Source organism: Anolis carolinensis, chromosome 2 (assembly GCF_035594765.1).
Source record: "Anolis carolinensis isolate JA03-04 chromosome 2, rAnoCar3.1.pri, whole genome shotgun sequence".
NCBI classification, from domain to species: Eukaryota; Metazoa; Chordata; class Lepidosauria; order Squamata; family Dactyloidae; genus Anolis; species Anolis carolinensis.
Genome location: NC_085842.1, coordinates 175,605,322 through 176,120,982, shown reverse-complemented (window position 1 = coordinate 176,120,982; position 515,661 = coordinate 175,605,322). Strand labels below are relative to the sequence as shown.

The 515,661-nt window shown below is 40.8% G+C and overlaps 3 protein-coding genes and 1 long non-coding RNA gene across 6 annotated transcripts; 2 read left to right on the top strand and 2 right to left on the bottom strand.

The window, feature by feature from the left end:
* Nucleotides 1–126,931: 126,931 nt before the first annotated feature.
* Nucleotides 126,932–246,537, top strand: cacng4 (calcium voltage-gated channel auxiliary subunit gamma 4). Its single transcript, XM_003224436.4, has 4 exons — nt 126,932–127,620; nt 220,257–220,340; nt 233,605–233,745; nt 242,297–246,537. Exons 1-4 carry the CDS (start codon nt 127,389–127,391, stop codon nt 242,833–242,835), a joined length of 996 nt encoding a protein of 331 aa, XP_003224484.1. The 5' UTR covers nt 126,932–127,388; the 3' UTR covers nt 242,836–246,537.
* A 24,992-nt stretch (nt 246,538–271,529) lies between these two features.
* Nucleotides 271,530–326,555, bottom strand: LOC134296374 (uncharacterized). Its single transcript, XR_010003099.1, has 3 exons — nt 325,327–326,555; nt 323,605–323,766; nt 271,530–271,654 (listed from the first exon to the last, which is right to left on the bottom strand). It is a non-coding gene; the product is annotated as an uncharacterized LOC134296374 (long non-coding RNA).
* cacng1 (calcium voltage-gated channel auxiliary subunit gamma 1) lies at nt 288,695–334,264 on the top strand. Its single transcript, XM_062971145.1, has 4 exons — nt 288,695–289,118; nt 321,491–321,565; nt 323,259–323,396; nt 326,553–334,264. Exons 1-4 carry the CDS (start codon nt 288,875–288,877, stop codon nt 326,777–326,779), a joined length of 684 nt encoding a protein of 227 aa, XP_062827215.1. The 5' UTR covers nt 288,695–288,874; the 3' UTR covers nt 326,780–334,264.
* Nucleotides 334,265–336,335: 2,071 nt separating this feature from the next.
* helz (helicase with zinc finger) lies at nt 336,336–515,043 on the bottom strand. 3 transcript variants are annotated; one of them, XM_008116368.3, is made up of 31 exons: nt 514,956–515,043; nt 478,284–478,511; nt 475,929–475,965; nt 472,229–472,353; nt 469,600–469,656; nt 466,710–466,761; nt 464,152–464,227; nt 457,366–457,564; nt 454,952–455,059; nt 453,774–454,071; nt 443,108–443,375; nt 433,728–434,061; nt 426,191–426,321; nt 421,972–422,151; nt 421,437–421,541; nt 414,448–414,626; nt 413,608–413,726; nt 409,777–409,922; nt 398,162–398,309; nt 393,563–393,746; nt 390,942–391,170; nt 388,257–388,461; nt 382,706–382,757; nt 380,745–380,974; nt 377,392–377,599; nt 372,639–372,715; nt 369,650–370,220; nt 365,432–365,666; nt 363,955–364,465; nt 344,270–344,522; nt 336,336–343,846 (listed from the first exon to the last, which is right to left on the bottom strand). In XM_008116368.3, exons 2-31 carry the CDS (start codon nt 478,491–478,493, stop codon nt 343,515–343,517), a joined length of 5,859 nt encoding a protein of 1,952 aa, XP_008114575.1. In that variant the 5' UTR covers nt 478,494–478,511; nt 514,956–515,043; the 3' UTR covers nt 336,336–343,514. The 3 variants fall into 3 exon arrangements, with proteins under 3 accessions (XP_008114575.1, XP_003224485.1, XP_016851233.1); XM_003224437.4 differs by having other exon boundaries at nt 421,437–421,538; XM_016995744.2 differs by lacking the exon at nt 478,284–478,511 and having other exon boundaries at nt 514,956–515,008.
* Nucleotides 515,044–515,661: the final 618 nt, after the last annotated feature.

The following is a 515,661-nucleotide window of genomic DNA, read 5'->3' as shown; positions in this document are numbered from 1 at the left end:
GAAGGAGCTTTGCAACTACTTCCCCACTAAATTCTGCCTCTTGTCCTCAACCAGCCAGTCAGCCCTTTCTGCAGCTGCGCAGCATTGCCAAAATACTGCATTGCCAGCCACGCCCCCTTTGTTGGAAACAAGTGGTTGAGCGCGCAAGCGGCAGAATTTAGTGGGGAAGAAGTTTAAGCTCCTTCATCGTTATGGTAAGTGCCTAGATTTGAATGGCGACTACGTGAGATGTGGTATTTGGGTATGGCTTTCAACTGCATATGGTAAATGTTTTCTTCTATAGTTTGTTCATTTTTAATTCCAAAACGTAATGTACTTTCTGGATAACCCTTGTATATGTCAAAGTATGTATGTTGGTCCATCTGTCGGTCTATCCATCTGTCTCTCTATACCACAAAGGCCATCATTTTTCACACTAAAAGGAGAATGATTTTATCAATATTATTGACTTGATGTCACTGGATTGGCTGTTGCCCTCTTAGATGTCAGAAAGAAAGGAGGAAGGAGCCAAAAGGAATGGGGAAAATGTATGAGAAAGGAAAGGGAAAAAGTTTTGAGGGGTGGAAAGGAAAGAAAGAGACAGGAGGAATGAAAGAAGGGGGTGGCAGACTCTTCAACACCCAGCGATCCCAATGGCATCTGTAACATTGTGACATAGCAGAGCTAGTAAAATGCCCAATGTACATTGAGCATGATTTATATTATGTACTATGCACATACTCAATGTGCATTGGTGTGCAATGCAGCCAGTGTACCAATGCTTCACTGTGTACTGACATCTATTGCAATTCTCTTGCCAATGTCTTGTTACAAGTCTTCACAGTTCAGTAAAGGAGTTTGTTTACTGCCTCTGCTATGTAGTTAACTATGCCCAAAGTTACATAACAGGTAGGTCATGTGGGATTTCAGCAACCCTTATTTTTTATGGCACTGTGTTGTGCCGTATAACCATGGTATCTTCCCCCTTCTCAAAACTGCAATGATACTGATAAAATCATTCCCCTTTTAGTGTGAAAAATGACTTATTTCTTCTAAAATAGAGATTCAACAGACGACTTTGTAAAAATGACCATTATAATCTTTGTGACTACTTTGTAAAAGTGAGAGTTATAAAGTCTTGTAACATTTCATGCTTCACTTTTTTAAAAAGCTAAGATCCCAAACATTTGACCTAATTTGTAGAAAAAATACAGCCCCATAAATACACTTCAGCTTGAATATTGTGAATCTTAAAGTTTTCATGACTTGTGGGTTGGATTACTAACCAGGTTAAGGAAATAAAGTCATCTCTCCATTTTGCCTTTTAGACTTTTGTGGTCTTCATTATTGACAAATTCAGTCAAAACATTTTCTCTCTAGAAATCTTAGATCCTCCAGTGTGACTCTACGGTCAGACTGGAACTCCTCCAGTCATGCTGGGGGATCTAGATATTTCTAGAGAGAACACTTTTCAAGAAATCTCTAAATCCTCTAATGCAATTTTATACTCACCTTCTACAGTCATGTTGGAAGTTCTAGCAAGAAAACATAGCAATTTCCTTTTTTGTGGCTTTTCACTTTCACAGGGGATCCTGTGCCCTTAGCACCAGCAAATGTGGAGGATGGACTGTAATAGTGTAGGATATTTTTAAAGCAATCTGTGCCCTTTTGAGCTATTCCACCTCCCATCAGGCTCAATGCTTCTTACCAGCCTCCCATGGAGAGGTGCACGTGTACTCATACCTAAATCAATACTACCCATTTGGATGACATCTGGGGATTGATGGTGCTGGGAGGCTATTCTGCAGCTCAGGAGTGAATGAGGGCACAGCAGGTACGAGACAGATAAGGTTGCAATGTGAGAAGAAGCTGTGAAGTCTGGCGGTGACATGGAGCTTCATCACAGATGCAGTTCGGGGGTTAAACATAGACTATGAACATCTAGCCAACTGTCTCTTTTCTTCCCTGTATTCATCAATCTAAAGTAGCAAGCCGGGTAGGGATAAACTCTCAATGGGCATTCAGGTTATTTTTAAAATCCCAGATTTTGTTCCTGTTTTCCCTCAATGTTATACTGAGTTTAAATTACCAGTAGAACTGATATTAAAAGTCTCTAATCACACTGGGAGTTGGCAGAAAATACAGTAGAGTCTCACTTATCCAAGCCACGCATATCCAAGCCTCTGGATAATCCAAACCATTTTGTAGTCAATGTTTTCACTATATTGTGATATTTTGGTGCTAAATTCGTAAATACAGTAATTACAACATAATATTACTGCGTATTGAACTACTTTTTCTGTCAAATTTGTTGTATTACATGATGTTTTGGTGCTTAATTTGTATAATCATAACCTAATTTGATGTTTAATAGGCTTTTCCTTAATCCCTCCTTATTATCCAAGATATTTGCTTATCCAAGCTTCTGCCGGTCCATTTAGCTTGGATAAGTGAGACTCTATTGTATTCTGAAATAAACAAAATGTATACAGCATGACCCACATATCTATGAGGGATAAATTCCTGGATTTTGCATGGTGTGAGGGCATGTCCAAGCCTTTGGGGAAAACTATAGTGTCTGGCTTTACTTGGGGGCTATCTGTATACCTTTTGTTAAGATCAAGACCCTTAACATACAAAGGCACTTTTAGGCAAGGTGAAAAGGTAACCAAATGAGTTTACTAAAAACAAGATGAATAAAGGGTTAACTCCACCCAGGGACTATTATAAAATAGCTTAAAACAATACATTACAAAAGGAGATTTTGCTGGTTGCAGTCATCTCTCTAGAGTCCTTAAAGATCTTCTGCCTCTGATGCATACAGGCTACTGCTTATAAGCTGTCTGAATCCTTTACTTTGTGAAGCTTAGGCTGACCAAAAGCTTCTGTTGTCTCTAGGACTGGTGGTATAAGAATACTGCTGAATGCAGTGTTTAGTGCTAAGGGTGTTTGTTTGTTTGGGTCTAGGATTACCAGACAATGTCCAAACCTCTAAACACTGTAGCTCTGTTGCAGAAATAAGAAGAGTCTAGCAAGAGAGTTCTGAACAGGCAAATGGAATAGCTTCTTAGTGGGCGGGGTGGGGGTAATGTTCCACCCAAAACTAATACAAATGGAGGTTTCTATACTATTGGGAAAACCTAAGCAAAGGGAACTAAAGCAAAGGAGAGGAAATGGCAAAGCCAAGATTTCACACATGGATACGTGAAACCATGGATATCTGGCTACAGTGGCTAGTTTCTAATGTTGGTTGGGAGACTCCTGTTCTATTTTTTTTTAATCAATCACCCTCTTTCTATAATGATAGATGCTGTTGCTCAATTCTTCCTAAAGTGCTGCTGCCAAGTACCCTGCAGTGTATTTTTTTGCTTCCCTCTACCATTATCCCATTTAAAAACAATTTAGATGTAGTTTATTTGTATTAGTAATGGTAAGTGCCTATCTGGCACCCAGCAGAGGGATCAATTAAAGATCATATTACTATTAAAATCAGTCACTGGCACTCATGGGGGGAAAAGGAACTGAATATCAATAAGAAAAGGTAGCCTCAAAATATAAACATATTTCTTGATGAGAAATCCTGGATTTCTTCTCATTTTAATGCTATTGCAATACATCTGTATATACAATGTATGTTGAAGGACTTCTGTGTTTTACAGATCTTTTAAGTTTTTTTTTTCTCCCACAGCCCTACAGACTTCGATGGATTTCCCTATAACATTACATCATGTTTTGTGAATACTGCCAGTGCCTATGCAATGTCTGACTGACCCATGGATAATAATGTCATCCACATTAGTATCATTGATATTTACAGGATGCATCTCCACTGTGGAATTAATGCAGCTTGACACCATATTGACACCACAGTTCTAGGACACTTTAACCCATTGGAACACTGGCTAACCCACATGTATTTTATGTCTGCTACGATACATCTTAAATGAAAACCGGTGTTAGACATTTAAAGCCATTTTAATGTAATTGTATTTTAATTGCTTTTAGGGTGTGCGTTGTAATATTTTACTCGTGTTTTAGTTTGCTATGTCTTATTGGATTGGTTTTGATTACTTTCATCTTGATACTTAATTTTTTGTTATAAGTTTACTGTTGCTACTGTGCATTATCTTGTACGGTGTTATTTTGATGTGTTTGTACTCATTTGAGGCACTGAATGTTTGCCTTTTTATTTTGTGTCTGTAAACTGCCCTGAGTCCCTTCGGAGAGAGAGGAAGGTCGAGAATAATAATAATAATAATAATAATAATAATAATAATAATAATAATAATAATATCATCCATGTCACAATGCTATAGATTCATGGGAGCTGTAGTTTTACAAGGTCGGCCATAAGCTGTTGGTCCCTGTTCAACCTCAACTCCTATGATTCTATAGCATTGAGCCATGGCAGTTAAAGTGGTGTTAAACTGCATTAATTCTACAGTGCAAATGCATCTACGAAGAGCAGCATAGGTCAGAATATGAGAAACTGTGAGATGCTCTAAAGTGGAGTGAGGAGGAGAGAAATCTTGTGGCATCTTTTGAGTCAAAGCAATTTATTTCAGCATAACCCATCCATGGAATACAATCCAATAAATAACTAACTCAGAAGCACTGAAGGAGTGTACTATTCAGGTCTTGGGTATAAATGTATACTTACACTAGCTGTGCCTGGCCACGCATTGCTGTGGCGAAGTATGGTGGTATGGGAAATAAAGTATAGAGGAATTGGTGGTAGTTAAGGTAAAGGGTAAAGGTTTTACCTTACATTAAGTCCATTATAAATGGGTCATATAGCTGTTTGGAAGGGCCTTGAATCTACACTGCTATATAATCCAGTTAAAATAAGATAATCTGTATTTTATAGGCAGTGTGGAAGAGGCCTAAGTGAGGCCTAACTCTGCCTGTCCCCTGGGCTGAGTGGGTTGCTAGGAGACCAAATGGACAGAGCTTAACCTTCTAACTGGCAGCAACTGGATAAAAACAATTATTCCTATCCCTCTAATTAGGACTTTATTTTTCTTTTCTTTTTGTTGTATGAACGTAGAGGCATGGATGAGGGGTTGTGCTGTCAAGTTTAGTGTTTCTGGGATGTGTAGTTTTGTTGTTTTGTCCTAGGCCGAAATGTCATTACCCTTTTATATATATAGATGGTTCTGGGGGAAGGATCAGAGGAAAACAGGACATAGAAAAGAGCTATTGTCACACTGATCACAAAGCATTACATAGCTTAATAGAAACATTATGCATAAAAAGAGGAAAGAGAAATAGAGAAAATGTTTAAGACTAACCTATTTTTATTTTAGCATTAGCTTTCATAGCTATAAGCTCACTCCTTCGAATGAGGAAGGTTTATATCAATGAAAGCTTGTGCTTGAATAAAAAATAATTTCTTCCTAAAGATGCTACCATAGCCTTTTATTTTACTCTCTACATCCCTCCATTTTCAATTGCAATAGTCTAGCACAGCTATTTCTTTGCAAACTATTGCAGTATAAATAGTCTTGCATCTGTAGGCTAATACACAGAGTTGCTAGCTGCTAGGCCATTTATTTGCTCCAAAGCAGGAAAGCAACATTCTCAGAAAACAGCTTGGTCAGCTGTATTGGCCCCTTTTTCTCCCTCTTCCCTTCCTTTTATATCAAACTAGCTGTGCCCGGCCACGCGTTGCTGTGGCGTTGTCTGGTGGTGTTGGTGAGAAATTTGAGTTAGTGGTGGTATTGAATGTCTGTTGTATGGTTGTCTTTATGTTTAGTATGTACAGTAGAGTCAGGCCTCTCTGACTATACAGCTATCTTCTTTCTATGTGAAAAAGATAAGCAAACACTCTAAAGGTTCCAAACATAAAAAGAGATGTGAAATGTAAGGGCCACAGAAATAGTCAGGCCTCTCTTAGTATACAGCCATCTTCTTTCTACGTGAAAAAGATAAACAAACACTCTAAAGGTTCCAAACATAAAAAGAGATGTGACATGTAAAGGCCACAGAAATAGTCAGGCCTCTCTTAGTATACAGCCATCTTCTTTCTATGTGAAAAAGATAAGCAAACACTCTAAAGCAGGGATCCCCAAACTAAGGCCCGGGGGCCGGGTGCGGCCCTCCAAGGTCATTTACCTGCCCCCCGCCCTCAGTTTTATAATATAATATTTTATATAATTTTAATAATATAATATATTGTATGTACATACAGCTGCTCTGAGTCCCCTTCAGGGTGAGAAGGGCGGGATATAAATGTAATAAATAAATGTAGTAAATGAAAAAATAAATAATTAGACTTAGGCTCGCCCAAAGTCTGAAATGACTTGAAGGCACACAACAACAACAATCCTAATTAACTTGACTATCTCATTGGCCAGAAGCAGGCCCACACTTCCCATTGAAATCCTGATAGGTTTATACTGGTTACAATTGTTTTCATTTTTAAATATTGTATTGTTCTTTCATTGTTGTTGTTGTTGTTTTGCACTACAAATAAGACATGTGCAGTGTGCATAGGAATTTGTTCGGTTTTTTTTTCCAAATGATAATTCGGCCCCTCCACAGTCTGAAGGATTGTGGATCGGCCCTCTGCTTTAAAAGTTTGAGGACCCCTGCTGTAAAGGTTCCAAACATAAAAAGAGATGTGACATGTCAGGGCCACAGAAATAGTCAGGCCTCTCTGAGTATAGAGCTATCTTCTTTCTATGTGAAAAAGATAAGGAAACACTCTAAAGGTTCCAAACATAAAAAGAGATGTGACATGTCAGGGCCACAGAAATAGTCAGGCCTCTCTGAGTATAGAGCTATCTTCTTTCTCTGTGAAAAAGATAAGCAAACACTCTAAAGGTTCCAAACATAAAAAGAGATGTGACATGTAAGGGCCACAGAAATAGTCAGCCTCTGCAAACATTAGGATTGTATGATGTTGTTGTTATTATTATTATTGAGAGGCTGGGTGGCCATCTGTTGGGAGTGCTTGGATTGTGTCCTACATGGCAGATCGTGGGAGGTGTTCGCTGGCCCTGATTGTTTAGTGTCTGGCATTCCCGTGTTTTAAGAGTGTTGTTTTTTATTTGGTGTTGTGATTTTAAGCTTGTTAAAATATTAGGAGAGAGATTGTGTTGATTGTCATGGTTCATAGCATATATTTAAAATATAGAGTATTAAAATGGGTTGGATATTGTAGAAGGTTGGAGTGGAGATAAATGATTCGGATGATGGGCGGGCGCTAGGACCCAGGGGATAGCTTTTTCCCATTGCCTGCCTTCCCTGTTGCCGGAGGCCATGAGGGCTTCTCTTTTCCCTCCCTGGCATGGCTCCCGATGGGGCGTTGTGGGTTCTCTCCATGTGGAGGTGCGTGAAGTGATTTTGTGTTGTTTCAACCTTAAGGCATGGATGATGGGTTGTGTTGTCCAATGTCGAGGTTGGGGGGCTCGTAGTTTAGTTGCTTTGCTCGGTGCCACGATTCCATCACTCTTTTATATATATAGATAGATAAATATGGCTGCTTCTTTGAAGGATTTTTTGAAGCTTGACTCTCTGTTGGATTTGGACCTCTATTGTTCACATCTATCTATGGAAACTCATTTTTGGAAATGATGTATAGATCTTTTCTCCTACCCCATCCATGAGCCGCCCTTCATATATCTACCTCTTGCTTTCAGCCAAAATGGGTAGATATCCAAGTGGCTGCATACTGCAAACTGATCTGTATAAAACGGTATACAATAAAGTGATTTTTAAATTTCTTTATTGTATACCATTTTATACAGATCAGTTTGCAGTACTCAGATGACACCCAACTCTACTGCCCATTTCCACCTGATGCCAAGGATGCCATCCTGACCCTGAACCGGTGCCCGTCAGCTGTGATGGATTGGATGAGGTTAAACAAATTGAAATTGTATCCAGACAAGACGGAGGTACTCCCAGTCAGCCGTAGGGCTGATCAAGGTATTGGGCTGTAACCAGGGCCGGTGCAACGTAGAGGCCACTGAAGCGGCCACGTCGGGCACACGTCAAGGGGGGGCACTGTTGAGGCCTCGACAATGCCCCCGTGTAAATTTACTGAGGAGGGAGGTGGCAGCGGCAGCGGGGACCATCGCCTCCCTCCTCGACGAAGAGCTAGGCCTCAGATGAGGATTTTGCCCTCGGCAAACAGGGAAGGCCTACGGAGGCGTAGGTATTCTCGCGAAACTTTGCGAGAATACCTAGGCCTCCGTAGGCCTTCCCCGTTCTCCGAGGGCAGAGGCGGGGGTGGGGGCCATCGCCTCCCTCCCTGACGTTAAGTCCAGTCGTGACCGACTCTGGGGGTTGGTGCTAATCTCCATTTCTAAGCCGAAGAGCCGAGCGTTGTCCGTAGACACCTCCAAGGTCATGTGGCCGGCATGACTGCATGGAGCGCCGTTACCTTCCCGCCGGAGCTGTACCTATTGATCTACTCACATTTGCATGTTTTCGAACTGCTAGGTTGGCAGGAGCTAGGGCTAACAGCGGGTGCTCATTCCGCTCCCGGGATTTGAACCTGGGACCTTTCAGTCTGCAAGTTCAGCAGCTCAGTGCTTTAACACACTGCACTACCACCAGGTGCCCACAATCTGATCTTTAGGGATCAACTATATTTCCTTCTGACTGTTGATTATGTTTGGCTATATAGAAGTGTACTAGAATGGGAGAGAATTTTTCTTATTCTATCTCTACCATATCAAAGCATTCAAATGGTTTTTAGAAGGCAAACTGTCTCAGAAGAAAGAAAAGCCAACTCCCTCTGAACAAATCTTGCCAAGAAAAGTCTGTGATAGGTTCAGTTTAGGGGTGTCATTAATTGGCAATGTCTTAAAGTCATCTAACAACAAGGAGATCTCTGAACGGATGATGACAAGAAACATTTCCTCCATCCTTTATCCTCACAATAATGTTTGAGGTAGAGCCCACTAAGAGAGGCTAACAGTCTGAAGGTTGCTTGGTGAATATAATGGTTCAGTGGGGATGAGAACCTGAAAATCCCAGATTCCAGCCCAGCAGTGTGCTAACCACTACACAATAAAACCTCTTGTGTCGGTTTTCAGTCTGCATATACTTCGTAGTAGATTTTAAAGTTTATTTGGGTTTATGCAGGATAAGAACATGATATATCCACCATAATATTATTTACAATCTAGGTAGAAAGGAACAAGCTTAAGTAGAGCACAACTAATACGGGAATGCTTGAATGAAATTATGTAAACCCAACATGATGCTTGAAAGCCAACGCCTTTGTTTATAAAAGCTCCTTGGATATGCAACACTCAGAATTCAGTGTGGTTAGAATATGACAGCTCTCCCTGGGCTTCTGCAACCTGCCATGACTCCTAAATACAGTCACAGACAACTAGAGTGGTGAAATGTAAGGAAGTGCATTGTGTTCTTAACCATCCTCGACATTTCTAATCTTGCTACTGCTGTTGTTGCCTATGATCAATACCATAGGAGAGTCCACCTGAACATTAGAAAAAACTTCATCCCTAAAACAGGTTAGAAATGTCATAGGATGCTGAATTTGGTGAGTGTGATGAGGTTGCATGAAAATACTTTATTTCATGTTAGGGTGGACAGATCCAAATGACTGGATCCCTCTACCTTGAGGAATTATTTAACGAGAGGATCTGAATAGGTGTAAATTGTGTGACAAGTTCCATTATCTATCTTTCTCTTTTATTAACAACTCCTTTGTAATGTACTGGTAAACTCCAGAAACTAGACTTCAACAGGTTCAGGAAACAAGAACTGATCTCAGCACCAAATGTTATCAAACTGGAAAACGTAGTATACTTTAAGCACAAAGCAGTTCAAACATTTTTGCGGGCATTCCTCCCATTTGTCAACAACTCAAACATTATGTTTTCTCAGACCTTACTCCTCCTTCTCTCTTGTACCAAGATTCTCACAGGAAAGACCTTGGCAGCTCATAGCTTGGTTTTCCTCCCCCACACATCTGCTCATTGCCCCAGGCTGGAAATTTAAAAAATCCCTTTTTTCCAGCACCACCAGCCATGCAGTGCATCCCATCATCCTACGTAGCAAAGCATACAGAAAAAAAACCAAACCAGGCAGCATGACAAGACCTGTGATCCTGAGATTTTGGGAGGTGCTGCTATTATTAAAAGCCCATAATCAAGAATGCCAGCTGGTAACACTATTATTTGCTCTCTCACACACAGACTTTCTGAGAAAAAAAGTAGGTCATTGTCTCCCTTGACAAACTGTGTTTGTTTCATGTAAACACATTTATTGCAATTAAAAATGCAACAGATATCTCATTTGCATCATCACTGATAGAAGGCCAATGAAACTGGGTCAAATCAGGCTGGGAAATTTGGTAAATTAGGCTTGCCGTTTTGAAGAAGCTGGGGCTTGCAGCCATTTTCCAGGATGATAAGTCTCGCTCATATTTTGGGCTGCGGCTTCAGCATCTTCTCAACTTAGAATTAACAAGCACTGACAGAGCCCAAATGTCCCCTACCTCACCTTTTGTTCAAACAAAACAAGATGAAGATAAGCACACCCTAAATCTCTGTAAAATATGGTATCCATATGGTGTTATTCTGTGCTACAGGTTCAAGTAGGATTGTGCTGTATACTACTAAAACAAAGGACAAAATCTGGTAGATATAAGTCTTGTCAGAGAGAAGTGATTATGGTAGTGATTCTCAACCTGGGGTCCCTAGATGTTTTTGGCCTACAACTCCCAGAAATCCCAGTCAGTTTGCCAGCTGTTAGACTTTCTGGGAGATGAAGGCCAAAAACATCTGGAGACCCCAGGTTGAGAACCACTGGAGTATGGTATTTTGAATTTCAGCGATTGAAATCTTGCTTGGTACTATACTGGATTTCAGTCTGTTGAGAATAACAAGCCTCCTGTTGACAAATCTTCAGTGAGTTTCATGAGCTGTGCATCTCATGGGATATATCTTTACAAAAAATAAAACAGTAAAAAGCATAACAACTGACCTGATCACTGTGGCATATTTATTTATTTTTTATTTATTTACAGTATTTATATTCCGCCCTTCTCACCCCGAAGGGGACTCAGTGCAGATCACATTACACATATAGGCAAACATTCAATGCCTTTTAACATAGAACAAAGACAAAACAAACATAGGCTCCGAGCGGGCCTCGAACTTATTATCTCCTGGTCAGAGTGAGTCATTGCAGCTGGTTGCAGCTGGCTTGCTCTCCTGCCTGCGCCACAGCCCGGGCATAGTCAAAAGGAGGGGTCTTCAAAAATTAGCAATATTAGGACGAGAATCATAGAATTGTTGAGCACAATCTGTCTCGCTATTGAACAATTCTTACCATTCAGTGCTGCGCTCTGGCACCACGAGATGCAGGGCCAACCTTAAGAAATGAGGCCACAAAGTGGAGTCTGCAATATGTGAGTGTGGAGAAGAGCAAACCACAGACCACCTACTACAATGCATAATGGAGGATCTTCCTATAGCAACACCAGAGGCACTCCAAGTGGGCAGCTACTGGTCAAAAGATATTTAGTATCATGCCAAGTTGATTTAACTTTGTGTTTTCAAATACATTATAACTTGTATCCTCACTTCTGACATGATAAATAAATAAACCATCTAGAGGCTTTGCCTAATACTATTTGATATCTATTTTCTTGTTCTTTGAATCCATTGGTCTGGAGCAGCCCAAAAAAGAGCCCTCTCCATCTTTCATGTTTGAAGAAAGCTCTTCCCACCGGAGCAGTACCTATTGCTTGCCAAACTCCAGAAACACCTTGGAGGAAGAGGGCAGTGGAGCTTACTTAAGGGACCATCCAGCCTCTGGCTACAGCTCTGCAGCCTCCCTCCCCCACTCCACGCCAGTGTGTGGATAAGAGCGGAGGGGAAAGAACTTGCCAAACTCCAGAAACACCTTGGAGGAAGAGGGCAGTGGAGCTTACTTAAGGGACCATCCAGCCTTTGGCTACAGCTCTGCAGCCTCCCTCCCCCACGCCACAACGGTGAGTGGATAAGAGCGGAGGGGAAAGAACTTGCCAAACTCCAGAAACACCTTGGAGGAAGAGGGCAGTGGAGCTTACTTAAGGGACCATCCAGCCTCTGGCTACAGCTCTGCAGCCTCCCTCCCCCACTCCACGCCAGTGTGTGGATAAGAGCGGAGGGGAAAGAACTTGCCAAACTCCAGAAACACCTTGGAGGAAGAGGGCAGTGGAGCTTACTTAAGGGACCATCCAACCTTTGGCTACAGGGGAAAGAACTTTGTATAGCTTCTGTCCTATTGAGCTGCTGCCTGCTGAGCACTTTAAAAGCCAGATGTTCGTCAAACACTTTGTGAGGACAGTGTTGTCGTCATTAATGCACTTTTAAGTGTAGAAGGGGCACCAATAAGCACTTTCCAGTAGAACTGAACTGCTGCACTGCACTTTATGAACTAAACCGCTTACCACCTATATTACACCAATATTTATTATGATAACATCAAATACCTATTGCTGGACCCTTCTTTGGACTTGAATTAAGCACTATAGCACTTTGGCACTGAGGTCGTTACAACCACAGTCAACATCTGTAGTGATCAAGGTGTGTTAGTAGCTAGAGTATTAATTAAGGGTCAGGGACACAAATAGGAGGGTGGGAAGGGAGAGCAGTGGTTAGAGGCCATTGGGCCAGTGCAATTACCATCCATAGATAACAATATAAACAACACTGAAGCACTGGAGCACTCTTATAGGGTTGGGGTAAAGAAATTTACATCTTAACTCCTACGCTGAGTATACTACTGCTTCCAATCAGAACATCAGTATAACCCTCAAAGGAGGTAGGAGTAGGAAGCAGAGGTAATATGATCCTCACATGTGAAAGTGAGTCTACAACTATGGTAGACCATGTAGGGAGAGGGTGTGCATTTAGCAGCTGGGGGGCCCCCATCGAAGTTATCCAGGGGAGGGGGAGATATGGGAAAGGGAGGCATAACTTAATTCGGCCTAGGGTGAGAAATAGAGTGCTTGTAGATCTAAAACGGCCTCCTGACATAGTAAAGTTGGGTGCCCAGGTTGGCGGACCCTCCGATCTGAAGGTGGTGCTGCTGAACGCCAGGTCTGTCAACGGTAAAGCTGCAATCATCCAGGACCTCATCCTGGATGAGCGGGCAGACCTGGCGTGCATAACAGAGACCTGGTTGGACGAGGCTGGGGGAGTTAACCTCACCCAGCTTTGTCCACCAGGATATACCGTGCAGCACCAACCAAGATCTGGAGGGAGGGGAGGAGGGGTTGCAGTGGTCTATAAGGAGTCCATCCCCCTGACCAGGTGCCCCATCCCGCAGTCTACCTTGTTTGAGTGTGCTCATCTGAGGGTAGGGAGCCGGGACAGTTTAGGGATTCTGTTAGTGTACCGACCACCCCGCTGCACTACAGTCTCCCTGCCTGAGCTAGCTGGGGTGGTCTCGGGCCTGGCTTTGGAGTCCCAACGGCTCATTGTGCTGGGGGACTTCAATGTCCATGCCGAGGCCACTCCCTCCGGTGCGGCTCAGGACTTCATGGCCGCCATGGCAACCATGGGGCTGTCCCAATTAGTATCTGGCCCTACCCACAGAGGAGGGCACACACTTGACTTGGTTTTCTGCCAGGGATGGGAGGAAGGTGGCGGTGTGGAGGAGCTCACCATCGCTCCTTTGCCATGGACCGACCATCACCTGATCAGGTTTAGAATCACTGCGCCCCACAACCTCCGCAGGGGTGGAGGACCCAAAATGGTCCACCCCAGGAGGCTTATGGATCCGGATGGATTCCTGACGGCTCTTGGGGAATTTCCCGCCACCTCGGCTGGTGACCCTGTCGATGCTCTGGTCGCCCTCTGGAACAAGGAGGCGGCTAGGGCAATAGACACGGTCGCTCCGGAACGTCCCCTCTCAAGTACCCGAGCTAAACCATCTCCTTGGTTCACCGAGGAGTTGGCAGCGATGAAGCGAAAGAAGAGGGGACTAGAGGGTGTGTGGCGTTCAGAGCCAAGCGAGCCAAACCGAACACGGCTGTGTTCCTATCTTAGGGCATATGCCGCGGCAATAGATGCTGCAAAGAACATTTTCTTTGCAGCTAATATTGCGTCTGCAAAGAACCGTCCGGCGGAGCTGTCCCGAGTTGTCAGAGGTTTGTTATATCCCGTCCCTCAAGACGGGATCCCTGACAACTCGGCAGCCCGCTGTGAAGCATTTGCTCGGTTCTTTGCGGACAAAGTCGCTTTGATCCGTTCTGGCTTTGACACCATATTAACGGCAGTCTCCGAGGATGTAGCAAGAGCACCTGCTTGTCCTATTTTGATGGATTCGTTTCAATTGATTCAGCCTGAGGACGTGGACAAGGTGCTTGGAGAGGTGAGGGCTACCACATGCATCCTAGACCCCTGCCCATCCTGGCTAGTGAGAGAAGCCAGAGGGGGATTGGCCGAGTGGGTGAAGGTGGTGGTGAATGCCTCCCTTCGGGAAGGCATATTTCCAGCGAGCCTTAAATTGGCTGTGATCAAACCGCTGTTGAAGAAGCCATCACTGGACCCCACTCAATTGGATAGCTATCGGCCTATTTCCAATCTCCCCTTTTTGGGCAAGGTCGTGGAACGTGTGGTGGCCGCACAACTCCAGGCATTCTTGGTTGACACTGATTTTCTAGATCCGGCGCAGTCTGGTTTCAGGCCGGGGCATGGTACCGAGACAGCCTTGGTCGCCTTAGTCGATGATCTACGCCGGGAACTGGACAGGGGGAGTGTGTCCCTGCTGGTTCTGCTGGACCTCTCAGCGGCCTTCGATTCCGTCGATCACGGTATCCTTCTGGGGCGCCTTGCCGGGATGGGTCTCGGAGGTACTGTTTTGCAGTGGCTCCGGTCCTTCCTGGAGGGGCGTTCCCAGATGGTGTCATTGGGGGACACCTGCTCGGCCCCACAACCATTGACTTGTGGGGTCCCGCAGGGTTCAGTACTGTCCCCCATGTTGTTCAACATATACATGAAGCCGCTGGGAGAGATCATCAGGAGTTTCGGGGTTCGGTGTCATCTGTACGCAGATGATGTCCAGCTCTGTCACTCCTTCCCACCTGTCACTAAGGAGGCTGTTCAGGTCCTGAACCGGTGTCTGGCCTCTGTGTCGGACTGGATGAGGGCGAACAAATTGAAACTGAATCCAGACAAGACAGAGGTCCTCCTGGTCAGTCGCAAGGCTGAACAGGGAATAGGGTTACAGCCTGTGTTGGACGGGGTCGCACTCCCCCTGAAGACACAGGTTCGCAGTCTGGGGGTTCTCCTGGACTCATCGCTGAGCCTGGAGCCCCAGGTCTCTGCGGTGGCCAGGGGAGCCTTTGCACAACTAAGACTTGTGCGCCAGCTGCGCCCGTTCCTTGGGAGGTCTGACTTGGCCACGGTGGTCCACGCTCTGGTTACATCCCGTTTGGACTACTGCAACGCTCTCTACGTGGGGTTGCCTTTGAAGACGGCCCGGAAGCTCCAATTAGTACAACGGGCGGCAGCCAGATTAATAACTGGGGCGGCTTATAGGGAGCGTACCACCTCCCTACTTAGCCAGCTCCACTGGCTGCCGATATGCTACCGAGCCCAATTCAAAGTGCTGGTTTTGACCTATAAAGCCCTAAACGGTTCTGGCCCAATCTACTTGTCCGAACGTATCTCCTCCTATGAGCCAGGAAGATCCCTAAGGTCATCTGGAGAGGCCCTGCTCTCAGTCCCGCCTGCCTCACAGGCACGGCTGGTGGGGACAAGGGACAGGGCCTTCTCGGTGGTGGCTCCCCGGCTGTGGAACACCCTCCCCAGAGAAATACGGCAAGCCCCAACCCTTTTGAGTTTTAGAAAAGCCCTGAAAACATGGCTATGTGCCCAGGCTTTTGAAGATTAAACGATAATGACGACCCGGACTGATTTACGGCTACAGCACGAGGATTTTGGAGGAATGGATTTTAATCATATGTTTTTATATTTTTTATATTGTTTTTATTGTTTTATTGGATTTTTATAGCTGTTTTAATTATGTATAGGCATCGAATTGTTGCCAATTTTGTACGCCGCCCTGAGTCCCTTCGGGTGAGAAGGGCGGGATATAAATGTTGGAAATAAATAAATAAATAAATATTGATCTACTCACATTTGCATGTTTTCGAACTGCTAGGTTGGCAGGAGCTGGAGCTAACAGCGGGCACTCAAGAATCTGTCAGGCAGTGAGGCAAATCCATGGGGTAGCAAGAGGAAACATCAGGCAAGGCAATGCATTACCCCCTTACTATCACATGTGGTTTCCCATCTGCCCCTGGCTTGGTTCCGCGCTGTCCCTGGCTTAGACACCCATATTCTCAGGGCTGCTTCTTAGGATGCTGCCGAGATGCAGCATGCATGGAGCTAGTATGGAGCTCCATCAGAAGTAGGTCATGTAAGGGCTCCATTCTGGCTGCGTCTCGGCAGTTTCCTAGGACGGGCAAAAAGCCCCATGTGATGAAATCCTAAGTTACCATGACTCCTTGCAATTTGATTCTGACTTGATCCTGGATGATTTGGCACCAGAGGGAGCCCCAGTGGCGAAGTGTGTTAAAGCACCGAGCTGCTGAACTTGCAGACCGAAAGGTCACAGGTTCAAATCCCGGGAGCGGAATGAGTGCCCGCTGTTAGCTCCAGCTCCTGCCAACCTAGCAGTTCGAAAACATGCAGATGTGACTAGATCAATAGATACCGCTCTGACAGGAAGGTAACGGCGCTCCATGCAGTCATGCCGGCAACATGACCTTGGAGGTGTCTACGGACAATGCCAGCTCTTCGGCTTAGAAATGGAGATGAGCACCAACCCCCAGAGTCAGACATGACTGGACTTAACGTCAGGGGAAACCTTTACCTTTATCTCTTGCTCCTGATGATGGTTACTGGTTTTTCCTGATAATGGCTTATAGACTCTGGACCTCTGAACATCGTTTGTGGTTAACTAGCAACACACAGGTCTTTTGATGAGCTACTATTTGTCTTGGCCAGAGCTGGATGACTGTACAGCGATTCCTGTCCTACTCCACACTCACTAGACAACAGTCCTCTCAGATGAGCAATCTCCAGTGCAACAGCCAGAAACATATCTCCCTCCTGCATTGAAGATCATTTGCTAGAGGGATGGTGGTAATGTCAGCTAGCTGCAAAATACAGTGCTTTGGGTGATCTACTCTTTGCCTCAGCATATTGTTCTTTAAGGACGCCATTGATAAAAAAAAAAAAGATACGCAGAGAGGGGAGGGAAAATGTTATATACAATACAATTGGGAGAGCAAGAGATGTAGTTGTATATCAAGGAAAGATAATGACAGGGTAGAAGAAAGGGATCTATATATCATTACAAGAAATGAGTTGCTATAGATTGGTATTAACAGGTCAAAATCCATCAGAGAGTCAAGCTTCAAATAGTCCTCAAAGAGACAGATATATTAATTTGTTCACTATAAAAGTAGGGAAGGAAATAAAAGAACCAATAAAAACAACCAAAGCTTCTATTTCTTTTCTTTTCTTGAGAAAAAGAGAGTTACGCTCTCAATTTGGAGACAATTAATGACCTCACAGTTAGCAAATCTGTGTATGGTCATTCAAACACACACACACACACTAGGTGTTTTCCTCTTTGGAAATCAATATAGTAACCAGCTGCTATAAATCACTACTGACCAAGAGGTCATGAGTTCGAAGCCCGGGTCGGGTTAAGCCTCCGACCATTAACAGCCCCGGCTTGCTGTTGACCTATGCAGCCCCGAAAGACAGTTGCACCTGTCAATTAGGGAAATTTAGGGACGCTTTATGCGGGAGGCTAATTTACAATACCATAAAACTGCCAGCAAAACACGAGGAAAGGAATGAGGAAATACAGCCACTTCTGGACGGTGAAGCAACAGCTTCCCCCTGTGGCCGGAATCGTGAAGCTGGAAAAATGTTAAAAATGCCTCTGAGTCTGTCTAATGTATGTTGTTTGTCTGTTGGCATTGAATGTTTGCCATATATGTGTTCATTGTAATCCGCCCTGAGTCCCCTTCGGTGTGATGACCCATGGGCCTTGTAGTCCTGCTCAGGACATTGTAATTCCTGATGAAGATGAAAACTTGGGTTTTTTACCTTCCCAGTCTGAACTGGATTCTTCTCAGCCAGATCTTTCCCAGGCAGATCTGGGAACCTTGCACCTGCAAGAAAGTTGTCTCCCAGAAGTATGTCAAACAAGCCCAGAGCCTACTTCTCCCGTGTTCTTGCGCCGGGAGTTTTGTAAACAACAGAGAAGTTTGGAATCAGCTTCGCGCAGGAGTGCGAGGATTGCAGCTAAGAATGTGGCCAATTAAGACTGCTTCTCGTGAGAATCTTTGGGGAGTCTCACATCTGGTCTCAGAGTTTAGCTTTCGGTTCTGATTCCCAGAGAACTGCTTCGGCGGGAAAGTTAGACTCTATTTAGGTGTTTTACCCGCGTAGTAACTTCGCGGAGTCAATTCGTCAGCCTACGGAGCGAGTTGTGTCTGGACAGCACGCTCCGATTCAAGCCTCGCTCCTGCTCAAGCCTTGCCTTGCTATCCAGCCTTCGCCTTGCTTCCCAGCCTTTGTTTATCTACGGACTTTGCCTTGTTTCCCAGGATCAATCCTTGCCTTGTTCCACGGATTTTATCAAGTTATTCCACGGACCTTGTTCTTGTTCTTAGTTACCTTGTTCCACGTTCAAGCCTTGTTTCAAGTATCAAGTTATTTCCTAGCCTCGCTCAAGTTTCATGGACTAAAGGACCTTGTCATCTCCCCTCACTTTGCTTGGCAAAGTGAGTGTTTCGGTTATTGGATTACAACTTTGGACCTTAATATTTCTTATTGGACATTGCTTTTTTGGACTAATTCTGACCTTTCCTGAAAGGTCTAATTCTGGACTATTTTCTACACTTGTTTTTATTAACTTTATATATTCCTTCAATAAAGATATTAGATAGATTCTGGCCTCTGTGTATGGTTATTGGTGCTCTGCAGCCTGGGTCTTGACAGTTTGACTCCGCCACCCTAAGCACCAATTAACCTCGGCCAGAATGTCTACCGGAGTCGTACCTGGGCCGAGCGGCCAGCCGATTACCTACACCATCGACAAGGATGAGGTGGACCGAATCCGTGATAAGCTCAATGCACAGGATGGAGAAATAAGGGGTTTGAAGGAACGCGGAATTCGTCTTCCGGCCATGGCGTTGCCAACCAAGTTTACTGGAGAAGCTTCTAAGGTTCATGTCTTCCGTCGCCAATGTCAAGCTTATCTAGAGGCCCGTGCTGCCGAGTTTCCCCAAGAAGACATCAAGGTGGCATGGGTTTACAGTCTTCTAGACGGGCCAGCGGCCAGCTGGGCGACGGCACTGTACGACCAAGCCTCTCCACACCTAAGATCAGCGCAACGCTTCTTGGACCACCTCAAGGAGACTTGGGGAATCGAGGACAATTTGGAGGCAGCCGGTCACAAACTCCGTCGCCTTTTCCAAGGAGACAGACCTATGTCTCAGTATATAGCCGAGTTCCGAGTGCTGGCCCACAACACCGGCTGGAACGATGTAGCCCTCAGGGGACAATTCCGGGAGGGTCTCAACATTGAAATGCTGGAAGAAATCTCCAAGGTGGATCCTCCCCAGACCCTCGAGGCACTCATTGATCAATGTTTACGGGCTGAAGTCATGATTGCCAACAGGAAACAGTGGGTTCGAGGCCAGGGCGGTAGAGCCGGGGCAAAACCCCCCGCTCCCGCCAGCGTTCAGCCACGTCCGGTCTGGAGACCCCCACCGCCAACCCCATACCCCAGAGGAGGCGAGGAGGTGCCGATGCAGTTGGGCAATGTGCGTCCCAGACTAGATGCCGCCGAGAAGGCCCGTCGTCAACGCTTAAACCTCTGCTGGTACTGCGGGAACGGGGGCCACTTCGCCAGAGAGTGCCCAGCCAAAGGGAAGCCTGCCGCCCGTCTTGCGGCGGCGTCCTCCACGGAGACGAAGACGTCTGAGCCGACTGACACACAGCCGGCGGGGGAAGCCAACGACCGGGTGTAGAGAGGCTCGCCAACCCGGTCAAAAAATCCATCCAAGAGCCGCCAACCGGGGTCCTGTTCCTTCTCGTGGTCACATTATGGTCAGCAAAAAGGGGACCCGTCATGATCCACGCCATGATAGACTCTGGAGCTACCAACAATTTCATCGATAGAGAGTATGCCGACTCTCTGGGATTACAATATCATGATTTCAAGAATGCCCGTGTGGTGCAAGCCATAGACGGCCGCCCCCTCAAGACGGGCCCCGTAAGTCAGTGGTCGGAACCCACCAGGATGTGGATAAGGGAACATATGGAAGAGATTTCCTTCTTTGTTACCGAGGTCCCCCATTTCCCTGTGATTTTGGGAATTCCATGGCTGACTCTCCACGACCCTAACATCTCCTGGTCCAACAGAGAACTGCAGTTTGCTTCACCGTACTGCCAAAACCATTGCCTCGTAGCCAAGGTATGCCACGCCACAGACACCGAGCCCATCATCACCTTGCCAAAGAAGTACTCCGAGTATTGGGATGTATTCAATGAGAAAGAAGCCGAAAAATTACCCCCACATAGACCTTATGACTGTGCCATTGACTTGGTGGAGGGGGCCCCGATCCCGCGAGGGCATCTCTACTCCCTGACTGAACCAGAGCAAGAAGCTCTCAGGGAATTCTTAGAGACAAACCTTCGCAAGGGATTCATCAGACCCTCTCAATCCCCAGCCGCCTCCCCAGTGATGTTTGTGAAGAAGAAGTCAGGGGAACTACGCTTGGTGGTGGACTACAGAGCATTGAACAATATCACCAAGCGGAACAGCTATCCCCTGCCCTTAATCTCGGATCTACTGGATCGGCTTCGAGGAGCCAAGGTTTACACCAAGCTGGATCTTCGGGGGGCTTACAACTTAGTTCGCATCAGGGAAGGGGACGAGTGGAAGACCGCCTTCCAGACCAAATTCGGATTATTCGAGTCCCGAGTTATGAATTTCGGTTTATGCGGAGCCCCCGCAACGTTCCAGCATTTTGTCAATGACATTTTTCAGGACTATCTAGACAGGTTCTTGATAATCTACCTGGACGATTTTTTGGTGTTTTCTAGATCACAATCAGAACATGAGAACCACGTCAAAATGGTGTTACAACGATTGCGGGATCATGGACTTTATGCCAAGCTGGAAAAATGCGCCTTTGATCTACAAGAGGTAGATTTCCTTGGTTACCGCATCTCGCCTCTAGGGCTTTCCATGGATCCAGCCAAGGTTTCAGCAGTATTGGAATGGCGGGCGCCAACTAACAAGAAAGAGGTGCAGCGTTTCTTGGGGTTCGCGAACTATTACCGCAAGTTCATTCCAGATTTTGCCCGCTGGTCCGACCCCATCACTAGCTGCATCCGTGGAAAGCAGCCTTTCCGCTGGACTGATCAAGCAGAGAAAGGGTTCCAGCAACTAAAGAAACTATTCACCTCCCAGCCAATTCTACAGCACCCAAATCCTGGAACCCCTTTTGTGGTGCAAGCGGACGCCTCTGATGTGGCAATTGGGGCTGTACTCTTACAACCGGTGGGAGATCACCTCCATCCCTGTGCCTTTTATTCTCGTCAACTAACCACACCAGAGAGGAATTACACCATTTGGGAAAAAGAACTACTGGCCATAAAGGCAGCCTTTGAAACTTGGAGACATTGGCTAGAAGGGGCCAAATTTCCCATTGAAGTCCACACAGATCATCGTAATCTAGAACATCTAAGAACTGCCCGCAAACTAAATCAGAGGCAGCAACGTTGGGCTTTATTCTTTGAACGTTTCAACCTCCAGATCCATTATGTGACCCCAGCCCAAACCAAGCAAGCAGACGCCCTGTCACGTAAACCGGAATACGCTGCAGGACGCAAGGAGACCTTTGAATCCCAACTGCTACAACCCGAGAACTTTGCCACGCTCACGGTGGGGAACACCAAATCCATTCCCATTGGTTCAACTTCCCCTACTCCAGGACTCATCTGTGCTCAAGAAATCAGGGCTAGTCAGCAAGCAGATGCCTGGGCGCAGGACCAACTTCGCCAAGGTCTGCACTTTCCCTTTTCGCTTAAAGATGGGCTGCTCTGCTATAGAAATCATGTTTATATCCCACCCGGACCGGGCAGGGAAAAAGCGCTTCGTCTGTGTCATGACTGCAAACCAGCAGGACACTTCGGACTATTTAAAACTATGCATTTGATCCTAAGGGATTTTTGGTGGCCCAAGATCCGCAAGGATGTGGAAAAATATGTCAACACCTGCCCAGTATGCCAGCGCTCCAAGATACGAAGGGAGAAGCCCTCAGGGCTTTTACACCCCCTTCCTACCCCATCTCGCCCATGGGAAATAATTTCCGCGGATTTCATCACTGACCTACCACCTTCCTGTGGATTCACCACGATCTTGGTGGTGGTGGACCTTTTCACCAAGTTAGCCCATTTCATTCCCTGTGAAGGCCTCCCCACGGCCAAAGAAACTGCGGATCTATTTCTTCAACATGTTTTCAGACTACATGGATTGCCCAAGAGTTTAGTCACAGACCGTGGATCTCAATTCACCTCTCGTTTTTGGAAGGCACTACAAAAACTATTGGGCATAGACTCTCGCTTATCTTCAGCTCATCATCCCCAAACAGATGGGCAAACGGAGCGCACCAATGCCACTTTGGAGCAGTATCTTCGCTGTTATGTAAACTACCAACAGGACAATTGGGCTTCTCTGTTACCACTGTCTGAGTTTGCCTACAACAATGGAGTTCAAGCTTCTACAAAAGAAACGCCGTTCTTTGCAAACTACGGCTTCCATCCACGTTTCTTTCCCCCTGTCATTGAAACTTCAGAAGTTCCCGCAGCAGAGGATTGGCTGCAGGAACTCACAGCGGTGCAACAACTTTTGCTCCAGCAACTGGACCAAGCCAAGGAGGACTATAAACGCCACGCTGACAAACATCGCCAGCCGGGCCCCGAAATCAAGGTAGGAGATCGGGTTTTTCTGTCCACTCGCTTCCTGCCCTCCCACCGCCCTTGCCGGAAGTTAGATGCCCGTTTCATTGGCCCCTATCCAGTGGTGGCGCAATTAAACCCCGTGACTTTCAAACTCCAACTTCCGCGTTCAATGCGCATTCACCCAGTGTTTCACCGTTCCCTGCTCCTTCCGGCGGATGGAGTGCGACCTGATACAGACCAACCAGCCCCCCCTCCTGTTTTGATGAATGGGGAGGAGGAGTTCGAGGTTGAGGACATTTTGGATTCTCGCTTTCACCGCCGCCGCCTACAATATCTCATTGACTGGGTGGGTTTTGGCCCTGAGGAACGCTCTTGGGAAGACGCCTCCACAGTCCATGCTCCTGATCTAACCCGTCGCTTTCATCAGACCTATCCCACCAAACCGCGACCTCGCGCCTCGGGGAGAGGGCCCCAGTTTGGGAGGGGCCTTGAGGAGGGGGATAGTGTGATGACCCATGGGCCTTGTAGTCCTGCTCAGGACATTGTAATTCCTGATGAAGATGAAAACTTGGGTTTTTTACCTTCCCAGTCTGAACTGGATTCTTCTCAGCCAGATCTTTCCCAGGCAGATCTGGGAACCTTGCACCTGCAAGAAAGTTGTCTCCCAGAAGTATGTCAAACAAGCCCAGAGCCTACTTCTCCCGTGTTCTTGCGCCGGGAGTTTTGTAAACAACAGAGAAGTTTGGAATCAGCTTCGCGCAGGAGTGCGAGGATTGCAGCTAAGAATGTGGCCAATTAAGACTGCTTCTCGTGAGAATCTTTGGGGAGTCTCACATCTGGTCTCAGAGTTTAGCTTTCGGTTCTGATTCCCAGAGAACTGCTTCGGCGGGAAAGTTAGACTCTATTTAGGTGTTTTACCCGCGTAGTAACTTCGCGGAGTCAATTCGTCAGCCTACGGAGCGAGTTGTGTCTGGACAGCGCGCTCCGATTCAAGCCTCGCTCCTGCTCAAGCCTTGCCTTGCTATCCAGCCTTCGCCTTGCTTCCCAGCCTTTGTTTATCTACGGACTTTGCCTTGTTTCCCAGGATCAATCCTTGCCTTGTTCCACGGATTTTATCAAGTTATTCCACGGACCTTGTTCTTGTTCTTAGTTACCTTGTTCCACGTTCAAGCCTTGTTTCAAGTATCAAGTTATTTCCTAGCCTCGCTCAAGTTTCATGGACTAAAGGACCTTGTCATCTCCCCTCACTTTGCTTGGCAAAGTGAGTGTTTCGGTTATTGGATTACAACTTTGGACCTTAATATTTCTTATTGGACATTGCTTTTTTGGACTAATTCTGACCTTTCCTGAAAGGTCTAATTCTGGACTATTTTCTACACTTGTTTTTATTAACTTTATATATTCCTTCAATAAAGATATTAGATAGATTCTGGCCTCTGTGTATGGTTATTGGTGCTCTGCAGCCTGGGTCTTGACATTCGGGGTGAGAAGGGCGGAATATAAATACTGTAAATAAATAAAATAAATAAATCTTATATAAGGCATTCTTCCCAGATCAATTAGGAGATTATTCCTTCTTGTTTGGAAAATGATAATTTAATCTGTTTTACTGTGGACCCTTGGTATCTGCTGGGATTTGCTTCAAGGACTCCTGTAAATACCAAATCCACGGATGCCCAAGTCCCATTATATAAAAGGTCATAAGTAAAATGGTGTCACATATATAAGAGGGAAAAAACAAAGTTTGCTATTGGATTTTAAAAATATATGTTTTCAATCCATTGATGCAAGTTCCATGGATATGGAGAACTGGCAACACTTGCTTGTAGCCAGAATATGGATACAGAGCAGAGGGTAAGCCTTCTGGAAGTGGAGGAGGAAGCTAACTAAATACATACATCGATCAGCAAGATAGTTTTTGCAAGTTGCAGCAGGAAATCAATGATGTCTAACAAATTGCAGCCAATTGCCTGTCTGCTTGCTGAGCTAGAGATCTGCATAGAACCTTTTTCTCTCATGCCTGCAGTTAAGCCCACCAACACTAGAAAATTCGAGCCCCCTTCTCTCATCTAGACTCATGAAAACTGGAAACTCGGGGACATGTATTAAAATGTGCAAACTCTAGTTACACAACAGATGTGATTGAACTCCAGTTCCCACAATCCCTCAAAATAACCCATGCTGATAAAGGTTGCTGGGACTTACAGGTTAATGACACCGGGAAGCCACAAACTGCACTAAACACAATCTACACCCACATTTTTTTCACCCTAAATGTGTTCTTCCTTTTTTAGGGATCTACAAGAATGGGGGTTGGGAGAAAGTCGAGATTGGAAAGAAATAATATTTGTTTATAGGGGCCCCTGGTGGCACAGTGTGTTAAAGCGCTGAGCTGCTGAACTTGAGGACCAAAAGGTCCCAGGTTCAAATCCTGGGAGCAGAGTGAGTGCCCGCTGTTAGCACCAGCTCCTGCCAACCTAGCAGTTCGAAAACATGCAAATGTGAGTAGATCAATAGGTACCACTCTGGCGGGAAGGTAACGGTGCTCCATGCAGTCATGCCAGCCACGTGACCTTGGAGGTGTCTATGGACAACGCCAGCTCTTCAGCTTAGAAATGGAGATGAGCACCAACCCCCAGAGTCGCTCACGACAGGACTTAATGTCAGGGGAAACCTTTACCTAAAGCAGCAATTACAAAGCCTATATATAAACTTTATTATGGTCCATGGACCCGCAACTGTTAAGTGGATAACATACAGGAGTTTACAAAACATTACAAAGCCTAACTTTCCAGAGATGCTCAAAATTAGGATGCAGTGGGGACCCCTGAAACCTTGGCACTTCTAGGCATGGAGATTACCTGCCTTTTCAGTGTGCCCGCTGTGCTGCTTGTTGGCAGGAAAGGTTTTGGATAAAATATTCATGACCCAATAAGGGCCTGCACATTCTTAAAAAGATTGCTTTGTTATCTTACCTAGAGATGACATTTATGAGCCAAGAGTCCTTTGCAATCTTTGGCACATCTAAGCAGGGTGGCGGTGGGTGATGGGGAAGATGGGTATTGTAAAAATGGATGACTGAAGCGTTAAAAATAGATCATGCAAAGTATAAATTAGACATCACGTGGGCAGTGGAGGTAATCCTTGTTTCTCAAGAAGACGGCTGTAACAATATAGGCTGTAACTTCCAGCCTTTGGGCTCTCTGAAGCACTAATACGGAAATGCCGAAAGACAAGAAACTGCTTTAACACATCTTACGGCACTGGGACCATCCTGTTTAATAATTTTGGCATTGCCTGGCTGCATCTCTCTTGCATTTTAGAAAATAATCCTTCCTACCCCTCCCCCCTTTCCTGGAATTGAAGCCAGGACCTTTTGTTTGCTGAGCATAAGCCTTACCTCTGAGCCCCGACCCTTTCCTGATGTCATTGTGATCTCTGATGTCACACACACTTGCATTCAGTTTTCTGTGGAAAGCTGACACACTCAGAACATGATTTGTATGGGTATGGGAGCAAATGCATTATGATTTCTTTCTGTGTTACATTCAAATTTTAGAATCAGATATTCATGACTAATGGATGAGGAAAATCTAGGCAATTGTTTCATATTCATGATTCCTACTTAATCACAATTGTGACACAATATTGCCACTATCGTAAATCCACCCCCAAACTTTATCAGGTGAAGGAGGCCCATTATTTCAGCAAACCGCCATGTGGGTGAAAAATATTTCCATTCATCACACAGGCTATCACTCGTGACCAAGTATAATTGTCTTCCAAGTGTAGAGTCTTGGTGGTAGATCCACAAATGATTGTAGAGAGAGACCTATTCTGATCCACATGGTCTTTCACACCGAAGATATACATTTCCAGATAGAAGAAGGTCTGAGCAAGGGTTTGCTTGATCCGCCTTCCTCTTGGCACACTTCTCCCTTTCACCTTTCATGCCTCTTCAAAATTTATTTATTTATTTTATTTACAGTATTTATATTCCGCCCTTCTCACCCCGAAGGGGACTCAGGGCGGATCACATTATACACATACAGGGCAAACATTCAATGCCCATAAACACATCGAACCGAGACAGAGACAGACAGACAGACAGACAGACAGACGCAGAGGCAAGTTAACCTTGTCCTGGGGGGATGTTCGATTCTGGCCACAGGGGGGAGAAGCTGCTTCATCATCCACTGAGACGGCACTTCCTCACTTCCTCATTCCAGTTGTAAATTAGTTAAACTTGCCTCCCCGCTTTTTATAAGTGGTACCTTATTTCCTACTTGATAGATGCAACTATCTTTCAGGTTGCTAGGCCAGCAATGAGCAGGGGCTATATTTTATTTTTAATTGACGGGTGCTCACCCCGCCACGGGCTGGCCTCGAACTCATGACCTCATGGTCAGAGTGATTTATTGCAGCAGCTGCTCAACAGCCTGCGCCACAGCCCGCCCCCAAATCCACAGCACTGTTGGTAACAGCTGATCTCCAGTTACAATGCTTAAGGGTCTGAGCTTCCCAATTCCCAGTTCTCGATGTTTATGCCACATCTCAGAAGGGGAAGGTATCTGGCCAGGAGAAATTATTTGAATATACATAACTGAATGGATGATACAGGATTCTAGCAGAAATTTATGAATTAAAAACTAACAAGTAACAACAAGTTCAGAAATTGGAAGTACATTTTACTATACATTTGAATCCAACATGATCTGTGTAATTACTGAAACCGCTTGATAAAGTTGATCCTCTATCAGGTGAGTGCATAGAAGTCATGGTGGCACAATGGGTTAAACGCTTGTGTCGGCTGAACTGCTGACCTGAAGGTTTATTTATTTATTTATTTACAGTATTTATATTCCGCCCTTCTCACCCCGAAGGGGACTCAGGGCGGATCACATTATACACACATAGGGCAAACATTCAATGCCCATAAACACATCAAACAGAGACCGAGACAGACAGATGCAGAGGCAATTTAACCTTCTCCTGAGGGGATGTTCGATTCTGGCCACGGGGGGAGCAGCTGCTTCATCATCCACTCTGACGGCACTTCCTCATTCCAGGTCGTAATTTAGTTAAACTTGTCTCCCCACTTTTTTTATAAGTGGTACCTTATTTCCTACTTGATAGATGCAACTATCTTTCGAGTTGCTAGGTCAGCAACAAGCAGGGGCTATTTTTTATTTTTAATTGACGGGTGCTCACCCCGCCAAGGTTGTGAAGGTTGGCAGTTGGAATCCGTAAGATGGGGTGAGCTCCCATCTTGTTAGCCCTGGCTTCATGCGGGGACGTGAAAGAAGCCCCCCCCTCCCCCCCCCCCCCCCCCCCCCGCAGAAGAGTAACACACCTGGGCATCTCCTGGGCAACGTTTTTGAAGACAGCCAAGTCTCTTACACCATATGTGACTTGCCTCAATTAGCTTCTGACACAATAAAAAAGGTGAGTGCATTGGCCATAACATATAAGCACATGGTTTTACATCCTGCACATGCTATGCACATTGTCCAGAAAAGAAATCCATTGTCAAACTATAGAAAACTTATTTCAACAAGACATTTGTTTTCCTGTTAGTGAAAATTGGAGGCAAACCTTTGAATATCCCTCAACTTTTATTCACAGAGACATGAAAAGATAGGATTGATTTCAGAGGCTACATCTGGTTTAACCACCGATTTTTGCAATTTTAAGGCCTTCAATTGATTCTTCTGCAAAAATCCCCAGGCAAGCTTTCTGCCTCCACCATTGTTTATCGGAGGGGTGGATGAGTCTTTCGTCCAGATTGCACACACAGGGAGGGAGAAGGTTAGTCCTTTCCACACTGAAGTCAAGAGAGAACCTCCCTCCCCAATAGCCAATATAAAAATACTATAAATTTCTTGATGGGTGGTTTCTGCAAGCCACATCGTTCATATATTTTATGTGATTGGTCCTTTATGGTCCCCTTTGGTTTGTATGGATAGTAGAACTAGCCATTAAAGGCATCTTCTGAATCAAACTTTGAAGGATGTTATTCTCTTAAAGGACACAATAGTGCTGGAAATCTGCTTCTATTCTGAGTGCTATTTCGGTTTTATTTTGCCTCCTGAGCAATCTCTTGTAAGTGTATTTTCTCCCTTGTGCTTGTTTTACAGCACCACCACCTGTACCAGAACAGCAACAGCACATTTCAAATTGTAACGTTCTTTCTAGAATTGCCTTCAACACATATCCATGTGTTTTTATATCTGTGCTATTATAGAACAAAAGAAGTTAACCTAAGATTTCAGACTTAACTGTTACTGTTTCACATATGGTTAATTTCAAAATGTTTTCTAAGAACAGCACATTTGGGGAAATTAGAACAGGAAGAGTTGAATTATTATTATTATGTTGTTGTTGTTGTTGTTGTTGTTGTTGTTGTTGTTATTTCAATTAAAAATAAAAAACCCTTTCCTCCTCTTTTCTCATAGCTTCAACTGGCTGAGTATAAGATGACTCCAATCAACCTTATTATTTATTTCAGGTGGAGAAAAGCAATGAAGTTGCTCAAACTGGAAACCAGTAGCAAAGGCCCCACTACACAGCCATATAGCACAGTTTCAGAATGCAGATTAACTACCGTATATACTCGAGTATAAGCTGACCCGAATATAAGCCGAGGCACCTAATTTTACCACAAAAAAACCTGGGAAAACATTGACTCCAGTATAAGCCGAGGGTGGTAAATTTCAGAAATAAAAATAGATACCAATAAAATTACATTAATTAAGGCATCAGTAGGTTAAATGTTTTTGAATATTTATATAAAGATCAAATTTAAGATAAGACTGTCCAACTCTGATTAAATCATTATTCTCATTTTCAATGTAAATGTGCTTATGTATCCTTTTAATAATAATAGAGTAAAATAATACATGTAATAATAATAATAAATAGAGTAAAATAATAAATGTCATAATAATAAGATCAGAGTGAAATAATAAATTTATTATTAATAATAAAAATAGAGTAAAATAAATTTAATAGTAGCAACAATAATAGAGTAAAATAATAAATTTAATAATACCAATAATAATAGAGAAAAATAATAAATGTACCATATATTCTCGATTATATGCTGACCCAAATATAAGCCATCCAGGACCCTCACCTGAGTATAAGCTGAGGGGGGCTTTTTCAGTCTTAAAAAAAGGGCTGAAAAACTAGGCTTATACTCGAGTACATTGAACTGGATCATATGGCAGTGTAGACTCATATAATGCAGTTCAATGCACTTCAGTCTGCATTATAGGATTCTAACTGACAATTATAATGCAGTTAAAACTGTATTATATTGTAGTGTTTTCAGCGAAGACCATGGTTAAGAGGTTCATGCCCGGTGAGCACTTGCTAAACCAGATCAGCCAGGACAGAGAAACAAGTCCCCCAGGTTGAAGGCAAAGCCACAGAGCTTTATTACAATTCTGCCAAAAGGATGCAAGTACAAGCAATTTGCTTCAAAAGGTACAAGCATAAACTCATAGAGAAATACGTGATATTTTATAGTTAGAATCATAGAATCATAGAATAGTAGAGTTGGAAGAAACCTCATGGGCCATCCAGTCCAACCCCCTGACTGTTCTGATAGCTATTCAAATACAAATACATTTTATTGATTAGCCTATTGGCTGTATCAAAACTTTTTACAAACCCATTTGACATATACAACCCACATTACAACCAAAATAAAAATAAGCAAGCTGTTAACAACAAGGGGTTAAGATCCTAAACCAGATCAAATATCTGCATCACCCCTACAGTTTACAACAGGGGTCCCAAAACTTTTTAAACAGGGGGCCAGTTCACGATCCTTTGGACCATTGGAGGGCCGGACTATAGTTGGCCACCGAGCAATAATAATAACAAGAAGAAGAACAAAAAAGAGGGTTGGAAGAGACCCTTTGGGCCATTGAGTCCAACCCCCTCAATGTTAATAATAATATAATAATAATAATAATAATAATAATAATAATAATAATAATAATAAAGAGGGTTGGAAGAGACCCCTTGGGTCATTGAGTCCAACCCCCTTCTGCCTTTGTGCACCAAAAGCACAAGCAAAGCACCCCTGACAGATGGCCACCCAGCCTCAATGTTAATAATAATAATAATAATAATAATAATAATAATAAAAGATGGTTGGAAGAGACCCCTTGGGCCATTTAGTCCAACCCCCTTCTGCCTTTGTGCACCGAAAGCACAAGCAAAGCACCCCTAAGAGATGGCCACCCAGCCTCAATGTTAATAATAATAATAATGATAATAATAATGAAGAGGGTTGGAAGAGACCCCTTGGGTCATTGAGTCCAACCCCCTTCTGCCTTTGTGCACCAAAAGCACAAGCAAAGCACCCCTGACAGATGGCCACCCAGCCTCAATGTTAATAATAATAATAATAATAATAATAATAATAATAATAATAATAATAATGGTTGTAAGAAAAGAAGAGACCCCTTGGGTCATTTAGCCCAACCCCCTTCTGCCCTTGTGCCGTGGGGGCCGGATAAATGGCTTCGATGGGCCGCATCTGGCCCCCGGGCCTTAGTTTGGGGACCCCTGGTTTACAACAATCAGCTCCAAATATACAGTTCTCAACTGAGTTGCTTTAAATTTTAAAAGGGTAATTTTTATGTTATTTTAGCATTCTGGCTGGCCAATAAAATAGCTATTTAGACTTTCTGATTGACGTCACAGCTTGCAGGAGGAGATTCCCATGGCAGGAAGGACAGCAGCTGGTGGTTGGTCAGTTCAAAAAACCAATCCGTTGCTGAGATAGTCCCTTGGAGGCAGGGCCATAGCCAGAAAAAATTTTTGGGAGGGGTTTTGAAAATTTTGTGGGGGAGTTGAACCCCTAGCACACACACCCCCCCCCCCCACTACAAACCTGTCAATATCTGCTTGAGATAGTGCCTGGAGGCACTCTTAATGTTTTGAGTCTCATAGACTTAGCATGGGGATTTGGTTAACCAGTTAAAATTCATGAGTAAACTGGGTCTTTTTATAACCTGAAAAATTTCGGGGGGGGGGTTGAACCCCTAAACCCCCTGCTCGCTACAGGCCTGCTTGGAGGACATAGTCCATGAAGAAATAATGGTGTAGATATGCTGATGAGTCTCTGATTAAGACTCCGTGTGAGGCAAAGGTGCAAGACTCAGAAGACAAAGGTGGTGATTGTAGGCAATCAAGGGCTTGACTGTCAGCATAGAAAATTAATGAATTCATATTTACTAAGCCCCCACTTCCAAAGAAGCAGCAGACTCCCAGCCTCAAATTAGATGAACAAACACCTTGAGCATATTTTGTCAACAAAGAGGATCATATATCTACATACACATGCAAAGACTCTGATAACTATCTGGCATTTGGGAAATAGCTGGAGGGATCCTGGCCATCATCTCCAAAGGATAATGTAAATTGGGGGGCATGGGGAGGTGGCTGCTGTCAAAGGGTATTTTGAAACATGTGTTTGATACAGTTTATACTTTTAGGAATTGACACAGTACATAAAAATACAAGTTATACAGAAATCATAAAAATTGATACATTTTATTAAAGGATTAGGCACGATAGAATCTGCAGGGCACAGCTGCTGCTAGGTCCATTCTGAAATGGAATTTTGCAACTCCAGGTCCATGAAAAATGTTTTAATAAAAAAGAAAAAATCATATTATTTGCTGGTAGTCTCTTGATGAACTATAAATCTTTTTTGTGGGGGTGCCGTGGCTCGACAATATAGTATAGAGGGAGATAAAGAAGGAGCCAAAGTAAAAATCCACTAACAGAAGAAAATAAAAGTTCTGGTGGTTGAGGACTCATTGCTCAGAGGTACAGAGGTACCCGTGTGCTAGCCAGACAAGATCAATCAGTAAGTGTATGGTCATTCTGGTACATGACTATGCAAGTGACAACTTGTCAAAACTCATCAAGAACACAAATCACTGCCCCTTTCTCTTTTTTCATGCAGTCACCAATGAAATAGCCAAAAACACCTTGTGCAGATCACCTTTGGGGAGGAGGCAAAAAAGGACTGAGGCACAATTGTTATTCTTATCATTCTCAGCTAGAGAGGTCCTGGCTCTCCAATCTATATTGCTAAAGCGGTCTTGTCCATAGTCAAACAGGAAGACTGGTGGCAAAGTGTGTTAAAGCATTGAGCTGCTGAACTTGCGGACCAAAAGGTCCCAGGTTCAAATCCCGGGAATGGAATGAGTGCCCGCTGTTAGCCCCAGCTCCTGCCAACCTAGCAGTTCAAAAACATGCAAATGTGAGTAGATCAATAGGTACCGCTCCGGTGGGAAGGTAACGGTGCTCCATGCAGTCATGCCGGCCACATGACCTTGGAGATGTCTACGGACAATGCCAGCTCTTCAGCTTAGAAATGGAGATGAGCACCAACCCCCAGAGTTTTCCCCACGTCAGGGGAAAACCTTTACCTAATTTTAACGAATTTAGAAAATTCTTGGTGGAATTCCATGGCTAAATGTGCTAAAGTAGTTCTTGAAGAAAGGGCTGTAAAAAGCACAATCACAAATAATTGCAACAAAGAAGAAAAATGGGAAACATCTGAAAAAGCCAATGTGGCAGCATAGCAAACTCAAAGAAGTGGCGGAGGCAATAGGCTAGGTGAGGAGTAAGGACTATTTATATAGAATGGAAGAAAGGACAAATCACCAAAGAAGAGTACAGATGTTTAGCTCAAGCTTGCACAAATAATATAAAGAAAGCTAAAGCTCAGAATAAACTGAAACTGGTTAGGCAAGTGAGGAGCAATAAAAAGGGGTTTTTGCTGATACCTTCAAGGCAGAGAATCACAAGGAGACCATGGAGCCCTTGTTAGTAAGAATAGCAAACTGCTAAGAGATGAAATTTAAAAGGCAGAACTTCAAAAAGCCTATTTTACTTCAGTTTTCTCTCAAAAAGAGAACAATGTGCTTCTATGGAGAAGCAGAGGCCTTGGCAAGAGATCTGTTTTGCAAATCAACAATGTTAGGAATCAGGAATCACCTAACATTTCTAAATAAGTTCAAATAAAATCATAGAATCATAGAGTTGGAAGAGACCACAACAGCCATCCAGTCCAACCCCCTGCTATGATGGAATGCACAATCAAAGCACCCCCAACAGATGGCCATCCAGACTCTACATACAAATCTCCAGAAAAGGAAACTCTACCATGATCCAAGGAGGCAGCATATTCCACTGCCAAACAGTTCTTACTATCAGGACATTCTTCATAAAGTTTAGGTGGAATCTCTTCTCCTGCAACTTGAATCCATGTCCTAGTCTCCAAAGCAGCAGAAAACAAGCTTGTCCTCTCCTCGATGTGACATACTTTCTCAAATATTTAATCATGTCCTCTATTAGCCTTCTTTTCTCCAAGTAAAACACATCCAGATCTCTCAGCCCCTCCTCATAGGGGCTGGCTTCCAAATCTTCGATAATTTTAATTGCCTTCCTCTGGACATGTTTCAACTTGCCAGTATCAGCAGAGTAAAACAAACTTCATGGGTTACTGTAAGTTTTCCAGGCTGTATGGCCATGTTGTAGAAGCATTCTCTCCTGACGTTTCCCCCACACCTATGGCAGGCATCCTCAGAGGTTGTGAGGTCAGGCCTCGCAACCTTTGAGGATGCCTGCCATAGGTGTGGGCGAAATGTCAGGAGAGAATGCTTCTAGAATATGGCCATACAGCCTGGAAAACTCACAGCAACTCACCAATAGATTTTTTGATTATGAAGAAGACTGCAGAGTCGGGGTTGGAAGAGTTAGTTATGGCTTTCTTTTTTTCCTTTTCTCAACTTTTCTATCTCCTTTGTTTCAAAACATTGTACAACTGCTTTTCATCCTTCTGTTTTAGATGAGGAAAGAAACGTTCTTTTTCTCCCTTCTTTTTAACATCATAGAAACCTTTTTTGTATCAGATAAAAATGGAAGAAGACCAAGATGTAAGAGGTTAAAAATCTCCCTATTCTATATATTCTATATACTCTTGTTCCCTTCCTCATTCCTCATTTCTTTGCAATAAAAATTATATGAAAAGGGAAAGGGAAAAAATACTTGGGAGGAGGAGAGAAATCTAAAAATAAGTAATAAATTCATTAAAATGCTGCAGCGCATAGTGACCATTGTTTCACAACTTGCATAAGAAACAAACAGAACTCAAATACAGTAAAAGGAGGAGGAGAATAATCTGATCAATGCAGACGAAATGGTCAAAACTAAAGATTAAGACACTTTTGACTAAGAATGTCAACATTTAGAAGCATCAATCTTTGTAAATATGTTTATCCAAAATGCAAATTACATTCATACCCTACTGGGAGAGAATCCTATCTCCCCTTGCATCTTGCTAGGAGGCTATTTAAAGGTGAACAATTTAGCATGCACCCTACATCCACTCTTCGCTAACCATACATACACAGTGCAGTGGGAAATTCTTGGTGACATTTAGATTCCAGGTGTTAGAATCTAGCTGTCAGATGCTATTACTTAGGGCTCTATTGGACTCAGATGCCCATGCTACGGGGATCTTATTTTTACACTGTTGCAGAAGTGGAATTGCATTAAGGTCTGAGCTGAGGAAACCTTACTTTTTTGGACTACAACTTGACATTAATATCAAGTTGTTGTTGTTTTAAACTTTGTTCGTGTTTGTGTTTTCAAATACATTACAACTTGTATTCTCAGTTTCTGACACGATAAATACATAACTTCACATGTTGGCTAGGAGACTCTGGGAATTGTAGTCCAAAAATGTAACTCTTTTCAGTTCCATGTTGAGTCACCAGACATGTTTAAGGCTTCAAAGCAAACAGCTGATGTTTGCCATCCTCTTGTTTGGGGATGGAAAGTTTCTCATTAGAATCATAGAATAGTAGAGTTGGAAGAGACCTCATCGGCCATCTAGTTCAACCCCCTGCCAAGAAGCAGGGAAATCACACTCAAAGCACCCCCAATAGGTGGCCATCCAGCCTCTGCTTAAAAGCCTCCAAAGAAGGAGCCTCCACCACAGTCGCAGAGAGTTCCACTGCCGAACAGCCTCACAGTGAGGAAGTTCTTCCTGATGTTCAGGTGGAATCTCCTTTCCTATAGTTTGAAGCCATTGTTCCGCGTCCTAGTCTGCAGGGCAGCAGAAAACAAGCTTGCTCCCTCCTCCCTATGACTTCCCCTCACATATTTGTACATGGCTATCATGTCTCCTCTTAGCCTTCTCTTCTGCAAGCGAATCATGCCCAGTTCTTTAAGCCGCTCCTCATAGGGCTTGTTCTCCAGACCTTTGATTTGTTGATCACAAATCTCATGTTTTGAATGAGACTATAAAGGGAATCCTTGTAATTAAAATAATTCTTGATGTGATGAAGCTGTTGAGTTTTCTGCACAATTTTGGCATAGCAGAATGATCTCCAGAGTCCTCCATTGTATAGGGAGATCTCAGTTCATTACATCATAGAAGAAGAACATTGTAACATTGTAATGTGCGTTGATGCAGCATGTGGGGAGTTTCACCTTGGTTTCCTTGCCTCCCACTCCTACTAAGTAAAGACAAAGTCACCATGGGGGAAAAGGTAACTGTTCCCAGATTCCCCAAAACATTGATCTCCCTTGCTAAAAGTATGATATCCTTCAAAGGAACACCATCCTGTCCTTTCCAAAAAGGACTGGACCATAAATTGTGGCATTAAAGCAATTCCAAGTAGTTTTTCAATTAAGTGGTTGCTTTTTTATATATGGTAACTCTTCTTTTCCCCAAGACATGAAATCAAGGTGCCTTCCATATTCTAGATGAGCTACATAGTTAAAATATGCAATAGGACCTTATCAGACAGAGGTCCATAAACCGGGGGACAGTGGGGGAATCAGTGGGGCAGTGGGACGAATCTATAGGCAGTAGGGGAAACCATTGGCTAGTGCCTTGCATTGACCCCTTACCATCCCATAGCCTTTCCCATCCGGTCGCAGCTTCATCCCGCTCTGTCTCTGGCTTAGTCAATGAGAACATGGGTAGTCTCCGAACACGCTGCCGTGACAGTGCTGAGACGAAGCTGAGACAGAGCCTTGCCGGAAGTAACCCTATGTCATGTGATAAGCTCTGGTGGGCTCTGTTCTGGCTACGTCTCGGCAGTGTCCAAGGATAGGGAAAAAGGCCCATGTGATGAGGTTGTAGGTAATGACTCCTGGCCTGCTACACCCACCCTCCACCCCTCTGCTCAACCTAACAGCCAGGAATTGAATTGGGTGAAGGAGATCTAAGAATTGGGATGCAAGGAGGATGACATTTCTGGAGCCCGCTCACCAGTAAGTGAGGCTGCAACAAGGAACAATGACAGAGGTCCTGCTTTTGAATATGAGTCTCACTCATTTGTAAGAAGGTTCCAGGAACATCCTCCTCCTTGAACCTCAATTGGCAGCTGGAAGGATCTCCTTTACCTGATGGATTTTTTTTTCCACTGGATTTTAAGGTGGAGGGCATTTACATAGGCTTTATTACACCAGTCTGTTGTGCTGTAACAGTGGACACATATGGAATTGAGCACCTTTGATATCACAACCTTTGATATTGCATTAGTATAACTGGTTCAATAATCCATGGTCCCATGATCAGTCTTTTGCACACTATTAACCTGCCTTCCTGCAATATCCCCTTCCCAGCCTGTCTTACAGTTCGTTTATTTATTATTTGCATTTTAGTGCAACTGTGCAGTTTTAGCATTTAAAACATGATTGCCAAAGATATATATAATAAAAGCAAAGCACCATGTTAAAACAGTGGATGTGGCTCTTAATGAGACATGCTGCATCATCACAAGATGCCTACACCCCACACCACTTGAGAAATTATATTGTTTAGCCAGCATTAAACCACCTGACATCCTCGGGAAGTAGCAGCCAACAATGAATGGACCAAGACATTGACATCTCCGGCCCAAGTGTCAGCCAGCACACCAACGACTTTAATCAATAGTTTTCTAAGATCTACAGAGATACTCCCAGAAACACTTCAGCAAGTGAGAGTCCAAAAGTGGCAGGCTAAAACCTGAAATCAATCAGTGGCTGATGCTGGCTGAGAGACTCCCTCCTGGGCACACAGACTTGGAAGGCATTGAACAGACTGTACTCTGGCACCACGAGATACAGAGCCAACCTTAAGAAATAGGGCTACAAAGTGGAGTCCATGACATGTGAGTGTGTAGAAGAGCAAACCATAGACCACCTATTATAATGCAGCCTGAGCCCTGCCACATGCACCATGGAGGATCTTCTTACAGCAACACCAGAGGCACTACAAGTGGCCAGTTACTGGTCAAAGGATATTTAGCATAATGCCAAATTTTTAAAATTTTGTGTTTGCAAATACATTAGAACTTGTACCCGGGGTTCACTTCTGACATGATAAATAAATAAATAAATGTCAGACCTAAGCTAGCCAACCCTAAAACCTGACTTTTCAAAAGAAAGAATTGAATACACAAAGACACAATTTTGATGATCTTGGAGACAAGCACAGGCTTGTAATGTATAAAAAGGAAAGCCAATTTAACAAGTCACAGTTACAGAAACCCATTTATGTTTTTCATGTTCAGTCCCAGCCAGAGTAGGCCCAATGAACCAATGGATTGTACACAAGTCCTCCTTTATAGGTAAATATAAGATATAGGCCAGAGGGAGATCTTCCATCATTTGAAATAAATGGGTTCATAACCAGTTTCCTAATTGGTTCTAGCATAAAAACATGGAAAACATTTATTAAACTGCAAAAACTTTGTTTTTGTGGTCTGCACAAAGGTTAAAAATTGCATATTTTCATTAAGGAAAATTACAAAAAAAGTGCCTAGACTGAAGGAAATAATAATACTACAATCAGGCACAAAAATGAAGATTCTGGAGTATAGCAACTACTTTCAAAGTAAGTAGGTAAGTAAAGGTTTCCCCTGACGTTAAGTCCAATCATGTCTGACTCTGGGGGTTGGTGCTCATCTCCATTTCTAAGCCGAAGAGCCGGCATTGTCCGTAGACACCTCCAAGGTCATGTGGCCGGCATGACTGTATGGAGAGCTGTTACCTTCCCGCTGGAGCAGTACCTATTGATCTACTCACTTTGGCATCTTTTCAAACTGCTAGGTTGGCAGAAGCTGGAGCTAACGGCGGGCGCTCACTCCGCTCCCGGGATTTGAACCTGGGACCTTTCGGTCTGCAAAGTAAGTACCATACAATTAAACAGGAAATAACACTTTCAAATCAGGAACAGACTTTTTTTTCAAATTTTGTTAGTGTTATTGAATGTTCTGTTGCCTGCAATAAATATTATTTTCTTTATTTAATATCGCATGATTTGTCTTTTGATGGTGTGACTGTGTTTGGATGAACAACCCTGATCAATGTGAAACAAACATTGTGATTCATCAATTTAGCTAAGAGCAAGAGTCTCCATGTCATTTTCTATCGCTGCAATGAGCATGTTGCACACTCCTGTCTCCATTCTTCCCTTGGAGGAAATTCCTTCCTTTGTCAATGGACCAAGAGTATAATGATTGTTAGCACATACACGACTTGTTTTTCAGTAGAAACCACATGCCATACTCAGCAGATCCTTTCTCTGTCCAGCTGGGTTTGCAAATTATAACTGAAAGGTGAAGATTTTCCACTTCACTGCAAAGGCATTGATCTGGACTGTGGGCTTCACTGGTTTCTTAGCAGCTGTGATACTGGGAGGCACAGCTAATTCTCCACTATATTTAAAAGAGTTTATACTATGCAAGCTAGGGGCCCCTGGTGGCACAGTGTGTTAAACGCTGAGCTGCTGAACTTGCGGACCAAAAGGTGCCAGGTTCAAACCCCGGGAGCAGAATGAGTGCCTGCTGTTAGCCCCAGCTCCTGCCAACCTAGCAGTTCGAAATCATGCAAATGTGAGTAGATCAATAGGTACCGCTCCAGCGGGAAGGTAACGGTGCTCCATGCAGTCATGCCAGCCACATGACCTTGGAGGTGTCTACGGACAATGCCAGCTCTTCGGTTTAGAAACGGAGATGAGCACCAACCCCCAGAGTCGTTCACGACTGGACTTAACGTCAGGGGAAAACCTTTACCTTTTTTTCCTATGCAAGCTCTACTACTAAGTAGAATAAGGCAGTGGCCTCATGCAGCAGACATGGGGTAGTATGGAAGGAGACACAGTTAGAGGACAGAACTGTATGTCCCATAAGCCTGCCTTGCATGCAGGAGCAGTTGGTAGCTTCCATCACTGGGATGATGAATTTGTTCCAGATTTTAATATTAACCCCAAAAGAGCTGTCCAGGGTGCTGATCTCTATTCGTCTTGGATAGCTCCTATAAACCTTGGGAATTCAAATGCACCAAAGAGGATTCCCTGCCTCTCTGACTTGTGGTATCTTAGGTTATATCTCCTAAGTTTGTTTATTACCCTCAAGTGTGTTGAAGGATATTTTTTCACTGCCGATAAAATACAAAGGCAAGAAAAAAGACAGTGGCTGAGTGGGGAAATCATGTTCTCCGACAAACAATTTCACTTTATGGACGTAAGGTGGCAGAAGACATCAAACTGAAAAAGCTGAAACTGCAGGCAAAAATGCTATCTGGAGTTTGAAATATATTCCCCTCCTCGCCAAATAAAATGAGCACAGTCTCTTTGTACTGACAGTTCAGTGCTCTCTCTTCAAAAAGCATTAATCTCATGGGTTTATGAGTTTTTATTCTTGGGTCTCCAGCAGCAACAGTGAAAAGATTATCTATGCAGTTGATGCACTCGGTAAAATATTCCAAAACTCTTCTCACTGCCTGTGAAGCAGTTTGGTTAAGCTGGTTTCCTCGTACTCATGTGAAAATGTTCAGGCTGCAAAAAATAATCAGTAGTGGGATGCCTTTTCCATGCAGACAGTTTCAATTAAAGGTAGTGCCATTTAGAGAGAGCATCAGAGAAGAAAAGAGCGCCACCATTTTCATATTTCTTGTGATGGCTCACCTACTTGGCCAACTCAACAGATTTATACCCCAAATGACAACTATTATTGTTCATGCCTCTGCCAATGCCCTAAAAAGTGGATTTGTTCTATTTTAATTTTGTTATTAAAATTTATTGTAAGATGAGATCTACCGATAGATGAGATTTAAACACTCCTAAAATATACTGATTATTTACAATTATTAATTGTATTGTTATGCTATTACATTGTTAACTGCGTTTTAGTTGGCGAATTTTTATGTATGTCCTGGACTTGGTCCTCCTTGTAAGCTGCCCAAGTCCCTTTAGGGAAATGATGGTGGGGTATAAAAATAAAGTTGTTGTTGTTGTTGTTTTATTATGACACAGCAAACAAGATAGATATGCTGGATTTCATATCACAAAATCACAAGTCGAACACTTCCCAAGTGTCTAGGACTGTGTGATGTATTTTTGGATGATGCAAGCAGATCCCAGTAGGGTGGCCTTTTGCAGTCGGCAGATCGTAATTTTGTCAATGTCTATTGTTTCCAAATGCCGGCTGAGATCTTTTGGCACAGTACCCAATTTACCAATCACCACCGGGACCACCTGCACTGGTTTCTGCCAGAGTCTTTGAAGTTCGATCTTGAGGTCCTGAGAGCGGCTGAGTTTTTCCTGTTGTTTTTCGTCAATGCAACTGTCACCTGGGATGGCAACATCAATGATCCAAACCTTTTTCTTTTCCACAACTGTGATGTCTGGTGTGTTGTGTTCCAGAACTTTGTCAGTCTGGATTCGAAAGTCCCACAGTATCTTTGTGTGCTCAATTTCCAATACTTTTGCAGGTTTGTGATCCCACCAGTTCTTTACTGCAGGGAGGTGGTACTTGAGGCATAAGTTCCAATGAATCATTTGGGCCACATAGTTGTGCCTCTGTTTGTAGTCTGTCTGTGCGATTTTCTTACAGCAGCTGAGGATATGATCAATGGTTTCGTCAGTTTCCTTGCACAGTCTGCATTTTGGGTCATCAGCTGATTTTTCGATCTTGGCCTTAATTGCATTTGTTCTGATGGCTTGCTCCTGGGCTGAAAGGATCAGGCCTTCTGTCTCCTTCTTCAGGGTCCCATTTGTGAGCCATAGCCAGGTTGTTATTATTATTGTTATTGTTATTATTGTTATTATTGTTATTATTGTTATTATTGTTATTATTATTCTGCAATGTATTAAATCCTTGAATTTTGCAAAATCTCAGATGTATCCACATTGCAGTTATACCAGCTTGACACTACTTTAGATGCCATGCCTTGTCCCAAGCAATTCTGAGATTTGTAATTTGGTGGGGTTCTTAGAATTCTTCAATGGTCTGGTAAAGGGAGGGGGTCCATGGGAGTGGCACCATGAGTTACCGCACTGAGTGACACCAACCCTACCAATGGCCCACCACATTTAGTGGGAGATTAGCTCTTCCCTTATCACCCAGCTCTCTCTTTTCTATAATTTCTTGCAAGCTTTTGGCTGCAATGCTATACCGATATAATTGGTAATACCTTCCACAACTCAGTGCAATTTATTTCTGAATGGACACACGGGGTACTGTGAGATTTGGTCTACATTTCTGTGGCAGCACAGGTATACTATATTTGATATTTGCTAATCATAGCATCATAGGATAATAGAGTTGGAAGAGACCATGTGGGCCATCTATTCCAACCCCATGCCATGCAGAAAAAGCACAATTAAAGTATCCCTGACAGATTCCAAGGAAGAAACTTCCACCACACTCCTTCCACTATTGAACAGTTCATACGGTCAGGAAGTTCTTCCTAATGTTCAGGTGGAAACTCCTTTCCTGTAATTTGAACCTATTGCTCTGAGTCCTAGCTTCAAGGGCAGCAAAAAACAAGCCTGCTCCCTTTCACTTATTTATACATGGCTCAACCTTCTCCTCTGCAGGCTAAACATACCCAGTTCTTTAAGACACTCCTCATAGGGATTCATTGTCTCTAGACCTTTGGTCATTTTGGTCACCCTCCTCTGGACACCTTCCAGTTTGTCAATATCTCTTTCGAACTGTGGTGCCCAAACTGGACACAGTATTCCAGGTGAAGTCTAATCAAAGCAGAATACAAAGGTGTTGGGAATCTATTGAGCGGTTAGACTCAAAAATAACTCTCTCTTGGGGTGATTCCACTTAAAATAAAGCCGAGTGCTAGGAGCACACTTCACCACCAGCAGAAATGTACGTGTGGTGAGCTGGGATAAGCCTTTGTTCCTTAGGATGGCAAAGGATTGCAGAGTCACAATTACAGGTTCAAAATATTTATTGTGGTAAAAAGAAATCCATTCTAGATAGAAAAGGTTCTTGGAGCTGACGTAGCTCTCTAAGCTATCTTCTAAGGAAGGTAAAAGGGTAAAAATCTCAAAATATCCATATAGCTACACTTTGCCTGGAGAATGCCAAAATGAATCCTCTTTGGAGGAGAACAAAAGGCAGAAGAAGGAAGTAATGGAGACTGGCCACATGGTCAAAGCCTAGGTGCAATCAAAATGACAATAGAAGGGAAGTTACCTCATACCTGAAAGAGACCACATTAATAATAATAAATAATAATAAACTTTACTTATACCCCGCCACCATCTCCCAACCGGGGACTTGGGGCGGCTATATTGCTACATCTTCAAATGGGGGAGGTGATAGTGGTCAAGCAGGAAGAACAGAGACAGGAAAAGCCCCTTCTAGGAAGGCATGCATGGGAATAGAGAAAGTGTTCCCTCATTCTAATCCTGTTTTCTAGTCTAGCTACTCATTGGGGACTGGAGACTTGTGGAGTCCGGGATGACACCCAACGTATTTATACATGGCTATCATGTCTCCTCTCAACCTTCTCTTCTGGCTAAATATACCCAGTTCCTTAAGACATTCCTCATAGGGATTCATGGTCTCTTGACCTTTGATTGTTTTAGTCACCCTCCTTTGGACACCTTCCAGTTTGTTAATACAGTAGAGTCTCACTTATCCAACATAAACGGGCTGGAAGAAAGATGGATAAGCGAATATGTTGGATAATAAGGAGAGATTAAGGAGAAGCCTATTGAACATCAAATTAGGTTATGATTTTACCAATTAAGCACCAAAACATCATGTTATACAACAAATCTGAAAGAAAAAGTAGTTCAATATGCAGTAATGCTATATAGTAATTACTGTATTTACGAATTTAGCATCAAAATATCACGATGTATTGAAAACACTGACTACAAAAATGCGTTGGATAATCCAGAACGTTGGATAAGCGAATATTGGATAAGTGAGACTCTACTGTATCTTTTGAAATGTGGTGCCCAGAACTGGACACAGTGTTCCAGGTGAGGTCTAACCAAAGCCGAATACAAAGGCATCATGACTTCCCTTGATCTGGACACGATACTCCTTTTGATGCAGCCCATTGGCTTTTTAGCTGCTGTATCACACTGTTGGCTCAGGTTCAACTTGTTGTCCAGAAAGACTCCAATATCTTTCTCACATGGACTGTTGTCAAGCCAGGCATCACCCATCTTGTATCTTTGCATTTCATTTTTTTCTAATATGAAAAAGATTGCTGGAATCATGTTCCTGACAGATGTCAGCATACTTTGGGGTTAAGTGTGTATGTGCTTGTTTTGGCACATTGCACAGGAGCAATTCACTAGTTCCTTATGCAATATCCAAGCCTCCTTTCAAGGCATCTGTCAAGCCTTGGGGGCACTGCTATGGCCAGTAAGAGTAAGGAGAGAGGTAACCAAGCAGTCCCTGGCCTGGCTTCAGTTATTTAGCTCGGGTAGGAGAAATGAGGGTTTGTTTGTTTTTTCTTCTTTTGTGTCAGGAGCAACTTGAGTTGCTTCTGGAGTGAGAGAATTGGTCGTCTGCAAGGACGTTGCCTAGGGGACGCCCGGATGTTTTGATGTTTTCACTATCCTTGTGGGAGGCTTCTCTCATGTCCCCGCACGGAGCTGGAGCTGAAAGAGGGAGCTCATCCGCACTCTCCCAGGGTGGGATTCGAACCTGGCAGCTTTCAGGTCAGCAACCCAACCTTCAAGTCATGAGGCTTTAGTCCACTACGCCATCGGGGGCTCCTGGAGAAATGAGGTGACTTGCCTGAATCCTGGGATTCACAGTTGAGGACTGCCTGGTCACCTTCCTATTCCCTGTTCCCACAAGTTAATGGCCACAGCTGCACCTTCAAAGCTTCAAAGCTGCTTTGTGGTGGCGAGGGAGAGAGCACGGAGTTGCAAATCTGCAGTGTTATGTTGTCCATACTTCATTTGAAGATGCCAGCCAAAATAGGTATAGATTGACGATACAGTATCACCTCCATATCCGTAGGGGATGCATTGTCAGACTTCACATGAATATGCAATACCCCAGATAGTAGCAAAATCTATTGAAATGAAGGAGCTTTTTGAAATGAAGCAGCTATTGAAATGAAGGAGCTAGATGACCTAGAAAATGTCTAAATAGGAAGATTTTGTCAGATGTGGATAAATGAAACTGCAGGTACCAGCACCACAGATATAGGGGGTCCTAGAGGACAAACAAAGAAAACGCCCTCACATGATGCATTATTATTTGGTGGATCAACTTCTTTCAGTTCTCTGTCAATCCATCCCAGTTTTGTTAGAAAAAGGAAAAGCTTCATGAGCAAACCAAATAAAAAGCCACTCTGATGGCAACTCCAAATTTTCACTGTTTACTAGCTATTAGACTGACAGGTGAATGACACCCAAGCAAATTTCTGGTTTTCTGTAACTGAAAAGGTTTTCTCCTCCCACTCCTTGACTACTAGCTGATAACCAATTGATGTGTATTTCTATCAGAAGATTGCAGCCTCTGGGCTGTAAGCACAGTGGGAACTAACGTTCTGCCAGGCTTCATTATAAGGCTTTCAAACACTAAAAAGATGTTAGACAACAAAGATGCAGAACTGGGAGTTGTGCCACTATTTCAATAAACCTTTCTGCTCCCTAATTATATATGTATTTCAAGACTGGGCTTGCAAAGCTCATGCATGTGTGCATGAACTCTCTGGGTACACAATCAAAAAAGGCAGCAGACCCCCCCCCCTCCCTTGCATACATTTCTCTGATGCATCTGAGCGTGGCTGTGTTCTTTAAAATACAAACACATGATTTCCCCCCTTTACTATAGTCTCCATTTTGACACTATCAGGTCAACTCTCAGGAAGATACAATGTGCTGTATATTCATTAGTGACTCAAACTTCCTGCTCCTTTGCTCTGCAGAATTCATCTCCTAATAATTTTTCTCTTCCTATATTATCTGCAACTTTCTTCAACTAGGTAGGACATATATAATAGGGGAGCCTCTGGTGGTTCAGTGTGTTAAAGCGCTGAGCTGCTGAACTTGCAGACCGAAAGGTCCCAGGTTCAAATCCGGGGAGTGGAGTGAGCGCCCGCTGTTAGCTCCAGCTTCTGCCAACCTAGCAGTTCAAAAACATGCAAATGTGAGTAGATCTGCCCGTGTTAAATCACTTCAGTGACATGGTAGAATGGATGTTCCTGTGGGCAGTCTCCTATGCTGCACGTCTTTTACAAAATCCTGCTACATGAGCCCAGAACGTAATTTTTTAATTAATGTAATCCAAAGAATAGCACAATTCTAAGATATTGCCACTTTGCTTACGCTGCATTTTCTCCTTCATACTAGGCTTTCAAAATGGCGCTATTGCCAGCTTTTAAACTTTTTTGTTCCTTTTTTTAAATCAACTATAGGAAGCAATGGGTTCAAATTACAAGAAAGGTGATTCCACCTGAACATTAGGAAGAACTTTCTGACTGTGCGAGCTGTTCAACAGTGGAACTCTCTGCCTCAAAGTGTGGTGGAAGCTCCTCCCTTGGAAACTTTTAAACAGAGACTGGATGTCCATCTGTCAGGGATACTTTGTGCTTTTTTTTTTTGCAGGACAGGCGGTTGGACTCGATAACCCATGTGGTCTCTTCCAACTCTATGATTCTATGTTAGAACTGTGCCTTGGGTCTCCTCTAGAGTAACAGGATCAAGAGGGAAAGTTTAAAAAAAGCCCATAGAAGTATTGGATGTCTTAAGAACAGTGCCTTGGGTCTCCTTTAAGTGGATAGTTGAACTAAAGACGGGAGGAGGTGATCCTGTGTGATGGGGGTAAGTAAATTTTCCATCTTCTTTTAAGATGGAATCCCAGGCAGAGAAAATGATTCTACACACAAAGAAAATGATTTCCCCCACTTTCCTCTGTTTTTCCCAGCTCTGTCTGAAGAAGTCCTAAGATGTATTACTTATGTTCTTCAGAAAGCTGGAGCCAGAGGAGTTGAGCTCACAGCCTCTCTTAGGTCATTTACAAGATGCTGGTAAAATTATTGTGCTCTATTTTGATGTTATTACTCATTTAATCTTCAGACTTCAGGCACCAAGGAGGATATACTTTGGATCCAAACACTGACTGAAACAAAGAGGCAGAATCTAAATGGAAGCATGAATAACTTGTTCTGTCAGCAGGCTCAGCACACCTACCAGGGAAGGCTGTTTATTGAAGAGGCTAGCTGGAAAATGAGTGCAAAAGCCCTGGTTGTTTGTGGGGATGATTATCTCAGAACAGACAGATGACTAATGCTGCTAATTCTGCAAGGCTATGTTGCTGTAGCCCTTTTCACTAAAGTAATTGCCTTACTGGTTTCAGAAGCCACTTACACACAAACACACAAAGATTTCTAAATTATAGCCATGTTTTTCATCCTGCCTTCATGTCTATAATACTGTAAATATTAAAATCTGAGATTCACATTAAATTGGGTTGTATATTTGTGTACATCTCTCAATCGCTTGCTTGCTCATACTTTATAAGACAGCTAAAGGGAAATTTTCAAGGGGGAGAAAAAAAACATTGTGGCTATGGAAGATATTAGATCAATGGTTCTCAACCTTCCTAATGCCACATCCTTAATACAGTTCCTCATGTTGTGGTGACCCACAACCATAACATTATTTTTGTTGATACTTCATAACTGTAATTTTGCTACTGTTATAAACTGTAATGTAAATATCTGATATGCAGGATGTGTTTCCATTCACTGGACCAAATTTGGCACAAATACCCAATACAGTAGAGTCTCACTTATCCAAGCCTCGCTTATCCAAGCCTCTGGATAATCCAAGTTTAATTTGTAAAATCATAATGTAATTTGATGTTTAATAAGCTTTTTCTTAATCCCTCCTTATTATCCAAGATATTCACTTATCCAAGCTTCTGTCAGCCCGTTTAGCTTGGATAAGTGAGACTCTACTGTATACCCAAATTTGAATACCGGTGGAGCTGGGGGGGATTGATTTTGTCATTTGGGAGTTGTAGTTGCTGGGATTTATAGTTAACCTACAATAAAAAAGCATTCTGAACTCCACCAATGATGAAATTGAACCGAACTTGGCACACAGAACTCCCATGACCAACAGAAAATGCTGGAGGGGTTTGGTGGGCATTGACCTTGAGTTTTGGAGTTGTAGTTCACCTACATCCAGAGAGCACTGTGGACTTCATACAACAATGGATCTGGAGCAGACTTGGCAACAATACTCGATATGTCCACATTTGAACATTGGTGGAGTTTGGGGAAAATAGACCTTGACATTTGGGAGTTGTAGTTGCTAGGATTTATAATTCACCTACAATCAAAGAGCCCCTTGAACCCCACCAATGATAGAATTGGGCCAAACCCCCATGGCCAACAGAAAACATTGGAGAGACTTGGGTTCCTAAGACCATCAAAAATATGTTTCTGAAGGTCTTTGGTGACCCCTCCAGGGGTCCCAACCCCCATGTTGAGAAACACTACCTTAGATGCTACTGGGGTATTGTATGTAATATTGCCAGAGTTGATGATGGTTGTTCTGGAAGTATTTAACAATACTCACTGCATGATCCACTATTTTTATCTCATAATGATAGAGATAGTGGTGATAATTATTGTGGAGGTGGTAATGTGGTAGTAATGGCAGTGGTGGTAGTGGTTGTAGTAGTGATTACAATGATGTTAGTGATGGTGGTGATGTTATACACGTAGTAGTAAAGCAAGAAAGCAAAAATAGACCTCAATTGAACGATGTTTAACTGAGACTAATTCTGTGAGAAGTAAAAAAAAAATCCTAATCACATTGGCCCATGTCCCAATCTACTTTCTTTGTTTCCTTGAACTAACGAACAACAGGCATGACTCTCCTGAATTCAAAGTTATCATGATATTAAAAAATATTTGTGAACAGAGGCAACAACTATGTCCATAACACTTTCACAACAAAGGAAGTCTACCTACCCAATCACTGGGGGTTCTTTAAAGGTATTCCAATGGAACAGTGGCCAGAGATCACATCTTTGGTTTTCTGAAAAGCTTTTAATCAAGGCCCTCATGCAGAACTCCCAAATGAGCAGCCAAGTCATCAAAGGACAGGACTTCTTATGGTTAAACAGAAAGTAAAAAAAAAAGACCAGCAGGAAATAGATCCCTCTCATAAAACAGGGAAGAAAGAAGAACATAACCAAAGACCTAGATAATGGGATTTGTGAACAAACTGTCATTTGGACTGGGCAGTGAAGGGGTCTCGTTTTTAGAAATGGGGTGATGGATCTCCAAACAATATTTATTAAAACTCTACTGCAAATAAGATAACAAAATCAAACAACAAAAACATCACTTCAAAGACCTCATCACATGGATGTTGTGAAGTATGGAGGTTCATATGTCTAGTGAAGGCAATCATCCCTTTCAATCACCAGTTGTCCCGTTTCAAGTTCTGTCTTCCCATCACATGTGTTTGCCTCTTCAATTTTTTCTGTTGTTGCCTGAGTTCTGAATTATCACATGGGAAGCCTTTTTCCCCACCTTCTCAGTCTTACTTTTTTTTAAAAAAGGGAAAATCTTATTTTTTAAAAAAGACTGAGAATGTACATCACACAGATTATTCTGCCTCTAACTTAACCATCCATTTAGAGGAGACAAAATGCATCATTCTTAAGACACCACTTCTATGGGATGTTTTCCTTCCCAAGCCCCATTCTTAATATACTTCAATGGGCTGCTTTCCTTCTCAAGTCCTATTCTTAAGATACTTCTATGCACTGTTTTCCTTCCTAAGCCCTGTTATTAAGACACTTTCTATGAGTTGTTTTCCTTCCCAAGCCCATCTCTTAAGACACTTCTCTGGGCTGTTTTCCTTCCCAGGCCCCATTCTTTAACTGTACATGAAGTGTTCTACAATGGGGAGAAGCTTCAGTGTGATGAGGTCCTAAATAAAAGGTGATAGAGCTGAAGCAGGGCTGTAGCCAAAGGGGGGGGGGGAGAGAGATAGGGTTTTTTTTTTAATCTGGTTTACTCATGAATTTTAACTGATTAACTAAATCCCCATGAGTGTCCACTGAATTTTATCTGTCTTGAATATCCACTGAAGTTTATCGATGGAGCCAGATTTCTAAATTATTTTGCGTTATGGAACTACTCTTTACTTTACTTACTTAGGCGATCTCTCGTAGTTCGAGGACAATTGTCTTCCATCTTCAGGGTGTGTCCGTAGATGGCTGAAGAGACCTATTCTTGATCTGCATGTTCTCCTGCAGTGAGGACATCGGTTTCCAGACGGAAGGCGGTCCTGGTCAGGGTTAGCTTGACGCTCCTTCCTCTTGGCATGCTTCTCTCTTAAGCCCTTCATTCGTGCCTCTTCAAACTCCGCAGCACTGCTGGTCACAGCTGACCTCCAATTAGAGTGCTCAAGGGCCAGGGCTTCCCAGTTCTCAGTGTCTATGCCACAGTTTTTAAGGTTGGCTTTAAGCCCATCTTTAAATCTCTTTTCCTGCCCACCAACATTACGTTTCCCGTTCTTGAGTTCTGTGATGTCTCATGGGCCATGTAGTCCCATTCCTAGTACTATGGTGACAGACGAAGAGGAAAACTTGGGTTTCCCACCGATTCAGCCAGAAACGGAGCCCTTGCACCTGGAGGATGTTTGCCCTCAAGAAGTCAGCCAAACAAGCCTTGGGCAGAATTCTTCCCCGTTTTCTCGAAGAGACAATTATAATAGAGATAGAGGAAATAGGGAGGCGAATCGCCGGAGCGCCAGAATCGCAGCCAAACAATTAGCTGATTAAGTCTGCTTCCCTTGGGAAATTCTAAGGAGTCTTGCATCTGGACTGAGTTGACTTTCACTTCTAGTTCTCCAGGGAAAGTGTTCTTCTGGCGGGAAACGAGACCCTATTTAGGTGTTTGCCGCAAGGGAAACTTTGCGGAGTCAATTCGTCAGCTGGAGGAGTGAGATCGTGTGTAGACTTCGTACTCCAGTTCCCTGTTTCCCGGATCAAGTTTCCAGCCTTGCCTTGTCCCGCGTTTGCCACGGATCTTGTTTGCTCTTGTTGCCTTGTTTCAAGTCTTGTTCTAGCCAAGTATCAAGTTTGCTTTCCAGCCTAATTGCCAAGTTTCTATGGACTTAAGGACCTTGTCTTCTCCCCACACTTTGCTTGGCAAAGTGTGTGTTTCGGTTATTGGATTATAACTTTGGACTCTAATATCACATATTGGACATTATTTTCCTGGACTATATTTGACCTTTCCTGAAAGGTCTACTTCTGAACTATATTCTACACTTGTTTTTATTGACTTTATATATTTCCTTAATAAAGATATTAGATAGATTCTGGTCTCTGCGCATGGTTATTGGTGTTCTGCAGCCTGGGTCCTGACAAGTTCAGAATAGAGCAACTGCTTTGGGAGATGGTGATCGGGCATTCGGACAACATGGCCAGTCCAGCAGAGTTGATGGCGTAGGAGCATCGCTTCAATGCTGGTGGTCTTTGCTTCTTCCAGCATGCTGACATTTGTCCACCTGTCTTCCCAAGAGATTTGCAGGATTTTTCTGAGGCAACATTGATGGAAACACTCCAGGAGTTTGGTGTGATGTCTATAGACCATCCATGTTTCGCAGGCATAGAGCAGGGTTGGGAGGACAATGGCTTTATAAACAAGCACCTTGGTATCTCTACGGATGTCCCGATCATCAAACACTCTCTGCTTCATTCTGAAAAATGCTATGCTCGCAGAGCTCAGGCAGTGTTGTATTTCTGTGTCAATGTTGACTTTTGTGGAGAGGTGGCTGCCAAGGTAGCGGAAATGGTCAACGTTTTCTAATGTTACACCATTAAGCTGTATTCCTGGCATTGCAGGAAGTGCCATCCCCCCCCCCACTCCCCTGAATTTTTTTTCTGGCTATGGTCCTGAGCTGAAGTGACCATGATTAAACAGGGAACTGATCTTTGGGTCATGACAGATCCAATGAAGACATTGGCACAGTATGCAGCATATGAGAAAAAGGCAAATCCCATGCTAAGCATTAATTATTTGGAGGGCGATATAAAATTTTTAAACCCAGCCATGTCTAGCCTTTATACAAATCTAGGGGAGGGGAACACAGTTCAGTAGCAAGGCCCTAGTGGGTTTACCTGAATCCACAGAGAACTGCAAACGGACAAAGTAAGCAGTGTTTTCCAGCTGTGGGCAAAGAACTACCAGGTGGCCCCAGTCTAATTTCAGCTGCAACAATTTCAGCTCCTTTTCAGAAACATATGTGAAAAGTTACTTTCCGAAACAGAAATTGTAACGGTCATAAACTACTTTGTAATTGCTATACACTACTTGGGGAGCTTTGACACTTTATCAATAGGGCACAGATATCTATATCAAAATGCTATAAGAATGGTATAGATAGAAAAAACTTAAATGTATCTATTCTCATCCAGGTTTAAACATGTGTATTATAGTATGCCAATATTGTTGAGTATTTTCTTCACAGTCCCAACTGGGTACTATCTTATTATGTAACATATAAAGCAAAACACACATCAATCTCCATCCAAAACAGTCCACAAATATGGTGTATATACAAGCACAATTATACAACCTTATTATGTAACATATAAAGTAAAGCATACAACAATCTCAACGGAAAACAGTCCACAACAAAACTATACAACAACAAGTAATCCCGGGTACAATGCCTCGTTTCGGGAAGTCCTTCTTCAGGTTGTGGATATTTATGCTAGATCTTAAACAGTCTTTTGATGTATGGTAATTCCCTTCTTATTATGATTCTCAGAATCTTCTCGTAATTATCTACGGTATGCTGTGAATATGTTGCTGTCTCTCTTAATCTTAATTGCTTGCTTGGTCCTGCTTCAATTCACGGCCTTTCAATGTTGTCAATTTTCTAAACATAAACATAGGCACATACTAATAGTAAATATGATTGTTATACCAAAATAGATATGTATAAACACCCCATATGTTGTCCAATTCTTAATCTAGTATATAAAAGAGTTTACAGAAATACAATTGACTTACATGTAGTTGCTCTTGCAGGACTCTGTGTTTTTTCTAAGTTGCAAGTGCTGTTTGGCTTGCATGGTGACCTGAAATACTCTACTCACTACAGATAGTCAAGTCTATCATTCAGCCCTTTGGGGAATACAGAGTTTAATTTAAAGGTCCAAAAAGACTCCCTTTGCAGAAAAAGTCTTTTACTATCTCCAATAGGTTTTACTTTCTCTATCACAAAGAACTTAAAACTCTCATCAGAATGAGCTTTTTCTTGAAAGTGTGTATATAAAGTAGAGTCTGTGTATCCATTCCTGATTCTGGATTGGTGTTCTTGTATCCATGTTCTCAATGCCCTAGAAGTCATCCCCACATATAACAATTTACATGGACATATAAGCAAATATATTACATTTTCAGATGCACATGTAGTAAAGTGTCTTAATGTGATGTGAAGATGTAGTACGGGGTATGTATCTTGTTGAATTCTTAGGGATTGTTTACAACAATTACAATGGCCACACGGATAATGTCCTTTTTTGTTTTGGCTTACTGTAGTAGTGGGTGTAGTGAGATCCGCATGTACCAGAAAGTTTCTGAAATTTCTAGATCTTTTATGGGCTACCATAGGTGGTTTTTCACAGCTGCGGATCTCTTGTATTAAATGCCAATGTCTGTTGACGATATTCTTAATTTTGGATGATAGTGGTGTGAGTGTAAGTGGCCAGATAATACGATCCTTACTAGGCTTGGTTTGTTCTTGTAGTAGTAGGACACTTCTATTGACCCTTTGAGCTCTTTTGACCACTGAGTCTACAATTCTTTACAATTCTTACCACTTTGTAATTGCTATACACTACTTGGGGAGCTTCGACACTTAGCTAACTCATAATTTTTAAAGTATTTTTTCCAGTTCTGTTCCAAGCAAACATGTTTGGGTCACGCAAGCCTTTTTAGTGGCCAAACAGTGTGAAAAAATAATTCTTCACCCCAATATGAACAACAGAAGAGGTGTTAGGGCAGATGGGAGAAAGACAGATGGGAGGGAATCGAGAGGAAGCCAGACGAGTGTAAGGCATATGGCACAGTTTTCTGGTACTACATGCCAATTGTAAGCTCTTTGGCATACCTCCTTTATATGCCATCTGTACATTCTTCAGATGTATTTCATCCTATATCTAGACATTTTGAGTTCACAGAACAGTTGTCTGTGTGTCTTACAATTGGTACTTTCTGATGGAGCCTTCCTTAGGTCCTGCCATTTTCATGGCATAACTGGTGGGGATAAAATAAAGGACCTTCTTGGTGGCTGCTCCCAGGTTCTGCCACCTGTTTCTACACTGCCCATTTAATGCCACTTCAAAACTGCATTGAAGAACATGATTACACTATGAAGATTATTATATAGGAAATCCTGAAACCAGTCTGAGGCCCGGATAGTGATGACACAAACCACAGAGCACTGAAAGGGCTTTCTTTCACAGACTTTTGTGAAAGTTTATTATTTAGCTGCTACAGCTTCAAACTGCATTAAATTATCAGTGTAGATTGGGCCAAAGACTTTTGTTTCATCAGGTACATTTATGGTTGAAGGGTTTCTAATAAAGTGCTATTTCTCAGAAATCTGGAAAACTAGAATATGTTAAACCTACTAGATACTATCAGTAATACTATCAGTAATACATATACCGTATTTCCCCGAAAATAAGACAGTGCCTTATATTAATTTTTGCTCCCAAAGATGCATATGTCTTATTTTCAGGGGATGTCTTATTTTTCCATGAAGAAGAATTCACATTTATTGCTGAACAAAAAAATGAACATTTATTGTATACTGTACAGTAGTTGTCATCACAAACCAGCATAACCAGACAAACTGTGAATCCTATCAAGAATTTCTTGTTACTACCAATATTTCCATGCACAACACTCTATGGTACGTACATTTACCAATCCTGCATGCTCTGGTGTTCTGTTCGGCGGGCATGTTTCCAAACAAAAACTTTGCTAGGTCTTACTTTCGGGGGAGGCCTTATATTTAGCAATTCAGCAAAACCTCTACTAGGTCTTATTTTCTGGGGATGTCTTATTTTAGGGGAAACAGGGTAGCACTAGTTCAATAAAAGTTTTCACTCACTGAACCAGGGATGGGAGAGATATAATAAACCTAAATGATAAGAAAATAACAAAGCAAATATTTTTCAAAAAATCAGACTTTTTCAAATGCAGTATAACTAATACTGAAACATAGTTGAATGGTAGATTTCCCCACCCTATTTTCTGAGCACATGTAGAGTGGCAGTTCTTAACAATATTACTGATTATGAGAAATAGGGAACCATGTGTGAGTAGTAACTGCAGACAGATTTATGTTGCAGAAAAATGCAGTAGTTGTGTTGCAAATGCTTGCTGCTTGGTCCAGTTTAGAATAACTGTTGGTGCCCTACCCTATTACCTCTTGGTTTATTATACCTTTTCAGTGGCCTGATTCGTCCCATGAAATTCAAAGAATCCAAGAGGCTTCTGGCTCCAAATGACAACTTGCCCACTTCTGTATCTGAGCAGCTGATGGCTAATGCAGCTGATGAAGAACTTCAATGTGATGACCTCCTTTTTCAGACAGAGCTGAGGAACAGTAAGGAAGGACACTTATATTTTCTGGAATAAGACTATAACAATAGTCAGCAATGGAGGAGCCAATGCCTCTGATATAAGAAACGCTGAGCTGTCAAGCACTTGCATCTCACATTTTCCAGTTAGCTATAAACCCAGAGTTGCTACTGGGACGTTTTGATGTTCACAACTCTTTGTTGTCCTTTCTACTTGTGGATCTCTGGATTCTTGATCTCTGCAGTTGCTTATTGCATTTTCTCCTTGTGCATTACTTATCACAACGGCCTCAGAGTGAAATAAGCTTCCTCGGAGTGTGGTGGTCTCCATTTCTGTAGGAGGCTGGATGGCCATTTTTTAGGAGTGCTTTGATTGTGTTCCTGTATGGCACAATGGGGTTGAACTAGACCCAGTTACTGCTCTTCTTCCGGACAATTCAGTAGAGGTTTATACGATATTGTACACAGACAACATTTGCCTTGTTCCCAGTGGAATATGTTCAGTGCGCCTGACTAGTAGCTATTGCTAGAGTATATTTTAATGTATTGTATGTTTTATGATTTTATGTTTATATGTTTTAAATGTATATGTGATTATAGTTTATTGTGTATTGCTGAGCTTGGTCCCCATGTGAGCATCCCGAGTCCCTTCGGGGAGATGGGGCAGGATATAAGAATAAAGTTATTATTATATTGTATGACACAGCAAACAAGATAGATATACTGGATTTCGTATCACAAAATCACAAGTCGAACACTTCCCAAGTGTCTAAGACTGTGTGATGTATTTTCAGATGATGCGCGCAGATCCCAGTAGGGTGGCCTTTTGCAGTTGGCAGATCGTAATTAGGGTTATTATTATTATTTTATTGTATGACACAGCAAAGAAGATAGATATGCTGGATTTCGTTTCACAAAATCACAAGTCAAACACTTCCCAAGTGTCTAGGACTGTGTGATGTATTTTCAGATTATTCGTGCAGATCCCAGTCGGGTGGCCTTTTGCAGTTGACAGATCATAATTTTGTCAATGTCTATTGTTTCCAAATGCCATTATTATTATTATTATTATTATTATTATTATTATTATTATTATTATTATTATTTTATTATGACACAGCAAACAAGATAGATATGCTGGATTTCATATCACAAAATCACAAGTCGGACACTTCCCAAGTGTCTAGGACTGTGTGATGTATTTTCGGATGATGCGTGCAGATCCCAGTAGGGTGGCCCTTTGCAGTTGGCAGATCGTAATTTTGTCAATGTCTATGGTTTCCAAATGCCGGCTGAGATCTTTTGGCATGGCACCCAGTGTGCCCATCACCACTGGGACCACCTGCACTGGTTTCTTCCAGAGTCTCTGAAGTTCAATCTTGAGGTCCTGATAGCGGCTGAGTTTTTCCTGGTGTTTTTCGTCAATGCGACTGTCACCTGGGATGGCAACATCAATGATCCAAATCTTTTTTTTCCCACAACTGTGATGTCTGGTGTGTTGTGTTCCAGAACTTTGTCAGTCTGGATTTGGAAGTCCCACAGTATCTTTGTGTGTTCATTTTCCAATACTTTTGCAGGTTTGTGATCCCACCAGTTCTTTGCTGCTGGGAGGTGGTACTTGAGGCATAAGTTCCAATTAATCATTTGGGCCACATAGTTGTGCCTCTGTTTGTAGTCTGTCTGTGCAATTTTCTTACAGCAGCTGAGGATATGATCAATGGTTTCGTTGGTTTTCTTGCACAGTCTGCATTTTGGGTCATCAGCTGATTATTATTATTATTATTATTATTATTATTATTATTATTATTATTATTATGCTCTTCTCCAACTCAAGAAAGCTATGATGTTATGATTCTATGGCTGCTGGACTCTGGAAATGGCTGAGACCTTGGTACTGCACTTCCTTTCATCCTTGATAAACTCCCTTGGCTACTTTGTGGCCAGGATTGGAAAAGGGAAATTATAACTGCTCTCCCCTGCTGAAGCCTGTCTTTCTTGTTCTTGCTGCCTGTCTGTTAAGGGACTCTTAAGGGAAATTTCCTAAGGACAGATTGAAATACCAAGAGCAGCTATGGCTCGCAATGCATTCATTCATATGGGACCTGGCAATGAATTACTAGAATTATTATAGTCGGCTTCTGCTAACTGATCATTTCTGCCCAGAATCCTCAGATTCTCTGTGATCTGCTTAGTTAAAAAACAGACATGGCAGGCTTGGGGATGAATTGAGCTTCCAATACTTTTAGGCATTTGACATCCCATAGCCAGCTCATTTGTTGCTCTCCCTTTTAGTCTATGAGTGTATGATTAAACTAGTCATATTTAATGCACTCCGACGGGCTTATCTGTTGATGGAGCTAGAAGGTAAATGCGTATGATTGATGTATTGCTGCTGAAAACCTCCCAGCAGCCTGTTCTCTTTGGATTTGTGATAAATTATAAATCAAGACAGAGACTTCCTCTATCTTGTAAAGTTGCTTTGTACAGACAGAGGCAAGTCGGAGATCAAGGTGTGGTTGTACAGGAACTAAAAATGCAAGGTTGAATCAAGCACACCTAGTTTTCAGTGTGTTATTTCTAAGTTCTTGTCTGAATGCGAATGACAGGACGTTGCAGCAGAGCAATGAGGGGTATCTGCCTTCCTATGATGGAACTGGGAAAGCTGTTAGCAAAGGATCATTATTTATGCTAGCTCAATGGATGGCATCCATTCATCAGGCTCAAATTCTTCAGGTGCCATTCATCAGGGTCACTAATGCTAAATTTCACTTTGGATCATGTCAAATCAAGAAAGGACTTGTATGAAATTACCAAGGATAAAGTCTTTAAATGGGGGCTGAGAGAACATTTACTGCTTGAGCCCATGGAGGTGGGATCACTGTGGAGACTGCACTTGAGTTTGTGAGTGTTGATCTCAGGCGCTATCTCCATGCACCCCATACCTGCAAGGATTCTTATTGAAAGGTCCATATCTTTGCATATGTTTATTTTAAAACCAGAACAAATGTGAAAATCCAGGTTAACTCCAGGTTAAGCCAGATTGTTGTTTATTCGTTTAATTGCTTCTGACTCTTTGTGACCTCATGGACCAGCCCACGCTAGAGCTCCCTGTCCATCATCACCACCCCCAGTTCCCTCAAGGCCAAGCCAGCCACTTCAAGGACACCATCCATCCATCTTGCCCTTGGGCGACCGCTCTTTCTCTTTCCTTCCATTTTCCCCAGCATCATTATTTTCTCCAAGCTTTCCTGTCTTCTCATTATGTGGCCAAAGTACTAAACTGGATTAACTTGAACCATTGTTTGGATGCTTCAAACCAATCTAGAAAAAGTGAACAAGCTTTAGGCCTATATAGATGGAGCCAAAGTTGTCCTTCCAGTGAACTTGTTATTTTACAATAATGCCTTTAAAAAGAGGGCTGTCCCCAGTCACTTTTCCAAGCAATGCCTCTTTGGAGAGCTAGGAGGATCTTTTGTGCTCTTCCTGTCCCTATCAGTGTTCCAGAAGGGCCTCTCACTTGTCTAAAGCAGCTTTTCAGAGGACATAGAGGGTTCAAACTAAATGCTGGACCATTCCAACAACTATCATGTCAGACTACACAGAGAAGCCATTGAAATCCACAAGCATGTGGACAACTTCAACAGAAAGGAAGAAACCATGAAAATGAACAAAATCTGGCTACCAGTATTACAAAATTCTAAAATCAAAACAGTAGATGGGAACCAACACTCTGAGGGCAGAGGGCAGAGGATGCCCCCAGGCAAGAGACAAAAACCTTTCCAATGCTAATTAGGGTGATTAACTGAAACATTAATGCTGGCTTTCTAGTGACAAAGGACTCTTGCCACTCCCTGGACACTACACAGATATATATTCTTTCCTTTCCTTACTTAGTTTATCCATACCTCACAACCTCTGAGGATGCCTGCCATAGATGTGGACGAAACGTCAGGAGAGAATACTTCTGGAACATGGCCACACAGCCCGAAAGACATACAACAACCCCGGTTCAGACTAACTTTAATTCTGTTGTGATTGCCACTAACCCTGACATTAAGGCAGATTTTCCATATCCATTTTCAGCATTGAACCAGGCAGCCTTGACATTTGCAGATATTGTGGATTTTTAATAGGGTCTTTCGCTTGTGTGAGCAAATTACACTTCCTTTTTAAATAATGCATTTTGGCCCCTGTCTGGATGCTGCTAATTACTCACGTACTGGCTCATTCTAAACCTCATTGAGACAAGCTCATGAAGTTTCATTAAAAATTCTTAATGTTGATGTTATTCCATTCTTTCATTTTGTTGTTTTTTCACAAGCCCAAAACTGCTTCCAAGTAAAAAAAAAAGTCTAACCTGGTCACAAAAATAATTTTTCACTAAACTAATTATTGGAGTGGAAGATGCTATGCTTTTTGCCAACTGTGCCTCCTCTGCTGGCATGCAGAAGGGTCATGGTTGTTTGGAGAGGCTTTGCTTTTCTGTCATCAGAAAGAATGCAGATCTCTACTCTGCTGACCCCTATTTATTCTTGGTCTGGAAAACAACTAATGACCTCCTGCTAAGTTGGTTTCTTTTATATTGGGATGATGAAACCCCTGGTTTTGTTCTGCATTGAAGAAAACCCTACGCAGTGCATGAAATTGTTTGCCTACCTCCAGTTCACCCACCTAAAAAAAACAGCAACAACATTGCATCACACATAGCACAAATCCTATTCTACAGGTGAAAAAGGAGGGCATTCAGGGGTACCCTATTCTCCTTGGAGGATGAGTCTCTTAAATCATTGCCTCTTTGGGCCCTTCCACACAGCTCTACATCCCAGAATATCAAGACAGAAAATCCCACAATATCTGCTTTGAACTGGGTTTTTCTGCCTTTATATTATTTATTTATTTATTTATTTATTTACAGTATTTATATTCTGCCCTTCTCACCCCGAAGGGGACTCAGGACAGATTACATTATATACATATAGGGCAAACGTTCAATGCCCATAAACACATCGAACTGAGACAGAGACAGACAGACGCAGAGGCAATTTAACCTTCTCCTGAGGGGATGTTCGATTCTGGCCACAGGGGGGAGCAGCTGCTTCATCATCCACTCTGACGGCACTTCCTCATTCTAATGTCGTAAATTAGTTAAACTTGCCTCCCCACTTTTATAAGTGGTACCTTATTTCCTACTTGATATTTTCTGAAATAGGGCTGTGTGGAAGGGCCCTTTGACATAAAAATCTGCAGCCCTGTTATATGCTTTCTATACTGAGGCCCCTTCCACACAGCTGAATAAAACCCCGCATTAACTGCTTTGAAGTGGAATATATGGCAGTGTGGACTCAGATAACCCAGTTCAAAGCAGATATTGTAGGATTTTCTGCCTTGATATTTGGGATATAGGGCTGTGTGGAAGGGCCCTTTGTGGAAGGGCCCTGAGAAACAGAGATGAGGAAGTGAGGAACTTGTGAGGAAGGGGCAAAAAAAGGAGACAATAGTGTGTTTATTCCATGTTGAAGCAGGCAGACGAGCCAAGTGAGGCAGCTATTCCACTAGAGGCAATGTGCACTTTTTGCCCTTGACACACACACACCCCAAAACACCAGCAGGAGGCCTTGGGGGAGGCCACGCAGCATCCACAACTGGGCTCTAATCCTATCACTTTGGACAATACTCTGATCTAGACTACAATAGACATGAGCACTGCGAGTGCCCAACCCGTCTTGACGAGTCAATCACAACACAAAGGAACATTTCCATAAAAATCAGGGAGCTTTGTTCATCCTGAAAGAGGGACAAGGTGATTCATTCACAAAACTATATATTCTTTTGTCTCCTGGACCATCCTGCTCCCCGTCAGCCAGTGGAGAGCAGAAATCTACATCGGAAGTGAGGAACACTCTCTGATGGGCTGGTGAGCGCTGCAGTCCCGCCACTCCAAGGGAATCCTCCCAGCTGGCCGTGATGTAAAGACTGGCGCCACCAATCAGTGTGAAAACAACTCCAGTTGGTGCATGAGCGGGAAAAACAAAAGATTTCTCTGTATAAAAATGTATGCTTTTGCCTATGTCAAACATGTCGGCTTCCTTATGCAAGCTGTCATCCTTTCTAGTTGGATTGAATAAAACACCTCAGTGGCATTCTTCTTCAACTTGTGAGATCTTTTGATTGGGAAATATTGGAATTATAGCTTCTTGGTCTCGCCGGACACGGATCCACAGGCAGCCCGCAGCCAGGGCCAGTCACCCACTTAATGGGTCTCGGTGTCTGCAATGTAGGTTTCGCTATCTGCAGTCCAGATCTCATCTTCCACAACTGCCCTAAATTGTTCAATTTCAATATGGATCAACCCAATTTTATTTCCATTTTTACTCTCCCTGGACTGCTATGACTCACAGTTGTGCTTCAGTATTTTCTATCAGTGCCATAGTGAGCTAACCATGAACTTAAAGAGCATAATAAAATAATCTCTTCATTCTATGATGCCATAATGATACAGACCTAGCAATTGCACCAATGGTAAGGAGTAGCGTGTAGTCTTTAGCTGATTGTCTACTGTTACTGATATTTCTCCTACTCAGATTAGTAGTCTAAATATTTATTTAACACCCCATGTTGTATTGCCACTATAAATATTTGCCATCTGTATGCACGCCTACTCCATTAAGCATGAGATCTAGAATCAGGCACCATATTTAATTTTGGGTTACTGCAGAAGTGGGTTTTTAAAATATGTTTAATTAAAACAAAGCAGATGTCAGCAGCTGACATTTCAGAAATGTCCGGGGAAGGGGGGCTTCAGATAGTTGAGTAGTACAGAGAAGAATCCATTTGTTCATACCTTTCCATTGCTATATTGTAGTTATGTGCCTTCAAGTTATTTCCAACCCTAGAGGGAGCCTACCACAAATTTGTTCAGAGAGGGTTTGCCTTTATCCGCTTCAGAGGCTGTGAGAGTATAACTTGTCCAAGGTCATGTAGTAGGTTTCTATGGCTTTAAACACTGGCCTTCAGAGTCATCATCATCATCAACATCAGCAATTTTTCGTGTCCGAGTATGATTGCTTTTGAAGTCTAGACTGTAGAGATCTATTTTGGATCTACATGTTCTTTCGCAGCGATGACATTGGTTTCCAGATGGAAGTCGGTGCCAACAACATTTTGGCTTGATGCACCTTCCTTTTGATAGGTTTCTCCTTTGCACCCTCCATTTGTGCCTCTTCAAATTCCACAACACTGTTGGTCACAGCTGACCTCCAGTTAGAGCGCTTGAGGGCCATGGCTTCCAGTTCTCAGTGTCTATGCCACAGTTTTTAGGTTTAGCTTAAATGTCTTCTCCTGTCCACCAACACTTCCATTCTTGTGTTAAGAGTAGAGTAACTGCTTTGGGAAATGGTTGCTGTCATTTTTTTTCATCCCATTTTTCTAAACAACATTTGTGACTGTGGGGCAATAGCAAATGTGATCAATTCTGTGATGGTCTTCCAAGTGTTTGGGATGTCAACTCCCACAACCGAACCCAACCTGCTCAAGGGCCAGGGATTCTGAGAGCTGAAGTCCAAATCATGTAGAACAATGGTTCTTAAAATGTGCTCTGTGGCGCCCTTGGCACTCTGTGAGGCATACTGAGGGGTTTCGTGCTTTCCTCCTCCTCTTTCCTCCTCCTCCTTCAAGGGTGCAGGATGGCGCTTCCATGCTGCTTCCCTCCTCCTTCCTCTTTTCTCCTCCTGCTCCTTCCTTGAGGTCCAGTTGTTCCCCAAAGGGCCTGGGGGGAAGGGACTGGAGGGAGGGCAGCACTGCTCCCACTACTGCCAGGCAGGAGAGCCCTAAGCCATGATGCTACGGGTGCCAAGGGACATATACCGGGGCCCTGGGGCCTATCCACCTTCTTTTCTTCCTTCCTTTGCCTTCCTTCTTCTCTCCGCTCTCACCTGACCAGGTGCTGCTAAAACCAAGGAGGAGGAGGAGGAGCTGCTGGGAGTGCCGTGCAAAGCCATGCCTGGATCACAAAGCCCTGCTCTTCACTCTCCTCATTCTCCTCCTAGGAGTGGAAGTGGCTTCCTTGCTTCCTAAACCCTATTTCCCTCCCACCACTCAGTGGGTGCTTTGATTGTGCTTTTACTGCATGGCAGAAGGGGGTTGGACTGGATGGTCTCTAGGGTTCTCCACTGAAATCCTGTTAAGTTTATGCTGGTTAAAATTGTTCCTCATTTTACATATTGTAATGTTTGTTCTTTCTTTCTTCTTTATTTTGCACTACAAATGAGATATGTGCATTGTGCATAGGAATTTGTTCATTTTTTTTTCCAATTAGTTCACACAAACACTCTCCATCCATTTACCTCTGGCCCAGCTTGCCTGTCGAATTTTAAAACGCAATGTGGCTCCTGTGACTGATATATATAATATAATATATAAACAATTCTTGGGGGCACCATGAGAAACTTTTGCTTCAATAAGGGCTCTGCAGTTGAAAAAGTTTGAGAACCCTTGATATAGGGCACCAAAGTTTGGGAATCATTATTTTAAAGAAACCACATTATATTTTTTGGGAGCAAAACAAAATCTCCAGTATATTAATACAATTTCCCGCATTCTTTATAAAATTAGGAGATCAAATGGATACTTTAAATAGTAGATATTATGATTATGGACAACTTATTCTATCTCCTCAAGAACTACCAAGGCATCCTGAAGAAATGACAAATTGGACATTTTTTAAAGATGACCTGAAACAAGAAAAAATGAGAATTATAATTTAAATTAGAAAAGTAGGGAAATTTTACAAAGAGAGTGGACTGTAAATAAAAATTGGAAGAGAATAAAAACATGATCCCATGATAAAAGCGAGAAATAATATAATATAATATAATATAATATAATATAATATAATATAATATAATATAATATAATATAGGAGCCCCGGTGGCGAAGTGGTTAAAGCACTGAGCTGGAGACAGAAAGGTCCCAGGTTCAAACCCCGGGAGCGGCGTGAGCGGCCGCTGTTAGCTCCAGCTCCTGCCAACCTAGCAGTTCGAAAACATGCCAATGTGAGTAGATCAATAGGTACCGCTCCGGCGGGAAGGTAACGGTGCTCCATGCAGTCATGTCGGCCACATGACCTTGGAGGTGTCTACGGACAACGCCGGCTCTTCGGCTTAGAAATGGAAATGAGCACCAACCCCCCAGAGTCAGACATGACTGGACTTAACGTCAGGGGAAACCTTTACCTTTACCTATAATATAGTTGGGAGATCAGACCATTTGTCTCTAGTATTATCACAAAATTGCAGACAGAATTCTTTTCTGATCCTGTTTCTTTGATGATCTCCCACCTAAGTACTAACCAGGCCTAGTACTACCTAGCATCTAAAATCAGATGAGTTTGGGAGATTCAGGTGAAGTATCAATTAGGTGTTATAGTGGCACAATTAAGTATTAACTGAGAAGCATCAGAAAACCCATTTCTTTTGGAATGTGCAACTTTTCAAAATATACGAAAGTAGAACACACACATCCCCAAATGCATCATTTTATATGAACTTGGCAAAGCAACTGGATAGTATGGGAAATAATAACTTTTAACTTTGTCTTGCAGCCCTGAAGTCTCTTTGAAGTACAGCCTTAATTGACTTTCGAACAGATGTGGATGGGTATGAGAGAACTGCAATATGAGGCTCATGAAAAGTACCCCCAAATGTGTATCTTACATTTTAACTATAAATCAACAGACAAAGTTGCGCACAAAACAAGAAAATGTATACTCATGAGCACATCTCTATTTCGAGGTGACGTGGACACAAAACAGCTTATGAAACTCTCTAAATTCAAATGGCAGTTAGATACAGCAGAAAGCCATATATTTCCCCATGCATCCCATTACGTAACAGGCTGATTAGGCCAAGAGAAAAGCCACACGCATAATTTTAAGAGAGCCAAAGACAGAGAGAATATGCAAAACAGCTTAAATTATAGCTTGAGGTTTGATGTGGAAGAGACCACATATCTTGCTGAAAAAAACATGGGTTCCCTACTTATATGTCATAAACCCCTTTTTGAAGATGATAGAATATAAATCCGGATGAGTGTTCATCACATAGCTTATCTCCATAAGAACCACCATATCAATATATACTAACTGGAACACAGTACAGCAAAACTTCTTTTTCTCAGAACTAGTCACACAGCGCAGAAAATGCTGAAGCCCTTTGCATAAAATCCTTCTGAATATTAATATCAGAGTGGAATTTCTCACATACATCACACATTCACAGCAGCTTAGCAGTTACATTGTCTACTACCGTTGAATCATCAGATCTGGATGTGGCTGTGGGAGATCTTTCGGATGCCCAATTCTTATTAATATTAATGGGAACATAAAATCATAAAAGCGCCCATCCAAAATCCAGGGTGAGACTGACACTCAAAAATAACTTGTCACTTGAATGCTCACTTTGCTGCTCTAAAATTTCATATAGTTTTCTTGTCACGCACTCTGTCCCATTATTACTTGCCACATGGGCATGAGCACATGTATTGCCAATCAAAGAGAACCCTTCATGCTTTTCATGGGGTATGCTACTCACTAAATTCTTCTGCTACCAAAAAGAAACCCAGAACTTTTTTGTCATTAAAATGCTACAAGACTCTTTGTTATGACTAACATTCATTTAATTCATTTGTTTAAATTCAGTTATCCTGAGATAGTAGCCTTGTAGCATTACTCATGGGGCCCCTGGTGGTGGCGCAGTGTGTTAAAGCGCTGAGCTGCTGAACTTGTAGACCGAAAGGTCCCAGGTTCAAATCCCAGGAGCCGAATGAGCGCCCGCTGTTAGCCCCAGCTCCTGCCAACCTAGCAGTTCGAAAACATGCAAATGTGAGTAGATCAATAGGTACCGCTCCGGTGGGAAGGTAATGGCGTTCCATGTAGTCATGACCTTGGAGGTGTCTACGGACAACGCCGGCTCTTCGGCTTAGAAATGGAGATGAGCACCAACCCCCAGAGTCGGTCATGACTGGACTTAACGTTAGCATTACTCATATCATTTTGGACTCAGTATCTGATTCAGGGGTGTCACATGTGGTTGGGTGGGGTGTGCAAGCCACACTAGTCAAGAGAATGATCCAAGATGGATTATATGTAAAATCTTTGTGCAGCATTTCAGCAAAAATGTATTATTCTTTATAACAACATCCCTGAAGGTAGGTAGAACCAATTTTGGCAAACCTAGCTAGTTGTGTTCCTTCAAGCCATTTTCAAACTATGGAAACCCTGAGATAAACCTATCCCAGGATTTTCTTGTGCCGTATCAATAAATATACCTCCCAAGGACAAAACTCTATGCTGCTTTACTTTTTGAACCTTCCACGGTGCATGTGTTCCAATTGGAGCTGTCATTATTATGCTATTACAAAATGCTTCAAATTATGTGGTTTCATCAGCATGCATTATGGGAAAAAATTGTGCAGTTTGAAAGCTAATATACTTGCAACTGAAAAATGCCAGGAAAATTTGAGATACGATGTATATTGAAGATGTGGCAAGAGACGGAAATGTGTGACAGAAAAGTCATAAATGAGTAATGGTTGTATAGTGAATAATAACTGGTGACCAGTAGCAACTGCTACTGGCACAAATGTAAGCAAAAGGGGAAACAGTGAACCTAGTACCTTTGGACTTTTTAAAAAATTGTGATGTATATGATAGGGTATATATGCAGTTGAAAATTCCGCTTTAAAAAAAATCCAAAAATGGACTATTATTGATCTAAAGGTTTGTTGTGATTGACCTTCTATGCACATTCAAGTGACAGTTGTCTCAGGACAGCTGCTGCCATTGCTTTTTGTATGTAGGTAATTATATCCAATTACAAAAAAACTTAAGAGTACAGAAGTTGTAAAGTGCACATTCATGTAGAGACCATGTTTAGACAGTCAAATCCTTTGAAATTTCAAATGCATTCTATTTCAAGTAAAAAGATCACACAACTGGAAAGCAGCTACAGCCAGTCTCCATATCAATGGATTCATATCTACGGATTCAACCATTCATGGCTTGAAAATATGCCACACACAAAAAAATCAAAAACGCAAACCTTGCCCTCACTATTTATATAAAGAATGCCATTTTAGTACACAATTGTTTATAATTGACTTGCGGGTATGGCGTTCGGAGGTACTGTTTTGGAGTGGCTCTGGTCTTTCCTGGAGGATCATTCCCAGAAAGACACCTGCTCACCCCTGCAGCCATTTTTTTGTGGGCTCCTGCAGGGCTGAATACTGTCCCCTATGTTGTTTAACATCCACATGAAGATGGGAGAGATCATCTGGAGTTTCGGAATACAATGTCATCTGAATGCAGATGATGTCCAACTCTGTCACTCCTTCCCACCTGTCTGTTCGGATCCTGAACCGGTGCTTAGCAGCTGTGTCGGACTGGATGAGGGTAAACAAATTGAAACTGAATCCAGACAAGACAGTGGTCCTCTTGGTCAGTCGCAAGGCTGAACAGGATGAAAGGTTACAGCTTGTGTTGGATGGTGGTTACACTCCCCCTGAAGATGGAGGTTCACAGCTTCTCTTGGCCTCATCGCTGAGCCTGCAACCCCAGGTTTTGGTGATGGCCAGGGGAGTTTTTGCACAATGAAAACTTGTGCACCAATTGCATCCATACCTTTGGAAGTCAGACTTGTCCACAGTGGTCTTGTTACATCCCGTATAGATTACTGCAATGCGCTCTACATGGGGTTGCCTTGGAAGACTGTTCAGAGGCTTCCGTTGGTCCAACGGGCAGTAGCCAGGTTGCTCACCGGAGCAGCGTACAGGGAGCATACAACTCCGCTGTTGCGTCAGCTCCACTGGCTGCCAGTCTGCTACCAAGCACAATTCAAAGTGCTGGCTTTAGCTTGTAAAGTCCTAAATGATTTTGGCCCAGCTTACCTGTCCAAACTTATCTCCACCTATGTACCACCGTAGAGATTAAGATTGTCTGAGGAGGCCTTGCTCTCAGTGCTGCCTGTTTCGCAAGCACTGCTGGCGGGAACGAGTGATAGGGCCTTCTCAATGGTGGCCCCTCAGCTGTGGAACTCCCTCTTTAGAGACATTAGATCAGTCCCCTCCCGCCTAGCCTTCTGAAGGAAAGTAAAAACCTGGCTCTGGGATCAGGCTTTCAGAGAATAGTGCAGGGCAATGATAGATTTGGAATACAGTAGAGTCTCACTTATCCAACATAAACGGGCCGGCAGAACGTTGAATAAGCGAATATGTTGGATAATTAAGGAAAAGCCTATTAAACATCCAATTAGGTTACGATTTTACAAATTAAGCACCAAAACATCATGTTTAACAACAAATTTGACAGAAAAAGTCATTCAATACGCAGTAATGCTATGTAGTAATTACTGTATTTACGAATTTAGCACCAAAATATCACGATGTATTGAAAACATTGACTACAAAAATGTGTTGGATAATTCAGAATGTTGGATAAGTGTTTGTTGGATAAGTGAGACTCTATTGTATGTGTAATGGCTATGGAATGGCCTTAGACTTTGATTTCTGGATGGTGCGATTTTAATATTGAATGTAATATTTTAAAATGTTTAATATGTATCAATTTTAATATTTTAAGCTTAATGTTTTGTATGTGTTTAAGACATTGAATAATTGCCATATGTCAGCTGCCTTGAGTCCCTTTTGGGGTAGAGAAAGGCAGAATATAAATAGGGTAAATAATAAATAAATAAATAAATAAATAAATAATAGTACTTGAGCATTCATGGATTTTGGTATTCATGAAGGGGATCTGTAACCAAACCCCAGTGCGTCCACTTTACCTGAATGCAAAATGCAATGTAAGGAATGTTTAAGCCGTATGTTTAAGCCATAAATTTAACATTTGTCTTTGGCATTTCACACTACGTAGGACATTCATATTGCCCAAGGAGGATAAGTATTAGCCATATTTTAGATTAAGGTTATCAGTTCTAATTCAGGCAAGAACATCCACATCTCTGTCCAGGTATAGCCATTCTACCTAACATTTAGATATTTCTCACCTCATCACATAGACTTTTCTGTGCTTCTCTGCGCTGGTGGCATGCTATTGCCACAGAGTCCTCCAGAGCCCATCAAACAATGCAGGGCTACTTCTGGCCGGGCTCTGTGCTGGCAGCATGCTGACAGCACTGTATACACCCAATTCCACATAAAAGAAGCCAGGGAGTATACAGGAGAAAGCCAGGGAAAGCGGGGAAATGTCATGGGCAGGTATCTCACAATCAACGACAGTAAGAGCAGAAAGTGATACACTTCCCCACTGTTTCCCCAACTGCCCCCGGCTTCTGGACCTCAATGTGATGAGGCCCTTAGAGTGGAATCAGATCCATCATGTATATTATGGTGTGGGATGTTACTATGCTGCAGGATTTTCTGAGTTCAGATTTTAAAAAAGAAAAAGAAAAAAGACCACTCTATTCATAAGAGTCATTTGCAAGTTTTCATTCATAACACACCACGTCATCAAATGATAGGTAAGAAGCACTGTAAGATTACAAAGAGGCAGAGCAGCAACAACACAATAGAAGCACAGCACGGCTTTATGATGTTCCTCTCTGTCAGAGAGCAGCTATTAAGCACAGAGAAAGAGCAGCTAACTTCCAAACCTGCTCTCCCACAGTATTGAATTCATTTTTTTGGATTGGGGTATATTCTGCCACATTATGTTAGATCAAGTGGTATGCTATGATAGAGGCTAATGCACCATGCTAGAAATGTGAATGTAAAACAATAAACCATTTGTCATTTGGTTCATTAATCACAGCGGCTGTTTCCAAGAATAGAAATGACATTTGGGGAGATGAGAAGCTGCATTAGGTAGTTTGCCACAGAATCAGTTTTAAAATGAGCACTCATTCATTTCATTGCCCTATAGCTGGCGCCATCATTCAAGACCAGACAGGAGTCCTTGGGCTTTAGCATATTTACTTCTTCTAAAACCCAGTCTTGGTTGCAAATGACTTAGCTTCCTTCTTAGAATGATAGAGTTGGAAGAGACCTCTTGGACCATCCAGTCCATCCCCTTGCCGAAAAGCAGGAAATCACATTCAAAGAACCCCCGACAGATGGCCATCCAGCTTCTGCTTAAAAGCCTCCAAAGAAGGAGCCTCCACCACATCCCGGGGCAGAGAGTTCCAGTGCCAAATAGGTCTCACAGTGAGAAAGTTCTTCCTAATGTTCAGGTGGAATCTACTTTCCTGTAGTTTGAAGCCATTGTTCTGTGTCCTAGTCTCCAGAGCAGCAGAAAACAAGCTTGCTCCCTCCTCCCTATAACTTCCCCTCACATATTTGTACATGGCTATCATGTCTCCTCTCAGCCTTCTCATCTGCAGACTAAACATGCCCAGCTCTTTCAGCCACTTCTCATAGAGCTTGTTCTCCAGACCCTTGATCATTTTAGTTGCCCTCCTCTGGACACCTTCCAGCTTGTCAACATCTCCTTTCAATTGCGGTGCCCAGAATTGGGCACAATATTCCAGGTGTGGTCTGACCAAGGCAGAATAGAGGGGTAGCATGACTTCCCTGATCTAAACACTATACTCCTATTGATGCAGGCCAAAATCCCATTGGCTTTTTTAGCCACCGCATCACATTGTTGACTCATGTTTAACTTGTCCACAAGGACTCCAAGATCCTTTTCACATAGACTGCTGTTGAGCCAGGCGTCCCCCATTCTGTATCTTTGCATTTCATTTTTTCTGCCTAAGTGGAATATTTTGCATTGGTCCCTGTTGAACTTCATTTTGTTAGTTTTGGCCCATCTCTCTAATCTGTTAAGATCGTTTTGAATTTTGTTCCTGTCTTTGGGAGAATTAGCTATCCCTCCCAATTTGGTGTTGTCTGCAAACTTGATGATCGTGCCTTCTAACCCTTCATCTAAGTCATGAATAAAGATGTTGAACAGAACCGGGCCCAAGGCCGGAACCCTGCTTATGCCACTCTACTCGCCATTTCTTTCCAGGATGAAGAGGAAGCATTGGTGAGCACCCTCTGGGTTCGTTCACTTAGCCAATTACAGATCCACCTAACCGTAGTTTTGCCTAGCCCACATTTGTTTGTTCAGGCCTGCTGACAACCAATAAGGTTCTCACCAATTCTCAACACGTACTTAACAACCACTTATTATTTCTCACAGGCTTAACTAGTCTCTTAAGGTTCTTATAAATTTAGCTAATCCATGAATTTTATGTTCTGACTACTCTCTTCCAGTTGACAGAAAAAATGGAGGAAGTATTCTCACCCTGAAGTTTATGCCATATATTGCAAAAAGCCATGCTTCTTTATTCCAGGCTCTGCATTAAACAGAAAAGAATGAAACTTTCCCCACCTTTGCAAGTCACAGACCATATGTCACTCCAAAGTTGCCTGTAATAATAAGGGCCAGCTTCACACAGTAAATATTTAAGAGATTTACCCTGTGAGGCTGGCCATTACTGTTTCAGGCAGCTTTGGACTGACTATTGTATTTTTTCTGTTCAAAGCTAATCATGGATAACATTTCTGGTTGGACCACAACTCTCAACTAGCCTTAAAGTAATGCTTGCAAAGTTGGGGAATGTTTGGTTCACCATCAGCCCTGGTGGGAAGGGGTGTTGCTTTCCACCGGCCTTTTCACAGCCACCGTTGGCTTCGCATTAGACTTGATGGAGGACACAGCTTCCCACCAGCCTTCTTGCAATCACTGCCACATCACATTTGACAGCAAATCATTTTTTTGTAATACACAACTTCAAAATTGAGATGCGCATTACATTCGATGGTGCATTATGCTTGAGCAAATACATTTTCTGGATCTGCCCAGGTCACTTCAAAAGATTTGTTTAAAACTGGCATGCTTTAATGTGGTTGTCCAATGGTTTGAAAGATACGTTCTCTTCTTTCTGAATTTTTCATTGTAGTGCAAAAGTGCCATATTACCAATGTAATATACTGTAGCACAATTTGGTTTTGTTTTTTTTAAACCAAATAGAGAGGACATATTCTGATAAATTCGAAGGATTCTTTCTAAAAACATTTGACAGTAAAATATTGTAGCTGGTAATAGGAGTGTCTGGAAAATAGTACAGGGCAAGAAATAAATATTTGTACTACTATATCTCCCCTTTTTTGCTTAAAAAATATTGGGAGGCATCAGTTGACCACAGAGAACCAAAGGTAGGGGAAATACCATATTTCATTGCATAATAGTCACCATGTATAATAGTCACACTCTCATTTTTGGAGTTCCAAAAATTGTATTTTTGTTACATAATAGTTGCACCCCCATCTGAGGCTAAATTTCCCTCCCTCCCTCCCTTCCTTTTCTGAAGGTAAGGCAGTTTAAAAACTACAAAATGGAAGTCTCTGAAGCTCCACTCTTCTCTCCTTTCTCCTTCCACCAATTCAAGGCAGTTTAAAAAAAACAAACTAAAATGGACGTATCTAGAACTTGAATCTTCCCTCTTTCCTCCAAAGAACTCGATTCCAGGTCTTGTAAGCTGCCTTGCCTTGGAAGAAAGAGAGAGGAGGGAAGGGTGTAGTTCCAGAGACCTCCACTGTGATGGCGTGAGTGGCGCTATCTATATGTGGATCTGTAAGGTGCAAGATTTGAATTGTTGTGTCATTCCTGATTTTGCCTTTACCCTGTAAATGTAGTTGGATTGGTTATTTATAGCTGTCAATCAATGTTGTTTGCACCAGTTATTTGCTCCCTCGGCTCAATTGTTTGGCTCCACCTCTTCCTGGAGTAGGACAGTGTTTCCTCATTCATTCCATCATCAAGCTCTCTACCAGATGGACATGAGAGAGAGACTTGGCTCTAAAAGCCCTTGATTAAGTTACCTCTCAGCACAAATTCCGAGGTTCTTACCCTTGAGACTTACGCTTCATGTTCAGGGCCAACCTGAACGACGTTGAGGAGTCTCAAGCGCCTTCAAATCAGCCCTTTGGCAACAGAGGAAGACTGTGTCTTCAAATATAGGCCATTTGGACTGAGGCTAAGTTTGCTCTGGCATTCACAGTCATTGAGAAAGAGGGACCTGGAAAAGCTTCTCAGCTTCAGAGCTCCTTGGACTTAAAACAACCAAAGACTGTAATGTATATTTTCTTTCACCCCTTCCAGCTTATTGAGATAACCCTTTGTGAACAATAAAACCAGTTTTGAGTTATCTACAACGTTTTGGTCCTTGGAAGTTCCAGTTTCCCTAAAGGAGGGCAAGAAGCAATCCCCTGGGGAAAGATGTCACGTCCATGACTCTTTCACTAAGAGTTATAGCCCCAGGCGCAACGGCACATCCACTTTATAGTTTTTAAACAGCCTTGCCTTGGAAAAAAGAAGGGAGAGGGAAAATCAGCCCCAAATGGCTCTGCAGTTTTTGTTTTTTTTAAAAAAAACAAACAAACAGAATGGAGCAGTTTGATTGAGATTGGATCAGCCCTCTTCCTCTCTTTTGAAGGTAAGTTTTTTTAAAAAAAAATCAACAGAATTCTTTCCTTGCATAATGGTCACACACCTTCTCTATCCATCCCACCATATCCACAAATAGTTCCCTTTGAGCAGCATTTCCCCCTTTACAGACAATTTGAAATTTTTTTGTCTAGTTGTTGAGAGAGCAGCAGAAGTATGCAAATAACAGACACAGAGAGAAGAATACACATCTCATGACTCTATACTTCTCAGCTCATAATTGCTTCATTCATAAGTGGCTTTCCAATGACAAACCAATATGCTGCTTACATGCAATTGTAGGAAATGTACCTTTCAGTCCTTATGTGTATCTTAAATGCACATCAGACATTATTAGACTTGATATCAAGACACTCCTGGGGATTTTGGATGGAATACATTTAAACTGCATTCACAGGCCTACACACTCACACATATGTTCAAATATTGCCAACCGTCTGAACTCTCCATATAAACAGCTGTACATCTGGGGCTTAATTAACATAAACTAGGGAACTTCAGTTTCTATTAACCAATAATTTGCCTCAAAATCATGATGGGAAATAATAATATGAATTCAATTTTCAATGCACAAACTAATGGGTTCACTTGCTCAGCAGTAGCCATACAGCTGTGATGAGAAACGATGGGTTAGCCAGAGATTTGAAAAGGTTACGTACTTTGGCAATGCAACTTCCAAGATCCTCCCGCTACTGGGTAGTCTAGAAAATGTAGTCCGAAAAAACATTTCCACCATTTTTATTTCATCAAACAATGGAAGGGAGATAAATATTTATGGCCCCTTCCACACAGCTGAATAAAATCCCACATTTTCTGCTTTGAACTGAGGTTTATGACAGTGTGGACTCAAATAACTCGGTTCAAAGCAGATATTGTGGGATTTTCTGTTTTGATATTCTGGGATATATGGCTGTGTGGAAGGGCCCTAAGAAGCTGAAAACCAAAGCATCTTTTTGTCCATAATTGATCATCTTTCTGGATCCTTATCTTGGACATTTAATAAATTTAATAAATTAATTCATTTGCCTTTCTTGGAGATGCCAACTGGAGAGCACATAGCTGACTGAGGCCCCTTCCATACAGCTGAATACAATTTCACATTGTCTGCTTTGAACTTGGATATATGGCAGTGTGTACTCAGAAAACCCATTCAAAGCAGATATTGTGGGTTATTCTGCCTTGATATTCTGGGTTATATGTCTGTATGAAAGGGCCCTCAGAAGCACTTCCATTCACAATTTGATGTGACTGCAGCAACCAGAGTCAGCTCCTATTATTTGTGTCTTTGCCCTCTCAATCTTGCCTGTGATTATTTAAAATAGGGGGCTTGATCATTAATTAATATTGACCAACTTACATAGCAACTGGCTTAGCAACAGCATGCCAGCTAATGGCAATTAGCAGGTTTTAACAGATATTCTACATTAAACTGAATTGGCCAACTGTGTGAGAAAGATCAGTAGGAATGTTTTTTTTCCAGTATCCTTTCCACAGTTTTGATATTACAGGAATAAACATAAGATGGACAAGTGTCCACAGTAATGCTCATTTTTACAGCCTCATCTATATTTACTAAAGTAGCACGTATGTGTATATATGTAAATAATTTTATATATCACTGAAGAAATGAATCTGCACACACAAAGTTACATGCAAAAAGTCCCAGAACTCAAATACAGTCGAGTCTCACTTATCCAACATAAACGGACCGGCAGAACATTGGATAAGCAAATATGTTGGATAATAAAAAGAGATTAAGAAAAAGCCTTTTAAAATCAAAATAGGTTATGATTTTACAAATTAACCACCAAAACATCATGTTATACAACAAATTTGACAGAAAAAGTAGTTCATTAACCATTAATGCTACGTAGTAATTACTGTATTTACGAATTTAGCATCAAAATATCACAATGCATTGAAAACATTGACTACAAAAATGCGTTGGATAATCCAGAACGTTGGATAAGTGATACTCTACTGTACATTGAGTATTTCACTGCATAGTTAGTCTGATACTACTTTAACTCTTTTCATTTCATTCTGTGGCATTCTTGAATATGTAGTTTAGATACTCAGGCCTCTTCCACACAGCTGAATGAAACCCCACATTTTCTGCTTTGAACTGGAATATATGGCAGTGTGGACTCAGATAACCCAGTTCAAGGCAAACATTGTGGAACTTTCTGCCTTGATATTCTAGGTTATATGGCTGTATATCTGCTTTGAACTAGAATATCTGAGTCCACACTGCCATATATCCCAGTTCAAAGCAGAAAATGTGGGATTTTATTCAGTTGTGTAGAAGGGGCCTAGAACTTACTAGAAGACAGGAATTATTATTGTTATTACACATATATATAGGCTCACAACATTTACAACAAACATAACTAAAATATTACAGCATACAAACACTTAAAATGTAATAATGCTATCACAAAATTAAAGCTATTAGAAGCATACACCATGAAAAAGGAAATTAGTAAATAAACTGAGCAAGGCCTTTCCCCCTTCAATCAGTTATTCAAAGTATACTAAAACAGAAACCTTTCCACTAGCCTGTAGAAAGATAGCAGAGAGGATGTTAATTTGACTGCTCCAGGGCCCCATCTACACTGCCATATAAAATCCAGATTATCTGTTTTGAACCAGATATGGTGATGCATATAATCCACTTCAAAGCAGATAATGTGGATTACTTGCTTTGATAACCAGGATAACATGGCAGTGTAGAAGGAACTTAAAAAAGAGAATTCCAGAGCTTTGGAGCTGCCACTATGGCCTCTTCCACACAGCTGTATAAAATCCACATTGAACTGAATTATATGGCAGTGTGGACCCTTCAACATAGCCACATAACCGCGGACTTCCGGTGGCGCGAGCATGGCGACAGGTCGGGTTCGCTAAGGGCTCTTGGCGATCCAACCGCGAGGGGAGGATCTGGTAGAGTGTCAGCTCCCTCTCACCCCCACTGATCGAGTTGGGGGGAGACGCCAACACCGCTTGACTTTCGAAGGCCCCAAAGAGCTTCGCCCCTCAAGGGCGAGGATCGAGTGGGTCCGAAAGCGGCGGCCGGCGGATCGCCCCGCGGGAAGCGAGCTAGACTCGCATCTACTGCCAGCCACTCGCACCAGCCAAGACGGACAGAATCAAGAAGAGGGAGGTAGGTGACCACCCCCCGCTGGAATAGTAATCCGGGATCGAGATTGCTTCTCTCCCATGCCAGTAGAGGACCAAGTAGTCTAAGTACTTGTAGTTTAAGATAAACCTCCGCTAGCGACACCTAGAAGGTGCGGCAAAGACGCAGGTCACACGGAAGAAGCGGAGTAAGGATTAAGCTGAATAACGATACCCAACATACAAATAAGAAGAGAGTATAATAAGGATTGTGATTTGCTGACCTTGGCCGCCATGCTGGTGGGGATTGTTATGTCTACGAGCCGCTTCTTGTAAACAATCTGTGAAGGAGGAGCCCCGGCAGGCGGAGCTAACAGAGACCGGAAGAGGGAGAAAGGTTCGCGCTGGGAACGCCAGGGAAGGGCGCTGCTTGTGGAGGGAAGTAATTCAGTAACACACAGCCCGGCAGCAACTGCCGGAGGACAGTTTAAGGAGGAGCCAGCGAAAGGAAAGGAAAGAGTGCTGTTTTCCTAATAGAACATCGTATCAGCCTAAGAGAACACCGCGGGCGGCAACACCAAGCAAGGGGTAAGGAAACAAACAAACTAGACGGTTGCGGAGAAGGTAAAGCGTAACCCCTAGAGTATTGTTAATTTGAATTGAACACGAAGAGCCCCACCTCGGCGGTATTAGGCCAAGGCAGGCTAGGGTATTAACTGAATTAAATTAAATGAACTCAAAGGCGGTGATTCGACGGGATGTGTGCAATGTACTAAATGAACTTAATTGGAGCTAATCTCATGGGAATCACTGGAAAGCCCGGGTATCAATTGCTAAGGATTTGTATGAATGACCTTCTGCTGCAACCCATAGGAGCCGGGGACAGAGAAGGTTACGCAGTGTCCGGACTCAAGACTCTTTTTACATTGTGTCCAAAGGACCACAGGAAATATTAATTTCATATCAAACCCAGAAAGAAAATAAAACGCCAGTCGACACCTCTCTAACCCCCAGCATCTCCCAAAGGGAACCGAGGGGCTGGTGGGGGGATTGAAGGAGATATAAGGTTGAGGCTCACTCAAACCCACCCGCCACAATTACTATACTTAGGCAGATCAGTAGCTAAGACTAAAATTAACAACCACAGCCAACACACCAACTCAGACAGGAGATCTTGACTGCTCACTGGACTTCGCTGACTTCGTTGACAAACTGATAAGATGGCGATGTCAAAATGGAAATCGGAGAAAGAAGTCAAGGATATGAAAATCATCCCGAACACTCGTAGAGGATCTTTACCGGACGAAGGATATATGAAGGATATTCTACGGGAGGTACAGAAAATTTCTGAAAAGCAGGACTTACTTCAAAGAGAAGTACAAGCTATGGCCAGGAAACAAGAACAGCAAAACAGGACACTTCAGGAGGAAATGTCTGAAATGAAAAGAGAACTGAGAGAGGAGATTGGATCAATGAAAAAAGTATCCTTGAAAAATTCAAATGATATAAATGATTTGAGATTGGAAAATAGGAAAATTGACAAAATCCAAACAAAATTACAAAACAAAATTGACAATCTAGAGGAGAAAAATAAGAAGTTAGAGAAAATTCAAGAAAAAATGGAGTTTCGGGAGCTTGAATACCAACTGAAATACAGGAACGTCCAGGAGGAGGTGAATGAAAATACTGGGTGGGTGATAACCCAGCTAACGGCAAAGCTGCTGAACTGCACTGAACAGGAAGCATGTGGACAAATAGACCGGGTCTACAGAATCCAAACTAATCATACAAAAAAAAATAGAGCAATTAAAGATGTGGTAGTACACTTCTTAAAGAAAAGTACAAGGGACGAAGTCCTGAGGAGAAGCGTCACTAACCCAGTGACATATAAGGACAGGAGATTAGTGGTTTTGAAAGAAATCCCAAAATCTATTATGAATAGAAGGAAAAAATATTACTTCCTGACGGATGTGTTAAAGTCGATGCAAATAAGATACAGATGGGATAAATTTGAGGGTTTGATGGCAACATACAAAGAGGAAAAGATATGGATATCTACAGAAGAAGAGGCGAAGGAATTTTATAAAACTCTGAAGGGAGACATGATCCCTGGTAAACAAACCCCACAAATAGAGTCGGGGAAATACCCCACCTCATCAAAGAAAAGAAGATTCTTTTCTCCGAGAAGCGAGGAATCAGTAATAGCCCAGCTGGAAATGGCTACGGATCAAGACAATGAAGACTTGGAGGTTGGAAGGGCCCTGGAAGACGTCGCAGACAACCCCAATGATGAATAAAGTTAGTCTTTCTTGTTATTCCAGTAATGTGAACGGGCTGAACTCACCTAGTAAACGGAAAAGTTTATTTAATAAATTAAGGAAAGGGAAATATAGTGTCATAGCCCTGCAGGAGACGCATATTGACCAAAATCATACAAAATATTTGGAAAATACCCAGTTGGGGAAGGTATTTGTATCAGCGGATGTACAGAAAAAAAGAGGGGTAGCGTTATATATAGACTGTAATATTAAAGCAGAAGAACAGTTCAAAGATAAAGAGGGCAGGGTAATTGCAGCCAGGTTAGATACAGAGGGGGAAAAAACCCTAGTCGTTAATATTTATGCCCCCAATGGGCCGAAATTCAAATTCATCAAAGGTCTAAAAGACAACATTAACAAAACGGAGTTTGATCACCTAATATTATTTGGTGACTTTAATGGGGTGGTGGACAAGATGATGGATAAAACTTTTAAGACAAAGAACACCAAAGCAGCTAGTTCCCTACCAAAAAACTTTCTGGCGCTGATGGAGGAGTATGATCTGGTAGACGCGTGGAGAGAATACAATCGTGATGTAAAAGATTACACGTTTTATTCTAATAGACACCAGGCGTGGTCTAGAATAGACATGATCTGGTGTTCTAGATCAATCTTAGTAAAGATAAATAAGATCCAAATTCTCGCCAGAGACTTATCTGACCACTGCCCTCTAATCTTAGAAATTAATAGGAGATATACGACTAGGAAGTGGAGACTAGATGGAAACCTCATAAAGCAAGAAGAGGATATTATCAAAATTAAGGCCATGACCAAGGAATACTTTAAACTTAACAATACCGCTGGGATGAAACCACAAATAGTTTGGGATGCTTATAAAGCGGTGGCAAGAGGTTTTTTGATAAAACTAAAAGCAGAAAAGAGGAAACAGAAGGAAGCACTCTGGAATAAGCTAATTAAAGATATAGAGACAAAAGAAAAAGAACTAAAAGCCAACCCTAAAAATCTAAAAACTAAAAGAGGCTTAGAGTTGCTAGTGAGACAGAAAAAAAGCTGGGAGTTGGATAAGCTGGCTAGGCAGATGAGATGGATTAAACAAAACAATTTTGAGAACGCAAACAAACCGGGGAAGTGGTTAGCAAGATTAGTGAGGAAAAAGAAATATAGCCAGCAGATCACTAAAATTAAAGCACATGATAGGGTTATCCTGTCAGATGAACAAATTAGAGAAGAGTTCAAAATTTTCTATGGGAAATTATATACCAAAGACTCAATAGAAGTAGGGAACATAACGGAATATCTAGGGAACCAAAAATTAGACAAAATCACAGACGAACAAAGATTATATTTGAACAGAGACATCTCGGAGACGGAAATAATTGAGGTTATTAAGAAATTGGTTAACAACAAAGCTCCAGGGCCAGACGGCTTTATATCAGAATTTTACAAGTTACAACAAGAGGAAGTGATCCATGCGTTGAAAATAATAATGAACCAAGCCCTCCATAACAAGATTATCCCTGACTCTTGGAAGGAAGCAACAATTATAATGATCCCAAAAGAAGGATCAGATCAATCGGAGGTGAAAAATTTCAGACCCATCTCTCTATTGAACAATGATTACAAAATTTTTGCGAAAATCATGGCCAATAGATTAAAAGACTTCTTAGAAGGATGGATAGGAGAAGAACAAACTGGCTTTCTTCCCTGTAGGAATATAAAGGACAATGTTAGGGTCATTATCGATTCAATTGAATATTACGAACAAAACAGCCAGAAAGAGGTGGGCCTTCTCTCATTGGACGCGGAGAAGGCCTTCGACAATCTTAATTGGGATTTTTTTAAATTGGTAATGCGGGAATTAGATATGGGATATTATTTTCAAAATGGAATTGAAAGCATTTATAATGATCAATGGGCTAAAATCCAAATTAATGGGCAAGAGACGGGGAGAATTACAATTAGCAAGGGCACTAGACAGGGTTGCCCCCTGTCACCCTTAATTTTCATCATGGCTCTGGAAATTTTGCTAAAAGCAATTAAAAAAGATGACAATCTCCAAGGGATTAGGATCGACAGGCAGAATTACAAATATCGAGCTTTCGCGGATGACCTAATATGTATTGTAGATAGTCCGAGACAAAATATTAAAAATTGGCTCAGGAAAATTGAGGAGTTTGGGGCAGTGGCGGGTTTCAGAATAAACAAAAATAAAACGGTGATTCTTACGAAAAACATTTCAAAAGAAAATCAAGATGTGCTAAGAGCCATTTCAGGTCTTGAAACGCCGTCAAAGATCAAATATCTGGGAATTTGGCTCTCCGCAAAGAATAATCAATTATTGCATTTAAATTATATAACAAAATGGAAGGAAATCATGCAAGACTTAGGGAAATGGGGAAATCTAAAAAAACTCTCGTTGATGGGCAGAATAGCGATTATAAAAATGAGTATCCTCCCCAAATTAATATATCTGTTCCAAAATATCCCGATTATTAGGAAGGCAACAATTTTTAAGGGCTGGCAAAAGGAGATAACAAAATTCATATGGGGGAAAAAGAGGCCGAGGATAAAATATTCGACTATGATATTACCTAATTCGCAAGGGGGTTTTGGCCTTCCAGATTTAAAATTATACCATGAAGCCTGTGCGCTTCATTGGGTAAAAGATTGGATCAAATTAGAGAAAATTAAAATTCTGACTCTGGAAGGACATGACCTGAGAAGGGGATGGCATAGTTATCTATGGTACGATAAAATAAAAGTTGAAAAAAATTTTGGGAATCATTTTATAAGATCTACACTATTTAGAACCTGGGATAAATACAAAAACCGCTTCCACACAAAAACACCTCTCTGGCTCTCTCCAGTAGAAGCACATCATAGAAGACTTTTGGGATGGACCAACTGGCCCACCTATAAAGAAATCTTAAGTATTATACCAAATGCCAAAGACAACCCCCAATTGAGGGATTTAACAGAGATCCAATCTACATATAAAAATGTCTCGTGGTACCAATTTTTGCAAATCAAAGAGGCATTTAAAGTAGATAGAACGACAGGTTTTGATACAGACCCGAACTTTTGGGACAAGTTTCTTCAAATAGACAAGAAGAATATCTCAATACTATATAAGAAATTATTAACGTGGGCCACTGAAACAGAAGAAATAACCAGCTCTATGATCCAGTGGGCTCAAAACATAGGCAGACCAATATACCAGCACGAATGGGAATCGATTTGGAGAAGGAAAATGAAATTTACTTATTCAACAGACATGAAAGAAAATTGGTTAAAAGTTATTCACAAGTGGTATTTGACCCCAAAAAAATTAGGCTTTATGTATAGGAACGTCAGTAATAAGTGTTGGAGATGTAAAGATCAAACAGGCTCCTACCACCATATGTGGTGGAGCTGCAGAAAAATACAAAAATTCTGGGCGAACATTTTAGGGGAATGTAATATAATTTTAAAAACTAATTTTGAATTTAAGGCAGAGCTTCTCCTGTTAGGGCTTTATGACCCTCAGACCAAAATCAATAATAACACAGAAAAATTGTTTACCTTTTTTATTACGGCAGCCAGAATGGTGCTAGCAAAAGAATGGAAATCCGATAAAGCCCCTTCTAAAGATTCTTGGATAGACAAAGTGTTGGACATAAAGGATATGGACTACTTAACTTTGGTGATCAGAAGAAGCAATGGGAAGTTAACAAAGGCAACAGACTGGTCGTGCTTCGAGGATTACTTGAAGTCAAGAAAATGAATACGATGTGGTATAAGAAGAATAATGTTTGAAGTCAGCTGGAAGTCAACCCCCCCCCTTGCACCCTAATGTACCTTTCCCTTTACGTCCCCGTCTACCCTTCCCCTAACCTTCTACCACCCCCCTCCCTACCCCCTATTCTTTTCCCCCCCCACACTTTCCTAATCCATTTTATTGTTGTTTTCAAAATCTAATAAAAACTATTATTAAAAAAAAAAAAAAACATAGCCACATAACCCAGAATATCAAGGCAGATAATCCACAATATCTACTTTGAACTGGGTTTTCTAAGTCCACACTGCCATATAACCCAGCAAAGCAGATAATGTGGGATTTTATACAGCTGTATGGATGAGCAGATATCCAGTCCAGTTCTAAGCAGATATTGTGGATTATCGACTTTGATATTCTAGGTTATATGGCTGTCTGGAAGGGCCCTGAGACACTGGAGATTATCACCACACTACCTTTTAATGCAGGTTACAGTTTCCTCACCCAGAGTGAAAGTTGAAATTCATCGCATAATGCTGGAAAAGCTGGCAAAGCCTAGGTGGACAGTTGTTTTTAGAAAATGATTGTGGCTGTTGTATCTCAGCAAGCATCAGAGGAATTTTTCTGATGGTGGTTCAGAGGATGAGGGGGATGATGGGTTTCAAAGTGGGTTTCAAAGTGAGGAGTCTGTGTGAATGGAGAGAACTGCAGGCAGATGAGACCGATGTTTTGGATTTCTGTGCTTATTCCCAGGCAACAGAGGAAAGTAAAAATTCCCTTGAGAAAAGACCTTGGGCAGATAGTTTTCCCAGGAAACTAGATTAGGACAGAGAATGCAAGGAGTGAAAAATAGACAAACTAGATATTCTCAAAGAGTCTGATATAAGACCTTGAAATCCAGGTGTCTTCAGCATGATCTCATGGCTTAAAATTAGTGATTTGGCTTCAAGCCTCTCAGAGGAGATAATGTTGCCATAGGATATGGCTCTTCTGTCTCTGCTCTCAAGTTCATGATTCAAGTATTCTCAAGTTTCCTGTTCTGATTCATGCCTTTGTTTACTTGGAAGGTTTACCTTAGAAAAGTGCCTGTTTTCATGTTTATGGAATTAAATGCTGCTGTGGATTTTGGTTCTTGTAATTTTATGCTCTTTGACATTTTTGGATTACTGCTATTTTATAATTTCTATTCTTCTGACCCTTTTGGAATTGTCCTTTTCCCCTTTTTATTTGCTTTCTTTAATAAACATTTTGAGATAAAAAATTCTGGACTCTGGTGTGGTGCTGGGTGAAAGGTGTTTCAGTGCTAGAGTGCAATAGGGGCTCATCTTTTAGCTTCTTGTCCTGGTTTCATGATCTAAAATAACCCAATGCAATGAAGCTGTGAGCATAGTAGAAATGCCCTTTTGTACTTCAGAATGGTGAATTTAGAACAGTGGGAATCTTTTCAAGATTTAAACAGGTGAGAGTGATGTTAATGGGGTCAAATTGAGGCAGGATACTACACACTGGAGTTAGGATACAGACTCTTTCTGGTGTTCGCACTAGATGTAAAGAGAGAATTCAAAGTTTCCATCACCATCAGAAAGCAAAGCTATCACAATTGCAACCACCCATGTGGACACTTTTGGGTTTTGGAGTATTTTGGATTTTGAAATTCCTGATTAAGGATGCTCACCCAGCTTGCAATTATTCAATTTGCCAGACTGCAAACTGGAGAGGGCTTGTGTAGAAGAGGGAATTGCAGCAGATGTTGCTTTTTATCTGGTTGCATGACAAGCAACACCTGCTGAAATTCCCTCTTCTACACCATCATTAAAGCATATAAATCCTCTCTAATTTTCCAACTGGCAACTCTATCTGATGTGAGAGAATCACATGCTTGGACCTTCTTTTGGCTGGTGCCATTGGCATGCACTGGGTGTTTTAACAGCAGCTTCACATCTGCACAGGCTTGACCCAATGGGCCCTTGCCTCCACTGCCAATTTGTTGTGATCCTTGCTAGAAAAGGCATAGAGACTTTTCCCTACTGAGTGATGCTTTTACTGCTCACCTCACTCCACTAGCCTTTGCTGCAAACAAGAACTCTCAGAATTATATTCCAGCAGGTTATGAAATATTTAGAACATGCATTTTTCTTCTACTGTGAGAATGTGTAAAAAATCTACCTTTAAAAAGTATTATTAATTAATCAGGGGCATGATCCAGCTACTTAAAAATCCTTGCATCCTGTGGAGAGTTGTGTGGACTTAAATCTTCATGAGTGAAATCATTGGGACTCAAAAGATCTTTGGTTGGATCATGCCATAAATAAATAGGCACAAGCATGACATGAATGGATAATTTATAGCAACCTTACCCCCTACACAAACATGCACACACGTTTTGTCCCTGCTCTCATTAGAGGGAGAGAGAGAGAAAAATCGCATAAAGTACTTGCAGAATCAGAATAATAGGAAATGATATTAGGGATTTGCTGCTCAGTCGTTTAGTCGTCTCCGACTCTTTGTGACCTCATGGACCAGTCCACGTCAGAGCTCCCTGTCGGATGTCACCACCTGCAGTTCCTTCAAGTTCATGCCACTCACTTCAAGGATACCATCCATCCATCTTGCCCTTGGTCGGCCTCTCTTCCTTCTTCCTTCCATTTCCCCCAGCATCATGATCTTTTCCAAGGTTTCCTGTCTCCTCATGATGTGGCCAAAATACTTCATCTTTGCCTCTAATATCCTTCCCTCCAGTGAGCAGTCAGGCATTATTTCCTGGAGGATGGACTGGTTGGATCTTCTTGCGGTCCAAGGCAGTCTCAGGATTTTCCTCCAGCACCAGAGTTCAAAAGCGTCTAGCTTCCTTCGCTCAGCCTTCCTTATGGTCCAGCTCTTGCATCCATAGGTTACTATGGGGAATACCATTGCTTTGACTATACGGACCTTCATTGCCTGTGTGATGTCTCTGCTCTTCACTATTTTGTCAAGGTTGGCCATTGCTCTCCTCCCAAGAAGTAAACATCTTCTGATTTCCTGGCTGCAGTCTGCATTTGCAGTGATCTTCGCACCTAGAAATATAGTCTGTCACTGCCTCCACATTTTCTCCCTTTATTTGCCAGTTATCAATAGGTGTAGTTGCCATGATCTTGGTTTTCTTGACGTTTAACTGCAACCCAGCTTTTGCACTTTCTTCTTTCACCTTGGTGATAAGGCTCCTCAGCTCCTCCTCGCTTTCGGCCATCAGAGTGGTATCATCTGCATACCTAAAGTTGTTAATGTTTCTTCCAGCAATTTTAACTCCGGCCTTGGATTCCTAAAGCCCCGCACGTCGCATGATGTATTCTGCGTACAAGTTGAATAGGGAGGGTGAAAGTCTGCAGCCCTACCGTAGTCCTTTCCCAATCTTGAACCAGTCTGTTGTTCCGTGATCTGTTCTTACTGTGGCTACTTGGTCTTTATACAGATTTCTCAGGAGACAGACAAGGTGACTTGGTATCCCCATACCACCAAGAACATGCCATAGTTTATTATGATCCGCACAGTCGAAGGTTTTAGAATAGTCAATAAAGCAGAAGTAAATATTTTTCTGAAACTCCCTGGCTTCCTCCATTATCCAGCGGATATTAGCAATTTGGTCTCTGGTTCCTTTGCCTTTTTTGAACCAAGCTTGGACATCTGGCAACTCTCGCTCCATGTATTGCTGGAGTCTGCCTTGCAGGATCTTGAGCATTATCTTACTGGCATGGGAAATAAGTGGCACTGTACGGAAGTTTGAGCATTCTTTAGCGTTTCCCTTTTTTTGGTATGGGGATATAAATTGATTTTTGATATTGGGGATATTGATACATTATTGCCTACAATGTCAAAATGAAAAATCTGATCAAGACATATGAAAAACAATACATCATATTGTCAGGTTATTTACTCAGCGTGGCTCTTTGAGACAATACATACTGCATCAAAAAGCATATTAAATTAACAGTGATACCGATTTGTATCTCAGTCACAGAGATAAAAGGGGGATGCACATCATCATCATCATCATCATCATCATCATCATCATCATTATCATAGATACCATTTCATCAGGAACTGCTTGGACAATTTACTGGCATTCTTTCCCCTCATTACATGTTTCTCAGAGAAGAACCAGGGAATATATTTTAATGTCTTTCATGTCAGTGCTGTCAAATATTCTTGTCCTAATCCTCCAACTAAGAGTATTCCTGGTTAATGCCATGACCTGTAGGGGAAAATGTTTACTTTCTATCTCACTATCCCATTTACAGGAAAAGGTCAAGGGTGTCAGGATGGTTGAGGCTTTAAAGAAGATGAGACAGTGTGTGCTCCAGGAGAATACAAGGAAGAGATACTGTTTTTTGCACACAACCAGAAGGCTGCCGATATGTCTTCAGAGCCTTCAGGGTTGACTTAGCTTCTTTTTCAATTGCCAGAACTTGGAATTGAAAGACAGATGGTTTCTTTGTTATTTTTATCTTTTTTAGAAGGGGGAATACTTGAAGAATTGTAATGGGAAACAGAGCTTCTGCTCCTCCATACTATATATCCCACTCTTACAGAAATAGGAGTCTAGTTCTGGCAATTTCCCATTACTTCATTTCATGTGTAAATGCTTACCGGTAGAATAACTCTTCTGACATAACCATTTTTGGATTATAAATACAAATAGCGCTTACAAATGGGATGATATTCAGATTTGTGTCAAAAAATATTTAATAATACAATACTGCAAACCCTTAGTATTATTGGGTGTTGGTAACACTGGCACTTAGAGCATCAAAGTATCTGTAAAACAAGCAGTAAGGGTTGTGTTTCTCTGTAAGATACATGATGTACATTTTGCGGCACCGTATACAATGTTCCCTCACTACTTCGCGGTTCGCTTTTCGCAGACTTGCTGTTTAGCAGTTTTTTAATAAACACTAAAATATAATAGTATAAATCATAAAATAATATGATAAATCCCTCTTTCCTAAGGAGAAGCCTAAGGAAGGAAGGAAGGAGAAGCCAAAGGGAGAGAAAAGGACGCTGAAGCAGCTTTGTTTTCGCCTGACAAGGCATTCGCGTGCTTAAGAGGTGAGGAAGGGACAGAGACACTACTTGCCAGTGAGATTGTAAACAACACAAATATAGCATCCCTTCTTCATGGATTTTCACTTTTCACGGGTGGTCCTGGAACGTAACCCCTGCGATGAGGTAACACTGTAAATAGATTAATAATCACAATGACAGTTCTGAGCAATGAAAGTACTATCTTAGAACTATACACAGAGCTGACCTTACTAATAGGTGGAGGTAAGGTAATTAGTTCAGGGAACAGAAGGATAGTTTAGGGGAAATGGCTCTGTTTCCCCTAAACCACTCTGTAGCACTCACATAGAAGCATGCTACCTATTACCAAGGTTCAATTACTAATCCAGCTAGCTACTATACATCAAATGGAGAGGCATCATCTTGACTTTTGCATCTGGAGCTGGCTCTGACTATTTATTTCCAAATGTAGTATTTAACATAGCCTAGGTGATCATAGTTTCTCTGGCATTTGCTGTCTTTTATCTAGATCAGGGTCCCCAAACTAAGGCCCGGGGGCCGGATGCGGCCCATCGAAGCCATTAATCCGGCCCCCATGGCACAAGGGCAGAAGGGGGTTGGGCTAAATTACCCAAGGGGCCTCTTCTTCTCTTACAACCCCTATTATTAATATTCATATTAATATTGAGGCTGGGAGGCCATCTGTCAGGCGTGCTTTGCTTGTGCTTTTGGTGCACAGAAGCAGAAGGGGGTTGGACTCAATGGCCCAAGGGGTTTCTTCCAACACTCTTCATTATTATTATTATTATTATTATTATTATTATTATTATTATTATTAACATTGAGGCTGGGAGGCCATCTGTCAGGGGTGCTTTGCTTGTTCTTTCAGTGCACAAAGGCAGAAGGGGGTTGGACTCAATGGCCCAAGGGTCTATTATTATTATTATTATTATTATTATTATTATTATTATTATTATTATTATTGTATGACACAGCAAACAAGATAGATATGCTGGATTTCGTTTCACAATATCACAAGTCGAACACTTCCCAAGTGTCTAGGACTGTGTGATATATTTTTGGATGATGCGTGCAGACCCCAGTAGGGTGGCCTTTTGCAGTTATTATTATTATTATTATTATTATTATTATTATTATTATTATTATTATTATTGACATTGAGGCTGGGAGGCCATCTGTCAGGGGTGCTTTGCTTGTTCTTTCAGTGCGCAAAGGCAGAAGGGGATTGGACTCAATGGCCCAAGGGTCTATTATTATTATTATTATTATTATTATTATTATTATTTGTTGCTCGGTGGCCAACTATAGTCCGGCCCTCCAACGCTCCAAAGGATCATGAACTGGCCCCCTGTTTAAAAAGTTTGGGGACCCCTGATCTAGATACTCCCAGTTCTCCTTTATGTCAAGTACCAGATGGCCATTACAGTTGACGTCCTCTCCATATCTGCAGAGTTTAGGGAGTGCAAAACCTGTGGAGATCATGGCCTCTCTCCCCCCCCCCCCCCCGTCCCACACACACATATGCATACTATAGGCCAGTGGTTCTCAACCTGTGGGTCTCCAGATGTTTTGGCCTTCAACTCCCAGAAATCCAAACAGCTGCTAAATTGACTTGGATTTCTGGGATTTGCAGGCCAAAACACCTGAGGACCCAAAGGTTGAGAACCACTGCTATAGGTACTTTGTCAGCTGCCTTGACCTGTTACTCCCTCTCCCACCTTCCTAGTACAAAGGCTAAAAGGACGATCAACTCATGCTTTCCCCTCTCAATGTAATGAGGTCCTAGTCTAACATATAGGGTGCAGTAAATTTCTAATACAGTAGAGTCTCACTTATCCAACATTCGCTTATCCAAGGTTCTGGATTATCCAATGCATTTTTGTAGTCAATGTTTTCAATATATCAGGCTGTGGCGCAGGCTGGTGAGCAACCAGCTGCAGCCAGCTGCAATGAATCACTCTGACCAGGAGGTCATGAGTTCGAGGCCAGCTTGGAGCCCCATGTTTGTCTTGTCTTTGTTCTATGTTAAGGCATTGAATGTTTGCCTTATATGTGTAATGTGATCCGCCCTGAGTCCCCTTTGGGGTGAGAAGGGCGGAATATAAATACTGTAAATAAATAAATAAATCGTGATTTTTGGGTGCTAAATTCATAAATACAGTAATTACTACGTAGCATTACTGCATATTGAACTACTTTTTCTGTCAAATCTGTTGTATAACATGATGTTTTGGTGCTTCATTTGTAAAATCATAAGCTAATTTGATATTTAATAGGCTTCTCCTTCATCTCTCCTTATTATCCAACATATTCGCTTATCCAACGTTCTGCTGGCCCATTTATGTTGGATAAGTGAGACTCTACTGTAGTAAGCAATTAGGCACCAGTAACTTTTATATTTCCAATGACCCGAAGATTGTTGCTGAAGAAACCTGCATTCTGAAGTATGCAAAGCTGCCATAAATCTCCAAAGTTGACATGTTTGGGAATAGGCTTTTGTTTTCCCTTCCTCTTTTCACTTCAAAATAGAATGCCCCATCTTGGAAACATTTTCTCATTTTTTTCTCATTCTTTAAAAAAAAATCCTAAAGGGTTCTCATGCAAGCTAAATTCACCTTTTCCCAAATGTGCTACTATGCATAAATGCCTAGTTTTTAGAAGTCTAGCTATATTCACTTTGAATCTTTCACCCATTACCATAAATGCTTTCCATTTGTAGACCTGTGGTAACAGGGATGCTGTACAGCAGCCAGACGCCCCTGCAAATTAAATGCTGCTTTGAACGTCAAAGTTTTGCAGTGTGTTCTGATGAGGTGCCCAGTTTTGCCTCGAGACAGTCTCACACATGCAAAATATAGTAAATAAAACAGTGCTGTCTGTCTAAACACAAAAAAAAAACCCACACGCAATTAGTGTCTCTCAGAATAAAAACAGTTCCTGGCAATCTCCTTTGCAAACCCACAGCTCCGTGTAATTGTTGAGCCAAAGCATCAGCCAATACTCATTAAAAGAAACCTTCCTACCTATCCAGCCCTATTTGGCTTGTCTAACCAACTAAACTGTGCCCCATGATTCTGAAGACTGAAAAGCTTGAGTGTGTTCTCATTAGTTTTGGAGTTTGCCCTCCAGGAAAAGATTGTAATCCATTTTGTACAGTTGTCAGAGCATGTCAATAACCATTTCACACGTGTCCATTAAGCCCAGTGTTTTAAAAAGTCTAATGAGAATTTGCATAGTGGGAAATGACCAACATAGAAAATGAGTGTTATCAGTTGTCACCCACAAGCCTCCACAGGCTATATTTGTGCCAGGAATGTTGTGGTAGATACTGGCACACTTTGGAGTGGGATAAAAAAGATTGAGCTTCGCAATCTCAATAATGCATCACTTTAATTAAAGCTTTGAGAAATCAGAAGAAGGCTGAGACTTAGGCGGCTATGAAGGTGACATTGAGAAATCAAGCACCAAATTATGAATTATATGAAATGTATAAATAATAATATATGGATCCATTGGGACATACAGCAAGCATATGCACCTTTGTCATACAGTAACCCCTCTAATGAACTGTCTGAGAAAATAATCCCTCCAATTTCCATAATACCCTCACAATATGGGTTCGAATTACAGGAAAGGAGATTCCATCTGAACATTAGGAAGAACTTCCTGACCGTAAGAGCTGTTCAGCAGTGGAAATCTCTGCCTTGGAGTGTGGTGGAAGCGCTTTCCTTGGAAGCTTTTAAACAGAGGCTGGATGGCCACCTGTCGAGGTACATTGATTGTGCTTTTCCTGCATAGCAGGGGTTTGACTAGATGGTCCATGAGGTTTCTTCCAACTCTATGATTCTATAATTTTATGATTCTGTGATTCTAATAAACTAGAGATTTGAATGGAGCAAACAATGAATTTGCGTTAGAGCTCCTGTTCCTTCCTGATTATGATCAGGGCTATCTGTGGGAACAATCCATCTTCCATGCCCTGAGCCAGCCTCACCCATATAGCACCCATTGAAATGGTCATGACCTTCAAGCACCCATTATGTACTTTGGACTATCCCCATTGTGTCCACTGGAGCCCCACCATTAAGCCCATCTTATACCCTTTGGTGATTGCCACACTACATTCATTTCTAATCATGCCCTTCTTGGAGGCAGTTAAACAAATGGACTAACAGTTCAAATGCTCCAATGACATTACATTTCCTGCCACCATGGAGAGCCAACCAGTGATAACATCAGATGGAGTCCTGGGCCACTCAGGATATGGATCCTAGCTGGACAGTTTCTGAACCAATCAAGAGCTGACGGGTTTCTTGAATAACTGTCAAATGAAGTTAAATGCTCCGTATTTGCAGTTGGGGTATGTCAGTACTTTGGATTGCATTGTCCTCTGACTTTGGTCTTTGAGAATAAATTCCTCTGTTTTTGCCTTCTACCTGTCTGTGTCTGATTTGGCCTTCTGGAAAGGTAGATATGCTGGGCCTCTGAACCAGCAGTTTTAGTAGAGTTGAAATCAGTAAACAAATTGGCAAGAGAAGGTCCTCAAGTCCAAAGGAGTATCAATAAATATCAGTGTCAGAATTATCCATACTATATTATTCTCAATCTCTGTGTATGGCTGGGAAAGATGACAGGAATAAAATCAACACATTTGAAATATGCTAGGTGAGAGTTCAATTCATACCATGGACTGCCAAAATGAAAAACTACTGGGACCAAGCGAAAAATAATCCTGAATTCTCCCAAGAAGCCAAGGTGACTCAGCTGAAGCTATCCTACTTAGACCATTTTGCCAGTTCGTATGATTCATTAGAAAAGACAATAATGCTGGGTAAAGGAAAGGCAGTAGGAAAAAAGGACAACCACATTACAGTTGGATTGATTCAATCAAGGAACTCACAGTCTTGAATCTTGAGTTTCCAAAATCTATTCAGACCTGCTTTTAGAGGTATCGTTCATGGCAGTCACCATGACTCCAAATAGCCATAATGACAAATAACAACAATAATTGCACAATTCATATTGGAACATGACCTACAATGATATAATCCTTGTTTCATCCATACTGTGTGTGGTCCATCTATTGTAAAATACTGCCACACTCTGTTTCACAGATGTACATAACATATGTATGTAGAACTGATGTGATTATATCAGGTCTAGGAAGATTCAGTCAGGCCTAACTTGTAAAACAAATGAATAAACCAACAACCAATACAACTATGACAATGTATTTAAAAATGGCAGCAATGATAATGAAACATTATCATTATCAAACATTTGGGCTGGGCTGTGGCGCAGCTGGCTAGTAACCAGCTGCAATAAATCACTACTGACCGAGAGGTCATGAGTTCAAAGCCCAGGTCGGGTTAAGCCCCCGACCATTAAATAGCCCGGCTTGCTGTTGACCTGTGCAGCTCCGAAAGACAGTTGCATCTGTCAAGTAGGGAAATTTAGGTACGCTTTATGCGGGAGGCTAATTTAACTAATTTACAACACCATAAAACTGCCAGCAAAACACAAGGAAATGAATGAGGAAGTACAGCCACTAGTGGACGGTGAAACAACAGCTCCCCCGTGGCCAGAATCGTGAAGCTGGAAAAATGTTAAATACCTCTGTGTCTGTCTGTACTGTATGTTGTTTGTCTGTGGCATTGAATTTTTGCCATATATGTGTTCATTGTAATCCGCCCTGAGTCACCTTCGGGGTGAGAAGGGCGGAATATAAATACTGTAAATAAATAAATAAATAAACATCAAATGCAATTAACACTTAAAATAAGTAGTAGTTCAAACCTTCACTTAGAAACGAATGAAACAAATGTATCTTGAATTTTTTCTGTAAATCATTGAAAGAGGGGGGACTTCCAGTGAAGAACTGGAGCTGTGAACAGTATCTCAGCAAGCTCGCTGAACACTGAGATGTCCCTGAGGGCTAATCAATCACATACAGTTGAGAAATACTTTTTCAGAAAGAAAAAGGATAGATGCAAATCCTTCAAGACTCAAAAGATCTTACATTCCCCACTGAAACAGAAAAAGGGAAGAGAGAAGGGAAAGACACTGTACTCCCCAGCAATGTTGTCATGCAAGCAGATGCAGACAAAAGCAATTCCAATTCACTTCTTAAAATACTATATTTATACAAGACTGAAAAAACAAAAAGATGCCCTTGAATCTGCTGTACGTTTACCAACTTCATCAACAAAAAACATATCAGAGATGCATTTTCCCCTCCACTGGAAATAAAAGAGACTTTAAAATCTAATCAGAAGTATTATTCAAAAATTTTCTAAGTCCGCCTAACTATCTGTTGAGACGAATTAGAAAGGGTGAAAGTGAATTATTGGTTGTTGTTGAGTTTATGCTTTTTTGATTTTATATGATTTTATGTATTAATTCATTGTAATTTAATGTATCTTATGTTGTTGTATTTTATTGTTGCGTTACTGGGCTTGGTCCCCATGTAAACTGCCCCAAGTTCCTTTGGGGAGATGGGGCAGGATATAAGAATAAAGTTGTTGTTGTTGTTGTTGTTGTTGTTGTTGTTGTTGTTGTTGTTGTTAATTATTATTATTATTTATTAAAGATTATACTATAAGAACCATTGGAATTAAAATTGCCATAACATCCTGAAACCACATGGAGCCTCTGGACTGAGTCCAAATAGCAAATAAGACAGGAAGTGACCATAGAGATTAATCATAAAGATGAACCATACAGATAAAACCACAGAGAAAACCATCAAACTTGTGATACAGCTTGAAATACAGAAAGCAGAAAACAAATAAAACGGATGTAAGCGACATCATACTAAAAGTTAAAGTGGCCAAAGGAGGCACAACAATAAATCTTCAAAAATTAGACATCTGCATTATTTTTTTAAAGACAGCTTGTTTACAGAAGTGACTGCAAGGTTAACAAGACCAAGATTCAAAAGTCAGAAAGTTCAGAAAGACCAGAAAGAAGCTTCATGGAAAGGATCTCTTCCACAAGAAGAACATCCAATGGGAGAAATCTTGACCCAATTAAGAACCAATACAGATGGAATGAAAAATTTGGAGGCTAGTATTGACAAGAGAATTACACAGGTTGAAGATTATTTATAGAAAGGGCAACAAGAGATGGGAAAAGATATGCAACACGTGGCAGACACAATGAGTGCTATTTTGAAACAGCACAAAGAGAAAATATAGATAATTAAGGAGTCACAAAATAAGAGGCAAGTGGTTCCAAAGAGATTCAATCCAACTCCAAAGATTAGATTACATGCAAAGAGAAAACTCTTTGAGGTTGAGAGGAATACCGGAATCTGTATAGGAACTTGATGTGACGATAACAAATGTTGTGGCTGGAATCCTTGGTAGACCAGAGGTCAAGACGCAAATTGACAAAACACTTAGGGTCCAATCCCAACATTCAATAAGGAATAAACCTCCAAGAGATATGATTGTGTTCTTTACAAGAAAGAAAATACAAAACCAAATTTTGCAAGCTCATGCGTCAAAGATCCAATTGAAAGAGGAAATACCAGGATTGCAGTACTAAGATAACTTCCATCTCAGACAATAAAAAAAAGAAGATATTCTTTCTGACAGGTAATCTTAAGAAGAAAGGCTACCGATTCAGATGGGAAAACCCAGAAGGACTGAAGGACAAAGGTACGGGTTTATGGATTACAAAAATGATGGATTTGGCAGAAATGGACAAACTGATCGGGTTTACACAATTGCCAGACCCACCCAAACATGAAGAAGAAATCTAACAATGTAATAATTAGAGGTGGACAAATTGACTAGGCTTTTAAAATCGCAAGACCCTTCTAAATTTGAAGAAGAATAAGTTTTTATTGACTATTTAAAAGAAGAAAAGAAAATGAAAAGGTTGGGTTTTCTATAGCAGCAAAGGAAAATTAGTAGTACAGGGATGTAGGAGTAACAAGAAAGGGAAAAAATCGAGAAGTCAGTGACAAGAACAACAGGTTCCTCAATGGTATCCAAGGGATCCTGGAAAGTTAATTGATCAGACATAAAAAAATTATGACAAAAAGAATAGAGTTGTTGATTATGAAGAGGACAGCAGGGTCAGGGTAGGAAGCGTTAGTTAGTGCTTTCTATTGTCCATTTTTCAACTTTTCTATCTCCTTTGCGTCACGACACTTTATACCAGTGTTTCTCAACCTTGGGTCGGGACTCTGGCGAGGGGTAGCAATGTGGGCATCACAGGGGTCACCAAAGAACATCAGAAAAGACATATTTCTGATAGTCTTCAGAGCCCCTTCAGCAGAGAAGGCTGGAGGTAGGTGAACTACAACTCCAAAACTCAAGGCCAATGCTCACCAAACCCTTTCAGTATTTTCTGTTGGTCATGGGAGTTGTGTGTACCAAGTTTCGTTCAATTCCTTCATTGATGGAGTTCAGAATGCTTTTTGATTGTAGGTGAACTATAAATCCCAGCTACTACAACTCCCAAATGACAAAATTAACCCGTCCTCAACCCCAACAGTATTCAAATTTGGATGTACAGTGTTCCCTCACTACTTCGCGGTTCGCTTTTCGCCGCCTCGCTGTTTGGCGGTTTTTAAATAAACACTAAAATAATAGTATAAATCATAAAATAATATTATAAATCCCTCTTTCTACTTCCTTCCTAAGGAGAAGCCTAAGGAAGGAAGGAGAAGCTGAAGGGAGAGAAAAGGAGGCTGAAGCAGCTTTGTTTTCACCTCACAAGGCAGCGGCAGGAGCTACTTTCTAGTGAAACTGTAAACACAAATATAGCATCCCTACTTCACGGATTTTCACTTTTTGTGGGTAGTCCTGGAACTTAACCCCCGCAATAAGTGAGGGAACACTGTATCAAGTATTTGTGCCAAATTTGGTCCAGTGAATAAAAATACATCCTACATATCATATATTTACATTAGAATTCATAACAGTAGCAAAATTATGGTTATGACGTAGCAACAAAAATAATTTTATGGTTGGGGATCACCACGACATGAGGAATTGTATTAAGGAGTTGCGGCATTAGGAAGGTTGAGAACCACTCCTTTTCTATCCTTCTGTTTTAGATCAAAAAGAAATGTTCCTTATTTATTTCTCTTTTCTCTTTTAACATCATAGAAGCCTTTTTAGTATTAGACAGCAATGGAAGAAGACAAAAATGTAAGATGTTAAAAATATCCCCATCCTATATTCACATTTGTACCCCTCCCCATTCCACATATTAAAAAGGTAAAGGTTTTCCCCTGACGTTAAGTCCAGTCGTGACCAACTCTGGGGGTTGGTGCTCATCTCCATTTCTAAGCCGAAGAGCCGGCATTGTCCGTAGACACTTCCAAGGTCATATGACCGGCATGACTGCATGGAGCGCTGTTACCTTCCCGCTGGAGCAGTACCTATTTATCTACTCACATTTGCATGTTTTCGAACTGCTAGGTTGGCAGGAGCTGGGGCTAGCAGCAGGCGCTCATTCCGCTCCCAGGATTTGAACCTGGAACCTTTTGGTCTGCAAGTTCAGCAGCTCAGCACTTTAACACACTGCGCCACCACCAGGGGCCCTATTTGAAATAAAAATTATATTTGAAATAAAAATTATATGGGAAAAATCTTTGAAAGAGGGGGTGAATTTAATTTTACATATTATCAGAATCATTGTATCATAGACACAGAATGTATATATCCTTTATGAAAAAAGTCTAATAATTCCTTTTGTAATAGATATTTTGCACATGCTTAGAGGCACTATGTTCCTAAAAAAATACAGAAACTGGTTCACTTGTTCATGCTTCTTAATGTAACTCTTCAACGTGCATTTCTTTTGCTCTGCTGAGCACTTCCTTTGCTTTTTGCAAAGCATAGCCACTCCCTCCATGACCTGGATAGTAGTTACAGTTTGTGGATTTCGAATAATACAGATAATATGGAACAGGCTTCAATGAAATTATCTGCTCCTTTTATGAAAATATCATTGCCTATAAACAATGTATAGTGCATCTGAATACTGTTTCTGAATGCAAAGATCAATCATTCTTTTCTTTTGCATGACTATTCACACAGAGAAAGAACAAATCAATTGTAAGGCTTTACCTTTTGAGCTCCCTTCCCTGGGGAATTTGCAACACAATTTAAAGTGTACAATTTGCCATTGTCTGTTACAGCCTTTGTTTCAGTTCATTCTTTTATGGACACCACTGTCTGATTTCCTATTCTGTGTATAGTCTTCATGGGTCACAGAGCTATCATTATCATTATTAGCAGACTGTTTCATTGACAACTCACATGAAATGCTGGGCAATAAAGTCTATAGAATCTGTTCAATTTTATGGTGCCAGACTAGAAACAACAGTTCCATCTTTATGCTTTTGCAAGATTCCTACACAACATGGACTAAGTCACAACAGTTTGCTTGATCCATTCTTGAAACACAGCATGTTCGTTTGCTCATTTCATTAGAATAATATATCAATTGGAGGCCCCAATGGTGCAGTGAGTTAAACCGCTGAGCTGCTGAACTTGCAGACCAAAAGATCGGCGGTTCAAATCCGGGGAATGGGGATGAGCTTCCTCTGTTAGCCCCAGCTTCTGCCAACCTAGCAGTTAAAAAACATGCAAATGTGAGTAGATCAATAGGTATCACTCCAGCGAGAAGGTAACAGCGCTCCATGCAGTCATGCCGGCCACATGATCTTGGAGGAGTCTACAGACAACGCCGGCTCTTCGGCTTAGAAATGGAGATGAGCACCAACCCCCAGAGTCGGACACAACTAGACTCGATGTCAGGGAAAACCTTTACCTTTACTATATATCAATAGTCAAACACTTTGAGAGAGAGAGAAGCTAACTCTATTTTGTATACAAATCATTGCTCTAGAACAGTTGTTCCCAAACTTTGGTCCTCCAGGTGTTTTGGACTTCAGCTCCCACAGTTCCTAACATCTGGTGAACTGGCTGGGTTTTCTGGAAGCTGAAGCTCAAAACACCTGAAGGACCAATGGAAACCACTGCTTTAGACTAAGGCAATTAGCTTTCCATATCCATGGATTCTATATCCATGGATTCAACCATCCACAACTTGAAAATATTCCAAAAGAAATCCAAAAAGTACTCCTTGATTTTGCCATTTTATATAAGGGACATAATTTTGCTATACCATTGTATATATATATATATAATATGGGCAGTACTGGAATAAAATACCAGTGAGGGGCTGGGCTGTGGCGCAGCTGGCTAGTAACCAGCTGCTATAAATCACTACTGACCGAGAGGTCATGAGTTCGAAGCCCGGGTCGGGTTAAGCCTCCGACCATTAATAGCCCCGGCTTGCTGTTGACCTATGCAGCCCCGAAAGACAGTTGCACCCGTCAATTAGGGAAATTTAGGGACGCTTTATGCGGGAGGCTAATTTACAACACCATAAAACTGCCAGCAAAACACGAGGAAAGGAATGCGGAAGTACAGCCACTACTGGACGGTGAAGCAACAGCTGCCCCTGTGGCCAGAATCGTGAAGCTGGAAAAATGTTTTAAAAAATGCCTCTGAGTTTGTCTAATGTATGTTGTTTGTCTGTTGGCATTGAATGTTTGCCATATATGTGTTCATTGTAATCCGCCCTGAGTCCCCTTCGGGGTGAGAACGGCGGAATATAAATACTGTAAATAAATAAAATTAAATAAATAGATAGCAAGAATCTGATAGAGCCTTTGGAAACCACAGAAATGACCTGGAAGACTGAATCGATGTAGCCTGCAAGCAAACCCTTACCCTAGAGTTTTAAAAGATAGAGCCCAAATCCCTCCAGTAAGTTTCCAGGGGAAACGGGGGTCTGGGATGGAAGGGTGGGGGTGCCATTCTACACCTTTGGGCTCTTAGAGCCAAAAGAACCGGGATGGCAATCATCATTGACCCTTGGCATTGTGGCAGGCAGTCCCGAGAGTCACGGACCCAACCTCTCTGCAGTAGCAATTTGGATCTGTTGAAGTGTTTGTTTGTTTTTTAATGCAGAGTAAACTGAGAAACCCTGGGAAATCCCAGTTTACTCCAGATTAATCTAGATTAAGCTGAGGCATCATTTGAACACCTTGGGTTAATCCGCAACCCATCACAGGTTTTGGACCTGCGTGGAAGGGCCCTGTATCAGTTTGTAAAATTTATTCACTCTTTTAATGTTGCAGGAATAGCAAAAGCACATGATGAAGCAGAATTTCCTTGTAAGGACCTCATCACACTAGAGCAGTGGTTCTCAACCTGGGGTCCCCAGATGTTTTTGACCTTCAACTCCCAGAAACCCTAACAACTGATAAACTGGCTGGGATTTCTAGGAGTTGTAGGCCAAAAACATCTGGGGACCACAGGTTGTGAACCCTGCATTAGAACATGGATCTACTTTGAATGCAGTTCCTGCCTCCTGCAGAATTCTGTGGCTTGTAGTTTAAGGAGGGGCCTTTAAACTGCTAAACTACAAATCCCAGAATTCTGTAGGAGGCAGAAACCAGATTTAAAGTAGATCCATGCTCTTGTGTGATGTCTCAAAATGCTTATTGGCCAAATTGGCAGTAAACATTGCAATGATCTTTGATTTGCTTCAGTCCTCTAAGTACCGTAGTGATGACAGTCTTCAGATGAGAGAACACAGTCACGTGTCCCACACTAGCATCCCATTTACTTTCTGGTTTTAAAAAACTCAACTTCAAATGAAAACACCCCCTAACTGGAGAGAAAACTGGTAAAATTAGAATTCTAGGATATGCTGTTCAAGGAGAGACATGTTAGTGTATGTTTATGTTTTAAGGTTGAAATGTTATATCAAGTTAAACTGTTTGGTGTTTTGCAACTGTGTTTCCAGCAGAACATTTCAGCAGTGCAGGAGTTAATCACTAGACTGCTTGAGTAATTGCCCACAGGACCTATGGGGCACAGTTTCCGTTTGAACTGTCTGGCTAGAACTCATGAACTGTGGAATGTGCTTCTTATCAGTTGAGCTGCGTGTGCCGAGCCGAGAGGCAAAGGAAGAATGCCAGCTTCCAGCGATGGCTTTTGCTGTTTGTAAATATCTTTGTAAATATTAAATAAGTGTTTGAACTTCAGACTACCGATGTCTGTGAGTCTGTACTGCTACTCAGAACGAGAGCAGCAGTCTGATATTGGAGAGGAATTGATGAGGGCAGAAGGTCACCAATTCATCAGGGTGCTGATCCGGAGCTGTTGATCGATGATGTTTGAAGAAACCCACTCACACAAGCACCCTGACTTACTTCGTCAGGACATTCATCCAAAGAATTCCTATGCCTCTGGTTCTGCACAATTCAGCTATGGATGCGGAAACAAACTCATTGCATGCTTTTTGTGTAGTGTGAAAGGGCTCCAGCACAGAAGTGGCCCTCCACTGCACTTGCTGCTGTGCCATCAGTGCTGCAACCATTCTCTGATCGTTCCAGAAGCAAAGGAAAATACAGTGGAAAATATGGCTGCTTCCTATTTGTCTGGCATGAGCCCACCCCCTTTCTGACCAGTGCAGAGGTGTTGGGATGTAACATAATTTCTGGATGCTGCCATGATGTCCACGTACTCCCAATGAACATCATAAACAAATTAAAGGGATACTTGGAAGAGTTTACGAAACTTCAGGGCATCCTATGGCTTCAAGGAAGCCTGGAAAATGAGATTGGGTCTGATTTGGACTGATCCACTCTCCATCAGCTCAGGAAAATGGGGGGTGAATCATGCCTGTGTTGCCTCTATTGAAGCTCCCAGCCTTACATATATGTCCATCTGAGCTCCTGGCCATCAACATCAACAGAAGCATCTGCCCGACCAGGAGGAAGGTGGGGAGATCACACACATACACACTTATGCTCTGGACTGGCTTCAGGTTTAGTAGTCAGTGTAGACTTGCCCTTTCAGTTCATCTCCACACTAATCAAATTATTTGAAGTTTTTCCTGTATATTTATTTTGCTATGTTCCATCCACACAGGCAAGCATGGTTTAAGAATAGAAGAGCAGTAGGCAGGGAAGGTTGGATTTCCCTGAGCAGCAATCTCAAGGGTGAAAACATTCAAGCTGTCTTTCTTTTTTAGGCACCAAGTCAATATTCACCCGTTTTTTTCATTGTGTGCCTCTCTGTGTTCCCATATTTTGAACCTGTTCAAATTTCTTTTTCAGTAAACACATGCATAATTAATGGTTCTTGGGTAGTTTACTTTCCTAATGCAACGGGCAAAGAGCTTATACAGCTCTTCAGATAAAGTAGACCTGTTTGTTCCTTCTAGAGTACATTTCATTGCTAGGAAAGAAAACTGGTGAAACCCCCAACCTAAGCCTTCCCATCTCCCAAATTTTAGTAGCCTATCCATCCAAAATTCCCACTCAAACAAGATTTCTTTCTCCCATTAAGTGTTCCTTCAGTCCCCGAATTTCTAGCATTGTAGACTGAGACACTGAAAATAATTTACACCTCCAGCTCCTCTACTTTCTATGTGAAATTTTCCTTGGTAACTTCCTTCTCTTTTCTTCAGATGCCTAACTATTTTTTTAAATCAGTCAACTGAAATTTTAATGCTAGAAATTTGGGGACAGAAGGAAAATTTCATTGGAAAGGGGAATTTTTATTGGGACATGTCTTCATTTTGCCTCACTCCATAGCTACTCATTCAACTGCCTGCATGTCATATTGGACTTTTCTGGCCAGTCACCACAGCCAATTGAGGTAAGGACTTGGTGGGGTTTGAGCATTTCCCACACCTCCACAGAGAAAGCAAATGGGTGATAAACACAGTACTGATCTGCTTCAGTATATATATCTGGCAATATCGGGAGGTGATATTCTGTACTGAATCCACTGGAGTAACAAAGAAGCTAGGTTTGGCAATATTTTAAAAAGCAATTTTTATTTAATATTTTAAATTACTTTTTTATTTTAAATTTTAAATATAAAATTTTATTTACTTACAGTTTATCATGTAAACAAAACACAAAACAATGAACATTTTAGAAACACATAACCCCACCACTGTTGTTGCCCCTCAAACCAGTTCAGGACCTTGTTGTTCTGAAAAATGCCATCTAATAATAGTATTTATTATTAAATGGGACCACCAAATGTAGCGCCCAAACACGAGTCAAAGAACATGAAAGGCACTGCAGACTCACTCAACCAGAGAAATTAGCCATAGCAGAGCACTTGATGAACCAGCCTGGACACAGTATATTATCTGAGAACACAGAAATGCTTGACCACTCCAACAACTATCATGTCAGACTACACAGAGAAGCCATTGAAATCCACAAGCATGTGGACAACTTCAACAGAAAGGAAGAAACCATGAAAATGAACAAAATCTGGCTATCAGTATTACAAAACTCTAAAATCAAAACAGTAGATGGGAACCAACACTCTGAGGGCAGAGGAGCCCCAGGGACGGCTAATGACTCTGAACAAAGGATGCCCCCCAGGCAAGAGACAAACCTTTCCAATGCTAATTAGGGTGATTAATTGCAACATTAACGCTGACTTCCAACTGACAAAGGATTCTTGTCACACCCTGGACTCTCCACAGATATATATTTACCTTCCTTGCCTAGTCTCTCCATGCCACACAACCTCTGAGGATGCCTGCCATAGATGTGGGTGAAACGTCAGGAGAGAATACTTCTGGAACATGGCCACACAGCCCGAAAGACATACAACAACCCTATGATGCCGGCCATGAAAGCCTTCTACAACACAGTATTTTATTATTATTATTATTATTATTATTATTATTATTATTATTATTATTATTATTATTATTATTATTACCCCACTTTATCCTCCCCAAAGTGGTTTAACATACCCGCATCATCATAAACATTTAAAATATACGAATATGCAAACATATAGACGGTATTAAAAATTCCCAGTTAAAAACCATTAAAACAAAATTAAAAACCCCAGCACCCATTAAATTGATCTTTTTAAAATGTATTCTGAAGATGTTGTTGAGTCAAATGTGGTATTTCATTCCGGTTTTTCCTTCTCTCTTTGACGTTTGGTCATGTTTAAAATCACGATGTAGGGGTGGGATGTGTGCGAATGCTCCCATCTCCACATCCCTTCATTCTAGTTCTTATGTTAATGTATTTGCTTCAATTTCCCTTGCAAATGCACTGGACCTTTGGAGAATGTGGTAGCATCCATTTCTGCAATGCAAGTGGCTGATTACTTTGGATTTTAAAAGTCTGTTTTTCTGTATTGCTCAGAGGATGCCATTGTGAAGATGATTACTATCATTCCAGCCACACGCCCCCACATTTTGCTTTGCGAGCATGATCTTTAAGTTCACATGCCTTGATTTTTTTTCTTTCCATGCAATGTATTACCAGATGCTTACTCATCTGTGTTGTTTTGAGGCTGTCATCACCATTATTCACAAGCTCCAGTTGTAATCATGATTTGCCTAGACTGACTGCTTGATTGTCTTCAGTGCCCCTTGGCCTCTGCCTCTCTAGTCCAAGCAGATACTAGCTGCCACTGGCATTACCCCAAAGCAAAGTGATTCTTTTAGAGAAGTATAGTGGGATTTAAAAGCTGTAGTTTTGAATGACAGACAATCCTCCACATTTGCGCACTTAACTTTTGCAGATTTGATTACTCACAGATTTGATTAAAATGGCCAGCTTGTACTTATCCTGCTTTGAAGCCAGTCTGAAATGGGCCAAGGAAGTGTGTCATCCAAGACTACCTAGAACTGGAGGACAACTGCCTTCTAATTTATTTGAAATATATTATAAACTAGCTTAGGTACCCAGCAATGCCGAGATTAGGTCTTTTGTAACATGATTTATCAGAAATAGCAATTATTTGTTTTTTAGTTTTATGAATGGACCCATTAGAAAAGGCATAGGGATGCGGGTAAATTAAAACTCCTATCATGATCTGCCAGCAATTAAAGTTGGTCATGATGGGTATGTGTGCCAAGTTTGGTCCAGATCCATCATTGGTGGAGTTCTCCCTGGATGAACTGCAATTCCCATCATCCAGGGTCAATGCCTTCCAAAACCCTCCAGTATTTTCTTTTGAACCTGCATGGGCTCTAAGATCCTCTGGGGAGGCCCTCTTCTTGCTCTGTGGTTGGTGGGGACGGGAGAGAGTGCCTTCTCGGTGGTGGCCCCCTGACTCTGGAATTCACTCCCAAGGGAAATTAGACTTCACTGTCCATCTTCCGTTGGAATTTAAAAACATGGATGTTTGGGTGCGCTTTTGAGTGAAGCGGCTACCAGTTCTGTATCAAGACATGTACTTGTTTAAAAACTGCTCTGCACTTTATCACTGTTCCCCATTTTACAGGTTTTAGAATTTTAACGTGGCTGGTTCCGTATCCTCCTCGTTCAACCTTAACCATTTTTTCATGGACCTTATTGAGTTTGTTTTTTTTTTGCACAAATCACCTTCTATATGTAGCAATTGTTGTCTTCGTTTTTACATTTCATCATGTGTTGTTTTATAATGATGCCATTATATTATGTTTTAAATTGTATGTTAATTTTCATTGTGGTATGTTGTTTTCTCATGTAAGCCGCCCCGAGTCCCTTCGGGGAGATGGAGGCGGAGTACAAGAATAAAGTTATTATTATATTATAATTTTGGGCATGGTGAGTCTGTGTGCCAAGTTTGATCCAGATCCGTTGTTTGCGGGAGTCACAGGACTCTCTGGAAGTGAGAGCCATCTTGGTAAATACCTACATAGATCACAGATACATAGTAAAGGTAAAGGTTTCCCCTGACGTTAAGTCCAGTCGTGTCCGACTCTGGGGGTTGGTGCTCATTCCATTTCTAAGCCAAGGAGCCGGCGTTGTCCGTAGACACCTCCAAGGTCATGTGGCCGGCATGACTGCATGGAACGCCATTACCTTCCCGCCAGAGTGGTACTTATTGATCTACTCACATTTGCATGTTTTTGAACTGCTAGGTTGGCAGAAGCTGGAGCTAACAGCGGGCGCTCACTCCACTCCCTGGATTTGAACCTGGGACCTTTCGGTCTGCAAGTTCAGCGGCTCAGTGCTTTAACACACTGAGCCACCGGAGGCTCCCACAGATACATAGATGCATACAAACATATTTTCACCTGGATGGATGGATAGAGACAGATATATAATGTCACTCTTTCAGCCCTTTTACAGTAGATAGATTTCACATGTATTTTAATAAAAATATTTTAATGTATGCCTTGACATTGTTTTCAACTTATGGTGACCCCCAAGGTAGACCCATCATGGGGTTTTCCTGGTAAGATTTGTTCAGAGGGATTGTCATTTACCTTCCTCTGAGGCTGAGAAGATGTGATTTGCCCAAGATCACCCAATGAGTTTCCATGATTGAGTTCCTGATGTTGGGCGAATCCATGGGCCTTTTTGATGAGGTCCCTAGGGTTATGGTCCAATATCCAAACCACTATCTTTATAAAGATTAGAAGCAGTTCAGCCAGGTGGTTCATTTTGTACTTTATATGCATCTAATAAACAATTATTTTTAAAACTGCCTTCACAGAAGAAATTTGCTGATTCCAAGTAGATTTTTTAAAGGGAAGAATAACAAAAGGGCATGGAAAGCTCTTATGCTGTTTTGTTTGTACTCATAATGGAAGATTCTTTTCACTTAAGATGATGATGATGATCAGTAGGATTATGATCAGTAGGATGCTTAAGAGTTAGGAGCTGATTTTTGTCTTGTTATTTCTGAAAAGGGGCTCAGCAGAAAGAGGATTTGTTGTTGTATGCCTTCAAATTGTGTCATTGTTAATTCAGGATAAAGTTACTCTTGGGATTTGCATTTAATTGGAGGTAGGAAGACAGGAAACATCATGAAATATACAGATAGCTAGCTGGTGTTTCATTAGTTAGTCCTAGTTAGTATTCAGATGGAAGACAGCCAACAAATCCAGTTACTCTAGGCTATATTTCAAAGGAAGGAACTGGCAAAATCACTTCTGAGTATTTCTGGCTGTGAAGAAATCCTATGAAATTCTTGGGGCTGCCATAAGTCAACAGGTGACTTGAAGGCACATATTCACTCAACTCATATGGGTTTCTGTGCAGCATTCAAAGCCACGTGCATCAGCTGTCTTATTTTCCTATTTTGTTATATGAGTGTGTGAATTTGCATTTCCCTACTACTGCTTTTGTAGTTACTTCAGTCTCTGATCTTTCCCCAGAAGCTATGGATGCAATGTAATAAATGTCCAGCTGGTACACATGGCTTTCAAAGCTACACAGAAACACATGTTTGTGTACAGGTGTGCCTTCAAGTAATCTGTTGACTCATAGCAACTGCACGACTTTCATGGAGTTTTCTTAAGCAAGGAATACTTTTAGGTGATTTTGCCAGTTCCTTCCTCTGAAATATAGCCTGCAGCAACAGTTGGCTGCCTCACATCCAAACAACAACCAGGGTTGACTATAAAACACTATCAGTCTGCATCCTTCATGATGTTTCCTATTTTGATCCTTACTTTTTCTTTTAACCCCTGTTTATTGCAAATCATATGAGCATTAACTCCCAAAGGTAACTAATGTTGCATTAACAGCACTGTAACCCTTTTCTGCTCTATTTACCCTTGCTGCTAAAATAACAAATAAAGCAACTTGTTCGAATAATATTTTATATTTAAGCTCCTGTTTTCCGTTCTAATTCTGGAAAATCTGAAAAAAAAGTTTGAATATTCCTGAAATCCCCCATCCTTGCCCACATCTTTCAAAATGCTTCTTATTATCTAATTTGAACAGACTATTAATTATTATAGTATTGCAGACCGAAAGGTGCCAGGTTAAATCCCGGGAGTGGCTTGAGCACCCGCTGTTAGCTCCAGCTCTTGCCAATCTAGCAGTTCGAAAACATGCAAATGTGAGTAGATCAATAGGTACCGCTCCGGCAGGAAGGTAATGGCACTCCATGCAGTCATGCTGGCCACATGACCTTGGAGGTGTCTATGGACAACGCCGGCTCATCTTAGAAATGGAGATGAGCACCAACCCCCAGAGTCAGACATGACTGGACTTAACGTCAGAGGAAACTTTTACCTTTACCTTTTTGTTAATTATTATAATTTAGACTCCTCCTCTTGGTCATTGACGGTCTCTACACCTTATCCCAAAAACAGGTTTGTGCAAAAAAAAAGGGGGGGAAGGTGATACTTATGTGTAAAAATGGCTACCATTTGGATGATGTGGCATCCAGGGCCTTAGCAATCTTCTACTGATAACCAAGGGAATTTTGATAGTCATGATGTGTAGTCACACTTTATTCTTGTCAAAGAAAAATATTCACTCTATTGCATAGCATACACATGGGGCTGCAGGAACAGGTTGCAAAGAAAGACAAGACATAGGGCTCAGGGACACTTGGGACAATGGAAATATAAAATATCTAGGTGAAATCAGTGGCCCTGGGGAGGACCTTGCGCTAATACACTGCAAGGAAGCATGCTTCTAGCTCACAGATATTTGTTGACTATGGCGGAGAGGGGGAGGAACTGGAATTCCAAATCGACACTATTTGGGAAACCTGCCTATAGGGGAGGAGAATAATGGTCCTGATTCTTTATATTTTCTCTGCTCTACACATTTTCAACTATGCTGCTGAAGAATGAAGGAGCGTCTCCCTGGGTCCTGCAGTGCCCCAGACAATCAGCTTGAAAAACTTATTCCTCCCCAATAAGGATGATGAAATGAGCATGAGGAGATGTCATACTCCGTGGTGAAATCCAACTATGGACAGAAAAGACATATATAACATTTCTGCATGTTTAGAAAAGCTTCATGGGCTTGAAATCTATTGCTAGTGTCTGGGTTGAACGTGGGAAGATATGACAACACACCCTGCAATAGAAGTTGGGTTGGGATCAGTCCCTTCCTCCTTCCTGGTCATGTGGATGTCACTGCTAATCTCCAAACAGGGTTCCTTCAATGGTCAGGAGCTCGGACAGAGCTCACTGACTAGCTGAGAACAGTTATAGTAACATGCAAGGTGAGATGACATTTCAAGAGGAGTGATGTCATCTCATTCCAGCTGGAACATGTGGACACCAACCCACTATTTCAGCAGCTTTGGCAAGGTGCATATGACTGCTTTTGGGGCCATCCAGATGATTTTTGATCTGTACTGGCTGCAAATTTACTAGAAAGTATCAACTCATCCTCAGTGTGCCTCCCCTTGCCACTGCTATACCTGTAAAAAGCACCACAAATAGTGTAGAGGACCAACAGGTTCTTGCCAGTGTAGAATCCCTCTGGCAGCATGGCCAGGTGAAACAACTGGGATGTTTTATCTCGAACACAGATGGTGTGGAGAGTTTGAGAGGTGTATGCCTTCAAGTCATTCAGGCCTATGGCAATGTTAAGATGAACCTATCCCAGTGTTTTTTTGGCAAGAGTTGTTCAGAAGAGGTTTGCCATTACCCTCCTCTGAGGCTGAAAGAGTGTGACTTGCTCAGGGTCACAAGAGGGTAATACAAATATTTATGTTATTTACTTCAAACATTTTGCCATTTTGGGCTCGAGCTGTGGCGCAGGCTGGAGAGCAGCTGCAATGAATCACTGCAATGAATCACTCTGACCAGGAGGTCATGAGTTCGAGGCCCGATCGGAGCCTATGTTTGTCTTGTCTTTGTTCTATGTTAAAAGGCATTGAATGTTTGCCTATATGTGTAATGTGATCCGCCCTGAGTCCCCTTCAGGGTGAGAAGGGCGGAATATAAATGCTGTAAATATATAAATAAATCTCTTCTCAATATGCCTCTTTTATTCCTTCAATTCAAAGGTGAGATTTCCAGAATATTTCCTTATGTTGTTTCTTCGTTCAGTCGCTTGAGACTCTTCGTGACCTCATGGACCAGCCCATGCCAGAGCTCCCTGCCAGTCGTTGCCACTCCTAGTTCCTTCAAGGTCAAGCCAGTCACTTCAAGGATACCATCCATCCGTCTTGCCCTTGGTCGGCCCCTCCTCCTCTTTCCTTCCATTTTCCCCAGCATCATTCTCTTCTCCAAGCTTTCCTGTCTTCTCAAGATGTGGCCAGAGTACTTCATCTTTGCCTTTAATATCCTTCCCTCCAGTGAGCAGCCGGGCATTATTTCCTGGAGTATGCACTGGTTGGATCTTCTTGTGGTCCAAGGCACTCTCAAAATTTTTCTCCAACACCACAGATCAAAAGTTCATATTTCCTTATGTGTGGCATCAAAATAAAAGTGTTGTTTGAATCTACTACTCTGTTGAATAAAAACAATTGTTTCCTCCAGCAAAGCTTTAAATATAGATATATTCTGGCTACCACCATAACTAAGATAATATTTTCCAGCTCTAAGCCCTTTCCAAGCTTTTAGCTGTATGTGTCCACTCTGTCTTGCTCTATGCCTATGTGTAAATTAGTCATCTAAAGAAGACCCTAAAGCTATCAGCACATGAGTGTAACTGATTGTTGTCATTTCCTTCAGGCTTTGATATCTTTCCGATCTAATTTTATGCCAGTTATTAGGAAATAAATCATCCTTAAACACTTCTTTCTAATTATAGTTAGAATAAAGAGATGAAAATGTATTTTATGTCTCACGGACAGTACATTCTGCAGTGCTAGACTGGACTCCTTTCATTTCTGTCAATACAAATGGTAAAAGGAGGTTACAAATAAGTACATGAAGGTTTTAAAAAATAATAATAATAATCCTAAGCCAGCAATTAAAATCAAGAGAAAAATCCTTTAGGATTTTTAAAAAAATACTGTAATATAAAAACCCTAGACTGAAGATATTGCAGTCTGTCAAAGAAAAGTGGTTACTCAGAACAAAACAAACTTAGGTGTTAAACAGAACATGGTGGAAAACCTAGGTTTTGACAACATTTTTACAAATGACTTGGATGATGGAAAAGAGGGCACGGCATCAGGTGTGGCAACAGTACACATGAAAGGCATCTAGCAGTCTCTGGACCATCTCTAAAAATGAATCTAGCACTGCAAACCAATCTCAGGTTTCAGATGGGACATGCTAGGATAGCCTCTATTTTATTGCACCTGTAAAGAACTCAGGTGTAAAGAAATCCCACCTCTGCCACCAAATGTAATGATCTAACAACGACTGAGGTTCTTTCAGACAGAGGGGAGAACTTTTGAATCCCATCTCTTATACCAATTTCAGAGATGTGGGGATGGAGGTTGTTTTTATTAATTAATTATTATATATTTTATATCCGCTACCACCAGTTATTAAAGATGTTTATTTACGCTGCCACCAGAGGTAAAGATGTTTATAATGCTACCACCAATATAAAGAGGATTATCAACTCTTGCCACCACTATTGGAAGATTTAGCCACTGGCTACTTAAAGAGGAGACTTTTAAAAGTTTATGTTTCTTCTTTCTTCTTCTTGTTTATTCTTGATGTGTGTATATATGACAGAGACTGAGATGCTTGAACAATAACATGTTTATTCAGGCACAAGCTTAATAGTTACAATTCTCACTTAGAGGCACTTTCCTTAACAGTTGCAAAGCTATATTGAGGTGATTCAAACTTCTTAAAAATGTCACTTCTTTCTTTACTATTCTAAACTGCAGTCACCCTATGAATTTCTATCACAGCCTATCTATTCCTTATCTGGAAACAGACTACCTTAAAATACGTCACCAAACTTATTTTAAACTTGACTCAAAATCCAACCTTTGAGCCATCCTGATTCTCCAACTGAGAATCAGTCTTAACTGCAATTTCTCCAATTACAGACTACCTTAAAATAAGTCACCAAACTTATTTTATCCCTGATCCCCTAACGTAGTATCAGCCTTCCTTGAGCTTCAACAGAGCCCAAACTGAGTTTCCCTCCAAATTCTGCTCTCTCTTCAGCTAACCCAGTTGGTTCCGCCCCCTTCTCCATGGCAACCAGCCTCTGAGTGCTGAGGTGGCTATTCCCTTCATGCAATAACAATAATACTTACCCTTTTAAAACATAACCACACAATTAAACATGGCATCTGTAAACTAAAATTCATACTTCTTTACAGCACCTATCACTTTCCCAAGCTCTTGAAGAAACTAGCAAGCAAGTTTAGCTTACCTCAGCTGCTGGGACTTGTCTCCTCCTAATCAAACCCTTTGTCCATTCCCCAAAAGCAGAACATGAGTGAAGAATGTGATGTAGCAGTTTAAAAAGTCAATGTGATTCTGGGCTGCATACAAGGGTATATTATCTAGGCTGAGGAAAGCAACAATCCCATTCTATTTTTGCTCAAACCTCATTTGAAATACTGTATCTTGTTATGGGCACCACAATTCAAGAAAGATATTGACAAGCTAGATTGTATCCAGAGATGGGCAACCCAATGAAAGCCTTAGGAAGCTGGATGTATTTAGCTTGGAGAAGAGAAGGTTAAGAGGAGACATGATAGCCATGCTTAAATATCTTAAAGAATTCCTCATTGAGGTTGCAAGCTTGTTTTGTGCCCTGGAGACTAGGGAGCTCATTACATGGAGCATTTTCCCCATCATAGGACACTTCATCTCCATTTCAAGGATGAAGAGGCACGGAGGCCATCACATGATGTTTATTTACTTCCAGCTGTCATCTGTTGCCCTTTGTCCTTGAAACTGAGATGAAGCATGCTGAAAGGAGGGAGCTCAGAACAAGGGCGAGTAATGGTGCTCTTAGCTCCTGGCACATGCCAGAACCGTCGCTAACCTCCAAAAAACATGTGATGGGATCTGACAGATTTGCCCGTGTTGAATCGTTTCAGTGACATGGAGGAATGGGTGTCTCTCATCACTTTGCTTCCACTGCATTTTCTCCTTAATAGCAATCTAAGCTCAAAAATGTGTTTTTTCTAGCTTTTTTAACATAACATTGGTCTAATGGAGGGAAGAAAAGCCTAGAAGGAGGGGACCATGGCAAATTACACTGATATAATGAAGGGAAGCACAGCCTTGCAAGATGGTTACACTGGTCTAAACAAAGGGAAGGAAGGAGTGGGAAAGACTTATTAAGCCAAAGGGTTTTTAAATTTCTCCGCTTCCTCTCGACCCCCCCACCCTCAATGGGATGCGGTCCATAGTAATCTTGGCTTTTGATGTTGAAGTTTTCCCTGAGGATTCTTCATATGACAGTTCAAACACGGGCAACAACAGGGGAAAAATTGGGAAATGGATGAGGGAAACACATGTGATGGGAAGACAGAACTTGAAACAGGATGATTGGTATGTGATCGATACGGATTGAAATATATGGTTCCCTTCTCTAGACAGATGGTCTCCCACATTCCTCAAGGTCCATGGATTCAGACTAAAGGAAAAGAAATTCCACCCAAACATCTGGAAAAAATATTGATGTAACAGCTGTTTGATAGTGGAATCTGCTGCCTTGGAGAGTGGTGAAATCTCCTTCTTTGAAGATTTTTAAACACAGGCTGGATGGTCATCTATCAGAGGCACTTTAACGTGTATTCCTGTACGGCAGAATGAGGTTGGACTGGATGGCACTTCTAGTATCTTCCAGTTCCACGATTCTATGAGACTTCCACAGGTAGGGAGTTGCTACCATGAAACCTCATGCAATGAGTGTTAACCTCAGTGTTAAAGCACATGTGTACACTGGCAATGCAGAGTGGAGGTCAAATAGCCTGAAGTGCTGGGAAACTGCATGCTGTACTTAGAGTATGAATATTCTCCTAGGGCCCTTCCACACAGTCATATAACCCAGAATATCAAGGCAAAAAATCCCATAATATTGGCTTTGAACTGGGTTATCTGAGTCCACACTGCCATACATCCCAGTTCAAAGCAGAAAATTTGGGATTTTATTCAGCAGCTAGTTTCTCCAGAATTCAAGTGGAATGCAATGTGGAAGGAGCAACCAAACAACAAGAACATTAGTTGAACAGAAGAAGGCATTTATCTTAATCTTCAACTCACCGATTTGACTCACATGGAAAATCCTGCCTTCCAGGCAGCAAACTGCCTTCTGGTGCATGCAGACTATTCAGTCCCTCTTGCTCCCTTGTACTGTCATGAGCAGTTCTACATTTCATATTGGTTTGCTTTGTTATAATCCAATCCTGAAATCCTGTTTTGATGCTTCCAAACAAGTAAGCACTCATAAGTGAAGAACAAGCTTAGTTCATCCAAAGTGATCCTGGGTTGTAAAGACTGTAATAAGCAAGGAGACTACTTTGAATGTCAGATGCAAACCATTTCTGTCATGGCTTTGTTTTTCCTGTTTGTACTACCAAGTGGAAGCAGGCAGTATGTACAATAGCATAAAGCCACAACATGTTCACATCTTCCAGATGAACATGGGCAGGAGATCTGGCACTTATAAACCTTGATAACTGAGAGATAGTGCTGGATACAAAGAATAAGGTAAAACAATATACCTATGTGTATTATTTCCCATTAAATTGGCATACAGTGACTCTATGAATGAGAGACCTCCAAGAGTTCTGGCCATCAACTACTCTGCTCAGGTCATAGAATCATAGAATCATAGTATTGGAAGAGACCTCACAGGCCATCCAGTCCAACCCCCTGCCAAGAAGCAGGAAAATCACATTCAAAGCATCCCTGACAGAAGGCCATCCAGCCTCTGCTTAAAGGCCTCCAAAGAAGGAGCTTCCACCACACTCCAGGGCAGAGAGTTCCACTGTTGAACACCTCTCACAGTGAGGAAATTCTTCCTAATGTTCAGGTGGAATCTCCTTTCCTGTAGTTTGAAGCCGTTGTTCCACGTCCTAGTCTCCAGGGCAGCAAAAAAACAAGCTCCCTTCCTCCTCCCTATGACTTTCCCTCACATATTTATACATGGCTATCATGTCTCCTCTCAGCCTTCTCTTCTGCCTGGCTCTCTAAGCCTCTCCTCATAGAGCTTGTTCTCCAGCCCCTTAATCATTTTAATCGCCCTCCTTTGGACCTTTTCAGCTTGTCAGCATCTCCCTTCAATTGTGGTGCCCAGAATTGGACACAGTGTGATTCCAGGTGTGGTCTGACCAAGGCAGAATTGAATGGTTGCATGACTTCCCTGGATCTAGATGCTATACTCCTATTTATGCAGGCCAAAATCCCATTGGCTTTTTGCCACTGCATCACATTGTAAACCCATGTTTAACTTGTTGTCTATGAGGACTCCAAGATCTTTTTCACACGTACTGCTGTCTAGCCAGGCGTCCCCCATTCTATATCTTTGCTTTTCATTTTTAATGCCTAAGTGGATTATCTTGCATTTGTCCCTGTTGTACTTCATTTTGTTAGTTTCGGCCCATCTCTCTAATCTCTTAAGATCATTTTGAATTCTGCTCCTATCTTCTGGAGTATTGGCTACCCCTCCCAATTTGGTGTCGACTGCAAACTTGATGATCACACCTTTTAACCCTTCATCAAAGTCATTAATAAAGATGGTGAACAGAACTGGGCCCAGGAACAGAACCGGGCACAGGTCTTTTAAGCTCAGGGTTGTTGGGTATTCTTCCTCTTTTCCTAAGGCCTACCATTTTATCAAACATATTTTTCATCTTATATTTCAAAAGTACAACAGACTCAATTTAATTTAGTTACCAAATCTGTATAAGGAAAGCATTTTCTGTGATCATTGTGAGAAATAAGATTGCTCACTGCCATTTCTTTGTATTTGGACACAAGATTCCATGCAGCTCTAGATGCCTATTCAAAGCACTCTGTGTTAAATTGGAAAAATGTTTTTCAAAGGTCAACTGTTTTAGCAAAAGAAAAGACATCATTAAGCTGAAACCCTGAATACCTTTCTGTTGTTTGGCTTTTTAAAAAGAATCTGTTGCAGTTTGCTATACAGACAGGAAAATCGTTCCCGAAAGAGCTACAGTAGCAGCCTTCCTACTCTCTGATTCAGATTCTGAACTGGCAAGTTGCCATAGTCACTTCATCCAAATATTGGCCAATCTGCAATACATTCCATTCATATTATTTGTAATTCAGTGGAAAGTCATAGCAGATTTATTAATTTATTATGCTAAGACCTTAGAAAGGAAAGCAGGGAAAAGACAGAACCATGTTTGGAAGTTCGATCGAAGGAGATGCTGGAAGTGGGAGAGGTTCTGTCTTTTCCTGACAAATGATGCTGTCCTCAAAGATATTCTCAGGCCCCATTTACACTGCCATATAATCAAGATTATCAAATCAGACAATCCACATTATCTGCTTTGAACTGGATTATATGAGTCTACACTGCCATATAATCCAGTTCAAATCAGATAATCTGGATTGTATATGGCAGTGTAGAAGTTTCTTTGATCATCAGCCCTTGGCTGTTAAAAATCAACCCTTTTCTGTTCGGTAGTCAACTGTTAGAATTTTAAGATGTCTCATAAATATGTCAAGCAATCAGTCTGAAACATTATCTGCCAGGGCACTTAGACTGAAATCTATTTTTAAGGGAAAAAATCCTTGCTGCTGCTTCTAACACTTTTACTATTCAAGATAGTTTTAAGTAGAAGCAGACCCACTGTGTTCTTCTTTCCTGTCAAGTCCCTGCTTTCATGTCTTCTAACATACAAACAAAAGCTTGGAGAACATGGGGAGAGGAATAGTTGTTTTGTGCAGGTGTTCGATGACCTTGTGATACTACCTCTGTAGGGTAACTGAACAGGGATGGTTAGAAATTTGCTGCAGTGATTGGCAACATCTATGTTATTTTTCTATACTTGCCTGCAGATTTGAAGAGCTCTATCTGCAGCAAATGCAAGCTGGCTGGACTGTTGGAAGTGAAGATGGGACAACATGAGGTCTCCGTGTCCACACTTAGATTCATTGGGGAGGATGAGGCCTTTTTGGACAGAGTGCAGCAGATTTTCCTGGAAGAATACCAGATGGGATGCCTGTAGTGAAGACAATGCTTCCCAAACACAGGAGGCAGACACTTTAAATAATTGGATACAAAGAAGCATAAATATCTGCAACAATGTGGTGAGTTTAGAGCTACACAAGTAATTCCACATATTTCCTAATTGAGCACACAAACAAGGACATCAACATCAGTCTTCAGAGGGAGCATGGAAGTAACCTTGTTGTTTTTTCCTGGACGGAAGGGCTTTTGTCAGTTTCCAGAGGAGGATGAGACATGTGAGCTGCGGTGTGCAGGCCTGACACTATGCTCTTGAAAGATGTACTTTCTTCCAAGAAAAAAAGGATCTAACAGAGAAGATGATAAGATTCCAGATGTCCACCACCACCACCACACCTCAGTGCGATTCATGTGGGGGTCAATGAAATCATGAAATAAGTCTTTGACATCAATGCAAACAATTATAGGCTCTAGGTAGGAAGTTGAAGGCATTAGTTATTATTTCTTTACTCCTTACTGTTGAAAGACAAGAAAGAAGAATCCTGGAGGTGAACAGTGGTTTCTGCAAGATTTGGTTTCATGAACCACCGTCTATGCTTTCATGAAGGACTGGCAATATATATGTGGCACCCCACAACAGTTAGCAAGAACATAATAATAGTAATAATAATAATGGTGATAATAATAAGAGCTTTTCAACCCTGAAGGTTTTTAACAGACGTATGTAGGGAGAATGTATGACAAGGACAGGGACCCAAATGAATGGCAACAAGAAACTTATTGATACAGGGGAAATGGGCCATTAGAACTCACCAATGGGCAGGAATACACAAGATCAGGCCTGTAGCGAGGGGGGGGGGGTTAGGGGTTCAACCCCCCCCCCCCCAAATTTTTCAAGTTATAAAAAAAATCTCATTTACTCATGAATTTTAACTGGTTAACCAAATCCCCATGCTAAGCCTATGAGATGCAAAACATTAAGAGTCCCTCCAGGCACTATCTCAAGCAGATATTGACAGGTTTGTAGCGAGGAGGGTATGTGCTAGGGGTTCAACCCCCCCCCCCCCCCGAAATTTTCAAAACCCCTCCCGAAATTTTTTTTTGGCTATGGCCCTGCACAAGATGAACATGAACTCTTAACACAGGAAAGCAAATATGATTTAGCAGGCATAATTGAAACCTAATGTGATGAGTCTCATGATTGAAATGCAGTAATACAGAAATACTATAAAGGGGTTACTGGACAAAACTAATTATTTGGACCCATTTCAATCAGGTTAAGAGACAGAGCCCACTTTGGTCACCTTGGTAGATGTCTGGACAGGAGGATTTGTCCCTTTTAGTTCTGCTGGACCTTTCAGCGGCTTTCGATATTATCGATCATGATATTATCTTCTAAGACACCTCTCGAGAATGGGACTTGGGGACAATATTCTGCAGTGCTTTTGAAGGGGTAAACTGAGGTCCCTTCTACACAGCTGTATAAAATCCACATTATCTGCTTTGAACTGGATTATATGGAAGTGTAAACTAAGATAATCCAATTCAAATCAGATAATGTGGATTTTCTGCTTTGATAACCTGGATTATCTGCCGGTGTAGAAAGGACCTGAAAAGGTGATGCTATCAGTTAAAACTGCACTCTTTGCATCTGATGAAACGAGCCACAAAAGCTTATTCCTGCTAAACCTTGTTAAAATTTATGGTGCCACAAAATATTTGTATATCTTTAAGCACTCCTTGGCACTTCTAAATTTTCCATTCAGAATACATTAAGTAACTGTAACATCGCACCGTTCATTTTCCAAAGACCGAGTTGTCTCTCAAATTATTATTTCACGGTGGTACATTGTCTTCTGACTGAGGAGCCTACCCTTCCAACTTCTTATTTGCTTCCAGCTGAATGATGAGCATTCACTTCTAGTCTGTGCAGTTTTCTCCCTCTCTCTTTTTCTCTCCCTCTCCAAACAATCACACAAGTTCCCGAATGACAAACAAGTCACTACTGACAAGTGAGCATGAGCAAACCTGACAAGTCTAGGAATACAAAGGAAGTAAAAAAAAATGTTTGCCACTCATTTATTATTCTCTGAACAGAGAATTAGTCCCTGTTTCTCTGAATAATAATGCAAACAATAAGAACCCCCAACTGTTCACCATGTTTTCTGAACCTGTCTCTCCCTCCCTCCCATTCCTGCTCTCACATGCATTGCTACTGCTGCCAGTCTTTATTCCACAAGGATATCCTCTGGGTGTAGGCTGCCATCCTAAATGCATTTCCTTGGGAGTCAGCACCACTGAAATGGAACCTACTTCTAAGCAAACTTGATTGAGATCTTGTGTTTGATCTTTCCTTCTATACATAGGAAATGTTCTTGACCTGTCCCTGATTTTCCATTTATATTTTCTCTAAAATTCTTAAGTCTTTTTTGAAAGGATCTAAATACCCTAAATACACTTTATCTGGGATGCTAAGTAAGGTCAGCCCAATTTAGTATTTGAATGGGAGAATGCCAATGAAAACCATATTTCAGAACAAATAAACCCACCTTTTGAGTATTGCTTGCCTAAGGAAACCCTATGAAAGTTGCTGTACGTTGACAGGTGATTCAAAGGTACATATACCCACCCACACAGAAAGATTCCCTCTGGAGAAATAAAGAAAAGCATATAACCAGGTTTCTGCTCAACCATTTGTTAAAACACTTGGATCTTTTGCTGCACTCAGTGACATCTGTATAATAGTAGGTATGCGAATATGTAAAAACACTTGCCAGTTCAAATGCTGTATTGTGTCCAAATTTCATAGCAAAGTAGTATGATGTTATGAACAAACTGACATTTACATTTTTATTCATATAGATCGGGATTAATGATATGAGACTGGTCCTTATTTAATGATAGAAAGTACTATTTTATTTTATTTGCATTAAAATGGTCAAGCAATACTTGCTTATGTTCTTCTTCGCCCCTTCTACGCTGCCATTATCAAAGCCGATAATCCACATTATCTGCTTTGAACTGGATTATATGAGTCTACACTGTCATATAATGCAGAGCAAAGCAGATAATCTGGATTTTATATGGCAGTGTAGAAGGGGCTCTGGTTCTGCAAGTTATTTCCTGCCTCATCAGAAAACACCAACAAGACTTACCTGCACATTTTGTCTCTCCTTTCACTTGCTGAAGTCATCATAGGTGTTTAGACTCTCTGTCCATAAATGTACTTTTGAAACAACACAAAAGAGATTGAAATAACAGATGATTTTCTTAAAATGTAACTCTTCAATCCAATCCCAATAATGGAATGTATCTTTACTTCTCTAGTGAGATGCATTTTAAGACCACTAATGGACAACTCAATATATTGCTCACAGGGATACTGCTGTATTTTAAAACATACCAAGCTATTTAAAATAACATTTTCCATCTCCTAGAAATATTATTGCTCTTCAGCAAATGGGGATTTTTAAAGAATCCGCAATCATCCCATGGGGGAAATGTACATTTGTGTGCACCTTTACAGGCTTACGGGGTAGATTAAGAAAACCAAATTGGGTATCTGGGTGAAGGCCTGGCAGCTGAAAGAAGCAGAACATGCAGAGAAAATAACCAGGCCACTGAGACAGAAGGGAAGGGGGTTGATCAAATGCGAGGTCAAGTGAAAAGACAGGAAGTCAAGAGAGGGCAATGATATATAAAGAGGATGTACTCACTACTGTGCCCAAGAAGAAAAACACACAAGTGTGAGTGACATCATACTTCAATCAACGCCCTCTCTTTCTGTGGTTGCAGAGGGTTGCTTTTTTTTTTTTTTTACAATTTTGCTTCCGCCTACTTCATGACATACTTTATGAACTATTTTATTGGTCTGGCTTCCCCTTCTCCTTGGCTTTCTGCTCTTTCTCTAGGAAAATTATAGCTTCCCATGTTATACTCCCTCCTCCAACAAAAAACCTTTTCTTTCCAGGATTGTGATGATGGAGGAACGTCTGCTCCTGATCACATTTTTCACACTCTCATCAAGTTTTCTTATATGAGGAAAAGCAAGCATTTCCTGTCATGTTTTTCTAGCTACTGTATACTATTTCACAAGTCACTTTGAAGAGTCATTACCTTCACCATTTCCCCTTTTACAAAGAGCAACACTTTCCCAAATATCCACCTTCATCCCATAAGAGATAACTTATTTTTTTTAAAAGGGACATGCTTTGGGGTGTACTACTGATGAAAGCAGGACAAAATGGAACAGAGATTTTTTTTCTTCATTCCCCCAAATTCTAGCATTGTAGTTAAACATTTAGTAAGGAAACAACACATGCAGTTTTGCTTAACCTGTGCCCAGGGAGAAATGGTATCTTTAGTTATTTTGTAAATCCTCCAGGTGATTTGATGTATACATGTTTGCATTGGAGCATCTAGCAAATTCCTAGATAGGGTGCCTCTCGAAGAATCTCAAGTTCTACAATGCAATGCCATGATTTTCTAGGATCAGTAATGAGGCAATTTGATGTCTTCAGTTATATTTATGGTGTCATGAAACTGTGGTCTGGATGGGAGTGAGGTCTTAGTGTAGTGCTGGAAATGTATTTCTCTGGGAATAAGAACTGGCATGTTCCATAACATTCACATCCAGTAAAGGCTACTGTTAAATCACTACGTAGAGGGTCAAGGAATTGATCAATGCACTTTGAGACTGACGCACAATAGGACTGAGGCACATTGGGTTTTCTCTGTACCAAGTTTGGAAAGGCCAATTAGTTCAAAACACAGTCGCCATTTTGGTTACGGAAACATCTGGGAGTGAGCATATCACACCGATATTAAAGTCACTGCAGTGGTTGCCAATTAGTACAGAGTGTTGGTTTTGGCATTTAAAGACTACAAGGATGGGAACAAGTTACCTACAGGATCGCCTTCTTCTGTACAATCCATGGTTCCTTAAGACTTCCTCAGCAAGGGAGACAAATGTAGACTTTAACTCAGGCATGGGCAAACTTCAGCCCTTCAGGTGTTTTGGACTCCAACTCTCACAATTTCTTAGCACCTGCAATGTGTCTTTAAGTTTCTGTAAAGTTATGTAATATAGACTGTGACAGAGCATCCCAGCCTTTAGGCATTCAAAGAAAAGGAGCAGGCAAAAGGCCAAAGGAAATGTGAGCAGAGTTCTAGGTGTGAACCGTGCTCGGTTTCTCACTCTGGAAGGCTAGAAATTTGGAGACTGGATCCAAATTTCCAGGGAGGGGATAGAATACTTATCACCTTCATTTTGCCCCCTCTACAGCTTGTCAGAAGCTTTCAGCAGAACCTGATGAAAGGACGCATCTAGAATGAATGCAATTTGACACCACTCAATGATATAGAATCATGGAAGTTGTAGTTTGATGAGGCACCAGCCCTCTCTGGCAGAGAAGAGACTTTTAAAATCCACAGTTCCCATGATTCCATATAGCACCCAGCCATGGCAGTTCAAGTGGTGTCAAACTCCATGCATTCGACACAGTGTTAACGTGCCCTGATGACTACCGAAGTAGAATCAGCAGAAGCTGATGCCTGAAAGTCTCTTCGATACTTTGATTTTCCCAGCAGGATGTTCACATGCGGAGAACAAGGCTGTCTTTAGCCTTGGCCCAAAAAAGCTGAGGGGCCAAGATGAAAGAAAGGCATCATCCCCATCCTTCCAGAGACCACTGTCCCCACATTTCCCCTCAAGGCATGTCCTCACGTTTCTCTTATGTCTTTCTGTTGTACCCTGCAGTGAGGCAAAGCAGGGAACAAACATCTAATGATGTTATTGTTACACGTATTTACTCAAGTCTAATGCACCACTGAATCTAATGCACGCCTTAATTTTTAAAACCTGAAACAAAAAAGGGTATTTGCTGGTGAATGTAATGCAGTAGCAAAAAGTGTGCTCTTTGTAATTTGGCCCCAAAAGGTGCACATTACAATGGCTGCATGCTTATAATCCCTGATTTAAAAACAAAAGCATTTGGACACCAAAGCTTTCAGCAATGGAAAAGAAAAGCTTGGGGTGTATCTGTACTATAGAATGACTCCACTTTAACTGCCTTTGTTCAATGTTATAGGGTCACAGAAGCTATCATTTGGGATCATTCTGCCAAAGGATTTATTTATTTATTTACAACATTTATACCCTGCCCTTCTCACCCGAGGGGACTCAGGGCGGCCTACAAAAACTGGCAAAATGTAATGCCCAAAATGCAATCATAAAGACAAAACAATATAAACAGATCCATTAATAACATTGTTAAAACACATTATAAAAACCTTTAAAACGTATATATAATTAATTCCATTCGTCCAAGATCCTCATGCTTCATCCTTAAATCAGGCCATGTCAACTTTGTCATTTACTCATCAAAAGCTTGGGCACATAACCATGTTTTCATGGCCCTTCTGAATCCCAGCAGGGTAGGAGCCTGTCGGTTATCTCCAGGGAGGGCGTTCCACAGCCGGGGAGCCACCACCGAGATGGCCCTGTCCCTCGTTCCCACCAGTCGCGCCTGTGAGGCAGGTGGGACCGAGAGCAGGGCCTCTCCAGATGATCTTAGTGATCTTACTGGTTCATAGGAGGAGATACGTTCGGACAAGTAGATTGGACCAGAACCATTTAGGGCTTTATAGGTCAAGACCAGCACTTTGAATTGGGCTTGGTAGCATATCGGCAGCCAGTAGAGCTGGCTTAGCAGGGGGGTGGTGCGCTCCCTGTAAGCTGCCCTGGTTATTAATCTGGCTGCCGCCCGTTGTACTAGTTGGAGCTTCCGGGCCGTCTTCAAAGGCAACCCCACGTAGAGCGTGTTGCAGTAGTCCAAACGAGATGTAACCAGAGCATGGACCACCGTGGCCAAGTCAGACCTCCCAAGGAACGGGCACAGTTGGCGCACAAGGCGGAGTTGTGCGAATGCTCGCCTGGCCACTGCCAAGACCTGGGGCTCCAGGCTCAGCGATGAGTCCAGGAGAACACCCAGACTGCGAACCTGTATCTTCAGGGGGAGTGCGACCCCGTCCAACACAGGCTGTAACCCTATTCCCTGTTCAGCCTTACAACTGACCAGGAGGACCTCTGTCTTGTCTGGATTCAATTTCAATTTGTTGGCCCTCATCCAGTCCGACACAGCGGCCAGACACCAGTTCAGGACCTGAACAGCCTCCTTAGTGACAGGTGGGAAGGAGTGACAGAGCTGGACATCATCTGCGTACAGATGACACCTCACCCCGAATGATCTCTCCCAACAGCTTCATGTAGATGTTAAACAACATGGGAGACAATACAGAGCCCTGCGGGACCCCACAAGACAACGGTTGTGGGGCCGAGCAGGCGTCCCCCAATGACACCATCTAGGAACGACCCTCCAGAAAGGACCGGAGCCACTGCAGAACAGTATCCCCGAGCCCCATCCCGGCAAGACGCCCCAGAAGGATACTGTGGTCAACAGTATCGAAGGCCGCTGAGAGGTCCAGCAGAACCAGCAGGGACACACTCCCCCTGTCCAGTTCCCGGCGTAGATCATCAACTAAGACGACCAAGGCTGTCTCGGTACCATGCCACGGCCTGAAGCCAGACTGCACCGGATCCAGAAAATCGGTATCTACCAAGAATGCCTGGAGTTGTACAGCCAATGCCTCACCAGACTACCAGCTTGATTAGCACTGAGTAGCCTTGCAGCTGCAAAGCCTGGCTGTTGCTACCTGGGGGCATCCTTTCTTTGGGAGGTATTAACTAGCACTTGATTATTTGTTGTCTGAAATTCCCGTTTCTGAGTGGTGTTCTTTATTTACTGTCTTGATTCTGGTGTGTTTTTTAATACTGGTAACCAGATTTTGTTCATTTTCCTGGTTTCCTCCTTTCTGTTGAATTTATCCTCATGCTTGTGGATTTCAATGGCTTTTCATTGTGGTCTGATATGATGGTTGTTAGAGTGGTCCAGCATTTCTGTGATCTCAAATAATATTTTGTGTCCCAGTTGGTTCATCAAGTGATCTGCTATAGCTGACTTCTCTGGCTGAATTAGTCTGCAGTGTATTTGATTAATGGTTTGGGCAACGCTGCGTTTGGTGGTCCCTATGTAGATTTGTCCATAGCTGCATAATACATGGTAGACTCCTGCAGAGGTGAGAGGATCCCTCTTGTCCTTTGCTGAATGTAGCATTTGCTGAATTTTCTTGGTGGTTCTGTCGTTTGTTTGGAGGTTGTGTTTCTTCATCATCCTCTGCAGTCAGTGGTTCTCTTGATGTATAGTAAGAACACTTTTCCTCTGGGTGGATCTTTGTCTTTACTTCCGTGGCTTGTTCTTGGCCTTGTAGCTGTTCTGATGTCTGTGGTGTAGAATCCATTGGCCTGTAGAGCCCAGTTTACTGAACAAGTTTGCTGAACAAGCTCATTCCGCTCTGGGATTTGAACCTGGGTCCTTTTTGGTCTGCAAGCTCAGCAGCTCGGCGCTTTAACACACTGTGCCACCAGGGGCTCCTGTTCTTTATTTACTGTCCTGATTTTAGAGTTTGTTTTTTTAAAATAAGGAACCCCGGTGGTGAAGTGCGTTAAAGCGCTGAGCTGCTGAACTTGCAGACCAAAAGGTCCCTGGTTCAAATCCTGGGAGCAGCTTGAGCGCCCGCTGTTAGCTCCAGCCAACCTAGCAGTTCGAAAACATGCAAATGTGAGTAGATGATTAGGTACCGCTCCGGCGGGAAGATAAGGGCACTCCATGCAGTCATGTCGGCCACATGACCTTGGAGGTGTCTACGGACAACGCCGGTTCTTGGGCTTAGAAATGGAGATGAGCACCAACCCCCAGAGTCAGACATGACTGGACTTAACCTCAGGGGAAACCTTTACCTTTACCTTTTAAAAAAAAATATTGGTAGCCAGATTTTGGTTCATATTCATGGTTTCCTCCTTTCTGTTGAAATTGTCCACATGCTTGGGATTTTCTGCCTTGATATTCTGGGCTGTGTGGAAGGGCCATAAGACCTACGGTAACGCACCTTTGTGAGCAAAAATTACTACAGTAGAGTCTCACTTATCCAACATAAATGGGCGGCAGAATGTTGGATAAGCGAATATGTTGGATAATAAGGAGGCATTAAGGAAAAGCCTATTAAACATCAAATTAGGTTATGATTTTACAAATTAAGCACCAAAACATCATGTTAGACAACAAATTTGGTAGAAAAAGTAGTTCAATACGCAGTAATGCTATGTAGTAATTACTGTATTTATGAATTTAGCACCAAAATATCACGATATATTGAAAACATTGACTACAAAAATGCGTTGGATAATCCAGAACGTCGGATAAGCGAGGCTTGGATAAGTGAGACTCTACTGTACCTGTCTTGTTTTCGGGAGAAACAGGTAAGGGCTTGGGTGGCTGGAAAGAGAAGGGGGAGTGTCTCGGAGCGCGCGCTTCCCTCGCGCGGACTGAGGCGAGGCGGGAGAAGCTCCAAACGCCCTTTCCCCCCTCCTCCCTTTTTTTGGATTCATCCTCCTCCTCTTGGGCGAGGGGCGGGGCAGGGAGGGGCGCGAGGGGCTGCTCCTCGAAGCCCCTCTCAGAGAGAGAGAGAGCGCGCGAGAGAGAAAGAGGTGCCCCGCCCACCGCCTCGCCTTGTTGCCTCAGTGCCTTTCCTTCCTCCGCTCAGTCCTCCGCCTGAGTCGAGGCGGCGGGGAAGAGGCGCCCCTTTTGGGAGAGGGGCTGTGAGGAGGGGAAGAGAAGGAGGAAGAGGAGGAGGAGAAAAAGAGGAAGGCGACTGGCTTCTCTGCTTGGCCCCTTCGCCTCCCCTCCCTCCCTCACGCGCAGCCCCTTTTTCCCGCCTCTTTGGCTTTCTTCTGCCTGATGGAAGGGGAGCGCGCTCCTCTTGCTCCTCGCCTCTCTTGCTCTCCTCTTCTTCCTCCTCGTTCCTCCTGGAGCCCGCCGGGTGGAGCATGAAGCACCATGGTGTGGTGCGACCGTGGGGTCCAGATGCTGCTGACCACGGCGGGCGCCTTCGCCGCCTTCAGCCTCATGACCATCGCCATCGGCACCGACTACTGGCTCTACTCCAGCGCCAACATCTGCAACGGGACCAACGTCACCGCCCCGGACGACAGCGGCGCCCAGGCCCAGCCCAAGAAGCCCAAGGGGGACCTCACCCACTCGGGGCTCTGGAGGGTCTGCTGCATCGAAGGTAAGCGTTTCCGTCCCTTCTGCCTGAGAGGAACAACAAAGAGAAGGTGGGGGAAAAAAGGCGCGGAACAAGTGTGTCTCAACTTCCTCCACCGCTGGGGAAACAATGAAAGTCTCGGCTCGGAGTAGGTAGACGGGAGCGTTGCTGGAAGGGGTGTGTGTATGTCTGGTTGTTTGTGTGTTTATACGCGTGTTTGTTTGTGTGGCGGAGGGTGCCTCTCTCTTTCTCTCCCTCTTTCTCTCCCTCTCCCCCTTTTCTGTCTCCACATCCTCGCGCACACGCCCTCCTCGCCAGATGCAGCCGAGTTGTTGGTCCCTCTGATCTGATGCTGTCTTAGGCGGGAGGATGGGGTTGCCATAGCAACCGGTGTCTCTGATTGCTATGGGAACCGGAGGGAGGGAGGGGATGCTTCGCCCAAGGTGGCTGCTGCTGCTGCTGCTCTTCTTCTCCAGCCCTTGCCCTTTTCCCTAGGCGCCATGCTCATGCTCTTTCTTCCTCTCTCTCTCTATCTCTCCTGGGGAAATGAAAGGAGATCTGGCTCTAGTTTTTGTTTCAAGGCCCTTCCACACAGCCATATATCCCAGAATATCAAGGCAGAAAATCTCACAATGGTCCCTTCCACACAGCTTAATAAAATCCCACATTTTCTGCTTTGAACTGGAATATATGTCAGTGTGGATTCAGATATCCCAGTTCAAAGCAGATAGTGTGGGATTTTCAGCCTTGATATTCTGGGTTATATGGCTGTGAGGAAGGACCCAATATCTGCTTTGAACTGGGTTATCCGAGGGTCCTTCCACACAGCCTGATATCCCAGAATATCAAGGCAGAAAATCCCACAATATCTGCTTTGAAATAGGTTATCTGAGTCCACGCTGCCGTGTATCCCAGTTCAAAGCAGACAGTGTGGAATTTTATTCAGCTGTGTGGAAGGGACCCCAGAGGAGTGGAAAAAGAGAAGGCGGGACTTGTTCCTGCGCTCCCAAAAGTGGAGCTGTCACTTTTATAAAGGAATTGTGCGTGCCCGCGCGAGAGAAAGTGCCGTTTTGCTTTTCTTGTAGGGTGACATATCTGGGGTTTGAAAAAAAGGCTGTGCGTTTTTGAATCAAGGACTCTGTCTGATAATGGGGTTGGGGTTCCTACCCCTGGTGTTTCAAAAATGATAAATAATAATAATAATAATAATACTTTATTTCTATCCTACCCTCTCTCCCCGGGGAGATTCAGAGTAGTTTACAGCATAAAGTGACAAACTTGCAATGCCATAAAGTGCAGGAAAACTTAAATTGTAAACAGGTGAGAACATATTAAACAGCAATATCAAATAATAGAACCAGACAGTAAATTAAACAAACATTAATATGTAAGAGGAGGTTATAGGGAGGAGGGAGCAAGCTTGTTTTCTACTGCCCTGGAGATTAGGACATGGAACAACGGCTTCAAACTATAGGAAAGGAGATTCCATCTGAACCTTAGGAAGAACTTCCTCACTGTGAGAGCTGTTCAGCAGTGGAACTCTCTGCCCCGGAGTGTGGTGGAGGCTCCTCCTTTAGAGGCTTTAAGCAGATTTTGTGATTTTCCTGCTTCTTGGCAAGGAGTTGGACTGGATGGCCCATGAGATCTCTTCAAACTCTAGGATTCTATAACTAGAATACACAATTAGCCAATATGCAGTTAAAACAGGATTCAATAATTAAAACTATTAATAAAAATCAAAATTTTAGTCAGTATAAAGTTAGTATAACAAACCATTTATATATTCCAATTCCATTTTGCTTCACCAGATGTGTTTATAGCATTTCAGTAGGGGCATATATAGCAATAATTTGATTATTATTATTATTATATTTATTTATTTATCTCCCCAAAGGGGACTCAAAAGCGGCTTGACATAAAAGCATTAGAATACAATTTAAAATAAACAAATCTACAAACATGAAAATACAGCTAAAGACATACCACACTAAAAAAAATTCATAGTTAAAATCCATCAAATCCAGTTGTGGATTTAAGAGGGAAGGGCAGGGCAACTGGGAACATGACTTTCAGAGGGTCTCCCATCTTTCTCATCTGTCCAAGCAAAATAAATCTGCCTCCCCAACACAACATACCCCCAAATTCAGCTGCTTCAGGTTGGCAAGGTGGCAAAATGTGTGCTTTTCCCTCTCAGTGACACGATGGGGAGAATTGCCCAAAAAGGGATAGGGAAGGAAGGATGGATGGATGGATGTTTTCTCTCTGGGTAGCATTCATCAGAGTGAGAGCAAAGGGCCCTAAATGGGTTCATGCAAGGACATAGAGCTTCCTTCTACTCATTTAGCTGCTTTCCTGTGTGTGTGTGTGTCTGAGTCTGTATCTGTATCTGTGAGGGGGCATTGTTGGGTTTTATGGTTGCTGACCAGAAGAAACAGAGAAGGACATGCAAGTTGAGGTTGTAACCACTCCTCCAAGGAATGTCCTCTTGATTGCATTGAGCAACAGCATGGGTGATGTAGACAATTGCCTGAGGGTGCATCTGCATTGAAGAATTAATGCAGTTTGACACCACTTTAACTGCCATGGCTCAGTGCTATGGAATCCAGGAATTTGGGGTGTGGCAAGACTCTTTGGCAGAGGACTAAAGATCTTGTAAAGCTACAATTCCCATGATCCCATAGCCTTGAGCATGGCAATTAAAGTGGTGTCAAGCTGCATTAATTCTGCAGTGTAGATCAGGCCAGAAGCAGAGTCTAAGCAGCTGAAAGAGCACACGTTTTTGTATGAAACAATGGAAACAGAGCATCATCTGATGAGGAACAGCCATCTTCTGCTTGTTTGCTTCTCCTTGTGGCAACAGTCCAGGAGGGTAGGGCCCACTTTGTGTTGCAACAAGTGAAGATTAGATTCTTGCAATTACCATTCACTTGTTGTCTTTCATGGATAGATTTGCAGCAACACTTCCTACTACCTAAATTGTGAATGGGAAGAGAAGGAAGTGGGGAAGAGCAAGTGCACATAAGATACTCAAGAGGACATAAGATTGTCCCGCCTAACCCTTCAGTCCAGAATACAAGAATGGGATCCTGCATCTCAGGAGCACCTGGTCAGCAACCTGTAACAGAAGCTTAAAGCTTTGAAATAATTACTTGTTGGACTGCAACTCCCAGAATCCACTAGCCAGCCATTGTGCTTGGTGGTAGATTCTGGGATCAACAGTCCATAAAATAACAGCTTTACCAGGGCCTCAGTATCTGCCCAGCATCGCCCCACAAGGATCTTCAATCCTCTTTGGGTTTTAGTCAGAACTTAAGGGAGCTTCCAGCTGTACTGAAGCTCTGTTATCGACAGGGTTTGGTATTTTGATTCCTTTTTTTAAAATGCAACTCACTGGTAGACACCACTGCCAAGTTTGCTGGTATTGAGACCAACTAGAAGGCACAGGACAAGGAAGTACATGGGGTGCTGAGAAAATACAGCAAGACAAACTCTGTGAGTCCTGTAGAAGGGAAGCAGTGTCTTCTGGCCAAATTCATGACCCAGACACCTGGCTCCCTGGCAAATAAATCCATCACAGGAAATGCTCCTCACACATCCCTATCAAAGAGTCACTCGGGTCCTCAGCAGCACTTGTTCCAGCTTCAATGGTTAGTATTCCTCCCATGTTAAGAGAGTCAATAGGGACTCTGTGATGATGGCAGATAAGAGAGAAGCTTGGAGGAGAGAAAGTGTTGACTTTCTGCTTCACTTTGGCTGCTTGGGTGGAGGCAAGCCTGGTTGATGGGTGTGTGTGTGTGTGCGTGCACATTTTTCTTTTTATACTAACTAATGCACTTGGCATATCAGCTTCAGTGCACCTAATTCAATTATCGCAACTTAGCACACACAAACTTTACTAACCAGGTTTTCGAGCTTATTCTAAATGACAGTTGGTGCAGAAGTAGCACAAACAAAACCAGGAATAGTTCAGAAGACCTTCCTTTCTTTTAGAAAATTTCAAATTTGGTTATTAAAAGACAATGATTGAAAAAAGCAGACCAGGGTTAAACATAGTTATTTAGCATTAAATGTCCCTTCTTTCAATTGGATTGTTATCGGCATAAGAATGCACAGGAATGTAATCTTAATGTAAAGGAGAAATCATTATTTTTCAGGTCATTTAGACCAGAATGCCTTCAGTTTATTGGAAGGGAAATTTACTCCTGAAAGAGTTATCATGGGGAAAAGGTGAAGTTTTCTCACCAATCCTTGTTTCCACAGCAAGCCATTTTTTAAAAAAATCCAATTATCACAGGGACAGAAAGTGAGGTGAAATCTTATGAACAGGGCACAGACAGCAAAACAAACACTAGAAAGGTGCTCACCCTTCTCTATGCTATCAAAAGTAAGTGTGTGTGTGCGCGCACACACACACACACACATATGGATGGAGTAACATTTTAAAATGTACCTGTTCCAACTTGCAAACAAATTAAGAATAAACCTAAAGAACCTATCTTATTTGTAACTTGGGGACTGCTTGTACATGTCTTTTAATTTAAAGTAGGAGTGGGTGAATTTCCCCTGATTCACTTCATAATTAGTCTAGTTTTTCCTAGCTTTCTTCATTCCAAGAGACATCAGAGGAGAATCAAAGCCAGGTGAACTTACCGCCCCTGTCATGGACAACTTGAAAAGTGAGGATGAGGAGATGCTGGTGGAAGGCTCAGCTACAGAGATGGAGCCCGGCAGCTCCCTCAGCCAAGCTTTAAAGCTGCAGCCATGGAATGAGCTACAAGTGGAAGCAAATTCCTCTGAGCAGGTTGAGGAAGAGTTCATTTATCCAGCTTTTGTGGACCTGTGGAAAGAGGCCTCAGCTGTGCAGGTTCTTGAGGTTAGTTGAGAAGAGATCCAGCAACAAGTAACACCTGTGGATTTAGATTTTAGGAGCTCAGGGGTGGCTGGTTGCAATGCCAGTCCAAGAAGCTACATCCTTGGACTCTTGCTATCTTGTGTTCCTGAACTCTGGACTTACCTCTGGACCTTGACTTATGAATTCTGATTCAACCTTGCACTCTGGACACTTTGGTATTTGGTTTATGTTCCTAGAATCGGCATTCAGCTTCTTTATTGTGTTATCGTGCTAATGTTTGCATCTCTGTTGGTTTATCTGTTTGACTTCAGACTGCTGATTAATGCTCTGCTAGTACTGGGGGTAGCAGCTTCTAACATCCCCAGTCAAACTTCATTTGCCACACTTCCCTTGGAAAAAGGAAATAGCAGCAGGAAGGAAGGCTCATCTGGAGGGATGCAGCAGGAGAGAAATTGTCTCAAAGATGTTCTTGCCCTGCACCAATTGATATTGGAAGTAAAAAATATATTCGTGAGCCAATTGAGCATCCATAGGCTCTAGAAGGCACTGGAAACTGCATCTCAATGTGGCCTTGAAAGAAGTCACTTGTCACTGCAGAACATTGACCTGGATACATCCTTTGCTAGGATAGGTTTGGAGGTGTTTTAACCTCCAATGGCAATTCTGGGAGGGAGAACTACCTAACATCAAGAACATTTAGGGTCAAGGATTTAAAGTGGACACACACCTACATCTATTTGAAACCATTTGTACATTGTGAGCCAAACTATCCAGTTTTCAAGGGTTTTGGACTCAGCTCAAAATAGTTCATTGGTCACAGATTGGGGTGGGCAGTCACTTCCAAATATTTGATAGCCTAGAGTTTAAAATACTGAGTGAATAAGGTTAAATCTTGAAGAACCAGATGTTATTCATTGTTTGTTTCAGATGTTTGGTTATTCATTAAGTTATGTCTAGAAGGTGTGGAGATGAGATGCAAAACATTTTTTAAAAATTGGTGTGTTCTCAATGAATTCTAAGTAGCAATGGAAAGAAGTTCCATCCTTCTTTGTGGAATCAAAATCTCAGGAGTTTTCCTTCATCTTATTATAATGATTATTTAAAAATAACTAGAATTGTTCAATATCTTTTGCAGAATTAGTTTCTGCATCTCTTGCATTCAGGAATTTTAATAGTAAAATTACAGGTCATTCCATAGAGACCAGGTTTTTCTTTATCTTGCAAGAATTTAAACCAAGCACTAAGTGAAAAGTAATTTTACTTCATTTTAGCAGTTATGATTCCATTATAGGTAAGATGTTCTCAGAAACAAATGTAGTATTTTATGTTCTACAGTAGCAGCTCTAGAGAACCTAGAAGAGCTTCCAAAGATATTTAATACTGATATGACAGAGAGTAATAACACATCCCTTATCTTATACAAATGAATAAAATGTTTACAGCTCATATTTCTGAAAGAAGTTGATGGGAATATTTTAAAAGTATGATCTGTATTGATTGGCTGCTTTCTCCACTTATTCTAAAATGAATGAATTATTCTAAAATGAATTATTGTCAGGTGGCAGTCTGATGTATGAATTGCTCCTTCCATAAGAGCCTACCAGAAATTTGAGATCTTCAGACGAGACCCTACTGCATATCCCAATACCTCATGAAGTTGGGTTGGTGGGTGCACATAACAGAGCTTTCTCTATAGCAGCATGTTGATTGTCACTATTCAGGTAGGTTAGGCTGGCCCCATCTCCTCTAAGACCCCTTCTACACTGCCATATAATACAGATTATCAGAGCAGATAATCCACATTATCTGCTTTGAACTGCAATATATCAGTCTCCTGCCATATAATCCAGTTCAAAGCAGATAATCTGGATTTTATATGACAGTGTAGAAGGGGCCTAAGTTAGCAGTCAGCCAGAACAATACTATTCTGCATGGCCTTCACCTTTTCCTTTTGCTCTTTGCCTGTCCTTAACTGCTTGAAGAGCTTTACCAGTGATCCACAGAGGTGTCTCTTTCTTTTAGCTTACAGAGAGTTCTTAATGAAATGTTACTTATTTGTTTTGAGTGTTTGTGTGTGATAGCTAAATGCATTAAAGTTAATACAGCAGTTCAAATCTTAGTGAAAAATCTTTCCATAGTTGAGTTTTTTTCTGAAATTTATATTTGGAACTCAAATTTCTCAAACAATGGGAAGATTTTAAATTATGGATTTGAGAGGTGCTTTCAACATATCTTTCTGGTTGGAAAGGGATGTGCTGTTGAATATGTATGTTTAGGATTGTAAAATGGATCTAAAGAAAATAAAGAAAATACTATTTAAAGGCTGAGAATTTCTCAGAATGCATGTTAAATTGATATTGACTTGAACAACAGCAGGAAATGTAAGTTCATTTCAGGACAACTGACATGTTGTGTTTAAGTGCTTCGCATCCTCATTTATAAAATATTGGTCTGAAAACTGTTGTAGGAAATTTAAAAAGGATTTCCTGTCTGGAATTCCCCTGTCTTCTGAGCATTGTTTTTTATTTACTGTCCTGATTTTAGAGTCTTTTTAATACTAATAATAGCCAGATTTTGTTTATTTTCATGGTTTCCTCCTTTCTGTTGAAATTGTCCACGTGCTTATGGATTTCAATGGCTTCAGGTTGGTTCATCAGGTGTTCTGCTATGGCTGACTTCTCTGGTTGAGTTAGTCTGCAATGCCTATCATGTTCCTTGATTCATGTCTTGGCATCGCTGCATTTGGTAAACCTCCTTTGCCTAGTTTCCAACAGACCTCACAACCTCTGAGGATGCTTGCCAAAGATGTGGGCAAAATGTCAAGAGAGAATGCTTCTGAAACATGGCCATACAGCCCAGAAAACTCACAGCAACCCAGAAGAGGCATTTTTTCATGATAAATTTTTATTTGTTATTCAGTTGCTTCCGATTCTTTGTGACCTCGTGGACCAGCCCACACCAGAGCTCCCTGTGGGCCGTCGCCACCCCAGCTCCTTCAAGGTCAAGCCAGTCACTTCAAGGATACCATCCATCCATCTTACCCTTGGTTGACCCATCTTCCTTTTTCCTTCTATTTCCCCCTGCATCATGATCTTCTCCAAGCTTTCCTACCTTCTCATTATGTGGCCAAAGTACTTCTTCTTTTTGTTTATAATTGTTGCTTTTTCAAAATAATGAAGGCTTTCACTATTTGCTGTTTATTGTACTAAACTTAATTATTTCATAAGCACATAGCCATAGACAACATTTAACAAATTATCCTTTCACTTAGTGAAATAGCAATGAATAATATGAAGTAATTACACCAGTAAGACGTGTATTCCAAACGTAAAGGATCTGATGTGACATCTCATCGGTGCTAGCAAAATGTGACCACCAGAGCAGAGAATGCAGGAGTTGTATGCTTAATCTCAGTAGTTTTATCCAAATCAACACTACTGCCATTAAGGCAGTGAATGTTATTAGTTCATGTAGTAGTTCCCAGATATGCTCCTTAGCTAATGCTACCTTTTACTGGTTAACAAATCCAGCTCCCCTTTGAAGAATGCTTTAAGAAAAACATAAATGTAAATGTCTACAGTGTCCCCAGACGCATTATGATCTTATGTACTTTTTCAGCAACTTTTAACTGTTCTTTGTATCCCCAAAGTGAATGCCATGCTAATTTGATGTGTTCATTGCAACTTATTCAGGAGGAGGCAAGTGCAATCTCTTGGTTTGGTCTTTTCCAGCATCTTTCACATACTTACATGGCAATTCACTTATTAATCTAACAGAAACAATACACAGGCTTGGTTTAAGAACAATTTTGATTTAACTCTAAAATTAGCTATGCATTTATGTTAATCAGATGAGAAATTAAAATCCAGTAAGACACTCTAAAGGAACCAAATCCTGTCTAATCTTGAAAGCTAAGCAGGGACAATCCTGGTTAGTACTTGAATGGGAGGCTGTTAAAAATTACCAGGCGCTCTTGGCTATATTACAGAGGAAGGAACTGGCAAAACTGAGTATTTTTGCCTAAGAAAACCCTATGAAATTGCCATAAATCAGCAAGCAACTTGGAGCATATATAAAAAGAGAGATAATGCTGTTTCTGAATTGATTATATTCCAGTTAAACAGCTTCCTCAAATTTCTTTTACATTTACAGTTGGAATAAACATAATAATTTACAGCTGGTAAGCAGCTCATACATCCACTGATTTTTTAAATCCAAGCTAAATAAAAAATGTTCCATGCCAATTCTTACTATCATCTACTAAACACATTGAAAATATATGCAGCAGTAACTCACAAACCAAGTAACAGGATGAAGCTATAGGACAAAATAATGGAACCCTGTTATATGATCCTAAGACTTAATTTACTGCCAAGTCATCCAAGTATAACAATCACTTGGTTTTAACTGGTTTTCAAGAGTAGAATATGTTGGTACCTTTGCAGGACTGAAGAACATATGACCCTCTACATCAGTGGTTCTCAACCTGTGGGCCACAGCCCAGCAGCGGACCATGAGAACAAAAATCCGGTCTGCCAACCTTCCTCTTTATTTATTTTATTCCTACTCCTTTCCGCAGAGCTGACCATTGCATTGGATAGACCACATCAGCTCTAGATTATTAAATATGGTTTTCTGTGGGTGAGCAGATGGTGACTACTGGATGGCATATGTTCTGTATCAGAGCTGATGTGGTCTAGCCAAGGCAGTTATCTGAATCAGCACTCCAAATAACCAAACGGAACCTAAAGTTGACCAAAAACTGATTCATAACCATTTTGATACTAATGTTAGAGAGTGGTCCCTGGGCAGAGTGGTCCCTGGTCAAAAAAAGGTTGGGAACCACTGCTCTAGATGTTGCTAAATTTCAGTCTTCATTAGTTCCAGCCATCTTATCCATTGGTGAGTTGTGAAAAGTTCATAAATATACCAAAGGCTGGAGGTTCCTTTCTTCTGTTTTACAGCAAACGCAACTATGCACACTACAGGTATGTTATTGTATAATGTGTGAATCTGTTGTTTATTTCAGTAATATCCTGCCTCTTCTCCAAGGAGCTCAAGATAATTTACGTTTCTTTCTGCACTGTAATTTTATTCTCATAATGCAACCCTGTAATGTAGGTTATCCTGAGAATGGGCGGCTGACACGAGGATACAAAGTTAGCTTTATGGCTGAGCAGAATATGAATGTTCAATCTTTCCAGTCCCAATCTAAGCATGGTGCTTTGGTGCATTTTTGTTCACACGATACAGAAAGGGATTGAAATGAAATATGGTCTGGACTGGACAATGAAGAAGAAAAAGATCCATGTGTTTGTATGATTATATGTATTTCTATAGTGATCACATAATGTCCTACCTTGGCAAAAATGTACATATCTTGAGACCAAAGAATGTAAACATAGTTGTAGTCCTAAGTGCAAGGTAATTGTTCTTGAAAGCCCTTGTGGTTTGGGAGAGGTAATATAGAGAGAAAGGGAAGGAGGAATGGATAAAGGTCGGTTTTTATATATTGCAAGCGGTCAGCCTCTAAACTGGATTGGCAGTTTTGCAGGGAAGTTAAGGAAACCTTTACCCCATCACCAGCCACTCCCAGTTCTCACAATCCTGCAATTTGTATAGCAGAAAAGGTAACAAAATTTGTTCTTGAACTCTAGTACAAGGTACTGAAATTATGTTTGCATGCCAATGCTGCAGCACAGATAGGATTTAATTTTTTCACCTAGTATGTTATGTATATCTATCAGACTAGTAAATACTATTTGGTGTTTACCTTTAAGAAGAGGGTGTCACCAACAAAATTTGCAGATTTGATATTATTAATGAGATACAATGAAACATGTTTCAATAAACTTGCCATTAATAATCCTCTTAACTTTTTCTTTACAATGCACTTCTTTTAAATCAGTGGTTCCCAACCTTTTTTTTTGACCAGGGACCACTTTGACTAGCGACCACTTTCCAACATAGTATCAAAAGCTCTACAATTCAGTTTTTGGTCAACTTTAGATTTGGTTTGTTTATTTGGGGTGCTGATTCAGAAAATTGCATTGGATAGACTATATCAGTTCTAGTTTCTGATACAGAACATATGTCATCCAGTAGTCGCCATATGATTGCCTGCAGAAAACCATATTTAATAATCTAGGGCTGACAAGTTCTATCCAATGCAATTTTCTGGATAAGCAGCCCAAATAACCCTAGGAACAGGCCTAAAAATGAAAGCACCAAGGCACCCCCACTTCCAGGCACCAGATGGAACTGCTCTGCTTAGGGGGGAGGGGGGAGAAGCAGCAGTCAGGAGGCTTGTTGTGCCTTTTGTGGGTAGTCAGCCTCTCCCCTCCTGACATCGCCTTGGCACTGTAAGAGGGTTTCACAAGACCAATCGCTCTCGTTGCAACAGTGTAGTAGTGGTGAGGCCGCAGACCATATTTTAGTTCTTGGGGACACTGGTGGTCCATGGACCACAGGTTGCAAACAACTGTTTTAAATAGCTTTTGTTTCTGTGGACCATTAAGACTTCACTCAAGATTTAAAACCCTAAAGTGGATCAAACATCTTTTTAGAGTAATTCATCATGGGCTTTCAAATTCAGAGAGAAGGGGGAAAAGTAAATGTGCACATTTCTATTATAATATTCTTATTGAAACATCCCATACAAAACAACAATTGAATCCCAAACTATGGCCTAATATTATTTGTTAATAGGAAGGCTGCTACTACATTTCTTTCACAAACCTTTCAATATCAAGCCTAATAGCTGAAACTTTTGTTCTGACTCTACATAGTTCAAATGGTTTTTATATTTAAGATAATTTCAATTTCCAGGAAGCCTTTATTGGCATATATGAATATCAAGACAATGTAAAATGCAGAGTATATTATACAATAGAAAAACTTCACGTTTGTCAAACATTCAATTTGCAGACTTCGTTATTTAAGATAAATGAGAAGAGAGAATGATTTTTCACACAAATATGTTACAAAAGTCACAAATTTTTTCATAGCATTCTGCAGTGGGCTCTGGAAAATCTGATTTTAAGTGTGCCCAGAAATTTCAAAAGAACTCTTCTCTGAATTGCAATTTTAGAGTACCATTTGTGGTTATTTCTATGAACTTGTCTTTCTCTTCTCAGTGGGCCCCTCTAGTTGATACACATTAACTGAAAATGGAATTATAATCCACTTTTTGCTTACATTGGGAACAAGGAAATATCAATGGAAACTATGTTGCAATTCTTCCAAATGTCATGCAAAAAGTGATGTATCCAGCTCAGATAATTTGTGATGTTTAGAAATATCTCATAGTTTCAACTTGACAGCAATGATACAGCAATACCAGCTTTTTCATCATTGGTTATATCAATGGTTCTCAACCTTCCTAATGCCATGATCCCTTAATACAACAGTTCTTCATGTTATGGTGACCTCAACCATAAAATTATTTTTGTTGCTACTTCATAACAAATTTTGCTACTGTTACGAATCATAATGTAAATATCTGATATGCAGAATGTATTTTCATTCACTGGACCAAGTTTGGCACAAATACCCAATATGCCCAAATTTGAATAATGGTGGGGTTTGGGGGGTTGATTTTTTCAATTTGGGAGTTGTAGTTGCTGGGATTTATAGTTAATCTACAATCAAAGAGCTTTCTAAACTCCACCAATGATGGAATTGAACCAAACTTAGCACACAGAACTCCCATGACAAACAGAAAATACTGAAAGGGGTTGGTGGGCATTGACCTTGAGTTTTGGAGTTGTAGTTCACCTACCTCCGGAGAGCACTGTGAACCCAAAAGACTATGGATCTGGACCAAATTTGACACAAATACCTGATACGTCTAAATTTGTTTTAGGGGTTGTTTGAGGGGGGGGTTGATTTTGTCATTTGTCAGAAGGGGATTCCTCTAACACCCCCTTGTGACCCCCCCCCCGAGGGGTCCCAACCCCCAGGTTGAGAAACGTTGGGTTGGATCATTGCTTCAGTCTTGAAGATTTAATGTAATTATTCTGATGTTTATTTATACCCGGCCTTTTCTCTCCTGGTGGAGAGAAAAAGCTGGGTATAAATAAACATTATTATTATTATTATTATTATTATTATTATTATTATTATTATTATTATTATTTAAACAGGTGAAGGTATCTGACATGCATACTAATTTTACTAACCAGTAAAATTCCGTCAAATGATTATTGATGCAATATTGTTGCTCCATGAGGAGCAATCCTCTCTCATCCCTTAGTCCCCAAAATAAGACAAAAATTTACCTCATGATGGCCAACAAACTGCAAAGTGGAACACAGGTTGATAGTGTTCACTTGTCTATATCTTTGCAAAGCTGCTCAATTTTTATAAAATTGACAATTTGACTAATTCATTTAAGTAATGTTTAGTCAACAAGTCACCAACTGCATGATTTTCTTAATCCATGCAACATATCCAATAATCATTCCAGATGTTGCTCATTCCTTGTCTGTGCTAACTCCAACACATTTCAACCAATCCATGGTCTCGTCTACACTGCTGATTAATCTGCAATAGCCCTGTTAATGCACTGGATTGCCCCTGAGGGCAGCTACGCACATTGTCTTGAACCCACAGCTGTAGTATATCAGAGTCGAGTCTGTTCATAACTACATCAATCCCACTGGACCTTACCACCCATGTTGCCATTGCCATTCCCAGATGTCTGGAGAGTCCTGTGTGAATACCTAGCTGTTACAAGTGCCCCATGCTGAGGGAGGTGCCCACACAACCAGGAAGAAGGTTGTGCAAATGCCTCTGCTAATGTCAACATAGGGCATCTGTGATGGCCAGGAGCTCACATAGAGCTCTGTGGCCATCTGATAAGCTCAGGAAAAGAGGAATGGCCGCAGTGCCCATGTAGACAAGGAACCTATCAGAATTGGAGCTGATTCTGCTGTCCTCACTGCTGAAGTATAGGGTTGCTCCAGAGTTTCAGGAAAACACATGGCTAAAATGGATTATCCTGGTTTACCCTACCATATGTACCAGAAGTGAAAATATGTTGAGACAGCCAGGATCAAACTAGTGGTGAGTATAGGTTATTATGTTTATGTAGATGAACTACATCTAATGAGAAGTTATAAACTAATTTAACATGTTAAATACTTCTTCAGTTGTAACGTGTTCCAACAAGAACATGATTAGTAAGGCTTCAAAATATATCTCCCATGCACAGTATGTTTACGTCATTTATTATGTCTGTGCTTTTGACAATACAGCAATATAGGAGGCAACGTAAATTATTTCAAATAGCTGATCCTACATGTTGGCTGACAAAATGTCAATTTGCTTTTTAATTGTGACATTTGACAAAGGTTTTAGAGAAAGATCGTTACTAGCTTTCTTGTTGATCAAGGCAGAACCCATGATTTTTGCTGCAGGTAATACAAGTTCAAATACTATGTGTGGTTTTTTGGACTTTGCTATTAGGAGAGAAGCTTCAAATCAAGTCTTCACTGTGTTTTCATTGTTACAGCTGCCTGTAGTCTTTTTAAGCATTTCTTTAGTCTGAAGATTGAAGTACCAACTATACCGCTCCAGGGCATTGAACATGTTTTATCATTTTTAAATTGTTGTTGTTGTTGTAGGCTTTTTCTTGATGTATTTATTGCTGTGTTTGTATTTGTTTTTACTGTTGTATTTTTATATTGTTTGGGCATGGTCCCTTTGTAAGCTGCCCCGAGTCCCCTTGGGGAGATGGGGCGGGATATAAGAATAAAGTATTATTATTATTATTATTTACTTTCCCAGAGCTCTGCTCCTTACTTTTGAAAGAGAAAGATGTTCTTTCTGGCATGTTTTTTATCAGGATGTCTTAGCAATTTTGATAGTTCCAAGGCTTTGTTGGGCAATATATTGTAACACACCACACATTGTAGTAGCTGTTTGCCTTCTAAGCCTGTATGGCTGAAGACTATCGACAGATACTTCTTGCTGTAATAATGGTAACAGACTGGGGGGAAAATTATTTATTTTGAAGAGGTTGCATCCTCATTAATATCAATGCTTTCGCCTTTCAAGTTCAGCCAGCAATCCATGCTGAGGCTCAGCTAAATGTGTTGTAACAAAATTCACCACAATAACATCAAAAAGTTAATTTTTCCCAAAAATAACAAACACTCTTATTGGTAGAAATAACACAATAAATTTCAACAATCCACAGTTATCATTCCAGAAGCACACTGAGTGACTCTGGTTTTCTCTTCCTGTGAACTTCTGAGCAGTTTGAGATATTGTAATAAAACAAATAATGCCTGGGGAGAGGGGAGGCTTTGGATAGCATAGGGAAGGGTGAACACCCCTGTGATATTTGTTTTGCTACCTGTGCCCTGTTCAGCAATTTCTGTCCCTGTGATAATTGATCTCGAAAAATTTGGCTTGTGTGAAAACAAGGATTGGTGAGAACGCTTCAGTGGAGACACTTTTTCCCCAGGATAACTCTTTCAGCAGTGAATTTCCCTTCTGAGGAGTAGATTTCTCTCATTTCCTGTTGTCCAACCTCTGTTCTTAACTATGAGTCATTTGTAAGTTGGATGTTTGTAACTTGGGGACTGGTTGTACATTCTAGGATTCTTTAGGAGAGAGTCACAACAACTATTGTGACATGATATTGCTATAATTGGGTAGTTGTAGGTGCACTGTAAACTGTAATCAGCAGCTGATCTTCTTTTCTCACAACAGAAAGCCTGGTTGTAATTCAGATCTTCCTATGCCTCGTGAGTTTGCCATTAGTTTACATTGAAAAGAAGCAGCATAAATAAACTATTTTGCAGAATATTAGCCAAGGTATTATGTGTTTTGTTTCTAAGAAGGTAATACTAGAATGATAGTGAAATGTAGATGTTAACACAAATTAAATAGTTAATACATATAGAGAGTTGGTAACCCTCACAGTTTAGTAATAACACTGGCACACAGGTGCATGTTTGGCTTGAAATGGCATGGCAATTCTTGGATGCATATGAATAATTGCTGCTATGAGAGAGCAAGGTAGGTATTGGCAAAACATTCGTCTTTCACAGATGTTCTAGTTAACTGAAAGTAATTGCTTGAACAAATGTTTGTGACAAGGTAATGAAATGGAATGAGCAATTAAGGTGATGCCATCAAGGCAAGCTTATGAGTTTGTTTAGCCAAATAAGTTCCAAAAACCTAGCCCTCATAGATATAAACTTATGGGTGCTTATAAGACTAGCTACAAAACAGCAATTGGAGTAAAAGATATGAATGGCATAAGCAGCTTGGTCTTAATTTTAACTACTATTTATTTCTATATTCTGCTTTTCTACCAATGAGTAGAAAATTGTGTTCTCCTTCATCCACCTGTTTACTTACTTACTTACTTACTTAGGCGATCCCTTGTAGCTCGAGGACGATTGTCTTCCATCCTTGGTGTCTTGGGGGTGTGTTCTTAGGTGGCTGAAGAGACCTATTCTTGACCCGCATATTCTCCCACAGTGAGGACATCGATTTCCAGGTGGAAGGCTGTCCCGGTCGGGGTTAGCTTGATGCTCCTTCCTCTTGGCACGTTTCACCCTTAGGCCCTCCATTCGTGCCTCTTCGAACTCCGCAGCACTGCTGGACACAGCTGACCTCCAGTTAGAGCGCTCAAGGGCCAGGGCTTCCCAGTTCTCAGTGTCTATGCCAGAGTTTTTAAGGTTGGCTTTAAGCCCATCTTTAAATCTCTTTACCTGCCCACCAACATTACGTTTCCCGTTCTTGAGTTCGGAGTAGAGTAACTGCTTTGGGAGACGGTGATCGGGCATTCGGACAACGTGGCCATTCCAGCGGAGTTGATGGCGTAGGAGCATCGCTTCAATGCTGGTGGTCTTTGCTTCTTCCAGCACGCTGACATTTGTCCGCCTGTCTTCCCAAGAGATTTGCAGGACTTTCCTGAGGCAACGCTGATGGAAACACTCCAGGAGTTTGGTGTGACGTGTGTAGACAGTCCACGTTTCACAGGCGTAGAGCAGGGTTGGGAGGACAATGGCTTTGTAAACAAGTACCTTAGTATCTCTACGGATGTCCTGGTCATCAAACACTCTCTGTTTCATACGGGAAAATGCTGCACTCGCAGAGCTCAGGCGGTGTTGTATTTCAGTGTCGATGTTGACTTTTTTGGAGAGGTGGCTGCCAAGGTAGTGGAAATGGTCAACATTTTCTAATGTTACACCATTAAGCTGTATTCCTGGCTTTGCAGAGGGATTAGCTGGTGCCTGTTGGAAGAGCACTTTGGTTTTTTCGATGTTTAGTGAGAGGCCGAGCTTCTCGTATACTTCTGCGAAGGTGTTTAGAGTGGCTTGTAGGTCTTCTTCTGAATGTGCACAGACTACGTTGTCATCAGCATATTGGAGTTCTATAACAGATGTTGTGGTGACCTTGGTTGTGGCTCGCAGTCTGCTGAGGTTAAATAGCTTGCCATCTGTCCGGTAGATGATTTCCACTCCGGTGGGAAGCTTCCCATCAACAAGGTGAAGTATCATAGCGATGAAGATGGAAAATAAGGTAGGGGCAATAACACATCCCTGCTTGACACCTGATTCCACCTTAAATGGGTCACTTTAGGAGCCGTTGCTGTCCAAGACTGTTGCCATCATGTCATCATGGAGGAGCCGCAGGATGTTCACAAATTTGTCAGGGCACCCGATTTTTTGGAGGATGGTCCAGAGAGCGCTGCGATTCACTGTGTCGAATGCCTTTGCAAGGTCAGTGAATGCCATGTACAGAGGTTGGTTTTGTTCCCTGCATTTTTCTTGGAGCTGTCGTGCAGTGAAGATCATGTCCACTGTTCCTATGAAGGGACAGAAGCCATTCTGGGATTCTGGGAGGGTGTCTTCTGAGACAGGGAGAAGGCGGTTTGCAAGGATTCTTGCAAGGATTTTCCCAGTTATATTTTCCCATCCACCTGTTATATTCTCATAGAAACCCTATGAGGTAAATTAGTCTGAGGCCCCTTCCACACAGCTGTATAAAATCCACATTGAACTGGATTATATGGCAGTGTGGACTCAGATAACCTAGTTCAAAGCAGATATTGTGGATTATCTCCCTTTAAATTCTGGATTATATGGCTGTGTGGAAGGGCCCTGACGTACAACAGTCTTATTTCTGTTCTTAGTCCCAACTAGTGCAAACCCATTGAATTATTTGTCAGTGGTGAGTCAACACATAAGCAAATCCCATTGATTCAATGCCTCTGTTTTGGTCAGAACCAGCAATACGATCCACACCATTAATTAGTAGTAGTAGTAGTAATAATAATAAAAATAACAACAACAATTTTATTTTTATATCCCGCCTCCATCTCCCCGAAGGGATTTGGGGCAGCTTACATGGGGCCAAGCCTAGGTGGTTACAATTATTGTAAAAAACACATCCAAATAAAAACAAATCCATATAACACATAATAAAAACACATCAAAAGTAACACAGATAGTTAAAAACCTGAGCAAGCTCATAAAAGCGAACTGGGCCAATGAAAGTGCATAAAGTGAGGATTGTAAGCTAGAAAAGAAGTAGGTAACCTAAACTGCTATAGTTAGTAAGGGGCTTGGGATGAGGTAAACATAGTACATTTAATGGGCATTTTAAACCTAGAACACCCTAATCCTAATCACAGTGAAATTCTGGGAGCAAAGGGTACATTGTGACATCATAAGATTGCAGTCTGACAGAGAATATATGATTTAACAGTGAAAGGATTTTACAAGGCCCTCACCATCTCTACTTACATCACAATTTGGTTTTCTGTCCAAACTTCAAAAAAGAGAGCATCATTTAAACACTTGAAAACTATGTTTGTGTGTTGTCGAAGGCTTTCATGGCCGGGATCACAGGGTTGTTGTATGTTTTCTGGGCTGTATGGCCATGTTCCAGAAGTATTTTGTCCCGCTGTTGCGCCCACATCTATGGCAGGCATCCTCAGAGATTGTGAGGTAGTGTGATGACCCATGGGCCTTGTAGTCCTGCTCAGGACATTGTAATTCCTGATGAAGATGAAAACTTGGGTTTTTTACCTTCCCAGTCTGAACTGGATTCCTCTCAGCCAGATCTTTCCCAGGCAGATCTGGGAACCTTGCACCTGCAAGAAAGTTGTCTCCCAGAAGTATGTCAAACAAGCCCAGAGCCTACTTCTCCCGTATTCTTGCGCCGGGAGTTTTGTAAACAACAGAGAAGTTTGGATTCAGCTTCGCGCAGGAGTGCGAGGATTGCAGCTAAGAATGTGGCCAATTAAGACTGCTTTTCGTGAGAATCTTTGGGGAGTCTCACATCTGGTCTCAGAGTTAGCTTTCGGTTCTGATTCCCAGAGAACTGCTTCGGCGGGAAGCTAGACTCTATTTAGGTGTTTTACCCGCGTAGTAACTTCGCGGAGTCAATTCGTCAGCCTACGGAGCGAGTTGTGTCTGGACAGCGCGCTCCGGTTCAAGCCTCGCTCCTGCTCAAGCCTTGCCTTGCTATCCAGCCTTCGCCTTGCTTCCCAGCCTTTGTTTATCTACGGACTTTGCCTTGTTTCCCAGGATCAATCCTTGCCTTGTTCCACGGATTTATCAAGTTATTCCACGGACCTTGTTCTTGTTCTTAGTTACCTTGTTCCACGTTCAAGCCTTGTTTCAAGTATCAAGTTATTTCCTAGCCTCGCTCAAGTTTCATGGACTAAAGGACCTTGTCATCTCCCCTCACTTTGCTTGGCAAAGTGAGTGTTTCGGTTATTGGATTACAACTTTGGACCTTAATATTTCTTATTGGACATTGCTTTTTTGGACTAATTCTGACCTTTCCTGAAAGGTCTAATTCTGGACTATTTTCTACACTTGTTTTTATTAACCTTATATATTCCTACAATAAAGAAATTAGATAGATTCTGGCCTCTGTGTATGGTTATTGGTGCTCTGCAGCCTGGGTCTTGACAGTTTGACTCCGCCACCCTAAGCACCAATTAACCTCGGCCAGAATGTCTACCGGAACCGTACCTGGGCCGAGCGGCCAGCCGATTACCTACACCATCGACAAGGAAGAGGTGGACCGAATCCGTGATAAGCTCAATGCACAGGATGGAGAAATAAGGGGTTTGAAGGAACGCGGAGTTCGTCTTCCGGCCATGGCGTTGCCAACCAAGTTTACTGGAGAAGCTTCTAAGGTTCATGTCTTCCGTCGCCAATGTCAAGCTTATCTGGAGGCCCGTGCTGCCGAGTTTCCCCAAGAAGACATCAAAGTGGCATGGGTTTACAGTCTTCTAGACGGGCCAGCGGCCAGCTGGGCGACGGCACTGTTCGACCAAGCCTCTCCACACCTAAGATCAGCGCAACACTTCTTGGACCACCTCAAGGAGACTTGGGGAATCGAGGACAATTTGGAGGCAGCCGGTCACAAACTCCGTCGCCTTTTCCAAGGAGACAGACCTATGTCTCAGTATATAGCCGAGTTCCGAGTGCTGGCCCACAACACCGGCTGGAACGATGTAGCCCTCAGGGGACAATTCCGGGAGGGTCTCAACATTGAAATGCTGGAAGAAATCTCCAAGGTGGATCCTCCCCAGACCCTCGAGGCACTCATTGATCAATGTTTACGGGCTGAAGTCATGATTGCCAACAGGAAACAGTGGGTTCGAGGCCAGGGCAGTAGAGCCGGGGCAAAACCCCCCGCTCCCGCCAGCGTTCAGCCACGTCCGGTGTGGAGACCCCCACCGCCAACCCCATACCCCAGAGGAGGCGAGGAGGTGCCGATGCAGTTGGGCAATGTGCGTCCCAGACTAGATGCCGCCGAGAAGGCCCGTCGTCAACGCTTAAACCTCTGCTGGTACTGCGGGAACGGGGGCCACTTCGCCAGAGAGTGCCCAGCCAAAGGGAAGCCTGCCGCCCGTCTTGCGGCGGCGTCCTCCACGGAGACGAAGGCGTCTGAGCCGACTGGCACACAGCCGGCGGGGGAAGCCAACGACCGGGTGTAGAGGGGCTCGCCAACCCGGTCAAAAAATCCATCCAAGAGCCGCCAACCGGGGTCCTGTTCCTTCTCGTGGTCACATTATGGTCAGCAAAAAGGGGACCCGTCATGATCCACGCCATGATAGACTCTGGAGCTACCAACAATTTCATCGATAGAGAGTATGCCGACTCTCTGGGATTACAATATCATGATTTCAAGAATGCCCGTGTGGTGCAAGCCATAGACGGCCGTCCCCTCAAGACGGGCCCCGTAAGTCAGTGGTCGGAACCCACCAGGATGTGGATAAGGGAACATATGGAAGAGATTTCCTTCTTTGTTACCGAGGTTCCCCATTTCCCTGTGATTTTGGGAATTCCATGGCTGACTCTCCACGACCCTAACATCTCCTGGTCCAACAGAGAACTGCAGTTTGCTTCACCGTACTGCCAAAACCATTGCCTCGTAGCCAAGGTATGCCATGCCACAGACACCGAGCCCATCATCACCTTGCCAAAGAAGTACTCCGAGTATTGGGATGTATTCAATGAGAAAGAAGCCGAAAAATTACCCCCACATAGACCTTATGACTGTGCCATTGACTTGGTGGAGGGGGCCCCGATCCCGCGAGGGCATCTCTACTCCCTGACTGAACCAGAGCAAGAAGCTCTCAGGGAATTCCTAGAGACAAACCTTCGCAAGGGATTCATCAGACCCTCTCAATCCCCAGCCGCCTCCCCAGTGATGTTTGTGAAGAAGAAGTCAGGGGAACTACGCTTGGTGGTGGACTACAGAGCATTGAACAATATCACCAAGCGGAACAGCTATCCCCTGCCTTTAATCTCGGATCTACTGGATCGGCTTCGAGGAGCCAAGGTTTACACCAAGCTGGATCTTCGGGGGGCTTACAACTTAGTTCGCATCAGGGAAGGGGACGAGTGGAAGACCGCCTTCCAGACCAAATTCGGATTATTTGAGTCCCGAGTTATGAATTTCGGTTTATGCGGAGCCCCCGCAACGTTCCAGCATTTTGTCAATGACATTTTTCAGGACTATCTAGACAGGTTCTTGATAATCTACCTGGACGATTTTTTGGTGTTTTCCAGATCACAATCAGAACATGAGAACCACGTCAAAATGGTGTTACAACGATTGCGGGATCATGGACTTTATGCCAAGCTGGAAAAATGCGCTTTTGATCTACAAGAGGTAGATTTCCTTGGTTACCGCATCTCGCCTCTAGGGCTTTCCATGGATCCAGCCAAAGTTTCAGCAGTATTGGAATGGCGGGCGCCAACTAACAAGAAAGAGGTGCAGCGTTTCTTGGGGTTCGCGAACTACTACCGCAAGTTCATTCCAGATTTCGCCCGCTGGTCCGACCCCATCACTAGCTGCATCCGTGGAAAGCAGCCTTTCCGCTGGACTGATCAAGCAGAGAAAGGGTTCCAGCAACTAAAGAAACTATTCACCTCCCAGCCAATTCTACAGCACCCAAATCCTGGAACCCCTTTTGTGGTGCAAGCGGACGCCTCTGATGTGGCAATTGGGGCTGTACTCTTACAACCGGTGGGAGATCACCTCCACCCCTGTGCCTTTTATTCTCGTCAACTAACCACACCAGAGAGGAATTACACCATTTGGGAAAAAGAACTACTGGCCATAAAGGCAGCCTTTGAAACTTGGAGACATTGGCTAGAAGGGGCCAAATTTCCCATTGAAGTCCACACTGATCATCGTAATCTAGAACATCTAAGAACTGCCCGCAAACTAAATCAGAGGCAGCAACGTTGGGCTTTATTCTTTGAACGTTTCAACTTCCAGATCCATTATGTGACCCCAGCCCAAACCAAGCAAGCAGACGCCCTGTCACGTAAACCGGAATACGCTGCAGGACGCAAGGAGACCTTTGAATCCCAACTGCTACAACCTGAGAACTTTGCCACGCTCACGGTGGGGAACACCAAATCCATTCCCATTGGTTCAACTTCCCCTACTCCAGGACCCATCTGTGCTCAAGAAATCAGGGCTAGTCAGCAAGCAGATGCCTGGGCGCAGGACCAACTTCGCCAAGGTCTGCATTTCCCCTTTTCGCTTAAAGATGGGCTGCTCTGCTATAGAAATCATGTCTATATCCCACCCGGACCGGGCAGGGAAAAAGCGCTTCGTCTGTGTCATGACTGCAAACCAGCAGGACACTTCGGACTATTTAAAACTATGCATCTGATCCTAAGGGATTTTTGGTGGCCCAAGATCCGCAAGGATGTGGAAAAATATGTCAACACCTGCCCAGTATGCCAGCGCTCCAAGATACGAAGGGAGAAGCCCTCAGGGCTTTTACACCCCCTTCCTACCCCATCTCGCCCATGGGAAATAATTTCCGCGGATTTCATCACTGACCTACCACCTTCCTGTGGATTCACCACGATCTTAGTGGTGGTGGACCTATTCACCAAGTTAGCCCATTTCATTCCCTGCGAAGGCCTCCCCACGGCCAAGGAAACTGCGGATTTATTTCTTCAACATGTCTTCAGACTACATGGATTGCCCAAGAGTTTAGTCACAGACCGTGGATCTCAATTCACCTCTCGTTTTTGGAAGGCACTACAAAAACTATTGGGCATAGACTCTCGCTTATCTTCAGCTCATCATCCCCAAACAGATGGGCAAACGGAGCGCACCAATGCCACTTTGGAGCAGTATCTTCGCTGTTATGTAAACTATCAACAGGACAATTGGGCTTCTCTGTTACCACTGTCTGAGTTTGCCTACAACAATGGAGTTCAAGCTTCTACAAAAGAAACGCCGTTCTTTGCAAACTACGGCTTCCATCCACGTTTCTTTCCCCCTGTCATTGAAACTTCAGAGGTTCCCGCAGCAGAGGATTGGCTGCAGGAACTCACAGCGGTGCAACAACTTTTGCTCCAGCAACTGGACCAAGCCAAGGAGGACTATAAACGCCACGCTGACAAACATCGCCAGCCGGGCCCCGAAATCAAGGTAGGAGATCGGGTTTTCCTGTCCACTCGCTTTCTGCCCTCCCACCGCCCTTGCCGGAAGTTAGATGCCCGTTTCATTGGCCCCTATCCAGTGGTGGCGCAATTAAACCCCGTGACTTTCAAACTCCAACTTCCGCGTTCAATGCGCATTCACCCAGTGTTTCACCGTTCCCTGCTCCTTCCGGCGGATGGTGTGCGTCCTGATACAGACCAACCGGCCCCCCCTCCTGTTTTGATGAATGGGGAGGAGGAGTTCGAGGTTGAGGACATTTTGGATTCTCGCTTTCACCGCCGCCGCCTACAATATCTCATTGACTGGGTGGGTTTTGGCCCTGAAGAACGCTCTTGGGAAGACGCCTCCACAGTCCATGCTCCTGATCTAACCCGTCGCTTTCATCAGACCTATCCCGCCAAGCCACGACCTCGCGCCTCGGGGAGAGGGCCCCAGTTTGGGAGGGGCCTTGAGGAGGGGGATAGTGTGATGACCCATGGGCCTTGTAGTCCTGCTCAGGACATTGTAATTCCTGATGAAGATGAAAACTTGGGTTTTTTACCTTCCCAGTCTGAACTGGATTCCTCTCAGCCAGATCTTTCCCAGGCAGATCTGGGAACCTTGCACCTGCAAGAAAGTTGTCTCCCAGAAGTATGTCAAACAAGCCCAGAGCCTACTTCTCCCGTATTCTTGCGCCGGGAGTTTTGTAAACAACAGAGAAGTTTGGATTCAGCTTCGCGCAGGAGTGCGAGGATTGCAGCTAAGAATGTGGCCAATTAAGACTGCTTTTCGTGAGAATCTTTGGGGAGTCTCACATCTGGTCTCAGAGTTAGCTTTCGGTTCTGATTCCCAGAGAACTGCTTCGGCGGGAAGCTAGACTCTATTTAGGTGTTTTACCCGCGTAGTAACTTCGCGGAGTCAATTCGTCAGCCTACGGAGCGAGTTGTGTCTGGACAGCGCGCTCCGGTTCAAGCCTCGCTCCTGCTCAAGCCTTGCCTTGCTATCCAGCCTTCGCCTTGCTTCCCAGCCTTTGTTTATCTACGGACTTTGCCTTGTTTCCCAGGATCAATCCTTGCCTTGTTCCACGGATTTATCAAGTTATTCCACGGACCTTGTTCTTGTTCTTAGTTACCTTGTTCCACGTTCAAGCCTTGTTTCAAGTATCAAGTTATTTCCTAGCCTCGCTCAAGTTTCATGGACTAAAGGACCTTGTCATCTCCCCTCACTTTGCTTGGCAAAGTGAGTGTTTCGGTTATTGGATTACAACTTTGGACCTTAATATTTCTTATTGGACATTGCTTTTTTGGACTAATTCTGACCTTTCCTGAAAGGTCTAATTCTGGACTATTTTCTACACTTGTTTTTATTAACCTTATATATTCCTACAATAAAGAAATTAGATAGATTCTGGCCTCTGTGTATGGTTATTGGTGCTCTGCAGCCTGGGTCTTGACAGGTATACCTCACAATCTCTGAGGATGCCTGCCATAGATGTGGGCGAAACGTCAGGAGAGAATACTTCTGGAACATGGCCATACAGCCCGGAAAACATGCAACAACCCTATGTTTGTGTGCTTTTTCCCTGAGCTTCCAGGCAGCAGCGTATACATGTGCAGTCACGGATAAATAGAATACACACCTGGTTTGTCAAATAAATATTTTCTTCATTAGTATATTTAGTATAGTTAAAAATAAGAAGCATCCAATTTTGGAATGTGGTGGTTCATAAGAAACCCTCTTTGAGCAATAATAGTGGAACCAGGGTGGAGTAATGGACTACTGATGTTCTGGTCTATGGCATCATTTGCCACCACCATCCTCAGAACACCCTTGTTTCCTCTGGGTTTATCTGCAATCCCATGGTAACTTGAGGGGGGAGATAATTTCCCCAGAAATAATATATTGTTACAAGCTATCCCTATTAGAGTTGTGCACGGATTTGTTTTCTTCTGGTACCTCCCAGAGTCAGTAAGGGTCCTCCCGGTATGAAAACCCACCCGCAACTAAAGCAAGTGAGAGCCGATCTCGGCTCCTCTTCCCCTATTCGGCATCACAGTTGAATCTTTTTTATTTTACTTTATTTTCCTGATTATTTTTATTTAGTGGGCCTGACTAGAGCTGGGTATCAGAGGGATGGTGGGTAGGGTATGCATGTGCGTTTGGGGGCTTCACCCTTTTACTAGCTTATTTTTCTCCTTCCTCTCCTTCAGAAAATATTTCTAAAAGATAATAATAATTATTAATAGTAACCCCAGCAAACAAAAAAGAGCAGAAAGTAGAAACAGCTTTAAAGAAGCAAAACCCCAAGCAGAAAGAAGATTTCAGGCAACAGGGGGATTTTTAAGGTAGTCCAGGGAGGATAGCTCCACTGATCTCCAGGTCTTTCCCTGGACCTCCTTAAAATGCCTTGGAAAGCTGTATGGCGTGCTGCTGGTGCTGGTAGAGAATGCTCACAAGCCTGCCTTCCCTCTAGAGTAAAATAGCTTTAAGAAGCATTAAACCTCAGTCTCCCCATCTACAAAGGGAAAGGATCAATAAAGATTGGTAATTCTGATGCTTTTTAAAAAAAATCCAGGTCTTAATGAAAGATATGGAAGGGGAGCCTGTGGGAAGTGCCCCATGATAATGGGCTGGATAGGGTGCTTTCTTAACCCCATTGTTGGCATCCAGGCTCCTAGAGGAAAGGAGAGCCTCGTAAGTTCCCCATTGTTGCCAGTGGGCCAAAAAAGAAATGTTTTTTTTCTGGATGTGGAATGAAAATGCCCATTTGGCAGCGCGTCCAATTTCGGGAGGTGCTTGAACATGGATATGAGGGGCTTCTGATATCTAGCAAGCAGAAATGGATAGCAATTCACCTGAAATTCACAAGCCTAGTCCCTATCGTGATCCTGAATGAGAAAAACTTATTCGTTTTACAAAATACTCCTGTTTGAGATGACAATGGCTAGAAATGAATTTTTAATTGAATTGCCTGAATGTTTGAATATGGAGAAGTGGTGTAGAGACTTTCATGATAGGGAGGCTGCAATTCAAAATGTATCACCACACAATTATTTGCTGAGGAAAAGATCATAATAGGTTGCCAACAGCTATCCTTGTGGCTCCTCCTCTTTCCAAAGTAAATTTACTCCTGTGAAAATGAAGCCTGTGGCAGGTAGTACTGATTTGTGGTGGTGGAATACTTTTCCTTAAAATGCACATATATTGACATAAAGTTGTGTTGGAATGTTGTTTCCAGAATCTTTTGAGCGACAAATTCAGCCTGGAAGTGTTGCCGGGGGGGGGGGGGGGGGGGGGCATTGCCATTTATTAGAGAATCCATTCCTCTAAGTATAAGGGAGAGACAATTCATTCCCCTGTGGTTTTTCCAGACATTTACACAATTTACAGATATATTGCTGGGTTTTCCTGCATTTGTAGGAGGTTTCACATTCTAAAAGATAGTAATTAAGCCTTAGGGAAGGTAATTCTGTCAGTAAGAGCAATAAGTAAAAATATGGTGGTTATTTTAGGTCCCACCCTTTCGTCGTTGGCTCTGTCCACCACGCTTCTTTCTATATATATTGTTGATCAATCCATCTGTGCTGGTATAAGTTATAAGAGTATTGCCAGTAGGATAAAATATTCAATCTGAAAATCTTAGGAAGGTACTTTGCATGTAACAGTTTGACCTTGTTTAAGAAAACTGTTACCTTAGGCCAGCCACCCCCAGTTTAGGTCTCTCCAGTTATTATCACACCTATTAGCACAGATAACATAGTTAATATAATGGCTACCAGCCATAGGATACACAGTAGAGCATTCCAGGTGTTTCCCCTCATCTTTTCTTGAGAAGAGATTGTTTTTCTGCATCTGCACTGCAGAATGCATGAAGTTTGATATCTTTGTATTACCATCTCTCAGCGCTATAGAATTATGAGAGTTGTAGTTTTCAAAGGTTTCTAGCTTATTCTACCAAAGACTGTTGGTGCCTCACCAAACCCCAACTCCCAGGATCCCATAGCAACTGGAGAAGGGCAGAGTCATAAAAAAAGGGAAAGAGAGCGGGAACAGAAAAGGTGTCCGAACCTAGTTGTACAAAAAAGGTATGCTTGGTGCCAAATTGGATTTTCTTCAGTGTAGGCGCACCCAAGGTAATGCTGTCTTACACACAGGCATACACACACACACACACAGAATGTATCCATAGTAGGCCTTGTTCTCACCTCTTTTTGGTTAGGCTCACTTCCACGGCCTGCAGCTTGTGAAGTCTAGCTGTTGTCTTGCTTGCCCATAAATTATAAATCTTCAGTAAGCCATGCAGCATTACAGACACCACAGCATCAGATCATCCCCTTTGATCTTGAAAGTTAAACTAAGCCCTGGTTAGTACTTGGATGCCAACTAATCCTAGGTGCTATGGACTATATTTCAGAGGAAGGAATTAGTTAACCACTTTTCAGTATCCTTTGGTTAAGAAAGCCCTGAGAAAAAATCCTAAATCGACAGGTGGCTTAAAGGCAGATACACACACGCACGCACACACACATTTTTCCTACATCGCCTTTTTTCTAGATCAAGGCTTCAACAGCATCACTAGCTCTATTCCCGCACTGTTCAAACATTCGTCCAATTTCACAATTCCTTGGGAGCAGATAATCTTAAATGGCTTCAACTATGTTGGGAAGGGACTCCTATCACAAATCCAAACTTAGTAAGGAAATTATTTGATCCAGGCATGAATTTTCCTCGGTGAAAAAGGATGTCAACAGACGTAGATATCTTGTCAAAGAAATGATGAAACATTGTGAGATTTTTCACATTTTGGGATTTTCAGCAAAACAGGGGCATGAGTAGCAACAAGTGTTAGTTTGCATAGAAATCAGTGTTTCAACTGGGAACAATGTATTTGCACAGATACACACACTTTTCCATTGCATGCATAAAAAAATAATGGCACTTATGCACCTTCAGATTTCCCAGAAATGAAAAGATTCATTAAAATGAGCAAAACCTCTTGTAATGTTGCCCAGTAGGAATGAGGAAAATCAAAGAATTCATTCTTAGTTGTAACAATGGAAAAAGCAAAGATTTATATCCATATCTTGAGGAAGAGAAAATCCATTGTCAAGTTCAGTGTTCAAAGTCCTAGGAGATGTTTGCTACTAGGAGGTTGCTGCTTCTACCCATTTTTGTATCCACTGACAATCTTTTTATTATTATTTTACTTATTGTTCTTGTTATTTTAAACAGCACTTTGTCTTTATTTAAATTTTCTTGAGAATATTTTACCTATACTTTTAAATAATATTATTTAATAATTACGTATTCATCATTGCCTGAGAAACAAGAGCCAAATAAGGTTTTGAAGAAATTGTGTAGATGAAGGAAGTGAAATGTTCCTTTTGTATCTGAAAACTGATGTGTTATAGAGTAGAGCCTCGCTTAACCGAGCTCCGCTAATCCGAGCATCTGTATTATCCGAGGCGCCGTCGGGGGCACCCCTCCCTCTCCTTCTCTCGAGTTCAAAAGGAGAGGGAGAGAGAGGAGGAAGTGCCCCGCAATCGCTGCTCGTGAGGCGCTTGCCAAGGGGCAAGAGCTCGCCGAAGGAAGTCCCTCGGCGAGCTCTCGGTGAGCCCGCATTTCCCCAGGTAAGCGCCTTAACCGGAGGGAAGAGGAAACTCTTCCCTTCAGTAAAGGCGCTTACCTGGGAAAACACGGAGGCATTGCTCTGCGTTTCCCCAGTCTCAGCCCTTTACCGAAGGGAAGAGAAAACTCATCCTTCCGGTTAAGACACTTGCCTGGGAAAACGTGGAGGCATTGCTCCGTATTTCCCCAGTCTCCTCCCTTTGGTAAAGGCCTGACTGAGACTTTGGGGAAACGAGGAGCATGTTGCTAAACAGCAACACGCCCCGGGTTACACTAGGCTGGGCCTCCCTTTTATCCAAGAGATCTGGTTATCTGAGACGCGGCCAGCCCATTTAACTCGAATAACCAGAACTCTACTGTACCTGAAATATAGGTCTACTCTACATCTAGAAATGAAAGATTACCCATATAGAACATTGTTCTCTTTAAGCAAATCTGAAATAAATAGATGAATGCATCAGCATGAGGCACTTCCAGCTTCTCGGGAATTCATAGTATTCATGTCCTTTGGAAATACTGTATCAGCAGAAATTGACACATGTGCAAGGAGTTTTGCTTTCAATGCATCTGGATAGTCCTAGAGGTTACATGGCAATGAAATATTTCCTATCCCCTTTTTGCTACAAGCCATTCACCCCGCCTCCAATTATATCAAGAGTGGCAAGCAGTTCTGAGGAGTGCTAGGGAGCATCTTAAAAAAAATAAAGCTCCCAGAATCCAACATGTTGGCTGGGGATTCTGGGAGTTGTCCAAAATGTAGCATTCCAATCTATAAATTATACATTGTGTTTTGTAGCTGTTAGGGAGATGAAATCAGCAAAATGCAGAAGTGTTGTGGTGAAAGATACAATAATCAGATGACCATTGTGTCCATCCCAGAGTCATAAATGCCTGGAGCAGGTCATTTTAGCATCAGTTTTAAGTCAGATGTTGATCCCGAAATCCCATGTGCAGGAGAAGGGGGCTTTAGACTCTTCAGATTCCTCAGACAGGAACCCCCCAAAGCCTTCTTATTTTTGTTCTGATGGTCTTTCCTTCCAGGGAAAGCAGATTGTAGTGATTGGAATGAAGATTTCCTTGTAGGGAATGTTGCCATACCAGGTGACAGTCGAATTGACGAAAAACAACAAGAAAAATTCAACCATTATCAGGATCTCCAAATCGAACTGCAAATGCTCTGGCATAAACCAGTACAGCTGGTCCCAGTGGTAATTGGTGCACTGGGTGCCGTGCCAAAAGATCTCAGCCGGCATTTGAAAACAATAAACATTGACAAAATTACAATCTATCAGCAGAAAAGGCCATCTTACTGAGATCTGCGTGCATCATCTGAAAATATATCACACAGTCCTCAACACTTGGAAAGTATTCGACTTGTGATTCTGTGATACGAAATCCAGTATATATATCTTGTTTGCTGTGTCATACTCTATCTTCGTGTCAATAATAATAATAATAATAATAATTACAATAATCATAATAACTTTATTTATAACCCACCCTATCTCCCCCGGAGGGACTCAGGGCAGTTTCCAGGCAGAAAGGGGCAAACATTCAATGCCATAATAAACAAACAAACCAAATCAAAACAATAAATGATGATGATATATAGCCTATGACGATAAGGACATGGCGATCCATTATTCCAGTACTCACTGTCCACTCTCAACTTGGCATACAATGGCCATTGTGCGAAGGGGCAGGGTCTTAAGCAGCTAAAATATGGGTCGAGGCAGGGCGTTGGCCATTCATTGCAGAAGGTAGAAGAAACTACCAGCTCCATCCCACACAAAACCATGTTCCTGCATAAAGTGGACATATCTGTATATGGTCCTAACATGGTGCTAGCCATAATGTATGCTCCTATATGAACACCAGCTTGTATGTCAGAGATTTTGCCTTGACTTTGACAGTGAGTGTAGCTTAGCTTACATTGGCAATACAAGCTACCAGCAAGACTTAAACTTAGTAGCTTCTCCATCACGCAGAGATACATAGAACAGTTTAGCATGATGTTATGCACTTAGAATCATAGAAGAATAATAGAATATAGAGTTGGAAGAGACCTTGTGGGCCATCGAGTCCAACCCTCTGCAAAGAAGCAGGAAAATCGCATTCAAAGCACCCCTGACAGATGGCCATCCAGCCCCTGTCTAAAAGCCTCCAAAGGAGGAGCCTCCACCACACTCCAGGACAGAAATTCCACTGCTGAACAGCTGCTGAACTTGTTAGAGATGAGTGACTCTGGTGTTTCTCTGTGGGTTTGGTCACAAATTAATAATAATTTGAGTAACCGCACATCTGCCATCCATCAGATCACAAATGTTCTTATTTATGTCAAATCTGTATTTTCCTTTGTCCTCCTGTAGTGTATATGGATTGGCATCTTCATTTCCCAGGTTTCGTTGGCTGCTACATATGTTGGCCTGCATTTTGTCCTGTTTTCCCAAAATACACCTGTTTATTTCTGCTTGACAAAAGAATAAAAAGCAAGCAGATGGCTATGATCTGTGTTTTTAATTCAGAATGGCACTCTGAATCATATCAAGTGACTACTGCTGGTCTACTCAGGACCCAAGGAATATATGAATGGATATTTATTCCTTTCCTATATGGTTTTCTATACGATGGTTCCCTGCCAGCCATAAAAGCCTTTAGATTAAACGAATCCAAGTCAATGAAGTTATATATAATTTCTATAACATAATTTTGACCTAATTGCTATGCAGCCAGTTCTCAGCACTTTCTCTTGTCATTCCACTTTGACATCATTTGTGACATTCTGTTCCATTCAGTAACAGACATTTGGGATGAAAACTATGGACCTAGGATTTTATTAACATAGATTCTGCCCTCTGTGGCCACCCATTTTACCCCACGTATTACATGCCATGCCAACCCTGCCTATTATTGTGTTATATACAGGCTTTGAGCACTGTCAGGAACTGAACTGCTTCCGCTAGTATGACTGTGTCGATGACTGACATTGTCAGGGAAACATCTTGGTCAGTCAATGTTGCCTAGACAGGAATGTTTCCATGAGTGCCACATTGCCTTTTGTTTGATCCTAAATTGTTATTGGAAAGGATAGTGCCAGTTACGGATCTGAAAGTATGGTTGTGAAATGCTTGTGGATAAAAGATGGCTAAAAAAGAGAATGAAGTTATCTACCATTCAGAAATTGGTTGGTATTCCAGATTTCTTCTTCAGACTGCAAAAGATTTTATTTCATGTCAGGAGAAACTTGAGAAACTGCAAGTCGCTTCTAGTGTAGCAGAATTGGCCGTAGGCAAGGACGTTGCCCAGGGGACGCCCAGATGTTTGATGTTTTACCATCCTGTGGGAGGCTTCTTCATGTCTCCGCATGGGAAGCTGGAGCTGACAGACAGGAGCTCCCCGCGCTCCCCAGATTCAAACCACCAACCTTTCGATCTGCAGTCCTGTCGGTAAACGGGTTTAATCCATTGTGCCGCTAGGGGCTCTAGACTTCAAAGGATGAGTATATTGAAGTACAATACTCTTATCCATGGTTTTGATGTCCACAATTTCACTAACCCACATTCCAAAATATATACCCCCCCCCCAGCTCTTCCTAACTGTTTGTGGACTTCTCCAGGTTCTCCAGAGTATTCTGCAGTATACCCCCAGGCAAGTATAGTAAAAATAAGGTTCAATGTTATCTGCAGTTTCAGATATCCATGGAGGGTTTTGGAACATATCTCCCACAAATACAAATCCTGCTGTATTGTAGTTGGTTCCATAAACCAATGATGTTTATGACTGTGTAAAAAATTGATGTCTTCCTACTCTTGGTGGCATAAATATGCCTTCTGACTCAAATGGCCCACAACTGAAGTGTTGGAATGAACAGCATATACTGCAGTGTGTCCAGTTCTTTCATTTTAGTTCCATGTTGTCCCTCTACATTTGCATTTTTTACATTCTAAGATTGGATTATGCATGATTTTTAAAAAATCTCTAGGAATCTCTAGGTCCTCCAATGTGACTCTATGGTCAACTTTCTCCAATCATGCTGGATTACCTAGAGATTTCTAGAGAAAACACCTCTCTAAGGACCTTATCAGACACAGAATTCTCCCACTCCTGTTTCTACACACAATTTAAAGACTGAATCCCATGGAGCTCATCTTATGACACAAAACTACTCTCCAGTTGCCCATGGGACTCTACTTTCAAAATGTGTTTGAAGTGTGTAGAAACAGAGTTTTTTGGGGTTGGGAAGCAGTTGCCTTCAGAGCGCATGATTTGTGCAGAACCACCAAAGGCACATATTTTAACATGGCATGGGATGGGACACAGCTGGTTAAGTAGCCAGCTGCAATAAATCACTCTGACCAAGAGGTCGTGAGTTCGAGGCCAGCCCATGCTGGGGTGAGCACCCGACAATTAAAATTAAAAAATTAGCCCTTGCTCGTTGTTGACCTAAGCAACCAAAAGATAGTTGCATCTATCAAGTAGGAATTTAGGTACCGCTCTGTGGGGAGGCAAATTTAACTAATTTACGACACCATAAAACTCGTCCAGCTCCCATTTGGAATGAGGAAGTATCCATCAAGATGCCACAGTGGATGATGAAGCAGCTGCTCTCCCTGTAACTGGAATCGAGCATACTCTCAGAAAGCTGGAATCAGGAGAATGTTAAATCGCCTCTGTGTCTCTGTATGTTTATATGGCATTGAATGTTTGCCATTATATGTGCACATTGTGATCCGCCCTGAGTCCCCTTCGGGGTGAGAAGGGCAAAATATAAATACTGTAAATAAATAAATATCAGAGTTCCCTATGTTAAAATGTTATAGTGATGCAAAAGACTGGGCATTCCTGTGGATGGTCTCGAAATATGCCTCAATGCTAACTTTTTTTCACCAGTAATCTTCTTGCAGTAAACTTTTACAGTATTTTTTAATTAAAAAAATATTTCGGAGTTGCGTAATGTTGATATATCACCAGTTTGTTGTATCTATATTTTTCACTTTCTTAAAATCTTGGAACTCCAAATTTCGACATAGCATGTTAATTATGCTTTTCCCCTTTCATATTACAAATAAGTGGAAAGACCAGGAACATATGTAAGTATTTGTAAATATGTAATTGGGTTTTAATTTGTCTGCATTTGTATGTATAGGTGTGGATATAAATCCCATCATTTTCACATACAATTGAAAAGTTTCTCATATTATATATATATATATATATATGAGAGAGAGAGAGAATGTGGAATGGGCAGGAACCACACTCACCTGTGTGATAGCTCAGAATGCAGAGGAAATAGACAAAAGTACATCACGTGTGATGGGGGTGAATATATTATCAATTTTCCTTATAAACAAAATGGACCGCTACAGCAAGAAGATGATTGACCCTACTTTCCATCCCTCTGTGGGTGAGGTCCTAGGAATCTCTGGGTCTTCTATTGCGATTCTGTAATTAGCTTCCTGTAGAAGTTGACCACAGAGTCATGCTGGAAAACCTAGAAATTCCTAGAGGGATGATCTCTCAAGTAAAAAAAATAGCAATTTCTTTATTTGCGTTTTTTCGCTTTCACAATGAATATAGAGGGCTGTATGTATCAACACGTTATATATGGCACACACAGAGAACCATAGTTTTCACTAAGTGTAGATCAATCAAGGTGGTATCGATTAAAACAAGCTTTGGGAAGCTTGAAGAATATACAGAAAGGATATATTTGTTTTTCATCTAGTAGGAGGATTTTCCTTTGCAACTGTTCTATGTATCAAATTCTAGAATTTATAGTTCATAAAGATGCAAACAATTATATTAATATTTTAGCCTCTGTTTTCTAATGGCCATTTTCTGACCCTTTCGTGTTCAATCAAACAAAGAACACTTAATGTTTAAGCGTTTTTCACTTTAATCAGAAAAATTATGGCATTCCAGAATTTTAAAAAACCCAAAAGTGTCAGATTTCTCATTGTCAAGCTAACCTTTTTTATAAGACAACTGGGCCACATTGTTTTTCATCTTCAGTTGAAAAATATTCCTTTCTATACCTGTAGGTATTCTAGTTTGCTTTGTTCCTGTTCCAGTTTAAATACCTCCACCTTGAACATAGACCCAGTAAAACGCATTCCCTGGGGTTTTGTGAAGATTGAAATACGGTCAAAAAGTAGTTTTCCTTTCATTTCTCTGAAGGATAGTGTGAATTTTCTTTGACAGTTTGCCTCATCAATTCAGGATAATCTCAAGTCTTAAAGAGAAGGGATATGATTCTAATCTTGTTAATATGCATGATACCCCCTTGCCCCAGATTAAATAATTGGAGCTAAATCGTATACAAATTTAGCTCAGAATAAGCACTACACACTCACTTATGAGGAAATTTTTTAGGATTGGATTTATGGAAACCAATTTTGTTCATGCATTTTCACAGCCAAATGAATTTCAGCCTCTGTGTCTTTTAATGAAGAAGAAATAAAGAAGAGTAAATGGGGAAGACATGTGAAGGAAGAAAGGAAATGTTCACTCTCTGACAAGACCTCTGGTACACTTTTCAATTTTCACTGCTGTTCTACTTAATTTACATATTTAAACATTTCACTCAGCTATGCCCTTAGAATTTCTCCCATTTATTTGCTCTCATTACGTTGATAGTAAGGGGCATTTCAGGAAGCTAGTGCCTGTATTTTAAATTACTATCCTTCAATTTTTCATAGTTGACCAATAATAATGACAATTTCTAATCTTCTCTTTTGTGTTCATGGGGCTTAAATTAAACATTTTACTAAAGATGCAGATGGTTGAACATTTGCTCTTGTCCCAAATTGTAACATTCAGTAAAGTTAAGATAGCATTGATGTCATCTTGGATTCCCAAAGGCATAACAATGTATTACTGACTTCTCTAACAGAAACTGTGCCTTATAACATTTAAGATGCTAGGCAAGATATTGAACACAAGGGTAATCCTGAAATTAGATCTAACATGAACTATACCACATACATGTCTCATGGTACAATGAAAAAATCTTAGGGAACCCATTTCCCCAAAGGTGGGGGCTTATCAGCTGAATGGTAGCTGCACAATGCGTGGAATTGATTCAGATTAACACACCCTTCAACAATGTTAACAAAAGTCACTGGTTGCTCTGAATTCTCCCTGAGAATACAGAGCAAACTATGACTTTGGGCTCAGGTGAGCAGTTTGAACAATTCAGTCATGGAACCTACCAGAACTGTTTACTTGGCCATCCTGTATTCCCTGGGTTTTGGAAGTCTTGGGACACTTACCACCCTCCTCCCATTATGATCATCATGGCAGGCCTGGCGTAACATGGCTAGTATCAGCTGCTCATCACTTGGTGTGATGTTGACTGAGCTACCAGGGTGATCAGAGAAGGAGAGGAGAGAAGGAGAGTGCATCCCAGTCAATGTAACTGGTATCCAAGCCAAAGCAATTCCTGGTAACAAGTGACCCAGGTCTAGCCATGCCATGCCTGATGACCTCCACTTGAAGATGGATGGGAGGGAGGCAGTAAGAGTGGCCATCTGGCAGCGCTGAACCAGATTTACTTCTAGTATATAGAGCTCCCTCCTGTCAGGAAGCTGGGGGTCAAAACCATACTGGGGCAGATCTGACCACTCCAGATAAGCCCTGGGATAAAGAATCCATGTCAGAGCAATACCAGTTCTTTGGGACCCACAATAATGTTATTATCTGTAAATAGGGCTGCCAGTAATTCTGATGTGTTCACCTGTGTGCGTTTACAGGAGATGCGTACATTTGTAGCGTGTGCCCTCCCTTTTATATATATTCCCCATGTGGGATATGTTCCTGAACTTACCATGGAAACAGGAAAGCCCTAATGAAATGAACAACTTTTGCCAATATTTGCATGCAGTAACTCTGGCGGTCCTAGAATATTCCTAGAGAGCAAGTCTATGGTAACTTCCACTGAAAGCATTGCCCGGAGAACCTAGGATTCCAGATAGGCCATATTTTCTTCAGTGTGAGTAGATGAAACCTCAGATATCAGTCTTGCAGGTATGGGGGTAATAATGTATAGGCGAAAGAGCTGGTATTGCGATATTCTAAGCAAAGCAACCACCATATTGTATTTTAGTTTTCTGAGGCTAAGAAAACACCATACCTTCCAGTTTTAATACCCAATAGTAATCCTTTATCCTGTGGAGTTTGACTTACCTATAATTACATCTTCACCATGCACAAATCAAGTCACATATTGGATTTTTCATTTTCTTCCTTCTTTACACATTGATATTGCTTGTTTTTGTTTATTTTAAACATTTCATTTTTATCATCTGACAAAAAGAATCCCACATTTTAATAGTAAAAGAAAATTTATTCATGTCTGTCTGTGATAGCCATGACTCAATGAAACAGTGATGGATGTCTCAATATTTGGATCAGAGATTTTTTTCATATTATTCAAAAAGCAGTGACCAGTTTCAAGTAAGAATTCCACAGAAGAATCTTGATAGAACAAACAAACAAAGACCAACCATAACTCATCAGGAGCCCCTGATGGTGCAGTGGGTTAAACCCTTGTCCTGGCAGGACTGCTGACTGACAGATCGGTGGTTTGAATCTGGGGAGAGTGAGTGAGCTCCCTCTGTCAGTTCCAGCTCCCCATGCTGGGACATGAGAGAAGCCTCTTACAGAAACATCCTGGCATCTGCTGGGCAACGTCTTTGCAGATGGCCAGTTCTCTCACACCAGAAGCAACTTGCAGTTTCTCAAGTCAGTCCTAACCCGAGAAAAAGAATCAGGGGATAGTGATATATTTGTTGCTGTTTACCATTGAGTCAGAACTGTTGGTTGGCAACTCTATAAATGAGATGCCTTCAATATACTTTTTCATGTTTTAAGAGAAAAGGGGGAGGGGGGAAATCAAGTGCTTTCTTTTGAATAGAGAAGAATTCTCCTGTTATGTGAAAACAGTACAAATTTGACTCCTTGCCCTTAAAATCACTAAATATCCCTTATTCCTTTCATGGGACATGAGAAAACCTGTAAAAGTGAAAGTGGAATATTCAGCTCAGGCTTAATTTAACCACACTGAACTATCATTCTGGCAGCACACAGATGCTACAGTGAATACTACATCTATGTCTTCCCATTCCTAATCCTTTGTGTGCTGCTGCTGCTTCTCATTTATGATGAACCATAGATTGCCATTTATCTTATGGTTTGCACAAATTATATGGCAGATTATGGATCCCTACAGGAAAAGCTTCATTACATCTGACTTGAGCTGTTCTTCTGGAGGCAATGAAGGACTAGGGCTTTCAGGATGACTTCTTTGGGTGTTTGCAGAACTACAGTTCTTAGGATTTGCTTTGATAAGCCAGGACCATTAACTAGCATAACATTGATACTTGTTTAACCAGTGTCAACATTGAGTAGAATCTCAAAATTGTATGTACTCCAACTTAGGCAACTGCCAGAGATTTTCACTGCAGGAGTCAGGATCTTATTACATTATATGCAACTTGTTTATATGGACTTTATAATTTGTGGCAATTTCAGATATGGCTTTCCTTTTTTTATAGTGGGTGGGTGACCTAAAATGCTACATTCTCATGATTTCACCATTCATTTACTCACAATTCAAAACTCCACATGATGCTTTCTACAAATTTCTATTAGGGAAAGCATCTGTTGGGAGTTTGATAATGTTTGAAGCAGTTCTAAGCCTGAGTTCCCATATTTGATTAAAAGACTGAATTGCCATTTTCCCCTACAACCCTTGGCCATTGGCCAGAACTGCTGAGACTAATGGGAATTGTAGGTCATCAAAACATACAGGTCTCCTACCTTGATGCATGGAAGTCGCTTATGGTTTTCTTTCTCTTTTGTCTGTTGTTAGTTATATGACTGAGATGTTGGGAGAATTGTGAATGAGTTGTCATATTCCTGAGAAGAGCATGATCAGATTGTCATCTAAAGTAACTACGATGTTCCAGAAACTAAACCATTCTCTTTGAAATAATTGATTTGGTCAAAATCCAAACCAGAAACTGTTTATTCACATGAAACCCCATTGCAGTACTTTCTGGTCCACATATGCTTTTCTGAAATCAAGCTTTGTATTTTAATATTGTTATTTAATAATATTAATATAATTTATATAATTAATATAATAATATTAATATTGTTAATATTAATATTTTAATATCAGTGCCACCTTGAGCAAATTCAGAGCCAAAGTGAACACAAGCCCACCTGGCTTTTAAACTCCCTCTACACTTGCTTCCCATTCTCTCTGTGGCTTAGCATTTTTGGCAAGGTCTTAAGTGTGTGCTTAACTCTGGTGCATGCAAATAACTCCCATTAAAGGTTTGCATGTGCTTGGTTTTGGCACTGGATAATATCAGCAGAGAAAACAACACCACAATCATAACTGCCAAGTTCTCTCCCAGTCTCCCTAAAGACTTGAGGATTTATGTAGGGGTACATACTCTCTTGGGGCTATTTTGCAGCTGGAGGCAGAGAGGAAATGTGCAAATGATGATCAAATGATGTTTCCAGCACAAAACCATTTCTGATGTTGCTGTGAATGAGAAATATGCATCAAGCTACAGCAGGCCAGGATATGGACTGATGTGTGTTGGCAATGGTGTACCTGTGTTGGCGGCCAGCTGCTAGTGAATTCCAATCCAAAGTTGGCTTTAAAGCCCTCTGTTAAAAAAGCATTATATTCATCTTGCATCAAATACACCATTAAGCACCTGCAGGATAATGAACATAATGACTCTCCAAATAGTAAGTTAATAACCCCCTTTTTAAAGAAACATATGTGTGTGTGAAATGGACTAAGAACCTAGCAAGGATACTATGCCACTGGTTTATAATTAAAATGTAGTGTTTGAAACTGAATGTATTGTAAGCTTCAATTAGCCAGCATGACCCTTCTTCCGGCTTTACTCCCCACTGAAAAGCAAGATAACAAGCTCACATTTATGATCAGAGTGGGTTCTCCATTCACCACCCCCTCTTCCCACTGGAGCAGTGCATTGAAACATGCTCACATCTGAGCCCTTTCACTTGAGACAGTTTTTCGCTTCAGCAGCTTGGCATGCTGTACAAAGGCTTCTCTGATTTTGAGCAATGTTCACCTCCTCTGACATAAAAATCATTTCTGTTTCACTATACAGGCATATTTTTGTGGTGGTGCCCAGGTGCATGGGATATCCAGACACTAAATGGGTCATTAGCTGCTTTTATTACAGTCTAATAAGCAGGGTTTTCTTACCAAATTGTGCATTATATAATCAACAGAAATACCTGTAATATGAAGAAAATTGTTGCCAAAATACAGGGAAATAAATGCCTTGCATAAAGTCCATTCATTCCATAATTTGCAGAGAAAATTATGATCCACAGTTACAAGAAATGCTAATAGTTATTTTCCCTCTTCAGCTTTTGAGCCCATATTCAGTGTAAATTATCTATAGATCTTGGCTCTTTTCATTTCTCTGCCCAAATATTTTAATTTATTCTTCCTATCTTCCATTATCTAATTAATATTATGTGTCACCATAAATCAGTAGGTGACCTGAAAGCATATATACGCAGACAAAGGGCCAGAGAACGGTATGTTAGTCTATGTTTGTGCAAAAAAAAAGTCTTCTGGCACCTTAAAGACCAGTGCCTTTTATTTGCTCTAATCTTTTTTGATTGTTTAGATGCATAGTTTATTCATGCGCCTATTCGCAGATTTACACTTGCCAACACACATTTTGGTGCCTGAAATGTTAGCCCTGTTTCTGAGTATATTTGGCCTGCTGATTCTGAAATAGTGCCAGTTTCCCCCTATCTGTTCTAGTTTTTGAGATACAGAACATATGCTCACCCATAGAAAACCATGATACCCATATCTAAGAAACTAGACCTGATGTGGTCTATCCAATACCATTTTCTAAATCAGTGCCAGGAACAGGGTTAAAAACCAAGGCACCAAAGATTTTTTTTGTTGTTGTTGTTGGAGTGTGCATACATTCTTAAGTTGATGTGGATCAGTGTGAGATTATTATCAGAGATATGAGAGGGAAGTCAACTCCAAAATGTACAAGTAATGATCTTTAACTGTATCAAGAAAAAAGTGCAGGGATCCTTGAGGCAATAGAGTTAGAGTGTATGAGAAAAGGACACTTGATGATTTTTTGTTTAGCTGTTTTACACTGAAATCTATCTTTCAGATTTTAGGAGCAGAGTCTTTCCAGTTGTGGCATCAACATTATAAAATTCTGCTTCCTGAAGAAATCTTGTAATCCTTTCACACAACTAAATTATAGTACTACTAGCTGTGCCTGGCCACGCGTTGCTGTGGCTTTTATTTAGGTGGTTCCGTGTCTTAGAGGGGGAGAATGCTTTGTTGGGAGATGTTAGGTGATCCTGATTGTTTCCTGGATGGAATTCCTGTGTTTTCAGAGTGTTGCTCTTTATTTACTGTCCTGAGATGAGAGAGTGATGAGCAAGGAATGGCCTTGCACCTTGAAAGCCTGAGTGGTTCCCTCTGTGAAGGGGGGGAATCCTTTGGTGGTAGGTGTTAGCTGGCCCTGATTGTTTCCTGGACGGAATTTGTGTCTTTTCAGAGAGTTGTTGTTTATTTACTGTCCTGAGATGAGAGAGTGATGAGCACGGAATGGCCTTGCTGCTTCAAAGCCTGGCTGGTTCCCTGTCTGATGGGGGAGATCCTTTGTTGGGAGGTGTTAGGTGGCCCTGATTGTTTCCTGGATGGAATTCCTTTGTTTTCAGAGTGTTGCTCTTTATTTTCTGTCCTGAGATGAGAGAGTGATGAGTACCGAATGGCCTTGGACCTTCAAAGGGTGGGTGTTTCCCTGTCTGAGGGGGGGGAATCCTTTGTTGAGCAGCCAGGCCTTGCAGTTGTGAAGGGAGGAAACGAAATTGGCTGCAACCTCTTTGGTGAGTCCGGTGGCAGGGAGGGGGAGGGACTTTAAAGGGGATCTACTGTGGGGTTTGAGTAGATTTTTCATTGCATAGGTCCCTGAGGGACGGCATTTTGAACCCACCTTGGTCCTCCTGAGAAGTATTAGGCTGTAGGATGGTGGGGAAGATGGTGAAGGTGTCTGAGGGGGCAAAAGGAGTGCGTGCGGGAGCGGCCGTAGGAGGGGGGGCTGCACCATCTTTGGTGAATCCAGTGGCAGGGAGGGGGGAAGTTTAAAGGGGATTTTCTGTGGGGTTTGAGTAGCTTTTTCATTGGGTAGGCCCTTGAGGGGCGGCATTTTGTACCCACCTTGCTCCTCCTGAGAAGTATTAGTCTGTGGGATGGTGGGGAAGATGGCGACAGTGTCTGCGGGGGGCAAAGGAGTGCACGCGGGAGCGGTCATTGGAGGGAGGGGTGTGGATTGTTCTGTGTGCTCATCTCTTGGGGCATGCGTAGATAGTGCGTTCCAGTTTTGGGGTTTTTTTGGCCCCATGGAGGTTGGGGATGTGTAGTTTGTTTGTAAGAACATAGAGACGTGGATGAGGGATTGTGTTGTCAATTTTCTAGGTTGGGGGGGCCTTTAGTTTTGTTGTTTTGCCTGGTGGAGCGACGCCATTATCCTTTTATATATATAGAAGATCACTCTTTTATTGGCTATGAAATCCTGAGGGCTTTGCAGTTTGGGCAGGGGTACCAGGGAGCACTTTGGGTGAGAATTTTACTACCAACACCAACACGCACAGCTCCAAACCCAGTTACATAGGCATAATAGCTCTATAACTATATAGTCTGAAAGGGCCACTGGACATTGTATAATCTCAATGACCAGTGCTTACTCCCAGTGTTTTGGAAGGATTTTAGTCTGAACAGACACCTCTGTTGATGCTGTTGGCTCTGCCATTTGTTAGTGGATTGGATTGTTAATTATTGTCCTGATATTTCGCTTGTTTTCCTGCTCCTGCCTTTTTCCCCTACAGCATATAGGGTTTTATTAACCCTTTTTAGTTGCTTTCAAGGCCATAGGCAGGGTGTGTGTGTTAAAGGTTCAGCCCCCCCCCCCAAAAAACCTGGTTTACTCATGAATTTTAACTAGTTAACCAATTTATGAGTAAACCAGGTTTTTTCTTTAACCTGACACATTAGGGGGGGGTTTGAACTTTTAACCCCCGCCCACCCCCCTAGCTATGGCCCTGGTTGCTTTTGAAGATTGTATAACTAGCTACTTCCGATAGTTTCTTCACAAAGCAATATGGGATAGAAGTATATTTTCATGACTAATTAACACTACTTTTCATGGTAAATATTGAAGCTATACCAGTGTCAGATCTGTATCAGAATTGCATAGATTTTCTGCCAAAACTTTCAGAGCTCTAAGGAGAGAAATGATGACAATGACAGGTGTATGAACATGGCAGCATTAACACAGTTTGGTACCACTTTAATTGCCATGGCTCAATGCTGTGGAATCTGGGAGTCGTAGTTTGGTGAGGCACCAATACTCTTTGGCAGAGTAGGCTAAATTCTTGGCATAATTACAACTCTTGTAATTCCATAGCATTGAACCATGGCTGTTAGTGGTGCCAGACTGTGTTGATTCTACAGTATAGGTGCATCCTTAGTTTCCCAAAGAGCACGTGCCAAAGACCAAGAAGTTCTTCTCTTGTTTGTCTGCCAAACATGCCTGGGAATGTGGTGGGACTGAGAGGAAGGTTTCCCCTTTGGAACAGGGAGATTGGTAAACTCAAATAGGGACATATGGTCCTTTAGATATGTTGGACCCTGTGTAAGAGCCAACTTTACTCAACAGCCAACTAAATGTGACACTTATGGAAAGAGCTAGGAATCATCCCAAGTAACTTTGCGTGCCCCGTATTTTAAGCAGCAGGCTGCTCTTTAATGCAGAGGGACGTTGCTGTAACCTTTAAGGTTTAAACTTTTAGAAGTGACTTGTCTTCCTATTCTTAGTTCAAGAAGTGACAAACGGCATGAGTTAAAGCTGGGGATATGCTGTGTTTCATTTGTGTTCTATTTCCAAAGGAGAGGAGGATGACCTCTATGGCACATGCCAAGCAGCAGCCGTTTCTTTTGACTGCATTTATTAACTAACCATGGGGAAAATTACACTTAACAGAAAAGGCCAAATTCATCCTTGGCTTAACCTCAGTGACGCTGGTAAAATTAAACTCAGCCGGCAGCTCTTCCTCCCAGAATACCCAGCGGGTGGTCTTTTTAAAAATCTTCCTGAAACACACACACACACACACACACACACACACACTTAATAGCTAAGTATTTATTTTGTATTTTTGTACATGGACTACAGATAAAGTGCCATGAGGTGATCATTAAATATTTATACAGTAACAGTGTTGGCATCATGTTGGCATATTCCCTCTAATCATAACTTTCTTTCTATTATTCCAAAAGAATAATCTTTATTTTCCTCCCTGCATTGTCTTATATTATCTGCTCTGTATTTATCCTAGCTAGAGAACTTTTATATGCACATACAGATACATACTATGGAACAATGAAGATGTCAAAATTATGCTCAGAGGCATTGTGGAAATCTAATTCTTGAAACACCGCTGCTGTTGCTATGGAGGGAATTCACTCAATAGAACATTTGTGCTTCTTTGTAAAGCAACAGGATTAAAGGACCCTGATCCCCCGCCCTTAGTAGGCCACATCAATACATCAGGGCATCAGTAAATTGATACTGTTTAATTTAATTAACCATGGTTCATATCTTCAGGGCAAGGTGCCTGTGTGCATCTATGCAGAGATCTGGGATACACTACTGACTGGAAATTTCAGTTCTACATAGTAAAGGTTGAAAGAACTAATTTTGGTTTAATCCAGAATAACAGTGCTAATTTACAATATAGATTAACATCAATACAATTCTTGTCATATCCCTCCATTAAGACTTATGTGTTTGATGCCTTCATTAATAGAAATGGAAATCTATCAATGTTGTTTCTTTAAAAAAAACCTCTGCATCACATTTTGCAAAACCCTTGTGAGGCTATTTGATAGTTCTTACGTTTTGAGTGAGATGCCAGGGTAGAGGAGAAGGAAAGAATGGAAGTTAGGAGTAGAAAAGAAAGAAATACAATATGTCACCTCTCTGACCTTTTAAGAAGTGTTTTTAAAATGCTTTTGTTGCATTATTTATGTATAAAGTGCCCAAAGCACCATTTCTTGTGGAAAAGGGATGGGGAAGAGGGTTGTTTCTATGGAAAATAGATTTCGTAAACACGTCCTGATGGGTTTTTTTTTTAAAAAAAATGCAGAACACAGAAGTAAGAGAGTTCAAAGATTTCAAATGGTTTTGAGACTGATCCTTAATATCTAAAATCTGGTTGCCCAAAGGATAGCATTGGATCTATTTTCCCATGAAATCAAATAGGGAAAGAGGTTCTATATTCCTTCCAGTCTGATGCAACAAACTGTAAGTTATGAAGCTGCAGGGAGCCTTGTGGCTGGAGGTTACTACTGGCAAGACTTGAGCTCCAGAGAGCAATCAGGGAGAGTTTCCACATGTCAAGAACTGAAAATGATATCAAGAGAAGAGGAAATTACATCATATCAATAGATAACTTATTTTTGCCATTATATGAGGCAGCCTGTCCACTTAGACTAAAACTGGTCATTCTTAAACTGCCCCTCTGGTTTCTTCCCTGCTTTGTAGAGGCATCCCAAATTTTGTCCGATTACAGGGGGTGCTAAGTATCTGCACTGTTTTTCAGCTGTCCAACATGAACTGACATATGCATTATCTACAGATTTTTTGCCACTATGGAAGCAATTCTGTTATTTCATACCCTGTTTCCCCTAAAATAAGACATCCCTAGAAAATAAGACCTAGCAGAAGTTTTTCTGAATTGCTAAATATAAGGCCTCCCCTGAAAGTAAGACCTAGCAAAGTTTTTGTTTGGAAGCATGCCCGCCAAACAGAACACCAGAGCATGAAGGATTGGTAAACAATCTAGGTTCCATAGATTGTTGTACATGGAAATAATGGTTGTAACGAGAAATTCTTGAAGCATTCACAGTTTGTCTAGTTATGCTGGTTTGTGATGACAAGTACTGTACAGTATATAAAAATGTTCATTTTTTGTTCAACAATAAATATAAATTCTTCTTCATGGAAAAATAAGACATCCCCTGAAAATAAGACCTAGTGAATCTCTGGGAGCAAAAATTAATATAAGACACTGTCTTATTTTCGGGGAAACACGGTAGCTGTGTGGGTATTTGATAAACAAATGGAAGACTATGGTATTTGGCATTCTTTAGGCATAAATTTCACCACTTATGAATAACTTGCTCAAGTACCGTTAGAGCTATCACCAAGGACAGTCTGGGGTATGTTATGATCCTTACTTTTGCTACTTCCCAGATACTATTCATTTGTGACAGATTAACCCTGTTGTAATCCCAGCGACCTTATAGCACTGAATCCATAGCCCCAGTGCATCACCCCATGGTGGCTGTAAGATTTGACAAATACTTCTTTGATATCTTGAACAAGAGTCTTGTGGCTGCTTAAAGACTGCTGAGTTTTATTTAGGGTAAGATTTTTAACAGTTCCTAAAAACTGTTGTTAAGACCTGTTAGTCTTTACATTGCCATCCCCCTTTAGAAACTTTGGCCATGCGGCAAAATACAACATAATCCAAAATCCACAAAGAGGTGTAACTGGCTGGAAACTGGTATCCTTGGGATTTTCAGCCACTACTACATGACACATAGGATTGTGCCACTTTTACTGTTTCAAATTAAGCATACCCAATTGAGAATGTGTAAAGAAATTATATCCTAACTGAGCTTGCAGATGCTAAGAGGGTCTTCCTACAATCCTCAACTGTGGCAGCATGCAGCTGTTGACAGATTAATTTGCATTTGAAGGACTAGCTTTTGTAAGATATGCAGTGACTTCTTTTATAGTTCTAGACATGTTGAGAAACTATTCAAGTCTGTGAACTTCAGCTAGGATTAATATGGCCCAGTGGGAGTTGTGTGCCTACTCAAAGCTCCCTGCCTACAAGTGGAGAGAAGACTCCCAAATGTACGGTGTTGGTGCCAGAAGATTTTCTCTCTTGTGCAGCACTTGTCCAAGATCAGGTTTCTTTCTTAGGCAGCCATTTTAAAACCAATAACACTCCTTTACAGAAACTAGAGCCAACAAAGAGGATGGAACAGAATAAAAGGCATGTGAATGATAACATCTATTTTGTACTGCAATAGATTATTCAACTTGAACTGAAGAAGTACGGCTTCAGGTTCCCATTCAGCCACATAAATTGTGTGGCCTTCGGCAAGTCACTACCTCTTAGGTTGGCTTAAGAGTTCATGAGAGTCAAAGCTGGTTGACAAGATTGTATAACTAGTTGCTTATGATATATGTAAATTAATGTACACAAAATGTGCAGAATATTACTAATCCATCATCTCAGGGCCACGTCTGACAGACATTCAGATCATACACACTCAAGGCTGTGCTTAAATAGTTCATGGCTATTTGTCATGAATATACTTGAACATATAAAGAAAATTAGAGTATTCATAGTCTATATTGTTTATTATAGTTCTAGGGTGTCTACTGTTAATTACTATATATACTCATGCATAAGTTTAAACGTTTTAGTCAAAAATCCGCATAAAAACCTGGGTCAATATAAGTATTGTAAGGAGCCCCTGGTGGCGCAGCGGATTAAACCACTGAGCTGCTGAACTTGCTGACCAAAAGTTCAGAGGTTCGAATCTAGGGAGCGGGGTGGGCTCTTGCTGTTAGCCCCAGCTTCTGCCAACCTAGCAGTTCGAAAACATGAAAATTTGAGTAGATCCATAGGTACTACTCTGGTGGGAAGGTAACAATGCTCCATGCAGACATGCTGGCCACATGACCTTGGAGCTGTCTATGGACAACGCCGGCTCTTTGGCTTAGAAATGGAGATGAGCACCAACCCCTAGAGTCGGACACGACTAGACTTTATGTCAGGGGAAAACCTTTGCCTCTACTAAGTATTGTAACTCTTATCAAAATAAGGAACCCTCCCCTTCTCTGAGTTATATGGTGGAGGATATGGTTAATCCATCCTGGGAGAACCTAAAAGAACGTGCTCTATTTTCTCTGCTGCACTTCTACTTCAGGCTTTCTTTTTAATGCCAGGGTAGAGAAATGGCAGCCAGGGCAAGGGGAAGCGGGGGCCCTGAAGTGGCATTGGTCTTTACCCCTCTCTGCAGAATGTCCCTCAACTTACACAAAATTATATATGGTAGTCATTTGTACGTAGGTAAATCCAATGCACTGATAAAGATTCTTACCAATAAAGCCAGTTGTTAGAGTGGGGCTACTTCCCAGATTGGCACTGACATTTCAAAGGTCATGCTTTTCAAGTTTTGCCCCTACCTTCAAGGATAGGGTGTTTTCTTTTTAAATATGCATTAAAATTAGCTGTATACATAGTCGATAAAAATAGCCACCTATTTTTAAAATAAAAGTTTTAAAAAATAAATTGCATATTAGGGTAAATAGTAAAATAGATATTTTCAAAAATACTGAAATTAAAATTCATAGTTAGATATTATGAAATTCATAAAGCATGTTCTCACTTATTGCAAACAAATAAAATCTCCAGCTACTTTCATTCAATTTATATTTATATAGAATCGAACCGTTAAAGTACTTAATGTTACTTAAATCAATTATATTGACTACGATATTGACTGTTTTATTTGGCTATAGTAAATTTAACTCTTTTTCCTGTTGACAATGGCATTTGTAGCAGGGTTAGGTGGTTTGTGGGGACTTCTTTCAAGTGTAAGCCATACTTTTAATTAAAAAAAAAAATCTGGGACTCACTAACAGGATGTAGAAAGAGCTTGGAGGACTGCATTTTGGCCACCCTGGGTTAGTGGCTAGGATTAGACTGAAACCTGAGCATTTAATGCTGGCTAATGTGCTGATAACTCAAAATTTGGGGGGGGGGTGTTTGTTTTTTTAAATGCTAAATTTGGCTTGTGAACATATTGCCTCCGCCTTACTCCATGTAGCCCTTGGCTTCATCTCAAAAACTGTCTGCTAACAATTCAGTTCAACCCTTTGACAAGAGCAATCTGTCCTTCTGCCAAGCAATCTACTGGGCCAGAGGGGAAGGCGGGAGAAATAAAGTAAAAACTGAGTCAAGAGAGAGATGAAATGGATTTCCACCTCCCAGTTTGCTTCCGTGCCCACCCACATGGGCTTCAGCCTCACCTACCAGATAGCCCGCCAAGGGAACCCAGCCTTCCCCTTCTGAAGGAGAAAAAAGGCTGTCCACTCTCTGTCCTCTCAGAAGAGCCATTGGGATAATTTTGGCAGGTCTTTTGATGAAAAATTTCCTGGGTCTTTCCCTGGGTGCTGAATGCTTTCAAATCACCTGTCACAGCAACCTCATGAATTCCACAGGGCTAAAAATACTCATGAATGGCTTGCCAATGTCTTTCTCTGACATACAGCCTGCAACATCTGGCTTCCCATAGCAGTCTCCCTTCCAAGTCTAGTAAGACCTGACCCTCCTTTGCTTCTGATATCAGGTGGAATCCAGTGCCTTCAAGGTATTTAAACTTTCTATGGTATCAAAGACTAATGCTTAAATCATATCGGACATTGCTTGGGTGGGGTGGCGGCTGCTGCGAAGCTGTTTTGATCTTTATTACAGTCTTCTTGATCTATGAAGCAGTCTGACGTTCTTTGTGTCCAAATCCATTTGAAGTGAGTCAGAACTACTCACAGATTTAGCTGAATATTCTCCGTGGTGTTGAAACATCACCACTGTGACCACTCAGTGGTATTTCACACTTCTAACAGAATTTTTCACTTGCATTGCCCTCTCTTGCTCTCACTTTCCATGGCCTTGCATAACTTTTATAGCAAAATCTGGTTGCAATGAAATATGCCAACATAACAGGAGACGACGCACTTGCTTTGGCTCAGAAGAGTGACATGTGAGATACAAAAGACCTAGTCCTGACAAAATCTACCACCCTTTTCTAGGCAGTCAGAGATGAGATTTTACCATTTAACTGAAAATGCTAGCTGTGTTAAATCTCAAGGGAGTGGTTCTGTGCTCTGCATGGGCAGCATATAGAAGTGGCCAAGTTGGGGGTACCAAGAAAAATGTATGTATGTATTTATTTATTTACAGTATTTATATTCCGCCATTCTCGCCCCGAAGGGGACTCAGGGCGGATCACATTATACACATATAAGGCAAACATTCAATGCCATATAAACATAGAACAGAGACACACACAGAGGCAATTTAAACCTTCTCCAGCTTCCTGAGGGTATGCTTGATTCCAGCCACAGGGGGAGCAGCTGCTTCATCATCCGACTGCAACTTCCTCATTCCAACGGCGGCTGGATTATTTTTATGGTGTCGTAAATTAGCCTCCCCACATATAAGTGGTACCTAAATTTCCTACTTGATAGATGCAACTATCTTTCGGGTTGCTTAGGTCAACAACGAGCATGGGCTATTTTTTATTTTAATTGTCGGGTGCTCACCCCGACACAGGCTGGCTTCGAACTCATGACCTCTTGGTCAGAGTGATTTATTGCAGCTGGCTGCTAACCAGCCTGTGCCACAGCCCGGCCCCAAGTAGTTTCCTATGATGAACAGATGTCACATTCAACAGACTTGTTAAAAAAACATTTTCACATTTTTATTAGCGGGATTCTAAGATAAAACAAATGGAAAAAGAAACCAAGGGTCTTGCTCCAAGTGTTCTCCCTCTGGAGAACAGCATGAGAATCAGTCACTTAGGCCCCATTTACACTGCCATATAAAATCCAGATTATCTGCTTTGAACTGGGTTATATGGCAATGTAGACTCATGGGGAGATGGGCAGGATACAAATAAATTATTATTATTATTATTATTATTATTATTACTCCTATAATCCAGTTCAAAACATAATCTGGATTATTTGATTTGATAATATGGATTAAATGGCAGTGTAGATCCAACCTTATTCATGCTCCAGAAAATACTCTCTCTGCAGGTCCTCCAGTGTGGTTTCAATGGTATATTTCTAGTCCAAGTATAGTGAAAATATAGGATTCAAAATGATCCATGGGAGCCTTGGAATGTATCTCCCATGAGTACGGAGGCCATATTGGACCTGCCTTGGAGATCTGTACTCTCTTGGGTGATAATACATGATAGGTTGAGCTGGTTTAATTGCCCCTCTCCTTTCCCAGAAGCAAACCAGTTTCCTTTCTTGCTTTAAAAAACCCCTCTAACCAATGAAATCAACTAGTGCTGCAAATCAAATTCTGCAGCACATGGGGGAAATTACACTTAAAGAACCTTCAGCCTGGCATAATCACATGTTTTATACTTTTTTATTTTCTCCTATTCTCTCAACATTTGCAAACCTATCAACAAATCACAGTGTCCAACTGAGCTTTGAAGTGAGCCCATAAAAGCCTGAAAATGCATAATTAAGGATGCAATTTCAACCTTTCTTTCATTGTACTTCTAAATATTAACACTATATTATTCCATTAATAGGTTCTGGGCACCATGCCAACCACATCATAGCAATAATGTCAAACCATTTGCATGCTGGCACTGCTGAGATCAGCATCGGGTGCTGTAACGTGCAAATTCTTGAATGTGTCCTGATCTTTTTTATTGGACTGTATTAAAAATAAAGTTTATGGCTATGTTTCAAACATATCAGGAGATGGAATATGTAAGAACGTATGTTTGGTATGATGCCTGTGCTTGTCCATTAGCTTTTCGAAGAGCCCAGATGTAGATAAAGCACCTCTAGCCTATTTTACCATGGTACTAAACCATAATTTAATGGGACATGGATAGGACAAAACTTAAATGAATTGCAAACTGAAAACTCACACAAACCAAACAAAAAAACATTAGGCTATAAGCATTTTCTTTTCCTTGTCAAAACTGGTAGGCAGTGACTGATTCCAGGCAGCATCTTTTTCTTGCTCTTAGACAATGATGCAGCGAGCCTTGCTTGAGACAAGCTTGATTTTGCATTTCAGTATAAATCCCTCCAGACAGCAGAATTTTGCCTTGGGACTCGAGACTTAAGCCAAAGATTGTCATCCTTAATTGTGGCCGTGAGGATAAAGGAGAGGTGGCCAAATCAGTGAATGCCATTTTCTGACCAGTGATCCTCCCAGTGCCTAACAGCTATATTTCTAATGTGTAGAGAACGTGGAATAGGCAGCCTTTCATCACCTAGATGAACATAGAATATGTATTTTCCTAATTTCATTTATGTGTTGTTGCTACGTGCCTTGCTGTCGACTTCAGCTTATCGCAACCTTAGGGCTCTATTGGCAAGATGTATTTGAGGAGACTTTCTGCTGCCTTCCTCTTAGGCTGTACAAGTATGAGCCGCCCAAGATTATTCAGTGGGTTTCTATGGCTGAGCAACGATTCAAACCCTAGTTTCCTGAAGTTCTAGTCAGGCATTCAAACCATGATAAATCTGTGTTATATGTTGTCTATTTTCTAGCAGCCAGTAAACCATCTGATAAAACTTCACTTCATTAAAGTGTGAGCTGTAGAACTGGGCTTGTGAGATCAATTGAGGGGAATGCTGCATAGTTAATATAAACCCCTGTTATGGTAACAATATAATTGTTAGTGATATGGAATAAGAAGGCTTATGCTGTTCAAGTTATAAGCAAAACATTTTTCTAGAATGTCATTGTTAAAAAATCATATAGTATTTGTTCTAATAATCATAGTGTGGAATAGACCAGCATTGAAAACAGCAGGGATTCGGCTTCTAGCACCTTTGCTTCTTTTCTCAAGGGCTTCCCCCCCCCCCTTTCCTTCCTTCCTTCTTTCCTTCCTTTCTCCCTCCCCCCCCCCTTTTTTTTTTTCTTCTTCCCTTCTTTCTGTCTTTCTTTCTTTCTTTCTTCTTTCCATGCCTGGGTGGACTTGCCCTCATGCACCAGGGGGCGAGAAAATCCTGATAGGGAAAGTAAGCACACTTGTGTGCCTTCCTAATAGAACACAACCTCTTCTCTCTTCTTACAGATGCAACTGCACACAGAAAGAGACACGGGCTCATCAAAAACCAGGAGGGTTTTTGGAATGCTAAATCTGAATAGCAACATAAAATATCGTTACCCATTTTTCATTTGAGCCAGCCATATATCATCCCAGAAGTTTGATTCTTCTGTGTCTGTACAGTAAAGATTAAACTTTAGATTCCTTCTTTTTAAATTGTGCTTTCTTTTTCAAAAATAAAACTCAATTTGTGTAAGGAAGAGGAGGACAATACTTCTGAAAAATGTATTTTATTTAAAGCTTCTGGGGAAAACGTTTTCATATCCAAAATTAATCTCTTTTTATTGCCAATAAAGCTTTTAAGAGGTTAGAATTCATTCTGGAAAACCTCACAAGGAACCTCAGTTTTAACTACTGTGTGTATCTCAGTCTTTTGGACTTGTAAACGGAAATGTTAAATCCTGATGGGGGTCAAGCAATTTTTAAAGGGCATGGAAACATACTCTCTGGAGCAATGCCTGGTGTTCAACAGGAGAGTGAAGCCAACTGAATATTAAGTAAAGCAAACACTTGATATTGGGAGACTGCAAAAAGACAGACTGGAACTTTATAGAATGGGTTTGACACACATATTATTTCCTGCGATTATTGACTGCTTCATAAATAGCAGTGTCAGTTTGATTCATTACAGGGAACTCATAGGGAAACTCAGCTATGTATGTAATACATGGATTTATTGGAAGGAATCAATTTTCATTAAAACAGGTTAGCACACCTTGTTATAACCTGCCCAAGCTTGGTATATCAGCAAAGCTGTCTGCTGTGTTGATTCTGTGACTTATGCCTTTTCTGCACAGCAGAATTATAGTTGTTTGATACCTCATTAGCTACCATGCTTCAGTGCTGAAATTCTGTGATTTCTAATTTTGTGAGAGATTTCCCTTTCTTTGTTAAAGACCTCTGGTTTCCACCACATACTCTAAATCCCACAATTCCATAGAGTGGAGCTATGACACTTAAAGTGGTATCAAGCTGCTGTAATTCTGCAGGCCCTTTCTACACTGGCATATAAAATCCATATTATCTGCTTTGAACTAGATTATATGGCAGTGTAGAAGAGGCCCTAGTTAACCATTTGAAAACATTACTGAAACCAATGCAAATCCATACAGAATGCCAGATAAGAGGCCATCGAGTTCTCTGGTGAATAACAACATATACATATGCATCTTCCTTTAAGAAAGAGATCTTGTGTTTATTATTCTACCTCAGAGAACAAGAATGGAAATCATGTAGACCACAAGATATGATAGTTTGGACAGTAGCTACTGTCATTTTTCACCATTGGTTAAATCCAACATTAATTGTATCTTTTGTATGAGGAGCTACTTAAAGAACTGGGAATGTTTAGCCTGCAGAAGAGAAGGCTGAGTGGAGACATGATAGCCATGTACAAATATGTGAGAGGAAGTCATAGGGAGGAGGGAGCAAGCTTGTTTTCTGCTGCCCTGGAGACTAGGACACGGAACAATGGCTTCAAACTACAGGAAAGGAGATACTACATGAACATCAGGAAGAACTTCCTCACTGAGAGAGCTGTTCAGCAGAGGAACTCTCTCTCTCCCCCGGACTGTGGTGGAGGCTCCTTCTTTGGATGGCCATCTGTCGGGGGTGCTTTGAATACGATTTCCTGCTTCTTGACAGGGGGTTGGACTGGATGGCCCATGAGGTCTCTTCCAACTCTACTATTCTGTGATTCTATGATTTTGTAAAGCCATCAAAATTAATGGAATTTAAGCTAATTTTGAGTTACTGCTGCTATTTGTTTCACTGGGTTGGGATAGAACTAATGTTCGCTTTAGCCTACAGTCTTTCTGAGAATTTTCTTTTCTGAGAAACTGCTTTAGGACACAGAACACAGAAGCTGTTTAGCGCTCAGGCTTCTTAGCAAAACCTGTTCCTGACAGTCACGACTCTATTAGTAATTTGTCTCTATTTGTCTCCTGGTTCTTACTTGTTACTGGAACAATAACAAATAAAATGTTCTTTAAAAACCAGGATTACTTGAGGAAGATAACTGAATTCTCTAGGATTATTTTGTCATTTCCCATTAATAGTCAGGCAGTACTTGAATGTGTATGGTATATTTGTGGACTTAATTATAAAATTCATGGTATTCCTTTCCAGTAGCAAGTAAATGCTAGAGGACACCTTCTTGCTTAGGCCCCTTGCCCTCCTTTGCATCTGTCTCATGGCATCTGGCCGCATGGTCTGTTTTTGAGATCTCTAGACTCACTCAACAGACCTTCAATCAGTTTTTTTGTTCAATACAATACAACCCCCATATCTACACCTACTACAATGCAGTCTGAGCCCTGCCACATGCACCATGGAGGAACTTCTTATAGCAACACTAAAGGCACTCCTAGTGGCCAGCTCCTGGTCAAAGGACATTTAGTATCATGCCAAGTTTTTAACCTTGTTTGTGTCTTTAAATACATTACAATGGTACCCTTGGCCCACTTCTGGCACGATAAATAAATCTAATCCAGTTCAAAGCAGATAATCTGGATTCAGAAACTGGATTATATTGCAGTGTTGATCCAGCCTTTATCAATCCTTCCTTTTGCACAGTACAGCTGCTGTTACTGGAGACCCCATCTACACTGCCATTATAATACAGATTGAACTGGATTTTATGACAGTGTAGACTATAATCCAGTTCAATGCAGTTCAGTCTGCATTCTATGAGTTTACACAGACCATTTAATGCAGTTCAAACCACATTATAAAACAGTGTAGATGGGGCTTGAGAGATTCTCCATCAGTGTTACCTCCAACTATTGCTGCCTAGTAGCTTTTTGGCACATGTTGTGTGGATCCTATGCTCATAGCCTCTTGCCTCATAGGAACATGCAAACCCAGTACCAAAAAAATCCTTTTTAATGGTGGTGGTATGTCTGACCCACAAAGGTCTTCTTGAAGCAAAGGCATCTCCCCAACTCCTGATCATTGTCCACACGGATCTACCTTATTGGCACGCAACGCAGAAGCTTCATTTACTTTGTGCATGTATTTAAATATTAAAAATGGATTAGCCTCATTTTTTCTCAAGTTGTATTCAGGTGCTGATACAGAAGTGCGTGTAAACACACACACATATTGCACTTCTGAGAAAAGGGAACAGAATATGTTAGAAAAACAGAGCCTTTATAAAATTCAATATGAAGGCACACTTTTAAATTGCTTTGTCTCAGTGGAATAGTGAGGCCTTTTGAATAAATTGCTGCAATATGTTAAAATAGATTCTGCAGAAAACATTTATACAGGGGAAAAATAGACAAAATTTCAGTACAGCAATTTCTTCAGCATCATCTTTTCTGATCAAGAATAGTTACTTATTCATATACATGTGTACCATCAGTGCAGGGGTTTGAGGGTTACAAATTCCAGTAGAAATTCTGTTTTCTTTTTGACCTACATCAGTGCATCCCAACTTTGAATTCTCCATATGTTTTGGACCTCAGCTTCCAGAGCAACTCCTGAAGCTGGCTGGGACTTCTGAGAAAAGTTAAAAAAAATACACGGAGGAGCAAAGGTTGAGATCCACTGACCTAGATAATAGCCAATTTCATATACTTTGAATGCCTGAAGACAAGAGTCTGCTCTTCCCAACACAACTGACTTTAAACAGATTTTTAAAGTCATGCTAAAAATCCTCTGGCAAAGATGACAAGGCATTCATTTTTGTAAATAAGCGAAAGACAATGGACTCATACTAGAAGCCACCATGATCAGGCATCAAGTTCCTCCACAAATACTTCTCTCCATATAGAGGGAATAAGAGCCCAAGCGCTTTTCTACACTGGCACAAATGTGAAGAAAAATGGCATTTAAAACAGCATTTAAAATTAAATTTAAATGGGAGGCATGTAAAAGCTAACACCCCCCCCCCATTTTAACCTTTAAAAACAAAAGAAATGCCTCCATAGGAACCAGGAGACTTGCCTCATCTTCCTGGACATGAAAAATTAAGCCAGAGCTCTTTTAATTTCATTTTCCTGCCCCAGGTAGGCAAGGCAATCCTAGTGGCTCCCAAAGAGGTTCTTGTTTTGTTTTAAGGGTGCTGTTCCATTATCCGGGCGGAGGCCACAAGGGGGCACTAGAGAGAGAAGGATAGTCCATTTTATGGTGGTGGAGATAGGTTGAAGGAGTTAAACCATTTCACCCTGTTTTCCTGTTATTCCGCCCACCCACGTCCCTGTTGTGGAAGCAACCCTCGTTCATGATATGGGAAGGGGGGACGGGGAATAACCAGCAAAAATTGGGAAATTATTTTTCTCCTTCAACTCCCCCCCCCCCTCCGTAAAATGGACTATCTTTCTCTCTCTAGCATCCCCTACTGGCCACTGCTCGGATAATGGAACAGTACTATTTTAAGGACTGAATGGGGGGCAATGAGGGGAAACTGGCATTGCCATCCCTTTTTTACAGGCCACCTGAGCCTGGGGAGGAGGGATGGCTGTGGGGACTACCAGCTTTAATCCTGAATGGAGATCCCAGGAGGCAGTCCCCACAGCCTTCTTTCCTGCAAATGTCCAGATTTTTCAATAAAATCCAGATTTTTCGGGTATCTTTTAAACCTGGAATAAACCTGAATTAAATCAGGTGTATTCCAGATTGAAACAGATTAGCCTGACATGTCATTTGGATGCCTCAGGCTAATCCGTTTCCTATCCTACATTATGTGGCTGTGTAGGTGAGGCCCAAGTGAGTTTCCAGATAGATCATTGCATATAATGATTGCTTTTCCACAAATTTAGGAAAGACAGAGACATCACGAAAGATGGATATTTCAGTTTATTAAGAATCATACAAGGTGCTTGAAAAACAGTACCAAACTAGAGTGGGATTCAGTATATTTATAGGAATATTTAAAATGCAAACAGTATCCATCAAAGGGTTGATAGTTTTTGGAACTGCAGCAAGCATGTGTGTGTGTGTGTGTGGGGGGGGGGGGGGGGTTATGTATGCTTTAACATTTGCCTTCCCAACAGATATAAAGGGGAAAAAATCTTTTTTTTCAAACGGCTGTCGTAAAAGCACTCACCGGGGCTCATGGTGTTGATCCTCTGCATTTGGTTGAACACCAAGGTCGGGAAGACCCTATGCTCTCATAAGTTGTGTAAAAGCTAGTTCAGTGATGAACTAGTTTTTTTCAGCCAAAACATATGACTCCCTGGTCATCACACACCTGATTATGAAAAGAAATATAATGGGGGGGGGGGGGGGGGAACCAGGTTATATTAGACTGCAGATTGAACAAGGGCTATTTCTTGTGAAACTTCCCCGGCTATTATTCCATACCTATGCACAAATTAAATACATGGATAACTTGTTATATTTTGAAGGACCAATCTGTAGAAATGTCTTTATAATATACATAAATTGAGATGTAATCCTTTCCTTCTTGTTGCCTAATTTGTTGCATATTTTCAAGGGGGGGATGCAGTTCTACCATGTAAGACTTTCTATACCATTCCATTGAGTCAGGGGGCTTACTGAGCTAAATGTTACAGCAGAACAAGGATCAATCCCATCAAGAAGCACTTTTCTAACTTGATTATCAGTTACATGGCCTTTAGAGACAATAGTGGATAGATATAGTCTGGTCACACTGGGTCATACTATGGCAGAGATGTCAAACTTATGGCCCTCCAAAATGTTTGAGGCTGCAATTGCCAGAAGCCTAGCCAGCTTGTCCAATGGCCAGGAATTCTGGGAGCTGAAGTCCAAAACAACTGGAGGGCCAAAAGTTTGACACTACTGTACCTATGGTAGCCTTACAATTGGGTTTCTGGAAAACATTATATTTGGAGTTGTGCCAGAACACAACTGTGAAACTATATGTTGAGGCATGCAGCTTGGAATCATTTTGAAAGAAACTGGTTTCACTATGCGGGTGATTAGACTGCCATTCCTGGAACTGATTTGCAGTGCAGAAAGTGATTACATTGAATAGAGAAGATGACCCCAATGGCCCCATCTACATTGCCATATAACCCAGTTTCAGAATGTAGATTAATTGCATTTGACAGAATTATATGGCAGCATAGACTCATAATCCAGTTCAAAGCGATTCAATCTGCATTTCTGAGTCTACACTGACCATTATAATGCAGTTCAAACTGGATTATATGGCAGTGTAGATAGGACCAAAGTGCTGTGCATGGTTTTTTTTTCTCTTCATTTCCTGCAGAGATGCACATCAGCATCCCAGAGGCATACAGGGTAGAAAAAAGGGGGAAGTGATAGTTAATGAACTATGAGCATGAGCAAGGATCTACATTTTTCAGAACCAATTTCACCCTGGATCTGGGATATATAGGGATCTGTTGCAGCACATTATATAGCCTGTTTCAGATTTTTATGTGATTTTTAATGCATACAGCATGCATTAGAGCAGTGGTTCTCAACCTGGGGTCCCCAGATCTTTTTGGCCTTCAACTCTCAGAAATCTTATCAGCTGGTAAATTGGCTGGGATTCCTGGGAGTTGCAGGCCAAAAACATCGGGGGACCCCAGGCTGAGAACCACTGCATTAGAGCTATGCATTTTGTGGATGCCACAGTTTTGAGAAGGAGTTGCACTAGCTCACTATTCACTCCTGAAACCAATGCAAAGAGCTTGTGTCATTGCTAACCTTTAAAGTCCAAAAGAGAACGGGGCCCAACTTTTATTTCAGTTGGTGTCAACAGTGCTAGCTTTTTGGCATTAATTCCAAACTTTTTTGTTGATACTTGCAAATGAATTTTAATAATTGATTTGCACCGATTTTCTATTTGATTGTGGTGGTGGTGGTGGTGTGTGTGTGTATTGGTACACCACTCTAGTTTTTGTGAAAGGCAGTTTTGAAATGTTTTCATAAAATATATGAAATATATTTAACATTATTCTGGTTTTCCAATTCTGCTTTGATGTCTATTTTTAATTATGTCTAACTCACAAATGTGTGTCTTTAAAAATAAAACAAAGCAGCACCCTGAATTATTTCAGAAATTCCTACCCACAGTGCCATTTGGGAATGCAGCTACATTCAGTTGCTTGCTCTATCTTCTGGGAAATTCTGACCTGAAAAACATTAGAGATCCTAGGATGAATAGGAAAGGTTTTTCACAAGCTTGTTCTTTAGAGACCAGAGGCAGAGGCCTTTATAGCTCAGCAGGTGAGGAGGCAAAGAGGACTTTGTGGCTTAAATAAAGTTTATATTTCTTTAGAGCTCAGCATTCTGAAAGCCACCCTATGGTGTAGGATGAGTTTTTAAAACTTGCGTTTTCACTGACCTTTGGACCTGGATTTTTAAAAATTCTGATTGAAATCCAAATATTATATTCTGTCAGGGGAGAAAAGGTTTTGAAGCTGGTGAGAAGACTTTCATATGCATTCTGTCTTTACCAAATATGCTAAGATTCACCAGGAAGTTCAGATGGGAAGAGGCAGATGAGAATTTCTGCTGAGCTAAAGTGGGAATCCAGCTCCCTCCAGATGTTATTAGACCCCTTCCACACAGCTGTATAAAATCCACATTATCTGCTTTGACCTGGATTATATGGCAGTGTGGACTCAGATAATCCAGTTCAAATCAGATAATGTGGATTACCTGCCTTGGTATTCTGGATTATATGACAGTGTAGAAGGGGCCTTTGACTGCAAGTCCCTAGCAGCCCAAGAAAGTATAGCTAACAGTAGGATGCCTGCCATAAATGTGGGCGAAATGTCAGGAGAGAATACTTCTGTAACATGGCCATACAGCACAGAAAACACACAACAACCCTGTGATTCCAGCCATGAAAGCCTTCAACAACGAATTTCATAATTTATAAAGCAGAGGAGACAGAAAAGGGACATTGGAGTGTATCTGCTCTTTAGCTGCAACATTGTGCAAACAACAATATTTTTCTGCAAAATCCTTTTTCCTGTCCAAAAAAATGCATTCTATACAAACAAAGTCATTTCCTGCACAAATGAATTTTCTCAACAATTCCTAAAATGTGACCAAGCACACATTTACCAGTTTCCTCATAGGATGTCCCATATTATTAAGAGAACCTGTCTTCTAGTTTTCCTAAAAGATTATGTGGGATCATCATCATCACACAAAGAGGTTTCATGTGCATTGCCTTGTACAATGTAGAAGTGTTATATCTCTAACACAGCCTGAAATGGTTATTTAACAAAAAAATAACAATTAAAAAATCCTTCGGGGAACAAGCCCATTCCCTTTCTTTTATTTTGCCATCATTTTTGTACAGACTTGTGCTTTGGTGCCACAAGAGTCTCACTGAATACAGAATTAGTGTATTATTTAGGTGCAAATTACAGTACTAGCATATTAAATATTAAACTTCTTTGCCTGCTGAAACAGCATGAGATAATGTATCTTCCTCTGGCCATGAAAATAATTATTCTGGTTCGGTTCAGTTTGGCTTTTTGCTTTTACAAAAATGGAAACACATTGAAGACCAGTTTAATTTTGAACTCGGTTATAGCAAATATTTGAAAGCTCAAGAGCTTCTGGGGAAAGCCTGCATCCTCTTGCCATAACTCTTAAAAATAGCCCTCCTAGATTAAAGCATAGATCAGTCTAGTCCGGTGGTTCTCGACCTGGGGGTCCCTAGTTGTTTTTGGCCTACAACTCCCAGCCAGTTTAACAGCTGTTAGGGTTTCTGGGAGTTGAAGGCCAAATACATCTGGGGACCCCAGGTTGAGAAATGTTGTTCTAGTCCAACAGCTCGGATTAAACTTCCCAGATATTTCTGATTTGTCTATTGCTGGAAATAAAAGGGTTAACCAGATTAATTTCAGTTAGATTTATTTTTATTCTTGTGTTTGATGTTCTGTGCTTTGTTGTATTGCATTGTGCTCAATTTGTTCCATATAGCCACACCTAAATCATACAAGGGATTATTACTTTATTTTGGAACAGACAAATGAAGACCTTTTGCCTGAAACCTGTGTCCATAAAATACTAACAAAACCTAATTGAGTACCAATAGCCCAACTGCATGAAAATTGTGTCTCCTTTGAGTGGGCTGGAGATTTGGAAGTCTGCCCTTCTGTTGACTGTTCCCAGTAAGATTGTCTGTCAAGGCAATTACTCAACGACAAAGTGAGGGAGATGTGCCTAGGAATAGTATTCATGCTGCTCTTAGTCTCAGCATGTTGAAACCTGAAGGACCTGGGTGCTCACAGCCTTTTTCTCAGAGCAAGACAAATGAGATGTGCATGAAAATAGCAGGGCTGCAAATTTCAAGGAAAGCTTGGAGGAGGAATGATCCATACTTCTACTTACTGCGCACAGCTTTCTTCCTGTCCCCTTGCCCTGTCTTCTGCTGATTAGAACAAGAAGCTTTACCTGGGGAGATTGCAGTGGAGCATGTGGCCTGAACACACTTTAGGAAAAGATGCCATTATTGATTCAGAAATGATGTTCTGCATAAATTATGGTGGACTACAAGTGGTTTTAATAGGGAAATGTCTGCAAAACCCCTTGAGGAATTTGATTGGGTTTTTCTTCTGAAAAGGAATTAGTTGTCTTGTCCTTTCCCAGAGATCCAAGGACAACCCGGTTCTTTTTAAATTGAGGAGCAATAACACAGAACTGTGGTGGAGGCTGGATCTATGCAATGGTTATGCTGGGATTCAGTACTTATCTGGTAGCCATTGTTTTGTATATTTTCAGCAGCAAAGGTTTTCCCCTGACATTAAGTCTAGTTGTGTCTGGGGGTTGGTGCTCATTTCCATTTCTAAGCCATTGTCCGCAGACACCTCCAAGGTCATGTGGCCAGCATGATTGCATGGAGTGCCATTACCTTCCTGTGGATGCGGTACCTATTGATCTACTCCCATTTGCATGTTTTCGAACTGCTAGGTTGTCAGAAGCTGGGGCTAACAGCAGGAGCTCACTCTGCTCCCTGGATTCAAACCACCAACCTTTTGGTTAGCAAGTTCAGCAGCTCAACGGTTTAATCCGCTGCACCACCAGAGGCTCCTTATTTGCAGCAATAGGTCAATAAAATAACTCTGTCGTAAGGTTGCATTTACCATTTCATGTGCAAGGGTTAGCTTCCAGTAAGACAGAATGCCATCATTCTGGATGAAGTAGTCAGAAATATACCGTATAACATTTTTTTACTCTGCCCATATAGTTACTTGATTATGCTCACCATATAATCACCACATCTGTTATTATCTCTCTCCCAGGACTCTGATCACATACATATCTAGGAAATCTTAGGCAATCAATCAGTCTAAAGTCTAAAATCAGTCTTAATTCTAAAAGAAGAGAAAAATGGGTTGATTGTTACATTTTAAAGCTATAAATTATTAGAAATACAACAACACTTTCCACTGATGTGTGCATAATGCCACAGAGAATTAGTTTGAGTGACCTAAATGTCCTCCCTCTACCTATCCTAACCCATCTGTGATGTAAACTGATAGCCTTAGGGAATCTTTCTTCACCTCAGCTTCTTCCTATGAGTCCTCTCTCAACCTTCCAAAGGCCCTTCTACATAGAGTAAAAAGTGCAGAGATTAAACCTTCACTTCTCTGTGTATTTGCTGCCAACACAGGGGACCAAAACCTCACCTTTTTGGAGAGGGAGTGGCCAGATACCCACCCATGCCGAACCAGCATCAGCACAGGTGGGCAAGGCCAAGACCCCTGCCCTCCCTTGCCCCCTTTTTAATCTTTAAAACATTTTTAAAAGGCTTCTTATCAAGCCTGGGAACTTCTAAGGGCTCTGTTTTGCACCTAGGGAAGATCTGGACCTTAGTGAAAGATCTCTTTGTTCCACCACCCTCCATTTTTTAAAATAAATAAATAAATGGTAACAGTTTGGGAGCAATTTAGGCAAAAAAACCCTCCAGTTGCATGAAAACACACAAATACCTCAGAATATCATGTACCCAATATCACTGCTTTCCTTGTTGGCGTTTTGATATGTTTTACCAAAAAAAACCCACCCCACCCCCCAAAAAAACCTAAGGAGTTGATGTGTTTGTTGGGAGGATGCAACTGTAGGAGATTCTAGGGAGAAATTAACCTCTCTTTCTCAAACCCAAGTGGACTAGCAATGTGATTCAACAGTGCTTTTGTTAAAATCCTGATAAACATTCTAGTGACTGATAATGTTGAAAAAGAGACGTCCACTACAGTTGCCCTTATGTTTGCTTCCTTGAGATATGGGAATGCTGGAATATGGGAGAGATTTGTTTTGTTTTCAATCTGAAGTGTCGAAGTGATACTAAGGAAGCTCAGAATGCCTCTGAGTTGCCATTTTAATTCAAAGGATGTCAATAAACTATCATCTTAGTTACTTTGCCTCTTTTTGGTTTGGATACATTTGATAGTTGAAACAATGTCTAGTAATGTTGGGAGGGAGAAACATCCATCCATCTCTGATTTCAGACCTGCGATATAATTGCACTTTTCTTTTCATGTGCTACTTACTTGCAACTAAATCAGATGGATTATATTGTTTCAGGCGGATTAACTGTAACTGGAAGGGCTTCTGCAAATACAATTAAATTACTGTGTACTGTTTCATTTCTTCGATGGTTAGCACAAACCAACATGCTGACCCAGAAGCAGTATGGTTAAAAGCGTTGCTCTGAATCTCTGCAGGAAAAGAAAAATGAACTCATCCAATGAATAATTAAAGCTAAAAGGGCACATACTGCTTTTTTGCTGTCTTTTGTTCATATATGGAGCATCAGAGCTTGTATGAAAGGCAGCATTTCATACTAAGAATTCCAGTGTATGCTATTTCACAAAAAAGGACCTGTTGGCAGCGTGTGGTCAACTGTTGTTTCACTTGTTAGCTTTAATGGTTTAATTTAACTGTCAGGCATGGGGAATTAAATGCTTCAGTTTCAGACTGTTAATTAGCACTGAAACAGTAATATAGCCAGTTATATCTAGTGATTCATGGCGCTGTAAGAACAGAGACAGGAATGATTGCTGAACAGCAGTGGGAAATATTCACACAAATTGCCATACACACATGCATGCCACTGGGGGAGGATGGATAAAAAGAAATGCAGAGACCAGAGGTTACCATCTGATGCTCTTTCCACAGGCACTGCCAATCTGCCATGTTGTCTCTCTCCACGCCCCATCATGAGCTTTTCCCTTAGATTTTATCCAGAGGATCCTGGCACATATATGAACATTGATTACACAACCTGTTAAATACACAGTGAGCAACACAAAGACTAACAACCCTGGATAAACACTGTGCTTCATTCCTATCATGAAGGTGCTTTAAAACAATCCAATTACTGAACTTTTTTTGGCATTCTTTTCAGATTGAAAGCTTTCATAGTGGGTGACACATAGATAATTTTAAAATAGACATATGTTAGAAACACACTCGTTGGTGCTTTAGTTACCTTTGTAGTCTCCCTAAACAAGTCAGACTACATACGGGTGGCTAAGACAATGGTTCAACACCACGTTTTACAGAAATCTTTCGAAAGATCCCATTGATGAATATTAGTAGGAATTGCACAAATTGCTTCCAGAATTCTCCACAGATGTACAGAGCTAAATTCAAATAAACACTCCCAAGGAGCCCAAATGGGGCATTATATCTCTACTACCCCAAATATATAGGCAAATCCAGGAAGACCTGAAGACCTGTTTTCTCAAGTGTTGCAACCATCACGGTTTGTGTATCGGAACATATGGATTCCATTCTTAGACTCTATGCCACCAATAATCCAAGGAAAACACAGTCCACCCAAAATCTCCCAAAAGACGTCATCCTAGCCACTGGATGTGGCATCCCTATACACCAATATCCCATTATAAGCCATCAAGAATATAATCCTAAACTTGAATACAGCAGACCTAGCTAACAAATTCTACCACTTTGTCTTCATTCATAACTACTTTTAAGAACAACATGTACCTCTAAGTCAATAGTACCCATGTGGTTTCATATATGTCTGCTAACATCCTCATGGATAACTTGGAACAAGACTTTGCAAGCAAGTGGCATTAGAAAACCAGTTGCAAAACATTCCAACTACCCTGGATACATGGTATGGCATTACAGGCTGCAGTCTTTGAACAAGAAGATTGCACAGAAAGATTAAGCAAAAATATCTGAATTGAATTACCTTCACAAACTCAGAGGTATGAGCAAAGGTAATAGCACATATTTAAACAAGAGTTCTCACTACTTTACATATAACAAAAGAATTTTTCTCTGAGTTTTGAACCTTGATAAGCAGATTTATTGCTTTCACACTAACTGAATACTGTAAAGATCTGAAGAACTTGTATCACCTCTCCCAGTCCTTTGAACATTTAGGGCAAGGGACATGACTTGCATCTTTCTGGATCCTATTACATTTTATCCTACTCCCACAATTGTGAAAATAATGTTTTATACCTCAGGCTTTAATATCAATCTGGACTGCATTTGAAGAACTGGATTTATATCCACAAAAGCTCACAATAAAATAAAAACCAGTTAGTTCTAAAGGTGCTGTTACATTTCATCTTTTTCCTTCCCCTTCCCTTCTTCCTTTTTAAAATGAAAGAGACTAAGGACCTCATCACATTGAGGCCCAAATGCAGCAACAGTGGGAGGATTTGCCGGGCAGTGTCGCATTACCAGCATGACCAGTTTCCCCATCACACATGGAAAAGGGTCGCTGTCTGGGTTTCCTCCACATTGGCCCTGTTCTAACTCATGAGAACATGGGAAGCCTCCTGTGTTCTCTGGGCTCTGTCCTAGGATGCTTTGAGGATGGACCCCTGCTGTATGTAAGTAGCCCCGCGTCATGTGAATGGCCCCAACGGTCTCCATCCAGGCTCCGTCCTGGAAGTGTCATAGGACGGAGCAAGAAGTCAATGTGATGAAGTCATAACAGCTACTTCTTTGAAATCTCAGAGATGGTGAATGGAGAATCAGAATCAGATTGTTGGGGAAATATTGGTTTTTAGATATTTAATGGCAGTATTTTGATAGCCTATATATTAGGACTACATCTCTTACCATACTGCTTGGACCTGGTAGGGGTTGTAGGCCAAACCATCCAGAGGAACAAAGTTGAGAAGGTTATTCTGTAGTGTAGATACTATGGGATAACCCTGTGCACTGATGAAACCAGTAGTTAGACAGTAACACAAATATTCAAGCAACCATTTATTTGAGGCATTCCATTAGCCTGGTTGACACTCTTGGGTGCTTCTAATTTTTAGAATACTTTATGTATAGACACCTTATTTTCTTGCATATTATCTTTTATGCAAACCATACTAATACTAATAATAATAATAATAATAATAATAATAATAATAATAATAATAATAATAAAACTTTATTTATATACCGCCCTATCTCCCGGATGGGACTCAGGGCGGTTTACAGTCATAAAAGCAACACAACATTACATAACGACATAACACACATTATTAAACAAGGTAAAATAATACAGTTATAACAATAAATCACACTTACATGACCAGATCAAGGGGGCGGGAACAATAAACCCAATATATTAAAATGTATCATTTTAGGCTAGGGAAATTTTGTGCAATATATTCAGGCCCAGAAATCGGTGGTATTCCAATGTAATTACTCAAAAACCTAAAATCTTTTAGGCAATATTTAACTTAATTTATCTCATGTGCAGAGGAAGAATTGTTTGAGGCTACAGACAAAGCGATCACTGTTGCCCGTTTTTGGTCAAAAGATATTTAGCCACTTGTGCTCCTATTTTCTATCAGTTTTATACTAATTTATGCAATGCTTTTGATATGAAATAAAATAAAAAGCTCAATTTATTAGAACAGAGAAATATGAGGGAGATGCAACTGCTCAGGCCAGAATTTAATAAAGGTCAAGGATCAGATCTGTGTTTTCCTATCAGCCTTTGCATTTTTGAGTTCCTTACGTCTAGTTTAACAGAAAGCATGGAAACACAAGAAATGCCCCATCAATCCAATTAGTCTTTAATTCACCATTTTCTACATATATCATCCATGTTCATTCTTTGACACTAGTCGGGGCATATCAGAGACCAGCCTTAGGCCATGCCTTCTTTTTAAATCTGCAATAAATTTACACAAATCTTTCAAGAATTAAATCAATTAATTACCCTCAAATCCACAGCTTGCAGAATATGGAAGAAGGGTATTTCTCAAAAGTTTCCTCTTGAGCTGCAGGGAAGGCCACAATGATGTGAGATTTAAGTTCCACTGACCTTCATAGGTTAGTGTTGCATCCTTTATTTTTTTTTTGCTGCAGAACATCTCATGTCAGCAATCCTTAAAGTATGTACCAACCGGAAGCTATAGAAACAGGGGGAATGGGCTAAAATCAAGGTCATTCCTTTATGAATCTAGACAGCATATTGAAGGCATTTCTTTCAATTAAAATGATTTATGGTTTGACAACTTCCTGTAACTTCTCAAGTGAAATAACCCTTTCAAATAGAACTGATATCTGGTGATGGATTGCCCAAAAGGAGAGAAGTTTCAGAGGAACACATTCCTAATCTGGTGATAAATGTGCTTATGTATAACAGTGTCTTATATTGACCGTGTTTCCCTGAAAATAAGACAGTGTCTTATATTATTTTTTACTCCCAAAAATGCGCTAGGTCTTATTTTCAGAGGATCTTATTTTTCCATGAAGAAGAATTCACATTTATTGTTGAACAAAAAAAATGAACATTTATTCTATACTGTACAGTAGTTGTCATCACAAACCAACATAACTAAACCAGACAAACTGTGACTCCTGTCAAGAATTTCTTGTTACTACCATTATTTCCATATACAACTGGTATGTACATTTACCAATCCTGCATGCTATGGTATTTTGTTTGGCGGGCACCGGGCATGCTTCCAAACAAAAGCTTTGCTAGGTCTTACTTTCGGGGGAGGCCTTATATTTAGCAATTCAGCAAAACCTCTCCTAGGTCTTATTTTTTGGGGATGTCTTATTTTCAGGGAAACAGGGTAGTATACTACTATATACCTAACATCTAGCATATATGTTTGAATTTTATGCCAAAAATTCTTATCTTTTAAACTAAAAATTATAACCATCTTATTTAAATGATCACACACATAATACTATGGATATACTTAATAACTTTTCTTTCTTTTTTGAAACTATCTTTTTTATCTTAGGCCCATCTACACTGCCATATAGAATCCAGATTTTCTGCTTTGAAGTGGATTATATCGGTCTACTCTGCCACATAATCCAATTCAAAACAAATACTGTAATCCATATTTTATATGGTAGTGTAGATGGAGCCTTAGAGTAGATGTCATGATACTGGTAACTGAAGAGAGCTACAAATACCCATCCCCATGACCATTCCATTACCTGCCAGAAGGAAATTCAACAATGACAGCAAAATCTATCAAGGATTTATTATGAAGACAGATCATAGAAGCATAGTGTTGGAAGAAACTGCAAGGACCAGTAAGCCCAATCCCATTCTGTCATGCAGAAATACATAATCAAAGTACTCCTGACAGCTGGCCATCCAACTTCTGCTTTAAAACCTCCAGAGAAGGAGATTCCATGACACTCCATATTCCACTGTCGAAAATGTAGAAACTTTTATCCTGCAATTTGAATCCAGTGCTCCGTGCCCTGGTCGCTGGAACAGCACAAAGCAAGCCTATTCCATCTTCAGTATGATTTTTAAAAAGGTAATCATGTTCCCTCTTAACCATCCTTTCTCCATATTAAACATACCCAGGACAGAACAGAAGTTCTACTATTGTGGAGAATGGCACTGGGAAACATTACGAGCTACTCAAAAGGTGAAAAAAATTGCAGTCCTCCAGAATAGACTGATAAGGAATCCTGTCACTACTTGCTTACTATAACTGATATTACCGTAATTGAGGTAAATGGGCTATTGTAAAACCCACTTCCTTTGGAAGTTAAGTAAAGTCAGCCCTGACTTGGATGGGAGGCCACCAACATATATCAGGTGCTGTAGGCTATATTTCAGAAGAAGGAGCTGACAAAATCACATCTGATGTTGTCTAAGAAACCCATGTGAGATCCAAATGGTTGCCATAAGTTGACAGATGGCTTGAAGGCACATACATCAATAGCTTGGCCATTTGAAACTTTGGGGACATTGGCAGTCAGCAGTACCATGGTCCTGTTCAGAACATGCTGCTGGATAAAAAGTCAGCATGAGCTGAATATTTTCCAGAGGCCACCATCAAGTGCAAGGGGTCATGTGTGTTGAAGAGGAGGAGTAAAAGCAGTTGGCTTCATGCATGAAAATAAAAGCAGCAAGGAAACTTGAAAATAACTACATGCTCCAGGTCTTTCAGAAGTGGCAAACCAAGAACCTATTGCTTAACTGGTGTCCGAGTATACTAAAAAAAAAAGACTTTTTGGAATGGCATGTCTGTCAATTCATTCAACTTTTCTCTTGATGGCTTTTTATGGCAGCTGTGGAGATGGCCCCATCAAATCTTGGGTGATCACCATGTTAATGAGAGAATTGATGGTAGACGGCAGGATATGAAACCAAAAGGATGACAGTCCATCCCAAAGGGAGAGACAATTCTGGCATTGCTGTCTCAGTGGACACTTTGACAACATGAAAATAAACATGGATTGTCACTTGGAGCACAGCAATGCTTCATCAAGCAGTGTAACTACCCACTTGTACAAGTTTCATCAAAGTTGAATGTTTCTGGATTTTCTTATTTCAAATAGACTGACAGAAACTGTTTTTTTCTACAGTGAACACATGTCCTGATAGCCATAGTGACAAACAATGAGATATTAAGAAACAGAAAAAGCATTTGATTAGAAAGGCCTATGGTGTGCTGGGTCCACACTGTGAACTTGGACAATTTTCACTCTCTTAGCCTTAGAGCAGTGGTTCTCAACCTGTGGGTCCTCAGATGTTTTTGGCCTACAACTCCCAGAAATCCCAGCCAGTTTACCAACTGTTAGGATTTTGGGAAGTTGATGGCCAAAAACATCTGGGGATCCCAGGTTGAGAACCGCTGTCTCAGAGGAAAGCAATGGCAAACCCCCTTTGAACAAATCCTGCTAGGGAAACCCCATTCTAGGATCACTATAAGTTTTAAATAACTTGAAAGCATGCAACAGCAACATTTTCAGGTAAACATTTATACAAATTTGGTAGCATATATTTAGTAAATGTTACTTTTTACTGTAAATATTTGATCCACGTGCTAAACAATACATGAGTACCAACAGAGGCTATGTCCAGAACCCGATGTGAAAACATTTCAGTCTCATGAGGCTTAAAAATTAGAGCTAATAAAATAATGCTAATGAAAATGAAATACAAATTAGCCAAATGCAAATGTGAAGTTCAGTCCAATGCATATTTACTCAGAAGCGTAATTTATTCCAGTAAGATTTTCCTAAATGAAAATAATAAAGACTACTTCAGAGTAATCTTTAAAGTATGTGGCATCTCTGGCCATCATTGTTGTGCCCACAGAAACTAATGCATTGATTTCCATGGTAGTTTTTCCCAGTGCACAGAAATGATATTGTCCAGGCAGTGTTATCTGGCAGCTTTTACATCAGTGAGGCTGACGAAATCTCTTTGGGTTTTAACATAAACTTTCAATGAGTCCTCAAAGGTATTGTTGGAAAGATGACTCCTATAAAATGCAGATTCAAGCAAATTCCCCAATCCACTGGCAAAGAAGCCATCAACTGCCACTGTTTGGGGAAAATTATACCCAGACACCTTTACTAGCTGGTGAATTCTGAGAGATATGGTCCAAAAAAAGAATGTTTTGAGCACTGATTGTTCCCAGGTGAGCATTTGTAAGATTTTGATCATAGCCACTATTCACAACTACGAAAGGGTATATTCAAGATATTGAACACAGCACTTGGAAAATACAGGGTTTTTTTGTTTGTTTGTTGTTGTTGTTGTTTTGCATTCTATAGCCTAAATCCAATCACCTGTTCCAACTAGAGTAGACCCACTGAATCTGGTTCATGCAGTAATTCATGACTTATGTGAGTTGAATCCACTCTAGATGTGACTGGTAATCAAATTTCAGTCTCAAATCCGTGACAATAGCATTAAGAGCTAAAACAAGTGCTATGAAATATAAGTAAAGGTGTTGGGTTAATTTATTTTAAAACCAATCTGCCCTGTAAAATGGAAGCTGTTTTAACCAGGATAGCTTTGCCAGTTGCCTTACAGTTCCCCCTATAAAGAAACTACAGGAATTATGGAAGTGCTTTTTATGTACTTAGAAGTTATATTGGTTTTACTACACTTTGTAGTTTATCACAGGATGAACAACATGACCTCTTGACCAAGGCTGGATCTCAACTGGCATTTATCTCAGAATCTGATCCCAGATTATCTGCTTTGAACTGGATTATGAATCTACACTGAGATAAACAGATAATCTGGGATCAGATCCTAGGATATAGGGCAGTGTAGATCCAGCCCAAATGGTAATTTAGCTGGTTAAGAAAGGTAGATATTTCTATACAGCATCGATTTCAATCCATGATAGAGTAGTACCAGCTGATTCTCATCAACCATTTCTCCTTTAAACCTCCCTAGCTAATGATGGGGAAGAAAGGAAATTCTCTCACCATTCAACCAATTTCTCCCTCTCTTTCATTCTCTTACTGTTTCTCTTGAGGATTATAATGTGGGTATTGCATTTCTGAGCTATGAAGAAATTTTTAAACTCTCTCTCTTTTCCCTTTTTTTTGAATAATTCTGATACAAGCAAGGCATGCAGTTTGACCACCTCTGGTATAGCTGTCGACATCACTATTAGTTCATTATGACATGTTGCTATGTTGTGAACCATCCTAGTTCACTCAGAGGCTCCTTCTACACTGCCACATAATCCAGATTATCAAAGCAGATACAGTGTTCCCTCACTTATTGCGGGGGTTATGTTCCAGGACCACCCGCAAAAAGTGAAAATCCGTGAAGTAGGGACGCTATATTTGGACGCTATATAGGAACGCTCCCGCCGCTACCGCTGCCTTGTGAGGCGAAAACAAAGCTGCTTCAGCCTCCTTTTCTCTCCCTTTGGCTTCTCCTTCCTTCCTTCTTTAGGCTTCTCCTTAGGAAGGAAGTTTTTTTTTTCGTGTCAGGAGCAACCAGAGTTGCTTCTGGAGTGAGAGAATTGGCCGTCTGCAAGGACGTTGCCCAGGGGATGCCCAAATGTTTTGATGTTTTTACCATCCTTGTGGGAGGCTTCTCTCATGTCCCCGCATGGAGCTGGAGCTGATAGAGGGAGCTCATCCACACTCTCCCCAGGTGGGATTCGAACCTGGCAGCTTTCAGGTCAGCAACCCAACCTTCAAGTCACTTAGTCCACTACGCCATCTGGGGGCTAGGAAGGAGGTAGAAAGAGGGATTATAATATTATTTTATGATTTAAACCAGGGGTCCCCAAACTTTTTAAACAGGGGGCCAGTTCACGAACTAATAATAATAAAGAGGATTGGAAGAGACCCTTTGGGCCATTGAGTCCAATCCCCTTCTGCCTTTGTACACTGAAAGCACAAGCAAAGCATCCCTGACAGATGGCCACCCAGCCTCAATGTTAATAATAATAATAATAATAATAATAATAATAATAATAATAATAATAATAAATGTGCCGTGCCAAAAGATCTCAGCCGGCATTTGGAAACAATAGACATTGACAAAATTACGATCTGCCAACTGCAAAAGGCCACCCGACTGGGCTCTGCACGCATCATCCAAAAATACATCACACAGTCCTAGACACTTGGGAAGTGTTCGACTTGTGATTTTGTGAAACGAAATCCAGCAGATCTATCTTGCTTGCTGTGTCATACTTATAATAAAAAAGAGGGTTGGAAGAGAACCTTAGTCCAACCCCCTTCTGCCTCTGCGCACCAAAAGCACAAGCAAAGCATCCCTGACAGATGGCCACCCAGCCTCAATGTTAATAATAATAATAATAATAATAATAATAATAATAATAATAATAATAACAATAACAATAATAATAATAATAATGGTTGTAAGAGAAGAAGAAACCCCTTGGATTATTTAGCCCAACCCCCTTCTGCCCTTGTGCCGTGGGGGCCGGATAAATGGCTTCGATGGGCCGCATCCGGCCCCCGGGCCTCTGTTTGGGGACCCCTGATTTAAACTATTATATTTTAGTATTTATTTTAAAAAACCACAAAACAGCGAAAAGTCCGCGAAAAGTGAACCGCGAAGTAGTGAGGGAACACTGTAATCCACATTATCTGCTTTGGATTATATGAGTCTACACTGCCATGTAATCCAGTTCAAAGCAGATAATCTGGATTTTATATGGCAGGGTAGAAGGGGCCTGAGTTACATGGGTCATAAAGGATCCTGTCTAGTGTTCCTTGTTTCAGTGTTTGTAGTAGGAACGCCTTCTTCAGGTAACGGATTCTTCTCTATTCCTTTAGATGTAACTTAGTATTCCAGTAGGAGATAAGTCTCTGGCACTACATTTACATTTCAGTAAGTCATATGAACATTACTTTGATTATTTTGTATTAGTTACGTATTGGTTTAATGTTAATATAGTGCAATAATAGGGGTGCTATGGCATATCTATTTTATGTATGTTATTGTTCTTTTTATACATATAAATGTAGCGCCAGAGATTTATCTCCTATTAGAATAATAACTTACATCTAAAGAAACAGAGAAGAATCAGTTACCTGAAGAAGATGTTCCTACTACAAACACCGAAACAAGGAACACTACCCTTGATACCTTGTAGTAACCCAGATGGCGTAGTGGACTAAGTGACTTGAAGATTGGGTTGCTGACCTGAAGGCTGCCAGGTTCGAATCCCACCCTGGGAGAGTGCGGATGAACTCCCTCCATCAGCTCCAGCTCCATGCAGGGACATGAGAGAAGCCTCCCACAAGGATGGTAAAAAACATTTTAAAAAAACAACAACATCCGGCCGTCCCCTGGGCAACGTCCTTGCAGACAGCCAATTCTCTCACTCCAGAAGCGACTCAAGTTGCTCCTGACACGAAAAAAAACCAAAAAAACCTTGTTCACCGTGTAGAACTCTTCTCTGACACAACCACAACCTCATATGCAACAAATGGTCCTTCAAGAAACCTATAAGTTACTTTTTAAATCATCAGACATATTCTGTCTATATATTGGACTATTGTGTTTATTTAGAGGAGATTGATGTCTCCCATTTGAAATTTATATGAATACTGATGTTTATTCATGATAGAAATAAGTTGTACCTTTATATTGTGTATATAAGTAATAAACCTATCTTATGATAACACATTTGATGTTTCAAAAATAACAATAACATAATATTTCGTGTATCTCAGTTATAGATATCTGTGTTCCAAATATATCATAAAAGACCCTGCTCACGGAAGTAAAATGGTGTTTACAGGACAATAGATTTAGACAGAGCAGTTAGGCTGAAGGAAGGAGCTCCTAGCAAAGAACACAAGCTAAGAGATGTACAGAAAAATGCAATAGTGTTTACCCCCTGCTAGCATCAGCTAATTTGCAGTTTGGAAAGCTGAGGTGGGGGATGACAGGCAGGTGTAAGCCTATATGCAGAGAAAAAGACATCTTGAAGTTCTGTTTCATCATCCTGTAATGCAAACAGTATAGACAAAGTCAAAGCAAGGTGTTAAAAAGTGTTTGAAGTGTATGGGTATTATAAAAAGGGAAGGAAGCTAGAGGGAACAGGAATGAAGATAAAACAGATTCTGTCTATGAGGTTAGGCTGCAGGAAACGTTCTGAGGAAGATTTCATTCTAGGAAACGAGAGGACACTTCCTTCCCACCCCTTTTGCAAAGATCTGATAGATGCGGTGAATAAAGTATCTCAGAAGGGAGCATTTCAGAATTAGTAATGGGCATACAAGGCAGGTCAGTCAGTTTGGGGCCAGAATTCCAACATTAGAAGAAAAATTTTTGAGAAAGGGAAGAAGGGAGAGAGAAAAGTTCCAGCAGGATTGTCAGATTCTCGATGTAAAGGACATACAGCCAATTCCATATTATTGGCAAAAGTTTATTCTGAGGGTGTGGATTTACTATGACAATTACATTGGAGCATCACAGTAGCATCTGCAACCATACTATCCTAATCATTTGGGAGCTGTTCATAATATAACTTAAAACAAGGCATAGAATGGAAAGTACTCACAATGGCTACAGTATCTTTATACAAGCACACACAAAAATTACTGCAACAACCCAGGGCTTGTGAGTCATTACAAATTACTAATGTCTTTTCAGCTATACCTTTAATTGCTATATTACATTTTCTAAAGGCTAAATGTCTAAATACACCAGATCCCATCTCATCTTGGAAGTAAAGTAGGGTCAGCCCTGGTTAATATTGGCTGGGAGAATGCCAATGAATACCAGACGTTGTAGGCTGTACTTCAGAGGAAGGAACTGGCAAACCCACCTCTGAGTATTCCTTGTTTAAGAAAACCTTAACTCCATGAAGTCACCATAAGTCAACAAACAACTTGTAGTTTACAGCCTATATTCAAAGAAACTCTAGGTTTTGAAATCACTTTTGTGGTTAAAGGGTTTTGAACTTATTGAATTGTTAGAAGCAGAAAGTCACATGGTTTAGGACCTTATCACATGGAGATCCTTGATGTGGGGGACAGTGGGAGGATCCATAGGGCAGTGTGAGGAATCCGTCACCTAGCACCCCGCATCGCTCACATCACCTGCTTGCCCATCACATGCCGGAAAGTGTACCTTTCCAGCATACTCCTGCGCTGTCCCCATGATTTCCAATCTGAATACAGGTAGTTTCCTGTGTTCAGAATTCCCCGTTTTTGAAAACTTCGCCAATGCAGCCATCACGAAGCCCTGTCGGAAGTAGCTGTACATCATGTGATGAGATCCAGCAGGCTCCATGCCAGCTGCATTGACAAAATGTTCTAGAATGAGGAATTTGCTAAAATGCGATGAGATCCTTAAATTGTGGTTTGTGCTAATGCTTCCTTGTGTTGTAGTTATTCAAATAACCATCAGATGGATACAAAGACATACAAAAATAAGGTATGCACACTAAGTATGTCAACACGAAAGTGATTGATACCATTCTACTTGTAATTCTGGAGCATAATTTATAGTCCTCATGCCCACCAGCCACTGAGATATCTTGTCAACAATAACAATATCTTGTGATGATGCTGAATCCCATCTTTTAACTGGATGCTGTGCAAAGTACTTATCTGAGTCTGTACTTCATCTCCTAACATTTAGCTTTACTGGATGAACACTTCCCTATCAACATCCTCCACACCATGCATACTTGTATGCACCTTTTCATGTCCTCATTTCCCCATGCAAGATCTTTCTTCATAGCAAAATTCGGAGTAATATTTATGCCCCTTTCCTTCTCTCTTTCGAAATATGCTATATATCCTTCTACAGCTTCATTGTCCAGAACTATACCCCACAAGTTCAAGTGTGATTGAACCACAACTATTATATGTTCAAGTGTGGCTGAGCTACCATTACTATCAAGGTACCATGACTGTGGTCATTTTAGCTTCAGTTTCCCTAGTAATGATTCCTAACATGGAATTTGGCCTTTTTACAACTTCTGCACACCCATAGATCTCTTTTTGGTCCATCAGTACCATCTCAAATCCATCAGTGTTTCTGTGAACCTAGGATATTATGCTTGTGGGTTGTTTTTTGCCATCATAAGGCCTGCTATGAGTCCACGGGATGCACAGCTTTTAATTCACGACAGCATAATGTAGGATTTATTCTGGAACTTCCTGGAAGCTCCAGACTGATCCTGCAGTTTCAGAGTTGTGAATAGGAATATCATGCTATATCTGGCTCAATCTGTCATCCACACTGCCAACGGATCCACCACTATGTTGTCGCCAACAAGCAGCTCTCTTTCAGAGACTTACTAGTGATGCCACATTTCTGTTGATGTCATGTTGGGTGCTAGGCCGTGTAACCAGAAATGCACCATTGACAGTACACCTCTGGGATGTACCCATCAATGTACCCTTGGACCAGCCAGCCATGTGGATGGCCAAAAGGCTCTAAGGGTGCACCCTAGGGTGTATTGGGGTAGCTCCAAAAGCCCTTTACGCTGGAGTTTTCCAGTTATGTATAGACGCACTCTTGGTCAGTAAATTGTCATAGGCTACTTTTTGCAAACTCCAGATTTGTAAAGAAAAGTTCAGAAAGACATTAAGAGGACTGGCAAGTGTAGTACTGTCAGAAAAAAATACAGAATAACCACAGGTGACTTGCTCAGTTTTAAGACTAGGGAAGCAGACAGTAATCTGTTGCCATGCAATGGACCTTGAATGACTATTTCACAAAATCCACAGTTTCATGATCTGTGTTCTCCAAAGGGCAAACCAGGTACTGTACTGGCCAGTTAATAAAACTGTATATTCACAATATATTGCCACAAATAGATTCCATAGAATTGAAAGATTCCTTGAAAAATGTGAGGGATCTTTCAGAAAGACCCAAATTTGCTCATTGCTTGGGAGCAGTCAAAGATGATGATGAGGGTGAATACAAAATGAAGTAGATTGCATGTGAAAGGGGCCAGTTCATTCAGTAGAGCACACATTCTTAATTCAAGATTTCAAGGATGAGTAAGTGCTAGATGGATATAATGATCCTTTCTCTTTTTCACATTCAAAGACACAGTGACGTTTTCTTTTCAGGAGAACATTATAAGCTGTAATTGGTTTGACTAGTGAAATAATAAGGAAGCTTTACATCTTCAGTATCCAATAGCCAACAAAGTACTTCTCCCAGGTTCTGTTAAAGCTTCCACACAGATGGCAGTTACCCAATAATTAAGGTAAATCTGCCTCTAATTCGAAGCTATAAAGTAAGTGCTTTAGCATAGTTATTATTGAAAATTCTGAATCATACGGATTGATGTGAACTTGTCAGTTGCTTCATGATAGGGGGATTGATAAGATCAGCTAAAAGATGGTGACTTCAGTTCTCCAAGTGACAGCATGTATGTAGCTGGAATGGCACACCCAATAGGAAAGTAGTGGCTGACGGTGGAGCATTGAGGTTTGTAGGAGTTTAAATCTTTTTCAAAGAATTATGCTGGGAAAAAGCCCATCACAAGCAGCCCAGTGAGGATGAAGTATGCCCAGTTCCTACAAAATACTGATGGTTGATGAAGGGAGTACACAATGGGAAATGAAGGGCTGAGGGGGAAGAGCAATATTTCAGCTGCAAGAACTTTCTCCTCATTCTGAAAAACAAGTTTCTGCAACTGATGTTTGGAGCAGATTATTAGTGCTTAGGTACCCAAAATGGCATCATCCATGAAAGGGGGGGGGGGGGGGTTAACAAGCACACAGTATTTGCAGAAATCCACAAAATATTGGGGGGGGGGGGGCTCTGAATGGCAGCTCCCAAAAAGTCTAATTGTCAGAGGAGTTAGAAAATCAGGTGGGATAATTGAACAAAGTGTCCTTGGAAAGGGGGTGGGCTAGCTGAAAAAACACTCTACATCACTCCATGCAGTCATGCCCACCACATGACCTAGGAGATGTCTATGGACAATGCTAGCTTTTCAGCTTAGAAATGAAGATGAGCACCAACTCCCAGAACTAGACTTAATGTCAAGGGGAAACTTTTACCTTTACTTTACATCACTACATTTTCTTACAGCCCCAGTTTGGAGGGCTTGGACACTGTTTTTGCTTTCACCAGGAGGAGCTCTATTTTATTTTGCTATGGGTCATATTTTGTTTCTGTTGTAATAGGTCTTAGCAGTTTTCAGGTTTCATAAATCAGTTTATGAAAATATACGCACAAGCCTGTAAGCTCAGGGCATTGCATAGATATTTGTTTATCATTTCTCTGCTGCCTGATGGCAGGAACCTCAGCAAGAGAAGGTATAACAGGTTAACATGTGCCGACACTATGTATAATTGTGTTTTCACTTGCACACTAACCACATAATTTATGGTAATTTGGTTGGAAAATGCCACGCTTTTATTGAGAAAAGGATAAGAGAGAAAAACAGGGATGTGTATTAGGAAATCCATGTGTTAAAACTGTTAATAGAAGATGCAGTATGACAACTGTGTACTTGGAACAATGAAATCTAATTGTTTGTGACATGCCAGTGTTATGTTGTCAGTGTTTTGAAAGGGCATTACTTTGCACTGGAGTACTTGCTTTAAATTTTGTTATTGTTGTAGCTTGTGAAATTGCCACAAGGACCTGGAACAATAACAAAGCTAAGCTATAAAGCAGGGGTCCTCAAACTTTTTAAGTGGAGGGCCGATTCACAGTCCCTCAGCCTGTTGGGGGGCCGGACTAGGATGAAATAGTCCAAAATTAGGATTGTTGTTGTTGTGTGCCTTCAAGTTGTTTCAGACTTAGGTCAACCCTAAGTCTAAAGTTTAGGACAGGTCACTGACCTTGGGGGGGGTCTTAGTTTGGGGACCCCTGATCTAGACAATCTCATAAGACCATAGGTAGGTAAGCAAAGAGACCCCCCAAAGACCATCTAAATGGTCTCATAAGACCATAGGTAAGGAAAGGGACCCTCAAAGGACATCTAGACGGTCTCATAGGACCATAGGTAAGGAAAATGACCTCCAAAAGCCATCTATATGTTCTTATAAGGCCATGGCTAAGCAAAGAGACCTGCAAAGACTATCTAGACGATCTCATAAGACCATAGGTAAGCAAAGAGACCTCCAAAAACAAGGTAGACTTAGGTCAACCCTGAGTCTAAAGTTTAGGACAGGGGCCAGGTCAATGACCTTGGAGGGCCGCATCCGGCCCGCGGGCCTTAGTTTGGGGACCCCTGCTATAAAGGCTCAGATCTGAGTGATGGGACAAAGGAAGGTGTCACTGAGCCACTTGCATTTGTAAAAAGGTTAACAGACATCCTCATTGTATAAACTCAAGTTATACAGGCTGGGAGGGAGGAATGCATTGTGTATTTTTAAAAGATTTCTTACACCAGAGTGATGGGTCCACTACCAATTTCACTTCAGGCAAGGAAGTCTCATACTGTTGAGTTAGGAAACTGGCTCTATATCATGTAGTGCTCCTAGAAGAGACCAGTAGAAATTGCCTTAACCTAACATAAGCAATCAAATGTACAAAATGAGACCTGGTTTACAATATTGTTTCATGGTACAAAACCCCATATCCTAGGAAAGTATAAGGCAGTAATGGCAAATCGTTTAGAGAATGAGTGTCCAAATTGGGCAGGGGGGGCACGCTCGAGGGGTGGCAAGCAGGAGAGGCGAGCAGGGGGCAGGATGGCAAGCGGGTGGACAATGGTGCATGTGCCAGGAGAGAGCGTACTGTATGCCCCATAGGTTCATCACCACTGGTATAGGGTATATCCTGACCACCCAACCTAATATATATATCTGTGTCTATTATTTATTTATTTATTTATTTACAGTATTTATATTCTGCCCTTCTCACCCCGAAGGGGACACAGGGCGGATCACATTATGCACATATAGGGCAAACATTCAATGCCCATAAACACATCGAACAGAGATAGAAACAACAGACAGACAGATGCAGAGGCAATTTAACCTTCTCCTGAGTGGATGTTCGATTCTGGCCACAGGGGGGAGCAGCTGCTTCATCATCCACTCTGATGGCACTTCCTCACTTCCTCATTCCAACGTTGTAAATTAGTTAAACTTGCCTCCCCACTTTTATAAGTGGTACCTTATTTCCTACTTGATAGATGCAACTATCTTTCGGGTTCCTAGGTCAGCAATGAGCAGGGGCTATATTTTATTTTTAATTGACGGGTGCTCCCCCCCCCCCCCACGGGCTGGCCTCAAACTCATGACGTCATGGTCAGACTGATTTATTGCAGCAGCTGTTTACCAGTCTGCGCCACAGCCCACATGTGCGATCCATGAAAAAAATGGTTCAATGCTCGCTTCAAAAGTAGGGGGCGCTGGCGCTTCATTTCTAAAATCATTTCTGAATTTTGAAGCAAAAAAAATAATCAAAACTTCCGTTGGTATATACTTTGTTAATGGCAGATGCGTATGCACATGAAGGAAAATATTATCATCAATAGGGAAAATTGAGGGGCCTCTCTCTCCCTCATTTTTTGAGCTATCCTAATGAAATTTGCTACAGTGGTAGAACACCAAAACCACTGTTAGCTCACCAAATCTAAGAATGTTTGACTTATCCTCAGATTTTTGGTGAATTTTCAACGTTTTTATATAAAAAAATTAATAATAACACAAATCTGTTCCTGGTTTTAAAGTGTTATTTCCTGTTTCATTGGGTTGCCTTTACTTTGAAAGTCATTGTTCTACTTTAGAAACTTTGTTTTTGTGGCTGAAACTTTGTTAAATTTGTGGACAGTGTCCCAGGAATGTGCTATCATATGCCCTTGCGCAAAGACAAAGTTTTGTCAGTGTAATAAAATTTTCCATGTTTCTATGACAGAACCAATTAGGAGATGACATTTATCACCCAGGAACAGAAATCATAGTACACCATCAGATCACCCCTGACAGATGGCCATTAGCCTCTGAATAAGGAAATCTATTCCTGGTTTGAAACTGTTTCATTGGGTTTTCTGGGGCTGAGAGTGTGTGACTTGCCCAAGATCACCCAATGGGCTTCCATGGCTGAGTCACTGAGCCACTATAATCACCCAACTCTCAAACCACTACACTACACCATGCTGTCCCAAAAAGGGGCCGCTGTTTCTTCCTATGAGGCTTAAAACCTCAGTCTTTTGTTTTTTATGAATGCTCCCATGAGAAAATGTATTAAGGATGTGGGTGAACTACAATTCCCAAATGTCATGGGTCAACCCTCCCAAAACTCCCCCAGGATTCACAGCTGGCCATATTGGGTCTGTGTGCCAAGCTTGGTTCAGATCAATCACTTTTCTTCTTATCCCAGATTTTACGGCAGTGGGGACTCATATAATCCAGTTTAAATCAGATAATCCAGGATCAGATCCTGGGAATTAGGGCAGATTCACTTTAGTCCCCTTCCACACTGCTGTTATATGCCAGCATCTGATCCCAGAATATCTGCTCTGAACTGGATTATATGAGTCCACACTGCCAGATAATCTGGGATAAGAAAATAATGTGGGGTCAGATCCTGGGAATTAGGGCAGTGTAGACTCTCCTGAGTCCCCTTATCCCTAATCTGGGATAAGACGATAATCTAGGAGTGGGTTTCTTCCCATGCTCAGGAGTGGATGGGGCTTATACATGTCATATACACACAAATATAGAGCGAATTTTAAAAGGAATACTACTAAAACATAGATTTAAAATGCAACCTTTTGCCTTCCCAGAGTGATACTATTATATAAAGTGCCAATAATAATAACAATAACAATAACAATAACAATAACAATAACAATAACAATAACAATAATAATAATAATAATAATAATAATAGGGTAATTTAAAATAATAGGGGGGAATTGTGGAAAATCCTTAGCAGGGTCATGTAATAGTTTGCTTTCCCCGCCCATTAGGTGGAGAGTTCTAGTTTGGGGTTTTGCCAGCACACTGGGATTGATCCCCCCCTCCTTTTCCCCCTTTACTCACTTAAAGTTTCTGGCAAAGGCAGGAGGGGTTTTGCAAGGAAGATCCTGCAGAGGCAAAGCCCTGCAATTATCCAAGCCCAGGTATAAGCAGGGGAAGACGAAGTGGTTTGCAATGGAGATCCTCCCTCTACTTTTGCAAGCCAAGCCCCAGTTTAAGCGAGATCCTCCCTCCTTCTGCAAGCCCCAGTTTAAGCGTGGGAAGACGAAGATCCAGGCTCCCTCCACTTCTGAAGCCGGTTTAAGAGCCCCATAGAAAGCAACCACTCCAAAACGGGAAGGGGGATTTCTCTCCTGAATGTCAAAGGTTGGTTGAATTAAAACACTTCCTCATATATCTGAAGGTTATCCGAAGGTATTTTGAGGCATGGGCACCAACACTTCGAATTGGAAGGTTAATTCCGAAGCGCCAAACCACCTCTGAACTCAGTTCAATATTAATACGATTAATGACTTTATTACGATTAACGACTTTTGTAAAAAAAAATTTGCTCACCCCTAGTGTTTATGTCAACTTCTTGTATAAGTTGAGGGCAGGCTTGGGGACCAAAATTATTTTCATCTGATTTGTGACTAAGGACTTCATAAGATGGTCTTTGGGCACTGTTTCCATGAGCTATGGAAACGGAGTCCCACAGAGGCTATTAGACAACGTAAGGGTACTTCTGGTGGGACTCTGTGGGGCTTCATTTCCACAGCCCATGGAAACAAAACCTGGAGACAGTGTTACCTGACTCCTGAATGCGGAAGAAAGCTATTGAAAGATGGGGTAAGACACAAAAAGGATATGGAATGGCTTATACATTAGAGAGTGATGCTTCTTTGTATAGACATTCTGGCCACTACATCTGAATACTCAAAGGTATTCAGAGCTGTGACACCACAAAGCGTGTGAGAACCATATATGAAGTCCTGGATTGCCCTATTCACTCATCTCACCAATGAAATGGGGACCAGGGAATAGATTACTATTTCAAAAGCAGGAAACAGTTTTCTCAGTGGGAGTTCACTGAAGTAACTTGTTGTATTCACACCCTTTTCACACACCTGTCTGATTACTTTTTCCTGTTACAGTTGGCAGTGAGGGAAGGATCAGCTGATAAGGGATTTACTAGATGTGTGGAAAAGCTTTCCAGGCACACTCCCACCTTCCACAGTAAACTTACAAATCACTGTTTCCTTACTGCTAAAAACAATCAGATATTCATGCCATCCCCATCACACACCCATCCCATTGAAGAGATGTTTTTTTAAAAAAAACCCTTTATTAATTTATTTCTATAATTACTTAGCTTTCAGTCCAATAAAGGCTAAACATTTTTACAAGCAGCACCAAATTCTAACTTGAATGTAGACCAAGAACTTTGCAAGCACACACACTCACAACTGAAACACATCAATGGAAATAGTTTTTAAGTTCCCTGGAGATTTTTTTTCTCCCAGGCTGCTGGCAGGAGCAGGAAGGAAAGACTCAATTGGCCAAATAGCTCTTTAATTCCAGACCTTTTATCTTTTGGATCAGACCTTTTTAAATTTCTATTTGGGGGCAGGTTGTGATGTAGCTATGGCTCAGATCTGTCATTTTGAGAAATCCTTTACATTTGGCTGACATTTTGTTCCTGTGGTGAAAGGATCAGCAGTTGCGCTTTCCCAATTATAATATGAACAAGTTTCATATATATTTCCTTAACAGCTGGTATGTCAAAGTCAAAATGAAAATAGGCACAGCTCTGCAAAATCAAGCATTTCTCCAGAACAATGTAAAATAAAATGTCCATAAAATATTTACATAATAATTATGTACCATATATACTCATGTATATGTCAACCTTATGTATCAGTCAAGAGCAGGTTTGGAGGTCAAAGTTATGGATTTTTGTTTGACCCATGGGTACATCAAGGATAATTTCTCAGGGGGGGAAAAGCACCAATGCTAATTCATGGGCCAGCTACCTGTGGCTATCGCCATTTTCCTTCCCAGGCAGAGAAAGTAAAGAGAATCAGTTATTATTTTGGGGCTTCCCAGGACAGACCAAACTTGCCTTTCACCACTCTTCTCAGATAAGGGGATGGTTCCTTTTAAAATAAAGTTAACATACTGTACACATGGATGAGTTAGCCCAGGTTTCTAGACTTATATATGAGTATATAGGGGATTAATTACGCAGACCCCTTTAATAAGAATAAAGCAACTGAATTTCTTTGTTTTTTGTAGGCTTTAGATGCCTATGAAACACTACCAAGAAAACACCAGAATTAGTAGTTCAGGCCTACTCTTAACATGCCTAAATTTCCCAGGTTGGGAAGATGCATTTTTTTTCTGGAGGCATCCTGAACAAATTCTTCTTCCAAAGAGGATCGTGCAGAATGTAGAAATTACTGCATTTAGTAGTGTATAAATCTATATTTTAAAAAACAGCACTCTAAAAATCTGAACATAGCCACATATGTGAATACTGTATCTTAACTTTTATCAAAAAACAAAAACAAAAAACAACCACCTATGAGAAGAGTAATGAAAGAGGAGAGCTTAAACAGACCAGGAAACTCGTAAAGCAGGACTGACCCCTCTATTCTCCCCACTGTGGTGCCATTTTTGACCTTTTTGAATGCCTAAAAGGGGAAATGGCTGTGGAGGCCAGGAGCATTCCTCTCTCCACAGAATGATCCTTGACCCCTATCCACAGGCCATATCAAATCCGTACGCTTGGTCCCAAAACACACCCTCAAGTCAGCTTATTTATGCGTGTATACAGTAGCTTTCTCAGATCCACTATATTCATGGCAGAAAGTCTAGTAATTATTCTCTTTCCCAATAATGACCAGTTCAGATTATTGGCATATTTAAATGCCTCCTCACATGCACAACCCTTGACTGAAGGTAGAGATCTTGTAGAACAGAGAGTACTACAGCGTTATAATGCATCAGCTTCCTCTGATGGAATAAAAACATCAAGGCTAAATCCAGTTGCTTTTCCCAATTAGAGTAAACCAGGGGTCCCCAAACTAAGGCCCGGGGGCCGGATGGGGCCCATCGAAGCCATTTATCCGGCCCCCCACGGCACAAGGGCAAAAGAAGGTTGGGCTAAATGATCCAAGGGGTCTCTTCAAACCCTCTTTATTGTTATTATTATTATTATTATTATTATTATTATTATTATTATTATTATGACACAGCAAACAAGATAGATATGCTGGATTTCATTATTATTATTATTATTATTATTATTATTATTATTATTATTAACATTGAGGCTGGGTGGCCATCTGTCAGGGATGCTTTGCTTGTGCTTTTGGTGCACAGAGGCAGAAGGGGGTTAGACTAAATGGCCCAAGGGGTCTCTTCCAACCCTCTTTATTATTATTATTATTATTATTATTATTATTATTATTATTATTAACATTGAGGCTGGGTGGCCATGTCAGGGGTGCTTTGCTTGTGCTTTCGGTGCACAAAGGCAGAAGGGGATTGGACTCAATGGTCCCAAAGGGTCTCTTCCAACCCTCTTTTTTATTATTATTATTATTAATAATAATAATAATAATAATAATAATAATAATAATAATAATAATAATAATTGCTCAGTGGCCAACTATAGTCCGGCCCTCCAACAGTCCGAAGGATCGTGAACTGGCCCCCTGTTTAAAAAGTTTGGGGACCCCTGGAGTAAACCATAGTTAAGATCAATCACAGGCTGGATCTGGAATGCAAGTTACACCATGGTAAACTAAAAATAAACACTACTGCTATTCTTTGTAGCCATGCTGGAGGAGGAAAAACACACAGGATCAAGACACATTCAAATTTATAACAAATCATAATGTATCATCAATATTGGTGTTATTTTCTGGTAAAATACTAACTTCTGTAAATCTACCTCAAGAGAAAATGTGTGGAGAGGCACATTTGTAAGTGTCTCAAGTTCCAGGGTGCCAAACATCAAGTGGCTGATGCAACCACTTACAATTTGTGTATTTTTCCTCTAGGAAACTTTATTACTTGCCTTAGTCAGAAACCACCTGCTCTCAAAAATGTTGAGACAAGGTCGATGTGTGCTTTACCTCCTGATGTTTCCTTTTTTCTCTCTCTCCTCTTCCCTATTTCTGGACAGTTGTCTCTCTAATTTCCACCCTTTTGTAATGGCAGCATTACATATCTGTGAACAGTCTCTCAAGACTAACACTGTCTAGACACTTAAATTAAAGCCGTGTTAAATAATATCAGGAAAGGAACAGCCTACCTCCACATGGGTGGAAAGGGAAACAAGCAGCCTGAAGGAGATCTGCTGCTGTTGTGAATTGAGATTGTGGATTCCACGCAATACAGAGGAAAAACCATGAAGCAAAGGTTAGAGGAACCAGCTCGTCATTCTGCGATGGACATTCAGTAATTAACACTACCCTGGGACCATAGTCATGAAGAACTGTTTGTCACTCTCTAGCTCCTCATCATTATTACAACCCCACCAACATTGGTACAAAATGCACAATACATTACATGACAAGACACAGTGCATTACATTACAATATGTGAATACAAAATGTAACTTTATTATCACAGATTCAAGAAGCTAGTTGAAGAAAATCACCCAAGCATGTCAGCATCATTTCCCCAGAGCACATCCTGGAATGCAGTTTTTAAAAATTCAGAATTCTATCAGGGACACCTTATACACATACATTTCTCTTATGCATACACATTCCCTTTTCAGGTGTTAGGAGGTTAGTTTTCTTTCCTCCCACTACACCATCCAGGCCCTTCCCTGCCCTCTGTTACTGAAAAATCTCTGAAGCCATGCAGCCTTGTCCATTCCATTCTTTGCAAGAAGCTTGGAGAAGCATATGATTACCTCCTCACTGCTAGATGCAAATTGATGATGTCAATGCTGAGGTCGGCCAGGTTCCTCCAGGGGTTTTAACAGTTATTTGATCACTTCATATCTGGCTATGTCCTCATAGATGTTTCTCTTAGTCTGCTTGTTGACAACAAATTATGGAATAGCCATGCAAGGTAGCTTTAGTGGCTTATCAGTTAGTTTGGGGCAGTACATTCAGTCTCTGTGTCCATTCAACCAACCATGGATCATACATATTACAAGGAAAACCCCAAAAAACAAACATTGATTTTGTTCTGTACTTATGTGTAGGCATGCCTTGCGGTAGCTTCCCACCATTTCACAATCCTTAGGCTCTTTCTGACATTAATTTGAGCTGTTTGCCATTTTATATAAAGGATGCCATTTGTATGTAACGGGACTTAAGCATCCACAAATGTTGGTATTCACATGGGCTTCTGGAACCGAAACTCAGTGGATAACAGGGGCCCATTGCCTACATGTATATGGTTCGGTGCTGCCTAGCTCCATATGCAGATATTTAGGACATACTGTGTGATGTAAACACAATCCTGCCAAGTCAATATACTGCGATATGTTCCACATAGTTGGAGCACTGAGTGTGAGAATGCCATCTCAATTGCAGCATTGTGCCTCTTATAATATGAAGACCATAGTAGGGATTATTTGGCACCCCAAAGGTTTTGGGTTACACTCACTGTCATAATCTTGTACTGCTGACCATACTGACTTTGTCACTACCCTGTTTCTCCCAAAACAATACAGGGTCTTATATTAATTTTTTCTCCAAAAGATGCTCTAGAGCTTGTTTTCAGTGTCAGTCTTATTTTTCCAAATTGACTTTTAAATGAACTATATCTAGGGCTTATTTTTGAAATAACGCTTATATTTTGAGCATCTTCAGAATTGCTGAAAAATTCTGATAGGTCTTATTTTCGGGGTAGATTTTATTTTGGGGGAAACAGGGTAGAGCCTCTGGGAACTGGAAATGAAAATATTTGAAGGTCAAGTGCATCATGCATAGAAGTTACATGATTAAGTTGTTAAAATTGAAAATGCTTGTGTAATTAACAAAAATGCAATTCCCTTGTTTCAGTTCCACTGGCTACCAGTCTATTTCCAACTCAATTCAAAGTGTTGTTTATGACCTGTAAAGCTCTATGTAGTTCAAGTTAATGCTGTCAAGGACTGTATTCTTCCTTATGGGTTTTGATATCTTTAGGGAGGACCTATCCCTTCATTTTTCCACCTTCACAGAAACAATTCGATTTACAAGGAAAACTACAAAAAGCTGTGTGGCCTCTCACCTATGGAAATAGCAAACTTCATGCTAAGGGATGACTGGGACCACTAATGAAGCAGTATTTTTGTCTGAATAAGGAACGACCATATAAACTTGAACATCGAAGAAAGCCTAATAAATTTTTTGGAATGTTTGGCATAGGTTTTCATGCACACAATTGGCTTCAATAGTGGGAAGCTCTTTATTTGTACCTTGAACTTATACTTCAGACTATTCAACTGCAGAACCCATCAGCATGGACTGTACATCCCTTAAATATTAGTCCACTCCAGGACTGGGGGGGGGGGGGGGTATCACAAAATTGCTCCGCTCATGCCTCCTGGAAAGCATTTGGGGCAAATCAGGATTTTGCAGATTATGGAAAACAGTGTAGATGGACAAAAATCCTTTCACTCAATCCTAACTCTGTTCATTTGTGCTCCATTTACTGCATTTTGTGACAATCCCTGGAGCCTCATTTTACACACCCTACTGGTGTCACTTGGCTACCAGCATTTGCTATACAGTGTATATAGTGTAGCAGTAAAACATGGTCATGAATAAAGCCTGGCAGCACCAGAGCTAAAACAGCCCTATGCCAATCTCAGCAGTGTGTTTAGTAAGCCCACAAAGGATTCTGGAAATCCTTTGGATTAGCATCTTCTCACAGCTATTATTGCAAGCAGTAAAGTAAATCCACAAGCTATAGCCTGACCATGTGCACCTAAAGCCCACATAAGGCAGCCACTGCATTGATTGAGTTCACGTCTTCTTAAGCTAGAACTGAAAGTGCTAAGCACATGAAAGCTACCAGAGAAGCAGTTGACACAGGGAAATAAAATGAATTCCAATACTGGATTTGCATCTTTTAGAACTGTTTTCAATAGTTGTAAAAAAGAAAGAAAGAAAAACAGAGGGGGCGGGGCGGATAAATGTTAGGTCTCAATTGTGGATTGATGTGTAATATTCTATGACGGGAGCCTCATGATTCTAAGAACCTCATTACATTGAGGTCTCCGATCTGGGCAATAGTGGGGAGATTCACCACGGATGGTGGTAAATCCGACAGGGGGTCGAAGGGAAGTAGATCAATATCATGTGATGTGATCCGGTGAGCTCTCTCCCTGATTAGAGGTCAAAATGTCATAAGATGGGCACTTTTTCCCATCTGATGAAGTCCTTAATCCAGGCCTGGCCCTACCATTAGGCAGAGCAGGGCAACTCTTTATAGCAGCAGATGCTGAATGGGGTAGGAGTGTCTCCCTTCTAAATCGGTTTTAGATACAGTGGGGCTGTTATGCCATTTTCAGTACAGAAGTGAAATTGTACTTTTGATCCATGTTCAGAGATTACTATCCAGGAAAAAAATGACAAATTTCATCCATCTCTTTTTTAGACTAAGGACCTCATCACACTTATCCATTTAACACATGTTAAGGTCCTAACATCAAAAAAATCTATCTACAGAGAGATAGAACAATTTGCTAGCACTTTAGCTGCCATAGCTACTGCCTACAGAGTCCTGGGATTTGTAATGTGGTAAAGTGATCCCAAGTGTGACAGACAAATGTGAGCGAAAAGGAGCTTTTTAGATTTCCAAGAACCTCACCAAACTGCCTAACAGAATTCTGCTGCCTTAGCTAAGAATACCAGTCATGCAGCCCTCTATATATCATCTATTAACATAAGGAGCTGGAAATGGGCTTCAGCTTTCCCTCACTGAGTTTTTTCCCAACAGGCAGGGCTACCTTCAGCAAAGCAAATGTACATTTTAAGTACTGGTCTCTTGAAAGTGATGAGTCGAAGCATCAGGTGTGGTATGAAGAAAACTCCTTGGGAAAACAAGTGTGAGAATACTAAAGGAAGATGTGGGGCTACTTTCATTCAAAGGGTATCAGTGATGTTCATTTTGTGACTTTGCACATTGTTTTCTCTCTTATTTGTGGCAATAGAAAGTGAGGTGCTGTTTCAAGGGCCTGGCTCAAGATGCAACATGTATACATTTGTGACTTTGATCATACAAAGGGAGCTACTTCAGCATGCCATCATTACCAGTAGAAATGTATTTAAAAAAAACAGACCAAAAAAATGCTGGAAAAAGTAGCCATACAACACTCTGTAGGAAACCACCTACAGAGTGTTCTTGATTCTCTGAATGTTGTTGGATTGCAGTGTATACAGCCTAAACCAGCATATTCAGTGGTGAAGTATCAGAGGAGATGCAATCCAACAGTGTCCGGAAGGTCACACGTTCTCTATTGCTGCTTTAATAAGAGAAGCCAAGGATCTCTGCCACAAGAAAGCATTTTGTGCAACCTTTGACTCCTGTTTGCTTCCCCCCTGCTAAAGATGAAAGAACTAACAAACAAATCTTCATTGTTTCATATCAGAAAGGCTTTTCTTCCAAGCATTCTAACCTAGTGTTTGTATTCCTTTCCAGGGATATATAGAGGACATTGTTTTCGGATCAACCACTTCCCTGAAGACAATGACTACGACCATGATAGCTCAGAATATCTTCTCCGTAAGTTAATCAGATATATCCTTAAGCAAGCATTGGAGGCAGAGGCAGGGGTTGCTTGGGATTTATCTCTTTTTGGAATAAATCAGCTGGATTTAACAATCCCGTTGGTTCTCTTTATCTAATACTAGAAATCTGGATCCAACAGACTTTGAAATCCTAATTTAGACTTCAAAATTCCAACAATCTGAAAATATATAAAAAGGATAGATTGAAAGTTTTTGGAATGTTCATCCTGTCATAGGAGTTCATTCATACATTTATACCAGCAGAGAATAAAAAACAAAACTGGAAGATGTTCAGGAAAACTCTAATTTGAATATAAAATTTGGGACAATTGCTGATGTGTTTTGTGACTTATAAAGGCAAATAACGCATCCCATCTTCTTTAAGTGCTTGGAATTATGTGAATGGTTGCCTTATTTCTCATCATTTACGTGTAACTCATGAGAGGAAAATGTTAATTAACAGTATTGTGTTTTATTGAAAATACACATTTCCATGTTAGAAACTGCATTCTGTCTTGATATAGGTCTTATGAATATTTCAGTACTTTATACAGGCAATGACATGCACATAATAACATGCTGTGTCACAATATTGAGGATATTGTGCTGATGAAACATAGTACAGAGATTAGCAATCAGTTCCGCCTTAGGCCACTTTATGAATGCTTAAGAACAGAATCACGTGCCTTTCTCGTGCTCAGTCTCAACCCTTCAGGATTTAAGATTAAGGGGTAGGGGGAAATGTAATTTAAAGTGGGATGAAGAAGAGAATAGATTCTCTTGCCTCTGGACACAGTGATAAGCCTTACACATCCCACTCAACAATGGCAGCAAGAACTATGGAATCTGACTCCCATTTACTCACAATGATAACTATTTCTGTGAAGCAGAAAACAACATTTATAAAATTAGACTTTCCATGACTCCAATATCCCATTCTCAAGCAATGAGTTCCAATTGCCAATTGATAATACTGCTCACTTTTCAAAATGAGAGAACAGTTACCTTTCATACTTTGAGACTGCAGTCAGATTGATATTAGATTACCATAGAGTAGTTGGGGGAGGAACTGAAAAATCAAATTATGAAATTCTGATAATAACGTATGATAATATATCTCTCTAACAAAGAGGTAAACATCCCTCTACAGTCAATGAGCAGCACTGAAGGTTACATTCAGCACAAGGCTGCTGCTCAAAATGGACATCTTGTATACTGTTGTCCACATGTTGTTTTAGCATTTCCATATTGGCTTCCTAATCCTGCCTACACCAGTCAGTCATTTAGTATGGAGAGCACAGCAATGTATATAGCAGGCATGAGCAAACTTTAGCCCTCCATGTGTTTTGGACTTCAACTCCGACAATTTCTAACAACCTGGAGGGCCGAAGTTTCTCCATGCCTGCTATGTACAGTCATCCCTCCACATTCACTTGGAATTAGAAGCACAGAACCCCGGCAAAAGTGGGGGGGAAACAATTTTTTTAACCTGAAAGAACATCTCTCTAGGAATCTATAGTCCTCCAGTGCAACTTTTTTGTTAACTTCTGCCAGAAGTTGTCCATAGAAGTAATTAATAATAATAATAATAATAATAATAATAATAATAATACAGTAGAGTCTCGCTTATCCAACGTAAACGGGCCGGCAGAATGTTGGATAAGCGAATATGTTGGATAATAAGGAGAGATTAAGGGAAAGCCTATTAAACATTAAATGAGGTTATGATTTTATAAATTAAGCACCAAAACATCATGTTATACAACAAATTTGACAGAAAAAGTAGTTCAATACACAGTAATGCTATGTAGTAATTACTGTATTTACGAATTTAGCACCAAAATATCATGATGTATTGAAAACATTGACTACAAAAATGTGTTGGATAATCCAGAACGTTGGATAAGCGAGTGTTGGATAAGTGAGACTCTACTGTAATAATAAAACTTTATTTCTATCCCGCCCTGTCTCCCCAATCCCCACTCAGGGCACTTCACAACATACAGCAGCAAACATTCAATGCCATAAAGTGTGACCAAATAAACAAACCATAAATCAAATAATAAAATGTTAGACATCAACATCAGACAATAGTGGTACACTACAACAAATTAGGCATCACACAACTAAAAATTCATATTCGCATAGTTAAAGCAATGGTATTCTCCATAATAACCTATGGATGCGAGTGCTGGACCATAAGGAAGGCTGAGTGAAGGAAGATGAACGCTTTTGAACTGTGGTGTTGGAGGAAAATTCTGAGATCCAACCAGTACATAATCCAGGAAATAATACCTGACTGCTTACTGGAGGGAAAGATATTAGAGGCTAAGATGAGGTACTTTGGCCACATAATGAGACAACAGGATATCTTGGAGAAGATACTGATGCTGGAGAAAATAGAAGGAAAAAGGAAGAGGGGCCGACCAAGAGCAGGATGGATGGATGGATAGTATCCTTGAAGTGACTGGCTTGACCTTGAAGAAGCCAGTGGTGGCCATGGGGCCATGGCTTGGTAGCTCTGACTTGGACTGATCCATGAGGTCATGAAGAGTCGGAAACAAATAAACAACAACATATTCCATATTCCAGGAGGACCTGCGAATGCCTAGAGAAAGAATTTCTAGGTTCTCTGATCCAGCCCTATGGTTAACCTCTTCCAGAAGGTGACCATAGAATTGCAATGGAGGACCTAAAGATTCCAAGAGAGAGAGATCATAATTAATCAAATCTGCAAAAGTGAAACCTGCAAATGTGGAGGACCAACTGCAACATGATAACATTGTGACACTTATGAGTTATCTGCAAAGGATAACTCATTATAAGAAGAAATTTATGCAGAGCTAGGCATTTCATTATGCAGCTCCATATTAACATCGTGTCATCTCCCATTTTACAAGTTTTCCAGTATTTTGTAACACACCAAAAAAAACTATGAAATTCTCATAATAAAAGAGAAACTAGGAGATAAAAGAAAGGCATGTGAATACTATGGGGAACAATGAATCTTTCTATCTGTTTTTGTTTTTTGAACTTGTAAGTATTGTTGTCTCTCCCTTGCTGTACTTAAAGTAATGAGAATCAGTAAGAGCATCTAGAGAGGTAAGAAGATCTTCAGGTGCATACTTGAGGCAGAGTTAAGGGAGTGAAGAGGCCATATTTACAGGTGAACTTTTCAGAATGGAAGAAACACAAGGGGACTGGGAGTGTTCCTCAAGGAGTTCTTCAAACATGTTGCTCTAAAATGTGTTTGACAGCTATGTTTTTCTCCGACATCATGCAAAATTAAATGTGCAGAACCCAGTCTACCTTGGCTCTATAGTAGAAAGAGATGGGGAGTTAAAAAACTTGACCTCCATATGTGGTCCTGATCTAAATCAAGTCCATTGCACCTGCATTTTGCATTGCCAAAACCGGTCTTCTTCCTTTGCACAGCCCCCCTTCTACCCAGCCATATAGTCCAGATTATCTGCTTTGCACTGGATTATATGAGTATACACTGCCATATATTCCAGTTCAAACCAGATAACTTGGATTTTACATGGCAATGTAGAAAGGGGCCAGGGACATGTTTTTCAGAGTGGGCTACCTTGGTAATGAAAATTGAATGCCCTGATCCAGATTCAACCCACAGCACAAGGCAGAATGTTAAATCCCTCCTCTCCTCCCTACCATTAATATTCATTTATGGTGCCCATGTTAACTTTCGATGAGAGAAGGCAATATATAATTTTAAAGACTGCCTTCTGGCCCTGGGCAATTAAATGGGAAATCAAGCTGAGTGTAGTAAGAGTAAAGCAATGCACTTAGAATAATTGAATCCTAGAGTTGGAAGAGACCTCATGGGCCATCCAGTCCAACCCCCTGGCAAGAAGCAGGGAAATCATATTCAAAGCACCCCCAACAGATGGCCATCCAGCCTCTGCTTAAAAGCCTCCAAAGAAGGTGCCTCCACCACACTCTGGGGCAGAGAGTTCCACTGCTGAACAGCTCTCACAATGAGGAAGTTCTTCCTGATGTTCAGGTGGAATCTCCTTTCCTGCAGTTTGAAGCTGTTGTTCCACATCCTAGTCTCCAGGGCAGCAAAAAACAAGCTTGCTCCCTCCTCCCTATGACTTCCCCTCACATATTTATACATAGCTATCATGTCTCCTCTCAGCCTTCTCTACTGCAGGTTAAACATGCCCAGTTCTTTAAGCCTCCCCTCATAGGGCTTGTTCTTCGGACCCTTGATCATTTTAGTCGCCCTCCACTGGACACATTGTCAACATCTCCCTTCAACTGCAGTGCCCAGAATTAGACACAGTGTAATTCCAGGTGTGGTCTGACCAAGGCAGATTAGAGGGGGAGCATGAATTCCCTGGGTCTAGACACTAGAATCCTATTTATACAAGCCAAAATCCCATTAACTTTTTTTGCTGCCACATCACATTGTTGGCTCATATTTAACTTGTTCTCCATGAGGACTCCAAGATCTTATTCACATGTACTGCTGTCGAGCCAGGCCTCCCCCGTTCTGCATCTTTGCATTTTGTTTTTTCTGCCTAAGTGAAGTATTTGTCCCTGTTGAACTTCATTTTGTTAGTTTCAGCCCATCTCTCTAATCTGTTACAATCGTTTTGGATTCAGTTCCTGTCTTCTGGAGTATTGGCTATTCCTCCCAATTTGATGTCACTTGCCTTCTAACCCTTCAACTACTCTGTTTCCCTGAAAATAAGACATCCCCAGAAAATAAGACCTAGTAGAGGTTTTCCTAAATTGCTAAATATAAGGCCTCCCCCGAAAGTAAGACCTAGTAAAGTTTGTGTTTGGAAGCATATCCGCCAAACAGAACACCAGCTCATGCAGGATTGGTAAATGTATGTACCATAGATTGTTGTACATGTAAATAATGGTAGTAACAAGAAATTCTTGATAGGATTCACAGTTTGTCTGATTATGCTGGTTTGTGATAACAACTACTGGCCAGTATATAATGTTATTTTTTTTGTTCAACAATAAATGTGAATTCTTCTGCATGGAAAAATAAGACATCCCCTGAAAATAAGACCTAGCACATCTTTGGGAGCAAAAATTAATATAAGACACTGTCTTATTTTTGGGGAAACAAGGTAAGTCTTGAATAAAGATGTTGAACAGAACCGGGCCCAGGATGGAACCCTGCTTATGGCACTCTGCTCGTCACTTCTTTTCAGGATGAAGAGGAAGCATTGATGAGCACCCTTTGGGTTCTTTCGCTTAACCAATTACAGATCCGCCTAACCATAGTTTTCCCTAGCCCACATTTGACTACTTTGTTTGCCAGAAGGTTATGGGAGACCTTGTTGAAGGCCTTACTGAAATCCAGATACTCTACATCCACAGCATTCCCAGATGCATGCCAGATTAGCCTGGCATGACTTGTTTTTGATAAATCCGTGTCGACTATTAGCGATTACCGCATTCGTTTCTACCCTGTTTCCCCGAAAATAAGACATGCCCAAAAAATAAGACCTAGTAGAGGTTTTACTGAATTGCTAAATATAAGGCCTCCCCCGAAAGTAAGACCTAGCAAACTATTTGTTTGGAAGCATGCCTGGCGCCCGCCAAACAAAACACCATAGCATGCAGGATTAGTAAATGTACATACCAGTTGTATATGGAAATAATGGTAGTAACAAGAAATTCTTGACAGGAGTCACAGTTTGTCTGGTTTGGTTATGTTGGTTTGTGATGACAACTATTGTACAGTATAGAATAAATGTTCACTTTTTTGTTCAACAATAAATGTGAATTCTTCTTCATGGAAAAATAAGACATCCCCTGAAAATAAGACCTAGCACATCTTTGGGAGTAAAAAATAATATAAGACACTGTCTTATTTTCGGGGAAACACGGTAAGTGTTTGCAGAACCACTTCCTTAATGATCTTTTCCAGAATCTTGTCTGGTATTGATGTGAGGCTAACCGGGTGGTAATTGTTTGAGCTATCCTTTTTTCCTTTCTTGAAGATAGGGACCACCTTTGCCCTCCTCCAATCTGCTGGGACTTCTACCCTTCTCCAAAAACTCTCAAACATTATTGCCAGTGGTTCCAAAATAACTTCCGCTAGTTCCTTCAATACTCTTGGATGTAGCTGATCTGGCCCTAGGGATTTAAGTTAGTTTAGAGCAGTGAAGTATTTCTGGATGACTTATTTCCCTATTTTGTGTTGGATTTCCCCTAATCCTTCATCCACTCCATGTTGCTTAGGTTGGGGACAGTTTTCTTTTTGTGAGAAGACTGAGGCAAAGAAGGCATTAAGTAGTTCTGCCTTTTCCCTTTTGAACACAAAAGACAGGATGATGTTGATGTGTTATACCAGTGTATACTAGTTTGGATATAGCTAAATAACCGAAGAACAAATGGTTTTCAGATTTTTTTGGATAGCAAAGACTTTCTTTCTCATGTGTCCAGTCACCAGTTAGTAGCCAGGAGAGGCTGCCTTTGCACATTGAAGTAGCTTTACACACTCTGCCAATGTTCAAATAGCGCCTTAAGTTCAACATGATACAGTCACATCTTTACTGATGGTGACTGTTCAGGAAAGAGATTTTGGAGCTAAGGTGGAGAATTAAGAGAAAGGGCCTAGAGTGCTCAAGAAAGGCACAGAAGAAAAGGAAGTATTTCATCCTCCTTGTACCAACTGATGATGTAGCTTACACATCCATTGACCTCATTTGAAAAAAACAAACAAATATGTAGACTTTTAGATATTGAGAATGGGAGACAACCAAATGAATTTAAAGAATAGGTAGCTTAATTAAAAAGCAAAATTGTATGGCCGCCTTGGGTAAGAGTTTGTAAGAGCATCAGAACATCTAAAAGCATCTACTCTTCTGATTCATTCACACCATGAAAGAAAATGCCTTCCATGGTTTCTTCAATGGGTAGCTGGTAATTGGCTACCAACTTTATACGATTTATACCAACTGATACATCTAAGCAGATAATATATTGGTTCTAACCCCGAAGCATTCTCCACTAGCCTTTCATTCAGTTCTTTCCAACAAATTGTTCTGTGGGTTCTCAACTCTACATAATATTTGCTTTTGCTTGACACAGTGACACCAAATCAAGGCGTACATATCGAGGTGTATAATAATAATAATAATAACTTTATTTTTATACCCCGCCCCATCTCCCCGAAGGGACTCGGGGCGGCTTACATGGGGCCAGGCCCGATAAAACAAACAAAACAGTAACAAAGCAATAAAACAATTATCCCAGTAAAAAACATCAACAATAATAAAAACAATCATTAAAATCAACAAGCAGGATACAGTGTTAAAAACAGGAGACTAATTCGTAGATCCCAGGCGAAATGCAAAGTGTTACGAAATGGGAAAAGGAAATCTCAAGTTGAATGGACAATAAAGTGCGGTATAAAATGGTATGACTGTCTAGATTCACTGAAGTGAATCATGAATGTGTGGAATACATGCACTATAAATGGAAAATCAAACTGCCCCATAGTGTTGTCAAAATCTACTTAAGCAATAGATACGGATCTGCAAGGCTGGCCAATGATGTTTTGTTGACGAGGCAGCTTACATTCAGAAAATTCAAGATACACAGCACCCAAAGCCAGCCAGGTTACTTCACTGTATTAAGGCAGAAAATAACAGATGCAAACTTATCCCCATTCTAGGCAGTAAAAAATAACAAATAGAATGGTCTAAAATTGTGTGCCAAGGAGAATGGGATGGCTGAGGTGGATACCTCATTATGCCTGGTGGTAAATAGACCCACTATCCATATGATTTCTGTTCTGTCTTTTTCTAGTCCTATATGTACTGCCCAATATTTGTATTGTGGAAACAAAATGTTCTGGTTAAGGCTATGGGGAGTATTTCCTTTTTACCATCTATGCTTCTAGCTACATAAGCCACAAATGACAAGTGTAGCCATTCTTCCTCTGTGTGCTGAATTTAAATATGGCCTATGGATGGTAAAAGTAAGCTCTGTGATCTTTACCACACATACAAAAACTATCATCACCTTCCCATGCCTGCACAAAGCCTCAACTGGCATTAGATCACTTATTACCATCCCGAAATGTATTCATTAGTCTGCAAAATGATTTCAGAGCAGGCAGAGTGAAAGAGCTGATGCTAGACATTGTGAAAAGGGAATGCAATTTCTCATTTTGATTGTAGCAGGTGCAACTATACTAGAAGCAATCTTCGTTTGCTTGCGATGTTGGCTGAAAATATTGGGGTATCAGTGTCTGTCGTTAGATTATGTCACTTGCATGTCCTGGTGGATTGAGTAGATGGCAAACTTTAGCCACACATCTGCTGTAGCCCAGAAGGAAACAGAGAAGAACGTCCAGCTGCCACATTCTGCCACAGATGTGTAGTATGTCCCCTCAATAGGACCTTTACTGGGGTATGATTTGCCCACACTCGTTTGCCAGCCAATGTTGCATAGAAGTTTTCAGCAGAAGCTGGTAGAGGCTAGAATACATCACAGTGGGTACAGAATGGGGAATACATATCGCTTCTGGAATTGCTCCTATTTGTCTCATGGTAATGGGTCACATGGCTGTAGTCCTCCTCATAAAAATTTTGATCCTGCAACCTAGAGATCATTTTCAGAGAAAAAAATCTAGCTCCATCCCGCTACACCCTCATCACTAGAGCTTCCCACTATGATTATTTATAAAGTACCTACACATGTTAGGTGCTATACAAAGACTGAAAAAAGAAAAGAGCTTGCCTCCAGGCTCACGATCCATTTCTTATGCAAATGTTTTGACAGCAGTTTTAATTCTTTGGAGGCACTCAGTTGTATTCTTTATAATTTGGTCATGACAGGAATATTGCACACAGCAGAGCCCTTGTTTTATAGATTTCTAACAAATACAAACAGTAAAGCAAGCAATATTGGTAGTAGAAGGAAAGAAGGTGCAATCTTTCATACCAGGCAGGGAACATTTGCTCCACTGCCCCACCCTCTCCATTTTGTTAACACTATTATAATATTGAGGATGAACACAGAGCCTTTAGCTCTGGAATATGTATTCCCAGTACCATGAAACTTGATTTACATGTGATAAGAAAAAATATCACAGAAGGGTTTACTCTTTTCCTCTTATGAATAAAATGGCCAAGTAAACTCAGCTTGATAGAAAGAAAATCCAGTGTATTGCATTTAAAATCTAAACACATCAGATCATACCTTAGAATTATTTACAATATTTTCATCAGCCTTCAACAACCTGGTTCCTTAGTGCCTTGAAATACATTTCCCATCATGTCCAAATAGCATGATTGCAAGGAATTCTACAAGCTATATTACAATAAGTACCTTCTCACATTATCTTCAAGATTCGCCATGCATTGTGGTGGCATAGGGAGGGCATAGGGAACCCATCGCCCAACTTGCCTAGGACCCCATCCCACGGAACCATCCAGCTTCACTCCTCCCAATTGTTTTAAAGGCAATACGGAAAGCCTCCCATGGTGCTGCCACAGTGGCGTGCGCCACTTACTCTCCCTTTTTCATTTCAGAGCCTAGCTGGAAGTACACATGTGTCATGTAATGGGTTCCATGGTGAAAGGGGAGAACAAGCAGCATATAACAGGCAAAGTAGCCTGTCTGATGAGTTTGTATATCCAGAAGCCAACATATTGGGGAAAGTAGAACTTCAATACAGGCCTGCATCTAAAGATTTACCTCCCCAAAAAAGTATATCACAAGTAGAATAGGCATATCTCCATTGGTGGCATTTTGTAGACTAAGAATTTGAATATGTATTTTAAATATTCAAGTTTTTAGCATAATTAGTCCATTCCGCTGCTACTAGGAGGTGTGAGAATATTATCCCTGGCTAAGACAGAAGATCTCATCTGATCATGGAAACTAAGCGGGGTCAGGATCAGAGACAGGCCCGCGAATTTCAGATGGTCAAAATTGCCCGTCATACAATGCTCCCTTTTTGCTTGTGGCACAGAGTCCGCCAGCTCCCACCCCATGACGTAGATCTACTTCAGCCGGGGCTCCAGGGCATAAGTGAAGAGGAAGCATCGTAAGCCACTGCCACAGCAACACGGGAGGCTTCCAGTGTTACATAGGCAACAATGGGGGGAACTGGGTGGCGGACTTAAGCCTGAGTTCTTGTACGCACTTTCCTTAGAGTTTGTACAGTTGATCACAGTAGGCTTTATGTGTGAGCAAATGTGTATAGTATTGTACTGTGGAGCCAGGAAGGCTTTCAAACAATTTGTAATGTGATTGCAAACATGTCATCTCAGTCATGCCTACAGGGTACGGAATTCTTGCAATACAGGATTTTGGTCTCTTTCCCTTATTGAAACACGTTAATTCATCCTTGAGATAAATTCTTCCTCAGATCTGAGATCTACTTCAGAGTATTCATCTTTCCAGCCACTATATTTACTTTCATTGAAGTCTTTCACACAGCCAGTATTGACCCAAATTTAGGTCAGCTGTGGGTCCACTCTATCTTTGGTAGACCTCAGGCACTGCCTATTGGAAGAAAATACTTTTATATATAGCTTAAATGGAAACATTATGGGTAAAGGGAACTGTGCTCTGTTTGGATGAAACAATATGGCCTGGATATCTCTCAGCAGTAAAGCATGGAGGCATTCTCTTTGTGTGTCAAAAGGTCCAAGCTTTTTGACAGAAAGAGGAAAGACTCCTACTTGAGACCTCAGAGAGCCACTCTCAGTACTAGGCCAAATGGGCCAGTTCCCAGATGGCTGGTAGTTTTGCTGCTCTAGCAGTGACAAATCCACTATTGGGTTTATGCTGTTTCTTTTGCAGTTGCCCCAAGTCGTTTAGCATCCTGGTGGTGGTGATAGACCCAGGGTTTTCAAAGGTTTGGCAACGACAAAGCTCTCATGCAAAAACAGGACAGCTATGGGAGGAACAGCAGTAAAATCCAACTTTGATTCGCTGCCCATGCAGATTCACTAGATTTCCTGGACCAGTGGTCTTACTGTGTATGATCATATTCCGACGGAAACAGTTTTGAAGTGAAGGAGAGAAGGGATCTAATAGAGCCTTTTAAATTTACTGAGATTATTAAAATAGAGAGAAAGAAGAGTTTGAAATGTAAATAGAAATGCCAAACGTGCTATATGTTGATGGAGTGACAAGTGTAATCTCGGTTATGGTAATGAATACTAGTTAAAAGGACAAATGTGGGTGATTGGTTTTGCTTACAAGCATAGATAGGCAGGTTAACCCATGTCCAGTAAAGAGAAGTCTTGATAATTTGTTGAGACAAGGCAGTGGACCCTTGGTTTGGTTCCAGGATCCCGCATGGATACCAAAATCTATAGATACTCACCCCATTGTATACAATGGTGCAGTTAAATCGTGTCCATGATATAACATGGCAAAATCAAAATGCTTTTTGGAAGATTATGTGAAGGCACTCCCTATTCAAGCTGTGACTAGATGAATCTATGGATGAAGAATCTGTGGATATAGAGGACCAGATCCATCACCACATCAGGATATCTTGTGTTCCATTACACTCCATATTCACCTCCCTTTCTGCCCCATTTATATATCTCTCTGTCCACAGAAGCATCACTCCATGTATTTGATGAATTGGACTGTGCCCGTGAAAGCTTATGCTGAAATAAATCAATTCATTTCAAAGGCGCTGCTAGATCCCTTCACTCTCTTGCTTTCCCTCTATATTGGAAAATCCCTATTTCTTTTACCTACCAAGCTGGTCATATCAACTAAACATAAGATGATGGTATTGAGAATGTGTATAAAGTTCACTATGGATATTGTTCCTCAAGAAAGATGCAGCAAATGCCATAAGAGAATAGAGAAGGCATAAAATAGCCCCTTTGTCAAGATAGCCTATGGTGATATTGGCCATTTGAAAACTCCTCTTGACCTTGTTACACCGTATATTTAACCTGGAAAACTTTTTTAGCTTGTAGAAGCCTTCTCATGAGCCCTGGACTGGGGCAATTCCCTTGAGAAACACTAAGCCTTTATTGGAGCAATTGCAGTATATCCTTTGGAGTAACAAAGAGAAAGATGCCAATTAAAATCCACCAAAAAGAAATCAAGAACAAGCAAGCAAAGAACAGACCATTGATCTCTTGTGCTATTGTCGATTTTCTAGGCTTGAAATTTTGTTTGATCTCTTTCTTCAAAGGCTGGTGTGTTGCCCTCTTCTGGGCTTTCCAGCATCAATGGTCCTTTCTTGCTCTTATCTTTGACTGTACCCCATGGGCTTGGTCTCCTTCAATCACCTCCATTTTTCCTGGCTTCCCCATGCCCTTTCTGTTGCTTCCTTTCTTGTGCCTCCACAACTCCATTGTTGAATTCAGCAAGGAGGAAGGGGGAGCTGGTCTACAGAAAGAAAGACATGAAGGCTGGGTTGAATTCTGTGGGCGAGAACAACAGGATTCGGTATCAGTCATCCAATTCTGCAAGCGAACGAGGCACAAAAGATTCTTAAGTGCTGCTCACAAAGGGGGTGGGGGTGGAATCAAATGCTCCTTATAACCATCTTGTAAACATCTTTCTTCTTAAAAGCCAGGGTGAATGTCCCACATGTCTAACTCCAGCCGAAGAGATGAGTAAGTGGGGTGGGGCAGATTCCAAGATCCCTGTCATAGAGGTATAGGGCTTAATTATCCGTATTTGCATATATCAAGGGGCTGCTTGTAATGCTGCTTGTGTGGCATTACACAGCCAGTAGCCATCTCATACATTTTTCATTGCTTTCCCCTGCATTAATTTGTGGGTTATTCTTTATAACCTCTTCAGCTGGTAGCTTGTCAGAATATGTTTCCACACACAGTGGCTTTGGAAAGCTGATTATGCTAATAACCCCACATTTCCAGGCAGAAATTGTAAAACACATAAGCAAATGGACGCCATATTGCTTTTGTGCCTCATTTTATTTTTTGTTACACTCATTACTTGAGGCTCTCTGCTCCAAGCGTTTCTCCAAATACAAGTATTATTTCTCATGCTGATTTCATAACTTTGCTGTTATTGCCCATTTCAATGCATTTGTTGTTATGGTATTTTTAATATCTTATTCTAAGCTGCCCCAATAATGAGCATGAGGAGCTTAGTATAAATCAAAATAAGTAAATTCTCATCTTGTATGGGGTGGTGACAATAGGCTTTGTAGTGGCCAGAGAATTACATTTGATGAAAGGGTTAGAGAACTAATTGTAAGGTTGCACAGGCCCTTTTCTAGCTTTTTCTCTCTTTGTCTCTCCCAGGTATTGTCCGTGCCTCCAGTGTATTTCCTATCCTAAGCACAATATTACTCTTACTTGGAGGGCTCTGCATCGGAGCTGGCAGGATTTACAGCAGCAAGAACAACATCATCCTCAGCGCTGGGATCCTTTTTGTTGCAGCAGGTAAGTGATCTCCTACAATCCCTCTTTTCATCTTTAATTTTCAAACTGCTGTTCATGGGTGGAGAGGGGGGAGCTGATGATCCAGAAATAGTACATGCAAATAATGGATTATTATAGGTTAAATCTGGGGCCCCTGATGGCGTAGCAGATTAAATCGCTGAGCTGCTGAACTTGCTGACTGAAAGATCGGCGGTTCAAATACGGGGAGTGGGGTGAGCTCCTGGTGTTAGCCCCAGCTTCTGCCAACCTAGCAGTTCGAAAACATGCAAATGTGAGTAGATCAATAGGTACCGCTCCAGCAGGAAGGTAACGGTGTTCCATGCAGTCATGCCAGCCACATGACCTTGGAGTTGCCTATGGAAAACAGCGGCTCTTTGGCTTAGAAATGAAGATGAGCACCAACCGTCATAGTTAGACACGACTAGACTTAATGTCAGGGGAAAACCTTTACCTTTACTATAGGTTAAATCAGGAGCCAATGAAATTCTGACAGCAGTAAAGGAAGTAGATGCAGTGGTACTTCTCTCCAATATTTACTAACATTTATACTCCCCAGTGTCCCTTCCCACTCTGATTTGGTGGCACTGGGGTCTGTAGAAGAAAGGGTAGAGGAAAGCAAATAATTGATCCATACCTTTTGCTGGATCTCAGCTTTTTCGTCAGACAGCATTCTGATGATGAAGGGAAAGAGCTTTGTACAATCATGTATTTTATTAAGAAGCTCAAGGTAGTATACCCCATGCTCTGTCACATAGGGCTAGTATCTTCTGTCATAACAGCTAATGTAACATTTTACACATGTAGTACATTATAACCCACATATACACAGGGATATATCCCAAGACCCACATACATGTGGATACCTGAAACTGTTGACCAATATTTTTACTATACTTGAGTCAAAAGCATACCATAGAATCGCACTGGTAAACCTAGAGAGACCCATAAACACTTCTGGGGTGCAGATATTTTTGTAATGTGGGTAAGTGGATATTAAATCCATGGATAAGGAAGAACATGTAAGACTCCATAATAGCAACTGTGGTCTGGTTAGAGAACATTGATAGAGCCCATCCAGTTTAAACATTGCAATAGAGCAGTGATTCTCAACCTGTGGGTCCCTAGATGTTTGGCCTTCAACTCCCAGAAATCATATCAGCTGGTAAACTGACTGGGATTTCTGGGAGTTATAGGACAAAACACTCGGGGACCCACAAGTTGAGAACCACTGCAATAGAGTCACCTCACGGGCCTTCCAAAGATTTCCCAAGGTTCACTGAAGATGCTGGTCACAGTGCAACCAGAAACAGGGAAATAGCCGGACACTTTCCTGCTACTTTCCCTGGTATCCAGTCTATAAATGGACACCTTAGGAAGCTTTCACATTAAAAAAGTGGTAGACAGAGAAAGAATATTGGAAAATATTTGTGAAATTATCAAAAACAAGTTATTGTTGTTTTGAACCCTGACTAGACGAATCCTGGGCTGCCAATGATCTCTGCAGTTTGGGACTAATTTTGCAAAAAGTACATGCATGGCTGTTTTGTGCAAAAACAGCCTTTTCACAGAAAGTAATCAATAGATCATAGCTAAGATAATGGCAGTTCCAGATCAGAGCTTGGAAAAATTACTTCTTGGATTCTAATTCCAAGTGATCATGCACACTGGAAGAATCTGATTTGTTGATCCAAAAAAGAACTTTTCAAGTTCTGCTGCAGACATTTATTTATAATTGTCTGCATATGGAGCTGTGGTTATTTATAAATGTCATTAAATGCAAATGGAAGGAAAGCTTCTGGTTTCCTCCTTCCAGCTGTGCCAGAAAGAAGAGTGCATACGCCTAAAGTTCACTGTGGGTTATTCCAGTCATGATAAACCTTGGTTTGTCATGATGTCCAAGTATAAACAATAGCCAGAATTCTACATGCACTTCTCGGTTACACAACTACTTTAATTGTGTAATTGTGTCTCCTAACTTGATTCTCCCCTTCCCCCAAACTACTTTATTTGGCATCAGTCACAAGTAGAAAAGGTAGTTCATTCTTCTGAAGATTGGGATGAGGATGGATGATACTTCCACCCCCCTGCTGCCAGCCAGTGAGGCAGCAACAAGGAATCCTGCTTCTGATCATCACAATCTCAGGGCCCTTCCAGACAGGGCTAAATCCCAGGAGAAATTGGGATATTTAATCCCAGTTCCTCCCAGAATTTAGTCCCCACACCTCCCCCAAACCCTGCACTTTCCAGGGGAGGTGACTACATGCCTTCCCAGGTAGCCAGCTCCCTATTCCACCCTCACCCCCCCCCCACCTCCCGATGTGTCATTTGGACATATCAGAAGCTGTCTTCAAGGGATCTGGGTATGCAGCCAGACACCCCCAGTAAGATTTGGGGGCAAAATGGGCTGGGAGATGAGGGTGGGAGTGCCATTCTGCTCCTTCAATCATGAATATTTAGGAACTGCATGATTACAGATCTGCTGTGGATTTGTAACTCCAAAATATGTATCCATAGGTTCACTCCTGAATGCCAGCCAGTATCTTTATTTCATCTTTCCCCTGGGTACCCTTGTCAGTGTGGCAGTAAACTCACTACAGATTTTACTGGTTTAAAGGTGCTTTCTGGGCTGCTAAACTCTATCCACAATATCCCAACTGGGATATCTCCTTTTAAGTTCAGCTAAAACCCAAAATAGACTCACTAGAGTGACAGGGAAGCCACCAGCCACTACTCCTTCTTTTTGAATGACAGACTGAATGCAAAATTGATTTTGAATCTAAGTTCTAGTAACCCCTGGGTGAAGTTTCTGAATTCTGCAAGCAAATGGCACATGCTTTTTAACGATTGATACCTCGCAGATAGGGCAAAGCCCTTGGCCATTCACTAACTCATGCACTCTTTGTTGGTAGCTTTATGAGCATAATTTTAGCCTCAGGAACGTTCTGGCCCCAAATTATTTTTGTACGAGCTTTCCTGTCAGAGTGCTAACACGTCACCCACTGAAAATCCCCAAAAGCATGAATGGAGTTTTGTCAGATGAAAACACACAAGAAGCCTGAATTAATTGCATCAGCTCATAAGTGTTGACTTGCCATTTAGCAATTGACTGAGTGGGAATATGCTCACTCAGATTAGCAACTGGATAAAGCCAAAGACATACAGTTTCCTAATTCTAGTAGGCCATGTTTTTGTTTGTGTGTCCTTGCTCTGCAGAATGTACTGAGCACATCGGAAGCCCTAGTCACGCTTACTCTTGCCTCTTTTGGAGCCATTTACTTCTGGCTCTGTTGGATGCACCCATGAAGCTTCTATATTCACACAGTTGTGGGAGATGCTGGGAAGAAGTCAGACCTGCACTGCTACAGGTTGATGTATACAGAGCACCTCAGAGAAAAAAATCTTCATCTTCATCAGTTTTGCAACTGAGTTGCATGTCTTTTGGTGATTAAGTGTTCCCGCAGGGCTACCTTATTAAGAGACATCCACGTTCATTTCTGATTCATTGTGAATATCAGTTCAGAGCCGTTCCTGGTGTTGAAGTGATAGAGAAAACCCTTATTAGTCGAGTAACTTCATAAGCACTTACATCCACTGTTCACAAACAAGGTATAGCTGGATAGGGGACAGATATCTTGATTGGTATTACATAATATTTGATACCAGTCTTTTCCAACCTCATACCATCCTGTTGTCATAGGTTATAGCTCCCATAATTCCCAGCCAGCATGAACTTGTTGTAAGCCAATATACAGAGAGCACAAGGTTGGGGAAATTGCTTGGGGGTCAACCTCACACTCACATACTCTCTCACACACACTTCTACTACTTCCGACTCTCAAAAGCAAGGAGCTTAAAATATATTTGAGGGCATCTAAACAGTGGAATGAATGCAGTTATCACTACTTTAATTGCCATGGCTCAATGCTATGGAATCTGGGATTTGTAATTTGGTGAGCCCCAGCACTCTTTGACGGAGAAGGTTCAAGACTTTGTAATACTACAGCTCCTGTGATTCTATAAAATTCAACCATAGCAGGTAAAGTAGTGTCATAATTGTGTCCATTCTACAGTGTAGATGCATGCCCAGTTGGGAGAAAAGAACTCAGTGAAGAGCAAAAGTATAATTAATGCATATAATATATGAATGATTTGTCTGCCACCTTCCCTCTTCTGAAAGCCATGGTGCGGATGAGGAGGAATATTCAACAGACGCCAAAAGATCTGGGATTTGAATGCAAGCCTCGAAGCACTAAGTTTTTTGTTATAACAAGGAGATCACAACAATTCCATTTTGTGAGATAGCCTGACAATGAAACATACACCACACATGCTAGAAGTGGCCCTAAATACCAAGGTGCTTATTATTCTAGGAATATATTAATGGATTATTTTTCTTTCCAGAGCACAGGGCTGCTTACAAACATCGCGTGGGTGTACGAGCTTCGCCTTCAGTGCCAGGGGCTTCAGAAATCTCCCTGGATAATTACGTAATTCTTAGCTCTGCAGCAGCATTTACTGATACTCACACAAAGGGGAGGAGGTGTTATTCCTTGTCATTCCAACAAGGTGCCTGTGCATCTGGGCTTGGCTTTCCCCTCTGTGATTGACTGCAGCACACTTTCCAAATGGAGCAGATGGCTCACTGTTTATAAGACAACCTTATATTGTCATGGATTTGACTCACGTAATCCACCAGTACAACCTCCCAATTTTTTCTTTGCCTTGCATTTTCTGCTTTCTAATTTGGAAAGTTGGTGTTCTGCAACTTTCTCTAAGGGTCAGAATTTCTTGCTGGTCTTCTCATAGGCCGTTCTCTCCATCCTCTTTCAGAAGGCATGAGTGAATAGGATGCAGCCGGTGCTCCATACATAAACAAAGAAAGCCACTGAGAATTTCTGCCGGGAAGCTTCTTTTGTATTGGCACCACTGTGCACCTCAGAACCAGCAACACTTTGTTCTCAGGAAAAGTCTTAGAAGACATAAAAAAATTGGGACTGCAGGTGGAAGATTTAGGCAGAGGGAATTGTTTACCAGTTTGCCTGCATTGATACACTCTACAGTAACATTCTTTAAACATTTTTCCTTACAGAATTTTTTATCAAGGATCAGAGTATTACGTATCAGTATCTGTAATACTTTCCCCAGAGAAGCTTACAAGCTGCCCACATTAACATAATTTGAGTGTTTGGCAGTAGTGGGTACTGACTTCTGTTGTTGACGTGGTAAATTCACTCTGGGTTTTATTTTGAACTTCAGAGTGGCTATACAATATGAGAAAATGTATTGGAGATCTCACTCAAAGATTGGACTAATATGTGGAACAGAACCACTATTAATCAACATGGAAGCCACCAGCTGACAGTGCTATTATACAAAGACCTTTTCCTGGTATTTTTCTATTAAATTTTAATTTGATTCGTATTTGGTCATATGATTGTACCCTAAGTGAGTGTGTTGATAACTACATAGTTGTCAATAATGTGTTTTTATTTTATGTATTTGGAAGCTGCCCAGTAATTTCTTAAACTGTTCTTTATAGATATCTTAGACTTAAAGAAAATATTTAAATGAATACACACAGGTCACATAGGGCTCTATCCAGAACCCAAATCTAGCTATCAGTCCCAGCTAAACTAAATGGAATTAATGTGAACATAGTCAACCAATACTTGTGTAAGTCCCACTGACATGGGACTTACACAACTCTAGTTGGCAGAAGTGGTTAGATTTAAGTCATAGTGGGCACATTTACATGGACCATTTAGGTCAGTGTGGAGTTGGATCAGTCCATGACCTGTTACAAAATGCACACAGGTTGATCTGGATTAACCCAGGGAAAGTTGCTAAATGAAGCTGAACTCCTGGTTAAAATAAGTCATGGAAAAGCCCTAATCCTACACTGTTTTGGGATTTGAGTTTTTTTCCTGCAGATGCTATATGAAACCAGTTGCAGGAGTCCCAACAGCAACCCCATGCTTCCTGGGCTCAGGCACGCTGGGGACATGAGATGACTGCAGCCCCCAGCCCTCTCCCCTCCTCAATTTCTACCAGCTACAATGGTGACAATTCTATGTACCTGTTGCTTGGCAAGTTCCCTCTCTGCTTCTGTGCCATGTGGCTGGCAAAGAAGAAGGGGCTTCCCCTCTCACTCCTTCTAGACTCTTCTAGCCAAAGTCTTGTGGACAAGCGTTGGCCCATAGGCCACTACTTTGAGTGGCACAACCCTATAACATATTTCACAGTTCCAGAGGTTAGATATAATATGTATTTTATAGAAATATTTTTCATATATTTTATATAATGTTTTTAGATGATTATGTGTTTTTAGCGATGTAACCCGCCTCAAGCCACGTGGAGAGGCGGGTAAGATGATGATGATGATGATGATAATAATAATAATAATAATAATAATAATAAGAAGAAGAAGAAGAAGAAGAAGAAGAAGAAGAAGTTTGTTGTATGTTTTCCGGGCTGTATGGCCATGTTCCAGAAGTATTCTCTCCTGACATTTCGCCCACATCTATGGCAGGCATCCTCAGAGGTTGTGAGGTATTACCTCACAAACATCTGAGGATGCCTGCCATTGATGTGGGCGAAACGTCAGGAGAGAATACTTCTGGAACATGGCCATACAGCCTGGAAAACATACAACAACCCTGTGAACCATGAAAGCCTTCGACAACTAATAATAATAATAATAATAATAATAATAATAATAATAATACTCATTACTTGCAATTTATTTCCCTTCCTTTTTTTGTTTTTGGTAATAAAGCTGTAATGATATAACATGGTTTAACTTTTAGTGGTAGGCTTCACTTAACAACAGTGTTTGTTTGTTTTTTCATTACTTTTATAAGAAGCATTTGAAGTGGCATTTTTCACATGTTATGCCATAGCAATACCTTACAGGAGTTCTCCCACCTACTAAGGTTAGAACGGGTGTTGCCACCTCTCATCAGAATAGCCACCACCTCTCATCTCCCCTCCACTTCCTCTTCTCCCTAGTTTGCTTCTCTTCCTCTGCTTCCTCTCCCTTTGCCTGCTTTGCACTGTCTTCTCCTTTTGCACTATGGCTCATCATGTTGGCTTGAGATCTGAGCAGTGGAATAAGGACTGAGAATTAGGCACTTGGAACAAAGGTAAGAAGCTTGTGGGGAAAGGGAGATGAGCCAGGGAACTGAAAAGAGAAGTGATGAGTGTGAAGAGGAAGAAGTAAATAACCAGGAGTGTTTTCACTGGCCTTAGGACTTTAACACATATTCTTCATGTTTTGAGACCAGGATATCTGATAATTTGCCTGCAATGATCAACATAGTCCTAATGTCGGAACCCCCTATTTGAGTGAGGTATTACATCAGGGAGGTGTGGCTTATGAGGAAAAGGACTTCTCATTGGTATCACCCACCTGTGCAATGCCTTCCTGAGAGAAACTCACCTGGCATGTGCCTCAGAGTAGTTTTGTTACTAGCTTTATAGCAGGCGTCAGGAACCCTTGACCTTTTTGAACATTATCTAAGCCTTTATCACTGTCTGATAAAAGAGCTACAATCTAAAACACCTGGACTGAACCCAGGGTACATCCAGACAATGTCAGAGAAGTGGGGCAAAAAATGCAGAACCTAACAACAAGTCCAAACACAATCCTGTCAGTCCTGGTAAATGGTCCCCCGCCCTCCTCAAATCTTTGTAACAGATTTTAGAAATCTGTAAGATGGCTGGGGGGACATCGGCTGCAAGTTTACTTGAATTTTTAAATTGAGATGTGCTGACCTTATATGTGCTGATGCTAATACCTAAATGTGCGCACAAGCAGATTTCTTATTATCTCTCCTCACCCTTCTGTAAATTTAAGCTATGTTTAATTTCATAAACATCAAAATAAGCAATGGTTTCAGAAAGTTCTCATGGGAATTACTTTCCAATTGTGCTTCCATTTAGCCACCTGTGTGTCCATGATTCTATTTGTTTACAGCCTTGATCAGTTGTTCCAGAATTTTAAAATGAAGACATGACTGCAGCAATCCACACCAGCATACAGGAATGAAGTCCGGTGTTTTCCTTAAGTGTAGGGACATAACAATCATGTGAATATGCTCTTTTTCCCCCCAGCAAAATCAGGTTTTACGCACACATTTTTAACACATGTTTTTCAGCTGTTAATCCGAATCAGCGCACATTTTCCTTAACCATCATTTGGCTACATGCACCCCCTTTTATCCCAGTTTCTTCCACATTTTAGGGCCTGTGTAGAAGGGTCTCCAGTTCTTTGTTCCAGCTAGAAAAGAAGCGTTGATTTAGTGAAAATTATACATATTGTTTGTGAAACAATTGATTTGCTTTAGTTGGTATTGGCCATTGGGTTTATTGTTGGAGTAGAGGACCAAGTTTGCTCTTCCCCTGATTTCTCAGGTATAATACCTGATTTACCACAATTGACCATTCCTAATTTACTTGAGAGTAAAGTACATTGATTCAAACTTGAGAGTGATGATTATTGCTCATAGGAATTATTCCACTAACTAGACTATTTTTGTCCCCTACTTTCCAGGTTTAAGTAACATAATTGGGATAATCGTCTACATATCCAGCAATGCAGGTGATCCTAGCGACAAACGGGATGAGGACAAAAAGAACCAATACAATTATGGCTGGTCTTTTTATTTTGGAGCATTGTCGTTCATTGTGGCAGAAACAGTTGGAGTTCTAGCTGTGAACATTTATATTGAAAAAAACAAGGAACTGCGGTTTAAAACCAAGAGGGAATTCCTCAAGACTTCTTCATCTTCTCCATATGCCAGAATGCCAAGCTATAGGTATAGGAGAAGGAGGTCCAGATCAAGTTCCCGGTCTACGGAGCCTTCTCCATCCAGGGATGTTTCTCCAATTGGCCTGAAAATGGCTGGCTCCATCCCCATGAATGAATTCTCCATGTACACGCTCTCCAGGGAACCCTTAAAAGTTACCACTGCTCCAAGTTACAATATGGAACAAGATGCTGGTTTTCTTCAAGTCCACAATTTCCTTCAAAAGGAATTCAAGGAAGGACTTCATATCAACATGGTCAACAGGAGAACCACACCTGTTTGAAGAGATTGGGTGCCTCTTCTTTAATAAAAGTGATACAAAATTCAGATCTTTTATATATGATAAGGGGGAGGGGGAGGGCTTGAAAATGATCTTGCATACCTCAAGATAAAATCACAGCAAGAGGTTGCAAACAGAGATACTGAAATATTGAGATAACCTAAAACTGCTGAACTATACATTTCTAGCTGGTTTTTATAAGCTCTTTTGAAAATTTGTTTAATTCAGATTCTCAATGTCTCACACATGCATATACAAGAAATGAAAATCAGCAGCTCATATCCCAGCACTTTTGTAGTATGTGTAGTATAACATGTGACAATGGAAACATTTTAGCTAAGGTAGGTTTTTAAATTTTCAATGTGGACTCTTTCTTTCTATAATGCTGTCCCTTGATGCAAACCCAAACCAGTCACATGCGTTTCCTGTTTCCTTTGAGCTGACAAAGAGGGATTAGATCTTTGTGTCGAAACAGCCACCTCGTCTTAGAGAAAAAGGCAAACTACCTGGGAATGGCAGTGGATCATTTCATTCTGGAAGACTCACATTCTGCAAAACTCTTGTCTGGAAAATGGAATAGGACCAGAAAACCAATTATTTGTGTGAATCATGGTTCTACTACTGGGACTTGTGTACACTGTAAAGAGGAGTATAGTCTGGGTTCTTATATGAAACTGTTTATCTCTATATGAAATCCTTGTTTATTGAGAGACCGAAATGATGTTTGACTCAGTTGTTCCGTTAAGGTGAACATTTTGCTCTCCTGCCCCATAAGCCTGTTCAGTATCGTTACATTTTGAATAATTCTTTGGCCTGTATACTACTTGAGTAAATAACATTTTAAGATAAAAGAACGTGATGCAAATAGACCCCCTTCTTCAAAACTTGGGAAGAGAGGATTTGACTTATGACCTCATCACATGGGGGTGAAATCAGCGGTATGCGCCGTGCCTTCTCCTTTAAAATGGAGCCCACCGGCTCCCATTATATGATGTACTGAACTTCTGGTGGAGCTCCGTCTTAAAGGAGAAGGCAAACCAGCACATGCTGCAAAATGGGAGAGTTCCCATGTTACCTTGGATCAACGGGGGAAGCCGGGCAGCGGATGCTTCCCCCCGTGGGATGTGAACATGGGTGAGTCGGGCAATGCAGGGTATGGAGCAGCAGGTTCACAACAAACCTGGATGTGCACTACTGGAATCGCCATGATCTGTAGCGATTCCGGAACTACGTGCAAAGAGGTAGTTAATCTGAAGAAAAGAAGAGCCAGGAAAAGATACTACATGTCTTAAAACACAGCTCCACAAACATCTTTCAACAACAAATCGATCAGTGCCTCATTATACATTTCAAGTATTTGCAGGAGAAGGCAATGTGAATCCCATAAAGTTCATGGAATTATAGTATAACCATTCTGATTCTTCCTAAACCAAATCATATCACCAGCCTATTGACTTTCCTGGTGCCTTGGACAGAGATCTTTCCCAGCCCAGTTTCCTGAGATTCTTTATGCAGAGTTGTTTCCTCCAATTCCCAGAAATTGTCCATGCTGTTTGAGGCTTATGGGAATTAAAATCCAACATTTAGAAAAACCATGTTTGGAAACGGTTCCATTTGTAATGGAAAGCTATAGGACCACCCCAAAACGTGATGTAATGAACACAGTATAACTCAATGGATTATGTAATAACTGAAGATTTAGAGAACCTTTTCCCCCATTGATATGTGGGGGAAATGTCAACCAGTAACAACTATTTGTAACAATCAAATTATACACATAGGCTCTTAATTATACTATAAATACCATCAAAAATAAAGATGTAATGCCTGAAATGATAATACTTGGACATTGCCGTTTCCTGAAACTCTGGCTCCTTGGGTTGGGTTTTCCAGACTGAAAGGAACACAACTGTCCCAGGTGAAACAACATATTGCCTACTCCTTCCATCAGGAAGTGTTTTCTCCCATGTAAAGGATGGTTGACCACTCCTGGAAAAATGCCTTCCAGCTAACTGCTCTCATTGCCAGCCATTCCTTCTTTTGAGAGTAGCTATTTCTAGAAATATTCTGGGAAGGTGAGACTGGAGTAGGCCCCCTCTACACTGCCGTATAATCTAGATCATCAAAGCAGATAATCCTTTTTATCTGCTTTGAACTGGATTGTATGAGTCTACACTGCTACATAATCCAGTTCAAATCAAATAATCTGGATTTTATATGGCAGTATAGAAGGAGCCTAACACAGCTACTTCTTCAAAATCTCAAAGATGGTGATTGGAGAATCAGAATCAGATTGATGGGGAAATCTTGGTTCCTACACTGTCGTATGAAATCCAGATTATCTGCTTTGAACTGGATTATATGGTAGTGTAGACTCTTTAATGGATTTCAAAGCAGATAACTTGGGTTATCTGCTTTGATAATCTGGATGATATGTCAGTGTAGAGGGGGCCTACACTGCCATATAATCCAGTTCAATGCAGATAATCTGGATTTTATATGGCAGTGTAGAAGGCCTAGGACTCCTTGAATTCCCTTGCACTGAGTTCAATTTCTAGTTCACAATGCGAGCTGACCTTAAAAGAGGCAATTTTAGAAACTTTCACGGTGCTGTGCTTCTTTTTGTAGACTGAGCTCTTTTGACAGCTCAGAGATGCTTTCCCGAAAGGAAAGAAAGAAGGAAGGAAAAGAAACAAATTCTGACATTATTGGATGTCGGAGTCGTCGTAATGCATCTTAAGAACATTAAAAACAAATGGAGGGGTGGGAGTGGAATTGACTACAGCTCCTAAAATTCCCTGATGATTCTGGGAGTTGTAGTCTAAAAGGGTAAATATTTTGTGCTGAGAGAAAAATGCCTTACCAAAGTTCATTGGCTCCATCCTTCTTGTCCTCCGTACAAACCGGAAATGCCAGACCCAACGACTCCAGCAGTCTCCTGTTGTTTTCCACAAAATGATCCATCTAGTAATAACCATTGATTCAGAGTCCTATCTTCTGGGATGACATACAAACATATCATTCTCCATGACCTTGGTCTATTTTATAAGCCATCTCAGCTGGTGGTCAGTATCACATTTAATTATAATTATATTTTAAATCCCCCTGCTCTTATCCTTTATGCCAAGAGTACTTTTCTGGTCTGCCCTTTTCTGTTTTCCTGGTTTAAATTAAGTCTCTTTTTTCTTCTTTTTTTGCAAGAAACGAAAAGTGTATTTCAAGATTTGCTAAAAATGCTAAGGCTTTTGTGTGTGCACACGCACACACATACCTGTGTATGTGTTTATGTTTTCACAAATAAATGTCTTTCTTTCTTTGGGAGGCTTCCTTAAGAGTTAAAGTAATACTGTGATGCGGAGTAGGAGCGTACATTAAAGTGTCAACTTTGTGTGTCATACTTAAAGTGCTTACTATTTTATACCTCTTGTCACTGTATTTTCAAGTGCGATTTTCATGAATTATTCTTATTTTCATTCTCCTTTTGCATTGATTATAGCTAACAGGTAGAATTGAATCCTCATTTGTAGTTGTTGTAATTAAAATATCCATAGCTATAGATATTGTTCCCTTTTCCGAGCAAAATCTTGATGTAGAGTTACCTTTCTAAGAATTTTCTGCATTGAAATGAAAGCTATCTTGTGAAATTTGAATTTGTTGGAATTTTTTTTTGAAACAAAAGGAAATATACAGAACGTATTCCTCCGGTGGCAGTGTTTCTGTTACTATTTGAGTAGTATTTGCAAATTCTCACACACTTGTCTATATCTTTGTACCATTCTTTGTTTGCTCTGATGTCTAGTGAAAATCATAACCACTGTGGGGCAGGCTGCAATTTCTGTTTCATACATGAATAGTTAAGAAACAAATGTTTGTCTATGTTGCTACTAATTTCAAAAGATTTTCCTCCCCAGTATCAATCAAAACATCAAGCCAACAAAGCACCCAGCAATATAATTATATAACATATTTTCACATAGACGTACTTGAACACAGTGTGCTTAAATCAGTAAATTCACTGCCAGGTAAATAAATACAGTAGTACAGTACAGTTTTTCTCTTTTTTCCAACTAGGTATCATATTTCTTTTTCAGCTGCCATGGAAAAGAATAATTACAGCTGCCCACAGCTGGTTTTATTACTCCTTCCTAGTATTGCATATTCCTAGGACTTCATCCCACAATCTTCAGGCTTCATTTCCATGCACTTGGGAAATGGAGCCCCATGGGAGTCCCCTGGATGATTTCTATCAGGAGTCAGTTGTCAATTGACTCCTGATAGAGAAAGACAGGGTAAAACATAGGAAAGATGGGGGAATGTGAGGCAAGCACATGGGGTGGTTGGCCATCCGTGAAGACACAGCAAGACAGGAAGGAAAAGTGTAAGACAGTTCTCGCTGCTTTCCCCCGCTTTCCCTGCACCAAAGAAGGGTTGTACTTGGGAAGAATTTGACAATTTAGTGTCGTGCGGGAGTCAGACCCTTGGATCTTCAAGGTTAAGTCCCAAGACAAGTTCTGTATTTATTTATTTACAGTATTTATATTCCGCCCTTCTCACCCTGAAGGGGACTCAGGGCGGATCACATTATACACACATAGGGCACACATTCAATGCCCATAATGTATGAGTTACTTCTGAATACTGTGCCACTTTCTCCAACCTGGTGATCTTCAGCTACATGAAACTATCTCTAGTTAGCATAAGCATTAGTGGGAGTTGCAGTTCAATAAATCTAGAGCATGCCTGGATTCACTATGGATGTCATCCATGAGCTGGAAAAAGTGTATAGCAGAAGGAACTGTCTTACGCTGTTCCCTCTCGTCAAAGTCCATCTTCTGTGATTGCTTCTCAAGGTCCAGCTTTCCCCTGTTTTCCTCCATTTGGAGTCAAGTAACACCTCAAAACTCTCCAAAATGCATTCTGGGCGCCATTTCCATGAACCGCGGAAACTGAGTCCCACCAGAAGTGCCCTTACATCATGGGATGGCCTCCATGGGACTCTTCTTTCAAAGAACGTGAAAACAAAACCCAGAATCCATGGATGAAGTCCTTAGTCATAGCCCACAATGTGGCCTTTCAGATGTTGAACTGCAGCTCCCATCAACCCTTTCTAACTAAATCAATAGTGAGGATACTGGGAGTTGCAATCTGCTGACAACTGCAGACTGTACTTTGCCTTTCTCTGTTGTCACCCAAGAACAGCGAGGGAAGAATGAAAAAAAAAACCCAAATGTGAAAGAATTGTCAAATGCCACCTTATTTTTTTAAAAAGAAAACTATTAAATACAATTGTGTTGGAAATGTCATCTCTTTCAGCAAAAGTGTTGATGGGCAGAGCAGTTCTCTTTGGAGGCTTCTACAGCAGTGGTTCTCAACCTGTGGGTCTCCAAGTGTTTTGGCCTACAACTCCCAGCTGTTAGGATTTCTGGGAGTTGAAGGCCAAAACATCTGGGGACCCCAGGTTGAGAACCACTGATCTACAGTTTGACACTTTCTATGGCCCCTTCTACATAGCTATATAAAATTCCACATTAATCTGCTTTGAACTGGGTCATATGGCAGTGTGAACTCAGATAATCCAGTTCAAAGCAGATATTGTGGATTATCTGCCTTGATATTCTGGTTTATAGGGCTGTGTGGAAAGGCCTTCAGTCTTTCTAGATATATTTTGCGACAGTCTCTTTCCAATCCAGTCCTTGAAATAGATACCCATGGGAAATACCAGTTTAGCCAACCAGAGGCCTTTTAGCAAGTGGCCCCATTCCCATCAGAAAATGTATTCATAAATTAAATAGCAAAGTGAGTTTGTGACACATTTAGTTTCTGCCATATGTGGGATGTCATTTTTCATTCTTAACAGGATCCAGCTTGTTAGTGACTAACTCCTGTGGAAACTGAAACATTTAAAATAAAATCAGTAATTGCCACCTAGTTAGGTTGTAATTTTAACCCATTGGAAATCTCCCCCCCCCCCCCCAGTGTATATACCATAAGACTTGCAGTGTTGTTCTAACATGGGAGCGCAGGAAGAGTTGTATCTGTATTGAGAAAGCAGCGGAATTAGAGGACAATTAACTGGGAGCTAAGTGGCAAGATTCACAAATGATGGCTTTCATATGGATAGGTCGTGTGATGTTGCATAAAGGATGCATAGTGAATGTACCTAATGGAAAGTGTGATCCTGTTGTTGAAGACGGTCATGAGAACTCAAAGCGTTTATACTGGAGGCATTTAGTGGAAAGCGCAGTTGTTACCAGATGATCCCACAAAGCTCTTTAGATAACTTGGCGCTTTTCAAAGCTTTGACTTGCTTACTGATCTCCAAGCAAATCTTATAGCCCTTGGCTTGCAGTTCAGATGAAGACCAATTATGGCACATGCTCCATTGAAGACAGCCAGCACTCTGAAGTGATGTGTGGCTGTTTTTTGCACTTTCCTTAGTAGTGTATTAATTGCTTTTTTGCATTTTTATTCATTATTATTATTGCTGTAAAATATTGTGTAGATTTGAGAAGTGTATTTAAAACTGGCGTTCATTTTCTGGTGAAGTGGTCTAAGCATTGGACTATGACTCTGGAGACCAGGGTTTGGAAACTCTTTGGACAAATCAGGCTTTCTCAACCTTAAAGGAATGCAAAGGCAAATGCCTTCTGAGCAAATCTTGCCAAGAAAATCCCATGATAGGTTCCCCTTGGTGTCAGAAATGACACGAAGGCACACTATTAGACATGGCAACTCTCCCTGGAGTGTTTGCCTGGGGTCGGATCTTGCAAATGTGAAGGCCATTATAAATAGGTTGTACTTTTGTGCCAGCATTTCAATGATCTTTTTGATTACTAGCACCTCCCTTGCCTTCAGATTTTAGAAACACACTTCAAAAGGACACAAAACTATTACGCATGATTTTTGTCATGAGAGTTATAAGTGGTTTTCACATTGAACAGGTTTTGTCTGCCTAATGTGAAAATTGCTGATCTGTACACAGGTCAATTTTCAATGGCTGGTGCAGAATAAAAAGCAGTATTTACTAGCCCACTAGAATCCAAACACATGCATACAGACATGCATACACACACACACACACACACACCCATGCATACTGAATATTATAATCTGCCTATCATTGAACACTTGATAGGCCCCACTCCCTCCTGAATACTCAGAATGCCCATATAAACCATTAAAATTTATGTTCTGGTTGTATGTGACATCTTGCAAGATGCTGTGTTCCCTTGTGGGCATGACAGGGATGCAACTCCCCATGGCCACCCAGTACTCAATTCGACACCTCATGTGTCAACAAAACTCACTGGGAGAATTTGGGCAAGTCACTAATCCTCCGCTTAATCCTAGTTGCTGTGAGGATGAACATGGAGATAAAATAGTAGTTCCCAACCTTTTTTTGACCAGGGTCCACTCTCCAACAATAGTACCAAAAGGGTTATGAATCAGTTTTTGGTCAACTTTAGATTCGGTTTAGTTATTTGGGGTGCTGATTCAGAAAATTGCATTGAATAGACCACATCAGCTCCATTTTCTGATACAGAAGATATGCCATCTAGCAGTCGCCAGCTTGACTTTGAAGGAGCTTGGGATGGCGACGGATGGCGAAAAAATGGAAATCAAAGATACAGAATGGGGGACGCCTGGCTTGACAGCAGTGTGTGCGAAAAAGACCTTGGAGTCCTCGTGGACAACAAGTTAAACATGAGCCAACAATGTGATGCGGCTGCTAAAAAAGCCAATGGGATTCTGGCCTGCATCAATAGGGGAATAGCGTCTAGATCCAGGGAAGTTAGGCTCCCCCTCTATTCTGCCTTGGTCAGACCACACCTGGAATACTGTGTCCAATTTTGGGCACCACAGTTGAAGGGAGATGTTGACAAGCTGGAAAGCGTCCAGTGGAGGGCGACTAAAATGATTAAGGGTCTGGAGAACAAGCCCTATGAGGAGCGGCTTAAAGAGCTGGGCATGTTTAGCCTGCAGAAGAGAAGGCTGAGAGGAGACATGATAGCCATGTACAAATATGTGAAGGGAAGTCATAGGGAAGAGGGAGCAAGCTTGTTTTCTGCTGCCCTGCAGACTAGGACACGGAACAATGGCTTCAAACTGCAGGAAAGGAGATTCCACCTGAACATCAGGAAGAACTTCCTCACTGTGAGAGCTGTTCGACAGTGGAACTCTCTCCCCGGAGCCGTGGTGGAGGCTCCTTCCTTGGAGGCTTTTAAACAGAGGCTGGATGGCCATCTGTCGGGGGTGCTTTGAATGCGATTTCCTGCTTCTTAGCAGGGGGTTGGACTAGATGGCCCATGTGGTCTCTTCCAACTCTACTATTCTATGATTCTATGATTCTATGGCTGACAGGGAACTCTGGCGTGGGCTGGTCCATGAGGTCATGAAGAGTCGGAAGCGACTGAATGTATAAACAACAACAGTCACCATCTGCTCACCCACAGAAAACCATATTTAATGATCTAGAGCTGATGTGGTCTATCCAAAGCAATGTTCTGAATCAGGACCCCAAATAACCCCAGGAACAGGCCTAAAAACTAAGACACCAGGGCGCCCCTGCTTCCAGGTGCCACATGGAGGGGAGAAGGAGGAGAAGCAGCAGCCAGGGGGCTTGTTCTAACACCTTTCATAGGTAGTCATCCTCTCCCCTCCTGACATCTCCATTGCTTCAGCACTATAAGAGGGTTTTGCAAGACCAGTCACTCTCATTGCAACGGTGTAGTAATGGTGAAGCCGCGGATCATATTTTAGTTCTTGGGGACCACTGGAGGTCCATGGACCACAGTTCAGTATAGAACTGGGATAGAGCTGCCTTGAGTTTCTTGGTGGAAACTGGGTTAGAAAGAAAGAAACTGACTTGTGTCCATTTGGAACCTAAGTGGATCCACTTTTTCTTGATTCAAACCCTAATATATTAATATATATATTCTACATAAAGGTAGTTTCTACGTAGGAATGCATATTCGCTGTGGTGCTTGAAGCACCATCAGATAGAAAAATGATGTGCCGTTCTTGAGATCCTGTGATATATATGTGTTTTCCTAAGCGAAGATAACTTGATATGTTGGGGAGGGGGGAGTCGCATGCAACACAGGCTTAAGGGTCCTGTTACCAGTGGGTCACTTTGTGGGGAGAGAGGGTCTGATGCTCGCACAGACAGCACTTCTTTAGAGGCGGTTGCAACTGCAGAGGGAACAAGCTCTCTGCTGTTAGAGGCTGGCTCTGCACTACAAAATTAATGCAGTTTGACACCACTTAAATTGCCATGGCTCAATGCTATGGCACTCTGGGATATATATTTGGGTGAGACACCAGTACTCTTCAGCAGAGTCGGCAAGAAACTTTGGAAAACCACAGCCTTCACAATCCCATAGCACTGAGTCATGGCAGCTCCAGTGGTGTCAAAATGCATTAATTCTACAGAGTAGATGCACCCAGCAGGAGGATGCCCAAGGAGCCATCCCACCGCAGTTCAAATTGTGGCACCTCACAACAGTGTTTTGCCTTTTTGTTTTGCATTGGATGATTTGAGAGATTTGTGTGCCGCTCTGTCATATCATCCACAAGGGCTAATCCATTTTTTCCCTTAAGGCTACACAGTCTTCTCCGAGTTTCTAGTGTGTGTGGTTTCCAATGTGCTTTCATTTTTCCCCATATACTTGCAAAGTGTATACTGTACTTATTTTTTAAATTAAACATATTTTAAAATGCATCTGCTTGTGTCTATGTACTTGAAACACCGGGTGTTACAAGAGCAATGTCGGTTGGAAAGTGGCCAGACCCATGTTGCATGAAATTGTTGGTGGACCTATCCCCTTTAACTGCCCTTTCCAGGGTTTCTTTAAGAAGTTGGGTTTTGTTTTATTAGCCACTTGGGTGTAATCAGTTCCATTCAGAAGGGCAATCCAGAACAAATCTGATTTTCAGCTTGTCACACCATGGAAATTAAGATGAAGGATTTTTTCCTCCACAGTTCAGCAGCCACCACCAAACAAACAGTTAACTATTTTAAGTTTTGGGGAAAGTGTAATTTCCCCCGCTTTGTGCAAGCAAGGCCAAAGACAGAAGAACTCCAGACCTTGTAGTAGTTCCAGACCTAGAGAACTATCTCACCTTGAAGTTCATCTTACCTGATAGCATCCAGTCAATAACATTATATAACAAAATTTGGGGGAAAAATCTGTTCCTGGTTTGAAAGTGTTATTTTCTGTTTAATTATGGAGTACTTACTTTGAAAGTAGTTGTTATACTTCAAAAACTTCATTTCCATGGCTGCCACAAACTATGTTATATTGGTTGAGATTCTATGACATATTCATTGAAAAGCTATAGCAAAATGTGTTGCAGGATGTCCCACAAAAACAAAGTTTTTGCAGTTTAATAAACTTTTTCCATGTTTTTATGATAGAACCAATTAGGAAATGGCATTTATAACCCAGGAACAAATGTTATGTTACATAGTGTAATTCTTTTGCCTGGATTCTGGAAGAACCATTGGAAAGAAAGAGTCCACCAGGTTCGAATCCATCCCAAATTATTGAAAATGTTACTCTAAACAGACAGGTATCCTTCACCTGAAACGCTTGGAACTAGAAATTTTGGGGATTTTTTTGTTTATTTTGGAGTACCTGTATTTGCATATGTATACATAATGAGATAACTTGGAGATGGGATCCAAGTCTAGACACCACATTCATTGATGTTTCACGTAAACTTTATATACATAGCCTGAAGATAATTTTATACACAATATTTGTTAATAATGTTGGGCATGAAACCAAGTTTGTATATACAGTAGAGTCTCACTTATCCAACATAAACGGGCCGGCAGCATGTTGGATAAGCGAATATGTTGGATAATAAGGAGGCATTAAGGAAAAGCCTATTAAACATCAAATTAGGTTATGATTTTACAAATTAAGCACCAAAACATCATGTTATACAACAAATTTGACAGAAAAAGTAGTTCACTACGCAGTAATGCTATGTAGTAATTACTGTATTTACAAATTTAGCACCAAAATAGCACGATATATTGAAAACATTGTCTACAAAAATGCGTTGGATAATCCAGAACGTTGGATAATTAGAAATCAATTGTTCAATATATATAGACCTCATGTGGACAATTCTGGATTTTGGAGTATGCTGTATTTGGGAATTCTGGATAAAGGATGCTCAACCTGTATTAATTTTTTATTACTCTTTACCAATATTCTATTTATGCTTCTTAGTTTGGCATACATAACTAAATATGGTCCTTTGCTCAACACCCCAAATGCCCCATAGCAGTCAGTATTCTTTGTCTGATGCAGCTACTGGTTGTTAAACTGGAGTAGGAGGGGCATTTACATTAAGACCACATAATCTTAATACAGAGCAGTTACATATCCACTCTAGCTTATGAATCCATAGCTTCAGTATAGAACACCAGCCTGTTTGTGTATACGAATTCAGTACAAATGAAATCATAACTCCACCATAAACTTTTCCCTTTTCCTTTCACAGCTTTCCCTTTTATTATTCCTCCAAAGAGTTTTGGATGGTTAGCATTCTCTAAACTCCTCAATGCTCCTGAAATGTCCTCAGAAATTTCAGGCAAAAATACCTGCCAAAGGCAAACTTTCCTAAAATGGGAAATTGGTCACTTTTAAATGGCCTTGGTAAAGGTAAAGGTTTCCCCTGACATTAAGTCCAGTCGTGACCGACTCTGGGGGTTGGTGCTCATCTCCATTTCTAAGCCATAGACTCTTGTCCATAGACATCTCCAGGTCATGTGGTCGGCATGACTGCATGGAGCGCCATTACCTTCCCGCCGGAGCGGTACTTATTGATCTACTCACATTTGCATGTTTTTGAACTGCTAGGGTGGCAGGAGCTGGGGCTAACCGTGGGCGCTCACTCTGCTCCCGGGATTTGAACCTGGGACCTTTCAGTCCGCAAGTTCAGCAGCTCAGCGCTTTAACACACTGTGCTACCATAGGGTTAGTAAAACCAAAACCAGTCTACAAATTCAGGAACTTATCTGGTTCCAGTCTAATCATGCCATCCTGTGTGTGCACACTCAGAAGTAGAATCCATTGCGTTTAACAGGCCTTTAAAAAGCCCAAATAAATGCATGACGTTACCATAAGTCAGCAGACGATATGAAGATACATACACACAGAAATACAGGTGCGATTGTAGCCAAATATTGGAGCATCCAAGCTGTTTACTTGAAAAAGTCGCTGAGACTATTTCAGAATAAGTGGATTGGTGATTGCTCTCTTGGACAGGCACTTGTCGTTCAGCATGTGTTTAAGCCTTTTAATGAATTGGACCTGTTTAGAAGAATATTTGCAAATACTAAGCGAGTTGCACTGCAGGTCATTAATTTAGTGAAAGCAAGAGCAAAGGAGCACGGATTTGGCCTAAGATGTCTCATTTAGTTCTTACTCCAGGAGAGAAACATAATTACATGTCACGCAAACAGCTGCTAAAGTTCAACTAATTATACCCCCTTCTGTGCTTCCCAACAGGTACTCATTAATTGTATGTTTGTATTTCACAAGGTATTGTTTTGTTTGAGTTTGTTTTGTTTTTTTCGTTCATGCAAACAGATTTGCTGACAGGAAGAAAAGTCAGGACTGGAACCATTTGCAATTATTTGCTTGCAAAGGACCTCTAGTATACTAGTGGTTTTATTTTGTATTGTACTGTGTGTTTATTTTATGTGTTGTTTTGGGCACCTTATGCCATATATAAGCCACACCGAGTCCCTTCAGGGAGATGGAGGCGGGGTACAAAAATAAAATTGTTGTTGTTGTTATTATTATTATTGACATAAAGACATAGTCTGACACAGCAAACGAAATCTGTATACTGGATGGGGTGGAAATAAGAGCACCTACTCCATTAGCATTATGGAGAAACAAACCAAAACAAAGTCTATACTGGCCCGGTCATCGCTCAGGATAAAAAGGACCGCGGTGGATGCTGTTGATTCTGGACATCCATCGACAAGTAGGCTACAGAATCAAAATACAAATGAACAGACACAGAAGTGGCAGAAATATACAATGCCAGAAAACCGCAGTTATTATTATTATTTATTATTATTGTATGACACAGCAAACAAGATAAATATGCTGGATTTTGAATCACAAAATCACAAGTCGAACACTTCCTAATTGTCTAGGACTGTGTGATGTATTTTCGGATGATGCGTGCAGATCCCAGTAAGGTGGCCTTTTGCAGTTGGCAGATCGTAATTTTGTCAATGTCTATTGTTTCCAAATGCCGGCTGAGATCTTTTGGCACGGCACCCAATGTGCCGATCACCACCGGGACCACCTGTACTGGTTTCTGGCAGAGTCTTTGAAGTTCAATCTTGAGGTCCTGATAGCGGCTGAGTTTTTCCTGTTGTTTTTCGTCAATGCGACTGTCACCTGGGATGGCAACACCAATGATCCAAATCTTTTTCCTTTCCACAACTGTGATGTCTGGTGTGTTGTGCTCCAGAACTTTGTCAGTCTGGATTCGGAAGTCCCACAGTATCTTTGCGTGCTCATTTTCCAATACTTTTGCAGGTTTGTGATCCCACCAGTTCTTTACTGCTGGGAGGTGGTACTTGAGGCATAAGTTCCAATGAATCATTAGGGCCACATAGTTGTGCCTCTGTTTGTAGTCTGTCTGTGCGATTTTCTTACAGCAGCTGAGGATATGATCAATGGTTTCATTGGTTTCCTTGCAGTCTGCATTTTTCTATCTTGGCTGATTTTTCAATCTTGATTTTTCGATCTTGGCCTTAATTGCATTTGTTCTGATGGCTTGCTCCTGGGCTGCAGGCCTTCTGTCTCCTTCTTCAGGGTCCCATTTGTGAGCCATAGCAAGGTCTTCTCCTTATCAGCTTTTCCTTCAATTTTGTCAAGGAACGTTCCATGCAATGTTTTGTTGTGCCAGCTGTCAGCTCTAGTTTGTAGTGTGGTTTTCTTGTATTATTATTATTATTATTATTATTATTATTATTATTATTATTATTATTATTATTATTAGGCATTGGCAGCTATCATTTTCTGCTTTCTTTCCACTCCCTCACCCCAAATTTGTCTGCTTCCAAATACAAAGCCTTGGTGTGGGGATTCAAATCATAGTAGAAGTATGGATGAAGTGTTCCCATTCTGGTTCTCTCCAGATATTGTGGACTACAACTCCCATCACCCACTTTCTATTGGAAGCCACTACGAGGAACATATTGCACTGGGGATTTGTCCTCCTCGCTATGTGACCAGCGGGGAACAAACTACACAAGAGGGAGGGGAAATCTTTGTAAGACAGTCTAGCCTAGGCAAAGTGCAGCTATCCAGATGTTACTGGACTTCACCTCATAGCATTGTCTTGAGCTGATGGGAGCTGCGGTCTAACAACACTTTTCTTCTAGCACAGTGGTTCTCAACTTGGGGTCCCCAGATGTTCTTGGCCTTCAACTATCAGAAATCCTAACAGCTGGTAAACTGGCTGGGATTTCTGGGAGTTGTAGGCCAAAAACATCTGGGGACCCACAGGTTGAGAACCACTGCTCTGGCATAAATCCATCTGCTAATTATAGGTAGAACAGATCAATTGAATCAATAGGTTGGCGATAAATCCACACCTCTAGTTGGGTCTGGCAGCTGGATTTAGGTATCTGAATGTCGAAGCGAATGGAAAACTGAAATGTACATATTTTACTGATTTTCAAAACTAGTCACAACTTCTATGGATATTCCATGCTCCAGCTGCTTTAAGCACGGTTCACTGGGTCTTTGGTAAGTAAAGTAAAGGTTTTCCCTGACGTTAAGGCTAGTCGTGCCCGCCTCGGGGAGTTGGTGCTCATCTCCATTTCTAAGCCGAAGAGCCAGCATTGTCCGTAGACACCTCCAAGGTCATGTGGCTGGCATGATTGCATGGAGAGCAGTTACCTTCCTGCCGGAGCGGTACCTATTGATCTACTACATTTGCATGTTTTCTAACTGCTAGGTTAGCAGAAGCTAGGGCTAATAGTGGGAGTTCACCATATTCCCCGGCTTTGAACCACCTTACTTTCAGTCAGTAAGTTCAGCAGCTCAGCGGTTTAACCCGCTGCACCACCACAGGTCTTTTGTATCCACTGACAGAAACCCTCAGTGGATACAAAAATCTGTGAGTGCTTATCTTCCATTATATACAATAAGGTAGTAAAATTGAATCCCTTATATACAATGGTAGGAGCCCCGGTAGCAAAGTGCGTTAAAGCACTGAGCTGGAAACCGAAAGGTCCCAGGTTCAAACCCCGGGAGCGGCGTGAGCAGCCGCTGTTAGCCCCAGCTCCTGCCAACCTAGCAGTTTGAAAAAATGCCAATGTGAGTCGATCAATAGGTATCGCTCCGGCAGGAAGGTAACAGCGCTCCATGCAGTCATGCCGGCCACATGACCTTGGAGATGTCTATGGACAACGCCGGCTTTTCGGCTTAGAAATGGAGATGAGCACCAACCCCCAGAGTCGGTCACGACTGGACTTAACATCAGGGGAAACCTTTACCTTTACCTTATATACAATGGTAAAATCAATGTTTGGATTTAAAACAATATTTCCAAGTTGTGGACAATTAAAACTATGGATATGGAGGGCAACGTGTACAGTAAATAGAAATCTCTTGAAGACACTGAATGAGATCACAGATCTACCCAGCCTGTTATTGTCAACTCTGACCAGCAGGAGCCCTACCAGGTCTTCCCCCAGGCAAAAGCAACTTGAGTTCCTATAACTGGAAGTAAGTGCCAAGGAATGATCTGGGGAACTTCTCTTATTTATTTCTTAGCCTTCTTATTATACGGTAAGAGACAGTATATTTTTGTATACCAGCAGAAATTATAATAGAGGCATTTCTGGTGGAGTAGATTGATAACACATAGATTTTGCTTGTCATACTAACTCCAAAATGGATGTCTATGTTTTTTAAAAATGAAAATTTAGCACCAAGTTCGCCCTGGTGGCGAAGTGTGTTAAAGCACTGAGCTGCTGAACTTGCAGACTGAAAGGTCCCAGGTTCAAATGCCGGGAGCGGAGTGAGTGCCCGCTGTTAGCTCCAGCTTCTGCCAACCTAGCAGTTCGAAAACATGCCAATGTGAGTAGATCAATAGGTACAGGTCTGGCAGGAAGGTAATGGCACTCCATGCAATCATGCCGGCCACATGACCTTGGAGGTGTCTACGGACAACGCAGGCTCTTCGGCTTAGAAATGGAGATGAGCACCAACCCCCAGAGTCAGACATGACTGGACTTAACGTCAGGGGAAAACCTTTACCTTTTTCCCCCTTTCTTCTAGGACTATGTTGCATAATTAGCATAAAAATAGTTGGCCAAGATCATTTGTTTAGCTGAAATATCACTTTTGGGTCCTTCCAGACAAGCCCTATATCCCAGGATCTGATCCCAGGTTTTCTGCTTTAGCCTGGATTATATGAGTCCTCACAGCCAGATAATCTGGGATAAACTGAAAACCTGGGATCAGATCCTGGGATATTGGGCCTGTCTGGAAGGGCCCTAAGTCTCCCTCCATGAAGTTGCAAGTGGTTGAATTGCTCGTAATTTGCAAAGTTAAAAGGGAGTCGCACAAATTATCATGGCAATTGTAATGCTGATTGGCAGCTGATGGGCCAAATACAACAGCAATCATCCCATGAGTAGATGAATTATTTACTTGTTTTCCAAAGATCAACTCAAAGCAATGTACAACTTAGAAAACAAGCTGAGTGCTGCTTATGTAACCAACTCTTCCATTCTGTATCAAAGCTGCATGTTGATACATCTTCCTACACGCATGTCCTTGCATCTTGATTTGTATATTGTTCATTTGTGGATCCAGGAGCAAATGCTACTCCACTTCAAAGAATACATGATGGCCCCTTTCACATAGCTGAATAAAATCCTACATTATCTGCTTTGAACTGGGATATATGGCACTGTGGACTCAGATAACATAGTTCAAAGCAAATATTATGGGATTTTCTGCCTTGATATTCAGGGTTATTTGGCTCTGTGGAAGAGGCCATAGACCAGGGGTCTTCAAACTTCTAAAGCAGAGGGCCGGTCCTTCAGGCTGTTGAGGGGCCGAATTATCATTTGAAAAAAAAAATACAAATTCCTATGCACACTGCATATTTGTCTTATTTGTAGTGCAAAACAACAACAACAACGAAACAACAATACAATATTTAAAAATGAAAACAATCTTAACCAACATAAACCTATCAGGATTTCAATGGAAAGTGTGGGTCTGCTTCTGGCCAATGAGATAGTCAACAATTGGGATTGTTGCTGTTGTGTGCCTTCAAGTCATTTCAGAGTTTGGCCGAGCCTGAGTCTAAAATTATTTATTTATTTATTTATTTATTTATTTGCTACATTTATATCCCACCCTTCTCACCCCGAAGGGAACTCAGAGCAGCTGTGTGTACATACAATATATTATATTATTAGCATAGCACAATATTAGCATTATATATTACTACAGTGAACTATACCACTATACTGTAATATTATGTGTAATATATAACATATAATTAATATTATTATATTGTATTATTATTAGTATTCTATTGTTTAACATTATAATATTTTTATCAATATTATATGTATATACAATACAGTAGAGTCTCACTTATCGAAGCTTCTGTATTATCCAAGGCAGTCTGCCTTTTAGTAGCCACTAGCTGTGCCCAGCCACGCGTTGCTGTGGCAAAGTGGTGGTGGTATTGGTTAAAAATTGTTGTGTAATTTTTATTTGACTTTATTTGCATTTTTTATTAATTTTATTGTAAGTTATATTTTTATTTATTATATTTTATTATTTTCTTGTATTATTTTTAGTTATTTTCTGTTATTATAGTATTTTATTGTATTAATTTTTTAGTGTTTTTTATTAATTTTTTTGGGTTGCTAGGAGACCAAGTTGGAGGAGCTTAGCCTTCTAACTGGCAGCAATTGGATAAAAGCAATTATTCCTCTCTCTCTAATTAGGACTTTATTTTTCTTTTCTTTTTGTTGTATCAACCTAGAGGCATGGATGATGGGTTATTTTGTCAAATTTCGAGGTTGGGGGTCCTGTAGTTTTGTTGTTTTGTGGGTCGCCATGATGCCATCACTCTTTTATATATATACTAGCTGTGCCCGGCCACGCGTTGCTGTGGCGAAGTATGGTGGTATGGGAAATAAAGTATTGAGGAATTGGTGGTAGTTAAGGTAAAGGGTAAACGTTTTCCTCTGACATTAAGCCCAGTCATGTATGATTCTGGGGGTTGGTGCTCATCTCCATTTCTAAGCCGAAGAGCCGTTGTTGTCCGTAGACTCCTCCAAGGTCATGTGGGATGACTGCATGGAGCGGCGTTACCTTCCCACCGGAGCAGTACCTATTGATGCACTCACATTTACATGTTTTTGAACTTCTGGGTTGGCAGAAGCTGGGGCTAACAGTGGGGGCTCTGTCAGTTCCCCCAATTCAAACCTGCGGCCTTTCGGTCCAGAAGTTCAGCAGCTCAGCGCTTTAACATGCTGTGCCATCAGGGGACATTATTTCCTAAAGGTTGTGAATATGCAATATTTCTGATTGTTTTTTTTTTTTTGTCTGTTGGAGGCAAGTATGAATGCTGCAATTAGGAAAAATGATTAGGATGTAATGGCCTTGCAGATTTAAAGCCTAGCTGTTTCCTCCCTGAGTGATTTGTTTGTTGGGAGGTGTTAGCTGGCCCTGATTGTTTCCTGTCTGGAATTACCTTGTTTTCAGAGTGGTGTTGTTTGCGATATTTTATATGCTTCTACTGTCTGTGGCCCTGAGAAAACAGAGGATTGGCCAGACTTTGATGATGGGAATCCTTTGTTGGGAGGTGTTAGCTGGCCCTGATTGTTTTCTGTGTGGAATTCCCCTATTTTCAGAGTGTTGTTCTTTATTTAGTGTTCTGATTTTAGAGATTGTATTGTTCTGTTTTATTATACCACATTAATTTTTATATATTCTGATTTTAGTGTTTTTGAATACTTGGAGCCAGATTGTATTCATTTTCACGGTTGACCGCAACACAATAATAATAATAATAATAATAATAATAATAATAATAATAATAATAGTAAGGATAGTAATGATAGTAATAATAATGACTTTGGTAATACATAGTGCTTCACTGCCTTCTCAGCTTCCTTTCTGGAAGAATCCTTTCTTGGGAGGTGTTAGCTGGCCCTGATTGTTTCCTTTGTGGAATTTCCAATTTCCTTGCTTTATTTACTTTCTTTATTTCTTTATTACTGTCCTGGTTTTAGAGATTATATTGTTCTGCATTATTCTATCCTAGAAATTATTTCATATCAAAGTAGAATCTCACTTATCCAACATTCGCTTATACAATGTTCTGGATTATCCAACACAGTCTGCCTTTTCATAATCAATGTTTTTGTAGTCAGTGTTTCAAATTCATTGTGATATTTTACTGGTAAATTTGTAAATACAGTACAGTAGAGTCTCACTTATCCAACATAAGTGGGCTGGCAAAATGTTGGATAACCGAATATGTTGGATAATAAGGCGTTAAGGAAAAGCCTATTAAATATCAAATTAGGTTATGATTTTACAAATGAAACACCAAAACATCATGTTAGACAACAAATTTGGCAGAAAAAGTAGTTCAATACGCAGTAATGCTATGTAGTAATTACTGTATTTATGAATTTAGCACCAAAATATCACGATATATTGAAAACATTGACTACAAAAATGCGTTGGATAATCCAGAACGTTGGATAAGCGAGTGTTGGATAAGTGAGACTCTACTGTAATTACTACATAGCATTACTGCGCATGGAACTACCTTTTCTGTCAAATTTGTTGTATAATATGATGTTTTGGTGCTTAATTTGTATAACGATTACCTAATTTGATGTTTAATCAGCTTTTCCTGAATCCCTTCTTATTATCCAATATATTTACTTATCCTGCCGGCCTGTTTATGTTGGATAAGTGAGAGTCTACTGTATATTTCTAATCTTATATTATCTGCTCAGAACTGGATTATATGAGGCCCTTTCTTCACAGTTGTATAAAATGCACACTGAAGTGGATTATATGGCAGTGTGGAGTCAAGATAATCCAGTGCAAAGCAGATAATATAAGATTATAAATGGGTTATATAGCTGTGTGGAAGGGCCTTGAGTCTACACTGCCATATAATCCAGTGCAAATTAGATAATCTGTGGAAGAAGCCTAAGTGAGGCCTAAATTTGCCTGTCCCCTAACTGAAACCTGGCTGTCCCTTGGTTGCTAGGCAACGAAGTGGGCAGAGATTAGCCCTCTAAACTGGCAGCAATTGGATAAAAACAATTATTGCTCTCCCTGTAATTAGGACTTTATTTTTCTTTTCTTTTTGTTGTATCAACCTAGAGGCGTGGATGATGGGTTGTGTTGTCAAATTTCGAGGTTGGGGGGCCTGTAGTTTTGTTGTTTTGTCCACTGCCCTGATGCCATCACTCTTTTATATATATAGACTAGCTGTGCCCGGCCACGCGTTGCTGTGGCAAAATATGGTGGTATGGGAAATAAAGTATTGAGGAACTGGTGGTAGTTAAGGTAAAGGGTAAACGTTTTCCCCTGACATTAAGTCCAGTCATGTCTGACTCAGAGTGTTGGTGCTCATCTCCATTTCTAAGCCGAAGAGCCAGTGTTGTCCATAGACTCCTCCAAGGTCATGTGGGATGACTGCATAGAGCGGCGTTACCTTCCCGCCAGAGCAGTACCTATTGATGCACTCACATTTGCATGTTTTTGAACTTCTGGGTTGGCAGAAGCTGGGGCTAACAGTGGGGGCTCTCCTCTCCCCCAATTCAAACCTGCAGCCTTTCAGTCCAGAAGTTCAGCAGCTCAGCGCTTTAACACGCTGCGCCATCAGGGGATATTATTTCCTAAAGGTTGTGAATATACAATATTTCTGATTGTTTTTTTTTGTCTGTTGGAGGCAAGTATGAATGCTGCAATTAGGAAAAATGATTAGGATGTAATGGCCTTGCAGCTTTAAAGCCTGGCTGCTTCCTCCCTGAGTGAATTTTTTGTTGGGAGGTGTTAGCTGGCCCTGATTGTTTCCTGTCTGGAATTCCCTTGTTTTCAGAGTGGTGTTGTTTGCAATATTTTATGTGCTTCTACTGTCTGTGGCCCTGAGAAAACAGAGGATTGGCCAGACTTTGATGATGGGAATACTTTGTTGGGAGGTGTTAGCTGGCCCTGATTGTTTCCTGTGTGGAATTCCCCTGTTTATTTACTGTCCTGGTTTTAGAGATTATATTGTTCTGCATTATTCTATCCCAGTAATTATTTCATATTAAAGTAGAATCTCACTTATCCAACATTCACTTATATAATGTTCTGGATTATCCAACGCAGTCTGCCTTTTCATAATCAATGTTTTTGTAGTCAGTGTTTTAAATTCATTGTGATATTGTAGTGGTAAATTTGTAAATACAGTACAGTAGAGTCTCACTTATCCAACATAAACAGGCTGGCAGAATATTGGATAAGCGAATATGTTGGATAATAAGGAGGCATTAAGGATAAGCCTATTAAACATCAAATTAGGTTATGATTTTACAAATGAAGCACCAAAATATCATCTTAGACAACAAATTTGGCAGAAAAAGTAGTTCAATACACAGTAATGCTATGTAGTAATTACTGTATTTATGAATTTAGCACCAAAATATCACAATATATTGAAAACATTGACTACAAAAATGCATTGGATAATCCAGAACATTGGATAAGCGAGTGTTGGATAAGTGAGACTCTACTGTAATTACTACATAGCATTACTGCGCATGGAACTACTTTTTCTGTCAAATTTGTTGTATAACATGATGTTTTGGTGCTTAATTTGTAGCTAATTTGTAGCTAATTTGATGTTTAATCGGCTTTTCCTGAATCCCTTCTTATTATCCAACATATTCACTTATCCTGCCGGCCTGTTTATGTTGGATAAGTGAGACTCTACTGTATATTGATAATCTTATATTATCTGCTCAGAACTGGATTATCTGAGGCCCCTTCTTCACAGCTGTATAAAATGCACACTGAAGTGGATTACATGGCAGTGTGGAGTCAAGATAATCCAGTGCAAAGCAGATAATATAAGATTATAAATGGGTTATATAGCTGTGTGGAAGGGCCTTGAGTCTACACTGCCATATAATCCAGTTAAAATTAGATAATCTGTGGAAGAAGTCTAAGTGAGGCCTAAATCTGCCTGTCCCCTAACTGAAGCCTGGCTGTCCCTTGGCTGGTTGCTAGGCAACCAAGTGGGCAGAGATTAGCCCTCTAAACTGGCAGCAATTGGATAAAAAAATTATTGCTCTCCCTGTAATTAGGACTTTATTTTTCTTTTCTTTTTGTTGTATCAACCTGGAGGCATGGATGATGGGTTGTGTTGTCAAATTTCGAGGTTGCGGGGCCTGTACTTTTGTTGTTTTGTCCACTGCCCTGATGCCATCACTCTTTTATATATATAGATAGATTGTTTTTGTAGTAAATGCTGCAATGTTTTGGTGCTAAATTTGTAAATACAGTAATTACTACATAACATTACTGTGTATTGAACAGCTTTTTCTGTCAATTTGTTGTAAAACATGATGTTTTGGTGCTTAATTTGTAAAATCATAATGTAATTTTATGTTTAATAGGCTTTTTTCTTAATCTCTCCTTATTATCCAAGATCTTTGCTTATTTAAGGTTCTGCCAGCCCGTTTATCTTGGATAAGTGAGACTCTACTGTATATTATATTATTAAAACTGATATAAAAATATTATATTATAAAACTGAAAGCGGGGGACAGGTAAATGACCCTGGAGGGCCACATCCGGCCCCCGGGCCTTAGTTTGGGGACCCCTGCCATAGACATTAGGATTTAGCAATGAGATTGGTCACAATGTTTATCTATTACGGTTACACCTAGGCATTGTGCCCACATGGGTTTGGAACCAAGCATTGACCCACCAACCTTTGCTTAATGAAACTTTGATAGGTGACTACCAAAATGATGGATTCGACATGTGGGATGCCACTGCATGGCTACCCAGCACCCAGTGAGCTTTTAACCTGAGCACCTTTCTCCTGTTTCCAGATCTGATGGCAACAGAAGGTGGTGAGAAATGTATGCAATAAACAACATCATGTTGATTATCCAGACAGTGTCTGTTGTTTACAAGGGTGTTCTTAGAATCTAGCACAGTAACCAGAACATCAGATGAGGGGACTCTGGCACTAAATACTACAATCATGGCATTTCTGGTATTCACACAAATGGCAGAGCTCAACACCAAAAGTCATGGGTGAGTTGTCAACTATGGAAAAATGGGAGTTAATCTGGCTAATTACAACAGGCCAGTGAAATCTATCATTCTTATTTTCCACCAACAATATGGGTTGGGAATGGCAAAGAGAGGTTAAACCAGTATTGGATGTACAGTAGAGTCTCACTTATCCAACATAAACGGGCCGGCAGAACATTGGATAAGCAAATATGTTGGATAATAAGGAGAGATTAAGGAGAAGCCTATTAAATTAAACCTAATTATTAAATTAGGTTATGATTTTACAAATTAAGCACCAAAACATCATGTTATGCAACAAATTTGACAGGAAAAGTAGTTCAATATGCTATAATGCTACGTAGTAATTACTGTATTTACGAATTTAGCACCAAAATATCACGATATATTGAAAACATTGACTACAAAAATGTGTTGGATAATCCAGAATGTTGGATAAGCGAATGTTGGATAAGTGAGACTACTGTACTAGCTTTGGGGCTGGTTTCAAGTACAGAGATAAGAAGTAGCCCACATCTGCTGGCTGCTACTCATAATTTGAAGAAAAGTGGCCAAACCAAATCCTTTCCAACCCTGGACAATTGTTTGGATGGACAAAACATATAATGTATATACATGAGGGACTGGCAACTGGTACTTTTGGCCTACAACTCCCAGAAACTTTATTCCAATGGTAAGGGATTGTAGGAGAACCAAATATAAACTATGGGTGAGCAGTGACAGGTCCCTTCTTATACTGCCATATAATCCAGATTATCAAAGCAGATAATCCACATTATATGCTTTGAATGGATTATGAGTCTACACTGCCTTATAATCCAGTTCAAAGCAGATAATCTGGAATTTATATGGCATTGTATGGTAGAAGGTGGGGCCCCTGGTGGCACAGCATGTTCAAGTGCTGAGCTGCTGAACTTGCGGACCAAAAGGTCCCAGGTTCAAATCCCAGGAGCAGAATAAGCGCCCACTGTTAGCCCCAGCTCCTGCCAACCTAGCAGTTCGAAAACATGCAAATGTGAGTAGATCAATAGGTACCGCTCCGGCGGGAAGGTAACGGCACTCCATGGAGTCATGCCGGCCACATGACCTGGAGATGTCTATGGACAATGCTGGCTCTTCGGCTTAGAAATGGAGATGAGCACCAACCCCCAGAGTCGGTCACGACTGGACTTAACGTCAGGGGAAACCTTTACTTTTACTATGGTAGATAGGACCTGACATTTTCAGAAAACATGGCTGGTAAAGTTTTGGCACTCCAGATATATTGGACTACAGCTCCCAAAAGCCAACATGACAAGGAATGGTGAAGATTCTAGTCTAAGGGCCCTTCCACACAGCCATATAACCCAAAATATTAAGGCAGGCAATCCCACAATATCTGCTTTGAACTGAGATATCTGAGTCCACACTGCCATATATTCCAGTCCAAAGCAAATAATTTTCAGCTGTGTGGAAGCGGCCTAAATCACTTGAAGAGCCAAACATTCCCCATCTCTGTACTAAAGATGCTTTAACAGAAGAAGAAAATCTTGGCCTGTATCAATAGGAGTCTAGTGTCTATATCCAGGAAAGTCATGCTACCCCTCTATTCTGCCTTGGCCAGACCACCTCTGGAATCACACTGTGTCCAATTCTGGGCACTGCAACTGAAGGGAGATGTTGACAAGCTGGAATGTGTCCAGAGGAAGGCAATTAAAATGATCAAGAGTCTGGAGAACAAGCCCTATGAGGAGCGGCTTAAAGAGCTGGGCATGTTTAGCTTGCAGAAGAGAAGGCTAAGAGAAGACATGATGGCCATGTATAAATATGTGAGGGGAGGTCATAGAGAGGAGGGAGTAAGCTTGTTTTCTGCTGCCCTGGAGACTAGGACGTGGAACAATGGCTTCAAACTACAGGAAAGGAGATTCCACCTGAACATCAGGAAGAACTTCCTCACTGTGCACAGCTTTTGCACAGCTGGTAAATGACCAGCATTAATAAGAACTACCAACAGAAAGGTGGCCAGTTCGAAGCCCGGTCAGGGTGAGCACCTGACCATCAAGCTCAGCTCACTGTTTATGTAAGCAGTTCGAAAACAGCTTAGAGCTGTAAGGTAAAGGTAAAGGTTTCCTCTGACGTTAAGTCCAGTTATGTCTGACTCTGCGGGTTGGTGCTCATCTCCATTTCTAAACCAAAGAGTCGGCATTGTCTGTAGACATCTCCAAGGTCATGCGGCCGGCATGACTGCATGGAGCGCCATTACCTTCCCGCCGGAGAGGTACCTATTGATCTACTCACATTGGCATGTTTTCGAACTGCTAGGTTGCCAGGAGCTGGAGCTAACAGCGGCTGCTCACGCCACTCCCAGGGCTTGAACCTGGGACCTTTCAGTCTGCAAGTTCAGCAGCTCAGTGCTTTAACACACTTCGCCACCGGGGCTTCAGTGTAAGTAAGTAGAGAAATTAGGTACTGCTAATTAGCGGAGAAGGTATTTTATGACACCATAAAGAACAAGACCAGAAATGCGATGACCAAAAAGATGATGGAAAAGAGGAAGTCCTGATGGCTCTTCGTCATAGAGAATGAAGCAACCGCACCCCCCTTTGACTGAATCCGAACTCAACTTCCAAGGCACTGAAACTGGACTTTGAGACTACATACCTCCTTTCTGTATGTTCTGTTCTGTCTTGTCTGTCCAAACAGCATTGAGTGTTTGCCGTGTGTACTGTGATCCACCCTGAGCCCCCTTGGGGAGATAGGGTGGAATATAAATAAAGTATTACAGTAGAGTCTCACTTATCCAACACTCGCTTATCCAACATACTAGATTATCCAATGCATTTTTGTGGTCAATGTTTTCAATACATCGTGATATTTTGTTGCTAAACTCATAAATACAATACGTAGTAATTACTACGTAGCATTACTGTGTATTGAACTACTTCTCTGTCAAATTTGTTGTATAACATGATGTTTTGGTGCTTAATTTGTAAAATCATAACCTAATTTGATGTTCAATAGGCTTCTCCTTAATCTCTCCTTATTATCCAACATATTCGCTTATTCCATACATACGGCAGACCCCATTTCTCCCCTTCTCCTGGGGTTTTCATTCTGCCGGACCAAATAAGGCTGCCAAGCCCATGGAGATGGCAAGATCTCATCAGAAGCTGCTAGCATGATGGTTTGTCAGTAAAGGAGAAGGCGCTGACACCATCCACAGCTGGAAAAAATAACTAATGGCTTCACAGCAACTGTTGCCTGGTACGATGCAATTAAACTAAAAGCAAAGCAGCTGACAGTCTGTTTTGTCAAGTGGTGAAAGCTTGTTTGGTGAGCCCACGATTGCAAACACACATTAACCCTGGTAGGTCTGGCTTGCAAGGAACCTGTGGCATTTCCAGCATCAAGGGTAGTAAAAGCGAAGCAGGGATGTGCTTCATAAAATTAACTCATACCTCGGAGAGAGAGAACAAGAGGCTACTTCAGAAGGAGACATTATTAAATTTTTAATGCATCCTTAGTGTTTCAGGCTTTTTCTTCCCTCCCGCCTTCATAAAATCTCTTAGCAGCAGTTAACGGAGGGTGCGGTTAGAGAGAAACAGCAATGTAAGCCGCTATAATATCTCTCTTTGTGTGTCTGACATGATTCCATTTTTATGCCTCAAAAGGCATGGGGCTGTTCAGCCATCATTTTGTTAGCTGGAGGGAATGGATTAGATATGCTGCATACATCGCCATCCAGGGAATAAAGGCTAAACTGAATATAATTAAGAGGCCCTTTTACCTCTGGTAAAACCAAGGGTTTGCTAGAAATGGACACAGAAGAAATCCGCTGCCCTGAGAACCGATTAGGATCAAGACTAACAACAAGTGATGGCAGCTCAATTGCACCTCTGATCCATGAATGTTGTCGACAGATCTGTATAAAGAAACGTCCCCTCTGCAAATGAAACAAGGGTCCCAATGTACACAGGGGGGGGGGGGAGATTTGTACTAAATGAATACTTTTTTCCTGGGGGCCACATGAACACATTTGTCAAATTAGTCCGGAAAAAAAGTATGGCGAGGGGTAAAAGATGACATTTTCATAGGCCATGGTGCATGAGCCAGGCACATTTATTCCTGCGGGGGGAAGAAGGGGGGAAAACATCACTTTGAAAAAAAACACGGTAGTGTTACTGCAAAGGCAAAACTGTTTTTGACTCTAGCACAGAAGCCTTGAATCAACCATGCTGGCCATATACAGTAGGGATTTGTAAATTATGGCCCTTTAAAAGCTGCAGAACTGCAAATCCTATCATTCCTCACTGGTGGCTAAATTTCTGTTTAAAGAAAGATAAAGGTTTTTCCCTGATGTTAAGTCTAGTCGTGTCCTACTCTGGGGGTTGGTGCTCATCTCCATTTCTAAGCTGAAGAGCCAGCGTTGTCCGTAGACACCTCTAAGGTCATGTGGCCAGAATGACTGAATGGAATGCCGTTATCTTCCCGCCAGGTGGTCTATTGATCTACTCACATTTGAATGTTTTCGAACTTCTAGGATGGCAGAAGCTGGGGCTAACAGTGGGAGCTCATTCCGCTCCCTGGATATGAACCACCAGCCTTTCAATCAGCAAGTTCAGCAGCTCAGTGGTTTAACCCGCTGCTGTTTAGACTGCTCCAAATTGCAGAACAACTTCTGAAGGGGCACAACTTGCCTACCCCTCTACTCTAGCATCTTGCTAGTATTTGTACTTCTTGCATTAAGTACAAATAAGAATTACCCAATGACATATAGGAGCCCCCAGTGGCGCAGCGGATTAAACCGCTGAACTGTTAAACTTGCTGACCGAAAGGTTTGTGTTTTGAATCTGAGGAGTGGGATGAACGCCTGCTGTTAGCCCCAGCTTCTGCCAACCTAGCAGTTCGAAAGTATGCAAATGTGAGTAGATCAATAGGTACCATTCCAGTGGGAAGGTAACAGCGCTCCATGCAGTCATGCCGGCCACATGACCTTGGAGGTGTCTACGGACAAGGCCGGCTCTTCGGCTTAGAAATGGAGATGAGCACCAACACCCAGAGTTGGACACAACTAGACTTAACATCAGGGAAAACCTTTACCTTTTACTAATGGCATATCAGCAAAAGGGAGCAAAGTTACTCGGTGCAGTAGAATTGCAACAGCATAACATTCACTGGAATATTTTTTGCATTAAATGTTTTAGACATAAATTGGAGAAAGGTGGGACCTAAAGATAAGTGACGAGACATACGATCTTCACATGAGAGAAAATGTTGAAAAATGGATAGTACAATCTTACACAAATGTGCTCAGAATTAAGCCCTTTTCAGTAGAGTGGGACTTACTTTTGAGTCCATCTGTCGGGGATGCTTTGAATGCGATTTCCTGCTTCTTGGCAGGGGGTTGGACTGGATGGCCCATGAGGTCTCTTCCATGATTCTATAAGTAGGCCGAGTTACGTCAGTGCAGAGCAAGACTGGATAAGAGAGAACACAAGGGTTTTCAAAGTCATTAGTAGCCAAATTTCCAATTCACCACAGGAAATATTTCACCATTGTCCCATTCTGGCTTCCATTCAAATACTGTTGTGGAGAAAGAGATAACTTGAATCAGGGTGTTTTGCAGATTCATTTAGAGAGCTGGAATTCCTTCAGCTCCTGCTGGGACTGCTGTGATAGAATGAGTACGCCTTGCCAAACTATGCTGGATGTTTTGACAGTTCTTTTATAGTTTCTTCTGCTGTTATTAACAGATTGATCCAAATTAACATGGTGCAAACTGAAGAACGTAGCTCCTGGACTACCTGGTCTCCATGAAAGGTTATTCATCAATAACCGTTTGGAGTAGCTATTTAATTTTTTGAAGTAACTTGTTTCAAATTTTTAAAAGGAGATCATTATTTAAGGTAACAACAACAACTCTTTATTGATTAATCAGTTTTGACCATATCAAAACATGTAAAACATACAAAACGTACACCCTTACCCATACATACATCGTCGTTTCCGACTCTAGTTGTCGTTTATTATTTAAGGTAAAAAGGTAAAGGTTTCCCCTGATGTAAACTTATTTAAGTTTCTCGTTAAAGCATTCTCCGAGGACCTCATCCCATGAGAGGGGAAAGCAGGGGGGAATTGTCTTCTTACCGTAACATTTGGTTTCGTTCCATTTGTAAGTATGCCGTCACACCGGGCATCTATGATAAACTAAGATGTGCTGCTTTCTTTGCCTGGGTGAACTGCGGGGCCTTACTTCGAAGCTCAGGAGTCCCAGTAACCAAGGCCACTTCAAGTTGAACATCAAACAAGATTTTTATTTTCTCAAAGTCCTTGACAGACTTGGCACACGTAGTTACAAATATAAACAGTCAACTTATAAAATCATGCAGATGTTTCTTTCTTGCTTTTCCCCTTAGCTGCTGGGCTAACTTCCTCCAAAGGCAAAGGGATCCTGAGATGCTCTCTACCCTAGCCCTGAACTGCTATATTAGAAAGAGCAGATCTTTCCCTGTCTAAGCTCAAAGCTAGCTTGGAGACAAAGTAGTTGGAGCTTCTTCCAATGGCAGAGAAATCCTGAGATATTCTCTGCCCCGGTGCTGAGTTGCTCTATTAGAAAGAGCAGATCTTTCCCTATCTAAGCTCAGCACCAGTTTCAAAGGCAAGAGGTCAGTACTTAAGATGGCTTGTCTGAGCTGGCCTGGCTTGGCTACAAAAGCACATCTGAGTTCTTTTTTCTTCTGTAAAAAGCAAAGGAGGCTTCTCAAAATGGAGATTTCATCCCCAGGAAAAGGGGCGGCCTCAAGAACAAAAAGATACTTTGCAAGCTTTCAGCAGCAAAGGCCTTGCAGAATGGTTACAAATCTCTAATGGCTAACTGTCAGAGTGCTGCTGAGTCTGCAGCAACCCTGGAAAAAATGCAAAAAAGGGTGCTATTCCCTACAACCATGGGAAAATGCAAATCAAACCCATGGGAGACGGAACAGTATGGAAAAGGAATAATATTTTCAACCCCATCACATGTGATGTATTTTGACCATTTCTACTGTAATCCTCCTCTTTCTGAGCTATCAGTAGGTGAGTGTAGTCCAGGCATGGATAAACTTTCCAATTTGGCAGACCTGAGTGGGGTGGGCAGGCCAGGAGAGAGGGAGTTCTCCCCAAGACCCCTTACTGCCCTTTCTTCACCTTCCTCTTCTCTTTCAGAGGCAGAAAATGAAGAGAAGACGGAAAATGTTTGGATCCCAAAAGGGTTAGCCTTGGTTAGGATGAGATGGTGGGTGGGAGAGAAAAAATGTATCCATTAGACCCTTGTATTGCCTACTCTTGGTATAGGTAAAAGTAAAAGGTAAAGGTTTTTGCCTGATGTTAAGTCCAGTCATGACCGACTCTGGGGGTTAGTGCTCATCTCCATTTCTAAGCCGAAGAGCCGGCGTTGTCCGTAGACACCTCCAAGGTCATGTGGCCGGCATGACTGCATGGAGCACCATTACCTTCCCGCCGGAGCGGTACCTATTGATCTACTCACATTTGCATGTTTTTGAACTGCTAGGTTGGCAGGAACTCTTGGTATAGAATCCTAAAATTCTACAGCTGGAAGAGACGCCCAATGATCATCCAGTCCTAACCCCTGCCATGAAGGAAGGCACAATCAAAGCACTCCTAATAGACAGCCTCTGCAGAAAAGCCTCCAGAGAAGGAGACTCCGCCACACTCCCAGGCAACCTATGCCAGTCTCCAACAGCTCTTACTCTCAGGAAGTTCTTCCTAATCTTTTCAGTCAAATCTCTTTCCCTGCCAGGTGAACCCATTGCTGCCTTGTGCCCTGGTCTCTAGAGCCGGAGAAAGTCAGTCGTCCCCCCTCCTCAATGGGGCAGCCTTTTAAATATTGAAACACGGTTCTCATGTTCCCTTTCAACTATCTATTTTTGTGTGTGTCAGGAGCAACCGGAGTTGCTTCTGGAGTGAGAGAATTGGCCGTCTGCAAGGATGTTGCCCAGGGGACGCCCGGATGTTTTGATGTTTTTACCATCCTTGTGGGAGGCTTCTCTCATGTCCCCGCATGGAGCTGGAGCTGATAGAGGGAGCTCATCCACGCTCTCCCCAGGTGGGATTCTAACCTGGCAGCTTTCAGGTAAGCAACCCAACCTTCAAGTCACAAGGCTTTTATCCCCTAGGCCACTGGAGGCTCCTATTCTCCCAGGTAAACATCCCCCAGGAAGAAAGAAGGAAGGAAAAAGTGAAGGAAGGAAGAGAAGGATGGACGGAAGGAAGAGTGGAAGATAATGGAGGGAGGAAAGGGAGAAGGAAGGAAAGACAAAAGGGAAGGAAGGAAGGAAGGAAGGAAGGAAGGAAGGAAGGAAGGAAGGAAGGAAGGAAGGAAGGAAGGAAGGAAGGGAGGAAGGGAGGAAGGAAGGAAGGAAGGAAGGAAGGAAGGAAGGAAGGAAGGGGAAAGGGCAGGAGGGAAGGAGGGAGGGAAGAGAGAATGAACGACAGAAGGGTGGAAGGGAAGGAGAAAGAGGGAGGTGAGGAAGGAAGGGAAGGAGAAAGGAAAGAGAAAAGGATAGGATGGTGTGAGAGAGGATGTTATTGTTCATTTGTTCAGTCGCTTCTGACTCTTCATGACCTAGTGAACCAGTCCATGCCAGAGGTCCCTGTTAGCCATTGTCGCCACCCCCAGCTCCTTCAAGGTCAAGCCAGTCACTTCAAGGATACCATCCATTCATCTTGCCCTTGGTTGGCCCCTCTTCCTTTTTCCTCCCATTTTCCCCAGCATCATGATCTTCTCCAAGCTTTCCTGTCTTCTCATGATGTGGCTAAAGTACAGTGTTCCCTTACTTATCGCTGGGGTTAGGTTCCAGGACCACCTGCAATAAGTGAAAATCCGCAGAGTAGGGACACTATATTTATTTTAATATTTATACATTATTTTAGTAGTTATACACTATTTTAAGTTTTTATCAACCAATCGTGTGTTGCTAAATTGCCTCCTTCTCCCATTGCTGCTTGGGCTCCTTTTCTCTCCCTTCGGCTTCTCCATCCTCCCTTCCTTAGGCTGTAAATTGTAATTTTTTATGATTTATAATAGTCTTTTAGAGTTTTTGAAAAACCACAAAACAGCAAATCTGCGAAAAGTAAACTGCAAAGTAGTGAGGGAACACTGTAGTTCATCTTTGCCTCTAATATCCTTCCCTCCAGTGAGCAGTCGGGCTTTATTTCCTGGAGGATGGACTGTATGAGAGAGAGGCGGGCCTGAGAAAAAAACGCAAGGGGCTGAGTCCGTACCTGATGTAGTTCATGTGCCTTCAACACTCATTATTATTATTATTATTATTATTATTATTATTATTATTATTATTATTATTATGAGTATTATTATTATATTTATTTATATCCCGCTTTATCTCTCCTGCAGGAGACTCCAAACAGCTTAACATAAAAGCATCAGCATACAATTTAACATATACAAATATGCAAACATTAAAACAAGATTAAATATAAACAGCATTAAACAATTTCCAGTTAAAAACCATTAAGATATAATCAACGTTAAAAACCACAGCTCCCCCGACTTGTTCTTAAAAGTCTTCATCTTTAAAAACCTGTATGAATAAAAAGGTTTTTGGAAGTCTAAAATTTGGGTCTTAAAGCAGGGGAAATACTGGTGAGAAAAGAGCATTGAGACTCATTTCGAGATCGCTCACAGGAATGCCTACTCTAAAAGTTACAGAAATGAACAAACTCAGGCAAATCTGACAGTTCCCATCCCAAGTGTAAATTGTTGTGGTAATCTCTGAGCTGTTAGACTCAATTTAACCCTCTCTGGGGGAGATTCCACCAAAAACAGCAGAGTAGCAAAAGCTTTCAAATGCAACAGTGAGCACGGGGTGAGTAAGAGAAGCCTTTGACTATTTAGGATTGCAATGGATTGCAGAGTCTCAGTAAAAGTTCAAAAAGTATTTTTTTTCAGGTAAAAAAAACTCCATTGTAGATAGAAAGGCTTGGGAGCTGTCTAGTCTACTCTAGACTGGTTTCTAAGGAAAAATAAGAAAGGAAAAATAACAAACATCTAAATAGTTACATCTTGCCAGGAGAGATGGCGAGATGCTTCTTGTTAGCTAGAAGAACAAAGGGAGAACAGAGAACCAAAAATGGTTCCAACCTCATGGTCCAGTTTATTGGGGCCATAAAAGACATTCTGACCAATGGGAAGTTAGTGTCCCCAAATATTCACATTTCTACTAACTTCAAAGTAAGGGATGTGATGTACACAGGATAGAGTGAAACACAGTAAAGCCTGTCTAGGCATGCTTTGGAAACAGGGAAAGGATTCCCTCAATCTAACTCTATCATCTATCTAACTACATTTAGACTTGAGTAGTCCAGGATGATTCCCAACATAAATAAGCCATTTTTGTGCGTATCGTGAGCTCAGAAGACTGGCCCCCTGACTCCAGAATGCTCAGTCTCCAAACATGTCTGAAACAGTTTATAGATGGAGTCTCACGGGGTGACTGGCGGAAATAGTTTTGCGTTGTATGATGGACTCTGTCTGTAAACTGTTTTACAGTGTATAGAAATGGGTAGTACCCTGTGTTTGATGAGGTCCTTATTGTCTTTCATAAATGGAAGGCACCCTTCCAATCCTGGAAATGCCAACATTAATTCATCTCCTGGTGTGCCTGAGTTTTTCCTGCCTTTTGGACTTCCACTGGCAGGAGAAGAAGTCTTGTTATTCTGCAAAGCCAGCTTTTTTGAGTTTCAGAAGTCGGCTTAAAATACTGAGCAAACTTGTCTGAAGCAATAGGCATGCTGACAATCAGTTGCCAGCCAAGAGTGAAAGAAAAATGTCTACGTTATTCAAAATCTCGAAATTGAGGATTGATGAAAAGTCTTTCCTAACTAAAGTTGAGCAATGGCAGCAATACTGAGACCACTATAAGAAAAAATGAAGCATTGGGAGATTCTAAATTGCGGGAGGTAAAAGGAACACTCCCTCAAATTTATGTTAATCCTTAGACAATTAATGATCATATCAGCTATTAGAGCCAAACTAAGAAGCTCTACTGTTAAGCTCCGAACCCTTAGCAGATACCTCAAATAGAAAAGATCAGAGTGCGGTGTGCACATTTTATCCTAACCAAAATATTACCAGCCACTGCCTGTTCTTCAGAATATAAATGGAAAAAACTGGAAGGCAAACAACCATCACTAGAGGACCCTGAAGGCCTTGTCCCATTTCTTCCATTAATCACTCAGATGTCTACAAACATCAAATGAGAAATATATTGTGCTGAAAGAGAGTTGTTATTTGCTGGGAATAGCCCAAGAGGCTATATATTTGAACTTTCTGACACACGCATTCGGTATTTCATATGGCACAAAGTAGAGCCTCAAAGCATGGTGTTGATGGGCTTCAAGGAGAAACCAGCAGAACTAATATCCCCAAATGGCTCACACCAATGAGCCATGGGATATGCAGTTCACTGGGAGAAGGTGGGAAAAACCCAAGGTTATTTCCCAATCTGATTTGAGGAAAATGGCTTTTCTGACCTTGAAGTCAATCATGGTTCAAGCATGAACAAGACCCACCTACTGTCCATTCCTGAAGAATTGTGGGGTGGACCTTCCTTCTCGGCAAGAGAAGAAAGAATTCTATACCACAAATGGAATACAACCTCTACTTTCTGGCTGTAGGTCTCTCACCATTGAAACACCAAAGCAAAAATTAAACAAGTATGGCATCTCATAAAACTAGCCTTCAAGTCCATTTATATCTGATATTTATTTATTTATTTACAGCATTTATATTCTGCCCTTCTCACCCCGAAGGGGACTCAGGGTGGATCACATTACACATACAGGCAAACATTCAATGCCTTTTAACATAGAACAAAGACAAACAAACATAGGCTCCGAGCGGGGCTCAAACTCATGACCTCCTGGTCAGAGTGATTCATTGCAGTTAATTGCACTGGCTTGCTCTCCCGCCTGCGCCACAGCCCGGCTAGTACCTACGTAGAACACTGGCTAGTACCTAGAACACTACTGACACATTTCTGTGTTTCCCTAAAACTTCAGGTGTTTGTTTCTTTTCCCTCCTCAAGCTAAATGCACAACTGTCCCTCCACATTTGCAGTTTTTACTTTTGCAGATTTGTTTAGTCACATATTTGATTTAAAAGTTTTCTCTAGGAATATTTAGGTCCTCCAGTGTGAGTTGCTGTGAGTTTTCTGGGCTGTATGGCCATGTTCCAGAAACATTCTCTCCTGACTTTTCACCCACATCTATGGCAGGCATCCTCAGAGGTTGTGAGGTCTGTTGGAAACTAGGCAAGTGGGGTTTATATATGTGTAGAATGTCCAGGGTGGAATTCTTTGTCTATTGGAGGCAAATGTGGATGTTGTAATTAATCACCTTGATTAGCATTAATGGCCTTGAAGCTTCAAGGCCTGGCTGATCCCTGTCTGGGGGAATCCTTTGTTGGGAGGTGTTAGCTGGCCCTGATTGTTTTGAATCCAATATACAGTAGAGTCTCACTTGTCCAAGCTAAATGGGCCGGCAGAAGCTTGGATAAGCGAATATCTTGGATAATATATCCAAGACCACACCTGGAATACTGTGTCCAATTCTGGGCACCACAGTTGAAGGGAGATGTTGACAAGCTGGAATGCGTCCAGAGGAGGGCAACTAAAATGATCAAAGGTCTGGAGAACAAACCCTATGAGGAGAGGCTTAAAGAACTGGGCATGTTTAGCCTGCAGAAGAGAAGGCTAAGAGGAGACATGATAGCCATGTACAAATATGTGAGGGGAAGTCATAGGGAGGAGGGAGCAAGCTTGTTTGCTGCTGCCCTGGAGACTACGACACGGAACAATGGCTTCAAACTACAGGAAAGGAGATTCCACCTGAAGATCAGGAAAAACTTCCTCACTGTGAGGGCTGTTCAGCAGTGGAACTCTCTCCCCCGGACTGTGGTGGAGGCTCCTTCTTTGGAGGCTTTTAAGCAGAGGCTGGATGGCCATCTGTCGGGGGTGCTTTGAATGCGATTTCCTGCTTCTTGGCAGGGGGTTGGACTGGATGGCCCATGAGGTCTCTTCCAACTCTACTATTCTATGATTCTATAATAAGGAGGGATTAAGGAAAAACCTATTAAACATTGAATTAGGTTATGATTTTACAAATTAAGCACCAAAAACTTCATGTTATACAACAAATTTGACAGAAAAAATAGTTCAATACACAGTAATATTATGTTGTAATTACGAATTTAGCACCAAAATATCACGATATATTGAAAACATTGACTACAAAAATGGCTTGGATTATCCAGAGGCTTGGATAAGCGAGGCTTGGATAAGTGAGACTCTACTGTATTATTCTTTTGTGTAGACTGAGATCAGTCACTGCACTGGAGAAGGGAATATGTGCCTTCTTGGTATCCATTCTCTTTCCATGCTCTTCTTTGACTCCAGATTTGTGTTGCTATAAGTTATAACCATTCTGGTGTACTTCTCAGTTTCTCCTGGGTGTAATGACTAAGAATGACTTGCAAAGGCTGCCTTTGGTATTGTAAGATGGGAAGCCACTCTTAAGTAGGGCTTAATGCATTCCCGGGGCATGGACCATTGCAGCTGGAAATTTAAAGTGGGGAGTGGGATCTTTTCTGTCTCGTGGGAATCTCTTAGAGCCGTAGACTCCAATCATTAAGCCATTTTGATTTCTGTGAAGGATGTGTGTGTGGGAAGGGGGTTGTTTACTATAATTGAGCTACTTCTTTTTCTTACAGATTTTCTTCTTTTTATCTGAAATCATAGTCACCTCAGGTGACACTTTCCGCTTTCTTTTGTGAACGCAGAGTGCGGTGCAATCGAAATGAAAGACCTGAGTCACAAGCGCCCCAGTTCCTTTTGACAACTGTCTTGGTTGTTTGGGAATTATATGAGGGTTGTTTTATCATTTGTCTATTTCTGTGCCAAGCCCTGGTGGAAAGGAAAGTGACTAGGGGTGCATCTCCAGTGTAGCATTAAGGCAGTTTGATTCCATTTTAACTACCATGGCTCAATGCTCTGGAATCTTAGGATTTGTGATTTGGTAAGGCATCAGCACTCTTTGGCAGAGAAAGCGAAAGACCTTGAAAAATTACAACATCCATGATTCCATAGCACTGTGTCATGGCAGTTAAAGTGGTGCCTAACTGCATTAATTCTACAGTGTAGATCAGGGGTCCCCAAACTTTTTAAACAGGGGGCCAATTCACGGTCCCTCAGAGTGTTGGAGGGCTTGACTAGAGTTTTTTTTTAAAAAAACTATGGACAAATTCCTATGCACTCTGCACATGCCTCATTTTGAAGTAAAAACAAAAACAAAACCGGAATAAATACAGCCTTGATGTTAATAATAACAACAACAACAATAACAACAACAACAACAACAATAAAGAGGGTTGGAAGAGAGCCCTTGGGCTACTGAGTCCAGCCATCTGCCAACTGCAATCACCATCTGCCAACTGCAAAAGGCCACCCTACTGGGATCTGCACACATCATCAGAAAATACATCACACAGTCCTAGACACTTGGGAAGTGTTCGACTTGTGGTTTTGCGAAACGAAATCCAGCATATCTATCTTGTTTGCTGTGCCATACAACGTCGTTGTGTTGATAATAATAATAATAATGAGGGTTGAAAGAGACCCTTTGGCCATTGAATCCAACCCCCTTCTGCCTTTGTGCACCAAAAGCACAAGCAAAGCACCCCTGACAGATGGCCACCCAGCCTCAATTTTAATAATAATAATAATAATAATAATAATAATAATAATAATAATAATAATGAGGGTTGGAAGAGACCCCTTGGGCCATTGAGTCCAACCCCCTTCTGCCTTTGTGCACCAAAAGTACAAGCAAACACCCCTGACAGATGGCCACTCAGCCTCAATGTTAATAATAATAATAATAATAATAATAATAATAATAATAATAATAATAATAATAAGGGTTGTAAGAGAAGAAGAGACCCCTTGAGCCATTTAGCCCAACCCCCTTCTGCCCTTGTGCCGTGGGGGCCGGATAAATGGCTTTGATGGGCCGCATCCGGCCCCCGGGCCTTAGTTTGGGGACCCCTGGTGTAGATGCACCCTAGTAAGTGATATTAGTGTGAGAAGCATTAGAACATTCTTCCCATGAAGTAGTAATGTTTGCATCAGAAGAAGAAAAAGAAGGAAGAGTGAGAGGAAAAATCCTCTGAAATGCAGAAATACTATAGGGGGTTGCAAAGTTTGAATGGATTTCTGAGACCTAGCAAAGGTAACATAAATAATAATAATCATCATCATCATCCAAAAATACATCACACAGTCCTAGACACTTGGGAAGTGTTCAACTTGTTATTTTGTGATACGAAATCCAGCACATCTATCTTGTTTGCTGTGTCATAATAATAATAATAATCTTTATTTATACCCCACCACCATCTCCCCGCGGGGACTCGGGGTGGCTCACATTGTTACAAAAGTAACAACACAAATACATTAGCACAATATACAAAGGTTAAAACACAATAAGGTAATAAAACAAAAGTTGATACAACAGTAATAATATCAAACAACCACCAATACAATTCAGTCAAACTTCATAGGTGGGGGAACTGCAACAGCAATATAAAGATAGAATCATTAGATTAAAATACCCAGATAAGAGGGACCTAGTAAAATTCAGAATAGAATTATAATGAGGCTGGTCATCCAATGGCTGTCTCTCCAAAGGCCAACCTATAAACATATCTTATTAATTTGATCTACATCTGCTAACAAGGAAGTTTATAAAGTGTTGTATTTTTTTACAACTGTTCCTCAAACAAAAATAATGTGTGTTGTCGTGGTGCTCTATCATACCACTCCATGTTTCCAGAGAAGTGACTTCTGTCTGTGGCACAGCATGGAAATGTTACATTTGGGATTTCAACTTGGAATAGCTGCTAGAACAGCATTTCTCAATCTGAGGGTCGGGACTCCTGGAGGGTCATGACAGGGCGTCAGAGGGGTCGCTAAAGACCACCAGAAAACACATATTTCTGATGGTCTTGGGAACCCCTTTGCCAGAGACGGCTGAAGATCTCACCATCTGTCCTTCTCTTCCATTTTGGAAACAATGGCGAATCATCACAACTCCCAAAATCGTGGGCCAATCCTCCCCAAATCCCACCAGTACAGTTGGCCATGTTGAGTCTGCATAGCAAGTTTGGTTCAGATCCATTATCAGTGGGGGTCACAGTGTTCTCTAGATGCAGGGAGAACTACAATTACCATCATGTTGGGTCAGTTTCCACCACCCCCCAAATCCCGCCAGTATTCAAAGTGGGTCATATTTGTGCCAAGTCTGGTTGAGGTATTTGTGCCAAGTCTGGTTCAGATCTATCAGTTGGGTGCACATTGCTCTGTCGATGTGGATGAACTATAACTCCCAACCTCTGAGGTCAGTCCCCTCGAAACCCCACCAGTATTCAAAGTTTATTTACTTAAAACATTTATATTCCACCCTTTTCATCTTGAAGGGAACTCAGAGCAGAGCACAACATATATACAGCAAACATTCAATGCCAGAACATAAAATCTATATATATAAAAATGTAATGTGCATAATTAGGACTGAGTTAACAACAAAACCACTGGGCCAAATCACACCAAATTTGCCACAATACTTTCCAAGGAGTGACCAAAAAAAAAATCCAGAAAGAAAACAGAGACAAGGCCAGAAAAATCCCCAAAAATAAAAAAATACTCTGCGCATGCACAAGAAATCTCCCCTTCATACCTAGGGGACTCCATTGTTATCCAACTAGAATACCATTGAATAGCCTCGCAGCTTCAAAGCCTGGTTGCTTCATACCTAGGGGACTCCATTGTTGGCCAACTTGAATACCATTGAGTAGCCTTGTACCTTCAAAGCCTGGCTGCTTCATACCTAGGGGAATCCTTCCTAGGCCACCTTGAATGCCACAAAGAAAACCCCACTTAGGACTATGCCACAGCAACGTGTGGCCGGGCACAGCTAGTAAACTATAAATAAACATAAACACTAACAACAAGTAAAAACAATTATCTCCACTTTAAAATCAGTTGTTTAAAAACCATCTCAGATCTCAGGTTGGCGTGTTGAGTATGTGTAGACTACTAGTTCCATCACCAGTTTGGTACAGAGTGCTCTCTGAGTGTTGGTGAACTTCGACTCCCAGAATTCAAAATCATTTCCCGTCAACCCCACCAGTATTCAATATTGGCCATGTAGGTAGTGTGCCAAGTTTAGTGCAGATCCATTGTGGGCTGGGTTCAGAGAGCTCTTTGATTGTAGGTGAACTATAAATCCTAGCAACTACAATTCCCTAATGACAAAATCAATCCCCCTCAACCTCACCAGTATTCAAATTTGGGCGTATCGGGTATTTGTGCCAAATTTGGTCCAGTGAATGAAAATACATTTTGCATGTCAGATGTTTACATTACGATTCATAATAGTAGCAAAATTACAGTTATGAAGTAGCAATGAAAATAATGTTATGGTTGGGGGTCACCACAACATGAGGAACTGTATTAAGGCATTGCGGCATTAGGAAGGTTGAGAACCACTATGCTAGAGGTTCCTGGAAAATTGTAGCCCAAAATGTAACTCTTCTAAACTCTGTTAAAGGCAGGAGAAGCATGCTGGAGTCTTTCAGTACCTACAAGTTTGGCAGAATTTCCATAACAGACCCTTTGGGGAATGAAAGTGCCCTCAGTTCTTGAAAGCTTATGGTACAATAGATCTGTTCATTTTCAAGGTACCATAAGGCTCTTTGGCACATTCCTAAAGCATGAGCATAAGAGAGGATCAACAGGAATGCCGTAAGAATAAACCTTACATTGCTTCCTCTGGTAGCTCACACTATCTTTGCAGTTTCATCTGGGTACGTTTTCCAACGTTAAATAGGTCTATTTTTAAAAGTTATGCAACATGACCCTGTGCCATGGATCCAATAAATAAAGTCATTCATTCATTCAATTGAATTTAGTAGCATCATCTATTATCAGCAGTGTCACATGTCCTTCTGAAGTCTGGGTATGTATCTCCACAGTTATGGGGGTTATAGAGTATTATTTAAAAAAACAAACACAGAGAGCCTTCTTAATATGCAGCCATTGGTGCATTGAATCTAAAACATATCTGCACTTTGAGTTAAAGTTGATGAAATCAATATAGAACAATATGCCTACATTTAGAGTAGACAAGAGCTTTGAAATTTATTCTCTGATGTTTCCTCCTGACTTCTTACTGGCTTCTAACCCATTACATAACACTCATCAGTCTCAATGAAGAAGAATAGAATCATGGAATCATAAAGTTGGAAGAGACTTCATGGGCCATCCAATCCAACCCCCTGCCAAGAAGCAGGAAAATAGCATTAATAAACTTTAATTATATCCCACCACCATCTCCCTGAAGGGATTTGGGGCAGCTTACAATGCACTCCAGGGTGCACATATAACATACAATAGGTAAAAACAGTACAAAAGTATAAATGTATAAAACAAGTCACATAAAATTATAACAAATCAACACATATAATACAATTTTAAATCAACAGTAGATAAAGCTAACTGCCGTCAATTCACAAAGTGCCAAGTCTCAGCTACATATAGGCCCATTCCCCCTACTCAAGGTCAAAGGCCTGTCTGAACATCCATGTTTACAGGTTGGAACGGAAGAATTGAAGGGTGGGGGTAATCTAATCTCTTCTGGGAGGATATTCCAGAGCCGGGGGTCACCACAGAGAAGGCCCTATCTCTCGTCCCCATCAACAGCATTTGAGACGATGGTGGGACCGAGAGAAGGGTCTCCCCTGTTGATCTCAGAGCCCGTGCTGGTTCATAGAAAGAAATGCTGTCACGAAAATAGCACCCCGACAGATGGCCATCTAGCTTCTGTTTAAAAGTCTCCAAAGAAGAAGACTCCACCACACTCTGAGGCAGAGAGTTCCACTGCTGAACTGCTCTCACAGTGAGGAAGTTCTTCCTAATGTTCAGGTGGAATCTTCTTTCCTGTAGTTTAAAGGTGTTGTTCTGCATCCTAGTCTCCAGGGAAGCAGAAAACAAGCTGACTCCCTTCTCCCTATAACTCCCCCTCACATCTTTATACATGGCCATCATGTCTCCTCTCAGCCTTCTCTTCTGCAGGCTAAACATGCCCAGAATATAGACTTCAAGTCTTTCCTCAACAATATTGATTACAAGGATCACCACAGTGCTATGAGTTGTATGGAAATTCCAACATTGTTAGAAGCAAATATCTGCACTGGGCGGGCTGCCATATTTATAGACATTATCACTTGTCATAAAAAGAATAGTATAGAAGAAAGTATTGTTCTTCTTTTCCAAGGTGTTCTATGAGATATGACTATTCTTTAGATAGATTTGCATTGTGCCTATTGATTCTACCTTTTTTTTTGAGACTATGTTTTTACATTATAGATATGATGGCCAGAATTGAGAAACTGAGAATATGCAGACCACTGTTATGCATATGTAACTGGTATATATTGATGATGTCTATGTGCCCTAGTTTAGGGGCTAAATTGGGAAGATGAAAGTCCTATAAACCCTGCCTAATGGTAAGCAGCTGCTGCAACTCACCAGGGTCTGTTACTCTGTCATTTGGGAGGCAGCTGCCTGATATTTCCACCCATTCTCATGTGAATGATCTCTGGTTTGAAAGGGTCTTTTTTTCTCCCTATCATGCATTAAATCACTCATTGGCGGAGAGTAGAAGGTCAGGCAGCTGCATTTTGATTGACAAGGGAATGGATTCTTGTTGATCCCATTAAGCGAAGTCTTAGCTCTGTCACACCAACATTCAGTGTGCTGTAACACTGTTATGGCGCTAACAAAGTATCCAATGAGATTATGATGATTATTTTTCTTGTAATAACACTAAGAACCTGACAATCTTCTTTGTAGGGAGTATCTAATCAAAACATCAACAATAGCAGTAGCTGGACCCCATCTGTATGATGTCATAACAAAACAAACTTTCCCAGTCCCACATAATTACAAATGTTACAATCCAAATGATAAAAGCAGGCTCTCATCACTAATGGCACATATAAAATTTTACAACAGGTTTTATATATAAGATTCTGAGTGAGGAGTCAGCCAATAGAAAAGAAAAATCTGCTGCTCAATGAAAAAGGCTTTGTTGGTTTGCTATCTTCAACGTTCAGCCCCACCCAATGTCCCAAACCCCTCTTACATACTTGCTGAGTGATGGAGGTACTCCAATGGTTTCCATTTCAGTCTGTGACAGGGCAGTGGTGTACTGAATGATGATGAGACAGGGATTGCTCTGCCAGGCTACTCCCCTCCCATTTATTTATGGAGGTCTCAGTGCTTCGTTCTTGTTTTTGGTTGGCAATTAGGAGATTTGATTATTAAAAATGTTTGAAGGTATCATACCATATTGTGTGTGTGATATTGAGAAATCAGACCCCAAATTATGAATTATTATCTGTGGCTCCACCGGAAAACATAGCCAGTCATATGGTCATTTCTAACTGCCCTAAAAATAAAATTTCTATGAAATTCTTTGAAAATTCCACAGAACACAAACTCACCTCACCTTTACTTCACCCAGAGAAAAATCACCACAATCTCTACACAATGAATTAGGAAGAATGGAACAGAGACATCAACGCATTTTGGATTTCCTTTATCTGCCTGGCATGATATGATCTGAGCTAGTCTGGGAATGTTCCCTTTTCCCAAATCACTGTATTGCCTCCCTGGGGAGAAGTCTATTGACTAAACAACACCTGAGGGTAGCTTATAGTGTGTTAAGATTAACCCATCAAACCCAACCCATCAAGCTCATCATGGGCTCATTTCCCAATGCCACACCACATACTTTTCTAATTGCTCCAGTCTCAGACGTATATCAATAAATGGACTAACAAACTAGTAAAATGTGGGCTAGACAAAACTACAGTTAGGTGGATCTGTAATTGGCTAAGCAAACGAACCCAAAGGGTGCTTACCTGTGTCGTCTTCATCTTGGAAAGAAGTCACGAGTGGAGTGCCACAGGGTTCCATCCTGGGCCTGGTTCTGTTTAACATCTTTATTAACGACTTAGACGAAGGGTTAGATCATCAAGTTTGCAGATGACACCAAACTGGGAGGGATAGCCAACACTCCAGAAGACAGGAGCAGAATTCAAAACGATCTTGACAGACTAGAGAGATGGGCCAAAACTAACAAAATGAAGTTCAACAGGGATAAATGCAAGATACTTCACTTCGGCAGAAAAAATGGAATGCAAAGATAAAGAATGGGGGGCGTCTGCCTAGACAGCAGTACATGTGAAAAAGATCTTGGAGTCCTTGTAGACAAAAAGCTAAACATGAGCCAGCAATGTGATGCGGCTGCTAAGAAAGCCAATGGGATTCTGGCCTGCATCAATAGGGGTATAGCATCTAGATCCAGGGAAGTCATGCTCCCCCTCTATTCTGCCTTGGTCAGACCACATCTGGAATCACACTGTGTCCAATTCTGGGCACCGCAGTTGAAGGGAGATGTTGATAAGCTGGATTGCGTCCAGAGGAGGGCAACTAAAATTATCAAAGGTCTGGAGAACAAGCCCTATGAGGAGAGGCTTAAAGAACTGGGCATGTTTAGCCTACAGAAGAGAAGGCTGAGAGGAGACATGATAGCCATGTACAAATATGTGAGGGGAAGTCATAGGGAGGAGGGAGCAAGCTTGTTTGCTGCTGCCCTGCAGACTAGGACACAGAACAATGGCTTCAAACTACAGGAAAGGAGATTCCACCTGAACATCAGGAAGAACTTCCTCACTGTGAGGGCTGTTCGGCAGTGGAACTCTCTCCTGTGGTGGAGGCTCCTCCTTTGGAGGCTTTTAAACAGAGGCTAGATGGCCATCTGTCGGGGGTGCTTTGAATGCGATTTCCTGCTTCTTGGCAGGGGGTTGGACTGGATGGCCCATGAGGTCTCTTCCAACTCTACTATTCTATGATTCTAGGTTTATGCACAATGTATGGGGGAGAAACCCCATGCAGTGACCAGGGGATTTCCAGTACCATCCATTACTCTTAGCCCCTCCCTATGAATAGCAAGAGCAAAATAAATTGTGTAACAAGGAGTATACACACCCAAACACACAAGCACAGATTGCTGAATTCAACCTTTTCTATTGCCTTATTTGGTCTGCTTGCACAGAGGTTTCTAGCATATGTGTTAGTATTTATAGCTTTCAGTTCAGCATACATCTACACAGCCCCCAGCCTGGTGCTTGCTATAGGGGTGGTTATTCATTCCCTTAAGTCCATTTTGCTCCAAGACAGCCTTTGGAATTCCGAGAGCAAATCCCGGCAGCCGTAATCTGAGCAGCCTATTCCTTCGCCCAAACTGTGCATTAATAGAAGCCTCACTCACAGCCGCCTGGTCATCTGATACATCTCAACAGCTGTAAGCGCTGTTGCTTGCCTCCCCCAACCCTCTCCTTGCTACTCCTCGTTGCCACTGCAGGGCTGACATTTGAACATGCTTAGATACGCCAAGACTTTGGAAGACAACTCAGATGACTTGCAGTGTTCCTTGTCACCAGCAGATTAATCCAGAACCAGCCTGCACTACTGCGTCTTGGCCTAAGCCTCCCAGCCATGACCGAAGGCAAGGCTTTGAAAGTCCGGGTGACTTTTGCCATCATTTTGATAGGAGTCGTCTTAATGTTCACAGCGGTGGTGACGGACCACTGGGCCGTGCTGAGTCCTAAGGTAGAAGAGTACAACGCTACCTGCGAGATGGCCCACTTTGGACTCTGGCGGATCTGTATAAAACGGATCTTCATGAAAGAGAACGAGACGGACAAAGAGCAGGGTTGTGGGCCAATAAGCCTGCCGGGAGGTAGGTGTCCCCATATAACCGCCTGACAATGTTCTGCAGAATATCTTAAAACAGCAAGGCAGTTTGAATGTGAGAGGGCATGCTGGGAGAATGGAAATGTCACTACCAATGCTGCTTTTGAGCTAGCCCAAAGCTATGTTCTTTTTCACACTTCCCTGAGGATCTTTCTGCTTCCTTGGTATGTATTGTGTTAATGTCTGGTGCTGTCCCACTCTGAAGGGAAATTATTGGGGGAGTTGAAAAGCAAAGAGGAGACAGAAGACGAAATATGCTTTCTCTGGATCCTTTGATCACAGGAGTGCCAACGAACCCCGCCTTGCCAAGTCTGACATAAATCTTTATCCGAATGGCAAGGGTGGGGGGATGTTGGCTTATATAACCCCTACAGTTTCAGACCACGTACTGGCAGCATTTCCATTAAATAGTGCTCCTGATTTGGATAATTATGTAAGCGGGGAGGAGAGGGGGGATACATCAAAATATAAAACTAGTTTATGGCCAAAAGCTACTCTGAAGAACTTTTAATTGCTTAAGATAATAGAGGACTGTCGGCAATGAGCCATTTCACGGCAACTAAAAGATCTACAGGTACATTATAGCTAGAAATAATCACAACGAACCCTGTTTTATGTACATCTTCATGTATGGCAGTGGAAAACAACGCCGATAACAAAATCCTAGGAGCTGCTTACATGAGGAGTGCTGCAGCAATCTGGCTTGTCTCCTGTTGACACTCCTACTTGACCTATGACCACAACCCCTCTTCAAATAATGATCAGATCAATAGATCTGGGTGAGAAGGAAGATTAAGGTTGTAAAAGCTGACTTTCTTGTTGTCCCTGTGCATTTGTTCAAGGTATGAGTTGATCATGCACATGCATATAGAAGTGACTGACTCATATAGGCATATATGTGTTCCATTCAGACTATTGATAAAGGCACATTATGTATGGAATAGTGTTGATCAACATATTCTCCCATCCCCTACCATGTGCTTTTCCTAACTTCTGTGCATTTAGGTTCCTGGGTTGATCTCTCTGCTCCACTAAACCTGAGCAGAGATATCCAGGCAGGATGAATTAGGCTCCTTCCGCACAGCTGTATAAAATCCACATTGAACTGGATTATATGGCAGTGTGGAATCAGATAATCCAGTTCATAGCAGGTCTTGTGGATTATCTACCTTGATATTCTGGGTTACATGGTTGTGTGGAAGGGACCTAAGATACTTCAGGCTTTATGGGTTCTGGACTCTGGGGTTACCAGACAACCTTTCTTCTTATGGGCTGTGAGAACTGGTGACAAGCCACACCATCCTATGGGATGGAGTTTATAATGGAATAACCTGGTCATTGGAGAAGGCAGCGGCTCTTTGCACATTAGAAAGGAGGGGAAAGAGTATCCTCCGAAAAGATGACATAGCTTTTGCATTTGCATTTAGGACCTCCAGTGGCTCAGTGTGTTAAAGCTCTGAGCTGCTGAACTTGCAGACCGAAAGGTCCCAGTTTCAAATCCAGGGAGCAGAGTGAGCGTCTGCTGTTAGCTCCAGCTTCTGTCAACCTATCAGTTCAAAAACATGCAAATGTGAGTAGATCAATAGGGCGGGACGGTAATGGTGCTCCATGCAGTCATGACCTTAGAGGTGTCTACGGACAACGCCGGCTCTTTGGCTTAGAAATGGAGATGAGCACCAGCCCCCAGAGGTGGACACAACTGGACTTAACGTCAGGGGAAACCTTTACCTTTACTTTCTTAGGACCTTTATAGATTTGCATATGGGGGCATATAGGTGAGAATTATGCTTATTGGTTTACTTATCCTTCATTTCTCCCAATATAGGAACTCAAGGCAGCTAGTGTGTATGTGACTATGTGCATTAGTTTCATAAATTGTTTAATAATTATTATTAACCTAATAATTAAAGTTTAACTTTTGTGCACAAGAGAGAATGGCAGCAGGCACCTGTGCTACTAAAAAGGTACAAATGCCCCATCTTTCTTTGTCACCTAGAATTATTAAGTGTTTTAGCCATGACAACACAGAATTATAAAGAGTTTTAGCCATTCAATGATAATCAAGGTGGTCAATTGCACCATTCACACTTGCCTCAAGCAGACAAGAATCTTTTCTCCCACCCTGAACAATCCACAGATATATAAACCCCACTTGCCTAGTTTCCAACAGACCTCACAACCTCTGAGGATGCCTGCCATACATGTTGACAAAATGTCAGGAGAGAATGCTTCTGGAACATAGCCATATAACCCGGAAAACTCACAGCAACCCAGTGATTTCGGCTATGAAAGCCTTTGACAACACAACATAGATTGTGTATGTGGCTTGTCCTCCTTTTATTGAGAGCACCACGGATTACATTACCTTAGGAGGCAGGTATGTTGTACCACTGTGGTCTTGTGCTGCTTATTATGTCATAGTGCACAGAACTAAAACCAGTCTTTGCAGAAAGCCCCCAACACAACATCAAAATTGTCATATTCTATTTCCTCAAGTCTGGGCATCTGAGATTGACCGTATTATTACACTAGAGCTGAAAGAGTAGGCAAAGAGTATGCTTCCCATCTGAAATCCTCTTACAGAAGTCTGGGATGTATAGTTTAGTGAGACTCAGGAACTGTCTGGCTGAGCCTTTTAAAGGCCTCTCTTCTGAACTACAACCTCCAGGATTCTGCAGGAGACAACCAGACGATTTCAGATGAAATGCACAATGATTCAGCTCCAGTCTGATACCAAATATCTGCAAAATAATTTGTCCTTACCTCATGCATAAAATGTCCCTTTGTTTTCAAAATGAAAATGCACCTTTTGATCTTTAATACATTTTTTAAAAACCCTTTAAATCCACAGTTTCCAGGGAGGGGAATTTTAAGGTATTATTTGTTAAATGTGTCTTGTACCCCTAATCAGATCCAGGTAACAGGACAGGGAGTTAAGTTTGGAGGGCTGGCAACAACAGATTTAGTTGTCTAGGTCTGGCAAGCAGGGGTGCCTTGGTGTCTTCTTTTTAGGCTTGTTCCTAGGGTTATTTGTGGTGCTGATTCAGAAAACTGCATTGGATAGACCACATCAGCTTTAGGTTATTAAATATGGTTTTTTGATAATCTGGATTTTATGGCATTATAGAAGGGGCCTGACTTCCCTGTGCTAGTGATCCACTACAGTCCAGACCACTGCAACTTAATCTATGAGTCCCGACCCCATATGGGATCCCCTTAGCTCACTGTTTTGTTAGATCAGTGTTTCCCAATCTGTGGTTCATGGACCACTAGTGATCCCCAAGAACTACAATATGGTCCATGGCCTTGCCTGGTCTCATGAAACCTTCTTATAGTGCCAAGGCAATGGGGTTGTTGGAAGGGGAGAGACTGACTACCCACAAAAGCCTCCTGTCTGCTGCTTCTCCTCCTCCTTCCTCCCCGAGCAGAGCAGTTCCATTTGGCGCCTGGAAGTGGGGGCGCCTTGGTGTCTTCATTTTTAGGCCTGTTCTTGAGGTTATTTGGGGTGCTGATTCAGAAAATTGCATTGGATAGACCACATCAGCTCTAGATTATTAAATATGGTTTTCTGTGGGTGAGTAGATGGTGACTACTGGATGGCATATTTTCTGTATCAGAAATTAGAGCTGATGTGGTCTATGCAATACAATTTTCTGAATCAGCACCCCACATAACCAAACTGAATCTAAAGTTGACTAAAAACTGATTCGTAACCCTTTGGTACTAATGTTGGTCAAAGTGGTCCCTAGTCAAAGTGTCCCTGATCAAAAAAGGGTTGGAACCACTGATCCAGCAGAACTGCCTTTTCCTTGCAATACATTCGCCACTTCCTCCTACTGCTGTGGCTGCAATCCAGCTTAAAGTTGTTTAGTGCAACAAAAAAAAATCCAAATCCTTCCAGCAGCTCAAAAGAAAGGTATAAAGATCTGGAGAGGTGACAACCAGTCACTGTGGACTTGCATCTTATGGCCAGAACCTTTGAAACTGTTGTTTTCATTCCCTCACTCAGGGCAGGAAGAGAGAGCTTGATAGGGACTGGCTTTTGTGTATTTGTTTGTTTGTCTTGCATGCGAAAGACCTATGGTCTAAGCATTAAATAAATTTGGATTTGGATTTTGGATAGGGACTGGGGAGACATGCAATGGGAATGCAAGGGACAGGAAAACAAGAAAGGATATCGATCCATGGGTTTTTGCATACCAAGTGGGAAAGTACCCACAGGTGCTACAGTTGTGTGACCTAAACTATTCTGATAAATTGAACACATGACGATGCCAGAAATGCCGTTTTGTTTCGAGGTGGCTTCAAGAAGGATGTGGACTGTATAGCTTTCAATACCAATTTTAGTCTGGATTAAGACGTGTGTTTAATGGGATCAATCCCAAGTAGGATAATGCTATTTGGAGCTGGAACACAGTCCTCATGTGAATTCCATCTGATTTGCACATTTTGCAAATTAGTCTAGTTAGGGAAATTTCATTTACATGCATTAACTGCAGATTTAGCATGTTAATCGTTGTTAATTGTTGCACGTTTTCACCACTATATTTAAACTGTCAAATTCTTTCTTACAGTTACAATTGATCTGAGGCCCCTTCCACACAGCTGCATAAAATCCACATTGAACTGGATTATATGGCAATGTGGACTCAGATAACCCAGTTCAAAGCAGATATTGTGGGTTATCTGCCTTGATATTCTGGGTTATATGGCTGTGTGGAAGGCACCTAATGCAGATTAATATTCAAAGTGCTAGATTTGTAATAGGAAGGGAGAAATCTCTGTTTGGTCAAAAAATCTGCCATGTGCCTGGATCTTCACTGCTTCTCAGCAAACATGCCTTTTGGATTCCATCATCCACACCAGTCAGCAAACTGTTTCCCATTATTCCCTGTACTGCCTCGCCTCACACTTGCAATGTACCTCTTCCTTGCTTTTTTTTACCCCACAGCTTACACTGGCCTGTTTCCTACTTTCCCACTCTCTTCTTCACCTCATCTTGCAATCTCACAATGTATAGGTTGCATTTCCCCAATGGCATCTCTCTCTCTCTCTTCATTTCAGAAAGGCAAGAGTAGGCTTGCTTCTTGTCAATCAACTTGACAGAAGATGGAGCCCACCTTTTGTCCTGTATCTTGGCTTATACAAGAGTTAGCAACTTATCTGTCTTTTAAGAAAGTTTAGAATTCAAGGCAAAAGACAATCCAAGAAATCACTAGGTGATATGCTAACAACCTGGGTAAAACCAGGCCAACTGGCTGGTATGATATTAAGGATAAATACTAGACACGTCCAAAAAATCGTTTTGAATCGTATATCGGATTTATTTCGGATTGTTCTCGCTTTTTGATCCGCATTCTGAGACATTGTCTCACAGCGCAACCAGCAATGTAATTCGAACCATTGTTGGCCCATTCTCTAATTGTCTCTTAATGTTTTGTTAATTTCCCCCCCCCCCCCAAAAATTGATTTCCAGTGTCCTTCTTGCTTACAAATATAGCAAGGGAATTTCTAGTTTTCAAAGTATCTTTGTACTCCTTGCCAGGGCATTGCTTGGCATGGTGGTCACTGGTCCATTTCTAATTGAAGGCATTGGGTTGAGGCTTGTGGGATTACATAGCCAGATACACCATTGATTTCCAGTGTCCTTCTTGCTTACAAATATAGCAAGGGAATTTCTAGTTTTCAAAGTATCTTTGCACAATTTGCAAGGGCATTGCAAATTTGATGAGGATAGCTCAAGAAATGAGGGCGGGAGAGCCCTGTAAAAATCCCCCCCTCCAGGGCTCCTTTTGGGGGGGGGGGGCAATTGTGCATGCGCGTCTGCCATTTTAGAAACATTTAGAATCTACGAATTTTCGGAAATATCCAAAATTTTTGGGTGAAAAAAATCATAAATACTTTCTATATCGAAGCGCCAGCGCCCCCTACTTTAGAAACGAGAATGGAAACATTTTTTTCATCAATCGGACATGCCTAATAAATACTGTAAGGACTCCCAATTAAAGAGCCCCCGGTGGCGCAATGGGTTAAACCCTTGGCCGCCAGAACTGCTGACTTGAAGGTTGGGTTGCTGACCTGAAAGTTGCTGGTTCGAATCTGTGGAGAGTGTTGATGAGTTCCCTCTGTCAGCTCCAGCTCCCCATGCAGGGACATGAGAGAAGTCTCCCACAAGGATGATAAAAAATATCAAAACATCCAGGCATCCCCTGGGAATCGTCCTTGCAGACGGCCAATTCTCTCACACCAGAAGCAACTTGTGGTTTCTCAAGTAGCTCCTGACATGAAAAAAAAAGTCAATAGAAAATCTTTTCCCAGCCTATCAATTACCATTCAGTGATTTCTGTATTTGATCTATCTTTCTGCCCCTGGATGCTAAGATCCCATCATCAAGCTTTTGCAAACACTATGAGTTTGTACATGTCTTGTATCGCAGCAGAGTTACTTTCTCTGGAAAATAAGAGCCAGTTCCTCTTCTCTCCCTAGCATCCTGTCACTCTTGGGAATATCATCATTCTCTTTCTCCAAGGATCGTTTTTCTATTAGGCAGAGTGAGGCAGTTGCCTTAGGCAATGAATATAGGAGAACAACAGCAGTATGAGGGGAAAGAGCTATGTGTACCGGTAGGAGTGAACCACACACACCCCAAATACAACCTACCATATTCAGGTGCCAAGGAGGACATGTCTGAGGGTTGTTGTATGTCTTTTGGGCTGTGTGGCCATGTTCCAGAAGTATTCTCTCCTGACGTTTCGCCCACATCTATGGCAGGCATCCTCAGAGGTATGAGGCATGGATAAACTAGGCAAGGAAAGGAAAATATATATATCTGTGGAGAGTCCAGGGTGTGGCAAGAGGCCATGAAAGCCTTCGACAACACAGAGGACATGTCTCATTGACGTTGCATTGGAGAGTGGGTGTGCAAAATGGCCAGTAATTCTGATTAAAAGCACCAATGGCTATGAAGAAAATGCACTAAGGGAGACATAAATGCAGGTCTATAGGAACAAAGAGATGCTCACAACCTCTGAGGATGCCTACCATAGATGTAGGCAAAACGTCAGGAGAGAAAACCTCTGGAACATGGCCATACAGCCCGAAAGACACGCAGTAATCCAGTGATTCCAGCCATGAAAGCCTTCAACAATACAAAGAGATGCTATGTTAACAATGAACATTAAGCAAATTCCAGTCTTAGAAATAAGAAGAAAATGCTTGGGGGCAGGAAGAGAGGATGAGGAAAGATCCCTTAATGTGTTGAATTACAACCCAGAGGAGTGGGTGACACATTAGGAGAATTTGGTCCACTGAACACTACTTAACAACTGTGTTAAGTGTTGAATATGGTTACATTCCCAACAAAATGAAATAAGGTTCAACCATGAGTATGGTAGAAGCATGTGCACATGAGGTAAAAGAGAGTTCTGCTGTTTACATCAGAAAGTGAAATGTCTTCAGCCGCCTTTCCTTCTCCCATGTGTGATGCAGCAACATTTGTTGCTCTCCACAGACTGCTCAGTCTTTTTGATTATTAATGCAGTCTTCTTGGCCCAATTTCAGCTCGGTTTTCCTCTCTACCAAGCTACTGAAACAAAAGAGAACATTTCACACAACTGGCGTTTTCCAGTATCTGTCCTGTTCTTATAAGAATTCAAAAGCTGAGCCACAAAATTTGCAATAATCAATAGTTCGAGACCAAGAAGCCATAAATCAGAATGTCTAAGGCAGTGGTTCTCAACCTGTGGGTCCCCAGATGTTTTTGGCTTTCAACTCCCAGAAATCCTAACAGCTGGTAAACTGGCTGGGATTTCTGGGAGTTGTAGGCCAAAACACCTGGGGACCCACAGGTTGAGAACCACTGGTCTAAGACATTCAATAGAAAGGCGTGGTGGTCACAAGGAGAATTGAAATTGCTTTCAATACCAGTCAGGACACACCAGTCTTCTTTTATCAAGCTTCAGCTCCTGCCAGCCCACATTTATTTATTTATTTATTTATTTATTTATTTATTTATTTATTTACAGTATTTATATTCCGCCCTTCTCACCCCGAAGGGGAATCAGGGCGGATCACATTACACATATAAGGCAAACATTCAATGCCTTGACACAGAACAAAGACAAAGACAAACGCAGGCTCCAAGCTGGCCTCGAACTCATGACCTCTTGGTCAGAGTGATTGGTCTCAGCTGGCTGCAGCTGGCTGCTCAACAGCTTGCGCCACAGCCCGGGCCTTGTATGGGATAGCCTTAGTTGCCCATGGGCTACCAGCTAGCTAACCTACCAGGCCACCTTGTATAGAAGAAGTCCCCAGTGGTACAGTGGGTTAAACCCTTGTGTTGGCAGGACTGGTGACTTGAAGGTTGGGTTGCTGACCTGAAGGTTGCCGCTTCGAATCCAACCTGGGGAAAGCTCGGATGAGCTCCTTCTATCAGCTCTAGCTCCATGCGGGGACATGAGAGAAGCCTCCCAAGGATGGTAAAAACATCTAAACATCTAGGTGTTCCCTGGGCAACGTCCTTGCAGACAGCCAATTCTCTCACATCAGAAGCGACCTGCAGTTTCTCAAGTCACTCCTGACACACACAAAAATGTATAGAATCATGTATGACGCGACCGCATGTTAAAAGTCCAGATCTCATCTAGCACAAAAAAAACTTAACTTATCAAGAATCCTCCTTCATTTCATTATTGCAAAACACTGGGTATCAATCATTAATATTATCACAGCATCAGTAAGAAAGATACAACACCAACAATTCCATTCACACTCAGTTCCTTGCCCTAATTGTCAGTTAGGTAGCAGCAGCGAAGATAACTCCAGCAGAATGTGTTTTGCTAAAGCTGAGTAAACAGAGTAGAAAGAGCTGTCATGCATTGATACATAAATCAAAGTGGGGATTAACCATTTCATTGTGCCTTAATAAAAAAAGCAACCAGATCAACAAACAAGAGATTCTTTTTATAAAATGAATCTTTTACCTAAAATTATGTGACAGCCATAGGCTGTAATTCCGTGAATGTTTTTAAACGGCAGCTTTGGAGATAATTGGAGTGGGTTCGTTGGAGTATTCAGTGTTTAACCAGGGTCTCTCCCACTTTTGGTGTGCCTGTGATTAAGAGGTGAAAGCTCGCCAGAAGACAAATGGAAAGCTTTCAATTTGTTAACAGAAACATTAGCAGATGATTGCAAAGCTTCAGCACTTTAATTTCATATTGTACAGCCCTGCACGGCCCTAGATGTCTTGAGAGCCTTATAAAAATAATAAAAGATAATTGCTGGGCATAGTAAATTACAATATCTGCCATTCAAAAGAAATGTGAGGATTTATGAAAGTCTTGGATGACAGGAAGCTGGGGGGGAGGAGGGAACACCCGGAGATGTTATTTACAAGGCAGTTGAATAAAATTCCAGGAATGCTCAGCAAACTAACCCTTCCACTCTCAATTACCCACTCCCTCGGATGGGTGCCATAAATTTTAGTTACACTTCTCTGCCTTGACTCACAATCTCTATAATTGCCTATTTGTTTACTGTGCACATTTGCAGGCGAGGGGCGTGAAGGGCTCAGCTATGTTCCATCCATGCAGGCACATGCTGACATCCATCAAGGGCAGCAAACATACTTGAGTTGCATGGGTTATGAATCTGTTTTATTGAGACAGCTGGTTGTTTATGGGCTTCAAATGGATCCCAGGGTTAGGCAGATTTCTGCATTTCGCCCACATTCACCCATAAAGAGAAACCAGTCATTCAAATATACATAGGATGTGTTTGTGCATATCATACACACACATGTGGTGACTGATATGGTGTCATAATTAGCTATTCCAAGAACGAATGTATTAAATAGACACTGCCTCCCCTCCATTTTCAATATTGAAAGTGGTCATAGCAACAACAACTAACCCCCTTGGAGGCCCGGTTAGCAATGACATCATTTTGGTGCCAAGCTGAAATATGGCTCTTTATCAAATAAACCCTTTGGGGGTCAAAGCATCTCAGCTTGATTGGATTGTTGTGTTCAGTGCGAGCATGTGATTCTCGGCTTTTCTAAAACATCTACATTATTTGACAGGCTTTACACTGTTTGAAATTGTTTTAAATTTATGTATGTATTTATTTATTATTTACCATATTTATATCCCGCCTTTCTCTACCCCGAGGGGACTCAAGGTGGCTTACAAATGGCACTTATACAGTGCCTTGGGCATAAAACACAGACATGGGATAGAATTATACAAATTAAAGCAGACATAAAACATAATTAAAATACATATCAATATGAGACACGTCATATTGCTCTAATCGATTTGTATCTTATAATATGGGGCAGGATATGCTTATTGGAGTACAGTATTTATTTATTATTTACCATATTTATATCCCGCCTTTCTCTACCCCGAGGGGACTCAAGGTGGCTTACAAATGGCACTTATACAGAGCCTTGGGCATAAAACACAAACATGGGATAGAATTATACAAATTAAAGCAGACATAAAACATAATTAAAATACATATCAATATGAGACACGTCATATTGCTCTAATCGATTTGTATCTTATAATATGGGGCAGGATATGCTTATTGGAGTACAGTATTTATTTATTATTTACCATATTTATATCCCGCCTTTCTCTACCCCGAGGGGACTCAAGGTGGCTTACAAACGACACTTATACAGTGCCTTGGGCATAAAACACAGACATGAAATAGGAATATACAAATTAAAACAGAAATAAAACATAATTAAAATACATTCCAATATGAGACACGTCATATTGCTCTTTTTTAAAAATGTTGTCAATTGTTTTAAATCGTTTTGTATCTTATAATATGGGGCAGGATATGCTTATTGGAGTACAGTAGAGTCTCACTTATCCAACATAAACGGGCCGGCAGAATGTTGGATAAGTGAATATGTTGGATAATAAGGAGGCATTAAGGAAAAGCCTATTAAACATCAAATTAGGTTATGATTTTACAAATTAAGCACCAAAACATCATGTTATACAACAAATTTGACAAAAAAAGCAATAATGCTATGTAGTAATTACTGTATTTACAAATTTAGCACCAAAATATCACGATGTATTGAAAACATTGACTACAAAAATGCGTTGGATAATCCAGAATGTTGGATAAGCGAGTGTTGGATAAGTATTTATCATTTCAAATGAGCAAGTTAATACATAAACATTATGGAAACATGAATTTGGGGATGGGGAACTGGCATATCTGGAACTAATTCTTCCCCACTCAGAACCCTGCACAGATTACAGAGCACTGTTAAATATGCCCAAATATAGAAACAATAAAATAGAAGTATCCAGAAGTAGATACAGCCAGCAAGCTACGTGAGAAGTGAAATACCACTGAAGGGGGCTTGCAGAAGAGGCAATCCGTACACCTGTTGTGGGGTGGGAAAGTCCCAAAAGTGCAGCCTGGGTGACTGTATTTTGTCCACTCTGCTTTAATAGGGTCAAGGCAAGAGGACGATGACATACATTTTGTTCCTAGATAAATGATGTGGAAAGCTCTCATAGTAGCACAACTAGTTGGTATAATTTGTAAAATAACATGGAAACGAGCATGCCTACAGTCCGGGAAAATGTGCAGCTCATTCCACCTTGGTTTTTGTTCTCTGTTTCTCAAAAGATTGATTCCCTATGTAGGATAAATTCAAACTTAGTTTTCAATGTGACATGTATAACGCGGGAGCTCTCACTAGAAGCCAGTAAAAGGTAAAGGTTTCCCCTGACGTTAAGTCCAGTTGTGACTGACTCTGGGGGTTGGTGCTCATTTCCATTTCTAAGCCGAAGAGCCGACGTTGTCCGTAGACACATCCAAGGTCATGTGGCCGGCATGACTGCATGGAGCGCTGTTCCCACCGGAGCGGTACCTATTCATCTACTCACATTGGCATGTTTTCGAACTGCTACGTTGGCAGGAGCTGGAACTAACAGCAGCCGCTCATGCCGCTCCCGGGGTTTGAACCTGGGACCTCTGTGCTTTAACGCACTTCGCCACTGGGGCTCTCACTAGAAGCGAAATTATGAAAAAAAAGCATAATGCTTCAAAATGCTACAATACGAACATTAAATAATATTTAAAGGGTCATTCCAAGTTGCAGTCCATGAATTAGTGTTGGTGTTTGGTCACCATGCCACTTTGAACGCTCTCCATTCCATCTGATTTCAGAACCTAACACAAGTCAGTCCTGGCTAATCTCGGGTGGGAATGCACCAGGGAATATTAGAGTTTTCCAAGTAGGGCTAGGAAATGAATTAATCCCTGAAGAGCCACTGCTAATCCTTGAAGCAGACAGTTCTGTGGACCAATGCCCTGGTTCAGCATCTCAGGATGACTGCCTTTTGAAAGCACTTTGCATTTACATAAGTGTAAGGCAGCAATTTTTTCAGAGCACCAATATCTCCTGTGTTGCTTTTGTTGTTTATTCATTCAGTCGCTTCTGACTCTTCATGGTCTCATGGACCAGCCCACGCCAGAGCAACCTGTCAGCCCCAGCTCCTTCAAGGTCAAGCCAATCACTTCAACGATACTATCATCCATCTTGCTCTTGGTTGGCCCCTCTTCCTTTTTCCTTCCATTTTCCCCAGCATCATCATCTTCTCCAAGCTTTCCTGTCTTCTCATTATGTGGCCAAAGTACTTCATCTTTGCCTCTAATATCTTTACCAGGCATTATTTCCTGGGGGATGGACTGGTTGGATCTTCTTGCGGTCCAAGGCACTCTCAGGATCTTCCTCCAACACCAAAGTTTAAAAGCATCTATCTTCCTTCTCTCAGCCTTCCTTATGGTCCAGTTCTCGCATCTATAGGTTACTACATGGAATACCACTGCTTTAACTATGCGGAACTTCGTTCCCAGTGTGATGTCTCTACTCTTCACTATTTTATTGGGGTTGGCCACTGCTTTCCTCCCAAGAAGGAAATTCTTCTGATTACTTGGCTGCAGTCTACAATAATCTTCGGGCCTAGAAATATAAAGTCTGTCCCTGCCTCCATGTTTTCTCCCTCTCTATTTGCCAGTTATCAATCAGTCTGGTTGCCATCATCTTGGTTGCCATAATCCTGTGTTGCTACCACAAATTATATTCATTAGCTAATCAATCATAAGGTTTCAACATGCAAAGCCATATAACAGACACAGATGCTTCTGCACGCCTATACCTAAGTAAATTGTGTCAGTGTTAGCCATGGGTTCAAAAGTGTGCTGAAAATGTTCAGAATCCTCTAACCCTGAAAAAAAAAACCAGGGGAACACTTCTATTGTTGATGCCCATTCATTCACCAAAGACCTGCATGACTTAGAAAGTGACATCTAGGATCCTGCTGGTGGCATACATAGATGTAACATGAGTTTACACAGAAGAGGGAGGGAGGCAACTAAGGAACGTAAACTGCCATCCATCCTCATTGCAACTGCCTCTCCCTGGGACCTCCATGTCTATGAATAGAGCTTTGAATCAGAATGTCGGGAGTATGTCCCAAAAAGGATATATGCTTGTAGAACCCCGGGTTACATAGGAATAGGCCACCAAAATGATCTGGTCAATGATAGGCCCATATTTCTAAAGATAGAAACAGCCCTTCTGGGGCCCCTTCTACACTGCCATATAATCCTGATTATCGAAGCAGATAATCCACATTATCTGCTTTGAACTGGATTATATGAATCTACACTGCTACATAATCTAGTTCAAAGCAGATAATCTGGATTTTATATGGCAGTGTAGAAGGCCTGAGGGCCCTTCCAAACAGCCATATAACAAGGCATATCAAGGCAGAAAATCCCACAATACCTGCTTTGAACTGGGTTGTCTGAGTCCACACTGCCATATATTCCAGTTCAAACCAAAAAATGTGTGATCTTACTCATCTGCGTGGAAATGGCCTGAGTCTTCTGATTATTAAAAAAGCAAGCAATGAGGCAACAACTTGTGTTGTTAAGATGCTCAGGTTGCACACATTGTGTTCCTATCAATGCCAAAAGGAAAGATGTTGCAATCTCAGAAGTGAGGAGAAAAAAATGTTATGGTTTCCTTTTCTTACAAAGAAGAACAACTCAAATGAGGATTAAAATCCCTAAGTAAACACAACAATTTTACAATAAATCATACACCAAGATAGCAGCTTGATTCAAAAGGGTCAGGTCAACCCGTCCAAGTAATTGTTGAGGGATTATATACACCATTTCTCATCACTTTAATATACACTGTACACAATCATCATTGCTCTGGATTTGTTTGAGAGACATAAACATGTAGTATAACACACCACCTGGCAGTGAAAGACTGTAACAGATAGCAGCTTTTCCGGAATAAAAAAAAAGCATTCCTGACTTAGAATGCGATACAGCAAGTTTAAAAAAACAAACAAACCTCCAACAATATTGTTTTTAGCATTTGTATGAAATTAACTGTCATTGTTCTACTGTGCAATAAAGGGATCCTACTCAGGAAAGTACTGCCAGGTGCAGTGTCCCACAATATCTGCTTTGAACTGGGTTATCTGAGTCCACACTCAAATAATGTGAGATTTTCTGCCTTGATATTCTGAGATATAGGGCTGGGTGAAAGGGCCCTGAGTCACGCCCAAAGCTACTTTTAAACCACTACTGTTTTAATCTTAACTGGGTTCATTATAGAGGATTGTTTTGTTCATTTCTTCACAATGTATTCTAATCCCCACAGTCCTTTCCGTTCTTATTATACACAAGTGCCTCCCCAACCTATTTTCTGATGCTGTACTTCACTATGAAAGTTAGCAAGAATGCTAACAGCATAGCAGTGCAGGAAGCTAATCAGAAGGCGCTGTAACTAAGGGCCCGTCCAGACAGTACCTTTATCCCAGGAGCTCTCACGTCAAAAAAAGAGGGTGGCCAAATGCCATTCCCTCAAAACGCAGGGGGAATTGCTACAAATGGCAAAAAAAACATGAGATTTTCAGGTGCAGGAATATCCCGGTTCTGGCCCAAAAATGCGGATCTTCGAATGTCTGTATGTCCCTGCATTTGGAAAACATGAGATTTTTTTTTATCTGGGTTTGTTCCTGGGTTTTTGATGCTGGTTCCTGATTGGTAGTATGCTAAAAAAGACGGTGACAGTTGAGTACAAGGTGAAAACTTTGTCCTGGGAAAAGAAACTTCGTCCTCCACACTTAATGAAGTTTGTGACACATGAACAAAGATTTTGCTATGTAATCAACTTTCCCCATGTTTTTAGGATAAAAGCAATCAGGAGCAGACATGTATAACCCAGGAACAGCACCCTGTAGTTCCCAGGCACAAGTACACAGCTAAACTTGTCGGCAGAGATGGCCATGCAGCCTCTATAATCCAGGAACAGAACGTATACAATGATTCGGATATTTGCATATTCGCATCTCAAGTTTTTTTTTTTTAAAAAACTGCCAAAATTTCCGGCGGACATCCCACAGTGGCCATCTTGGGAGCCTCTAAATCCCACAACAAAGCAGCTTTTGGGAATCATCCTGGACTACTCAAGTCTAAATGTAGTTAGATAGATGATAGAGTTAGATTGAGGGAATCCTTTCCCTGTTTCCAAAGCATGCCTAGACAGGCTTTACTGTGTTTCACTCTATCCTGTTTACGTCACATCCCTTACTTTGAAGTTAGTAGAAATGTGAATCTTTAGGGACACTAATTTCTCATTGGTCAGAATGTCTTTTATGGCCCCAATAAACTGGACCATGAGGTTGGAACCATTTTGGTTCTCTCTTCTCCCTTTGTTCTTCTAGCTAACAACACGTCCTGCCCTCTCTCCTGGCAAGATGTAATTATTTAGATGTTTGTTATTTGTCTTTTCTTATTTTTCCTTCGAAACCAGTCTAGAGTAGACTAGACAGCTCCCAAGCCTTTCTATCTACAATGGAGTTCTTTTTACCTGAATAAATACTTTTTGAACTTTTATTGAGACTCTGCAGTCCATTGCAATCCTAAATGGTCAAAGGTTTCTCTTTGCTCGCCCCGTGTAAGTAAATGTTGCATTTGAAAGCTTTTGCTTTTGCTACTCTGCTGATTTTTTGTGGAATCTCCCCCAGAGAGGGTTAAATTGAGTCTAACCACTCAGAGATTACCACAACAGCAGCAAGTGTGGGCAATGGAGACAGAAATCCCGGGACCAACAGGTCAGTATGTGGACCTCTTCTGAAATCCTGGAATTTTTTTCCCCTCACTAAAACCCGCGATTTGGTGCTGTCTGGAAGCACCCTCAATAGGCCATATAAATCCAGTTTGTTATAATGTTTGGCATTATTTACCTGAGTTGGATCTTCTTGTGATCCAAGGCAATTTCAGAATTTTCCTCTAACACCATAGTTCCACCATCTATTAGAATTATTTTTTAAAGTTCAGATATTTTGAGCAATCTCTCTTTTTAGGGTTGAGAAGAGCTCTCCCTTTTTCAAATACTGTTGAAAAGAATATAATATTTCTCTGCTAAGCACTAATCCAGAGAAAATTAAGCACTTTTCTTTGCTTAATTAATGTATAACCCATCATTTTCTCAGCTTGGACTCCAAGGCGGTATGCTATGTCTTTAAAGTACCATACAAATGTAAGACTCTTAATATAAAAAGCCTGCTATTAGATCCAAAGTAGCCCAGACTGCAAATACATTACGCCATATATACTCCTTGATGAGTCAGAAAATAAATGACTAAAAATTGCCCCCCAAAAGCTGAGTCAACGTGACTGAAATGCTGAAATAGGAAGCCAACGTAGGTTCCCCTTCCATTATTCTTCTCTTACCCAAACCAGTGACAGAAAGGCAGCCCTTCCTCCTTTGCTACTTCCTTACTTTATTTATTTGACTGAGCAGAGTTCACCAGTAACATGGCAGAGTCATTTTGGTCACTTCATGTGGAATGGCCACTTCTAATGAAAGCATAAACCTTTCTGCGGAGATACTGTGACGGTCATTTTTAATAGGGGCAAGACCTCAACATGGCTGGGTTGACAGTGGAGAAAAACAATCTTTTCAGTAATCTGGACCTAAGCTATAAAGAAATTTATAAACTGTGCCTGGACAGAAGGCATTAGTTTGTGCAGTGATTGCAATCAGAGGTTATGTGTTTTCTTAAGTTTGTCTCAGTTAACTTTCTGGCTGCAGCATTTTGGATCAGGGGAAGTTTCTGAATATTTTGTTCTTCAGAGGCAACTTTGCATGTTCAAGTAATATAAACAGCGTGTAAATTAAGACCCTTCCACACAGCCATATAACCCAGAATAGCGAAGCAGAAAATCCCACAATATCTGCTTTGAACTTGGTTATCTGAGTCCACACTGCCATATATCCCAGTTCAAAGCAGATAATGTGGAATTTTATTCAGCTGTGCGGAAGGGGTCTAAGGCATCTGGCTGATCTGATATCTCCAGAAATAGGCAGAGCTGGTGCACTAGTTGTAACTGAAAATTGCTACCAGAAAATTGCAAATTCGTCTGACTGCTAGAACATGCAACATATGTTTGGGCCTGTCTTAGGCAAAGTAAACTGAGATGACATTTTTGAAGGGTGCTATTTGTTTGCCTGATTTGTTGCAATTGTATATACTGAATTGTTTGCAATTTATCTTCCCAAACTCATTAGGTTTAAATGTGCTTTGGCTAAATAGATCCCACCGTCTTCAGTTGTATGTATTTGCATCAAATGGAGAGGAAATTACGGTACTTAGAATGTCACTGTGCTGTTTTAGTTAAGCAAAACTATTCAGAGATAATGTCAAAAGTGTTCCTGATATTTTATAGGCAGGAGCTGAAAGGAAGCTATTTACAGTACAATGCTAGCTGTACCTACTCAGAAGCAACCTCCATTCAGTTCAATAGGACTACAACATTCAGATCACATAAACTCTTTTTTGCACAAGCCAAAACTTTTGGAAAATGGAAATCTCCATAACCTTTTGGAGATTTTATGATCTTTGGAAAGGCATGACCTTGTTAGAAGTCACAATCTTTTGAAAAATGGTGCCATTTTGGGAAAATGGCATTCATGCAAAGCAATTACGTGTCTCAGCTGTTAAACTGATATACCTCAGTATCTCTTTGAACTGTTAGAAACAAAGATATGCCAATGCACAAACACACACACACAGAGCAGAGTTTCAGAAGTGTTCTTTCAGTTGCCCAAAAATCTACTTTCCCTTAAAATATATTTGCCTTTAAATCATGCTCTCAGGAGAAAAATATAAGCAGGATTCTTTAAAAGTAACATAGTTGATTTACTCACAAACTTCTTGTATTCAGCATAGAGGTACTTTGTGTATCAATCCAGTTACAGATGGGATTTGAAGTAGTTTCTCTGTGTAAATAACACAGGGCATCCTTCTTATAATCATAGCAGTCCATAGTCTAAAGCATCTCTTTGGTCTGAGAGTCTAATAGAGTCTCTAGAATCTGTTCCAAGTAACTTCTACTAAAGTATAAAGCATACAGTTCCTACAAAGTCTAAAAGCATACTGTTTCTAAAATGGAGTCTGAGTCCTGAACAAGCCCAGATCTGATCACATGGTCTACAGCCCTTCCCACAGCATGGAGTTAAAGAAAACTGCAAACCAATATACACATATACAATACAGTAAGCAATCTCAATTATATACATAACAAATAACTAGTGTTGCTGTTTCCAACAAAAATTGTTCTTCCTGTCACCATCACCTTTGAATAACAGACCCATACAAAATGCTGTGGTACACCACCAATTGGTTTGGAAATGTTCTATTTCAAACCAAACATGCTATGTGACAGACAATTTTAACCTGCTGCTGCCTTCTGATTGTATTGTACTATCATCTCCATTATCCCCAGCCATTTCTGTTCCAAATGGGGTGATATGAGATGCACTCCAATAGTTTAGAAAGCACCAAGTTGGCAGCCCTCTCTCTCTCTCTCTCTCTCTCTCTCTCTCTCTCTCTCTCTCTCTCTTTTGACTTCATCCCACAGAGAGAGAAAGCTAAAAGAATTGACTTCTTTGCATGGCATTTCATGCGGTTCTATGTTTAAACAAGATAGAGAATTTACTCATTCCCAACATACAGAATCACTTCCTCTTCTTTCTAAGGGCCCTTCCAGACAGGCCCTTTATCCCAGGATCTGATCCCAGGTTTTCTGTTTATCCCAGATTATCTGGCAGTGTGGACTCATATAATCCAGTTTAAAGCAGAAAACCTGGGATTGGATCCTGGGATAAAGAGCCTGCCTGGAAGGCCCCTAACTCAATTACGTCAAGGATACCAGCACAATTTTTTAAATAAGTCTCATTTTTGAAACACTACTTTCCATGAGGTCATTCCCCTGAAGCCCCAACACTAAAGGAGACAGGCATGTTTTTTAAAACACTTCTTTCAATAGGACCCACACTGTCTTTAAACCCCTAATGGAAACAGAAGGAGCATTAGCAGACCACCCATATGAATGAACATCCTCACTGGAACATCACAGACAAATCCACCGCTTCCCATCACAAAGAAAAATGCCAATATTTAAGTGTTTCTATGCACAGGGAAATGAATAGAGTTGATGTCTGCTTGTCTTTGTCTCCCGTTTCTATACTCTGGAAGCAGTTCTGCATTGTTTGATAGGCTTTGTGGGAGTCCGTCTTTGAAGTGTATAGGAACGGAGGAAACTTCCATATGATAAGGTCTCCCCCCCTTATATATATACATATACCATACACACACACACACACACACACACACATATATATATACCCATTTAATTTGGAGAAAACAAGGCTAATAATAAGTCTTTTGTTCAACGGAATTTAGTGTTCGTTTCATGATTTACCTGGGGGTTCCTGGTGGGGGCTCCTGGTGCGTTAAAGCGCTGAGCTGCTGAACTTGCGGACCAAAAGGTGCCAGGTTCAAATCCCGGAAGCGGAATGAGTACCCGCTGTTAGCCCCAGCTCCTGCCAACCTAGCAGTTCGAAACCATGCAAATGTGAGTAGATCAATATGTACCGCTACGGCAGGAAAATAACAGCACTCCATGCAGTCATGCCGGCCACATGACCTTGGAGGTGTCTACAGACAATGCCGACTCTTCGGCTTAGAAATGGAGATGAGCACCAACCCCCAGAGTCAGACATGACTGGACTTAACGTCAGGGGAAAACCTTTACCTTTACCTTTTCATAATTTACCCAAACAGCATAAATAGGAGTATAGTGTCTACGTCTAGACCCAGGGAAGTCATGCTCCCCTCTATTCTGCCTTCGTCAGACCAGACCTGGAATCACACTGTGTCCAATTCTGGGCACCGCAATTGAAGAGAGATGTTGACAAGCTGGAAGGTGTCCAGAGGAGGGTGACTAAAATGATTAAGGGTCTGGAGAATAAGCCCTATGAGGAGCGGCTTAAAGAATTGGGCATGTTTAACCTGCAGAAGAGAAGTCTGAGAGGAGACATGATAACCATGTATAAAGATGTGAGGGGAAGTTATAGGGAGGAGGCAGAAAGATTGTTTTCTATTGCCCTGGCAATTCTAACTGGATGGCCCCCCAAGAGGGTCTTCCTCCCGGGGCAAACCAAGAATGGGCAACTTGGAAGTCCCTGAACAGACTCAGAAGTGGAGTGGGCAGATCAAAAGACAACTTGGCAAGGTGGCACTACCTGGAGGAATCCTCCACCTTGTGTGACTGTGGAGCTGAATAAACAACTCAGCATATGTCTGCTTGCCCACAATGCCCAGCCTCATGCACGGAGGAGGAGTTGTTTAAAGCTACAGACAATGCGGTTGCTGTTGCCCGCTTTTGGTCCAAAACTATTTAGTTGCTTGTGATTTCTTTTTTTTTTTAATTTCCATTATTTGAAATGTATTTGTTGTACAATGCTTTTGACACGAAATAAATAAATTGCCCTGGAGACTAGAATGTGGAGCAATGGTTTCAAACCACAGGAAAAGAGATTCCACCTGAACATTAGGAAGAACTTCCTAACTGTGAGAGCTGTTAGGCAGTAGAACTCTCTGTCCTGGAGTGTGGTGGAGGCTCCTTCTTTGGTGGCTTTGAAATAGCGGCTGGATGGCCATCCGTCAGGAGTGCTTTGAATGTGATTTTCCTGCTTCATGGCAGGGGGTTGGACTGGATAGCCCATGAGGTCTCTTCCAACTCTATGATTCTATGATTCTAAGACTATTGTCTAAGCCAGAGCAGCATGTTTTATATCAAGACTCCCATGCCTGTTTTCCTGACATTAGTGCTATTCACTTACTATAAATAAGTAGTACAGAAGCATAAATAATGTGCTAAGGAGCCGCATTAAACAATAACCATCAGGCCACACAAGCATGAAGGCACACACAGCAGAAAGCCTCAAACATTTTCTCTTTTGTTCCGCACTAGCAATTTAGAAGAGTGTTTAAAATGCTATTGATCCATAAACCAGTTGACAGAATATTCTTGATGTAAGCTGCCCCAGGGGGGATTTCTGAGCAGGCTCGAGTCCTCTGCTGCAGATGTTGCTTTCTTTCCTTCTCCCGTTCTCACTTTGCTCTCCCATTGCCATCCACAGTTGCTTATGCCTTTAGATACTCGGAACCATAAATGGGCAGACATGACATTGAACAGTGTAGGCGGGCAGAAACTAGAACAATCCTGTGGGCTCATGCCATGATACTGGAAAGAATGGGGAAAGCTGTGTTATGATAAGGTTCTCTCTTGACAGACTAGAGAGATGGGCTGAAACTAACAAAATGAAGTTCAGCAGTGACAAATACAGGATACTTCACTTCGGCAGAAAAAATGGAAATCAAAGATACAGAATGGGGGACGCCTGGCTTGACAGCAGTGTGTGCGAAAAAGACCTTGGAGTCCTCGTGGACAACAAGTTAAACATGAGCCAACAATGTGATGCGGCAACTAAAAAAGCCAACAGGATTCTGGCCTGCATCAATAGGGGAATAGCGTCTAGATCCAGGGAAGTCATGCTCCCCCTCTATTCTGCCTTGGTCAGACCACACCTGGAATACTGTGTCCAATTTTGGGCACCGCAGTTGAAGGGAGATGTTGACAGGCTGGAAAGCGTCCAGAGAAGGGCGACTAAAATGATCAAAGGTCTGGAGAACAAGCCCTATGAGAAGCGGCTTAAAGAGCTGGGCATGTTTAGCCTGCAAAAGAGAAGGCTGAGAGGAGACATGATAGCCATGTACAAATACGTGAAGTCATAGGGAGGAGGGAGCAAGCTTGTTTTCTGCTGCCCCACAGACTAGGACGCGGAACAATGGCTTCAAACTACAGGAAAGGAGATTCCACCTGAACATCAGGAAGAACTTCCTCACAGTGAGGGCTGTTCCGCAGTGGAACTCTCTTCCCCGGACTGTGGTGGAGGCTCCTTCTTTGGAGGCTTTTAAGCAGAGGCTGGATGTCCATCTGTCAGGGGTGCTTTGAATGCGATTTCCTGCTTCTTAGCGGGGGGTGGGGGGTGGACTGGATGGCCCGTGAGGTCTCTTCCAACTCTACTATTCTATGATTCTATGATTCTCCCTACATCTCAAATGCCACTGTCCTGGCCTCCAGAATAAGGGAATAAAAGTTGGGCATATCTCCATCATGCCCAGGATCAGAGGTAGATGAAGTGCCCTCCTTCCATCCCAACCACCACTGCTTTGGCTCCAGAAAGAGAAGAAGAAGAGGCAGACATATCTTCATCATACCCCTAGGCATCTCAACTGCCACTGCCCTGGCCCCAGAGGGAAGAAGAGGCAGTATCTGCTAGACTTACTCCACTGCCACATTGCCATTATCTTTTCCCTGTGTATTACATCTTAGAATCATAGAATCATAAAGTTGGAAGAGACCTTGCAGGCCATCCAATCCAACCACCTGCCAAAAAGTAGGAAAATCGCATTCAAAGCACCCCCGACAGATGGCCATCCAGCCTCCGCTTAAATGCCTTCACCACGCTCTGGGGCAGAGAGTTCCACTGCTGAACAGCTCACACAGTGAGGAACTTCTTCCTAATGTTCAGGTGGAATCTCCTTTTCTGTAGTTTAAAGCCGTTGTTCCGCGTCCTAGTCTCCAAGGCGGCAGAAAACAAGCTTTCTCCCTCCTCCCTATGACTTCCCCTCACGTATTTGAACATGGCCCTTATCATGTCTCCTCTCAGCCTTCTCTTCTGCAGGCTAAACATGCCTAGGTCTTTAAGTCACTCCGCATAGGGCTTGTTCTCTTAATGAGGTTGTAAGCCTGAGGGCAGGGAATTATTTTCTTGTCCTTTTCCTTGTAGAGTGACAAATACAATGACAGCGCTATGGAATAACTGTAGTTTTCAACGTCGTCATCATTGTTGTCATGAAACCCGGAAACCCGCATGTAGGAAATGGGAGAAAGAGGGAGCATATCCCATGCCTTTTATGGCAGAGTAGGTGATTCTGTACAGCGCAGAATCACTAGAATGCCAGTTTTTTTGGAGTAAAGAATTTCCTGATTGATTTTATACCCCCTGTCTTTCTCTCAAGACGGAATCAAAAATGACTCACAATATAACAATTTTTTTTAAAAAAAAGATAATGGAAAGATTTTTAGAAAATTAAAGAAGCCATCATTTCAAAAAGCATTAATTGAAGGCAAACTGAAAGGCAATTAAAACATACAATAACAAGATTTAGAAAATCAAACCAGTCCATGCCCAGCTGCTCACTGGAAGGGAGTATATTAGAGGCAAAGATGAAGTACTTTGGACACATAATGATAAGACAGGAAGGCTTGGAGAAGATAATGATGCTGGGGAAAATGGGAGGAAAAAGGAAGAGGGGTCGACCAAGGGCAAGATGGATGGATGGTATCCTTGAAGTGGCTGGCTTGACCTTGAAGGAGCTGGGGCTGACAGGGGGGTCTGGAGTGGGCTGGTCCATGAGATCATGAAGCGTCGGAAGCAACTGAACCAATAAACAACAACAAAAATGTGTGTCCTAATTTAAATGACTTTCTGCCATCAAGCCCTAGGGAAACAAAAAGGAAATACGTTTTAGTTTCCTATAAGAGGGAATTCCTAGACAACAAGAAAATAAAAAAATAGTGTATCTATGTCAAACATTAAGATAGTGGCATCTTAGGGCACAGGGTAATGCCTCCTGCAGTCACTTTATATCAGAATTTAGATAAGTTATCTCTTGGGAACAGAATTCCAAGCATCTCATGACTAGTCTCCCGAAGAACATGCTGAATGGTGATTCTGCAAGCTGTCATCTCCAAAAGAGACTTGTATAAGCTCAGCACCATCAGCAGTGGACCCTTGCTTTATTGCCTTTGCACCAGTAGCAGTACCTATCTGTGGGGGATGATAAATCTATTCTGAGGGTCTTTCCACACAGACATATAACCCAGAATATCAAGGCAGAAAATCCCACAATATCTGCTTTGAACTGCATTATCTGAGTCCACATTGCCATATATTCCAGTTCAAAGCAGATCATGTGGGATTTTATTCAGAGGTGTGGAAGAGGCCTGAGTTAAAGGGTGCACCTAACATGATAGAATTAATGCACTTTGATATTGCTTTAATTGTCATGACTCAGCACTATGGAATCATGGAAGCTGTAGTTTTACAAAGTCTTTAACCTTCTCTGCCAAAGTGTGCTGGTGCCTCACCAAACTACAAATCTCAGAGTTCTATAGCATTGTGCCACGGCAGTTAATGGCTGGATCTACACTGCACTATATCCCAGGATCTGATCCCAGATTATATTCTTATTCCAGATTATCTGGCAATGTAATAATAATAATAACAATTATTATTTATTATGACACAGCAAACAAGATAGATATGCTGGATTTCATATCACAAAATCACAAGTCGAACACTTCCCAAGTGTCTAGGACTGTGTGATGTATTTTCGGATGATGCGCGCAGATCCCAACAGGGTGGCCTTTTGCAGCTGGCAGATCGTAATTTTGTCAATGTCTATTGTTTCCAAATGCCGGCTGAGATCTTTTGGCACGGCACCTAATGTGACCATCACCACCGGGACCACCTGCACTGGTTTCTGCCAGAGTCTTTGAAGTTCAATCTTGAGGTCCTGATAGCGGCTAAGAACATGCCCTGGCAGAATATGTAAAGCAAAGTGAAGAACCTGCTTTGATTGAAGTCAAAAATCAGAAGCTCCTCAAAGCACAGCAGACAAAAAACCAGTACAAGAAAGCCACACTACAAACTAGAGCTGACAGCTGGCACAACAAAACATTGCATGGAAAGTTCCTTGACAAAATTGAAGGAAAAGCTGATACGGCTCACAAATGGGACCCTGAAGAAGGAGACAGAAGGCCTGATCCTTGCAGTCCAGGAGCAAGCCATCAGAACAAACGCAATTAAGGCCAAGATCGAAAAATCAGCTGATGACCCAAAATGCAGACTGTGCAAGGAAACCGATGAAACCATTGATCATATCCTCAGCTGCTGTAAGAAAATTGCACAGACAGACTACAAACAGAGGCACAACTGTGTGGCCCAAATGATTCATTGGAACTTATGCCTCAAATACCACCTGCCAGCAGCAAAGAACTGGTGGGATCACAAACCAGCAAAGATCGTGGAAAATGAACACAACACACCAGACATCACAGTTGTGGAAAAGAACAAGGTTTGGATAATTGATGTTGCCATCCCAGGTGACAGTCGCATTGACGAAAAACAACAGGAAAAACTCAGCCGCTATCAGGACCTCAAGATTGAACTTCAAAGACTCTGGCAGAAACCAGTGCAGGTGGTCCCGGTGGTGATGGGCACACTGGGTGCCGTGCCAAAAGATCTCAGCCGGCATTTGGAAACAACAGACATTGACAAAATTACGATCTGCCAACTGCAAAAGGCCACCTTACTGGGATCTGCACGCATCATCCGAAAATACATCACACAGTCCTAGACACTTGGGAAGTGTTCGACTTGTGATTTTGTGAAACGAAATCCAGCATATCTATCTTGTTTGCTGTGTCATACAACGTCGTTGGGTCAATAATAATAATAATAGAACTTCAAAGACTCTGGCAGAAACCAGTGCAGGTGGTCCCGGTGGTGATGGGCACGCTGGGTGCCGTGCCAAAAGATCTCAACCAGCATTTGGAAACAATAGACATTGACAAAATTACGATCTGCCAACTGCAAAAGGCCACCCTACTGGGATCTGCACACATCATCCGAAAATACATCACACAGTCCTAGACACTTGGGAAGTGTTCGACTTGTGGTTTTGTGAAACGAAATCCAGCATGTCTATCTTGTTTGCTGTGTCATACAACGTCGTTGTGTCAATAATAATAATAATAATAATAATAATAATAATAATAATAATAATACTTTATTTTTATATCCCACCTCCATCTCCCCAAAGGGACTTGGAGGGCTTACATGGGGAACAAGCCCAATCCAACAGCAATTAAAACCAACTATAGATTAAAACATAACTCAATAAAATCAATAACATCACAAAAGACAATAACATAACATAAAACAGCATTATCAACAGCCAAAAATCTATCCCGTAATGAGTACTGAATATGGGGGGAAGGGACTTGTGCAATATACTTCCAGAATAGGACTGAAGGACAAAATGAAAGAGAATAATAAAATAGAACTGAAAGAGCAATATCATTTAAAACTAAACCTATAAGGCAAAAGACAGGAAAAAAGTGCAAAGACTGATGGTAGTTATACCGTAGTTGGGGCCAAATTTCCTGTGACTGTTTACAGTGTTCTCTCACTACTTTGCGGTTCACTTTTTGCGGATTCACTGTTTTGTGGTTTGTCAATAAACTCTAAAAGGCTATTATAAATCATAAAAAATTACAATTTACAGCCTAAAGAAGGGAGGAAGGAGAAGCCAAAGAGAGAGAAAAGGAGCCCAAGCGGCAACAGGAGGAGAAGGAGGCGATTTATCAACACACGATTGGTTGATAAAGACTTAAAATAGTGTATAACTAGCTTCTGACATGATAAAAAATCTACATAATATGCTTTGAACTGGGTTATATCAGTCTATACTGCCATGTAATTCAGTACAAAGCAGATAATCTGGATTTTTTAATAGCAGTGTAGATGGGGCCTTAGTTTGAATTTCAAAAGAGCTTTCCAAGGTGCTAAAAATTTTGAGGCATGGCTTCCTATTTGGGAGGTTATGAAAGAACCAGCTGGCACAGTTTGTTGTGCAGAAAGAGAGATAATCTTCAATACACACACACAAATAATTTTGATTTTAAAAGACTGAAAGCAATGCATTTGTTTTTCTTTCACCTTTGTGGTGCCCTTGCACAATATTAATATTTAGCTATCTATTTAATCAATGTTTTATATTACCAAGATTTGCTTTCCGCTTTCAGTTTGTTTCTGTAATTTCACCTAATCTGTAATGACTCTAAGTTTGCATGACTAATGTGACTGCTACTTTATTTGCTAATAGGATGCACAGCAGAATACATTATCCACCAGCTTTCCAAATACGGAGGCGCCCTCCTGCATTTGTGGGATGGGGAATCACAGTATGGAACAGGTTAGAACAGGTATAGGCAAACATGGGCCCTCCAGGTGTTTTGGACTTCAACTCCCACAATTCCTAACAGCCTACCGGCTGTTAGGAATTGTGGGAGTTGAAGTCCAAAACACCTGGAGGGCCCATGTTTGCCCATGCCTGGGTTAGAAGAATACCTACTTGCTTCTACTGAAAGTCTTCACTTCCACATAGCCAGTGAACTGGGGCAAGTGCTTCCTGCAGGCCACATAACACTACCTGGATCTATTTTGGAGACCCAAGAGTTTCAGCTACATGCTAGTATGGAAGGACAGCTGTTTCCATCTCCCCTTTCCCTATCTGTTTCTATGGCTTCCCATCTCTGGGGCTCTTAAACCTGAAGGTGAGGTTTTTTTTTTTATAGCTTAGCTATTGCCTTTCTTGGGAGGACTGGCTTTGGAAATGTGCCCTACTGCGGATCATCTTTCCTTTCTCCAACTTAGGGCCCTTCCACACAGCGATATAACTTAGAATATCAAGGGCAAAAATCCCACAATATCTACTTTGAACTGGGTTATCGGAGCCCCCCATGGCGTAGCGGGTTAAACCGCTAAGCTGTTGAACTTGTTTACCGAAAGGTTGGTGGTTTGAATCCGGGGAGCGGGATGAGCGCTCGCTGTTAGCCCCAGCTTCTGCCAACTTAGCAGTTCGAAAGCATGCAAATGTGAGTAGATCAATAGGTACCACTCCGGTGGGAAGATAATGGCGCTCCATGCAGTCATACCGGCCACATGACCTTGGAGACGTCTATGGACAATGCTGGCTCTTCGGCTTAGAAAGGGAGATGAGCACCAACTCCCATAGTCGGACACGACATCAGGGGAAAACCTTTACCTTTACCTATCTGAGTCCACATTGCCATATATTTCAGTTCAAAGCTGATAATGAGGGATTTTATTCAGCTGTATGGAAGGGGTCACAGGTCTACTACTACTGCCAGATTTATTGGATAGGAGGGGCTTCTTAAGTCAGTTCGATAAAAAATAATTTAGGGCAATGTTTTGCTAATTGTTTTAGCTCTGGGCGGAGCTGGTGACAGTGAAAGTGGAATGGAAAGGGAGCTTAACTGGATGAGTCAACAATCTGGCCTAAGCTTATTTGGAGCATGAGGTTCCTGGGAGGGTTTAAACAAACTCTTGGGAGTGTAGTTCTATACATATCTACTACCAGACGTAAATCCCATTGAGTCCATTTAACCAAGTATAGAATTTCAGCCTCAAGGAGTTGAGAGTCTCAGATTGGGAGTCTTATTTTAACTCCTATGACTCACCCTATTCTCGCTAACACTCCACACACACACACAAAATATTGAGCGGACACGATGAAAACAGGTTGAATTTTATGTCCTTTCACCCAGCTTGGGAAACAGCCCATTAGGCAAAGTGCCAAGCTTGGTTTTGTGTTGCTTCATGTCTACATTTATAGGGCCTGATTGTGGAAAGCCCAGGTGGCAATGTTAGCCAGCCAATTCCACTGACCCAATTTTCATATTATTTGCTTTCATAGAATCATAGAGTTGGAAGAGACCTCACGGGCCATCCAGTCCAACCCCCTGCCAAGATGGCCATCCAGCCTCTGCTTAAAAGCCTCCAAATAAGCAGCCTCCACCACACTCCAGAGCAGAGAGTTCCACTGCTGAACAGCTCTCACAATGGGGAAGTTCTTCCTAATGTTCAGGTGGAATCTCCTTTCCTGTAGTTTGAAGCCATTGTTCCACATCCTAGTCTCCAGGGCAGCAGAAAACAAGCTTTCTCCCTCCTCCCTATAACTTCCCCTCACATATTTATACATGGCCACCATCATGTCTCCTCTCGGCCTTCTCTTCTGCAAGCGAATCATGCTCAGCTCTTTGAGCTGCTCCTCATAGGGCTTGTTCCCCAGACCCTTTATCATTTTAGTTGCCCTCCTCCAGAAACATTCCAGCTTGTCAACATCTCCTTTCAATTGCAGTGCCCAGAATTGGACACAGTGTGATTCCAGGTGTGGTCTGACCAAGGCAGAATAGAGGGGTAGCATGACTTCCCTGGATCTAGACACTATACTCCTATTAATGCAGGCCAAAATCCCATTAGCTTTTTTAGCCACCGCATCACATTGTAGGCTCATGTTTAACTTGTTGTCCACAAGGACTCCAAGATCTTTTTCACATGTACTGCTGTCGAGCCAGGCATCCCCCATTCTGTACCTTTGCATTTTGTTTTTTTTCTGCTTAAGTGGAATATCTTGCATTTGTCCCTGTTGAAGTTCATTTTATTAATTTCGGCCCATCTCTCTAATCTGTCAAGATCGTTTTGAATTCTGCTCCTGTCTTCTGGAGTGTTAGCTATCCCTCCCAATTTCAATATTATTTCCGTCTTGAGTCCCCTCCAGGGTTGAGAAAGGAGGGGTATAAATGTCATATATAATGAATAAATAAAGTCCTGGCCTAGTTTGAAATTCAGTGATGCTGAAAATCCCTTCTGCTTCCTCCCTGAAAGGATTGTTTTTGCCAAGATTAACTGGTGTAGAGTTACCTGCATGCTCTGGTGTTCTGTTCATTGGGCATGCTTCCAAACAAAAACTTTGCTAGGTCTTACTTTTGGGGGAGGCCTTATATTTAGCAATTCAGCAAAACCTCTACTAGGTCTTATTTTCAGGGTAAATGTACTCAACTCCACATAGGATTTAGTTTCCAGACCTTTTTTCTCATCTAGGTCACTTCTCAACATATTCTGGCTTGGTAAAATCTTTCTGGGATTGTGAAAATATGAGCACTGGCCAGGCTGACTGGGAAATTCTGGAAGGTGTAGTCCAAATGATAACTTTCCAAAAGACCCAAATCTCATCCCGAGTGTGCAGATTAAAATGCAAAGTGGAGCCATGCTTTATTGTCATATCCACATTGTTTCTTGGGAAGTTGCCCTGGATCAGCAGTTGATGGCTCACATAGACCAATATCAGTTGGTGAACTGCCAGTTTACGAATCATTACCCTCAAGGCAAACTATTGCTTTTGTCATTTTTCACCATTTTTGTTCCACGGGGTTTTATCAAATTAGGGTTGACACAACAGAAGATGGCCTGCTAAAGTGGAGAAGATACATGTGACTCATTCCCACTTACTTTTTCCCTTCTCTCTAAGAGCTTACACACTCCAGATAGTTTCTATTCAACCAGACATTCTGAACCATTCATCTGCTAAAATGGAATGGGTTCGGATGGCTTGGCCTCTGGTTATACTTACTATTCTTATACTAATAGTGGTTCCGTGTTTTTAACTGCAATATTATGGTCTTGTAGAAGAGCTGTAGCTCAATAGCAGAGGCATGCTTTTGACATGCAAGGTCTGCAGCCCAACTCCTGGCATCTCCAACAAAGATAGGAATAATCCTCCCCAAATCCATGAAGAGCTGTTTCCAGTCATTGCCAAGAGCATTTGTGTAGGCCAGTGGTTCTCAACCTTCCTAATTCCACGACCCCATAATACTGCTCTTCATGTTGTGGTGACCCCTAACCATAAAATTATTTTCATTGCTAAATTATAACTGACATTTTGCTACTGCTATGAATCATAATGCAAATATCTGATATGCAGTATGTATTTACATTCACTGGACTAAACTTGGCACGCCCGATACGCCCACATTTTTTACATGATAATTATTGTGTTATAAGTAATATATACAGTGAAAGTGAGGAAAACATTTGTGCAGGGATAGTAAGATGAAGGTGTAAGGAAATAAAAGATGTTGGAAAAAGAGAAAAATTGAATACTGGTGGGGTTGGGAGGGGGGAGTTATTGATTTTGTCATTTGGGAGGTGTAGCTGCTGGGATTTATAGTTCAGCTACAATCAAAGAGCATTCTGAATTCCACCAATGATGGAATTGAATCAAACTTGGCACATGGAACTCCCATGACCAACAGGAAATACTGGAAGGGTTTGGTGGGCACTGACCTTGAGTTTGGGATTTGTAGTTCACTTACAACCAGAGATCACTGTGAACTCAAACAATGATGGATCTGGACCAAACTTGGACCAAACATATTCAATATGCCCAAATGTGAACACTGGTGGAGTTTGGAGAAAATAGACCTTGACATTTGGGAGTTGTTGTTGCTGGGATTTATAGTTCACCTACAATCAAAGAGCCCCTTGAACCCCACCAACGATAGAATTGGGCCAGACTTCCCACACAGAACCCCCATGACCAACAGAAAATACTGGCCTTTGGCAACCCCTTTGACACTCCCTCGTGACCCCCCCCCAGGGGTCCCGACCCCCAGTTTAAGAAACACTGGTGTAGGTGGACCAGTAGCGTGGAAACAGTAGAAGACATCTTCCTATATAACTAGTATATGGAAGGAGTTAAGAAAGAGTCCAGATTGCTTCCTTTCTTTCACAGGTATTTCCATAATCCAGTATCCAAACATGCACTTAGTATATATAAATCCCTCATATGTAGTACCTTATACTGAAGGGAGGCTTGAGAAAGTTACTTTTTTGTATTACATCTCTCAGAATCATCTGTAGCATATAGTATGCTGTCTGAGGACCCTGCATTGGCCGGGAGTTGGTTTCCACCTAACATTACCTTTCTACATCCTGAAGAAGAGAGATAAATGAGCAAAAAATGCTTTAAAATGGCAACATTATGCCTGTTTACTTAGACAATGTAATTGTGTGAATTAACTTCTGAGAAAACATCCATCTATCAAATGTTGCAGTGTATTCTTCAAACCCCAGTCCGTTTTAACTCACAGCCAAGATCGAAATAATGAAGGAAATTGGCTAATGTTCTAGCCTTCATCTCTGCCTATTTTTTCCCCCTTTTTTCTCTTCAGAACACAATTGTTCATATTTCACACACTTTGTCTCAGGAGAGAGCACGGAAATATTTGAAGTATCGACTCAAAGAGGTAAGGAGCAATTTCCTTTGTTTTAGCTGTCATGCACTGTACGAACCTGGTCAACAGAGAACAAGTCCATTCAAAGAGCAACAAAAGGAAGCATTTCCTGGAATTCCACTGGGTAACACTTCAAGGAAATGAGGATTTATCTTGCATATCCTTCAGAGCACTGACTCGAATCTTAGCGAATTGCAGTGCTTCCCTGAATCTTCAAGCAGAGATACCAATCTTAGGTCAAGTGGCACTAGAGGAGAAAGGAGGGTTGTATGTGAGTTGGCTTTAAAGCAGTGGTTCCCAACCTGTGGACTGTGGACCACCAGTGGTCCACAAGAATTAAAATATGGTCCATGGCCTCACTATTACTACACCATTGCAACGAGAGCGACTGTCTCGCGAAACCCTCTTATAGAGCCAAGGCAATGGGGATGTCGGGTGGGGAGAAGATGACTACTCACGAAAGGCATAACAACAAGCCTCTTGACTGCTGCTTCTCCTCCTCCCTCCACCTGAATGGAGCCTTTCCATGTGGCACCTGAAAGCAGTGGCACCTTGGTGTCTTTGTTTTTAGGCCTGTTCCTGGGGTTATTTGGAGTGCTGATTCAGAAAATTGCATTGAATAGACCACATCAGCCCTATATGATTTTCTGTGGGCAAGCAGATGGCGACTACTGGATGGTATATGTTCTGTATCAGAAACCAGAGCCGATGCTGTCTATCCAATACCATTTTCTGAATCAGCACCCCAAATAACCAAACCGAATCTAAAGTTGACCAAAAACTGATTTGAAACCCTTTTGGTACTAATGTCGGAGAGTGGTCCCTGGTCAAAGTGGTCCCTGGTCAAAGAAAGAACCAATGCTTTAAAGCATAGACACCAATCTCTTCCCATTTCCAGCTGGCATTTCGGATCTCTAGAAACTATGCTAGCTGGGGATGATAGGTGTTACAGTAGGACACTTAGTTGAGGAAAGCTGTCTGAGAAACTCAGGAGTCCAATTCATAAAACAATGAGAATTACTTCCAAGTAAACCTGCTTAAGAGGATTACTTTGCAAAATCATTTCATTGTACTACAGATGGTTGATGGATTTTGCTTGCATATCTGCATCTTGATGCAACAAATTCCTTATGACTGTGGGAGAAAGGAATGTAGTACCAGACAACTTGGTTCCGTTGCCTTATGCAGATCACCAAACCAAGATAGGAGTCCCCGGTGGCGCAGTGGGTTAAACCCTTGTGCCGGCAAGACTGATGACTTGAAGGTTGCTGGTTTGAATCTAACCCGGGGAGAACGATGATGAGCTCCCTCTATCAGTTCCAGCTCCATGCAGGAAGATGAGAGAAATCTCCCACAAGGATGGTAAAAACATCAAGAACGTCTGGGTGTCCCCTAGGCAACATCTTGCAGATGGCCAATTCTCTCACAATAGAATTGACTTGCAGTTTCTAAAGTTGCTCCTGACACAAAAAAACAAAACAAAATTTGAGGAAGCATCATCCTATCTATTTCTAGTCCTAAGCATTCCTGGCTAATCAAAGTGTTGGACTGCCCAAACTGTCCTCAAAGAAAATGTCCAAAGACTAAAAGGAGGAAAGCTTGTCTTTTTGATTTGTAATTTTAAATGAAGTTTGCAGCTCCAGAATAGTTGGAAGAGTTCTTTGCAAGTAATCACAACTTTTCACCTTGTGTTTTATCTTGCCAGAATACAGCATTTCTGCAGCTGCCATTGCCATCTTCAGTGTCGTCTTTTCCATCATTGGAACGATTATAGTCCTTTTATCCTTTAGGAAAAAGATGGATTATCTCCTGAGGCCAGCTTCCATGTTTTATACATTTTCAGGTAGGCCATGCTGTGCAGATATCATCATGTTAATGTCATGGTACGTGTCACATTTGGGAAGGGATGGGAAGGGATTAAGCAGAAAACTGAATGGCCAAAGAGGAAAACAGGACAGGTTTGCAAAACAAAGATACAGATACTTTGCTCACCATTACAGATGTGTCAGGACTGGGCATGGATATATAATTGACTCCAGTTGTAAATTTACCTTGTTTGTTCTCTGTGTTGCAACAGGAAGCATCTTCAATGGATTGCTATTGTTTATTCACTCTCTGGGAGTGACTAGTCAGGTATAAGAAAAGTTTGTTTGCAGAATATATCATAATATATCATAGGGACTGTGTGTTCCTCATGTGAAGCGAAGGCAGCACTGAAAGGAAATAAATAAGTAAATATAATCAAACTTAGATGGATGAAATGATAAAGATTTATCTGAGCCTCCGATGGCGCAATGGGTTAAACCCTTGTGCCGGCAAGACTGCTGACTGAAAGGTCGACGGTTCGAAGGATTACATTCATGCCTTCTTGGCTATGACAAAATTACTGGAGTTATTGATTTTATATATATATATTCATATATTCATATATTCATATTTTATATATATATATATATATATATATATATATATATATATATATATATATATATATGAGGAACCCCGGTGGCGAAGTGTGTTAAAGCACTGAGCTGCTGAACTTGCAGACTGAAAGGTCCCAGGTTCAAATCCCAGGAGCGGAGTGAGCGCCCGCTGTTGCTCCAGCTTCTGACAACCTAGCAGTTCGAAAACATGCCAATGTGAGTAGATGAATAGGTACCGCTCTGGCGGGAAGGTAATGGCGCTCCATGCAGTCATGCCGGCCACATGACCTTGGAGGTGTCTACGGACAACGCCGGCTCTTCGGCTTAGAAATGGAGATGAGCACCAACCCCCAGAGTCAAACATGACTGGACTTAACGTCAGGGAAAACCTTTACCATATATATATATATATATATATATATATATATATATATATATACACACACACACACACACACACACACACACACACACTGTGTATGTATGTATGTATGTGTGTGTGTGTGTGTGTGTGTGTGTATATATATATATATATATTCAATTCATCTCTCTCTCTCTCTCTCTCTCTCTCTCTCTCTCAGTGAATTGGAGCATTAGTGTAATTGTGGCGGTGGCTCTCTCCAGGGCCAGTTTACCCCCTCCAGTGGCCTAGGGGATAAAAGCCTCATGACTTGAAGGTTGGGTTGCTGACCTGAAAGCTGCCAGGTTCAAATCCCACCCGGGGAGAGCGTGGATGAGCTCCCTCTTTCAGCTCCAACTCCATGCGGGGACATGAGAGAAGCCTCCCACAAGGATGGTAAAACATCAAAACATCCGGGCGTCCCCTGGGCAACGTCCTTGCAGCCGGCCAATTCTCTCACTCCAGAAGCAACTCCAGGTTGCTCCTGACACGGAAAAAAAAACAAAAAACCCTCAATCCCTTGCTATAGGGTTATGGTGGCAAATTTTATTTACAAATATAGAGGCAGAATTCAGGTGGGAGTAAATAACTTAAGCGCCTCCTCTGTCTCCGGGCTGTAACCAAGTAGGGCGGGGTTAGGTGTTCAACCCCACCCCTGACATTTTTCAGGTTTAAAAAAACCTGGTTTATTCATGAATTTTAACTGGTTGACCAAATCCCCATGAGTGTCCACTGAAGTTTATCTGTCTTGAGTGTCCACTGAAGTTTATCGATGGAGCCTGATTTCTAAATTATTTTGCGTTATGGAACTACTCTTCATGATTCTCTTTAAAAGAGTTCCAAACACCAACACCCCCCCCCCCCCGAATTTTTTTCTGGCTATGGTCCTGCATGGGGTGCATGGAAGACCAGTTTTGCAGTTCCTAGTTACCTCCTGTAGTAAACCTTACCTATTAGGCCTGGGATGAAGCCTGGGTAACAGTGAGTGAGGCAAGCCTCCATTTTGTAGAGGAGTGCCAGGCAGCCATCTTGAGTGTGGTTAGAAAGGGGGAGGAGCTTAGAGAGAGACTTCTAGGATTGGCCAACCAGAGCAGATGGGAGGAGCCAAGTCTTAGAGTGCAGAGGGAAAAAAAAGAGCCCCAGGCAGTTCTGTTTTGGGGTTTGAAGAGAGCAGTTCAGTTTTGGGGTTTGGAGAGAAAAGAGGAGTTTGGAGTGTGTGTGTGAGAACTGAAAAACTGTGAAACTGACAGGCTAGGTCAGGCAGTTTGGATCTCTTGAGGGGAAGATAACTCAAGGGATCGGCTCTCACTACTGGGCTGGTTAATAGAAGGACTCTAGGTTAGAGTTAATTAACAACCCAGGGGAACTCGTGACTATTCTCAGCAAATAGAGCGAGGGTTTTTGTGACCAACAGATAGATTGGTTGGTTGGAACTGTTTGAAACTAAGTGAAGTAACCTGAAACATACAACTAAGTTAAGCTGAAGAACGTCTGTAACCGATGACGCTTATGAACCTCTCTGAAGTAATCATTTGCCTGTTTTTAAGAAAATAAATTTTTATTCTATTTTCAACTTTCAAAAGCCTCCACAGAGTATCTTTCCATTAAGGTGCCTTTATAAAAGTTACAGCAATACAACAATAAAATACCACAGAAAAGCCTCATAGTGAACATCAGTTTGGGAGCCAGGGGTAGAAACAGTGTGGGCAGGGAATGGGAGAAGTTTGGACTCTTGGATCTTTGTATTTTGGATTTTGTTCTTGGACTCTATTGGACCTCTGGACTTTGGATCTTATTCTTGGACTCTATGGACTATTGCCTTGCCTTGTGAAGTATTGCTCTTGGACCCAGAATTGGACACAGTGTGATTGCAAGTGTGATCTGATCAAGGCAGAATAGAGGGGAAGTCATACGGCAACAGATCCCCTTGGACACAGTGTGATTCCAGGTGTGGTCTGATCAAGGCAGAATAGAGGCAAAATTCTGCCTTGACCAGACCACACCTGGAATCACACTGTGTCCAAGAGGATCTGTTGCCGCATGACTTCCCTGGATCTAGACATTAGGCTATTATTTATGCTGTTTAGGTAAATCATGAAACCAGTAAGGCCCAAGGTAGTGACTCTGAGATATATTTTTTTCAGCCATGCTTTTTTTTATCTTTTTCTCCCTCCAGGCTTGTGTATTATTGTATCTGTGGAGGTCATGAGGCAATCTGTGAAGAAGATGGTGGACAGCGACGATACTGCCTGGATTGAGTACTACTACTCCTGGTCTTTTGTCTGTGCCTGTACCTCTTTCGTCCTGCTCTTTCTCTGTGGAGTTGCTCTCCTCATCATCTCCTTGCCTCGCATGCCGCGGAACCCATGGGAGACGTGTATGGATGCCGAGCCAGAGCATTAAGCCACGGCAACTCCTATTGCCATTTAAGTAACATCATACCCTCCTTGATGGCCAGAAGGTCAGCTATATATAGATATTTTAACAGACCTCTGGACTCAGTGTTCAGCGCCTGAAACATTTTGGGGTAATACCTGTTTATAGAATCAAACGAGAGTTTAACGCAAAGACATTTTCTAATGTGTTAAAATTGCTATCTTTAACAACTTGTATAAATAATTGTGCTCAGTTTGTAATGCTGACCCCTAATATAGTTAAAGACAAAGCAATGTAATACACCAGCCAAGAGGGAGATGTATTTTGTCCAAGTAGGGCACCCACCCACTCTTGGAAAAGTATATGTGGAAATGAGATGTGTAAGCCATATTCTGGCCACCTTGTAAACAATTTATTTCATTTGGCAACTTGATGAGTGAACATCTGTAAATAATGCTACAGTTTGTGGAACATGTGATTTTCTTGAGTGCATTATAAATAATAATAATAATAATAATAATAATGATAAAATTTTAAGGCTTTGGGTAACACAGGGATGGAAAAGTCTTCCTCAACACATTGCAACGTTCTGCTATTTTGTGCCAGCTTTTATGACCTACTTCTTGTGTCCACTGAGTCCATTGAGATATCACAGCACAGGGAAATGCTGACGGCAGTGAAATTATACTGCTCAAGATCTCATTCTTTTTTAGCAGCGTCAATGTATGCCAGGATAGGTGTGTTGGATCCCATACTTGCAAAGAGGGCACTGCAACCATTGTAAAATTTCTGGTTGGCTCCCCATGTCCCAAGTCAAAAGGGATGAAGGGGAGTGGAGGGGGTGTTTACAAAATGACTTGCTGCATTGAAAAAAGCATTTAAGCAACATCGAGGAAAATGATTCAACCGCACCTACGCAAGGCTCTAGCTACTACTCTAGTTGAAACACTGCTGCCTCTTCAATGTCTCATCTTTCTAAAGCGCTTGCTGAAAGCAATGGGCCTCCAAATTTTGTTGGACTGTAATTCCCATTATCCCTCATAATTGGTTATGATGGTTAAAGGATGACCAAAGTTGTGTGTCTGTAAGGCTATGCCTCCTCCATCCTTTATTCAGCAGAGGCAACTACAAAGTTGACATTAGCTTGAGGAAATGTTTCATCTTTTTTAAAAGTAAGTAGAGTCTCACTTATCCAAATGATTAAGGGTCTGGAGAACAAGCCCTATGAGGAGCGGCTTAAAGAGCAAGGGCATGTTTAGCCTGCAAAAGAGAAGGCTGAGAGGAGACATGATAGCCATGTACAAATACGTGAAGAGAAGTCATAGGGAGGAGGGAGCAAACTTGTTTTCTGATGCCCTGGAGACTAGGACGTAGAACAATGGCTTCAAACTACAGGAAAGGAGATTCCACCTGAACATAAGGAAAAACTTCCTGACTGTGAGAGCTGTTCAGCAGTGGAACTCTCTGCCCCGGACTGTGGTGGAGGCTCCTTCTTTGGAGGCTTTTAAGCAGAGGCTGGATGGCCATCTGTCGGGGGTGCTTTGAATGTGATTTCCTGCTTCTTAGTGGGGGGTTGGACTGGATGGCCCATGAGGTCTCTTCCATCTCTACTATTCTATGATTCTATGAACAGGCCGGCAGAATGTTGGATAAGCAAAAATGTTGGATAATACGGAGGGATTAAGGAAAAGCCTATTAAACATCAAATTACATTATGATTTTACAAATTAAGCATGAAAACATCATGTTTTACAACAAATCGACAGAAAAAAAACAGTTCAATGCATGGTAACATTATGTAGTAACTACTGTATTTACGAATTTAGCACCAAAACATCGCAATGTATTGAAAACATTGACTAGAAAAACATTGGCTACTAACAAATTGACTACAAATAAAGATGGAATTGCATAAAATGAATTTGCAGTAACAACATTGTCAGAAGTTAAGTCCGTAAAAAGTTCAGTCTTTGCTGCCTAGAGAAACAGCTGTGGATCCGGGCACACTGCATTGGATAATCCAGAGGCAGACTGCATTGGATAATCCAGAACGTTAGATAAGTGAAGGTTGGATAAGCAAGACTCTACTGTAGTTGTATATTGCCCCTCAGCCTGCCAGAACCTTCCTTACAATCAGAAGAAAATTGCACTATTTTAGGACTTAATAGCATTTGTGACTTTAAAAAAATAAAATGTGTGGAGTTGGCAAGGAACGGCTTAGGGCTACTTGAGTCTGGGATCTCAGCTCTAAGACCAGCAAACAGTTTTGGACTTCCGACAAACTGGCAGAAAGGACTATTTGGAAGGCTTCCTGAAGACAGAGATACCACAAATCATTTGGCGCATGTACAACAGTAGACAACTGCACAGAGGACATGGGACATTTTTCTACCCTATGGTCACCTGGCAAATGATACCTTCACATATCAGAGCATCAGAGGTGTTGTGATGTCACTTTTTGGCTGCCATTTTGATGGATGGTGAAGTTTGGGAGCTTTAAAGAATCAAGAGAAGCACATCACAGTAGTCTGGACACCTATTGTGTAGTTGTCAGGCAAAAGAAATCACACAAAAGTGCTTCCCATAAAACATTAGTCTGGGATTTTAGAGAGCTTTGGGAAAGCTTCATGCCTGCACTTAGGGGTCCCAAGGACTACAAGTTGCCACCTTTGAAGTGCAGTATGACAGGTGTTAAATCACGTTTCTTAGTTTGGGCATAACCAGGGCATTCAGAATATTCCCAAAATACAAAATTGTGGTGGGAGATTTTGTGTCTCATTAGGGGAGGAGTAATAATAACTTATGTTATTGGCCATATGTCAATATGGATGGCCATATGCTGGGGGTGCTTTGAATGCGATTTCCTGCTTCTTAGCGGGGGGTTGGACTGGATGGCCCATGAGGTCTCTTCCAACTCTACTATTCTATGATTCTATGTGATACTTCTCGCTGAGTAAATATAAAGGTCTTTCCCTGACATTAAATTTAGTTGTGTCCGACTATGTGGCTTGGTGCTCATCTCCATTTCTAAGCGTTGTCCACCTCCAAGCTCATGTGGCTGGCATGACTGCATGGAGCACCATTACCTTCCCGCCGGAGTTGTACCTCTTGATCTACACACATTTGCATGTTTTCAAACTGCTAGGTTGGCAAAAGCTGGTGCTAACAGTGGTAGCTCACTCCGCTTCCTGAATTCGAACCGCCGACCTTTCGGTCAGCAAGTTCAGCAGCTCAGCGGTTTCATCTGCTGCGCCATCGGAGACTCCACACTTCTCGCTCTCTGGATCCAATTTAGAGTACAAAGCACATTAATGAGGCAGAAATTAAATGATCAGCACTACTGTAATGCAATATATGACCTGACAAGAATGTAACAATAGAATACCTTGAAAGGTCTGCTGTTTAATATTTATTGTATGTTCAGACCAGCTTTTAATGCACTCACTGTGGTCTCCACTAATTGGCTGCATACCTAGTGCCTCTTTCCAAGAAACATAATGCAGTGCATATTAATCTAACAATGCTATAGTTGCACAAAGGGCTAAAGTTTCCCTTCTTGAGATAACACTGTATTAATTCATAGTAATTCATTATTGATTCTGGAAGCCTTGCCTGCCTAGTCAAGTTCTAAAAGGTTATCTTTTAGTTGGAGACCCAATTTACAGGCATAGGAAGTGTAGGTTGTAGAATAAGTGTCTGTATGCAGCGATAGACAACTTGATACACATAAAATGCAAACTGAAGCCAGAAAACCTAAGACTACCTACAACATGGTCCAAAATAGGCTGGTATTTTGCGTTCCGAGAAGATTAAGGTCTCTTTATCTCAAGTTGAGCTTTGTGGTTTTCTTTGTATTTACCAAGAGTTGCCTTTTGTATCTATACGTTTTGGTTTTCATCACAAAGAATGTATTTCTTGGTTTCGTTTGTTGAAATACCGTACTAAGAATCACTGAATCCTGGACAAGGCCTGGTAACCTAACAGTACTGCCAACAGCAAAAGTGCCCTGCAATGTTAGCTCTGACATTTTTAGCATACACTACTAGCAAGCCTTTATTCTTACTTCCAGAATTCTGTTGAACAAGCCAAAAAATGATCAACTGATACTCCAAGCTGGAATCTGTTACACTAGTATAATAGGTGGAGCAGAGGGTTAAACCGCTGAGCTGCTGAATTTGCTGACCGAAAGGTTGGTGGTTCAAATCCGGGGAGAGGAGTGAGCTCCCACTGTTAGCCCCAGCTTCTGCCAACCTACGAAAATCCCCGAAAATAAGACAGTGTCTTATATTAATTTTTGCTCCCAAAGATGTGCTAGGTCTTATTTTCAGGGGATGTCTTATTTTTCCACGAAGAAGAATTCACATTTATTGTTGAACAAAAAAAAAGAACATGTATTACAGTAGAGTCGCACTTATCCAACACTCGCTTATCCAATGTTCTGGATTATCCAACACATTTTTGTAGTCAATGTTTTCAATATATCATGATATTTTAGTGATAAATTCGTAAATACAGTAATTACTCCATGGCATTAATTTGTAATGAACTACTATTTCTGTCAAATTTGTTGTATAACATGATGTTTTGGTGCTTAATTTGTAAAATCATAACCTATTTTGATGTTTAATAGGCTTTTTCTTAATCTCTCCTTATTATCCAACATATTCACTTATCCAACATTCTGCCGGCCCGTTTATGTTAGATAAGCGAGACTCTACTGTATATACTGTACAGTAGTTGTCATCACAAACCAACATAACCGGACAAACTGTGAATCCTATTAAGAATTTCTTGTTACTACCATTATTTCCATGTACAACTGGTACATTTACCAATTCTGCATGCTCTGGTGTTCTGTTTGGCAGGTGCCGGGCATGCTTCCAAACAAAAACTTTGCTAGGTCTTACTTTCGGGGGAGGTCTTATATTTAGCAATTCAGCAAAACATCTACTAGGTCTTATTTTCCGGGGATGTCTTATTTTCAGGGAAACAGGATAGCAATTCGAAAACATGCAAATGTGAGTAGATGAATAGGTACTGCTCCAGTGGGAAGGTAACAGCGCTCCATGTAGTCAAGCTGGCCACATGACTTAGGAGGTGTCTACAGACAACACCGGTTCTTCGGCTTAGAAATGGAGTTGAGCACCAACCCCCAAAGTCGGACACGACTAGACTTAATGTCAGGGGAAAACCTTTACCTTTACTTACTTATATAAGTACTTCTTTGAATGTTGTACGAGTTGGTCATTAATAGCTCTCTGAAAGCATGTTCTGTGCATTCTGTAACAATCACTATTCAGTGCTTAGGGGCAGCTCTTTTTGATACTGTTTTATTATCTGGGTGGAGGCCACTAGAGAGAGAATAGTCAATTTTACAGGGAGGGAGTTGAAGGAGGAAAATAATTTCCCCCATTTTTGCTGGTTATTCCCCCTCCCCCTTCCCATATCATAAACAAGGGTTGTTTCCACGATGACGACATGGGTGGGGGAATAACAGAAAAGCAGGGGGAAATGGTTTTACTCCTTCAACCCACCCTCCACCCCTATAAAATGGACTATCATTCTCTCTTTAAACCCTCCCCAGTGGCCTCCTCCCAGATAATGGAACAATACCCTCTTTTTGTTTTTCCCCAGTGGTTGGCTACAACATTCTCGCCAACTGTCCTGATATGGTGTGGTCAGCCCAATTAAATCCTGTCTTCCTACTTTTTAAGCTGCTTTTAAAATGTCCCCATTTGTCTCTCCTCCTCCCCACTTTCGCCCCTTGTCCTCAGTTTAGCTACCGTGTTTTCCCGAAAATAAGACAGTGTCTTATATTAATTTTTGCTCCCAAAGATGCGCTAGGTTTTATTTTCTGGGGATGTCTTATTTTTCCATGAAGAAGAATTCACATTTATTGTTGAACAAAAAATTGAACATTTATTATATACTGTACAGTAGTTGTCACCACAGACCAGCATAACCAGACAAACTGTGAACCCTATCAAGAACTTCTTGTTACTACCATTATTTCCATGCACAACACTCTATGGTACATACATTTACCAATCCTGCATGCTCTGGTGTTCTGCATGCAGGATTGGTAAAAAAATCCTGCATGTTTGGTGGACATGCTTCCAAACAAAACTTTGCTAGGTCTTACTTTCAGGGGAGGCCTTATATTTAGCAATTCAGCAAAAGCTCTACTAGGTCTTATTTTCTGGGGATATCTTATTTTAGGGGAAACGGGGTATTGTTGCAAACTGAGTTCCAAATGCAAAAATTGAGAACTGGAAGGGGAACTGCTGAAACTTCTCCTAGTTTGTGCATTTCTCTGCATTCCTTTTGCCATCATGACCACACTCTCATCTTACTTGGCTATATGGTTTTCTTCTGTGAGATATTAGAGGATAAGCTCAGGCACTTTGCTTTCCAAAATCTCTAGCATGCATGTCTGGGCAGGCTTGAACATGCTATTAGCATTAAGTGGGATTTGGGCCCTACCTCTCCATCACACTCATGATTCTTAAGGATGGAAGTTTGTGTTATTACACAAACCGGTACAAGTTGAGTATTCCTTACCCAGAATCCCAAAATCCAAAATACAGTAGAGTCTCGCTTATCCAACATAAACAGGCCAGCAGAATGTTGGATAAGCAAAAATGTTGGATAATAAGGAGAGATTAAGGAAACGCCTATTAAACATTAAATTAGGTTATGATTTTACAAATTAAGCACCAAAACATCATGTTATACAACAAATTTGACAGAAAAAGTAGTTCAATACACAGTAATGCTATGTAGTAATTACTGTATTTACGGATTTAGCACGGATAGGTTACTTTAGGTCAAGCAGTTGGGAGGCAATCAATATACACGCATATTGAGGAGCTGAGAATAAAACAATGGACAATGGGATTTCATGATGCCATATTATGCAAAGCAAAAATTTATGTCTGCTATACATCTTTGCTGCTTTGCTTGACAAGTTAATTTTTTAAAATCTAAATTTCAAGGGAAAATTGCAACCCACCTTTCGAGATTCACGCAACAAAGTGCTTTTGGGTAGGATAATGGGGATATAGCACTTACTGCTAATTCTCTGAGAAAAATTGGCATTCTGACATATTTTAGTTTATGGTGAAAGTAAAGGCGTTTCTTGTTTCACAGCAACTATTATATACTTCCCACAGAGGCCCCAATCCAATAAAAGTTCTGCCACACATACACACAAAAAGAGTTGCATGTGAAGTAAGGGTATGGATAGAGGACATTGCATAAAGGATTTGATTCTCCATTGAGTAAAACAGAGGCATTGGTAATCTTTACCTAATTTATACACAAAGATAGTATGTTATGCTAACGGGGTCAGATATTTTCTCTTTGGTGTCCCAACAATTCCAGATTCTCCCTCTTTGTCACAATTATTGCATTTCCACGTACAATTAGTATATTTGAGTTAATGAGAAAGATTATTATGGGTTGCTTCTTTACTTGCAGTTTACTTAGCTATTAAAGCTACTTGGATTTGGACCTCAAGGTTGTCAATGTAGACTTTTCGACATGCATATCTGTGATAGTCGGCTGTCTTCGGAGGGAAAGCAAAGTTATACTTTGTTTATGATTTGCATCAGCCTTTATTATTTACTGAAACTCCATATAGAACTTTTCTTCTTTGGGTGAGAAATGAAATGTCTTGCATCAACAAGGAAAACATAGCACTTTATAAGACAGCCACTCTTATTTTGTGACAGACATTCACTGCCTGTGTGCTGCCTTAAAGACAGACTTGTTTACATCCCCAAGGCACCAGGAGACAAGAAATAAGCTATAATTAACATGGTTGATGCAACCATGTATCCCTTGGTAGCGATTGGGCTGATTTTTGAAATTACTTTAAATGAAGTGAAGGGTTACTTTCACTTCACTTAAAGGGCATAACAGGAAAAGAAATCAGATTCAGAGAGAGAGAGAAATCCAGTGACAATGTAACAACATCCTGGATGTTCTGCACTTGCATTTATATAGATCAGAATGTATCTGAGGTCATTATATCTCTGGGAGAAAATTTTTAACAACCAGTCCTATTATGTTCAATAATGTGTTGGGTGGATGCTACATAGGGTACTTGGAACCATTATAGAAATACATTAGGAATACATCACACATTATATTCTGGTAAATCAGCATTTTGGCACCACATGTTTACTTGTCAAAGAACCATGGCCAATCCCAACTCTTGGGTGAGTGAACCTTTAACAAAACATTTGTAGTATTTATACATTAAAGTTTTCTTTTATTCAATCATGAATAACTTAAAAACAGAATTACCGGTATGTGAATTGGCCTCTTGTATTTTATCACAATGGGAAACATGCTTGAACTACACTGTATTGTACTTGCAACCATCCATCCATTAGCTGTTTAGGGTTGTTTTCATAATGGCAGCATAATATGTATATTTGAGACCCAACATGGTGAAGGTTTAAAGACTGGATGAAGATTCTGGGAGACCAAAGTTTGAAAACCCATGGAAACCCACTGGGAGACAATGGGCAAGCCACATTCTCTCTTCCTCAACTGCAAATCCCCTCTGACCAAATCTTGCCAAGGATTTCCTTAGGGTTTGCATAGGTTAGATATGATGTGAAGCCACATAATGATGAATGTATGTGTATGTTAGCTATTACATTTTACTGCTTAGGATTAGACTCGGAGTAAACATTTTGAAGCAAACAATGCTAGCTTTGCCCTATTTCCAAACCACAATTCTGTCTTGGGCCAGCAGCCAACAAACCAGTACGATTTCTTGTTCTATCTCCCCTTCCCAAATTATCTGAGTCTGGAAAAATGTATGTGTTTAGAAAATCCATTAAAGGCCACTCCAAGGGGGAATATATAACAATATAAATGACAAGAGAGAGGAATGGGGTTCTTCTTCCAGTTAAGTGAATGGTGAGCCAAACCAACAAAGATGATAGAGAAGAATGCTGCCTTCATCTCAAATTCATAGAGATCTGTGGTTTTGGGGATATGTCATTCTCAGTTATGGCCTTGCTTACCATATCCATTGTCCATCCAAAAATTAAGCTTCAGGATGAAGTACAAAACTCTTTCCCAACCTATGGCTTCAAGCACTGTCCTTCACTGCTCAACCTTTTTATCCCTAGGCACATCTTCTTTGACAACAGGAATACAGCAAAGAGCAACACCAGGAATAGCTGCTGCCAAAATGTTGTTGCTTTTAATAAGCAGCAACATGTTTAGTTATGCACATGTTTATGCCTTGGTAGTGAAACAAATGTTTGTGCTGTTCTTGAATACTAGCACACTAGACTTTTAGAGAAAAATGTTAAACGTGTATGCCAACACACTGTTGAAAGATACATAAAACTGGTTTCACTTTAGATAAAAAACCAAAAGTTGATGGAGCTATTTTGGCCAAGGACAACTGAATGGACCACTTGCAAATTTAGTTCAGTCTTTCTTTCCACCTAAAGTTTTTTTTAAACTTATTTCAAATTAGTGCTGAACATCAACATGTGTTGTGCTTCTGAGCTTTTCAAGACCATGTTCATCATACACTGCAAACATAATGCACTGGTAAATTGCAATAGTATTTATTAAAAAGGCATCTTTATTATAAATACATCTTAAATGTAGCAGTAAAATACATTTTGTGTTACCATTAATTTTTAAAAATAAAGAGTGCACCAAGACAATCATTACACTTGAAGATAGATACTGTTAAGACCCCAATCCTCAACGCAGTTTACAAGAAATCACAAAGATTGTTGAAACAATTTAAAAGCACCTTCTGGATTTAGCAATCTGGACCACTAGTAGACAATTAATTCAATTTCATTGGTGAAAGGATTAGACCACTCTTGGTGCTTTGCAACTCTTCTGAACTACATTCAGGAGTTTCTGCTAATACTAGAAGTACTGACTTTTAATATATAAGGCCATTTTCTTTTCTAAATTAACCTATGGTATTGTTTCGGACATGACAATTTCATTTACGTTAGCAAGGCTGTAATCTTGCCTTTGAAATAATGGGATTTTAGAGATTTGTATAATGACTTTAAACAGACCATTTGCACTAACTTTTTTATTTTATTAATCGATCCATACAACATTAAAGGTGAATTTCACCACACAATCATACGCAGATCTTAGTTCAAGTTGTTCCTTCTCACCCATAGTTTACAGTTATAAGCACTTGTGTCTCATTAAAATCAATGGGGTTACCTTGCATAATTGTATATCGGGGCCACACACTGCAGGTCCAACCTTTCCATTTTTTCATGGCTAGAGCAATAGTTTATGGGTGGCAGAAATTTGGCTTTGGCAGCAAAAAGAGTAGGTAGAGTGAACTTTAGGGTGCGTTACTCAAGGCAGATTATTATGCGGGCAAAGCAGAAGTTACTTAGAAAGCAGGGCAATGCAATAAATGGGATGGCGGATCAATCACAGACCTTGATAACATATATGAGAAGCTGGGAAAAACACACGAAACATAAGCAATCCCATAGGACCACTCCAGGATGGATATTTTAAAGCAAGTTGTGCTGATACAGTACAACTTGATACCAACAGTTCTAATATGGATAATGATTCTTGCAAGTCCAAGGGATGGGTAGGAATCAACAGCGTCTGTGTATATGGCAACCCACAGGCCAGTATTTGTTGGGCGTCATCAACAATGCTCTAAGCTAAGAGTTTTCTTTCTTTTGTGGTAGCTTCTCTCACACTCTAAGTTCAGAATTTAACTAATGGTGGAAACTGCCATCTGGATAGGCACAATGCCTTTTAGAAGTACATCTGGAGCTTTAAGAAATACTTATGTCCACATTCGCAATTTTTTTCAAGTAGGACATTTTGTTCCCACATGACCACCTGCAGACATATGTATGAGTTTACAAGCTGCTGAGAAACCTATGGAGGCACCGCTTGCATAAAGTGCTAGGACCTATATATATGCTTCAGCCATAGTTAGTCTCTTCGGAGTCGTAATTGTAGTGCAAATCACAGTGTCCATGTGCGCAGGACCCACATGGCACCTCCACCTGATATATGCTAGGTAGCTAAATTCTTTAGCGACTTTGTGCCCATCCACAAGTGATCACATTTAATCCTGCGGATTGCTGAAATTGGGCTACAGTCTTGCACATTAGCCCTGGGTTGCATGCAATTACAGATTTCAAATGGCTTTTATATGATAAATGTAGGGACAGCCTAATGCTCAAGTACTGACTTCTAATGGCAGACTCTAGCGTAGACATTTTTATCTGCCTACAACATCCATAGATCATTAAAAATCAGTTCCATTTTAACAAAGGCTGACACCAGAGGTAGAACAATTATTAGTGGGTAGATCACTAAAAGTTTAATATATTTAACATTGGGCAAAAATACCCAGGATGTATTGGGGCAAAACAGAAATGTTGCCTCTAAAAATACCCCAGGACAGTTGGTGATGGCATGTTTCAAGAAGGGAAATAGATCATTTAAAAAAATCAACAACACATAAAACATTATATTATGTGATGTCGAAGTATCAGAAGAAGAAAAATTGTGAGTATTTCCACATTGAAGGCTAGCAATGGCCACTATCAGATAGATATGGAAAAATGAATAGGTAGCACATATGAACAGAATAGTGCAAGAGCAAGATTAATCAGCCTGAAACAGTGACTAATAAAATAAAACTGGTAAGATATCGATTCTGCATGAAAAAAGAAATGCAATGCCCATCTAGAGGGGATAACCTTTCTGAATGGGAAAATTTCTATTTATATGAATAGGACATGAAGCAGATCCAAAATTCACCTTATCACTCAAATCTATATTTTACTTATTCATTAATCCCAATCAATTTCAAGATGGATCCTAAGAAAAACCAATATGATATAAAGATGGATCAACAGTCAAGTGACTACTAAAGCTATCCTGCTGTGCCAGTTAACAAAGTTTTTCACATATATCAAATGCATATACATTTTGTGATGGATACACTACTAGATCCAGAACTATTAGCACACATTCTCACAAATTCACATTATTTATTTAGTTAAAGCTATTTGGGGCCTTCATGACCAAGAATTTATAGCAGTACAATGCTTGGGGTATAAGACTACAAGGAAAATTTGATGTTCCCAAGTATCGCTTGTCTCGTTCATAGTTGTTCAGTAAGTGATGCAACATGGACACAAACAGTACACTGATTAGAATCTGATATTGGCCAGCTTCTCCAACCACACACTGCTTCCCTACTCATATGCTGGGGCATGAGGAAAGGTTGGGATTTGCAGGCTTTGGTGCAATAACACAGGCTAGCTAAGAAACCCAGTGCTGTGAAAAATATGAAATGGGTGAAAGAGACAGAGGAAAATTATGGCTAGTGATATTTCAATACTGTGTTCTCCATTTCCTCTGACAAATGACCAAAGAGTGGAAGCAAATGTTGAAAGAGCAGATGTGTGCAGCTATCTGAATCCTACAACCATCCAGCTTTTACTGAAACTTTTCAGATGTGCCTTAAATAGCTCAGAGTGTATGTATGTATGTAAAATTCATTCTAGGAACACACATACAAACATACACACCCCTAGAATGACATTAGGAATATACAAAACATCAGGCATATTAATTGAGAAGTTCTATCTTTTTTCAATGGCTTTCTCTTTGCTCCAGACTCTGAATCTCTTAAAATCTAGGGTCATTTGTTACACAGTTCTCATATAAGAAATCCCTCTATCAACTCCCAATATGTGCATATAACACCACTGAACTACAGCTCCCTTCAGCACAGCCAATGATCATGGAAAGTGGGAGTTGTAGCCCCAAAGACCTGAACATTAGAATGTTAAAGAAGGCTGCATTAAGCGATGAACTCTCATAGACACATACAGGATCTGAGATCACAGCGGCAATGTACCAATAAGGGTGTTTCCATACCTGAAAGAACATTCTTATTTACACAAGATAAATCACAATCAAAATGGAAATTCTGTACCATTTGGGATGTCCTTCATGAAAGCATGGTGAGTACTTAATGTGAAAACCTTTTGTCAGCCCAACACGTCTTGCACTGGGGTTCTCAATCACTGGCAAACACATCTTAAGGAGTGAGCAGTGGGGAAGTGGACTGAAAAATGTATCTGACAAGGTATATTGATAAAGCTAGATCAGTTGAGCCAGCAAAAGGGAAATTTCATCATTAGCTAACTAGTACACAGCTATTGGGCAAGGAAATGGAGGTAGAAAAAATGAGGCATGGAGAATCCAGTGTGTACCCAACATCATAATACAATTAAATGAGGTTCACAAGTTAAATTGTCCTAGCATCAGGAACCATCTAGTTTTCTAGGTTCATGTCACAGTATGCAGAATTTCTCAGTTACACTATTCTAGAATGTACAAGACTGAATGCTCCTTCAGCTACAAGAAAAGAAAAATATTCTAGCTAAGATATTAATTATAAGGACAACCAACATGGTTCACATGTCAAAGACAAAGTAGTCTTTTCTTTCAAACATTACTGACTTTGAGCAGGTTATGCCTTTCAGCTTCAGTAATGTATCCTGGAACTCTCTTTAAATGCAGTGATCTATGAGATGCATGCTTGTTCCCATGAAACTAATATATTTTGTTCCTGAAAACATGAAATGAAATAACGATGGAAAATCTTATTACTTTTGAGGAGATGCGGAACATTAAAACTGTATTATGAATTTGGCATAAATAAGACCAACATTTTAAGTATGTTCCAGCTTCAACAATTGAGTTGTAAAAATGAAATATTATTTTACAGTCATTCACAATACATAATGCCTTTATTAATAGAACAAATCACTGATGATGCCAATTCCACCATGACGGAAATCAATGAAAATGTTGTGATTTGGTTATAAGAAAAAAATCCGTAGTGTAAATATAATTACATACTAGCAGTTTGAAAACAGGGCAATAAAACTAAGGTCTAACATGAACAGAGAAACAACAGTAATGTGGAGCTTTTCTTCCCATGCAAAGCCAATTCTATTTCTGAAGCTGTCAATTCTCTAATATTTCTAGAGAGAAAAAAATATTTTAAACCTCAGAAAAACTGATCTGTTAAATCCACAATATGTCTGTTTTTCAATCCATCTTGGATTGAAGACTACAACATCTTCCTTATTTTACTGAAACCTTACTTTAATTGCTGAATTCTGAATAGATAATAATTCTTCCAAATGGAGGTGTATGCATCTGACTTAACTTACTGACATAAAAGACATATTTAAACAATGGTAATAAAGGAGATGGAAAGAAAAAAAGAACAATGTGCTTTAATGATTTTAGAAAGTTGTTTTTGCAATGAAAATACTAGCGTGTGACAGTTTAAAAGCAATGCAGTTGGATATGAATGACTGTTCTTCAACTCACAGAATAAAATAAATGAATAAGTAGGTTTAATTTTTAGTCTAATTTTTAAATGACATAAACAAATTTGTAAGACTACACAAATGTATGATTTTGAAACTCCTAAAGTGAGAGTGCTGACTTGACCGACTCCTTCTGAGCTCTAACCTGTCATGTTAATTTTGTACAGGCTGCTAATACTTTTTTATTGTGCCCACATAAAAGGGACCTGAACAGCATTCCTGCCATAAGTTATGTCTACATAGCTCTCACTATTTTCAATAGACTTCATTTACCATGCTGTAATGAGAAGGATTTCAGCTTAAAACATTAGGAAAATGACTATCAGAAACAGCTTATTTCAGACGGATCTAAGAAGAATGTTATTCTTAGACCGTTGTCTCGTTATTTGTGACAGCAAAGTTACTAAGGACAGCAACCAAAGGTCTACTGAAAATCCCATGGCCTTCAGCTCTTTCACATCTTATGCCAAATGCTCAAGTGAGAGGCAAAACTGAGCAGGACCTTTATCCTTCGCTCTCTGTTGGGTTTAATTCTATAGCTATCTATCTTTACCCTGAACTTCTGAACCTATAGCCATGAAATACTGCAAGGCGCTAAATCCATACACTGATCTTGTAGAGAAAAATACATTTAAGTGAAACCCTGACCTATTTAGGATCAAAAGAAGAATGACATTGATTTCAGCCAAGCTGAGATTTTCACCATCACGATTTTACAAAACCCAACAGGAATAAATGGATTGTAACAAGAGCAAATATCAGATTGAATACAGCAGCTCAGCAAAAGGCTGTGCATGATCCCAATGATTTCAAAACTATGGGGAGACTGAACGATACTACCTTTGAAAATAGTACTCTTGACTCTTACAATGGGAAATCAAAACAAATCAACTGGTGATACAAATTAATGTCCCCTATCAAAGAGATCTTTTCAAGTGTAAAGGAGGACAAGTGCCTTTATAGAAGCTATAAAAGATACATCCCTTACTTCAAAAGTATGAACAGTGTACAAGACCACAACCTGAAAGGTAAACATTACCCTATTTTTTTCCAAAATTTTCTTACATATTGCTGTATAATTCTTTATAGATTTCAATATATAGTGGTAAAAGACCAGGCTCGTGGAAAACCTCAGCAGAACATACAAAGATAAAAACAACCATGTCGGAGCATATCTCCTTCCCCCTCCCTCCCCCACAATGTTACTCCCCCAAAATTTGGATTAATTTGGATACAGCTTTGACAAACATAAAAATCTTCTTTAATGAAGTTCCTCAAACAAAACAATTAGCAAAATAGTTGAATATCTGTGTATAATGTCACATTTAATGTAAACATCAAATAATATACCAAAAGGATACGGGGGGTGGGGGGATTTAAAACGGCACAGTTCTTTATACCACTAAAGAAACCAGAGGGGGAGAAACCAGATTACAAGCGATTTACACATGCATAGTTGGGAGCAGGATCCAAATATTTTACTAAAATCACTCAGTTTTTTAAAATAGTTATTAAACTACAAAGCACCCAACATAACAAAAATGGGTTTTAATTTCATGATTCTTGTTTATAAACCTATCAATTCCATATTTCTAACAAGCTAAAATTAGCAGCTTGTCCAAAAATAAGATGTATAGGTATAGGTTTTTAAATTTTTTTAAATTGACCACTGCTTTTCCATTTTACTTTGAAATGTTAACAGTGGCTTCTGGATCTGCAAAGAAGGTCTTCACTTTATCCTACAATCAAAGGAGATTACTATGCCACGCCATACAATTTCTAAAACTATAAAAGTCTTAGAATGCAGCATCCCTTCACAGAAAGCTGATAAAAGTGAAAGTAATTAGAAGCTGCTGCACTTTTCTTTTAAAAAAAATAAACAATTTAAGCAGACATAACATACATTTGTACATTGACTGGCCATTTCTGGTACAGAAACCCAGCACAGTATGCTAAATGTTATTGAATAAATGTAAATGCTACTTACATTTCTTTTTAAATACAATTTAGACAACTTTTTTTAAAATTTTGTATATTTTTTTAAAGTTGCACAATCAACTTTCCAGCTGCTAGCTTTAATGCAACACGTATATAAAGTTACATAATTTTTTAAGAGTGTGTTTTTCTAGAGATTTTTTTTTCAAACTTCTGACCCACATCAAAAAGGAAAAAAAATAAGATAATGGAACATAACTTAAAAAGGTTAGATTCAAGTCTAGCAGCAAAGCAATTAAACCAAGGTATGTTTACTAATATAAACAAAGACAAATGGTGGCAACTGCAGGTGAAGCCCCGACTACCCTAAATCTACAGACACAAATAAAAACTAAAATTTCTCTACAAAAATATTCTGATTATTTAAAATAGGAGTAAAAGCCATTGCTACCTGATGAACTACCTAGACTAAGTTCCTGAAATAAAGACAAAGGATCGCTATTCTTTTTTGCCTGCTCAGGAGGAGCTTTGGGCTTTGGGGGAGCCCTCAGAGCACTTGCGTACGACATGGCAGGCTTGTTGACACCAGCACTTGGCTGGCTGCTGCTGTTGGACTCAGCAATCTGCTTGTTGGGCATGAGGGGAGGGAACTGGCCAAGATGTTGGAGCACGTTGTAATTAAAAGAAGTGGACAACGGGATGTTTTCAACCTTCAGCTGTTCCTCAGGGGATTTGGCAGTCTTCGATGGAACTAGATGGAACAAAAAAAGAAGCCATGTTCACTCAGTTATCCAAACAGAGACAAGATCAAGTGGGTGAGAAAGGTATCTATTAGGTTCACCTTCTTCAGGCCTAGGGGAGTGAAATAGGTGGAATAGGACAGTCTATTCTATGGATTAATAAAAACATCAGCTCTGGCTTTGTCCTACTCAACTGCTGAGAATGCCTGCCCCATCTGGCATAAATCTGCCCACGCGAAGCAGGTGAATATAACACTGAATGAGACATGTACAAAAATCACAGGATGTCTCAAACCTACACCTGCTGATAGACTTTATAAGCTAGCTGGCATTGCCCCTCCTGATGTGCAACAGAAAGTTGCTGCCAACTGCGAGATAAATTAAAATTAACCAATCAGCAACTGGGACAAAGACAACAAGCAAGTATCACTTACCTAGCAACTCTCTTGGTTGGCCTGCTCTATTGGATCCATTACATGGAATGTTCTGATATGGGGCTGATGAAGTGGAGTTTACCCACATTTCAGGCGATGAATAATTGAAAGAGGATGGGTTACTGTGGTCTTGAAGCTCTTTACACTGTCCAAGGCCATCTTGAGGAGTGTTTAAATCTTCAGAACAAGCCTGGGCTGAACTAGATGAAATTCTTCTTTGGTACAATGGCCTGCCTGGTCCTCTTGGTTCATACTATATAAAAGAAAAGAATAGGTAAGGAAAAAGATCGTGTTGATAAAAGATACTTCTAGCCTCAATTTGTTTTGCAAGTGTGAGTAATATATTACATATAAGTGTTTCCCCCCTCTTACAATGATCTCTTGCTTTCTAATTCATCACTTTGTCTTCTCTCCTAACATTTCCCTGGAGTGCAACTGTACAACATTGTAAGCCAGTAGTATATTTGTTATATTTTCATGGTAGACTTGGCTCAGCCATATAAATTTAATTCATCTCTTGGAAATAATTTCTACGTAGCATGCAACCCATTGTCAAATTAAACCTGTTATTTTGTTTAGCCAAACATTACCACCTCAAGGCTTTTCTACTACAACTACTTCGTTCTCAAAACCAAAGACAAAAAAGGAAGAGAATAGAACATGGATGAAATAGCAAAGTTGGATTCAAAAACTATAATGATATGAGAAAACATTAGCCACCCATTTGGGGAGGGGCATGTACCCTGCAATATAGAAACTGTGTATCTAATGCTGTACTGAATCCACATGAGGGATATATCCAGCTCCAATGCACAATATTGTCACGACCCAGGCTGCAGAGCACCAATAACCATACACAGAGGCCAGAATCTATCTAATATCTTTATTAAGGAAATAAGTAAAGGCAATAAAAATAAGTGTAGAATATAGTTCAGAAGATGACCTTTCAGGAAAGGTCAAATATAGTCCAGGAAAACAATGTCCAATATGAAATAGTAAGGTCCAAAGTTGTAATCCAGTAACCGAAACACTCACTTGCCAAGCAGAGTGAGGGGAGATGACAAGGTCCTTTAGTCCATGAAACTTAGGCAAGGCAAGGAAATAGCTTGATTCTTGGTACACAAAGCTTGATTCAAGGCAACAAGGAACGAGGAACAGGGACAAGATCCGTGGTAAATACTTGGCAAGGTCCGGGAAGCAAGGCAAGGTCCTGGAAAGCAAGGCTGAGTCCTAGGTAGCAAGGCAAGGTCCGTGAAACAAAACAAGGCTGGAAACAGGAACGAAGCCTTGGAAACGGGAACGAAGGCTTGGAAACGGGAGTAGCGCTGTCCACACACAACCTACTCCGGTAGCTGACGAATTGACTCCGCAAGATTCCTATGGGGCAAGGAACCTAAATAGGGTCTCGTTTTCCCACCAAAGAACACTTCTCTGGCGAACCAGAACCGAAAGTCAATCTCTGTGTCCAGATGCATGACTCCCTAGAATTTCTCATGGAAGCAGTCTTAATCAGCTGAATGCCTGGCTGCGATTCTCAGGCTTCTGCGATTAGCCTGTTGAACTCCTTTTTGTTGTTGATAATAACTACGGCGAGAAAATGGGGGAGATTCTGACTCAGGGCTTGTTTGGCAGATTTCTGGAAGACAAACCTCCTGCAGGTGCAAGGGCTCCAATTCTGGCTGGGAAAGTTCCAATTCTGGCCGAAACGGTGGAAAACCCAAGTTTTCCTCTTCATCTGTCTCAACAGCGCTAGGAACGGGACTACATGGCCCATGAGTCATCACACTATCCCCCTCCTCAAGCCCCCTCTCAAAATGGGACTCTCTCCCCGAGGTGCGAGGCCGTGGCTTGGCGGGATAGGTCTGATGGAAGCGGCGGGTTAAATCGGGGGCATGGACTGTGGAAGCGTCTTCCCAAGAGCGTTCTTCGGGACCAAAACCCACCCAGTCAATGAGATATTGCAGGCGGCGGCGGTGAAAGCGAGAATCCAAAATGTCCTGAACCTCGAACTCCTCCTCTCCGTCCACCAAAACAGGGGCGGGGGCCGGCCGGTCTACATCAGGGCGCACACCATCCGCCGGAAGGAGCAGAGAGCGATGAAACACTGGATGAATGCGCATAGAGCGCGGGAGTTGAAGTTTGAAAGTCACGGGGTTAAGTTGCGCCACCACTGGATAGGGGCCAATGAAACGGGCATCTAACTTCCGGCAAGGGCGATGGGAGGGCAAAAAACGAGTGGACAGAAGAACCCGGTCTCCTACCTTGATTTCGGGGCCCGGCTGGCGATGATTGTCAGCGTGGCATTTATAGTCCTCCTTGGCTTGGTCTAGTTGCTGGAGTAAAAGTTGTTGCACCGCTGTGAGTTCCTGCAGCCAGTCCTCTGCTGCGGGAACTTCTGAGGTTTCAATGACAGAAGGAAAGAAACGTGGATGGAAGCCGTAGTTTGCAAAGAACGGGGTTTCTTTAGTTGAAGCCTGGACACCATTGTTATAGGCAAACTCTGACAGCGGTAACAGGGAAGCCCAATTGTCCTGCTGGTAGTTCACATAACAGCGAAGGTATTGTTCCAAAGTGGCATTGGTGCGCTCAGTTTGCCCATCCGTTTGGGGATGGTGAGCCGAAGATAAACGAGTCTATGCCCAATAGTTTTTGTAGTGCTTTCCAGAAACGAGAGGTGAATTGGGACCCACGGTCTGTGACCAAACTCTTGGGCAACCCATGCAATCTGAAAACATGTTGAAGGAATAAATCTGCAGTCTCTTTGGCCGTGGGGAGGCCATCGCAGGGAATGAAATGGGCTAACTTGGTAAAAAGGTCCACCACCACTAGGATCGTGGTGAATCCACAGGAAGGTGGTAGATCAGTGATAAAGTCTGCAGAGATTATTTCCCACGGGCGAGATGGGGTAGGAAGGGGATGCAGAAGCCCTGAGGGCTTTTCCCTTCTTGTCTTGGAGTGCTGGCATACTGGGCAGGTATTGACATATGTTTCCACATCCTTGCGGATCTTGGGCCACCAGAAATCTCTTAGGATCAAATGCATGGTTTTAAATAGTCCGAAATGCCCTGCTGGCTTGCAGTCATGACACAGACGAAGTGCTTTTTCCCTGCCCGGTCCTGGAGGGATGTATACATGATTTCTATAGCAAAGTAACCCATCCTTAAGCGAAAAGGGGAAATGTAGTCCTTGGCGAAGTTGGTCCTGAGCCCAGGCATCTGCTTGCTGACTAGCCCTGATTTCCTGAGCACAAAGGGGCCCTGGAGTAGAGGGAGTTGATTCAATTGGAGTGGATTTGGTGTTTCCCACTGTGAGCGTGGCAAAGTTCTCGGGCTGCAGCAGTTGGGACTCAAAGGTCTCTTTGCGCCCTGCAGCATATTCCGGTTTCCGTGACAGAGCATCTGCTTGCTTGGTCTGGGCTGGGGTTACATAATGGATTTGGAAGTTAAAACGTTCAAAGAATAAAGCCCAGCGTTGTTGCCTCTGATTTAGCTTGCGGGCAGTTCTTAGATGCTCTAGATTCCGATGATCAGTATGGACCTCAATGGGAAATTTGGCCCCTTCTAACCAATGTCTCCAAGTTTCAAAGGCTGCCTTTATGGCCAAAAGTTCCTTTTCCCAAATAGTGTAATTTCTCTCTGGTGCGGTCAGTTGACGGGAGTAGAAGGCACAAGGGTGAAGGTGATCTCCCACTGGTTGTAGGAGTACAGCCCCAATCGCCACATCGGAGGCGTCCGCCTGCACGACAAAAGGGGTTTCAGGATCTGGGTGCTGAAGGATTGGCTGGGACGTGAATAATTTCTTTAGTTGCTGGAATCCTTTCTCTGCTTGCTCTGTCCAGCGGCAAGGCTGTTTCCCACGGATGCAGCTGGTGATTGGATCAGACCAGCGGGCAAAGTCTGGAATGAACTTGCGGTAGTAGTTCGCGAACCCCAAGAAACGTTGCACCTCTTTCTTGTTGGTTGGCGCCCGCCATTCCAATACTGCTGAAACCTTCGCCGGGTCCATGGTGAGCCCTAGTGGCGAGACACGGTATCCCAGGAAGTCTACCTCTTGTAGATCAAAAGCGCATTTTTCCAGCTTGGCATAAAGTCCGTGATCCCGCAATCGTTGTAACACCATTCTGACGTGGTTCTCATGTTCTGATTGTGATCTAGAAAACACCAAAAAATCGTCCAAGTAGATAATCAAGAACCGGTCTAGATAATCCTGAAAGATGTCATTGACAAAATGCTGGAACGTTGTGGGAGCTCCACATAAACCGTAATTCATGACCCGGGACTCGAATAAACCGAATTTAGTCTGGAAGGCGGTCTTCCACTCGTCCCCTTCCCTGATGCGAACTAGATTGTAAGCTCCTCGAAGATCCAGTTTGGTATAAACCTTGGCCCCTCGAAGCCGGTCTAAGAGATCCGAGATCAAAGGCAGGGGATATCGGTTTCGCTTAGTGATATTGTTCAATGCCCTATAGTCCACCACCAAGCGTAGGTCCCCTGACTTCTTTTTCACAAACATCACTGGGGAAGCGGCTGGGGATTGAGAGGGTCTGATGAACCCCTTGCGGAGGTTTGTCTCTAAGAACTCCCTGAGAGCTTCTTGCTCTGGTTCAGTCAGGGAGTAGAGGTGCCCTCGTGGGATCAGGGCCCCCTCCACCAAGTCAATGGCACAGTCATAAGGTCTATGCGGGGGTAGTCTCTCGGCTTCTTTTTCACTGAATACATCCCAAAAGTCTGAGTATTTCTTGGGCAAAGTGATGATGGGTTCAGCGTCTGTGGTATGGCAGACCTTGGCTACAAGACAATGGTTTTGGCAATATTTTGAAGCAAACTGCAGTTCTCTGTTGGACCAGGAGATGTTTGGGTCGTGGAGGGTCAGCCATGGAATTCCCAAAATCACAGGGAAATGGGGAACCTCGGTAACAAAGAAGGAAATCTCTTCCATGTGTTCCCTTATCCACATTCTGGTGGGTTCTGACCATTGGCTTACTGGACCTGTCTTGAGGGGGCGGCCATCTATGGCCTGCACCACACGGGCATTCTTGAAGTCGTGATATTGTAATCCCAGAGAGTCGGCATACTCTCTATCAATGAAATTGTTTGTGGCTCCTGAGTCTATCATGGCATGGATCATGACGGGTCCTTTTTTCGCTGACCACAAGGTGACCACTAGGAGAAATAGGACCCCGGTTGGCGGCTCTTGAGTGGGGTTTTTGACCGGGTTGGCGAGCCTCTCTACGCCCGGTCGCTGGCTTCCCCCGCCGGCTTCGCGCCAGCCGCCTCAGACGTCTTCGTCTCCGTGGAGGACGCCGCCGCCAGACGGGCGGCGGGCCTTCCTTTGGCTGGGCACTCTCTGGCAAAGTGGCCCCCGTTTCCGCAGTACCAACAGAGATTCAGGCGTTGGCGGCGGGCCTTCTCGGCAGTATCCAACCTGGGACGCACATTGCCCAGCTGCATCGGCACCTCCTCGCTTCCTCTGAGGTATGGGGCTGGTGGCGGGGGTCTCCACACTGGGCGCGGCTGGATGCCGGTGGGAGCGGGAGGTTTCGCTCCAGCCCTACCGCTCTGGCCTCGGATCCATTGCTTTCTGTTGGCCAGCATGACTTCAGCTCGTAAACATTGATCAATGAGTCCTTCAAGAGAGTGTGGAGGATCCACCTTGGAGATTTCCTCCAGCATCTCGATGTTGAGACCCTCCCGAAATTGTCCTCTGAGGGCTATGTCGTTCCAGCCGGTGTTATGGGCCAGCACTCGGAACTCGGCTATGTACTGGGACAAAGGTCTGTCCCCTTGGGAGAGGCGCCGGAGTTTGTGGCCGGCCGCCTCCAAATTGTCCTCGATTCCCCAAGTCGCCTTAAGGTGATCCAGGAAGTGTTGCGCTGATCTCAGATGTGGGGAGACTTGGTCGAACAGTGCCGTCGCCCAGTTGGCCGCTGGCCCGTCTAGGAGACTGTAAATCCATGCCACCTTGATGTCTTCTTGGGGAAACTCGGCATTACGGGCCTCTAGATAAGCCTGGCATTGGCGACGGAAAACATGAACCTTAGAAGCTTCTCCAGAAAACTTGGTTGGCAACGCCATGGCCGGGAGACGGACCCCGCGTTCCTTCAATCCCCTTATTTCTCCGTCCTGCGCATTGAGCTTATCTCGGATGCGGTCCACTTCATCCTTGTCGATGGTGTAGCTGAGTGGCTGGTCGCCCGGTCCAGCTCCGGTAGACATTCTGGCCTAGGTTAATTGGTGCTTAGGGTGGCGGAGTCAAACTGTCACGACCCAGGCTGCAGAGCACCAATAACCATACACAGAGGCCAGAATCTATCTAATATCTTTATTAAGGAAATAAGTAAAGGCAATAAAAATAAGTGTAGAATATAGTTCAGAAGATGACCTTTCAGGAAAGGTCAAATATAGTCCAGGAAAACAATGTCCAATATGAAATAGTAAGGTCCAAAGTTGTAATCCAGTAACCGAAACACTCACTTGCCAAGCAGAGTGAGGGGAGATGACAAGGTCCTTTAGTCCATGAAACTTAGGCAAGGCAAGGAAATAGCTTGATTCTTGGTACACAAAGCTTGATTCAAGGCAACAAGGAACGAGGAACAGGGACAAGATCCGTGGTAAATACTTGGCAAGGTCCGGGAAGCAAGGCAAGGTCCTGGAAAGCAAGGCTGAGTCCTAGGTAGCAAGGCAAGGTCCGTGAAACAAAACAAGGCTGGAAACAGGAACGAAGCCTTGGAAACGGGAACGAAGGCTTGGAAACGGGAGTAGCGCTGTCCACACACAACCTACTCCGGTAGCTGACGAATTGACTCCGCAAGATTCCTACGGGGCAAGGAACCTAAATAGGGTCTCGTTTTCCCACCAAAGAACACTTCTCTGGGGAACCAGAACCGAAAGTCAATCTCTGTGTCCAGATGCATGACTCCCTAGAATTTCTCATGGAAGCAGTCTTAATCAGCTGAATGCCTGGCTGCGATTCTCAGGCTTCTGCGATTAGCCTGTTGAACTCCTTTATGTTGTTGATAATAACTACGGCGAGAAAATGGGGGAGATTCTGACTCAGGGCTTGTTTGGCAGATTTCTGGAAGACAAGCCTCCTGCAGGTGCAAGGGCTCCAATTCTGGCTGGGAAAGTTCCAATTCTGGCCGAAACGGTGGAAAACCCAAGTTTTCCTCTTCATCTGTCTCAACAGCGCTAGGAACGGGACTACATGGCCCATGAGTCATCACAAATATTCTGTTCTGGCTTGACCCTGTCAACACCACACTGAACTCAAAACTGTTCTTGAAAGCCACACAGTTCACCCTCCCTGAAGTCAACGTGGTATCAAAGAGATTTCTGGCATGTTAATTGAGTTCAATGTACAGTGGAGCCTTGATTTAAGAGCATCCCAACTTAAGAACATTTTGAATTAAGAACTGTCAATTGGTCCTATTTTTGCTTTGACATACAAGCAGTGTTTTGAGTTAAACGCTAGTGTCAGAGGGAGTGCTAGCACGAGAGTACAGGACTTTAGGGCTTCAAGGGAGAAGCCTTGTGTTCTTGTCTGCTTTGGGAGATTACTGTCTGCTTTGCTCTTGTCTGCTCTAGAAGATTGTAGTCTGCTTTGCTCTTGTCCACTTTGAGGAACTTTGGATTAGTTGATTTTTGTGTGGTTTTTTATTCCTGGAATGTTTGGCTTCATGAAGAGAGAGAATGAGAGAGAACAAGGGAGGAAGGGAGGCTAGAATGAGTACAGTATGAAGAAAACGATGCTTCTGCCTCTTCACTTTGTGCTTCCTTGCCACAACTTTGTGCTTCTACCATTTTAAAGTTGACCTTTCCTTTTTATTGTTCCATGTGAATGTGAATTTATACATTATTTGTTATTTATAAAGTACATTTTCTTATTGAAAAACACATAACAAAAAAAATCCTGAGAGGTGGTCTTCAAAAGGGGGGGGGGGGGGGAACAGACCAATAGCATTTCAATGGCAAATTTGCTTTGAGATAAGTGCTATTTGAGTTAGAGCTCAGTTTCTGAATGAATTAAATTCTGAAATCAAGGTATCACTATATAAGATTATTTTAGGTCACATGACTGCAGAGGATATGAGGTTTTGAAATTCCCAGCATACATGCAAATACAGTAGAGTCTCACTTATCCAACATTCGCTTATCCAACATTCTGGATTATCCAACGCATTTTTGTAGTCAAATGTTTTCAATATATCATGATTTTTTTTGGTGCTAAATTCATAACTACAGTAATTACTACGTAGTATTACTGTGTACTGAACTACTTTTTCTGTCAAATTTGTTGTATAACATGATGTTTTGGTGCTTAATTTGTAAAATCATAACCTAATTTGATGTTTAATAGGCTTCTTTTTAATCTCTCCTAATTATCCAACATATTTGCTTATCCAACGTTCTGCCGGCCCGTTTATGTTGGATAAGTGAGACTCTACTGTATATGTATATACACATAGCCTTTCTTGTTTTCCTTTTTAGTTTACCACCCACCTGCACTCTCATTAGATGGCTCCCTCACCCCATTTTTCTCTCTGTAATCACATAAAGACCTTTCTGCCCTGTATATGTATGTGTTGAGAGAATTAAATGCCTTCTCATTCAATTTAGGCACTCAAATGCCGTCTAGCCTGCCGAAGATGAAAAAGGCGGTTTTGCTAACGGCGGAGACCTGGGCCTCCATCGTCAATGAAGGGTCCAAGAGGACTCCCAGACTCTTTACCAGTAGAGACGGGCGTAGCACTTCGCCATCCAGAGTTGACAACTGGATATCCACACTGCCCGGTCGGCCCAGCCATAGGATCTCCGTCTTTGCTGGATTCACCCTTAACCTACTGGAACGCAACCATCCAATAATGGCCTCGAGGCATTGATGAAAACTTTCGGGTACAGACTCTGTTTCCAAAGTGTGAGTGACTGTTTTGTTTTGACAGTTTTTTATTAGAATGTGCGTAGATCCTGACTCAATAGATTGAAACAGTTCATAGTATGCTACCTTTTCCTCATGTTTTATTTCTTCCAGGTACTTTGAGAGCCCCTTTCACAATTTCTAAAATTGTGGCTTCATTTGTAAAAATTAATCCTTGAATGAACTGATCACTCCTTCATTTCTTTATACAGTTCCACAGTGCACTGCTTAGATTGACTTTATTTTATCTTGACCATAGAGTGTCTTCACTTGTTGCACATATAGTAGACCACATCTTCTATTTCTTCTATTTCTTTGCAATAAATACTCTTCACCTCTATGTACAGATTGCTGAACAGTTGTGTTCAGGATTCTGACCCTGTTTCTTTATGCTTTTCATCTCTTTTGAACCACTTGAAAGGTTTTCTTAGTTATCCATCCAGTCATTTCTTTCTTTTTGGCTACAGGTAGTGTCTTTTTCATTTTTCCTTGGCAGTGTTCCTGATTTTGGTCCAGAGTTCTTCTAGTTCCCTGTCAATTAGACTTCGTAGTACAAATTTGTTCTTTACATTGTCTTTAAATTCTACAGGGATGTTATTCACCTTGTACCATATGTAGGCATAATTTAGTGTAATTCTTTAGCTTTGCTTTTTGGAAATTAGCAGTTCTTAATTGGTGTCACAATCCATGGTTTTTGCTTCTTCATCAGATACTTCTAATTATGTAGTCTATTTGATTTCTGTATTGGCCATACAGTGACATTTACATATATAGCCATCAGTTTGGCTGCCTGAAGAATGTGTTTGCAATGAATAACTGTTGGCCTCACAAAATTCTACAAGTCAATTCTTCTGCTTCATTGCTCACATCTCCTAAAATGCCAAATTCCCCTATAATGTTGATTATGCTCTTTTTCTTTCTTTTGTGTTCCAACCATACATGCTTATCAACACGTCCTACTGTGGTGTGACTGATTTCCTCCTGGACCCCTGCACAGAATTCTTTGATTTCTTCTCATGTTAAGATTGCTATTATAATGATCGATTTTCCATGAAGTGTGACTGATATTATTTAGGTAACTTCACATTATACCCCAATTAATCTTGCTACATTTTGCCTCACTATGACTGTCACATAACTTTTTGTTAGATTGTCATTTTCAGAGTAAAACAACGATTTAAACTGTTCTGTTCCTATACGCTATAGCTCACTCACACAAAGCATTGCTAATGCATTTTATTTCTTATTTTATGATTCCTAACTTTCCCTGATTCATGCTTCTCGCACTTCACATCTCTCTTCTATGTCTTGTGAAATTGCAGACTTTCCTTTCAAATCATCAGTCACAGCACTGACTTCTCCTTTGAACTTCCCTAGCAATTTTCCCCTGGAAGTCACATTTTCCAACACTACCTCTTACTTATGGATTGTGTTATTACAGAAGGTTCATCCTAACAACATTTTCAGAAGATGTGTACCAGTGAATTAAAGTAGTACTTCCATTGTTGAGGTAGTCTCCAAGTGTCACCCCAAACAACTCCAACCACTATTCATTAATCTAAGCCATCAACATCATTAACTTCACATCGTGTTACACTTCGTTGTTTTTATGCACACACACATACAGATCTCTCTATCTTCTTTCTGCTTTATATCATTCTTTTATACCCTACCCTCTGAAGCTATCATTAAATTTTAAAAAAAAATGCAATTGTGCCCTGGTGCTGCCATTTTAGTTTACTGTTCAACCATCAGTGACTAAATTACATTAGAGGAATGACTTCTGAAAAATAAAATTCTATCAATTTAGCAAAAGTGATATTTCACAGCTTGAATATAGTGTGCTACAAGTATTGATTTTATCCATATAATACTACAGCTTGAGGTGGTGATGGTCTACATTATATTTGAGAAATAATGTAGCAATCATTTTTATTACCTCTAAAACATTGGGAATGAGGTCCGTTGGGGAGTATTTTAACCATTCTTTCTACTTTGAATATCATATTTGTAACCATCATGTGTGTGTGTGTGTGTGTGTGTGTGTAACCATCATCATCATGCTAAAATTAACATGCTTGTAATTCAATTGTTAACATGGCCCTCTAAAAATAAGCATCTAGTTAATTGTTCAAAAGCAGAATTTTAACAGGAAACATTACATTACAGAAAAAATAATGGTCCATGGTCTGAGATGTGTTTAATATTTAGTACATATAGCAATATTAAGTGCTCAAAAACCACCATGGTTTAACCTGCAAAACAGCAACACCATCATTTAACAAACAGACCACTAGTAATTGACAGCATATATTATATTTTCATGTATAATTTTAGGTGGATGATGAATCACTTCAAAGAGTTCAATAGAGAAATGAAATGGCTATGTTCTTTTACATTCAAGAGCTAGCAAACTGAAAAAAAAATTAATTTTATATTTTAAACACTGAAAAAAATATAATGACCAAAATATAAACAAAACCTAATTTCAGTGTGTTGATCTTGCAACAAGAATCTATTATAAACCACTGAGTCTAGTTTTCAAGAAAGCAAAATAAAACCAGGGGTATAGGGGCTTTGGGGTGCTGACAAGAAACAAACAAACAAAAACCCATAAATACAAAGATTTGCTGAATCTTCCTGTGTCTGTTCCCAACAGTGTTCCTAAAATAGCCTGAAATTGACAAGCCTCATAGTACTTCCCAGTTAGCCCAGTTCAGTGTATGTTCAGGTCTCCCCCTGCCCCATTTATTGCTAATGCTGAAGTATAAAAGTCATAATAATTATGTTGCGATTCCTGACAACAGAATAGAATTGTTAAAGAGATATGGCAGAATAGTCAATGATAGAGATGCAAGCTGTGCTTCTCATGGTCATATTCTTTGGCTGTAATTAGTACATTAATTAAGCATAATGTCACTGCATAGGGTTCTGCATGTATTCCTGCATGGCACAATGGGGTTGAACTGGATGGCCCTTGTGGTCTCTTCCAACTCTATAATCCTATAATATATTCTATTGTATGATTCTACGTATCTGAGTTTTGAAGATAATGGAGAAATCCTGCACATATATAACAGACATGCCTTTATGTCGTTCATCTCTCTTCTAAACAGGGACGGCTAGCAACCATAACAACTTTGTTCTCTCTGTTACTCTCTAAGGTACTACAAGATCCCCTTACATACTGATATTCCAGACTCACGTGGCTATGTCTTTAAATTCTAGCCCACAAGGAATATTCAGAATGAGCATTCAGGTGAAAAATGTTTTCATGATATGTAGTGGCTACCAAGAACAGTGCTAAACCTACCCTGGACATCTAAACTCATGCATGGAACACCAAAGGGATACATATCTATGGGCTTTAGCAGGAAAAACAACTATCTTGATAAGAAGACGCTACCTAAAGAAGCATGATATTGTTTTGATTTATTTAGATTAGCTAACTGTGCAAGTATCACTATGAAATCAGTTACAAATCATACTATAATTTGAAAACCTACAGAACAATCAACCTGCTATTTCTGACAAGCTTTTGTTCATTAAAAGTTATGTTCAAAATCAGCAGTGTAAAAACCAAACAAGTTCACACCATATTCCATACTTGTGGGGCTGTTTTTTTCTGTAACTAAAATATTAACCACTAAATGTGTCAGGAATACAATTACGCGCATAATATCTGATATAAATCCAGCAAAAGTACAACTATAAAAAAATATAAAGGGTCTGACCAAAAGCTACCTAGCCAGCTCCACTGGCTGCCAGACTGCTACCGAGCACAATTCAAAGTACAATAGAGTCTCACTTATCCAAACTAAACGGGCCGGCAGAAGCTTGGATAAGTGAATATGTTGGATAATAAGGAGGGATTAAGGAGAAGCCTATTAAACATCAAATTAGGTTATGATTTTATAAATTAAGCACCAAAACATCATGTTATAGAACACATTTGACAGAAAAAGTAGTTCAATATGCAGTAATCTTATGTTGTAATTACTGTATTTACGCATTTAGCACTAAAATATTACGATATATTGAAAACATTGTCTACAAAAATGGCTTAGATAATCCAGAGGCTTGGATAAACGAGGCTTGGATAAGTGAGACTCTACTGTACTGGCTTTAGAGTGTAAAGCCCTAAACGGTTCCAGCCCAGTTTATCTGTCCAAACGTATCTTCGCCTATGAGCCACCTCGGAAAGTAAGATTGTCTGGGGAAGCACTGCTCTCAGCCCCACTTGCTTCGCAAGCGCGACTGGCTGGGACGAGACAGGGCCTTCTCAGTAGTGGCCCTTTGGCTGTGGAACTCCTTCCCCAGTGACATTAGATTAGCCCCCTCCTGTGATGACCCATGGGCCTTGTAGTCCTGCTCAGGACATTGTAATTCCTGATGAAGATGAAAACTTGGGTTTTTTACCTTCCCAGTCTGAACTGGATTCCTCTCAGCCAGATCTTTCCCAGGCAGATCTGGGAACCTTGCACCTGCAAGAAAGTTGTCTCCCAGAAGTATGTCAAACAAGCCCAGAGCCTACTTCTCCCGTATTCTTGCGCCGGGAGTTTTGTAAACAACAGAGAAGTTTGGATTCAGCTTCGCGCAGGAGTGCGAGGATTGCAGCTAAGAATGTGGCCAATTAAGACTGCTTCTCGTGAGAATCTTTGGGGAGTCTCACATCTGGTCTCAGAGTTAGCTTTCGGTTCTGATTCCCAGAGAACTGCTTCGGCGGGAAAGCTAGACTCTATTTAGGTGTTTTACCCGCGTAGTAACTTCGCGGAGTCAATTCGTCAGCCTACGGAGCGAGTTGTGTCTGGACAGCGCGCTCCGATTCAAGCCTCGCTCCTGCTCAAGCCTTGCCTAGCTATCCAGCCTTCGCCTTGCTTCCCAGCCTTTGTTTATCTACGGACTTTGCCTTGTTTCCCAGGATCAATCCTTGCCTTGTTCCACGGATTTATCAAGTTATTCCTCGGACCTTGTTCTTGTTCTTAGTTACCTTGTTCCACGTTCAAGCCTTGTTTCAAGTATCAAGTTATTTCCTAGCCTCGCTCAAGTTTCATGGACTAAAGGACCTTGTCATCTCCCCTCACTTTGCTTGGCAAAGTGAGTGTTTCGGTTATTGGATTACAACTTTGGACCTTAATATTTCTTATTGGACATTGCTTTTTTGGACTAATTCTGACCTTTCCTGAAAGGTCTAATTCTGGACTATTTTCTACACTTGTTTTTATTAACTTTATATATTCCTACAATAAAGATATTAGATAGATTCTGGCCTCTGTGTATGGTTATTGGTGCTCTGCAGCCTGGGTCGTGACAGTTTGACTCCGCCACCCTAAGCACCAATTAACCTCGGCCAGAATGTCTACCGGAGTCGTACCTGGGCCGAGCGGCCAGCCGATTACCTACACCATCGACAAGGAAGAGGTGGACCGAATCCGTGATAAGCTCAATGCACAGGATGGAGAAATAAGGGGTTTGAAGGAACGCGGTGTTCGTCTTCCGGCCATGGCGTTGCCAACCAAGTTTACTGGAGAAGCTTCTAAGGTTCATGTCTTCCGTCGCCAATGTCAAGCTTATCTGGAGGCCCGTGCTGCCGAGTTTTCCCAAGAAGACATCAAAGTGGCATGGGTTTACAGTCTTCTAGACGGGCCAGCGGCCAGCTGGGCGACGGCACTGTTCGACCAAGCCTCTCCACACCTAAGATCAGCGCAACACTTCTTGGACCACCTCAAGGAGACTTGGGGAATCGAGGACAATTTGGAGGCAGCCGGTCACAAACTCCGTCGCCTTTTCCAAGGAGACAGACCTATGTCTCAGTATATAGCCGAGTTCCGAGTGCTGGCCCACAACACCGGCTGGAACGATGTAGCCCTCAGGGGACAATTCCGGGAGGGTCTCAACATTGAAATGCTGGAAGAAATCTCCAAGGTGGATCCTCCCCAGACCCTCGAGGCACTCATTGATCAATGTTTACGGGCTGAAGTCATGATTGCCAACAGGAAACAGTGGGTTCGAGGCCAGGGCAGTAGAGCCGGGGCAAAACCCCCCGCTCCCGCCAGCGTTCAGCCACGTCCGGTGTGGAGACCCCCACCGCCAACCCCATACCCCAGAGGAGGCGAGGAGGTGCCGATGCAGTTGGGCAATGTGCGTCCCAGACTAGATGCCGCCGAGAAGGCCCGTCGTCGACGCTTAAACCTCTGCTGGTACTGCGGGAACGGGGGCCACTTCGCCAGAGAGTGCCCAGCCAAAGGGAAGCCTGCCGCCCGTCTTGCGGCGGCGTCCTCCACGGAGACGAAGGCGTCTGAGCCGACTGGCACACAGCCGGCGGGGGAAGCCAACGACCGGGTGTAGAGAGGCTCGCCAACCCGGTCAAAAAATCCATCCAAGAGCCGCCAACCGGGGTCCTGTTCCTTCTCGTGGTCACATTATGGTCAGCAAAAAGGGGACCCGTCATGATCCACGCCATGATAGACTCTGGAGCTACCAACAATTTCATCGATAGAGAGTATGCCGACTCTCTGGGATTACAATATCATGATTTCAAGAATGCCCGTGTGGTGCAAGCCATAGACGGCCGTCCCCTCAAGACGGGCCCCGTAAGTCAGTGGTCGGAACCCACCAGGATGTGGATAAGGGAACATATGGAAGAGATTTCCTTCTTTGTTACCGAGGTCCCCCATTTCCCTGTGATTTTGGGAATTCCATGGCTGACTCTCCACGACCCTAACATCTCCTGGTCCAACAGAGAACTGCAGTTTGCTTCACCGTACTGCCAAAACCATTGCCTCGTAGCCAAGGTATGCCATGCCACAGACACCGAGCCCATCATCACCTTGCCAAAGAAGTACTCCGAGTATTGGGATGTATTCAATGAGAAAGAAGCCGAAAAATTACCCCCACATAGACCTTATGACTGTGCCATTGACTTGGTGGAGGGGGCCCCGATCCCGCGAGGGCATCTCTACTCCCTGACTGAACCAGAGCAAGAAGCTCTCAGGGAATTCCTAGAGACAAACCTTCGCAAGGGATTCATCAGACCCTCTCAATCCCCAGCCGCCTCCCCAGTGATGTTTGTGAAGAAGAAGTCAGGGGAACTACGCTTGGTGGTGGACTACAGAGCATTGAACAATATCACCAAGCGGAACAGCTATCCCCTGCCCTTAATCTCGGATCTACTGGATCGGCTTCGAGGAGCCAAGGTTTACACCAAGCTGGATCTTCGGGGGGCTTACAACTTAGTTCGCATCAGGGAAGGGGACGAGTGGAAGACCGCCTTCCAGACCAAATTCGGATTATTTGAGTCCCGAGTTATGAATTTCGGTTTATGCGGAGCCCCCGCAACGTTCCAGCATTTTGTCAATGACATTTTTCAGGACTATCTAGACAGGTTCTTGATAATCTACCTGGACGATTTTTTGGTGTTTTCCAGATCACAATCAGAACATGAGAACCACGTCAAAATGGTGTTACAACGATTGCGGGATCATGGACTTTATGCCAAGCTGGAAAAATGCGCTTTTGATCTACAAGAGGTAGATTTCCTTGGTTACCGCATCTCGCCTCTAGGGCTTTCCATGGATCCAGCCAAAGTTTCAGCAGTATTGGAATGGCGGGCGCCAACTAACAAGAAAGAGGTGCAGCGTTTCTTGGGGTTCGCGAACTACTACCGCAAGTTCATTCCAGATTTTGCCCGCTGGTCCGACCCCATCACTAGCTGCATCCGTGGAAAGCAGCCTTTCCGCTGGACTGATCAAGCAGAGAAAGGGTTCCAGCAACTAAAGAAACTCTTCACCTCCCAGCCAATTCTACAGCACCCAAATCCTGGAACCCCTTTTGTGGTGCAAGCGGACGCCTCTGATGTGGCAATTGGGGCTGTACTCTTACAACCGGTGGGAGATCACCTCCACCCCTGTGCCTTTTATTCTCGTCAACTAACCACACCAGAGAGGAATTACACCATTTGGGAAAAAGAACTACTGGCCATAAAGGCAGCCTTTGAAACTTGGAGACATTGGCTAGAAGGGGCCAAATTTCCCATTGAAGTCCACACTGATCATCGTAATCTAGAACATCTAAGAACTGCCCGCAAACTAAATCAGAGGCAGCAACGTTGGGCTTTATTCTTTGAACGTTTCAACTTCCAGATCCATTATGTGACCCCAGCCCAAACCAAGCAAGCAGACGCCCTGTCACGTAAACCGGAATACGCTGCAGGACGCAAGGAGACCTTTGAATCCCAACTGCTACAACCTGAGAACTTTGCCACGCTCACGGTGGGGAACACCAAATCCATTCCCATTGGTTCAACTTCCCCTACTCCAGGACCCATCTGTGCTCAAGAAATCAGGGCTAGTCAGCAAGCAGATGCCTGGGCGCAGGACCAACTTCGCCAAGGTCTGCATTTCCCCTTTTCGCTTAAAGATGGGCTGCTCTGCTATAGAAATCATGTTTATATCCCACCCGGACCGGGCAGGGAAAAAGCGCTTCGTCTGTGTCATGACTGCAAACCAGCAGGACACTTCGGACTATTTAAAACTATTGGGCATAGACTCTCGCTTATCTTCAGCTCATCATCCCCAAACAGATGGGCAAACGGAGCGCACCAATGCCACTTTGGAGCAGTATCTTCGCTGTTATGTAAACTATCAACAGGACAATTGGGCTTCTCTGTTACCACTGTCTGAGTTTGCCTACAACAATGGAGTTCAAGCTTCTACAAAAGAAACGCCGTTCTTTGCAAACTACGGCTTCCATCCACGTTTCTTCCCCCCTGTCATTGAAACTTCAGAGGTTCCCGCAGCAGAGGATTGGCTGCAGGAACTCACAGCGGTGCAACAACTTTTGCTCCAGCAACTGGACCAAGCCAAGGAGGACTATAAACGCCACGCTGACAAACATCGCCAGCCGGGCCCCGAAATCAAGGTAGGAGATCGGGTTTTCCTGTCCACTCGCTTTCTGCCCTCCCACCGCCCTTGCCGGAAGTTAGATGCCCGTTTCATTGGTCCCTATCCAGTGGTGGCGCAATTAAACCCCGTGACTTTCAAACTCCAACTTCCGCGTTCAATGCGCATTCACCCAGTGTTTCACCGTTCCCTGCTCCTTCCGGCGGATGGTGTGCGACCTGATACAGACCAACCGGCCCCCCCTCCTGTTTTGATGAATGGGGAGGAGGAGTTCGAGGTTGAGGACATTTTGGATTCTCGCTTTCACCGCCGCCGCCTACAATATCTCATTGACTGGGTGGGTTTTGGCCCTGAGGAACGCTCTTGGGAAGACGCCTCCACAGTCCATGCTCCTGATCTAACCCGTCACTTTCATCAGACCTATCCCACCAAACCACGACCTCGCGCCTCGGGGAGAGGGCCCCAGTTTGGGAGGGGCCTTGAGGAGGGGGATAGTGTGATGACCCATGGGCCTTGTAGTCCTGCTCAGGACATTGTAATTCCTGATGAAGATGAAAACTTGGGTTTTTTACCTTCCCAGTCTGAACTGGATTCCTCTCAGCCAGATCTTTCCCAGGCAGATCTGGGAACCTTGCACCTGCAAGAAAGTTGTCTCCCAGAAGTATGTCAAACAAGCCCAGAGCCTACTTCTCCCGTATTCTTGCGCCGGGAGTTTTGTAAACAACAGAGAAGTTTGGATTCAGCTTCGCGCAGGAGTGCGAGGATTGCAGCTAAGAATGTGGCCAATTAAGACTGCTTCTCGTGAGAATCTTTGGGGAGTCTCACATCTGGTCTCAGAGTTAGCTTTCGGTTCTGATTCCCAGAGAACTGCTTCGGCGGGAAAGCTAGACTCTATTTAGGTGTTTTACCCGCGTAGTAACTTCGCGGAGTCAATTCGTCAGCCTACGGAGCGAGTTGTGTCTGGACAGCGCGCTCCGATTCAAGCCTCGCTCCTGCTCAAGCCTTGCCTAGCTATCCAGCCTTCGCCTTGCTTCCCAGCCTTTGTTTATCTACGGACTTTGCCTTGTTTCCCAGGATCAATCCTTGCCTTGTTCCACGGATTTATCAAGTTATTCCTCGGACCTTGTTCTTGTTCTTAGTTACCTTGTTCCACGTTCAAGCCTTGTTTCAAGTATCAAGTTATTTCCTAGCCTCGCTCAAGTTTCATGGACTAAAGGACCTTGTCATCTCCCCTCACTTTGCTTGGCAAAGTGAGTGTTTCGGTTATTGGATTACAACTTTGGACCTTAATATTTCTTATTGGACATTGCTTTTTTGGACTAATTCTGACCTTTCCTGAAAGGTCTAATTCTGGACTATTTTCTACACTTGTTTTTATTAACTTTATATATTCCTACAATAAAGATATTAGATAGATTCTGGCCTCTGTGTATGGTTATTGGTGCTCTGCAGCCTGGGTCGTGACACCTCCATTCTAGCATTCAGAAGAAAAGTAAAACCTGGCTCTGGGATTAGGCTTTTGGTGAATAGTGCAGTGCAATAATAGACTTGGAATATGTATGACATAACAGCCTTGGACTATGATTTTTGGGTGGCATGATTTTAATATTAAATGATGTTTTTAAATGCTTAATATGTATTAATTTTAATTTATTTTAAGCTTACTGTTTTTATGTGTTTGAAGGCATCTAATAGTTGCCATATGTAAGCCGTATTGTGTCCCCTTTGGGGTAGAGAAAGGCAAGGTATAAATAGGGTAAATAAATACTGTGCTGAGCAGCTTGAACTTGGTACCATGAAATGTATAATCAGCACATAACTGTTAATTCAAAATCAAAATCAACATATATACAAATGATGAAACCAACATACCTCTTCTAAGCTGTGTAATGAAGAAGCAGACACTGCTCGCGAAGTGAGGGAGTGAAATGGTTCCTGACCAACTGTGTGCTGATGGTTCTGCATTTGTATAAAAGGGTTCTGTTGTGATCTATGAGGCAATGGAGGTATACCATAATGAAAACCTTGCCCCATTAGATGACTCTGGTGTAGATTAGCATAGGTCCATGATCCATCAGGCTGTAGATATTTCAGGGGAGGTGGGGCTATGTGTTCAGACGGCATGGTAAAGGGTGGATTATACATTTGAGGCATATGCTGCTGAAAAGCTGGGTTGTTGGATACTTCAATGTCTCTGTTCTCAGAGAAGTTAGGAAAGTGGTTACTGTGGCTTGAGTTGCAAGAAGGCAAGGGGAGTGCTGGCGGGCTTCTGGCCTGCACTTGTCTGTATTGCAAAAGTCTTGATTGAGGTGGTGGCATTTCAACTAGGTCCCTGCTTTCATTTTGATCACGGTGTGATAGTTCTCGAAGCAAATCTTGGAACCTATAATAAAACATAATGATTGTCCAGGTGAGAAACAGAATATAAAATCTGAACCTATTCACAAGAAATTCTAAAGTTCAAAGAATCACAGTACACACAACATGTAAGCTGTATTTTAAAGAAACATAGACCAAGATCCAGGGCATGTATATATGCCACCTTAATATAGATCCAATATTGTTGTATAAGTCTTGAGGTCATACATTCCCAAAGCAAGCTTCAATTGGATAATATAGACCAAATAAAAATATGTGAACTGGGCCAACTGTGCTCACAGATAAAAATCCTTTCCAGCTCTGCGAGCCGGCTACTAAAGTTAGATGGACAGTAGAGATCTGTCTTGGCACTGGGGATTATCATCAGGAAACAGACAGTTAAATGCAAAGATGAGAGTGGGATATTGCTCCCTAATAGTCTTCCGTAGTCTTGTGCTTCCAGCCCAATGATGTTAACTCTTCGAGAAGGAGCTCTAGAGGTAGCTATCTCAGCAGCTAAAGTTTTTTCTCTCCCTTTCCCTTCTCACAGATTATAGATGAAAGGCCTTGGTAAGCTGTATAAGTATCTCAATTTGCTTGAGAATTGACATTCAGAAATGTTCTGTTTTGCCTTTGTTTGTTTACATATGTGTATGATCAGTGCATTTCATTGTTAGTTTTAAAATGAACAGCATATTATAACTTAATTCCACCCCATTATTGATACGATGGATATTGGATATTTTCAACTGTCCTGCTGATATATCTTAAACTTTTAATACACTTAAAATGAAAGGTTATGACACAGATACAACAATGTTCATGTATTATAACTAAAATTATGTTTCTTGTTTTTATTTACTTTCTAAAGCCCAGTATGAGAAATCAGAGAGGAAAAATAAACTTAACTGACCCTGACATTGCAATGACAGAGGCAAACTTTCTATGTCTACCCAAATGTTACAGTTTCGAGAATTAATTCCACAATTACCTTGAATATGTTGCCTCAGATTCATCTTCTGCATTGTTGGCAAATTTCCAGTTTGCCCTAACTGGCTGATGATGCAATCCAATTGGCTGCTGAGAAAGGTGGGATAAGTGAGGGTGGTGATGATGAGAATAAGGAATATTGCCCTGACTGAGATAGGCGTTATGCTCATTCCATTGCTGTAGTCTTGCTTGCTGTTGCCTTAAGGTTTCCAAAGCTAAATTTCCATGAATACGATCTGTAAAACATGTTTTGGGGAAAAATTACCCAGCTTCTGTATTTAAGAAAACCATATTTCACAATATCACACCGAACCTATGAACATGGTCACTTTTTCCTTTTGTGACTGTGAGGTGATACTGTCCTAAACATAAACTGTATCAGCAATTATGGGTCTATATAATAAAAAAGATCTGCAAACCTGATAGTAACCATTTTAAAGGTGCCATTACTAATGCATTTATTAATTTTTTTATATTTTGACGTATCCTCGTAGGATGGTTCAAACCCAACCATCTTGCTTTAAAATTCTTTGTCTTTTAAACCAGGAACAAGCCAAAAGCTTTCTTTTTTTTTTACATGGACTAGTTGGTCCTGGTTTATAAGTAGGGTTAACTGGTCCGTGCATGATCACTTTCATCTTCATCCAGGTAGATTAGCAAACATTCTGCCACCCCATGCCTTAATCTGGAGTGTTCTCTGTTCATATGAACTATCCTACATAATAATTCCATGCACTGTTTTGTTGGTGCAAAAACAAGGTTATTCTATAATAACCAAATACCAAGAACAAGAAAATACATATTCACATGAGACTGAACATTTTAAGAAGCTCTTAGCTCCTCTAGTGGACAAAAAGGGGAACCAATGAAAAGGCTATAGATATTTGTCCCAGGTATTTCTGTTTGGTAGAAGAGGAGGAGGAGGAGGAGAAGGAGGAGGTGGTACTCATGGAAAGTGGCTTAAATTCTGAAAGTTTGATTACAATTATTCAGGTGACAATGTTGATAGGTTTAGGTCTGCAAGAAAACAGAACTGTGCCTGGATAAAGGTTAAAACAAAATCCCTGTTGAATAAAAAAATAAAAGGGAGAGGGGGAAGGTTGTGGCTTAATACATATTTACAATCCAGGACTTTAAAACCAAAATTTCTTCATTAGTAAACTGATATGAAATCACATTTGCACTTGAAATGCAACAACAAACTGTTGTTTAATTAAAATCATGGTCTCAAAGTCCAGACAAGAGAGAAAGGAGGAAGTAATGTGAGACCAGTGTTCATTCTTAGATTTCTAAAAGATAGTTTAGAAAGCCAAGATTATTCTTTCCCCAATATCTAGATATTACCTGCTATATTAGCACTGCTTTTAAATGATAGATTAAGGCAATAGACTAGATGGTTTTAACTGAATCGCCTAAATCACCACAAGAGGTTGCAAAGTGTTCCACAAAAAAGCTTATTGGAAAAATATTTTTCTAAAATGTATAAATATTCCAAGGGTTCCTCAAAGTAAAAAGGTTGACAAAGGCTAGATTACACCTTCTATTGCATTTGAGCCTTGGCTGGAACTTCATCTGGAAGGGTAAAGATTCACCAGCTCTCAGCCAACCCAAGGAGAAGGCCATCTATTTAAAATTGAAAATGGGAACATACACATTGTGCCTTGACAGCACAGTGGACAGTAGCAGCTGCTTCAAAGATCAGCAGGAGACGGCCCCTAAAGAGCAGTGGTTTGTGATTAATGCAAGTAAGATTTGCTTACGAAGTGCTTACTCTTTAACCCTTGTGTGTTTGTGTTCCAAAGAAGACTATCAGAGGTGTAAGATTCCTCAAAGTGATGAGATTGTCATACACAACTGCTTGGGTGTAAAACGGCTACGAATGTGAGAAAGGACAAGATTGCGAATACAGTGTTACCTCACTACTTCACGGTTCACTTTTCACTCCCTTGCCGTTTCGTGGGTTTTCAATTAATATTAATGTACACATTTATCGCAGTATTTTTGCTCTTTTGCGGATTTTTGCAGTGTGCAAAGGATTTGGGAAAGGGGGGGGAGGGAGAAATAAAGGGAGGGGGGAGGGTAGGGAAAGGTTGGAAATAAAAAAGGATTATTTAGCTTCCATTCTTCTTCTCTGTCGGTGTACTGTATATTGCAACTGCTAAAATAAAGTACAGACTGCATTGTAGTAAGTGGTCTGTGGTTTGCTCTCCTCCACACATAGAATAAATATAGTGTGTCTACTTCGACGATTTTCACTTATTGCGGGTGGTCCTGGAACGTAACCCACACATACTTGAAAATGTGAATATATGGATCACTTGCATAATAATTCAGAAGATACTGTGGAAAAGTATGTGGTTAGGGAGAACCTAGTTATGATGACACAAAGATAACAATTCATTTAGAAGACTGAGGTCCTTACATGTATTACTTATTGCCAAGCCTGATTTAATATAAGACGCTGCATATAATATAATGGAATAATGCCCCACATGGAACATAGCAAAGTTGAAGTACCTTAGCATTGCTATGTCTAGGTTTCTCCCTCAGGAAATAAGTGTGGACACACATATATATCAATCAATACCATATAAATCTATGTACAGGTGAATTAGATGTGAACCACAGATAGGTCAAAGGTCATTCCACAGAGAAGAGAAAGCTGCCCAAGGGGGAACCAGCCGTTGCCACCACTGCCATTTCCCCAGCAAGACATTCTAAAAGGACAGAACTGGTACCATGGCAGAGAAGAAAAGGGGCAATGCTTCTTTTAGGTTCTCCTTGAACAGACTTTGCTTTTGCCTTTCACCACTGTACTAAAAGAAAGGGATAGTTTCCCTTTTTAATAAGAGCTAACATACAGTACTCACATTGATCATGGTTAAATTGATCCAGGTTTATGGGGTTGATTTTTTTTTAGTGTATACAGTACTTATAATGCATGGTGTAAAAGAATACCAAAAGAGTATGTTCATTCACATGTCAACATTTTGGAAGTGCAGGTAGAAAATGCTTATGTGTGGAATGTTAATGTCAATTTGATGGTCCTGTAGCCACTATCATAAGTTGAAAATGCTGGTGACCAGAAGCTGATAAAGGTGGCAACGGACAAAATCCAGAAGTAGATAATGACTGGCCAAGATCTTCAACCCCTCAGTCTAAAGAGACAGAGGTAAAGAATCTGTTTCACTGCAGCACAAACAGCATCAGTATCAAGGCAAGGTTGAGAGTGCCTAGAAATACTAAAATAACCAGCTTCTGGGAACAGCACAGAACAGCAGTAGCTCTAGTGCTAGCAGACTAGCAAATTCAATGCTCCTAGTTTACTCATTTTAACTTGCCTATTAGGAAGGCCAGCCCTAAGGTTAAGCTGAAACCATAAATCAATAATTTAAAAATCAATTTGGTACTACTAATAAATACAATTAAATACAATTCTTTTTTAAATGATCACCATCTTGGCAGATGAAACAGAGTGACAAAAAAAGGACAGACTGCGAGAGAGCTTTCATCATAGAGCTATAACTATATTGAACTCCATGGTTTCGTATTGATGTGGCACTGGGGGCTGTGCAATGATGGCTGGAGTGTGGAGGGATGGGTGTGCTATTTTTGTGATGTGTGCTCGGGAGAGCATTTAATTTTGTTGTACAATGCACAACGACAATAAAGTTATCCTATTCTATTCTAATAAAAAAACTCAATGGGAAAAAATCTTAAATTTAAAAATGCAAATATGTATTTTGTGTTATTAAATCATGCCAAAAAGGGAGCAACAATTTTCAGCCTAAAATCCTTCCTAAAAAGAAAACTTTTGAACGCCCTACAGAAGGCCATTAGATGTGGATGGACGGTTTTTCAAGCATTTTTAGAAGGGCAATCCAGAACACAGGAACAAACAGTGCAAAGATGCTCTGATCTACTTTCCAGTGACTTCTCTCAGAACTTTGCAAAAAAGCACCCAACATAGAAGGGAAAGAAAACACTTTCTATAATTCAAAAGCAAGCATTACAGGATTTCACAAAAAGGACTTTCGTTCTTTCTTTCTTTCTTTCTTTCTTTCTTTCTTTCTTTCTTTCTTTCTTTCTTTCTTTCTTTGCACTACTTACAAATTTGATCTTGAAACTCACCAGCTTATCAAAATCTGAGATGAGAACACTTTTCAGTCTGGGACAACTGTATTTCATTCCCATTATAAAATGTGGCACAGATACTTACCTAATGGTTCTCCTATAGGCATTCCTGGAGGGTTCTCTTCAATGAAGTGGTTCAGATGGGGAGCCATCATTGGGTTATGCTGTGCAATGGGTCTCAGAGGGTTACTGACATCTTGTAAAAGGGATGGAGGGTGATGCTCGGAAACCACAGCATCTACACCAGGAGAATGAGGTCTGTGTGGAACTGGGTTTTTAAAGAATGATTGGTTAGGGCCTGCTTGATAGGCAGGGGAAAGCTGTGAAGGTTGCTGTTGTGGTTGTTGATTTAAATGGTTATGCTGCTGGACTATATGATTTTGTTGTGGGTGCATTTGGTTTTGCTGTTCAGATAAATGGTTTTGTTGTTGACTTAAGAGGTTTTGCTGCTGTTGTACAGGGTATGGCTGTCTTGGGACTTGGGGAACTTGTGGGAAATGACGATTAGGAACAGCGTACTGAGCATGAGGAGGGGTGAGGTGAAGATTTAGCTGCCTGGCATTAATGTTATCTTTGCGATGAAATTTAGAATTAGGATAAGCAGCGCTGGAACGTGACTCCGGGCTTCTATTTTGGGCACTTGCTTCTAAATCAACCTGGAAGAAATTATACAAATTATGTCAGTTAAAAATCATTTAAGAACACAAAGTCATTAAAATCCCTGTGAGCTATGAATTTCCCAAGAAAACTGCTTCAATACTGAACCAAGCATACACTAGGTAAAGGTTAAAAAAATCACAAGTTAAGAAAAAGTACTGTCAATTTTAGATACATTTCCTTTTGCCCAGTAACTGTAAACTTATTTTAACTGGTCATTCTTTTTCTTGCAGATGGACCTGATTTGAAATCACTTTATCTCTGCAAACACAAACTGCCCAGGATTTAAACTCTTACCCTTTGAAAGGGTGAACGATACATAGAGTTTAAATTGATTACTGCCAAATGCATCTACCAGTACACAAAAAGCCCTAACATCATTTGCAAGATGGAGACCCCAAAACATAAGGCCTAATGAGAGATTCTCCATTTGAAGTTATTTTTTAAAGATTTGTTACTGTCTCAAAATGTTTAGTAAAACTTGATAACTTGATAATTTGTTAAACTGTTGGCAACTTTTTGTGTAATTGTAACATGTTGTCATTGTGAAATATACTGCTTTGAAATTGGGTGCATCGTTTTGTGGTTTTTAATTTGAATAGTTTTCTAGCCAAATTAACTATAAAAATATTTGAAAAAATTAGAAGTAACTAAGGGTGCATCTAACACTGTAAAATTAGTGTAGTTCAACACCACTTTAACTGTTATGGCTTAATGCTATGGAATCACAGCAGTTGTAGTTTTATAAAGTTTTACACTTCTCTGCCAAAGAATGCCAATGTCTCACCAAACTACAACTCCCAGGATTCCATAGCACTGAGCCATATCTAGTTAAAATGCTGTCAAACTGCATTAATTCTACAATGTAGATGCACATAAAGACTACTGCCAAATGTTATTTTAAATCTCTATTCTTAAATTTAAACTCACACTTTCTCATCACTGGAATCCTTTTCAGTAACTACTGTTATGGCAGAAATGGATTACCAGCTTCTTCCCTGTGGTCATACTCTATTTTGTTATAGACAAGCAACTATCAAGCACACAGCTATTAACTTTCCCATCAAAACAAAGGCATTCCATATTTAATGAATATCGCTTTATTTACAAGGCATCAGCTCCCTTGTTGCCCTTAGATGGTGACTCATTCTTTGTAATTTCTCCCATCATGCTCATCTGAAAACATTCCTCCTTATGATTGTGCAGGCATATTTAATCTTTCACACAAGTGTAGGTGTTTATTTTCTATACATCCTGAAAGGTGAATAACAAAACTGAAATCGGCAACAATAAGCTATCCAGTTTTCACAGCTGACAAAAGCAAATAACAATCTTGGAGCTGAAAGGAACCACGAGGGCCATCTAGTCCAACACTGTGCCATGCAACAAAAGCACAACTGAAACATGACTATCTTACAGACTTTTGTTTAGAAAAGGTCATCAATGCTTAAACTAGCAAAATGAACATATAACCCTGATATTCCATTCAGCAAGTGAAGCAGAACTATAGAACAAAACTAAGAGCACAAAAAAGACTAAGCATGCCAGCATTCAAGAATGCCATCCATCCATTTATAGATCCCCTGAACTGTTTTTTTCTTTGCTTCATAGCACACCAAATAATAGTCATGAGTTCAGTTCCAGCAAATTCTAAAGAGCTTTCAACTTAGACATGGTAGTTTGAAATCACGACATACCCGAAGTATGACACATAGAAATCATTTGAAAGCAGATAACAACAAATCAGGATTAGCACTACTAGGAAGTTCTTGATGGGCTTCCAGTGCCCTCAATATCGGCTATAGCCACACAAGCCTAGAATTCTTCTCAGTGCCAGGGCCTAGAAGGTTGTGATTAACACTTTCTCTTTAAATTCCTTCATAATGCCTCAAAGGTACAAAAAGAGAATACTCAAGAGTGATACTACATCAGGAAGTCACAGGTATTGCGAATGAAAACTGTGGGGACACAATCGTAGAAGGAAGGCCAGCATGCCACTATTGCCAGGTCTACCTAGGAAACAACGCTGTTGGCCACTCAGAAGAGGGCTGCCCTAAGAGCTCTGCCAAACCTGTCACTGATCGAGTGAAAGTCATCCCCTGAATCTTTGCAGGCTTTGACTTGAATTCCTATAGTCTTACTTTCAACAATTTATGAAATTTGTATCCTTTTCTACTGTGGAATCTTAGTAAAATGCTTTCTGATTTGTTTGAGAGATAAATGTCTTGATGATGTCATTATATTATTACACCATCATCTTTTGGATGATCCTTTTCAAAGCAATATATATTATCAGCACTGATAGTGGCTCCTTTATTTCACATCCATATTTATCTGGGGAGACATCCTTTTTTATTACATACATTAGGGAGAATGACTCTACCACACAGAAAGAGATGAATAAGGAACATATATACCTGTTTGGTTTCCATAGGCTTTTTCTCTGGTGTCCGGATTTTATTGATTTCAGGTCCAGTGCCAGATTCATTTTTGCCTAAATATATAAAGAGCACAAAATATATACATAGAACAAAAGAAATAACACCTATTTTCCTTGCTTATCTTAAAATATATCTTACCCATAGACACAATTATGTGTTTTTAAATAATGACAGTATATTATCTTCTGCTGATGGACATTTATAGCATATTCAAATTTTTAATGAAATTCTATAGTTTTTCTGTTTAAACTATTAATTGTAAAGCAATGCCTCAACAGAAAATATTATATGAATTATAAGACTGGATGGTGCAAGATCTCAGTGCCTTGGATTGATAGTAAAGTGACAGTTCTCAAAATAATACTTTTCCGATTAAAACTCCATAAAAAAGAGGCAGATTGTATAAGGAAGGATAGCATTTTCTTATCATAAAATGTTTTTTAATTTCACACCCTAGAAAATATTCTACTCAAATATGAATAGCATCCTTTTTCTTTTTAATTGCCTGCTTTGAAGGCTCTAATCTTGGCTTAATAAAGCAAAATATGCAACAATCTCTTGGATGTTATGTCATTAATTTTTCCTTTGCACAAGCAGTAACACAAGATAGCAGGACAAATACATGTACAGTAGAGTCTCACTTATCCAACATAAACGAGCCAGCAGAATGTTGGATAAGCAAATATGTTGGATATAAGGAGGGATTAAGGAAAAGCCTATTAAACATCAAATTAGGTTATGATTTTACAAATTAAGCACCAAAACATCATGTTATACAATAAATTTGACAGAAAAAGTAGTTCAACACGCAGTAATGCTATGTAGTAATTACTGTATTTATGAATTTAGCACCAAAATATCACGATGTATTGAAAACATTGACTACAAAAATGCGCTGGATAATCCAGAATATTGGATAAGCGAGCGTTGCATAAGTAAGAATCTGCTGTTTTTATTTCCCATACTTATATACTTATATTCTGCCTATCTCACCCCAAAGGGGACTTAGGGCAGCCTCATAACTGGCAGCAATTCGATGCCCGACATACAAATTCCAAAAATAACAATTACAATTAAAGTCAAACATTAAAACAGAAATTATTAAAACAGAAATGAAAATCATGCAAGTTCAAAATCGTAGTCCAGAATCAGTCCACTAGTCAACACTTTAAAAGTTCTCAATTATTCAACTGCTATCATTGTTGCTCAAATGCTTGATCCCATAACCATGTCTTCAGTTTTTTCCTAAACGACAAGATGGAGGGGCTATTCCAATTTCATTGGGGAGGGAGTTCTATAGGTGAGGGGCCACCACTGAGAAGGCCCTGTCTCTCATCCCCATCAGTTGCACTTGCAAGGGTGGTGGGATCAAGAGCAGGTCCTTCCCCGACAATCTTAATCTCCGAGGTGGGTCATAGAAGGAGATACCCTAGGACAGGTAAACTGGGCCAGAACTGTTTAGGACTTTATAGGCTAAAGCTAGCACTTTGAATTGTGTTTGGTAGCAAACCGGCAGCCACTGACATAACAGAGGGATGGTGTGCTCCCTGTACGCCACTCCGGTGAGCAATCTGGCTGCCGCCCATTGGGATTATTTGAAGCTTCCAAACAGTCTTTAAAGGCAACCCCACGTAGAGCGTGTTCCTGGTTCAGATGTAACAAGAGGATATTATTAACTGTGGCCCCATGGCTTCTTTATTAACTGCCTAGATCCCATTTTGTGAGAAAGCAGGCATATAAAATATATAAAAATAAGGTGCACAGTGGCAATCTATATAATGTTCAGACACATCTCAAGTTACTGAGCTAAAATCTGATTATCCCAAAGCAGTTATTGAGTTCAGTAGTTGTTGCTTCTATAAAACTACAGATCTAAAGAGAACCTTCTTTAAGACAAATATAAATGCAGTGCCAAGGCACCATGATGTGTTTTTTTTGGTTTCTTAATATAAAATTGGTGAAAACGAAAAATAATTATTGTTAATTAGGAAGTAATAAATGTTCCTGATTAATTTGGAACACATTTCAATGTCATGAATAATACAAAATATTATCCGAGACAGGAGATCTTATTACTAGTACAGCTATGCAGAGAAATAAGAAAGCAAAGGCAAGGAAACGATTTCATTACTTATTCCACTTATTATAAACTATGACAACACACACACACGTAGAGGGGAAACTGAAAAATTATCATATAAATTATCATAAAGAAAAGATATATAAACAGTCACAAACTACTCAGGCAATGCCATCCACCCTTGTTTTCAGTAATATATAGCAGCTGCATATTGCCATAGCTGTAGGGTATATGCTATTCATGAAAGGACATTGCTGTTTTGCTCTTGTATCACCAGAAAATGACCAGGTCATCAATTACTGTGCCAAGTTTATCCCTGTCCAGAAAATACTGGCAGACCAGCCAAAGGGCACCCCAAGCATACCAAACTATAAAGTCCACCTAAATTGAATCCTCACAAGGAGAAAGGTGGTATATAAATATTATTATTATTATTATTATTATTATTATTATTATTATTATTATTCATCAGCTGATTCTTATTTTACAAATTAAATCTGAATTGTTTGAAAGTAAATGATAAAAGAATATATTAGAAATATTTGGCAGTTTTTATTGGAAAATCCTCATAGTCATACTTTTTTTCAGAAACACAGGAGTTTATGTTCAGTGAATTTCATAAGATTGCATTCATTCAGTTCCACTGTTAAAAATTTAGGAAACGGAACTCCCCTATCCAATTTGTTTCCTGACATATTCTACTCTCTTCCACTACAGGGATTACAATGGCAGAAATTAAGGATGGCATATCGTATTTGCTTCTGGAATTATCTCAGCTTTCATGAATTTAAATAAGTTTCTTCACGTAGCTATATCCATGAACTAGTTAAGACTTCAATTAAGTTTTGAATAACAACATCATCTGGCATTGTACTGTGACAACTCATATATTTACAGTGTTGGGAAACACAGGAAGCTCCTCATATATGCACTTCGGCACTTGAAGCTCTCAACACAGAGATAACTCTGCTTTTCAGGGAGTTAATGAGGCAGATTTTGGAGCTGCATAGTTTATGGGAAGTCATTCTAACAGTACAAATGGAATCAAAGCAATTTCAATTTTGATACAGTAGTCAGTCCTTCAGCATTAAAAAGCTGGCTTGCTCTGAAATAGATTTTATGCTAATGATATTATGGAGCTCTATGCGTATTGTTTCATAATAGATCCATCAGATTTGTTTTCCAATTTAAGCCAAAGCCTGCTTATTGAAAGGCAATGGAGCTACCAATATCACTGCAGGAAGTACAATTTGTCATTTTTATTTAAAAACAGTTACTTTATGCAATAACGAAGCTACTGTGGGGTGCACATGGCCCAAAGGATAGTTGCATGTGCAAAGGTCATTATTTTCTCTTCCAGTATTAGGGAATATCCTGCATGCCCAGAATCCTATGACCCAGATGATGTATTTGCCTACTCAAATCAGAAAGCTGTGCAGGCATAACTCTTAGGTTCAATTTCATCACCAAGATATATACAGCACATTAATCACTGTTCTAATTGTGTTGGATAATCTTGTTTAATCAGGATAATCAGGAGCCCCTGGTGGCACAGTGTGTTAAAGTGCTGAACTGCTGAACTTGCGGACCAAAAGGTCCCAGGTTTAAATCCTGGGAGCGGAATGAGCGCCCGCTGTTAACCCCAGCTCCTGCCAACCTAGCAGTTTGAAAACATGCAAATGTGAGTAGATCAATAGGTACCGCTCTGGCGGAAAGGTAACGGGGCTCCGTGCAGTCATGCCAGCCACATGACCTTGGAGGTGTCTACGGACAACACCGGCTCTTCGGTTTAGAAATGGAGATGTGCACCAACCCCCAGAGTTGGTCACGACTGGACTTAATGTCAGGGAAAACCTTTACTTTTACCTATATGGATATCAGGTGCTGTAGGTTATATTTCAAAGGAAGGAACTGGCAAAATCACCCCTGAGTATTCCTTGCCTAAGAAAACCCTATTATGGGATCACCGTAAGTCCACAGGTAACTTGAAGGCACATACCCATATTTCTGGCCAAAGAATGATTTGAATTTTAACATTGGGTGGTTGGGAATCACTGGGTCTTGTCTACCAGAAACAATTCTCCTCTCTTTCAGCTTTCCTTATCGTGTTATCAGGGGGGGAAAGGGATCTAGCTAATTTATGGATGCATGATTTCTTTTTCTCTTTAAAATAGTCAGATCACATCAGTATTTACTTATTCTTTTGTCTATACAAGGAGTATTGCAATTTCTGGACAAACAGGATAGTAGTTGCTTCCTGCTGTGCATATCAGTCTTTTTTTTACTTAGAGATACGACAGGAAGACGTATTTACATGTCCATATTTTTGTCTGACAACTCTATAAAACTTCCATCCAAACTACTGCTTCTTTCAATAATGGAGCAAAACATAATATACTATTGCTGTACTCTGTATGCCAGTGGAGGACATAGAAAATAACCTCATCTTTTCAATAAAGATGCCAGTGGCAGAACAAAGAGAGCTGGGAAATTAAGAAAGAGTGTCTAAATTCTTGCAACCAAGCAGCATGGAACATGACATGTTCCAGCTAGCTTTCTCATAATACAGTGTACTGATTTTCAACAGACAAAACAAATAAATTAAATTTCTGAGATATGCCAAGAATATGTAAAGATATAGCCACTCACTGGTACGATTTTGTTCAAGTTGTTCTTTGTCTGAATTCTGCAGCTGCTGCTGTCCTATACTGACTGGTGAATGATGTCCAAGACCATAGGGTATAGGAGATCCACGTCCATGGGCTTGTAACAAATTCACATTATATGCCATGGCTGCTTGATGAGTAATGATTCGAGGATCAACAGCAAACCTACTCTGATATCCTGTCCATGGGACCTATGTAACAAAGAAATACGAAGAACGTTTATAGTTTGTTAAGTATGCATTTAAAAAAAATACAGTGCCAGTGAAAACAGAATTGACAAAATTCTGCAGGGCCACAAAACAACAAAGTGTAAAAGACAAGGAGGAGTTATGATACTTTCAGAAACAAAGAATGTTAGTATACAAAAGTGTTTGAAAGTTAGAAATTAACTGATGGACTAAGCAAAATTCATCATCCCTCAGACTAGCATACTTTACTGGGTTGTTGTGAGACTAATGAGGTAGAAATGATAAAATTCTTCATATATCAGCATGAGCATTATTGAAACTATCACAAAATGTTTAAGAACAGGAAAGTTTATAAAATCAGGGATATAAATAGAATTTGGACAGTGGAAATCTAATTGTCTATAAAAAAGCTAGAAATCATTTGCACAAGCAGATGAATCAAAAACAGGCATGGGGTGTGTAAAGACACAACTCGGCTTCAGGTTTCACCTTTTTTCTTTTTTCTTTTTTTTTGACAAAGAGAAGAAGACAACTGAATATATTTCCAAAAAGAATGGAGGGTGTTTCTACTACAGAAATCAAAGAACAGCATGTGTGTTACTAGAAATATATAAAGCATAATGGTAAAAGGAACAGATGTTTTAATACATCTTTTCATCGTTTAAATGTCTCAATTCCATGAGAGCATACTGAGTTTACAAAGAAACAAGCCAGACAAGTATATGGATTAATGAATCAACTCACACTACAGGATTAGGGCCTGAGGTTAAATATTTAAGGAAAGCCATAACATTAAATCCTTGAAAAATTACACTGAACATTATCATACTTATGGTTAGACACATCCTTACACGATTATGAAAAAGATAATATTTTAGTAATTGCAATGCTTCTGCAGCATAGAATATGTATCCCTTAAGGGAAACAATTCACCTCTTGAATGTCAGGAAGACAAAAATTACTACACTTGAAATATTCTGATGTTCCTTCTAACATCTTCAAAGTACAATAAAAATACTGCATATACAGGGTGTTTGAAAAAGAACTCCCTAGTATTAATTATACTTAAAACTAGGGAGTTCTTTTTCAAACACCCTGTATTCCACATGTCTTTAGTATACAGGCAGAAAAGAGAAGGGAAAAGAAACATGGAAATGTTCGAATTAACGTTCATATTAGAAAAATTAATTTTCCTTTTTCCATAATTAATTATGGTTTGTGTCAAACTATTAAATTGTCGCATGAAAGTGTGACATATAATCACTGATCGCCATGTAGAAAATTTCACAAACCAGTTTTTAAAAAACAACTCGCAATGGAATTTTTTTAAAAAAAAATCAGTAAATGCAGGGTAAGTCTTATATCTCTGTCCCACTGAACAAATGCCACTTAAGTGCCTATGTCTCTACCAACTACACCCATCATAACACATTCAAGGATATTCTTGCTGGCAATTTTCTTTCTATGGATGCTTCTCCGCAGGTAAGTAAGAAATAGATTTTTGCACTGTTAGCCCTCACCTTTCATTCTGTCCTGGTACCCCTTCCCTCTACACCCAGTATGGGCAACATGTGGGCAATAAGGAAGTCTCCCAGATCCCACAGCTGTGAGTCAGCTTTAAAACAAAATGCTTTAAAGTAATGCAGTGCTTACATGGTTTTATCTTTTTAAATCTGTTAACCTGTTTCAGCTTATTACATTATGCCTGTTTTATTGTTTAATCCTTTTAAATTTGAAATGGCTTTAAATAGTCCATGCTGCTTGACTTGCATGGCACCTTGCAATCCCATGATATAGGTTAGAGATTGATGAGTAATGACAACCTGGAAGGTAGTGTGACTTTCTAACGTTTGAGAAGGGAGTTGGGCATATATTGAAAGCCCTCCTCCATGACATCATACAACCTGGCAACATGGCTCCAGGGAGCAATCCAGCTCCAAGAAGCAATCTATTTCTGCAAAGATCAGCCTTATTATTATTATTATTATTATTATTATTATTATTATTATTATTATTTTATTTATTTATGCCTTGCTTTAGAGATACAATATCTTTCATTCATTCTGCCGCCATAAAGATTTCTTTCAAAAGAAATAACTTTCCCTAGACTAATTTTCCTAGTTTATTCAATTTTAGTAAGCATGGGATGCCTTGCCTCTCTATTTAAATGTACTGGGGTGAGGTCTAGTATTTCATTAGGACAGTTCTATTCATGAAACAGAACTTTCATTTGTTTCCACCCCTTGCAAACCTTACCCCAAATATGTTCCAGATAATGCCCCTATCTTTTGGAACATTTTTAGGAATGTGCTAGAGCAGTGGTTCTCAACCTGTGGGTCCCCAGATGTTTTGGCCTTCAACTCCCAGAAATCCTAACAGCTGGTAAACTACCTTGGATTTCTGGGAGTTGTAGACCAAAAAAATCTGGGGACCCACAGGTTGAGAACCACTGTGCTAGAGACTGAAGGCAGTTCAAGAGAGGAAGGGATGTCTAATCTGCTGGTGAATAGACAGCCTTAGATAGAACCATATGTTTTAGTATAGATGGGAAAACGTTTGAAAGTCATACCATTGAAGAAATTCCAAAAAAAGGATTGTGTAGTTCAATGGCACCGGTAGTGGCTGCAGTTAAAATAAAGTAGACTGCCCTACAGTAAAGTATATTTCAGGTTGATTTGAAAATAATTACAATTAGCTTTAATTATAGCTCATGCTGGTGCTGTCCCACTGCTTAGTTATACTTTAGTAACAAAATGGGAGTGATTCTAGAAGGGAGATGCTGCATGTGGTTCTTACTTTTTTAATGGGATTAGCAAATGGTCAGGAAGCATGTTTTAATCATTATAATGTGTTGTCGAAGGCTTTCATGGCTGGGATCACAGGGTTGTTGTATGTTTTCCGGGCTGTATGGCCATGTTCTAGAAGTATTCTCTCCTGATGTTTTGCCCACATCTATGGCAGGCATCCTTTGGGGGGGGGGGGGGGGCGCTGAAAATTGTATAGTTTTTGGGAGTCGTGCACACCTCTGCAACCTAACGTTTCCCAATCTTCCCCTAAGAAAGATGGAGAGATGCTCACATTTTAAGTATAGCAATAATAAATGGTTTCAGAGTGAAGAGACTGTCATTAGGTAGAAATGTATACTTACTGGCAAAGGCACAGACATGACCATATTTCCTCCATAAACGGCAGGAACATAAAGAATGCTTGTCCCAGTGTGGGGATCTATTCTTTGAACAGGACTTGGTGATTTCCCAAGGTTGGGAAGAGGTCCAGGAGGAGGAGGAGGAGGTGGAGGTGGAGGTGGTGGTGGTGGAGGAGGAGGAGGTGTATATGCTCTGATAGGATTTCCAATTAAGACAGAAGGGTTAGGCTGAACTGAAAAATAAACAAAAAAACCAAAAAAGGATGTGAAGGTCATTGTATGTCCTAAACTCCACAGTGACTCTAAATTTCCAAACACTTCACACAGTAAAATGATTAAAAGTGAGATTCTGTCTGAAACAAAATTGACACGTTAATGTGGTCTATATCTCCTCATGTGTATGAGGTCATATAGGACCGTTTCCACTATTGCATATATAGCAGGCTTTAACAATAAAGCCTTATCTAAATCACCAGCAGAGAACATATGGCACACTAGATGTCAACCTACAATTCCCATTTATTCTAAATAACAAAATATGTGCAATACATCAAAACTCATAGAAAAGATTAACATTAACATAGATTTCCAAAGCCTAGGAGTAATTACTGAGAAGGCCTTATCTTGTGTCTCTACTTGCCATAGATTTCAAGGTGGTAGCACTCAAAAAAGGGCGTCTTCTGACAATCTCAGGCTCCAGATCATATGGGGATATAACCTGGACCAAAGATCTATAGTGCTTTATAGGTCATAATCAGCACTGTAGGGCTGCCGTACAAAGCACGTTGTATAATTCCTGTAATCGGCAGTATGTAGCCGAGGCTCTTTGTGCCAACATAAATTTCTGAAAACATTTCAGATAACACCCAAATAAAGCACTTTACAACAATCCAAACAGAATGTAGCTATAGCATATATAATCATGGTGATCAGATGGATCACCACCAGTGGCACACTAATTTTATGTGAGCAATAATGCACTCCTGGGCACTGAAGAAATCTTGGTATCCCAAATCAAGGCTGAGTACAACCCAACTGCAAAACTGCATCTTCATGGGGAGTGAACCCCAGTCAAAACAATTTGAATCCTGATCCTCTGGTATACTTGTTGACATCAGACAAAACAGAGCATTTATGTCTCATGTAGATTAAGTTTTAGTTTGATAGCTGCCATTCAATGCATTGCTGATGCCAGACACTGGTTTAGAACCAAAATATTTTCTTTGGAGTTCGGCAGAAAAGAGAAACAGAGTTCAGTATTATCAACATACTTAGGCTTCTGGACAACCTTTCCCAGTGGTCTCATGTAGCTGTTGAAAAACAAAATAGACCCCCAAGGGACAGCATAAGCCACTAGTAAAAAAAGGTGAACAAGGTTTCTCCAGCATCACCTTTTGGTCATACCCTTTCCAGAAGAAACAAAGCTAACATAACACAATATCCCCAAGTCTCATCCCAGAGAGCTCATTCAGCAGATTCCCACAGATGATAGCATCAAAAACTGGACTGAGAGGTCCAGCATAAGTAATAGGAATTTATTTATCAATCAAGTTTCCAGCACAGGTCATCCAATATGATCAGAGATATTTCTATCTCATAACCAACAAGGAAGACAGACTGGAATGCATCTAGATAAACCATCTCATCTAGAAACCCCTGGAGGAAGGAAGCAACTACACATTCGAATATAGAATTTATACGTAACAAAACAAGTCAAGGAATGCTTTTTCAGCAGAGTCATTACAACTGCCTCCTTTGGACATGCTGGAATCCTGCACTGATGTAAAATGGGCACTGACAACCTCCTTTACCCACTTGGTCAATTCTCCTCTGGTCTATATAATAAGCCAAGAAGGGCAAATTCTTTCTCCTGAAAACCCATTTATTTTCATTGAGAAAGTAAGCAAATCTCAAATCAATCATCAGAACTGATTTGCATCAACAATACATTGCTTGACACTTACCAATTCCGTCGCTCTGGAAATGGTCATTCTGATTATGATGGTGGCCTTTCACCTTTAAAAAAGAAGTAATCCAAAGTTAAAGAAATGCAACTTGCATATTTATTTAATATCAAGTGAGGCTAAATAAACTCAATAATAGCTTAGATGTTCTTAATTATAACAAACACATATAAAACTCACTTTTCATTTAATTGTGGACCACACCATCCAAAATTTCTAGCTATTGGCCATTCCCACATAACATTCTGTGCTGTTATGCAATTGCTACTTTTAGCATTAAACAGCAATAACCAGGGAGAAGAAGTAGTCAGGAAGATGAAGGTTTTCTTGAGGCCTGTTTTTTAATATGTTGTTAGGCACTAAATTGTAGAAATCACTGATGCTTAAGAACATAGCTTCCCCAAGGAAAAGATCTATGCAGTTTACCAAAGTCACACCACATTAATCTGTGTATGTTTACAGACAGGCATAAATATTGGCCAATATATAACACTGATTATAGAATCATAGAATCATAATTGGAAGAGACCCCGTGGGCCATCCAGTTCACCCCCCTGGCAAGAAGCAGGAAAATCGCATTCAAAGCACCCCTGATAGATGGTCATCCAGCCTCTGCTTAAAAGCCTCTAAAGAAGGAGCCTCCACCACACTCTGAGGCAGAGGGTTCCACTGCTGAACAGCTCTCACAGTGAGGAAGTTTTTCATAATGCTCAGGATGGAATCTCCTTTCCTGTAACTTGAAACCATTGTTCCACATCCTAGTCTCCAGGGCAGCAGAAAACAAGCTTGTTTTCCTCCCTTCCTCCCTATGACTTCCCTTCACATATTTATACATAGCCATCATGTCTCCTTTCTGCCTTCTCTTCTACAGACTAAACATGTCCACCTCTTTAAGCCGCTCCTCATAGGGTTTGTTCTTTAGATCCTTGATCATTTTAGTCACCTCTTCTGGATACATTCCAGGTTAAGGAATTGGATTAAGACAAATGATCTCCTGTTTTACTAACTATAACAGTAGTTACAAAATTGCCTTCTAAAGTTTATAAACAAAGAAAACAAATGATAAACCAAAAATATTCTTTAACCTTGAATCTTCATATCTTTTATATTTTTACATGTACATAAGAGAGAAACCCTCTTACTTGCTTTAGTCATTTATCATATTTGCTTTAAACTAGCCATTGAAATGTAAGCAGGCAGCCTTTGAACAAAAGGGTCTGCAAAGTTGTCTTGTTCATAACACTGTATGACAAACTAACATTAACACTGTACCGCCTGAAAAAGGGGAGAAAACAATATTTTCAACCTTCTTTTTCATTTTACAATGCTATCTTGCTCTTCAAAATAGTTTTGTGAAGTTAAATGCCTGTAATCACTCATTGATTTCTAGATCAAGCGGACTTCATTAAAAGTTACAAAAGAAATGTTTTAACTCCAATCTGTCAAAGCTTTAGTTGATAACATTAAACTAGATTCATTCTGGCTTTGCTGATAAACAGCTAGCAAAAAAATTCTTTTAGGATAATTTCTTTTTGCATTTCTTATTGGAAGAATGGCACTCACTTTCACAATGTCTTTATAAATGGGTCACATTAGATTTTTTTTCCTGGCACCTGTCTTTGATACATACCTCACTGTGACAATAATCAAGGAATTAACTTGTAACCAAAGATATGTTTCCAGCAACAAGGAAGTAAGAACTCAGAGCCTACTATTCTTTCATAATCCCTCTTCCCTCTTGAAAAGGCAACCAAAATCTGTCACTTTTCCTCACTGGGAAAAGTAAGACTAATGGAACAGCTTCCATGGCAGCTGTCACTACACAGTGTACTAGACATATAGAAACAGCAGTTCCTGGATAATTTGTGATGTCTTCACTGTCCCCAGGCATAGCGAACCAGATCGAGCCACTACCTTGCTGAGTGCTCCTTGAGATAGTGGCTCAGTTGAAACTAATGGATTGAATGTAGTCCTGAAGTCCTCCAGAAGGCTACATATTCCCTCCTCAGATTTATAAGACAGCTCAGTGAGAGCATACATATTTGGGGGGGGGGGGGGGTGAGGGATTATGAAATAGTAAGTTCTGAGTTCCTATTTCTTTGTTGCTGCAAACATATCTTATGTTGCAGGGTCATCAGTGGTTGGTTTTGAGCTGAGCAGGCATCTAGCGGTAACCCTTTGAAATTCTATGCCTCACCATTCAAGGGATAAGGTTTTCATTCCTGGGTGGTTCGTGGTTGAAAATATCTAGTAGACATGTGCGTGAAATTCGTTCCTACCATTTCTACCGTGTCTTCCGTTTCTTCGGAAGCACAAAATGGGAAATCCCCTCCCCACTTGGAAATCTGCTCAACACGAAAGCCGAAATTGTTTCCTTGCCTGCATGTAGGTAGACCTGGAGCTCAGAGTGTGGTGGCTGCCGGGGCATGCAGGCAGGCCCTGAGCTCGGCTGCAGCTGAGTGCCTCTTACTCTAGAGGAGAAACAGCAGGTGCCAGGTAAGAAGAATTCCAAGAAGGGGAGCAAGTGGATAGGAAGCTCCCCCCGCCCCAATAATGATCAGAATTTCGGGGGCCCGATTTCAGTGGGCTCTCAAAAACAGATTGAGGCCCCCAATAAAAGTCAGGATACAAAACGGGACAAGGTTTACCCCAAAAGCACAAGCCTAATATCTAGTGATTTAAAATTGGGTCCATCTATTTGAAACATCCTATATTTGGGGGTTTGGGGTGTTGTGTGTGGACCGAGCTATGTGGAGATATTCTAGCAGCAACAGAAACAGTAATTGGTTGCTGGTTGATGCTTTTATTATTGTTATAATGTTGTAGTTTTATTCGGTTTACATTGTGAATTGCATTTTTGTATTTTTACATTTTTGCATTTACAATTGCATTTTTATGTAATTACATTTTAACTGTGTTGTCAGGCTTTGCCCCATTTAAGCTGCCCCAAGTCCCTTCGGGGAAATGGAGGCGGGGTACAAAAATAAAGTTGTTGTTTTGTTGTTGTTGTTGTTGTTGTTGTTGTTGTTATTTTATCCTGACATTTCCCTGCATCTCTGAAGATGCCTGCCACAGATGTAGGTGAAATGTCAGGAAAAAATGCTGCTAGAAAACAACCACACAACACCCTACTGATTCCAGCCATGAAAGCCTTTGACAACACATTCTGTATTTTCCCCTTCCATTCACAGACTTTAACATTCCAGCCACTGTTTTGGTAAGGAGGTATTCTTCCACCACCCCTTTATTCTACAAGCAGGGTAGTCTACTTCCACATTGCTTTAGTAGTAAAGAAGTGTGCTTGAACAGCCTTTTTCAAAATATAGTTCATACGTTCATAGTACATGCCTATTCTAAGCCTTGTAGTAGTGGCACTCTGATGGAATGCTTGTGCGTTATACATATGGAACTCTAGTAGCATATTTAGCCCCATTACCATTAAACCATAGCTCTAACACACTGGTGGTGTTTGGATATTTCTCCCAGACTTTCATAGGCAATCATTTATGGAGAACCACTAAAGCCCTGGACTCTTTCCTCAGATCCTAGGTTGAAATTCAAATGTGACGGTTACTTGAAAGTCTGCAACTGAACATGTATTTATCAATCCTTTTATTACTGTCTCAATGAGATAAGAAAGAAAATGGGTCTTTGGGAAGACTGTAGGTTTTAATTGGAATTTTATGATCAATCCCTTTAACATAATTCCGTTAAGTCTCAAAAAAACAATTTTTCCTATTATGCTAAAATGTATGTCAGAATATTATGCATTTCTAATTACTAATTAAAAACTAAGAGGACAAACTTTCTGACTCCAAAGTGCTCACCATAAAAAACCTCTTTTGAAATGGGAATGCTACTAATATATGGATCTTGAAAGTGAAGAGTAATTTTGAGGCAAGCCATTTCCTAAAAGCTTAAAATTTCAATGCATCATCAAGAGTTTTTAAAAGCTTCATTGCAGAAGGCAATCAATTCTGATAAACTAAATTAATTTTTCCAATTATGAGAACTCTTCTGCCAAACGACTGCCAAGGAAAAAGCTTTTTCTTTCTTTTCTGTCAAATAAAATCTGAAAAATGTGAATGAAAAGAGCATTAATATAAAGGTTAACTTGAAAAAACTATTAAAAGGGGGGTGGGTCCTCAAGGATTGAAGCCAACCCTTTTAGTTACAACTGAAAACATGATCAATTAAAGTAATATTTCTTCTTTACTAATGTCCTTTGTTAAGTAAATGTAAGAGCTCAACATTATTCTTCACAAACACATTTGGGGAGGAACTGCAAACTTTTCACCATTCCTACCACTATTAATTCTCTTAGGAACAGTTTTTTATCACCACCTTGGTGATAAAGATGTTTGGCATCCTGAAGCACTATAATGAGGAAAAAGGAAATACAGACTAGCACTATAATGAGTAAAGGGAAATACAGACAGTTCCCAAGTTACAGACAAGAGAGGTTCTGTAGGTCTGTTCTGAGTATGTATAACATGATAGGGAGGTAATGTTGAGTATTTTGGTGAACATGCCTAAAAACTATAAAGGCAGTCCCCAAGTTACAGACGATGATTATGTGGAGTTATTCTTAAGTGGAATGTAAGTCAAAAGAGGTATATTTTCTAAGTGTAACTCCAGATATATAGAGAGAGGGGAGGGGAGAGAGATTAGCATAGGGAAGGGTTAACACTCCTGTGGCATTTGTATTGGTGATAAAACTTCAGTGGAGACACATTTTCCCCATGATAACTCTTCCAGGAGTGCACTTCCCTTCCTAGAGATAGATTTCTCTCACTTCCTGTTGTCTCACCCCCATTTTATAAATCACTTGTAAGCCAAATGTATGTAGAATCACAGAGTTGTAAGAGACCACATGAGCCATCCAGTCCACCCCTCTGCCATGCAGGAAAGGCACAAAAAGTATCACTGACATTTTCCTACAAAATGATAGAAATCACCATTTCATACATCAATTTTAACAGCTGTTGGCTGGATTACTACAATTATTTCTATAACCTACTTTCTCACTTGAAGAAAAACGTACTATCTGAAACAACTACAGTTGGACCTCCGTATCCACAGGCTCTGCATCCACAGATTCAACTATCCATAGCTTGAAAATATGCTGGCGGGAGGGGGGAAGGTGTTCCAAAAAGCAGACTTTGATTTTGCTGCACACAAAACACTACACTGATGTATAGTCATATCCTGTTTTAGCCTTCTGCCATTTGACAAACCATCAAGCTTTCCCTGGCACTCATTTGTGTTGTTTGTCATTCTATATAGGGGACAATATGTTACTACAAAACTGTATATAATGGGAAATGAAGACCCACAAATTTTGGTATCCAAAATCTGTGGAACCAAATCCCAGCAGATACTGAGACACACTGTAAATTCTACTACATTAGATCACAATGTGATATTCTTGGAGCCCAGTGCCATTCCTACACTATGTAATTGCAAAGAAACAATAGAATCAATATGTTCATTTTGTTTCTTGACAGATACTTGATTGCTCTCAACAACTTCATCACAGTGGACACATTACCTTTGGAGGAGATTGCAGTAGTTTACTGGTGTTCGATGAATGCTGCTGTCGCAGAGCTCGTGGAATGAATTCAGGAGCCAGTGGGTTCAATACATAGGTTTTCTTTAATTCCAAAGCTTCTAGCTGAGCTTTGATCTGGTCAAACGTGATGCCATGAAGACTTTCGTTATCATGACACAGGGCGATAAATCTTTCCCAAAATTTCCTAAAAGAAGCCAGTACAAAAGGGATAGACTAGTTTGCTACATGCACATTTCCCCAATTTAGACCCTGAATACAACATTATACAGTATCTCAGTATGTCCCTCTGAACTATTTTATTTTGAGAAAAGGAAGTGCTGATTGCAAAAAAGAAAAGAAAAGAAACATCAATATTCAGGCATTGGGAAAATTTATTGACAGTTGCCTACAGTGTATTAATATAGCCATTAAGCTTAGTACTAGAACTCCAGAAAACTATGCACATTTGGTTTGCACAATACCCCAGGCAGATTCTTCACTCATGCCACACTTAAAATAGGACTGTAAGAAGAAAGAAAGGAAAATCTGCCAGCTCTGCAATGCAATATACACTATTTTTTAAATATCTGTAAAACAGTCTTGTTTAATCTAACACTTCAAAAGAACTCTGGGCATATTATTGCTGCAGATTTACAGTACTCTGACAAATTTTAGAATGTTTATGAAAGCCAAACACTCTCCATTTTTTGTTCTTTTTTATCAGAGCAAGTGGAATTTCCCATATATTCCTGTACCCTTATTTACTCGTTGAAAAGTCTTTACTGAAATGCTAAAAACAACACACACAATTTGCAACTAAGAAATTGATGAAAACTGAGCATGACTCCAAAGGTATGGCCTTTATACAAGCAGCACAACTCAGTTGCATAGTTTATTTGAGTAAAAAGGACACAAATGGAACAGATTCTGCTTAAAGCATTTTGCTTATAAAACATGAACCATCTGTTTATGGTGGCATTTGTTTATATATATATTCCTATACACACATCTCCACACATACAACAAATAATGAAATCACAGCATATTCCCATCTTTTTCTATTTATTATAAGGATGTTATGATGAGGTATTACTGAATTCCCCCTGCCTGTGTTTTCGCACCAACTCAACATTGAGAATGATGACACAGGACAGGCTTCTCATCCATGGATTCAACATCCATGGTTTCAGTTATCCACACTCCCTTTTTTTCTCCACTCCAGGCATTTGTGGGTCTCTCTTTCTAGTTTCTCCAGGGCAATTCTATGGTATGTCCTCAACTAATGTATAGTCAAATTGTTGTCGAAGGCTTTCATGGCCGAATCACAGGGTTGTTGTGTGTTTTCCAAGCTGTATGTCCATGTTCCAGAAGTATTCTCTCCTGACGTTTTGCCCATATCTATGGCAGACATCCTCAGAGGTTGTGACAACCTCTGAGGATGCCTGCCATAGATGTGGGCGAAACGTCAGGAGAGAATACTTCTGGAACATGGCCATACAGCCCGGAAAACACACAACAACCCTATAGTCAAATTATAGGGTTTTGGATATCCATGGGGGTCTTGGAATGAATCCCCCTTGGATATAGGGGTCGTACTGCAATTTTAAACTTCTATCACAATCAAATTTATTTATTTATTCTGTATCCCTTTTTCTCTCTTCAGCTTTTCTAAAAGATAAACATGTAAAAAACACAAAATAATGCAATTAAATATCTCTTGATCATACCCTTCATATCAAGTGACCAAGAAAAAGCGTTCTTTGTCCTGCCTGCCACATAGGAAATACTCATCCAGGACATTATATGAGTGGTTCATGTACTTTAGAAACAATGTCTACTCTAAATCAACCCACATTCTTATTAAATGGTCATAACCATGAAAAACTATACCCAAGTTTGGTAACCTAGAAATATTCTAGATTACTGAAACAACTTTTTTCACATTCTCGTTTGCTTAATCCAAAACATATATCAGGAACCCAAGTGGCATCACAGCAAAGGTCATGTTTTGATCCTCAAAACTAAAATTCTGTGCCTGGGATGAAATAGATATCATATGAATGATCTCATCTAATTTTTGTCAACAATGCTATTTAATTGGTAAAAGCTTGAAACCGATTGGAATATGCAATAAAATCATGTGAAGCATCTTTTCCTCGATTGCATGATTTCTGACTGGTTTCTATATACATGAGACAACACAATCGAAAACTTCTTTCTCACACACTGCACTTACACACACATACACAAAAAGTCAGCAAGTCAGAAATAAAGTTAGTTGCGAATGTTTCTCTGTGATATGCTATTTTTCAAATTAGCAAGAAAGCTTTTTTTCATGAAAGGGCATTAAAATATGAAATTTCTACACTATAAAACTGAGCAAGTGTGGAGAGAAAGAGAGAGGGGAGAGAGAGAGAGATACAGAGAGAGGAAGGCAAGTAGACCAAGATCCTGTTGCTAGAGCATAATTTTAACATCAGTAAAGGGTACAAGGACATATATAGTTTTGCCTCTAAAGCTTTAAACTGATCACAAACTAATTGGAAAAAAACAAAGACTCAATGTTGGCAGGGCACTATAAATTGAAATGGATTGCTTTCTGAATAATTCAACTCTCAATTACTAAATTTAAAATATTTTCATCACTACTATTTACTGGTTGCTCATACCACATTTTTGGTGTACCTGCATCTTCCAATGGAACATAAAGCAATAGGATCTCCAACCACAGCTACTAGGGATTGTGCTCTCGTGATGGCTGTGTTGAGAAGTTTATAATTGGAAAGAAAACCATAATCCAAATCTTCTGTTGAATCTTCCAATAAATGCTCCTTCCGTTTTATTGGTGTTTGCTTATGTTTGCATGTATGCCGTGTTCGTACTGTGCTGAGAAATAACACCCGAAACTGCTTTCCTGAAGAAAAAAGGAAAGTATAGAACAACTTTAGCTATATATTGTTTGCACATAAAGGAACCTAATAGTTTCACAGACTGACTTAATATATGTAGCTATGGCAACGGGATAGCTATTGCTCACTTATACAGCTCTGAACTCAAACAGAGCATAAAAATAAAGACTCATTTACAGGTGAAGTTTTCATCATTTCTCTTTTATCAGAAATATCTTTAAGTTGTGCAAGATATATTTCTTTGAATTTTAATCTACCCATACATAATCATATACATGTAAAATGTATATGTTAGTAGCATATGTTGCTAACTAGTTCTGAGACAAAGCGCTTCACTGCAAGAATCAGAATGCCATGGAAGAGATTCAGTGGGGGGAGAAAGAGATAACAGTCCAGTTTCAAGGTACACCCTTCTTACTGATATAGACGGTACAAGTATGAATGTAGGACAATTGTTGTTTACTCGTTCAGTCACTTCCGACTCTTTGTGACCTCGTGGACCAGCCCACGCCAGAGCTTCCTGTCGGCCGTTGCCGCCCCCAGTTCATTCAAGGTCAAGCCAGTCACTTCAAGGATACCATCCATCCATCTTGCCCTTGGTCAGCCCCTCTTCCTTTTTCCTTCTATTTTCTCTAGTATCAGTATCTTCTCCAAAGTATCCTGTTGTTTCATTATGTGGCCTCATCTTTCCCTCTAATATCCTTCTCTCCAGTGAGCAGTCAGGCATTATTTCCTGGAGTATGGACTGGTTGGATCTTCTTGCCGTCCAAGGCACTCTCAGAATTTTCCTCCAACACCACAATTCAAATGCATCTATCTTCCTTGGCTCAGCCTTCTTTATAGTCTAGCTCTCGCATAGCACCATTGCTTTGATTATGCAGACCTTCGTTGCCAGTGTGATGTCTCTGCTCTTCACTATTTTATCAAGGTTGGCCATTGCTCTCCTCCCAGGAAGTAAACGTAGCACAGTGTTCCCTCACTTATCGCAGGGGTTATGTTCCAGGACCACACGCGATAAGTGGAAATCTGCGGACCTCCCATGATAAGTGGGGACGCTATTTTAATTTTAATATGTATGCATTATTTTATTTACCCCATTGCTGCTGCTTCTCCTCCTCAGAGCTGCCCCCTTGCTTCATCCCTGCCATGTGGCTCTGGCTGCCTCTGGCAGGGAAGAAAGAACGCCACTCCACTCAGTGAGTGAGCAAGGGAGGGAGGGCGGCGGCAGCAGAAGAACCTGGCTCAAGGCGGCCAGACTCCTCTTCTGCCGCTGCTCCAGCCGGCCATGCCGGGAAACGTGGAGGACTCAGAAGAGGAGGCGGGACTCCTGGAGGTTGGATCGGTGAAGACCTCCTAGACAAGGTGGCCAAGGAAGAAGGGATGTCCTTTTTAGAGGAGGCTGAGGAAGAAGATAATTGTACCAGCCTCTTTTTGGCTGGAGGTTGTCTCGAGGGAGCCCGCATGGATTTCCCTGGTGTTGGAGGGATCGGGCAGAAAGCTGAAGAATCCGACTGGGCCCGGCACATTTTTTCATGGGCACTCTTAAATGCGATCTTCGTCGCTGACGTCAAACGAGGGGACGCCACGTGCAAATGGATCGACGTCACCAAGGCCACCGAGCTCGAAGTCGAGGAAGGGCCAACTCTGCCCAAATGGGTTGGCACCGTGGAGGTGGTTACCGTGCAGGGAGGTTTTGAGGATTTAGAAGTTTTCAAAGTCTTGGAAGCTTTTGAGGACATCGAGCTGGCTTTCTGTAGAGCCAAAGTGGAAGGCGAGGGTTCAGGTGCGAGAGATCTTTGGTAGAGGAGTGCCTTAAGCCGAGCCGCCCTGTTTTTCCTGGCTTGGGCCATGAAGGCCAGGCAATGGCGGCAAGATCCAACTACGTGGCCCTCACCCAGGCAGAGGAGGCACTTGGCGTGCCCGTCTGAATCCGGGATTTTAGCTGCACACTCAGTGCATCTCTTAAAGCACGTGGTCGACATCAGGAAGGTTCCGCAGTGAGCTCTGCAGCGGGAAAAAAGGAACTGGGGAGCGTGCGCCCAGGGCTGCCTTTTATGCCCTGCGGGGAGGGTGGAGGAGTTACCGCCAAAATTCAAAAGATTCAGCTTGGAAGAGTTTCCATTGGAGCCTGCGCAGACACAGATATCTCCACTAGTGTGCATTCACAGAGTACACGAAGAAAAAAGGTGTTTCTATAGCCCTGGCTTTTATACTTATAACTATGCCTGTATTACTTATGTTACCACAAAATACAAACTTAACAAAAAAAACCTCTTTGTAATCAAGTTCTTTCACAATTAGATCTTGAATAGACACAGAAAGCAGCTGATACTTTTGAGAATGATTTCAAATTCTCAACTTGGTTCACAGAACCACAGGCGTTCATGTGCTACTTACCCTGAACATTTAGCACTCTTTCAACACTGACTTCAGACAATCTCTTTTTCCGAAGCTCTGCCCGAATTCGGAAAACTTGATCAGCATATGGTGTTACAACACCTATACTGCCATCATCCAATTTTCCCCAGGCAACTGGCCACTTTCTCCTCAATTCTTCAACACGTTCCACTATTTCAAACACCTTGAAAGGAGAAAACAAATACTAAGAATCAAGCATGGATTTTGAAAAGGTTGGTATTATTCCCTTAGATAAAAAGTAATGCTTCAAAAGAAGATGTAAGAGAAGCATATCATGTAAGTGTTTTTTACAATATTAATTTTTACAAATGAACTATCCCACTTACAGACATTTACAATATAGCTTTTAGGCATGTTTACCACAATACCCAATATCACCCATGCATTCTGTTATACATAATCAGAAACATTTAAAATCAGTGCACACTTAAGATAATTAAAAGAAAGTAGAAATAATTGCAATGTCTATTGGACATCGGGTTGGGTTGTGATTTTGCAGGTTAAGCACCAGGGCATCGTGTTGTACAACAGATTTGGCAGAGAGGGTGGTTCGATGCGCAGTGGTGCTGTGTGGTCATTGCTGTGTTTGCGGATTTGGCACCAGGGTGTTACGATGTGTTGGGAGCATTGGCTGCGGGAATGCGTTTGATGATCCAGGATGTTGGATGGGCGAGTCTTGGATAAGTGAGACTCTACTGTATAATGAGTTTTAACTGTTTTCTGCACTGTTTATATTGATTTGTATGGGCATCGAATTGCTGCCATTATTGTAAGCCGCCCTGAGTCCCTTCGGGTGAGAAGGGCGGGATATAAATGTGAAAAATAAATAAATAAATAAAATGTCAATTGTTAAACCAGATGGAAATAATTTACGTATAAACCTTCATTCTATGATATGTATATTATCTCCCCACAACTATACTTGTCGTTTTTATAAATGGCTGGCTAGAGTGGCACCTGAGAGAACTGAGAAGGGCAACTCAAAAATGAATAAAAAGTATTAAACTTTCCAGATTTTCTTTAAAAACCCTCCTACTTAGAATCCTGAAAGCTATTGTAAGTTGATAAACACTGAGCAAGGTAGACTGGTGATTTGACGGTTTAAAGCAGCTGCTAATGCACATAGGCTTTATGAGAAAACACTCAATTCAAAGACAATGTCTATTACACATTTGCCTTAGACAAGATTATCCACAACCAAGGACCCTTCTGCCATTGTGTTTAGGTTGTCAGACCAAGGCAAGCCCTTAATGAAGTATAATGGAGAGTGGGAGGAAATGTTGGTAAAGTAGAGTCTCACTTATTCAACATAAACGGGCCGGCAGAACACTGAATAAGTGAAAATGTTGGATAATAAGAAGGGATTAAGGAAAAGCCTATTAAACATCAAATTACATTATGATTTTACAAATTAAGCACCAAAACATCATGTTTTACAATAAATCGATAGAAAAAGCAGTTCAATACATGGTAATGTTATCTAGTTATTGGCGGGCCCGTCTGAATCCGAGATTTTAGTCATTGCATTACTTCCTTTATGCCAGCTGTCCAAAGAAGGAAATTAATGTCTTAATCCCTTATTACCATTTCCTCTTACTCTCTCCCTCAGTTTTTCTTCTTTTTCCTTGTCAGCTGGTTGAGAAATACCATATTTCACTGAATGTAAGACATCATTAAATCTAAAGCACACCATTTTTTGAAACTTCAATTTTAGGAAAAAAGAAATTTCTTAGAATATGGATTATGTTAATCTATGGGATTATTGATCCTCGCCCCCTGATTGGAAGCTGTTGTGGTTATCATTGATTGTCATTTTTAGTGTAAGATTTTATTTTGTGTAATAATGTGTTTTTATATTGCTATGTACTGTATGTTGTGTATTATTGTTGTAAACCGCCCTGAGTTCCTTTTGGGAGATAGGGCAGTATATAAATAAAGTTTTATTATTATTTATTAGTAGTATTTACTGTATTTACGAATTTAGCACCAAAACATTACAATGTATTGAAAACATTGACCACAAAAACATTGACTACTAAAAGGCCGATTGCGTTGGATAATACAGAACGTTGGATAAGTGAAGGCTGGATAAGCGAGACTCTATCATGGAGGTGAATCGAGCAGACAAGCCCTTAAGGGGATATAACAAGGTGGGAATATTAGCATTATTGGGGAAGGAGGAGTCTTCGCCAGATTCACGTCTACTTTGCTATCAGGCTTTAATGCAATGCTATGGTTAGGTTAATCTGTCTGGCAGATTAACCCAAATCTGTGAAATTTGTTTTTAAAATGTATTCCAGCAGAAGTGAAAACTAGCCCCATTTTCTCTTCACACATATTCTGTTCAGTTTTCAGAAAAGAAGCAACAAGGGATCAGGACATTCTTTAAAAAGTAGCAGTTGCTGTCATGTCTAAATGGAGAATTAATTGAAGGGGAGCCCATATTGAAAAAATAAAGCTGCAGAGTATTTTCTAATATGCAAAAATTTTCTCCACATTTTTATAATCTCCAAAATGTATAACCTGTCTACCTGCTGCACATTATCTGATGAAGACAGTTGCTGTCATCTTCCAAAATCAAAGGCCTCTTCTACACTGCCATATAATCCAGATTATCAAAGCAAACAATCCACTTTATCTGCTTTGAATTGAATTATATAAATCTACACTGCCATATAATCCAGTTCAAAACAGATAATCTGGATTTTATATGGCAGTATAGAAGGTGCCTGAGGCTAAAACTCCTAAATGAAAAATAAGAGACCAACAGAGCTGCAGAAGAGGGGCAGTCTCGTTTTCTGAAATCTTACTAGTGTCGGGCTGGAGCTACACTGTCTTATATTCCAGGATCTGATCCCAGATGATCTGCTTTCAACTGGATTACGAGTCTACACTGCCAGATAATCTGGGATAAGAAGATAATCTGGGATGAGATCCTGGATTACAGGGCAGTGTGGAAGGGGTCCCAGTCTTCATCATGCCTTTTACAAAATGTTCTGTGCATTCTTCTAGATTGTTTCCAACATATGATAGCTACCAGAAATCAATATGGGATTTAAAAAAACAAAACAAAAAAAACAGAATGCCTAGCATTTGGAGTAGAGAGGGCTTAGCCTTCCAAAATGTTTCTGCAATTAATGTTCTTAGTCCTTGGGTTCCATTTCTTGGAAATAGCATAGGACTTTCTCTAAGCAACATACACATTTGAGAGCAGCAGTAGAGAGCACTTCATTTATCATTATTTATTGACATCTGGCTTTGATGCTAAACCCTTCTTCTCTACACATGACTCATCCAAAGGGGCATAAATGTGTAGAGAAGGGTTTAGCATCAAAACTAGATGAATGTTGATATATAAGCTGCTCTCCAATGGCCAAAAGGAGAATAGTTGATGTAACAGAGAGTGGTACCTGGCATGATCTTGAGCAAAATGTAATTATCACATGAGTAGACAATTCAAATCTACTCCAAAGTAGAACAGATAGCTGTAAGGCACAGTTCCTGTGTTTCTAGTTAATCACAATAATGGTCCTACAGAAGTTAGTAGTTGAAAGGAGCAGCATCCTCTGGAAGAAAGATGTGTGTGTGTGTGTGTTTATGTTTGTGTGAACAAGAGAGAGGGAAGGAAGAGAGAAGAACAACTGTGTTCATGGGTTTTTTGTGTCTCATGGGGAAAAAAAACAGATAAGAAACTTCAAAAGAATATAGAATCATGATTGTGACACTGCTCCAAAGAAAAAAAAATGACTCAAAAAACCGGGGAAAACAGCCTTTTTTAAAAGCTGCTTTTAAAACACAGGGATCAGACAGAGTTTTAAGCTGGTTTGTAAGTTCCCAGCAGTTCAAAGATGTGTCTTAAATCAAAGAAAAAAGGTATTGACAAAAAACAGCAGGGTGCAAAAAGCCTGCTAAAGGAAGAAGGCCTCTAGATTTTTAGGTTTTGGACATGACTGGGCAGCTGTATGATCTGTGGAAATGCTGCCCATCTGATTTAGCATGGTGCTATAAGCAATGATAATACAAAATATGGCTGAATGTTATTGATAGAAAATTGTAAGAGAAATTATTGCTAACAGAATTTCTGAGATATAATGATGCACATATATTTTCAAGAAATCAAAATAGCCAAGACACTAAAAAAGTGGATGTTCCAATATATAGAAACAAAGAACAAAATAATATTGTTCAAATAAAACTACATTTTAAAAAGGATACTGATATTCTATTAGCCCAGTGGGATTTAGAGCTTGATTGCTTTAAGTGTTTTAAGAATAAATTTTGCTTTCTTTTTGTCAATGACAGGACTGCAAAAAATAGAATTGCAATGGGGTTCTTGGGGCCTACATTTTGCCAAAAAAGTAATGCAGCTGAAATACAAAAATGTGCAGGCTTCTATTGAAACAGTCGTGTAAAAAGGCTTTTGGTAAATCATACTAATTTCCAAATTAACATTCTTAGGATCATAGTCTAAAATACTGAAGGCATAAAATAAAGGCTTTCTGGGAGAGATAAGTTAATGACATGCAGCAAAAATTACAATGATCAAGAAAGCAATTAAAGGTGAAATCCGAGTGCTACCTCAGCATTGTTGTAAAAAGCAGTACTGTTTTTTTCTTGCACATCTTCTCCTCGTGCTGTGAAGAAAGTGAGTGGGTAGAAATCCTTGTGTGCTGGCTGTTTTCCACTTGCCATCAATTTGCCCTCATAGAAAAGTTCAGAAGTATAACTGCAGTGAAGAAAACATAAAAGAGAATGTGGAAACTACATGTTAGCATTAAAACTCAATGCCAAATAAAATTAAAAAGTGATGCTTTTGCAATGTGTAAGATCTCCTGCTGATCCACACAGAGACAGTGGGAATGAGATGAAAACAGATACACTTAGGAGTAAGAGGATGAGAAAGGCACTCAAATGCGAATCCCACAGAAATAGAAGGCAAACATTTTTCAGCCTGCATTTCTTTTCTCTCCCTAACCCAAAGACTGGAAGGGCAGCTTCCTTTCCCTCTGGCCCCAGTAGGAAAAAAACCTAAAACCTAGCTTAGATATTTATGGCTGGAGAAGGAAGAGAGGAATGGCCAGAGTCAGGACATTTGCACAGTGATCTACATTACCTTTTCTTACCAAGGGAGACAAGAACAACAGAAAAAGAAAGGAATTTCTGCAGAACTCAGTACTGTTCAGGACTAAGGACAGTGCATATTGCCAAGCAGTGCTACCCAGGCTGATTTCAGTTCTGTGACACTTCTGCACTTAAATTAGGGTGAGTACGTCATGGTAAGAAAAAATTACTGAGATACAATATTAAAGCACATTCTGAATATAAAACAGCTGAGAACAGAGAGCTTTGAAATGATGCCACAAAAGCTAGAGAACAAAAGAAAAGGGCAACAAAACTATATTGAAGGGTACTTGAAATTCTCATATAAAAGAAATATAACATTTAAAATAACTAAGTGGGACGGGGGGGGGGAGTGTGTGAATGCTTATGTGATCACACACACACACACACCTCTGAAATAGAGGCGAATATTTGTAACATGGCCTAGAGCAGGGGTTCCCAAACTTTTTAAACAGGGGGCCAGTTCACGGTTCCTCAGACTGTTGGAGGGCCGGACTATAGGTTTTTTTTTAAACTATGAACAAATTCCCAAGCACACTGCACATATCTTATTTTGAAGTAAAAAAACAAAATGGGAACAAATACAGCCTCAATGTTAATCATAATCATAATCATAATAAAAATAATAATGAGGATTGGAAGAGACACCATGGGCCATTTAGTCCAACCCACTTCTACCTTTGTGCACCAAAAGCACAAGCAAAGCACCCCTGACAGATGGCCACTCAGCCTCAATGTTGTTAATAATAATAATAATAATAATAATAATAATAATAAAAAAAAGAATCAGTACAAGAAAACCGCACTACAAACTAGACCTGACAGCTGACACAACAAAACATTGCATGGAAAGTTCCTTGACAAAATGGAAGGAAAAGCTGATAAGGAGAAGACCTGGCTATGGCTCACGAATGGGACCCTGAAGAAGGAGACAGAAGGCCTGATCCTTGCAGCCCAGGAGCAAGCCATCAGAACAAATGCAATTAAGGCCAAGATCGAAAAATCAGCTGATGACCCAAAATGCAGTATGCAAGGAAGCTGACGAAACCATTGATCATATCCTCAGCTGCTGTAAGAAAATCACAGACAGACAGACTACAAACAGAGGCACAACTATGTGGCCCAAATGATTCATTGGAACTTATGCCTCAAGTACCACCTCCCAGCAGCAAAGAACTGGTGGGATCACAAACCTGCAAAAGTATTGGAAAATGAACACGCAAAGATACTGTGGGACTTCTGAATCCAGACTGACAAAGTTCTGGAACACAATACACCAGACATCACAGTTGTGGAAAAGAAAAAGGTTTGGATCATTGATGTTGCCATCCCAGGTGACAGTCGCATTGATGAAAAACAACAGGAAAAACTCAGTCGCTATCAGGACCTCAAGATTGAACTTCAAAGACTCTGGCAGAAACCAGTGCAAGTGGTCCCGGTGGTGATGGACACACTAGGTGCCGTGCCAAAAGATCTCAGCTTGCTAGTCTCCATTAGTGTGCATTCACAGAGTACACGAAGAAAAAGGACAGGTTGCTTACCTGTAACCGTGTTTCTTCGAGTGTACTCTGTGAATTCACACAATCCCGCCCTTCCTTCCCCACATGCAAACCTCTCCCTTTCTCGCTGCCTTTGCGGCGTAGGAACTGGAGAGCAATAGACATTGACAAAATTACGATCTGCCAACTGCAAAAGGCCACCCTACTGGGATCTGCACACATCATCCGAAAATACATCACACAGTCCTAGAACCTTGGGAAGTGTTCGACTTGTGATTTTGTGATATGAAATCCAGTATGTCTATCTTGTTTGCTGTGTCATACAATAAAATAATAATAATAATTAATCACACAGTCCTAAATGCTTGAGAAGTATTCGACTTGTGATTTTGTGATACGAAATCCAGCATATATATCTCGTTTGCTCTGTTATAATAATAAAGAGGGTTGGAAGAGACCACTTGGGCCATTTAGTCCAACCCCTTCTGCCTTTGTGCACCAAAAACACTAGCAAAGCACCCCTTAATAATTAATAATTAATTAATTAATAATTAAAATATCATTATAAACAAGCTTTGGAAGGCGTGCACCAGGCGAGGGAGAAGGTGGGCAAGGTGTGTGCCTTTCCCTCCTCCCTCATGCTGCATGCGCTTTCCTTGGTGGCTGTGGGGGCCAGATAAATGGCTTCGATGGGCCGCATGTGGCCCCCGGGCCTTAGTTTGGGGATCCCTGGCCTAGAGACTGAAAATCCCACTGAACAGACTATCCACCCAGGGTTTAGCTACACTGGTTCTTTTGATCCAGGCCAAAAATGAAACAAGGAAACATGATTATTCAGAATGAAACAAGGACACATGATTAGTCAGAACGAAACAAGTCAACAGTTATCCTCCCGAGCTAAATCGCCTCCAAGATGCTGACTGTTCTTCTGTTGCCAATTCAGTTGGGAATGAAAAAAGTTTAAGAGGAAAATTCTCCAACAACGAAGCTTCGTGGATAGCTGGACAGCAGCACAAGCACGGGGGAACAACTGAAGAAGGACAATTTGATTTCAATAATCATCCTGAACCACATCCAGGCATTTTTGGCTACAAATATGATCTGGAAGTCACTTTTTGTTTGAACCACCAATTTTTCCAACCTGGTTTTTGTCCAACCTCTGCATTTCAAGAAGGTTTGGGGATTACAGAGGGTTGGCAGTTGTTTTGAGACATATTCCATACAAACCAGAAAAAGGCAGTATTTGTCCCATGGGACAACCTTACCTTCAGGAAAGTCTTTTGTCTAGTCCTCCAAATGCTCCTTACTGCAGCTGTTTCATCCTGTGCCACCACACACACACACATGCACAAAGCCCCTAGTCCTGCTGCATTATAGGCAGTTTTCTCACCCTCGATTTTTAGAAAATAAACAGGATATGGCGGCTAAATGGCCAGGGAGGAATTTGGGCCACAAACTGGTTAAGGCCAGTTAACCCCTGCAGCAACAGGTCCACTACTCCACATGCTCCCCTTACAAAGGCTGTTTAGTAAACCTGACTGCCAACCAGGAATCTGGAACCTATTCACATATATAACTTTTTCTGAATCACATAGACCACAGGTGTCCAATTTTTAATGCCAAGGAGCAGTTCATGATTCCTCAGTCTGTTTTTTTTTGTTTTTGTTTTTTTTTTGGGGGGGGAGACTATAATTTGAAAAAAACATGGACACATTCCTATACACACTGCATACGGACAGGTTGCTTACCTGTAACCGTGTTTCTTCGAGTGTACTCTGTGAATTCACACTAATGGAGAAGGCTGCGCCTGCGCAGGCTCCAACGGATACTCTTCCAAGCTAAAGTTTGAAATTTGGCGGTAACCCCGCCCCTCTTCCCGGAGGGTATAAAGGGCGCCCTCCGCGCCCGCTCTCCAGTTCCTACGCCGCAAAGGCAGCGAGAAAGGGAGAGGTTTGCATGTGGGGAAGGAAGGGCGGGATTGTGTGAATTCACAGAGTACACTCGAAGAAACACGGTTACAGGTAAGCAACCTGTCCTTTTTCTTCGTGTACTCTGTGAATGCACACTAATGGAGACTAGCAAGCTGAGGTGTAGGTAGGTGGGATAGCAAACCCGATAACCAGTCTAGTGTCCAAACAACACATTTATTGAGCACAAGGTGCAAAAACAGGCAAATGCAATGGTCAAAGAAGCGATGCAATAGCATATAGTGCAAAAAAACCGATCCTTGTTGTTAGGATCCAGAACACAATCATAACATTGTAAGTGGGCAATAGTCTGTAAGAAAATACAGAGGTAGGCATAAACTCATTCTCTGAAAACAGAGGGAGAAGTATTCAAAAAAATACATTTCAGTGCAGTGGGTAAGTATAGTACACAAGCACTATGTTAAAGAAACCCTGAGCACATCGATTACAAACGGGGTGGATGACAACGGTCAGCCTGTAAGAAGGATAAACCCGAAAACTGGGTTTGAGTAAGGCAACAACATTAGGTAAGGCAGGAGGAAAGGACGGACCTGGCAAAAGCCGAGTCCTTGAGGTTCTTTGAGTCCATCCTGTAGTGTGAAACAAAGGTGGATGGAGTGGACCAGATAGCCGCTCGACAGATGGAGTCGAGAGGGACGCCCTTCAGGAAGGCCGTAGAGGTGGAAAGGCCCCTTGTAGATCTAGGGCGGATCGAAGAGGGGGGTTGGCGTTTGGCCAGCTGATAAGCGAGCTCTGAGCAATCCAGTGTGAGAGTCTTTGGGAAGAAAGTGGTTCGCCCAGTTTATGGGTAGCGTAAGCCACAAAGAGTCTAGGAGACTTACGTATGTCCTTAGTCCTGTCCTTGTAGAAAAGGAGGGCTCTCCTGACATCGAGGAGATGGAGTTTCCGTTCTAGAGAAGAAGAAGGATTGGGGAAGAAAGCAGGAAGTATTATGTCCTGGTTCAGGTGAAAAGCAGAGACCACCTTAGGTAGGAAGGTGATGTCCGGGCGAAGGACAGCCCTGTCGTGGTGGAAACGGAGATAGGGTTCGTCCACCCGGAGAGCAGCCAGTTCCGAAGGCCTGCGGGCAGAGGTGATAGCGATGAGGAAGGCAGTCTTCCAAGAGAGAAGGTGAAGGTCTGCAGAGGCCATAGGTTCGAAGGGAGCTGAAGCTAGTTGAGAAAGGACGAGTTCGAGGCTCCATCCGGGAGTCGGAGGTTGAACTGGAGGATGCAAGTTGTTGTAACCTCGAAGGAAGGTCTTAATGAGGTTGTTAGAAAAGAGAGAGGGTTGCCCCTGACGTTGGAAATGCCAGGAGAGAGCAGCGAGATAGGATTTTATCGAGGCCAGAGAAAGTTGACGATCCGCAAGGGAAAGTAGAAAGTCCATGACCAGCGGGATCGAAGTAGAGGCGGGATCGACGCGTCGGTCCCGAAGGAAAGTTTGGAATTTTGCCAGCTTGTAAGCATAGGCCTTCGATGTGGCCGGCTTGTGAGCGGCGCGAAGGATCGCCTGCAGGTCTGGGTGGAGAGAATTTAAGGAAGTATCCTCCAGGCAGTCAGGTGTAGGGACGGGACGTCGGGGTGGAGGACCTGTCCCTTCTGTGAAGATAGTAGATGAGGGAGAGTTGGGAGAGTGCGGGGAGGATCCGCACACATCCGGAGTAGCGTGGGATACCACGGCTGGCGTGGCCATGCAGGGGCGATCAGGATGGCCGATGTCGGTGTTAGATAGAGTCTCTCTATCACTCTCGAGATGAGAGGGAAGGGAGGAAAAAGATAGACGGGTTCGAGAGTCCAGTCGAGGAGAAACGCGTCTCCGAGACAGCCCGGAGTCGAGTTTGGAGGTAGTCTCGCTCCGAAGCGAGGAAGTTGAGCGTTCGAGGGGGAGGCAAAAAGGTCCAGAGCTGGCCAGCCCCAATCGTCGAAGACGGATTTCAGGATCTCGGGATCGAGACGCCACTCGTGGGGGGAGGTCGTTATTCTGCTTAGAGAGTCTGCTAGAGTGTTTTGAGCCCCCGGAAGGTGAACTGCCGACAGAGTTATGTGTCTCGCTATGCACCATAGCCAAATGTCCATCGAGAGAGCCATGAGTTTTCTCGAGCCCGTACCCCCTTGTTTGTTGATGTAGTACATGGCTACTACGTTGTCCATTTGGATTAGAACAGACTTGTGGGGAAGAAAGCGAGCAAACGCCCGGAGGGCTTTGAAGATTGATAATAGTTCTAGAAAGTTTATGTGGTGAGACCTTTCTTGGGTGGACCACAGGTCCCTGACGGTGAGGTACGACATGTGGGCTCCCCACGCAAAATTGGAGGCGTCGGTCGTGATGGTGACTGACGGTAGGGAGGGATGGAAGGGAAGTCCCACACAAACGTTCGCTGGGTCCTGCCACCAACGAAGGGAGAGGCGAACGTGGTTCGGTATCGTGAGAAACATCGAGCTCGGATGCCGATGGGGTTTGAAAGAGTCTATAAACCATCTTTGGAGAGGTCTGAGACGTAATCTGGCGAAAGGGGTAACCATGACCGTGGAGGCCATGTGACCCAGAAGAACTTGGACCGCGTGGGCTCGGATCCTGCGGTTGCGGAGGAGGAGAGAAAGGTGCTGTTGAAGGGCTAGGAACCTGTCCTTCGGAAGGGAGGCGGTTTCCGTGATGGAGTTGAAGAGAGCTCCAATGAAACGGATCTCTGTGGTTGGGAGGAGTTGAGACTTTGAGACATTCAACTGAAGGCCCAGCCGTTGCAGGAGAGAGAGAGTCTGTGAGACCTGGTTTTGAAGGGATGAGGGGTCGGACGTGACAATCATCCAATCGTCCAGATAAGGAAAGACCATAATGCCCTGTTTCCTGAGGTGCGCTGCCACCACGGCGACCACCTTTGTAAAGATCCTTGGGGCCGTGACGAGGCCGAAAGGGAGAACTGTGAACTGGTAAGAGTGTCCCAGGAGCTTGAAGGAAAGGAAGCGTCTGTGGAATCGACGCACCGAGACGTGGAAATACGCGTCGCGTAAGTCTATAGAGGCGAAGTAGTCTCCGTGTCGGAGCATCGGGAGGATGGAGGCCACTGAAACCATTCGAAATTTTGAAGGCAGAATGAAGAGGTTTAGAGCCCGTAGGTCGAGGATAGGCCGAAGGCCTCCACCCCGCTTGGGAACCGTAAAGTATCTCGAGAAGAAACCTCGAGTGTCCTGCTCGGAAGGAGAAGGCTGGATTGCGCCCTTCGCCAGAAGGGAGTCGACCTCGGCGCATATTTCCGGTGAAGGGTCGGTGTGGAGGATGTGACCCGTGGGTGGCAAGGTTTCGAATTCCAAGGCATAGCCGTCTCTGACAATGCGAAGAACCCAGGCATCTGAGGTGATAGACTCCCATTCGCGGTAGAAAGGAGCTAGGCGGTCGAGAAAAGAACAGAGAGGAAGGATCTGGTCGGGGCCTAGGAACGGCATGGTAGTGGCAGTAGTAGTGGAGATAGAAAGATCCCCGAGAGAGTGGGCGTCAGGCCCGACGTTGGGGTTGTGGCATAGCTGCAGGACCTTTGCCCCGACCTTTCGGGACCTGGTGCTGGCGGCGAGGTTGTTGCTGATGACTGTGGTGACTCGAGCTCGACGAGCGTCGAAACGGCTGGTGACGAAAAGGCTGAGGGTAGCGACGGTAGCGTTGCGGGAACCATCGGGTCCGCTGAGCCTGAGGTTGATCGGTCCCGCACTTTGTTGCGAGAATCTTGAAGTCGTGATTGGACATAAGTTTGTCATCAGTGCCAGAATTGAAAAGGCCCTGGGTGTCGAAAGGAAGGTCTTCGATCACTTGTCGAGAGGAAGAAGAGAGTCCTGAGGACCGAAGCCATGCATGCCGTCTGATCGCGACCGCGTGGGCAATCATTTTTCCGGCGGTATCACCGGTATGCTTAGCCATTTGAATTTGGTGGTGTGCGAGAGAGTCCGCCTCCTGTTGGAGGGTCGAAAGGACTGACCGGTCTTCGTCAGAAAGCTTGGCGAAGAAAGGTTGGGCTTTCTCCCAGAGGATCTGTTGATAAGCGCCCATGCAGGCCCCGTAGTTTGCCATGCGGCAAAGGAGGAGAGCACCGGAGTACAGCTTGCGGCCTACCGCATCGAAGCGTTTGCCCTCTCTGTCGGCAGGGGAGTTGGAGTGTCGACCCGACAATTGGGAGGCCTTTACCACCATGGAGTTTGGGTCAGGGTGATGCTTGAGCCATTCCAAGGCTTCGTCATCGGTTCGGTACCAGGCCTCTATTTTCTTAGAGGTTGGAGGTATCGAAGATGGAGTCTTCCAAGATGCCTGGATGACGTCCAGGAGGTATGGAAGAAAAGGCAGCAAGGTGGCTGGCGGGGCTTGGGCTTGAACCCTCTTGAAAACGGGGTCGGTAACAGCCTTTGAAGTTTGTTTAATTTCCATCCCCAGAGCGTCTGCCATTCTGACCATCTGGTCGGAGAAAGCCCGAATATTATCCGTCGGGGAAGGTGGGTCGAACTCGTAGGCGTCGTGAGGCGGGGAGAGGTCGAGACCGAGAGAAACAACGGAGGCGGAGAGTATCGACTCGGGGCGTTCGATATCAGGGTCATCCTCCTCGGGCCCTTGAGGGGACCGGGGAGGAGAAACAAGCACAGAGTCCTGATGGGGTATAACCTCAGGAGCAGGGAGAGCCAGCTGTGGAGGAACGCCCTTGGACGCGGAGGCCTGGGCGGCGCGGGCTAAGCGCATCGTCTGTCTACCCCTCTCAGGTGTTTGAGCCGGGGGAAAGAGCTCTTGTCGAGCCGGAAGACGAGATGGTGCCGGCTGGGGAGCCTTAATAACTGTCCTGACCGACCGGTCGGGGGAGGCTTGAGCATCCACATCCGAGGACTGACCATGAGGAGAGGAAGAGGAGCGGAGGCGTTGTGCTGGTTGGATAGGAGAGGATCTCCTAGAGGAAGGCCCAGAGGAGGGGACGTCCTTCTTCGAAGACGCTGAGGAGGACGACCTCTGGATCATTCGTTTCTTTGCTGGGGGTTGTTTCGACGCGACCCTCAGCGATTTTCCCGGCGTCGGGGGAATCGGGCACACAGCTGCCGAGTCAGATTGAGCCCGTCTGGATTCCTCCTGAGCCCTCTTGAAGGCAATCTTCATGGCAGAAGAAGATGGCGGCGAAGCCAGGCGGGATCGAGTGGAAATGGCCGAAGCCACCGAACTCGAAGTTGATGAAGGGCCCATCTTGCCCGACCGGGTGGATACCGTAGCGGTGGTCACCGTGCAGGGCGGTTTGGTCGGTCGCGGTCTCGAGGTTTTCGAGGTTTTAGATGATACCGACGGAGCAGGCCTGGACGCCATCGAGGCTGAGGTGGAAGTGGAAGCCTCAGGAGCAAGAGTTTTTTCGTAAAGAGCTGCACGGAGTCTCGCAGCTCTATTTCTTCTGGCCTGAGCTGTAAAGGCCAGGCAAAAACGGCAGGTACCGACGACGTGGCTTTCGCCAAGGCAGAAAAGGCACTTAGCGTGGCCGTCGGAATCTGGAATCTTAGCGGCACACTGAGTGCACCGTTTAAAACGCGTGGTTGACATAAGAACGAAGAGTCCGAAGTGAGCTTTGCGGCGGAAAAAAAGGAACTGGAGAGCGGGCGCGGAGGGCGCCCTTTATACCCTCCGGGAAGAGGGGCGGGGTTACCGCCAAATTTCAAACTTTAGCTTGGAAGAGTATCCGTTGGAGCCTGCGCAGGCGCAGCCTTCTCCATTAGTGTGCATTCACAGAGTACACGAAGAAAAAGTCTTATTTGTAGTGTCAAAAAGCCAATGAAAGAACAATACAAAATATAAAGCGAAAAACAATATATAAAACGAATAAAAGCACCAGTCTTTCAATGGGAAGGGTGGGCCTGTTTTAGCTGATGGGACAGTCAAGTTAATTAGGACTGTTTTAGTGTGTTTTCAGTGGCATATGCTGCCTCAGAGTCTGATTTGAACTGGGTTAGCTGCGTCCACACTGCCATATATTCCAGTTCAAAGCAGAAAATGTGGGATTTTATTCAGCTGTGTGGAAGAGGCCTGGGTTGAAAACTGGCTCCCATACTTTCACAGTTGCCCACCTATTTTTAGAAAAATGTATCCATTCTGTAGTACTGTAAGACCTACATGTGGTTTTTTTTTAAAGGAAAAAAATGCTTATTTTTTGTACTTGTACAATACTAATTCGTTTATTCCCAAATAATTTCCAGGGATTCAGCAATACAATAAACCTTCAGAGTATGACTAGATAACACATCAAAGAAGGAGAGGCCACACATTCTTGTGATCTGCTCCTAATAATTTAATCATGGCTGAATTATTATTAGCTTTCTAATCTGTCAGTAGAAAAGCTTTAAGAATAGAGAAGAACCTAAATAAAAAATAATGCCGTAACTTGTCTTCCCATGATTCAACATAAGCAGTGTCATTTTCTGTCCCAATTAAGCATCACATTATCCATGAATACTAAGCAGGTAAAAATGTTGTCATTCTCACACAGTGCCTAGCCAAAAATCTATTGGTCCACTATACTGACAATAATAATGCCAGCATGGAAAGAACCAGGGCGGGGGTGTTGTATGAATGTAGCACAGTGAAAGAAGAATGCTATTGATAATAATATTATAATGTAATACAATATAATAATAATAATAATACACTATTATAATTGTATATTTATATTACATGTAATATTACTAACAATGTTACAATATAATCGTATAGTACAATATAATAATATATAATGCTTATGTAGTGCTTATATTGTGCTATACCAATAATATAATATATTGTATGTATATATAACTTGTAAGCCGCCCTGAGTCCCCTTCGGGGTGAGAAGGGTGGGATATAAATGTCGCTAATAAATAAATAAATAATAAAAATTGTAGAAACTGGCTGCTGAAAGCTCACTGATTTTGTATATTCTAAGAATGGCTGCATTTCTCTGCATTTTGTTAGCACACTGCACTAATAGGAATCTATCCTTTGCTTCTTTTCATCACTCCCTAGATCCAGTTTTATTCCTGTCTGTTTTCTGTACCTTTACTAAGCTTTTGTCTTAGCCCTCTGGCACATTAAATACACTGCTTATCACATGATACCTAGATATAAGGACTTCAGTCTCCAAGGATTAACACCCTTCCAGCTGACACAAAACAAGATTTATTCTAGACACCTAAACACCCAATCAATCTGGATGTTCCCAGCTGGTCAGCAGGTTCTGTTTTGGGGGAAAAAAGACTTAACAAAACCATGCTATCTTACAATAAGAGGTATTATTCATGCAAAATGTTTGATTTTTTTTCCAGCAGGCTCACAAGAGCAAGAATGGAGACATGAATGTTAGTTAAATCAACATTAGACCTCATAATGAGAATATATCAACGAGACCTCCACAATGTTCTTTACATTAAGCTTTCCCAGTCACCGAGCAAAATAATATTCATAGATATTCACTTTCAAAATAAAGAAACACTGCAGCTTTATTCTAATAAAGCTTTTATGTGATTAAACTTCTTCTCTTTTTAACTATAGCAAATAATTTTTGAACGCTCTACAAGACACTTGCAACAGCCAAGCAAAACTGTGATACAGTGAAAAAGTTCACACCTACTTGATGATAGCTTCATGGGAGCGATAATTCTCACACAGCAAGATTCTGCATGGAAATTCTGCAGGGTAATGTTCATATAACCGATCAAGTAGCGAGACATGAAGATTTCTCTCTCTGGCAAATTCACTATAGACAAATGGACTAAGCTGAAATAGAGGAAAAAAGCAAAATACAGTGTTGTTTATTTATCCTGTTAACAGAATATCTACAAAATTATCTCATGCTGTGTTGTAAAATAGCAGAAAAGATAATGGTAAATACACAAAAATGGTATTAAGTGCTACAGTAGAGTCTCGTTTATTCAACCTTCGCTCATCCAACATTCTGTATTATCCAACACAGTCTGCCTTTTAGTAGTCAATGTTTTTGTAGTCAATCTTTTCAATATATTGTGATGTTTTGGTGCTAAAGTCATAAATACAGTAATTACTATATAACGTTACCATGTATTGAACTGCTTTTTCTGTCGATTTGTTGTAAAACACGATGTTTTGGTGCTTAATTTGTAACATCATAATTTAATTTGCCATTTAATAGGCTTTTCCTTAATCCCTCCTTGTTATCAACATTTTCACATCCAACGTTCTGCCAGCCCGTTTATGTTGGATAAGCGAGACTCTACTGTACTGTTTATCTGTGCTACTCATCTGATCTTGTGATTTATGTTATTTTACACTTTTTCACTTACTGGCCTAAACAAAATATTAGCCCCATTTAGAGTAGAACCATTCATTTAAACTTAATTTATGGTACTTTCAGTTAGCAGGTCATATTCACTTTGATGGCTCTATAAGTAGGATTGTTAGATGTAGCCCAGTGCCTTTCCCACTTTCTACTTTCTTTTCATTTCATATTTGTACCTCTCCCCTCCATTTTATAATTTATCAATCTCTGTTTGACAGTTGTATTTGTCACCAACTATTCTCACTTATTCCACCTGATCGTCAAATACAGTTAGTTTTTTTCTTCATTTCCTACTCTTGGAATGATTTTAACATACATGATAATTGTACTACTCATTTAGCTACACAGCATTTTCATGGCAGGCTGTTTCGACTTAACCTTTAGATAACTGTTCTTATTCACTGATTGATATCTCTCTAAATCATCTTAGATTACTTCACTCTTTAAAGTTTTTTATTCCCAGCAGAGGTAAAGCTCTTCTATTTGAATTACAACTAGCATGCTTTATCTATATGAGACCTCCAGATATAACAGTACAGACTTCTTGAGAAATTCGAAGTTATCTGCCTAAAATGTATATTTTTAATTCATAATGTATTTTAATAGTTTTATGTGCTGTTTTATATTGGTTTGTATGGGAATCTAATTGTTGCCACTATTGTAAGCCGCCCTGAGTCCCTTCGGGTGAGAAGGCCGGGATATAAATGTGAGAAATAAATAAATAAATAAATAAATAAATAAATAAGTAGCAATTAGCTCTGCACAGGACAGCATTTGCCTAGATCTCAATGGAAGTTACTTTGCTGCTGCTGCTGCTTTCTTCTTCTTCTTCTTCTTCTTCTTATTATTATTATTATTATTATTACTCCTCCTCCTCCTACTACTACTACTACTATATTTATTTATACTCCACTTTATCTCCCCAAAGGGGACTCAAAGCAACTTGACAAAAAAGCAATTGTATTCAATTTAAAATGTACAAATTTACAAACATTAAAACAGAATTAAACACAAACACTATTTTAAAAATTCAGTTAAAATCCATCACAACACATTCAAACTTAAAAACCATTACATTCCCTAACTAGATCTTAAAACACCTTCATCTTTAAATGCCTGTTTGAATAAAAAGATTTTAGCCTGTTGCTGGAGGAACAGCAGGGTGGGGGCTGTTCTGATTTCCCTGGGCAGGAACTTCCAGAGTCAAGGGACAGCCACTGAGAAGGAAAGCTCGTTCCTACCAAATGAGATTGTGAGAGAGGTGGGACCAAGATAACAGTCTCTCCTGGAAATCTCAAACGCCCAGGCAGATTTGTACAAGGGGATGTGGCTGGCCAAATAGCCTGGACCTGAACCGTCTACAGCTTTAAAGATCATAACCAGCACTTTGAATGTGCCTGGCAACAGACTGGCAGCCAGTGGAGCTGCTGCAACAGGGGGATTGTCTGTTCCTTGCGGCCAGCCCAAGTGAGCAACCTGGTCAGAGCTCTTTGGACACCTGAAGTTTCCAAGCACTCTTCAGAGGCAGCCCCACATAGTAATCCAGATTACAGTAATCCAGACAGGATGTAACTAAGGCATGTACCACGGTGGCCAGATCTGACTTCTCAAGGAACGGGAGCAGTTGGCGCATAAGTTTTAATTGTACAAAGGCCCTTGTGGCCATCACTGATACTTGGGCCTCCAGGTTCAGCACTGAGTCCAGGGAGACCTCCAAACTGAGGACCTATGTCTTCAGGGGAATATAACCCCATCCAGCACAGGCTGAATCCCTATTCCTTGATCTACCTTCCAACTGACCAGGAGCACCTTTGTCTTGACTGGATTAAAATGTAATATGTTTACCCTCATCCAGTCAATTACTGATGACAGACACTGGATTTGAAATTTGCCTATGTTTTACTGCTCTTTGTCCAAGGCCCCCATGTGGCCAAGGAAAAGAGTGCCCGTTGATATCCCTCTAGACCATAGCTTTTCAAACTATATGTCACAACTTCTGAGTGTGTCAGCTGCAGTGTGAAGGTGTGTTGCCCGAATGTAACAAGAAAGGGCAAAAATCTTGGAACTCTATGTTATTTTACAAATGATATATTTTTAAATATATAAATCTTCCCATAAATTTCATTATTACAGTTAGGTCTGTATACCTATCTTTTATAAGGGGTTGGCTTAACTTCTGGTTTGCTAGTAAAACTGAATGACTGCATCACCAAATGATGCATGTCTAAAAAGTGTGTCACCAACATGAAATGCTAGGAAAACTGTATTCTAGATCTTTCCATGTTAAGTGACAACAGAAGTAACATTTGGGAGAAAATATAAGTCTGTGTTTAATATTGTCACTTTTCTTCTTCTGTATGATTTTAACATGTTTTCCCAATGAAGAAGCCAGAAGTCTCAAAAACCTGCATTATTGTGTTATGTTTTTTTGGTTGGCCCAATAAGATTATCATTGTTTTGTAGACTTTGGATTTAGGTACATCATTAATCACCAGTGAACACAATCTAAATTTATTTCTCTATTTCTCCTTTGGCTCTATCCAGCAATATTTTATTAAAATATTTCCATCTGATCTCATATCCATTCTGGTCATTTTCTCATATTATTCTTTTGACAACAATCTTTAACTTTCTACAACAGTATGTTTATTCATGTATTTATTTACCATTTTGAATTTCATCCTACATTATCCCAAAAGTATCATATCAGAGTATATGCATTAGAGAAAAATTAATTCTAAGTGCAGGTGGAAACTTAGTCAGGGATTGCTATGGTTTTTAGTTTGAATATGTATTTATTGATTTTAACTGATTTTTAAAAATACCAGTGATATTTAATTCTGTTTTAACATTTACATATTTGCAGATTTTAAATAGTACTGAAATGCATTTAATGTAAGCTGCTTTGAGTCTCCTTATGAAGAGAAAAAGCAGGGTATAAATAAATATAATAATAACAATAATAATAATCTAAAATAGAAAAAGAATGGCTTGTCAAAGAATATTAGGTTATGTTTCATTTCCTTATCTACTATATCATACTACCTGTCTGAGAATCTGATGCAGAGCTTTGCAGGTTGCTAATATAGATTGCACTTCTTTGGTTATCTTATATAAGCTAAGTTCAATAACATTACCAAGACTTACTTGCATATGGTCTCCAGCCAAGACGATTCTTGTGTTTTTATTTGCTAGTGCTAGAGGCATGATAGTCTCACACTCCATTGCCTGTGCAGCTTCATCTAACAGTATATGTGTAAAAAACCCTACAAAACAGAAACAGACAAAAATGTTAAGTACAAAGTGATCGAAATGGTGACAATCCTATGAAAACAACTAGATTCAGTTCTGTGAAACCAGCTGGAAACAAATTAACACAATAACGTATGCTGTAAAATGGATGGATTCGCAAGTTGATTTCCGTCAATAAAGAGCAAGAAGTAACAGCTTTTTCTTGCCACCCAAGATGTAATCAGCAAAGCTTCAATATTAAAATATTACATAAAACAGAATATAGCTCCTGATAATTTTTCCATGCAGATTTTCCAAACCCTGCTGGAACTGATTAAAAAGTAAGGCAAGATTTGTATGTTCTGTCAGCATGCATAGGAAAGATATTGACAGCCTTGGCTAAAAACACCCATCCATTTCAAATTCATATAATGAAACAAATCCAGACTTTTCACACACAATGGCATGCAATGTATGTGATTTTCCTGTATGGACATGGTCTAATTCAAAATGAATTGGAAGGAGAATTCAGAAAACCACTGCTCTGGAATTATTACTCTATCATTTGACAATTATGCTATGGGCTCTCCTCCCATGTGCTGAACATGTACATGCAAACACTGTGGCAGCTGAAATGGAAATATGGACTGAGGTGTTATCAATTAACAAATCACTTTGGACAACAAAAAGAGATTTAAAGATTTATGACTACCAAAGAAAATAACAGAGAACCATTTCTCATGCACATTTCCTCACCAGGCTCAAGATCCAGCTGACACAGATATTGCGAAGTATTCAAAGTAACCACTACCACTCGCTGCTTAAGAATGTCTTCCTTTTGGGGCATTAGAAAGGTGGAATGTGTGCTTGAAATCAAACAGTATTGATGCACCACTGGGTGGACAGTTTTTACCCAGCGATTTCGGAAATACACCCTGGAAAAGAGAAGAAGCTCTTACTTTGTGACGAAACACACATGTAATTAACTCCCAACTTTTTATCTTCTAAAACTATCTAATGCTTTGTAGCTTGTGTTCTCTAATGCACATTCCACATTCAATTCAATTATTTTTTGAATAGGCTATCACCACCCATAACAAGCCATACCATTACAACCTGACACTTCCAAGTATGCACACTGTATTTTGGATACCTACTTCAGTAATATGTTGAAATATTATCATAATGGGCAACTGTCATGCTATTAGTAGGGGTGATGACTAGAATTCATAGTTGTGAGATTAAAAACAAAACAAAATATGTGCAGACTAGAACTGTCATACTTTATTGCAGTGGTGTCAAACTTGTGACTCCCTGAATTCCTAGCTATTAGAAAAGCTGGCTAGGGCTTCTGGAAGTTAGGAATTGCAGGACTTCCAGGTGATCAAAGCAACCTCTCGGGTTTCTTGAATTGTACAACTCGTCACTATGATTGCACACATCTTTTTACTGTTTTAGAATATAACTTTCTTCTTCCCCAAGAAAACCATACAAGAAACTACCTACTGTATGCAACTCACTGAGTTCTTTGTTTGCTCCACCCTTATCTATTTTGCTCATCTCCATAGCCCTGCAAACTCTTCCTTGGTGTCACACCTCCCTCATTTGTCTAGCTATAATCCACAGCTAATTGTGCATTTATATTGCTGTAAGAATTGTTTTAGCTTGCCTTTATATATATTAGCTTTTCCTCTGTGAGTATACTAGATAGATGGCTGTTATCTCTTCCAACTCCGTGATTCTATGAACCTATAAGAAGCATCCTTTGCAAGAGCCTGTTTTTCTCAAGTCACAATTCTTTGTCCCTTAGAACTGATGCTCCTGGATTCATGAGAACACAAGAACCAGAGATTTCCAAGTCTAGATTTTCACCTCAGAGAAACTGCACCTTCTCAAAACATAACAGGAATTTTTTTTGGATCACATCAAAGGGAGTCTGGATACCTCCACTGCTGCTAAGTACAATACAGTATTTGAAGCCTGTCAAATAATGTGAACCACAGAAAATGTTTAATTCATCTACCACAAACATAAAGGCATGTGTTTTTAGACGTTCTTGCCACAAAGTTGTATTAGCCACAGCTGATATCTCACCACCAGATCAATCTAACACAATCTGGACTACCCAATATAATCTACATCATTATACAGAATTTAGCATTAAGAAGGCATCTGACAGATCAGAAACACCAAAACTAAGATTAGTTTAAAGTGTAATCAGAGAAACCAACACAGAGAATCTTAAATTCACGCTACCTAGATGAATAAAGAAAGTGAAATCAATATGTAGCACAGGTGAGATATCTATCTATCTATCTATCTATCTATCTATCTATCTATCTATCTATCTTCTCCTGCCTTTATAGCCCCTCTTCCATCAACAGAATTATCTCTGAACAAAAAAACATATGCAAGCACCACAGATTACTGGGAACCTGTGTTTAAAATTATTTAAAATATAACAATGAGACCAGAAGAACAGAAAACCTGTCCTGCAGTTCTAATTCATTAAGATAAAGAAATGGTAGAATACGTTTGTGTGAACAGCATCTACATATAACTCCAACTGCCATAAGAAAACAGGGCTTAAAATATCAGGAAAGACCATCTAGATATGAATTGTGCAAGAAGTGATCATCATTCATAGTCTAGCTGTATATCTGGTCTATGAGGACAGGGCCCTGGCTGTCTCCAGCAAGAGAAGTTGATCCTGTTGTTTAGGATGCATACGTATATAAAACCCAGCAGTATGCCCTACATGTCTTAGGCCCTATTTTCTGACTAGCTTTGATGGATGAGATCCTCTTTGAAAACAACTCCAGTAAGGTGCTTCTGGCACTGAAGGTGTTTTGAGACTACTGAGTTTAACAATTGTATTGTTGTCGGTATCATTTAGCCTTAGATAAGATGTTCCCATTTCACCATACTGAAATACATTCTTGCTTTTCCATTGTTAAGCTTTAGTAAGAACTCTTAGTAGATTGCTTTATCTTAACATTTTCTTATCTTATAATTGTTAAAAAGTAATACTGAAACATACTTTATTACAGAAATGCAATGCTGTAAGCTGCTTTACCATGGAAAAACAACACTGACGATTTCATAAAAAAGAGAATGTATTGACATTTTGTTATTGAAAATCAGACCCAAAATGATGAACCCCACAGTCCGTGGGATGAAGTAAGGTCGTCATATGGACCTCACTCCTAGTTATTAGAGTTATTTTCATTCAGCTCCCAGGAACATTGCACAGACACTGTACACACCTCAGAGCACAGGTATGGCGATACCTTAGTTAACATAAGCTCTTCCCAATACCCCAAGAAAACATATGAAACATACAATCAGCTTATGCAAGAACCTCTGGGTCTTTTCCTCTTTTTTCCTGATATAATCCAATTTATTCTTTGGAACATTATCTCTGTTACTAAATTGGACCCCCTCTTGGGGTTCCCACTGAAATTATCAATATCCTGAGCACTTTTTATTTACCTGGCTGGCACCCATTGTATTAACTGGAGCTGGGATATCAAAACCTATTTTAGCCCATTATCTCCTGCCCCACTGCATTCCTTTCTGCTCTCACCCCTCTCCTGGGTGGATCAATAAACACAAATCTTCTATGGAATAACTATTTAATATGACAAGACTTCCAAACCTTGGACCTATCAGGAAGTGGATCCCTGCCAGGACCATTTCAGACCAATCAGGAACCAGTGTGGGGAACTTTAAAAGCTGTCAAAGTACTATAAATTATTGCGGTGCATCAGTTCTTTGTGGACATTCCCTTTGGCCATTTAGAATAAAACCTGAAGTAGTTGAGCGTATATTCATTTTGGCCCTTTCCTACTGCCAAATTGTGCAGGTCTGATCTAAATGATTTAGTTTTATTTCTCAAGTCTAGAATAGTTGCGTCTCAAAACTGTAGTCAAACAATTATCTGATTTATCCTTTTGAGAGTCCAGAAAGTAATTGATTCCATCCCAAAACTATTAAAAGTGTTTAGTTTTTTAAAATGAATACTCCTTTAAAACATGCATACACATAGTCATACGTATGCATATACACCTAACGAGAAATCCAAGAAGGAAAAGAACTGTCTATATTAACCATAACGTAACTCAGAACATTTGCTGAAAAACAGTCAAGACTTTGTGATAATTATGGTCCAACTGTAAGGTCATATCTAAAAAGCTATTTGAGTATTTCCCATCTTATGTTATATTCAACCTTATTCTTACTGTTTGATTATTTTGGTTCTCAGGCCCTACTTTCAGTGATCACAGAGTTTCTTGCTCTTCAAGACTTTCTTGCCTCCTTTTTAAGAGCACACAGGTTGAGCCCTATTATTCAGATTTACTGCTAGATCAGTGTCACTTTTTCTTTCAAATGTCTGCCTGTTTTATCCTGCCACATTCCCCTCTCTCAACTCATTCCCTCTGCACCTTCAATGCTAAGAGGTTTCTTCCAAACCCTCTTTTTGATGAGTCCTTTGTTGATCTAGATTTGTGTCTTTGCCCTTTTTCTCAATTCTCTCTTTGTATTTAACGTTCCTTCAGGTTTCTCTCTTTCTGTTCATTAATCTTTACTCTTCCTTGCCTCATCAACCAAGGCAATATCTCAGTATCTAGCCTCCTCCTTGCTAGCCAAAGTGCTATATACCGAGTCCTAAGAGCAAAGACTGCATTTCTCCTTAAGCAGCTGGATTTTCCAGACCATCGTAGAATGTTAGACAGATTCTCAGATGAGATTTACTAAAACAAGTGAAATACTACAGACTGAAGCAAACATGTAGTAATCTTTTAAATTATTTCTTTAATTTACAGGAGCAGTTAAGTTATCTTTTTAATACAGATTATATATTTACTTCTGAAAATTTTCCAAATATACTCCAACGAATTCAAGGCTTAAAACTTGGCCCAGAAGTATGCACTTTAAATTTGCAATACTATCCCCTTTTTCAAATATGAGGCTACTCTGGGTCCCCCGGGGGAGAAGAGCGGTATATAAATTAAATAAATACATAAATACTATTTAAACAAGTGTAAGGTTTTCCCCTAACATGTCCAACTCTGGGGGTTGGTGCTCATCTCCATTTCTAAGCTGAAGAGCTGGCGTTGTCCAAAGATACCTCCAAGGTCATGTGGCCAGCATGACTGCATGGAGCGCTGTTACCTTCCCACCGGACCTATTGCTCTACTCACATTTACATGTTTTCAAACTGCTAGGTTAGCAGAAGCTGGGGGTAACAGCAGGAGCTGACCCCGCTCCCTGGATTTGAACCACTGGTCTTTCGGTCAGCAAGTTCAGCAGCTCAGTGGTTTAATCTGCTGCGCCACCAGGGGCTCCATGTAAACAAATGAGAATATAAAATCCACATACAGTAATATGATTTTTAATAGTTCTTCAAATCAAAGCAGAATAGTTCAAAACATCAAGAAGTTTTTTCCCAAAACTTCAGTTGTTCATTCAACGGAGCATTGGAAAATATATCCTTTTTGACAAAAAAATATAAAGAGTTGCTATATCTCAATAGCAGGGCCACATTAGATTTTTTCAAGATACAAATCTCTATACCTTATTCATACACCACAGAAAGGCCAACTTCAAATGCAGAGCAATCTCAAATCTAGCTACGCATTCTTATTAGAATTTTGCATTTCAGTCTGACATTATCTGCTTCAAAAACAGAGGACAAGGACAAGGCCAATGATATATAGATTGTCTATTGACTGCAATAGCTGGTTGCCATAACACTAATTGACATAATACCTACACTTCCCAGACCAATTCGAGTCAATAGGTGACAAAGCATTATGAATACACTGAGGTCTGATCTGAGTATAATACCATTATGAAGCATCTGAAGGTGGCCTCCTTGTATTGAGTCAAGAATGCCTTAAATGATTGACAGCTCCCCACTGGCAGTCAGTGAATGCTGTATTTAGATTGGCCATTTGTGACCCCCAACTTTGGTTCAATGTAAACAAGAAGAGAGGGTGTGGAGAAGAATTAGTGTGGTGTAATGGTCAGAGCACTGAACTATAACCCTGGACTCCAGGGTTGAAATCTTTGCTTGGCCACAAAAACCTGGTGGGTAACCTTGGTCAGGCCATGTTCTCTCAGCTTCACTGGAAGGCAAAGGCAAACCCTCTCTGAATAAAACTTGCCAAGACAAATCCAGTATAGGTTTATTTTAGGACGATAATTAAGTTGGAAATGACTGTAAGACACACAACAACAACAACAACAACAACAACAACAACAACAACAACAACGAACAAAACCCATTTCTCTTGGAATGTTATTAAAATATGAAATGCATACATCATCTTGACTCTAGTGGTTAGGAAAAGCATTCTCCAAATACTGTCATCCACTGTTATTAATAAACAGATTTGTCCCCTTTGACTTAGTGGACAATTATTGATCTGAAATGCTCCCCATCAGTGTAAACCAAAATGTGATGCTCTCAAGATCAACTGCCACTGTAAAATGATATCTGATCGTGTAGTAGAAATCACTCTAGGCAGAATTCCTGTTTCTCAGAAAGAGTTGCCACTGGGGCCCCATGAGGCCCTTAACAACTTCCCAGAAGGCTACAGATGAGGCAGGCTTTCTGATTCTAAGATATTCTTAAAGTAGGAGATAGAACACTTTGATAGGAATCCAATAGTACTCTGAGAGAATGCAAAATTCTGCCAATGTACTAACGATACATGTTTGCTTTACTCCCAAAGCAACCAATTCGCAGGCAACAGGACATGTTCTAAGAGTGAAGCAGCAGTATAGCTAGAAAGCAGTAGATGTTGGAGATCTGGAAGTAAGGTGGCTGTTTCTTTCTCTATGCTGCATAACTTACAGACAGATACTGCCCGGGTAAGTGCTGCATCAACTACTGGTCTAGGAAACGCACACTTGGTGCTGTCAAGTTGCACTTGCATGGAAGGGGCATGTGGAAGAAGGCAATGTATGTGTTACTCAGTGACATCCCTGAACATAAGCTCCGATTATGCCAGCATCTTTCATTAGCAAAAGAACGAACACTATTGCCTCTTCCAATGAAATTCTGCCTTTTAAAAAAGATATACTTTCCTAAAATCAGGACAGTGGCATACCATGTTTAATCAAATTTAACAGGAGGATTGTCAAGTAAATGAACTCTGATCTTAAATTTAACATTTGCTTATTATGAAGCTAAATTTTACATATTCTAGATATACATAAACACGAAGCAGGGGAAGGAATCATTTCTGGCTTGCAAAGGAAGGAATTAAACTCTCCTCTGTGACTTCCCCCCTAATTCCCCTAATACCCAAGGCAACTTCACTTAAATACATAAATAGCTTCATATAAATTTGCATTATTCTCTAAATATATAACAACTCTTTCCCCAGATTGACACATATGTCTGATTTAAGAAACATATTTTCCAAAAACAAAATGCAATTGCTATCAGATTTCTTTTAAAAACTGGAGCTTTTTAGATGATAATAACTCAATTTCTTCAGTTAGAAAAGCACATATATCCACATTAGAAGGCTTAAAAAAGGATGTCTTTATCTTTAATGCATGAAAAACATAAATGCTAAAATTGTTCTATTTTGCATTTTGTCTCCAAGTTATGCAAAAGAACTGTTTTTAAATGCCAAAAACCTTGAAAATGCTGAGGTTTTTCAAAGCTATTCTGAGTAGACACCTTTTCTTAAGATAGTGTAGAGATACATAATAAACCTTTAAAATACCTGAGAGGTCTTGCCTGGGGATTGCCTGCTTCTACATATGGATGTAAATAATCCTTTATGTAGAGATCAGCAGCACTATTAGAATGGGTGCAAATGAGAATCCTGCTGGAATAAATGGTGCAAATAAAAAAAGCAATGAAGAAACAGAAATCATTCAAAGCAGTAAAAATACAAAAAATAGTGACCATATTCCCCATACATTTATTCCAGTCAAATTAATCTGATAATTTTATGGGTAAAAGACCACTTTTAATTCCTGTGGGAAATTTCCACACAGGTTTAAAACTCATTTTCATTTCGAGTGGTTTTAAAATACTCTGTATTGTTGTAACTTTATAAAATGCACAACTTTCTAAATAAAATATTATACAGTTGTTCCACAAGTCTCTTCTTCAGACTGTTGAATTCTTCCCTAAATATCTACACAAACAATGAAGGATGGGATTTTTTAAAGCTGGATGGAGATTCCATACTGCTACTTCCCCCTTAAGTACAAAGTATCAATTATTTCCAGTTAAATGCCACCCCATCTCACCTAGTATCATGCTGCTGGAGTATGTGTTTGACTGCCTGAGCCAAAGTGAAGGTTTTGCCTGTCCCATAGGGACCGATGATAAGAACAGGAGGCAACTGTATTGTGAGTGGAGTTGTGATTGCCAGAACAGCCTCTTTTTGCTTGGCATTGAGCCTAGGATCCAATTGTTCATCCCACTGTCTGCACAATAAAAATAACATACATTAAAAAGAAACAACTTCCTATATAGGTTTCTCTTGCTGAAATGCTTGGGACCATAGGTATTTTGGATTTCAGATGATATTATTATTATTATTATTATTATTATTATTATTATTATTATTATTATTATTATTGAAAACCTATACAGTCGCCCAGAATATCCGATGATGATGATGATGGTAATGATGATGATGATGATAGTAATAATAACTATTTTTATATCCTGCCATTATCTCCCTGAAGGGACTCGGGGCGGTTTACAAGCGGGACTAGGCCCAATAAAACTAAGGTAATCAAGTAAAAACACATTTTAAAACACAATAAACATATGACAATCTAATTAACAATTAATACAGTAAACTATAAAAACATTGTTAAAATAAATCAAAGACAACCTCAGTAACCAGAAACCAGGAATATAATGGGCATATTCAAATTGGAGAGGGCGGGGACTGGATATGGCTTGTGCAAAAATAAATTATAGGGCCAGAGCTGGGGTTGAAATCACTGATTCAACCATTCATGTCTTGGAGGATGTGGGAAACAAATTTTAAAAAAAACTTTGACTTTGCCATTTTCCATAATGGGACATTCCTTGATTTTGAGCATTCCTGGATTTTGATATCCACAGGTGGTTCTGGAACCAAATCCCAGGAGATACCAAGAGTGCACTTTATTTGAATGTATGTACATAATAAGATATATTGGAGATAGGTTTTATGTCTCAACACGAAATATTTCATATATACTGTACATTGCACACGTTACCTGTATAGAGTTTTATACATTATTTTTTAATAATTTCTATTATGAAACAAGGTTTGTGGACATTGAACCATCTATCAGAAAGCAAAGTGTCACTATCACAGTCGCCAATGTAAACTATCGGTATTTTGGAGGATTCTAAATTTCCAGATAAGGAATGCTCAACTTGTATCATGCAGAGATGCATCTGAATCAAAAATATTCCAACACATTCCCATTCTAGTAGTACTCAGCTAAATGTCAAGGCAAATAACAAAAGTGAAAAAACTAAAATTACACATTGTTGGTTAATTGTACTAGCTTGCTCTAAGCAGTTTTAATTCAAAAATAATTAATGATTTCACTTTGCTTACCGTTTTTATAAAACCAACTCTATTAGGAAGATGTGCTTAAGTCCAAATTTAATCGATCAACATACTTTTTATCACTCCCTCTTTTTATCATATTTAAATGCAACATCAATGATTTTCTTTGATAAATTAAAAATCCAAATCACATAATTCAAGATTGCAAGTCAACTGTATAAATTCTTCAATGGAAGGAAAGTTATATTAACTTTCTGCAGATTAACTATTTAATATGACAAGTACATTTGAGCTACCTGTTTATTAGGTTTTTATGGGATAACTATTTAACATGGCAAGTTAGCTTTTATATGTGTACTACGAAAATGAATATTTTTGTTTGAAGACTGACACTTTCCTTCACGGAATGACCCTTGACTTATCTACAGGTCATATCAAAATTCACAATTTGGGCTCCCAAATGTACTCTTGATTTATCTGTGAGGTCAACTTATAAATAGACATATATGGTAAGTTCCATACATGCTAGTGTTCAGACATGGCACTAAAAAAGAAAGTAAAGATGCTCCCATCCATTAACATGTATATCAATACAATACAAAGTCTGCAAAAATTTTGAGTGGTTCTTTCTGTATATTCCTTGGAAGCTACTCATTTTCATTTCTCCTGAATTTCTTTTATGCCTCCCCAAGATCTTTCTTAAAAGACAGGAATATGAATTATGCTTTTTACAAAAGGACCACTGGCAGTGGCTTCTCTTTTCCCATGTGAAAACCTAAGTGAGATAATGCAGTAAAAGCATAACGAACACAATTATTTTGGCTGTGGCATTGTTCAAACCAATTTACTTATTACAGGACCAGTTCTTCCCAAGTAGGCCTTATACTATCTATTGTGTGTGCACATATAAATGGCATAAAGAATAGCATAAAAATTAATCATAAGTAATCACCCGGTTAGGTGCTTGCTAATTAAGTCTGCTGAATAAACACATTTTCTGGAAATAGGTCATCCCAGTATACAATTAACTTATTAAATAAAGTTGCTAACAACAAGAAATACAGTAATAGCCGGGTGACCTGGTCCCGTCCAGGTATAACTGACTGAAAGGGTGTTCTTTTGTAATTAACTTTCAAGACTTTTCTTCAATATTTTCCACTTGCACTAAAATCAGTCTCCCATTAAAAAAATACCTGGAAGACAATACAGGCTTTAATAAGGATAATTTTATGGGGCAGAATTATTATTATGAATGAATGTCCACTAGTCAACAAGACTATCTCTCCTCCCCGCAGCTCTCTATGCTTTATTAAAACCTTTCTGGATGGCCCACAAACCTCTGGGATAGATTTTGAAGGAATGTGCAGGATTGCAGTCAAGAGTAGGTATCCCCACCTCTGTACTAGAAGTTGTACTGAACACAGGAGGAACTTAATGAACTATATACAGTAGAGTCTCACTTATCCAAGCTAAACAGGCCAGCAGAAGCTTGGATAGGCAAGTATCTTGGATAATAAGGAGGGATTAAGAAAAAGCCTATTAAACATCAAATTAGGTTATGATTTTACAAATTAAGCACCAAAACATCATGTTATACAACAAATTTGACAGAAAAAAATAGTTCAATACGCAGGAATGTTATGTTGTAATTACTGTATTTACGAATTTAGCACCAAAATATCACAATATATTGAAAACATTGACTACAAAAATGGCTTGGATAATCCAGAACCTTGGATAAGCGAGGCTTGGATAAGTGAGACTCTACTGTAGTATGTTTTTTCTCATTCATTTCTTGCTCTGGATTACACAATTTTACCTCATGTTGGCTTATTTTGGGCAGTGCTCAATGCAGACATGAGCAAGAACCCAGGGAGGCCTGTTTACAAATCTATCTAGAAAATGTCGTGTTCTGGGACAAAACACCATTGGCTCTCATATTTTTGCTAATTTTTAAAATAATGCCCTTACTTGACATTAACACTTATTTACTCACTTCTCAGAAATGATTACATTTATTTTTCCACACAAAATACTTGCACATTAATATATACACACACACACTAAAAGCTTTCAGCAATTGTTAAATTTGATGTCCTATATCAATTGAACTGAAGTGAAAATGAGCTAAATTTGACACTTTTTTCTACAGTTTGTTCCTTTTTGTTCTGTCAGGGTTTGTTTGTTAGGGCTTGTAGTTTTTTGCCATCTTTGTTTTGCTCTGGCTGTTTTTCTACTTGTCAAGAAACACTCCACATGGTAGGTGGCTGAAACTGCTTGTAATATTTAGGTGACAGTACTGCAGCAGTGCGTGTGGGGAAAGTGACCAAAAATGTGGCTATGTGGGACTAGAATATCCCATGCCAATGTGTGAGAATGACATTTCTGCCTCCACCAATTAAATATCGGAGATTACAAAGTAAACAAGGTGTGGCAATGATCAAAAATAACTATGCGAGGCCCACTACATCCTAAATTGGAGAACGCATGACTAGATCATTTAGATGATTAGTATTAAGATGCACCTATCTCCACCAATTCAGTCTGTCATTATTCATCCAGTTTAAACAGACTGACATAGGCCAGACTGTTTGGGTAGCCTGTTATAACAACAATATGCCCTCGAGATAAGGCAAACTAGCAAAGGTAATTATATATGTGGACATTATTTGCAATGTAATATGGAGAGACTTAGTGCATTTTCTAAAGCAGCTTCACTCATGAAGGTTGGAATTTATTGCCAGTTCCTTTTCATAAGAATAAAAGATAAAAGATTTCATGATTCTAAGGTTCATAGGCTAACTCAGACTTACTATTATCAGTCTTTTCTGTTACAGTAAAGAAGAGTGTCTTCTAGCACAGGAGCATGCATGAGCCATCTGCTACTATGAATGGAGAATAATATCAATCTACCAACTTCCAGTATTAAAGCATTCTCATGTTTGTACCTGTTGGGGCTCCAAGGTATTGTGGGAGTCATGCTGATATCCGGAAAGAGAATACTGTTGTCTTTGATTCTATCCAAAGCATAATGCATTTCACAGAGGGGTAAGCGGTTTAACTGAAACTGAAGTTCAACCTACAGTGTATAAAAAATGAAAGGAACAATGAATGAGAGGTGTGCCAGCAAACAGACAGTTGCAAAGTGTAATAGTGAGAATTTGGTTTAATAAAACTACTATACCTATGTCAATAAATTTATGAAACTTATGAGCAAAAGTAATAACTTGGGGGGATCCTTTTTAATTGGCTTTTGCAAAATTTTCAGATACGAGAACAGTTATGGCTTTCTTTGACTGATAGCATCTATTTAGCTGTTTTTTAACTCAATAATGTCTATTATCATACAGAAAACACCCTTATCGGAGAAAAAAACTACATTCAGAACATCTACAGATTCAAAATGTGATTACTGACAAACTTAAAACATTCTTAAAAATACGATCCAATGAAATAAAACTTATCAGCAACATGATCCAGTGTACCTCTCCAAAACAATTAATTTCTGAAAAGTCACAACTAAATGGGAAAAATATTTTGAAGGCCATGGAAAACAGTAAAAAAATTATATCCATGTAGGACTGTGGAGCTACAGGAGACATTTAATGAGAATAGAATGATGAAAGCTGGAAGGAGAAATTAAAAATAAAATAAAATAACTTTATAACCTAGACAGTCTTTCTGAATCAATTTTTAGCTTTCATGGCATAGATTACAGTCTATATAAATAGTTAATTTCACTGTAAATATAAACAATTGGTTACTACTCAGTTATAACAAATAAGGATCCAAGAGAAAAAACACATTGCCAAAATGTTACAACTTACAGAAATACTAACATTTTAAAAAACAAAAACTTAAAATGAATTTGAAATTTAGATCAAACCACTATATTGCTAACAAACTGAAGAAACACAATTTCTTTGAAAAATTCAATAAAAACACGGTGATTGTTTGTAAAATTTTGAAATGAACATGGCATTAATTTTACATTATGCTTATGTCCAAGGACAAATTTTCACAATCAAGTACTGAATGAAAAGTTGACTCTGAAATAGAAAAGTATAAAAATTGACAGTCAGTTTTAAAAAAGATTGTGAATAGCCTTAGTAATTATTTCTCTAGTGCTCTGTATAAAAGATGTCAACTTACTACAGCCACATTTTAATCATGCACAATTATCAAAGAATTCCAATTAATTTTTGGGTATTCTGCTTATGCATGGAGTGTTACCCTTAACTGATAATTCATTAGATTGGAGTAAGGAAATGTTTAAAGAGTTTTTTTTCCTGCTACAATATGGAAAACATCCCAGGTGTCTATATTGTTTATCTGTGATCTAATTAACTTACAACTGTCTTTAGTTTAACCAAGTGTTTATCCACAATTGCCATAGTGTCAGTACTTAAATGTATAACAGATCATTGTTAAATCAAGCCAAATTTATTTTAGGCTAACAAGAAACAAAAAACTGTATTAGATAAACCCATCACAGAAATCAGTGTTATTTTCAATACTCATTACTATTGAAATATTTGATAACAGCATTAAAACAATGATTTAAAAAGACAACACTGAAGTAGTCTATGAAATCTTGAAAAGAGAAAATAATATAGATCAAGGTCAGAGTTCTTTTAAATGCAGTGTTTTAAAAATGAATATCCTATCCAATGGACTCCCACAGAAATATTTTGTATTTTATTCGTTCAGTCATTTCTGACTCTTTGTGACCTCATGAAATACAGAAATATAGTAAGTGTAATAAGGTACTACCGAAATATGCCTTTGTTTGGGGCAACAAAATCCCTTTAAAATATACTGCCATATATAAAAAAGAAAGTATGTTAACTCTTTACATACAAATACCTCCTAACAGAAATAATTTATTAACAGAATGGAACAAACTATCCCTTACATTTCTAATTCTATTACTATTATTTTTCGCTTTTTCTCACTGGCAATGCAAAAGCATACCTGGCTAACTGTACCCCAAAACCTTAAACAGACAGAAAACTAGAAGGCCTGGGCATCTGTGGGATGAGATTTACAGTGTGGTCTAGGAAAATATACTGAACGGACTTTGAGTGGAAGAAATCTGGTAGCCAGAATTTGTTAACCAACTAACCCAAACTAGTGGAAAGCACATATGTATTTCACGTATCAGCAAAAATGCCTCAGAAATCTATCCAAAAACTAGCACGTTATCAAGATCTAGCCATCTCCAGGGATAACTACAGTAATGGGCTAGGCAGTTATAAAAATTTGGTTACTACATGCAGGGTCAGCAAAGAATTTAATAAAGACACCAGCCATAGAGTACACTGTGCATATTTTGATTGTTGTACATATGCCAAAGTGAGATCTCAATATTTACAACCGCTTTGGTCAGAACAACCAAATGGGACCCAATTGACAAACTGTCTTACTGCCTTTCTGGGGGAATCTACACTTAGTACGCTGCATAGCCAAATTCATTATAAAAGCCACCCATCTGAGATCTCTTTAGCTCACAAAATAGGGTATCTTGTCATGGTGATGAACTTATTTAAATTCTCTGACTGACTCTTTTACCCTACTCTACTCTACTCCCCCTGCTTTTTTGTAATTTAATCCCGTTTTACCAAACTTACTATTTAATCAAGTTGTATCGTGCTTTAATCCCCCCCCCCCCCCGGTTAACTATTATAAGAGTTTCAGCAGAGTGATTTGTGTATTTTTATCTTTTATTGTTGGTATGGTCAGTGGACTAAATAATAAATACATCTATCTATCTAATAAAGACAACCATGTGTTTTTATTATTTAAAATATGGACGACTGTACATTAGATATAGCATTACATTATTCTATACTTTGAAACATAGTGATCATTGCAATTGTCTGGTTTCTAGTAACAAACACAAGAACGCCAGCAAGAAGTTGAAAATCTGGCTACCAGTATTTTAAAAAAACTATAAAATCAGGATAATAAATAAAGAACAGTCTGAAAACAGGGGAATTCTGCAAGGCCATTAAATGCTAGTCAAGGTGGTTAATTACAACATTCACACTTGCCTCCAACAGACAAGAGTTCTTTCTTCCACCCTGGACCTTCCACAGATATATAAACCTCCCTTTCTTTGTTTCTTTTTATTATTATTTTAATAGTTTTTATTGAATTTAAAATTTTTCATACAATAATTACTTTTATCACATAGCAGATATTTAATGTATCATACAATACATGCATCATTCTTTTATATCTACTGTTGATTTATATCTACTACATTGTTAACATTTGTCCATCTATATTTCTTCACCACTGTGTATCCCCCCCCCTCTCCCACCCTGAGCCACTTCTTATGCATTGTCTAACCAAAATCTCATTTCTTCCTGAGGCAGTAGCCCTCCATCCCTTTTTTTGGAGTCCTTTCTCAATAAATTTCCCCCATACATCCTCAAAATCATTTTTTTTCCATATCCCTCTTTTAACTTTTAATTTGCATGTTAGCTTATCATTTATTGCCAATTTCCATACTTCCTTATACCATTCTTCAATCTGAACATCTATTACTTTTCTCCAGTTCCTTGCTATAAGCAGTCTTGCTATTGTCAATAAATTTGTTATTGCTTCTTTTTCTTTTTTATCCATCTTATTGTTATTATAAATTGATAATAATGCAATACCAGGGCTTCTTTCCAATTCTTTGTTTAGAATATACCTTACAACCTCTGAGGATGACTGCTATAGATGTGGCCGAAACGTCAGGAGATGCTACTGGAACATGGCCATACAACCTGGAAAACTCAGAGCAATCCAGAGATTCTGGCCATGAAGGCTTCAACAACATTAATAATGTTCTATTAAAATAGAGTGATTATTCTAATTTGATCCCCTAGAGACAATATTTTTAACAAATTGGCTTTAATAATAAATAAACTCTAAATATGGCATTTACTGAAACATATCATGAAATCGTATATCAATTGAAAGATTAAAATTTAGCAACATAATTGCATTTACTTCCTAACACATTCTTTCAAAAGAACTTTAGAAAGGCTTACAAAATTTTTACATCAATTCTGATACAGCTGGCTGTTAAAAGTTTAGTCACTGTACGTATAAAACAATAAAAGTACATAACAGAAAGATTACAAGTTCAGTTTAATATAGCAACTGTTCATCCTCCAAAAGGCCTGCTGGAATAAGATAGCCATTAATTTGTAAAAGCAGAAGATAAGAGGATGGAAATAGCAGTAGACAGAAAAAGAAGACATTCCAAAGAGAGGAACAATGAGGGCCACATCCTCATTGATTATGAAGTGAGACGACTTCTCTTTACCATAATATAAAGGTTAGAAAACATATATCCCTCAACTAACCAGGGCCAAGGTCAATTCAGGATTTTACAAGGTTAAAATCAGCAGATTCAATCTGCTTAGAAAAAGGTTGGCAGGACTATTTGGGAATAGTGAAAAAACTCAGTTAATGTTCATACACACCAAATTTAAATGGAAAGCCTCAATTTGAATTAATTGACCTTTACAGCCATGCATCAAAGGTAACTTCGCAATGAGCTACCTTTCCTTTATAGAATACATACACAAAGTCAAAACAACTCACTGGTGATTTTGTGTTGATGTTTCTATAGAGAATAACATGAATCCTATCATATGGTGTTGAGCAAGGTTCAAAAACATGTACAGCACTTCTTGAACCCAAAAAATAGTCTAAGAAGACATGATTATTAAACATACTGAAAGTCACTAAGAATCTGTGATGCTAAACAGTTTCATCCAGAAGTTCTTGGTTTGTTCTGCTACTACGCATTTGATCACTCTTGCTCCTTGCCACAAATGGTAAGGTCATAAACTGACCAGTAATTCTTCAAATGAAATTCACCTAAAGAATTTTCTACCAAGGACAGTAAATTGTTTCTTTCAAAAGAGCAGGATCTATCCCTTGCTTTAAAAGCTTTCTTGGGGGAGGGAGTGAGAACGGGGAGGAAACATCATGTTAATCAACAACAAAACCCTCACAAAGTTGTTGAGAACTTCAACAGAATAGCTAGGACTTTTCCTTAATCGCGTGAATCAATTATTATAGAATACTGTTCTGTATATCAACAGAAATTCTATTATCAAGCTGAAATCTTATTGGGGCTTTACACCAGTGTTTCTATATCTAGTCAAATGGCACCAGCAGAGTGAAAAACAGAGAGTGGGCAGAAAGCTGATACTAGAGAAATAAATAAGCAAAATTTGTTTGTTTTTCATGGCTACCATGATATGATCTGGGAAAAGTACAACCACTAGCACTGTCCACCAACAGGAGTTGAGCCTTACTCTACAGAATCCAAGGTGTCTACAAAAAATCTTGAGAAAAAAGATTTCAATGTCATGAAAAACCATTTCATTTTGTTTTTCTAAAAGACATTATCAATGGCACTGAATGGGAAATTATCTAGAACAATGGGTGAAGTCAATAAGGTATTTTGAACCCCAAATTGTTCAAATAATCTCAAAAAAACCATCAACACACCTAGCACAAAATGTCCACACTTATGTCAGAAGCCATACTGGAAGATGTGATATTTTTATTTTTTGAAGGGAATTAATTTTAAAAGTATTGTTTTACCAGAATTCCATTCATTTTCAGGGCCAAATATTATCCTAGGAAGTCCTGAATCCTTTGAGCCAAGCTAATGCAAGGATCACCACCTTCTGTATATACTCATAGATGATAGATCACATCTTCCTCTTTTGGGACCTTTTCCAGGTGTCCCTCTCCAATGAAATGAGGTGGCTGGCCACTGCCTTTTCAGCTTTGACAAGCTGCTCATATACTGATCCCCTCAGAGCAACTCACCTGGCGCCTTCCTGTAGTCTTTCTAGTGCCATATGAAGAACTCTGTATTTTCCCAGAGTTTTTTGTTGAATGCTTTTAAAGATTTTTTGTGCTATGGTTGTCTTTTTCTGGTAATAATCTAGTTCTGCTTTAAATGTTCTAGATTTTATTTCTTTTATTTTTATATTTCATAGTTCTAATTTTTATTTTCGAACCAGCATGGAAACATTTGATGATGGATGGCATCAAAATGTGTGCAAAAAAAGAAAGAAAGAAAACTGTGAGCATAGGATAACCACAGGACAAATTAGTGTCCATAACACTCCAGTGTGGATTAACAAACCTGGAGATATGACACTATAATTTACTACAGGAGTCTCTCTCACTATGCTCCCTACATTAAAAAAATCATGTGTAACACTACAACATTACCATCCCATTGCTGCACAATAATATCCACCTTTTTCATTGGTGGTAGAAGATTTGTGCAATTATATGGGCGATAATATAGAATGCTCCCTTCATTTATGGTGTGATAATCGCTCTCCAGTGAACTCACCCTTAGCATAGAAGAGGTTGTTAGACACATAGGTTAGAGCAGTTTCAATCAGTGGAGATGACTGAAGCCAGATTTGTGGGGGTCAAAAAGAGTTGGTGAGGATAGGTCACAGCCACAGGAACAGACAGCATGTTTAGTGATTTGGGAAATAAAAAGGAAAGAGGGAAACAGAAAGAATTTGGCTTTAACAAGAGCCCAGAATGCATGCTTCTTACAGATTTATATCTAGAAACAAAGCTAGTGGCTCCACAGACCATTATAATTTGCCTGTGATTGTTAGAAATTGAAAAAAAAGTTTGGGTTTTGCTGGCAAGTACTGATGCTTGAAGCCCTGAGGAAGCAGAGATACCTGGCTTGAGCCTACGCACATATTAATATCAGACAGGTTTTAATTTAGAAACAAAACTCTGTAAGATGCAGTATTCTTTTATTTTAAAAAACTATGTAGATATTGGTAAAGAAAAAGATTTACAAACACACATACACAAGACCTATGTTGCACTTATATGCAAAATGTTGTACTTATATGCAAAGGAAAAGCAGTGCTTGCAATTATTTCCACTACCATAACTACTGCAACGTCTTATCTTGGTTAAGAATATTAGAGCCATTCAGTTGTTCACACAACCTAGCATTTTCACTTAAAGTCCCAAGATAGTGTTGTCAGTTTTCACCGATACAGTGTAGACAGCTTTCCTTTGCTCTCTGTCCCTGGCCACAGCAACTGCAGAAGTGTAAGAAGTTGCTTTTACAGGCTGCTCCTACTGTACTGTACAAAATAGAACTGATGGAAATGGATGCCGGATCCCAGGTTACAATACTCCACTGTATCAGCAGAAAGAGCTGACAATGTGCTTCCAATAAACATATGGAGTCTAAATAGAGAAATATAACTTCTTTACTCCATCACAAGTTCATTGTTGTGCAACATGGTGCAAATCATTTAATTGCTCTTCAGGTCTTCTATTTTAAAAATGTTTTTGTGCCATATTTTCTGTCATCATTTAGTCATATGCTATGACTGCCTTATGATGAGATAACAATAAAGAGAGCCAAATGTAATGGAAGGAGGTACATAGGAAATTTGTTTTCAGGCATACCTGCATTTCACAATCTGCTCGAAGATTTAGTTCTTCACAGCATTCCCTGGATACTCTCAAAAAGATATAATCTTTTGTTTTTTCTTCAATAGCTGCTTCATACACCTTCTCTTTGGTTCCTTGGGTCAGTACTGACTTCTCTTTAGTGACTGGTAATAAATAAACAGCATTGACTTTGGTCATCACCAGTCGCCCTGCCAAAGTGTCTTCAGAAAGCGTTTCTGTGAGCTTAAACCGTCCAAAGAGTTGTCCACTTTGGGCATACTTTGCACCTCCAGAAACACCGGTGAGCATGAAGTTTGCTACAATCTGCAATTGCACTTTTATGTTGAACCTAAACCAGAAAGCATAAAGTTAATTCTGTTGAATAAAAACCCACACTTTTGTATTAAGCAAAAACAGAAAAGAAAAGTCAGAGAGGATATGGAAGATGAATACCCAGAATTTTAAGAAAGACACTAAATAAATCATGGTGCCCCAAATTATTTTTATAACTGAAATTATCCATATCACAGGATATTCATGGGGGGGGGGGGGCGGTAGATATACAAGTACATTCCTTTACAGGGCAATAACCAAAGACAAAAAGCAGGAAAATGACACTGAGAAATTGTTTAAAATACATCTGTAGAAACATGCTGTGACATATACACATATAATTTTGAATTCTTCCTTCATGAATATTTTTAAATGCTACAAACAACTACTCTGTTTCCCCTAAAATAAGACATCCCCAGAAAATAAGACCTAGTAGAGGTTTTGCTGAATTGCTAAATATAAGGCCTCCCCCAAAAGTAAGACCTAGCAAAGTTTTTGTTTGGAAGCATGCCCACCAAACAGAACATGGAAATAATGGTAGTAACAAGAAATTCTTGATAGGATTCACAGTTTGTCTGGTTATGCTGGTTTATGACGACAACTACTGCACAGTATATAATAAATGTTCACTTTTTGTTCAACAATAAATGTGAATTCTTTTTCATGGAAAAATAAGACATCCCCTGAAAATAAGACCTAGAGCATCTTTGGGAGCAAAAATTAATATAAGACACTGTCTTATTTTCAGGGAAACACGGTAGGGAAGCCAGGAAATGAATGTTACAAGCATAAGAGTTGGAATGGCAACAAAATGCCAGGATGCGGTAATACATGATTAGTTATCTTGTAACACTACAGTATGTTGTATGTAATTCAGCATGATAATACGAGGGTTATCCAGAAAGTAGATTACGTTTTGGAATTAAAAATGAACAAAGTATAGGAGAAAACATTTACCATACCTCAATCAGTGTTTGGGCAACAATGCACAGCTGCGGGAAGGGCTGACCAGCTGATTGAGGATGCAAGCGACAGAGTTTTGTGGGGAAGGAGTTGCCAAGCTCATTCATCGCTATGGTAAGTGCCAAGATTTTAATGGTGACTATGTTGAGAAGTGGTATTTGGGTGTGGCTGTCAACTGCATATGGTAAATGTTTTCTCCTATACTTTGTTCATTTTTAATTCCAAAACGTAATCTACTTTCTGGATAACTCTCGTATGCAGCTGATGAAGATTGGTTTATGTCAAAATAAATATACAGTAAAGTCTCACTTATCCAACATAAGCGGGCCGGCAGAACATTGGATAAGCGAATATGTTGGACAATAAGGAGGGATTAAGGAAAAGCCTATTACACATCAAATTAGGTTATGATTTTACAAATTAAGCACCAAAACACCATGTTTAACAACAAATTTGACAGAAAAAGTAGTTCAATACGCAGTAATGCTATGAAGTAATTACTGTATTTACGAATTTAGCACCAAAATATCACGATGTATTGAAAACATTGACTACAAAAATGCGTTGGATAATTCAGAATATTGGATAAGCAAGTGTTGGATAAGTGAGACTCTACTGTATTAGTTTTTGAAGTATCAGAAGACTTTTTGCTGCTAAGACTAGACACCCATGTCTTTTTTCTGTGTTTCATAACATGATTAATTTTGAAAAAGAATGCCAAATACTTTTAAATATCTCAGCCGTAAAATATATTTAGTAACAGTAAAAAGAAAATCTGGATGTTTCATATAGATGGACTTGATTTGAAATCGCTACATCCCTGCAACCACAAATTGTCTTCGAATGAAACTCTTACCATTTGAAAGGATGACACATAGAGCTTCAAAACATTACCGCTAGATGTGCACAAACAGCCCTTGTCCTCAGTTGTTTGCAAGATGGCAACCCCACAACATAAAGTTTAATGAGATATTCTTCATTTGTGGGTTTACGTTTTATTTTTTTTAGATTTCTCTTTGGCTCAAAATGGTTAGTATAACTTGATAACTCATTAAACTAACTTTTTGTGTAATTGTAATATGTTGCCATTGTGAAATATACTACTGTGGAATTGGGTCCATCATTACGAAACACCCTGCATTGTATAACGCCTTCTTGTGTATGTATATTAATATTCTAAATAATAAACTTCTGTTTTGTCCATTGGGTTAGATTAAGAACAATTTACTGGTACCTTCAAGAAAAGGGCTCTGTCTACAGAAAATGCTCCTGTCTGGTTTGCAGGGATCACTTCCTCCCTTTTTGCATTATGCAACCCGCTTGGCACAATGCCCTGACCTTCTACTTAGATTGTTCCAAGATCTGGAGGAGCTGAGAATGGACAGGCAAGTACAATTCTAACCCAATTGCAGACACCTAAATCTGGATCCAACCCATTGATCTGTCATCACTTTTGACAAACTGCTCTCCACCGCAATGTTCTAGGACTCAGTGGCTGTGTAGTTTTAATTCATATCTCTCTCCCTCTCCTTTTCTTTCAAAGTGGCAATACAGTACAATTTAAACAGAAAAATAAATGAATAATGGGAGATAACAGAAACTAGAGATATTTTTTCCAGGCAAAAAAAGCAAGTAAAGTATGAGTACTTCCTGAGAAAAAATGTGGACAATGAAATTAGATTAAGCCAGGACTTTTTCACTAGTGACCCTTTTGGCCTGAGAAATGTTTAAGTCACCCCAAGTACATAGGTAAATAAAATAGGTATAAAAATTAAACATTTACTGGTAATAAATATTTGCAAGGCTTGCTAAACATACTGATTTTTCTTTTTAGGAAGTGCAAATGAAGCATTTTCTGCAGAGTTCACTGTAAACACAGCACAACAGATTTGTGTAAATGTCTAAAACAGCCAATAGGTAGTATTCAGCAACCTTTATCTGTTGCCAAATTTTTGGGACCCCAACACTGAGCTAAGGGGACCCCATTTCGGGGTCATGACCCACAATTTCAGAAGCAGTGGATTAGGTCACCAATTTCTTAAATGAGTTGCAGCTGTTGCCACACATATTACTAAGTGCAGCCAGCACTTAGTTGTAAGCTACTACCCATGGATCAGATCAAAATATTTTGATTTTCAATTCCTATGTTTGATTGAAAGGACACCATTTTCAAAACTAGACCTTCTACAAGCATGTCTTTTTTTTTACTTTATTATGTTCCAACTTATCCACAACATTCAAATTTACAAACATTAAAATATGAATAAAAGTACAAAAGTGAACTAAAACACCTAAAGGGGTTTTTAAAAATGCAATTAAACTATCTTGTGAATTAAAAGCATTTAAAATAAATCCATTATAAGGGCAAAAGACAAGCAGCAGTAGAACACATATTATTAAAAATGCTTGTAAACCATCTCTGAAAATAAAAAAGTTTTATTTCCCACAGATTTTGATTATTATGAACTTGATAACTAAAAGTGATAACTATGAAAAGTGTCTTTCTGAACCTCTGGTAAAAAGATGGTCACTGTAAATCATCATACTCCAAAGCTTTAACCCAGATCTTAATTCATAAACAGATGAGCCCTACCCACTGCTTGTAGAAATCAGCCATTTTATATGACAAATACTGTCACAGAGACTCTTAAGTAGTGTAATGTCCCAATCAAACGTCTCTTCCAACAGGTAGTCAGAAATTTTGTAATGTTTACTTTGCTCAGACACATGAAATAATTTCATTGCTTGACAGAACACTTAACTCCTGTCACGCCGACACTTTCAAGTCTGTTATTTAGTATGATCCCCTCCTGCCATCTACCTTGAAGTATTTTGCAAGGAGAAAGGAATGGATTGTGCTAAGGTGCCTGCTGCAGATCTCCTTTAATGTGCCCATTGTCACATTTTAAAAGGTGAATATTTTTATCCCTATTCTTGTGCTATTTTCTACTGAAATACCAAGGTGGGGGTGGCTTTTTAGCAAATCTAAAATCACTGATTCAATTACACTTCAGTCACATATTCAGTAAGTTTTACAACAAACAGTTTTCCTGCAAGTAGTACTTTACTCTATGGCACCTTCTAGTACCCCAAATGCTCCACAGAACTCTGTATAGACAGAGTGAAGGAGAGAAGTGCATTCAAAAGATTGCAGCTGTCTGGATAGTTTCAGAAGGATTGCTATACCTACCTACGCAATTTATAGATTTACTTCCCTTTGCTGTATCATCACCTTGTTGTGGTAAGAGGACTTGTGTGTTCCAGTGAACCTGTGAGCGAAGCCATCAGGAATCGTGTACTTGTAGCAGCAAGGTCACGGGGGAGGAACAAGACCAAGTACAATCTGAAGACCTCACAATGGCAGGCAAATGAAAACATGGTATGTGTTACAATGGCTGCGATGAGAGACCATCAATTGTCATGTTAACCATGCCATTGGATCAGAAACTCTGTGTGTTGGTCGCTGTGCACCTATCTCCACACATAAAACAAATGTGTGCACCTGTGATGTCTCAGAGACCCTTGAGTCATGATCCCGCAGCCATTATAGATCAAACTGAAGAGGATATGGGTTTTTTCCCAACTCAGCAAGATTCCGTTCCATTCCAGATGTCCCCTGTTGACAGTTTGGGTCCAAAGCTAATTACGGAAGCCCTTGAATCAGAGCCTGACTCCCCGGACAGTGTTGTGTTTGATAGGAAGTCATTTCTCAAAACACATCGCTCTGAGAAGGAGATTCGGAGACGAAGTGCGAGATTAGCGGAGAGAGAGGATTATAATTAAACCGGTTCTCTTGGGAAGTTTCAGGGAGGTTTACATCTGGCAAGTTGTTGTCATCAGTCCGTTTCCCTTGGGAAAATGTGGACTCAGACACCTGGTTCGGAGAGGATTTTGAAGTCCCATAAAAGTTCTGGGCACAGACTACCCGCCGCGGTGTCAACGTGACAGTTGGAAAATTAACATTGACTCTTGTTCCTGTATACCTCAGTGGCTTGACGGAGCGCTACTCTCGAGTAGACCGGGTGTTGTGTCTCGTCTCCCTGCCAAGACTGGACTGCGTTTCAGTTCCACCACGACCAACCTTGCCTTGCCTTGCTTCCTTGCCTTGCCTTGTTTCCCTGCCTTGGACACTGAACTTGGAACTCTCTTGAGAGACCTTGCTTTATTCCCCACTCAAACTGCCTGGAAGTTGGGTGTGTTTCGGTTATTAGATTTGAAAACTTGATCTCTAATACTGGACATTATACTTTATATTACTGGACTATATTTGACCTTTCCTAAAAGGACTATTGCTGGACTTTATATTCTGCTTATTTTTGTTTGATTCCTTTATTGCTTTAATAAAGATATTAGATTGTTTATTGGCCTCCGTGTTGGTTTCCAGTGCTCACGCAGCTTAGAGGTGTTACAGCACCAGTGTCTTCTAAGACAAACCAAATCCATCAAAAGTCCCATGGCGTTCAACAAGTAGCAATGGGGGCAGGACTGTGAAATCCGGAAGACCCTAGCCATGGACCAGTACATGGTGGTGGATATGCATTCAATCATTCTAACTCATGGGCCAAGGTAGTTGAGCAGTTCGGCAGCTATAGCCAAAACTGAGCAGGCCTATTTAGGATCCACTCTGTTCACTCCACACAGGGAGGGGGCTAGAAAAGGTGCCCTAAACATATTCTGCCTCTTTTACTTATCCCAGACTGGACTACCGCATCCAGAGGGGTCATCATCTTGCAGTCAAAAAAGAAAAATAAACTTCGGAACAATTATCCTCTTGGGTAATTTTAATGCAAGAGTTGGGTAAGATTTTGACTTGTGTCCAGGGACTATAGGGAAAGATGGGGTTGGAAACAGCAACACAAATGGCATATTACTTAAAACTAAATGTTGGAACACAGCCTTGTCGGCATCAACACACATTTCCACCAAAAAATACGTTTTAAGACATCATGGAAGCACCTCTAATCAAAGCATTAGCACCTCTTAGATTATATAATTATATGTAGCAGATACTACCGCAATGTACTTCTCACAAGAACCATTTCAAGCGTTGATAACAGCTGGACAGACCACCGACTAATTCAATACACAATGGCTATCAAGACCGCTCCCAAATGAACACCCAAAAGCCCTCTCAATGAGCTTTTCTCAAAACAAAACAAGGATCATCTACCCACAGAAACCCTGAAAATGTTGAGAAACATTGGAATAAACTGAAGACCTCTATCATTACAACCTGTGAACAAACCATTTCATACCAAACTAGGAAACACCAAGACCAGTTTGATGAGAATGATAATGATATCCAACAGATAATTGATAAGAAAAGGAAAGCCTTCCAAGCATGGCAAAGAAAAACCAACCGTGCTGCTAAGAAAAAAATCATGCTCGTGCAAAAGCTGAGGTCCAGTGAAGTACCAGAAAATATAATAAATCTGCTGGACTAAAAAGGCACAAAGGTCATTTATGACCAACAAATCATGGCACACACCCTCTAAGTTCATCAAATGGAACCAAACTTATAAAGGACAAAAATCTATTGGACTATACTGGAAACAGCATTACTGTAACATCCTTAACTGCAGTTCTAATGTGGCTGAAGTGGTTTTCTTGCAAATCGCACAACAAACCAGGGATAGGCTTGCAGCACTGCCTACTTCGGAGAAAGTCAGTAATGCCATCAACCAACTAAAAAAATAACAAAGCCATTGGACCTGATGAGATCTTTAAAGAAGATAGGCCTGAGCTGACACAACAACATATCAAGCTTATTGAAAAAGTGTAGGTGATCAAGAAGACCCCAGAGGATTACAGGGGCACCATTATAATTAAGCTTTTTAAAAGCTTGTGGAAACTGTCAAGGTACCTCCCTTTTAACCTCATCCAGAAAAATCCTCACAGGAATCTTTGCAAACTACGTTCTACCTATCTCAGAAGGCATCCTCCGGATTCTGCCCTTCCAGGGGAACAGTGGACATGATTTTGACTGCACAACAACTTCAAGAAAAATGCAGGGAACAAAATTATCTTTCTACATAGAATTCATCAACCTTACAAGGGCCTTTGGCACTGTGAATCATAATGCTCTCTGAAGCATCCTCCAAAAAATCAAAGGCCCTGATAAATTTGTGAACATCCTGCTGCTCCTCCACAATGACATGATGTTGGACAGCAACAGCTCACAAAGTGTTAAATAGGGATGTGTTATTGCCCCAACCTAATTTTCCATCTTTATAGCTCTGAATCTACATCTTGTTGGTGGGAAGCTTCCCACCAGTGTGGAAATCACATATCCGACAGATGGCAAGCTCTTTAACCTCAGCAGACTGAAAGCCAAAAGTAAGGTAACAACAACGTTGTTATTGAACTCCAATATGGTGATAATAATGTAGTTTGTGCTCTTTCAGTGGAAGACCTACAAGCCTCCTGAAACACCTTTGCAGAAGCATATGAAAAGCTTGGCCTCTCACTGAACATCAAGAAAAACAAAGTGCTCTACAAACAGGCGCCAGTCAATCCCTCTGTAATGCTAGAAATAAAGCTTAATGTTGTAACGCTAGAAAATTTTGACAATTTCTACTACCTTGGCAGCCACCTCTCCACAAAAGTCAACATTGAAGCTGAAATACAACACTGTCTGAGTTCTGCCCGTGCAGCATTTTTTTCAAATGAAGCATAGAGCATTTGAGAATCAGGAGATTAGTAGAGATACCAAGATGATTGTTTATAAAGCTATTGCCTTTTTTGCTCTGTTGTATGCCTGCAAAACACAGACCACCTACAAACATTATTCTTGACTTCTGAAAAGATTCCATCAGCATTGCCTTTGAAAAATCCTGCAAATCTCTTGAAAAGACAGGTGGACAAAGAAGCAAAGACCACCAGGACTGAAGCAATTATTCTCTGCCATCAACTTCACTGGATTGATCACTTTGTCCGAATGCCCAATCACCATTTCCTGAAACAGCTACTTGATTCTCAAACGGAATGTCAGTGGACAACAAAAGATATTTAAAGATAGACTTAAAGCTAACCCTAAACAATGTTCTGGCCTAAACACTGAAAATGGGGAACCCCTGGCACTTGACCATTCTAACTGGAGGTCAGCTGTTACCAATGGTGTCATGGATATTGAGGAGGCACAAATAGAGGGCAAAGGGGGTGAAATGTGCCAAAAGGAAGGCAAACCCTTGTCATGACTGTCTTATACCTGGAAACCTATGTCCTCATAGTGACAGACCATGTGGATCTAGAATAGGTCTCTACAGTCACTTACGGATCCACTGCCAAGACTTTACCCTTGGCAGGCAATCATACTCAGCCACAAGGGATTGCCTGTAGTAACTTACTGTACTTTTAAACAGCTTGACAAAAGCTTGTCAAAAAATATATACAAAACCTTATAAAATATCAAATAAAACACAAAAACAATCTGTACATAATAAAGCCAAGATTTCAAAAGTTGCAACAGTAAAAAATTCTTTAGCATATGAACCGAGTAAAAACAGCTGCAAATGTAAATGTTAACACAAAGCAGCACAAGTGGTAGTCAAGGGGGCATCATGTTGAGTTAAATGTTAAATTAATTTATGATGTGTAACTATGCAGATGCTTAACAATGAGGCTTGGAAAACTTTTCTTCTTGCTTAAAATATCAAGAATGCATTGATTATGAAACAACGAACTGGGGTGGAGGTTGCTGTAGATTGCATCTCAACTTAGTTAATGTGGGGGTTCAGCAGGCTTTTTCCCCACAATGTGCTAGGGACCTGCACCATATCTATTCCTGTTAGCTAGAACTGCTTCTTTGCTGCAAACCAACACCAGGCCTTGAACTATCATGTTGATCAGTACTGCTTCTGATAGCACATGTAAATTAGAAAAACTATTAATGTTTTTATGATCAGTTTATAAAAGCACCTAGAAGAACTACTCACTTTAAGAGCAGCACACATTTTGAAAAAACGGTTACTGCCTGGACTAGATTTTAGAAGATCGAAATAGTTTCTAGATTTCTAAGTTAAGAGAAAAGTACGCTTGTATTTCAAATGTCACAGCAGAATTAGTATGTGAAGGAAGTCTTTAACAGAAACAATACTTACTTGCTGACTTCTTTATATTGTGCGATTTCTTCAATATAAAGGAGATCATGCAGTCTTGACTGATAGTTACTCTTGGTCAATGACTTATCCAAGACAGACTGTGTAAACAGCTGGTCAGCAGACAGAGGAATTTGGTATCTGATCAGAAGGCTCTTATCCAATTCAGTAGTCTCATTTGGCTCAAATTCTACAATAGTCTTAGAAGTGGAATCCCAACGCTTGGCTGTAGTGAAAAGCTGTTGCCGTGCATTCATTCGATATTCAAGATCTAAATGCCAGTAGGGAAATATGAAGTAGTAAGAACCAGACACATATTTTCTTAAAATACAATAAAAATTGTTACGATTATGTTTATGACACTTTTTGAAAACCTATGTAAGGCAAAATGAAAAAAAATGAAATGTTTCAATGATGTGACCTGTCTCCTCAATATGTACCAGGAACTAAAATACTTCAGTTCACTATTACTAGACTACCTTCAAGCAGCAGGTACAACTTGCACAATTTAAAAGAAAGCTCCACACTGCTCTATATTTCAGAAGCAAATTACAACATATTCCACTGACAGCACTTGGAAGGTAGCATACAGATCTGGAAAGTAAAGATACAATAACTCTGTGGCCTCCATTGCAAATGGGTATCCCATAAACTGTTTTTAATGTGACAAGTTCTATTAATTATCCTCATTTAATACCATAGGGATTAAATTATAGGAACTAAATGATAGGATCTATTTTTATTTTAGAAAGAAATTTGATCATAAACATAGGTGAACTGTATTTTAAGTAAAGAAATAAGTAAGTAAAGCAGTAAGTAAAAAATAATTAGAATAGAACCTTTCACTCCAAGTATGAAGACAATGGTTTTTTTAAGATATGCATTTTTGAAGGATTTTATGAAGATTTCCATAAAATCTTTCTAACTGATCTACTGTTCAGTAACAAGAACTGAAAGTGGAAGCATAGGTTAGTGGCACTTTTGTCCATGAAATTTATGGTTAGTATAGCATTATGTGTATTTGTTTTGGTAACTTTCTTCTCAATGGATACATTCTAGTCAGCTCTGGCTTATTTAAAACAAACTATGTTGCAGACTTCCCTTTGTTAGTATGCACGCGAAATAAATAAGGAAACAGATTATTCAGTATTGCTAGGTTGTAAGCCCAAACAAGCCAAGAATGGTCAACTAACAAATTCTGGTTTCCAATTCTGGATTGTAGCCATGAGACAAGTTTTGAACTATGCACTAAACAAACCCTTCCTATGATATTTTCACAAATGCCCTGTTTTACCACCTTCATGCATGGCTTTGATGGGGCCTGCCATGCACCATTGCACAACACAAAGCAGGCCCCGACCACTTTCCTCCCAAAGTGGAGAAAAGTGTCATCCAGATAGCTTCGATGGAGGAGGAAAGCAAATAGCCCTCCACTATGGGGAGGAAAGCGTTGTGCTGATAGCCCCAAAAACCTATGTGATGGCAGAAAGGGCAGTGGGACAATGCATGTTGCCCCACATTGGCACGCTTTCTGCCATGTGATAGGAGGTGGGAAAGGGTGGCAATGCACCCTTTCTTACTCTCCATGTGTAATGAGGGGAGGAGGGAGGGTGTGTGGGGCGCCAGAAATTGCCCCGCGCACCTTCCCTTTTTTTAGTGAGACAGAAGGGCCATGTGACAAGGTCCTTAGTCTGTTTAGCAGTTGTACTAGCAGGGAAGACAAAAGCAAAAAAATCATATGTGGACTAGAATACTCACAATAATTTAGAACTCTACTTATACAAACATCTTCTGTTTCCAAGCAATACTAACAAATGTCACTGATGTTCAGTATATAAAAGCATAAACCACATTTCAAATACTACTGGGGATTGCACGTTTCTTTAAACACACATTCCAACACCTTGTGCCGCAGTGAATGCCTCTACCCTTGATCTCTTTAAGTAATCAGCACTAAGAACTCTTGGGTACTGAATTCAAAGACTTAAATATTTCTGAAGCTAAATCAGTTCAATCATGAAAATGAACTGTGGGATACTTTTTATTTTCAACACTATTAAACCACAAACGTAAGGCTTCTCAAGTTGTGTGCATTGCTTATCAATGCAATGTCTAATTAGCCACATTTTAGATAACGTAAACAAAAGCTACAGTTATCCCACTAAACATTATTTCCATTTCTTGTTAAGCTATACTTTGCACTGCAACAATAACACAACTAAAGCAGTTTCCTTGCTTTGGGTACAACAATTCACATAATCTGGAAAGAGCAGATTCATGAACTTGTTCTGTCAGTGCTGAAAATGTAAATCCATCTATATCTATATATCTATATATTCTATATCCATAATAAAAGCGAAAACCCGTATGTGTGTATGTGGCACGGGTGTCCGCTCACACAGACAGCCTCCGGCCTCCACAAATAGGCTATTGTTCCCAGTGCTGAGGAGCCAGCCAGTCACTCCCTTCCACTGACATTGCAGTTACAGCGAGCTCCATGAACATGTATCCCAACCCCTGCCAATGTCCTCCCTAAACGCTACTGCCCACCATCCAAGGAATGCTTTCATTTGGGGACCATTCCATCCTAAATTTTGCATTTTCCTCCACCAAAGGCAGGTATCCCAGGGTTCTCCATTGGTGTGGAATTTGCATGACCCCGCCTACTGCCCTTCCCTTTCAAATCTGTCTGCATAGCAAACACAGCAGAACTGAGCAGCAACTACACTTACTGGAGGAGTTTGGGGAATTGACTCCACATGGTGGAAGTTGTAGTTCACCCTGCATCAAGTCAGAGCACTGTGACTCCTACTGGGGAATTTAGAGGAGTTGTAGTTCACCTACACCCAGAACGCACTATGAACCCAAACAATGATGGCTCTGGGCCAAACTTGCCACGCATACCCCATATGCCCAGATTTGAATACTGGTGGGTTTTATGGGGAATTGGCCTGGACATCTGAGAATAGTAGGTACTGGGATTTATAGTTCACCTGCAATGATTGAGCACTCCGAACCTCACCGATGATGGACCAGGACAACACTTGGCACACAGAGCCCCCATGACCAACAGAACATATTTGACAAGTTTGGGGAAAAGGGAGTTATAGTTCACCTGCAGTGATCCCCACCGACAATGGACCAGGACCAAACTTTGCACAGAGAAGCCTCATGACCAACTGAACATACTGCAAGGGTTTGTGGGAATGGGCCTTGATTCTGGGAGTTGTAGTTCACCTATATCCAAAGAGCACTGAACCCAGCCAATGCCAGATCTGGACCAAACTTGGCGCACAGACTCAACTTAGCCTACTGTGGATACTGACAGATGTTTCGGGACACTTGCCCCTGGAATCTGGGAATTGTAGTAGTTCACCCCCATCCAGAGAGCACTGCAGCCAGGCGATGACCAGCCAACGACAGTTCGGGACCACACTTGCTACACAGACCCAAAATGGCCAACTTTGAATAATAGCAGGTTTGGGGAGGATTGACCCACGATTCTAGGAATTGTAGTTCACCCACTCCAAACTGAGAATACATAGCATTCAAAGACAAAGAATGCCTTTTTCAAATAACCCGGGCACCTCTGGGTACCCAAGCTACTATATAATAAAAGCCAGTATTTGTATGTATGTGGATATGTATGTATGTGTGTATGTGGCAGCTTTCTGATTGGCCGCCACTTCCACAGACCACTGCGACCGCCAGGAATGACGGACCTGGCCCAAACTTGGCACACATAACCCCCATGACGCCCCCTTTGTCCTAGTGCCGTTTGGGGAGGATGGCCATGGATGATGGTATTTGCAGTACTTTCAAATGCTACAACTCCCACAAACCACTGTGACGCCCACCAGTGACGAAACTGGACCAAACTTGGCACACAGAACCCCAATGACCCCCTTTACATCCTGGTTCAGATTGGTGGAGGACATGCCTAGGATGATGGGACGTACACTACCTTTACTCACTTCCTGAGACCACTGCAATTGACACAAATTACAGATTTGGACCAAACTTGGCACACATGATCCACTCTACATCCTGGCGTTGTTTGGAGGAGGATGGACCATGGATGATGGAACTTGCATATGGAAGATGTCGTTCACCCACACCCAGTGAACCCAGCTGACATTGGATCTAGGCTACACTTGGAACATGGGCAAACAGTGCCTTTCTCAAATGACTGGGGCACCGCTGGGACCCCAAGGTTGTTCTACATAAATAAAGAATAGGATGAGCAAGACAGTACCTACAGTTCTAACAGACCCAGATTCAGAATACACAAGGTTTTACTCTGCTGCAGAATTAGTTCTTTTAAGTCACCACAAAGATCAAGGAGAGTCTAGTGTGCTACAAAACTGGTCACAACTGAATACTACATGGACAAATAGAACAGCCATAAAATACCACTCAATAACAAGCAAGCATTAACATTTTTAAAAAAAGCCTGCATATAATCAGACATATGCATATTTGCATTCATATTTTTGTCATCCAATGTGAAACTGTATTATACTGTACTGAATTTACTTACATCACAAACCATTTACAATTTTTAAATGGAAAAAATATACAAATGAGCTTCATATTGAGATCTTATTATGTAAACAAAAAAGCACAATAAAAAGGGATCTTGTAGCACCATTGAGACTTAGTGCTAACCCTTTGCAACCCTGATCCACACTAATATGGCTATAACAACACTGAAAGAAATGCATGTATCTTAAATCACATTATTAGTCCAACCATACCAAACTCATCAAATCTGAATTAATTGAGCTTAATTACACATTTTCTAATACAGCTCACACTGTCATACAGAGTCCAAGGTTGGGACTAACAGCTTAATGTAGGTCACAGCCGTTTACTAGCATTATTGACTTGGATGCTGATATTGTACCCATTCCTTCAGACTGAAACTAGCAGCTCATCACTTTTTTCTTCTAAATCCAGATGAAATTAGTTAGTCATGGCTCCTAGTGAAGATGACTTGTGTTTCAACTTCCAAACACCTTGACCTGCCAAGGAATCTAAGTGGACAAACAGGCAGGGCCAAACAACATGGTAGTCAGCATTTCTTTAGAGACAACAGGAATTTATCTGTCCTAGACTTTCTCTAAATGAGACTATATGACATTTACTTTTGTTTTTGTTAACAGTATTTCAAGATGGTTAAGTTAATAGCTGTTGTTGTTATGTTAGGGAAAGCTAAATGAAAACCAAATGTGAACAGTTCATGATCTAAATCCTATTGCTAGTTCTGACTCTCTCTCATGGGCGATCATTCTGACTACAGTAAACCCATTGAACATGCTGACTCATAATTCAATGACTGACTGAATAGATCTACTCTATGTGGGTATAACCAACGGGATTCCTGCCATGGTTTACTTGTGTCAACTAATTCTGTGTATGTCCTAATGAAAAACCAAACCAAAAATATAATAAACAGAACATGTTTAAAAAATAAAGACTACCTTTCTCCGTTTTGGGGCCACACAATCTCAGGTACAACCTAAGGTTAATTTACCCTACCGATACTCCCACTAACAGATTTTGACAGTTATCTAGGTTCACACGTTTGCCTGTGTGCTTGGCTGAGGAGTTAATGGGGACAAGGCTACAATCTGAAGGATGTCACCAAAGGTGACATCAAAACACTAAATCAAAACACTCTTAATAGTGAGAACCTTCGATTTAGACGCCTTTGTCTCCATTAACTCCTCAGCCTAGCACTTAGGCAAATGTGTGAACCGAGATAACTGTCCGAATCTGTTAGTAGAAGTATTGGTAGGTTACCCAAACTATGTCTAGCTTGGTGTAGAGATCCACCCAACTGAGGATTGGCAAGAAGGGCATGCTTCACTCATTACACACCACATGTATGCGGGTAACATTTTGTTAAGCTACGTGTAGATGTAACGGGTTCGAAGTCAGAATTCTGTAGCTCATTAGCAGCAACTAAATGACACTATGAAACTATCCATCCCTGAAGATGCGAAAGAATCTGAAAGGTAAAAACTTTCTTCAGAAAAATACCATATTCAAACTAGAAATCAATGTTCTCGTGTTCACTATTTTCTATACTTGGCAACTAGTGTTTTTAAAACAACAACAAAATTCTACCTTACTTTGAAACAAAAATTTTTTGAGGATCTTAAAATAATCCTGATGCTTGGATCCATCCAAACAGTAAAAGGTGCTTATTTTACTGTTGGATATTACACAATATGCTGCTGCTATGAGGTGACAGTTCATGCTAATTTGAGCATGTTGGTCTTTAACTTAACAATACGGCAACATTGTGGATGGGAAAGGAGTGCAGGGGAAATGAAAACGGGTACAAATGGTAAGATGTCAAATGACAGAAATACAGGAAAGTTAAAAATAGTATATGCGATAAAAAATTTAAAATGATGCCAAGAAAACTGCTCTCACATCTTGGAAATATTTTATTGGAGTACCCAACATCCTACACTCTTTGGGAAAGTTATCACAGTAAAATAACAATGAGGATGAGAAAAGTATATCAGCAAAAATATGGCTAGGGGCCTCAATTCTATAGCTTAAAATTCTGTTGTTTTGTTCTTTTAAATAAACTTTTATCAGCACAATTCTGTCAAGAGTGAACTGCTAAAGCGTTTTATTTACTTGTAAAGAAAATTATAAGGAGAAGGAAATGATGCAAAGACATAACAAAAAAACTAATTATTAACACTTTGATTAATTTAAGATACTTGATTGCTTTCATATATTCCAAACAAAAAAGTCCCAGCTGTTAATCAGCATTGAGTTCTAAAATTCATAAACTTATGCTAGGATGTGCCAGTAAATGGGCTTCATCTTCATTACTCATTCATTTTGTAGCTAGCTTAGTCAGTATTTCACTTGTTCACTGTCTGCTGTATCTCATTTTCCTTTTATGATTGATAGAGGCAGTGCTCTGGATATGGTCTATCATGTTTCTGCAGTGTTTGAGTTTTGTGCGGAACAGTACAACCACTTGTATGTCTAGTCTATACCCTGTGAAAGAGATGTCTAGACAGTGGTCCTTAATGTTTATGAGTTCATACACAAAGAAAGATGTGTATAAGTCTATTTCTGTTGATATAAAAATAAGGGCAGGTGAAGTTGTCACTGCTCCATCCTGCCTTTGCTCTGCACACTATTTGCCCATATCTGACTCAATTGCAAGCTTGTGGTATTGCTACATCAATACAACAGTTCCATTCATAGTTACAAAACAAGCCCTTGTCTTGGGCCACTACAGTGACACAAAGATCTCATTAATAGATGATGGCAAGTCCATTTTACCAGTCACCTTAGATATACATTCTGCCTTCTTAATTTTTAAAAAAATATGTACTATTTACAATTACCATACCATTTCCACCTTTGTACTGAAAACTTTTGCTAAGTAACAGGTTTTGTTGAAAACTGTCTCATAACAAGGGAGAATTTGAAGTCTTGCCTTGTTATTTGCAGCGAGGTATGCATATTCTACAAGGAATACAATATCCATGGAAACACATATTTCAACAGTAACATGTTAAACAGATAGTTTTGGGGAGGGGGTGTTTCATAACACTTAATGACTAACTGAAATCTCGATTTTCTTTTTTTACTTATTTGATCTACACACAATTTCCTCCCAAGAATGCAAGTCAAAGTTGATTACAATAAAATTAAATAAAACAAGTCCTGTACAATTAAAATATAACCTGAATCCAAATGTAAGAGATTTAAAACACAAGAAAACACAATTCAAAAGCAAGATCAGTAAAGATATATCTTCCAAAGTAGTCAGTATTTCCTGGCCCATGCGGGTAAACATGTGGCTTTTAAAACAATGTTGATGCTTTAAAAACTTTTTTCTTTACAACTATGCTTGTAGTCAATTCAAAATTCAAATGCCATTAAGTCAAAAAAATTCCCATATTTCACCGTGTAATAGTCACATTTTAATACTTTTTTAGAAAAAAAAAGAGAGAACAATTTAGTTATATTATTCAAAGAATGGAATTGTGTTTTAAAAGATCACCATGATTAGAGTATTGTAACCTTTTTGAGATATCTGTAAAAGAAAAATATTCTCAAGATGTATATAATTTGGCTTCTTTCTGTCAAATTCTTTTGCTTGAAGCAGCATCATGGGGGATTGGAGATGGTGGAATTTCAGCACAATGAGTTTGGAGAGCCTCAAATTGGTAAAGTCTGCCTTAGCAAATAGAGATTTGAAACACATTCCCAGCTTTCTAACAGCATCTGAAAAGGCCTTGTGGTTGGCATATTTTGTCTGCTGCCAAATAGCTGAGAACAGGAAACCAAACTAGAATTATATTTTTTCTTATTATTATTATATTTATGTTTATTTATACCCCACTTTTCTCTGCACAAAGGAGACTCAAACAACTCGATGCAATCATTTGCAATAGTAGCTCAAATACCTACTTTAAAACTTTCGAGCACATTCACCACTGGCAATTTGCAATGGAGAAATTATGAATGGAAATGTGGATAAAACCCTGCTTTGGTTCATCCATTTATCCCTAAAGCTGTTCTCTCTCCACAATGATTGCTTGTTCATCTCGCATGAGTATGGATTTCCACAGAAAACAGGGCAAGTGAGAAAAATTACTTTCTTCTACTGTAAAATTGTCCTCCTAAATGTACAGTCACGAAGAATAATTTTTACTGTTTTTACTGTTACTGTATTGCATTTGTATTGCATTTTTGATTTTATTGTGTTTTACTTATTTGAAGCTGCTGTTTTTATTTGTCTTACTCTGTTTTATTGTCTTTGGGCTTTTGCCCTGTGTTAGCCGCCCCAAGTCCCTGGGGGGGAGATGGAGGGGGCATAGAAAAATAAAGTTATTATTATTACTATTATTATTATTATTATTATTTATTGGCCTAACATTTCATGTGGTGAGAATGTAATGTGCAGCTTCTCTCACTGGATGCCAGTGGACTTGTACAACTTAATTCCTCAAAATGTCTGTTAAGCCTGGCTTTGAAAAACATTTATTTCTGCTGTTTATTGCAATTTGCAATTGTTCGATGTGATATTATTTACTGTGACTGATTATTTTGATTTGATTGTATGTCTCCGAAATTATTTTATAATCATCTTCTGTGGATAAGAACATCTTTTAACAGCTGAGATGTGCATGAAAAGCTCACACATGGCCCTCTGCACACAGACTAGGGTATTACTGTCTCTCAGCCTACTGGTACTCCCAAGATAGCACACAGCAAATAAAACCCAGCTAAAACAAGTATTATGTAAATACAGACTAATTGTAAAAATACTTTTTGAAAACAGAAAACCAGAAAAACAGAAAGTAATCCCTGGTTTTAAGAACAAGTGCCATATGATAGACTGCCTTCCTACCTAGCAGCTCAAGAGGAACAGAGACAGCCTCACATCCCTTGTACTGTATATCAATATCAAAATCTTGAACTGAACTTAGAAATACACTTGAAGCCACTGCACTTGGTACAGAACTGGAGATCGGGGGTCTCCAGATGCAAAAGGATGCTAGCACAGTTGGCAGGGGAAACACTTTTTTGTGTGCAAGTGCCCTTTTTGCATACAAACTAATGGCCAAGATCTGATTTGATGCTGCCAGCATCCTTGTACAAATATAAACCACAGTCATGTCCAAACTGCAATTGCTCAATGTCTTTAACTATTGCTGTGTAAACTAAGGAGCAAAAAAATTAAACAGTGCACTTATACAGCAACCAGAAGGAAAACTTTCAATAGCTGCCTAAACAACAGTAACAGGGCTTACGGATTAGATTTATTTATCACTCAATCTACTGGCTTATTCTTATTTCTTTCTTATTCTTTTTTCCCTTATATGCTGTTTTTAGAACAACTCTAGTACAGCAAGGGTTTAGAATAATCAAAGTAAAATTTAAAAAATATTACAATCTCATTATGCAACCTTCTCACATCAGACACAGATTAACAAAATTATTTTTCTTATCTCAATGATATGGCAAAAGAATTATGAACTGCTGTTTTAAACATGACTACAGTAAATTACAATGAAGCTACGATTTGGTTTAAAAAAACAAAGTTCGTCTTATCAGAAGTCCCTATGAGTTTTCAGAACTAGGAACATGAAAACTACTATCATGCAAAGATAGTCTCAGGTTATGAACAAGATAGGTTCTATATGTTTGTTCTTCAGTTGAATTTGCATGTAAATCAGAACAGATACATTTTAAAGTGTAATTCCAGTCAAAATATTTATTTTTAAGTTATGGATGGCATGGGGAAGGGTTAACACCTCTGTAAAGTTTGTTTTGCTGCCTGTGCCAATGTTCAGAAGATCACTTTCTTTCCCTGTGACAACTGGATTTTGAATGTTTTAAATTGTCATGGAAATAAGGATTGGTGATAAAGCTTCAGTGGAGACACTTTTCCCCAAGATAACTCTTTCAGGAGTGAATTTCCCTTCCTGAGGATAGTTTTCCTCTCATCTCCTGTTGTCTCACTCCCATTTGTAACTAAGAGTCATATATAACTTCAATATTTGTAACTCGGGGACTGCCTGCATAATAAAAAACATCCTGGAGACAATTTATAACAAAGAAAATCATGTAACACTAGCAACAAGCATATTCATTGAAAAATATACATAAACAATACCTTCAGTTGAAGCAGCATCGATCATTACTCGTTGCATCAAAACTGGTTCAGTCCCAAAATCAAATACCACAGTTTGGCGAAATGTCCCAAAAATTTCTGTTCTAAAGGCTATGTTGATTTTGTACACAGAGTGATCTATTCCATTTTGGGCCATATTTCCTCCTATCCATTCCTGGCAGTTTGTTGGAACTTCTTGTGATACTTGGGTAGTGCTATCTCCAGTAGATATTGCTGTGATACTGAAATGAGGACGATGGGCATCATACAGCAATGCCACCCGATACAACATTCGTGCAGGCTATGGAAAAACAAAACTCTGTAAATAACTATGTGGCATGGTATGGTTTTCTTTTTAATCCAAACTATTAAAACACCATGTCCCAACATGGAATGTGAAAACTCCCAATAACTGATGGGCCGGGTATAAGATCTTTACATCTGCTGCAAAGATTATAAAGGTTTGCACAAAACAGACTTGTGGGTTCAAGATCAGCATAAAATTTGATAATGAGCTCATCATACTGGATGCTAAATTCCACCATTTCATAAACCTTAATTGTTCATCTATGATTCTCTCTGATACATAGCCAAAAGATTTGAATCCTGAGACAAGGTAGGAATATAATTTTTCTACAAATAGTATAAAGCATAAACATGGTATCATTGTTTTCATATTCACACACTTATCTTAATTTTTACAAGTAACAGTCTGTGAATATGAATACTCATGAATTTTCATTTCTCTCTTGCAAGTGGAAGGAATACTTTTATTTGCAGAAGTATTCACATTTCCATGAACCATTTCTATTAATATGAACATTGTTTCCATTCCAGTTTGCCCCCCAAAATGTTATTAGGAAGTGGAAGACACCTTGGAACAATGGAGGAAGGGTACTGGTGGCTTCAGGAAGTGAGTGAAAATGGTTTTCTCCTCTTCCACTTGCAGGAGTTTTCTCAGTGGTATACCATTCAAAAGATGCATCCCCTGGCAGAATAAAGTACTGGAACTACAAAAATTTGGCTTATTCCATCCTTATGATCCTTATGATTCCAAAACCAATAATGCACCTAATGTAAAATGCAAACACTTGTAGTTTCACAATTCCAGCAATATAGTAAATGATACATTGCTTTTTTAAAGAACAAAATTTTAAAAAATCTATAAAAGGTAATCTTACCTTACATGTAAGAGCAAATGTCCACATCTGTTGTGATTTTTTGGTAGTAACAGTAAGTGACAGTTCAGGGTTATGTTCAACTCTCACACCATCTAGGCATTCACTAAGCTATGGAGGGAAAATCAGTGTTAGCAATTCTATATAGGAACAATAGAATTGAAGGAATAATTTGACACTATCCGTAATAAAAACCATGTCTGAACAGGACAAATACTGTGGGATGTGCATTTTATCTAAATCAACAAAACGTACACAAGAAAAATAATCAAGCAAATTGTATCAATTACTGCTCTGTTTATATACATAGATAATTCAGGGAAAAGTCATACAAAAGCAAAACAAAACAAAAAGCAAAGGTTCAGTGGTATTTTAAACTGGAGTGGTCAACAACCACATTATATTTTGTGCTGCAAACTATTTAAATACCTAAGAGTCAAAGTCAACTTTAACAAGTACAGGAAAAATAAATTACAGGCAGTCCCCAAGTTATGAACAAGATAGGTTCTGTAGGTTTGTTCTTAAGATGAATTTGTTTTTAAGTTGGAACAGGTCCATTTTAAGTATAACTTCAGCCATATATATTTGCTCTGGATAGCATAGGGAAGGGTTAATAACCCTGTGGAGTTTGTTTTGCTGTCTATTCTTCTGTTCAAAAGATTTCACCTAACTCTCTCTCCCTTTGACAATTGGATTTTGAAAAAAATTGCTTCTTGTGGAAACAAAGATTGGTGATAAAGCTTCAGTGGAGATACCTTTTCCCCATGATAACATTTTCAGGAGTGGTTTCCTTCCTAGGGGTAGATTTCTTTCACTTCCTGTTGCCTCACCCCCATTCTTAACTATGAGTTGTTTGTAAGTTGGATGTTTGTAACTCGAGGATTGCCTGTACACTTAAGAGACCACCATTCTTTTGTACGTTACATTTATAAAAACCCTATACAGAGTGTTTCAAAGTGATGGACTTGATTTTCTATGTATCTCTGCAACCAAGAACTACCCATGAATGAAACTTTTACCACTTGAAAGGACGGGGCATAGAGTTTCATAGAATCATAGAGTTGGAAGAGACCTCAGGGGCCAGCAAGTCCAACTCCCTGCCAAGAAGCAGGAAAATCACATTCAAAGTACCCCCAACAAATGGCCATTGAAGCCATTGTTCTGCAGCCTAGTCTCCAGGGCAGCAGAAAACAAGCTTACGCTCTCCTCCCTATGATTTCCCCTCACATATTTATATATGACTATCATGTCTCCCCTCAGCCTTCGCTTCTGCAGGCTAAACATGCCCAGCTCTTTAAGCCACTCCTCATAGGGCTTGTTCTCCAGACCCTTGATTATTTTAGTCTCCATCTTCTGGACACATTCCAGCTTATCAACATCTCCCTTCTATTTCCAGAATTGGACACTGTGTGATTCCAGGTGTGGTTTGACCAAGGCAGAATAGAGGGGTAGCATGACTTCCCTGGGTCTAGACACTATGCTCCTATTGATGCAGGCCAAAATCCCATTGTTTTTTTTTGTTTGTTTGTTTTTTGGGGGGGGGGGGGTTGCATCACATTGTAGGCTCACATTTAACTTGCTGTCCACAAGGACTCCAAGATCTTTTTCACGTGTGCTGCTGTTGAGCCAGGCGTCCCCCCATTCTGTATCTTTGCATTTCATTTTTTCTGCCTAAGTGGAGTATCTTGAATTTCAAAGGATTACTACTAGATGTCTCTCCCACAGAACAAACAGCCATTAACCGCAGTCACTCGCAAGATGGCAACCCCACAACATAAAGCATTTTGTGTTCTATAGTTCAACAAGACTAAATCCATAATTGTGGTGCAGCATGCATTTCAGTGGCTTTTTGGAACTGATCTACCAATGCCAAAGAGCATTTGTTACATTTTATGTAATTGTAACATGTTGCCAGAAACAATAATACTGTAATTCCTCTAAGCATTTCTTCCCTCTTCCTTCATGGCAAAGAGGCTGCAGACAGTAGTAGATGTGTATATTTTATGTGTGCATTTGTGGGATTGGCCCCAGGAAGGAAGAGCTGATATAATGGCTGCTTTTAAAATAGACAATTCTACTGTGGGGGGGGGGGGGGGGGGATGGAGATGTGCTGGGGGAACCATTATCTACTTTTTGTTCCTAGTGCACCAACTCCTAATTTCACTACTGACCCAAGAAATAGTTATCCCGGACGATTCTTGACAAGTGCTTAAGATCAGGATGAAATCTATCAAAATCTTCCACAGATATCAGGTTTGATTGGTGAATCACACATTCAAACAAAAATAACAAATACACTTTTTAAATGGTGATTTGAGACCAAATACTTTGACCAAATATAGTTGGAAGTGCCAAAATTAGACTATCTATTACTGTCATATACAAATACTGTAAAAAGTAGTTTCATGTTGTCTTACCACTTTCTCAGGAGATAAGGAATTCATCCATTTTTCAATCAAGGATTCCATGTAACTTCCTAAACATTGTTTGTTTTCCTTCTGCTGTTTTAATCTTATCAAGCGGGAAGCGTATCGTTTCTGCCATTCTGTTAGCTCTTCCTGGGAATGTGCTGAAGTACACTGTGCACCGTACCTGCAGATTCCTTGCTCTAAAAATCTATACAACGTAGGAAAGAAAATTATCTTTTAATGCTTCCAACTGCAAATATTTCCCAGATAACCATTCTTTGAAGAATTTAAGTCCTGTGTTTTGAATTTTCCAACTAAAAGTAGAAACCACTGTGTTTTAAGTGCAACCAATGCTGCATGCCCAAAGAGGTTCAGAATTTGGCATTACAGCCCTGTTCCTTGTGTGGCATAGTTTTGAAACTCGATAAGCGTTCCAAAGCAATTTGTGATATGACATAAGAAACTGTGCATCTAAAATAGCTCTTTGCATTATAGCTACATTTTCATTTAGGTCAAATACGCTCCGAATATTTTAGAACATCTGTGACACATGGAGCGAATAAGAAATAAATTTCAAATGTACCAAGACATGATGATGATGATGATTATTATTCTATCAAATATACACATGTTAAACATATAGCATGACTGCAAGACAAATTTAACAAAAGGACGTGTCTTTCTCTATATATAAATTCTACATACACACACACACCAATATATGATCTTTTCAATTTTTCTAGAGTGATAGTGACACCATGTGGTCTTTTCTGTTTACTTCAGGTTTATATTAATACAACAGAGATATCTTCCAGATCACAAATTAGCTGTCCAGAACTATGACATTATTGTATATATCCAGTAGCTCTCTGACTCTTCTTGCAAACACCCACAAAAACAATTATATAGGAATGCAGTGTTGCACAACTCTTCACAGTAAGAGCTACTTCTTAACAGCCAACTTCTTAACCAGGCATTTGGAAAGTAACCAACTCAGTGTGGTGGTGTCTCCTTTGTGCAAAAGCAGCTGATTCAGATCTGCTCACAGCCTTGAAGACACAGAACTCACCATGAGTTGGTGAAACAGGTTAACAGTCACCATCAGAGGGTCTACATTAGTAGAATAACTTCCAAGAGTGAATCCTATTGCTTGAAGGGCTTCTCTCAACTGCTATAGCTATCTTCCTTTCACTGCCCAAGTATCCATGCTAGTGATGGTAGCACGGCTTGCTCCCATATTCTTTTCCTTTCCTTCCTTCCCCACCTGGTCTCCCTCTATTCACTGCTTCTTTCTTTTCTTGACAGACTCCTAATAGCATGTCTACCTTGCTCCTGAATATAGTAATTCCTCCATATTGGCAGTTTTGACTTTTGGGGATTATTGTTGCACCCCAGGCCTGGAGCCACCTATGACCACAGCACCACACAGGAGTCCAAATATAAGTAAATAGTTTATTGTAAAAACACACAAAATATATGAGAAAGCAGTAATAAAGAAAAGGAAAGGAATAATCCAAAGCAGGTTCAGTAGCAGGTGAGGTCCATACAGGAACTCACATGTCTCTTGAAAAGTCCAAAGATCACACAATCCAGAAATAGCAAAAAAAAAAAAGTCTCAATGTGGCATAAATCCATAAATAACAACTCTCCTAGAAAACCTGAGTAAAAAACATGAAATACGACTATAAACACCTTCAATGAACAGGGCTTGACTTGACACATGAACTCAGGCCAAATTTTTTTCTCAAACACCAACTTTGCCTGAACTGAATTAGGGTAAACAATTGGCTTGCTAATAAACAGACATAAAGTCATGGCTTTGCCACTGACCTTCTTTATCTGTTTTTCACACAGTTGTGTTGATCTACCATGCTGGCTCTCTGCCCTAAAGTTCCTTGCTCCACCCCGTACTTCCAGGGGTTTTCTCATGAGAACTTTCTGTTAATTCATCTTCACTCAACCCCTTATTTGAGAATATTACTTCTAACTACAGTGACTGACCTTGGAGCTCACCAGCCCTATCTAAGGCAAATGCATTCTCTTGATTTGCATCACTTTCATTCCCTTGGCCTGTATTACTTTGAATCCCAAGAAAGCCCACAATCCCTTGTGAATCCACTTCATCAGAAAACCCATCACCTCCTAGCTGTTATGATTGCTGAGCTACAACAATTATGCACAAATACGATTTTAAAAAATCTTTTTGGGAACCTCTAGGGCTGGATCTACACTGCCCTACATCCCAAAATCTGATCCCAGATTATATTCTTATCCCAGATTATCTAGCACTGTAGACTCATATAAGACAGTTCAAAGCAGATAATCTGGGATCAGATCCTGGGATATAGGACAGCGTAGAAGGGCCCTAGGTCCTCTAGTATGTCAACTTCCTCCACTCATGCTGGAACATCTATAGATTTCTAGAGAGAACACCTCTTTAAAAGTCTGAAGGATCTCCAATGCAATTTTATAAATTACATATTGAGGTTTATACATTTCCTGATCTAAATATAAACCTGGAGTATATCCATCTACTTTAAAACTTGAGTGTTCACATAGCCCCTAACTTTCTATCTAGATACAGAATTGTTATAAGAAATATGTCCTTGGTACACATTGAAAATAATAAAGAAACAGTATGATGCGCTGTCTCCTGGTTCTCAAAGTACCATTTATCAGAAAACGTTAACAAAATATTCTTTTTTAGAATCCGGCAACTGTATTGTATTGCATTGTAAGTTATATTTTGCTTCTGTAAAATTTATTTTGGTTGTGAAGTGGTTTTATAACTGTAGCCATTTTACATGTATTTATATGGAAAATATATCATTGATACATTAACTATAATTTGTTTCCAGTTATAATTTTATGTATATGTTGTCTTCTTTTCTTCCTTTCTTTTTAATTTTTTACTAGCCACTGAAAAACAGCATTAAATATTAGAGGCCAAAACGTGCTGGACTAATAGAAAAAGATCTGACTTATAGTGATGTTATCACATGGTTTCCTTGACAAGATTTGTTCATAGTGCAGGGAAGAGAAAGATGCGGGAAGAAGAGACAAGGGCAATACCAACGCCCCAGGATATACAGGCAAATGAGTGTTGTCTTCTCCTACAAGTAGCCTGGGTAACCAAGTGGGGTGAATCTGAATGAGAACGAGATAGAACTTATTTAAGTCTTATTTTACTGCTAAAATTGTATCCGCAAAGAATCAGCCTTCCGAGCTGCTCCAAATGGTCAGAGGACTATTAAATCTTAATTCTCAAGCGGCCCCCCGTCCATTCAGGGGCTCAATATGAGGACTCCTCACAGCACTTTGCGGATAAAGTTGCTCAGATCCGTTCCAACTTTGACACCAGTTCCAACACAGTGTCTTTGGATGCAGCTCAGACACCAATTTTAATGGATTATTTTCCCTTGGTGTAGTCTGATGATGTGGACAGGATCCTTGGAAGGACAAGAGCCACCACATGTATCCTAGACCCTTGCCAGTCGTGGCTAACAAACCGGGGGGGGGGGGGGGCTAGCAGAGTGGGTAACAATGGTAATTAACGCCTCACTGACTCAAGGCGTACTACCAACATGTCTCAAGGAGGCTATAGTAGGGGGTGGGAAGAGGGTGGTAAGGGTGGGTGGGATGGGGGGTTTAAAGGGGCAATTAATTAAGATATGTGGTAAAGGGAATCACAATTGGAACCTGTATCCCAGCCATAAAGATTGTAAACAGTTTTTATGTTATCTTTTAGATGGCTAAGGTATGCAGTGTATTGTTTTGTTATCTGTATGAAGAATACAAAAAGTTTAAAAAAAGGAGGCTATAGTAAAACCAATTCTTTAAAAAACCGTTTCTGATGAACAACTACCGACCAGTTTCAAATCTCCCCTTTTTTAGCAAGGTTCTGGAACGTTGCGGATTCGCAACTCCTGAGTTTCCTGGATGAAACAGATTATATATACCCATCACAGTCTGGTTTCAGGCCTGGCTATGGGACCGAGACATCTTTTGTTGCCTTGGGGGATGATTTACACAGAGAACTAAATGGGGGAGTGTGTCCCTGTTCGTTGTCCTGGACCTCTCAGGGGCTTTTGATACTATCAACCATGGTATCCTCCTGGAGCGCCTCTCAGCAGTGGGATTAGGAGGTACTGTTTTGTAGTGGCCCAGTTCATTCCTGGAGGGTCAGGTCCAGAAGAGGATGCTGGGAGACTCATATCTACATGAATCCACTGGGAGAGATCATCCAAAGTTTTGGGGTTCGGTATCATCTGTATGCAGATGACACCCAACTTTATCACTCCTTTCTACCAAAAGCACAGGAAGACATCCTGACCCTGAACCGGTGCCTGTCAGCTATGATGGACTGAATGAGGATGAACAAATTGAAACTAAATCCTGACAAGACAGAGGTACTCCTGGTCAGTCGAAGTCAGATCAGGATATAGGGCTACAATCTGTGTTAAAAGGAGTAATACTTCTCCCTAAAGATGCAGGTCCGCAGCTTGGTGGTCCTCCTGGACTCAGCGCTACTCTAATGGCCCAGGTGTCGACAGTGGCTGGGAGAGCCTTTGCAGTTAAAGCTTGTGCACCAACCTGATTTGGCTACGGTGGTACATGCCTTGGTTACACCCTGTTTAGACTACTGCAACTCGCTCTATGTGGGGCTGCCTCAGAAGAGTGTTTGAAATCTCCAGCTGGTTCAAAAGTCAGCAGCCAGATTGCTAACAGGAGCTGGTTACAGGGAAAGAGCTGCCCCCCACTAAAACAACTACACTGGCTACCAGTCAGCTTCCGAGCACAATTCAAACCTATAAAGCCCTAGATGACTTGGGCCCAATCTACTTAAAAGACCGCATCTCCCTCTATAAACCTGCACGAACCTTAAGATCAATAGGAGAGTTCCTTCTCTCGGTCCCACCAACGTCACAAATATGAGGGCCTTCTTGGTGATTGCTCTGCAGCTCTGGAACTCCCTTCCAAAAGACATCATAATGGCCCCCTCCCTACTAACTTTCAGGCGTCAGATAAAAACTTTTCTCTGGAATCAGGCCTTTAATGAAGATTTATACAAGATTTATACAAGAGCAATAGGTGCCATAGTAACATCTGGAGCTAAACTTTTCTGTGCAATAGCTGATGGACAAGTGGCAATGGGAAGGATATTGGCTTCAGTTTATGTTTATTTAGTTTTTAACTATAAAGTGCTGATTGTATTTTAATCTGTAATATGTTTTATTATGGTTTAATTGTTGTATTATGTTTTAATAGTTATTATTGACTATTTCCTAATGTACCTGTATGTTTTATACCTTGTTAACTGCTTTGAATCCCCAATGGGGGAGAAAAGTGAAAAATAAATAAATAAATAAATAATAGGAAGCTTCCTTTGAGTTCCTTTCCTCTGAGAGTGATTTACCTAACATCCTTCCATGGCCAAGCAAGGATTTGGACCTAGGTCTTCCAGGGGTCCAACCCAACATTCAAACCATTACATCATGCTGATTCCCTTTCAAATGCCTGCGGCTAAATACCAGGTTCTTACCATTTTCACCATCCAGAAACAGTCTTCCAGCATAGAAATCAACATACTATAACCTTCTTGAAATCTCTCCAATAGCTATAGTAAGCCACTGGACCACAGAGCATGCTTTTTTTAAAAAAAGAAAAAATATTACTCATTTAAAGTGTGTCATACTAGATACTTTTTAGAAATATGTGTATAGTCTGAATCTAATGGCTGTTTCCAACTAGAACAGCATATTTCATAGTCCCTTCAACAATATGGAATATGGAACTGAGGCTATAGTACAAAGGTAAAATTGAGAACTTCTAGATCAGGGGTCTCCAAACTAAGGCCCGGGGGCCGGATGCGGCCCTCCAAGGTAATTTACCTGGCCCTCGCCCTCATTTATAATATAGTATTTTTGTATCAGTTTTAATAATATAATATATTGTATATACATATAATATTGATAATAATATTATCATTTTACATAATACAATACTAACAATAATATCATATAATAATATTAATTATATGTTATATATTACATATGATATTACAGCATAGTGGTATAGTTCAATATAGTATAATGCTAATATTGTGCTATGCTAATAATATAATATATTGTATGTACATAGAGCTGCTCTGAGTTCCCTTCGGGGTGAGAAGGGTGGGATATAAATGTAGTAAATAAATGTAGTAAATGATTTTGGAGTTAAATAAATAATTCTGGACTTAGGCTCGCCCAAAGTCTGAAATGACTTGAAGACACAACAATAACAACAACAACAACAACAACAATCCTAATTAACTTGACTATCTTATTGGCCAGTAGCAGGCCCACACTTCTTATTGAAATCCTGATAGGTTTATGTTGGTTAAAATTGTTTTCATTTTTAAATATTGTATTGTTCTTTCATTGTTATTGTTGTTGTTTTGCATTACAAATAAGATATGTGCGGTGTGCATAGGAATTTGTTCGTTTTTTTTCCCCAAATGATAATTCGGCCCCTCAACGGTCTGAAGGATTGTGGACCGGCCCTCTGCTTTAAAAGTTTGAGGACCCCTGTTCTAGATAATAGACTGCTTCTTAAGTGCCAGAGATGAAAAATAGCTTGTAACAATTTCGTTTTAAACTTCCAGAGAATTCATGTTCTCCAATATTGTCTCTCTTTCTCTCTCAAACATAAACATACACACTATATATATATATATATATATATATATATATATATATATATATATGAATTTACCAACCAACACTGGAAAATAAAGACAAGATACTACTTTACCTTTTGCATAATGTGTACTCTTCACTACTTGTAACTCCCCTGGGTGGGGGGCGAAACTGCCAGTCATCCTGAGATCCTGAAAGGGAATTATAATGTTATATTCTTTGCTGGATGGGGTTACACTCCCCCTGAAGACACAGGTCCGCAGTTTGGGGGACCTCCTGGACTCAGCGCTGAACCTGGAGGCCCAGGTGTCAGCATGGCCAGGAGGGCCTTTGCAAAAATAAAATTTGTGTGCCAACTGCACCCATTCCTTGAGAAGTTAGATCTGGCCATCATGGTACATGCCTGAGTTACATCCCATCTGGATTACTGTAACGCACTCTACGTGGGACTATCTCTGAAGAGTGCTCGGAAACTTCAACTGGTCCAAAGAGGTTGCAAATTGGGGTTAGCTACAGAGAGCGGACAAACCCCATTGAAGCAGCTCCAATGGCTGCCACTCTGTTACTGGGCACAATTCAAAGTACTGGTTGTAACTTTTGAAGTCCTAAAAAGTTCAGGTCCAGGATATTTGGCTGACCACATCCTCTTGTACGAACCTACACGGGCCCTGAAATCTTCAGGAGAGGCCCTTCTCTTGGTCCCATTTCCATCTCAAGCTCAATTGGTTGGAACAAGAGAGCGGGCCTTCCTTCTCAGTGGCTGCCCCTCGACTCTGAAACTCCCTTCTTCTCAGGGAAGCCAAAATGGTCCCCTCCCTGCTGTCCTTCAGGTGACAGGTTAAAACCTTTTTATTCAGGCAGGCTTTAAAGAAGAAAGTTTTTAAGATTGTCAGGAGCTGCTGTGATTTTATATGCTCTTAATGATGTTCAATACTGTTTTAATACTTGTATATTTGCATATTTTAAGTTGTATTGCAATGCGTTAGTTGTGAGCCACTATGAGTCTCCATATGCAGCGAAAAAGCAGGATATAAACAAACATAAAAATAATAGTCACTATTCTACAATCTTTAATGACAGATATATATTTGATTTCAGGTGTTGAATAAAACCAAATATTGTATTTATGTGAATCTAAGGCGCACCTTTTTTAGGTAAATGGCTGTGCCAAAATTGGGGCACACATTACTGTCTTCCTTTCTTTCCCATCTTCCCATTAAGAATTCCCTGATTCTCTGGTATTACTTTCCATTGCTGAAAGATTTGGTGATCTAACACTTTTTACTTTTAAAGAAGAAATTCTAAGCACACAGCAATTGTAATGCACACCTTTTTGGAAAAAATTACTAAGACTGCATTTTTGCCACTGTATATTTTTGCCAGAAAATACTTTCTTTTGTTTCAGGGTTTTGAAAATTGAGGCGCACATTAGATTTGATGGCACACTAGAGTCGAGTAAATACGTTAGATATCCTGATCCCTCACCTCAACAACAGAAAGTGAGATCTAGTGCAAAGTGGCTCAAACAGGGTGTCTAAATTTAGGAAGTAAAGTATTCTAATCCAGAACCACTTCAAAGAATAATCTAGAGCCTTTTTTCATGCTTATCAGAAACCACGTACAATACAAGGAAGCTGTTACATCAGCTACGCTAGTAATACTTTCTATTGTTCAAACAAGGAAAGCCATCTTCCACATAAGAAAATTAAATGCAGCCCCCTTTCCCTACCAAAAAATAGTACCAGAAGTAAAGAAGATCACTAGATGAGGTTTGGAGTATTAGGAGAAAATGTGTTAAAATTACACATGTTTTCTGTCAGCAGCATAGATGTTATGCTAAAATGTGTTTTCTGACATTTGGTAGATGTGTGATGGGACATGTACAACTCTCCAGATGTCGCTGTACTGGAACCCCTATCACCTCTCTCCAGGCAATGGAAACATACGGTGGAGTTTTAGTCCAGCAACACCAAGGCAGCCTCAGTTTCCCCATTAAAGACAAGCATTTATAATTAATGTACTACATGAGTGAAATTTATCTGAGGACAGAAACCGAAATGCTCTAGAATGTCAACAAAATATGTATTAGTTGGACCATTTTGTTGTATTTTAAATATGTTATAGTACTAAGTTACAACTTTATTTTTTAACAGAAAGTAGAGAACATTCTTAAACAAATGAATATAGATGAGCAAACATGTAATTAGTATATCCTATCATTTCCTGTAAATGGCTGATCACATGGCAACACTTGGCAATGAATTAGTTCCTAAGAAGGTCACCCAGGGAAGATAATTTTCTTATCCCCTGTTCTTCAAAATAACATATTGAGAGGCAAAGAATTTCTTCAAAAAGTTATGCCATCTGATTTTCAGTGATTTCATACCCCTTTCCTGATACAGTTTCTCCTACTAGTGAAAGACAAACCAATAGGAGAAGCTTTATAGGGGGCTACAAAGAAGATAAAAGAAAGCATGTTTTTTGCTAATCTTCCATTACCCTCTGTTCACTGTAACTTCCTCCTCATCCCTAATAATTATTGTTTTGTATTCATCTGGCATCAAAATTATTAGTTAAAATAGTTTAACCATCTCCTGAAAATGATTTAAATTGCTTCATACAAAACATTTCAAAAATCCATTTTAATCTCTTTATCAACTATTTTTAATTTACCTTCTTCAAACTCTTCAGCATGATATACTGAGGGTACTTTAGCAGCAGCTGCCTGAAATTATAAAGCACATCATTTGCACATCATTTAAAACAAGATTTTAAAACAATGTAACATTTATAATAATGAGGCAAAATGCTTTTTTGGTGTTTTTAAAGGCAATATATTCAAAGGTATAATTACCACCTTCAGTACTCTCTTTCTCAGGAGAGTCAGCAAATTTTAGAAAATTATTGTAAATAATATTGTCTATGACAACTAATAAACTGTACGGAAATACATCTTTGCCCAACACCGGAAACACTGTAAGTGTGACAGATCCCTATTGTCAGGTTGGCCCTGCAGTTCCAACGTTTGGACTCCCGCCATTTGCTTTTCCCTTGCTCCCCAACTAATCCTTTTCTGGAATGAGTCCCTGGGCCTCAGTGTCACTAGTTGTATGCTGAAATGTGGTTGTGCTGTATTGGTGGATTTTACATGATAGGTATGGCCTGATTCCAACACAGGCTTGATAGACAGTGACAGTTTTTTAAAAAACAAGAATAATCTATATATATAAAAGGGTAATGAAATTTCGGCCTAGGACAAAACAACAAAACTACACATCCCAGAAACACTAAACTTGGCAGCACAACCCCTCATCCATGCCTCTACGTTCATACAACAAAAATAAAAGAAAAATAAAGTCCTAATTAGAGGGAAAGGAATTGTTTTTATCCAATTGCTGCCAGTTACAAAGCTAAGCTCTGCCCACTTGGTCTCCTAGCAACCCGCTCAGCCCAGGGGACAGGCAGAGTTAGGCCTCACTTAGGCCTCTTCCACACTGCCTATAAAATACAGATTATCAGATTTTAACTGGATTATATGGCAGTGTAGACTCAAGGCCCTTCCACACAGCCTTACATTAGGTCCATTTATAATGGACTTAATGTAAGGTAAAACCTTTACCTTACCTTAACTACCACCAATTCCTCAATACTTTATTTCCCATACCACCATACTTCGCCACAGCAACGCGTGGCCGGGCACAGCTAGTGGGTTTATAAAACATAATGGAACAATACAGGTATATTAACCATTGATATTTTTAGTGTTATCTTGTTTTAACCTTGTTGTAAGGCACCTTGATTCCCATGTCATGAGAAAAGCCAAATATATGAGAGAGAGAGAGAGAGAGAGAGAGAGAGAGAGAGAGAGAGAGAGAGAGAGAGAGAGAGAGAGAGAGAGAATGAGAATGAATGAATGAATGCCAGGAAGATGTCCTCCAAGGATGATCTTAGCACACAAACAGGTTGATAACTTAATTTAAACAATGCTGTCTGCTGGACTTAAACTGGTAATTATTAATTTTAAACGATTGGGGAATCAAAGAGTGATGAATATTCTGGGAGTGTTAGATCCTATTTCCTATTATATCCAACAAAAACCCATTCATTACAATTAGTTTAGGAAAATCTCCAAAGTAACATTCACAATGTAGGGAATGTGGCAACCATTACAGCAAAAAGGGAAGTTCGATCCTACAGTACGAATATGGAAACACTCCACTTTTACACATGGACATCTTTGACTTTCAATCTACTTCAGTAAAAAGTAAAAACATAACATAATAAAGGCTGCAATTTTATAACAGTAATGCACACAGGACTAAATAATCATAGATACAATTGGGTAATATTGGGCTTTTTTTGATGTACAGTGTTCCCTCACTTATCGCAGGGGTTATGTTCCAGTACCACCCGCAATAAGTGAAAATCCGCGAAGTAGGGACACTATATTTATTTTAATATTTATACATTATTTTAGTAGTTATACACTATTTTAAGTCTTTATCAACCAATTGTGTGTTGATAAATCACCTCCTTCTCCTCCTGTTGCCGCTTGGGCTCCTTTCCTCTCCCTTCAGCTTCTCCTTCCTCCCTCCCTTAGGGCCTACCAGATAGTCTTTTAGAGTTTATTGAAAAACCGCGAAACAGTAAATCCACGAAAAGCAAACCGCAAAGTAGTGAGGGAACACTGTAATGCCCAAGCTCGTTCAGTTCAGGATTATACGAACAGGCCTTCTTGCTCATAAAAAACATAAAGAAGAACAAACTACCATAAGGAAGAGACAGGAAGAATACACTTCTACTTTTAAACTAACCAGAGTTGCCCGATTACACTTGAACACAGTTGGAACTCTGGTAGGTTTCTACTACAGTTATTTCAAACAGATCAGAACAAAGCTGAGGTTTATGATCCTGGCTTGCTCCCTAACTGTGATTGGAACAGAATTCAAAATGAACCAAAAAAAAGGAATGCTGGTTCATTTAAAAGCAAATGCTTCCAATCAAAAAGGAGACAGCCCATTTTAAGCTAGTTTATTAAGATAATTATCTATTAAATACTACCTTTTTGTTATAGTCTATATTATTTTTATGACAGCATATTACGTTTCCCAGTGTGAGTTACTTGAGTACCTTTTTCAAATAAGAAATTACAACTAAGTAATATTATCACCACAATTTAGAGATTATTTCACTCTTTTTGCAGGATTACCACATATTTTTGTCACTTTGATAGTAATAGGGGTTGGTCTCATGAAATGACAGAGAAGAATTGGACCGTGTTCTATCCATGCTGCTGTATTCACATGTTTATTTTTGATACTAAAAGAAACTAAAAAGAATTATTCTAGTTACATATGAGACAAAAAAGTATTTTCAAAAAAGGTATCTGTAACAGCCCAGTTTGTAGCTACAGTATTTCTTTTTTAAAATACTTTCTGAGTTCTTTTGTGTTGATTTTAAAAATATCCTTGCATTAAAAACTTACTTTATTATGCCCTGATGTCCCACAAAAAGAGATTATGCCAAGGAAATTTATTTATTTCAATACTGTACTTATTCTTACCTCTGTTTCAACAAGAAGTGTTTTGAGCCTTGTCAGATCTTTTGTTACCATCCCGTTCTGCAAAGAAAAAATGTAATCATACACCACACGCTACCTGTTTATCTTCTGGTAAAAAGCAAGTTCTTTTTCCTATCTTTTCCTTAACAGAGTTAATAAAATCGCTGCCTGGGGAGGTAATATATTCTTCTCGGTAGTATCCTTTTAAACTCAGAATTTAGCTGTATATTTATCTTATGTATTTGGTATCACAAGAAAAATTAAAATAGGATAAGAATATGAGACATTTCTGTGTGATGCATTTATGGCCTATTACATTCATTATTGTCTATTTTGCTACAGATTCTTCTTTTATTCCTAATAAAATGCTTCTCCCAGGCATGAAACTGTTTACACAGAGATACCTTAGAAAAACTGATAACACAAATGTTCAATGACATGTGAAAACTTCAAACTTGGGCCCTCTCAGACAAACATTACTTGGTAAACCTTGAAAGAAATGAGTGAGTCTTAGACTCATATGCAACTTCACCCTGGATGATCCTTTTAATTGCTGTATTTGATACAACAAAAGAAAGTTGTATTTGATGCAGCAAATGTGAACCATGGAGCAAATTAATTGTCATACCTTCAGAGGAGACATTTCTGGTAGGGACACATCATTCAACCAACTTTTTGAGGGAGGGGCTTGTACAAATTATTTTGTTACTCACATAAAAATATTACAATTCATGTTGCATTTAGATTTACTCTCTGACAACATTTCTTTAGTACAGCTGAAATATTACATGCTGATATAGGTAAGTCCTTTGAGCTTACATACAATGACAATGAAACTATATATTTAACTTCACTTCCAGTTCACTGTATGTAAAAATATACCATCAAACTTTAGCATTAAAAACAACATGTCTTTATTTGACAATTAACATATTCTGAATATACATGCAATCAATGTCTTTTCATAAACATCAGCCAAAGGACAAGACATCTAGTTCTTAGAATAATATATAAATTGATATGCTCTAGCCACAGAGGACAAATTTAAAACCCCAAGGACATAACTAAAATGCAAATATAATATACAGTCTGCATGAACATCTTTAATGTTTCTTCACTTCACTTTATTTCTTAATAAGTCGCTCTCCACCAGAGTGCTTCGAGCGACTTACAATTTAAAATGTAAAGAATGTAACAAAGTGTGTACATGGTTTAGTTCACATCCTAAAGTGTTTTTCAAATATATATAATTAATATTTTAGGATTGTTGGTTGCTTCCAGAGCTAAGGGAGAGTGACTCTATTTGCACAAGACAGCTTCCATAATTCCTTCCAAAATACGATGTCTGAACCCTGCCATCTATGTCAGGCACAACATAAGGCAGCATGAGGAAACATGGAAAATGTATTAGAACTACTCTGTGCAAATGTAAATGCACATCGATCATGTATGAGACTAAAGCTATGTTTTTAACTTTTACAGAATCATTTTAAAATTAAAATGGTGGCTGTGGGCAATTTCCATATCCAAGTGCAATGAAACCACTTTGGGCTTTATTCTGCAAATTAAGGAACCATTCAAAATATTGAACCCTATCCCCAAATTAGTCCAGTACCTTCCAAGTATGGAATAAAAGCTAGAGCAGATTCACAACACTCCTGACACAGAAGCCTGAAAACACAGCCTTGCACACTGAAAGAGAATTAAGCTTTCATGTTCAGTTACTTGTTTGAAAAAAACAAATCATATTTTATGTTTTCCTATGGTAGCGGCGCTCCATGCAGTCATGCCAGCCACATGACCTTGGAGGTGTCTACGGACAACGCCAGCTCTTCAGCTTAGAAATGGAGATGAGCACCAACCCCCAGAGTCAGTCACGACTGGACTTAATGTCAAGTGAAAACCTTTACCTTTATGATGAATTTATTTGATGATAACATACTTAGTATCACCTTTCACAGTATTGATCCTGTACCAACACGTGCTGCTGTATAATGAATATAAAGAGTATTCCTGGAAGACTCTGTATTTGAAGATCCTAAACCTGTCTTTAGTATACCTCAAACCAAAACCAATTCAAGGTTACAGCCACTCTCTAGTCCATGGTCACCACATTAGATTAGTACGTCAAACTCAGATTAAAAGTGATAGAAGGCTCAGCAATAGGGATAAAAGGCTTGAGAAAGCAAAATAGTTTGTCCTTTATAAACAATACCAAAAATTGGTAGGCTGTAACTTTAAATCAGGCAGGTGGATAAGGAAGCCCTTCCTCATCAGTTGACTAAGGTAATAAATTCATAAGATATATACATTCTATCTTAGATATGAAAAATACAGTAATAAAAATAGAAATAAACATGTCTCAGCTGTTGGCCATTTTGACAACTTGGTGAAGATAAACAATGTTTGAAATCCATGCATTTCTTATGTAAAACATCTGACAGTCTGCTGGCTCAGTCATGGATGAAGCTGGAACTCATGTTTCTCTTTCCCTATAAATATCTGGCTATTTTAATTTGCCTGTATCTCTGAAAACTCGGGATTCAACAAGTAGTATAGCCCTGAAATCTGCTGATAGCCATATTATTAAAGTATGTTAATACTTAAAGAGGCAGAATCAATTGTGACTTACCAGTGATTCACCCATCAGTGATTTAGAAAGAGCATTCGATACAACCTGCAGCTTTCCTTTAAGATGCATGCAGCAAAGCACTGCACGGAAAGTGTCTCCTTCCCTGTCCAGACCTTCTCCCAATACTGCAAACAAAAGAAGCAATACAGGAAACATTTAATTCAAACCACTCGAGTTTGCCTTAATGCCCAGAAATACCATGAAATGTATATAGACATTTTCCAAGGTATAAGACCCACTGAACTCAATGAAGCGTATTTCTTAGTAGACATGCACATGATAATGACACATCTCCTTCCCTTCTGAACAAAGTAGTACTATAAAAGTCTTCTTCTAAATGCTAGTTTATTCCAAGACTCCCAATTTCTTTTTGCTCATTTGTTTATCACATTTCACTTTCTATGCTCATTCGATTTGAAACATTATCCTAATCAGAGAATATCTGATTTGAAATGAATGTACTGTTAAATGTCAGAAATTAAGAGACTGGGGCAGTGTGTGGTTCTAGCATACAGCCCAGAAACCACACAACACCCCAATGATTCCAACTGTGAAAGACTTTGACAAATCAAGAGATTAATTAATTGCCACATAAATTAATTTTATTTATAATCATGTATAAGTCAACTTGGTGTATGAGTTGAGAGAAAATTTTGGGAACCGAGTTATGGATTTTGATATGATCCATGGATAACCTGAGGGTCATTCTGCGGATAGCGGAAAGCATAGGTTGCCCCTGGCCACTGCCACCATTTTTCCACCCAGGCATTCAAAAAGGCCAAAAGCCGTGACAGGAAATGAGAGGAGAGGGAGCCGGAGCTTCTTTTAAGAAACACCAAGGGATTGTCTTTTGCCACTCTGAGAAGGAGATGGACTCCTTTTTGTTGTAAGAGTTAACTTAACCATGAACCAACTTGGGTAAGTTGATCCAGGTTTGGAGGGTTGAAAAGAATAATGAAAACCATTACTATGACACTGACTAACCACACAAAGTGAAATAAAAGGTGGCCGATGAAATGCCTAACCTAGCTAGCAACAAATAAGAAAACGAGTGGGAATTGAAAAAGTTGGCAAGGAAGAGATTGCCCAAAAGTCCAGTAACAATCAAAGTTTTGATCTTAACCATGCTCCAACTGCTTCCAGGAAGCTGCCACTGATGAGACTGAGATGTTATTTGCACTACTAATCAGTCTAGAGCAGGCATTGGCAAACTTCGACTCTTCAGGTGTTTTGGACTTCAACTCTCACAATTCATAACAGCCAGCTGTTAGGAATTGTGGGAGTTGAAGTCCAAAACACCCGGAGGACCGAAGTTTGCCCATGACTGGTCTAGACCTTCTTGCCCCATGCAGACGCAAACAGAGCACCAGGATATGAGGGTGCTCTGGCTTAGCCTCAGAAAAATAAAGTGTGCCCTTTCATGACAATAAATTGCAATTGTTCCCCATCAAGTTAAGCTTTCATTTCTTAGCTTTTAGATGTCAGTTCATCTAGGAGTAAGGTTTAATTGCTTGAAGTATCACTTCAACACATCTCTGAATGAAGTCTTGTGCATGAGGTCATCCATTTCAAAATCAGAATATTGTAAAATTAACATGGCAAGTACTTTTGCATATGACAGAATCACCAGAAATACAGACTGAGTCCAACTGCGGGACTGCAAATCAGATTAATTAACTGGGGCTCATCAGCTGCATTGTTTATGTTTCTAATATGATTTCCCAGTGTTAAAATCTACTAATCTAGAACTGGAACACCCTATACTGTTAAGATGATACTGTCTCTAAATACATATTTAAATTCAATTAATGTTTTATAATTGTATGTTTCTATTTTACGCATTGTATTTTGTAAGTTTTACATTGTATCATTTTAAGGTTTTGAAACGCTTCCTGAAAGTATAGGTCCATACAACTCTATAATTTTCCAGCTAGCATGAATTCCTTTGCAATTATATTGTGGATGTATATTATCTCAGAGATAGTTAAGCAAAGATACAAGGTATGTTCAAAACGTAATCAATTATAATTTTTTTGTGCTTTAACAAATGAAGTTAGGGGGCGTGTGGTGTGGTACACGTATGTAGGCGATCCTAATGCTCATGCTTGAATTTTTTCCTGCAGGCAGAAGATGCCAGTAACTGACAGACAGCCAATGAGTGAGGAAGTGTAAGTGAGCGCCATCTGATTTTTGTTTTTGACAAAATGACAGAAAAACTTGAACACTGTTGCATTAAATGTTGTGTAAAGCCTGTAGATTCCCAAGTGGAAACAATTCTCAAGATTCATCAGACATTCGGAGACAAAGCAATGGATACCACACAGATAAAGGAGTGGTACAACCACTTCAAAAACAGCCACACATCAGTGGAGAATGAATCACATTCTGGTAGGCCCTAAACATCCAGAAATGAGATTGTCTCTGAACAAGTGAGGACCCTGGTAGTGCAGGATCGTTGAATCACGATCCAAGAACCTGCAGACGAGGCAAACATCAGTATTGGATCCGTTCACTCCATTTTGACTGATTTGGGCTTCATTAGAATCTCAGTGAAATTTGTGCCAAGTCTGCTAACGATCAAGCAGAAACAACTCCATTTGGAGATTGCACAAGACATGCTGCAGATGGTGAACAGTAATCACAACTTTGTCAACACAGTGATCACTGTCAATGAGTCCTGAGTTTATGGGTATGACCCAGAAAACAAGTTGAAGTCATCACAATGGAAGTATTAAACATCCCTGAAGCCAAAAAATGCCCCTGAAAGGAATCAGATTTTAGTACAGAGAAGACATCATGCAGAATGCGATAGATCAGTTATGCACCATCTCAAAAGGGGCGTTTCAGCACTGCTTCCGACAGTGGCAGAACCATTGGGGAAAGTGTGTGGCAGTCCAAGGGGACTACTTTGAAGAAGATTGGTGTAAGATTGTTGTATCTTAATACAAACTTTTTTATGAATGAAGGTTGAATACTTCTTGAACACCTCATATACTTTAGATGGGATGTTTCAAGTACTTCGAAAAGAATACCAAACTGCATCATTAGTTTTGGATTATTTATAGCAACTTTGCTTAAACAATATCAATGCAGACTATATTGACAATCCAGTTTTCTAATGACAAACCCTCCTCACCCTGGAATAATCATCTTAATCATCGTGAACATCTTACAAAGCTTTATAGGTTTTAAATTGTATAATTTTCAAGGTTGTGAAACACTTCAGGGTTTGATCCAGAGAGAAAAGCGGTGTACAAAGCAATATAATAATAATAATAATAATAATAATAATAATAATAATAATAATAATAATAATAACAATAATAATGCCAGTTGTCATATCTGGGTTGAGTTAACAGTAGTACTATTTAGACAAAATAGCTGAATCTACTTGGAACTACCTATACTCTACAGCAGTGGTTCTCAACCTGTGGGTCCCCAGGTGTTTCAGCCTACAACTCCCAGAAATCCCAGCCAGTTTACCAGCTGTTAGGATTTCTGCGAGTTGAAGGCCAAAACATCTGGGGACCCACAGTTTGAGAACCACTGTTCTACAGTCATGAAGATATTCTCAACACAAAAACGTGTGACGTGTACTGATGCTCCTTGAACAATTATGTGATATACTGCATTAGTGTTTACATAATTTCAAAGATCTGTCACATTTGCACAAATGTATTAAATAATTAAACCTCCATACCATGCCTACAGTCTTCATCTGCCTTCCCATAGTTTTTCTGCAGAAAGAAAAAAAAGTGATGGTTAGATACAACAGCCACTAGAGGTACATCTTTGCTTCTTAAGTGATTAAACACCAAATGAATAGAAAACATGATGCATTCTGCAACAAACTGACTGTAATTCTAAGTACAGTATGGAAACCACACTGATTTCATTGGGGTTTGAAATACACACTTCGATATGCACAAGATTACAGATGGCAAATTAAACTAGAAGTTTAATCCCATTACATTCAGTGATTTCATCCTCATGTAGCAAAAATGTACCTTTCACAAAGAAGGAGAATTTGCCTGAGGGAACCCCATGATTTGCAAATAGAAAGGCTCTTGGGTAAAGGGAGTAATACAAGAACTTCAAAATGTTAAATGAAATCTAACTATGTTGGCAGTGTTTTGATGGGAGTTGAACAGAATGTTTTGGGGAAAAGCACAGATGACTGACTAGTGTGATCTATGTTTCTATTCTGTTGCTTTTCATTCAGTTAAAAATGTGCTAGAGACAAAGACATGTGTATGAGCAAGTATATAAAATGTAAATGCATTGTTTGATAATCACCTGACCTCTGTGCAAATTACATCACTCTGCAGCAATATAACATTCCTAATGGGTTAAATTCAGAATTTAGAAAGTTACTAATTGAAACTACAATTCCCAAAACCCCATAGCCTATACAGCTACATGTAGAAGTCTGAGAATTGTACTGCGAAAAAGTAACTTTAATGATATCAGTGCAGTTCTTACAACTGATTCAAATAAAATTCTGGCATAAAAACTGATGTATAAAATCTACATTAAGATATTGCATTATCTTTATATATTTAATAAATGTTATTTCAAGTATTTAATCTGAAGAATATCCCACCAAGAAAATATTTAGCAACATATTTCCCAATTATCATATATACATGTAGACTTCGTGTACAAGTTGAGGGCAGGGTTTGGGAATAAAACTATAGATTTGAAATGGCCTTTGGATACGTAGGGGGTCATTTCTGGAGAAGAGGAAAAAGTCAGCACTGCCTCAGGCCACCAGCTGCCCCTGGCCACTGCAACGGCTATTTTCTACTCAGGCATACAGAAAAGTATTTTGTCATTCTACTCTGAGAAAGTTAAGGTTCCTTTTTTGATAAAGTACAGTATTAATTCTCATCAACAAAAGGAAAGAACCTAAAAGAAGAACTGGCTTCCCTCTACTTTATATGCCACAGTATCACACTGGCCTTTTTGAATGCCTATGCAGAAAAATGCAGTGGCCACTTTTTTGCTTATTTCCTCAAGAAAGTAGAGGTGGTACTCAGAGGATGGTTCCTTTTTTTGATAAGAGTTAAGGTACAGTAATTACAGTGACCCATGGGTAACTCGACCCAGTTTTAGGGGGTTGATATTTTGGCTAAAATTTCTACACTTGCACATGAGCATATACTGTTCTGCTTTTATGATAGTTCTTCTGCACCAGAAAATTTTCTTCTGAAATATTCCGTAAGTTATTATTTTATTACAACACTAACCTGCAAAGTGTATGTTTTTCAACATTTTAAAATGTTGATCAATTTACTAGATAAGTGCTAGATACTCAAAATGCTTTCTTCTATTATGAGTTCACATCAAACCTATACTTGCAGCAAATCTTGCTAATTACAAGAAATAAGATTCCACTTGAACATTAGGAAAGCTTCCTGACTGTAAGAGCTGTTCAACAGTGAAACTCTCTGCTCCAGAGTGTGGTGGAAGCTCCTTCCTTGAAGGCTTTTAAATAGAGCCTGGGTGGCCATCTGTCAGATGTGCTTTGATTGTGCATGGCCCATATGGTCTCTTCCAACTCAGCAATCTTGAAATTAATTTTCCATCTGATGTACACTATCTTCTACTATCTCCATCTGATACCTAACCAAAATGACCACTCTGTTTTCTAACCTTCATCTCTCCTTTTCTGAAGTAATAATTATAACTACAATGCAAATGGGTCCACCTCATCTTTACTCTCCTAAATTAGTTTTGTTCCCATGAGGGCACAAAACATCCATTATTTAAAATCAGGAATAGTGAGTGAGCAATAGAGATTAGAAGGTTTTTTTTATTCCCCATACAAAACTTTATCAGATAGTGTATGCCCATCATCAATAAAAAGTAGCACAGGTTTTAAGCATAACATTCACCTCAACTACACAGCCAAGCAGGTAAAAATGTTAAGGCACAAAAAACTGCTTTCTCAGAATTACTTAGCAGTGTGATGGCAAAAAAATTCATTAAGTTCCCATTTTTTGCTCATACAATACATATTTTAACTCAATTCCACTGTAAGCATCACACTCACGAGTTGTAAAGAAGAAGCGATTCTATAAAGAAGACTCTCTATTTTGATGCGGTCGATTTCGGCCTGACATGCTTCTGGGAAATAAGTAGGAGGGTACTGGCTCAGGGAAAAAAGGGCCTCCGTGCAGTGCTTCACCGCCACCTCATAATCCTGCTGTCTGAGGGATTCACATGCTTGTTCACATGACTTCTCTGGTCTTCTGTCTGCCATGACTCAGCGACAGAAATCCTAATATGAATCAAGAGGGGTTTCAAATGAAGGTTAGCTGAAACATAAAGACTTCTAAAGTACACCTACATTTCCACATGTAGCCACTGGTCTCCATCTATCCCATTCCTCTTATAATTGTGTTTAAGAATTCGCTACATGTCAAAATATTTTGTCTCCATTTTTTTCTTTAAACTACCGTATACACATATTGTAAAATACAACTATTTATACAAAACCTCTGCAATATGAGACATTTACTTTTTCAAAATATCTACAGGACTGGGTACTGCCCATATATGTATGTACCTTGAAGTCACATATAAACTCATGGCACCCCATGAATTTCATAGCGTTTTCTTAGACAAGGAATACTCAGAGGTGGTCTTATCAGTTTCCTCCTTTGAACCACACCCAAAACTACATTCTATTCATAGGTGGTCTCCTATCCTAGTCACTTTCTACATGGCAACAGACTGGACTGAATAGACCTTGTGGTCTCTTCCAGTTCAATGATTTTATTAATCTAACCAAAGATATCTTAACTTAGTTCCAAAATGAGATAGGATTAAGGTAATTTATATCATTTAATTAAAAAAAGTTTCACTCACAGTTAGCGGGAGTAGCTATCTTTAATAATTTATGTTCTTTTCTTCTCCATTTTCCCCATTATAATACAGTAATTTCTTTTACAGTAACACAGTTGGAACCAAAACATAATGTGGGTACCCCTAATTCTTGTACTTGCCTATATAGGATGGCTTCTAAACAAATTAATTAATTTGCCTATTAAACTTTGCAACTTTTTAAAATTTCTACTGCTAGAAGTACTTTTATAACATCTTTTTTAAATATACAGTATTCCATTCTCTGCCTTCTCTGAAATACAGTAGATCCTGATGTCTATGAAAATCGTTCTTAAAATGTACTTCCCAACCAAGTCTAACAGACTAAATCCAAGTCACATAGGTGATCATAGGTGTCCTCCCCTCACTCTCACCTCCTCTCATACATTAATTTTACTTACACTCCCCCTTCATCAAGCTAAGAATGTTTATTCACATTTAGTAAGAGCCCACCACTATGTTCAACAAAGCTTATTTCCAGGTTAAGATTGTATATAGGTATTGCCCTCCAGATCCTTTGAACTAGCAATTCCAATCAGCTTTCACCATCTGTAGGAATATCTAAGGGGAGGCATGTGCAAAGTCCGGCCCGGGGGCCAATTGTGGCCCCAGTTCAAATTTCTACCGGCCCCCTCCCCAGGGCTCCCTCACTTGCTTCTTTCCTTCCTCCCCTTCATTTCTTGACTTCCTCTCCTTGTTCATTCCTTCCTTCTTGGGGATCAGGGCCCTGGAAAAGGTGGGCTCTCCAGCGGGAGAGAAAGAGATGGTGGCCTCTTGTATCCATTCACCCCAATTAAGAGTCGCCGTCTCCTTGGACGGCTCTGACCTCAAGAATCTTGTCCCAGTGGCCCCTTGTTTCTCTCTCTTCCCCTGCAACTTTTTATTTCTTTGCAAAGGAAGGATCCCCAATTGCTACCACCATCACTGCTGCTGCATGGCTGGGAAGGGACTCCACTAGACTTTGAGGAAGGATATGCCACTGTCTGAAAAGACTTGAAGGCACCCAACAACAATCCTAATTAACTTGACTCTCTCATCAGCCAAAAGCAGGCCCACATTTCCCCTTGAAAGACTGATATGTTTACATTGGTTAAAATTGTACTTTGTTTAATATCTTGTATTGTTCTTTTATGGGGTTTTTTGCACTACAAATAAGACATAGGCAGTGTGCATAGGAATACATTCATGTTTTTTTCAAACTACAGTCTGACCCCCCAACAGGCCGAGGGACTGTGAACTGGCCTTTAAAAGTTTGTACATCCCGTCTAAGGGTATCAAGGTTAGGGAAAAATATTTGCAACAGTTCTAAGTTAAACATCTATTTTTTTAAGACCATTACTAAGCATAAACATATGGAATGGGGGGTCAATCTGTTACCATATCCATATTTATATGAGCTATGGCACAAGGTGAAAGGCATTTTTCTTCTTTCCCACCCCAACCTCTTGATAAAGCAATGTGGGATCTTCTCCCTTTCAATGACTAGCAAAGGAAGGGATCACACTATACTAGATCCATGTTTGCATGAGTGCTCCAGATTGTAACAGAGAAGCTTGGGATCTAGCAGGTTCATTCAGGGTCCCACCTAAAACTCCCAATTTTGGGCCCTATTTACAAGTCAAAAAGTATGTACTGTATATGTACAGTATATATCCAGTGGCCTAGGGGATAAAAGCCTTGTGACTTGAAGGTTGGGTTGCTGACCTGAAGGCTGCCAGGTTCGAATCCCATCAGGGTGAGCGTGGATAAGCTCCCTCTATCAGCTCCAGCTCCATGTGGGGACATGAGAGAAGCCTCCCACAAGGATAGTAAAACATCCGGACGTCCCCTGGGCAACGTCCTTGCAGACGGCAAATTCTCTCACTCCAGAAGCAACTCCGGTTGCTCCTGACACGAAAAAAAATGTAACAGATTGTCACGACCCAGGCTGCAGAGCACCAATAACCATACACAGAGGCCAGAATCTATCTAATATCTTTATTAAGGAAATATATAAAGTTAATAAAAGCAAGTGTATGAAATGGTCCAGAAGTAGACCTTTCAGGAAAGGTCAAAATTAGTCCAAAGAAACAATGTCCAATATGAAATATTAAGGTCCAAAGTTGTAATCCAATAACCGAAACACTCACTTTGCCAGGCAAAGTGAGGGGAGATGGCAATGTCCTTTAGTCCATGAAACTTGAGCGAGGCTAGGGAGTAACTTGAAACAAGGCTTGATACAAGGCAACAAGGAACGAGGAGCAAGAACAAGATCCGTGGAATTACTTGGCAAAATCCGGAAAACAAGGCAAGGCTGAGTCCTGGAAAACAAGGCAAGGTCCGTGGAGGTAAACAAGGCTGGAAACGGGAACGAAGGCTTGGAAACGGGAGCGAAGGCTTGGAATCAGGAACAAGGCTTGAAACAGGAACGAGGCTTGGAAACGGAGCGCGCTGTCCACACACAACTTACTCCAGTAGCTGACGAATTGACTCCGCAAGGTCCCTTTGTGGGCAAAACACCTAAATAGGGTCTAGTTTTCCCACCAAAGAGCAGTTCTCTGGGGAACCAGAAACGAAAGCTAAACTCTGAGTCCAGATGCATGACTCCTTAAAGTTTCCCATGGAAAGCAGGCTTAATCAGCTGAATTCTTAGCAGCTATCCTAGCACTCCTGCGAGACGCTGCTTGAACTCCCCTCTGTTGTTTACAAAACTCGTGGCGAGAAAACACAGGAGATTTAGGCTCCGGGCTTGTTTGACAGACTTCTGGAAGACAAATCTCTTGCAGGTGCAAGGTTCCCAAATCTGGCTGGGAAGGTTCCAATTCTGACTGAGACGGTGAAAAACCCAAGTTCTCCTCTTCATCTGGTACTACAGTACCAGAGACGGGACTACATGGCCCATGACTCATCACACTATCCCCCTCCTCAAGCCCCCTCTCAAACTGGGACTCTCTCCCCGAGGCGCGAGGCCGCGGCTTGGCGGGATAGGTCTGATGGAAGCGGCGGGTTAGATCAGGAGCATGGACTGTGGAAGCGTCTTCCCAAGAGCGTTCCTCGGGGCCAAAACCCACCCAGTCAATGAGATATTGTAGGCGGCGGCGGTGAAAGCGAGAATCCAAAATGTCCTGAACCTCAAACTCCTCCTCCCCATTCATCAAAACAGGAGGGGGGGCCGGCCGGTCTGTATCAGGGCGCACACCATCCGCCGGAAGGAGCAGGGAGCGGTGGAACACTGGATGAATGCGCATTGAGCGCGGAAGTTGGAGTTTGAAAGTCACGGGGTTAAGTTGCGCCACCACTGGATAGGGGCCAATGAAACGGGCATCTAACTTCCGGCAAGGGCGATGGGAGGGCAAAAAGCGAGTGGACAGAAGAACCCGGTCTCCTACCTTGATTTCGGGGCCCGGCTGGCGATGTTTGTCCGCGTGACGTTTATAGTCCTCCTTGGCTTGGTCTAGTTGCTGGAGCAAGAGTTGTTGCACCGCTGTGAGTTCCTGCAGCCAGTCCTCTGCTGCGGGAACTTCTGAGGTTTCAATGACAGGGGGAAAGAAACGTGGATGGAAGCCGTAGTTTGCAAAGAACGGGGTTTCTTTAGTAGAAGCCTGGACCCCATTGTTGTAGGCAAACTCTGACAGCGATAACAGGGAAGCCCAATTGTCCTGCTGGTAGTTTACATAACAGCGAAGGTATTGTTCTAAAGTGGCATTGGTGCGCTCAGTTTGCCCATCCGTTTGGGGATGATGAGCCGAAGATAAACGAGAGTCTATGCCCAATAGTTTTTGTAGTGCTTTCCAGAAACGAGAGGTGAATTGGGACCCACGGTCTGTGACCAAACTCTTGGGCAATCCATGCAATCAGAAAACATGTTGGAGGAATAGATCTGCAGTCTCTTTGGCCGTGGGAAGGCCATCACAGGGAATGAAATGGGCTAACTTGGTGAAAAGGTCCACCACCACTAGAATTGTGGTGAATCCACAGGAAGGTGGTAGATCAGTGATAAAATCCGCAGAGATTATTTCCCATGGGTGGGATGGTGTAGGGAGGGGATGCAGAAGCCCTGAGGGCTTTTCTCTTCTTGTCTTGGAGCGCTGGCATACTGGGCAGGTGTTGACATATTTTTCCACATCCTTGCGGATCTTGGGCCACCAGAAATCTCTTAGGATCAAATGCATGGTTTTAAATAGCCCGAAATGCCCTGCTGGCTTGCAGTCATGACACAGACGAAGTGCTTTTTCCCTGCCCGGTCCTGGGGGGATGTAAACATGATTTCTATAGCAAAGTAGCCCATCCTTAAGCGAAAAGGGAAAATGTAATCCTTGGCGAAGTTGGTCCTGTGCCCAGGCATCTGCTTGCTGACTAGCCCTGATTTCCTGAGCAGAAAGGGGTCCTGGAGTAGGGGAAGTTGATTCAATGGGAGTGGATTTGGTGTTTCCCACTGTGAGCGTGGCAAAGTTCTCGGGTTGTAGCAGCTGGGACTCAAAGGTCTCCTTGCGCCCTGCAGCGTATTCCGGTTTCCGTGACAGAGCATCTGCTTGCTTGGTCTGGGCTGGGGTTACATAATGAATTTGGAAGTTAAAACGTTCAAAGAATAAAGCCCAGCGTTGTTGCCTCTGATTTAGCTTGCGGGCAGTTCTTAGATGCTCTAGATTCCGATGATCAGTATGGACTTCAATGGGAAATTTGGCCCCTTCTAACCAATGTCTCCAAGTTTCAAAGGCTGCCTTTATGGCCAATAGTTCCTTTTCCCAAATGGTGTAATTTCTCTCTGGTGCGGTCAATTGACGGGAATAAAAGGCACAAGGATGAAGATGATCTCCCACTGGTTGTAGGAGTACAGCCCCAATTGCCACATCGGAGGCGTCCGCCTGCACGATAAAAGGGGTTTCAGGGTCTGGATGCTGAAGGATTGGCTGGGACGTGAATAATTTCTTTAGTTGTTGGAACCCTTTCTCTGCTTGATCTGTCCAGCGGAAAGGCTGTTTCCCACGGATGCAGCTGGTGATTGGGTCAGACCAGCGGGCAAAGTCTGGAATGAACTTGCGGTAGTAGTTCGCGAACCCCAAGAATCGTTGCACCTCTTTCTTGTTGGTTGGCGCCCGCCATTCCAATACTGCTGAAACCTTTGCCGGGTCCATGGAGAGCCCTAGTGGTGAGACGCGGTACCCCAGAAAATCTACCTCTTGTAGATCAAAAGCGCATTTTTCCAGCTTGGCATAAAGTCCATGATCCCGCAATCGTTGTAACACCATTCTGACGTGGTTCTCATGTTCTGATTGTGATCTAGAAAACACCAAAAAATCGTCCAGGTAGATGATCAAGAACCGATCTAGATAATCCTGAAAGATGTCATTGACAAAATGCTGGAACGTTGCGGGAGCTCCACATAATCCATAATTCATAACTCGGGACTCGAATAATCCGAATTTAGTCTGGAAGGCAGTCTTCCACTCGTCCCCTTCTCTGATGCGAACTAGATTATAAGCCCCCCGAAGATCCAGCTTGGTGTAGACCTTGGCTCCTCGAAGTCGGTCTAGTAGGTCCGAGATCAAGGGCAGGGGATAGCTGTTCCGCTTAGTGATATTGTTCAATGCTCTATAGTCCACCACCAAGCGTAAGTCCCCTGACTTCTTTTTTACAAACATCACTGGGGAAGCGGCTGGGGATTGAGAGGGTCTGATGAATCCCTTGCGAAGGTTTGACTCTATGAACTCCCTGAGAGCTTCTTGCTCCGGTTCAGTCAGGGAGTAGAGATGTCCTCGCGGGATCGGGGCCCCCTCCACCAAGTCAATGGCACAGTCATAAGGTCTATGTGGGGGTAATCTCTCGGCTTCTTTTTCATTGAATACATCCCAATATTCTGAGTACTTCTTGGGCAAGGTGATAATGGGTTCAGTGTCTGTGGCATGGCAGACCTTGGCTACAAGGCAATGGTTTTGGCAATATTTTGAAGCAAACTGCAGTTCTCTGTTGGACCAGGAGATGCTTGGGTCGTGAAGTGTCAGCCATGGAATTCCCAAAATCACAGGGAAATGGGGAACCTCGGTAACAAAGAAGGAAATCTCTTCCATATGTTCCCTTATCCACATTCTGGTGGGTTCCGACCACTGGCTTACGGGACCCGTCTTGAGGGGGCGGCCATCGATGGCTTGCACCACACGGGCATTCTTGAAGTCATGGTATTGTAATCCCAGAGAGTCGGCATACTCTCTATCAATGAAATTGTTTGTGGCTCCTGAGTCTATCATGGCATGGACCATGACGGGCCCTTTTTTTGCTGACCACAAGGTGACCACTAGAAGAAATAGGACCCCGGTTGGCGGCTCTTGAGTGGGTTTTTTGACCGGGTTGGCGAGCCTCTCTACGCCCGGTCGCTGGCTTCCCCCGCCGGCTGTGCGCCAGCCGCCTCAGACGCCTTCGTCTCCGTGGAGGACGCCGCCGCCAGACGGGCGGCGGGCTTCCCTTTGGCTGGGCACTCTCTGGCGAAGTGGCCCCCGTTTCCGCAGTACCAACAGAGATTTAGGCGTTGGCGGCGGGCCTTCTCGGCGGCATCTAGTCTGGGACGCACATTGCCCAACTGCATCGGCACCTCCTCGCTCCCTCTGGGGTATGGGGCTGGTGGCGGGGGTCTCCATACTGGACGCGGCTGGACGCCGGCGGGAGCGGGAGGTTTCACCCCAGCTCTACCGCTCTGGCCTCGGACCCATTGTTTTCTGTTGGCAAGCATGACTTCAGCTCGTAAACATTGATCAATGAGTGCTTCAAGAGAATGGGGAGGATCCACCTTGGAGATTTCTTCCAGCATCTCAATGTTGAGACCCTCCCGAAATTGTCCTCTGAGGGCTATATCATTCCAGCCGGTGTTGTGGGCCAGCACTCGGAACTCGGCTATGTACTGGGACATGGGTCTGTCCCCTTGGGAGAGGTGCCGGAGTTTGTGGCCGGCTGCCTCCAAATTGTCCTCGATTCCCCAGGTCGCCTTAAGGTGGTCCAAGAAATGTTGCGCCGACCTTAGATGTGGGGAGACTTGGTCGAACAGTGCCGTCGCCCAGTTGGCCGCTGGCCCGTCCAAGAGACTGTAAATCCACGCCACCTTGATGTCTTCTTGGGGAAACTCGGCAGCACGGGCCTCTAGATAAGCCTGGCATTGGCGACGGAAAACATGAACCTTAGAAGCTTCTCCAGAAAACTTGGTTGGCAATGCCAGGGCCGGGAGACGGATTCCGCGTTCCTTCAATCCCTTTATTTCTCCCTCCTGCGCATTGAGCTTATCGCGGATGCGGTCCACTTCGTCCTTGTCGATGGTGTAGCTAAGTGGCTGGCCACCCGGCACGGTTCCGGTAGACATTCTGGCCTAGGTTAATTGGTGCTTAGGGTGGCGGAGTCAAACTGTCACGACCCAGGCTGCAGAGCACCAATAACCATACACAGAGGCCAGAATCTATCTAATATCTTTATTAAGGAAATATATAAAGTTAATAAAAGCAAGTGTATGAAATGGTCCAGAAGTAGACCTTTCAGGAAAGGTCAAAATTAGTCCAAAGAAACAATGTCCAATATGAAATATTAAGGTCCAAAGTTGTAATCCAATAACCGAAACACTCACTTTGCCAGGCAAAGTGAGGGGAGATGGCAATGTCCTTTAGTCCATGAAACTTGAGCGAGGCTAGGGAGGAACAAGATCCGTGGAATTACTTGGCAAAATCCGGAAAACAAGGCAAGGCTGAGTCCTGGAAAACAAGGCAAGGTCCGTGGAGGTAAACAAGGCTGGAAACGGGAACGAAGGCTTGGAAACGGGAGCGAAGGCTTGGAATCAGGAACAAGGCTTGAAACAGGAACGAGGCTTGGAAACGGAGCGCGCTGTCCACACACAACTTACTCCAGTAGCTGACAAATTGACTCCGCAAGGTCCCTTTGTGGGCAAAACACCTAAATAAGGTCTAGTTTTCCCACCAAAGAGCAGTTCTCTGGGGAACCAGAAACGAAAGCTAAACTCTGAGTCCAGATGCATGACTCCTTAAAGTTTCCCATGGAAAGCAGGCTTAATCAGCTGAATTCTTAGCAGCTATCCTAGCACTCCTGCGAGACGCTGCTTGAACTCCCCTCTGTTGTTTACAAAACTCGTGGCGAGAAAACACAGGAGATTTAGGCTCCGGGCTTGTTTGACAGACTTCTGGAAGACAAATCTCTTGCAGGTGCAAGGTTCCCAAATCTGGCTGGGAAGGTTCCAATTCTGACTGAGACGGTGAAAAACCCAAGTTCTCCTCTTCATCTGGTACTACAGTACCAGAGACGGGACTACATGGCCCATGACTCATCACACAGATGCCATTTCCCCCTCAATAAGTCTGCAAATTACTTTTCTCCACATAGCAACATATGAGCATTACCCTCTTTCATTTAATTTAGTAGGACAAGTATTCTTTATTTATCTCAACTACAAAATATGTACCTTCAGAAAGCAGTGCATATAATGTCTCTTTATTTAACCGATTATACACAGTTTTATTACATCAAAAATAACATATCTATTCAGGAAAAGCATTCCTGAACACTGTATATCAGTGATTACCAAAGTAGGCGCTACCGCCCCCCAGTGGGTGCTGGAGCAATCCAGGGGGGCGGTGATGGCACCTATTAGGACACGGGGGCGGGGCCAGGGGAGGAGCAGGGACTCTTACCAAGTGCCAGAGACAGGGCTGAGCACTTGAAGCACCTATTAGGACACACAGGGGGTGGAGCTAGAGGAATGGGTGTGGCTTCTTCCCGAGAGCCCGAGACAGGGCTGAGAATCTATACCTCTCCAGAGGCTCTTGTTGGGACACAGAGGGCGGAGCTAGGGAACGAGGCGGCACCTCCTTCCAAGAGCCTGACACAGGGCTGAGCCTGTATACCTCTCCTGAGGGGCCTTTTAAGACTAAAGGGCAGGCTATGGGTGCGGGTGGGGCCTCTTCCCAAGAGCTCGAGACAGGGTTGAGCCTGTATACATCTCCTGAGAGGCCTTTTAGGACTAAAGGGGGGGGTTAGGGGTGGGGTGGGGCCTCTTCTCAAGAGCCCAAGACAGGGCTGAGCCTCTGTATACCTCCCCTGAGGCGCTTGTTAGAACACGGGGTGGGGTATAGAGGTTCAGCCCCGTCAGGCATTTGGAAAGAGGCCCCACCCCTCCTCTAGCCCTGCCTCCTGTGTCCTGGTAGATGCCGCAGGACAGGGATAAAAGCTCAGCCCTGCCTTGGAGCTCGTAACTCCACCCATCCCAGTCCTGGCCGCCTATTTTTGGCCCCGCCCACCTCCCCTCCCAGCCCTGCATCTTGGACTAGGGGAGAGGCTCAGCCCCGCCCTCTTGAGCAGGAGCCACGCCCACCCCTCTAAGCCACGCCCTGCTAGGCCACGCCCCCTTTCCAGGGGGCGCTGAGTCGTATTTTTTCTGGAAAGGGGGTGGCAGGCCAAATAAGTTTGGGAACCACTGTTGTATATGAAAGTTTTTATATAAAAACCCTACAGAACTTTTATAATCATGGTAATTTATTTACAAAAGTGACATTATGGCATGAATAGCTCAAAACCTTTTTATTAAAAAAAGTAACAGGCAACTAATTCTTAATGGCTGACAAATGCACTCCTTATTGTTTTTAAAGCCATTTTTAAAACATCCAATGAAAACCTTCCATTATACAAATGTAAAATTTCAAAGAACTTGGTTGTATACATAAGCCCAAAACAAATGTCATGCAATGTTCTTGTTCTACCAAAAAAGAATGTGATTTATCTGAAAAAAATGCCTGCTCAAGTCTTCTTGTACAGTAAGTAAATACACTAAGTGACAATCTGGGGTCCTCTAAAACAGCCTGGAAATGAACATTCAACACTCCTGGGGAAAAGTAATGAAAACTCATCCTGGAAAAACCACTGCCAATTCCAAAAGAACCAAAACACCTAAATCATTTTCTAGATGCTGAACAAAGCATGAATATATTAAAATGACAGGAAATTAATCTCCACTAGAGTTTCACATACAACATGAAAACCACAATAGGAAATCTATTGGTCTTCCTCATATTAATGCTTAATGATATCTTATGGTCTGCCCTGGATGTGATATAGATTTCTATTTCAAAATTGTTGAAGTATTCACTGTTAATTTATAAGTTGCCAATTTATTCTCTTTAATTTAAAACACAGTTTTCAATCAAAAGAAATTGGAAAAAAGCACATCTTCAACAGTACATATTTGTGACTGAACTGAAAGTAACCCCAGCTTTTTCCATATTAAACTCGAAAAACCGAAAGGAAGAAAACAGGTGAAGCAGCAGGATTAGTGGTTCATCTTCTGAAGGGTTCACATTAATAAGCCTTTACATTTGTAGGTTTTTGAGAGAATGCAGGACACGCGTTCTCTCAAAAGGCAAAATCCTCTCTTACCACTATCTTTATAGCTTTTTATGCTCTGGTGTGTTTGTCCATGGGGAGGAATGCCCTCCCTGACATGTGTAATTGCCTAATATACTAAATGTTGCATGAATAAAGAAGTAAATTACAGAAGGCTGTTTCCTGCAAAGAGCAACCTTATATAGCTACCATAGCAGGGTTGTTGTGTGTTTTCTGGGCTCTATGACCATGTTCCAGAAGTATTCTCTCCTGATGTTTCACCCACTTCTATGGCAGGCCTCCTCAGAGGTATATTAGAAAAACTAAACAAGGCAGGCTTATATATCTGTGGAAGGTCCAGGGTGGAAGAAAGAACTCTTGTCTCTTGGAGGCCAGTGTGAATGTTGTAATTAATCACCTTGATTAGCATTAATGGCCTTGCTAGCTTCATGTCCTGGCTTCTTCTTGCCTGGGGGAATCCTTTGTTTGGAGGTGTTAGCTGCCCCTGATTGATTCATGTCTGGAAATTCCCAGATTTTGTTCATTTTCATAGTTTCTTTCTTTCTGTTGAAATTGTCCACATGCTTGTGGATATCAATGGCTGCTCTGTATAGTCTGACATAATAGTTGTTAGAGTGGTCCAGCATTTCTGTGTTCTCAAATAATATGCTGTGTCCAGGTTGGTTCATCAAGTGCTCTGCTATGGCTGACTTCTCTGGTTGAGTTAGTCTGCAGTGCCTTTCATGTCCCTTGATTCATGTTTGGGCGCTGTGTTTAGTAGTCACTATGTAGACTCGTCCACAGCTGCATGGTATACAGTAGACTCCTGCAGAGGAGAGAGAATCCCTCGTCCTTTGCTGAACATAGCATTTGTTGGAAGCTACCATAGCAGTTTAGGACTAAATTTATTATCAAGGACCATTTTGGTCACTGTACAGTTGTTGTGTCATGTCAAAAATATCTTGAAAATTAAACTCAGCAACTTTCAAGAGCTCACCCACTTCTCAAGTTGGCCCTATGTACAAGGTAGCCAAAAGAGCCATTTCATTTTTGTCACCCACTGAACAGCAGGCTTGTTGTTTCAGCTGCCCAAAGGATAAACCACACTTCATACGCAAGGGAAAGGTGCCTAAATTGTGACACCCAAGTTTTTTCTCCAAATAAACAATACTCTGAGGGACATAATGAAAGCTTTAGCTTACATAGCAGTCCTGCGGCAAGGCACAGTGAGGGAAGAAAAATGCAAACATAAACAGCTATTATTTTAGTTTGGTCAATTGGGATAATGTACTACTATTAACCCTGTGAATCCATTTTTTTGGTTATAGTTTAGAAACTGGTGCACCTAGAACAAGAAGTTCATATATGTCAATCAAAAAAATGTGATCTACACGTCAAAGTGTCAATGCTAGTAAGGCCTCATTTACAATATTTATGGCAGAAAATTGCTTTGTTGAATTTCAGGCCACACACATACAGCATAAACCTCAGTGGTCGCAACCTCTTAGAGCAGAGCTTTCCAAACTTTTCATGTTGGTGAAATGCTTTTTGGATATCCATCTTTTGCAACATGGTAATTCAGTTTTTCTAGCAAACGGGCGGTTAAACCAACCCTTTATAAAAGTTTCATACTATACACACACACACACACACACAAATATATATATATATAACTTCATAAAAATTTATTGTATAAATGAGATTTGGAAAAAATTCCTTTACACTTCTTATGTACTACAGTTGATTATTGTGTAGGTTCCTCTATAGCCGCTCCATGTGCTTCATCACAAACATCATTGTCAACAGATTTTCTTAAGTAGAGATTTTTAAACAGAGGATGGATGGCCATCCAGGGGTGTTTTGATTGTGCATTGCTGCCGATTGAAGGGGATTGAATAAAATGCCCTCTGGGGGTTTCTTCCAACTCTAAAGAAGGATAGAATGCATGGAAGGCCTTCTCTGGAGGTTTTTGAACTGAGGCTGAATTGCTGTCCGCTGGGAGGGCTCTGACTATGTCTTTCTGCCTGGCTGACAGGGGTTGGACTGGATGCTTCTTCGAAACCTGTGCTTCCCTTCCCTTGCACAGCCTGTTTTCATCTGTGTAGCTACCAGACCAATTTATTATTTCATTACTGCAGCACTATTATCAAATAATTGTACAGGAACTGCATTTGTGGTTCTATAACTTGGAAACTTTCATGTTAAATACCAGTCATGTGCATTCAGGGCAAACCTTGTTCTGTTTCGTGTCCCTGCTTTCGGTGAGGGTCCCAATCCATATCGATTGAGCCTCCCGAAATCCGAAGGGCAGATATTTGTTCTTCCGTCTTCAGTGCTAAAAGATCAGTTTTCTCTTGGCCCATTATTGGGGGGGCTTCATCCATAGGCCCAAGGCACCCAGACCTACGGGTGCAGGCTTAGGGCTCCTTACTCAGCATTCGGCTGCGTAGTCTGCAGCACACCCTACAAGGCCTGGGCACATAGGCCCAAAGCCTACACCGTAGGCAGGTGCCAAGTAAGGGGCACTCCTTACTTGGCACTCAGCTGCAGGCACTCAGCTGCAGGCCCTGCGAGGCCTAGGCACGTAAGCCCAAATCTTGCACCCATAGGCCCAAAGCGACGGGTTGCCTGCAGCATGGCACTTTGGCCCTACGCCGATCCAAAAAGGAAGCTTGGAGTCAGTACCCTCTCTCGCCTGCCTTTCGTATCAAGTTGATTTTTGTTTTAGGAGGGGCCTTCCCTTGTCGTGCTATCAAAGTGGACGGTACGAAACGGAAACACGAATCAAACAAATGAGACAAATGTTGGGCCCATGTCAATAAATTCAGCTTGCCAGGTCATGTATGCCAGTCTATTAGACTGAAAAACTACAAATATTTTCCCTCTAGAATTGAGATGTACTCTTCAGGTCAATCTCTACATGGCAAGTTGCATATGCAAAAGACTTCAGGGTAGCCTTCCCAACCAGGTGTTCAACAGAGATTTTGGACCAGAACTCTAATCAGAAGTTAAGGGTCTGTAGCCAAAAAATGTCAGGATGCACCAGGTTGACAAAATATGCCCTGGTAGGTAACATAAAAGCTAAAATATGTTTGTAAGTTACAGTTCAAAAACCTAACTTTTTCAACACCTTTAAGAGGATTTAATTAATACACAACCAGGTTATGATCTATGGTTGCTATTTCAAAAAATTAAGCAGTAGCAGTAGGATGACACTGTCTCTTTTTCTCTCATAACTAATGGAACTGAGGCTACAGTAAAAACAGTTCAAGGAGCAGCTAGAAGAAGAAGTCACCTGAAAAGTGTGTACTTCAGGAACTGAGCTGGCCCCAAGAAATGCAAATTCAGTCTTTCAACTATATTGCATACAACTGCAGCAAGCCAAACAAACAAAAAATAGTCTGAAAGCTACTAAAGCAGCAAGCATCCAATAATAAAGTCATTTCTGTCACTTCTCAAAAGGCAGAGAGCATACAGGGAATGGAGGGAGTTGCTGGGAGAAGATGAAGAGGCATAAAATCAACAAAAGCATCTAGATCACTTAGTACAATATAAACATCAAGTCTTCTTGACACACAAGAACCTGTGAAAGAATCACTTCATGGTTGAACAAATGGCTCAGCAACAAGCCAAAAATAAACATGGAAAAGTGAATGTGAGTAGGAGTGGGGGGGGATTGAAAGTTTATCATTTGGGAATGATTCCACAATGATGCCCTACCACAACATATTAGAGTAAGGGTTTATTTGAGTCATTCAAAAACCTCACTTACAAATAAAAGATATCAAGTGAAACAAAAATCACGGAACCTAGCAGTTTCATATATGTTTTTCAATTCATAGTAAGAAATCAACTCAAAAGAAGAATGTACTAATAGGGACTTAATAGGGAATTATTTCAGATTGTATATTTTATTTTGAATAGCTTGATTCCTCTGCTGTTTTTCTTTGAAAATGGATGCATGGCAGCCGTCTTGTGTTATTGGCCTAGATATATTGACTGACTCAGATGTTTTCTGGAAATAACTACATCTTAAATTCTATGTTCGTTTTATTTTGGAATAAACAACAAAGCCACTGAACCAAATCACACCAAATTTGGCCACAAAAGGCATAGTCATCCAAAATATGTCTCTGAATTAAAAAAACAAAACAAGAAAAATAAGGTCCTAATTAGAGGAAGAGGAAGTACTGTTTTTTCCCATTGCTGCCAGTCAGAAGTCAAAGCTCCGCCCACTTTGTCTCCTAGCAACCCATTTAGCCATTTAATGGTGTCCAGGGCCTCTTCAATCAGGTCTCTTCCACACTGCCTATAAAATACAGATTATCTGATTTGAACTGGATTATATGGCAGTGTAGACTCAAGGCCCTACCACACACCTATATAACCCTGAATGCCAAGACAGGATAATCTGCTTTGAACTGGATTATCTTGAGTCCACACTGCCATATAATCCAGTTCAGTGTTAATTTTATAGAGTTGCGTAGAAGGAGCCTCACATAATCCTGTTCTAAGCAAATAATATAAGATTATAAATATAATATGTAATAATTACTGTGGTATAATAATACAGAACAATATAATCTCTAAAATCAGGACAGTAAATAAAGAACAACACTCAGAAGACAGGGGAATTCCAGACAGGAAACAATCAGGGCCAGCTAACACCTCCCAACAGGCAGGAAGCAACCAGGCTTTGAAGCTGCAAGGCCATTAAATGCTAATCAAGGTAACTAATTGCAGCATTCATACTTGCTGCACTGAGACTATTCATTGCTATTCTACCTAGCCAAACAAGAATTCCACAAGGTAGGAAGCGGCCAGGCTTGTAAGCAGCAAGGCTATTCAGTGCTGTTCAACTTGGCCAACCAAAATTTCCCCTAGATAGAAAACCCTCAGATTTTGAAGCCATGAGGCTACTCCATCCCATTCAACCTGCCCAAGGAAGGATGCCCCTATATAGAAAGCAGCCAGGTTTTGAAGCAGCGAGGTTATTCAGTGCAATTCCAATTGGCCACAGCAACGCGTGGCAGGGCACAGCTAGTAGAATATAAAGACAATGATGCTGCCCTAACTTTCAGAGTAAGATCTGGAATACTCTGAAATATATTTTGAGACAGAATAACAGGACAAATTACAGCTCACAAATGACCAGAATATAGCAAAACAAGTGACAGCAACACAATTATGAGAATGTTGCTTATATTCATGTAGAAGTCCAGAAATTTTAGTTAAAAAAAATCAACAGAAAAAAATCTAGGTTGACTTACCCAGGGTCAATGTAAGTATTATATCTTAGTACTTATAAAAAAAGGAGCAATTCCCTTCTGTAAGTAGTGTGATAAAAGGTAAGCGCTTAGTCTGTTCTGGAAGAAGCTAAAAGAATCACTGACCACACCCCACCCCTACATATAATGTTCTATTTAAATTATAAATATTGTTAATAATCCAGCCGTTTCTCACATTGTACTGTTGTGCCCTGTTAAGAAAACTACAGCAGGACTTACCCATATTTACTCAAATCTAATGTACACCTTTTGGGGCTAAATTACCTCACCAAAATAGGGCATGCATTCGATTCGTTTCATATGGTAATCTTTGTGTTGAGCCAAAGCAGAAGGAGAAGCTTCTTCTGGAGCTCACATTTGAGGGATGTCATTTCTCATTTAATTGCCACAACTCAATGCTATGACATCTTGAGATTTCTAGTTTCATGAGACATCAACACTCTTTGGCAGGGAAGGCTCAATACTTTGTAAAACTACATGATAGCACTGAAGCAAAGTAGTTAAGGTGGATTCATTCTACTGCATAGATGCACCCCAAGGTTTTCTTTTCCACTGCTAGAAAATTTGGTGTTCCTTTTTAAAGAAAGAATTGTTAGCAGGCAGCAAATGTAATGAAAAAATGATAAAGAGTGCATTTTCTGCTGCTAAGCATTAAATTCAGCAGCAAATACTTTTTTGATTTCAGGGTTTTGAAAATTGGAACAAGAAACTAAAACAAATATACTCATACGATCTAAAGGAGAACTGGATAAAAATGTTCCATAGATGGTACATAAATCCAAAAAAACTAGGATTTATAAATAAATCTCTACAGACCACCTGCTGGAAATGCAAAAAAGAACAAGGATCATTTTGCCACATGTAGTGGACTTGCGAAAAAGCAAAGAAATTTTGGAAAGAGATACTTGAGATCTCACAAAAAATACTGAATATTAAATATCAAATGAGACCAGAACACCTATTATTAGGAATTTCAGAAGAAAATTTAAAAGAAAATGACGAACTCTTACTTAACTACATGATGACAGCGAGAATTGTTTACGCAAGGAACTGGAGACAAGAAAAGATACCGGATATGGACCATTGGTTGATAAAATTAATGGAAATAAAGAACATGGATAAACTTTCATACTTATTAAGTAAACAACAAGGATTACTAGGCTTGCTCAAATAATTCGATTTCCCCGTTACCCGTTATTAATTTGTTATTTTCGTTAGTTTTGAAGCAATATACGGCCTTGATTGTCCACACGTCTGGATATCGCGGTTTCGAATCGCGAGAGGCCGTTTTTTCTTATTTCGTCGTTTTTTTCGTTAGAAAAAAAAGCTTTTGCAAATCACCCAAACTCCCACCATTCAGGCCCTTTCCTTTTGCCCCTCAGCAAAAGGGGCGTCACGGGCGAGGGGGAAGGAGGCCGAGGAGGAGGAGGAAGACGGAGGGGGGAAATGGCCGCTGCCGCCGCTGCCTCGCCTCAGCTCAGACCTGGTGTCTCTCTGTGAGGCGAGAAGGCGGCGGATGGAGCCGGGAATGGAGAGACCGAGAGAGACAGAGAGGGGCCCGGCGGTGAGGAGGAAGAGGCCCGGGATGCGAGGGGGTGTGGGCCAGGCCCGTCCTCGGCTGCTCCCGGGGAGGGAGGGAGGGAGGACTACGACTCCCAGGGGCCCAGATTCACACCCTCCCTCCCCCCAATACAGGTCTCCATACGACGCTACATGAACTTGAATGGATACTGTGGTTGTGTTGTCGAAAGCTTTCATGGCCGGGATCACACTGTTGTGGTATGTATTCCGGGCTCTATGGCCATGTGCCAGAAGCATTCTCTCCTGACATTTCACCCACATCTGTGGCAGACATACTCAGAGGTTTTGACGTCTGTGCGAAGCTAGGTAAGTGGGGTTTATATATCTGTGGAAGGTCCAGGGTGGGAGAAAGAACTCTTGTCTGTGGGAGGCAAGTGTGAATGTTGCAATTGGTCACCTTGATTAGCATTGAATAGCCTTGCAGCTTCAAAGCCTGGCTGCTTCCTACCTGGGGGAATCCTTTGTTGGGAGGTATTAGCTGGCCCTGATTGTTTCCTGTCTGGAATTCCCATTTTCTGGGTGTTGTTCTTTTACTGTCCTGATTTTAGCTTTTCTGTAGCTAAAAATGCATATAAAATTGATTCTATAGGGAGGATAAATGATTGGATTTCAACTCCTACAGCTTGGCTTTCTCTGCCAATAATGGTACCATACCAAACTAAACCTCCCAAGATTCTGTAGCAGTGAGCCATCTTGGATATTGTAAGGGATTTATTATTATTATTATTATTATTATTATTATTATTATTATTATTAGACCTTGCTCCCAGGAAGGTGCCTTCGCTGTGGCTCCCAACTTATCTATCTACCTTTCCACATATTCTCCACATTGTGTGTATGTGTATGTATATTATATATACATGAGCCCCGATGGCGAAGTGTGTTAAAGCACTGAGCTGCTGAACTTGCAGACCGAAAGGTCCCAGGTTCAAATCCCGGGAGCAGAGTGAGTGCCCGCTGTTAGCTCCAGCTTCTGCCAACCTAGCAGCTTGAAAACATGCCAATGTGAGTAGATCAATAGGTACCGCTCTGGCGGGAAGGTAATGGCACTCTATGTAGTCATGCCGGCCACATGACCTTGGAGGTGTCTAAGGACAACACTGGCTCTTGGGCTTAGAAATGGAGATGAGCACCAACCCCCAGAGTCAGACATGACTGAACTTAACGTCAAGGGATACCTTTACCTTTACCTATATACACACACACACAAACACACACACACATATGCAGGGACTATATATATACACAGTATATATCACACACACACCAATTTAACAAAGTTTCAGCCACAAAAACAAAGTTTCTGAAGTAGAACAATGACTTTCACAGTAAAGACAACCCAATTTAACAGGAAATAAGACTTTCAAACCAGGAACAGATTTCTGCAATTATTAAAAAATGGTTTATTATAAAAGCTATGAAAATTCACCAAAAATCAGAGGATAAGGGAAACGTTCCAAATTTTGGTGAGCTATCAGTGTTAAATGTGTTCTACCACTGTACCAAGTTTGAAGAAGATCACTCAAAAAATGAGGGTGGGAGAGTCCTGTAAAGTCCTCTCCCTCTGTGCTGTTTTTGGGAATTGCGCATGCGCGTCCGCCATTAACGAATTTATTTAGAAAATAACGAATTTTCGTTAATTTCGAATTTTTTGGGGGGCAAAATTCGGAAATGACATCAGAAACGAAACGCTGGCGCCCCCTGCTTTTGAAACGAGTTTAGAATCAATTTTTTCATGGATCGCTCAAGCCTAAGGATTACCAAAGAAAAGCACTGATTGGCAACCTTTATTGAGCTTTTTTGTAAAGGAAAAGTATATAAAAACAACACAAATATAGAATGGTCGGGACACAACAACACGAATAAATACAGAGTATAGGGAAGCTATGATGACAATGAATAAACAGAATCTTTGGGGAAGATCCCCTGAACGAAGCGAAGGGGAAGTCAAAAAAGTGTGGAAGGTTTCGTTGACTTCCTTCTTTATCTATATTGGATATAGTCCAATACAGATAAAGAAGGAAGTCAACGAAACCTTCCGCACTTTTTTGACTCCCCCTTCCCTTTTTTTTCTTTTTTTCTTTTTTTTCTTTTGTTTCACTCTACATTTTTTTCTCCTTCTTCTCTTTTCCTACTTTTCTATCAACCACAATGTTCCCCCACTTTTACTGTATTCTTTTGAAAAATCACATAAATAATTTTTTTTTAAAAAATTGAGGTACGCATTAGATTTGATATCACATTAGACTCCAGTAAATACGGTATTTTAACCTCTTATATTTATACAGTTCTTATGTGAGGTGTATAGGGAAATACTATTCTGCATTTCTCACAGAAAATGACACAATGAGCAATATTCACAGGTCTTTTTACATGATACACTCACAAATGTTATCTCTTTGATTAGCTGTAGGCTTTTTGAAGAACCTTTCTTACTAAAACTTCTTACGGACCCCGCAAACTGTTCTTAGATGTCATAAAGTAAAAAAGAAAGGGAGCTTATTAATGGTCTTATTATTTCCAATTCAGAAAAAATACAAGTAAAGCTTGACTGGCATCACCTGAGACTAAGAAAATAAATATTGATCCTTACCCTTTTCAAAATGTTTTGAGTTATTTTAATGAGACAGCTGAGTTCTAATCAGTGGACAACAGGATCAAGTGACATTTTTTTTAATATTTGTGAAGATGGCTCTTGGACATCCATTTTAGAAAATTCAAAAACATGCCCCCTTTTAACGTTTAAGGCCTCACAAGAATTTAGGTAATAGGTTAAATATAACAGCAAAAGATTACTACCCAAAATCATGATAGTTCTTTCAAAGTTAAGGTTTTTTGAATCAAATTGCATGAACAAATCTCTTAAAATACTTTTATAATGAAAAATAATTTGGGAGAAACTGGTCTATGGAATATGGAACACACTATCAAAATCAAATACATGTCAAACGATAACCATCAGCCCCATATTTTGAAAATACGGTCTACAAAAGGGTATGGCCAAATAAATACCAAAGAAACCCATAGGACTTGATTCATACTAAAACAAATAAACAAACAAACCCAACTGATTCAACCATTATCACTGCATGCTCCTATGAAAGTACTGTACGCCCTGATGGCAGTCATCATCGAGGTCAGAGTATTTCAGCTATTTTCAGTGATAGAAGCAAATTTTGATTGGAAAAGCAGCCCCAAATTCAATAGTTTCTTGGAATGGCAGTGGCACATGCATAACATAACATAACTTCTGACCTGGGCATAACACAGGCAGATAGAGGGATCCATGACTCAATATGTGATTATTGCATTTGCAATGTCCTAGAAAAACAATTACCTGTTTTCAGCCCTCAAAGATACCCATTGTGACTGATGAACAAAACTGGACAGCTGCAAGAAGAAAACACACTCTAGGGAGATTAAAACATAGATATAGTGTCAGCTGTATATCAGGGATACAGAAATATATGGCCCTCTAGATGTTAGGGGGTTGCAAGGCCAGTAAGCCCAGCCAATGTTGAGAGATGATGGGAGCTGCAGGCCAACAATAAGTACAGAATAATATGCTCCCCATCCATGCTCCAAGTCTTTTTGCCAAGCCACACCTACAATGCTCCGTCAGCAAATAGTTCCTATGATGTAGCATGACAAAAACGGAAGCACTGTATTTGCAAGCAAAAGTTCTAGCATGCATGGTATGCCAACTTGACAATGAAATTCCACAGACATATTGTCTGGGCAGTAATAGGATCACTTGCTAGGTACAAAAGTTTACCATTTATTCCTTTCATTGTCTCAAATGCAAGGGCCATACTGTTTGTTTAATTACAATACTATTCAGAAGCCTTCAAACCTCTTCAAAACACCTTAGCAAATCTCCTTTATTCAAGTCCATTAAATGAAACCTCTAATTCATGACAGTTTTGAATTGCCCCCTCCCTCCTTTACTTTAATCCATGTTCGCAGAACTGGATAATTTTGGTGCTGTTGTTTGACTTCAAATTGTTTCTGACTTAGGACAATTCTAAAGCAAATCTATCATCGAGTTTGCTTGGCAAAAAGGAGTTTGCACTTGCCTTCCACTGAGGCTGTGATTTGTCCTAGGTTACTCAGTGGGTTTCCATAGCCAAGCAGGAATTTGAACCCTGGTTTTCCACAGTCAGAGTCCAATTCTCTAACGGCTGCACCACACAGGACCAGCATTTTAAAAGACACTGTAACTTCTGGGGATTTTTTTTCTACCTGAGTGCACATTACACAAAACAACAATAAAAGCAGACCAATTGTTTTACTGAGGAACATACCGTACCTGAAGCATTTCATTGTAATGGATGACATTACCGTTCGTAAAAGGATACAGAACATTATATGCCAAATAAAATAAATACAATTTGAGTATTTACATAAACACTGGGTATTTATGTACTAAATATCCAGATAAGAAAACATTTTCCAAATTTATACTTAACATGTGAATCCCTATAAATCCCTTGGCAAGTCATGTGCTTACAAAAAGGAAATATCTGACACTTGAAATATGCTTGATGATCTATGGTCCACTAATTTTATTAGCTATTCCCCAAACTGGTAGGCCAAGCCCAGAAATTTATGACACATTTTGTCCTACCATACAGCTAGATTACATTGATATAATTACAGTGAATGGGGAGGGTGAAGCAGAGCAAAATCAATGGAATATTTAGTTCCTGAATACATAGTACAAAACTACAAGATGACTGAAACACTAAAGTATGAGGAAGGCTGCTACTTAAAAGAAAATAGGCAACATATTACTGAGCTGCAACTATTCAGCCACAGAATCATGCCCTCTTTTAACTCTGAGATTAAAATTTACATATCAGTTATTTCTATTTCAAGGATAAACACTTAACTAGACAAATCCCTTTGCTGAATCAAATAAAAGCTGTATCTCAGAAGACACACTCTGACCAAAGGCGAAGATGAAACTTTGCATTTTAAGGGGGGGGAGGCTACATTCCTCAGCACAAGAATGAACCATGGTTAATCTGCGCATGAATAATTTGGGAAGGGGGGATAACAACCCCATCCCATTCCATGCTTGTTATCCTCACTTAAAATTATCGCAGTGTGTCTACAGGTAACTAGCTCGCTGACTAGCCTCCCCCCCCCCCCCCCCCGGCCCCTTCAAGGTTGCCAAACATTCTATTCAGTCTTCCACATATTGGCACTCTGAAGATATTCTGCTATCAGTGGCTTTCAGATTCAGTGTATAGGATCAAGGGTTAGATATTCTGACAGGTCTATTGAAAAAAATCTAACAAACACCAGGTAAGGAATATTGTCCCAGTCAATCTGGATTAAACAAAAGCTTGGAATATTCACTTGATACCAAACTTCAGAAATTAGAAAACACTCCCTAGTATACATACCTTTTGAAACCAATTAATTTGTATATAATTGTTAATTAGCTCCCTAATTAAAATATTTGCATGGGACCAGAACGTAAGATTTAGAGAAAATAGCATAGATTCTACCTTTCTGGACTTCAAGAAAACACATTTTGATTCTGGTCTCTTGTAGTTCTTTTAAACCTACTTCCAATCTGGAAATTTTCCTCTTATCGACTACAATGCCAATAAGTGTCAAATTTTGCTTTCTGACAGTTCAATGTACACAAACTTGATTTCATCCATACAATTATTTCTAGAATTATACATTTTCCTTTAGGATATTTGTATAAGTTATATATGAAAAATAAATGAATTTTGTGTTTAGACTTGAAATTTCATTATGTATGTTTATACAAATACAAGTATACCAAAATCTGGGGGGAAAATCCGAAATTCAAAGCACTTCTGGTCTCAAGCTTTTTGGATAAGAGATGTCGATCAATGGAGGTGAGATATTCAAGTAATACCTCTTCCAAAAGCAAATATGGTAGGAGGAAAGCAGCCTACTAATGCTACACTCTCAAAAAAATATTGAAGTGTAAGTTTTTAAAACATTTCACAAATCAGCCAAACGTAATTCACTGTCCTCTGGTACTTACATTCTGCCAATGCTTCTTGCTCAATGGATGCTGAATTGTTTGTGGGTTTTAATTGAAACTTGAAATAACTATCCAAGGTGCTTAATAATCTAATATAGTATGATATTTGATTAAAAAAAATTAAAGCTTACACTAAAGCTCAAAATATATCTACTACCAAATAACGTAGAAAACAGCAACTGCCATCACATTCTGTAGTTTCAGAATTTTCTAGTTAGCAGAAATCAAAAATTTCTGAAGTTTTATTTCCACAACAACTTGTAGAAACCTTTAGAAATAATTCTGGGATATGACAGAATGTGAACATGGTCATGCTTGTGGGTGTTGTGTAAAAGAGGAAGTAGGAGAAGGGTCTGCTTGCTGCTTTTTCTCCTTTCCAGCATGCCAGGCTTCTCCTCCATTTTTCTAACTGCAAAACTTTAAATATACTTTTAAAAATCAGGAAAAAAACAAATAACTTTCTAAAACTCTAGAATTCTTTGCTACTTTTAAATTTAATATCAAAAAGAAAATCACTTCACAAAAAACTTTACTATCTGGAGGAAGAGAGTCATTAGCTCCATAAGGAATCTGGGCTTGCTTCTAAAAAGGAGTTTCTGTAGCAAAATATTTTATAACACTGCAAATCCTGAATTAGGCTATGTCAGACAGTTTATTCAACAACCAGATTAGCTTCTCACTTACCACCCCAGTTTTTGGTTAATGTGTTATAACTGCTGTATGGTCAACCAATTTCAAAATAAATACTCTTTCAGGAAAATTTGACCATATTGGCCTAATTTCTGAGAAACCTTGTATAATATATACAGTTTTGAGACCCATTTTAATGTCCACTAGCATTTATGGGACAGAGTAAGCTTACTGGGCTTTGCCTTTGTGAATATCAGGGAAACTGGACTGACCAAGCCAGAAAACGTATGATACACTTCTTTCTGTAGTCCATCTTTCTTTATTTTTGTTGTTACTATTCAACACAGTTCAATAGAAATATATTTGTACTCTTCTAGGGTAATAGCCAAAATTTGCAAGAAAATACATGCTTAATTGCTGAGGCTACCAGCTTTCATGTTATATGGCCTTCATACATCAGACATGTGTGTCTTCAGGTTCCAAAAACATAAATATAACATTGCCAATATGTGAGAAACCTAAAACTAAGGCAAGATATGACCTGAATGCGGATATAGCCAACTGATGATTGTCCTTATTCCTCTGGTGTAAATTGTTCCAAAATCACTTCCTATACATTTCAACTTTATACTTTTGGCTGCTCAACATAAACAAGCATTTGGATTAACTATCCTTGTCCCAAATATTATAAAACACTCAACTATTTCAGTCTGTCAGCAGTCACAGTATTTCTGAAGACTGTACATCAGAAACAAACCATGGTAGGAATTGCAAGGACAACTTGAATCACGTTAAATGAAAATCCTCTTTTGTAGTCAGGCTAATATTGTGATCAGAAAAAAATAATAACTACACTTTTTGTAGATATGCTTTTGTAGCACTCAGTGCTAATCTGATTTATATACCAGTCCAGCCTCTCTCAACCTTTTTACACTGGATGAACTCAAAATATTTTTCAGATCTCAAGGAGTACTGCATAAAAATATTATATATACACTGTACTATTTTTTTCAACCATGATCTCTTGCAGAACTCCTAGTCATTTCTTGCAGAATCATAGTGCTTCCAAAGAAACTTGGTTGAGAAATCCTGTACCATTCTCTACACATCAATCCAATATTTGATTCAGAGATCTTGTAAAATTGCTCATCCAATCCTTGATTCAGATACCCCATGAGATCTCGGCTCACGGGATGCTCTTGCCAGAAAAATAGCAAGGTCAATGTTCATCTCTTCCTATTTCCTCTAAAACAGTAGTTCTCAACCTGTGGGTCCCCAGATGTTTTGGCCTACAACTCCCGGAAATCCCAGCCAGTTTACCAGTTGTTAGGATTTCTGGGAGTTGAAAGCCAAAACATCTGGGGACACACAGGTTGAGAACCACTGCTCTAAAATAAGTTGTGACCCCTGAAATTCTTGTGCGAGATCTTTGGAAAGGCATTAGTGGTGATTTCTGATTGGTAACTGAAGAGCTTTGCAATGCACACATAATTTGGGTCTAAATCTTAATGAAATCAATAGAATCTACTTCTAAGCAAACTTCTAAGACTGTAGTAATAGACAGAACTCCTGTGGATGAAACAAGACTTTATTTTAGCTCTTCCATCAGGAAATTTCACTATGATTAGTGGAAGAGCAATGCATAACGAAGACTGAAGTGGGAAACAGTTAATACTACATAGTTTGGGCGTGGAAACCCTGAATTCTTAACAGAAAATATTTCACAAAAAGTCAAAACTTCAGCAGAGATTGATAGTTCTTTTGTGTTTTCAGAATAAGAAAAAAGTATCAAGGCAGAGCAACATGTGACTGTATTGCTATCAATATCATTTCAAGAGAACTGCTTGGCGATGTTGTGTTCTAATCCAATAACCATAACAGCAACTTTTTTCTGATGCTTCTGAGCACAGAGAACACCAAAAAGAAACCACATTCTTCCAGGATCACCAAAAATTACACTTTTTACATTTCTAAATAGCAAACTGACAGATTTCATTCCAGATGTTACGAAAAAATTCCAATGACTCTAGAGTGTTCGGACAATGAAGGATGGTCAGAACACCCTGCTCACCCTATTTACTTTCCAACGCAGCTATTTGCATTTGAGCAAACATAAGGATTTTTAATGCTAAATTAAGATCAATGTGAACTTTTTAAATGGCACGGTCTATTTTAAGAAACAATATTTTAACTGAAGGAGAGAGAGATTGATTTATTATTTTAAGACCAGCTAGATGAGTTGTCAACAATAGTAAAGAATGTCAGAAATCTAGGATTTGTTCCCAGCTCTGCTTTTAACCTATTTAATACATTTTGATCCCTTATCATTACTTGGCTAGTCAAGTTCACATTCCCTCCACGAATTGCATTGTCTCTAAGAAGTTGTATATTGTTAAGTTAAGCTTGTTGTTAAGTTTGTGCAGTAGCTTGTTAAATAACATGAAGCAAGAATATTCTGGGAGAAGACAGCACTAGGGATGACATTAAAATTGGAAAGTTTCTTCTGAGGTCTTTCCTTGAAATACTATTTCACGGACGGACATGCCCTGAGTAAAGCAGAAGCCCTGAGAAAATTGTGACCATAATGCCTATTTGTTTTTAAGTAGACTTCCTATGTATAAAATGCCAGTGTCTCTGCCTCATCCCATTCACTGTAATAAACTAAAGAGGGGAAAAAGTGTGACACTACATCCCACCTTATCTTTGGGTTAGAAAAGATCACGTGCTTTCACTAACATAAGCTTCCTGATATAAAAAATAAACTAATGGAAGGTGTGTTGACCAGAGCACAATCTACCAACAGAAGACCCAAGATACAGAAGTTACAAGAGCAGAAAAAATACAATGTCATTAGGACACTTCACAATTCACAATGATTTTATGAAATAAGATGTGTAGAGTGTAAACGTATATTTTGACAAAGTATGCAAACTTTTAACAGCCTTGTGAACATTTTAGTAAGTGATTCATAGGGTCATTAATGGAATTTATCCTTACCAGATGGCCAGAATACAGCTTTTGAACAATGACACTTCCACATCTACAGCAATATTAAGAGACTGAGCAACAGGTCAATCCATTAATATTGCACCTATACAAGTCGTCATTTCCACCTACAGGCGAACACTAATCAAGCGGCAGATACTTTATGTACATTCAAAAATGGGGGCGCGTTGAATGTCATTTTCCTGCTTCTTGGCAGGGGGTTTGACTGGATGGCCCGTGAGGTCTCTTCCAACTCTATCATTCTATGATGCTATGATTCTATGGAGCTTTTGACCACTCCATACAATATTTTGGAGTATGAACTAATGGTTGTTTCCCTTTTTTCTCATATGAAATGAAATAATCCATCTCTGTTCTGCAGGATGATAAAAAAGAACCTTGTGAATAATAATTAGCTCAGCTTTATCAACTGACAAAGAAGCTTCTTTTTACAAAATATTTTACACCCATCTAGCCCACCCCTTTCGTCTTTGACCTCCACCCAGATGGAATATCATAGAAGCATCAGCATTAAGAGAACGGTGAAGGATGAAGAAATGTAGACTTCGGGTTGTGGGCTCCAATGATGTGTCTACACTAAATAATACAGTACAGCTCGAACTGAGAAAGAATGGGATGTACTCTAGCCATATCCTACTGTAGAAGTCATAAGAAAAGTGGAGGCTGGTGAAAGAAAATATAATTCTTAGATGGATTTTAGAAGAAGCCTTCATTGATCTCTGTAAGATTCAAAGTGTTTTTCTTTAATTCTGTAAAGTTCCCTGATCTGTGTTGTCAAAGGCTTTCATGGCCGGGATCACAGGGTTATTGTGTGTTTTCCAGGCAGTATTGCCATGTTCCAGAAGTATTCTCTCCTGACGTTTCGCCCACATCTATGGCAGGCATCCTCAGAGGTTGTGAGATATATGGGGAAACTAAGCAAGGAAGGTTTATATGTCTGTGGAAGATCCTGGGTGGGGAAAAGAACTCTTGTCTGTTGGAGGCCAATGTGAATATTGTAATTAATCACCTCAATTAGCATTAAATGGCCTTCCCAACTTCACCTCCTGGCCTGGAGGAATCCTTTGTTCAGAGTCATTAGCTGTCCCTGATTGATTCATGTCTGGAATTCTTCTGTTTTTAAAGTGTTGCTCCTTATGTAGTGCTCACCACGCACTACATCAAGGACTCAACACACTTCATAGAAAAAATCAGCAACCTCAAGCTAAGCACCAAGGACATTCTGATCAGCTTCGATGTGGTGTCCCTATTTACCAAGGTCCCGATAGCGGACACTATTGCACTAAACAAACAAAACTTCCCAGAAGGCACCACAGCCCTGTTTCACCATTGCCTCACCACAAGCTACTTTCAGTGGGACAATGAATTCTATTAACAGAAAGATGGAGTGGCCATGGGGAGCCCTTTCAGTACAGTAGTAGCAAATTTCTACATGGAACACTTTGAAAAACAAGCCCTGGAAACAGCACCAAAAAAGCCAACTATATGGTTCAGATATGTTGATGACACCTTCATCATTTGGAGCCATGGGGAAGAAGAACTCAACAATTTCCTGGACCACCTCAACAGCATCCACCCAAACATCCAATTCACCATGGAAAAAGAAAAGGAAGGAAAACTGCCATTTCTAGATGTTCTAATCATCCACAACAATTGGGCCACACAGTTTACAGAAAACCTACACACACGAATAGATACCTTCATAAAAACTCCAACCACCACTCAAGTAAAAAAAGAAGCACAATCAAAGCCCTGACAGACCGTGCACAAAGAATCTGCGAACCTCACCTCCTCCAAGGTGAACTCAACCACCTAAACTGGGCTCTACAGGCCAATGGATACTCCACCATGGACATCAGAAGAGCTGTAAGGCCAAGAACAAGCCATGACAGTAAAGACAAAGATCCACCCAGAGGAAAGGTGTTCTTACCATACATCAAGGGAACCACTGACCACATAGGCAAACTGATGAAGAAACACAACCTACGAACTATCTACAGGCCACCAAGAAAGTCCAACAAATGCTACAGTCAGCAAAAGACAAGAGGGATCCTCTTACCTCTGCAGGAATCTACTGTATACCATGCAGCTGTGGACAAGTCCACATAGGGACCACAAAACGCAGCGCCCAAACACGAGTCAAAGAACATGAAAGGCTCTGCAGACTAACTCAACCAGAGAAATCAGCCATAGCAGAGCAAATGATGAACCAACCTGGACACAGCATATTATTTGAGAACACAGAAATGCTCGACCAGTCCAACAACTATCATGTTAGACTACACAGAGAAGCTACTGAAATCCACAAGCATGTGGACAATTTCAAGAGAAAGGAGGAAACCATAAAGATGAACAAAATCTGGTTACCAGTATTAAAAAAAACTCCAAAATCAGAACAGTAAATAAGGAGCAACACTCTAAAAACAGAATAATTCCAGACATGAATCAATCAGGGACAGCTAACGACTCTGAACAAAGGATTTCCCCAGGCCAGGAGGTGAAGTTGGGAAAGCCATTTAATGCTAATTAATCAATTACAACATTCACACTGGCCTCCAACAGACAAGAGTTCTTTTCCCCACCCAGGATCTTCAACAGATATATAAACCTTCCTTGTTTAGTTTCTCCATATAACTCACAACCTCTGAGGATGCCTGCCATAGATGTGGGCGAAACGTCAGGAGAGAATACTTCTGCAACATGGCCATACTGCCCGGAAAACACACAACAACCCTTCCCCTGATCTGGTAGCTTTATTTCACATATGCATCTTATTCATTTTGGATAAAATGTTTGATAAATTATGTTAAATTGCTGACTTACTCCTATTCTTTCCATGTTATTTCTGCCTCTGATGCCAAATTTTCTGTCCAAGAATGCCTAACAAACATCTACTTCATTAACTGAGAAACACATATACATTCTACTAATGTGGGCAAGTAACTAGATTGTTTCAAACTGCAATTCTTAAGTATGTTCAGAACAGAAATAATTTAATTGTTGTGGATTAAAAGCAAGGGTGTACTCAAAGTACTGTAATGGGACACCCTTCCCAGGAGAATGAGATTGGGTATTCATTCTTACAAAAAAATTATTCTCTTCAGTGTAATCACACATGTTGATTCAAAGGTACGTCCCACACAATTTTGTGTGCTCAGGACTCCAGTCTTACAATGCAATTCTACATATGGTTATTGGAAGACCTATAACCATATTGATAGGGCTTACTCTCACAGGATTACAATAATGGGTACTAGGGATGTCTAACTATGAGATATCAGATCATGTTGGCCCTGTAGATATTCACTATCAAAATATACTGAGCACTTAATAGCCTTTGCTCCTGCCCACTTTAAGGACTGTGTCTCTCTTCATTCATATATCATTTTTGTATTCAGGATTGTATTATTTACTGCCAACTACAAGGTGAGATCTCCCTAAAACTGGATGAGTATCCCTTATGCAAAATACTTAGGTCAAGAACTGTTTTTGACTTCAGATGCTTTCAGATTTGGAAATAATTGTATTTGCTTAACGAAATATTTTAGAGATGATACCTAGGTCTAAACATAACATTCACTGATGTTTCATATACACACACACACACACACACACACACACACATACATACATAGCTTGGGAGGTCATTTTATACAATGTTTTAATGATTTCATCCTGGAAACAAAGCTTGTGTACACTGAACCATTAGAAAATAAAGATGATGTTATCTCAGTCATCCATGTAGATAATTTTAGATTATGGAATACAGTAATCCCTCCACATTTATGGTTCAAATTTTGGAGTATTTTGGAGTATTTCGGATTTTGGAAGCCCCAATAAAGGAATCTGTACTGCCACTTCTGTGGCACAGCTGTTATCATTCAGACTGTCACTATATTCCCTCACACTGAAGAAAACTGGTGATAAAATAAGTAACTTTTGTAATGCACTTGTATCTGTTCAAAGAAGTTCATAAATCCTTACATATATTCCTTGAAGTCTGAATTCTTGCAGTTACATCACAAACAGAGCACAGCAGGCATGGATCAGTTAAAGCTAAGGCAGCATGTTGACAAACCCACCAAGTGAATGTATGCTGAGAGATAAATGTAGTTATCTATTAGCATTTTCTTGGCTACAAGCCCCTTCAACTGTCCTAAAACAACAACAAAAAAACTTCCTGGTTCACAGTTCAACAACTGCTGTCCACACCCACTCTTTAATAATTTATTTATATATGATGTGTTGCTATCCCCCCACCCCCATCCCCCACACAAACTACAAACCTAAATCAAGTGAAGTCTTGTTTATGCAACCAGCTCTGCCAGGATTAAGGCCTTCACTCCACAGAACATTTTAAGTTAGCAGTAGTGCAATAAAGCTGACAAATAGGAGGAGGCATGGAAGATTTACGGGAAGGTTACTAGGTTATCAGAAACAAAAATGTAGCCATAGCAGAATTACCCAAGGATGAGACCTGTATGTGACTAATAAACAACAAAGGAATTCCTTAGTTGTCTCCTTGGTTTTAAGTTTGAGTACTATTACAACTGTAATTTGGCCTAGATCTTTTTTATTAAAAAAAAGTCAATTACCAATCTGAGTAAATGGGATGAAAAACTTTGGTATGTTCTTTCTTCTAAAGCACTTACAGTATTTCAAAATACAGGTAGTTCCCGGATTACAGACAAGATAGATTCCTGGGTTACAGACAAAATTTATTCTTAAAATGAATATATGTGTATGTCAAAACATGTACATTTTAAAGTGTTAACTCCAGCCATACATAGATAGATAGACAGATAGATAGCACAAGAGAGGTTTAACACTCCTGAGACATCTGTTTTGCCTTTTATACCCCTCTTCAGAAGATTTCACCTCACTTACTGTTCCTGTGATAATTGGATTTTGAAAAAATTGGCATGTTGTGGTCAAGGGGTAGATTTCCTCTCGTCTCATGTTGTCTCACCCTCATTCTTAACTATTAGTTGTTGTAAGTCGGATGTCTGTAAATCAGGGACGGTCTGTATTCATTTTTTCCCCTAAAAATTAGTTTTTGCTTTTAAAATGGAAGATATGGGACTGGAAAATGAGAAATTTTATAAGCATGCATTTTACAGTAAAGCTATTTGGACCAGCTGCCATTGCTCCATCTCCCACCCCAATCATGCAAAGTGTTTATGATTTACATTTGAAGTAAATAAATAAAGAAATCACTGTAGTCATTTGGCTCATTCACTATGACATCCTTTGGGCTTAATCCAAAAAGAGTATCTCCACTATATTTGCAGTACAATCCTATACCTGTTTACCATATATAGCTTTTACTGAATTCAATGGGGCATTCCCACATAAATCTGAATTGAATTCCTAAAATAGAAATTTAAAGTAATTTGGCTTATGCTAACAAAGCGTAAGAATTTACAATAGCCTCAGGTTTTTATTAAGGATATTAAAATAAATCTGATGTAATACAACTATTAAACTACAGTAGAGTCTCACTTATCCAACACTCGCTTATCCAACGTTCTGGATTATCCAACACATTTTTGTAGTCAATGTTTTCAATACATCATGATATTTTGGTGCTAAATTCGTAAATACAGTAATTGCTACATATCATCACTGTGTATTGAACTACTTTTTCTGTCAAATTTGTTGTATAACATGATGTTTTGGTGCTTAATTTGTAAAATCATAACCTAATTTAATGTTTAATAGGCTTTTCCTTAATCTCTACTTATTATCCAAGATATTCGCTTATCCAACGTTCTGCCGGCCCGTTTATGTTGGATAAGCGAGACTCTACTGTATATAACAACTGTGCCTTCAACTTACAATACTGAAAGACTTGTTTGTTTCCATTTGCACTACACTTATAATATTTCTTCTTGCTAAAATAATCCCAACAGCATAATCTTAAATTTCAAATCATACTTAATAAAGCTGTGGCTGTTTGCTTCTCTGTCTTAAAAGCATTTCTTTATTTCTGGTGATAAAACTGAGTATGTGTGGTGTAGTGGTTTGAGAATTTGACTAGGACTTTGGAGACCAGTTTTCAAATCCGCACTCGGAAGGCAATGTCCAAAAATCTCTTGGAAGGGTTGCCTTTTGATTGCCATATGTAGCAAACTACTTGAAAGCATGTTAACAACAAAATTTTGTATATACATTTTTGGAAGCCTTGGGCCATTTTTTTGCATCATTTTGAAGGGAAAGGCTTTTTATAAGCTTCAAGAAGTTCAAGAAGTTACAATTATATTTGTAGCTTAGTTTTACAAAGTGTAATAACCTCGACATGATAGTTTTAAGGGAAAACCAGGGTTTGCTGTATGAATATGTTGTGCATGTGATAACAAATACTTTACTTCGAAAGCTTGTGAATCAATGGTGTTTAAATCATCCCACCAAAAAACAAGCCCTGTACAGTGATTCAATAGGGAAACTCATGTGTTTCCATCAATACCTCACATTTTTTGTGTGCTGGACAAACTAAGACCACACCTAGGCCCCCTTCCACACAGCTCTATAAGATCCACATTGAACCGGATTATATGGCAGGTAATCGAGGTCACAGCAGATACTGTGGATTATTTACTTTGAATTATGGGTTACATGGCTGTGTAGACTATGACCCCCTCTACACTGCCATGTAAAATCAAGATTATCAAAGCAGATGATCCACATAAAAATCTACACTGCCATATAATCCAGTTAAAAAAAGATAATCTGGATTTTATATGGCAATGTAGAAGGGGCCTCATATAATCCAGATCAAAGCAGAATATCTGGATTTTATATGGCAGTGTAAGGCCTTTCCACACAGCCATATAATGCAGAATATCCAGGCAGATAATCTATAATACATGCTTTGAATTGGATTATCTGAATCCACACTGCCATATAATCGAGTTCAATGTGGATTTTATACAGCTGTATGGAAGGGACTGTAGAAGGGGCCTCATATAATCCAGTTCAAAGTAGATAATGTGGATTATCTGATTTGATAATTTAGATTATATACCAGTGTTGAAGGGGCCTAGGACACAGTTAACCAGCTTTCCATCCTCACCAAGGTTTAACATGTCTTTTCTGTTACTATTCATGCAATCCCTTTCAAACATTAACTTTCCAAACTGTTTTCATTCACCTACAAAGGAGCTGGCAGTGCTAACTGATCGATCCAAGACCATTGTCCCACCCTATCATCCAGCAATTACCCATGAATCATCTCTTGAAATGCTGGGCAGCCACTTAATATAATAATAATAATAATAATAATAATAATAATAATAATAATAATAATAAATATAAATAAAATAGGCCTTGCTTCTTGTAAGGGTAAAGAGTAGGGTGCATTTGCAGGAAAAAAACCTTCCAGAGAAAGATTTGCAGTTGTTGTTTGCCACCTCAGTTTTACAAAGACTTGATCCAGGGCCTGCCCACACAGCCATATAACCCAAAGTATCAAGGCAGAAAACCCCACAACATCTGCTTTGAACTGGGGCCCTTTCCACACAGTTGAGTAAAATCCCACACTATCGGCTTTGAACTGAAATATATGACAGTGTGGACTCAGATAATCCAGTTCAAAGCAGGTATTGTGGGATTTCCTGCCTTGGTATTCTAGGTTATATGACTGTGTGGAAGGGCCCTTCCACACAGCCATATAACCCAAAATATCAAGGCAGACAATCCTACAATATCTGCTTTGAACTGGGTTATCTGAGGGCCCTTCCACACAGAATATCAAGGCAGAAAATCCTACAATATCTGCTTTGAACTGGGTTATCTGAGGGCCCTTCCACCCAGAATGTGAAAGTAGACAATCCCACAATATGTTTTGAACTGGGTTATCTGAAGGCCCTTCCACATAGAATATCAAGGCAGAAAATCCCACAATATCTGCTTTGAATTGGGTTATCTGAGGGCCCTTCCACACAGCCATATAACCCAAACTATCAAGGCAGAAAATCCCACAATATCTGCTTTGAACAGGGTTATCTGAGGGCCCTTCCCCCCAGAATATGAAAGTAGACAATCCTACAATATCTGCTTTGAATTGAGTTATCTGAGGGCCCTTCCACACAGCCATATCACCCAAAATATCAAGGCAGAAAATCCCACAATATCTGCTTTGAACTGGGTTATCTGAAGGCCCTTCCACACAAAATATCAAGGCAGAAAATCCCACAATATCTGCTTTGAATGGGGTTATCTGAGGGCCCTTCCACACAGCCATATAACCCAAAATATCAAGGCAGACAATCCTACAATATCTGCTTTGAAATTGGGTTATCCGAGGGCCCTTCCACCCAGAATATGAAAGTAGACAATCCCACAACATCTGCTTTGAACTGGGTTATCTGAGTCCAATTTAAAGCAGAAAATACTCCAGTTCAAATCAGAAAATGTGGGAATTTCTTCAGCTGTGTGGAAGGGGGCCCACACGATCCTTTCTCCAAAACACTTCGGATCCCCGCCCTTCGAGGAGCTTCCTCATTCGCCTGGCCTGTGAGGCGCTTAGATCTGTGTGCTAGAAAACACACCCCACCCCTCCCGTGTGGGTTTGGTGTGTTCCTCGGAAGCCGCTAGAGTCACCCACCGCCGTCGAGGCTGAGCGGCCTGAAGCCTTCCCCGCCCTCAGCCGGGTCTCTTAACGCCAACCCAGGGCTCCTGGGGGCCTGGAAGTGAATACAGACGCAGCCCCTTCCCATCTCTCCCTCCTTCCCTTCCTCCCCTCCTGCGATGGCTGCCTCCGCCGCTCCTCCCGCAGGCCCCTCGGCAGACCACAGGGCCCTCTCTGCCGGCGCCGCGCCTCCTCCTCCGCCTCCGCGGAACCACGCGGGCCCCCGGCCCCCTCGGGGCCCCCTCTGCCTCGAAGGCTGCCCCACAGCCCGGCCGCCCTGCCCCCTCTCGCCCTTCGCCCTCCCGGCCCGGAGACGGGCAAGTCCTGACTTACCTGTCATTACTTTCTACGCCATCTTGGATCCACTTGTCAACGTCCGCGCAAAGCATTGTGGGCGCAGAGAGGGAAAGGGGCCCTCCCCCTCTCCCCCTCTCCCCCCACCGTCCGTCAAGGCTTTGCTCTTCGCCCAGGAAAAACTTGGGCTGCTGACAGAGAAAGGAGGACTTTCCTGCTTTGCTTCATGGCTGCGAGGCCCCAGAGGCAGCCAAGCGGGGCCTAGCAATACTCCAGCTTCCGAAGACCACAGTCCTTTCAAAGGAGACGGCATATTGTGGCATCCTAGCCACATTTTAGACCAGTGTGGACTCAACCCCTTCCACACATCTGTGTAAAATCTACATTGGACTGGATTATATGCCAGTGTGGACTCAGGCCTCTTCAACACAACTGTGTAAATCCACATTGGACTGGATTTTAGGCCAGTGTGGACTCAACCCCTTCCACACAGCTGTGTAAAATCTACATTGGACTGGATTATATGGCAGTGTGGACTCAGGCCTCTCCAACACAGCTGTGTAAATCCACATTGGACTGGATTTTAGGCCAGTGTGGACTCAAGCCCTTCCACACAGCTGTGTAAAATCTACATTGGACTGGATTATATGGCAGTATGGACTGAGACCTCTTCCACGCAGCTGTGTAAATCCACATTGGACTGAATTTTAGGCCAGTGTGGACACAACCCCTTCCACACATCTGT

What these genes read in the sequence shown, in the direction of transcription:
- helz (XM_008116368.3), bottom strand. Translation starts at nt 478,493, where the DNA reads ATGGCAGACAGAAGACCAGAGAAGTCATGTGAACAAGCATGTGAATCC. An exon ending in CACTGATGGGTGAATCACTG is followed by an intron (nt 469,657 to 472,228) that starts GTAAGTCACAAT and finishes TTTTCTTTGCAG; the next exon opens with AACGGGATGGTAACAAAAGA. An exon ending in TGTTCCATTGGAAGATGCAG is followed by an intron (nt 388,462 to 390,941) that starts GTACACCAAAAA and finishes GGCTTCTTTTAG; the next exon opens with GAAATTTTGGGAAAGATTTA.
- cacng4 (XM_003224436.4), top strand. Translation starts at nt 127,389, where the DNA reads ATGGTGTGGTGCGACCGTGGGGTCCAGATGCTGCTGACCACGGCGGGC. An exon ending in GAGGGTCTGCTGCATCGAAG is followed by an intron (nt 127,621 to 220,256) that starts GTAAGCGTTTCC and finishes ATTCCTTTCCAG; the next exon opens with GGATATATAGAGGACATTGT. An exon ending in GATCCTTTTTGTTGCAGCAG is followed by an intron (nt 233,746 to 242,296) that starts GTAAGTGATCTC and finishes CCTACTTTCCAG; the next exon opens with GTTTAAGTAACATAATTGGG.
- cacng1 (XM_062971145.1), top strand. Translation starts at nt 288,875, where the DNA reads ATGACCGAAGGCAAGGCTTTGAAAGTCCGGGTGACTTTTGCCATCATT. An exon ending in GCCAATAAGCCTGCCGGGAG is followed by an intron (nt 289,119 to 321,490) that starts GTAGGTGTCCCC and finishes TTTTCTCTTCAG; the next exon opens with AACACAATTGTTCATATTTC. An exon ending in CATGTTTTATACATTTTCAG is followed by an intron (nt 323,397 to 326,552) that starts GTAGGCCATGCT and finishes TTCTCCCTCCAG; the next exon opens with GCTTGTGTATTATTGTATCT.